The sequence below is a fragment of the Chlorocebus sabaeus genome, chromosome 24 (genome assembly GCF_047675955.1).
Source record: "Chlorocebus sabaeus isolate Y175 chromosome 24, mChlSab1.0.hap1, whole genome shotgun sequence".
Classification (NCBI taxonomy): Eukaryota; Metazoa; Chordata; class Mammalia; order Primates; family Cercopithecidae; genus Chlorocebus; species Chlorocebus sabaeus.
The window spans coordinates 64,734,371-65,311,086 of record NC_132927.1 but is presented as its reverse complement, the minus strand read 5'-3'; the positions used below and the strand labels follow the sequence as shown (position 1 = coordinate 65,311,086).

Below are 576,716 nucleotides of genomic sequence, written 5' to 3'. Positions count from 1 at the left end.
CTTGTCTTCAACCAGAGCTGGGGGAAGGAGGAGAGGTATGGGAAAGGACTGCTCACACTTGTGTGAATAACTCTGCTCTCTCTTGGTCTGCCTAGTGATGGTCCAGATGGCTTTTATCGACAGGCACCTTTCCAGGCTCTTCCAAGAGCCTGCTGGGCCTGTCTTCTGCAGCTCCCTTAGCTCTGGCTAGTACATCTCTGTTCAGAGGGGTGCCTCAGCTTATAGACGGGTAGCAGGCAGCTCCGTCTGTTGTGCCCTTCTCTTCAGAAGACAGTGCAGTTTTGGAGACCAACTTATCTGCTCTCCCCCAGATGCAGCCTTTGATGGTCTTGACTCTGCACTCTATCATTATGGGGACTCTCTGGCATGGCCACCTCTGGAGAGGGGAAGTTCTGTCTCCTTCAAGCTCTGACCATTTCTGTGGGGTGGCAAACCCAGCCTTGTCCTGGAACCCCATTAGAGCATTTAATCAACCTTTGCTCCTGTTCAGGACTCCCTGGGTGGGGCTAATTTCCCACCCTCTACCCAGGTCCATGTAAGATTTCTCAGGCATGAGTGAGGCTCCAGTTCTCTGAGGCTCCAACATTTCAAAGCCCTGGGTTTGGGATCAGAAGGTGGCACACAGATCTCTCTCCCTGAGGCAACAAAGAAATCTCCTCCCCTCTTTCTTCACTCTAGTTTAAACCCTTGGTCTGCTGAGAGGGCCAGGAACTGAGTATCATAGTAGATTATCAGTGATGAGATCATTTTCTTTGCCAGTCAGCCTGGGAAAGTATCATTCTCATGGTTCCTTTGGAATCTCGATGCCTATCATATATACTTGTCAGGTGAAACTGATGCTGGAAAAGTATTGTTCTAATATCTGGTTACATATATGAAACCTCTAGTATTGCCTAACATAGATGTTCAGAATATGACCCTTTTCTCCCTCTCTGTCTTTGTCTTTGAATCTAAACCTTCCCATCTTTTTTGAACAGTTTCAATAGTTTCTCCCCCCGCAAGTCCTTGCAGACCAATCATCCAAGAGTGACTCTCCCTCTAGCGGCACTTGCAGATTCATTTGTTGCTGGGACCTGCCTGGGATTCAGAGAACAACTGCTACAGTCAGACCCACTAAGGCCGGTAAAAGAGACATGACTTCAGTGGGTTCACATGGCTAGCTGATGTGAAAGCCCAAGACAGAACCAGGTCTCCTCACTCCCAAATGAGCCTTCAAACTGACAGCAGGCTGGTAAAGCAAACACTGAGAAAGAGGGTCACACGAATTCACCTCCTGATATTTATGGAAGCATCTTTCCTACATCTCCATTTCCAACTGGAGCTGCAATTTGCCCTTACGATGGTTCGCTCATTTACTTTGCTGTAACAAAACACATTCATCTCCATATCCTTAAAGATGCAGAGGACGCTTGACAGGGACTGGTCCTTACAATTTATTCCAGAAGGTTATGCTCTGTGATCCTCTGAGGTCCCCTCAGCATCTGGTTAGAGGGGTTGCTCCCCAAATCCTGATGGCCTTGCTTACCATCAAGGCCTTGATTACCTTGTATGGCCTTGAAAGAGACTTCTGAGCTTTGGGTTCCAGGCTCCCAGCTGGAAGTGGGATGGATGCAAATGATGTGGCAAGGAGGTTCCCCTCATCCAAGGAGAATAAAGTTGCTGCACAGCATCTTACAGCTCAGAGATGAGGACAGTCCCCAAAGTGAAGTCTTTGTAAATCTAAAGAGTGGAGAAAGTTTCCATCAAGGACCACATTATTGGGGAAATCTCTGGCTACAGATGAAGTTTCTAAATCTGAGCAAAGTCAGAATTGTCTATATGCCAGGATAGACTGGTGACTGGTCAGTAAATATCATTCTTATCTCCCTTCTGCTGAGAGCGAAGTACACTTCCCTCCCTGCCACATTGGCATTAGACTTGGCCGAGTGACTTGCCTTGACCAGTGGAATGTTAGCAGATGCGATGTGAGCAGAGGTTAAATGTGCTCGTGTTTTTGTGTATCTGCTCTCTGTCATGAGAAACACGCCCTGGTTAACCACTTATTCAAAGACAATGAGGAATTCATGTCACCCCCTTTCTCACTGTTTGCTTTGCCAGTTTGCTCTTAGTTTGAAGGTTCATTTGGGCATGAGGAGACCTGGTTTCATCTGGGGTTTTCATATCAGCTAGCTGATCTCACCAAAGCCACTCTCTTCTTGGGATCTTAGTGGTTTGAGTAAATAGTAGCAGACTTGAAACCAGTCTGGATCCAAGCTCAGACAATCTGAGGCCAGCCCAGCAGAGCCACAGCTGACCTGCAGAAATGTAAAGCAAGAAAATAAACTTATAGTAAGCCACTGCATTTTGGGGTGGTTTGTTACATAGCATATTTGTAGAAATACCTGACTGATACTCATGCTGAGCTAGAACTCAAAGGCCTCTGAAGGGGATAGAATGGGTTCCCATGACTTGTTGCATGTTGAAGGATTTTCAAGTGAAAAAACAAGAAACTTTTATCTTGGTAATGGGTCATCCTAGTTATTGTAGGAAGAATGAAGCATTATCCAGTGAGCAGCACAAGCCACAGTGCTGAAAAATATGGGCATGTCTAGAACCCATTGTCTTCCGGAATATTGGACAGCTGCATAGAGATCTAGGTATCAAGCACTAGATATTTGTCTTGTCCAGTTCCTCAAACATTTACTAAGCACCTGCTGCATGCATGTATGACACAGTGTGGTGGTGGAAGAAGGGTTTTTGATGTTGTTGTTTGTATTTTTGTTTTTGAGACAGAGGCTCACTCTGTGGCCCAGGTAGGAGTGCAGTGGAGTGATCTTGGCTCACTGCAACCTCCACCTTCTAGGTTCAAACAATTCTTGTGCCTCAGCCTCCTAAGTAGCTGGGACCACAGGTGCGGACCACCATGCCCAGCGAATTTTTGTATTCTTAGTAGAGATGGGGTTTCACTATTTTCGCCAGGCTCATCTCGAACTCCTGCCCTCAAGGGATCCACCTGCCTCAGCATCCTAAAGTACTGAGATTACAGGTGTGAGTCGCTGCACCCGGCCAAGTAAGAGTTTTTTTTTTTTTTTTTAAAGGTTTTTGTCTTTTCACTATTTCTCCAAGAAGCCACTTTTTTTTTTTTTTTTTTTTTTTGAGACGGAGTCTGGCTCTGTTGCCCAGGCTGGAGTGCAGTGGCCGGATCTCAGCTCACTGCAAGCCCCGCCTCCCAGGTTCACGCCATTCTCCTGCCTCAGTACCTTTGTTCTTACTGTTCTCTCTGCCTGGAATGATTTTAATCAACATAATCACAGTGTGACCTTCTTACGGTTCAGTTCTCAGCTCGAATATCGCCTTCTTAGAGAAGTTTTCTCTGATCACTCTACCCAAAGTCCCCACCCCTTGCCCAATTCATTCACTAGCACATCATCCCGGTTTATCTTCCCAGGACTTACCACCACCTGATATGTTATACACTTATTTATTTGCTTGCTTGTAGTCTTTCTGCTCCACTAAAACCTAAGCTCCACAAATACAGGATATCATCTGCCTTGTTGGTATGGTTGGCTGTGTCCCCACCCAAATCTCATCTTGAATTATAGCTCCCATAATCCCCACACATCCTGGGAGGGACCTGGTGGGAGGTAATTGAATCATGGGGGCGGGTCTTTCCCACACTGTTCTCCTGATAGTGAATAAGTCTCTTGAGATCTGATGGTTCCCCTGCACATAAAGGGCGGTTCCCCTGCACATGCTCTCTTGCTGCCACCTTGTAAGACATGACTTTGCTCCTCCTTCACCTTCCACCATGATTGTGAGGCCTCCCCAGCCATGTGGAACTGAGACCATTAAACTTCTTTTTCTTTATAAATTACCCAGTCTCATGTATTTCTTCATAGTAGTATGAAAATGGATGAATATACTTATTTACTGTGGTATTCCCAGCTCCTAAAACAGTGCCTGATACACTATAGGCATTCAGTAAATAGTCACTTAATAAGTGACCAAGGTATTTACAATGAAGCAAGGAGAGAGGGAAGAAAAGGTAAAGAGAAAGAAAAGGTGTGTATCCAGGAGCCAAATTATGATAATAAAACCGTGCAATGGAATCTATTGGAAAGAGCTTGGATTCTAGAATTATGCTTGCTCTACCACTAACTGCCCTATAACCTTGGGCAAGTTATTTGTATTAGTTAAGACGTAAGTTCAGCTGCTATAACAAAGAGGGCCACAATAGTAACAGCTTAAACAATATAGTTGTTTCCTTCTCTCACTTTAAAGTCCAAGGAGGCAGTCTGTGGCTGGTTTAGTGGCTCCACATTCAGCAGAGACCCAGGCTCCTTCTAACTTGCTGCTCTTCCATCCTTAAATGCATTTTCCATCTTGTGACCAAACAAGTACTCTGGTTCCTCATGTCTACATTCCAGTCAGCAGAGAAGGGAAAAAGGGCCAGGCCCACCCCTTAAGCACTGGGCTCAGAAATTGCACCCAGCACTCCCATCCACCTCCCATTGGTTAGAACTTAGTCACATGGCCACACCTGACTACAAAGGAGTCTGGGAAATGAGTCTTTTGCTAGGTAGTCATGTTCCCAGCTAAAAGCTTCTATCATCATAGAGGAAGAAAATGCATCAAGAGCTGTCTCTGACATAACGTTAAACAGCCCCTCCCACTGCCTCTCACCCAGCCCAGTTTCCTCATTTGTAAAACATGTGCCTCACTACGTTACAAACAAATGAGATAAGTTATTGGGAAATAGGTCATAAGCTACAAAGTTCTATCCAGATATAAGCTACTAATTGCAAATGCTATAGAGGATTTCAGAGATGGGATTTTGAACTTACAGGGCAAGGAGGGATTAATTCTAGCCAGAATGATAGAGAAGGGTTTTATGGAGCAGATGCTTTTAAAGTTAGACATTGTAGTATTAATTTGCATTTGTTAAGGGAGAGAATAAAGGTGTGTGGGAATGGAAAGGTAAAAGAAAAAGTGAAATCAAAGATAATAAGGTGGGAATTTATGTGCATGTGTAAGACACTGAGTGGAGTCTGGTTAGAGAGAGTACAAGGGCAAGAAAAAGAGATTAGACCAGAGATGGGAGGGCCTGATGCCATGAGCAAGGGTTGAGGGGAAGTTTAGATGGGGAGTGTGAAGCCAGCATAGCCTCTGAGCTGGGGTGGGATGTGACCTTCACCACGGCAGTGCCTGTGGCCTTGGAGATTAGCAGGCCATTTAGGAGGCCTCTGTGGGAGTCCCAGTGAGAGGAGCAGGGGCCTGCACTAGAACTGTGAGGATAGAAAGGTAGGGATGGATCTGGGTACTATTTCACAGGCAGAATCATGGACTTCACAGAAGACTGAATGGAGGGAAGAGTAGGTACCGACTAGGGTTTTTGCACAGTGTCATTGGTCAGGAGGGAGATCCCAGAAAGGGGCACAAATTTAGAGAAAAGAATGTAAATTCAGAAAGGTCTCCAATGTTAGTTTGAGTACCTCCTAGTTTTGAAACAATGAAAAAATTGGGGTCTAATTATGATATTGATGACAAAGAGTCAAAGAATTCACCAAGTGATAAAGATGTGTAATCAAAAGTACTGTTGCATCTTAAGGTATGATCTGACGTCTAACAGCCCAGACAGGGCAATTAAAATTCAGTCTTAGGGAATAAGCTCTTTTCCTTTCTGGGGGCCAAGCTTTTGTAAATCACTTTCCATACCCAAGCAAGGCTGGGTGTGCTCCTTTTTGGTACATGGGGAACAATGGCACAAGCCCTGCAGAGTTGAGAGTGCATTTAAGGAGAGGCTGGAGGAACACTCAGACATTTCTCTTTTTTCCTCCCAAACATCCTCCTTTGGTCTGAAGACATTCAGACCTTGGCCCTCAGTCCAGCCATAAGAAAATGTATCCAAATTTTGCACAGTGACACTAATAGATTAAAAATACCATATTGATCTGAATTATAGCTCGAACATTAAGACAGGGCAGTAAAGTTGTGAGATTTTTTTTCCTTTCAAAATTTCCCATCACTGTCATAAAACTGATTATGAAAGAAGTGTAAATTTTGTTTCACCATCCAATATGGTTTGGCTCTGCATCCCCACCCAAATCTCATCTTGAAATGTACTCCCATAATTCCTACAGGTTGTGGGAGGGACCTGGTGGGAGAAAATTTGAATCATGGGGGCGGTTTCTGTCATACTGTTCTCAAGGTAAAGTCTCATGAATAAATCTCACGAGATCTGATGATTTTACCAGGGGTTTCCGCTTTTGCATCCTCCTCTCATCTCTTGCTGCCACCATGTGAGAAGTGCCTTTCACCTCCTGCCATGATTCTGAAGCCTCCCCAGCCATGTGGAACTGTAAGTCCAATTAAACCTCTTTTTCTTCCCAGTCTTAGTTATGTCTTTATCAGCAGCATGAAAATGGACGAATACGCCATCTTCTTGGGAGTTGTCATTGACAGCGGAAAGTCCTGCATGGACAGGGGGACTGAAAATTTCTCCTCATTTCTGCATGACCATTGGTTCTAATATTTCACCCTGCAAAACCGTCACTTAGTTCTGGGTAATTGATCTCATCTCATAGTAGATTTGACCTTGAGTTATCTTAAGCTGTCAGGTACAATTTACTAATCACTCTTGCCATTATTATTATTATTATTATTAGTAGTAGTAGTAGTAGTAGTAGTAGTAGTAGTACTAGTAGCATTTTTCTCTATACATTTAGAGATCCATGTGGTCCAGTCTAAGAACAGTGTTACATTCAGAGACCAATCAACAAAAACAATAAAAATGTAACTAAAATGTTTTATTTGTATCTTTTAGAGACAGCAAAGTTTGAGTCTAATTATAATCTATTACAATACTTAGTAAATTTCTCTCTCCATGCCCCCAGTACTCCCAGATGAGTTTTCTATCTCTCTTTCCCCACCATCTCTTTCCATCCCTTAGTATGGAATTAGTATGGTCTCTCTTCTAACATGAAATAATCCTTTTTATTTACAAAGAGAGTGAGCAAATACAGGGTTTAATCAGCAGATAGAATAGAATAAATCTGGGGACAATCACACTTTAATAATTTTTCTGACCACTTAATTGTATATTACAATTCATTATTTGTCTTGCTATTTAAACTGAATCACCATAGCCTGCATTTATGTAGTTCTTTGTCAATTCCAAGTGTTTTACAGCCATAACTCCTTTAATGCTCACCACAAGAAAAGTATTTTGATTAGCACCCATTTTGCAGATGAGGAAACTGGGACCAAGAGAAATGAAATGAAATGAAATTTTCCAGTCACAGAGCTGGAAAAGAGAACCTGGGTTCCAAGCCAGGTTCTATGGCTCCAAGGGAAGGAATGCACCATTACCCCCGCACTGAAGCTGGCTTCAGATTTGTCCTGCTTTTTAGGGGACCTGGGAATTCTGTCAATGGGTTTGTTGCAAATTTCTGGTGAGGCTGCAGAGCTGGGACTAGGATAAGGCAAGGGAGGTGCCTAGAGCACTCTCTATTTCTCTCTCTCTCTCTGTGTCTCTCTCTCTCGATACTTACCTTTGCAGCCCATCCACTATGTTGTGAGTAAGCCAAGTCCACTTGGAGAAGCCATATGTAGGCATTCCAGCCAATTGCCACAGCTAAGGTTTCTATCAACAGTCAGCCTCGACTTCCAGTCATGTAAGTAAACAATGATGATTCCAGGCACCAGCTTTGGCATTTTCCAGCCAAGGCCCCAAACGTCATGAATTAGGGACATGCTGTTCCATTGTGCCCCCTTCAAATTCCTGATGCCCCCAAATGATGACAATAAATATAATAGTTGTTTTAAACTATTAAGTTTTAGGGTAATTTGTTTCACAGAAACAGATAACTGATAACCCATCATGCTTTTACACATGCTGCTTTTTAGTTTTTGTTTTCCAGAGTGAAGAGTCCTTGCTTGTGAAATCTGTCTTCATACGGGTCATCCCCCTTTGGAATCACTGTGTCACACGTCTTGACTTGCAGGGCAAGACTAGTTCAAGCACAGCCCTGAGGACCATTACCAGGGCACACAAGGCTTATGGGAGCACCCCCGTGTTTGTGGGTAAGGGTGGGGGACTTGGGAAGGAGAAAGAAAAGAAATGAAGGAGTAGGAGGGGAAAGAAGCTAGAAAAAGGCGGGGGCAGGAAGTGGAGGAGAGTGGCATATGGCTGAGGAGGCTGGTGGTTCTCACCAGGCAGCCTTGGATTGCCCAATCATATTGCTTACTCACTTCTAGGGAGGCCCTGGATGACCTTCTCCCTGCAGGAACTGCTGAGTCATGCACACAACCAGACAGGGCGTAGGAAGATGTTTGCCTCTCAACCTCAAGACTGAAGACACCAGCTGGGCATTGTCGAGTCTAAGATAGGTTGAACTGCTGCTTCCTGCCTGGCTCTGTGCTAGACTCTGGGAATATGAGATGCCCTAAGCTCCTGCCCTCAAGGAGTCAGAGACCATTTGGGAAATTGAGTTAAAAACATTTCTGTTACTTGCTGTTTTTTCAAAGGGAGACCTCAGTTAAAATGTAGGCAGAAGTTCTGAAATACTAAGTGTGCGTGTATTGGGGTATTGGTGGTGGGGGGCGGTGATGGGTGGAGGAACCTTCATCAATTTAATTAAAATACTGCTTTTTATTTTGAAAGCACTTAGCTGATGTTAATTAATCATCTGGGACTGATCTGATGGTTGACTCCAGGGACTTTGGTAACTACAATGAAAATAAATATTTCTAAACTGGGCATGTTTCAGGTCTGATGGTTGGACTTTAGTTAGGACCCTTTCAGGTGAAAGGGACTGAAACCAATTCAAAGTGGCCTGAGTGAAAAGGACACTTTTTACTCAGGTGTGGAGGAGTCCACGTTTGGGTTCAGACACAGAGACTTCAGGCTCAGACATACTCCGTAAGACTCGGTTTCTCTCCAGGTTTAGATCTGCTTTCCACCATGTTGGCTTCACCTTCATGCGTCCCACAGTGATCCCAGTTGCTCCAAGCTCCCTCATCAGAGTGACAAGAAGGCTGCACAACTCCAGCCTGCATTCTCTCCGAATCACCATTTTCTAGATGAGCATGCCTAGCAGAAGTCCCTGATTAGATCATGTGCCTAACACGGAAAGCTTCCTTCTGGCTAAGGGATAGGATTAACCATGGAGCTGGATCAGTGGAGATAGGGTGGTCCAACCAAACCACATGGACCAAGAGTTGGGGTGGGGTGGGGGTTGGATTTCCACACAAAAATGGAGGCTTTCATTAAAAAAGAAAAAAGGAATAAATGCTGGGGGGTAAAATTTACAAGGTCCCATAATGGGCCACAGACAATGAGGCAATGGGACATTTCAAGGGCAGTGAAAGGCAGGTCAGCACCTGGAGGAAGTCACACCAACATGGTTCTGGAGTCAAGTTCAAATCTGCCCACTACCACTATGGCAAAGAGGCTTCCTGACCACCAAAAGGAAGGTGCTTCCCCTTCCATTATAGAGCATTTGCGACAGTCATGAAGGTGTACCACTCATATCACCTTTCAAGAAATAACTGCCATTCAGCTAAGGAGTGCAATTAGCTTTAGAACTGAAGCCCTCTTCTAGGGCACCCCCCCCCCCAGCCAATGACCGAGCATGGCAGGGTAGTGGAGTCGGCCATCTCTGCCCAGTGCAGGACTCCTCCAGTGGACAGTCTTTACTCTGGATCTCCCTTTGAGTATGCCGAAGCTGTCAATTCTTTCTTGCAATCTGAGGCTTGATCCCTGAATCACTGTGTGGAAGGACTCTCACTGACCAGGAGCTTCCACCTGGGACTGATAGGTAAGCAAAAGAGGAACTTTTTCTTTTTTGGTGGTGTTTTTCTGCATGACAGTCATTTTTCCTTATAATTCTTACTCTTGTAAATACAGATATAAAAAATGAAAATATTATATTCGTCAGAAGTGGCCACAAAAAAAGAGCTTGGCTGCTTTCAAGTGACTAGCCTTAACAAAACCACTGAAAAACCCTGGAAACCTAGCCATGTTCAGTGCTTTAAGTAACATTTTTATAGGCATGTATCACATATGTGGAAAGGTGCACACAACATAAATGCACAAGATCAAGATATTGTTACAAACCAAAGCACTCTGTACTCACCACCCCAGGTCAAGAAAGAGAACATTTTCCTCACCCTAGAAATCCTCTCCTCCCAATGCCACACCTACTCTCTCAAAATTCTCTGCGGGCTTCAGATTCTAAGGTTAATAGAGGAAGGAGGTATGCCCAATTCCTTTTGTCAATGGACTGATAAATTGGAAAAAGTAGCAAGAAACTTCCTTTTAATAGTTTTGCTTGTTTGCTTTAAGCTTAAAGAGAAATTTTTATCTTTAAGATGTTTTTAAATCCCAGAATATTTTTTAGGTACTGGATAGAGAGAGGGGGGAAAAGGCAGAAGTTAAATTTTGTTTTATCCTCACTCTGGAGTCTGATCTTGATAAGCAAAGAATGTAATTAAAATGGATTACAGACTATTAAACACAAACAAGAACAAAATGATGGCAGTGTGTGCAAGCCAGTAATTAAAGCTTTAGAGAAGGAAAAAGTCACCATTGCTTATAATGTTTATTTGTCAAGGTTAGTAACAAACATTGACATGAAAGCTTTTTTCTTCTATTTTTTTCTTAGCATCAGGCTGTCAGCAATTAGTGGGGCATATTCCAGAATCAATATGGCCTCAGGTCTGAAACAGTAAGATCCATACATTTCAAAATTAGTTGGCATGATAGCAAACTGGCTCCAGAGAGCAGACCTGCTTGCAACATCATTCAATTAGAGCTTATTAGAAGACAAAGAGAAACAAGTCAGGAACAGCATCTCTTAAAATTGCTTTTAACCCAAAGATATTCTTAAGATAACCATGAGGGAGAGACTTCTTAATGGCAAAGGATTTTATGTTTATCTTTATCATTGAAAAACTTTAATCCATGAAGTAGAATGTTCCTTAAAATATGTGATTAAAAGCGTGGGCCCTGCAGTCAGACTGCCTGGATTCAAGTCATAACTCTACCACTTTCTAACTGGGTGACTTTGGGCACATTGTTCAGCCTTTCTGCCTCTCAGTTTCTTTATCTGCAAAATGAGAATAACAATCCTATTTACATTATAGGGTACTATAAGGAGTAAATGAGATAACATATGCGAAGGACCTGGCATGCAGTAAGAACTCACAATGTGTTAGCTGTTACATTAGTCAGGATAGGCTAAGTATGGTGGAGTGACGTGTGGACCCCTAACTCCCAGTGGCTTTACTCAATGAACTGAATTTCTCACTCAAACTATGTCCCTACTATGGGTCAATAGGGTGAGGGGTAGAAGAGAGCTGTGCTTCACATGGCCTCAAGGAACTGTCACTTCATAGCTATACCAAGAGACCTACCTATACAGCAGAAGGGGAAGAGAGCCCAGAGAAACCTACCCAAGCTTCTCATTGCCACCACCCAGAAGTGACAAACCTGGCTTCCAACATGTCTCACCATGCAGAACTAGTCTACTGAGCATTAAGTAAACTGGGTAATGTAAGAGGCAGGTAGAATGTTTAGTGAGCACCTTATCCCCACTGCATGTATCATCATCATCATCATCATCATCATCAATGTTATAGGCTGTGTGAGGGTTTTTACTGCATGAAATTCAGAAAATACATTTTCACCTGTGATATGACTGAGTCCCAGGAAAACTATCTTTCAACAGTTATTTATTGAACAACTATGGGTGAAGCAATACTGTTCTAAGTGTGGGACACAGAGGTGACTTGACCAGATAAGGATCTTTCTCCCAGAAACCTCACAGTACAAAACAATATAACCGAACTGTTACATTGTTCCATCCTTGCTCAGAATAGAACAGATATGTTAGCCAGATAAAATCCGGTAACATTTGGTTCTAGCAACGGAGGGTTAGAAGTTAGTGGGAGTGGTGTTTGCCCTGAGACCTGAATGACAAGAAGGTGCCAGCCAGAGGGAGATCTGCAGGAAAAATTATCTGGGCAGAGCGCAACCAAGTGGGTTTCAAGGGTGGGAAAAAAGGGCAGTGTGGCTGGAGTGTAGAGAATGAGGAGAGGTGACAGAAGGAGGCTGTAGCTGGCCTCCTAGGCCATGTGAAGACGTTTGGAGTTTAGCTAAGGGGAGGTGGGAAGCTACTGGAGGATTTTAAGTAGGGGAGAGAGACACTCTGACTTGTTTCCAAAGGTCTCTGTAGCTAGTCTACAAGGGAAGGATGGGAAAAGGTAAGAATGAAAGCAAGTGGATCAATGAGGTGGCCGATGAAGTCATTTAGGTGAGGGGGGTGGTGATTTGGATCAGGTTAGGGGCAACAGAGAGAGGTGGTCAGATTCACGGGACATATGGGAGGCAGGGCAGGTGACAATAGAATTAGCTGTATGACCCCTGAGCCCTGTGCCAGCTACCCAGTGTCTGGATCAGCCAATCTAAAGATCCAGTGAAATTTCCCATCCTTGGGAGAGCCATGGAAGAAGTGATGCCCCTAAACCCTTCTACTTCCCAGAGACTTCCCATAGGTCCCCGGACAAAACCTGTGAGTAGGTCTTTGCAAATCTCACTCCACAGTGAAAAATGAGTCAGATCAATGCTTGCTGAATGAATAAAGGTGCCAAGGGCAAATCTCTCACTCTCTCGGGCTTGCAGCCCCCACGCCTCTCCAACTTATGTACTTGACTGCACTGTCAGATCTAGCATTCGGACCTTCAAATGGAATAGAATCTTCTTTAGAATCACACGCCTCTTGAAGGTTTCCATCCTGTCCAACGAAGCACTGATTTTATCAGAGGTGGGGCTCAGTCTCCCAGGCAGGCTCCCACCTGGAGGCTAGAATTCTTGGCTCTGGTCTGCACTGTCACCTGCTACGGGGTTCGGATGATCTACCTGACTTCCCTGGGACAGCTCATGCCTCAGATATTTTTAAGTGTTGGGCACAGGGCCTATGGAAACACATAAAACAGAAGTTCCTGGCCTCAAGCAGTTTACAGGGAGTTAGTGTAGATAGATGACTCTTGGCATTACTCTAGTGTAATCCTTACGATGTGTCCAGTGTTGGGAAACCTCCCTTACCCAACTTCATAAGCGGTAGTTAGTGGAGCCTGGAGTGCCTGCTGTTTACATACCTGGAAGCTGGCTCTCATATACAATTTGCCCACTGAAGCAGTAAAATACCCATAGACCCACATGTCTGTGAGTTTGTATCCAGGAAGGGTTATAAATAACTCTCCGTCCGGGGCTGTAATAAGGATTAATGAGGTTTAATAAGGTCTTGCCAAGCCAGGGTCAGGCAATGGGGAATTTTTATGATTCACAGGATAAATCACGTTCATCAGGAGTGATCTCTTTGGGCCACCAGGGCAAAGGGCAGCAACATGATTCTGCCATGAGCCGAGAAAGCCAACATGACGGTGGCTGAAGCCCAGAGCCATGAGATGTACAGGGGGAGTGTGCTGACACCAGGGGCTGCTGGTCAGACCAAGGCCAAGCCAGGAAGGTGGGATCAGGCCAAGAGGCAAGAGAAAAATTAGCTGCACTTTAGATGCATCTAGAGGTTTGCTGCAGATCGGTAAGGGGTGTACTGAGCTGGGGATCAGGCACAAGGTGGGGCCTGAAGTGCCTGAGAATGAGAAACTTGTACCATCTGTAAAATGGACACAATAGGATCATCATCATAGGGTTCTCATGAGGATAAAAGCAGTGTTGCCTGCCTTTGGCTACAAGCAACAGAATTCAAACTTATTCACTCAACTAGCATTGACCTGCCTTATTTTTCACTGTGTGGTGAAATCTGTAAAGATCTACTCACAACTTTCGTCCAGAGACCTATGGGCAGTCTCTGAGAGGGAGGAGGGTTTAGGGGCATCCTTTGTTTCCACAGACCACTCAAGGACGGAAAGTTTCAATGCATCCTTAGATCAACTGAGCCAGACTGGAGTTGAGGATGAGGGTTGGGGTGAGGGCCCTTGTGACAGTGACTCCATCATCACCCATTTTGCTTCCAAAATGACCACCCCACAATCTGATCCCTTTTCAAGACAAGTGATTGCACCAAGCAGGAGCATCTGTGCCCCAGCATGGAGAAGTTCCTGCCTCTGCTCCTGCCTGGAGAGAATCTCTGGAAACTACCGGAGTCAGAGCAACAGCAGGAGTTTCTGGAGAGTGAATTTTTTTTTTTTTTTTTTTTTTTTTTTAAGACAGAGAGTCTCGCTCTATTGCCTAGTTTGGAGTGCAGTGGCGTGATCTCTGCTCACTACAACCTCTGCTTCCTGCGTTTAAGTGATTCTCCTGCCTCAGTCTCCCAAATAGCTTGGATTGCAGGTGCCCGCCACCACTCCTGGCTAATTTTTTTGTATTTTTAGTAGACATGGAGTTTCACCATGTTGGCCAGGTTGGTCTTCAACTCCTGACCTCAGGTGATCCACCCTCTTCGGCCTCCCAAAGTGCTGGGATTATAGGCATGAGCCACTGCACCTGGCCTCTGGAGAGTAAATCCTGGTAGGAAACCCCTCTACCTGAGTTGCAAGTCAAATAGTTGAGAAAAGGATATAATAGGGAAAAATATTCCAGTTTTAGAATTTTAATTGTATTAATTACACATTAATCAATTGCCTAAATTGGGAATTAAGGAGGCTGCATTCAATCTTTAAGTAGTTTTCCATTCAAGCATTGTTTCCCCCAGATATTTACATTTGACTGTCATTAGATGGGCATTTGCTCTCCAATTTGCCACGCTCCCCATTACTTTCAAGTGCCTTCCACCTGGTCTACCTCAGTCATTTAAATCCCATACCTGTACTCTGAAATCCCTTGGTATGTGAGTCCTACTTTATCAGTGGTGGATTGGCATCAGCTCATGCTGACTTGTGAGAGCTGATTGTTACAATTCCAGAATTTTCCCAGACAGTTTGCATCCTATGGTAGCTTGAAATGAGCCACGAAGGGAATATTTACACAACAGAAATTGGTAAATGCCACAAATAGAAAACTTTTATTCCTCTGGGGCAAGGCACACTGCCACCTTAAATATCACTTGAAAACTGGGCTAAGGGTACAAGAAGACAGGAGAAAAATAAGAGAGATGCAAAGGTAGATCTATTTCTTGCTTTTGAGGAGATTAGGATCTTTTAAAATATTGAATGTAAACAATTTCAAACTACTTCTGTTTAAACGCCATCCCATAATGCTCTGTACTGCACACTGGAACTCAACTGTGGTAGCAGCACGTTGGCATCACATGGAAGCTTTTAAAAAACACCAGCGTATGGAACCAGCCTCCTAGAGTTTCTGCTTTAATTAGGCTGGTCTGTAGCCTGGGCACTGGAAAGAACACTTGAAACTTTCCAGGTGATTCTTTTTTTCTTTGTTTTTTTTTTTTTGAGACAGAGTCTTCCTCTGTCATCCAGGCTACAGTGCAGTGGCGCCATCTCAGCTCATTGCAAGCTCCACCTCCTGGGTTCAAACGATTCTCCTGCCTCAGCCTCCTGAGTAGCTGGGATTACAGGTGTGCGCCACCACTCCTGGCTAATTTTTGTATTTTTAGTAGGGATGGGCTTTCACCATGTTGGTCAGGCTGGTCTCGAACTCCTGACCTCATGATCTGCCCTCCTTGACCTCCCAAAGAGCCGGGATTACAGGTGTGAGCCACTGTACCCAGCCTCTAGGTGATTCTTTAGTGTAGCGAGAAGCACGTTTGGCCCAGGATTGGGAATACAGTTCCTGACATCTTCACAGCACCTGTTCACAAAGAGCTCTCACAGATCTTAGGAACACAGCCAGGGTAGTGTATGGTGGAAACAACACAAGTTTGGAGCCAGATGATCTTCTGAGTTTACAGTTCCCACATCTGTAAAATGGGGGACAACTGGACCATCATCATAGGGTTCTTATGAGGATTAAAAGTATGTGGGATGCTACTAGCAATAGAACACCCAATTAAAAAGGGTTTATTATATAATACAGCTACAACTTTAGGGGTTGGTTCACTAGTTCAACAATATTACCAAAGGTTCAACTTCTTTCCATATTTCTGTCTTACTATCCCCAGAGTCTTTTGACTTTGGCCTTAGGTTTGCTTCTTCACGTTCTCAAGATGGCTCAGTTCTCAAGATGGTCACAGTTCCAGGCTTTGTATATCTGGTGAAAGAAGGAAGTACTTCCTCCCTTTTGTCTCAGTTTATTGGAGTAGAAAACCCTGCCCAGAAGCCCCCAACAGTCTTCTCCTTGGGTTCCACTGGCCAAGATGGGAGTCACATATTCTGGATGCAAGGGAGCCTGAGGAAGCAGGCTTCTAGTATTTTCAGTCTTTACAGTGGCAGGTGACTCTGCAACCAGAATGGAAGGGGTGGGTAGGGGCTGTTGGGGAGGTATATTAAAGGACTCTGCCCAGTGCTTGCCACACACAGAGCTCAGTGCATATGAGTTGCTTCTGCTCTTCATCCTCTCATCCCGCCATTACAAACCCACGGCATCATCCTTTACCTCCAGTTGCTATTAAAATTACGTTGTTCCCAGAACTGGCTCCTTTCCGAAGACCACAGACACAGCATGGCTGCTCATCTAATAAACACCAACAGGTGTATGACCTCTTTAGACCTACAGAAACGATTACACTGGACTATAAATATCCTTAGGTGTTTGGCTTCCTCTCTCCCCTTGAGTGAAGCTAAGAACTAGGGGATAATGCCAGGTAGCTTCACCTGCGTAAAAGATATCCAGACCTCACTGGCCTTCCAGCATTCCAGCTATAGGACATCTTTGTAACACAGATTCCCAGGGCAGGCTTGCCATCTGGAGAATGCCTACCTGCCAAGGTGATGATTGTGCTCATTATTGAAACCCCACAGAGCAGTAATGAACCATCCTCCAGGGAGGTCACATTCCCCAATTAACAACATATAGGTCAAATCCCATTAGGGACAACTCCAGGGCACCTCTCAGAATCTTTCGTTGTGAGGAAATCCGTTCCTTTGGAACATAGCTTGAAACAAGCCAGCCTAGGGCTGAGAATTACAATGCTATGCCACATGCCCTTTTAAACCATACTTTTAAAAGTTATAAAATAGTAGAATCATATCACAGAAAACTTGGGAAATAGAGAAAAGACAAAGCCACCAATAATTCCACGAATGAACACAACCACGGTTGTCATTCTGTTATCATTTCTTCTTAACATTTTCCTTTGACTCAAGTGTTTCACATAGTCATAATCATAGCATACAGTCTATTATTATTTTACTTTTTCAATTTAAATTTAAGAAATATTTACTGTGTACGTCCGAGAATACCAGGCTCAGTGTTAGCTGGTAGGGGTTCAATGGAGAACAAGACAGGCAATGATAAACAGGTAATGAGGACAATGCAATGTGATGAAATGGAAGTGTATGGCAGGAGTTATGGAAACGCATTAGGGGAAGCCCAGACCTGGACTTTTGGCGGGCGGTGCTCAAGGAAGGCTTCCTGGAGGAGGTGCTTTGTAACCTTTGACCCAAAGATGCATGCCTCCTGTGACCTTAGTAAAGAGAAATTGGAGGAGTATTCTCTGCAGAAGGAAGAGTGTTTTTCATGGCATGTAGACATGGCAATATCTGGTGAAAGAAGGAAATACTTTCTCCCATTTGTCTTAGTTTATTGGGGTAGAAAACCCTGCCCAGAAGCCCCCAACAGTCCTCTCCTTGGGTTCCATTGGCCAAGATGGGAGTCACATATTCCAGCTGCAAGGGAGCCTAAGGAAGCAGGCTTCTGGCAAGTTCACAGCACTTGGAGGATATGTCAAGAGTGCAATAGCACAGTGGGAGCTTGGACTCTGTTATGAACTGAGCCGTGTCCCTCTCAAATTCATATGTTGAAGTCCTAACCTCCAATGTGACTATTTGGAGATAGGGCCTTTCAGAAGATAATTCAGGTTAAATGAGGTCATATTCTGAGGTCCTCATCTGATAAGATTGGAGGCGAGGAAAAAAGGAAGAGACACCAGAGGTTTCTCTCTCTCCACATGTGTGCACAGAGGAAAGGTCATGTAGAGGATACGGCCAGAAGGCAACTGTCTACAAGCCAGGAAGAGAGGCCTCACCAGAAGCCAACCCTGCTGACACCTTGATCTTGAACTTCCGGTCTCCAGAATTATGAGAAAATAAATGTCTGTTTTTCAAGATACCCAGTCCCCCAACTCCTGGTGGCATCTTGTTACGGCAGTCCCCCAACTCCTGGTACCAAAATCTGTACCAGAGACACAGAACTGAGAGGATATATAATATAGATGAAAGATAGATAGATGATTGATTGACAGATAGGTAGATAGATAGATAGATGATAGATAGATTTGTTATAAGGGATTGGCTTATGCAATTATGGATGCCGGTAAATCCAAAATCTGCAGAACTAATATCTCCATTCAAAGGCTGTCAGGCAGGAGGATTATCTCTTACTTTGGGAAAGGTCAGACTTTTGTTCTAATCAGGCCTTTGACCGACTACATGAAGTTCATTCATGTTATGGAGGGGAACCTGCTTTACTTAGTTCACCATTTTAAATATTAACCTCATCCAAAAAATACACCTTCACAGAAACACCCAGAATACTGTTTGATCAACTCTCTGGGTGCCCCATAGCCCAGTCAAGTTGACACACAAAATTAACCATCACAGACTCTGTGCTGAGGAAAGGCAAGAGGGGAGACTAGGGAGTTTGTCAGGGGCCACATATCATCATGAGCTGCCTGATTCACAAAAATGAGTTTGCACTTAATCCTGATATCAAAGGGGAGGCATCGAATGACTTTAATCAGGAAATGCCATGTTCAGTGTGTGCATTTTAAGGCCAAGCATTGAGGCTACAAGTGTGGGAAACACGTTCAGGCCTGCCCTGTACAGTTGGGCAGGTTGGGTATTTGCACAACTCCAGTGTAGGCACCATTCTCATCCTGGTCTATGGGAATGGCATCTCCTGGAGTTGCACAGTGCATAATATGAAGCACTGTATACAATGGCCCTGAACATATTAGAAGCAGCAAGACTGGAGGCAAGGAAACCAGTTAGGGAGCCCTGTCAGTACTGTGGGTTCTAAGAGTTTTCAAATATCGTACATAGTCATCATTTGGTGGCTTCCTCCTCAGGGATAAGCCATGATTTACTTAACCATTTTCCTCATGTAATTTGCAGATATAATTTTGTCATAGTGATATTAGATGTAAACAAATTTGTTCTGTATTCAAATGCCTTCCATTGGACCACAGAAATTATTATCTCAGTGAGACCTGTTTGAGAGTAAAGGGGCTGGCTGGGCATGGTGGCTCATGCCTGTAATCCCAGTACTTTGGGAGGCTGAGGCAGGTGTATCACCTGAGGTCAGGAGTTTAAGACCAGCCTGGCCAATATGGTGAAACCCTGTCTCTACGAAAAATATACAATTAGCCAGGAGTGGTGGCACATGCCTGCAGCCCCAGCTACTCAGGAGGCTGAGACAGGAGAATCACTTGAACCCGAGAGGCAGAGGAGGCTGCAGTAAGCTGAGATAGCACCACTGCACTCCAGCGTGAGACAGAGTGAGCCGCTGTCTCAAAAAAAAAAAAAAAAAAAAAAAAAAAAAAAAAAAAAAAAAAGGCCGGGCGCAGTGGCTCATGCCTGTAATCCCAGCACTTTGGGAGGCCAAGGCGGGCTGATCACCTGAGGTCGGGAGTTCGAGACCAGCCTGACCAACATGGAGAAACCCCGTCTCTACTAAAAATACAAAATTAGCTGGGCCTGGTGGCACATGCCTATAATCCCAGCTACTAGGGAGGCTGAGGCAGGAGAATTGCTTGAACCTGGGAGGCGGAGGTTGCGGTGAGCTGAGATTGTGCCATTGCACTCCAGCCTGGGCAACAAGAGTGAAACTCTGCCTCAAAAAAAAAAAAAAGAAAAAAAGAAAAAAGAAAAATAAAAGAGAGAGAGAGAGAGAATAAAGGGGCTGTAAGTGATGAACTGGGAGGACAGGCATGATCCACAGCTGTCCTAGGCACACAAGAATGAATGGCCACCTTCCCTATCCCCTTCTCTCTCTGGATATCAAGCCTTCTTTCCAGAGAGTTTCATTGTAGGAGATTCAGGAGTCAACTGCCCACAATGTACTTACCTAGTGTCAAAAAGCTCTTCAGCTTCTTTCTGTAGATTGAAACCCTATGATTTTTATGCTTCAGCAAAGTACATTGCACTGTCTACGTTTATTTCTATTACCTTTGCATCTTCCGTAGCAAGAGATAGCTGAGAACATTACATTCTCCTCCCACTTAAGTTGCTATGATTTCACAAGGGTTTTTATTTTATTTTTGTTTTTGTTTTTATCTTGGGGTGAATATAGTCTCTCCTGAAACTTTGAAGTAAGACTTCCAGACATAAGAGAGCAGATGGGAAAGAATAAATAGTTTTCTCCATTTTTGGAGGAAAATAGAAGGGGGGAGGAAGATGCCATATTATCAAAACTATGTAACTGCCATATTTAATTTTTTTAAACTGAGAATTACTCAGTGGTCCTCCTTCTAGTATTAGGATATTTGTTCTCTGTCTACTCCTTTACTTCTTACTCCAATAGAGTTATTCAGAAAGGATTCAGGAGGCTTCAGTTTTATGGCCATTCTTGTATCAATGCAAGGTACCAGGTTTTTTTGTTGTTGCTGTTTTTGTTTTTTGTTTTTTTTTTTTTAACTTGGATGAGCCACTAAAAGGAGCTACACCTTGAAGTAAAGGGAAGCTACCCTTAAAAGAATGTGGTAGAGACTGCTGCAGCTCACTGACACTCATGCCCTATGCTTCTTCCAGACAGCTGAACTATATTTTCCATTCTCTTTGGAGTTAAGTGGGGCCATGTAACTGAATTCTGGCCAATGGTATGTAAGCCAAAACGATGACCGCCACTTTCAGGTGTGACCCATATAAACCTTCCACAAGCAATCTTTGTTCCCTTTCCCCATCACCTGCTGGATAGAGAAGACTGTGAGATGCTAGAGGTGGATGGAGCTACAAGATGGAAGGGACCTGGGTCCCTTATGACTGTATGAAATAAAGGATCCCATACCCAATGCACATTAGAGATAGAGATTTCTCATGTTAGTGAGAAATCAACAACTCTTTTTTTGAGACAGAGTCTTGCTCTGTTGCCCAGTCTGGAGTGCAGTGGCGCAATCTCAGTTCACTGCAAGCTTCAAGCAACTTCCCAGGTTCAAGCAACTTTCATGCCTCAATCTCTGGAGTAGCTAGGACCACTTGCCCAGCTAATTTTTGTGTTTTTAGTAGAGACGGGGTTTTGCCATGATGGCCAGGCTGGTCTTGAACTCCTGGCCTCAAGAGATCTGCCCGCCTGGGCCTCCCAAAGTACTGCGATTACAGGCATGAGTCACCACACCTGGCCCAGAAATAATAAACTTCTTATATTGAGTAACTGAGATACAAGCAGTTGTTTGTTATAGAAAGGCCTGCCTAGAATGGACAAATACACAAGTACCTCCACCCTGATAACTCAGTCAGAGAGATCGGAGGGAGAGCAATAGCAGAAAGATTCTAGTGGATGAACCCATTTTGCTACCTATCAGGAAAGGGAGTGATTTAGTAGGGAAAATCCCAACCACAATTGCCTGCAGCCACTTCCTTAACTACTTCCTTAAAGGAGTGGCTTGGTTTTCTTCTGGAATAGAAGGGCTTTCATTCAGCAAAATTCTTGGTGAGCCATCTGGCTCTGAAAGGACAGTCCTCAGCACATAACCCCAAAGCCATAGCATCAGGAGAACAAAAATTTCTCTTCATAATAAAAAAGAAATTGGGGAATTTGAGAGAGAGCTCTCAGGAAGAGTGGGTTGGGGAAGAGATGTGCAGTGAGTGAGACAAGAGACCTGCCAAGAAAGGAGAGGGACTCCTGGGAGTGGGACCCAGAGACCATTTAGGACAGGGTTCTAATATTCCATTTTTAAGATATCTGCTACGTCTGCTACAGTGTAAACCCCTCTGCTGCTCCCTAAATGATTAGCAAATTAGCTGCTCGTTTGACCTCAAGTTTGTGTGTCCTTGAGAAGGCGTAGAAGTAGGCTCCAGCCAAGTGAGCCCAAAGTAAGATGCAAGTGTTGAAGAAAAGTAGTTGAAACAGGGACCCAATTTGGGGGTGGACATGAGACAAACCCTTTCCCACAAATATGAAAGAAGGTGATATGATTTGGCTGTGTCTCTACCCAAATCTCATCTTGAATTGTAGCTCACATAATTCCCATGTGTTGTGGGAGGAACCCAGTGGGAGATAATTGAATCGTGGGGGTGGTTTCCCCCACACTGTTCTCATGGTAGTAAGTCTCATGAGATCTGATGTTTTTATAAGGGGGTTCCCCTTTGCTTGGCTCTCATTCTTTCTTTGTCTGCCACCATGTAAGATGTGCCGTTTGCCTTCTGCCATGATTGTGAGGCCTCCTCTTTTCCTTTATCAATTACCCAGTCTCCAGTATGTCTTTATCAGCAGCATGAAAATGGACTAATACAGAAGGACCCTCAGGAGGGTTGGAGGTTCTGACCTTGAGGCTCTATGAAGGAGGTAAAGGAGGTCAGATACCGAAAGATCAAGGAACTTCCCGTTTAGTTAGTAGACCTCTTCTTCCCACAAAACTACCTAAGTGACTAAGTAGAAGTGTTTACCAGCACAGCAGATGGGGTTATATGAAGGGAGATGGCAAATGGAATGGACTCCCGGAAGCAGGGGTCGCTGTTAGCCAGCAGTCAGGAAGCTCCACAAAGTTGGGAGTCAAGTGTGTGTCCCTGCATGAAAGATTGTGCCTGGGCCAATGCTGGGTTGTCCTTGAGAACGATGACTGGCTCCTACGGTGGGAGAGAGGAGCGACTGCTGCTTTGCTTATGTCTGCTGTCCCGTGAGGAGGAGGCAGAGGGGACCATCTTGGCTAAAATTAAATCAGGCTTTTCAACTCCTGACCCACCATGCAGTCCGGATGTGAACTGGGCCAAGGTGCTAATGTGGTTAGGATGCCAAGCTGGTGCCCAGCCACCCGCCACCTCACCCTGACTCATCGGCTGCAGTGCCCTCCAGATGACCCCTCGACATTCTCCCCGGATGTCTGCAGCCTTCTGTCTTGGCACTCTGCCAGCCCAGGAGGAAAATTCCTATGACCATCAGTTGAAGGAGATCACAACTCATGGAGGAAAGGAACCACTGAATTCAGTTTTTTCCTGGCCCTGTTTGGGATATCCTAGGTGCCCATGATTTTCTGGATGAGCTGTCAGTTCATGAATGTCCACAGAGCCCCCAGCACAGACCGCAGACCTTGGTGTGTGCTTCGCAAATTATATCTTCTCTTTTTCTCCCTCTTCCCGCTGTTGCTATTACCATCCCTGTTGCTATTATTATTGATACATCCAACTCTTCCTAGGACCACGCCTGCCTCTTACCGCCGTGGAGAATTGGATATCTTGATTATTTCTATCGCCCTCCTGCCAGATGTCAGTAGAGCTTAACCCTGAAGAAAGCCAGATGCCCTCCAGATGGCCATGATGCCCTTGAGATGCCTAATGCAATAACAAGTCCTGAACAGTCTGGGAAACAGAGCTCTCTGAAGGAGACAGTCTATGCTGTTCGTAATTAGAGATAGCTGCGGGTTCTGCTTCAACACAGAGCAGCCCTTCTTGTTAAGAATCCATTTTGTTTGTCAGAATCTCATCACTGTTTCTCCACCACTTCTCCCTCTAGACTTGGACAAGCCAGTGGCCCCCTATATGCTTGGCTATAGGATGACACCCCAAATCATGCCCTCTAGTCTTTCTCCTGAACTCTGACTCATTTGTCCAATTTTTCCAGCTGCTGACTTGACATCTTTGACATCCTGTGGGCACCTCTCATTCAACCTGTCCAAAACTGAACCTATTATCTCCCCCTTCTTGGGCTGTCTCTTCCTCTACCTCTTCTCTCCGCTGGCCAATGGCACCATCACTTGCCCAATTACTCAGACTGAACTTAAGGTAGTCGTGGACCTCCCCCCTCACTCCCCCATAACAACTCAAGAATAAATTCCTCTTCTCTGGTTTCACGAATATCTGCCAAATCGACCCCCTCCTTTCCACTCTTGCTCAGGCCCATATCACCTCCCATTTGAACAATTACAGCAGCTTCTGCCTGGTCTCCCTGCGTTTAGATTTGCTCCTCTCAACCCACATTTCATATTGCTGCCAAAATTGTCCTTCCAAAGTGAAAACGTGTACCAGATCACTCCCCACCTTAAATCCCTCCCGTGATATCTAGGGCCAATAAAATAAATGCAAAGCTCCCACCACGGCATGACTCATCAGTCTCCACTTCAGCCTCGACATTCTGGAAACTGAGCTCCCTTTACTTGCCTTTGCCTAGAAGACTCCTCCTGTACCCACTGGGCTCACTCTTACTCCTCGTTTAGACTCTGCATCGTTTCCTCCAGGAACCCTTCTGTTCAGCACCAGTCTGCCTAAGTTCCCCTCCTACTTTATAAGTGCTCCCCAAATTCTCTGTGCATGCCTCTATCAAGCACATCCCAGAATATACTAAAAAATGGATTATATTGGTCTCTAGTGGATATGTGTCTTTTTCATCCACTTTGCCTCTGAACCCCCTTCCTATGCTTGGGGTGCTCCTGCTTCTCATAAGCAATGCCTACCTCACAGTATAGAAATGGGAAAATGTCAAATACCTGCTCTCTCAGTCCTCCTTTCAGCTAAACTGAGAGCTCTGATAGTCTCCTCCAATCAGAGACCATTGCCCAGGCTAGCCCCAGAAATTTGTGGCATACAGAGACAGAGACCCTGGGGATCCTATTCTAGTGAGGGCAGCTGCAGTAGTGGCCACTGTTCCTGTGGCCCCTACTGGGGTCCCATGTCGGTGGTACCAGTGGTAAAAGCTATGATTACACCCAGTGGTGGCTTCACAGAATCATCTCCGGGGCATATTTCAAGCATTGGTCCTGGCTGTTAAGGTTGGTTGTCCAGCCCTCCCAGATTCTGTGCCCTATTTTGCAAACTGCCCAATGACCTTTTTGTAGTTGTCACGTCATTTTATTGGAGTGCAATTTATAGACCATAAAATTTACCCATTGTAAGTGTACATTTCAATAAGTTTTAGTAAATGTATGCAGTTGTGCAACCATCACCCCAATCCAGTTTTAGAACTCTTCCATCACCTCAGAAAAGTTCACTCTTGTCTATTTGCTACTGATCACCATTCACACCTCTAGTCCCATGCAACAAGAATCTGCTTCCTGACTCTCTGCCTTTTCTAGAAATATCATACAAATTGAATCAAACATTATGTAGTCCTTTTTGTCTGCCTTTTCCCACAATGTTTCATAATTTCTTTAAAAGTTGATTTGGTGGATGTATCCATACTTTGTTCCTTTTCTATTACCACATAATATTTCACTACATGGATATACCACATTTTGCTTATTCATTTACCAATCAAGGTCCTTTAAATAAATCCCTTTTCCATTCAGTGTAGCCAGAGCTGGGTTCTGTAGCCACCAAGATCCCTGAATATATTCCTCTCCATTGAGATGGAACAGCAGAAGTATCTTCATGGTTTTTGGATTTATGATCCCTGACACCATTCCTGGCACACAGTGGATATTCAGTAATTCTTGCAGTGGTGTATAGACTGCCAGTAATATCTCAAGGATGAGCTGGGCCTAGATATTACCGGCAGTCTATGCACCTAGCAATTTCATCTTTTTAGGATTTTCATCCTTTTGTTTCCAAGGAGGCAACAATCAGGGCAGATAATTATTCATCTCTTGCATGCATAAATGCTGCCCTGCTCAGAGAAATGCCTGTTACCATTACCTCCACTCTCCCACTCTTGCTGCTTCTACTGAGCTGAACCTTTTCTCTCTGCATGACCTAGACTCATTGGAAGCCAACAGGTAATCTATTGCCTTAGCTATACAGTTACCCCCTTCCCCCTTTTAATTGGGATAGGAAGGTTGAGATATCCTTCATTTCAGGGCTTGGCTAATGTATACCATGCAATATTTATGCTTTGCACGTACCTGAACTTCCCAAGCTGTGCCCTGTTTATGCATTCATGAGGAAGTGTTCAAGAGAATGTCATTTTATCAAATGGAGTCGAACCATAGCTCCACTTTTTGAGGGATTACAGGCTGTTTTTTCTTTATTTGTAAATGTGCCAGCCTAAAAAAAATGCTATGTTTTGTCAGAGACAGCTGATTAAACACCTTTGAGTATCTGTCAGTGTAAACTGTAAGATCATTAATTTATGCTGTAAAAAGAATAGCTGGGGAAGTGTGACTCAGACCAGTGTGGTTCCTTTCCTCATTTGAAACAAATAACATTTACATCTTTGGAAAGAATGTTGTGAAAAATCACCCCGATGGATCTATGTTTTCTAGAGTGACATCAACGATGTCACTTTGGTCTCATCTATTTAAAGCATCAAAGTGGATATTTTAGGCTTTAACAGCAGGTGTCCTGAAATTTAAAAATTTCTAAATTTTGGGGGGTTTGAGAAGCTTTTGATCTTTTTCTTGTCTGTCTCCCTTTCTTTCCCTCCTTCTCTCCCTTATTTCCTCATCACCCACCATAGTCTCATCATTATCACATAGTTTTGAAATAATTTCTGCATCTTGTTAATATCTTTGCCTGGATTTTGAGATCAAGAGGTTGCATCTCCTGGCGGAGTTTGGTGTGTCTGTTTTAAACGTTGGATTTTAAAGAAGTGCTAGCTAGTGACTTTTCAAACAAAAAAATCAGGAGGAGAAAATTATCCTTCTAAGGGTATAGGAGTTGCAGTTACTAAGTTGAACCATGTGTTTAGAAAGTGGAATGTGTTTATACCACGTAAATTACAAAAAAAAAACCTTGTAAATCCTTATCTTTCAGTACAGAATACTAGTCTTCATACAGCACTTGTAGTGGCAGCCTTTAAATCTACTCCTATTTCCCAAAACACTTTCCTAGGATTCCACAATATAGTCTGTCCTCCATAAATAAAAATAGAGACCAGTTAATTTACACTATAACAATGATACTACAAACAACTGCTATGCAGCACTTAGCATTTCACAAGGTTCGTCACCTTGATTATTTCATTTGATCTTCAAAATAAACCTGGCCCCGTGACTATGATCTTGTTTAGAGATCCAAGGTCCAAATGGTAAAGCCTGGAGAATGTGGGTATCGATCCCACTACCTCTCGCATGCTAAGCGAGTGCTCTACCACTTGAGCTAATTCCCCAGATGATATTGACAGTCATCCTGTGTAGAAAACAGGAGACTGTTTTGCAGAGGAGAAAACAGTCTCAGACAGTTCTGGAAGGACTAGTACAAGATTGCTTAGAATCTATAGATAATATGTTCATTATACAGTAATCTTGTACCTTGTGTTCGGAGCTAAGGACACAAAGGCAAACTAAATGCAAGCTCTGCCTTCAAGTTCAAAGACTAGCAATTGTGGAGCCAGGAATTTAATGCAGGTCTTATGTTGTAAATCCTTGTCTTTACTGTCTCAGAGCTAAGGCTGGGGCAAGCCTTGGGCAAAATCATCAGGTATGGGAAATTTGCTCCCACTAAGCACCCTCTTCACTTAAGTTCTTTAACATTCTCTCTCCTCAAGTACCTAACACCCTCATGCTTCTCAAAGATCTCTCTCAAATTTCCTTTCCAAATTCCCAAATATTATCCCTTCCTCCTCTTCTCACCAAAACTTGGCCTGTGTGAATCTCAGTTCTGCCATGTCTGGTTCACAGTTATCGAACTCTGGAATTGTTTTCCAACTTTTTGACCATGACCTACAGTAACAGAATCACTTATAGCCCACTGGGCTAAGAGAAAACTTATAGAAAGTGCCCCTTCCCCAGGGAAGTCATAGTCCCACACCAGGTTGCACAACTTGGCCATCAGAGCCCACCCTCACCCCCTTAGCCAAATAATCTTTTACAAGGCACAGTCTGCAGAGCGATACAGGGCAGCTAGAGGGGTAAAAAATGTATTTTGCATTGCCATATGGGCAGGTGGTTGTGTAAGAAACACCGTGGTTACTGTCCATGGTCCTGAACAATCACAGCACGTAAGGACAATGGATCTTCTCCCCACTAATTCTTGTTGAATACCCTTACCTCTCACAGGTTTTCTTTGTTTTATTTTTCTCTTGATGAAAAGACTGCCCTTTATACAAACAATGTCACAATGCAAATTGCACCCATGACTCGTACGTCACAATTTACGAAGGAGAGCGAAGGAGAATGGATTCAGGCAGCCTGGGTTTGAATCCCAGCCCCACCACTTGCTAGTGGGATTTTAGGGGAGCTATTTTGCCTCTCTGGACTTAAGTTTCTTTATCTTTAAAGTAAGGATGAGAGTAATTAATAGCTCATCGGATTGCTCCGAGAGTTAAATGAGATGATGCATGCAAAGTGCTTTGAGAGTGTGTTGTTTGTAGGAAAAAAAATACTTTCCAGAAGTAGTAAAACTAACAGTTCTGAATGTAATAATAAATGTAACTTTAAAACTCATGTCATGTTTTCAATTGAAAATTTCCTTATCATCAGGAAGTCAAGAAAATACGTGCTCCTTCTCCACATGTGGTAGTCAGGGTAAATCAAAAACGGAAACCATACTCATTATTTTAAAAGAGAATGTAACATATAAATTCATTAAACAGGGGTTGAAGAGAGGATAAAGCTAAAAGAAAACATTGAAGTAACTCAGAGACAGTAATGGCAGGAAGCAGCTACCAACCCCTAAGGCTGGGTCAACAAAGGGAAGAGGTTGATGTCTTCAGAATCTTGAAGGCTCAACGGACACCCCTCTGCCACATTTTGCTGTTGATATCTAATAGGGAATTAATGAGTAGCAATAGCTTGGTAACAATCAGTCTACTTGACCAAGAAAGAAGGGCCTTGTATGAGGCTCAAAATGCTATCTCCTCTATATTATGCAATATGTCTGACAGTATAGCACCTCAATTAACATAAGAAAACTGTTTAAAAAATTATTCAAAAGCTAGAACATGGCAAAGAATATTGCATGTCCTTTAATATCATATTGGAGCATTGTTTAAGAGATACTTCCAAGGATTTTCTAATTTTCTAGAAAAATATCTTCATTCAATTAACTATGTACTATTTGTTATTAATTAGGGTGTAGACAATGCAAACTTCTATTTTAGCCAGAGAAACATTTGTAAGATACAAATAATTTTGTTCAATGGAGATGCACATTATTTATATCCACTTGGAAACATAGCACCAACAATTACAGTTTTGTTGCCCTCTATGACATTCACCAGTTTTAAATCTCACTTAACGGGTTTATGGCAGCACTCCTTTCCTGACAGACTAAATGTGTTTCTAAATATTTTTGGATAGATATCTTTGAACAAGCTTCACCACCCTGCAGGTTTCTTCCTTTGTGAGTTAAATAAGTCTTTTACAGGTGTTCACTGCATAATTGTATGAGAATTATGATTTTAAAAATTACATTCTGACCAGAACTGGAATCAGAGAGCGCATTTTATTTGGCCAAAATCACACAATTGGAAAGTAGTGGAGCCAGATTTCCACTCAAGTCTGGCTGACTCCAAAGTCTACATCATGATCTCTTGGTGCCTTCACTCCAAAAAGATCTGTTTTACAGAGAAATTGAACGAAGAGTTGCTGCCAATTTCCTGCTAAAGTTTGATAAAGTTGGGAATCAGGTGGAGTGATAAGCCAGTTTAAAATACTTGGGTTGGATTTATAGACTGAGACAGATCAGAAAAGGTCAAGGGCTTATGTAAAGCAGCGGAGATCATGAAAATGGTAATGAGAGTCGGAGAAGGATGCAGTCATGTTGACAAAGATGAATTTTAAGACAAACACCAGGTTCCAGCTATTTGAGACCTGAACTGATAACCAGTGGCAGCGCTAAGCCCAGGCAAATGCCCCTCCTTCGCTCCCCTGATTTCTTTGGCCTCTCCCAGGAGCTCCCAGGCTGGATTACAAGGGCAGGAAATTCTAGGCAGCTCAACCAGGCTCTCTTTGATAAATTCTTAAGGCATTTCATCAAAGTCAAGTGGAAAGGTGCTATTTGGAATTAAAAAGAAACAGCCACTGCTATGCAGGGGTCTAAAGCAAACTCACTGACTGGTTTTATTTGAAATTTTTAGTACCCATAATTTATCCTCCAGTCAACTTTACAAATATATGAAGACCTTCCAGGTATAAGGCACAGTGGGAAACATTAAAAAAAAAAAAAAAAAAAAAAAAAAAGAAAGAAAAGAAAGAAAAGACTCTTGGAAGGAATCTTGGAGGCTACAGTGATCAATCTGCCTACTTGCTTGTTGGTCAACATTTTTACCGAGCTCTTTCTGTGTGCTGGGCCCTGCTCCAGCCCTGGAAACAGCAGAGTATAAGAGCAAAAGGCCCTTGCCCTCATGGGCTCATAACCTAGCGGGAGAGGCACAATAAAATGATAAACATATAATATAATTTCAGGAATGTTTAGTACCACGAAGAAAATAGAACAGAATCAGAAGAGGGAGTTATGGTGGCCATGGGAAGCGATTCTAGAGCAGTCAGAAAAGCCTTCCCTGAGGAACTGAATGTAGTGATTTGAAAATGTAAGGGAAAGGTGCACCTGGCAGAAGCAATAGTGACTTCACAGGCCCTGAAGAGGGAGTGAATCTGGGGTTTGAAGAACAGCAAGGAACCCGTGTGGCTAGAGTGAGGGAGAAAGCAAGAAAAGACAAGTTGTTCAGGCAGCCAGAGTCCTGATCATGCCAGGCCTTGTTGGCCCAAGCTGGAGTTTGAATTTTATTCCAGCCATTTCATCCTGGTCCATCTGTTCTGCTCACTTAGCAAATTAGGACCTTGTGTCTTCCTTACTTGTTAAGCAAACACCACCTGGTGACTGTGCGCTGTTCTGACCTGGCTATTCTAGAAGGTCTACGAAGATGAGAAAGGAAGGGGACTTGCCCTTGTGGGCCTCACCATCCAGGCATCTCCTCCAGGGTGCTCCAAGAAACCAAGGGACACTAGTCACTGGGCCCCAGAGTGCCCGAGCCTTCATTCTCTTCTGCTAATGGTGCCACCATGCACTTGTTACTCAGTTAGAAACCTCATTTAAGATCAGTCACTGAGTGGTACTGATTGTACATGTTTGTTTGTTTGTTTTTGAGACAGAGTCTTGCTCTGTCACCCAGGCTGGAGTACAGTGGTGTGATCTCCGTTCACTGCAACTTCCGCCTCCTGGGTTTGATTCTCCTGCCTCAGGCTCCCAAGTAGCTTGGATTACAGGTGCACGCCACCACGCCCAGCTATTTTGTATTTTTAGTAGAGATGGGGTTTCACCATGTTGGCCAGGCTGGTCTTGAACTGACCTCAAGTGATCTGCCCGCCTCAGCCCCTCAAAGTACTGGGATTACAAACATGAACCTCCACTCCCTGCTAATATTACATCTTAAATAGGCCCCTAGTGTATCCTGGCCTCCTTCATTACCAATGCCTTAAACGGTGTTACCATTTCAGACCTAGACCTTGGCAGTGGCTTCCAGGGCTCACCCCACCTACAATCCAGCTTCCACTCTGAGGCTTGATTAATCTTTCTAACACACAAGTCCAATCACATCTCCCATACATGGAATATTTAGTGACCTCACCCAGGATTCTTGAAAGCCCAGGTTCATGAAAGCCCAGATTCCTGTAGGACCTTCACCTCTTGGCCTCAGGCCTTGAGTTGATAGCCGACCTCTCCCCAGACTCTTGTTTTGCAGCCACACTGGACTCTTGCCATTTCCTAACGTACTGTGCTCTTGCCATTTCCTAACGTACTGTGCTCTTGCCCAGGCCGTTCCCTCTTCCTGGAATGCCCACCTGGTGGATGGCTGGTTGAACTCCTGCTCATCCTTCATGACCCAATGCCAAATGACCTCTCCTCCTTGAAGTCTCCTGATTTCTCTCTAGGCAGAGTTAGTCACTTTCTAAAATCTCATCCATAGTGCATTATTATATTATATTATATTATAGTCTCCATTTATTTACTTCTTGCTCCTCTTGTACATAGCACGTCTTTGTTTTTTGTGGATTTTTTGTTTTGCTTTGATTTTTGAGACAGAGTTTCACTCTGTCGCCCAGGCTGGAGTATAGAGGCATGATCTGGACTCACTGCAACCTCTGCCTCCTGGGTTCAAGCAATTCTCCTGCCTCAGCTTCCCAAGTAGCTGGGATTATAAACATGCGCCACCACGCCCAGCTAATTTTTATATTTTTAGTAGAGATGGAGTTTCGTTATGTTGGCCAGGCTGGTCTCGAACTCCTGACCACAAGTGATTCCCCCTGCCTCGGCCTTCCAAAGTGCTGGGATTATAGGTGTGAGCCACCGCATCCAGCCTATAGCAAGTGTTTGAATAGGAAAATATCTTATTTATATTTGTATCAGCAGGTACACAGTGGGTGTTATTAATTTAATGAATAAATTTGGTGTTTCCCAAACTGTTTTCAGACTGTTAATAGGGGTATTAATAAAGTTTTCCATGTATGTAAGTTTAGCAAACAAGGGCTTAAACTTAGTTAAATTGGTAATACTTTTTTCATATTTATTTATTTATTTCTAATTTTTTTTTATTATACATTAAGTTCTAGGGTACATGTGTACAACATGCAGGTTTGTTACATATGTATACATGTGCCATGTTGGTGTGCTGCACACATTAACTGGTCATTTACATTAGGTATTTCGCCTAATGCTATCCCTTTCCCCTCCCCCCACCCCACAACAGGCCCCATTGTGTGATGTTCCCCACCCTACGTCCAAGTGTTCTCATTGTTCAGTTCCCACCTATAAGTGAGAACATGCGGTGTTTGGTTTTCTGTCCTTGTGATAGTTGGCTCAGAATAATGGTTTCCAGCTTCATCCATGTCCCTACAAAGGATATTAACTCATCCTTTTTTATGGCTGCATAGTATTCCATGGTGTATATGTGCCATATTTTCTTAATCCAGTCTATCAGTGATGGACATTTGGATTGGTTCCAAGTCTTTGCTATTGTAAATAGTGCTGCAATAAACATATGTGTGCATGTGTCTTTATAGCAGCATGATTTATAATCCTTTGGGTATATACCCAGTAATGGGATTGCTGGGCCAAATGGCATTTCTAGTTCTACATCCTTGAGGAATCGCCACACGGTCTTCCACAATGGTTGAACTAGTTTACCGTCCCACCAACAGTGTAAAAGCGTTCCTATTTCTCCACTTCCTCTCCAGCACCTGTTGTTTCCTGACTTTTTAATGATCACCATTCTAACTGGTGTGAGATGGTATCTCATTGTGGTTTTGATTTGCATTTCTCTGATGGCCAGTGATCAGGTGACTGTTGGCTGCATACATATCTTCTTTTGAGAAGTGTCTGTTCATATCCTTCATCCACTTTTTGATGGGGTTGTTTGATTTTTTTCTTGTAAATTTGTTTAAGTTCTTTGTAGATTCTGGATATTAATCCTTTGTCAGATGGGTAGATTGCAAAAATTTTCTCCCACTCTGTAGGTTGCCTGTTCACTCTGATGGTAGTTTCTTTTGTTGTGCAGAAGCTCTTTAGTTTAATTAGATCCCATTTGTCTATTTTGGCTTTTGTTGCCGTTGCTTTTGGTGTTTTAGTCATGAAGTCCTTGCCCATGCCTATGTCCTGCATGCTATTGTGTAGTACAAGCCCATTTATATTTTTAAAAATTAGATATCCATTTATGTGTAGAAAGTGTTTTGAAAGGGCAGATAGGAAACTGTTAACAGTATCATCTCTAGGAAGTGAGGTTTAGGGACTAATAAGAAAGGGAAAGATAATTTTCACTTTTTCTCTTCTATCATTCTATACTATTTGATTATTTAAAAAGTCAGTACATTCAATACTTTTAAATAATTAATTTTAAAAGTAGTGAAATACATGGTAGCCTTTTTTCAAAAAAAAAAAAAAATAACACTAGCAACTCTATGCTAAAAATGTGGAAAATAGTGATCCCATGTATCTATGTGGAAGGTGGAAGCTCTATCCTGCTTTTACCATCACAGAATCCTTTTGGAAAACTCGACTTTCCCCAGCCTTCAGGGGAGAAAGACCTTCCAGGTGAAGAGACCTCCAAAGAAGGCTATCTTGGCCCATTTCTCAAACGAAGAGCTCTGAGTTGATGTGGAGCAGGGCCATGGAGAAAACTACTTGTGGGATTGAGGTTTGGGGTCAGAGGAGCATCTGTCAAGCTGGTAAGGAAGAGTTTCCATTCACAGAGACAACGAATATGTGTCAGGTACTATGCTAGAGTCCGGCTGAGCAGAGCCTGGTTGTCCCTCAGAGGCAGCCTCTGCTGACTCCTGGCCAGGTCCCCCAAGGAGAAAAAGTAGACTTCTTTTCTCTGTTCTGTTTAGTGTCCCAATTATTCCCTTCACTGCCGGAGAACTGTTCCTCCCCTATTCCACATATTCTGGTGGGGCAGCCAATCTTAGCATCCCTCCACCTGTGGTCACAGCCTGGACCAACGACTCAATGCCATCCAGTCATGCTAGCTCACATCCTATTCCCTGTGATTGCTTCAAGGGCCACCTATGGGACCCAGGAGATCTAAATGGAGTCTTTCTGAGGGTTTGATGGATAGAAGCTAGGAGAGAAAGGTTGCTCTTCCATTTGGATCTTAAACTGAAAGTCTTTCCTTGTAATTTTGATCTCAAACTGTAAGCCATTTTCCCTGTTTTGTGAAGAGATCCTATCCAAGGCGGGAGAGGATGAGGCCAATGTACAAATAGAAGGAGAGACAGTAGAGTCAGTATACAGAAAAAGTCACAGTGATAGAGACTTGGAGCATCACTTGAATTCCTGGATACAGCCACACCTGAAGCCAATTTTATCTTAGGAATTCACTTTTGTAAGCCAACAACTTCTACCCTTGCAGCCTAAAAAGTTGCAATGGGAAATAGCTTTGCTCTGGGAAATGGGAGACCTGGGATCTTCTCTTAACTGCCTGGATCCTTAGTTCTTCTCTACAGGCCTCACTTCCCATATCTGGAAAACATGATGATAGACCATCTGCCACCTCAGCTCTGTGATTCTACACACTAAACAAGAGCCATTGCTTGACTGCTGGGTCCATGCTCTTTCCCTGACCAGATGCTGCTGCTCCTCCAATAGGTTTGTTTATCTCCAGGGACTAGTGTCTTCCTTCCCCCTGACTCTGCAGCCTCAAAATCCTGGGCTCAAGTGATCCTCCTGCCTCGGCCTCCTGAGTAGCTGGGACCACAGGTACATGTCACCATGCTCAGCTAATTTTTAATTTTTTGTATTTTGTAGAGATGAGAGTCTCACTATGTTGCCCAGGCTGGTCTCAAACTCCTGGGCTCAAGCAATCCTCCTGCCTCTGCCTCCCAAAGTGCTGGGATTACAGGTGTGAACCACTGTGCCCAGCCTCCCTCCAGCTTTAAAGGGATGTTTTGCACACAGGGAAGCAAGGGAGTGGCTGCACTTGGGAAGGAGCCTAAGTGGCTGGAAGACTCCCTGCTCAGGAGCTCACTTTGTTGGAACACTGTTCTCTATATTAGGGAAACTACATTTGGCTCAAGGCCTCTTGCAGGTGCCTGGAATCTGGAGGGCTAAGAAAAGCTTAGGGTTGGATTGAATCGGTGATGGAGGTGGGGTACAGGGAGGATGGGAGTTGCCAGAAGTTTCCTCACTGATAGCCCCAGTGGATGGGCACAGCCCAGTGTTAAGAATAGAGAAAGGAACTATTCCCTCATTTGCCTGTTCAGCTCAGGTCTGTGCTGGATGCTTTAATTCTACCTCCTTCTTATTAGTCAACACTAGAGGTATTGTATCCATAGTACATACAAGAAGAAACCAAGGTTTGGGAAGGTAAAGGAACTTGTCCAAAGTCACATAGTTTGTAAGTGACAAGGACATGAGTCAACTAGGCTGGCATGACCCCCAAAGCCTCCTGATGGTGTGACCTCAGCCACAGGAGCAGAACTGCAGTCTTTCAAAAGCCCAGGATAGAGGGGGAGGAGAGACAGACATGACTTCAATGTGGAAGGAATTGGGTGCCTATGGGACCAAACCTCGGAGACACAGAGGGAAAGTCCAGTGGCCAGAGTTGGGGCTTGGACTCAGCTAGTTCACCGATGAGGCTGGCCACAGTGAGCCTCCAAGCTCCCTTGATGGGGCCCAGGTTAGCCTCTGGGCACTCAATGGTGAGCACACCTCAAGGGTCCCCACTTTTCTGAAGCTCACAGTTTAGGGGATCAAAGGATATCCCACAAATAATCACCCAAGAAAATAATTACAGTGAGGGTCATGACTGCATGTAAGAGGAACACCTTATCTATGGGTGGGAGGACAGGGGCCGGGGAAAGGGAGCCTTTCTCAAATGTATTGCTTCCCTATGGCTGCTACAACAAAGTACTACAAACGCAGCAGCTTAAAACAACACAAACTTATTCTCTTTCAGTTCTGGAGGTCAGAAGTCCAAAGTAGGTCTCATTGAGCTAAAATCAAGGTCTTGGCAGGGCTGCATGTCTTCTGGAGGCTGTAAAGGAAAATCTGTTCCTTGCCTTTTCCAGCTATTAGAGGCCACCTGCATTAGCTCATGGCCTTCTTGCACCTTCAAAGCCGGCAACCCACTGCTCTGACCTCTGCTTTCATTGCCCCATCTTCTCCAACTCTAACATTCCTGCCTTCACCTTACAGGAACCCTTGTGATTGGGCTCACCCAGGTCATCCAGGAACATCTTCCCATCTCAAGATGCTTACCTTAATCAGATCTGCAAAGTCCCTTTTGTCATTGCCAGGTAACATATTCACGAGTTTGGGGGATTAAGACATGTACATCTTTGGGGGCCTACCATACCAAGGAAGTGACCCCTAAAGCATAAACAGAAAGAGAAGAGTGAGTTCATTGAGCACAGCAAGCGAAGGAGGGTGGGAGAACATTCCAGAAGGGGAAACAGCAGGAACAAGGGTCCTGAGGCAGGAGGGAGGGTGGTGAGCTGGAGGACTTTGAAGAAGGCTGGTGTGTCCAGAGTGCAGAAAGCAGGGAGTGGGGAGTGGAGAGAGGGGGACATAAACGAGTGGGCTGGGATGGAGAGCAGGGCTTCCATGGCCTTGGTCTTTCTCAAAGAAGAGTTGGAGTGCAATCAGATGTGTCTTTGGACACACAGAGCTAGAAGTGGACACAGGGGGCCCTTTAGATGTGCGAGAGGCTGGAAGCCACTTGGGCTATGGCTTAACAACTCCTGGCCCTTTTGCATACCACACATGAATTTTCATGTGCACCTTGCCCAGAAGCTTTGATGTTCATTTTTAAGTGGAAAATTCCAAACATATACAAAAGTAGAGATAAAGGTTTACTGAAGGCCTTTGGATCCATCTTCTGGCTACAACAGCTGGTTAATTCATGGCGTGTCTCGGAGCATCTATTTTCCCCCACGCCAGCACTATTTTGAAGCAAATCTCAGATATCCTATTATTTTATCCAAATTCATTTCAGCTTGTATCTGTATATGCATAAGGACTCCTTAAGAATAAATAAATGTCTGAGAGTTAATAAGTCACTGTAGAGGCTCAGTACATAACTGTGGAAGGAGTGAAGGAATAATTATGTATTTTGACAGACTTACAGCAAGAATATTTCTTTCCCATTTTGTTCCAGATTTCAAAGCACTTTCCATGTCAAAATCTGCATCCCTTCCATGCAGAGGGCTTCTCTTCTTGTGTCTGCCATGCTTGCTTTGGCCCCACCTGGAGCCTTCTTCCGCCAAACTCTCAGCATGCCTGCTGTGGGTTACAGGGACCTGGGGGGAATGCATCCAATTTTCCAGAGGGGGCGATAAGGCCCCTGCTCCTGCTCAGCTCACAGACTGGCAGAAACTCTGAGAAGTGTTCCATCTAGTCAGTCTCTGGGCACTAGGGTACAAGACCTTTTAAAAAGGACAAAAGATGTTCTTGCAACTGCAGCCCACATGCTGACACAGTTCATGTCAAGGACACCTGCATTTAGACTTTCTCCTTTCCAAATTCCTCTGCATTGCTGGGTAAGAGGGTAGGGGGTGGAGAGGCCTCTAATTACACCTTTCTTACAGTCTTTTGCTTCTGTGACTATTTTGAGGAGGAACAGAATGATGTTGACATCCCTCCTCTCAAATGAAGACACTCCTCAATGGTCTTTTCTGTTCCTCTCTCCAGAAAAGCCTTCTTTGTCTAGTGATGTTCTGTTTTCCTTATATATTGCTATGCAACCAAACCCCTAAATGTAGTGGTTTAAATAACAATCATTTTATTAGTTCATAAGCTATGGGCAGAGTGGACAGGGCTCAGTGGGGGCATTTCTGCTCCATCTGCCATTCAACTAGTACCTGGTTTGTCCTGGAGGGCCCAAGTAGTCTTCATCCACATATCTGGGGCTTGGTGGCCCAGGTGGACCTTACTCTCTTTCCATGTAGTCTCAGGGCCTCTCACTTGGTCTCTCCAGCAAAATAGTCAGATGTCCCACATCATAACTCAGGACTCCAAAATCACGTGATCCCAGAGACAAACTGGGAGCTGCCATCCCTGCAGACCTGGAAACTAGCACAGTATCACAATTCTACTATTATTATATTATTCTACTGGTCAAGGCAGTCAAGAATCTGACCCAGAATCAAAGCATAAGAACACAGACCCATCTCCCAAGGGGAGGAATGTCAAAGAATGAGTGGCCACAGGTGAGGAGAGGAGAATGCGGATCCTTTGTGATCCCAAGAAAATGCAATGACCCGACTTGTAGGAGCAGCCCCAGGAAAGCTTTGAATGGAAGCACAATTTTCAGCATTCTGAGACCAAACTGCAGTCTTGTTACAGGGAAGTCCCTTAAGTGCTTATTGACCTTTCTCATCCACTGCCTTGGAAGGTAAGAGCAAAAATTGCTAAAGGCAGAGACAGAGTTAAAATAATAAATTGTGGGTGCTTCTGAAGCTAAAAACAATGCCCTTGCTGGCTTCTAAAGAAAAACTCTAGGGTTGGGTAATGGCTCACACCTCTAACCCCAGCACTTTGGGGGGCTGAGGTGGGAGGATCGCTTAAGCCCAGGAGTTTGAGGCTGCAGTGAGCTATGATGCTGCCACTGCACTCCAGCCTGGATGACAGAGCAAGACTCTGCCTCTACAAAACATGAATAAATAAAATCAAAAGCAAATCTCATGAATCAAGTTGATTCGAATCAAGAGCCTAGGCAAACTCTGTTTCAACCTAACTCCGTTGAAAGTGCTTCCATAGAATTGACCAGGGTATCACTTCTCTCTCTTTGACCTGAGCTCTGCCTCTAAAGCCCCAGCAATGGAGGGGAAGGGCTTTGTAAGCAGGCAGGCCTGGGCTGGAACCCTGACCTTCTAGCATGGACTTCTATGATATGAGCTTGGGCAAGTCATTTAACATTTCATGATAACTTACATGTGAAATGTAAATGTGAAATGGGAATTAAAAATATCCCCAATAAGTTTCATGAGAATTAAAAACTGAGCATAAAGCGTTTAATTCAGTGTCGAACAGGTGCAGAAGTATTAATTTAGGTCTCTTATTTCTCTCCTCTTTCTTTCACTTACTGATATGGTTTGGCTGTGTCCCCACCCAAATCTCATCTGGAGTTGTAGCTCCCATAGTCCCCATGTGTCATGGGGGGGACCTGGTGGGAGGTAACTGAATCAGGGGACAAGTCTTTCTTGTGCTGTTCTCATGACAGTGAATACATCTCACGAGATCTGATGATTTTATAAAGGGCATTTCCCCTGTACATGCTTTCTTGCCTGCCAGCATGTAAGACATGACTTTGCTTCTCCTTCACCTTCCTCCATGATTGCGAGGCCTCCCCAGACATGTGGAATTGTGAGTCCATTAAATCTCCTTTTTTTAAAAAAATAATAATAAATTCCCCAGTCTCAGGTATTTCTTTATTAGCAGCATGAGAACAGACTAATACACTTACTCTTTTTCGTTTATTGTTGTTGTTGTTGTTGTTGTTGTTGTTGTTGTTCTTCTTCTTCTTCTTCTTCTTCTTCTTCTTCTTCTTCTTCTTCTTCTTCTTCTTCTTCTTCTTCTTTCTTTTTTCAGAGTTTCACTCTTGTTGATCAGGCTGGAGTGCAACGGTGCAATCTCGGCTCACTGCAACCTCTGCTTCCCGGGTTCAAGCTATTCTCCTGCCTCAGCCTCCCAAGTAGCTGGGATTACAGGCACGCACGCACCACCACACCCAGGTAATTTTGTGTATTTGTAGTAGAGACAGGGTTTCACTACATTGGCCAGGCTTGTCTTGAACTCCAGACCTCAGGTGATCCACCCACCTTGGCCTCCCAAAGTGCTGGGATTACAGGTGTGAGCCACCACACCTGGCCTATTGTTCTCTTTTTCTCTTCCCTGTGCCTTCTCTTTTTTTCTCTTCCTCATGCTTCTCTCCTCTTCTTGACCTCTCACTCTTTTTCATTTATAATACATAAACTATTACTTTAATGGCAAGAACCACAATTAGTTTTGCACCAACCTAATACTCCCCTATGTAAACTCTGCGCCAGGAAAAGTGGCATTTGCTTTTCCCTAAATCTCCTTTAGGCTCTTGAGTCTCCCCACATTTCTTCAATGTCCTGTTTTCCTACAGCATCCTTCACCTTTCCAGGTCTAAAATCTCAAGGTCCTTCCTAGTTTCCATGCTATTTCCTCTTTAACATCTCCTGCTCATCTCAATTGGAAATCACATCTCTTCCTGTGAACACCCATAGTTCTGGTCCTTTTGCTAACTGGTGGCAGAAAAAGAGCTTCACAGCCCAGGGGTCAGGAGACATGGATTATATTCCTGGCTCTGCCATTAAATAGCTATGTGACTTCAGGCAAGTCACTTACCCTCTGTGGTTTTATATTTTCCATCTATAAATTAAGATCAAGAAACTAGATAATTCTCTAATTAGGGTTCTTTCTGCTTCAAGTAACAAAAATGCTTCTCGAATTATCTTAAATGAAAAATAGAATTTGGCCAGGTGCTGTGCTGCATGCCTGTAATCCCGGTGCATTTTGGGAGGCTGAGACAGCTGGATCGCTTGACCCCAGAAATTCAAGATAAGCCTGGGCAACATGGTGAGAACCCGTCTCTACAGAAAATACAAAAATAAGCCAGGCATGATGACATGCACCTGTTGTCCTGGCTACTTGGGAAGCTGAGGTGGGAGGATTGCTTGAGCCAGGAGGCAGAGGTTGCAGTGAGTCGAGACAGCACAGCATCACTGCACTCCAGCCTGGGTGACAGTAAGACCCTGCCGAGAGAGAGAGAGAGACAGAGAGAGAGAGAGAGAGAGAGAGAGAGAGAGAGAGAATTATTGCATTATGTAATTGAAAAGTTCAAGGTTAGAGTCAAGGTCATTTGGATCCAGAAGCACAAATTACCAATAGTAATTACACCTCTTGCTCTTTTTCTTCTATGTTAACTTTAGAAGAAAGTTTTGCCAATCACTGTCAATGATGCCTATCCATAACCCCACATCTTCATTCTACCAGCTTGGCAATAGAAATAACTAGCTTCTTTCCCAATAATGACAGCAAAACCCCCTATGATGACTCTCATTAGGCCTTGATGGGACACAAGCTCATCCCTGAAGCAGTCACAGTGACCAGAAGAGTAAATATTCTGATTTGTGTGGACTTCATACATACCCATCTCTGGAGTTAGGGTATGGCCAGCCCCACCAAAACACATTGGCTGAGAGTGAAGAGATAGTTTTGTAAAGAAAGTTCTGGGTATTGCTATCAGAGGAAGAGGCAATGGAAGCTGAGAACATGAAAATTGATGTCTGCTACAGTCCACCCCTTGAGTGCTCTTCTCTCATGCACATTTCCTCTCGTAAACCCACCTTCAAAAGTACCCAGTCAAACATCATGCAACTGATCCATGTGCAGCACTAAACTCAGTAACCTCAGTCTCCAAAGGGACACAACGCAAAGTCTTGTCTAGTTACTGTATCCACTGCAAATCCAGGCTTCCTTCATGATGTGTATTCTTCTCCATCAGATGGAGTATGGCTCTTCATGATCTGCAGTCATTGAGTAAATGATATTTAACTATCTACCAGTTTACCCAATATATATAAGTGGAGATAAAAACAGGATAGTTGCTCTGAAAACATTCGTCTGAAAAAGAGAAACAACATGGTATAGTCCATGGCATATATCATATCCTTTCGGAGAGGGATAGCAAATCTCCCTGGCTTTGTCTATAGGATGAGTTCCTGGACTAGTCAATCCAGTTTTATTAGGTTTTGTTCTCCTTGATGCCCTCCGTAGACAGGAGAGATGGTCTTTGGGATGAATTGTACTTGTGGGAATTTCGTTCTTCTGCAGCTGATTTTCTGTTAGTGTAAATTCATGTATATCAGTTAGAAATGTACTCAGCCACAAGTAACAGAATAATATCTGGCTAGCAGTGGTTTAAATAAGCATGTATCTTATTCCCACATAATAATATATCTAGAGGTAAGCAGTCACCAGCATTAAATTGGTGACTCAATGACATCAAGGGCCAATGAACTGTGATTCGATTGGCCTTTTCCAATAGATGAAATGCTGCAGCTGCAGTCATTGTATCTGCATTTGAGGAGGAAGAATATGGAAGAGCCTGCTGTAGCACCTCTGTTTCTCTCTCTTTTTTTTTCTGTATTTTTTCAGAGACAGGGTCTTGCTCCATCGCCCAGGCTGGAGTGCAGTGGCATGATCATAGCTCACTGCAGCCTCAAAAGTCCTGGGCTCAAGCGATCCTCCTGCCTCATCCTCCTGAGTAGCTGGGACTACAGCTGCACACCACCATGCCCAGCTAATTAAAAACTTTTTATAGAGACAGGTTCTCACTATGTTGCCCAGGCTGGTTTTGAACTCCTGGGCTCAGGCAATCCTCTCTCTTTGGCCTCTGAAAGCACTGGGATTACAGGCATGAGCCACCATGCCAGCCTATCTGTCCCTCTTATCATGAAATACAAAGGCCCTCCCAGGAGGGCTCAGGGACTTCCACTTAGATCTCATTGTTACAAGCCCGCTGCTAGCTGGAAGAGAAGTTGATGAAGCTAGCATTTTGCCCATCGTTCCCTAAAGCAGAATGGAGATTTTATTAGCAAGGAAACCCTGAAAATTGCCTTAAGTAGTAAGAGTGAATGTGAGGGATGGCATGGTTTTCCAAAGGAAAGTTAGGAGTTAATTATCTACCTGAGGGGAAGGAGAAGGGTTGCCAGGTAGGGAAGAACAACAGATCCCAAATGCGCTACTTCTGACTCAAAAAATGTCTGTCTCTAAGAGCGAAAATTTGCCTTTGAGCTTAAATAAAGTAATAATAATAATGTCTCAGAAGAGTTTTGGAAAGTGAAGTCAATGACAATTTATTTTTTAAAACAACACCTTCCTGAAATAACAGACCATGACAACTTACGATTTTATCTGCAACTTCAGAAAGGATGGAAAAGGAGACATGATGCATGCTGACATGTGCCTTGTCTTCTCTAGCATAAGGTAATAGTTCTCATGAGGACACCAAGGAAGGAGGGCCGCCATCCACCAGCCCCTTCTGTCTTCCCAGCATTGAAGGTGCTAGAGTTATCTTTCTAATTTACATAAGCACTGAAGCTTCATGGCCCAGAGCCTCTGCCGTCCCCACTCCCACGCCTATCCTGTAGTTAATATCACTGGGCCCAAGGCTAAGAAGGCTTAGAAGAGATTTTTAGATGAGTCATTGGAAGCAAAGTTTCATTATTTCCAGGCTGGATTAGTTGGCTCACCCAACCAACGTAAGCCTAAAGGCCCACTTAGAGCCCACAGCCGGGGCTGCTGAGTGGTGATCCTGGGGTGTCTCTGGCAAGGGGAAGCCAGCAGAGTGGGCAGCAGCACAAAGTGGGTTGCAATTCTAGGACAGAGAGCATTCCAGGGAGTGCAGAGAAAATGCTGCTGTTCCAGGTGTGTCCCGAGGGAATGAATCTAATAGAAGAGACATCTTCATTGGAAACCAAGTTAATTTTTGGAGCCACAGCTAAAATAGTCATTCCCTCTTCTTCTTTCTCATCATCCCCACCACCACCTAACCTGAAATAGTAAGAGAAGTCATTAGAAGCAGGTCTGCTATGCAAAACAGAATGAACCTATTTAACAATAACGACCCCATCCATTCAGTAAAAGAGCACATGGCTGTGTCTTTGACTGTTGGTTCAACCAAAAAAAAAAAAAAAAAATTGCATCAACAGAAGAATGTCACTCAGGCAATTTCTAGATGCCAGGGCCCTTTAATTGTATCACCTCACAGAGCAGGAATAGGAATCCTTTTTGGGTTTATCCTCAGGATTTTAATGTTTTCTATTTTTAACCTTTAGAAGAGAAGATGAGACCCTGCAAACTAAAAGAAGCCATTATCCCTGCTGAAGTAATTTCAGCTCTGGGAGAGAGAGTCCAATTTAGCTCTTTAGGGTTTTGTTGTTGTTGTTGTTGTTAATTCTTCGCAAATTAGAGCAGGTGGTGAAAAGAAGAGTTGAGAAGCTGGAGAAATGGATATGTGGGTGCAGGAAATAGGGCCAGATATGCCAATGGGGTGCCTTCAAATCATACATCATGACATCCCCCTACTCCCAGCTGCTCCAGCCTGGACAGCAGAATACACTTCTGGCCACTCCTCTCTTTAATTCACCCTCTAGGATTCTGTCTGCATTCTTTTTCTACACTTAGGTGTCATCACTTCATTCCTGTGCTTAAAAACCACAGTGAATGCCACGCTGTCTTCAGAAATAAACGCAAACACTAAGGCAATGAGACACGAGGCCTTCCAGCCTGTCTCCTGGCTCCAGCCTCTTTTTCCAAGTCATCTCTGTGCTTAGCAGCCAGCAGCCAACAGCCATTGCCTGGCGCAGCACCTGCTACACATTCGGTTATATTTGTCCTGCAAATGTTAACTAGCTGTACCAGTCATTATCTCCTGTATATGACATGCACTACGCTTCTCCGGAGTTTGTATATTCAAGCCATCCCCTTTGCCAGGAACAGTCTTTCCCATTCCATTTGCTTGGGGAATAGGTCCTTATTCCTAATTCTTCTATTTAAATTTTACCTCTTTTCCGTAGCCTCCCCTAACATTCCTTCTATCCACCCACATACTCCAGGCAGAATTATTTTGGGTTACCATTCCATTTTATGCATTCCTCTGCTGTAGCAGCTCCTGGATTGTGTATACACTGATATGCTATAAAGAGATAATTGGGTTCCTAAGAAAATTTATCTTATCAGAATGGAATTTCAAACCAATTGATTCAGTGAGAGATAAAAGGGGTTGAGGTTAGGGCATTCGAGGCTCACAATAACAAAGTTAGTTTTCCTACAGGAATTTCAATAATAAAGGTGCTTTGTAGCTATCAGAGTATTTAATTGCAAGCTAAAAAGATCAAATTACTTTATCAAGAAAGACAAACAACTCATTGCCTCACAGGCCACACACCCCCCGGGCCTTTCCAACCTCAATCATCTTTGGGCTTGACCTTGCAAACTTTGCTGGCATCACAATTCATAATGCAAGTAAACTAAAGGACACAGCATGAACAAGCGTACAAAGAAAGCATCGCTCATGCCACTGTGGGACCTGGTGCTTTGTTCCCAGTAACTGTCATCCTGCTCATCACGGTCTAATCCCTAGTGACAAGCCTGTAGTGACCAATGGCAATCAGAGTAATGTAAATTATGTTTGCTTATTTATTGACCTTATGATCAATATCCAGTTTAATTAAGAAAATCCTTTCTGGCGGGGCACAGTGGCTCACACCTATAATCCCAGCACTTGAAAGGCTGAGGCAGGAGGATTGCTTAAGGCCAGGAGTTCAAGATCAGCCTGGGCAACATACAGAAACTCTGTCACTACACACAAAAAATAAACAATTAAAGCTTTAATTACATCCAGTATGCTGTTGGTTCTCAAACTTGGGTCTTCAACCCAGAGCTGGTCCTCCACACTCTAGACTTCCACATTCACCTTTCTTGACCTTTCTACCTGAAGCTCAAGATTCATCTATTCAAAATTGAACTCTTGATTCTATACTACTCCTCCCTAGTAGCCTTCTCTCTCAGCAAATACTTGTTATCCACAAGGCTGTAGAGGCCAGAAGCCTGGGAGTCTTTCTCCATTCATCTCTCTCCCTCATCTTCCATTTCCAAATCTCAAAACTGTTTCTTGAGTCCATCTCCATACACATCACCCTAGTCCAAGCCATGATCATCTTTCAGGTGAACCATGGCACGAGTCCCTCAACTCATCAGAGGTGGAGTGAGCTTTCTTGGATCCACTTGAATCTCCAAGTGGGACAGGGAAGGAGATAGGGGAAACTGGGAAGTCGTTCATCATACATTCATCGCCGACCCAAGGAAGTCACAGACTCTAATGCATTCCTAGACCAAATGAAATTATCACTTGGATTTCCCCCCTGCTTTTTGTGATTTGTGATGTGACCATTTCTTGTTAGCACACATATGGTTAGAGTTGAGAATACTTCATGAAATGTTAGTATTGGAAAACACTTTGAGATCTCTATGATGGGTCTATAATAAATGCCTGTGTCACAGAATTGTTGGGAGAAGGAGATGAGATAATTCACATAAAGAGTTTAGCATACTTCTCAATAAATATCCGTATTTTATTATAAAGGGTTAATTGTCTATTCCACTCACTCAGTTTATGACAATAAAATCTTGTTATCAGTATATAGAAGTTTGGAATGAGGGATGACAGCGTATCCAACTCATGCTACACACTAAGCAAGCTCTAGTCAAAGTCAAGAGTAAAGCTAATTAACTGGATAATGCAGGACCTTTATTATCAATTCAGCAATCTTGGAGTGACAAAGTTGAATAAGACAAAATCTCTGCTTGGTGTCCTCCCATCTAGAAGAAATGCAATACATTAATAAACTGAGGTCTTTCTCCTACAGACAGAGCTTTCTTTCTTTCCCTTTCTTTCTCTTTCTTTCTCTTTCTCTTTCTTTCTTTCGTCCTTTCTTCCTTTCTTCCTTCTTTCCTTCTTCCTTTCAGAGACAGACATTGTTCTTGCTCTTTCACCCAGCTAGAGTACAGTGGCACAGTCATAGCTCACTGCAGTCTCAAACTCCTTGGCTCCAACGATCCGCTCACCTCAGCTTCTCGAGCAGCTAAGATGACAGGAGAGCACTACCATGCTTAGCCAATTATTTGTCCCATGGACAAAGAAGTGGGAAATAATGACATAAAGTGACCACTCCAAAATAAAACTTCTTATTTTGAGAAAATGCCCTCCGATCTTTAATTGGTTTGTGGTTCTACACATCAAACAGAAAGCCAATTCATTTATTTGCCATTCACGAATTTTGCGATTAGTTTATCTTGCAGGATTTAACTGCTTAATATTAGACATTCAGGGGTGCTTTGTTTTTATGGCTCAGACAGTGCTAATTTGAATATTCTTAAACTAAAATGGCCACAGCTCTTTCCCATGGTAGAAAACCAAGGCTTTAACCATACATTTGTCCAGTGTAGTATTGGACCAGAGATGTTTTCTAGAAGAAATCTTAGCCATATCCAGGGGCACTCACCTAAAGCGAGGTATGGAGGGGTAAAATGGTTCCATTTTTACAAAAAGACATCAACCCTCCTCAAGAGTCGGCTGAACATTACAGCATATGACTCCTCACTTAATCCATACCATAATACATGTTCTCCTGTAGCCATCCACATGTATCCTTGAATTCCCTGCCACATGATTCTTATCAAAAGTCTATCTGTAGGCTGGGTGTGATGGCTCATGCCTGTAATCCCAGCACTTCGGGATGCCAAGGCAGGTGGGTCACCTGAGGTCAGGAGTTGGTCACCAGCCTGACCAACATGGTGAAACCCCATCTCTACTAAAAAATACAGAATTAGCCAGGTGTGATGGCACATGCCTGTAATTCCAGCTACTTGGGAGGCCAAGGCAGGAGAATCACTTGAACCCAGGAGACAGAGGTTGCAGTGAGCCAAGATAGTAACATTGCACTCCAGCCTGGGCAACATGAGCAAAGCTCGTCTCAAAAAAAAAAAAAAAAAAAAGGTCTATTTGTGGAAATAATAGTTAAGATATTATGCATCTAGTCTTTTGGATTGCAGATAAAGTATCTCAAATCCATTTTGTAATGGGGCATTATATATGTAACTAATTAATCAGGGTGATTTCAGACAAGCCATTTTACCTCTTTTCACCTTAGTTTCTGCACTGGTACCATGAAGTAATTGGTCTGGGTGACTTCAAAGTGTTTTCCAATATTAACATTTCATGAAGTATTCTCAACTCTAACCATATGTGTGCTAACAAGAAATGGTCACATCACAAATCACAAAAAGCAGGGGAGAAATCCAAGTGATAATTTCATTTGGTCTAGGAATGCATTAGAGTCTGTGACTTCCTTGGGTGGGTGATGAATGTATGATGAACGACTTCCCAGTTTCCCCTAACTCCTTCCCTGTCCCACTCGAAGATTCAAGTGGATCCGAGGAAGCTCACTCCACCTCTGATGAGTTGAGGGACTCGTGCCATGGTTCACCTGAAAGATGATCATGGCTTGGACTAGGGTGATGTGTATGGAGATGGACTCAAGAAACAGTTTTGAGATTTGGAAATGGAAGATGAGGGAGAGAGATGAATGGAGAAAGACTCCCAGGCTCTGGCCTCTGTAACCTTGTGGATAACAGAAGTATTTACCGAGAGAGAAGGCTACTAGGGAGGTGTAGATTGGGGGTGGGTATAGAATCAAGAGTTCAATTTTGAATAGATGAACCTTGAGCTTCAGGTGGAAAGGTCAAGAAAGTTGGATGTAGAAGTCTGGAGTGTAGAGGACAGCTCAGGGTTGAAGACCCAAGTTTGAGAACCATCAGCATACAGGATGTGATTAAAGCTTTAGGACTGGATAAAATCACCAAGGGTCAGAGCACAGAGAGAGACAAGAATGGGCTTTTTCCCCATTTCCTAGACCTGTTAGATCTTTATCCTAGTCTCCTTCCCCTGCCAGTCTTCCCCATAGTTACCCTTAATCGATCAAGTAATTATTGAATAAACTGAATATATTTTCTTAATGAATCATTTTAATCAGAGATCTTACTTACATTTCTCTATGTTTCAGAGTTCTCTTATTCAACAGTGGGAATTTAATGAGAATTAGGTCAAATACTTTCTCAAATCCAGAGCCTTCTCCAAAGAGCCATTCTTATCTGGCCCACACAATCACAGGTTGGCATTATTCATGTGCATTCGTTCCCACTCCCCAGCCCCTGGTGGCTTCTAAAAGCTCTTTGAGGGGAAGGAGCATAACTGGTCAATCCTTGAATCCATCACAGCACTTACCACAGTACCAAGTCAGCACAGATTTGCTGACTAACCTAATGGCCATTCTTAAGTCAGGGTCTTTGGGGTATTGAAGCGTGAATATGAAATGTATGAGCCAAAGATTTGACCTGGCCTTGGACCCAAAGGGAGATTCACTGGCTTATGACATAAAAACTCAGGAAAAGCAGGGGTGGGGTTGGCCTTGTGGAACAGCTAGAGCCTTCTCCAGTACCAATAGGGTCTCCTCCCCATCCTGTTTCCACTTCTTGCTGAGTGTTAGCCTTGTGTGCTATTACTCCTGGGCTTACATCTGCATTACACTTAACACTCTCACAAATCATCCTGTTTATTTACTTGTTTGTTACCTGCTTTCCTTCTTCCCACCCCCTGCATCATGTAAACTCCCTAGAAAGAGGGAGTTGCATCTGTCTTGTTCACTGCCACTTCCCCAGATAGAAAAGTACCTCTGCCTAGGTGGATACTTTGTAAATATTTTAGGAATGAATGAATGACTGGCTTCCTCAGGCAATAGGCAAAGGCACTGTCCCAATTTGATCATCTCTAAGTCCAGTCACTGTGTCCAGGGGTTTGAGGTACTATGATGGGTTCATCTTGAGTCACTCATGCCCCTGTGTCCAGTGATCGGGAGGAGGCACAGCACCAGAAGTAGAACAGAAAAAAACCTAGAGGTGAAAAGGAGAGAGCAACAAGTAGTGTAACAAGTAGTGTCTTAGGCTCTGCTGAGTGAAAGGCACTCTTGTTTCTGAGCTCTCTTTGGAAATATGTGGGCATTGTGCCTTTCAGACTTCTCATTGCTGAATTATAATGACTTGGACATACTTTGAAGACAGATTCTCTGAGCAATATAGTTCAACCTTGAGTATATAACACTATTCTTCAAACCAAAATTCAAAATGCATAATTTGATAAATGTAAGGACAAGATGCCACATCCAAATCAGAGCCTTTCCAAATATTTCATGACAGATGTTGTTTGTTCCTGTGGGCATCCATTCCAAGTTAGCTGGAAAGCCATTCACCATTTGAGCCTTGACTCCATTAATGGCATTTATGCGGGTAAAGGCTGGCACTAGCTCACTCACATCATTCCCAGACTTGCTTGCCTTTCATATCCAGCATTGAGTCCAATTTCCCTTAACCACTTGGAAAAGTGGCAAATTATAGGGAACAAATGTCCCTTCCAGCAGCAGGAGAGACACCTGCCTAGTGAATCAGCAGTTATGCAGATGGTGAGATAGAGAAGCCAAGCAGGAAGGATCTGAAGTCTGTTGTCCTGATCAACAATCAGTGCCAAAGCCATCTTTCCCCTCTCTAGTCCTGCTGGGATGAACCACGTGACTTTCCACACAAATGTAGGTCATTTAAAATGCTGTCGGCAAGCTGCTGTTTCTTAATGCCAAGACACTGGAAAACCTATAGTGACTAGAAATTATTTCCAAGCCGGTGCTTCTCACTTAAAACAGAGAATCCAGATTTTGAAAGCTACATTCTTGTATTCTACACTCAAAGCCATGATTATCATTCAGTGTTGCCCAAATATCCACCAAGTCTGTATGGGTGTGTGTTGGAGAAGGGAGGAAATAGGAGGAACGGAAAGACAGCATGGGGTCTTGTTTTTAAAGGCAGGAGTTATCATTTTACAATTTAGTTTTGAAGGTATTTAAAAACATTATACTTCTAGGAAGAATGAAAATATAGTCTTTTATGCCAAGATCTGGAAACATTTGGCCTTTAGTTTGGCTGAGAAAGAAAAATATCTGTTTCACTGATTGAATTTACCATTTTGCAAAAGTATTTCTGTTTAATTCATGAAATTTAATCATCATCCATGCTGGGATTTATTGCTTCTCATTAATGCTCCCTTTGAAGAGGAGTGGAAAGACCTAGGGTTGGGAGGAAAGAAGGATTCTTTCCAAAGTACTATAAGACTTAATTTGGACTTCATTAAATCTCATTAGCTCAGAATTTATGACACTTCGGACAGAGAGTGATCTGGTCTTCATCTTGGTTTAATCTATGAAACAGTGATTTTTCTTTGCAGGTGAATGATATAAATAAGGTCTTATGGGAAGAGTCTATATACATGGTAGAATAAATATTCATTAGATACTTTCTTTTTCATATATGTGCTATGCTGATTTCAAAATGGTTAATATTTTCATTAAAGAAAATGGATGGAGATTACCTCTTGACAATATTTTTCTACTTTGCTTACTGTCACTTATTTATTTGCACTCTATGCACTTACAAAAAGAGGACTTAAGCCAGCCTACAAAAAGGGGCATATTTACACAGGTAAAATTAAAATCAAACAGAAATGTTTAAACAGATTTTCACTAAATTCGGAGGATATTTTGGGGATGGTGATACGGTTTGGATTTGTGTCCCCGCCCAACTCTCATGTTGAATTGTAATCCCCAGTGTTGGAGGTGGGGCCTTGTGGGAGATGATTGAATAATGAGAGTGATTTCCACCTTGGTGCTGTTCTCATTATAGTGAATGATTTCTCATGAGATTTGGTTGTTTATAAAAGTGTATAGAACCTCCCCCTTCTCTATCTTGCTCCTACTTTGGCCATGTGAGACATGACTGCCTCCTCTTTGCCATCTACCATAATTGTAAGTTTCCTGAGGCCTCCCTAGAAGTTGAGCAGAGGCCAGCATCAGGCTTCCTGTACAGCCTGTGGAACTGTGAGCCAATTAAACCTCTTTTCTTTAAAAATTACTCACTCTCTCAGGTATTTCTTTATAGCAATGTGAGAATGGGCTAATACAGATGGTCTATCTTAAAATATGCAGTGAATGTGAAGTTCATTTTGAAGAGTCCTGGGAAGTGCTGCAAAAAGATAGTATAGCAATTTTATGAGAAAGCCCAAAACAATAATGACTTCAACAAAGTGAAAGTTTATTTCTGCCTCCACCTAAGAGAAGCTTCAAGTTAGGCAGTCCAGAACTAACAGGGTGACTCTCCAGACACTAGGGACCTGGGGAAGCATTATTTGGCTCCATCATCCTCATGCTGGCTTCCATCTTTTGTGACACCTCCTAGTCCAAGATGACTGCTGGTATGCCAGTGTGCTACCCAGTCAATAGGTAGGATGAAAAGAGGAAGACAAACGAGTACTCCTCCAATGAATGGGTCATCACACTTTAAGCAACCTCCCTAGAAATCCCACACAAAACTGACACAGCTCATTGGCCAGAATTTATTAATGTGACCACACCTTGCTCCAAGGGAGCTTTTGTTAATAAAGGAAAAGAAGAGAATGGATGCAGTGTAGACCCAACCAGCCCCTGCCATAAATAGATAGCCATACTCCCGAGCAACTGAAATTGTGGTAGAATCAGAGGGAAGAAATAGAAAATTAGGAGTAAAGAAAGTACAAGAATTTATGCAGTCTCTATGATTAAATAACAGATTTAACATTGAACTTCTTGATAACCAAGACAAAAGGGAAATAATTATTTTTACTAAAGAAACAAATATATCAATTCCTCAGTAGAGGCAATGTTTTTCCCAGAATTAAATTCTATAATGTTTCTCTCACTGGGACCACATATAAAAATAATAGCCACATGTGCTGAATTTTTAAAATTACTTTCATTATTAAATATTCTATCCCATTGTTCTCTATACAAATACTCACCCATGCATGTCCAATTTCTGTTTTAGAAAACGTGGTCACCATAAGTATTGGAAACAGTGAAAGACATAATTGAATGTTCTTGATAAGCTCTGCAGGGAGTGTAAAAAGTGATTCTGTGGAGATCAGTAGGAGGGATGAACTAGAAATATCATAGTGGTGCCGTCCATGGCACCAACAAAGGTTTTATCGTCCAGGGAGATTTTGATTCTAGGCATGATTAAGTTCTGGACTGGCTCAGCTTAATGGAAGTGCACAGAGATGGAAACAAGCACCAGCAACAAGATAGCTGTTAGGAAGACCACGGGTGTCTTCGCTGGCACCATCTGTGCATTCACTACCTGTAGGAAGACACATGGGAAGCCAAATCTTCTGATGGTCCACACTTAGGACTTGTGATGAGAAATCTCTATCGGGGCATCAAAACCCTACAATTAGTTCATTTTCTTCTCAAGGCAGATCTACATGCAAATCCCAAGTTTGCTTTGAAAACAAGGAAAGTTAAGTAATATGCAAACTATGTAAGGGCATTGAGCTAAGACCCATTAACCACATAGATGTGATAGTTTTGCCTAGAGATTGGAAATCACAGAAATCTTTTGGCTAAGATTCTTCTTCCCTAGACAGTGTCTGAATGGGCTTGGCCAACATTTGCCCCTTTGCTCTCCTCTTTCTAGGTTCCTGTGGCTGCCCCAAACCCTTTGGGTTGCAACTCTCTTTAATGAGGTCACTACAGTCATCCAGGATAGCTCATGTCCTACTGACCTGAGAAGGTTTTGTCTCTTTCATGTGATCTTTCACTTTTTCATTCTTCTTCATCAAGTATGTCTCTGTCAGGTTGACACCAAGAGGGCAATACAAGGTCGTGTGAAGTCGCCAAATACAGGTCTTCAAGTGACCTTCTAGAAACACCAAGAACACAGCATAAGAATCCAGTGGCTGCCATATATTGAGGGCCGGCTGTGAAAGCCACTGCTCTGGGAAGTTTTATGTATACTTTATCATGAAATCCATACAATAACTCTAGTGGAAACTATTATTATTTCCATCTTACAGCTAAGAAAACTGAAACTTGCAAAGTGCATTTGCTTCCTAGGGTTGCCATAACCAATCAATACAAACTTGGTGGCTTAAAACAACTAAAATACATTCTCTCACAGTTTTTGAGGCCAGAAGTCTAAAATCAGGGTGTTGGCAGGGCCACACTCCCTCCAAAGACTCTACAGGACCATCTATTCCTTGCCTCTCCAGCATCTGGTGTAGCGACATCCTTCCAATCTCTCCTCCATCTTCACGTCACCTTCTCCTCTGTGTGTCTTCTCTCTTTCTTTTCTATTATAAGGACACTTGTCATTGTGAAACCAGCCCAATTTCCCCATATAACTTGTGTTTTTTCTTTTTTTGGATAAACATTGAAATTGACCATCCCAGTCTTAAAGCTTGAGAAACAACATTTGTCTTATCTGAGTTCCTTTCTGAGGAAACTGACCATCAGGCCTCCCAGATAGTATCAAGGAACTGAAACTTTCCAGATCACCACATCCAGACTGTGAGATGCCACACAACCCCTCATTTGACCACCTCCTGTCTGTGGTCAATTCATCTTCCTTGCCCGCCCCCAATTTCTGTTTTATATAAACCCCCTAACTTTAGTCAGTTGTAAGGATGGATCTGAGATTTGTGTCCTGTCTTCCAGCTGACATCATTCACATAAAGCCTTTCTTCCCTGGCAAAACATATTGTCTCAGTGATTGGCTTCCTGTATGTCAAGTTTGGCAACAACTGAATGTAGGGTCCATCCAGATGATCCAGGATAATCTCATGTCAAGATTTTTAAATTAAGTACATGTTTTAAGGCCTATGTTCCAAATAAGGTCATATTCACAAGTTCTGGGATTAGGATATGGACATATCTTTTTGGAGGCCACCATTCAGTCCACTGCAGGGAGGTTAGGTCTTGATCTAGAACACTTAAAGAGTAATTTTTGGCTACACAGAATGGATGTGGATGGGAATATGAAAGACCACACCTACTTTTTCAAGAATAAGCCTAGAGCCTATGAACCTTAAAAATAGGACATATTCAGCCTCATACAAACCCAACTGCCAAGGTTCTCTGCCTATACACTTTTAGCCTTCTCCCACTGACAAGTATAGGAGAGGACAAAAAAAGTGAGTTGCTTGTTAATCACAATCCTCTGGTGCCCAGGTAGACTCTCTACTGGGGACGCTTCCTCTTTGGAGGGACTGGGTAGGACCAACATTGAGAATCACATTACTGATGAGTTAAAGAAAGATAAATACAAAGCAGCTCTCTGGATAATAGGGTTGAGCATAGAATCTGTTTCAGTTTCACTGGCTCCCCATTAGTCTGACCTCTTCAATAATAGATGGAACTATGAGAGCTCCTGCCACAGTTGAGTGGGTCACTGGCAGTTTTGTCCAACAGGTGTGGCAGCTTCTGCAGAGCATCGGCTCTATGTGTGCCTCCTAACACATCTACCACATGCCACGTTCTGTGCTGTGTCCTGGGGATAAAATACCATTCAGCCATGCTCCCTGCTGCCAAAGTGCTTAAGAGGAGAAGACAAACCAGTAAACAAATAAATGTGCAAGGCAAGATATAAGCATTGCAGTAACACAAACTTCAACACAGAAGAGGGAATGATTCATTTCTAGCAGAGGCAGAACTCAGGGATGTTGTTGTTGTGTTGTTTTGTTTTGTTTTGTTTTGTTTTTGAGTGAAGGTCTCACTTGTCACCCAGGCTGGAGTGTGGTGGCATGATCACAGCTCACTGCAGCCTCGACCTCCCAAGCTCAAGCAATCCTCCTGCCTCAGCCTCCTAAGTAGCTGTGACTGCAGGCACATGCTACCGTACCCGGCTAGTTTTTGTGCTTTTTGCAGAGATGGGTTTTTGCCACGCTACCCAGGCTGGTCTTAAACTTCTGGGCTCAAGCCATTCCCCTACCTCAACCTCCCAAAGTGCTGGGATTCCAGGCATGAGCCACCACACCCACCCTCAGGAATGTTTTTCAAGGAGGTACTGGGTTCTTTTTTTAACCCGAGATTGTACAGTCAGTAGTCAAAGCAGCTGGAATGAGGAGCCTGGCTCCAAACACATTCCCAATATTCTTTTAATCCCATGAAGACATTCGTGCAAGGGCACAACTAATGACATAGAAGTATGCACCCCAGATGGTCTGACCTGCTCCAAATGAGAACTTAGAATACCCGCAGGGGTGGAAGCAATATTTGTCTGTGTCCCCTTTGTGAAATGCCACCTGTCTCACCTGGCTGCTGAAGATGGAAGATGCAATAGCAAAATAAGATTTCTCTTTCAGAAGTTGTCCTAGACCATTGGCTTGCTGACTCCATGGTTGGGGCAAGCAGAAAACCAGATGGTCATACTCTGTTTTTTTTCTTGAAAAAGTACTTTCATTGCATATTTTCTCCAAAAATTTAATCTTTTAACATTTAATAGTTTAAACCGATTTCTCTTCATTAATCTAATTAGTAAGATAAGTTCACATACTCTTTAGGGTAAAGGCAGCATCCTTTCATCTCTGTAGCCCCCACCAGATCTAGCCCAGATTCCTGCATGCAGTACGTAGGCACGATAATTTTACTGTATCAAGTGGAGCTCTACTCAGCATCCCTATATGACATGAAAACCCGTAAGAATTCAAGTCGTGTTTGTTTTATCATAAGTTCAAAGCAATAAAGCCTGTGGATAATATAATCTGGTGAGTAATTATTGTCTGAATGAAAGATTGGTTTACGTATTATTCTAAATTTATTTTAGGCCACTGAAAATAATGAGCTCCAAGTGATAATATGGTAACACAACTACCTCCCATGAAGAGGCTAAATGTCTTACAGGAGTGGACCACATTTGGAGCTTGCTGGGAGCTAAGAGTTGTGCGCCAGGATTATTTTGTTTCATTTATTTATTTTTCTTTATTTTTTTGAGATGGAGTCTCGCTTTGTCACAGACTGGAGTGCAGTGGCATGATCTTGGCTCACTGCAACCATAACTTTCTTTCTCCTGATACTTTCCTTCATTACCCTTCTCCTCATTCAATCAGTCAGTCTATCCCAGGAGGGCTCCGACAACACCCCAGGAGCCTCCTCCTGGCTTTGGTTCCTAAAAGCCTGAAGCCCTAGATAGGAGACCACATTTTGGAAGAAGGGAGACTTTCCCTAACGATCAAGCAAGAATTCCCTGGACTGTGGGGTGGGAAAATGGAGGTGAGGTGATGAGGTTATAGGCACTGGGAGGTTCTGACACAGGGGACCCAGCAGTCTGCTTTCTGGTATATCCAGCAAGAGCTCAGAGAGGAGAGGGCTGGCTTGTGAAACTAAGCAGGCATGTTACTGTGACCCCGTAGTCGTGGAGAGAGCACCCAGACCCAAAGGACCTCTGTGGATGGGACACAGACAGCTTAGTGACAAACTGAACAGACCGTCCCTGCAGCATCTCTTAGTAAGTCTCCACAGGCTGTCTTTCCAACAAAGTTGGACCAGCAGTTGAAGTCAATACTTCAACTGCTTGTACTAAAAATATTTGTGCTTTTTTGTCTGTGGAGGAGTTGCTGAACACATACAGTCGAATTTTCTGAAGTTACATATGATGCAACTCTTCCTTGCTATCCAGAGTTGAGAAGGGGATGGAAAAACACTCATGCCTAGTGCTGATGGGTGCTGCGTGCAGGACCATTTGGCAAATGTTATCACAACCTTTAAAAGCATGCAGACCACTGGTCTCTGTACCTCGACTGCTACACATATATTCATTCCAAGAAATATTCAATTTTGTTCCAAATATTACAAAATCAAGAACTTAGTAACAAGAACGTTCAGTGGGGCATTGTTCACAATAGAAAAATACTATAGAAAACTACCAAACTCTCCAATCACAGGGCTGAATGAATCCTGGGAAGGTGAAAGCTCTCGCAACCTACCTAACTGAACTGACCTCCTTTTCCTCTGTAAAACCTGATGACTGAGGCCACAGCCCTGCCGGTGGGCCTGTGTGGATGAGGGTACTCAATACTCCAGCTCCCGCCAGCTGAGGTGTGAGTTTAGTAAGAGTCTGTTGGCTTTGCCCCCCAAAGTAGTTTATGGCAGCTGTATGCATTAATTTTATCTCATAATATAACTAAATATTATGCAAACTGATGAAGTGTGCATGCAGAGAGAAAATGTGTTTCTATGAAAACTATGCTAAATGCCTAGGAAAGACTTCATAAATGGAAAGTTGCCAAAGAATTGCTGCAGAATGAGATGTGGGTGAAACAACTATAAATGAGTGGGAAAAATTTTGAGGATTTCACACCAGAATTGATTGGCTGTATCTTTAAGTTCTCACTCCACATTAAAGACACAAAAACTGGAGATGTAGATGGTGCCATCATGGGTGTGGTTTAGGTGAGACAAAGAGCTAGCACTCCAGCTAGCAAGTCTTGTGCTCTGTGCAAAAGACTGGTGAGTGAATATGCATTTTTTATGCTTTCATTGGAACTAAAATGCTTAAGGTACATATGTGAAATTGTCCAGGATTCCAAAATCTTATCAGTTTTTTCTATTAATTAAGCAGCTGCTGAGGCATTGAACAAAAGGAAGACTACTGCATATTCATAGAAAGAAATGTTCTTCATTCAGAACGAAAAGCTAGAAGAGTATATTTTGACAGACCTTCACAATATATTGTCAAATGAAAAAACTCAGGTTAAAAATAGGCACAGTGGAATCTCATTCATGTAAAAACTGTGTGTGTCAAAAATAAATCCTTTTTTTTTTTAGACAGAGTCTCATTCTGTTGCCCAGGCTGGAGTGCAGTGTCAGGATCTCCTCTCACTGTAACCTCCGCCGGCCGAGTTCAAGCGATCCTCCTGCCTCAGCCTCCCAAGTAGCTGAGATTACAGGTGCCCCCCGCCACCATGCCTGGCTAATTTTTGTATTTTTAGTAGGCTGGTCTGGAACTCCTGACCTCGAATGATCCACCTGCCTCAGCCTCCCAAAGTGCTGGGATTACAGGCATGAGCCACTGCGCCTGGCCCAAAATAAACACACTTTTAAAAACGTCTGAGTGGTGGGAATATGAGTGATTTTTGTTTCCTTTTTCATGCTTTTGATATCTTCTTATACATCTACAATAAATACTTTGTAGAAAAAATAAAATTACAAGAAAGTAGATTTTTGGTTAGAAAAAATATATACATTTGTACCTAGAGAGCCCAGAGACGAGGACAGAATGCCAGTGGCTGGGGCTAGGCTTTCCCATGAGAAGCCTGGGAAGACCAAGCCTGACCCAGTGGCATGCTCCCCACCCCCGGGCATCTGCAGGGTGTTCAGTAAGGGGGTGCCAATGGGCATCTTTCCCACCACCTGGGCTCGCAGATCTCAGGCTGACTCTCCCAGCTGGCAGTGATCACTCTTGGTGTCTCATGCAGTGACAGTCAGGTGGTGACAGGGCTGAGGTCATTCAAGGGCTTCTTCACTGGCTGTCTGGCACCTGGGCTGGAACCTGGAACAGCTGGGGCTCCCTCGGGCATCTCCTCCTTCTCCTCTCCCTCTCTTTCCTCCTCCTCTTCTTCTTCCTTTTCTCTTCCTCCTCCCTATCCTTCTCCTCCTTACCTCCTCCTTGTTCTTCTTTCCTCTTTTTCCCCTTTCTCCTCCACTTCGTCCTTTTCCTCTTCATCTGCTCTCTCCTCCTTCTTCTCTCTCTTCCCTCTCCAACATCCTCTTTGTCTTCTTCTTCCCTCCCTCCCTCCTTCTATATAGGGCAGCTAGACCTGTATTTGTGTGTGTGTGTGTGTGTATATACACACTATATATTAAAAATATATATAATATTTTAAAATATTATATAAAATATATATTTAAATTATATAAAATATATAATATATATTTTATATATAATAAATATTTTTAATATTTTTATAAATTTATAAATATTTTTATATATTTTATATATATACATATACACTATATATTTTTAAATATATATAGTGTGTATGTGTATATATATGTATATATATGTATTTAAAACCCTGCATTTTTATTTAAGCCTTAGACCGCTCCAGCTTCTGTCTGAGGTGCCTTCTCCAAATGCACAATTCCACTGGGGAAGGATCACTGACTGGGTGGTGTGAACAGTAGAAATGTATTGTCTTACAGTTCTGGAAGTTAGATCCAAGTGTCAACAGGGTTGGTTCTTCCTGGAGGCTCTGAGGGAGACTGTTCCAGGCCTCTCCTCCACCCTCTGATCATTCGCTGGAAATCTCTGCTGTTTCTGGGCTTGAGGTAGCAGAACTCCAGTCTTCACACTATGTCGTCCCTGTGTCTCGGTGTCTGTGTCCAAATTTCCTCTTTTTTCTCAGGACACCTGTCATACTGGAATAAGGGCCCACCCTACTCCAGTCTGGCCTTATCTTAACTTTACACATATAGCAACCCTATTTCCAAATAAGCTCGCATTCTGAGGCGCTGGGGGTTAGGACTTCAACATACGAACTTTTGGGGGACATGGTGGAACCCATAACAGCCAGGGACTCCTCTCCTGCCAAGCACATCATAAGGACCTACTGGATTCGACCCACTTTGCCTGTGGCACTGTGCCTCTGTGCCTGTCTAGAGGGCCAGTCTGCGTGTTTGATTTCATTCAGAAAGTTTTCCTCAATGCCTCCCACACATGCTGAGAACATGGAGCAGAACAGAGCAGGAGGCTTCCCCGAAGCCATTCTCATGAGTGCCACGTTCCTTTTCATCAAAAGATTTGGTCCTAGCAGACACCCGAGGGAGGTGAGCTTTTTCCAAAGCTCAGAGAGTTTTCAGGCTGAAACTTCCCACCCTGCATGGTAAGCTTACCTTCAAGCCCCCATTCAGGAAGGTCACTTGCGGTGTCTGACTGGCTCTGTTGGTTTGAGTTCTGTCTCCCTCTGAGAAGCCCTCCCCAGCATCCTCCGATCTCCCAGGGCCCCTCTGCAGGTGGTCTGCTTGTGTCTCCTCCCATATCTTCTCATCCCTTGGACTGGTCATGGCTTGTTTTCTTGTCTGCTCCCCACTGGACTGTAGATTAATGACGACAGGGACCTGGTCTCAGTCACTGCTGCGTCCTCTGTGCCCAGCCCAGAGCCTTACCCCCAACTGGGACAGAAGTCCACAAACTACATCCCCTGGGCCAAATTTCACCCCCCAACCACCTGTTTTTGTCTAGCCTGTGAACTTTTGTCTAGCCTGTGAACTAAGAATGGTTTTTACATTTTTTAACGGCTGGGAGGGAAATCCCCCAAAAGAATGATATTTTGTGACATGTGAAAGTGATATGAAATTCAAAGTTCAGTGTCCATAAAGTTTTACTGGAAAATAGCAATGCTGATTCATTTATATATTGTCTATGGCTTCTTTAGCCCTACAATAGCAGAATTGAGTAGATGCAACGGAGGCCATCTGTCTCCCCAAACAGAAAATATTTATAACCTGTTTCCTTACAGAAAAAGTATGTGCCAACTACTCTACTAGACACTGGGGAGAAGGATGTTGACTGATGATGAAACAATTGGATAAATGGTCCCCAGAGCCCACGCAGCTCAAGCTGCCTTGTGCTATTAGCTATTTTTATAGGTGAGATCCTGAAGGCAGGGATTGGGTCTTCTTTCTCTTTTTTGGCTCCACCATGGGGTCAGAAGGTCTTGGAAAATGTTGATACTGATTTACTGCTTTGGACACCAGGAAGCGGTGGTGCACGGAAGGGCATGGAGACATGGGTGCTCCTTCATCGCTGGTTGGTGAAGTCCTTCACCCTTGGTCTGGAGGTCAGCCTGTGGTTGCTGTGGTGCATTGTCTCAGCTGGGAGACCATCCCTGCATGCTCTGTGAGAGGAGACGTGAGGGCTGCAGACCTGCTAGAAGCCAGGGAGAACACCACCGGGTCTGCTGTCGGACAAAGTATTTGACTTTCAAGTGAAAAACAAACCTAGGGCACAAAGGAGAAAGTACAGATATCAGGGACTGACAGGGCTGTCCCTGTTTTTTCTAATTCTGTGACTTTAACACAAGCTGCTGCACCTTTGTTTTCTCATCTGTAAACTGGGGACAGTAATGGCTGTCCTAGGATCTCAGAAAGGTGATGGATGTATTAAAAGATGTAGAGAGATGTCTTTTCGTATCTCAGCAATTGGAATCAATACTCAGCCATTCAATAAATACTGAATGCCTACTATGCACCAGGCACTGTTTCAGGCTTGTGGGATATATCAGTGCTATAGATGGAATGTTTGTGCCCAAGATTCATATGTTGAAACCTAATCCCCAACATGATAGTATTTGGAGATGAGGCTTTTGGGAGGTGATATGTCATGAGGTTGGAGCCCTCAAATGGGATTATTGCCCGTATAAAAGAAGCTCCGAGACCCTCTCTCTTTCTATCAAGTGAAGACACATGAAAAGATGGTTATCTATGGACCAGGAAACAGACCCTCACTAGACACTGAATCTTGCCATTGCCTTCATGTTGGATTTCCCAGCCTCCAGAACCAAGAGCAATAAATGTCTGCTGCTTAAGCAACCCAGCCTATGGTATTCTGTTATAGCAGCCTGCATAGACTAAGACAACCAGTGAACAAAACAAAGAAAGCACCTCCTCTCAAGGGGCTTCTATTTTGGCAGTGGAGACAAAAAATAAACCACAAACATAATGATGTGAATTATATAGTGTGTTAGCAGGTGATCAATGTTATGAAAAAAAGATAAAAAAGTAGGGCAGGGCATAGGTGCTTGGGAATGCCACAGTCAGAGCAGTTTGCAATATTAAATAGAGTGATCGGGGCAGACTCATGGAAAGGGGAGCTCTGAGCAAATGCTTGGAAAATCAAGAATATGTCTCTTGAATGAAGAGTTGTTTGACCCTGGGCAAGTCACATACATCCACTGAGCCTCAGTTTCCTCATCTGTAGTTAACAAAAGCTGCTTCTCAGGATTGTTGTGAGTTTTTCAGGAAATCAGATTTGTAATAGCGTAGAGTTTTACATCTAGTGGATGTTCAGTACATGTGTATTATGAGGGGAACAATAGTGGTTTTTCTTTTTGGTAAAGAATTGCTCATTAAATGAATTTGCAAGATAAATTAGGGGACCCACCCCTGATACCTCCTGGGTTAGCTTCTGAAGCTCAGTCAATGTGTACCACAGAAATCACCCCAGTAGCACCAAGAACCTGCATGAAATGTCAGATACTGGGGACCTCAGAGACTTTTCCAGACATTACCCCCAAATCAAAAGACTACTTTGATTCCAGGTGTGCATGTGTTGCTACTGTTGTTGTTGGGCTGAGAAAGTGGATTGGGAGTATTGCTAGCTCAAATATATGTGCTTCCTATAAGAGCTTTTGAGTCACACTCACCCACTCCCTGCAGGCAGAGCCGGCTACATAATTTGTGGGGGGAAAATGTGGAGCTCCATTTCTCCAAGCAAAAGGAAAGTTTCATTGAAAGTACTAAATAGGGCTGGGCGCGGTGGCTCAGGCCTGTAATCCCGCACTTTGGGAGGCCGAGACGGGCGGATCACGAGGTCAGGAGATTGAGACCATCCTGGCTAACACGGTGAAACCCCGCCTCTACTAAAAAATACAAAAAACTAGCTGGGCGAGGTGGCGGGAGCCTGTAGTCCCAGCTACTCGGGAGGCTGAGGCAGGAGAATGGTGTAAACCCGGGAGGCAGAGCTTGGAGTGAGCTGAAATCCAGCCACTGGACTCCAGCCTGGACGACAGAGCAAGACTCTGTCTCAAAAAACAAAACAAAACAAAACAAAAAAAATCTAAATAGGCCAGGCATGGCGGCTCACACCTGTAATCCCAGCACTTTGGGAATGTGAGGTGGGCAGATCGCTTGAGCTCAGGAATTTGTGACCAGCCTGGCCAAAATGGTGAAACCCCATCTCTACCCAAAATACAAAAATTAGCCAGGCATGGTGGCATGTACCTGTGGTCCCAGCTACTCGGGAGACTGAGGCAGGAAGATTGCTTGAGCCTGGGAGGCAGAGGCTGCAGTGAGCCAAGATTGCACTACTGCGCTCCAACTTGGGTGACAGAGTAAGACTCCGTCTCAAAAAAAAAAAAAAAAGAAATAGTGCTAAATATAAAGCTTCTTTATTCCATGGTTTTCTCTCTCAAATTTTCACGGTGACTTTTATTTGCTATTTAATGTTCTTGTAAGTAAATACGAATTAAAGCTGGAGAATATTAGCATTAATTTTGCTATTCATCTTTATGCTGTGCAATGGAAGCTAATAAATGCAAATATAAGAGCATTTAATTTTTATGTGAAATCGCCAAAGTTACACAACTTATATTTTGTTGCTCATTCATACATGTGTATTTTCTTGTTACCAAACAGTGAAAACAATGCAGAAAACTAGCTCAACTGTTTTATTGCACTCCTGGATACACACACATTCCACCAATGATCTCCACCTTCAGCTTACTGATAGTAAGGGAAAGCTAAAAAGAAAAACTGGTTTATTTCTCTTTCCTTTCCTTCTATGTCATTGCAGGGAAGTTCAAACTTTCCCTTTGAAGGCCCAAGTCTAAATCTGTTGAAATGAATTGACAATATACAGATTAACAGGAAAAAAGGCTTATAATTAATTTATTTATTTATATTATACTAGGGTATTGTTCTAGGGTACATGTGCACAACGTGCAGGTTTGTTGCATACGGTATACATGTGCCATGTTGGTTTGCTGCACCCACCAACTCATCATTTACATTAGGTATTTCTCCTAATGCTATCCTTCCCCTAGCCTCCCACCCACCGACAGTCCCTGGTGTATGTTGTTCTCTGTGTGATGTCCATGTGTTCTCATTGTTCAATTCCCACGTATGAGTGAGAACCTGTGGTGTTTGGTTTCCTGTCCTTGTGATAGTTTGCTTAGAATGATGGTTTCCAGCTTCATCCATGTCCCTGAAAAGGACATTAACTCATACATTTTTATGGCTGCATAGTATTCCATGGTGTATATGTGCCACATTTTCTTAATCCAGTCTATCATTGATGGACATTTGGGTTGGTTCCAAGTCTTTGCTATTGTGACTAGTACCACAAGAAACATACATGTGCATGTGTCTTTATAGTAGCATGATTTATAATCCTTTGGGTATATATATACCCAATATATATACCCAGTAATGGGATCTCTGGGTCAAATGGTATTTCTAGTTCTAGATCCTTGAGGAATCACCACACTGTTTTCCACAATGGTTGAACTAATTTACACTCCCAGCAACAGTGTAAAAGTGTTCCTGTTTCTCCACATCCTCTCCAGCAGCTGTTGTTTCCTGATTTTTTTTAATGATCACCATTCTAACTGGTATGAGATGGTATTTCATTGTGGTTTTGATTTGCGTTTCTCTGATGACCAGTGATGATGAGCATTTTTTCACGTGTCTGTTGGCTGCATAAATGTCTTCTTTTGAGAAGTGTCTGTTTATATCCTTTGCCCACTTTTTGATGGGGTTGCTTGTTTTTTCATTGTAAATTTGTTTAAGTTCTTTGTAGATTCTGGATATTAGCCCTTTATTAGATGGGTAGATTGCAAAGATTTTCTCCCATTCTGGAGGTTGCCTGTTTACTCTGATGATCGTTTCTTTAGCTGTGCAGAAGCTCTTTAGTTTAATCAGATTCCATCTGTCTATTTAGGCATTTGTTGCCATTGCTTTTGGTGTTTTAGTCATGAAGTCTTTGCCCATGCCTATGTCCTGAATGGTATTGCTTATGTTTTCTTCTAGGGTTTTTATAGTGTTAGGTCTTACATTTAAGTCTTTAATCTATCCTGAGTTAATTTTTGTATATGGTGTAAGGACGGGATCCAGCTTCAGCTTTCTACATATGGCTAGCCAGTTTTCCCAGAACCATTTATTAAATAGGGAATCCTTTCCCCATTGCTTGTTTCTGTCAGGTTTGTCAAAGATCAGATGGCTGTAGATGTGTGGTGGTATTTCTGAGGCCTCTGTTCTGTTCCATTGGTCTATATCTCTGTTTTGGTACCAGTACCATGCTGTTCTGGTTACTGTAGTCTTGTAGTATAGTTTGAAGTCAGGTATAGTTTGAAGTCTTGTAGTATAGTTTGAAGCAGTGTGATGCCTCCAGCTTTGCTCTTTTTGCTTAGGATTGTTTTGGCTATGCGGGCTCTTTTTTGGTTCCATATGAACTTTAGAGTAGTTTTTCCAATTCTGTTAAGAAAGTCATTGGTAGCTTGATGGGGATAGAATTGAATCTATAAATTACCTTGAGCAGTATGGCCATTTTCACGATACTGATTCTTCCTCTCCATGAGGATGGGATGTTCTTCCATTTGTTTGTGACCTCTTTTATTTCATTGAGCAGTGGTTTGTAGTTGTCCTTGAAGAGGTCCTTCACATCCTTTGTAAGTTGGATTCCTAGGTATTTTATTCTCTTTGTAGTAATTGTAAGTGGGAGTTCACTCATGATTTGGCTCTCTGTTTGTCTATTATTTGTGTACAGGAATGTTTGTGATTTTTGCACATTGATTTTGTATCCTGAGACTTTGCTGAAATTGTTTATCAGCTTAAGGAGATTTTGGGCTGAGACGACGGGGTTTCTAAATATACAATCATGTCATCTGCAAACAGAGACAATTTGACTTCCTCTTTTCCTAATTGAATACCCTTTATTTATTTATTTTGCCTGATTGCCCTAGCCAGAACTTCCAACACTATGTTGAATAGGAGTGGTGAGAGAGGGCATCCTTGTCTTGTGCCGGTTTTCAAAGTGAATGCTTCCAGTTTGTGCCCATTCAGTATGATATTGGCTGTGGGTTTGTCATAAATAGCTGTTATTATTTTGAGATACGTTCCATCAGCACCTACTTTATTGAGAGTTTTTTAGCATGAAGCGCTGTTAAATTTTGTCAAAGAACATTTCTGCATCTGTTGAGATAATCATGTGGTTTTTGTCATTGATTCTCTTTATGTCATGGATTACGTTTATTGATTTGCATGTGTTGAAACAGCCTTGCATCCCAGGGATGAAGCCAACTTGATCGTGGTGGATAAGTTTTTTGATGTGCTGCTGGATTTGGTTTTCCAGTATTTTATTGAGGATCGTCACATTGATATTCATCAGGGATATTGGCCTAAAATTATCTTTTCTTGTTGTAACTCCACCACGCTTTGGTATCAGGATGATGCTAGCCTCATAAAATGAGTTAGGGAGGATTCTGTCTTTTTCTATTGATTGAAATAGTTTCAGAGGGAAACTAAAGCTCCTCTTTGTACCTCTGGTAGGAATCGGCTGTCAATCTGCCTGGTCCTGGACTTTTTTTTGGTTGGTAGGCTATTAATTATTGCCTCAATTTCAGAACCTGTTATTGGCCTATTCAGAGATTGACCTGAATAGATGAATAGTCTTGGGAGGGTGTATGTGTCCAGGAATTTATCCATTTCTTCTAGATTTTCTAGTTTATTTGCATAGAGGTGTTTATAGTATTCTCTGATGGTAGTTTGTATTTCTGTGGGATCGGTGGTGATATCCCCTTTATCATTTTTAATTGCGTCGATTTGATTCTTCTCTCTTTTTTTTCTTTATTAGTCTTGCTAGCAGTTTATCTATTTTGTTGATCTTTTCAAAAAACCAGCTCCTGGATTCATTGATTTTTTGAAGGGTTTTTGTGTCTCTATCTATCTCCTTCAGTTCTGCTCTGATCTTAGTTATTTCTTGCCTTCTGCTAGCTTTTGAATGTGTTTGCTTCTCTTGCTGCTCTAGTTCTTTTAATTGTGATGGTAGGGTGTCGATTTTAGATCTTTCCTGCTTTCTCTTGTGGGCATTTAGTGCTATTCATTTCCCTCTACACACCACTTTAAATGTGTCCCAGAGATCCTGGTATGTTGTGTCTTTGTTTTCACTGGTTTCCAGGACTTAAGCATGCCTGGCATCAAAGGCTCCCTGACTGATAAAACCTTTGTTGGTGCCTTGGGTGGCACCACTACGATATTTCTAGTTCACTCCTGAGGATGAAGAGGAAATGCATGCCAACCTCACGTATCATAGAGACAAAAGCATAGGCTGCTCTTCAGCGGGTCTCCAAGTTTCCTTTTTCCTCTCTTCTGATTTCTTCCCAAGGGCTATTTTTCCTGTTAGATTTAAATCTAATTTGACTTATCTGTAAATGGTTAGGGTGCCCCAGAAGTTCATGAAATGTGATTATTTTCAGAGCCTTGCATCCCCAGAACGGCCCTACCTGTAATTAGCATCCCATATTTATGAACCCCTTGTTCTCTGCCAATTAACCAGGGATACAAGTAGATCCAGTTAGCATTGGTCTGTCTCTATAAGCAGCACCATGGCCAGGTGATCATCAGTGATGGCCCAGGTGATCAGCTGATAAATACCCTGGTTCACATTCTTACATTGAGATTTCAAAGGAAAAGAGATTATTCGAAAGTTTAGAGATCTTAGGTAAAGAAGCATATTCACTCAAATACTCATGGGTCTTTTCTGTCTAAGCAGGTTATTCTCTTTCATCTTAAGACTTTGAAAGACAAGTCAAGGCTGGGTGCAGTGGCTCACGCTTGTAATCCTAGCACTTTGGGAGGCCAAGGAAGGTGGCTTGCCTGAGCTCAGGAGTTTGAGACCAGCCTGAGCAGCATGGTGAAACCCCATCTCTACTAAAAATACAAACAATTAGCCAGGCGTGGTGGCGTGCATCTATAGCCTGTAGTCCCAGCTACTCGGGAGGCTGAGGCATGAGAATCACTTGAACCCAACAGGTGAAGGTCACAGTGAACCAAGATGGCACCACTGCACTCCAGCCTGGGGGACAGAGCGAGACTCTGTCTCAAAAAGAAAAAAAGAAAGAAAGAAAGAGGAGTCAAGAAAGTGAGAGAAGGAAGGGAACAACCTCCTACCAATCATAGCAGATAAAGCAACCCTGGTGATCATGGAGTGTTATATGTCACAGGCAGATTGCTTTCACATTCACAGGATTCATTAATTCATTTAGTAAATATTTATTGAGAATGCACTATATACTAGGCACTGAAAATACTGTCATGTGTTAGTCTGAGTCTTTTGAGAAGTAGACATCAAATCAGAATTAGCACTGCAGGAGATCTGTTAGAAGGATACCAATGAGGAAAATGGGTAGGGATCCAGAGAGAGGCTGGGAGAGCCATCAGCCTGCAATGCTGATCTGATCCCTGGTGAAGGAGAGAGGAAAGTGTGACTGTTAATTTCACGTGTCAAGTCGGCTGGGCCACAATGTTAACATATTTGGTCAAACGCTATTTTAAATGTGTCTATGAAGGAATGTTTTTAGATGAGGTTAACGTTTAAATCAGTAGATGGAGTAAAGCAGATTACTCTCCAAAATGTAGGTGAGCCTCATCTAATCAGTGGAAGGTCTTAATAGAACAAAGACTGACCTCTCCAAGCAAGAAGGAATTCTGCCAACAGATGACCTTTGGACTCAGACTCACAGGAATAGAGAGAGTGAGAGAGACAGAAAGTTACATATATCCTGTATATATGTATATTAGAAGGACGTCAATGAGGAAAATGAGTGTGATCCAGAGAGAGGCTGGGAGAACCATCAGCCTGCAATGCTGCTCTGATCCCTGGTGAAGGGGAGAGGATAGTTCTGTTTTTCCAGAGAACCCTGACTAATACAGGAAGAAAGTTTGGATGGGAGCATCTTAGACTGGAATGCAGTTCTAAGAGAGCTTGGCAAGGTCACTAGGGAGTCATCGAGCCAAAGTCACCTATCAGAGAAGTTCCGTCTCTCCTAGGAACTGCCCGCCTTAGCATGCATGCCATACTCAGTCACTGGCTAAGCGCAACCCCAGCAATCATGGCCTTGGTACAAACGCAGTGAGGGATTTCAGAGCACCACAGTTGAGCCTTTGGTCAATTCTGCACCTCACAGTCAGAAATTTGAGAGACACATTGTCTTGGCTGCCACAAATCAGGAACAAAACAGACAAAAATTCCTGCTTCTCTAGATATTACATTCTAGTGAAAAGGTCATAACTAATAATTAGTTAAAAAAAAAAGAATATGTATGTTAAGTAGGAATAAGTGCAAAGGTAAAAAGAAAGAGGGAGAAGAAATGTTAGGGGTGGATTATTTGAGAATGGCTTAATAAATGGCTCCATAAGAACAAGAGTAGTGAACTTCTAACTGCAGAATGTCTTGCACGTGGTGGATATTAGCTTCATGAGCAGAACATTTAAATTTAACATGTACAACTAATAAGGGATCTGTTCATTCAGAAGGCTTCCTTTGAGCTCCTATCTGTGCCAGGCATTGTGATACTTCCTAGGGATATGAAGACGAGAAAAGTGTATTTCTGGCCCTCAAGCTAAGAGTTCAATAGGATGGATGGATGGATAGATAGATAGATAGATAGATAGATAGATAGATAGATAGACAGACAGACAGATATGAGAATAATGACATCTAGGTCAACTCTACAAAGTCAGTTGAGATTTGACCTCCAGTTCTTCCTCCAAGGGATACTGGTTCATGTCTCACTTATACCTCTTCTTTATGACCACCAATGTCATCACTTTAGTCTGGTTTGGTCCTCTTAGAACTTGCCTGCTGGGAGAGTCATTCTTTTGGAAGGTATCATAGATTTCAGCCATCTTTTATGAGTTAATGGACACAACTTTTCTTACTGAAAGTACTCAATACCATTATTATCATCATTAGTAGTATTTTGTTACAAATTTCCATTAGCTGCCTTGGTTTCCATGCTTTTTCCTTCATGTCAGGATTGGGCTGCTTTTGACCATTTACTCTTACCCTCCACAGTATTCTTAGCACTCATCACATAAGAGTACCACATTTTCTAGTGCCTCATCTAGTGGCAACAACTATGTATGCCCCTAGATTTCCCAGAATAATTCCAATTTCAGATATTTTCCCCACTGCCAGATTGTCAGACCCCACATGCCAGCTTGTTTAATTAGAAAATATGCTTACCCCAACATGGTGAAATCCCATCTCTAGTAAAAACACAAAAAGCAGCTGGGTGTGGTGGCACATGCCTGTAACCCCAGCTACTGGGGAGGCTGAGGCAGAAGAATCGCTTGAACCCAGGAGGCAGAGGTTGCAGCAATCTGAGATCATACCACTGCACTCCAGCCTGGACAATAGAGACTCTGTCTCAAAAAAAAAAAAAAAAAAAAAAAAAGAAGAAGAAGAAGAAAATAAAAGAGAAGAAAATAAAAGGAAAGAAAATATGGTTACCATAGTTTTAGTTCTTTCTGGTTCTGCACAGTGTGAAGGGAGATTTGAACCCCTCGAAAGTCCCATCACTTGTTGTTATTTACTTATTCATTTGGTTTTAACCTGCCTTGTGTTTGCAATCGATTTTAGATGGCCTTACAGGTAAATGCAATATATAGTCAGTCAGAAACCACGTCGGGTATTTTTAACAGAGGATATTTAAGACAGGAAATGTTTATATAGGTATTGGAAGGCTGGAAGAACAACCAGAAGTTACTGAGGTAATACCTACACATTAGTTACTGAAGGAAACACTCAGCTCTGTCTGTCACCATTTACTCACCACTCTGATGAGGTTCTTCTCTGGAGTGTTGATTCTATAAAAAAACCTTCAAGGAATTGACCCTGAGTCACACACAGACTATAATTCCCATGGAATTTCTCATGGAATTAGGAAATGTCAGTGAGAAAGGTATCAATGCAAAGGTCTAAATGCAAATGAAATTTGGGTTTTCACAAACTTCACATACTTCCAAAGCAATTTGAGAAGCATGATGAAGAAGGCAGCATTGTGGAGTTTCAGGTTATAAAAGGAGTCCCCTCGAGGAAGCCCTTGAGGAATAATACAGAAAATGGGCTTTAAGCAGGGGCCAGGTGCAACCAGCCTGATTCTTAGGCTCAAAAGTTTTTAATATGACTCAGGTGCTTTTGGTTTCTAGAAGCTTCTCCTAGCAATATTGTGGCATTATTTTCTGGCACATCCTAGAGAAAGGCTTTTAGTCTATGAAAACTGTTTTCGTAAATATAACCCATCTCTGCAGAGGCAGACCACTTGGAAGGTAATTGGTTTAAACATGTTCTCCAGAGACGTGGTGAGGTTATTCAAAAATAGGATGGAGAAGATAGAGGCCCCATGCTTCTAAAAATATGTGTAGGCAAGTGTTGAGCAAAATGATATTATAGCTCCCAAATTTGCAGCTTCTTCTTTCGTAATGCCCCAGGAGGAAGATGCGACTTTCTGCAGCAGTCACTGTCACTCCCTTGTTGGCCTTGACTTGAAACAATTTTCTTCTGGGATAGCACACCATCTGATTTAGCAGAAACAATTGCCAACATTTTACCTCTAGGAAAATATTTTTATTTAGAGATTGGCAGCCATATAATTTAGTTCAAACCCATAGAGGTTTGTTTCAATGACATTAAACTCAGAAAGTAAATGCGATTCAATGCTGCAATGGCCAGATATTTAGCAAATGGTCGACTTGGATGCAGAATCAGACCAAGGGGGGAAATTGCCAAATTCTATCCAGTGATTCAGAACTCCTATGGGTGGCCAGAGTCAATCTCGATTCCATCCTCTGACTTTTATCAGCCACCTCACATGCTAATAGATATAATTGGCAGCCCCAGTCTTGGCTCCACACTGATGGGCTGGCTTTTAGAATTAAGGATTAGTCAGAGGACAAAAGGAGAATCTCCTCCCACAGCATGATAAGACAAGGGCCTTTCTTGCCCTTCAATTCTTTTTTTTTTTTTTTTTTAATTTATTTATTATTATTAAACTTCAAGTTGTAGGGTACATGTGCACAACGTGCAGGTTTGCTACATATGTATACTTGTGCCATGTTGGTGTGCTGCACCCATCAACTCGTCATTTACATCAGGTATAACTCCCAATGCAATCCCTCCCCCCTCCCCCCTCCCCATGATAGGCCCCGGTGTGTGATGTTCCCCTTCCCGAGTCCAAGTGATCTCATTGTTCAGTTCCCACCTACGAGTGAGAACATGCAGTGTTTGGTTTTCTGTTCTTGTGATAGTTTGCTAAGAATGATGGTTTCCAGCTGCATCCATGTCCCTACAAAGGACACAAACTCATCCTTTTTTATGGCTGCATAGTATTCCATGGTGTATATGTGCCACATTTTCTTCATCCAATCTGTCACTGATGGACATTTGGGTTGATTCCAAGTCTTTGCTATTGTGAATAGTGCTACAATAAACATACGTGTGCATGTGTCTTTATAGCAGCATAATTTATAATCCTTTGGGTATATACCCAGTAATGGGATGGCTGGGTCATATGGTACATCTAGTTCTAGATCCTTGAGGAATCGCCATACTGTTTTCCATAATGGTTGAACTAGTTTACACTCCCACCAACAGTGTAAAAGTGTTCCTATTTCTCCACATCCTCTCCAGCACCTGTTGTTTCCTGACTTTTGAATGATCGCCATTCTAACTGGTGTGAGATGGTATCTCATTGTGGTTTTGATTTGCATTTCTCTGATGGCCAGTGATGATGAGCATTTTTTCATGTGTCTGTTGGCTGTATGAATGTCTTCTTTTGAGAAATGTCTGTTCATATCCTTTGCCCACTTTTGGATGGGGTTGTTTGTTTTTTTCTTGTAAATTTGTTTGAGTTCTTTGTAGGTTCTGGATATTAGCCCTTTGTCAGATGAGTAGATTGCAAAAATTTTCTCCCATTCTGTAGGTTGCCTGCTCACTCTGATGGTAGTTTCTTTTGCTGTGCAGAAGCTCTTTAGTTTGATGAGATCCCATTTGTCAATTTTGGCTTTTGCTGTCGTTGCTTTTGGTGTTTTAGACATGAAGTCTTTGCCCATGCCTATGTCCTGAATGGTACTACCTAGGTTTTCCTCTAGGATTTTTATGGTATTAGGTCTAACATTTAAGTCTCTAATCCATCTTGAATTAATTTTCGTATAAGGAGTAAGGAAAGGATCCAGTTTCAGCTTTCTACTTATGGCTAGCCAGTTTTCCCAGCACCATTTATTAAATAGGGAATCCTTTCCCCATTTCTTGTTTCTCTCAGGTTTGTCAAAGATCAGATGGCTGTAGATGTGTGGTATTATTTCTGAGGACTCTGTTCTGTTCCATTGGTCTATATCTCTGTTTTGGTACCAGTACCATGCTGTTTTGGTTACTGTAGCCTTGTAGTATAGTTTGAAGTCAGGTAGCGTGATGCCTCCAGCTTTGTTCTTTTGACTTAGGATTGTCTTGGAGATGCGGGCTCTTTTTTGGTTCCATATGAACTTTAAAGCAGTTTTTTCCAATTCTGTGAAGAAGCTCATTGGTAGCTTGATGGGGATGGCATTGAATCTATAAATTACCTTGGGCAGTATGGCCATTTTCACGATATTGATTCTTCCTATCCATGAGCATGGTATGTTCTTCCATTTGTTTGTGTCCTCTTTGATTTCACTGAGCAGTGGTTTGTAGTTCTCCTTGAAGAGGTCCTTTACATCCCTTGTAAGTTGGATTCCTAGGTATTTTATTCTCTTTGAAGCAATTGTGAATGGAAGTTCATTCCTGATTTGGCTCTCTGTTTGACTGTCACTGGTGTATAAGAATGCTTGTGATTTTTGCACATTAATTTTGTATCCTGAGACTTTGCTGAAGTTGCTGATCAGCTTAAGGAGATTTTGGGCTGAGACAATGGGGTTTTCTAAATATACAATCATGTCGTCTGCAAACAGGGACAATTTGACTTCTACTTTTCCTAACTGAATCCCCTTGATTTCTTTCTCTTGCCTGATTGCCCTAGCCAGAACTTCCAACACTATGTTGAATAGGAGTGGTGAGAGAGGGCATCCCTGTCTTGTGCCAGTTTTCAAAGGGAATTTTTCCAGTTTTTGCCCATTCAGTATGATATTGGCTGTGGGTTTGTCATAAATAGCTCTTATGATTTTGAGGTACGTTCCATCAATACCGAATTTATTGAGCGTTTTTAGCATGAAGGGCTGTTGAATTTTGTCAAAAGCCTTTTCTGCATCTATTGAGATAATGATGTGGTTCTTGTCTTTGGTTCTGTTTATATGCTGGATTATGTTTATTGATTTGCGAATGTTGAACCAGCCTTGCATCCCAGGGATGAAGCCCACTTGATCATGGTGGATAAGCTTTTTGATGTGCTGCTGAATCCGGTTTGCCAGTATTTTATTGAGGATTTTTGCATCGATGTTCATCAGGGATATTGGTCTAAAATTCTCTTTTTTTGTTGTGTCTCTGCCAGGCTTTGGTATCAGGATGATGTTGGCCTCATAAAATGAGTTAGGGAGGATTCCCTCTTTTTCTATTGATTGGAATAGTTTCAGAAGGAATGGTACCAGCTCCTCCTTGTACCTCTGGTAGAATTCAGCTGTGAATCCATCTGGTCCTGGACTTTTTTTGGTTGGTAGGCTATTAATTATTGCCTCAATTTCAGAGCCTACTATTGGTCTATTCAGGGATTCAACTTCTTCCTGGTTTAGTCTTGGAAGAGTGTAAGTGTCCAGGAAATTATCCATTTCTTCTAGATTTTCCAGTTTATTTGCATAGAGGTGTTTATAGTATTCTCTGATGGTAGTTTGTATTTCTGTGGGGTCGGTGGTGATATCCCCTTTATCATTTTTAATTGCGTCGATTTGATTCTTCTGTCTTTTCTTCTTTATTAGTCTTGCTAGTGGTCTGTCAATTTTGTTGATCTTTTCAAAAAACCAACTCCTGGATTCATTGATTTTTTGGAGGGTTTTTTGTGTCTCTATCTCCTTCAGTTCTGCTCTGATCTTAGTTATTTCTTGCCTTCTGCTAGCTTTTGAATGTGTTTGCTCTTGCTTCTCTAGTTCTTTTAATTGCGATGTTAGAGTGTCAATTTTAGATCTTTCCTGCTTTCTCTTGTGGGCATTTAGTGCTATAAATTTCCCTCTACACACTGCTTTAAATGTGTCCCAGAGATTCTGGTATGTTGTATCTTTGTTCTCATTGGTTTCAAAGAACATCTTTATTTCTGCCTTCATTTCGTTATGTACCCAGTAGTCATTCAGGAGCAGGTTGTTCAGTTTCCATGTAGTTGAGCGGTTTTGATTGAGTTTCTTAGTCCTGAGTTCTAATTTGATTGCACTGTGGTCTGAGAGACAGTTTGTTATAATTTCTGTTCTTGTACATTTGCTGAGGAGTGCTTTACTTCCGATTACGTGGTCAATTTTGGAGTAAGTACGATGTGGTGCTGAGAAGAATGTATATTCTGTTGATTTGGGGTGGAGAGTTCTATAGATGTCTATTAGGTCTGCTTGCTGCAGAGATGAGTTCAATTCCTGGATATCCTTGTTAACTTTCTGTCTCATTGATCTGTCTAATGTTGACAGTGGAGTGTTGAAGTCTCCCATTATTATTGTATGGGAGTCTAAGTCTCTTTGTAAGTCTCTAAGGACTTGCTTTATGAATCTGGGTGCTCCTGTATTGGGTGCATATATATTTAGGATAGTTAGCTCTTCCTGTTGAATTGATCCCTTTACCATTATGTAATGGCCTTCTTTGTCTCTTTTGATCTTTGATGGTTTAAAGTCTGTTTTATCAGAGACTAGTATTGCAACCCCCGCTTTTTTGTGTTCTCCATTTGCTTGGTAAATCTTCCTCCATCCCTTTATTTTGAGCCTATGTATGTCTCTGCGTGTGAGATGGGTCTCCTGAATACAGCAGACTGATGGGTCTTGAGTCTTTATCCAGTTTGCCAGTCTGTGTCTTTTAATTGGTGCATTTAGTCCATTTACATTTAAGGTTAAGATTGTTATGTGTGAACTTGATCCTGCCATGATGATATTAACTGGTTATTTTGCTCGTTAGTTGATGCAGTTTCTTCCTAGCCTTGATGGTCTTTACATTTTGGCATGTTTTTGCAATGGCTGGTACCGGTTGTTCCTTTCCATGTTTAGTGCTTCCTTCAGGATCTCTTGTAAGGCAGGCCTAGTGGTGACAAAATCTCTAAGCATTTGCTTATCTGTAAAGGATTTTATTTCTCCTTCACTTATGAAACTTAGTTTGGCTGGATATAAAATTCTGAGTTTAAAATTCTTTTCTTTAAGAATGTTGAATATTGGCCCCCACTCTCTTCTGGCTTGAAGAGTTTCTGCCGAGAGATCTGCTGTTAGTCTGATGGGTTTCCCTTTGTGGGTAACCCGACCTTTCTCTCTGGCTGCCCTTAAGATTTTTTCCTTCATTTCAACTTTGGTGAATCTGGCAATTATGTGTCTTGGAGTTGCTCTTCTCGAGGAGTATCTTTGTGGCGTTCTCTGTATTTCCTGGATTTGAATGTTGGCCTGCCCTACTAGGTTGGGGAAGTTCTCCTGGATGATATCCTGAAGAGTGTTTTCCAACTTGGTTCCATTTTCCCCGTCACTTTCAAGCACCCCAGTCAGACGTAGATTTGGTCTTTTTACATAATCCCATACTTCTTGCAGGCTTTGTTCATTTCTTTTTCTTCTTTTTTCTTTTGGTTTCTCTTCTCACTTCATTTCATTCATTTGATCCTCCATCGCTGACATTCTTTCTTCCAGTTGATCGAGACGGTTACTGAAGCTTGTGCATTTGTCACGTATTTCTCGTGCCATGGTTTTCGTCTCTTTCATTTCGTTTGTGAGCTTCTCTGCATTAATTACTCTAGCCATCAATTCTTCCACTTTTTTTTCAAGATTTTTAGTTTCTTTGCGCTGGGTACGTAATTCCTCCTTTAACTCTGAGAAATTTGATGGACTGAAGCCTTCTTCTCTCATCTCGTCGAAGTCATTCTCCGTCCAGCTTTGATCCGTTGCTGGCGATGAGCTGCGCTCCTTTGCCGGGGGAGATGCGCTCTTATTTTTTGAATTTCCAGCTTTTCTGCCCTGCTTTTTCCCCATCTTTGTGGTTTTATCTGCCTCTGGTCTTTGATGATGGTGATGTACTGATGGGGTTTTGGTGTAGGTGTCCTTCCTGTTTGATAGCTTTCCTTCTAACAGTCAGGATCCTCAGCTGTAGGTTGTAGCTGTAGGAGATTGCTTGAGGTCCACTCCAGACCCTGTTTGCCTGGGTATCAGCAGCAGAGGCTGCAGAAGATAGAATATTTCTGAACAGCGAGTGTACCTGTCTGATTCTTGCTTTGGAATCTTCCTCTCAGGGGTGTACTCCACCCTGTGAGGTGTGGTGTGTCAGACTGCCCCTAGTGGGGGATGTCTCCCAGTTAGGCTACTCAGGGGTCAGGGACCCACTTGAGCAGGGAGTCTGTCCCTTCTCAGATCTCAACCTCCGTGTTGGGAGATCCACTGCTCTCTTCAAAGCTGTCAGACAGAGTCGTTTGCGTCTGCAGAGCTGCTGCGTTTGTTATTATTTACTGTGCCCTGTCCCCAGAGGTGGAGTCTACAGAGACAGGCAGGTTTCCTTGAGCTGCTGTGAGCTCCACCCAGTTCGAGCTTCCCAGCAGCTTTGTTTACCTACTTAAGCCTCAGCAATGGCGGGCGCCCCTCCCCCAGCCTCGCTGCTGCCTTGCCGGTAGATCACAGACTGCTGTGCTAGCAATGAGGGAGGCTCCGTGGGTGTGGGACACTCCCGGCCAGGTGTGGGATATGATCTCCTGGTGTGCCTGTCTGCTTAAAGCGCAGTATTGGGGTGGGAGTTACCCAATTTTCCAGGTGTTGTGTGTCTCAGTTCCCCTGGCTAGGAAAAGGGATTCCCTTCCCCCTTGCGCTTTCCAGGTGAGGCAATGCCTCGCCCTGCTTCAGCTCTCGCTGGTCGGGCTGCAGCAGCTGACCAGCACCGATCGTCTGGCACTCCCCAGTGAGATGAACCCAGTACCTCAGTTGAAAATGCAGAAATCGCCGGTCTTCTGTGTCGCTCGCGCTGGGAGTTGGAGACTGGAGCTGTTCCTATTCGGCCATCTTGCTCCGCCCCCCCTCTTGCCCTTCAATTCTTGATCACTTAACCCATTCTAGAGAGCAATGAGGAACAGTGACAAGAAGATTTATTACCATGGGGTAGGGGGTGCACTGATGGTTTTTTAAAATGATGGTATTTAGTCAATACCTATTGTGTGCTGTCTACTGTGCTAGCTTTTCTGGATATTCAGTAAATAAAGGAAAACATGGTCCCTCTTCTCATAGGGCTTATGACATAGTGAGGGAGACAAGCATTCATCAAAGAAACACAACTGCATGTAAAATTGCAACTGTAATAGGCCACTCCTTTGGAAGCAGAAAATGGTGCTGGGTAAGCAAAAAGTAAGACAATGAACTCATGATGGGAGGCCAGGGTAGGCTTCCCCAAGGAAGAGACATTGGTCTGAGACCTGAAGGGAGAGGAAAAGCATATTAGGCAAAGGGCAGAGGGAGAATGTTCTGGCAGGAGTGGCAGAGGACAGCACACACCAAGGACAAAAAGATATATGGATATGGTCCTTGCAGTAGTAAAGGTGGATGCTAAGTTGCTATGACAAAAGACCCTCAAAACACATTGACCCAATTGATAGCAATGTATCTCTCTCTGTAATCACTATCTAGGATTAATAGGGAACTCTGCTTCATCAGTTCATTCAGAGACCCAGGTTCTTTCCATCTTGTTGCTTGACCATCTCCCTAGAACCCCAGGGTGTTTTCCTCTTCCACACAGTCAAAGCTGGTTCACCACCAAAATTACATCAGCATTTCAGCCGAGGAGAGGAGCTAGCAAGCTCCATTGGAAAGAACATAATCATAGAACCAGATCCAGTTGTAAGAGAGGCTGGGAAATGTGGCCTCCAGCCAGATGGCCATGTGCTCTGCCAAATCTTATTTGGATATGGGAACAAGCTGTAAACTAAAGGGAAGGTGGAAAGAATGAGCATTAGGGCCAGGTGTGGTGGCTCACGCCTGTAGTCCCAGAACTTTGGGAGACCAAGTGAGTGGATCACTTGAAGTCAGGAGTTTGAGACCAGCCTGGCAAACATGGTGAAACCCTGTCTCCACTAAAAATACAAAAATTAGATGGGCGTGGTGGCACATTCCAACTACTCAGGGGGCTGAGGCAGGAGAATTGCTTGAACCCGGGAGGTGGAGGTTGCAGTGAGCAGAGATCGTGCCACTGCACTCCAGCCTGGGCAACAAGAGCAAGACTCCATCTCAAAAAAGAATGAACCTTAGGATATAACAGTCTCTGTCCCAAAGCAAAAAGCGTTCTTAGCATGTAATTATATTGTCACTGAACTAACAAATAAAAAGAATAAATATTCCCTCTTGCTTGGATTCAGTTAAAATGACTGCAACATAAAGATCAATTAGTAATTTCATAAGCTTTCTAGAAGCATCCTTGGTGCAACTTGCTATCTTTGAAGATCATGAATGAAACACTGGGGAAGAAGCAACTCCAAAATTTTACTACCTATGGGGTGCTTACTATGTCAAGCACTGTATTATGGGTGCTCTGCATACATTTATCTCCTTTAAATCTTACAACAATCCATTTTACAGATGATGGAACTGAGGCAGAGACAAATTAAGATTACATTAGGTCACATAATTGGCATATAGGGAATTTGGAATCACATCTGAATTCTAAATTCCATCTTTTTAGCAGGCACACTATATGAATGTCTCCCTAGAAATTGTGACTCCAATACAAGGAATTTAAGACATTAATGCATATATTACTGGGTAGATTCTCAAATAATTGGCATAAGGGAATTTGAAATCACATCCGAATTCCAAATTTTATCGTTTTAGCAGGTACACTATACAAATGTCTACCTAGAAACTGTGATTGACAGAAGGAATTTAAGACATTAAAGGATATATTACTGGGTAATATATCCTATTTAACGTCCTTAGAAATATTCTGGTTCAGGGCCAGATGCAATGGCTCATGCCTGTAATCCCAGCACTTTGGGAGGCCAAGGCGGGCAGATCACCTGAGGTCAGGAGTCCAAGATCAGCCAGGCCAACATGGAGAAACCCCATCTCCACTAAAAATACAAGAATTAGCCAGGCATGTTGGTGGGTGCCTGTAATCACAGCTACATGGGAGGCTGAGGCAGGAGAATCGCTTGAACCCCGGAGATGGAAGTTACAGTGAGCCAACAGCTCACCACTGCACTCCAGCCTGGGTAACAGAGCGAGAACCTGTCTCGAAAAAAAAAAAAAAAAAAAAAGGAAAAGAAAAAAGAAATATTCCGGTTTAAATACCTGTCCCTTAGTTTCTTTCATTTTTTTCCTTCATTCATAATTAAACTTTCCCATTTATCAGCTAAGTGACTGGTTTACAAGTTATCCTTATAATACACCTGGGTTACACCACATATTGGACATTGAATATCAATTTTTCAAAGAATGAAACTCTCACTACAGATTACTTCTAAAGTTACACTGTAAAGAATTTGACCTTTCTTCAGTTATTCAGAAGCTCTCAACTTGACTCATTCAATAAACATTCACAGATCATCAGATCTGTGATGCTTGGCGCAAAGATGAATAAGGCCCAGACCTTGCCGCCAAGATGCTCCCAGGCAAACACATAGCCAAGGGTGGCATGGGGTGCGTAGTACGGAGGGTGGCGTGGGGTGCGTAGTACGGAGGGTGGCGTGGGGTGTGTAGTACTGAGGGTGGTGTGGGAGGAGATTCATTCATTTAAAAAGTGTTAGGTGTGCACCTACTATGGGGCACACAGGAGACTCTGTTCAAGGGATATTGCCTTCATGGTGATTGCATTTTTGTACAGGAGAAGAAAAAAATAAAATTCTAAAGCAAGGTAAAAAGGATTAGAGTGACAAGAACTGTTATTTTCATAAAGACAGCCTCTCTGACATTTGGCCCATAACCTGAGTCAAGGGGCTGAGGGAGTGTGAGCCCTGTGGATCCAGGTCAAGAGTGACCCCGGTGGAAGGAAGAAGTGCAAAGGCCTTGAAGTAGGCTTGGAACAGTGCTGAAGCCAGAGTGGCTAGAGGGGAGAGAGGGAGGGAGAGAGAAAGAGGAAGAGAAAGCCAGAGTGGCTGGAGAGGAAAAGGCACAGTAAGGAATGAGAGTAGAGAGACAGTGAAAGGCTGATTGCAAAGGGTCTTCTGGCCCACTATACGGACCTGGGATTTCATTTTGCATGCAAAGGGATATGACGGGAAGGGGGGATTGATCAGGGGAGTGACATGATCCAACTGAGGTTCTCCCTAGCACGTGGAGGCACGTGGAGGCACATGGAGGCAGGAAGACAAGTTAGTACAAGACTGGAAAAGTCAGCAGGGATATGGTCATAGAAGGCCTTATGAAGAACAATTGATGCCAGGGTATGGCTTGCTCAAATTATAGAAGGATCACTTTAGCAGCAGTGGAGAGTGACCCTGATGTGGAGACTGGGTCTGGGGAGACTACTGGCAAAGAAGCCAGGTTGCCAGTACCCTTAGGGTACTCTGAAGTCTTCTTCGGGATCAATAGTTGTATCAACAGTTCATTTTAGATAGGCAGGAGTGCTGATCAGTTGGGAGTTCTGGTTAGCAGAAAGCCCAGTGACAGAGGTCCTTGTCCACAGAAACCTTACAACAAGGTGAGGTTTCTTCTCGGCGCCTTCTTCTGCGTTTACCTACAGGAAAAATGAACAACTGCCTTCTAAAGCGATGTGTTCCCCCTTTTTCTTCGAACGAAACGGCACCAGGGCAGAGGAAAGCAGAACTGGGAGGGTTTGGCTGCTATATTGGGTTTAGTTCCATTTCCCAGTTTGTAGCTACTCCTGTGTTGGGAACATGAGCTAGTTTATGGTCACAGAAACGAAGCCCAGCTGTGAGAGGGGCTAATAGGAGCAGGAAAAACTTGTCATTTTCATAGAATTTCATTTGAATCTCATCCTGGCATGTCAAACAACTAAGGAACATTGATAGATTAAATTTTCTGGGGAGCCAACTGGAACTTTCTTACTTGCAATTCTGTGTCCAGCTGAAACTGCTCACTGAAAAAATCATAGAGGGCTGGGAATGTGTAACCATTTTCAAACTTTCAAACAGTGTACTTCCATCGCAGAGAAGGCTCCTGTAGGGTTGATGCTCAGGAATGCAATATTATCATGCAAAGGAATGTAGTACAAATTCTTTTACGCTTTTCTTGGAGCTAAAGGAATAGGTTTTAATCATTGGACAAGTGAGCCAGAATATTGCTTGTCATACTTGAAAGCTATAGGGATAGACAATAAAGGCAATCTCTTTCATTTGAGAAGCAGCAAGCGGTGAGGTGGTCAGAAGAAACCAACAGGGAGTTTAGAGTTGGACAGATCTGGGCTCAAATCCTGGCACCACCACTTACTGGCGGAATAACATTTGAAAAGTTATTAAACTCTTGAAGCATATTTTTCTTTCTGTAAAATGGGGATAAAATTCTGACTTTTCAGAACAGTGGTGAATATTAAACTAAAAAGTGCACATAACATGTTGGGCACATGGTAGGTGCTCAATAAAGGAAAGAGAGTCAAATAACATGTTACCATCTACATAATGCTTCCATTATGTAATTGTATATGCTCAATAATAATAAGGCATGTTGGAAACAGAAAATACAAATCTCCATGTGAATATTTCGGGACCAGGCCTGCAACATGGCCTTCCAAGGGCTGTTTATCACAAGACCACCCCCAACCCGCCTGTGTGTGGCCAGACACCAGCCCAGGACGCATTCCCAGCCATCTCCAGATCTCCACAGGCCTCTAAAGGAAATAATGGACATCCGAGAGCTGTCACTGGTATTTCAAGAAAAGACTAACAAAGAGTTTTTCCTCTCTAAGCCTGCATAGATTATCAAAAACATCAAGTGCTGTTGCTTTTGCCTGGAATTGAGACAGTCCAGGATGTTATCTCCCATTGAGGAGAATTTCAGATTCTTTGCTATACACCACTTTGATGATTAGAATGGACAAAATGAATTATGTACTTTATTCAGATGAAATCTTTCTTACGGAACCCAGAAGTCAGCTGGGGCCTCCCTGCTCTTCTGAGATGGAGGAGACCTGGCTCAAGTCTCCCAATGTCATGGCTTGAGAAAGTCCAAAGCCTTCACTGAAGCATGTACAGATCTCAGGGGTTTGGTTGCTGCGGGGACCTTTCCCTCTCTCTCCCACGGACATGTATGAAGCCTCATGTTTCACCACTTCAGTCCAAGGCTTTGTCACCATTGACACACATGCACATTCCACTTACACTGTGCATTTTCAGGGTCACAAAAATGGGGGTCACAGGCAAGGACACCTCCTCCCACTGACTTCACACTAAGACCTCCTTTCTCTGTTGTCTCTCTCTTCCCTCTTTTCCTTTCTCCTTTCTTGCCTGTCTCAGCAAGGCAGTCTGGTTGTCATCTTTCTAGCCAGAGCACCATGCTCCCTTTCCCCCAAAAATATGGCTCTCTTCCTCTGATGCATTGCAATGGATAAAATTTTCTTGCCACCTCATTAAACTTAATATAAATTTCTCTGAGGAAAATCAAGAGCTCTTTACTGACAGACGCAGAGTTACTATGAATCCAGGGCAGTGGTTCTGAGTGTGGTCCCTAGACCAGGAGCAAGAGAATCACCTGGAATTGCTAGAAATGCAAATCCCTAGCCCTGTCCCCGCCAACAACTTACAGAAGCAGACACTCTGAGGGTGGGATCCAGCAATCTATGTGTTAAGAAACCTTCCAGGTAACTGCGATGTGGAGTAAAGTTTGAGAAGCACTGACCAAGAAGGAGGACCTCAGCTGGAACTAGATGAGCCTGTCAAACCCCAATGCCCATAGAAACTAGGCAATAATACAATGGGCATTGGACAGGAAAGAATGTTATGGGGACTTGAGGGGATGGGGGTTGATTTTTGCCACGTGGAAAGGAAGGTCCAGGAAGGTCAGGTTTTCTACATTTTCAAGAAAAAGCAGCAATATGAATTTTTGTGTGCATTCTCCAGATGTTTAAACGTCAGCAACCAATTAGTCTGGTCCTCCTGGGTTATTTCAAGGACTTAGAGAAGCTGCCGACACCATTGCCCTCTTTCAGTTGAGAATTACAGTGTTCCAAGCCATGCTTCTAGGTCTGCTGCTCCCGGTTCAATTTTTTTGAGATGGAGTCTTGCTCTGTTGCCCAGGCTGGAGTGCAGTGGCACCATCTCGGCTCATTGCAAGCTCTGCCTTCCAAGTTCAAGCAATTCTCCTGCCTCAGCCTCCTGAGTAGCTGAGACTACAGGCGTGAGCCACCACGCCTGGCTAATTTCTTTTTTTCTTTTTTGGTATTTTTAGTAGAGACAGGGTTTCACCGTGTTAGCCAGGATGGTCTCAATCTCCTGACCGCGTGATCTGCCTGCCTCGGCCTCCCAAAGTGCTAGGATTACAGGTGTGAGCCACTGTGCCTGGCCTCCCGGTTCAATTTCTAAAGCACAGTTTGGAACAGTGGAGAAAAATGAAATGGAGACTCTTGTTTAAAATGGATTTTATGCCAGACATTAAAATGGGTTTTTAAATTAATACAGGGTTGTGGAGTGGGAAGCCTATAAAATAGCAGTTGGACTTAATGTGATATATTGTTTCTGAGCAGCCTTTTTATTTCCCTCTGTATTTTCTCAGAAAGTCACCAGGGAATCCGTTTTGTTTCCCGCATTACATTTAAAGCCGGGCCTATAGAATATATGCAGGGCTCTCCCGTTGCCAAGGCAACCATTATCCTCTCCTAATTCCTTTTCTTTCCTAAAAATAAAGTGCCCTTTCTCAAAGTATCTATTTTGGCTTTTTATTTAAATCTGTCTTTCTGCAGCAGCCCCGTCTCCCTTTGACCCGAATGTGACTTTGGTTTGGCTTGAGAAGAGATGTCGATAACACACATTCTGGACCTGACTGCCAGCCATCTCTGAGTGTTCCATTAGAACACTAATGAGAGGCATAGACACGGGGGGCTGGGAAACAACCCCAGCAATTTCATAGAAGGGGGTCATGGTCCCATTCCTACGGCACAGATGCCACTTGGAACAATGTTTCCCCAGCTCATTATTTCATCGGCTGCTTCCAAAGAACTGTATTTCCATGGCAGAAATGACCATTTCAAGAGATGAAGAGATGGGCGGAGGGCCCAATGTGCAGTTGCTCTGATGAGGGATGAAGCCTTAGACCGCCCCGCTCCTTTGATCCGTAACTAGACAATGCCCCTTCCCTGGTTCCTTGGCATTGTTGGAAACTTTCCTTTACCTGTAGAGAAGTCTTGATGGTCCACTTCTGAGGCATTAAAAAAGCTGGAGGGAAAGGAAATGTTGAACACTGGCCTAAATTCTGCAGCCTTTGAACATCAAAGACCAGGCCTTGATCAATACATCCACTAAAAGTGATTGCTTGGGACTTCTGAACCAAAAGGAACACGCTCTATAGAACATAGCCTTTTGGAAACCATTTGCCATGCTGAGATCCTACAAAGATGGATCTTGTTGTGAGATAAGATGAGAAAATCAATCTGCCCAAGATTAACTAAGGCAAATAGGTATGATCCTAGCGCTCTGTGAGTCTTTGTCCAAACTAGGCTGCCCTGATGCATCCAACACAGATGAGCAGAAGACATTCATAGAGTCACAGAGACACGCCTGGCTCTCAGCGGAGTGTGTGCTTGGAGTTCTCTCTGGATTTGCCCGAGCCATCCACACTCCTCCCTCTCCATCCTTACTGTGGTCAGCCTGCTCCTTGACAATCTAAGCTTCTCCATTACATCTGCGATAATGAAAAAGACGTGCTCTTCCCTACCAAGTCAAGCCAATGCAGAAGTGGGAAACATGACTTTGGCTCATACCAGCTTGTGTTTGGGGCACAGTGTGTCCAACGGGAGTCTTAAACTTTGCCCACTACACATACTATGGGGATAGGTGAAGTCATTATTTTCTTTCTCTCCCTCTTGAGATTTCAAGTCCTCTCCACAATTCTTTCTTACTATAATGTTGTTCACTTGGATGGTGGCCCTTTGGCACAACTAATCTGGAGCCCAAGCTCTGTGGTGTTTTTGGAAAGAATGTCACTTGCTGTGACCTCGACTGTGTGCTGCGGCTGGGGGTCACGCTGGACTTGATGGGTCAGCCAGTTGGGACAGAAAACAGATAATTAAGAATTGGTCCTCGGTACCAGGCTGCAGCCAAGAAGCCCAGGGCAGCTCTTGGAGTCCAGAGCCTCATCTTCAGTTGGACAAGTTGCTCACAGAAAAGGGTGAGCTGGGGGGCAGGAGCACTGCCCAGTTCTGCCACAAGGAGGAGGAAGTCCAAGGATGAGATTGCGCTGCTGGAGGATGGGAAACCGAAGGCACCTGCTCTGATCATTTCCCTGTGGGCCTCATGGTCTGAGCCCTAAAGGCTCAATCACATACCAATTAGACTGGTCTTAGCTTTCACAACACTTTCTTTGAGGTTTTTTTCACCATAGGCTTAGTAATTTCTACATTGTTATCTAATCTTAAAAGTACTTGTTGACCAAAAGAATAGAAAGTAAAATCTTGAAGAGACATTTGCACACCTATGTTCATAGCAGCATTATTCACAGTAGCCAAAAGGTAAAGGAACCCAAGTGACCACTGACAGATGAATGAATAAACAAAATGTGGTATATCCATACAGTGGAATATTATTCAGCCTTAAAAAGAAAGACAACTCTGGTACATACTACAGTATGAATGAATCTGGGGGATACAATACTAAGTGAAATCAACCAGTCACAAAAAGACAAACACTGTACTTTATAATTCCACTTCTATGAGGTACCTAGAATAGTTGAAATCATAAAGACAGAAAGTAGAAGGATGATCGCCAGGGACTTAGGGAAGGGGAGAATGGGTGAATTCTTGTTTAATGCCTATGGAGTTTCAGTTCTGCAAGATGAAAAGAATTCTGAAGGTTGGTTGTACAACTGTGCAAATGTACTCAACACTACTGAACTCTACACTTAAAAAATGGTTAAGGGCCAGGTGTGGTGGTTCACGCCTGTAATCCCAGCACTTTGGGAGGCTGAGGTGGGTGGATCACAAGGTCAGGAGTTTAAGACCAAGTTGGCCAACATGGTGAAACCCTGTCTCTACTAAAAATACAAAAGTTAGCCGGGCATGGTGGTGGACACTTTTATCCCAGCTACTCAGGAGGCTGAGGCAGGAGAATCTCTTGAAACCGGGAGGTGGAGTTTGCAGTGAGCCGAGATCACACCATTGCACTCCAGCCTGGGTGACAGAGCAAGCTCTGTCAAAAAAAAAAAAAAAAAAGTTAAGACGGTAAATTTTATGTTATGTATATTTTACCAATATTGAAAACAAACAAAATAAGCACCTGCTGAATGATTCCCCTTTGTTTCTCCTGCTATTCTACTGAGATTCATTGAAGACATGGGTTCTCATCCCAGGACTGTCATTCACAAATTGTGTGACCCTGGGCAATTCACAAAAGCTTTCTGCATGTAACTGTCTTCATGGATAATTGGGAATAATAATAGTGACTCTGGAGGATAGGGTAGGAAAGGATTTATGAATTAAAATGAACAATATATAAGGGCTATTGGAGATTACAAATCCATTATATCCCTAATGACACCTACACTGAGGTTTTGCATCTATCAAGGACTCAATGAATGGATGGATGCAGAAATGTGCCTTAGCCAGCAAGTGACTGATGTAACAGTAAAGTCAGTGAAATTGGCCTTCAGGCCCACCACCAAGTTGGGTATCTTCCTGCCCTCCTGAGTCCTCCATGCTTGCATTCTCCCCTTCCCAGAAAGCTGGATGATATGGTTTGGCCGTATCCCCACCCAAATTTCATCTTGAATTGTAGTTCCCATAATCCCCACATGTCATGAGAGGGACCCATTGAAAGGTTGTTGAATCATGGTGGCAAGTCTTTCCTGTGCTGTTCTCATGATAGTGAATAATTCTCACAAGATCTGATGGTTTATAAAGGGCGGTTTCCCTGCACACAAGCTCTCTTGTCTGCCACCATGTAAGACCTTCCTTCGCTCTTCCTTTGTCTTCCACTATGGTTGTGAGGCTTCCCCAGTCATTTGGAACTGTTACTGTGAGTCTTTTAAGCCTCTTTTTCTTTATAAATTACCCAGTCTTAGGTATGTCTTTTTTAGCAGCATGAGAACAGACTAATACACTGGGTGAAGTCTTACAGTCAGATGTTGGTTCACAGACATCTTGCAGAGGTATCTACACTTTTATAAGAAACGTTGGGAAAGCAGGGCACTTAACCCAAAAGAATAAACTTCAATGGTGGAAGCCCAGGCATTAGCAATAGTGCATTACAGCAGCTGAGTTGGGGGCAGGGAGAGATGGGGAGTGGAATGTCTTCTTGGCAATCTCTCCATCACAGCATGCAGTGAGAAAAGCCAAGGTCCTCAGCTTGGGAGTCATGCTGCCATTTTGGTGAGAAGCAGCATAACTTACCGTTAAGAGAAAGGACTCAGGAAGCTGACAGTCTGAATTTGAACTCTGGCCCTGCCACTGAACAGCTGTGTGGCCTTTCATGTGTATTTAACCTTTCTGTGCTCCAGTCTCCTCAATTTGAAAATGAGGATGATAATAGCACCCACATTGTAGGTTTGTTTTAAGGATTAAAGCAATCCTTCATACAGCGAGTACTTAGAGTGCTTGGCACATAGAACGTGCTATATAAATATTTGTCAAATAAAATCTAGAAAAGTGTTCAACACCCATATCTATTCCCTGGTTTCTACATTTGATCTTTTCCTCCCAATTGCTACTATCATCCTGCGTGGAAAATGTATTCCCCACCCATGCCCTGGCCACAAACAGATAAGTCTTTGAGACCAGATTCCTGGCTGCAAATAAAACTGGCTTTCAGACCTCATTTTCTAGTTAGTTGCCTAATTTAGAGACCTTGTCAATTTGCATTACATAGAAATAATACAATAAGACTTCAAAGCCACTTAGAACCATGCCCTACAGCCCATCTCTGAAACTTCTAAAGTGGGTTGGAGCAATTTTAAATTATTTGACAGCATGAAACGTCTCCCTTGCAATTTTCCTGTGATGACAGGGCTAGGACAGTATTGGGGCTAATCACGTAGAAACAAAATGGCCAAAAATGTGCTATGTTCTACCCATAAATGGAAGTTGAGTGAAATTAAACCTTTTCATCATAATGGTTTAGATTATTCTATTGCAGTTGCTGCTCTTGTTTATTTCTTTCTTTTCTCCTACTTCTTTTGTTTGTAATCTAATACATTCCTGTTCAAGTTTAGATGAAATAGTTAGAATGCACAAATGAAACCTGTACCAGATTTTTTTAAAAAAGAACATTATGAGTGCCCTAGAAACCCTATAGCCATGATGCTTTCTAGTCACTACTCTCCCACCTCCAAGCATACGTAACCTTACTTTTAAGGACATTGAACAGTCTTGACTGTTTCTGTACTTCACATGAATAGAATCTTACAGAACGTATGGTTTTGTGTCTGTTTTCACTCAACATCATATTTATGAGATTCATCCATTTTATCACATGTAGTTGTAGTTTGTTCACTCTCATTGCTGTGCTGTATGCCTGCATTAGTCTGTTCTCATGTTTCTAATAAAGATATACCCAAGACTGGGTAATTTATAAATGAAAGAGGTTTAATGGACTCACAGTTCCACATGGCTGGGGAGGCCTCACAGTCATGGCAGAAGGTAAATGAGGAGTAAAGTCACATCTTACATGGTGGCAGGCAAGAGGGCTCGTGTAGGAGAACTCCCATTTATAAAATCATCATATCTCGTGAGACTTAATCTCACGAGAACAGTATGGGGGAAATGGCCCCCATGATTCCATTATCTCCACCTGGCCCTGCCCTTGACACGTGGGAATTATTACAATTCAAGGTGAGATTTAGGTGGGGACACAGAGCCAAAACTCTGTCAATGCCATTGTGTGATTAGACCACAACTGATTTATCCATCACATTGGATGGACATTTGTGTAGTTTCTAGTTTCAGTCAATTTTGAATAGTGCTGCTAGGAACCTTCTTGTATATCTTTTGGTGAATGTGTGAAATCTATTTTGTTTTGTACAAACTTTTCTAACAAGCCTCCCTCCCCTTATCCAAGTCAGGCAGGGTAATCCAAGAGTGGGTGATTGGAAGGAAAAAGAATTCCAGCTGCCCAACTTCTGGCTCCTATCTTCCTTCTTCCTCAAGCACCTTCCTCCACCCTCTTACCTCAGGACCTGGGATTCATCTATCCCAACTTGGGGCTGCCTTTCCTGCTGCCTCCTGATGTGCTTTCCTGTGACTTCCTCCTGGAGCTCCAGCTCCTATGCCTCAAGACTGCCACATCCTCTTTCACCCACCTGCAAGTCAGAGTTCTTGCGACCTCAGGCAAGCATTCTGAATGCCAACTCCTAGCCTCAACTAACAGCTCTGGCCTGTCACGTCTTTGTTAGATGCTGTGATTCAACCGCTCTGCCAGACTTTTTTCCATCCCTGAAAACTGTGTCTCCTGGGCTCTCATCACCCCAGCAAACTTGACTTAACTATTTGTACTAGTTATGAGTGTGGAATTTGAGATCAGGAAACCTAGATTTGAACTTCAGGTTCTAGTTGTGTGGTGCTGACAAGTGCTTTAGTCTCTCTAAGCCTTAACTTCCTTGTCTGTAGTAACAGTAATAATATACCCTGAACTCATAATATGATTGCAGAGTTGCAAGAGATAATACACTTATTGTTATTGGGGGTGTTATTACATATGCCCCGCATTATATATGCTGCTTTTTGCCTTCTAAAGATAAATCACTTTGATTTTTTTTTTAATTCAAAGTCAACAGTTTTTACCATGAAATAACTTTGAGGAATTCTGTCTAGAAAGAAGCACAATTAGCGTAATTCCTTTGACCTTCTTTAAATATACTGAAAAGAAGGTGGGAAATATTCACAATATACTATTAAGGGTTTTTTCTTTTTTTAAAAAAAGAGGTAAGACACTCACTTATATATACATATATGTAGTTTTTGTTTTAGAAAAATCAAACATATCGAGAAAGAGATGGCAAAGAAAGATTAAAAGGTTAATAGTATTTTCCTCTGGTTGGTGGGATTCTGGCTGCTTTCTATGGTAGTCCTATTTTCCTATAGCTTCTGATATATACACATACACACATATATCCTTTTATACACATATACATACAATTTAGGCTTTTAAAATAAGTCTAGAGTTTAAAGTCCTAGCTAGAGTAATCAGACAAGAGAAGAAATAAATGGCATCTAAATTGGAAAGGAAGAAGTCAAATTATCCTTGTTAACAGGTGATATGATCTTACACTTGGAAAAAACTAAAGACTCCATGAAAAAAATAAAAAAACCTATTAGAGTTGATAAACAAATTCAGCAAAGTTGCTGAATACAAAATTAACATACAAATCAGTAGCATTTCCATATGTGAACAATCAACAGTCTGAAAAAGAAATCCCATTTATGATAGTCACAAATAAAATTAAATATCTAGGAATTAACCAAAGAAGTAAAGAATCTCTATAATAAAAACTATAAAACAATGATGAAAGAAATTGAAGGCACCCAAAAATGAAAAGATGTTCCATGTTAGTGGTCTGGAAGAATCCCTATTGTTAAAATGTCCATACTGCCCAAAGCAATCTACAAATTTAATGAAATCCCAATCAAAATATCAATGACATTTTTCACAGAAATAGAAAAAATAATCATACAATGTATATGGAACACAAAAAAACCCAGAATAGCCAAAGCTATCCTAAACAAAAAGAACAAAACTGGAAGAATCACATTACTGACTTTAAATTATATTACAGAGCTATAGTAACCAAAACAGCCTGACACTGGCATAAAAACAGATACAAAAACCATTGGGACATAATAGAGAACCCAGAAACAAATCCACACACATATAGTGAACTCATTTTCAACAAAGTTGTCAAGAACATGCCCTGGGGAAAAGACAATCTCTTCATAAATGGTGCTAGGAAAACTGGACATTCATATGCAGAAGAATGAAACCAGACCCCTATCTCTCACCATATACAAAAATCAAATAAAAATGAAATAAAGACTTAAATCTAAGACCTCAAACTATGAAACTACTACAAGTAAACATTGGGGAAACTCTCCAGGACATTGGTGTGGGCAAAAATTTCATGCACAGGTAACCAAAGCAAAAATGGACAAATGGGATAACATCAGTTTTGAGTTTCTGCACAGCAAGGGTAACAATCAACAAAGTGAACAGACAGCCCACACAAATGGAGGAAAATATTTGCAAATTACCCATCTGACAAGGGATTAATAACTAGAATCTAGCCGGGCACAGTGGCTCACATCTGTAATCCCAGCACTTTGGGAGGCTGTGGGGGGGTGGGTTGCCTGAGGTCATGAGTTCGAGATCAGCCTGTCCAACATGGTGAAACCCTGTCTCTACTGAAAATACAAAAATTAACCAGGCGTGGTGTCACGTGCCTGTAGTCCCAGCTACTCAGGAGGATGAGGCAGGAGAATCACTTGAACCCAGGAGGCAGAGTTGCAGTGAGCCAAGATTGTGCCACCGCACTTCAGCTTGGGCGGCAGAGTGAGACTTCATCTCAAAAGAACAAAACAAACAAACAAACAAAAACAGAATCTATTAGGAGCTCAAACAACTCTTTAGGAAAAAGTCTAATAATTTGATCAAAAAATGGACAAAAGATTTGAATAGACATTTCTCCAAAAAAGACATACAAATGGCAAACAGGCATATGAAAACGTACTCAACATCATTGATCAGCAGAGAAATGCAAATCAAAACTACAGTGAAATACTATCTCACCCCAGTAAAAAGCCTGTATCCAAAAGACAGGCAATAACAAATGCTGGTGTGGATGTGGAGAAAAGGGAACCCTTGTACGCTGTTGGTGGAAATGTAAATTAGTAAAACCACTATGGAGAACAATTTGGAGGTTCTTCAAAAAACTAAAAATAGAGCTGCCATATGATCCATCAATCCCATCGTTGGGTATATGCCCAAAAGAAAGAACATCAGTATATTGAATAGATATTTGTATTCCCATGTTTATTGCAGCATTGTTCACAATAGCCAAGATTTGGAAGCAACCTAAGTGTCCATCAACACATGAATTGATAAAGAAAATGTTGTACATATACACAATGAAGTACTATTCAGTCACAAAAAAAGAATGAGATCCAGTCATTTGAAAGAACATGGGTGGAAGTGGAGGTCATTATGTTAAGTGAAATAAGCCAGGCACAGAAAGATAAACATTGCATATTCTCATTTATTTGTGGGATCTACAAATCAAAACAATTGAACTCATGGAGATAGTAGAGATGGTTACCAGAGACTGGGGAGGATAGTAGGGGAGTAGGGGGAGGTGGGAATTGTTAATGGGTACAAAAAAATAGAAAGAATGAATAAGACCTACTATTTGATAGCACAACAGGGTGACTATAGTCAATAATAATAATTTAATTGTACATTTTAAAATAACTAAGAGAGTATAATTGGATTGTAACACAAAAGATAAATGCTTGAGGGGATGGGTGCCCCATTCTCCATGATGTGATTATTACACATTGCACACCTGTATCAAAACATCTCATGTACCCCTTAAATATATATACCTACTATGTAGCCCCAAAAACTAAAAATAAAAAAATTAAATAAACCCAGTTTGGACAATGGAAAGGAAATTAGATTAATGCACTGGTAACCTGAAGGTGAAGTCAGGAAAGGGTTTAGTATTAGCTTCCTGGTTTTCACTTGTTTCTTTCTATACAAAACTGACTTGGGTTTTGTCATGCAATGGAGTCAAGGAGGAGTATGTTTGGCACCCAGGTCCCTCTTGGTACATGCACCATTTTGACAATAAGTGCACGAGTGCAGGAACCCCAACCTCGGAAGGGCACGGTGACCAGCGCACAGACCCCTTAGGGATATAGGTCTGGGTCACTCCACCAGGTTAACCATCAAGATCTGCAGAGGTGCTGGCTTAGGATGAGAAGAATTTAGGATGGATGATAGAGGAGAGAGATTGTATATATCAATTGTGATTTTAAGACCAGTTGCAGCATCAGGGGCTCAAACTTGCCTTACTGATATATTACTTCTAGGCTCCCACCAAGAGGCAAGAGGAGTTGCTTCCAGAATGTATAATGAAGACATGATTCAAGTGCACCAAGGTGAACTGTGGTGGCCACTGTGAAACTCCATCGAGATCCTCTTTCAGGAAGGGCTTGTTTCCCCAGCGGCCTGGAGTGCTTTGGTGACTACTTTCAGCTGTAAGTCCTTTAAGGCAGAGAAGAGACATAATTTAGAAAGATTTATCTGCCAGCTGTTAAAGGGATTGAACTAGATCTATACACATCCACATGGGTAGATACCCCAAACAAATCTTGAGCGTAAAAAATCAAGATGTAGAGAATGCAATTATTTGTGTAGACTTGGAACACCCATTGAACAAACCTATATATTGCTTATGGTTACACATATGTATATCAAAATATACAAAATAAACACCATACGTATGTATTCTCTAGAGGGACAGAACTAGCAGGATATATGAATATATAAAAGGGAGTTTATTAAGGAGAATTGACTTGCACAATCACAAGATGAAGTCCCACAATAGGCCGTCTGCAAGTTAAGGCACAAGGAAGCCAGTAGTATCTCAGTCCAAGTCTCAAAACCTCAAAATCAGGGAAGCTAATGGTGCAGCCTTCAGTCTGTGGCCAAAGTCCTGAAAGCTCCTCACCAACCCCTGGTGTAAGTCCAAGAGTCCAAAAGCCAAAGAACTTGGAGTCTGCCGTCCAAGGGCAGGAAGCACCCAGCACAGGAGAAAGATGAAGGCAAGAAAGACTCAGCAAGTCTGCTTCTACCACCTTCTTCTGCCTACTTTTTCTAGCCACCGTGGCAACTGATTGGATGGTGCCCACCAATATTGTGGGTGGGTCCTCCTAAGGGTGGGTCTTCCTCTCCCAGTTCACTGACTCAAATGCTCGTCTTTTCTGGCAACACCCAGAAACACCCAGATACACCAGAAACAATACTTTGCATCGTTCAATCCAATCAAGTTGACATTTAATATTAACCATCACAAGAAATATTTGTGTACATTTTGTAAGCCTTCACATACATAAATATTTTGACTTAGTCAGCCTTTGCTGTGTAACAAATAGCTCCAGGATCTTAATGGGTTACAATAACAAACATTTGCTTTTATTCACGTTACAGGAGGGCCGTAGTTTCTCAATGTCCCTCTTCAACTCTGGCAGGCTCTGTTGGACCTGGTGGGTTTAACTGGGCTCAGCATCGTGTGGCTTCTCACTCTGCCACCCTAGTTGGAGGAGCAGCTCCTATCTGGAATCTGCTGTAACCATGGCAGAGGACAAGAATTCAAGAAGGGCAATATTAAACCATGAGAGTATATTTAAAGCCAGATCAGATCTGGCATGCTTCATTTTCCTTTGGCCAAAGGAAGTCGCATGACCAAGCCCAAAGTCTTTGGGGAAGTGTGTTCTGCCTTCAGGGAAGCATAAGAGGGTAAGGAGGCAATAAATTATTGGGAACAAATAACATGATCTACCATACACCACAGACTCATGGTGGTGACTGCCAGGGGAGGAGCAGGAAGGGGAATAGAAAGGGGAGTCAGTGAATGAAAAGGATGTTATCTAGAACTGTAATATAATTTTATAAAAGACTTGATACAATATGACAATTCTGACAATGGAAATATAGATATTTGTCTAATTATCTATCTAAAGCTTGGTATTTAGCTTTCTGTTGTTACAGAAATGATAAATTGATGAGGGGGGAGATTAAAAATGGAGTTGGAAGGGAGTAGTTAAGAGGCAATTGCAGAATTCCAGGTAAAATGATAAAGACCTGAATTATTACCCTAGCAGGAGAAACGATGTAATGGAGTTATTGAAAAGCTAGAATTGACCAGATTTTCAATTTTCATGTGTTTATTTAACATTTGTACATCCTCTTCTCTGAAATGACTCTTCATGTATTTTGCCCACTATCGACTTGGATTGTTTATTTTTTTAACTATTAGAGTTTGATAACTCTTCATATATTTTAGATACTAGTCCTTTGCTGTGTGTGTTGTTTGAAAATATTTTCTCCACTCAGTAGGTTTATTTCATCATCTTAACTGTGTGTTTCAGTGAGCTAAAGTTTTTTGAATATTGATTAAAATTTTCACATAAATTTTTTTTGTTTCAACCATTTTACATGGACCATTCCATGGCATTAATTATGTTTACAATGTCGTTAAACCATAACCACAATGTGCAATTTCTTTCATCGTTCCAAACACAAAGTCTGCATCTATTAAGCAATAACCCCCATTTCCACCACCACCCCAGTACCTGTTCCCTTCCATCTATTTTCTGTCTCAATCCATTTTCCTATTCTAAATATTTTGTAGAAGTAGAATCATAAATATTTGTTCTGTTAATTTCTATCATAATTCACTTGCAATGTTTTTAAGGTTTGTCAATGTTGCAATTTGTATCAAACTTTCATTCATTTTTGTGGTGGAATAAAGTCTTATTGTTTGTATACCCTTAAAAAACAAGTTGACCGGATTTGATGATCAATTCAATGTGAAGGGTGAGAGAGAGGAATGAGTCAAGAACGCAAGCATGCCTTCAAAGATGAACCAAGAGTAATTGCAATGGCAGGGACGCCGGGTCAGGTGCCGGGGTGGAGGAGTAACTGTTCTCCCTGCCAGAGAACAGAGGTCACAGGGTGAGTGGGCCAGGAGGAAGTGAGACCTGTTATTTCAAGGCTTGGTTGATAACTGTGAATCTATTATTTTACTTTTCCCTCTTTCTTCATTTACCTATTTGTTCCTTTGCTTGTTCTTTCTCATCGCTGGTTTGCAAACCAGGAGTACATACACCTAACTTGAACTGATATTATTATTTTTGGTATCAAGCCCTTTCACTTGAAAGTTTTAATTCTACAAGGGTAGGGCCAATGGAATAGTGTAGGCTGGCTAGGAACAAGTTGCTCTGGGGAGGAAAGTGTCCCCGGTGAAAACTCAGTGACTGAACAGCACATACTCATTGCAGACTTCTTAACGCTGCTTGAGGGATTCATTTGCCACCATCATTAAATACATGTATTAATTTATTCAATATGAATCTGGAGCTTGCTATAAGCAGATATCTCCATGGAAGGCTGCTGAAGAGCAAACCAGGTCTTAGAATTTGAAGTCTCAGTCCTTGTGGCCTTTTTTTTTGGTGTGGGGTTCATATTGGAAGCCACTGTTCATTTCTCTGTCATTGTATCTCATCTTTAGTCATTATAGAGGGAACCACGTCCTCACCTGGGACTTCTCAAAGGGAATTTTTCATTAAACCAGTCAAATTTAATCTCCATATTGTTAAAAATCTCCTCAACCCTTTTACATGATGCAATAACAAACAAATGAGAAGCAGTTAGAACTTGTTGTATGCATATTAGTAGATCCCGAACAACAAAAGGACCAGTTTTTCTGGCAAAAAGCAGGCCTGCCATTATATCGAGGCCATGCCTTCATTCCTACTCACTCATTTATACTTGAGGAAGAGACGGGAAGCTAATTCTCTACCTGCCCCACAAAACTATTCCATTTCACAACCCATCTGCACTATCACTTACATCAATAGCTCGTGTTTCTGGCAGTAAAGTGCTGTGATCTTATTCCATTTTAAAACAGCCCTGGAAGAAATGGTGCTGAAATTGCTCAGATCTAGCCTGCTATCTCCCACCCCAGCATACACAGAAAGAACAGAACAGAAGAAACGCTGGACTTGCAGACCCTGTCTCTCCTTTCCACTTTGCAGTTTTAAGAAAATCGCATAATCAGAAGTTCAATTACCTTATCTATAAAATGGGAAGAAAAGGCTGGGTGCAGTGGTTCACACCTGTAATCCCAGCATTTTGGGAGGCCAAGGTGAGCAGATCACTTGAGGTCAGGAGTTCGAGATCAGCCTGGTCAAAATGGCGAAACCCCATCTCTACTAAAAATACAAAAAAAGAAAAAATTAGCTGTGCGTGGTGGCTAGTGCCTGTAATCCTAGCTAATCAGAAGGCTGAGGCAGGAGAATCTCTTGAACCCAGGAGGCAGAGGTTGCAGTGAGCCCAGATCGCACCATTGCACTCCAGCCTGGGCAACAAAAGCAAAACTTCTGTTTCAAAATAAATAAATAAATAAAAATAAAATAAATAAAACGGGAAGAATAATATCCTCAATGTAGATTTTTTTAATGAGGATCACATGAAATAAAGTAGGTGAAAGTGCCAGTGTTTGTTAGAGCAGAGCGTTTCAGACTTGGACATGTGTATGACCATGTGGGAATGGGATACTGGTTCTGGCTTTGTAGGTCAGCGGTGGAGCCTGAAATTCTGAGTTTCTGACAAGCTCCTGGATGATGCCAATGCTGCTGGGCCATAGACCATAACTGGAGTAGCAAAGTGTTTACTGTGCTGTCCAGTGTGGTAGATGCTGGCCACAGGTGTTCATTTAAGTTTAAATTAATTAAAATTAAATGAAATTTAAAATCAGTTTGTTAATTGCAGTAGCCCAATGTTTATATGTTCACAGCCACCCGTGACTAGCGGTTACCACTACATTGGACAACACAGATGCAGAACATTTTCTCCGCTAAAGAAAGTTCCACTGGACTGTGCTGTGTGAAGCACCGCGGAAATGTTTAAAAAGCTATTCAATAACATTCAAACAGTGTTTATTGACCGTCTTTGTATTTGTCAGGGTTCTCTAGAGGGACAGAACTAATAGGATAGATGTATATATGAAGGGGAGTTTATTAGGAGAATAGACTCACACCATCACAAGTGAAGTCTCACAATAGACGGTCTGCAAGCTGAGAAGCCAGAAAGCCAGTCCGAGTCCCAAACCTCAAAAGTAGAGAAACGGACAGTGCAGCCTTCAGTCTGTGGCCAGAGACCCGAGAGCCCCTGGCAAACCACTGGTGTAAGTCTAAGAGTCCAAAGCTGAAGAACCTGGAGTCTGATGTTCAAGGGCAGAAAACATCCAGCACTGGAGAAAGATGGAGGCCAGAAGACTAACCGAGTCTAGCCTTCCCCTGTTCCCTGCCTGCTTTTATTCTGGCCGTGCGGGCAGCTGATTAAATTATGCCCACCAGGATTGAGGGTCAGTCTGCCTTTCCCAGTTCACTGACTCAAATGTTAATCTCCTTTGGCAACACCCTCACAGACACACCCAGGAACAATACTTTGTATTCTTCAATCAAGTTGACACTCAATATTAGCCATCACAATCTTCCATGTATATTTCTAGACACTAATGAGATAGCAGTGAGCAAAACAAAGTCCTTGCCCTCAAGGAGCTTACCTTCTGATTTGAATAAATAAGAGATTGTTACTAAATGGACTTGGATACGGCAGTTCTCTCATAAGTAGACTCGGCTTTATCCTACAACAGCCTCACAGCAGAATTCAACACTTCGTCACAGCCCCTGAAGCACAGCCACTCAAATAACCATAAGTGAAGAATTAGTCTGAAGATTTTTACTGAAGATTTCTTAAAGGAGGCTACAGAGAAGTCTACATTGCATAGCCCAGAGTACTGTTTAATATTGTTTTTCTTTTTCCTTTTAAAATTACAAAATCAATACATGTCAAATAGGATTTTTATCTGCTTTCCACTCTCAACCCCCCAAAATGCCCTGTCTGATACTTCTTCCTAAGTCTCTCTCTTTTGGGTCACTGCAGAGATCTTCCCAATATTCTTATTTTGCAGAGCAATTCATCTCTGCCCAGTTCCTCAAGCCTTGCATGCCTGTTACTTCTATACCTTTTACTTCTTTGAGTTCTACCATAGCTTTCATTTGAGATGAAGTCCACCTGCCCTCACAGTGTTGACAATGAAACATTGGTGGTAATCACCAGCTCACAAAAGCCAGTGGTGCTTTTATCTTCCCAACTTTGTGTTCAGTGACCTCATACTGGAAAGCTTGAAATGTATCCCAGTGGTAGTATTTACACCATAGAAATTGGCATATGCTACAAACTAGGTCTTTTTTTCCCCCAGAGAACCAACTATTAAACATGCACCAGCACACCATTGGGTGTAGAGAACGTGTAGAGATGACATGGTGCCCAGTGTCATTTAGAGCCTATTGAGAGGCCTCTGTTTCATTCTGCAGCCCCAGAGGCTTCTTCCTCTCTGTTTTCTACTGTGGGGTCTGAAAGCTGTCTCACTCCTCTGAGAGGAACCCTCCTTGCAAGACAGAGGAGAAGCAGCCACTCTGGCAATTCAAAGAACATCATCCCATGGCTTAAAAGAGAGTGGTCCTCTGGGCCGGGAGAGACATCAGGGAGAAAATAAGAATGAACTACATCCCTCCACTCTACTCATTGATAGGAGACCTACAGACAGCACCTGATACTCACCTGCCTTCAGGTGTGCTTTCTTTGGTTTATGATGAAACCAGCCAAATTCATTTTTCTCTATAACGATTAAATTGAAAATCAGTGACATACAGAGGTGATAAGGGAAAACTGGGTTTAACTTTCGTATCTCACAACTGCCCTTAGTGGACTGCAACCACCGTGGTAACACTCTGTAAGTATGGAACAAAAACTAGTTTCCAGTCACCTCTGCTCAGAGTGGGGGTGGGGGAGATGGAGGAGTTAAATGTAATGATGTGAAAATCATTTGGGGGACTTGCAAGAAGCTCTGGCTAAGGCAGCTCCCCTGGGAAAGCTTCTCTTCAGATCCTATTTTCTGTTTGCTGTGGCTTGAGCCAGCTTTACACTATAGCTGTGGACACTGCCTCGTAAGAGACTCCTGCCTCCCTCCTGTCATTTTTGCACTTCTCTTTTCTGTTTCTTCTCAAGTCTGACTTGACATTCAGTGAAGCCTCTTTTGCTTTGGATGAAAATCCTGGAAGTGGTGAGGGAGGTGGGGTAGGAGGGGATCCCACTATGATTTGGCCTTGGTTTCAACAGGGCCCCAGGCTCACCCCACTCATGGCAACACTGGATGTTAGGTTCTGCCCTAACCCTTCCACCCCTGCACCCTAAGGCTTTAGTGGAGAGACCACAATGAGAGAGGCTGCTGCCACCAGCGGAGAAGATAGAAAAAGAAGGAAAAGAAGCATTTGTGTGAGGGAAGCCTCCGTGGATGGTACACCTGTCCCCTTGGCCCTTGACTCATTCTTCTGTTCCTTAATGCCATCTGGATCAGCTGTGGGCTCTCTCGCCTAATTATAGTCCATAAGGGCCAATTTTGTAATGACTTGGCACCTAAATTGAGCCTGCACCTTTTTCACACTGAAGTTTGGGTTTTAATAGCTTGACTAAGTAAGACAGCCAACTCATGTAAATCACCTTGCTTGTAAGGAGGTATTTAGGGCTCTATGAGAAAAAATAATGCCTTTACAAGGTGGACAGCTTAAAGGTAGATCCAAATGCAGCATCTCGACTAGAAATTTCAAGCCAGATAGACTGGGTTTAAAAATATGGGGCATGGGTCCCAGCTGCAGCCCATGTTTAATGGTATCTCCTCCCTTCTCCTTAATCTCAGCTGATGGCCTTGTTTATTTCACTGGAACAATAGGAGCAATTAGAAGAATGTCACCTGCCCCCACGGAGACGTCTTTCTAGGTAGCAGTGCCTATGGCTTTATACTCTTGTCTTTCGTCCTGTTTCTATTGGCAGAGTTGTCTACACTTCTATTTAAAGCCAACCCTAACACTGGAAGGCTTCCCCTCTTGCCTTCTGCAATGACCCTCTCTTGCTTGCATCGCCAAGTTTCTTCCTTGCAAGACAGTTCTCCCAGTGGCCTTGAACCAATCCAATTCTTCCTCCTCCTTTTTTGCACGAAGTTCTCAAGAATAAGAGTAGAATGTGCTGGAATGCAATATCCTGAGAAAAAACACAGGCTTTATTCCTCTCTCCCTAGAAGCAAGATGTCCTTCAAAGCTTTGCCTCAGGGTGTCTTCTTTCTCCCAGGGCATGAAACCCAGGGCAGGCTGCCTTTCGAGGGTCCTCAGCTGTGATACAAAAGGCAGTCAAGACACCGTTCACCTTGGGCAGCTTTCTTAAGCCTTGAGGGATGAGCTCACATGGATCCAAGACTTCTGTCCCTTACTGTTATCTACAAAAAATAAACCTGCTTTACATAACTTGTGTGTGCTGTCTCACTGGACTCAGACAAATTGATAACCAGTATAAGGTGGACTTAACAGTAGCCCAGGATGCCTCAGGCATAAGTATATGGACTCCTGGTTTCTGGTGCTTGGCATAATGACATTCTCTGCAATTCTACACACAGTGGGAGTCTCTCTACAGACATGATTAGTGAGCCTGCTCCATGCCCGTCTCTGCTCGATCATTTCCATCAGCATATAAACATGCTGTACACTGCCTACCTAGAAACAAAACAAAATCAAAACACAGAAATGAAAACCTCGCTTGACCTAACGTCTACAATCCAGGTACTGCCAATCTCTCCCTCCCTTTTACAGAAAAATACCTTGAAAGGGTTGGTTATCTACTCTTACGGGCTCAACTTCTCTCTTTTTAGTCTTTCTTGATCCTCTCACATAAGATTTTCATGCCTAACACTCCAGTGAAAGAGCTCTAAATCCAATGGTCAAATTTAAGTTCTCCTCTGACTCTATCAACAGGTTCATGTGACCCTGTTGAGCATCTTCCTTCTTGAAACACACTTCACTGGACCTCCAGCCCTCCACTCCCTCTCTTGGTTTCCTTCTTACTCACTGGCCACTCATCAGCCTCTTTTACTTACTCCCCAGCCTCTTTTGCTGCATCCTCCTGATTTTCCCCATCTCCAAAGTTTGGAGGATACAGTCATTGGACATCTTATCTTCTCTATCCACATTTCTTTCCTAGGTAATTTCATCCAGTCTAATGGCTTTAAATACCATCTTGTCATTGACAATTCCCAAATGTGCCAGCCTGGACATGTCTTCCGAATCCCAGCTCTTGAATCCAGCTATCTCCTGTACAGCTCCATTGGGATAGGAATTTCGAGCTGAGTTTTAATTTTTCTTTTCTTTTCTTTTCTTTTCTTTTTTTTTTTTTGAGACAGGGGAGTCTCACTCTGTTGCACTAGCTGGAGTGCAGTGGCACAATCACTGCAGCATTGACCTCCCAAACTCAAGCAATCCTCCCACCCCAGCCTCCTAAGTAGCTGGGACTACAGGTGTGCACCACCACATCCAGCTAATTTTATTATTTTTGTAGAGCTGGAACCTCACTATGTTGCCTAGGCTGATCTTGAACTCCTGTCCTCAGGTAATCCTCTTGCCCTGGCTTCCCAAAGTGCTGGAATTACAGGCACGAGCCACTGAACTGAGTGAATTTTAACTTTTGATTTCTCCCTCCGTCAACTGTCTCAGTTGCTCAGGCCAAAAAGCCATGGAGGCATTGTAACTCCTTTCTTTCTCACACATTCGACATCCAATCCATCAGCAAATCCCTGGCAGCTCCACTTCTAAAACATACCCAGAATCTGCTCACCCCTTCCTGACTCCACCGCCACCACCCAACCCAAGCCACCATCGTCTCTCACCTGTATCACTGTGGTCCACTCTGTGTTTCTACCCTTGACGTCCCAACGGCCAGAATGATGCTTTAAAAATCAGGTCAGGTATGTCATTCCTCTTCTCAAAACCCTCACATCCTTTTCTACCTCTCTCAGATAGAATCTAAAACCCTTACCACCAACCGCAAAACTCTACATGACCTGGCTCCTGAGGCCTCTGGCCTCACCTCACTGCACACTTTCCCTGCTGCCTAACTCAGTTCCGGCTGCCAAAACAAAATGCCACATACTGGGTGAGGTGAGGGGGCTTAATCCATAAACATTTATTTAATCACAGTTCTAGAGGCTGGAAGTCCAAGATCAAAACGTCAGCAGGTTTGGTTTCTTCCGAGGTCTCTCTCCTTGGCTTGTAGATGACCGCCTTCTTGCTGTGCCTTTCCTCTGTGCACGCACGTGTCTGTGTACAAATTTCCTCTTCTTTTAAGGGCATCAATAACATCTAATTAGGGCCCACCCTAAAGATCTTATTTTAATGTAATTACCTCTTTAAAGACCTTGTCTCCAATATGATTATGTTCTGAGATGCTGGGGATTAGGACATCAACATAGAAATTTTAGGGGTACACAATTCCACTCATAACATCGCTCTCACTCTGCTCCAGGCACATGGTCTCCCTGTTGTTCCCCCATTATGAAATGGACATAATGATAGTACTTTCCTCATAGAATCAGTATAAGGATTAAATTAGGTCACATATACAAAGCATTTAGAGCAGTGTCTGGCACATAACAGATGCTCAAAATGTGTTAGCTGTTGGGGTTGTGGTTGTTATGGTTGTTGTGGTTGTCTAATACTCTGTTTGACCAGTGGGATATTGTGCCCCTGAAAATTAGCTGGTGGAACATCACTGCAATGATTAAATGGGGACAGAGATGGTGCAGATGGCCACATCCAATAGATAGAAAGCAGAGTTCAAATGTCCCTTTATCAGGGAGGTCTTCCCTAACCCCCACTAAAATATCAAACACACACACACACACACACACACACACACACACACAGACACACGTTACTCTCTATCTTCCCTATTCTGATACGACATTTATTACCCCATGATAGGTTATAAATTATTAGCTTCCTTATGATCTGCCTTCACTGTCAATCTTCTGCCTGACAATAAGCTCCAGTAAGGGTCAGAACTTTGCCTGCTTTATTTTTAGAGTCTAGAATGGGAGCTGGCAATACTAGGACTCAATAAACATTTGTTGACCAAATGAATGAGTGGTGAATGAACAGGTTGTGCTCTTCCAGGTCCAGGCTCCCAAGGTCCTACCCCTAGAAAAAGGCAAGTGATGTACTTAAGAAACAAAACAGACCAAAAGAGCACTTTTTCATGTTCTTTTTTTTCCCACTTTTATTTTAGATTCAGAGGGTATGTGTGCAGGTCTGTTACCTGTGTATGCTGCATGATGCTGAGATTTGGGGTACAAGTGACCCCATCACCCAGGTACTGAGCATAGTTCCCAATGGTTAGTTTTTCAACTCTTGCCCTGCTGCCTTCCACCATCCTCCAGTAGTCTCCAGTGTCTATTGTTGCCATCTTTATGTCCGTGATTACCCAATGTTTAGCTCTCACTTGTAAGTGAGAATATGCAGTATGTTTTTTTTTTTTGTTCCTGCATCAGTTCACTTACAATAATGGCCTCCAGCTGCATCCATGTTGCAAATAACATGACTTCGTTCTTTTTTATGGTTGCATAGTATTCCCTGTTGTATATGTACCACATTCTCTTTATCCAGTTTACCACTGATGGACACGTAGGTTGATTCCATGTCTTTGTTATTGTGAATAGTGCTGTGATGAAACTGCCAGTACACATGTCTTTTTGTTAGAATGATTTGTTTTCTTTTGGATATATACCCAGTCATGGGATTGCTGGGCCAAGTGGTAGTTCTATTTTAAGTAAAAGAGCACTTTTTCAAACGAATGCTCTGTAACATGTTGGGAGCAAGGTCACGTATAGCAGTAAGTTTGGGGCAATGAGAAAAGACTTCTCCAGAATAGATCAGTGGGGTGCAGCATGGGTACAACGCCCCTTCAGCAACATCCACAGAGTGTGATGATGGAACCAACAACAGTGGCTGCACCAGATGGCAGCTTGGCCCGGTGATAGCACACAGACTCAGCACTGGGCGGAGGCGGTACCTCGTGGGGACAGGCTGTGGCTCAGGCAGCCTTGGTGGTTGATGCTGTCATCTTCAACTGGCATACCATGGAGGAACCGAGGGGATGGTGGCAGCAGTGCCCTGGATGGCAGGCACGACCACGTCATGATAGCATCTGGAGCTTTCTAGTGGGCGCCAGACCCTTTAGCAGCAGGGCTGGTGGGAAAGCCATGGGAGAGCATGCTCTTGGCACTCATGGCAGGCACCAGCCCCAAAACTCCTCAGGTAGCAGACACCATCCAACGGGGCTCCAGAAATGAAGACTCCAACAGCTGACACATGGAACCCAAGAGTGGTGTTTTTACCGGCACTTGGGGACACTCCAGAGGACCCTCAGAAATCGTAGGAAGCTATCTTAGAGAGAACAGAAGCCCCCACAACTGTGGAAGGGGAAAGTGACTGGAGAAATATTGTTTGTTTCTGTTAATAGGACTCCAGTGTGGACTGAGAAAACTTGGATTAAATACTGTGGTCCTTAACCACGGTCCCACCTTGGCATGCTCTCTCCAGCAAAGCAGGGGAGGAAGCCTGAAAACCCCATTAGTTTCTGCCACAACAAGCACTCACTATGGTTTCTGAGAAGCACTCACTCAGAAGGTGGGAAGAAAGTGGAAGTCAGTTTTCTTCCACCTCTGCCGGTACAATGCAGGGACCTGGGCCCCTGCAGGGATGTTTGAAGCTTTCTGCATTTTCTGGGCTCTGGATAACATCATCCCTCCCTGCTTTTTGTTCTCTTCAGCCCTTCCAATAATCTTGTGGCCTAATTCCTATATTAAATTCCCCTCTGCCTAAATACCTACAGCAATTTGTGTCTTCCAACTGATAACCCTAACTAATGCAAATAGGTGTTAGGTTGGTGAAAAGTCATGACTTTTGCACCAACCTAAAATATTTTCCATTTTTATTTTGGTTTATGATGTCTAAAAAGCTTTTGAATTATCTAAATTCTGGAACATCACTTTCCTGAGTCTCAGTTTCTTCATCTACAAAATAGGAACAGGCCTGGCATGCTGGCTCACACCTGTAATCCCAACACTCTGGGAGGCTGAGGCAGGAGGATTACTTGAGGCCAGGAGCCTGGGCAACATAGAGAGATTTCTCTCTATGAAATGTTTTTTAAGAAAATTAGCTGGGCATGGTAGCATACTCCTGTAGCCCAGCTCCTCGGGAGCCTGAGATAGGAAGATCACTTGAGCGCAGAGAGTCAAGGCTGCAGTGAGCTGTGATTGTGCCACTGTTCTCCAGCCTGGGCAACAGAGCGAGACCCCATCTCAAAAAAAAACAAAAAAAAAAACAAAAAAAGAAACAATAAGACCTCACTTGTAGGGTTATTGACAGAATTCAATAGGATTAATACCAGCTCAGAATTTAGCCCACAGTTGGTGCTTTTAGCCCTGGGACCCAACTGAGAGAACTAGATCATACCTAGTAGTATGATTACATTAAAAATTAAAAACAAGACTATGAAAATGGCCCAGGAGAAATAAAACTGAACTGTTTACAATACAGGAATATCAACTCGGGCAAATAGTTCAAAACCTCCCCTTCAGTTGCCAGGAATTCAACGTAGAAACACTCAAGTGGCATCCTATATGCCTCGGGGATCTGAGGGTGAATGGAAAACAGCTCATATTGGAAGGGGATGTAATAACATCAAGCAGTGTGCCAGTATAAGGGTGAGAAAGTAGCCTTATTTTAAATGCCCATGTGCCATCCCACTAGGGTACTTTACAGTCAAAATGTCTTGACAAGTTTCTAGTTGCCAAATACCCGCCTTCCATTTTAAAGCATGCTATTTCAATAGTGTTGCTCTCCGAGAGGCTGAAAGCAAACTGAATTTTTCTAAATCTACTATCATGCCCCTACTGACTTAAATTATAACTTGCAGAGGTTTTGTTTCTAATTCCTGATTCTTTTCAACTCCAACACTTAGCTGAAATATCCCTGCTTGCTCTACCCAGCTTGTGCCAGTCAGAATTCTTAGTTGAGAAAAATAGAAGGCATTTTAGCAGTGTAACCAGAAAAGGAATTTATTAAAGGACGTGAGATCACTTACTGAACTTCCTGAACTTCCTGGAGGGCTAGAGTCAGGTTGAGAGTCCATGCAACATGCAAGCCATGCTGCAGGGCAGCTCCAGGAAAGACATTTCTCATCAGTGGATATAGAACTGCAGCTCACACCAGAAGCTGACCGCAGGTTCTGGTTGCCAGACCTCTCCTTCTTCTGTTCTTGAAGGCTGGATGCCTCACTAACCCCTGCTATCTAAAAATTGGATTCTGGGATCCAGCTGTTTCCTATTATTGTTTTCTTCCAAATTAAAGTTTCCCATGGGCGAGTCTGATTGGAGAAATCAAGATCACATGTCTGTTCCCTAGCTGCAAGAAAGACTGGAAAGGAAGCCAGCTTCTGTCTTGGGAAGCAGGGTAGGGGACTTACATCTTGGGAAATTCATAAACTCCAACAATTATCATCTTTACACAATCCCTCTGTCAGTGTAAGCAAAGATCTTCAAGGTGGAATTAATTAATTAGAGACGAAGAAGTACCTGCCATTAAACCAGAAGTGTGTTCTGTTCTTTATGGAAGTTTACATGGGCAGAAAAAGCCTGTTTATACACAGCTTCAAGGAGCTTATAATTTAATTGAAAAAATAGGCAACCAGATGATACCTATGCAGTATGGTTTGAATGTCTCCTCTCCAAAATTCATGTTGAAATGCTCCGCTGTAATGGTATTGTTACTGGCGGAGTCATCCAGATTATTGGCATTTTGAACAGAGTTGCACAAAAGGCACAAACAAAGCAATGAAAGACTGAAGCAATGAAAGCAAAGATTTATTGAAATGAAAGTACACTCCACAGAATGGGAGTGAGCTTGAGCTAAAAAGCCCAAGAGCTCTGGGTAAAGAATTTTCTGGGGTTCAAATACCGTCTAGAGGTTTCTCATTGGTTACTTGGTTATATCCTATGTAAATAAAGACTTGGCTCTCGACCAGTCTGATTGGTTGTGGGAGGGGAGGGGACCAGTTAGAGGTACTTTCCATTTTCTTCTGCCCCACAGTTAAAAGGGTGGGAGTTGCAAAGGGAGCAGCCTCTGATCCTTTTGTTAATTGCACGTGGAGAGGTGGGGTTTTCCTTTTGATTCAGGCCTGGGAAATCAGTGTGAATTGGCTTTAGGCTCCCTGCCTCCAGACCCTATTCTCCTGCTTCTGTATTAAGAAGTTGGACCTTTGGGGAAGGAAGGAAGTCACTAATGGATTCGTGCCTTATAAAAGGTCTAGCGGTAACTAGCCTAGGGCCTTTTAGCTCTTCTGCTCTTCCACCAAGTGAGGACACAGCAGTTGTCCCTTTCCAGAGGATGCAACAACAAGGCACCCTCTTGGAAGAAGACAGCAGCCCTCACCAGACACCGAACCTACTGGTGCCTTAGTCTTGGACTTCCTGGCCTTCAAAATTGTGTGAGAGAGAAAAAAAAGTCTTTTCTTCATAAATCAACCAGTCTCAGTTATTTTGTTACAGCAGTAGGAATGGGCTAAGCCACTGGGGCTGTAATTCACAGTGGCATAGACTTTGGACATGTAGGAGGTTGATATCTGTAGACCTTTGGGGTCCCCAAAGGTGTAAATATGGATAACGTGTTCATTGAAAATCACATGATTCTTGAATGTATCCTTATTGCCTTTTCAACTTTCACTTATGTTTTCTCTTTAATATGGTGCTATTTTATAACAAAGAAACAGAGTTTCATTTTTGAAGAATACATTAAACAAATGACCAGAGATCCACAAAGACCAGTTGAGATGAGAATAATGAGTGGTCAGCTGGGCTTAGTAGTAATTTCCTCAGGATCAAATAATTGTGCTTAAAAGATTAATGAGAAGAGGTCAGGGAAGGTTCAATGGAGGAAGTAAAAAGTCAAAACTACTTTCTATGGACTAGAACAGTGGTCTCCAATTCCTGGGACGCACACTGGTTTTATCAATGTCCAACATGCATTTACTGAACACCTACCTGTACTGTGAGGCAATGGGGATATAGCAGGGAACCAGACAATGCCCCTGCATTTCTGGGGCTTCTACCTAGTTGAGGAGAAAACACACACTAAATATTTATTTGGTTCCACGTGATAGGGGAAACACGGGCCATGATGAGATTTGGACAGCAAGATTTAACCTTACCAGTAGGTTCTGCTCAGGCTTTTACGAGAGTGATATTAAAGCGGGCCTCTGACTATTCATAATAGTAAAGACATGGAATCAACCTAAATGTCCACCAACAGCAGACTGGCTAAAGAAAATGTGGTACATATACACCATGGAATACTATGCAGCCATGAAAATGGATGATCCTTTGCAGCAACATGGATAGGGCTGGAGGCCATTATCCTAAGCAAACAACACAGGAACAGAAAACCAAATACCACATGTTCCCATTTATAAGTGGGAGTACAAATGGACACAAAGAAGGGAACAACACAGTGGGGCCTACTTGAGGGCAGAGGGTGGGAGGAGGATGAAGGTGGAAAAATTACCTCTCGGGTACTGTGCTGGATGACACATCCAGCATGATATCAGATATTGCCTAGATGATGAGATAATCTGTACACCAAACCCCAGTGACATGAAATTTACTTATATAACAAACCTGCACCTGTACCCCTGAACCTGCAATAAAAGTTAAAAAAAAAAAAAAAGGCATCAGAGCAGCAAGGAGGAATTGGTGGGAAGGAGAAGCAGAAAGATTCCAGTAAGTGGAAGCAACACGTGCTAGGGTCCAAGCTGCTTTACCTCTGTGGACTTTTAGATCTGAATGCTTAAAGTAGGGGCAATAGTACCTACCTTGCAGGATGACGTGAAGATCAATGACTTAAGCACCTGAAGTGAACATTTATCACTGTTGCCACCCATCATCCAAACAGCTCTTCTATCTGGGGGGCATCCTAGGTCAGGTGGAAGCCACAGCCCACCTACCATTACGGAGGCCAGAGAAAGTAAAAAGATCATCTCCCAGCTCCCTGACAGGTACTGCCTGGGTCTGTGATCCAGGCTGGGCCAATCAGATGCTCCTGCCCAACCCTTGAATCTGGAGGTAAAGAAGCAAAGATGAAGGATTAGAAAGATTATTTGTGATGGCTTCAGAGATGACGCAAGTCCAACCACACAGCCAAGAAAGTTCTTGGAGCAGAAACCAAGCGTAGCGGGAACCACAATGATGTTGGGTGATGCTGGAGGCAGCATCCTGGGCAGATCCTCCCCATGGTGTGGCCTTGATGATCCCTTTCCTCCCCTGCAATTCACCTGTCCTTTGAGTCTGGTTATCCAGACATTTTATCATTTCTGTGGTCTATCTCACATTCTTTTGATATACTCATTTTTCATTCAGGTTAGCCAGACTGGATTTCTATTGTTTGCAACCAGAAACCATGATCTCAGCACCTAAAAAACTAAAGAGGTTAAAAAATGAAACCTAAAACAAAATATTTAAGATACTTACTTGTTGCTGGAAGAATCTGATGTAGTAGTGGAAATAAAGAGGTAAGCTTTCTTCCAAGTATATAGCAATTGCAACTACACTTTAAATGGCTCTCAGGCAAAAAAAAAAAAAAAAAAAAAAAAAAAAAAAAAAAGAAACCTATGTTCAGGATGAATGTTAATAAAAAGCAGGTAGAATATTAGTAAAATGCCAGCCCCTCCCCACCCCTTTCTTGTTCCAATATTCCTGTAGTTTAAACCAGAGCACAATAGCCAGGTCATTGGATAGAATGGATGTCAATATATGGCCAAGAAATAGCTGAGCTTTAATTCAAAAGTCATAGGTTGCTCTGAGACATACAAGCTGGACTGCCATGTAGCAGTTAGGAGAGACAAATGGCTACAGAACTTAGAAGTAAAATTTTTTAAGTGCTTAATTGGTGCAGCATGTGATGGGACATATACTCCAGGATTTAATAAAGCATAGATTATCTGGATCAAATTGAGGCCATCTGCAAAATCGAGTTACTAGATAGCCATTTTTTAAATGATTCATGTTACCAGGAAGAGCTATTGCACAAACCATTGTCTGCATTATCCCTGAAGGGTGCTCTTCTTGTCATGAAGCAGAGCTCCTGGAAAACATGTCACATGTTATAAAACCTGGGTTTGTGACAACTGACTCTAGCAGTAGGGAAAAGAAGAAACTTCACCAACATAAACAAAAAACAGGCAGAGGAGAGTTATCACCCTTAACCTTGGCATCCGGCCACTTCTTACTACTTCCAGATCCCTCTCTCATCTGATTTGCTGCAATGGTTTTCTGACTTGTTTCTGGTTAAGAAAAATAAAAACAGAGGCCACTTTTTATGTACCCCAAGGCCAACCACCCACAGCCGCATAGCCAAAACAAATCATTCTGATTACCCTGAAACCCTTCCTCTAGTCATAAACACAAAACCTCACCTTTATATCCTTGTCAGCATGATTCATTGAAATTAAACCAATCAACTATAGACAAATCTGCGTAAAGAGCTTTGTTTGTCCTAAAAAGAATGATAATGTACAACGGCCAATCACAGGAAAGATCAAAATACCTCTTTTCTTATGCTTTACAAACTGTGCTCTCTGCCATAAGGCCAGCTTCTTACCATCTGGTTCCAAGTCTCCTGCGTTGCAATCTGTAATTTTTCTTATTTTATGACAGTACGCTTTTAAAAGTTTTGGTTTGATCTGGTCTTATCTTTGACATCTCCTTATTTCCACTCTTCTCCCTTATGGTCTATTCTCATCACAGCAGCCAGAGTGATCTTTTTTTTTTTTTTTTTTTTTTTTTTTTTTTTTTTTGAGATGGAGTCTCACTTTGTCACCCAAGCTGGAAGGCAGTGGCATGATCTTGGCTCACAGCAACCTCCGCCCCTTGGATTCAAGCGATTCTCCTGCTGCAGCTTCCCGAGTAGCTGGGCTTACAGGCGCATGCCACCGCGCCTGGCTAATTTTTGTATTTTTAGTAGACACAGGATTTCACCATGTTGATCAGGCTGGTCTCGAACTCCTGACCTCGTGATTCGCCCACCTCAGCCTCCCAAAGTGCTGGGTTTACAGGTGTAAGCCACCGCGCCTGGCCTAGAGTGGTCCTTTTAAAACCTGAGTCAGATTATGTTCCTAATCAAAACTCTCCAGTGCTTCCCCATCTCAACTCAGAAAATAATCAAAGTCCTAACGGTGGCTTACAAGACTCTAATGATCTGTCAATACCCACCCCCACCCACACACACAGTCTCACACACCCACACACACTCACACACTCTCATACACTCATACACATACTCTCTCACACACACACACTCTCACACACTCATACACACACTATCAAACACCTCCCCCCACACGCATCTCTAACATCATCTTGTACCACTCTCCCCTTCACTCAACTCCAGCCATTCTGTTCTGCTTGCTACTCCTAGAAGAAACCCAAGCTCCAAAGCATGCTCTTGTCTTAGGGCATTTGCTTCAGCTGTTCCCTCTGCCTGGAACTGTCGTCCCCAAGATACCCACTTAGCTGACTCCCTCCACCTTCTGTAAGTCTGTGCTAGAATGTCTTCTCATGAGACCTGCCTTAGACTCTGTATTTAAAATTGCAACTCAAGCTCCCTCTGCATGCTCCTGAGCTGTTTTTCCCTATCACGTACCCTAGTATGTGTCTTAGCATGTACCCTAGCATGCCTTCTCTGCTAGTGCACTCTCTGCTTTACTTATTATCACATTTGTGGATGGTTATCTGTCTCCCTCCTAGAATATAAATCCTATAATCACAAGGATTTTTGTGTATTTTGTCCATTGCTGTATCTCCCTAACCTATAAGAGTATTTAGCGTTTAGTAGATGCTCAATAAATAAGTGAATGTCTCAGGGGAGAAATAAAGCGGACCAGAAAATAGAGAAAGTCTTTCTGAGTTTCTAAAACTCTAGGCCTCTGAGCAACAGAAAGGATAGGGTGTAGACAAAATGCTTGGGAGAAACATGAGAGAGGATTTTCCTTCTACCTACATACTAAAAAAAGATTTGAGGGGGTTGAAGGAAAGTGACAAAAGCAGAGTTTGGTGAGTCCTGGTGAGTGACATTTATGCTTCATGGACAGAACCCCAGGGAAACCTCAAGACCCGTGAGTGGGGATGCCTCATTGATGCCTCTATTCAGAGAGGACCAGAAACAGCATCTCAGGGAGTGCACACCCCAAGAGGGAGCAGAGCAGCAGAGAGAGGCACAGGACCAAATATGGCTGCCTGTACAGAAAGGAGAGCAGTCTCAGTGGGCATCCGTGTACCCAAGCTGTCTCTCCAAAAAGCTTGTCAGTGTGTAACCCATCTCCCCTGCCAAACCTTCACACAGCTCTGAGAAAGTAGAGTGAGTCGAGTGTGGTGGCTCACACCTGGAATCTCAGCACTTTGGGAGGCTGAGGTGGAGGATCACTTGAGCCTAGGAGTTTGAGACCAATCTGGGCAATATAGTGAGACCCCGTCTCTACAAAAAAATTCAAAAATTAGCCAGGCATGGTGGCACTTTCCTGAAGTCCCAGCTACTCAGGAAGCTGAAGGAAGAGGATTTCTTGAGCCTGGGAGGTGGAGGTTGCAGTGAGCTGAAATTATGCCACTGCACTCCAGCCTAGGTGACAAAGCGAGATCCCGTCTCAAAAAAAAAAAAAAAAAAAAAAAAAGGCAGAGTGATCTCTAAAGACTGACTTAACTCCCCATTATCCCACTGGAATAAAGGGAGAAATCAAAAGTTATGTAAAAATGAAATTATATATTCTGCACACCAGAGTTAAAATTTACCTCATTTTATGTTAAAAAACAATCACTAATATTTTAAGGGATGGAATACATTTGAAAGAAATGTTGGTCATGTGCCGGGCAGAGTACAACTTTGTTCGCAGGAGCCTAGGATGAGCATTTCGTATCCTCTGTTGACCTTGACTGTGCTTCTGTAGGAAAACTAGAGACACGTGAGGCTGCTGCACACAGCTGAGTAATTACCATGGCAACAGAAGGCCCGTCACCTGAGCTTTATTCCAAACTGAGTTATCAAGAGCAAATTGCAGACAGTCTCAGAAAATAGAAGATGGAAAATTCACATTCTCTCTCTTTCCCCTTCTTTCTCATGATATTGGAGTTCTAAAAGTATACCATCCCTCTTCCTAAAATTATTCCGAATGCCTTTTTTTTTTTCTTTCTCGGATTTGCTGTCTGATTCATAGATCCTTGTGCTTGATGAGGTGAGGGACTGGGATAAAATTAGCTCACAGCAGTTCCCTTAGCGGGGTCACCCCACATAGCTCACATTGGCAAGGCTGGCAGAATGACAGAGTGTCCCCAATGAGGCCACTTTGGGACAAGCACATCTCTGGTCTGTTGAAGGAGATCCATGACCTCATCACTCTTGTCTGGAAGGGATCATACTGAGATAGAAAAGTTGTCATGTCAGGCTGCTTCTGGACCTGAGGTTGTGTTAATGAATAAATTATGACTTTCTGACCAGATCTTTATAGTTTTTTTTTTCTCTCTAATCTACCATTTAAAGTAGAAGATGGTACACATAAAATGATTTGGAATGTGGTTCAGGTGTTGGGTTCTTTAGTTGCCATGGTGATTACTCAGCTATGAGTCAATGTTCCTTCTTTAAACAGTTCCAACATCTTAATAAGCGTAAAAATCAACTACAGCCAGGTGCAGTGGCTCATGCCTGTAATCCCAGCACTTTGGGAGGCCAAGGTGGGAGGATCACTTGGAGCTAGGAGTTTAAGACCAGCCTGAGCAATAAAGGGAGATCCCGTCTCTATAAAAAAAATAATAAAAAAAATTAACAGAGCATGGTGGTACATGCCTGCAGTCCCAGCTACTTGGGAGGTTGAGGTGTGAGGATCGCTTGAGCCCAGGAGTGTGAAGTTACAGTGAGTATGACGATTGCACCACTGTACTCCAACCTGGGTGACCCTGTCTCTTAAAAAAAAAAAAAAAAAATCAACTACAAAGTGTGTCTAAAATATTTATTCCTGGGACCCTTCTTCAGGATCTGATTCAGTAGGGCTGGGTATGGGCCTCAGGAATTTGTGTTTTTAACAAATACCCTGACTTAGTCTGTTTTACATTTCTACAAAGGAATACCAGAGGCTGAGTAATTCATAAAGAAAAGAAGGCCAGGCACAGTGGCTCACACCTGTAATGCCAGCATTTTGGGAGGCTGAGGCAGGTGGATCACTTGAGGTCAGGAGTTTGAGACCAGCCTGGCCAACATAGTAAAACCCTGTTTCTACTAAATTAGCTGGGCATGGTGGCATGCACCTGTAATCCCAGCTACTCGGGAGGCTGAGGCATAAGAATTGCTTGAACCAGGGAGGCAGAGGTTGCAGTGAGCTGAGATCATGCAGAGTGAGACTCCATCTCAAAAAAGAAAAGAGGTTTATTTGGCTTATGGCTCTGCAGATTGTAAAAAGCATGGTGCCTGCGTCTGCTTTTGGTGAGGGCTTCAGGAAGCTTCCACTCATGGTGAAACGGGAAGGGTAGCTGATGTGTGCAGATCACATGATGAGAGAGAAACAAGATGGAGCCGGGAAGGAGATGCCAAGCTCTTTTTAACAATCAGATCTTGAATGAATTCATAGAACAACTCATTACTGTAGAGGGTGACACCAAGTTGATCATGAGGGATCCACCCCCATGACCCAAACACATCCCACCAGGTCCCACCTCTCACACTGGGGCTCAAATTACAACATGAGATTTGGAGGGGATAAATATCCAAACGATATCACACTCTCACCCTAGGAAGATTCTCATTCAGGTGATCTTCACGCTACACTGCGGGAAATACAGCACACCCAACGGCTTTCCTGAGTAAAGTTAGTGAAATATCACTAGTTTGTAACTAATAATGTCACAGATTTGGCAAAATGTCAATGAGTAACAGCTGACTTTGGGGTGGGAGGACCTTACTGCGGCGGAGTCTTCTACCTGAGCTATGTGCCCTTGGGCTAGTTACATGACCTCAGTTTTCTCATCTGTGTTTATTTTATGCAGAGGATATCTAAAATGTGTGGAAATGAATAACTGATACAAAATTACTAACCCCTGAATATCAAACAGACACACAGGTAGGCAAAAAAAAGTTAATTCCAGACTGTTTCACATTAAAATAGACATTACTTTTTTTGTTTTTGTTTTTTTTTTGAGACAGAGTCTAACTTTGCCACCCAGGCTGGAGTGCAGTGGCATGATCTCAGCTCACTGCAACCTCTGCCTCCCAGGCTCAAGCGATTCTCCTGCCTCAGCCTCCCTAGTAGCTGGGACTACAGGTGCATGCCACCATACATATTTTGTATTTTTAGTAAAGATGGGGTTTTACTGTGTTGACCAGGCTGGTCCCAAACTCCTGACCTCGAGCAATCCACCTGCCTCGGCCTCCAAAAGTGCTGGGATTACAGGTGTGAGCCACCATGCCCAGCCCTAAATATGTATTACTTTCTTAGAATACTTGGAGTAATTATTTTAGGGAGCACACTCCCATTCTCCTTTGAAAGAAAAACCCCATCTCCTACCTTGATTTTGAGATTTTATTTGGATTTTATATCTCCTAGTCTCCAGAGCTGTGGTCATAAAAAGCAATGTAAGTTTTATAAAAAGTTTTCTCACTTTGTCTTAAGGGTATATGCATACACATGTTCATGTAGAAGACTTAAAATATTACACATATGCTTTACTGGACTGCAAAGAAGTGAATGGAATTGAATTAACTGTTGGTATTGAATCAAATCTGCTTCTAATTTTTCCTTGAAAAAGAGCAATCTTATGGGTCAGTTATACCTTATAGACAAAATAATGGTTTTTAAAAGACAAAAATACTGAATCATGGAATTTTAGGTTGATCTAGGAGGTCCTCCATTGCTATCACTTACATTCATAGATTTTGACCATAACACCTATGCAAAATTCTCAGAACTGTCCAAATCGTTTTGTTGTGTTGGAGTTTTATCATGTTTATTACGACTTGAAATAGGTTCACTGGAATTCAAATATCTTTGACATTCAGGTTTGTTTTGTTTGTTGGTTTCTTTGTTTTTTAGTATTTGCGTTTGACTTCTATAAGTGCTTCAAACTAGATTTGGTTTTTTGTTTTGTTTTGTTTTGGTTTGGTTTAGGGGATTTTGGTTTTGGATTTGTGTCCTCACAAAATCTCATGTGAAATTGTAATCCCCAGTGTTGGGGCAGGTGCCTGGTGGGAGGTGACTGGATCACGGGGCAGATCCCTCACGAATGGTTTAGCACCACCCCCTGGGTGCTGTTCTCATGATAGTGAGTGAGTGAGTGATCATGAGATCTGGTTGTTTTTAAAGTGTGTGGCACCACTCAGCTCTCTCTCTTGCTTCTGCTCCAGCCATGTAAGATGTGACTGCTTCCCCTTCTGCCGTGATTGTAAGTTTCCTGAGGCCTCCCCAGGAGCCAAGCAGATGCCAGCATCATGCTTCCTGTACAGCCTGTGGAACCGTGAGCCAATTAAACCTCTTTTTTAATTAAACCTCTTTTTTATAAGGAAATACTCTCAGGTATATCCTTATAGCCACGCTAGAAAAAACAAATACAGAAAATGGATTAGGTGGAGGGAGTTGTTTGAAATTATAGCAAAACAAACTGATAAGATGACTTTAACCAAAAGGCATTTTTTTTTTTTTTTTTTTTTTTTTTTGGAGACGGAATCTCGCTCTGCCGCCCAGGCTGGAGTGCAGTGGCCGGATCTCAGCTCACTGCAAGCTCTGCCTCCCAGGTTTACGCCATTCTCCTGCCTCAGCCTCCGGAGTAGCTGGGACTACAGGCGCCCACCACCTCGCCCGGCTAGTTTTTTGTATTTTTTAGTAGAGACGGGGTTTCACCTTGTTAGCCAGGATGGTCTCGATCTCCTGACCTCGTGATCCGCCCGTCTCGGCCTCCCAAAGTGCTGGGATTACAGGCTTGAGTCACCGCGCCCGGCCCAAAAGGCATTTTTAAATGAACACAAGTGATTATTGCAATCTACATTGAAACCAGTATTTCTATATTCACCTTTCTGTATGGTTATTCTTTTTACTAGAATGACCACCCCAAGGTCCTAAAAGAGGCACGTTTATCAAATAAATATTTAACTATATATTCACTCTTCGACTCACTAATAGAAAGAGTGAACTAATAATACATGTTAGAAATGTCAGCTTTTACAGGTGACGTAATTTTCTTGTTCAACCTTCCTTAACTAGAAAATCCAATTCCGTTTTGTTCTATTCTAAGAATTCGATTACTTGAAGTTTAACTTTGTTTTTTGTTTTTTGAGACAGGGTCTCCCCCTGTCACCCAGGCTGAATGCAGTGGCATGACCATGGCTCACTGCAGCCTCAACCTCCCAGGATCAGGTGATCTTTGCACCCCAGCCATCTGAGTGGGAAGCGACTAAAGGCATGTGCCACCATGCCTGGCTAATCTTTGTATTTTGGGGGGTAGAGACAGAGTTTTGCCATGTTACCCAGGCTGGTCTCCAACTCCTGACCTCAGGTAATCCACCTGCCTCAGCCTCCCGAAGTGCTGAGATTACAGGAGTGAACTACTGTGCCCAGCTTGAAGTTTAACTTTCTTTTTTTTTTTTTTTTTTTTTTGAGATGGAGTCTCACTCTGTCACCCAGGCTGGAGTGCAGTGGCATAATCTCAGCTCGCTGCAACATCCTCTTCCTGGGTTCGAGCGAGTCTCATGCCTCAGCCTCCCAAGCAGCTGTGATTACAGGTGCCGCCACCATGCCTGGCTACGTTTTGTATTTTTAGTAGAGACGGAGTTTTACCATGTTGGCCAGGCCAGTCTTGAACTCCTGACCTCAAGTGATCCGTCTGCCTCAGCCCCTCAAAGTGCTGGGATTACAGGACTGATGCCCTGTGCGGCCTGAAGTTTAACTTCTTATGTGTTTAGAAGTGAACTCTTAGAATTCTTATTTTGGTTGTTTAAACCACCTAGGGATTAGGACAAATGTCATTGCCTTGAAATTCTTTTAAATGCTCCTTTTACTTTACATGGATCCTTCCTCTTTTCACTGTCCTACTTGCTCCCTGATTCATTATCACGCTTCAGAACAATCCCAAAAGGCCCTTCCAAAGGTACAAGGGGCCCAGGCCAGGCTGTAGCGATTCCATCCCAGGATGTGCCCAGTGGTGAGGGCACAGAAGTGGCAAAATGGCCTTGTATCAGACATGGCTTAGAAAACCTGGTTCCCCTGGCCACCAGTGGTCTTGAGCCAGGCTTTTTGGCATTCTGGGCATTTTCCTCAGCTGAAAAATGAAGGGGAAAGATGAAATGTTCTGTGCAAGCTCTTCTGGTCCCAAAACATCATGACTTTCCAATCAGCTGGTGCTTCGCTCCTGTGGTCACCCCAAAAACACGGCCAAATGAGTAGATTCTACCGGGTACCTATGAAGAGAAGGAAACCCCCTGGCCTTCATGAGCTTCCCTGGCCTTCTGTGTAAGAAGACATTTTTGAGATGAAAGAAACATCCGTGTTACCTGGCAACTCGTTCAGAAGCACAACTATTGAGATTAATGTGTAAAACTATCTTAGTGGAAGATGTTTCAACTTTTGTCCTTTTATCAGTTGTTTTTTACATAAACCCAATAAGTAACACCTATTCCTGAATATCTGACAAAGCATACTGTTTCTTTTCTCTTGATCTTTCCACAACACCTAATGTGACCCTGGCTAAGGAATCATCTTAGATTAGTAGATTTAAATACCATCTTTCCTAGGCTTCATCCTGATCTTGTCTGAGTCTGAGCTTCACACAAACCCTGACATGTTCCATCTCACTCCAGGCATGATGCCTCGTTATTTCATATCAACTTCCCATGCTTTAGTTAACTCAGAGCTCGAAGCTTTGCTACGTTATCCTCACATGAGCTTACTCACATTTTTTGAGTAAATAACCATAAACTATTATGCCTATATATGATATATGAGTTATAATGAAGGAGAGATACACAGTCTAATACAGTGCCCACCACACAGTGGGTAGGCCTTCAGTAGGTGTTTGTTGAATGAATAAATGTCACTTAAATGTTCTTCCCAAGACAATCCCTTCTGCTCTGCCTGGTAACATCCCTTTGCTTGCCAGCCATCCCTGCTCCAGAACTTTGAGCCTGTATGTTCAACACAGACCAAGGCAATAGGCCCCAATTCTACAATAATTCTGTCATATGTATAATAGCCCTTATTATTAACACAGTTTAAAAACAATCCACAAAAGCCTCCCAGCAGGTTTTTGTCACTCCCATGTGGACTTCGGTATAAACATGGTCCCTGGCTGGCAGCGTATTCTTCCTTTGAGTCAGAGCTGTTTACTAAGAACATAAAAAAGAGGGTGAGGAGGAGGTTCATTTTTCCGGGCTCTGCAGGGTGTACAGCCAGTACCTTTCCAATTTTCACAAACGAACTTCTGTCTCTTTTATTGAAATACTTTTTTCATCAAGGCTCACTATGCCCAGAGCAGCATTCTATGCTACAATATCTACTAAGATCTTTTGCTCCCAAAGTTTCCTTAAAATCCCCTTTCAGGGATTACTGACCTCATTAAAAGTGATGGTGAGTGATGGACTTCATTCAGACAATGAGACCACCACACCCCTGCACACATCACCCCCTATGGTGGAATGAATAGTGTCCCCCAAATATCCATGTTTACCTGGAACCTCTGAATATAACTGTATGTGGAAATAGCGTCTTTGCAGATACAATTACTTAAATTAAGACGAGGCCATACTGAGGTAGGGTGGGCCCTAAATCCAATGATTTGGGGTTCTTATGGTGGCATGCACCTGTAGTCCCAGCTACGTGGGAGGCTGAGGTGGGAGGATTGCTTGAGCCCAGGAGTTCGAGGCTGCAGGGAGCTGTGATCACACCACTGCGCTCCAGCCTGGGTGACAGAATGAGACCCTGTCTCTAAAAACATAAACAAAAAAAAAGTAGGAGAAGAAGAGAGGACACATACAGACACAGAGGGGAGGGAGCCATCTGATGACAGAGGCAGAGACTGGAGTGATACAGCTATAGGATAAGGAACACTAAGAATTGCCAGTAACCTGGGAAGAGGTGAAAAAAGATTCCCCTCTAGAGCCTTCAGAGGGAGCACAGCCCTGCTGATACCTTGATTTCAGACTGTGGGATCCCCCGAGTAAAACTGTGTTAAGGTAAGAAAGTATTTCTCTGGATTTTGAACCATGACACTATAGAATGGGAGGTCATCAAAGGCTTGGGCCATTATGAGGGGAGAGAAGAGAGGATTAAGCACAAAAGCCCTGAGCTAAAGGTTTTACATGTGCACACACAAAATTTTATTTGCTACCCAAATCAAAATGCTGTGAGATAGTGTATCAATAAGGATGCTTTCGGAATCTGACAAATTTCATTGACAAAAAGGCAGTAAAGACACAAATATATTGAATAATAAAATAGATGAAATAGATAAAGCAACTTGTATGTTACAGAAAGAGAAAACATTTGGTATCTCTCATATGGAAAACCTGCCTTTTTATTTGTCCATAGATCACATACCAAATGTAGGATAAATCTCCCTGAGAATTCATAATAAGATGTGATATGGTTTGCTTCTGTGTCCCCACTCCAATTTCACCTCTAATTGTAATAATCTGCACGTGTTGTGGGAGGGACCCGGTGGGAGGTAATTGAATCATGGTGGTGGGTTTTTCCCATGTTGATCTCATGATAATGAATAAGTCTCACGAGATCTGATGGTTTTATGAAGGTGAGCTTCCCTGCACATGCCCTCTTGCTGCCACCATGTAAGACGTGATTTTGCTCCTCCTTTGTCTTCCACCATGATTGTGAGGCCTTCCCAGCCTTGTGGATCTGTGAGTCAATTGAACTTGTTTCCTTTATAAATTACCCAGTCTTGGGTATGTCTTTATTAGCAGCCTGAGAATAGACTGATACAAGATGTGACTAGTCTCAAGAAGGACAGTGAACAAAGACATTGGTAATCATATAGGTAAATCTAAACCATCATTAGCAGTAACAGTGACAAGTGACTGCTTTGTGGGATACAGAAACAAGGTGAAATTAAAGCCCTGGGCATGTAACAGTCAGCACCTACAATTGGAGGGTTTTGAATTATGCAGGAAGAAGATGGAAATATTAAATGTAGATTCAAATTGAGTATACCTCTTAAATATTAAGAAAAACTACTAAGAAGACACAGAGAGACTGTCAAATTTCCAAATCAGTAGAGAGATGCTAAAAGCAACGTTCTTCAACTCTTCTCCAGGCCACCCTGACTCACCTCTGTCTTTCAGTTCTAGTGGACGCCACCATGCAGCAGAATCAGGTTAGTGCTGAGCAACAGTGAGACCTTGTCTTTAATGAGAGAGAGAGAGAGAGAGAGAGAGAGAGAGAGAGGACACATACAGACACAGGAGAAAAGGCCACCTGTGTGTCTGTGACAGACGCAGAGACTGGAGCGATGCAGCTGCAAGCTGAGGAATACCGAGGATTACCAGCAACCTGGGAAGAGGCAAGGAATGATTTGAATTTGCTACTCCTGGACAATGAATTTGCTACTCCTGGTTCCATTAGCTGTGGCTGGAGGGAGAGCAGCAGGGACATGATGAAACAGTGTCTGTAGATAAGAAACAGATATTTCCAAGACAGTGCATGGGCTCTGGTAGCACCACAAAAGTATGTCTATTCTATGTGGCAGATTGAGGCCCTCTGATTATATTACTATATTAAAAGCAAATCAAAGATTTTTATTTCCCTAGTGTCATCTACATAGCAACTTTCAGAATCTTCAGATTAACTTGCAAACAACAACAAAAAAAGAATATGATCTCCCGCTCCATACATACACCTACATGTGCTCGTGCGCGCACACGGATACACAAAGAAAGCACCCCACAGAACCCCAAAGGTATAATCTGTGTGGCACCACGTGGGCAGAAATGGATGCATGAGCAAAGCCAGAGCAGAAAGCGTCTCCAAACACTTACGCATCCTCCCACTGTCTTCCAAGAACATTGTGTTGAGTTTACAGCTTTGAAAATGTAATTAACACTTTTTCTCAAGGGCGAGTAGGTCCTGAGAGTTTTAACAGGACATAGTAGAAGCAGATTCAAACCTCAGTAAGCAATGGTTTTCTCAAAGGGTAAATCAAGCACTATAGCCATTATTTTCTGGTCTCCTAGGAACATGGAGACCAATATGAACCAGATCCACCTTTCTTACAATTCCCCTGTCATTGTTGTCGTATCCCCCGCATCAGATCAGTACAGCTCTAAAGGCAGCCCTGTGGTGAAAGCCTGGAAAAGCAATTTGAATTAATAGGATCGAAAACATTAGGGCTTTCTGCTACGATAACATCACCAAATGCTCCACTGACTTTGGAATTTGCAGGAGCAGTATCCCTGTCAAGGCAGTTGGTGTCATGAAGTGAGTTGAGTGATGCCGCAAGGTTTGTCTTGCCTCAAAATATCTCACATATAATTCTGCCACATTGCCTGAAACCCCACGTGAAAATACAAGTCTTTTACTTAGGAGGGAGAATTAGGTGGTGATTTGGCATAATTACGAGGAGAGACAGAATTGACACATGTTGGTGAGAGGAGACGAGGCTCTGGAACAGGAGATGCTGCTGCGCAGGGTTGGGGAGCACCCTGAGCCCAGTGCAGGGGAAAGGAGGCTGGGGAAGTCACGGGGGCAGGCAAGGAGAGGAGGGCGCAAAACAAAGCAAGCTTCACCCAATTAATTCTTCCACCTAGAGCTGAGAAGAGACTAAGTGTGGGGACTACTGGGGAAACTGCCGGCTAAAATACACACCTTTGTTCTGGAACAGCTGCTTTATGTGAAGATACCATGACCATATTATTTTTATTTTTAAACAAATTCAGATGTGCTTTGCAGTCAATTTACATGGCTATTTTAAAGGGAGGAAAAACAGAAGGCTATTACTTCAAATTTCATGCTAATAGTGGACCTCTTAGACAGTGTTCCAGACATCTCAGATTTTCTCAGCTCTGTCCCTTCGCCTGCATCTGCTGGTGAATGTCACTGTACACCGGGAAGAGCTGCTTGCATGAGCTTCAAGGATATAAAAGCAAGGAGCCTTGTTCTGAGGAATCAGTATCAAAAAGAGTACAGTACTAACAACACGTGTTATTTTCAATCAAAGTCCTTGAGAAATTTTTTTCCAGTTGAAACCCTATTAGGGACTATAAAATCAAAATAAGCCTGCTGTAAGCTCAGACAGATCAGAATACAGAGAATATTAATGCGGCACATTTCTATCTGTGCCAGTCAGGATCTTCTCCTGCTTCAAGTGATGGACACGCTGAATGTGTCTGAGGTGTTCAGTGCTTTTGGAGGTGACTGTGTTTCCAATTAAAGTTCTCCCTTTACTGGCAAGTTTAATTAATTCAGCTTTGCCTTTCCGTTGGTCTCTATATTCTTAACAGGCTGTGTATGGCTGGGAAAGTGAATGTACTGGTATGGTTGGGAACAGAAGATCTGTATTTAAGTCCCCAGTCTGTCTCTTACCAGTTGTGTGACTGTGAGTGGATCATTTTATCTCTCTGATGTTTGTTTTTCTCATCAGTAAGATGGGGATTCAGATTGCTGGGCTGCTAGTCCCACAGGCTGCTGAAAGGATCAGTGAAAGCACATTGTGGCTCTCAGAACTTGTGGCACTACCAGGACCCATTCTGATGGGAGACATTGGATCATTTGTGAACCATGTATTCCCTGTGATATCTCAATGTTTATCAGACGTGTGGGGAGCTGCCGCCTCATCTTCTGCTTTTAGCATGGTTGATCTTTTCTGAACAGGTTGAAAGAAGACAGCACGCCAAGATGCTGAGATTCCCACTATGCCTTTACTATCTGTGTATCTTTAGTCAAGTTACCTACCCTTTCTGAGGTTATCACCAGAAAAATTAGGTTCACGATAGATAACTTGTAGAGTTGTGATTACTTGCAATAGGCGTCTAATACATAATAATTTATATTATGATGTTTTCTCTCTCTTCATCTGTTCACAAGTGTTTTATGGAAGCCCCAAAAGGTGGCCTGGATCATTTGGTTTAAAACCCTCTGTCTTAAGGATCCTGGAGCACCTCCCGTTGGCGCTGTATTGGATATCTCCCACTGGAGTATTAATAGGCAGATAATAGATATAAGGCTATTTAGGTTATCTATTTCTTCTTGAGGAAGCTTCATTCATTTGCATCTTTTGAGGAATTTAGTGGGGAGGGTGCTCTTAGACGCCATCTAGCAAAGTGGTTCTCAAACCGTAAGGTATGTCAGCATCACCACAGCTCTAGACACTAATTCAAATGTTGTAACAAATATTACAATGGATAAAATTGTAACCTGAGGTAACTGTTACTTTCCCCACAATTGCCGTTTGCTAAAATATAAAACTGCCATATAACTAGTAGTCCTGCATTTGTAAAAAGACAGCAATCTTGTTAAGAAAACTATTAGTTGCGAACTAATTAATGAAGCACCATCTGTGAGATTCAGTGTTCTTTGCATGAGCTGTGACTAGTCATCTAGGCAAATGTTTATGCTTTTGAGCACAGATGGAAAAGAGAAAAGGGAGTAACCAAGCAAAGTGTGGCGTGAATTATCCTACTAGATGCATATGCTACGTGGTTTAGAAAATTTTATTTATTATCTAGTATAAACATATTCATTTTCATACTCTTCCTAGGAAACCTGATTTAAATCTATATCTAACTTTATATTCGCCAGCTGACCCCAAATATTGTCTCCAGATCAGTGTTTACAAAATACCTGCTTCCTTTTCAACCTTCAGTTAAAACTTAAACTCCTTAGCTTGGGATTCAAAACCTTCTACACTCCAATCCTTCCCCCTCTCACCGAACTTAGCTCTCATGACCAACCTACTCTCACTGCTATTGCTCAACTACCTTACAGCCAAGTTCATATTCTAGTGGCTCCCAAATCTGTTCACCCATTAGCTTTGCCTGGAATGCCACTCCATGGCCTGCTCCTCCTCTCTGGTTGTCAAAATCCTACTTATTCTTTAGGGTTAGGCACTTTATCCAGTGATTTCTCCCATATGCTCCCAATGCTTATTCATTTAAAAAACATTTATGGCTGGTCATGGTGGCTCATGCTTATAATCCCAGCACTTTGGAAGGCCAAGGTGGGAGGATCACTTGAAGCCAGGAGTTCAAGACCAGCCCCGGCAACATAGTGAGACCCTGTCTCTATGAAAGATTTAAAAACATGTTTTCTTTAAATTAGCTGGGCGTGATGGCATGCACAGGTAGTCCTAGCTACTCAGGAGGCTGAGATTGGGGGAATCACTTGAGTCCAGGAGTTTGAGGCTGCAGTGAGCTATGATTGTGCCACTGAACTCCAGCCTGGGTGACAGACCCTGTCTCAAAAAATTTTTAGTAACAGTTAACAATAATTTATTATATATTTCAAAATAGCTAGAAGATTTGATATGCTCCCAACACAAGGAAATGATAAATGTTTGAGGCAATGAATATCCTAATAACCCAGATTTGATCATTATGAATTGCATGCTTGTATGAAAATATTATGTGTGCCCCATAAATAGGTACAACTATTGTATATGCATAAAAATAAAAAACATTGACAGAGCTCTTAACATTTTATTGCAGTTACACAGTCTGGAAAAAATAACATGGCATTTTAGTTAACTGGAATATTTCTATTTTATAAATTAGTTCTATTGAGGTATAATCAACATAGAGTAAAACTTTCACTAAGGTGCAGAGTTCTATGAGTTATCTTTTTAAAAAACAGTTTTATTGAGTTGTAATGGATATACATGCATATATTTAAAGTGTAAAATGTGATACGATTGACATATGTATACATTGGTGAAGCCATTACCCTGTCCCCAGGCAACCACTGATCTGCTTTCTGACAATATAGTTTGCATTTTCTAAAATTTTCTATAAATTGAATAATACTTTATGCATTTCTCTTTGCTTTGCTTCTTTTACTCACCATAATTATTTGGAGATTCATCCACATTGTTATGATTTCCAAGTTCCATTTGTTCCACATGCTAACCAACCGGTGATATGGGCCATCTTTTTAATTGTAGACATCCTAATTTAATCTTAATTTACATTTTTAAAGAACTAATGGTGTTAGATATCTTTTCATGTGCTAATTTGTCATTTATATAGCTTCTTTGAAATGTTCATTTAAATTATTTGCCTACTTTGTAATTGTTTTCATATTGTTTTGAGAGTTGTTTATATATTCTGGATGCAAATCTTTTATCAGATATAATATTTGCAAATATTTTCTCACAGCTTGTGGCTTTTCTTTCCATTCTCTTAACAATGTCCACAGAAGCACAAAGTTTAATTTTCATGAAGTCAAATTTATCCATTTTTCTATTTTTAATTGTGTTTTTGGTGTAGCTAGGAGATCTTTGTATAACCCAAACTAACAAAGATTTTCTCTTATGTTTTCTTCTAAAAGTTTTATACTTATAGGTAAGTATAAAATTTAACTCATCCATTGTGAGTTAAATATTGTATATGGTGCAGGCTACCAGCCAAAGTTCATTTTTTGCATGTGATATCTAATTGTTTCATCATATTGAAAAAATTACCCTTTGTCCTTGCACTTTTGTCAAAAATCAGTTTTCCACCCATGTGAGGCTCTATTTCTGACTCTCTAGATCTGTTCCATCAATCTATTTGTCTATATTGAGAAGAAACCCACAATGTACTGATTATGGTAGCTTTACATAAGCCTTGAAATTAGATAATGTTAATCCCAAATTTATTCTTCTTTTTTAACAGTGTTTGGATTAGTACTGCATCTTTGCATTTCTATCTTAATTTTAGACCTAGCCTGTGAATTCCTACCAAAAACAAGCTAGGATTTGGATTGGGACTGTGTTGAATATGTAGATTAATCTGGGAGAAAATAACATCTTAACATTATGGAGTCTTCCAACCCATTAACATAATATAGCTCGTCATTTATTTAGGACTTCAAAAATTTCTTTCAGTAATATTTTGTAGAAGTCTTGTATATATTTTGTCAAATTTATCCCTGTGTATATCATATTCTTCATATTGCTGTAAATGGTATTGATTTTGTAATTTCAATTTCCAACTGTTCATTGTGAACATATGGAAATACAATTGACTTTTGCATATTGATACTCTATCCTGCAACCTTGCTAAACTCACTTTTTAGTCCTGGTATTTTTTGTAGACTACATGGAAATTTTTCTACATAATCATGTCATCTATGAATAAAGGCCATTTTATATCTTTCTTTCCAGCCTAAATGTCTTTTATTTATTTATTGCTTTGTTTCACTGGTTAGAATATCCGGTACAATATTAATTAATGTAGAGAAAGCCAGCAACCTTGCATTTTTCTTAATCATAGGGGAAAGTGTGTTCTTTTCCAGTATCTCACCTTTGAGTATGACATTAGCTAGCTACAGGCTTTTTGTAGGTGCCTTTACCAAACTGAGGAAGTTCTCTTCTATTCCTAGTTTGCTGAGTGTTTTCTTTTCCATCAAAAATGGGTGTGAAATTTTGTCAAATGCTTTTTCTCAGTCTATTGAGATGATATGATTTTTTCTTTCTAGTTAATATAGTGATTTATGTTAATTGACTACTGTATATTAAAATATTTTTACATTCCTAGAATAAACTGTACTTGCTCAGGATGTATCACTGTTTTTTATACATTCTTAAATTTGATTTGCTGACCTTTTGTTAATAATTTTTAAAATGTGTGTTCTTAAGGGATATTGGTGTGTCTATAGTTGTATTTTTTTGTATTATCTGTGTCTGGATTTTGGTACCAGGATAATGCTGGCTTCATAGAATGAGTTGAAAAGTACTTGTCCTTTTTCAATTTTTATGGAAGAGTTTGTGTAGAATTTGTATTATTTATTTATTGAATGTTTAGTAGAATCAACCAGTAAAATTATCTGCGCCTAGGAAGGTTTTTGACTACAAATTCAATTTCTTTAATAGATATAGGACTACTTGGATTATTCATTTCTTCTTGAAGAAGCTTTGACAGTTTGTGTCTTTCAAGGAATTTGTTTTATCTAAATTGTTGAATGTATTGACATAAAGTTGTTTATAAATGTCTTTATTAGCCTTTTAATATTTGTAAAATTCTAGAGTAACATTTCTGTCATGCCTGATATTGGACATTTGTGTGTTCTTTTTTCCTTATCATTCTAACTAGAGGCTTATCAACTTTATTGCTCTCTTCAAAGAACCAGCTTGTGATTTCACTAAGGTTCTCTATTTCTTTTCTATTTCATAGGTTTCCACTGTAGTATTTGTTATTTCTTTTATTATGCTATTTTGAGATTAACTTAGTTTTCTTTTTCTACGTTTCTATGGCCGACTTATTGATTTGTGTATTTCTCCTTGCATTTCTATCCATTGTTGCTCCAGGTATTTTGAAGTTCTGCTATTAGGTACAGAAACATTTAGGATTTTTATGTCCTTTTGAGGAACTGACTCCCTTAATCATTGTTAAATGGCCTTTGCTTATTTCTAGTAATATTCTTTACTTTGAATTCTACTTGGCCTTATATTAATATAGCATTCAGCTTTCCTTTTGTTTTAGTATGATATATCTTTTCCTGTACTTTTACTTTAATCCAAATGACAGATAATAACAAATGCTCATGAGAATATACAGAAATTGAAACTCTCATACACTAATAGTGGGAATGAAAAATGATGCAGCCACTTTGGAACTCTGGCAGTTCCTCAAAAGGTTAAGTATATGATACCATATGACCCAGTAAGTCTACTTCTAGATATATGTCCAAGAGAAAAACACATCCACAGAAAAACCTGTACATAAATGTTTACAGGAACAATACTAACAATATCCATAAAGTAGAAACAATCCAAATATCCATATACATGGATATACGTGGTATGTCCATATGATGTAATGTTATTTGGCAATAAAAAGGAAATAAATACTGATACATGCTACAACATGAATGAAATATGAAAACCTTATGCATGAAATATGAAAACATTATGCTAAGGGAGAAAAGTCAGTCCCAAAAGACCTCATATTATATCATACAATTTATATGAAATATCCAGAATTGGTAGATGATATGGTTTGGCTCTGTGTCCCCACCCAAATCTCACCTTGAATTGTAATAACATCCACATGCTAAGGGCAGGACCAGGTGGAGATAATTGAATCATGGGGGCAAGTTTCCCCCATGCTGTTCTCGTGATAGTGAGTTCCCACAAGAGTTGATGGTTTTATAAGGGGCTTCCCCCTTCACTCAGCACTTATTCTCTCTCCTGATGCCCTTTGATGAAGTACCTCCTACCACGATTGGAAGTTTCCTGAGGCCTCCTCAGCCATGTGAAACTGTGAGTCAATTAAACCTCTTTTCTTTATAAATTACCCAGTTGCAGTAGTTCTTCATGGCAATGTGAGAACGAACTAATATACTAAATTGGTACCACAGAGAGTGGGGTGCTCCTATAAAGATACCCAAAAATGTGGAAGGGACTTTGCAACTGGGTAACAGGCAGAGGTTGGAACAGTTTGGAAGGCTCAGAAGAAGATAGAAAAACGTGGGAAAGTTTGGAACTTCCTAGAGACTTGTTGAATGACTTTGACCAAAATGCTGATAATGATATGGACAATGAAGTCCAGGCTAAAGTGGTCTCAGATGGAAATGAAGAACTTGTTGGGAACTGGAGCAACGGTCACTCTTGCTATGCTTTAGCAAAGAGTCTGGCAGCATTTTACCCCTGCCCTAGAGATCTGTGGAAATTTGAACTTGAGAGAGATGATTTAGGGTATCTGGTGGAAGAAATTTCTAAGCAGCAAAGCGTTCAAGAGGAGGTAGAGCATAGAAGTTTGGAAAATTTGCAGCCTGACAATGTGATAGAAAACAAAACCCATATTCTGAGGAGAAATTCAAACCTGCTACAGGAATTTGTATAAGTAACAAGGAACCAAATATTAATCACCAAGACAATGGGGAAAATGTCTCCAGGGCATGTCAGAGACCTTCGAGGCAGCTCCTCCCATCACAGACCTGGAGGCCTAGGAGGGAAAAATGGTTTCATGGACTGGGTCCATGGCCCCTCTGCTGTGTGCAGCTCCAGACTTGGTGCCATGTGTCTCAGCTGCTCCAGCCATGGCTAAAAGAGGCCAAGGTACAGCTTAGGCCATTGCTTCAGAGGGTTCAAGCCCCAATCTTTGGCAGCTTCCACATGGTGTTGGTCTTGCAGATGTGCAGAAGACAAAAATTGAGGTTTCTCCACCTAGATTTCAGAGGATGCATGGAAGAGTGTGGCAGACTTGTAACAGTTACTACTTGAGACCCCCACTATGACAGTTACTACTGTTACTACTTGAGACCATCATTACAACAGTTATTACTGTTCCTACTTGAGACTGTCATTACAAGGCTGAACAAAGGGGGATGAACACAGAAATGAAAACTTAAAAGAAACTGTTTTAAAGGAAGGCGCCAAGGGAAGAAGAAGAGAGCTCCCTGCTTCTAGTGAGCAAAGGCAGCCGCCCTGAGCTTCTACAGCCCTTCATATTTATTGGGTAGAAAGAGCAGGGAGGAGGAGGTAATGATTGGTCAGCTGCTTGATTGATCACAGGTTCACATTATTGTTAACAGGCTTCAGATGTGCCTAATCACAAGCAACACTGTGCTTGGGGCATGATTGCCCTCAGGATTCCTTCTGGGTGGCAGATGGAGTTTGTCAGTTTGCTAACAACCTGCTTTCATGAGAACAGTTTGCTGTTTACTCATATAGCCTCCAGTGGTATACTGAGTTGATCACGACCCTCACTCTATGAGGAGCCCTCAGAGAGAACCTCTGCTAGGGTAGTGTGGAAGGGAAATGTGGGGTTGTAGCCCACACAAAGAGTCCCCACTGGGGCATTGCTTAGAGGAGCTGTGAGAAGAGGGCCACCATGCTCCAGACCCCAGAATGGTAGATCCACCAGTTTGCATCATGTGCCTGGAAAAGCCACAGACACTCAATGCCAGCCCATGAAAGTGGCTGGGAGTGGGGCTGTATCCTGCAAAGCCACAGGGGTGGAGCTGCCCAAGGCCTTGGGAGCCCATCTCTTGCATCAGCATGACCTGAATGTGAAACATGGAGTCAAAAAAGATTATTTAGGATCTTTAAGGTTTAATTCCTGCCTCATTGGATTTTGGATTTACATGGGGACCTGTAGCCCCTTTGTTTTGACCAATTTCTCTCACTTGCAATGGGTATATTTACCCAATGCTTGTACTTCCATTGTATCTAGGAAGTAACTAACTTGGTTTTGATCTCCATAGGTGGAAGAGACTTGCTTTGTCTCAGATAAGACTTTGGACTTGGATTTTTAGGTTCCTGCTGGAATAAGGTAAGACTTTGGGGGACTCTTGGAAGATCGTGATTATGTTTTGAAATGTGAGGAGATGAGATTTGGGAGGGGCCAGGGCAGAATGATATGATTTGGCTGTGTCTCTACTCAAATCTCACCTCAAACTGCAATAATCCGTATGTGTTAAGGGCAGGACCAGGTGGAAATGATTGAATCCTGGGGGCAGTTTCCCTCATGCTGTTCTCGTGATAGTGAGTTCTCATGAGATCTGATGGTTTCATAAGGGGCTTTCCCCTTTGCTTGGCACTTATTCACTCTCCTGACACCCTGTGAAGAGGTGCCTTCCATTATAATTGTAAGTTTCCTGAGGCCTCCCCAGCCATGCTGAAGTCAATTAAACCACTTTTCTTTATAAATTGCCAAGTCTTGGGTATTTCTTCATAGCAGTGTGAGAATGGACTAATACAGTATATTTACAGAGAAGCAAAGTAGATTAGTGGTTGCCCAGGGATACAGTCAGGGATAGGAATGGGGTTGTGGGGCTATGGGAAGTGACTATTAGTGGGTATGAGATTCCTTTTGGGGATGATGAGAAAAAATTTTTTTCTGAGACGGGATCTTGCTCTGTAATCCATGCTGGAGTGCAGTGGTGTGAACATTGCATTGTAGCCTTGACCTCCTGAGCTCAAGTGATCCTTTCACTTCACACTCCTGAGTAGCTGGGACCACACATATGCACCACTGTGCCAGGCTAATTTTTTACTCTTTTGTATTAGCCTGTTCTCACACTACTAACAAAGACATACCTGAGACTGAATAATCTATAAAGTTAAGAAGTTTAACTGACTCAGTTTCATGTGGCTGGGGAGGCCGCACAATCATAGTGGAAGATGAAAGAGGAGCAAAGTCATGTCTTAAATGGAGGCAGGCAAGAGAGAGCATGTGCAGGGGAACTCCTCTTTATAAAACGATCAGATCTCATGAGACTTATTCACTACCACGAGAACAGCATGGGAAAGAACCACCCCCATGATTTGATTACCTCCCCCAGGTCCCTCCCACAACACAGAGGAATTATGGGAGCTACAATTTGAGATTTGGGTAGGGACACAGCCAAACCATATCAGATGGATCTCACTATGTTGCCCAGACTGGTCTCAAACTCCTGGGCTCAAGCAATTCTCCTGCCTTAGCCTCCCAAAGTGTTAGGATTACAGGCATGAGACACTGTACCCAACCTGAAAGTGTCTTAAAATTGATTGTAGTGATGATTGCTCAACTGTGAATATATTAAAAACCATTGGGTACACTGTTTTCAAAAAGAGGAATCATATAGTATATGAATAATATCTCAAAAAAAGTTATGTTAAAAAAGTGACCTCTGGATTGGGAGATACTGGTGACCTCAGTGAAAGTGGTTTCTAGAGTGGTGGAAGTAGACTCCAGATTAAAGAGTGTTGAGGAATGAATGAAAGATGAAGAAGTAGGTAACAAAAGTCATCTAGCCTTTCAAGACCTGTGACAAAGGAGATAGGGTGGTACTAGAAAAGGGGGCAGGTTTTATTAAGGATAGACTGGATAAAGAAAATGTGGTACGTATAAACCATGGAATACTCTGCAGCCATAAAATGGAAAGAGGTCATGTCCTTTGCAGGGACATGGATGGAGTTGGAAGCCATTATCCTCAGTAAGCTAATGCAGGGACAGAAAACCAAACTCCACATGTTCTCACTTTTAAGTGGGAGCTGAACAATGAGAATGCATGGACACATGGTGGGTGGGGAACAACACACACTGGGGCCTATTGTAGGGATGGTAGAGGTAGGGAGAGCATCAGGAAGAATAGCTAATGGATGCTGGGCTTAATATCTAGGTGATGGGTTGACCTGTGCAGCAAACCACCGTGGCATACGTTTACCTATGTAACAAACCTATATATCCTGCCCATACACCCTGGAACTTAAAAGTGGAAGAGAAAAAAAAAAAAACACAAGAGAAATGGACGGAATTTAATAAAATTTGCCACACTACTCTCAAGATTGTAACGATATATCTGCCCATCAGCGAATCTGACTGCACCTTTACCTCCTATATAATAAACATTTCAAATCTTTGTTCTCTGAAGAGGTTAAAAATGTATCTTTTTCTTGAATTAATTTCATTTTCGGCTATCAAAGATTTTTTTGGTTACATATGTTTATCAACCATTTTAATTTCTTTTGTGAGTTTCCTTTTCAGGTTATTTGCTTATTTTTCTTCATGTTAATAAACAGTTACATTGTCTATTTTTAAAAAGGGAGGCGGGCTTAAAGGAAATGTGATTTTTTAAAAAGAGATAATCCACTAGAGAGAAATAAATTGAAGCTATTAGATCAGAAGAAGGGTGGGGTTTGGGGGCAGTGACAGTTGCAAGGTGCTGGAGTCCATAAAAACTTGAGTGTCAAATATTGGAAGAGGGTCTCTCTTTCTGATTTAAAAAGAAAACAAAATTCTTCTAAAATCTGTCTAGGTCTAGCCTCTTCTCTAAGATGACATGGTTGCTTTCACCAAGAGTTCCCATTGTTTTCATTTAACAATCCATTTTTCCTTATTGGTCAGAATTAGATTCAGACAAAGAAAAGGATCACATTGTGAGAAATATAATTCCCAAGGATTATAACAACATGTCTACTCTTTCATTTCAAGGATTGGCTTTGACATCAAATAAGTGAAATGATAGTCTCTCTCAAAAATGTTGTTTTTATTTAGCTAAAAATAGGACGAATGCCATCTATATGGAGAGAGATGAAACTGCAGTTATTTTCAAATTGCTAAATAAATTTTTTCCCCTCAAATCTGAGCCTAGATGACCATTTTGGAACTCTGCAAGGAACATAAACATGAAACATTCCAAATTTCTCTATTTCCTAGAATACAAAATTATTTGGTGATGGCTTTTTTTCCTACACTTGATTTCTGGGTTATTTTCCAAGGTTTAGTCCTGCCAGTCTTCCTAAAATATTTGTTTTCTGAATGCTTAAACTCAATCCCAGCTGAAAGGCCCTGACAGAAATCCCTCATTGTAGTAAAGAGTTGGTAGTGGAAACTACTTTAAAATGCAGAGATGCTGGGTGCAGTGGCTCACACCTGTAATCCTAGCACTTTGGGAGGCCATAGCGGTGGATCACTTGAGGCCAGGAGTTCGAGACCAGCCTGAGCAACATGGTGAAACCCCATCTCTACTAAAAATACAAAAATTAGTTGAGTGTGGTGGCACATGCCTGTAATCCTAGCTACTTGGGAGGCTGAGGCACGAAAATTGCTTAAACCCAGGAGGCAGAGGTTGCAGTAAGCCAAGATCACACCACTGCACTTCAGCCTGGGCGACAGAGCAATTCTCTGTCTTAATAATAAAGTAGTGACATATTATCTTTATTAATTTTCTTATCTGTAGGCCATAAATTGTATTCTGATGGATAAACTGAGCCTGGGAAAAAGCACTCAGAAATGCAATGGAAGAGTTATCACTACAGGGACTAGCTCAGCATGACACATTTGTAAAGAAGGAAGAACTTCTAACCTCAGTAATGTTTCAGCACAGGAAGCCTTCTTGCCAGATCTCACTTTCATCAGTTAGAAGTAAGCTCGATGATGTGAATTTTGGTTGAACAATTTGTATTTATGGATTGAACGCCTCTTTAGCCACAATGGAAAACTGGAAAACAATTATTAGCGTTCTGTCTGTTCTTTCTACAGAAACGCTGGCACAGAAGCCAGAAGTTACGCAGTCCATAAGAAATGTTACAAAGACATCCTGAACGTTGCTCTGACACAGTCATCCATGGTGCTATGTCATCATTCTGCCCTGAGCCACGGTGAGTCATTCTTTGCCTTGGTGCTCACACTGAATTCACAGAAATTCAAGACAAAATTCCTCCATATCACCTTAGGAAAATTGAATCATTTATTTTTTACTGTGTTAATATTCCCTTATTATTCAATTTTCCTGACACATACAATGTTCATTTTAAATGGTAGTAGATTTATTTACAGCAGAAACACAGAGAGGTGATTTGGCATAGTGATTAAGAGCACATACTCAAGGGGCTACGTTGCCTAAACCTGAATCTCTGGCACTTACTACTAGTTCAATAAGCTTTTTTCTATGCCTCAGTATTCTCATAAGTAAAATGGGAATAATAATAGCCTGCAAAGGACTACGGTGGGAATGAAATGAATTCATTCCCATAAAATGCTTAGAACAGTGGGCATATTCAACATCCTCAGTAAATGTTTTGCCATTCTTATTAGCTCTCATTTTAAATTAAGAAAATGATTCACATTATACCATTTGAATCTGAATATTGACTACAATATTAGGAAATGTGATAGTAGCTGAGGAAATTCTCAAGGGCTAAATAAGCACTAACACATCACAGAGAACCAAGAAAGGTTCAAGTCTAAGGTGCAGGAACAAGACCTTGGGCTGCAGCCATGGATGTACCCTCAACTAGCTGTGTGACGTGGGGCCTTGCTTTCTTGTCTGTAATGAATTCTAGCCTTGAGCAAGCTATCATTCCTTGAATTCAATTTTTTTGTTCTGTCAGCTGAGTACACAATTTATACAAATCTGAACAGAATATAAGTATCTAGTAAATAGTTTTCATCAAGTTAAAAAAAATGGAAAATAACATGGAGATCCCAAAGTCCCAAGTATGAGTTTGAGTGGTCCTGTCCCATTAACACATTTCGTTGTGTGAACACTTTAATGAGAGTTCCGCTAAATAAGGCCGAGAAAAGTTCAAGAGCCTTTCTAAGACTGCTATACCATGCATAGTACTGGAATATCGCTGACTTCCGTGCTGTGGCTGAACGGAAGTGGGACTCCTGGCCTATGACTCTATTTCTAATCTGGATATTCTTATATTAATAATATGACATCCCATAAATCACTTTTTAGGAAAAAACAGAATTAGTGGTACATCATTTGAAATAAAATTAAAATAATGACAATTTCTTTTTTTTTTTTTTTGAGACGGAGTCTCGCTCTGTCGCCCAGGCTGGAGTGCAGTGGCGCAATCTCGGCTCACGCAAGCTCCGCCTCCCGGGTTCACGCCATTCTCCTACCTCAGCCTCCCGAATAGCTGGGACTACAGGCGCCCGCCACTGCGCCCGGCTAATTTTTTTCTATTTTTTAGTAGAGACGGGGTTTCACCATGGTCTCGATCTCCTGACCTTGTGATCCGTCCGCCTCGGCCTCCCAAAGTGCTGGGATTACAGGCGTGAGCCACCGCGCCCGGCCAAAATAATGACAATTTCTAAGATTACTGGACTTCTGTAAAACCTGTTTCACCTGAGATGACTAAAATAAAAACTCATAAAAAATAATGAAATGATGGTGTTATACACACTGATTTATTTTAAAACTTAATAGGAAATCACAAAGTATTTAATAAAAATAGTTTTAAATACATTTTTAAAGTCTAAAGGAAAGTCTTATTTATAATCCTCCCACCTCCACCTCCCAAGTAGCTGGGACTATAGGCACACACTACTACACCTAGCTTAAAGGTGCAGTTTTAATGGCAGATTTCAGACTCCTTAAGCTACATGATGGCTAATAGTCAGCTTAAGGACTTAAAAAATGTACATTTTTAAAACATTGAGGGAATTCACCAAAATGTTTTGTAAACATTATAAACAAACATCTACTATATAATGTGGGAGAAAGTTTCATGATCTATTTAGAAAGGTTTAAATCCTGTATTTTATATTATTTTATGAAGTTACTATTACTATGAAATTTGCATTATACATTCTGTGTCACCCTTATATATCACCTTCACTAATATCAAGGACAAGCTTGTAAAATATATGTATTACACTATATACATACATACACAGACATAGTACTTCTTTCCCCTTGCATAATGCCTCTTCATAAGAACATATGTGGTCTCAGGAACAATCAGAGCATAGCAAAATGCTGCCTTAATTGTTTAATTAAATGTTGTGTGTCCACGTGGTCTGGAAATGCTGCTTCAGACTTCTGTGCAGCAACATAGCTTCTCTGCAGATCTCCAATCTGCAAAAAATACAAGAATAAGACCATAGAATGAGATCAGAAAAAATGAGTAAGGAAGCAAAAAAGAAAATAAGACATAGTATCTGCATGCTGTAGAAATTCAAAGGGTTCTTCTTTTTTTTTTTAACAAGCCCACAACCGACATCACAACTCTAAGGATTCTTAAAGGCAAATTGCTTAATTGTGCTACTTTGATTTTAGAATTCTAGATTATAATTCAATCTTGAAAAGTATGTGAGAAAGATAAAATAACCAATTATATAAATAATTTACAGCTGTCTGGTAATGAATTTAGAAACCTATGTTTTCTTTTCCTGTCATTGATAATAGTATTATAAATGTAAAATGACATTTGCATGCTGCAACAGCCAGCTCTAGATAGCTCAGAAAACTTAGAGAAAACTATCTGTAAAGTACCACAAACAAAAACATATTTTTGATTAGAGTTGTTACCTTTTAGACAGAAAATTTAAGCAAAAACTCCTGTATTTAAGGCATAATAACATGTTTTCAGAGGTTTTAAGTGGTGCTGGCACAATAATGTTGGGAAAATATCTGGTTTTAAAAGTTTATAAAGCATGTCTCTGCTTTTCAATGAACTTGTTATTAATTCCCAAAGAAAAACACACATACTGTCTGAATGTATCCTTTTCATTGATACATAATAACTTATATTTATGAGGTACATGCAATATTTTGATACAAGCATACAAGGTATAATGATCAAATCAGGGTAACTGGGGTATTCGTCACCTCAAACATTTATAATTTCTTTGTGTTGGGAATATTCCAAATCTTCTAGCTATTTTGGAATATACAATAAATTATTAATTATAGTCTGAGTATATCTTGATTCATGGATACGTTCTAAAAAGGAAGGGCTTTTTGGTGTATATACTCAAAAAATCTAGATAAATTCTAGTAGATTTCTGGTAACAATATATATGTATAAAAACAGAAATTAAGTTTCCTTTTCCAAATCATAACACTTCTTTTTAATATACTGTTTTCTGTTATGGAAGTGTAACCTTTTGCTTAAAGAAGATACCTAATTTGAGTTATGTATTATTAAAATGTGGTGCTATTCCTGAAGGTAAGCCAGTCCTCTTAGGGGTTTAACTAACTAAGCAGTAGCACAGTGCAGTGGGAAACACATGGACATCATTGGGATCTGGGTGTGAATCTGAAATCTACCACTGCCACGGGACGCAGAAGTCTTTCATCCTCTTTAAGCCTTGGGTTCCATTAGAAATTAAGCTGCTTGAGGCACAGGTTTTTGTCTTTTACTCATCATTACATCCTCTGTGCCAAAAACAGGGCCTGGTATATAGCAAAGGCTCAATAAACAGAACATCAGTCACGAAAAACATGAGTGAGGAAGGCGGGGTAGTTGGGAGAATTAGAGAAAGTATGTAAAGCACCCCGAACAGTGGCTGGTACTTACAGATGCTCAATAATTACAACTCATGAATGACAGCTTATTTTATTTTCAATACAGAAATGACAGTGTAGATAACTTCATATTTATGCTATGAAAAATAACATCTTTATAAATATCTTACGGTCTATCAAGACCCTAATTTACATCACAAATATTTTTAGCCATTTCCTTATTCTCAAAACAGACTCACCTTCCAAGTACAAGCTAGTTATTAGATGTCTTTTGCTTGTTTTCTTATTGTTAAAAATGGCATGTGGTTCCCTTTAGCTTTTGGATACTAACTGACTTGCAATACAGTATTCAGTTTCATTTCCCCCATATTCTTCATAGCTAAGATAGCTTTCACATTAGAATATCACTAATTTTACAGCAATTGTACCAGAAACTTGGTGGCAATATGATCTACTAATAATACACAGGATTTTGTTGCTGTAAAAGCCAATAGCTAAATATTTCCCAAACCAGGAGTTATTAAATGAGAATTTCTTCAATGACTAAATGCCATATTTCAAAACATAAAATAATTATATAATCTATAATGGAGTTTAGTCAATATTCAGCAATAAAAGTTTTAAAAACTGTCCCTTGAAGTACAGATGTATAAATAAATATAGTAATTAAGTGTTTTTAAAAGTCATTTCTTTCAGGAAGATGAGGTTAGAATTTGCTTATTTATCTGTACATTTTTTAAAACCAAGAAAACAAAAGAGATCAGAAGAAAAATTAATAAAGAAAGAATACCTTATCAGAGATTGTTGCAAAATTAAAATGCGGTTCATACATATGAGGTGCTAGAGATGATGCAGTTTGTAATAGTGCCCTTGCCTGTGTATAAAAATAAAGAAAAGAAAAACCAAAGGCGTATGAACATATATTAGCACTATGTTTGTGATTTTTTTTTTTTTTTGGTAAAAGAATTCTTTACCTATGACAGGACTTAATAACATGAGCCTGTGATAAATACAGACAACATTCCTCATGAAATACAATTAACCACTGATACCTTGCCAAAATTATGTTAAAAATAAATGCTTCACAAGACACAGAAAATAAGAGAACTGAAAATTCAGAGTACATTTAAAGTTATTTGGGAATCAATGTTCTCATAAAGTTTATATTTCAATATGACATACAATTTGAAATGCAATCTTCTCAATACTACAACTTCCTTCTTAATCTAGTTTTTACTGCTGTTGATTGACTAAGCAGGCTCTAATGACCTAACAACCAAAAAAACATTGTAAATTTCAAAGCCCAAAATTCTGTGCTGGATGACAGTGAGCAACTATTTAATATAGTGCTGATCAGTTTTGTCAGTAAGACAGCAATTGAATATGACAAGCTTTCTGTTCTCTAAGACACTCAAAATATAACATTCACATTTTTTTGTGATCATAGGATCATATAATGCAGAGACCACTGATTAGCATGAGAGGCTTATACATTCATTAAGACCACAAATTCAACATTACAAGCTGCTAACAACCCCTCAACTTGTAGCTACATCTAAAACTTCTATCCATGACCCTGAAGACAAATTTGTATATCTTCTTAAATGGAAAACAAAGTGATATCAGTTCATATAGAATGACAGATATAATTTTTAATCAAATAAAGTTCATATTATGAAATCTTTCACCAAAACATTTCAAATCAATTGTATGCTAGAGAAACCACAATAAGCAGGAGGAAAAGAAAATCACCAACATGGCAACAGAGAAAAATCACAAAAATTGCTTGTTTCATCATATGAATATAGGCAAAGTTCCTGACAAACAAGTATCCATTTTAGAACCGCCTGTAAACTACAAATCCTTATTTTGGGAGATAATCCATCTTCCTTATTTTGGGAGAATTTATGCAATAAAGGTAACATCTAATGACCTTTCTTTCCTTGTTGTTGTTAAAAGTTTATCATTGTGCTTAGAAGACCAGGCTAATGTACTGGCGATGCTGTTCACCATGTCTGTGACCTTGGGCAAAGTTACCGTCCTCAAGCCTCCATTTCTTTATCTCCAAAGTGGGGAATGGAATAATATTTGCCCTTGATTGCCACTAATATTGTATGAACATATTTAGTATTTTAAACTTTTTGTTTTACATATATCATTATAATAATACAATTTATTAAGCATCTACCATGTGCTCCATACTATGCTTCTACTATGCCAAGTACATGATCTACTACAATCTCTTCAAGTCACTACTGTTACACTCTATTTTATGTATCGTCCATTCATTCCACAAATATTGACTGAGCACCTACCATGTGGCAGGTACTGTTTCTGACGCTGGGAATATAACAGTTACATGACAGATATGGTCACTCTTTTCATGCAACTGACATTCTACATCCTACACACAAATATGAAAATATCTGATAAAGTGGTAAATACTGTGAAGAAAAAAAGTAAGAGATGTGATAGCACCCAAGGGCTCTTTTAGACTGATGGGGAAGATGACCTTTCTAAGGAGGTGGCATTTAATCTAAGACCTGAATGACAAGAAAGAAATTTGTCATTGTAAGATCTTAAGGAAGAACACTCCAAAGGCCCTAAAGGAAGACAGAGCACTGTCTGTCTGCAGAGCAGCAAGGTAGCAACGTGTCTGCAAGTCAGTGGGAAAGAAGTAGTGGCAAAAGATACGGTCTGAGAGGGAGCCAGAGGCCGGGTCACCTGAGGCCTCAGGCCATAGACATGGTTTCAAGTCCAGATTTTATTCCAAGTTCAAGGAGAAGGCACTAGAGGATTTTAAGCAAAGTAGTATTAAACAGTCTTCATTTAAAAAAAACCTCTCAGGCTGTTCTGAGAAGAGTGTATCATAGAGTGCACTTACTTGCTGATGTAGGTGGAAACAAAAACTCCAGCTAGGAGGCTCTCATAGTAGTCCACGCAAGACATAATAGCAGTCTGAAGAAGGGTTGTGGGAATGGAGAAAGGTGGCCAGGCTCAGAATGTGATGGGACTCTGAGGTCAGAATGACAGGGCTACCACACATGACAGCTTTTCTCTGAAGAAAGCAGACTGCCCAGCGAGCTGCTGCCAGTTCACTGACCTGTTCAACGTGGCCCTTCCGCATCTCCAGCACAGCCAGGTTGTTGTAGGCCTCGGCGTGGTGGTTGTTGTTGACCAGAGCCAGCCTGAAGCACTGATGGGCCAAATTGGTATCTCCTATTCCCTACAAAAGAAAGTCCATGTTCACACCCATGGGTCCATTTACTTCCTCCTCCCTTCTTTCCTCATAGATATCTCTTCTGCTACCAGACAAAAAGCATCAAGGGCCATACAATTATAGAAGTCAACGTGAATTCTATATAAGTGGATTTAACCCGAGAATATAAAATAAGCCACAATGACTCCTAGAAACTTCTAAATTTCCCCATAAGACTACAACCAACCTGGATTTAGTATAATTCCTGAAAATTTCTTCAAACTAATTTTTTTGTTTGTTTTGAGACAGGGTCTCACACTTTGTCACCCAAGCTGGAGTGCAGTGCTACGATCATAGCTCACTGCAGCCTTGACCTTCTAGGCCCAAGTGATCTTCCTGCCTCAGCCCGCAGAGTAGCTGGGATTACAGATGTGCACTACCACACCCAGCTAATTTTTTAATGTTTTGTAGAGACAGAGTCCCACTTTGTTGCCCAGGGTGGTCTCGAACTCCTGGGCTCAAGCAATCCTCCTGCTTCAGCCTCCCAAAATGCTGGAAATACAGGCATGAGCCACTGTGTCTGGCTCAAACCAACTTTCTATAACAGAAATTATATCAGAAAGACAACATACCACAGCTACATGTCCCAAGTTGTACCAGACATCAGCTGCCTCTTCTTCATTTTCAGCCAAAGAAAGGGCACGTTCAAATGAGGTCAGAGTCATATCATACTGCTGGGCATAGAAGCAACACAGCCCCAGATTGTTAAAAAGCTGGCCGTTATAAATGCCCATCTGCAGCAGTCGCCTTTTCAAAAAAGAACACACAAATTTTGGTGTCAGACCAACTTTGTAAGTTTTAAGACATATATATATATATATATATATATATATATATATATATATATTTACATAGTTAAAAATGAATTCATCTTGTGATTTTTGATACTCCTTAAGATTATAAATACAACGTGTTATAGTAAATGAAAAAATGTTTAAAGCAAATACAAATAGCTCTCTTTTATAATGGTACTAGTCACGGGGAATGTGTCTAGAGACAAAGAAAAACAACTGATCTAAGTTTTCTCCCCAAATGCTTTGTTAGAGAACCAAAATAAGAAACAGTCACAAAAAGTAAAGCCCACACACTTCAGCTTTATAAAGCTTTGCTGCCCATAGGGTAAATTCCTAAAACTCAATCTGAGGACTGTGTTTAGCATTAACCTCTACATTTTCAGCTGAGTTGGAACCCGTTTTTGGCTCTCTGTACTTTGTGCTTCAGCTGTGTCTACTGAACTCCAACAAGCTTCCACTGAGGAAGACAAAACCATCAGTGGATCCTCACATTATCCACTTAGCTTTCACACTGCAGCTCAAGAGCCCCATTTGCTTCTATGCATCATTAATCCCGTGGGACAAAGGACAAGAGAGTTCATATAAGCAAATGAAAATCCAGCCCAGCTGCTGTGAGAAACCTATGACCCACTTTGGGGGCTGGGGAGTAGAGTCAGCTGCAGGTGCACAGAATAGCGTTCTTATTATTACATTTTATGCCTCCAACACATATTTGGAAAGAACCCTTGTCAGCTGTCAGTCATCTCTTTGTATATTACCCAAGGGCTAAAGAAGAAATAAAAATTTAAAAATTAATTTCAGAAGTCACATGTAGAATGAAATAAATACTTAAAGAAGAATCAGTGAATATAATTTATTTAGACTGAAAAAATATTTGGACAAGAATTGAAAATGCTGCCCAAAACAGGTGATTCTGTTTCAGGTCCTCATCAAGGTTCAGAACATGGGGCCAAATGCTCTTTGCAAATCTTTTCACCTTTCAATTTTAGTGTCTTTATCTTCACTGGTATTAACGAAGGCAGTGATGATTATAAGTTTTAAGTAACTATTAAACTGTTACTGGTTGATGACAAAATGGCTAATGCATACAATGACAATGGGATTTAAAACTCAGTCAGTTGTCCAGTGTGTTTCTGCAAGATGCCAGACATCTGCATGTTTCCAAATTATTGGATGTCACTTTAATGCTCATAATACATCTTGGTGTTGAAATTTTAGTTTCATAAAGACATAGCCTATATCTTATTTTCTCTATACTTTCATTTCATCTTTGTTACTATTTTATCAATATTTCATAGGAAAGTAGTTCTACGAATTGGATGTGAAGTGTACCTGTAAAACCGGAGAGCTATTTCTGGCTGATCAGAATAGAAGTGGTTGCTTCCAATGCATGCGATGGCTTCCACATGAGTATTGTCTTGTTTCAAAACTTCTTTGTAGTATTCGGCTGCTGATGACATATTGTTCATTTCCTATTCTCCGTCAAGAAAGAAGAGCAATATTTTATTAATACTGGACAAGAAATTATTTTTTTCTGACTAAGTCCATTCATTAAATAAGTATTTATTGAGAGGCTACCATGTGCCAGACTCCATTCTAGGCCCTGGGGATACACTATGAACAAAAAGAGAAAGTCGCTGTCCTAAAGGAGGTGACATCTGGTATGAAAGGCAAACAAATATGTAATAGAAGGTTAAGTGCTGTGAAGAAAAACAGAGCAGGATAAGGAGAGAGAGCGAGCAGGGAGGGTGTGCTTCAGAAGGGGTGATGGAAGGGGCCACTTCGGAGAAGGTGCTATTTGAAGAGACCTGACTGAAGTGAAGGATCAAGTCCTGAGCGTATCTGGGGGAAGCTCACCCTGGGCAGAGGGAACAGCAAATGTATGAGCCTGAGAGGGGAATGTACTTGTCACATATGAAGAACCACACGAAGGTAAATGAGCCTGGAAAAAGGGAAAGTGGCACAAAAGGCAATGAGAGGCAGCCAGGGACTTTGTCAGCCATGGTGAGAACTTCAGATTTTTTTTTCTAGTTGAGAGAAATCCATCAGGAGAGGAATAACAATCATATTTGCATTTTGAAAGAATAACTTGGCTGCTGCACACTAGACATACCAAAATAGGAGAGCGTGGTAGCAGGAAGATCAAAAGTCCAGGAAAGAAAAGACGGCAACCAACACCAAGCTTAGAAATACATACAAAATGAAAAACTAAATAAACCTTCTACAGTTATTATATATTCTTTCTAAAATACTGATAATCATAAATATATGCATCTAATATTATCAATGAATGTTATATTTCTCAAATCTACCTTCAAGGCCCAGTTCAGGCTCCACATCCTTCACAAAGATTTCCCTAATGCCTTCACTTCACATAGCTGTCTTCTACCTCTCAACTTCCATGGCATTTATTATGTGAACTTGTTCTCATTAGAGAAGGACTCAAACTTTTTGTTAACTTTTAATCATATCAAATAAGAGACTCTACTGATTGTAAGAAGCACCACACAGTGCTTTTTTAAACAGAATTTTTATTTGATCCTCACTGATATATTTAGACATATTCATACACAGATTGTATCACAGATCACTCTTTTGCATACTTTATATAAAGTACATATACATAAGCAAAATAAATTAAATATAGTATTCCTCTTTCACAGGAAGTATCAAATTCTTCTGAATCCCTTTTTGATTTGGTCATCAATGGCCAGGTGTTTCCACACAGTATTGTTCTATGCAATGATGACACAGCATTTCTTTATGCTTGACAAACAGCAATTGTATACATTTACGGGATACAATGTGACGTCTTGAAACATGCATACATTGTGGAATGAGAAAATCAGTCTAATTAACATATATATAGCCTCACATACTTATTTCTTTGTGGTAAGAACATTTAAAATCCACTTTTAATACTTCTTAAAAGTGCTCCACTATTGTCTCCAAGATTTTCTGCCAAGCTATGGACAGTCATTCTGCTATGCTGATACCTGTGTTTTCTTGATCTTACCAGCAGGTGTCAACAAAAGCTTTCAGGCAACAATCAGTAATAATTACCAGGTTCACCATGCTCCCAAGAGTAATTACCCAAGTTTCCATATAAGCAGACTATGACAACTACATGGCAACTGCCACTTGGTCACAAAAATAGAAAGATGCTACCCATTTTAAGATGTACTTCAAGTTCAGAGATGTTAAAATGTGAAAAACAATGTTTTTAGAGTCCATGAAATACGGTAAATTCCTTTAGAGCAAGATTGTATCGCGTGCCATTTCTTAGCACAAAATTTAGTGCTCTGGAAAGTGAAAAATTAATAAACAAGAATTAAACAACTCTAAAAAATGTTCTTAGCTTCCCATGTTTCCATTAGAACAGAGGTTCTCAAACATGTTGGTCTAAGATTCATTTTAAACTGTTAAAAATTGCTGAGAAGAAGAAGTTTTGTTTACGTAAGTTATATAGATTAATACTAGAAATTGCAACTGAGATATCTTTAAACATTTACTTATTAATTCATTCTAAATAACATACATTAAACCTACTACATGTTCACATACATAACATTTTTATGAAAAATAATAAGCTCTTCTGAGTGGAGAAAGTCTGTGGGTTGTACAACCATGTTTGTGACAGAGTAGATTAGTCTGTTTAACCCAGAGAGAGAAGGTCATTAAGTCCTTTTGAGCATAGATCTAAAGCCAAAAGCTCCACTTGTGCTTTTATCTATAATCAAGCTAACGGTTTGGCCTCCATTTGTCTAAATCTTGTCTCTCTCTCTCTCGGTTGGTTCTCAATATGGAGGAACAGGGATGTAACTTATCAGTCCCATAAAACCCTAATAAAACATTCACCAGTTGACCCAAATCTATGCTTTATAGATATTTCTTCATGTGCTTTATATTTGAAATTCTTTTTCAAAGCCAACAGCATCCCACAGTGCTAGGCTTCAGTGCTACAGCTTCCAAAGGTGGCAATGCCCAATGCAAAGAAGGCTCAAGCCTCAACAAGCCAGTTGGTTCAAGACTTTGGGTTCTATAAAATTACTTTTGAATACCTGTATACTTAATTAATGGACACAGAAATTGATTTATGTAATCTCGAGGAATTTTAGACTGAAACACCTATTGTACGGACAACCTCATATGTAGTTTTTCAATTAAGTTTTATAAACTTATAAAATATGTGCTTATGCTAAATAAATGTAAACCTTACAAAAGGGTACAAAATTAAAAGTAAATGCCCTGTCCCCAAATTCCAGTAGGCAGAGGCTCTGTTAATAGTATTTTTAGTATTGTTCAGGAAATTTTGTTCATACTTAAGCATATACATGGGTGTGCATATTTTAACCATAAACAGAATCATTCTATACATTTCAATATACAGTTTATTTTTTCACTCAGTGTCTTGACTCTTTCCATATCAAAACCAAAAGCTTTACTTCGTATTTTTAAATAATACTTCTGCATAGTGTTCCATCAATAGAGATCATAATTTATTAAACCAGTCCCTTTTTGATTAAGCATATGTTTCCTTTTTTAAACCAAAAAACATACTATAAAAACATCTTTGTACAGGTCTTTGTGCACTTGTATGAAAATAGCCTTAAGGAAAATTCCTAGAAGTAATACTGCCAGGTCAAAGAGCATGCACATTTTAAAATATCATCAATAACTGCAAAAAGCTTCCAAATGTTCATACATGGAGCTTGTTTCTCTATACCCTTGGCAACCCTAGATAACAGAACTAAGATCTTTGCTAATCTGATTGAGTGAAAAATGGCTTATCACAGTCATTTTAGCTTTTTATATCTTTAATTATGAGAGGTTAGGCATTTAACACATCAGATATTCTTTATATTTCTCTTTCTGTGAGCTGCCAATTCCTATCTTTTGTCTGTTCTTCTACCCTATCCTATCTTTTGTCCTTCCACTATTGTGTGTGTGGGAGTCTTGCGTGGAACACTGCCCTCCGGGACACAGGAGAGCTGGAGGCTGAGGTGTGGCTCAAGAATCCCTGGGCATTGGCTGTGTTCTATTCCAGACGAAAAGAGCCTGTGTTGATGTTGACCATAGTTCAAAAACACAGGAAGGCTCACTGTTTATAAACATTCTCTTCAGAGGAAAAGTTTAGATGGCTTAATTAAGTTCTTCCAAATAGGTGTCACCAAGCCCTAAGTACTAAACGGGGGCGGTTTAGTCAATGCAGCTGGAACTTGGTGGTTGTCTCATCTCTGTGGTGATCTTACTTTCATGGAGAGGGTGAATGGCCACTGTGTAGGCTGAAAGGAAACAAGACCCTAAGGAAAAGCCACACCATGACATGGAAATACCTCGTTTCCATGTTTACATTCTTGACTAAATAGATGAGAATTTGTGTGTGTGTGTGTTTAAATCTCCCAATTTCAGCAATTTTTAAGCAATGTGTAGTTTGAGGAAATCAAAAGCAGTCTTTTGTCTGTCCCAGGTATGCCAATTATTTTCCCTGTTTGATATTTTTACCTTTTGTTTTGTTGTATGTGGATTTGGTTTCTATTTTTTGTTTTTGCCATATAGAAAACTTAACTTTTACATTCTCAAATTTATCAATCTTTGCCATTATGGCTTTCTAACTTTGTGTCATGATTAGAAAAATCTTCCTCATTCCAATTTATACAAATAATTCATCTGTGTTTACTTCTGGAACTTTCAGGGTTTCATTTTTTGAAGTTTTAAATCTTTAAAATTTTAAATCTAGCAGTAATGAATAGTATAAACCATTACTCAACTAGCTCTATTTTTAAACTATTTATTAAATAACCAAGTAATGCAATCGGCTTAATAGGCCATCTTTATCACATCTTAAATTTTCATATATATGAACACACACTGATTCTATATTGTTTCTTTATTTTTTTGTTTTTTTGAGACGGAGTCTCACTCTGTCGCCCAGGCTGGAGTGCAGTGGCACAATCTCGGCTCACTGCCAGCTTCACCTCCTGGGTTCACATCATTCTCCTGCCTCAGCCTCCCGTGTAGCTGGGACTACAGGCGCCCGCCACCACGCCCAGCTAATTTTTTGTATTTTTAGTAGAGACGGGGTTTCACCATGTTAGCCAGGATGGTCTCGATCTCCTGACCTCGTGATCTGCCCGCTTCGGCCTCCCAAAGTGCTGGGATTACAGGTGTGAGCCACCACAGCCGGTCTATTTTGTTTCTTTATTCCTTTATCAGATTTGTTTAAATTTTACTAGTTCTAGAATAGATTTTATTAATGTAGACTTAAAATAACATTTTCAAGTATATAAATGCCACTTCAAGAATATAATAAATTTGGTATCAAGTGATTTTTACAGTGGTTATTTTTTATCCAATTCACAAACTGTAGATACAAAATCTATAATTAGATTTTTAAATTATTATTATTATTATTATTATTTTTGAGATGGAGTTTCCCTCTTGTTGCCCAGAATGGAGTGCAATGGCGCGATCTTGGCTCACTGCAACCTCCACTTCCTGGGTTCAAGCAATTCTCCTGCCTCAGTCTCCCAAGTAGCTGGGATTACAGGCATGTACCACCAAGCCAGGCTAATTTTGTAATTTTAGCAGAGACAAGGTTTCTCCATTTTGGTCAGGTTGGTCTTGAACTCCCGACCTCAGGTGATCCACCCACCTCAGCCTCCCAAAGTGCTGGGATTAAAATAAAATTAAATAATTGCAAAAAATGAATGCTGCAGTAGTTTTCAAATCTTGTTTTACATCAGAATCAATCACCTAGTGAGCTTGCTAAAAATCCAGATGCCTGAGTCCCAGCTTCCAGGACTTCTGATTCAGAGGAAGAGGATGGGTCATGATTCCCATCCACTCCCAAGGTAATTTCATACACAGTAAGGTTTGAAGACCCCTAGAATAACATTTCCAGGGTAAGGTTATGCAATTGCCTTATGCCTTATAATTGCAAATGCCTTTCAACAAAGAACGGCTAAAATTAAGATCTGTCTTTCAAATGAATAAACAAAATACCTCAAGAAAAACTGAAACAACCAACAAAGAAATCTGGCAAGGATAAATCATTTTAAACAAACAATGAAAAATAAGCAGTTCGACATATTCATCCTAAAATAGACAATATTTAAAAGATATCTGCAACAATGAAAGATACATAAAAAGAAGAGAACATAGAGGAATGGAATCCCTCCAGCCAGGGACAAGCATGATGTATACAACAAAAACCCTACAGGCATACACAGTGCAGGCTGCAATGCTAAAACCAATTTACTGATTAACTGAACATCTATTGTCACATAAAGAGAAAAAGAATACACTGGAAATCTGACTTTGGTGTGCTAAACTTTGACATAAGGGAAATTAACTATGCAAATTCAAGGCAAAAGACTGAAATACTGCCACCAACTATTTCAAGTCTGTGCTTAGTCTTTGATCACTCTATTTGTGCATGATTTTCCCTACAACTGAGAGGCTTTCCTCTCCACTCCTTTCTTCCTTCAAGTGTTCAGTCAACTTAGAGCAGGGAAAGGTTGAGAAAAGGAATCCACTCCAGAGCTACTCCATATCACAGCCACAGCAACAGTGACTGTAACAGAGGCTTGGAAGGAATTCTTCTGACCAGCAACCATGCAATAAAGATGGGATAGTTCTCTAGCTCTTTCTGCTAGCACTTCCTGCCTAAGAAGAGAAGGGCAAAAGGGCAGAAATGAGCAGAAAGCAAGGGCCTAAAGGTCAGACCTCCAGTTGCACTGGCACAGTCACCACCAGAACAAGCATGAATTCCACTGGTTTAGCTTGTTGGTCAAAGTTTTATTCATACTCAATTTAGAGTCCAGAGTATTTTTATTGATTTATCAAAGTCTTCTATTTATACATTTATAAAAATTACATTTCAAAAGGAAATCATAGTTTTTCTTGACAACGTTAAAATACTTTTATTTAAAAAGTAATGCATGTTTATTATGGAAAATCTGGAAAATACAGAAAGTATAAAAAAATCATTCATACACTATCACCTAGGTATAGCAGCTATTAATATATTCCATTCTTTTCTAAGAAAATGATTTCAAAATATCATACCTAGCATTTTCAAGGAATTTCAAGGAAACAGAGATGTGTCTGTTCGAAGATATATTAGAAGTCCTAAGCAATGAGACACATTTTAAAAATGGTAAAATAATTGAAGGGAAGAGATGAAACTACCTGTATTTGCAAATGATGATTGTTTTATGTACTTAGAATATCCAAGAGGACCTACGAACAAGATCTTAAAATTTAAAGAGTTGCTAGTATCAAAAAAATGTTTAAAAAGTAATACATCCCTATCCACCAGAAATAATCAAATAGAAAATACAAGAGAAAAAAAAATAAGGATTCCATTCATAGTTATACCTAGAAATACACCTGCATAGAAAAAAGTTAACATAGCAGGCCTGAGACCACTATTCTTAGAAAGGCCTGTATCTGGGAATTTGACTGGTTCTCTACATTGATATGAAACTTTCCCCAAATCATACGCGTAGCTTGCTACACCTAACCTGTTTGCATAAACAGTGCGGTTTGTGCTGAATGCCTGTTTACTTCTGGGAGTGTTTGCTGTGTGATAAACAGTGTGTGATTATATGACCAGCATCCAATAGTAACCATGGATACAGAGTCTCTAATGAGCTTCCCTGGTAGACATCATTTCTCATGAGTTGTCACAACTCGCTGCTGGAAGAATTAAGTGTGTCCTGTGTGACTCCACCGGGAGGGAGCTCTTGGAAGCTTGTACCTGGTTTCCTCTGAACTTTACCCCAAGAGCTGTTTCCTTTTACTGATTTTACTTTGTATCCTTTTGCTGAAATAAATCTGAGTCCTGTCAGTCCCAGTAAATCAATGAATCTCAGCATGGTCTGGGGGACCGCCAACACACCATCTTTCTGGAGATAATTACAAAATATTCACTGAAGAACAAAAAAAGACCTAAGTAAATGGAGAGTTATATCATGATTGAGAATGGGAAGAAAGGCAGCCCCTCACCCACTCCCCATCATTCACACACTCAATGTAATTCCAATCAACACACCTCCAGGGATTTGTATGGTTCTTGATAGGCCAATCCTACAATTCCTATGGAAGAGCAAAGGGCCAGGAAAACCAACTGTAAACAAGAAGAATAAGGTGGTAGGATTTGCCCAACCTGATATCATGAATTATTGTAAAACTATAGTAATTACACAGCAGCGAAGAAATCTCAATGGTACTTTTCACGGAATTTGATGACATGACTAAAATTTATAAGCATGAAGCCAGGAGTTCGAGACCAGCCTGATCAACAAAGTAAGACCTCATTTCTGCAAAAAGTAAAAAAAAAAAAAAAAAAAAAATTAGCTGGACATGGGGGCACAAGCCTGTAGTCCCAGCTACCCAGGAGGCTGACATAGGAGGATCACTGGAGCCTAGGAATTTGGAGGCTGCAGTCAGTTATGATTACGCCACTGTGATCTAGCCTGGGCAACAGAGTGAGAACCCATCTCTAAATATATATATATACATACATATATATATAGAGACAGAGAGAGAGAGAGAGAAAGAGAAAGAAAAAGAGAAAGAGAAAGAGAAAGAGAGAGAGTATGTAATGTAATGTCAGTATCAATTTTTGTCCATTTGTGGTAGATACATTTTGGGGCTTTCTATTCTGTTCCATTGGACTGTTTATCTATTCTTATACCAATATTATAGCAATGCAAGAATCACCTAATACACCATCTAAGAAGGGATTAATTACCAGAATATAGAACTCAAATAACTCAACAAGAAAACAAGCAATCCAATTTAAATATGGACAAAAGACTTGAATAGACATTTCTCAAAAGAAGACATACAAATGGCCAAAGGGTATAAGAAAACATGCTCAACATCACTAATCATCAGGGAAATGTAAATCAAAACCACAGTGAAATATCATCTCACCTCAGTTAGAAGGGCTATCATCAAAATGACAAAAAATAACTAATGCTGGCAAGGATGTGAAGGCAGGGGAATGAATGCTCGTACACCGTTGATGGGAATGCAAAGTAGTATAGTTGTTATGGAAAACAGTATGGAGTTTCCACAAAAAAACTCAAAATAGACCTACCATATGATCCAGCAATCCCACTGATGAATATATATCCAAAAGAAAGGAAGTCTGTATATCAAAGAGATATCCCATGTTTATTGCAGCACTATTCACAATAGCCAAGATGTGGAATCAACCTGAGTGTCCATCAGTAGATGAATGGATAAAGAAAATGTGGTATATAGACACAATAAAGTAATACTGAGCCATAAAAAAGGATAAAATCCTGTCATTTGCAGGAACATGAATGGAACTGGAAGTCATTATGTTAAGTGAAATAAGCCAGGCACAAAAAGAAAAGTGCCACATGTTCTCGCTCGTGCAGTAGCTGAAAAAGTGAATCTCGTGGAGGGAAAAAGTAAAATTATGGTTACCAGAGGCTAGGAAGGGTGTGGGGAGACTGGAGGATGAAGAGAAGTTGGTTAAGGGGTACAAAAATATTTAGACAGAAAGAGTAAGTTCTACTATTTGATAGTACAGTAGGGAAATTATGGTTAACAATAATTTACTGTATATTTCAAAATAGCTAGAAAAGAAGAATTGTAATGTTCCCAACACAAAGAAAAGATAAATGCTTGAGGTGACAGATAACTCAGTTACCCTGATTTGATCATTACACATTGTATACAGGAATTAAAATATACATGTACCACAAAAATATGTACAACCATGGTGTATCAATAAAAAAAAAAAATTACATGAATTACCTCATAGATTCTTGCAATTCCACAGAGCAGAGTTACTTCTCCTGGAAACTTATCTAAGCCTTGTTTGAAAAGATTTAAAGCAGTCACAGGTTGATCCAATGAGACATAAACCTAAAAACAAGATACATTTCAATAAAAGTATAGATTCTTAAAATAATATTTGTTATGACATTTATCATTATTGATTAGTAACAAATTATCTCCTAGATACTACAGTAAAGAATTTGCAGTCGGGCATGGTGGCTCATACCTGTAATCCCAGCATTTTAGGAGGCTGAGGTGGTTGGATTGCTTGAGAATAGAAGAAGTTTAAGACCAACCTGAGCAACACGGTGAAACCCCATCTCTACAAAAAATACAAATATTAGCTGGGCATGTTGGTGTGTTCCTGTAGTCCCAGCTATTTGGGAGGCTGAGATGGGAGGATCACTAGAGCCTGGGAGGTCAAGGCTGCAGTGAGCCGTGACTGCACCACTGCACTCCAGCCTGGGTAACAGAGTGAAATCCTGTCTTTAAAATAAGAAGGAGAAGGAGGAGGAGGAGGAGGAGGAGGAGGAGGAGGAGGAGGAGGAGGAGGAGGAGGAGGAGAAGGAGAAGAAGAGAATTTTCAAAAATGTGCAGGATTAATTTTCAATAATGATGTTATAGTTTTATCTCCACATGTTATATATAAAGCATTCATTCATTTATTCTCTAACAAATGCTTACTGTGAGCTTACTATGCCAGAGACTAGCAATAGTAACTAAACAAGAAAGAATCGAGGGAAAACCTTTTTAGGATAGAACAGACATGAGTATGCTATAGGCTGGCATTAAGAAACCAATTAGGAGACTGAGGTTAAATATGCTGAATAAAGAGGAGACGACCCATGGAACAAGGCCTGAGAGAGACAGGCAGTGGACAGGCCCCTCCAAAACAAGAGAGGACACAGGTTCATGAGGTCAGGGAGTTAAGCAAGTTAGCACATAATGGCTTCCACTTCATTAGCAATTAGAACATTAGAAGGAATAAACCATATACTTAATAGGAATGTCTAAAACAGTATTACTATTTTACGTATGACAACATAAGATTATGACACTTTTTTCATGATTTTCGGATCCACTTTCTAAACAGTAAGAGTGTGTTTTGAGAAAAAACCCAAAGGGATACAACAGAAAACTAAAGTATTTATCATTAAAGTTTGAGATTAGAGAGAGAGGTATGGATAATAACTTTTCAGTTTTTACTTATACGCTTTTGAACTGTACACGTTCTATACTTTAAAAATATAACAAATAATATATAATTAGTATTTACATAATCTAAAAGGTTTAATTTTTAAATTAACAATTAAGAACTTTAAAAAACAATGTTCTTAAAATCTGCTTGATCTCTTTCCTTTGTGTATATATATAACATATGTAAATATATATTATATAAAAATATTTATATTATATTACTATATAATAGTATACATTATAATAAACATTATATATAGTTATTATATATTTATATTATATTATATATTTATTATATTATATATTACATATTTATACTATATGATTATATGTGTATATTATTTTTATATATTTATAATTATATAATTTTATATATTTTTATATAAATTAAATATATTGTATTAATATATAAAAATATATACACACATATATATACACATTTCTTTTTTAAAGAGATGGGTCTCACTATGTTGCCCAGGCTGGTCTCAAACTCCAGGACTCAAGCAATGCTCCAGCCTCAGCCTCACAAAGTGCAGGGATTATAGGCACAAGTCACCATGCCAGAGCTCTTTCATTTTTTAACTTTTAATTTCAGGGTACATGTGCAGGTTTGTTATATAGGTAAACTCATATCATGGGGAGTTTGTTGTACAGATTATTTCATCACCCAGGAATTAAGCCTAATACTCATTAGTCATTTTTTCTGCTCCTCTCCCTCCTTACACCCTCTCAGAGGCCCCAGTATCTGCTGCTCCCCTCTATGTGTCCATGTGTTCTCATCAGTTAGCTCCCACTTATAAGTGAGAACATGCGGTATTTAGTTTTCTGTTTCTGCGTTAGCTTGCTGACGATAATGGCCTCCAGCTCCATCCATGTTCCTTCAAAGGACATGCTCTCATTCTTTTTTATGGCTGCATAGTATTCCAGTGTATATGTACCACATTTTCGTTATCCAGTCTGTCATTGATGGGCATTTAAGTTAATTCTATGTCTTTGTTATTGTGAATAGTGCTGCAATGAACATACGCGTGCATGTGTCATTGTGACAAAACTAAAATCTGCTTGACCTCTATTACATAATAACCAACCATTCATACATTAAAGAAAAACTGTATATTTTACCTCTATATAGTTGTGTAGGGAATAATAGATTTAAACAAATCAATTTATGGAAAAACAGGTGAAGTCATGTATTTAACAAGAGTTAAATAAAAAGCATATTTTTTCAACGACATAGTAAGTGATTATCAATTAAGATGATAGTCAAATAGTATGACTTCAGCCTTAATTTCTAGTTCTTTCCAAAAAGTTTACTATGATGCCTAGAAACTTCTTCAAGACTTTAAGTGTAGGCTGGGCATGATGGCTTACACCTGTAATCCCAGCATTTTGGGAGGCTGAGACTAGAGGATCGCTTGAGGCCAGGAGTTGGAGACCAGCCTGTGCAACACAGCAAGATTCCATCTCTACCAAAAAAAAAAAAAAAATTATCCAGGCACAGTGACCTGTGGTCCCAGCTACTCAGGAGGCTGAGATGGGAGGATCGTCTGAACGTGGGAAGTCAAGGCTGCAGTGAGTTGTGATAATGCCACTGCACTCCAGGATGGGTGACAGAGTGAGACTCTAACTCAGAAAAAAAAAAAATTGTTTAAGTTGAATATATCATATATAGAAGATAAAGTTAGATACCAGATAGTTTCAAACATTTTTGAAAGTCATTAAAACATACTAAGACTAGCACAGTAAATTTATATAACTTTCATTTTGCTTCTTTTTCATATGTTAATTTTTATTCCCATATTTAGGAACTAGTAGCACTTCCTTTTATATCTCATCTTCTTTTGAATCTCCTTTACCACATTTTTTAATTTAAGAAACTCTAACAGATAAAGCAAAATCATGTCATCACCACCACTTGTGTTTTTCTTTCAAAATAGCCTCGGTGAGGGTCAAGAGGTAACTTCACCCCACTGTTGAAAATTCTGGCCAGGCATGGTGGCTCCCACCTGTAATCCCAGCACTTTAAGAGGCCGAGGCAGGCAGATCACTTGAGGCCGGCAGCTCAAGACCAGCCTGGCCAGCATGGTGAAACCCCACCTCTACTAAAAACACAAAAATTAGCTGGGCATGGTGACGTGCACCTGTAATTCCAGCTACTTGGGAGGCTGAGGCAGGAGAATCACTGGAATCCAGGAGGCACAGGTTATAGTGAGCTGAGATCATGCCACTGTACTCCAGCCTGGGCAACAGAGCAAGACTCCATCTCAAAAAAAAAAAAAAAAAAAAAAAAAAGCAAGAAAATTCTAGGTGGCCCCATCATTTCTGCTGTAGGGCTGCAGATGGCACTGCAGCAGTGAATAGGTCTGGAGTCAGAAAGACCTGGATCCGAATGCTAACTCCTAACCACCAAGTGACCCTGAAAAACTTACCCCTCTTTAAATTTAATTTTCCTTAAGAGTACAAAGGAAATGATAAAACTCACCTTTGCAGGGTTATTGTGAGGGTTAAATTAAACTGCATATATAATGAACATGATAAAATGTTTTACACTGAGTAGGTGATCAATAAAGGAGAAGTATTATTTTTATTATTATGCCTCAGCCGAGTAACTAGGAACTACATAAACACAGTCCCTGTTCTCTACTACGTGCTCAAGTGGGATACAAATGTTCTGTAGAAAATAAGGCCTCACTGGGGCCTGTTATCTACGCGAGTAGTGAGCCTATGGTATTTTCTCCTGTCTTAATGGGCAATCTTTCAAATGGGTCTTCTTATTTTTCATGACAATTAATTTCTTATGAGACAGTTACCCTCCATATGTTCTCATTTTTTCCCTTGCTCTAAAGAAAAACAAGTTAAATCTAAACATAGTAACTTGCCAAATATTCCTGAAGAAGCTGTTTACTCTCCTCATGCAATGGCCAGAATTTAAACATTTATTCTGAGAAGGCAGATTTCACTCAAATTAAGATCTACTTACTTTTGCCAAGTACAGAAATGTATCTACCATTTCCTGCTGCTTCAGGGCTGATTTAAACTGTTTTTCTGCTTCACGATACATTCCCAACCTACAAATAGCAATTTTAAGAATTAGACATTCAACTTAAAAATAAACACTACATCATACCCTGAGGATGAATAGAGACAAATTATAAGAGGAAGCACATACCAAGGAAGGTAATGTTGCACATACACATAAATTAACATGTTTATTTATACAGTTTAGCAATAAGTTGCCTATCTCCCATATTCACTGGCTTCTAACCCCCAAATGGTATGTAAGGAGTCTGTCTGAAGCCTAGTCACAGCAGGACTAAGATAATAGCTGCTAGTAAGCCAGGTCACATCAGTTCACCACCCAAAGAGCTTATGATCAGCTGGACATATGGCAAGTGACCTGAATAAATGCTTAGAGTCTCCATATTACTGGAAGAGCTGAAGGATGACATTTATTTGAAAACATCTTCTGCTCTGAGACAAAAGCACATTTTTTAAAGCTATCTTTAAAAGTTATTTTGACCGAATAATAATTAACACTGGGGTAATATAGTTATACCATTTTATTATTCTAGAAATCTTGTTTTCCCTTATTAGATATCTGATACTGATTGTCCTAGTCTATCCATCTGAGATTTGCTCTCTGCCTAAATATGATTGTCCTGATGTAAGTAGTGCCTACCTCTTATACCCAGGAAAGAATTTGTTGCCACTGATTCAATCATTAAAACACACAACTTTCAACAGGTCTATTCATTCATGTCCTGAATAGACCCGTTAGGCTTACTCATAATCACTCATTTTTAGCTATCTGAGAGCTACTCAGCTACGATAATGTTTCATTTTGTGAAATAAAATCAAAATGATAGACAGTATGCTCCATTGTGCTATTTTCATTTAAAGGCTTGAAAGAAGAGCTTTGATCATTTTTCATAACCTAAACCTTAAGCATTGGTGTGGCTGATGCCCAAATAGCTACTGGAGGCCTTGGGATGAAAGTGGTTAAAGGCTAAAGGTCAAAGAACTCTAAAGTTCTGAAAAACAACATATTTATGTACATAACATCAACTGAACATGAAAATCTTTTTATTTCTTTTGAGATAGAGTCTCTGTCGCCCAGGCTGGAGGGCAATGGTGGGATCACAGCACACCACAGCCTTGCCCTCTGGGGCTCAAGCAATCCTCTGCCTCAGCCTCCCAAGTAGCTGGGATTACTGACATGTACCACTAGGCCTGGCTAACTTCTGTATTTTGTTTTCGTAAAGACAGGGTCTCACCTTGTTGCCAAGGCTGCCTGCAAACTCCTGGGCTCAAGCTATCTTCCCACCTTGGCCTCCCAAAGTGCTGGGATTACAGGTATGAGCCACCATGCCTGGCCGTGCATGCAAGTCTTAAACACGTGACTGAAACACAGTCACTAAATTCCATTAATTTAAAATATCCATGAGAGTCTGTGTATTTTTATCTAACTTGTTTCTTTCCAAAAATCATTTAAAAGGGATTACAATAAAAAGATACATATAAAACAAGAATATGAAAACAGAAATAGATTATTTTAAAAACAATGGAGATAGAAAGATAAATTTAAAAACTAAAAATATAATCAGAGATATTGAGCTACATGAAAGTCAAAGAACCATGTTTTTTATTACTACAGCCTTAAGAGATAACTTCATCTAATACTATCAAAAAGCAATCTACCACATGAATTCTTGTGGAAAGAAAATGGAGCATGCCATGTTTAAAGAAAGTCAAGGCAAAAAAATCAGTCAAGTTCATAAACACCAGCCAATATCAAAGAGTCAGAGTCCAGTTGCCAACTTTTTCTCTCCAACTTAAATTTAACAAAATTGTAAAGTGTCAACTGTATGCTTATTTCATGATGGTAAGGAGATGAAAAATGAAGAAGGTAACAGCCATGTCCTTAAAGCAATGATAATCAAAGAATGAAACAAAACATGTTCACAAATAAATTTAATCATATTATGGTCAATCAGGAAAAAAAGTGCTTTGAGAGCACAGAGGAGGTTCAGGGAGATAGTAAACAGGCAAGATTTCAACAGCTAGATGTGCAGGGAAGAGGGACATTTCCAAAATAAAATTAAACCATGAACATAAGTACATAGGCAGTAAAGTACACAGCAGGTTAGGGAATGCTGAATTTGGTTTCATTGAAAAGGATATAATAATGGGAGTATGGCTGGATGCAGTGGCTCATGCCTATAATCCCAGCACCTTAGGATGCCAAGGCGGGAGGATGGTGTGAGGCCCGGGGTTCAAGACCACCTTGGGCAACATAGCAAGAACCTGTCTCTATAAAAAAAAGAAAGTTTTAAAAAATTAGCTGGGCATGGTGGCATGTGCCTGTAATCCCAGCTACTTGGGAGACTGAGGCAGGAGGATGGCTTAAGCCTAGGAGATTGAGGCTGCAGTGAGCCATAATCATACAACTACACTCCAGCCTGGGTGAAAGAGCAAGACCCTATCTCTAAAAAATAAACTAAAATAAAATATTACACCAAATTACCTTCAGCCTATGTGTATAAGGTTTACATGAAACATACGTGAATTTCATCTTTAAACCTGGTCCCATCCCCAAGATATCTCATTATATATATGCAAATATTCTAAAATCTGAAAAAACACAAAATCTGAAACACTTCTGTTCCCAAGCATTTCAGATAAGAAATACTTAACCTGTAATTATTTACTGGCCTCTCTTCCATTCTATTGTAAACCATTTGAAAGAAGGGACAATCTAATCTTTGTACTCTCAGTTCCTGGCAGAGTAGCTGCCCATTAAATATGTTACTGAGTGAATGAATGTGTAAATGAAAGAATACTGAATATGTCATAAAGATGGGCAGGTATTAAAGAACAGAAAAGAAGGATACTTTAATATGACAAGGTACACTCATTTAAATGCCATCATCTATGGATGGCAAAAGCAATCAGAGTTTTGCTTTCCTTTAATTATCAAGCATTTCTGAAGGTTTTGCTTGGCAGCCCAAGATTTCAAGATTGTCTCCAGGAATTACATTCATAAGAGTTTAATGATATAATGGTCTAAAATTACCTTTTAGCAGAAAACACTTTTTCCATCTAGCAGCAGGAAAAAACACTTTAGAGTTCTATGTGAAATATCTAAATGGAAAGTAGTCTTAATTTCAATGGCAGAACAATAAACATGCTTTTTATCCCATTTATAGTCTTCTTTTTTCTCACAGTACTTGAATGAAAACTGAAGCTTATAAATATTGAAGTGTGTTCATAGTAACTGAAGTCTACCCTATTTTAATAATACGATATTTATATTTATAAAATAGAATTGTTCATTTGTTTCTATTTTTCCAAATGTTCTATACGCATTTCAATATCAGCAACAAGTTTCAGATCTTATTTACTAGTTGCTCTATAAATATTCATAAAATTCATTATGATTCTTCTGATCTTTCAGTTAATTTGCTTTAAAATACATTTAAACATTAAGAGAATATAAGAATATTCAGGTCCTAGAGAAACAATATGGAATTGTGGAAACAGCAAGATAATTGGCATCAGAAAGTGAGCTCAAGTTCCTGTTCTGCCACTTACTGTTTACGTGAATTTGGACAAATCACTCTATCTTCGTGAGGCTCAATTTTTCTCATCTGGAGAAAGGACTAACAATAGCCACTACCTACAAGGTGCAGTGAGACTTAAGTGAAATGGTACAATGTAGGAACAAAGTATCTCTTAACTGTGAAGTGTTTTACAGATGTGAGGCATGGGTCTAAATAAAAGATCTGATTACCAAGAGAACAGAAGTAGAAATCAGCAGACTTGGTTCTAGTCCCTGGTCTGTTACTCACTAGCTCCTGATGCAAATTACAACCACTCTCTTGGCCTCAGCTTCCTCATGTGAAAAGGGGAATTGGGCCTGATGGTCTCAAAGCTTCCCTCTCCCAGCTCAAAAGTTTTATTATTCTAAAGGTATCAATTCTTATTGCTACCCTGTGATTGTTAAGTAAACGCTTTATCAAGTAAGCCAAAGACCCAGTTCTCGTTTCTTCATGGGAAAATCTACCCTCCAAAAAAGTATCAGATTTGAGACCCTAAAATACATGGCCACTTCTAGGCCCTTCAAAAATAATGAAATTTACCTGTAGTAACATTTTCCAATCTGTACCTTCCACCACCAGTCCTTGTACTGAGAATGCTCTGTGGAGAGGGCAGCCAGATCCAAAGCCTTTGAAAACAATTCATTAGATTAGTATTTTCTTTTCTAACAATAAGCAGTCAGGAAAACAAATAATGAAATAGACCATATAATTAGCACCAGTCAAAACGTGCATTAGAAATCAGACAGAAACTCAAGTTGCTCATGTTTCCAGATGGCCCCACCAATTTTCGCTAATCAGTTCCAGACCAGAGGGCTAATAGCAGATGAGATAAAAACACTCATCAAAGGGAAGCAGATGTACAATATATTTGAATATAATTTTAATATACAAGACACAAAACTGATATTAAAAAATGCCTAAGTTTTTACCCACTCCCTCTGACTTATCTACTGTATAATGATTCAAAATGCCTCCAAACTCCGTGGCAGTCAAGTCTTTGGTGTGTAAGCCAGATCCAGGGGCAGTGTCCACTTTCAAGACAGATGTAGAAAAAGAAAGAAAGATTAAGAAAGCAGGTAGAGAAAAGATTTGGAAAATGGGATCATGAAGAAGAGTGAGAGGAACTTAAGTATTTGGACGACTGCTGTCTTCAACAACTATCATTCCACTTTTCTGACATCACCTTACATCCCAGTAAATTCTAAGCAGCAGACTCCCCTTTGCTGAAAACTGAAAAAGATCTTCTCTTCAATTGCTTTCCTATTTTACATTTGTTTACCCCATATCTTTAATACTCTCAAGTTTGTTCCCTCTATTGTTTATTCAAGATTAGACAAGAGGTGACTAAGTAAGAATTAGAATTTTATATAGAGGAAGTAGAAACCATTTTTGACAAAGGGAAAGCAAATCAGTCTTTGCAGAAATTTGAAGCTCAGATAAAGATGTGATTAATAGAAGCTGGGGCTACTAGTTAAGAGAGAATTCTGACTTTTTATAATACTATTTTTCTCTCAAGGCTGAAAATTTTTTATTCTTTACCTAGTGTTAATATAATCATGATATCCAAGAGCTCAGTTAAAGTAACTCTTAGATTTTCAGTTCTATTATCTCAAAACACATCCAGATTACTGTCCACTTCTTAATATCAACTCTTTTCTGAAATGAATGCAGAAGAGTTCCTTAAATCTCTTACTGTATAATTAATTATTTTTCCTTGTGTTCCCCATCTTCTCTTTCTCCAGGGGAGATCTCTAAATATGCAAACTACTTATAAAGAAATGGTGGCACCATGCTGAGCCTCTAATGGACTTGAAAAATCAGCATCTCTACTTGAAAGCTATGAAAATTAAAAACAAGCCACACACTACTTTCATATGCTTATTATTCTCCCCCACCACCCTGCCCCCAGCCAGGAATAAAAATGAAACCAAAAAAATGAGGAGAAAAGTATAACTTCAATTAGCATTATTTTCAGATATACTAGAAAAATGTATTTTCAGCCAGCTCAAAGGCATACATGGTAAATATCTAAACATTTTAACTTGATCTTTATAAAGACCTTTTCCAGCAAATAGATCATAGTCATTCTCATGCTTAGTATAAACAGACCTTCTATTTTTTAGAAAAAGATGTCATGCAAAAATTTTTTATGTATTCTAAATTCCCAAGGTTAGATTTAGTGCTTCTTACAGGCTGCTGGTTTTGCCTGCATAGTTGGTCCTAAAACAAGTCATCCTGTGGAGAACCCATATGTTTGTACTAATCCAGTTAAGGATATTAATATAAATTATTGATACAGAAAAAAAATGGCAAAAAGAAATTATAATGACGAAGACTCAGGCTGCTAAGGACAGAACTCTGACCTTTTTTTCTCTTGCCCCAAATCCTTTCCAAGGAGGCTTGGGGAGTCACACCCTATAAACCATAAAATCTCATTAAACAATTTTTTTAAACTAACCTGGTATAATGTGGCCTACTTTCCAATCTGACTGTAGTACAGCATCACATGAGAGATGGCAGACACCCCCTAATCTTAAACATCCCTATATACTGACTTCAAGTCTTTAGACAAAGATTACCTAATTGCCACCTAAAGAATCCCTAAAACCCACCAATGACATGTAAGCCATGGCTTCAAGATGTACAGAATTTTCAGGCCCAATCAATGTATACCTTCCATGTATTGATTTATGATTCTACCTGCAATTCCCATACTTTCCTGAAATGTATAAAGCCAAACTGTAACCCAATTGCCTTGGGCACATTTTCTCAGGACCTCTTGAGACTATGTATCCCCAGACCGAGGTCACTCATACTGACTCAGAATAAACCTCTAAATATTTTGGCAGAATTTGGTTTTTCTGTCCTCACTGCACTAAAGAAAAACATTTGTGACAATTTCTTTCCTTTCTTTTTTTGATACGGTCTTGCTATGTTGCTCAAGCTGGATGGAGTGCAGTGGCACAATCTCAACACCTCCAGCTCCCAGGCTCAAGCAATTTTCATGCCTCAGCCTCTTGAATAGCTGGGATTACAGGTATGTGCCACCATGCCCAGCTAATTTTTTATGTTTTTAGTAGAGACATGGTTTCACCCCATGTCGGCCAGGCTAGTCTTGAACTCTTGGCCTCAAGTTGATCCACCTGCGTCAGCCTCCCAAAGTGCTGGGCTTACAGGTGTGAGCCACCATTCCTGGCCCATTTGGGACAATTTTAAGTGGCTGACAAGCTCCCTGAGGACAGATACTCCTCTTTTACATCTCTGCTGTTGTTCTGGAATATTGCTGTGCACAGAAGAGGTATTCAAGAACTATCTGTTGACTGACTTAATTATAATCTTTGTTTCTGACTTCTGTTGACAATACCTTAAGAACCAAACAAAACTGTCATAGTAATAAGATTCATAATTAAAAGCTATTAACCTTAAAATTTTTAAGTGGTGACAGAAGATCTATATTTCTATAACCATTCCCAAATTTTTAAAATAAATAACTATGACTTAAATTTAATGATCTTTAGATGATTTCGTAAAACCAATATCTAGATATTAATAAAAGCTCAGAATGTCATTTTTTAAAGTAATAAGTTTACAAACGTCCAAAAGTAGAAGGAATTTTGGCAGATCTAAGTTTTAAAAAAGTCATCCTTTCACTATGTTATAGTTGTAACAATTTCAAAATGATGAAATTAAAGAGCATGTGGAAACAAAGATTGCAGAATAACCGACTCACATGCCATTTTAGTTTTGTCAATACCAACAATATTGTCCAAAAAGGGAAAGGTGGGGAAAGGGAGTTATTAAATACTCAAAGGCAAAAACAGTTTTCCAGAGATAACTTTTCCTTAAAATGTAAATACCACTTCATGGCGTTCTCTACCTCTACAGTATTCTTCCTATTTGTCTGTAGATAAACATGGAATCACCAGCCCACCAAAACTTGAGTTTTGTTGATACTGCCGACGCCCACAACATAAGAAAAGCACTAAAAGCTCAAAGACAGAAAAATCGTTTTCCATGGAGAATCAGTTTTATACTTTCTTAATATTTAAACACCATTTCAAGGTATTTCTTATATTGGTCTATAGTAGTCTCTGTATTTGTGTGAAATACTTTCTTTAAAGAGAAATTTGGAGGCCACCCAAGGAATCTAAATATAAAAACACCTCTGATTTCTTAACATGTTAAAAAAACAGAATTCCTTTTTTCTTTTTCCAGCTAAAGTTACAAAATATATGTAAGATATAAAAATACATGCTTTATACTCATTATCTAAATCCTTCCATTCAGAAGATAACATTTCTGGTAAAAGCAAGAATGACATTTTAATGGAACAACCTGATCCACAACAGCACTATAATGTGGCAAGACCATACCAGAGTGAGAAATGGAACAAGACATCTGTCCGACTCAGCACCCCTAGCACCCATCAAAGTACCAATATACACAACCCAATCATTATTGTTTAAAGAATAATCAATGCATATATCAATATATGAATTAGTAAATAAAATGGAAAACAAGGAACAATTTGTGTTTTTCACTAAATAATAACAAATTGCTCCATTTTATGTTCTACAAAAATGTATGTATATGGGGGGTAAGCAGATGAAAATCACAAGGAGAGTACAAATCGGCAGCATTTTAACATATTATTGCCCCTAATTTATAATTCATTTTATAAATGTAAAGTTACTATAACATTACTGTTGAAAAATTTTAAAACAAAGGTAAAATTAGACTTAATCTCCATTAGTACCATGAGGTACAACATAGGCGTTCAACAAATATTTGTAGAATGAATGCATCTTAACCTCAAAATACTACCATTTTAATGTTTAAGTAATACCTTCTAGTATCTGTCATAAATACAAAATATTTTTAGAGTTATACTTCTGTTTAACATACTAAATGGCATACTTTTGGCTTAACATTATAAAATAAACACTTTTCATGTTTCTGCCTAGTGTTTATAATTATGGTTTTTAATGGCTACATAAGATTCCATTATGCTATTTATTATAATTTACCAAACTCATTCCCTATTATTAAACATTTAGGTTGTTTTCCCAGCAGTTTTGCCACTATACCTAAAGATGCAATGAACACCATTGCAAATACAGCACTTTACTTTTTCCTGCAATCTCCTGAGAATTGAAATTACTGAAACAAATTGAGGAAATATCTTTATGGCTATCTAATGTACTCTCCCCCAGGATTTTTTTTCTAATTTCATAAATATAAAACTCAAAGGCCAAAGCCTCTTTATTTTATATTTTTGTTGTTATTAAGAAAGTACACCTCTAATGTGCTTATTTACCAGCATTTTTTCTAATGTAAGTTGTCTGGTTTTGGGTCATTTCTATTTTCATAAAAATCTTTCAAAAATTAAGATCAAGCTTTTTTTTTTTTTTTTTTTTTTTTTGAGATGGAGTTTTGCTCTTGTCGCCCAGGCTAAAGTGCAATGGCGTGATCTGGGCTCATTGCAAACTCCGCCTCCCGGGTTCAAGCGATTCTCCTGCCTCAGCCTCCTGAGTAGCTGGGATTACAGGCGCCCGCCACCACTTCCAGCTAATTTTTGTATTTTTAGTAGAGTTTCACCACGCTGGCCAGGCTTGTCTCAAACTCCTGACCTCAGGTGATCCACCCACCTCAGCCTCCCACAGTGTTGGGATTACAGGTGTGAACCACTGCACCCAGCCAAGATCAGCTTTTTTTATACATGATAAATACCAATATTTCAAAATCATGCTTCATGTATGTAATTCCCCCTTCTATTGCCCTTTTACTTCTGATTTTGTTTCTGTCCACTGGATAGGGATTACACATACGCATCAGTGAGTCTTTTTTTTTGTGATTGTTTCACAAATCCAACCAAATTTATGAAATACCCTATTGTTTGCTAGTTTAAATTTTTTAAATTCTTCATTGATTAAATATCTAAAATAAAGTCCCCAGACAAATTTTCTCGAGTGCCATTTAATGAATTATAAAGATGGATTTCAAAAAGAGTCAACAATTTTGTTCAATATTGCTTGATTTTGGTGTTTTAAGAGAGTCACTGTTACCAAGAATAAAAATATATAATTTATAAATGGGGACTCCAGTTCTCAATAGTTTTTACTATCACCTCCGTGTTAATGAGATATATTTGAGTCATGTTTGTTGTCTCTTTTCTCTTCATTTGCTGATTTCTTTCATTGAGACAGGTAACACACCTCCTCTTATTTTGTTTGCTATAGGGAGCTCTGGTTTTTGAGTTCTGCTAGTATTCCCCAGGTCTATTTTACTACACGGGAACACCTGGCATTACACCCTTCTATTAATCACTGGTTTTTAAACTACTATATTCTACAGCAGTATTTTCCAATTCTGCCTGAAAATTAGCATTGCCTGCAGAGCTTTTATTAACAACAGATTCGCCAGATGTACCCTTGAGGATTCTGACTCAGGAAGTCTAGCACAGATCCAGAAGTCCTTATTTAATAATTCCCCAGGTAATTTAGAAACAGAGCCTAATATAGGAACTACCCAAGAGCCCTAATATTTGAGAGGCAGAAGATCATGGGGTGGGAGGAGCAAGGAGGAGGGCTGATGGATATGTTCTAAGTTTGCTAGCCGTGCTATAATTCAAGTAGCTCGACTTTTGTGTGTTTTACATACTAGGGTCTAGATAAGATTTCACTTGAAGAAAAGGATTTTGCTGCTTAAAATAAAAAGTTTAAATGTTACTACTCTATCTGTTTAAAATCAAATTTTGTTAAGTCCATATGCATGAAGAACTAGGATACTAACATAATATAAAATTAAAGTCTGCTAATCCTTAGAATCTTTAGAACATAAGTGTAGTAGTGCAGGGGATAAATCTTACATTTTTTTCAATGTGATTTTTATTCCTCAAAAAGAATGGGTAAATTCCAAGATGTAGAACTACATCCTCAAGATGAATCTATTAATGAAAAACATTGTTACCATGAACTACAAATGGCTTATGATCTGTCTAGCTTCTGAACTCACCACCAACAACTCTTCCTCCTCACAGGCCTCACTCAGCCACACTGGCCTTCTTGCTGTTCCTTAAGCAACCCAAGCATGCTTCTATTCAGGGCCTTCACATTAAAGCTCTTTGAAAATGCCCTTCCTACACATAATGATGTGGTTCCTCTCCCCCTTCATTCAGGTGTCTGTTGAAATGTTTTCTTTTCTTTCTTTTTATTTTTGACACAGAGTCTCACTCTGTCACCCAAGCTGCAGTGCAGTGGCATGATCATGGCTCACTGCAGCCTTGACCTCCCTGGGTTCAGGTGATCCTCCCAGAGTAGCCGGGACTACAGCTCTACCCCTCTAGAATAGCTGGGACTACAAGCACGTGCCACCACGCCTGGCTAACTTTTGTATTTTTTGTAGGACAGGGTTTCACCACGTTGCCTAGGCTGGTCTCGAACTCCTGGGCTCAAGTGATACACCTGCCTCGGCCTCCCAAAGTGCTGGAATTCAGCCACTGAGCCACATGCTTTCTGTTCAGAAGACTTCAATAACCACTCCCCACTCCATCCAAAATAGCATCCTCCCCGATGTCATTATTTATTCCCTTACCTGTTTTCCTGCTTCTTTGTTGTTACAGTACTCATTAGCCCATGAGACTTCATACATTTTAAAGTTTATTTGTTTCTATTCCTTGCCCAACCAGAATATTATCTCTAAAAGAGCAGAGACTTTGTCTGCTTGTTTCACTGTGTGATCTCAGGGCTGGAACTGTGGTTCAAACATATATTGGATGAAAGAATAGATGCCCCTGATATGCATTAATCTTCCAAATATAAGAGTATCACTTTATGATACTTTAGTCATTCGAGATTTACTAATTTATGAAATGGAATAGCATTCTAATGCTTTTTAATTACAGTTTGACCACATAATTTTATATATCATCATGCTGAAAGCCTCTCACCAGCTTTTTATGAAGTTAAGATGGCTGACTTTCGTTTCCAGAAATGTGCATGGTTTCTCAGTTGTCCCAACCTTCATATTTTTTTTTTCCCTATATAACCACATCTATGAACACCGCATTCTGTATATGTGGCCCACAAATCAGTCCCCTAGATTTCAATGTCACATCTCCCAACACATGCAATGGTATCTCCACTTAGATAGTCTTTTGTCATTTCAAACTCAAAACGCCTTCAAGTCACTTAGTCAGCTTCTTCACAAACTGACTTCCTTCCCTAATTATCCCATTTCTGCTAATAAAACTGTCACTCTTCTCACAGCATCTTTAGGAGGCAGATTTGACCTGTCAGTCTTTCCTTTGTTCCCCGTATCAAATCTATCATCAAGTTCTGTCACCTCCTTCTTTAAAATGTCCCTGTGGAACTCCTATTTTCTAGGATAAGGCCTATTTATTGATCATTCCATATCTTATTCTTATTTTTGCCCTTTCTTTACATTTCTTTTTCCTCCTTTCCATACATCCTACTTATTTTATGGATCTTTACTAATATCATCCCTTCTGAATTTTTCCTTTTCCTACTTGGTAACAACTTCACAGTTTGACAGTTACCTCTTTAATTATTTCATTTATGTCCATTTCATTTCTTCAGCTAGATTACATGGCTTGTAGAGGCAGGAAAAAGTATCATATTTTTTATTAGGTCTCCTAGTGTATAGCTAGTGGTTGACACATAAAAAACACAATTAAGGGGATGGCTATGGTGGCTCATACCTGAAATCCCAGCACTTTGGGAGGCTGAGGCAGGAGGATCACTTAAGGCCAGGAATTCAAGACCAGCCTGGGCAACATAGGGAGAGCATGTCTCTATAGATAATTTTTTTTTTTTTTTTTTTTTTTAGCTAGGCATGGTGTCACATGCCTGTGGTCAAAGTTACTTGGGAGGCTGAGATGGGAGGATCGCCTGAGCCTGGGAAGTCAAGGCTGCAGTGAGCCATGATAATGCCACTGCATTCCAGCCTGGGTGACAGAGTAAGACTCTGTCTCAAAATAAAAAGAAGAAGAAAAAAAGAAAACACAATTAAGGAAAACATTTTTATTTTCCTAAATGCTTAATATATGGATATAAAGCCTTTTTCCTGGAACTAATAGGAAAATGAGAAAACATGCAATCAGACACTGTAGAATGAACTACATTTGACCAAAGTTGTTCTGCTTGTGTTCATTTGCATATAAGCATGCAAAAATCAAAACAATTTGAGAAGTCATACGCATGTAACTTTAAAATTCTCTGTTAAGAGGCCATGAAGATGATTCCCTCTACTTTTGTATGTTTGAAATCTTTGATCACAAAATGTTAAAGACAGGGGAAAAGGACACACCACAAAAATAACAGAAATACGTGCATTAGTAAACCTAGAATATACTACATGGATTAAGGAAATAAATGGATCAACAATACCATTAGCATAAAAACTATAACTTTAACACAAGCACGTTATGCAGTATTCTCAATTATCTGTATCTTCCCATTTATTGGAGATCTACATACTCTATGAACCAGGCATAGTTCTTATCGCTTGTGTATTTATACACATTTTCCCACTGAAACGGAGGGTGGATTTTAAAGTATTAATAATTCTCCAATCTTTAATAATTTCATCTGTTTATAAGGTCAGAAATAGAATATTTCAGAATCTAGACTTATAAAGTCAGAAAAATTTCAAAAGAAAATAGCATGAATTCAAAACTTACAGTCTTAACATCATTTTCATGATGAAAGATATACTCAAACAAAGCCTGTGAAGAAAAAAGTGTCAAAAATACATTAGATGTTTTTTAAATTTTATGTTAACAAAAGCACTCTAAAGCCTTGGATTTATAGATAAAAGGGCCTATCCATCTTTTGTTACAATCACTCATTTTAAAATATTACTATTTACAACTGATTCTGGTTTTAACAGACTACAAACTAGAATGCTCAAAGAATTAAACATTTTTTTCATATTATATATTTTATTAGAAAGACAAATGAAAAGTTTAAGACCAACTTAAAGACCAACTTCAGCATTGTCATAAAACAGATGGAGACAATTCTTTACACTCTCTACATATATTATACAGTGATTATGATATTAATAAGGACAATTTAGACATAAAAAAACTGGAAGTTTCTACTGAAACAAAGTAGAGTACAAGGGTAAAGTGAGGTGTTTTTTGCTTAATTTTTAAAGCTATTTCTCCTTAGATGGTATTTATAGTAACTCTATGATTCAGAATATTCAGGTTTCTTTAGCAGGATACTACTCGGCCAAGCTGGACATTGGGAACACCTGGTGGTGGGGCGCAGATCAGACCACTTAAATTAAATCAAAGTTGGGGGGATGGCAAAGCCCTGATCTTGTATTTTTTAAAGCCCTCAGATAACTCGCATGGACAGCCAGGGCTAAGAACACTTATTTCCAATATTTCACTCAACTCCTCTAAACAAATAAGCATTTACTCTTATTGGCATTACCTTTTTCCATAATACTATCATGTTACACTTGCAAAGAGGCTAACATCCCTAGAAGATATCAAGGTTACTAACAAAGAAGACTTGGAGGCAACCAATTTTTTTAAAAAATGAAGACAAGGTGTTTCTTTAAAAAAAAAAAAAAAACCTATAACAATCCCTCCATTTTTTCTGTTATAAAGAAAGAAAAGTTAAGAATGCAGTTGGTGCTACCACTGCCATGAAAAGGATGTTATAGCATCAAAGACAGTGTCATAGGGTCACCCTAGACACCCCAAGCAATATGCCTATATTAAAAATGAGTCCTGGTGGGTCAAGGCAAGCTGGGGGCCAAGGACAGGAAAACCTGGCATTATTTCTACAACATACTAAAAAAGCACAAAATCTAGTTCAGGCTAAATCTAGTAACAGACCAGGTCTGTCCTGGATGCATCTTAATTTAATTGAGAAAAATGCTTCCATTGACAGACTCTCTGGTCAAAATATAGCAATGGTATCAACTAGGCAGACAGTCCCTTCAAGTAAGTGGCCTTAAAGGGTCGGGAACCAGATATTCCATGTGAGTTGCTTTCAATACTCCACTCTCATAAAAGAAAGGGAAGTAAGGATAGCTTTACAATTTTACTAAGTGAAGTCAACTGGATTGCTGCCAAACAAGAATTTAAGAAAAAAAATCAGCAGCATTATTACAGGCTAATTCTCTGTCTACCAAATGGCATCTCTTTTTCAGACTTAAACTTAAGTCTGTGCAGCTAGTGTCCATTTTAATTTTCTCTAGTGTTTGGTATTTAGTAAACACATATGTTAAACACCATTAGAACTGAGATTAGGAATGAGCTCAGCACTTATGCTCAGAGATTTCAGCTAAAAACCTGAGCTAGGCTTAAACCAGTTTCCGGAAGATAAGTGCTCCTGTCTCTGAATTATTGCAAGCTCACCCTCAAGGTTTATATACTGAAACGGTCATGGACACCTTCCTTTATTTTTCTCTTTCTCTTTTTCTTCCTCTCCTTCTCTTTCCCTTTCTCCCTCTCCCTCTGCCTCTCATTTTCTCTTTAATTTGAAGGAACACTTAATCTTTGAGTAGTAATAATTACGAATGTAGTTGGCATGCCGCTATGTGGTTTGAGTAATCCTTATTGAGATGCCTGATAAATTACTAATTAAGAGTACATAATTTTTATCATTTTTTGACAGTCCTAAAAAGCTACAAGGATAGAAAATTATTTCTCTGAGAATAGTCCAAGCTAAAAAAGAAAAAAATACGTACATATACAGATGACTTCTTAAGCTTCATTCTACAAAGATGATGCTGCATAACTGCTTTCTTTGTTATAAATTACTACTCTTTATCAAGGGAAAAGAATTTCCTATAATAACGGTATATGTACTTTATTTCTGACTGACTTTTCTTAACTCAATTAACTCAAAGACTAAGAGTAATTTTACATATTAAACATTTCCACTTCAATAAAGACACGGCCTTTCCTTCACAAGTTTTTATTCATTTTCTAATTTGTCATTATCATCATATATGTAATATTACTTTATAACTCAAAATCATTTTAAGTACATACCTTTGCCAACTTAGGTTTCTGGGAATATTTTGTTAAATTCAGTCTAGATAAATTTATAAATGGTCCATCAGGACTTGTAAGCATGGAAGCCTACAGAGGAAAAACAATAGAACAAGAGATCTGAAACTTTCTCTTGAAACATAAACAAGTTTAATATGCATAAAAATATAAAAGCAACATAAAATAAAAACAACCACCTTCAAAAATCTTCCATATAATTCTCCACTATAACAACAGGGGAAAATGATGTACCAATGTATAAAGCTACTTTGGTAATACCAAAGTCATACAAGGCTATGGGAAAGCTGATATAATTTACCGTTCCCAGCCTGACAAATCTTCCGGAGGAGCTGGTGATAGGGCGGGCTGTGTAGGCGGTTCTGGGGGTTCTGATGGCCTGTTCCATAGTGCCTGGCCTTCCACTCTGTGTGTTGGGCCTGAGGAAACCTGTAATGGGTCTTCCAGCTTGTGTGATTGGCCTGTGAAGATTATAAATTGTTATAATACAAAAAAGATCATTTGAAGAAAGACTCTCTCTCATACAGTCTGATCAATATTTAGTGGCAGAGGATACGAAGCAGAAGTACATACCTAACGGCCTGACTAGGCCCTCCTGTCTGATTAGTTCCAGGGAGTTTCAAAGACGTTCCAGGGCCTAGGAGACAGGATGGCTAATTCAATTTATGTATTAACTATTAATCTGTAAAAACTGTAAGCTAATACAGTTTTCAGAACTGTGCTGGCCTGGTGAAAAAGACATTAATAGCAAGAAATATATTTTAGGGAAATGTGTTTTAGACTAATATTTAATGAGTACCTATCATGTTACTTATGTCATCACATTTAATCTTCACACTAAGTCTGTAAAGCAGGTAGTATTAACCCATTTAACAAAAGTTCACAGAATTAAATAAACAGGTCAGCCTATTAGTAGGGCTGGGATTTAAACTCAAGACTAACAGGCTTCAAAGTTCAAAATAATGGTTCTATCCTCATAGTTCAATTATTTCTCATATAAACTTCTCCCAATAAAACATAATTTATTCACAATATCTAGAATTTAGATATTTTAACTCTAAAAGAACAAAATAATGGTAAAGAAAGACATTTTAACATAAAAATATGTATTTTTTTCTCAATTTCTATTTGAAGGTTTAAAACAGCTATTACCTTCCAAAAGATATAAATGACTGAGAACTATAAGTACCAGCAAGACCACCGAATGTCCTGGTTATCATTCAATACCATTTTTTTAAGGCTAGTCAAGTGAAGCAGTGGGAGTGGAGAAGGAACAAAGAAATCTATAATGGGTTGTGATCAAGTAGTTGTAAACACCACTGCACTTGGACCAGCCTTTATCCAATACCATTTGTACCACCACATCTGCAAGCTGGGGACTGTGCCTCTGGGACAATCCCAACAGACACTCACAGCCCTGCATATCACCTCATTACCTCACATTATGACTTAGAGCAAATCATGCTCAATTATAACAATAAAGTGATGTTTTCAAATGATCTTTTTTTAAAGTCCTCTTAGAACACCTCTGTTGTTTGGATACTTCCCAGATAAACAATATTCTGATATATTAGACAAGTAGTTCAAATAGAATGTATTTTTATAAATTTTTTCCATATGATCAGCAGTTGAACATAGATATAAATTACTTCTAAAATGTATAATATAGCTTGTATTAGAAAATTGTTATACATCAATCTCATACCTTAAGTTTAAGATAACTGAATTGTGGGGAAAAAGCCTTTGTACTATAAGTCAGAACAGAAACCATTTACTCGAAGTAATTTTTTTTCATCATTTTTGTTTCATGTATATAATGTTTATATATATAAAGTGTAGAAATATATAGGTATATACATATATTCCTCTTATACATAGTAGTCTTCCTCTTAATGGTATTTCATTAACTTAACTGAAAACCCAATACTTACGTGGAACTTGAGCAATAGCATTTTCATCCAGCATCATTTCTGCAATTCCCTCCTGAGCTACATCAATTTCATCTATGTACACCATTTCTGTTAGTGCTCTTGCTTTTAAGATCCAAGCTGCCTAAAAACCATGCATAAATAAAACATATATTAAAATAGCATTAGAAATACTACACGGCTTATAGAATAGCCATCCTTCATTGTTGTTGTTTCATTTTGTATTAAACATGTTTACCTCTTGACACGTTATTCTAATTTAAAGGGCCATGTCAAAAACTAATACAAGAAGGCATCATTATTAATGAAGAAACAACCAATGTATCAATTATATAGTAAATAAATGTGGGGTAATTACCTGGTAGTCTTCTAACACCCCTTTTTAGAAATAAAAAGAGATCTTTAAAGAAAATTTTACTAAAATAATAATTGGAAAACAAATGAATAAAGCTACAACCACATTGTTCTTTCTGCCTTCCTCCTTCAAGGTCAAGTCCTTTATTATAAAGCCTTCCCTGATGTTCCAGTTCTAAACCTATTATACACTCTTGTATTTCTCACAGAGAGTTCTCTTTATGCCTCTATTATTGCCCACTTCACTATATTTGAAAAACACTCTATTTATTTGGGTATATGTTAGCTCTTCCGTCCCCAAAATGCAAGCTTTTATACCTTGTTCACTTTGGAATTTTCCATAATATCTGTGTTTTTTGTAGACAGTAGTTATTCAAGAAATGTTAGTTGAACTGAACTAAGATCAATTTACCCAATTTCAATAATGAAACAACACTGGTTGCTTTGTGATCTAGTCAGTAGAAAACCTGCTAGATAATGAAAAAAAGGGAAAAGGTAATTAAGAAATATAACTGGAAAATATTTTATCAGCCTTGCTTTACTTTGAAAAATTCAATGTAAACATGTACACAATTAAATTTCTTATTAAATATATGAAATTATTTTATCTGAAATTTCTACCTTTCCTTTACTACAGAATAGAGGCAGAAAACAATAAAGCTTGGTGTCCTGTGGAGGATTTGAAAAGAAGGCAACTCTTGAAGTTGCAGCACAGAAGTGACTCTAGAGCCTAAAGGAAGTAGCAGCAAAGGAAATTTGGGGAGGGATTAGGCTCAGTATACTAGGAATATATGGCTGTGAAGCAGGCTCAGTGAAGGCCAAGGGACTGGAAAGGAACAGGTGAGAGCTACAGGAGGTCCAGAAAGTCCCCACGTAAAGAACTCAAGATGCATTCAGTAAGTATATTCATTGAGCACCCCCTAATGAAACACCATCAGGCTAGGTTCTGAGAAGGAAACATGAGAAGATTAAAACATGGATCGTAATTTCCCTGAATACATCACCTATTGGATGAAATGACAGGTGACAAGTGTGTGATTTTATAGAAGTTGGAAAGCAGAGATCCTTTTGTGAGGTCAAGTAATTGGAATGCACGCTATGAATATTTCTTTTAAAAGAAAAAAAAAAAGAATAACGTCATGCGTTCATTTTAATAAGGATAAAGATGGCTGCCTCTACAACATATTTAGGTTCCCAAAGTGAAATTACATTTGGTTAGATGATTAGCTTTTGGCTTGCACTTTTCTGCTTGAGGTTTACCAGATTATTTAAAAATTTAGAAGAAAGTGTTTCAAATGTTATGTATGAATTTAACACAATTGGATGAGTAGAATATGGACTCAAAAAACTAACTTATTTGTAAAAAAAATTTTTTTTAATTCCTACCGGAACTCCAATTGGAACTGTGAGAGCCACCAAAGTATAGAAAAAAAATCTCAGGTTTTCACTCATCAAAGATCAGGAACAATACCATATGTATACAACTGCTCCCAGGGCTTGCGGAAGTCCTCAATGGCTTGGGCTAACGTTCTAATTTAACTTCAAAGATGGAAATAGGCAATACTGATTTATATTAAATCTCTACAGGTCATACTGCCCTGCAAGTATCTGACAGCTTTGATTTTTCAAAAGAGCATTCTTTGCTCAGCACTCTCTGGTGGACAAGAAGGACTGCAGCATTTTCTGCTGGAACAGCAAAGCACCACATGAGCTCTGCTTGTTACTGCCATATTACTAGGGAGCACCTACTGCATGCTACATCCTGGGTATACAAAGAGGAGTAAATCAGAGTCCTAGTTCTAACTGGAAAGAATTTCCATGTAATGGGAAAAATGTACTAACAAAAATGAAAAACAAAAAGAAGTGTGTGATAGAACAGAGGAAATGTGTCCAGCTACCTGGGAGTGGAAGGAAGGGTAGAAGTGAAGAGCGGGGACCAGTGGACAGGCGAAGTGGACAATAGGCAGGCTAGCTAGAGAGCCTATGGCATGTCTGGAGACCCTAGGAAAACTGAAGAATCAGGGAAGAGGTCAGAGAAAAAGTCAGGAGCCAGGTGATGGATCCTGTATGCCACAGTGAGGTATGTAAATTTTTATCCTGATAATGAGAAGTTAATGAGGCTTCAGAACTATGATTTAGAGTCCTACCTAAATCAAGCTTGTTTATTTATTCATTTGCTTTTTGAGACAGAGTTTTGCTCTTGTTGCCCAAGCTGGAGTATAATGGCACGATCTCAGCTCGCTGTAACCTCTGCTTCCTGGGTTCAAGTGATTCTCCTGCCTCAGCCTCCCAAGTAGCTGGGATTACAGGCACCTGCCACCACGCCCAGCTAATTTTCTGTATTTTTAGTAGAGATGGGGTTTCACCATGTTGGTTAGGCTTGTCTTGAACTCCTGACCTCAGGTGATCCACCCTCTTTGGCCTCCCAAAGTGCTTAGATTACAGGTGTGCGCCATCACACCCGGCCTTAAGTCAAGTTTTAAACATCAAGTTTTATCATTATAGTAGCATTTAGCATTTATATAGTTGGTTATTAATATATTTTACTTTTAACTATTTTCAAGTTCATATTGTTATTTCATATTGTTATTCCATAGTCCAATCCATCATGATTCTTGACATCCATCCCCCAACTGACCTCTTAAATATTAAAGAGTTACAGATTTTTTATATTAGGCTAAGCAAAATATAGAAAAGAAAATCCACTCTTCCTTCCCTGCAATATGAATAAATACTTCCGAAATCAAAGTCAAATAGGAATGTTTTTTTGAGACAGGCTCTCACCCGGTCTCCCAGGCTGGAATGCAGTGGTGTAGCCTCAACCTCCACAGTTCAGGTAATCCTTCCACTTCCCACCTCAGGTCTCAGGTTCCAGAGTAGCTAGAACTACAGATGTGTACTACCAAACCCAGCTTTGTTTGTTTGTTTGTTTGTTTGCAGAGATGGGATCTCACTTTGTTGCCCTGGCTGGTCTTGAACTCCTGGCCTCAAGTGATCCTCCTGCCTTGGCCTCCTAAAGTGCTGAGTTTACAGGTGTGAGCCACTGCGCCAAGGCTAGGAATATCTTTTTAAAAATTTTATTACATAAGAATCCACTCTTTCAAAGAGATAAATAAATATTAATTTAATTTCTAAAATATAATTCTTAAGAAACAATGGTATGAATTTTTGATATTTACAGCTCTAGAATAAAATCTACTCACATTGTTATTCAATTTTAAATTTTATCAGTGTTTGAGAAAATTAATCTTCCTGAGTTCTCTTCTGTTCTAACAAAAAATGACCTTGAAAATCACATATCACTGCTTGATTAAACATCAGACTGTTTTCAAAGAACTGCTCCTGGCAATGTGAACAATTCTTGAGATTTTAATGAAAACAGCAGATGGAGCTTTGGCTTTAAAAAAAATAATTTTTTTTTTTACTTTGGAAACAAGCCAAGTATGTTTTACAGTCCTAAAATCCTCTGCCTGCTTAAAAAAAAGTCAAAAAAACTTTAAAACTAATCAGTGATGAAAATAAAATGAATAACAAAGCACACACAGTAACTCCAAACTACCCCTTGAAACTAAACAAAAATATAAAGTTGCCTTATCAGATATGTTTACTTATTAATAAATGGGAGAGTCACACAGTTTAAAAAAATAGTTTATGCAAATTTATTTAAATATTTATGTATTAGAAGCACCATAATATCAATAAAAATAAGAATTGATGCTTTAGGAACTCTGTTTTTTAAGGGAAAAGCACAGATTCCCCAAACTAAATGAATAATCGTTATCAATTTTTCCCTTTATATCTGTGAAACACAATCCCATCTCATTCACCAACTGAGTTAGTCTACAGGACATTACTCCTGAGGCAGATACTTGCCAGCAAACATCAGGAAAATATTGACTCACTCATTCCATCCACTGTGACATTAGTTCAGTTTTAGTTATAAAAATAAACATATGAAGGGCTTAAAACTCTGCTGACTGAGCAAAGCATGTTTAAATTATTCTGTTACTCTTAATACAGAATGCAAGGCCAGTAGTTTAAAGCATGTAAGAAACAATTTTAGGTTATTATTAGAATAAGGCTATGAAAGGAACAGTCTGTCTGACCTGATTTAAACATCATAAGACTCAGTAACTATTGACACTCTGCCTACTCTATGAAAATGAAAACTTAGGCACAAGATACTGAATTGTTATTGTATATAGCCTCATTCCTTTTGAAGTTGTAACAATGTGCAAAAATAAGAAATTCCAAAAGTGTAAATAGTAAGGCCAAAAGAATCTAGTCAGCCTTGTTCCCTTTTGTATCATCATACAGTGGATAATTAAGTCTATACAAACAGAACTGGAAAATAATGCCAAATACAGATTTTTCATGAAGTCCCTGTGCTAGTTTAAAGCTCTTAAATGCCATTTATAGTTTTAAAACCATTCCTGCAATGCAAATTTTTGATGTTTTAAATTTTAATCAAAATCTTCCAAATTTCCTGAGAAAAAAATCCATAGTATTTATAACTTTGATCCTTCTTGAATGACCTGTACCAATATTATGCAAAAAAATAGTTTTGCCCCATCTATCAGTTTGAAAATCAAGATTATGAACATTCAAAAGACAAACGTCAGCCTTTTAAAGAACACAGTGCCACATTTTAACCTATTTACAATGTGTGTTTAATACTACACAAACCTCCATAAGAGTACTTTGTAAACTGCTTTCTATTCTAAAAAGTTTGCTGATTACTCATATGAACCCCTAATAAGGTTCAAGTCTTTTATTTACCTAAAGAAACCCTGTTAACATTCCATCTCGCTTGGCAGGGCAAACACATGGCAACATTTAAGCTCTCTGATTTATAACTCTGCACAACTTCTCTCCTTAGTCCCAGACTCACTGGCAACTCTCTTGGACTAAAAGTATCACTGGCCAGGTGTCCCCTCCTCTCTCCTAGGGCTTCCTCCCAATTCATTCCCTTATGTCTGATCCAGTTAGCAAGCCTCTAGCTGCCTCCCATCCTTACCCAAACTGATTTGGTCAATGTGACTGTCTGGGCAGTGTCCTTTCCTTCCTCCCTCACCGTGGCAGGCTCCTCCCTCTTAGAGCCACCAGGTCAGTTAAAACCAAGACCTTCCCAAGCAGAGTCCACCCTTGACTCAAGACATGCCATCCCATCCATCATAGTCTTTCAGACATTTGTCATCCCACTGACTCTCCTACTCCCTTTCTAAGCCCTTGGTTCCCCTCACCTCCTTCTTTATTTTTCTTATCCTTCTAATCCATCTTGGTCATTTCCATTTAAGCTCCAAATCCCAATGAATAGAGCGCATTATTAGTTCTACAAGGCTATCAATATACACAAAAGTATTGAAAATATAATCATTTATTTACATAAGAAGGCACAGATATCTGATAGATATGGCTAATTTTATAAACCCACAGGAAGATATGCAGCAGATTTTCTAATCTATAGCAACAACTAAGCAATAGCAATTAAAGAATTCTCTAAACTAAAGGTTGCAGCTAAACCTTTCTTTACCTGATGCACTGGCAATTCAGGATCTGGTTCCTGGAAAGCATTAAGAAGGCAGTAAACAGTTTTAAGAAATACAGTTTCTAAAATAAAAAGTCTTAATGACCAGTCAAGTATTTGTAGGTGAACTCTAACTCATTCAATAAAAATCCAAAATTTAACTTTAGTCTTCCTACAGAAGTGTTCTCAAGAGTTGTGTAAAATGAATACACATTGAAGAATGCTAAATTTTCAATGATCGGAAAATTCTAATTAATCTAACCTCAGTCAAAGTGCAAAGAGAAGATACTTTAACTACTTATTTAATGAACACACAATATATCAGAAATTAAGAATAATTTCATAACTATACCAAGGAAATATCTCCTTTTATTCAAAAGTAAGTTCATGGTGGTTAAAACATTCAGACTTTAATCACTTAAAGAGAAGAAGGAAAATCCACACAATACAAACCCTTGTATTCCTCATAAATACAATGGGATTCATGACTAAAAATAAGTTAATTCTGACAATAATATCCTCCAAGAAATGTTTATAAATAAACTACACAATATGCGTTAGTGTCACATGCTGACAAATTCAGCATCTGGGTTTTTCTGTACAAATTAAATAGAAATCCATTGGTTTAAAAAAATCAGACTTATAACAAATGTATTTATAAAACATCTACACTTACATGTCTGTCTAGTCAGCAGCATCTGTTGAGTACTTAATCTGTTTTGCTGGGGAAAGTACTAAGACACAGAAAAAGGAAAGAAGATCCTTGCTTTCTACAGCTCTAAATCCAAAAAGAACACCTCAAACATTTTTAAAGAATATATTACTCTTACAAGCAATGTGCAAACCATATGGTCACCATGCAAGGACAGGCAATTTATTTAACATGACAAAATGGTAGGAACATGAGAGGAAAAGGTTAAGTTAGGCTAGAATATGAGGGCCCCAAAGGATGAGAGTTACAGAAGATGTAGCAATCAACTGAACCGAACACAAAACAGCAACTAGAGAACACATAGTAATTGGAGGTTTTCAACTCCAGTGCGCCTACCAAGAATGTGGAAAAAGTATAGATTTCCTAAACACAATCCAAACTTAAGGAAACACACCAATCCAGGGAATGACACGCCAAATGAAAGAAGTAAGGAGTTCTTTCTTTCTTCTGTTTACTTGTATACATATCTCTATAGCCCATTATCTCATTTGAGTCTCATAACAACCATCTGAGGAAAGCAGGCAAGTATTATTATCTACTTTATAGATAAGGAAACAAATTCAGAGACATTAAGTAATTTAAGGTCATACAAACGGTTGAGGGAATCAAGTGCTCCTTCTTGCCAGTGCCTCTTGGAGATTTAAAAAAAAAAAAAAAGAGAGTTGGACGTAATAAGGCAGGAATGAAAGGTAAAGTTTAGGAGAGATACAAGATAAATCCAATACATTATAGAAAACTGGGGGAGAAAGTTTACTGGAGGTGATTGTAGACAATGCTTGAAAAGGAAAAAACAGCTAAAGGAGACAGAAGTCACTGAAACTGGATGCTGTGATTTGCCAAGGGCAGGTAGATTCCTCCAGTGACACAAAATGAAACCACCAGTTCAGCCTCAGAGGATTTCTGCTCACTGAGGAAGGTCTTCACGGTCTCTCTGTCTTGTTCTTCTGGCCTTCAGGGATACATTTAGGACTGATCATGTGGATGAAGAGTGCAGGGAAATTATGGGAAATCATCAACATGATGGTCAGAGGAGAAAATGAGAGGCCTCATGAGTAGGGAGGTGCAGAGACAGGTGAGGAATTGCGTTGATGGAAAATGGAGACCAGGCCTACGTGGGTACGAGGCCAAGAACACATTAATTTCACAACATTCTAGTCAGGGAGGCATCTAAAATACAGTACAATGTGTCAAACACTGTACTCACATTATTGTCAAACACAGGTGACTTAGATGAACAAAAGAAAAGCAGAAGACATGGAAGATGAGAGAGTCAGAGAAGGGGGAGATTATTCTGGAAATTATTGAGTGCCAATGATTTGTGAACTATATTCAACATCCTTTCACCATCCATTTCACTGGACATCTTCCTCACAAATGCTTTCCAGATTCCCAGCAATCCTTTAAGAAAAATATAGATGACAGAATCCTGCATGCAAATATCTGTAAGTGTACAGACAATAGCAGCTAACATTTTTTTATCACTTACCACATGTTCATGAGCCTTATAACAACCCTCTGAGATATAGGTATACTATCATCACCATTTACAAATGACAACACTCTGAGAGCAAGGTCGTGCAGGACCTGTGAGCCCCAAAATTGGGGCTTAGCCCAGGAGGGTACTTGACTTTGCCAAGGAAATAATTGTAGGGTGAATCAGTGGTATTAGACAGCACTTTTATTGACTGGTACTGCTCCTTGCAGAGTAGGGCTAACTCATAGGCAGTGTGGCCAGAATCAGCAACTATGGGCTTTTGGCAACTGTGTTTATACTCATGAAAACCCACTTTTGGCGGGGTGCAGTGGCTCAAGCCTGTAATCCCAGCACTTTGGGAGACCGAGATGGGTGGATCACGAGGTCAGGAGATCGAGACCATCCTGGCTAACACGGTGAAACCCTGTCTTTACTAAAAAATACAAAAAACTAGCCGGGCGAGGTGGTGGGCGCCTGTAGTCCCAGCTACTCGGGAGGCTGAGGCAGGAGAATGGCGTAAACCCAGGAGGTGGAGCTTGCAGTGAGCTGAGATCGCACCACTGCACTCCAGCCTGGGTGACAGAGTGAGACTCCGTCTCAAGAAACAAAAAACAAAAAACAAAACCCCACTTTTAATTACATGCAAATTAAGGGGTGGGCCAATGCAAATTAGGGAACAGGTTATTTAGAACTTTCTAGGAAAGGGGCAGTAACTTACAGGTTGTTGCCATGGAAAGGGGTGGTAACTTCTGGGTCATTGCCATGGCACTTTTAAACTGTCGTGGCAGCTGGTGGGAGGGTGTTCTGCTGATGAGCAGTGAGGGCAGCGAGCGGTCACTTTCCTTGCCATCTGCTGGTTTCTTCACTTTATCCTGTCTAGACCAGATCCTGTTTTGGTCAGCAGTGTTGTGACCACAAAACAAGTCCTGTTGGTCTCTTACTTCAAAGGTATAGAGGCAGTATTTGAACCTAGACACTCTGGGTCCAGAGCAGGACTCTGCTGAGTATGTGGGATGACAGCAAGGACGGAACACAGACTACCGTAGGATGTGGAGAGACCAAGGACAGGCATGGATCTCTGGAGATCCATCAGGAGCAGGACTATGAAGGAAAAGAGTCGGAATGTTTTAATTTGGAGATAGGGGAAAACTCTTTTTAAAAAATCACTGAGCCTTTCCTCTTTGGGTCTCTCTCAGTCATAGTCTTGTGATTTAAATTAATCCACCCATGCAGCTTCACTTATTCTAGCAAGTGATTTATATGGGTATCAACGCAGTTGAGCAGAAAGCTCCAGGCTTTGCTGTAGAGTCAGAAGACGTGGGCTAGGCTTGATCCTCAGGGAGCCACTTAGCTGCATGACCTTGACAAAGTCATATAATCTACATTACCTTCTCAAATTAAAGCAATAGCACCCACCTCACAGGAGAATCTTAAGGACTAATAATAAAACCTTGCATTTTTAAGAAAACTTCACAACTTTTAGAGTTCTTTCACATATATTATCATACTTTTTCAAGTATAAGCTTAACAGAAGCACCAAACCATCTATTACTCCCCCTTTCAGAACACAGAACTGATGGAAGATCAAATTAAAACTTCCTCTGACTCTCCCTCAAAGTAGGTAACAAAACATGGAAAGTAGAGTGCCACTTCCTAGAATGAGAAAATACCCATTAGCATCAACTTCAAGTCACATCTGTTTGCTTCCTTCCTTCCACCCTAGGGTTCAGCATTTTCTTAGCTTGTTTCTGTTACTTTAGGGAATTAAATCTCCAGATAATTCTGAATGCAACTTTCTAATTACCACCAGTACTTATGCTGGCTAATGAGTCTCCTCAGCTCCACGCTTAAATTGCTGAGTCATTATTAAAAATTTAATAATAAAAGAAGGGCAAAAAAGTTTAAGAGAATAGAGGAATTGACGGATTTCAGAAGGTTAGAGAGATCTAGTGACCACGCAGCCAAGTGGGAGTGTAATCTGTGTAAGTCAGCAGGAATACAAATTCATAAATGACCTGCCCCACAGTGTATAGAATCAAAGGATTAAGTCTGGCTAAGTCTCCATGGCCCCAAAGAGGAAACCAATTAGATAATCACACGACATGTTCTTTGGCTTGGATCACCAGATCACCGTCTCAACCAACTACTCACATAGAGCTCATTGGGGAGCCCTGGTTTCATATCTTTCATCTAAGCCAGTCATTTTCAGCCATTTCTCCTCCTTCAAACCATTTACAATAATAACCCCTCCTCTCTGTAACATCTCTCATTATACGCAGAGATTGGGGCAAAGCGAGAATGTAAGTTAGAAAAAAGTCTTTCTCCCATTCTGATACACAGCTCATGGGTCCCACCCTCAGAATCACCGATTTCAATAATCTGAAAATCTACCAGACACCTACCCCATTAATGAAAGCAAATTGTCTTTTAAAAATCCCACGGCCTGAAAAACCTTCACGTTTTATTAACTGTTTAATTATAATGGAGCTGAAAACCAGGACTGGTTTTATTTAAAGCCATGAATCTGACATATGGAACACAAAGAACAGTAAACAGATTAAGCAACTAATCAGGATGACGATCAACATGAGCCGCAGAAGCAAACGTTCCCTCTAGGTCACAGTGCTGTACAGAGAGGACTGTTTTGCATTTCCTTTTTATATCTTACAACTTTTAACCACTTTTTCAGTCACGATTTAAAGAACACTTTGAAAAAGATAAAGCTTCTCTATGAATTGGTTATTCCTACTATATTTAATCAAAAAAGGGAAATTATAATAAATTAATAAGTTATCTTTCTTTCTTTATTCTTAACAGATCTGAACTTTAATACCCTTCATGCTTATAGATCCTGGCTGGCCTCTGTCCCTCACTATTCTGCGTCTAGAAAAAGCAGTTGAGAACCCATGTTCTTCAAGAACCCTTCCCCATTACCAAACACCGTATTATTATATTTAATCTACCCTTCAGTTCTTTTGTAGCCAAATTAAAATGTGTTACTCTGAAGAAACAAGCTATTGCATAGTACATCATACCTCTCTGGCTAGCCCGACTATCAAAAATAAAATCCAGAAATCCTAATAGAAAATACGAGGCAATAATTAAAGACTTTTGATGATTCTACACCAAAACAGTATCCCTTAAAGGCGAAATAAATGCATACGAAATAGTCTTAGAGGTGGGCTTCATCTCAATATGCTAATGTATCAGGACCAAAATGTTATCTTTTTGAAGCTCCTTGGACCAGCTTATAAAAAGATTAACAAATAAGAAATCATTTTTTAAGAGGTTTTACTCATCTGGGAGAAAAATAAGCAAAACCAAAAGTGAAAAATGACATTATTAAAAACAAAATCTATCTTTTGTAATGGGGAGGGGAAAACGTAAGAGCAAAAACAAATCCATTTGGCACTCAGAAGAAATACTTTAATTTCTGGGCTCCTCTATGTGTCCAGGAGTTTCAAAGTCACTCCATACTATAATCAGTTTGGTGGCACAGAACAGTAATTCAAACAGTTACAGAGGAAAATTACTCTCAAATGTGGAAACCTCAGTAAATGCCCAGGAGGCTAAAGGGGCATGAAGGTGAACCAGTTAACTGCAGAGCAGAGGACCATCTACTCCTGCTCTGGTCACATTTCTGTTAGCTTTTCATAGATGGTGAATCTCTCCATCATTTAACTTCCTCCACTGAAACAACGAAAGCACTGTAAGAAATAGCAATGATGATCATTACTATTACAAACACTCTCCTGGAGGAACCCAGGAAGAATTTTAAAAGCTGATTTTTAGAAACTGACCCTCAAAACAAGAATTAAGAATGCCCATAATGAAATTATATTTATTGAAAAAGTAAGTGTCCATTTAAGAACCTATGGTGCTGAAAATTAAGGATGGGGCAGGGGAAGACAAAGATGATCAGGCAACTAGGATGATCTTCATAGGGCACATATGAACAACTCCATCAAAGCCCATATACGAACATGATCGATGCACTCATTCAGCAAATACATAATAAGAGCCCCCATGTGCCTGACTGCGTCAGGTGCTTGGGATACCATACAGACTTGCCATCTTGGAGTCATTTTCTAAGGAAAGAGAATTTTCAAGCTTGTAATGAAAGGAACTTCCTTAAGCTTCCTTCCTAAAGCTTTTCATTAATCGTGTCAACACTCTAACATAAATATTAATTTTTTTAATTAAGAAAAAGGCAGGATTTCTTCAAGCTTGGGAAAAATCATTCTGGGAAATATTTCCAACATGAAATAACAACTGGGTGCAAAATACAGAAACTGGTGCTACGAAAAACATAGAGTAATAACAGTACAGTGTTTAAAGTTAGGTCAAAGAACGACTAACATGAGTAAGCCCAGTAAACTTTTCAATAGCCCTACCTAGTATCAAAATCCAACTTTGGTAAGATAACATCAAGTTAAACGTCTATTCCTGGTAAAATGCTACTCATTATTCTGGCAATATATACCGTTCAACCATAATAAACTACCTCAACAAAACAAATAAACAAATAAAACACATAAAAATGATTACAAAGGGGGCCGGGCGCGGTGGCTCAAGCCTGTAATCCCAGCACTTTGGGAGGCCGAGACGGGTGGATCACAAGGTCAGGAGATCGAGACCATCCTGGCTAGCATGGTGAAACCCCGTCTCTACTAAAAAAAAAAAAATACAAAAAACTAGCCGGGCGTCGTGGCGGGCGCCTGTAGTCCCAGCTACTCGGGAGGCTGAGGCAGGAGAATGGCGTGAACCCGGGAGGCGGAGCTTGCAGTGAGCTGAGATCCGGCCACAGCACTCCAACCTGGGCGACAGAGCGAGACTCCGTCTCAAAAAAAAAAAAAAAAAAGATTAGAAAGGAAAATAATATCAAGTTTCCTCCAGATCTGGTACTGATTCTCTTAGACCTACTCTGATATTTATTGGAGCTGAACATATCAACCCTTGCTCATAAAAATAAAACAATAACTTTTTTTTGAAATTTCTATTCAGGTCTGGTCACATATCGAATAAGAGATACACAATCTGTAGTAAGCACTCAAGGAAAGGTCATTGAGATGAATACATATAAAGTCCTGATATCTCAATTCATTGGTGCAATACTGAATGTCACTATGAACTCAAGATTAGAGGGTCTTAAACTATTAATAAAAATACTGCTGCTTCGCCTACATTTCCCAATGTACCAACATCTTCCCACGATAACAGTGAAGATATTTGACCCTTTCCCTGGGCCAAAAAAAAAAAAAGGAATCCGGTGGTCAAATAAGTTTCAGAACTATTTAATTATTTGCATTAATCAAAAATAGGCAAAACTAGTTTCCTTTTCTTCAAAACTACTCAGAGCCTTTACGGTACATCCTGAATCTCCAAGAAGGAACACACATTTCCCAAATGTATTTAATGAGGAAACTTTTTCTCACTGAACAGCTCTTGGGACTACTGTTTTGTGGAACACAGAATGAAAACTACCCGAACTCAATGGAAAAATGAAAACAGCACATAAAGTTCCTGCAAACCGTTATGCCTAGAACAATGTCTGGCACATCAAAGTTTCTTTTTTGAGACGTGTCTTGCTCTGTCGCCCAGGCTGCAGTGCAGTGGCGCGATCTCGGCTGACTGCAAGCTCCGCCTCTTGGGTTCACTCCATTCTCCTACCTCAGCCTGTAGCTAGGACTACAGGCGCCCGCCACCAGGCCTGGCTAGGATTACAGGCGTGAGCCACCGCGCCCAGCCACATCAAAGGTTCTTAAGTTTCCATTGTACCAACGTAAAGGGATCAATATTTTGTCACGATTACCAAACATATTTGATTGTGTATTTTTTAAAGCAATATCTATGAGATTACTATGCCAAAAAACACACTTGGGGGACGGGCGCGGTGGCTCACACCTGTAATCCCAACCCTTTGGGAGGCCTAGGCGGACGGATCACGAGGTCAGGAGTTCGAGACCACCCTGGCTAACACGGTGAAACCCCATCTCTACTAAAAATACAAAAACTTAGCCGGGAGTGGTGGCACGCACCTGTAGTCCCAGCTACTTGGGAGTCTGAGGCAGGAGAATCGCTTGAACCCAGGAGGCGGAGGTTACAGATATCCGAGATCACGCCGCTGCACTCCAGCCTGGGTGACAGAGCGAGACTCCATCTCAGAAAAAAAAAAAAAAAAAAAAAACACTTGGAAAAATGCTTGTCTACAGAAACATAGTCCTATTAACTGATGCGAACTAACAACAGAACCTAGCTTTGCATTACCACTAACGTAGGCTGTTCTAAGAGAGATGTACTATCTGAAGGACAAAATATTCATCTCAGCAGGTTATCATCCATCATCCATTTGCTGGGAGCTAAGGCAGAGCCTAGTAACAGCATTCACACTCAGGCCTCCGCTTTTGTAACTCCCTTCAATTTTCCATTTTTTTCTAACATCTCCAAGGCAACACCACTAGAGGAAAAGCTAGGGAACTAGAACTATGTAAGTATATTCCGCATTTACTAAAAGCACTGACAAACTGCCACAGTGCTACTTCTGTTCTCCCATTTTCTCCTTTTTTGCCTATTCCAGGAGCTACCTGCCCACCAGAATTGTACCACTCACGTACATTGTATACCACCTTTTCCAGTCGCTCTACACATTAGTTTATTTAAGTTCTCTTTTTATCAATGCCATCATTCCTTCTTGTAAGGAGCCTTTCTTTCCCATTTCTTCCTCCTACAATTATAGCTTCCCTTGTCCAGGTAATTTTTTAAATAATGAATGTATCTTTCTCCCTCCTAGATTCTCATTCCTCTAACTTGCATATTTGCCTCAAGCTAAACTGATGGCCTCCTTCACTCTTGGACAACAGTCTAAAGCTGAAGTGGGAGGATCACATGTTCGATCCAAAAGGAAAAATGCAGCTATGTTAACAGGAGGTGGAGAGTCACAGATCTTCGTTTATGCATATTGTTTAGAAATTAATAACGCACACGCTGAGAGTTTAAAGCCCATCAATATGAAGTATAAATGAATTATCAAAGTTCCTCGTCAAAGTAAAATTCAGGGCTCTCACTCCGGGACACGTAGTGGAGGGGAGGCTGAAGATTGTGAGGAGGGGACGGTCATGGCACAGAACTTGCTATCCCTGTGGGGGTGGTGGACAGCGGACGCGCTAGCCACAGCTCCACAAGGTCTCGCTCCGGGCGCCTCCGAGGGCCGAACGGTCAGCCCCGCCTCGGGCCTTCCTCCCCGGCCTCCCCACCCGGGGCCGGAATATGCCCCAGACCCCGCAGCCTCAGCGTCAGGATGCACAGGCTGACGGGAGCTGGCCGGTACCTGGTCATAAGGGGACTTCTCCAGCATCTGCGTGCACAGATCGGCGCAGAGCTGGAACTTCCTGCGCCTAAAATAGCTCCAGGCCAGGAGCAGCGGCTCCATCTCCGAGCCCATGACTGCCGGTGCGGCCAGCGAAGGCCCAGCGCTCTAGGAGAGCGGTGGGCGGGGAGCGAGGAGCTGGCGGCGTCAGGCTCTGCCCGGCAACCCGCGACGGCTGGGGCCTTGCCCGAGAGGTGTCTGCAGCGCGCCTGAGAACAGGAAAAAGAAAAACCACCGCAAGCAGAACTCGGCTACAGGGCTTGACTAAACTTGGTTGCAAAAAATTGTGTACTTTTAAAGGCTACAGGTTTCATTAATTTTGAGAAGAAACCACCGCGGCTAAACAAAAAGGTAGTGACTTAGACACCTGCCCCTGGGGGGGGGGGTCCTCCGCCCTCCCAGGAGGCGCAGTTGCCTAGCAACCGAATGCTCTGCCGGCCCCGCAGGTCTAGAAAAGTCCCGAGTTGATCTCTGTCCGGTGTCTGTCCTACTTCCATTCGCTCGTTTCTGTCCCTCTCGCTTTACCTTCTGATTCTAGAAACACAAACAAGTAAACAGCTTCCACCGTACCATCCCACCCATCAAGACCTAAAGCCCTAAATCCTGAAATTCTCCACTCTATTTCTCGAGGTCCTTCCCACCGAATCTCAACGTCTGAACTGCAAAGGGCTTTCTTTTACTCATTTTACAGATGAGAAACTGAGATAGACTCAGAGAAGAGAAATTATTAAAATTGCATTGAGTTAGGGAGCTGGAACTACAATCTGATTGACTACAAGTTGCTAATACATTTGTTAATTTGACTCACATGGTGATTCCGGATTGTAAATTGGTGACAGTTTTACCAAACTAGATAATGTGTGCAAAAAATAATAATTTTTAAAAAGAGCTTTGTGAAACACCGTCTCCTGGCACTTGCTGTTTGGCAAGTGTTTACTTGTGCAGAGTGATTTCTTCAAAAACAATTCTGACTTTTCTCTAGAAATTTGCACAGATGACAAATATGCTTAATGGCAACGGTTTTGAAAAGAGAGATGTGACCAGCTAAATCCAGGTAGTCTTTTCTCAAACTACTGGGGTCTGAGAAAACGTTAGACATTATATTTAATCCACATATTTATATTTTTCATAGATATTAAAATGAACCTTATGCTTCTAAACTAAGAAATTTATTGTTACCTTTTCTTCTCTACTAAGCAGTCTTTCTCGAATTGTTGTATTTTGGAAGCCAGTAATTATCAGGATTGTGATTGTTATAGTTAAGTGTATTGTCATTGGTCTATTTGTGTTGCCCTGGGACTGCCGGTAGAAATGTAATTTCCCTAAAAGTCCTAATGAAGCAGCCCATGGTTTCTAAGTGTCAAATTTTTAAGAACGCACATGCCAACAATTGACAATTGGGCTCAGTATTTCACAGGGTCTTTTTGTTTTCTGGTACACTGTAAGCAGATTACTATATAAGTGATTTTCAACCCTACTAGAGAAAGTGAAGCACAGAGAAACAAGCCCTTTTAAAGGGTCGGTTTCACAAAGGATGCTAGATCTCAGTTCATAGATCTTTATCTTTTACTCTTTAGCATATAATCAGATGTTCTACATAAACTTTTTTAAAGAATAGCTTTCTATTTACAGAAAAGTCACAAAAATAGTAGACAGTTCCCATATACCCAGTTTCTCTATTGCGTGAGATATTGACATTTGTTTTTGTGTAAGATGATACATTTGTTACAACTAAGGAACAACAATCAATGTTACATTACTATTAACTAAACTCCACAGTTTACTTGGATTTCAGTACTTTTCCCCTAATATTATTTCTCTATTCCAGGATCTCACTTAGGGTACCACATAACATTTAGTTATCATGTCTCCTTTACCTCCTCTGATCTGTGGCAGTTTTTTAGACATTCCTTGTTTATGATGACCTTGGCAGTTTTGAAGAGTGCTGGTCAAGTATTTTGTAGAATATCTGAGAAGTTCTTTAAAATAGAGATGTCCCAATTCCAGCCCTAGAAATACTGACTTAAATTGTTTGTTTGAGGTAGGCCCGGGGCATCAGTTTTGTTTTTTTACATGTCCCAGGTGATTCTGATGGGTAGCCAGGATTAATCACCCATTACGTTGAGTTCTAGTCATGTATCTATTGAGATTACTGCCAACTTCCTACAGAGAAACAATATTTTCGTAAGCGGGGAAATAAACATGCCAATAAACATTTAAAAAAATGTGGAACAGATGAGGCATTAAAATATTTTACTAGCATATAATGTATGTTAACTTCTTTCAGAAGGCTAATTGTTTTCTCTCACAAAAGTCAAATGAATGAGGAAAATTGTAGGATATTTACCAAATTACAGGATGTTCAACATGTTCAAATGTAGCATAAAATCTGTCTTTTAAAAGGATATAAAATATGTTATTTTTAATATGTAAATATGTTTATGGTTCATTGATTTTATGAATTTATAGACAGACTTACATCTTTTAATAATATCTAACTGATAAAGCAGAAGCCGTTTTTTAAAGATATGCTAGTAATAGGAAGAATGGACAATGTAACAATTGCTGGTGAAGGGAGTAGATAAGAGTTACTAGGACCATTTTCCTACTAGAGAAAGTGAAGCAGAGAAGCCCTTTAAGAGGATCAGTTTCACAATCAATGCTAGATCTCAGTTCACAGATCCTTATCTTTTATTCTGTAGCAACTAGATATTTCTTTAGGTTAATCAGTTTTAAATCAAATACCTAAGGTAATTTAACTTTAAATGCCAAAAGTTAAATTTTCTTAAATGTTAAATTGGAATTATTCCACACATCTAACATAACCCAAAAGAAAAACAAAAGTTATAAAATGAGATATTCTCTTGGTCAACAAGTATTTGCCCGGGCTCTGTGCTTGGTGGTAAAAATGCAGAGATGAACAAGACAGATCTCCTGGCCCGAGAGTACTTATACACAAAGAGTAATTAGCATGAACAGCACTGGACTTAAGGTCAGACTTAGCAGCTGTGTTTTCTTAGGCAAATTAGGAATCAGTTTAGGATGGTGATTAAGAAGTGGGCTCTTAGGCCAGGCATGGTGGCTCAGACCTATAATCTCAGTACTTTGGGAGGTCAAAGGCAAGGAGGATCACTTGAACCTTGAGCCCAGGAAGTCAAGGCTGCAGTGAACCATGATCATGCCATTGCACTCCAGCCTGGCAGCAGAGCAAGACCCTGTCACTAAAAAAAAGGGCTCTGGAGCCAGATGTTTTATATTTGAAACCTGACTTTTTTTCATGCCCTTGGAAAAGTGGCGGGGACTTTGTGGAAGGGACTTACTGGCCCTGTGCCTCAGATTTTTATCCATAATGTAACATACATTTGCTGTATTATTTAAGAATTTTCAATTCTGCCCTAAAGAATAGGAGAAACAAATGGGATAGATGAAACTTACCTGTAAGTATATGTTACATCAACTCATATGTTAAGTACAGATAATAAGTACATCATTAACACATGAAACATGTTAAACATAGAATAAATAGACATTTACTTCTTAAACATATGTTAAAAGGACAAAACAAACAAGAGTGTTACTTGTAGATAGAGATGGAAAGCAAAATAAACCTTAAATATTCATAAAGCATGAATCAGTCTGGTCTACCTCAAATTGACCACCCATTGGTATCATTCATTCTAACCCATTTGTTTTGTGCTTAAAATGTATATTGCTGCTCATAAGGTCATCGCTGAGCTATAGGTGTAGCCACACATACCTGCCTCTGTCTTTTTATTATTTTTATTGTTTGGGGATAGGATCTTGCTCTGTCACCCAGGCTGGAGTGCAGTGGCACGATCATGGCTCATTGCCTGATCACTGCAGCCTCAACCTCTGGGGCTCAGGTGATCCCCCCACCTCATCCTCCTGGGTAGCTGGGACTACAGGCATGCACCATTATGCCCGGCTAATTTTTTTTTAATTTTTTTATAGAGACGTGATCTCACCATGTTGCCCAGGCTGTTCTTGAACTCCTGGGCTCAAGCACTCTGCCTGCTTCAATTTTCCTAAGTGTTTGAATTATAGTTGTGAGCCCCAGCACCCAGCAACCTCAGTCTTTTTGATAGAGCAAGCGTAGATTGGCATCCTGAACCTTCCATCTCTGAACATTCTTACCTACACTCTGGTTCTTGTAACCATGCCATCTTTGGAGAAGGCAGAAGAGGCAGAACATATGAACACTGAGTGACCCACAGTAGTGTGGTCCTTTCACCTGCCTGATCTAAATGTGTTCACCTACCCAATCTCTTTCCCCTTGCTTCCTGCTTTTTTCTAAAACAATTCAGTCTCCATAGTGACTGTCAAAAATTGCCAATGCTGACTATCTAGCAAGTTGTCATGGCAGGGTATTGGAAAAAGTTTTCAATTAGCAATAATGTAGGATAAACCTCACTGGCTACCATATTTCCACTGTACAAAGCTAAGACTGTGTGTTTTAAATTGATTTAACAAACTAACTTATTTGACCATCTTAATCTGGCCTATGAGCCAGACTATAATGATAGGCCATCTTAATCTGGCCTGTGAGCCAGTATTGGAAAAAGTTTTCAATTAGCAATAATGTAGGATAAACCTCATTGGCTACCATATTTCCACTGTACAAAGCTAAGACTGTGTGTTTTAAATTGGTTTAACAAACTAACTTATTTGACCATCTTAATCTGGCCTATGAGCCAGATTATAATGACAGTGATAATGATAGTGAATATTTTATGGGATGATTGTGGAGAGCACATCAATTTAATTCAACTAAGTCACAATTACACTGTCTTTCAAAGAACATAGAAACACATTGGGTGGGAATCAGTACTGTGTGCAACCAGGTAGCTCCTCTATTTTCAGTCAGACTGAAACAGGAATTAAAAGAAATTAAAGAATGTGTAAGCAAAAACTCAATTGTATGTAAGAAAACCCAATTCCCCCTGAAGAAGAGAAAGAACAGGAGTCCTTTAAAATTAACTGCCTATTTTTCTGTGGCTAGTGACCTTGTCTCTCCCTTTCCCAGGCATTGTGAAGACTGTTTCTCTAGCTGTGCAGCTGCAAGGTCACTAGACAGATAATCTCAAGTCATAAAACATGTTGTTCCTTGAAAAGTAAGAAATAATGTAATGCATGTCTCAACTGAATAACTGTCTTTGTTTCTTGCTTCTGTAATATGCTTTCCCCTGCACAGATCTCCCCCGTCCCACAAAATGCTTAAAAGGTAGCTTGACTCTTTGTTCGAGGCTCAGTCCTTTGGATGTTAATCTGACGGGGTTGGTGCACCTAAATAATTAAATAATTCCTCCTCAACCCCTCGGTCTCTCTGATTCCTTAATTATCCCACAGTGAGACAATGTTTATTACATGCTAGAGATAGAATAGTTTGAGGAATTATCAAAGAGATGGGAGTTGTTCTCATTTTCCAGGTTCCTTGAGGAAGTTCTTAGAGGAAGTTTCTTGAGGAATTCCTTAAGGAAGTGCTTGATCTATATCTATTGATACTGATATTTATGCCAAAAATTATTTTAAATACTATGAGATGCCAGAGAAATAGGCTGAAGTATGCATATAAACAAATAAGTTTAATAAAAGATGATGGGAGCCATGATGGAAACCTGTGAGAGAACGCAGCTATGGACGTAGGCCAGAACTGAGTGATTCTGCCTGTGTGTGGGGTTCATAAACAGCTCTGCAGTCAGCCGCTGAGGAAAAGCTTCCCAACAGCATGCAATCCTGTGGACAGAAAAGGAGGGGTGGAAAAAAAAAACAAGACTCAAAAATTCGCTGAAGCCAGATCATCAAGAATATGGAACACCATGCAGGGAAGTTGGGTTTTAGCACATATTCAGTGAAAAGCTACCAGAGAAGTTTTACCAGTGAAATGAAACAACTTGATCGACTAAAAGTGAAGGCAAGGAGACTGGTTAGGATACTATTGCAATAGTCAAGATGTGAGTTGCTGGGAGTAATGGGGATGGACAGAAGAGGCCAAAACATGTTCACGAAATAGAATCAACAGGACTTGGACACCGATTGAATATGGGGAGGGCATTTGGCTAAGGAAAGAAAAGAAGCCAGGATAACTCCCAGCTCTCTGGGTTGTGCATGTATGGATAGGGGAGCCAGTCACCAAGATGAGAGTGAAGGAGATAGAACAGGTTGGAAAAAAAAAGAGATTAAATTCATTTTGGGATATAGTGATTTTAAGTGTCTCTGGGACAGCCAGATGGAGATATTCTGTTAGTAACTAGAGTTAGAAGCCAGTCAGAAACAATGGAGCGAGGTCAGGGATGGAGATTAAATTTGAGACTCATATTATTATACATCTGCTCATGGAAAGCAATAAAGAGGATGAAATCATCCCATGGAGAATTTGTAGAATGAGAAGAAAGCCAAAGACAGAAACCCTGCAGATACCCAACATTAAGGGCAGGTAATGAGAAGAGGAAAAAATAAAACATACCAAGAAAGAGTGGCCAGAGATGTAAGAGGAAAACCAGGTGGGTGTGGCATCATGAAGCCAAAGTACAGACAGAATTTCAAAAAGAAGAGGCAGTTCAACTATGTCCAATTCTGAGAATTCATGGAAACCAAAAGCTTAAAAAAAATTCACTGATTTGGCCATTAGGTATCTATTTGCAATATTTGTCAGAGTCGTTTCAGGGAGTCAAGAGTGAAAAGGAACAGAAACCTGAGTGCAATAGGCTGAGACAGAAACAGACCTAAAGAAAGAGATACGCGAATGCAGCTTATTCTTTTGAGGGACAATTACTCATGCAAATGATTTTAAAATACTTGCAAAGCCACATGCATATGCTTGAATTCATAGAAATTTTCTACATTTTGGACATTTTACCATGTAATAGATGCTCTCTGTAAAGCTTTTAAGACTATCAAGTTCTATAACAGGCAGTTACATAAACCACTGATTCTGGGGTAGAGATTATTCCCTAAGCGAATGTGGTCTGAGGTAACTCATTTACCATATTTTTGCTCAGGAAGAAGTGATACTTTTATACTCTTGGGCTCTGTATGAAAAAGTGAATTCATTATTACAAGAAAGTCATCAGAATCAAAATGGTGTCATTTGTGTTAAAAACAAACAAAATCCTGACAAATAGAACCGAGGAAGGCTATGAAGAGAGGGTTCTCATGCATGAGTGCTTCGTAACCAACACTATCACAAAAGACTACAAAAAGCACAACATTGCACAAAGATCATCACAACCTTACACACAAAATACTTCTGTGAGGACATCTGCCAGCCAACCTTGACTGATGCCACCCTTGTTACAGATCCTTGTTATGGATCCTTTGAAGGAGAATCACTTCAAAACAATTCTGTAATCCTCTTTATTTTTCCTTTAAAAACCTTTATCTTCCTTTACCTCCCTATACATGCATATAGTTTACTATGGCACACATATTCCCATTGCAATGTCCTATTCCTGAACAAATACCATTTTCGTTTAGAGAACATCTAAAAGAGGTTGGCAATTAACACTCACTTGTCATTTAAAAAGCCATAGAATGGCCAGGTGCATGCCTGTAGTCCCAGCTATTTGGAAGGCGGAAGTGGGAGGATTGCTTGAGCCCAGGAATCAGTCTCAGCAACACAGTAAGACTCTGTCTCCAAAAGAAAAATAAATAAATAAATAATAAATTAAATTTAAAAATTAAAAAAATTTTAAGGCCATAGAATGAAAAATTCTCAGAAATATGTAGCCAAATGTTTTTTGCTATTACTTACATAAAGTAGTAATAAATAATATAAAAATATTTACCATTAATTTATTTATTTTCATTTTTATTTATTTATTTTGAGACGGAGTCTTGCTTTGTTGCCCAGGTTGGAGTGCAATGGCGTGATCTCAGCTCATGGCAACATCTGCTTCCCAGGTTCAAGCTATTCTCCTGTCTCAGCCTCCCGGAGCTGGGATTACAGGCGCCCGCCACCATGCCTGGTTAATTTTTGTATTTTTAGTAGAGATGAGGTTTCACCATGTTGGTCAGGCTGGTTTCGAACTCCTGACCTCAGGTGATCCACCCGCCTCAGCCTCCCAAAGTGCTGGGATTACAGGAAGAAGCCACTGTGTCCGGCCCATTTATTTAGCTCTCAGTCTGGGTAGGTTAGACACAATACTAGGTTCCACACATGCTCTTAAATCTTCCTGTTAACTCTGCAATCTAGGTATTGTTACTATCCCCATTTTACAGATGAAAGGACAGCAACTTAGGTTTAGTTACTTGCAAAAATTCCTCCAGCTAGTGAGTAGCACAACCAAAATTTGAACTCATGTTTAGTCAAAATCCTGCACCCTCAACCAACTGTACACGTCTAACTACACTTGACTTCTCCCTACTCCTTCTGGACTTCATATAGTGTCTTTCCACATGCTGTCTAACATCTGCAGTGTCCTTATCTCTTCCCCACATGCCATTTTTTTCTTATTGGTGTAGATAGATTCAGGCCAAATTCCCACTCTACTGTGAATCTTACGGATGCTCCAAGGGCCTGTGTGCAAGATATCATTAATACTCTTATTATAAAACTAGGGAGCGGTGGCTCACATATTTGGGCGTAATCCCAGCACTTTGGGAGGCCGAGGCAGGTGGATCACTTGAGCTCAGGAGTTCAAGACCAGCCTGGCCAATATGGCAAAACTCCATCTCTACAAAAAGTATAAAAATTAGCTGGGTGTGGTGGCACACGCCTGTAGTCCTAGCTACTCAGGAGGCTGAGGTGGGAGCATCTCTTGAACCCTGGAGGCAGAGGTTGCAGTGAGCCAAGATCGCGCCGCTGCACTCCAGCCCAGGCAACAGAGCAAGACTCCATCTCAAAAAAAAAAAAATTAATAAATAAAAATAAAAAATAAAACTTATTGTGCTACATTGTAATATCTGATTCCCTTAGTAGACTTTAATGTATTCATCCAGCACATGGCACATGACAATAATCATTTTATAGACATTTGTTGAATGAATAGTTGAATGAAGCTCAATACATACTATACTTCTATACTAAGTGCAAAATTGAGAGTTATATTTTAAATGAATAATGTAATGTTTGAATGTGTACTTTGTCATCTATATAAATGCTTAGGGAACCAATTTTAACCATTTAAAAACATGGTGCTGTATAACATTTTTAAATTAAAATGCCAAAGTCTTTGAAGATTAGTCTTTGTAAGTGTAGTTAACATAAACATTTTTGAAAATTCTTTTTTTTTTTTTTTAAACAGGGTCTCACTCTGTTGCCCAGGCTCGAGTGCAATGGCACAGTCTCTGCTCACGGCAATCTCTGCCTCCTGGGCTCCAGTGATCCTCCCACCTCACCCTCCCAAATAGCTGGGACTACAGGCACTGGGCCATCATGCCTGGCTAATTTTTGTAGAGATGAAGTTTTGCCATTTTGCCCAAGCTGGTCTTGAACTCCTCACTCAGGTGATCTACCCACTGTGGCCTCCTAAAGTGCTGGGATTACAAGCATGAACCACCGCGCCCAGCCAGATAGTTTTCTTTCTGGAAAAGTTTGTTATATAGGAAATCTCTTGTTTTTAAAAATATTTATTTTGTATTCTGTAATTTATTGGACACTTTGATTCAGTAATTTAGAATACTACCTTCATCCTCTACTAATTCTAGTATATACTGAATCCTATTTCTGCCTTGTCTCTTCAGTGCCATTGATATGAAGGTTAATATTTATGACTGTACAACACAGTTTTAATTTCTGTAGCTTTGTTTTCAAATCTTCACATTTTTTTTAAGTCTTATCCGTATGTGAGCCTTTATTCATAGAAAAACTATTTTATGCCATAAAGTAGTCACAATCCAATATTACTGGCATTTCAAATACTTGGACAAAAAATTTTCTTTATCTGGTGAGAAATACATACTTAATCATATTCTGCTACTACTGTAGTAATCTCCAAATCAAAAAAGTGCTATAAAACTAGCAACCTCCCTGAAAATAAATAAAATGCTTCTCAATTTGTGTTCATAATTTGCATTACATTAATCTCAAATTACTGACCAATTGCCAAGATCTGTTTTCTGCTAGAGCTCTCCAGTGACGTCGTTACCTGTTATTTTGACAAAGGTCTTAAGAAAGTGAAAATGAAATTATTAAACATCTCCTTTGATTCTAATTTTCTTGTTTCACAGAAAACTTCACAGTCAGAATTGCACAGGCAATTTCACATTCACTAAGGAGATCTATCCAGGTGTTTTTGGGAATATTTATCAATTCCCTCTGATTCATATCATATAAGACAGGCTAAAGAGTTTTAAACTAAGCATATAAAGAGAGCTGATTACACTGAATTGCTTTTTCTATCAAGCTTCTTGTACTCTGAAAATCAGGTTCTGAAGTCTGAAAATAAATTAATTTTCAACAACTGAAGTAGGCTGAGAACTCTGTTGGTATAAATTCTATTTATGTGACAGCCACCTCTGGCGCCACTTTATCCTGATGTGATTGAACATGATATGAAAGAGTGCCTTATTCTTATTCAGTGGCAAAGAGCCATGGCTGATTCTTTTAAATACTTTTTAAAAAGAAAAGTAGACCTAGACTTTTTTTTTAGCTGAAACAATGACATTTTAATCAAAATAAAATCTACCTCCCCTATAGCATTTATATGTAAAACAGTTAAAGACCTTTAACTTTTATTTTTATTTTTTAGACAGGGTCTTACTCTGTCACCTAGGCTGGAGTACAGTGGTGAGATTATGGCTCACTGTGGCCTCTACCTCCCAGGCTCAGTTAATCCCCCTGCCTTGAGTAGCTGGGGATGCAGGCATACACCACCACGCCCAGCTAATTTTTCTATTTTTTTTTTTTTTTTAATAGATAGGGTCTTACTCTGGTGCCCAGGCTGGTCTTGAATTCCTGGGCTCAAGCAGTTCTCCCACCTCGGCCTCCTAATGTGCTGGGATTATAGGTGTGAGCCACCACGCCCAGCCAATCTTTAACTTTTATTGGGAATCCTGATGTAAGTATTTTAAAATATAAAACTTCTTATGAAAAGATGCAATATAGAGGCCGGGTGTGGTGGCTCACATCTGTAATCCTAGCACTTTGGGAGGCTGAGTCAGGTGGATCACTTGAGGTTGGAGTCTGAAACCAGCCTGGCCAATATGGTGAAACCCTGTATCTACTAAAAATACAAAAATTATCCAGGTTTGGTGGTGCATGCCTGTAATCCCAGTTATTTGGGAGCCTAAGGCAGGAGAATCGCTTGAACCTGGGAGGCAGAGTTTGCAATGAGCCAAGATTGCACCACTGCACTCCAGCCTAGGCAACAGAGTGAGACACTGTCTCAAAAAAAGAAAAGAAAAGATAAGAAAAAAAATGCAATATACATTATATTCTTACCTCCCTGCCTTCTACTCTGATCTGCCACAAAGACACTTATATACATATGTAAGAGGAGGACAATGAGTCAGAAAATTTCTTTGATTTGGCTACAGTACTGCTTTTTTTTTTTAGAAAAATTAAGTTCCAAAATGCTTTACCACCACCATCCAAACTCCCTACCAAGCTATCTAAAGGGCCTACATTTGTAGCTACTGGCTACTTCACCAACCATATCTTACCTCCTCAGCCTTGCTCATTCCACTTAAGTGACACTGGCCTTCTTGCTGGTCCTTGACTGCGATTAGCAGGTGTTCACATTTGCTATTCGCTGACAGCTACACTCTTCCCCCAGGTATGCACCTGCCTCACTCTGCCACCTCACAAAGGTCCCCACTGAAGTGTGTCACTTCATTAAAGAGGTCCTCCCTCCAAACCATCTCCATCTCGTTTTTCTTCCACATTTTTTCATCAAAGCACCTACTACCCCAGACAAAGATTGTCTCCTTGACCAAACTGTAATCAGGCTCCTTTGAGTCCTTTTCTAGATTTGGCCTCAAACTTGGGCTTCTGTGTACAATTCTTGCAGAGCCCGGTTTTACTGAGAATTATGCTATGTCAGTCAAGAGGAATCCTTCACCCTCAATAGCTGATCACGCTTGATATCTGATCAAATTCCTCATCTCCCACTGTCCCCCAGGGGATGGCTGATCACCCTAGCCTGTTAAGTCAGTTCAGCAAGAATTCCTCCTCCCTTGATGTCTCCTCTTAGTGATTCCTGTCCATCGACCACTCACCTCCCAACCCCCTGCAACCTGTTTCCTTGGCTATAAATCTCCACTTGCTCTTGTTGTATTTGGAGTTGAGCCCAGTTCTATACTGTGTCTTTTGCCCGATTGTAATAGCTCCTGAATGAAAATCAGTTTTGCTCCTTTAACTACTGTCAGGCTGTGGTTCTCTTTAATATCACCAGACATATTTTAGAAGTATGATTTTATAGTTGGCCCTCCATAACTGTGAGTTCCACATCTGTGGCTTCAAGCAACCATGGATTGAAAATATTTAAGGGCATTCACAGTGGCTCATACCTGTAATCCTAGCACTTTGGGAGGCTGAGGCAGGTGAATTGCTTGAGCCCAGGAGTTTGAGACCAACCTAGACAACATAGAGAAACCCCATCTTCTACAAAAAATAGAAAAATTAGCTAGGCATGGTGGTGTGCACCTGTAGTCCCAAGCTAGAAGAGATACAGAGCAAGATGTTGTCCAGAAAGAAAGAGAGAGGGAAGGAGGGAGGGAGGGAGGGAGGGAGGGAGGAAGGAAGGAAGGAAGGAAGGAAGGAAGGAAGGAAGGAAGGAAGGAAGGAAGGAAGGAAGGAAGGAAGGAGAAAAAGAAAGAAAACGAAAAAAGAAAGAAAAAAAGAAAGAGAAGAGAAAAGAAAGAAAAAGAAGAGAAAAGAAAAGAAAGATGCAGTGACTCACGCGTGTAATTCCAGCACTTTGGGAGGCCAAGGTGGGAGGATCACAAGGTCAGGAGATCAAGACCATCCTAGCCAACATGGTGAAACCCCGTCTCTACTAAAAATACAAAAAATTAGTCAGGTGCAATGTCAGGCGCCTGTAATCCCAGCTCTGCCTCAGGAGGCTGAGGCAGGAGAATCACTTGAATCTGGGTGGCAGAGGTTGCAGTGAGGCCGAGATCCTGCCATTGCTCTCCAGCCTGGGTGACAGGGTGAGACTCCATCTCAAAAAAAAAAAAGAAAACAAAAGAGAAAGGAAGGAAGAGAGATGGAGGGAGCAAGGGAGGGAGGGAAGAAGGAAGGAAGGAAGGAAGGAAGGAAGGAAGGAAGGAAGGAAGGAAGGAAATATTGGGGGGAAAAGGATGGTTACATCTGTACTGAACATGTACAGACTTTTTCCTCATCATTATTCTTTAAATAACAGAGTATAAAAACTATTTACCTAAAATTTACATTGTATTTGTTATAAGTAATCTAGAGGTGATTTAAATTATACGGGAGGATGTGTGTAGGTTATGTGCAAATAGTATGCCATTTTATATAAGGAGCTTGAGCATCCATGGATTTGGGTATCTTTGGGGGTCCTGGAACCAATTATCCATGGAAATCAAGGGACAATTGTATATATTACTGTCGATTTCTGCCCTCAACTTCCTTTTCCCCACAACATAAGCATCAAGAGTAGCGTCTTTGCTGCATCTTTAGTGCCTACAATAGTACTTGGCACATAATGTGTGCACAAAAGACATTTGTTGAATAAATGGCTTTCTTTCCAATAACATTATAGTCAATACAAGTTACTAATCACTTTCAGTTTAAAGATCCAAATACTATTAGCATTTTGATAAATGTTAACACTTGATAGTAATAGATTATTTAATTGAACACAATATCTATGCTTTCTCATAAAACCCTAGAAAAAACTTTCATCTCAAGAACACACACTACATACATATACATATACACAATATACACACACATAGACAAATATTTACCAATACAAATATAGAAACAAGGAGCATTATGTCTACAACTTATAAATGAATTTGTGTGTGTGTGTGTGTGTGTGCATATGGAAGGGGTGGGAAGGAGAGGGAGAGGAAGAATGGTAAAGGAAATGCAATAAATGTTAATTTCAAGGAATCAAGAAATATGGATTAAAATTAAAGTATACAGAGATTCTCTTTATCATTTATTTCAGCCTGAAATTGTTTCTAAGTTAAAAAGTTAGAAGAGAACAAAAAACTTTTTGTCACAATAAACTAACCACTGTGTCTATAGTACGATCCAGCCCAAAACAATCTTTTAGCTTGTGCTAAAGAGCATACAGTTGTCTTTTTACATTTGAAAAATTATTTCACAGGCTTCTCATAATCTAGAGGACAGATCGAGAACTACTGCCCTAACTCACTTGTTATTGTCAGCCAAATTAGAGTGACCAAAACTTTTACAGAACCTTCAGAGGAATGATGCCTCTGTGGAGTTGACTATTTGCTTGCATATTGCTCTTGATGCTATTGCTAATCAAAGATGTTTAACCAACTGTTTTTGAATTACAACACCATTAATACATGTCATTTGCTTTTTATATATTGACTGTGGATATGTGACCTTTCTGAAATTACTCTTTAAGGATCTTTCAGATCTTGGTTCCTCTGAATGTAATCTTTTTCTCCAAAATTTTAATCTTTGGTTTTCAGTTGTTCGACCATGATATGTCCAGGATTGCTTGTGTGTATGTTTTATATATATCCTTCTTGAGATTTTCTAACCTTCTTGGATCTGTGGTTGTTACCTTTAATTAATTTTAGAAAATTATCAGCTATTATATCCTCAAATAAGTTTCTATGCCTGTTCACTCTCTTTTTCCCTTGTAGGACTCCAATTACATGTATGTTAGATTATTTGATGTTGCAGCTCTTGAGTGCTGTTTTCTTTTTTCCACTTTATCTCTTGATTTGGACAATTTCCAATGCTCTAATTTAAAAATCGCTAATTCTTTCCACAGCAGTGTCAGTCAGTAGATTGATGAATCTGTTGAAGGAATTCTTTATCTCTGATATTATATCTTATATTTTTAGAGTTCCCATTTGATTCTTTTTTATAGTTTCTATCTCTGCTGAAACTTCCCATTGCTCATGCATATTGTCCACCTTTTCCCCAAGATTCTTTAACATACTAGTCATAGTAATTTTAAAGTCTTTGTAATAGTCAGGACTCTTCAGAGTCTCCGAACCAATAGCATGTATGTAGGTGTATATTAAGAGATTTATTATGAGGGATTGACCCATGTGATTGTGGAGGCTGAGAAGTCCCATGATCTGCCATCTGCAAGCTGGAGGCCCAGGAAAGCAGTGCAGCTCCAGCCCAGACCTAAAGGCCCGAGATCCAGGGGGAGCTGATGATATAAGTCCCAGTCTGAGTCCAAAGCCCCCAAACCAGTAGCATCCATGTCCAAGTGCAGAAGAAAATAGGTGTTTCAGCTCAAGTAGAAAGCAAATTTTCCCTTCCTTTGCCTTTTTGTTCTATTCAGTCCCTTAACAGATTGGATGCTGCCCTTCTTTATTGGTGAAAGTGATAGAGACAGGAGACAGCCAAGGGTCCCTGGTGAAATCCCGCCTTCAAGCCTAAAGCAGCCTGAAGGCTGAAAAACCCAGACTGCTGGTCCCAGATGAAGCCCGTCCTTTCCTGATTGATTCTCTCTGAATAATGCCCATCTGCACAATGGGAGGGCAGGGTGGAGCCTCAGGAATTTTGTGCCATTTGCAGACGGGAGGAGCCTGGTCTCTTCAGTTCCTGGGTAATGACCTGGGATTCAATCTGTGAGGCAGGAGATCTGCCAGCAGGACTTTCTCTTGCTTTGCTGAGTGTTCCTCTTTCCTTTTTTCTTTTCACCCAATAAACCCTGCCCTGCTCAACCTACAGTGTGTCTGTGGGCCTAAATTTTCCTGTTATGTGACAAGAATCTGGTTGTTTTCTACAACAAAAGCAATATTCTTTATTTAGTGTACCAATTCAAATGCTTATCTCTTCTGGAAACACCCTTACAGACAGAAGTTGTTGGAATAATCAAATAGGGACTGTGATGATTAATTTCATATGTCAACTTGACTGGACTATGGGATGCACAGATAACTGTAGAGCAAAAATAGTGTTTTACACTAGTGTTTTACAAAATAATGTTTTACACTAGTGTTTACCAAAACAAAAAATAGTGTTTTACAGTTATCTGGGCATCTCTTAGCCCAGCCAAGTTGACATATAAAATTAATCATCACAGTCCCTATTTGATTATTCCAACAACTAGTCATCTCTGAACCTGGTTCTATTGATTGCTTTATCTCTTCACAATATCCCCCCCACCCCTGCCTTGCTTTCTGTGTGTCTTATAATTTTTTAGCATATACCAGAACACTGTAGGTAGAAGAGTAGCAGAGGATGAGAAGCGTAGCGCTGTTTATACCTGGAAATGGGTATGCCTCTTCCCTTTCAAGCTGTTATTATGTGAGCTGCAGTTAATCTGGTCAGGAGTTGAACTAGCTTTGGGCTTTATCGTTGCTATTGTTACCTTCAGTTCACCACAAGCTTCATATTCCTCCAAAAGTGAGCTGTTGTTACTTTGCGCATGTATCATGTCTGGGGTGCTGCAGGATTATTCCCAGTGCTTCTGCTCTACCCTCCACTTTCATTAGTCTGTGCAGGGGCTGTGCCACAGTAGGGAGGGAGAGGTTTTCTCTATGTTCCCCCTTCCCCAAGAGCAGACTCTTGGTTCTTGTTACTCATGCTAAGATTTTGGTGGGGGCAGGAGGGTGTTCTTGGTTCTTTTGGTCCAGCCTCTCAGGCTTAGGCAGAACTGGGAACCTGGGCCTGGGGACAGGGCTTTCTTGGTGTTCTTGCCATCTCCCCATGATAGTCAAATGCTACCTTGTAACTCTGTTTGATCTTGTTTGGGAGAGTTTTTCTGCTTCCATCCTAGCAATAAACAGACCTCTGCTTTGTATTGGTGCAGATTCCTGAGTCCCAGAGGATATTTTCCCCTCTCTAGGCACCAACTGGTTTTGATTCTACCCCTTCCCTACAAGCAGGGGATATTTGCCTGGGGCAGGCTTTATGAGAAGAGTCCAGGAAAGTAGGTGGAGATTAGCGTCTGTCCCCCAGTGACAGCTGATTGCCAATCAGGCATGTATGCTTGTTCCACTAAGCGGGGCTCTCTCCATTTTCCTGCTCTGACCCCAATCTTTCTGATGAAAGCCCTCGAGGAGCTTACAGCTGGTGGGCAACACTGACATTAAAGAATTATGCAAGCAAATATAAAGCTACAACTTTGATCAATATTCAGCAAGAGGAACCCGTTGTAATGAGATTGTGAGAGGGGAATGTGACCTCTTCAGGAAGGTCAGGGAAGACTTTGCTGTCCAGTGATAATTGACTCAGGTATGTAGGCTGGTACAAGTCAACTAGTTGAAGTGTCCTGAATAAGGGGAGCATTTCCAGCAGCTGAGGATCAGCATGTAAAAAGTCCCGGTCGGGCTGGGCACTGTGGCTCACGCCTGTAATCGCAACACTTTGTGAAGCCAAGGCAGGAGGATCGCTTGAGCCCAGGAGTTTCAGGCTGCAGTAAGTTACTATAGTGCCACTGTCTGGGTGACAGAGCAAGACCCTGTCGCGGGGGGGGGTGGGGGTGGGGGTGGAAAAGTCTCTATGGCAGGGTAATATGGCAAGTACTAGGAACTGAAAGAAAGTAAGAAGTTCTAGGATAAGAAGGCCCAGTGAGTACAAAGAGGGTATAAAATGAGGATAAAGAGACAGGGGCAAGACCGTCATGGACATTTTGGTCTTGTTAAGAATTTTTGTCTTTATCTTAAATAGTGGGAAGGCATTGGAGAATTTCAAATTGAGGTTGATGGGGAAAGGGATGTAATTGCAATTAGATTTGAAAAAAATAATATTTAAGCAACATATAATTCAGATCTCCCAGTATTTGTATTTTATATATGAATGCCTTTGAATGATATAAGTTTTGTCATATTTTTAAAGAAAAAATTTTTGAAGATAAACTAGGGTATACTAGAATGGATTACAAATAAGGGAGTCACATTTGAACTGCTCGGTGACATTCCAATATTTTATATTGGCAAGTGACTGCCCCATACTTGTAATACTGTAAGTTATAATTTAGAAGAAATTTTAAATGAATTTATCTGGTCCCATTGAATTGCACTGTATTATATTGCAGATTAAGTTATGAGCAAGCCTATATTCAGAAACATTTATTACAAGTATATTTACTTTTAAATGGTGGCAAAATATGTAAATCAAGTATTATTGAATGCTTATAGGGGTACACAGAATAAAATAAAAACAAATATTGCAAAATGTAAAGACATCGTTTAGAGATAATGTTTCAATTGTTGACTAATAAAACAACAGTTTTATTTCCCAGTAAAGTCTGTGACTTTAAAATATATGTGACATTTCACTACTATCACTGTCTTTTTTTTTTTTTTTTGAGACAGTGTCTCACTCTGTCACCAGGCTGGAGTTACAGTGGTACAATATTGGCTCACTGCAACCTCTGCCTCTTAGGTTCAAGCAATTCTCCTGTCTCAGCCTCCTGAGTATCTGGGACTACAGGCATGCGCCACCATGCCCAGCTAATTTTTGTATTTTTGGTAGAGATGGGGTTTCACCATGTTGGCCAGGATGGTCTAGATCTCTTGACCGCGTGACCTGCCCGCCTCAGCCTCCCAAAGTGCTGAGATTATAAGTGTGTGCCACCACGCCCAGCCTACTATCCTTGTCTTTTATGCATCCTGACTTTATCTTCTTTTATCACCAATGATCACATCTCCTCTTTCTAGAAAGGTACTATCTAGAATTAAATTGTATTTGCCTCTCCAGGAAATATCCTCCTACATCAAAATTAGCTTTTTATCTCTCCATACATATTTTGTAATTAAGTTTCTTTCTTTTTTCACAACTTATGCTAAATCTACTTTTATTTGCTATCTTTCCTACATCCTTTTTTTTAAGTAGTAAGTTTTAATGATGAGTAGAATTCAGAAATGTATCTTTTAATAAGAGCATGTTTACTCTATAATTCTTTTGTAATTTTTAAAATATGGTGTTTACTTGAATTAAAATATGTATATGTAGTTATATATATTTCATTTGTTTATATATTTTTTCACTTGTTTTTAAAGATACTTATGTCTTTATCTCATTTTCATCTTTGGAACATAAATTTCTCAAAACACAGACTATGCATTCATTTTTTTAATTACTCCCCCATAATGCCAAGCTTAATGATTCACACGTGGGCACTCAATTTATGTTTTAAAATGACTATGGTGGCGATTCTTTACCTTTTACTTTCTGTGACATGCTTTCAAGTAATAGAATTGTTGGCAATGTACTTGAAGGAATTAGAAACATGAAGGAACTTGAAACAAGTCAGCAGTAATTACAGAATAATCACCATTATAATACATAATAATGTCTTTTAGTATCTTTACAAGCATCTACAGTTACTACATTCTCAAATATTGCATAACTGTTTGAGTAGAATCATTTGTGTCCCTGAAGGTGTTATGTTAATTTATTGAGCAAAGATTTCTCATGTTTTCCTTTATTAGACTGATGTCAAGATAGATTTCTTACTGGTAGTTTAGCTTTACTATGGCTATCTACTATGTTGCATTACCTGCCTAAGTCAATATTCTCAGTTGCTGCAAACATAAGTTTTACATATTCATCATAACTTAGTAGGATTTCCAGTCAGGAAATAAACACTTGGTTGCAGTGTGTTGGATCTGTGTTAGGACAGTGTTCTGTAGGTCTCTCACCTTTCTCATATCTTGCAAGCACAGGCACTTGCTGCCTTGGTTCCAGACTGTCTTTCAAGGATATTTGTGTAGTGAACAGTGATGGAAGATAAAGATAGTGTGATCCTCCTCTCAAACAGGGACAGATTTGTTTATTGTCCCTATAATAATGATGACATCTCCTTCAGGGCAAAGGTCAGACAGGTTTACTGCCCATTATAAAACACTTAGGTTCCCTAAGCTTAGTTGGAATTCCTGTCCTGTAATGCAACTCACTGTGTGTGTAGGTATCACCTGGCCCTCTGCGTATTGCCCTGTAAGAATTGGGGTTCAGGGATCCAGTGGTCAAGAAACCACAGAAGAAGCTGAACAATGAAACCTGGAAGTGTGGGTATTAATTCCAACTCCTAGAGAGATGAACTTTAACCAATGGGAAAGAGGGAACAAGAGGAAGCTGGATGAATAAATTCTCATCCTCCTTCCCATGGATTACTCCATGGCATGATTTGTCCTTGCAACACATTGAGGGACATCCTGTGTGCCAAGTGGATGTGCCTGCCTGGTGACCTGCTCTGTCTCTTCTGGCTTCGGATAAGATGGTAGCCAGGGAGTAACGTCACTTTATGTCACTTCGCATCGCTTCACAGTTTTCCTCCCCTCACTTCCTTTTCCTTAACCTAACTGCCCTGGGCTTGCCCTTCCCAATTAAAACATCAGTGCCTTAATCATTGCCTTAGGCTCTGTTTTCTTGAGACTCCAGACTAAGGTAGTGGCTAAGTAAAGAAGGAGAACTATAGATTCTGAAAGAGTAAGTGGCAAACACATGCTCTTGAGAACACACATCCTAGAAGCAGAAACAATTTCCTAAAATCCTGTAAGTGCTGCTATAAAGGTATGTATGATTGTATAAAATGTATTAGGGACTGGCTGGGTGCAGTGGCTCATGCCTGTAATCCCAGCACTTTGGGAGGCCGAGGTGGGTGGATCACCTGAGGTCAGGGGTTCAAGATCAGCCTGGCCAACATGGTGAAACCCCTTCTCTACTTAAAAATACAAAAAATTAGCTGGCCCTGGTGGTGGATGCCTGTAATCCCAGCTATTCGGGAGATGAGAGAGGAGAATCACTTGAATCCAGTAGGTGAAGGTTGCAGTGAGCCAAGATAGCCCTACTGCACTCCAGCCTGGGTAACAGACCGAGACATCATCTCAAAAAAATAAAATGTACTAGGGACTTAAATGAACACTGATTAATTCTGGAGGTTGTGTATGGGGATGTCACAGCAAACTATAGAATAGAGGTGTGTATTTGATTTCTAGGGCTACTGTAATTAAGTACCACAAACTGAGTGGCTCTAACAATAGAAATTTCAACAATAGAAAGTGTTGGCAGTGTTAGTTCCTTCCGAGGGCTGTGGGGCAGAATCAATTTTATTCCCTTCTCCTAGCATCTGGTGGTTGTGCCAGTTCTTGGCAGTCCTTGACTTGCAAATCTCTGCCTTCATCTTTACATAGAGTTTGCCTTGTGTGGGTGTCTGTATCCCAATTACCCCTTTGTCACATTGAATTGGGGCCCACCTTACTCCAGTATGAATTTCATCTTTATTTAAGGAATTATAATCTGCCATGAAATATTTTCCAAATCAAGTCACATTCTAAGGCAGCAATCCCCAACCTTTTTGGCAACAGGGACTGGTTTTGTGGAAGACAATTTTTTCATGGACGGGGTGGATCAGGATAAATCAAGTGCATTACATTTGTTGTGCACTTTCTTTTATTATTACACTGTAATATTTAATGAAATAATTATACAACTCACCATAATGTAGAATCAGTGGGAGCCGTGATCTTGTTTTCCTGCAAGTAGATAGTCCCATCTGGGGTTGATGGGAGACAGTGATAGGTCATCAGGCTTTAGATTCTCTTAAGGACCGTGCAACCTAGATCCCTCTTATGTGTGCAATCTATTCACAATAGGGGTTGTGCTCCTATGAGAATCTAATGCCCCTGCTGATCTGAGAGGAGACAGAGCTCAGGTGGTAATGAAAGCAATGGGGAGTGGCTATAAATACAGATGATGCTTCGCTCGCTTGCCTGCTGCTCACCTCCTACCATGCAGCCTAGTTCCTAACAGACCACAGATGGGTACCAGTCCGTGGCCCGGGGATTGAGGACCCCTGTTCTAAGGTATTGGGTGTTAGGATTTCAACCTATGAATTTGGGAGGAACACAATCCAACTCATAATAAGGCGGTCCATTTGGGCTGGACCTGAAAGATTCTGTAGGAGTTTAACAGGCTGACAGTGGATGGTTGAGGGTATGGCACAACACGGAGGCTGCAAATGTATACACAGTTCTTGAAAGGCCTGGTTAATTTTAGGAATTACCAGCAATCTAGGATGTCTAGGCAGCAGGGCTAGTTCAGAGCAGGGAGGAACTGGCTGGAGGTGAGTCTGTTAAAAGAGATGGGAGGCAGTGTGTGTCACATGAGGAGTTGGTACTTTATACAGCAATTAGATGCTACCCAATGTTTGTTTAAAATTACTTTTGTTACTTTTCCCTAACAATAAAAGCAATGGGTGTGTGTAACTGAGATGTCACTTTTGACTTCACTACTGCTTGGAGAGTTTAACGTGGCTTGAACTCCAAGTTTACCAGTTAGAATCCAGGACTTCCCTGCCTGCTCCCCACCGACTTTATTATTCTCTTCTTGTGGCATTGCTTCTGCTACATCAACTCACATGAGAAGCCCATTTCTCCAGTTTCCATTTTAAGAAAGAACCCACCTAACATTTCATGAGTTTAGAAATGTTATGTAAGATTTGAAAGGTTTTGGAGAGAGCTACATGGCAGGACTTGCAATTTTGCCATCTCACTTTCATTCCTCCTTCATCTTCCTGGAGCAACAAATTCTTCCTCATTCTGCCTGCAGAACAGTTTTGTCCACATTTGGTTCCTTTAGGATCTAATTTTCTGTGCCAAGCACTCATTCAGGTATTTTGTTTTTTCTATACGAACATAATTCTTTTCCCATGCGGAATGCTGAAAACAAAATTATCTCATCTTATTTTGTGTGTGTGTGTGTGTATTTTGAGATTGTGTGTGTGTGTGTGTGTCTTCTGTCTGTCTATGTGTATTTTGAGATAGTCTCACTCTGTCACCCAGGCTGGAGTGCAGTGGCACAATTGGCTCACTGCAGCCTTGAACTCCTACGTTCAAAGGATCATTCTTGCCTCAACCTCTCTACTAGCTGGGATGATAGGCCTGTGCCACTACACCCAGCTGCTTTTTAAATGTTTTTGTAGAGACAGGGTCTCACTACGTTGCCCAGGCTGGTCTTGAACTCTTGGGATCAAGTGACCCATCTGCCACAGCCTCCTAAAGCATTGGGATTACAGGCGTGAGCCACTGTACCCAGCTACAAACACACACACACACACACACACACGAACACATACATACTTTTTTTTGAGACAGAGTTTCGCTTTGTTACGCAGGCTGGAGTGCAGTGGTGCAGTCTCGGCTCACCGCAACCTCTGCCTCCCGGGTTCAAGCAATTCTCCTGCCTCAGCCTCCCGAGTAGCTGGAATTACAGTCATGTGCCACCACTCCTGGCTAATTTTGTGTTTTTCGTAGAGACAGGGTTTCTCCATGTTGTTCAGGCTGGTCTTGAACTCCTAACCTTAGTTGATCCACCTGCTTTGGCCTCTCAAAGTACCTGGATTACAGGCATGAGCCACCATGCACACCCAACACGTATATTTAAAAAGAACTTAGAAAACATAGCAAGAATAGTCTAAAAATCACCCATCATGATTAAAGACTTAAACATAGGACCTAAAACCATAAAAAACCTAGAAGAAAACCTAGGCAATACCATTCAGGACATAGGCATGGGCAAAGACTTTGTGACTAAAACACCGAAAGCAATGACAACAAAAGCCAAAACAGACAAATGGGTCTAATTAAACTAAAGAGCTTCTGCACAGCAAAATAAACCATCATCAGAGTGAACAGGCAACCTACAGAATGGGAGAAAATTTTTGCAATCTATCCATCTGACAGAGGGCTAATATTAATCCAGAATCTACAAAGAACTGAAAAAAAATTACAAGAAAAAAACAAACAATCCCATCAAAAAGTAGGCTAAGGATATGAAAAGATACTTCTCAAAAGAAGACATTTATGCAGTCCGTAAACATACGAAAAAAAGCTCATCATCACTGGTCATTAGAGAAATGCAAATCAAAACCACAATGAGATACCATCTCACTCCAGTTAGAATGGTGATCATTAAAAAGTCAGGACCCAACAGATGCGGAGAGGATGTGGAGAAACGGGAACGCTTTTACACTGTTGGTTGGAGTGTAAATTAGTTCAACCGTTGTGGCGATTCCTCAAGGATCTAGAACTAGAAATACCATTTGACCCAACAATCCCATCACTGGGTGGGTATACAACCAAAGGATTATAAATCATTCTACTATAAAGACACATGCACACATATGTTTATTGTCGCACTGTTCACAATAGCAAAGACTTGGAACCAACCCAAATGTCCATCAATAATGATAGACTGGATAAAGAAAATGTGGTGCATAAGCACCATGGAATACTATGCAGCCACGAAAAAGGATGAGTTCATGTCCTTTGCAGGGATATGGATGAAGCTGGAAACCATCATTCTCAGCAAACTAACATAAGAACAGAAAACCAAACACTGCATGTTCTCACTCATAAGCGGGAGTTGAACAATGAGAACACATGGACACAGGGAGGGGAACATCACACACCAGGGCCTGTCGAGGGGTGGGGAGCTAGAGGAGGGATAGCATTAGGAGAAATACCTAATGTAGATGATGGGTTGATGGGTGCAGCAAACCACCATGACACATGTATACCTATGTAACAAACCTGCACGTTGTGCACATGTACCCCAAAACTTAAAGTAGAATAAAAAAATTACCCATCATATTACAAAACTGTCCACATTTTGGTATCTTTTGTTCTAGTCCTCATTATATTATATAACCAGGCTCATTCTATATATATGTTTTTGTATCCTGCTATAAAACATTTACATTCTATTATGGGAAATTTGTAATGTTGCCAAAATTGATCTGTGAAACCCCCTAATTATTGAGGGTTTATAGTTGGGCATTTAGGCTTCCATATTTTTTATTGTCCTAAGTTATGCTGCGATAATTTTTTTTTAAAGACAGAGTCTCACTCTGTTACTCAGGCTGCAGTGCAGTGACATGATCATGGTTCACTGCAGCCTTGAACTCCTGGGCACAAGTGATCCTCCTCCCTCAGGCTCCTGAGTAGCCAGGACTGCAAGTGTATGCCACAATGCCTGGTTAATTGTTTTTTTTTTTTCTTTTTGTAGCAATGAGGTCTCACTATGTTCCTGAACTGGAGCAATTCTCCCCCTTTGGCCTCCCACAGTACAGGGATTAATAGCGTGAGCTACTGTTCCCAGACTTTTGATAAATATTTGAACATGAATTTCAACATGAATCCTGATTTACATTTTTTTCTTATTTCCTTGTGACAGGTATCTAGATGAGAAATTTGTGGGTCAAAGGATAAGAATATTTCAAGGCGCAAGATACCAATTCCTAAATTGCTTATAGCAAATGTTGTTAAAAGAGGGGAATTGGCATGATCAGATAAATGATTTTTTTACAGCTAACTCAGGTGGCAGAAGCTAGGGAAAAGATAATTACAGCTTGGACTAAACTGTGGCAGTGGGGATTAGGAACGTGTGGATGTAGAGATGGGGATGAGGTTTAGTAATATTTCTAAAACAGAGCCGGACTTGGTGACTAAATATTGGAGGTGAGAAACAGTAAGGAACCAAAGGCAACTACCTATCTTTCCAACCTGCCTAACTGGGGTAATACTGATATTAAAACAGTAAGTGAAGATGGCAAGGTGTGCAGATGTGTAGGACAAGATAATTTGATTAGAGATTTCTTTGATTTGAATTATATACAGTACCAGTTTTTAAAGGCTTTAGGTGGAATCTAATAGGTATTTGAAAATGTAGTTAATAGTAGGGAACATCTGCTGGTTTTACCTGCCTGGCATGTGGTGCTAGCCTCAGGACTTTTTTTTTTTTTTTTTCTGAGGAGGATCTTTGGGTGGCAATCTGGTTAGAAGTATTGTCTTACAGTTGCATTTATTTACCAAACATCTGTTTTGTGATTTAGATTGCGGGTGTATTTGGTTTGGTAAATGAAGACTGGGGAATGCTAAAGCACCCAAGTCAGCCCTGTGCAGCCCTGCTGGCCCCCATTCTTTCTTATTCCGGTAATACCATTTTGATTTTCTTTGGGAGGATCAATCCATCCCTACTCCCCGTTCCTGTGGTTTTGGCGCACCTGGTGCTACTCTATGGCTCCAAAGGCGATATATAAGTCAGCCAATCAGAGTTAACCAGGCTAAAGTCTAACAGTTTCCAGGGGAACTGCTGAGAAAAGCTCTTTCCACAGTGATTGCTAAGCGGGTGGGATATAGAACTGGAGTGGCTGGCAGTTATTTTGCTTGTCTGGCAATGAAGTCTACTCAAAGTAGAACTGAGTTAATTCTGATGACCTGTTTTTTTTGTTGTTGTTGTTGTTGTTGTTTTGTTTGTTCGTTTTGTTTTTTTGAGATGGAGTCTTGCTCTGTCGCCCAGGCTGGAGTGCAATGGCGCATTCTCAGCTCACTGCAACCCCCGCCTCCCGGGTTCAAGCAATTCTCCTGCCTCAGCCTCCTGAGTAGCTGGGACTACAGGCATGTGCCACCACGCCCGGCTAATTTTTTTGCATTTTTAGTAGAGGCGGGGTTTTACCATGTTGGTTAGGCTGGTTTCGAACTCCTGAACTCAAATGATCCACCCGCCTCAGCCTCCCAAGGTGTTGGGATTATAAGTGTGAGCCACTGCACCCAGCCTGATGACCCGTTTCTGATGACATCACTTGAGCCTTAGGATTCAAGTGAATTGATGCCAGTTCTAGAACTTTTCAGTCTTAGGAGGCATTAAAATTCCCTTTTTATCTTAAGCCATTTGAGTGGGTTTCTGTCATATACAACCAAAGAAGTCCTGACTAATACAGTATTGGATATCAAATAAGGTTCAAGCCTGGACATGGTGGCTAACGCTGGCTCACGTCTGTAATCCTAGCACTTTGGGAGGTTGAGGCAGTAGGACTACTCAAGCCCAGGAGTTTGAGGCTAGACTGAGCAACATAGTGAGACCTCATCTCTACTAAATAATAAAAAATTAGCTGAGTGTGGTGACACATGCTTGCAGCCTCAGGTACTTGGGAGACTGAGGTAGGAGGATCAATTGAGCCCAGGAGGTCGAGGCTGCAGTGAGCTGTGATCACACCACTGTACTCCAGCCTGGGTGACACAGCAAGGCTGTCTCAAAAAAAAAAAAAAAAAAAAAAAAAAAAAGAAGGAAAGAAAGAAAGAAAAGGTTCAGGTTTTCAAGTATTCAAGATACAACTAAGAGGAATCCTATTGTGACTGCACAACACTCTCTTTTCTAATTAATGGTTGATAAATATGTAGGGAACAGCTATTGTGGTACCAGGCACTGTGGTAGGCTCTGCATGTATAATAGGCTGATCAAAGGTAAGACTATAGATATATAGATATAGATATAGATTTTTTTTTGAGATGGAGTTTCACTCTTTGTTGCCCAGGCTGGAGTGCAGTGGTGCGATCTCAGCTCACTACAACCTCCACCTCTCGGGTTCAAGCGATTCTCCTGTCTCAGCCTCCCAAGTAGCTGGGATTACAGGTGCCCGCCACCATGTCTGGCAAATTTTTATATTTTTACTAGAGACAGGGTTTCGCCATGTTGGCCAGGTTGATCTCGAACTCCTGAACTCCCGCCTCGGCCTCCCAAAGTTCTGGGATTAGAGGTGTGAGCCACCATGCTAGCTAGAAGTAATTGCATGACTTTTTTTTTGAGATGGTGGCCTGCACCACCACACCTGAGTACTTTTTTTGGATTTTTAGTAGAGACGGGGTTTCACCATGTTGTCCAGGCTGGGGAATTTTGGTTTTTATGTTTTCTACACTTTGCCTTAGATTTCTTTATAAACCTAAGGGTACCGAATCAGTAGCCAGCACATGATTTATTTCCCTGAATTTTAGAAAGATTTCAAATATCTCGAATTCCATACTAGGAACTCAAGTTTCAGGAACTAGATTACCAAAGGGGGTGATATGGTTTGGCTGTATCCCACCCAGATCTCACCTTGAATTGTAATAATCCCCACATGTCGAGGGTGGGGCCAGGTGGAGATAATTGAATCATGGGGTGGCTTCCCCATACTGTTCTAGTGGTAGGAATAAGTCTAATGAGATCTGATGGTTTTATAAATGGAGCTCCCCTGAACAAATTCTTCTTGTCTGCTGCCATGTGTGACTTTGCTCCTCTTTGCCTTCCACCATGATTGTGAGGCCTCCTTAGCAATGCGGAACTGTGAGTCAATTAAACCTCTTTTCTTTATAAATAACCCAGTCTCGGGTATGTCTTTATTAGCAGCATGAGAACGGACCAATAGAATACAGGGGGTATTGGAGCCTTCGTTTGGAATACTTAACAAATGTCCATTCGTTGATGTGTATAATTTTTTGTTTCTTTCTCTCACATCCTTATGTGCATTACTTTCACAGGATACAGATGATGAAATATCACCTAGCAATAAAAGCTTCATTCAGCTTTCTGATGTGACACTGGTAATACTGGATTATATAAAGTTATGAGGGTAAGAACTGATCAGGCTTGCTTTTTTCTTCCTCTAGTATTCATGAATGGTTCATTTTCTAGCCACCTTTATGCCTCAGCTGTCTCTTTTGGTCTTGAGTCGTCAGTTGAGGATGGTTTAATTAAGAACGTTTTTGCTTCACACTCTACCCTTGGGTCATTAAAATCATAATGGAAAATATGACAATGGGAAAATAAATTATTTAAATCTCTTATTAATCTGAGTACTTAAGTTTGTATCATAGGATCCATAAGATATTGTGCTGAAAAATCTGAAACATAGAAAAAAGTCCACCTCCTTGTCTCATTAAATTTACATGTAACCAGTAATTAATATATCACAAATGTATAGCAACAAAATATTTAATCTTTTCTAAGTTCACTGCTTGAATTTAAGTAATCAACAATTTTCCTTTTTCTCACCGGGGGATTTCAAGGAACTCACTAGTGAATTAGAACATATTCTTACTAAAAAACAAAAAACGCTCTCCAGGTGACAAAGAGAAACGATGTGCTTTTGCCCAGGGTACCCTACATGGGCCTCAGAGCCACTTCTCAGGCCTGATTTCTTTCTTTCCAGCAGCTGCCAGAAAGCTATCCTGCATTCCGCTTTTTCAAATTCTGCCCAGAATGGAAACTCTTTCAGAGTTTACTTTTCATGACATTTATGTAAATTCCTTTCAGATGGCCTTTATTTCTTGCATGTAAACTGCATGTAGATTAGAAGTCATAATCAAAGCCAAAACGGTAATCCTGTCTCAAGTTAGTAATTGGCATCTTTGAGGAAGTAGACATGGGATAACATCTATTCCAATATATCTGTACCACACAGGAGTCCACCCCTTTTGGAGTCATATTTCTTGAAACGATGGTAGTTTATTTTAGCTTTTGTCAGATATCTGTCTTGGTATTTCCTATGGAAATCAAACAGTAATTTTTAGCCAATAAGGGTTCATATTGGTATATCGTGAATTAGTAATTTTTTGTCGTAAATCTTGTGGCTATCCTGAACTTAACACTTTTTAAATTGTGGATTTCAAATTATTTTTACAGGTATTGATAAATCTTGTTCATATTCCTGTTAGAAGAGGACACTTGGGAAACTGAGTAGGAGGGGAAATGACATAGTCAGGAATTGATTGCTCCCAATACTTTTGTTACAGGAGTTTTCTACAGGATCACAATTGAAGTTATTTAATTAAGAGTAACTGTTGGTGATGTCCCAAACAGTCATTTTTTAAAAAATCCAAGTACAATTTTTTTTTTTTGCAATTCGGAAATCAGATCTCACGTGTCAATTTACGATCTAAAGTCTACTTTCAGCTTTGCGGTCACTTAAGGAGACATACACTTAGAACCAGGCGCAGTGGCTCAGGCCTGAAATCCCAGTGCTTTGGGAAGCCTGAGGCAGGAGAACTGCTGAAGGTCAGGAGTTGGAGACCCGACTGGGCAACACAGCAAGACCCCGCCTCTACAAAATAAACTTAAAAACAAAACAAAATGTTTGCCGGGCATAGTAGTAGGCAACTTTACTCTTTACTACTCGGGAGACCGAGGCGGGAGGATCGCTGGAGTCCAGGAGTTGGAGGCTGCAGTGAGCCGAGATTGCGCCACTCCACTCCAGCCTGGGCCACAGAGTGAGGCTCTGTCTCTAAAAATAATAATTTAAAAGCACATTTAGGAAGCTCGGCGTAATTCCAATGTCTGGGTCCGAGAGCACTATGAGGCAGCAAGACACACAAGGTATCAAGCGTAAAAAAGAGAATTTAGCATCCCGGTGGGGATTTTCCCAGGCATAAACGTGGCCTACGCTGGGTGCAGGGACCGTAAGGAACAGGCAGGCGCTTCCCGGTTGAGGACACAAAGCAGCGGGAGCCTGGGGTCGCCGAGGGTCAGCCTGGGCTTGAGCGGCTCAAAGAGGGAGGGCTTCGCGTCCCGCGCGCGTGTAGAGACGCGGTCCCAGAGACTCCGCAGCTGGACGGTGGGCCGGCGAGCTCCAGCCTCTTCTCGGCTCCGGGAGGGGCGGAGTGAGCGGGAGGGGGCGGGGCCACGCCAGGCCGCGCGCCCGCCGCTCGGCTCGGCCGGGCTCGGCTCCGTTCGGTTCGGGGGTGCGCGGCGCGGGTCCGCCAGGCTGTGGCTACGAGGCCGCGGCGGGGCGCGAGCGCCGCAGGTGACCGGGGCGGGGAGCTGCGTGCGCGGGCGGCGGCTGAGGAGCTGGAGGCGGGCCCTCGCTCTCGGCCCAGGCGCTACGGGCTGAGGAGACCAGGCTAGCCGAGGCGGGCGAAGGGCTCGGGGCATCCACCTGACAGCCGGCGGCGCTCGCGGCCCTCAGCATGTTCCGCGAGGCGAGGGTTTTCCTCCCGCCTGTGGGCTGAGGCGGCAGCGGCGGCCCCCGAAGCGAGATGCACCTGCCGGGCGCGGCTTAGAGGACGCGGCAGGCGGGAAGTCCCGGCCGCCAGCGGGAGGGCTTTCGTTGCCGGGCCGCCACCGCCTCCCGCTGCCGCCGCGGGCCCGAGCGGGAGCGGCGGGTGGGCGCCCCGACATGGCGGCCCGGAGCGCCCCGAGCTGCCACCTGCGGCTCGAGTGGGTGTACGGCTACCGGGGCCACCAGTGCCGCAACAACCTCTACTACACTGCGGCCAAGGAGATCGTATACTTCGTGGCGGGGGTCGGCGTGGTGTATAGCCCGCGGGAGCACCGGCAGAAGTTCTACCGGGGCCACAGCGACGACATCATCAGGTACCGGGGAGCGGGGGCCGCCGCCGTCACCCTGCGAGACGCTCCTGGAGTTTGCACCTGCGGGTCCCTCTGGACGCCGTGACCGCTCCTGCACGGAGCATCACCCCGAGGGGAATCCGCAGCTGTCTCTCTGGTCCCGAGTCCGCCAGTTAACACGCTGCAAACGCCTTTCCCCTCTTCCTCTTCTAGGGACTCTCTCTCGGGTCCGTGCAGAAAGATCAGGTCCGCGGATCCACCGGGCACCCGGTTTGACGGCTTTGTGCCCTTTCACACTCCATCAAAATTACGCAAACTGCGAAAAGATTATTTTTGTAGCACTTTATTCCTTTAGATCCTGTGAGAAATTTCTTATTAAATGCCTTCTTAAAGCACCCGGGGTGGGGGAAATCCTTTACCTAATAAAAGGACTGATGGAAGCACAGCAAGCCGTGGGCTGGTCCCGGGGAGCGCGCCCAGGGTGGCGTCCTGGAGGGCTCTCACCTCCTGGCCGTAATTATTAGTTCAGGTTTCACCGCCTGCTATTATCAGCAGAAACCCCTGGCAATCTCCAGGCAATTCATTGGATGTTAAAATATACACACCTGAAGGCAATTTAAGGTAGGTCTTATCTGAAGAGGCTGCTAAAAATAACTTCGCTGATTTCCAATTCTCTTCATCTTCATTAAAATACTCCTAAATAAGCTACTTTTGTATTTTTTAAAAAATTAAATCGCGATTGGGGTGCTATTTTTAGTCTTCCTTGGACAGTATCTCAAAGTTGGTCCTAGTACTTGTTTACATTTCTTAAGTGAGCGGTGTATTTGAAATGTAATTTTCAATCAGTATCTTAGAACTTTTGTGGTAAAGAGCTTCAGAAATCATTCTAGGCCACTGATTATTATCGCTTCAAGCACGGCATTTTTTGTCCTTTACAGAGGAAAACATTAAAAGCAATTGAGAATGTGTTTGTGTGGTGCTCTTGGGGTTTTATCAAAGATTCTATGATTTGGGTTTGGTTACAAAATTTTATTCCCTCATGTATGTTGCACAGGATTTAAATTGGGCATTTCAAATCCAGTAGCTTGGTTCGAAGTCTTGTAGGTAAGAAGCCCTGGTACTTAAATTCTACAAATAAAGTTGTTCTTCTGTTTTGCGTCTCTGTACATCCATAATGTGTAAGAGGGAAAAGGAGGCCTAGGACAAACAAAGGTAGGGCAAGATGGAGTAAAGATAAGAAGAGCCAAAATTGGGATTGCACTATAAGGAATGAGGTGGTGCTATGTATTCAGTTTTTTGTTTTGTTTTGTTTTGTTGGACACCAGAGCACTTTTTCAGATTGTACTTAATGTATTACTTTGAAAAGGTAACTGATAAGTCATTTCATTTTTCTCAAGCTGGGACTCTGTATGGTGGTGATTAGGGTTACAGACCTATTATAATAGCCTAAATTGCTGATGGAAAAACAAAACTAACCTAAACCCATAGTAATTATTTGTCTTCTTGTTATTTATCCCAAGAGTAGAGTTTACCCCAGTGTCTTGTCTTTTTCCCTAATCCTTTCAAGTCTCTCTTCTTTCCTGTATGTTAGGTCTCCCAAAGTACCAGGCATAGTAGCTTTACCTAATTGCAGCAGCCTTCACTGAAGCCCTGCTCCAGATAATTTAGTCTGTTAGGTTGAATTCAGCTGGTGGAGTAAATGTGAAGGATTTTGAGGTCTTCTCGAGGTACACTTGTATTGTTTTTACTCCTTGGGGGTTTTGAGAGCAGTATAGCACTAAGGTCTTCTGAAAGTAGACATGATTTATTTGGTGAAGTAAATTACATCTTGTTCTTCTGGCAGTAATTAGAAGCTGTATTATATGTCACACAGCTTAAATTTCATAATTATGTTTCAGTAAACTCTAAGGAAGGTAATGCTTTGACTTTCTTTTGGTACAGTTGCACAACTCATACAAAACAACAAACATACTCGAATTTCTCATAGTTGAATACATGCTTATGATTTTATCCAAATGATACATCTCTAATGTATAACAATGAAAATAAGTTTCCTGAAAAGTTTCAATGAGGTAGTAGAATCTGAATCATACAGCATCTTGAAATTGAAATTGGTGGCACAAATTTAATACAATACTAAGAGTATAATTTAGGAATCAGTGAAAGGGCTCTGGACATTTTATTTCAAATAGTAATGACAGATCATGTTTGTGAAATATATTGAGCAACTATTAAAACCTCTGAATATTTTTTCAGTTCAGTGTTTGACTTGTGAGTATAGAAACAACTCTGGTAATTTTTAAATTATGTCACAGCAGAAGATGTAATGTAATTTGTAATTCACAAATGTGATGCATGGTGAAAAACAATGTTGCTGTAACCTTAGCCTTAGTAATAAAAAGTGCTGTTTTCATCATCTGTTTTGTTTCCACCTTTGTCTGAAACTTATGTAAAACTTATTGTACAAATATTACTTAGTCTGAGGATAGAACTCTTCCAGAATGAGCAGATCATTGTCCTCAGGTTTTGAAAATGTGATTGCAATGTTGGTGGTAAAGACTGAATCATGACTAGTCTATCATTTGCTTACTCGTTCTCTGACCATTTTATTATCACCGAGGATTGCCAGTGGTGGTGCCACATGACATCTCATCATTTTCTCAGTGTTGCTTGTAGTTCTCCATCTTCTTTTTGCCATCTACCTGGGTATACTTCTCTAGTCATTTATCTTTTAGTTATATTTATCTCAGTAACTGATTTATATAGCAATTAGTTTCAGTGTCAGAAATAATACAGGGCTTTTTGGGTCACTTTTCTGTTCTTTTTCTCAAAATTCTCTAGTTATTTTATAAATATAAAATCTATAAAATCTATATCTATAAAAACCTCTAGTCTAGATTTAAGACTAAGTTATAAAATAGACCACTACCAGTTTTAGCATAAGATGCACATCTAGATCTTGGTCTATATTTTGAAACTTTTGCCAAGTTGTTAAAAGAATGTGATAGCTTTTTTTTTTTTTTTTTTTTTTTTTTTTTTTTAACTGAGACAGGCTCTTGCTCTGCATCACACGGGCTATAGTGCAATGGTGCAATCGGTGCTTACTGTAGCTTTGAACTCTTGGGCTCAAGTGATCATCCCACCTCAGCCTCCCAAGTGCCTGAGACCACAGATGTAGGCCATGTTATTGGGCTATTTTTTTTTTTTTTCGTTAACGATGTGGTCTCTGTATGTTGCCCAGGCTGGTCCTGGACTCCTTGGCTCAAGTGATCCTCCTACTTCTGCCTCCCAAAGTGTTGGGATTACAGGTGTGAGCCACCGTGTGCAACCAGAGTGCAATATCTTTTCAAATTTATTATTCTAGGTACTTCCCATCAGCAAATTTTTGCAAGATTGTTCTTAAGGATATTATTGACAGTTTTCAAATCATCTATACCAGTGAAGACCATTAGTGGAATATAATTAACTTGGGGCATTTTGTTATTTGATTCTGCTTTCCTTATGGGAGTAATCAGGGCCTATGTATGTATTATGTAGTTATAGAATTTAGAATGCTTTTTTTTTTTTTTTAAACATAGTCAAAGTGTCTCACGAGTTGGTGAGCTCAAATGACAATGCATCTGAAATATTTTGAAAGGTATACCATACTATATGGTTGCAGGTTAAAATAATGACTATTCATTGCTTCTATGTATGGCTTTTTTAAAAGACAAAATGAAGGGTGTAGAAGCTATTGTCTTTATTTGTGGTAAATGTTCTTCAGAAAAAATACTGACCAAGCCTTATTGTAATCTAGCAAAAGTGGTTTTTGACTGCTCAGTATTTATGGTATAGAAACTTAATTTATTCAATACAAGTCAAAATTGTAATTGGAAAAGCGATTCCGAATGACATTTCCATGGTAGATAGATTTTTTTGTGTGTTTATATGGGTTCACAGTAGCAACTTTTTAAGTTCTGGTAGGAATTACTGGAAACCTACTTATGGTCTACTTAATGCTTCTAGGTACATGTTCACGATTTCCCAAACCTGGCTTATCTTCAAAATAGTTTGAAGAACTTTTCACCAGTTTCTAGCTTTTTGCTCAAATGCACGAAGTCAGAATTTTTTAGGGTTGGAGCCCAGGAATCTATTTTTTAAAAAGTGCCTCAGATTATTCTGTTTGGGAAACACATTGCCCCAACCATCCCTAGAATTCTTAAGCAGTTTGAGAAATGGGCACAAACCCCCTCCTCAAACCTGATTCCAGAATTTTCTTAAGCACTGTGCAATATGTAGAAGTAGTGCTTCAAAAAGTATTAGAAAACATATTTAATAAAATGTACCTGTGCTTAAGTAACTAGAATTAGATGGACGTAGCATTTATTTATAGACCATGTAACAATTATATTTGGTAAGATTTCATTTTATGTGTTGCAATATCAAAATATTTATGGTTTTTAAAATATTGCATAATTTAAGGGATAAAATTAAGAGATATTTTCCAGGAAAAGTAGGAATTAACTAGAATAATAGTTGAAGTTGTAATAGATGTGTATTAAGTGTATATTCTTTAGGGATAAGCCAGATTATTAGATTTACATTTAATAACTATTTTCTTGTATTTTATAATGTCTTGTGTGCAAATATGCAGACAATTAATAAAACATGTTTTGGATATACATTAAGGAAAACGTGGAATAATGAATTATTAGAAGCTATTAAGAACTTTTATTTCAAAGTTCTCTCATCCAAGAAATATTTGTTGAGCTTCTGTTTTGTGCAAGAATCGCTGACTTAAGGTACTCAGAGTTTAGACACAATCAAATACCCAATGAGAATATGTATATTAGGAATAGCACTAATGTCCCTGTGATATGGTATGTACACGGGGTTATAAAAAGTTCACAATGATGTTTCTTATAGAATATAATACCTAAGCTAAGACTTTAAGGACAATAGGGAGAAAGGGTCATCAGAAGAAATGAAAGAAGGTATAGCATTCTGGGAAGAGGTAACATTGTGTTCAGTGGTTTTGTGTTATGAGAGAATATTTGAAAAATTTGCGTATACTCTCTTCAGTTTGTTTTCTCCCATTTACTCTTGGCTTTGTTCTGTTTCACCATAGCAGTTCTTGTTAAAGTTACCAGTGACCACTGGCATTGCCAAATCCAGTGGTTATCAGTTCTCATCTTATTTGATTTTTCATCATGATTTGACATAGTTGGTTCATTAGTCCGTTTTCATGCTGCTGATAAAGAGATACCCAAGACTGGGAAGAAAAAGAGGTTTAATTGGACTGACAGTTCCACATGACTGGGGAGGCTTCAGAATCATGGTGGGAAGTAAAAGACAGTTCTTACGTGGCAGCAGCAAGAGAAAATGAGGAAGATGTAAAAGCGGAAACCTCTGATAAAACCATCACATCTCGTGAGACTTATTCCCTACCATGAGAACAGTATGGGGGAAACTGCCCCCCGTGATTCAAATTATCTCCCACTGGGTCCTTCCCACAACACATGGGAATTATGGAAGTACAATTCAAGATGAGATTTGGGTGGCGACACAGAGCCAAACCATATCAGTTGGCTGCTCACACCTTCTTAAGACCCTTTCTTAAGTGGCATTTGGCACATATCTATTTCTTGGTTTACTTGTTCTTTTAGCATATATTTACTGAACACCTGTTATTTGCCAAAAACTGTTCTTATCACTAGAGATATGGCAGTGAACCAAACAGATAAAATTGACCACCCTTATGGAGCTTTTATATACTGGGTGGGGAGATACAGAATAAAGAAGGTAAATTTTATATATGTTTGTAAAATTTTATATATGCATGTATGTATGTATAGTTTGTAAGGGCTAAGGAAAACAAGGTGAGAAAATGTGATAGAAACTATTGGGGGCCGCCATGGTGGCTCACACCTGTAATCCCAGCACTTTGGGAGGCCGAGGCGGGTGGATCATGAGGTCAGGAGATCGAGACCATCCTGGCTAACACAGTGAAACCCTGTCTCTACTAAAAATACAAAAAAATTAGCCGGGCGTGGTGGCAGGCGCCAGTAGTCGCAGCTACTCGGGAGGCTGAGGCAGGAGAATGGCATGAACCTGGGAGGTGGAGCTTGCAGTGAGCCAAGATCATGCCACAGCATTCCAGTCTGGGAGACACAGTGAGACTCCGTCTCAAAAAAACAAAACAAAACAAAACAAAAAACAAGAAACTATTGGGAAGAGTTTAGATAGATATTTAGATAGGGTGGCTGGGAAGACCTCACTGTAAAGGTGACACTTAAGTAGAAAGTAGGAGGTAAGGTAATGTGCTATGTGGATATCTGAGGAAAGGGCATGTTAGGCAAAGGGACTGTCATATGCAAATGCCCTGAAGCAGAATGCCAGTATTTTTGAGGAACAGTAAGAATGTTCCTCTGCTGGAGCAGAGTGAACTTGAAGGAAAGTAGTAAGAAATGAGGTCTGATGAGCTAATGGTGGTGGGGGCAGATTTTGTAGAAGTTTATAGGCTGATGAGAGGATTTTCACTTTCCCATCTGAGAATGGAAGTTATTGGAACTATGTAATCAAAATAGTGACATAATTTGACTTATGGTTTAACAAAGTCACTCTGGCTCCTATATTGACAACAGACTGAAGAGGGAGGGACAGGATGGAAGCAGGGAGACCACTTAGGAGACTGAGAATCCAGTCAGGAAGTATTGGTGGCGTGGACTGGGGTGGTAACAGTGAAAGTAGTGAGAAAGGGTCAAATTTTGTATATGTTTTGAAGATAGAGGTAGCATGATTTATTAATGGATCACATATAAATCATGAGAGAAAAGAAAGGTCAATGATGATCACAGAATTTTTGGTCAGAACAGTTGAAAGAATGGAGTTACTGGCTACTGAATTGGGAAACAGTGTTGGAAGAGCAAGTTTTATATTTTGGACAGAAGGAAAGATCAACAGCTCTGTTTTATTTTACTAAATGTTTTTGTTTTTAATTTTTGTGGGTACATAGTGTGTCTATTTATGGGGTACATGAGATGTTTTGATACAGGCAAGCAGTGTGGAATAATCCTATAGAGAATAGGGTATCCTTCCCCTCAAGGCTTTATCTTTTGTATTATAGAGAATCCAGCTGCAACTTTTTATTCTAAAATGTACAATTAAATTATTGACTATAGTCACCCTGTTGTGCTATCAAATGCTGTTATTCATTCTAACTCTTTTTTGGTACCCATTAACTATCCCTACTTCCCCCTGAGTCCTCCACTACCCTCTCCAGCTTCTGGTAACCGTCCTTCTGCTCTCTATGTTAATTAGTTCATTTGTTTTGATTTTTAGATCCCATAAATAGGTGGGAACATGCAATGTTTCTCTTTCTTTGCCTGGCTTATTTCACTTAACAATCTCCAGCCCCATCCATGATTTTGCAAATGATAGAATCTCATTTTTTTATGGCTGACCAGACTCTGTTGTGTATATATACCACATTTTCTTTATCCATTCATCTGTTGATAGACTATTACGTTGCTTCCAAATCTTAGCTATTGTGAACAGTGCTGCAGCAAACATTGGAGTGCAGATATCTCCTTGATATCCTAATTTCCTTTGTTTTGGGTATATGCCCTGCAGTGGGATTGCTGGATCATGTGGTAGCACTATTTTTAGTTTTTTGAGGAACCTCCAAACTGTTCTCCATAGTGGTTATATGAAATTACATTCTGTACATCCTTGCCAGCATTTGTTATTGCCTGTCTTTTGGATATAAGTCATTTTAACTGGGGTGAGATGATAGCTCATTGTAGTTTTGATTTGGAATTTTTATTATGGCTTCGATCTTGTTATTTGTTTTATTTGTTATTGGTCTGTTCGGGTTTTGGATTTCTTCCTGCTTCAATCTTGGTAGGTTGTATGTGTCTAGGAATTTGTTCATTTCTTCTAGATTTTCAAATTTAGTGACATAGAGTTGGTCATAGTAGCCACTAATGATCCTTTGAATTTCTGCAGTATCAGTTGTAGTGTCTTCTTTTTCATTTCCAATTTTATTTGTATCTTCTTTTTTTTCTTAATTGGGCTAAAGGTTTGTCAATTTTGTTTAACTTTTTTTAAAAAAACAGCTTTTTGTTTCATTGAAATTTTGTATTAGTTTTTTAAAATTTCAATTTCATTTATTTCTGCCCTGATCTTATTTCTTTCTACTAATTTTGGGTTTGGTTTGCTCTTGCTTTTCTAGTTTGTTAAGATACATCATTAGATTGTTTATTTGAAGTTTTTCCTCTTTTTTGATGTAGGCACTTATAACTTTAAACTTCCCTTTGAGTACTGCTTTTGCAGTATCCCATAGGTTTTGATATGTTGTGTTTTCACTTGCATTTGTTTCAAGAAATTTTTCAGTTTCCTTTTTAATTTCTTCATAGACCCACTGGTCATTCAGGAGCATATTGTTTAATATCCACATACGTATTTATATAGTTTCAAAAATTCCTCTTGTTATTAATTTCTAGTTTTATTCAATTGTGGTCAGAGAAGATGCTTGATATTATTTCAATTTTTTTCAACATTTTAAGACTTGTCTTATGACCCAACATACAGTCTATCCTTGAGAATAATCCATGTGCTGAGGAAAAGAATGTGCATTCTGTAGCCATTGGATGAAATATTCTGCAAATATCTATTAGATCCATTTGGGCTATAGTGCATAGTAAGTCAGATGTTTCTTTGTTGATTTTCAGTCTGGAAGATGTGTCCAGTGCTGAAAATGGATTGTTGAAATCTCCAGCTATTTTACTTAGGCCTGTCTCTTTCTCTAGCTTTGATAATACTTGCTTTGTATATCTGAGTACTCTAATGTTGGGCACATATATATTTAAAATTATTATATCTTCTTGCTGAATTGACCCCTTTATCATTATATGGTGACTTTGTCTCTTCTTATAGTTTTTTGTCTTGAAATCTATTTTTTCTGGTATACTTAAGTATAGCTACTCTTGCTCTTTTTGGTTTCTATTGGCATGGAATATCTTTTTCCATCCTTTTATTTTCAGTCCATCTGTGTATTTATAGGTGAAATGTATTTCCTGGATCAATGGAAGATCCATTGATCTGTTCCATTGAACTTTTCCAATGGATCTTCCATTGATCTGTTCATCCATTCAGCCACTCTATCTCTTTTGATTGGAGATTTTAGTCCTTTACATTTACACTGTCCTCCAGACTGTGGCTGTCTTCTCACAGCTCTACTACGCAGTGTCCTAGTAGAGCTGTGTCGGGGGTCCAACCCCACATTTCCTTTATGCACTTCCCTAGCAGAGGTTCTCCATGAGGGCTCCGTCCCTGCAACATACGTCTGCCTGGACATCCAGGTGTCTTTCTATTTTTCTTTCTTTCTCTTTCTTTCTTTTCTTTCTTTATTTCTTTCTTTCTTTTTTTCCACAGAGTCTCATTCTGTCATGCCCAGGCTGGAGTGCAGTGGTGCAATCTTGGCACACTGCAACCTCCAGCTCTTGGGTTCAAGGGATTCTTCTGTCTCAGCCTCCTGAGTAGCTGGGACTACAGGTGTGTGGCACCACACCTAATTCTGTATTTGTAGTAGAGACAGGGTTTCATCATGTTGGCCAGGCTGGTCTTGAACTCCTGACCTCATGTGATCCATCCACCTTGGCCTCCCAAAGTGCTGGGATTACAGGTGTGAGCCACTGTGCCTCATCCAGGCATTTTCATACATTCTCTGAAATCTAGGCAGAGGTTCCCAAACCTCAGTTCTTATCTTCTGCACACTTGCAGGACCAACATCATGTGGAAGCTGCCAAAGCTTGGGGCTTGCACCCTCCAAAGTCATGTCCTGAGCTGTATCTTGGCCTCTTTTAGTCACAGCTGGAGTGGTGAGAACATAGGGCACTAAGTCTCTAGGCTGTACATAGCAGAGGTGTCTTGGACCTGGCCCCAGAAACCAGTTTTTCCTCCGAGGCGCCGAGCCTGTGATGGGAGGGGCTGCCGCAAAGGTCTTTGACGTGCCCTGGAGACATTTTCTTCTTTGTCTTGGCGAGCAGCCTGTGACTCCTCATTCTTATGCAGATTTCTGCAGCAGGCTTGAATTTCTCCCCAGAAAATGGGTTTTTCTTTTCTACTGCATCATCAGGCTGAAAATTTTCCAGACTTTTATGCTCTGCTTCCTCTTGAATGCTTTGTTGCTTAAAAATTTATCCCACCAGATACCCTAAATCATCTCTCTTAAATTCAGTGTTCCACAGATCTCTAGGGCGGGGCAAAATGCTGCCAGTCTCTTTGCATAGTAAGATTGATCTTTACTCCAGTTCCCAACAAGTTCCTCTTCTCCATCTGAGACCACCTCAGGGTGGACCTTATTGTCCATATCACTATCAGCATTTTAGTCAAAGCCATTCAACAAGTCTCTAGGAACTTCCAGACTTTCCCACATCTTCCTGTCTTTTGAGCCTTCCAAGTCTTTAGGAAGTTCCAAACTTTCCCACATTTTCCTGTCTTCTTCTGAGCCCTCCAAACTGTTCTAGCCTCTGCCAGTTACCCAGTTACAAAGTTGCTTCCACATTTTTGGGTATCTTTACCAATCTAACAAACTAAAACAACTGAATTAGTTTGTTCTCACACTGCTAATAAAAACATAAGCAAGACTGGGTAATTTATATAGGAAAGAGGTTTAATTGACTCACAGTTCTGCAGGGCTGGAGAAGCCTCAGGAAACTTACAGTCATGGCAGAAGGGGAAGGAAACATGTCCTTCTTCACATGGTAGCAGCAAGGACAAGTGCAGAGTGAAGACAGGGAAAAGCCCCTTATAAAATCATCACATCTCATGGGAACTCACTATCATGAGAATGGCATGAGAGTACTCCTCACCATGATTCAGTTACCTCGACCAGGTCCCTCCCATGACTGGAGATTATAAGAACTACAATTCAAGATGAGATTTGGGTGGGGACACAGCCAAACCATATCAATAAGAAATGCAGAAAGGGGATAAGGATATACAAAATAAGTGACGATTTTTTGTAATTGTAATTAGTGGTAGTGAGAGGTGAAGCCAGCTGGGCTTCTGGGTCGGCTGGGGACTTGGAGATCTTTTCTGTCTAGTAAAGGATTGTGAACACACCAATCCTTTACTAGATTGGTCTGGCTAAAGGTTTGTAAATGCACCAATCAGCATCGTAAAAATGGACCAATCAGCACTCTGTCAAGTGTACCAAGCCGTGCTCTGTAACATGGACCAATCAGCAGGACGTGGGCGGGGCCAAATAAGGGAATAAAAGCTGGCCACCCAAGCCAGCAGCGGTAACCCCCTCGGTCCACTTCCACGCTGTGGGAGGTTTGTTCTTTCGCTCTTCGCAATAAATCTTGTTGCTGTTCACTCTTTGGGTCTGCACTGCCTTTATGTGCTGTAACACTCACTGTGAAGGTCTGCAGCTTCACTCCTGAAGCCAGTGAGACCACGAACCCGCTGGGAGGAACGAACAACTCCAGATGCGCTGGCTTTAAGAGCTGTAACACTCACTGCAAAGGTCTGCGGCTTCACCCCTGAAGTCAGTGAGAACACGAACCCACCAGAAGGAAGAAACTCCGAACGCACCATCTTTAAGAACTTTAACACTCACTGCAAGGGTCCACGGCTTCATTCTTGAAGTCAGTGAGACCAAGAACCCACCAGAAGGATCCAATTCTGGACACGATAGTATCATTGGCATTGTTATTCTGTGTCTGTGGCGTGTGCAAGGTGGGATAAAACAAATCAGTAATTTTGGGACATTCTAATTTATTAATCTATTATATTTGAGAACCAAAATTCTCAGGATGGAAGAAAAAAAATCAGATGTTACTGTCAAGAACTGTGAACGTACTGCAGTTTTACCCTACTGGAAAGTTACTAGGAACCTACCACAATTTCTTGGATGCTGACGGAACGTATCAGCTTCTGGGTCAGAAACAAAAGGATTTATCACTTCATATATGCACAGCAAACAGCATGAGCACTGTGTTTGTGTCAGTAATCTTTGCCCACCTAAACCCACAGGCTGATATACAGGAGCCTAAATTGTGAGTTTGCATCACAGCTAAGTAACCTGGGGTTTATGGAAACTGAATCTTTTATAATAGGCTGCAAACAAACCTGCTTGTGATAGTTTTCTGTGTTATCTTGACTAGGTTATATAGTACCAGATGATTTAATCAAACATTAAGTGAGCTGTGAAGGTATTTTATAGATATGATTAACATCTTATCAGTTGGCTTTCAGGAAAGGAGATTATTCTTTATAAGGGGCCCCACTCAGCCAGGCACAGTGGCTCACGCCTGTAATCCCAGCACTTTGGGAGGTTGAGGCAGGAGAATCGCCTGAACCTGGAAGGTGGAGGAATGCAGTGAGCCGAGATCATGCCTCTGCATTCCAGCCTGGGTGACAGAGACTCTATCTCAAAAGAAAAAAAAAGAAAAGATTGCAACATCAACTACCGCCCTGCCCTGTGGATTTTAGACCCGTCAGTCCCCACAATCATGAGCCAATTCCTTGAGATAAATCCCTTTGTATATATTCTGTTAGTTCTGTTTCTCTGCAGAACCCTGAGCGATACAGTGTCGTTTGTGCTGGAGAGAGAGACGTTTTTTATACTGAACAGTAAACAAATCTACCCTTTGTCCAGAGGGAGATATTATCTTTATTTTTCAAGTCTGTTTGCTGTACAAATATCCTTCAAAAAATAGTCTAGAACAAAGTTAATACCTTTGCATTCAAAATTTTCAGAAACATGGGCTAGGTGCGGTGACTTATGCCTGTAATCCCAGCACTTTGGGAGGTTGAGGCAGGTGGATCACTAGAGGTCAGGAGTTCAAGACCAGGCTGACCAACATGGTGAAACCCCATCTCTACTAAAAATGCAAAAATTAGCTGGTGTGGTGGTATGCTTTTGTAATCACAGTTACTTGGGATACTGAGGCAGGAGAATCTCTTGAACCTGGGAGGTGGAGGTTGCAGAGTGAGCCAAGATTGCACCATTGCACTCCATCCTGGGCAACAGAGCAAAACTCCATCTCAAAAAAAAGAATTTTTTTTTTTCAGAAACATGAGAGATCCATGGAGAATTATTTCCTCACAGTAACATAGAAGTAAAAATTTTGTAGTTCTGAATTTGAATTGGAAATGTCCATATGAACTCACAATGTATCATATATGAATATGTTTTTTTACCTAGTTCTATCCACTGAAAGTTTACAAAAAATGTGACAAAGCCAGTATAGATATCAAGTCCCAGACTCTGGTCTTAAAATTCATTCCTCAAGATAAAAACTAAGGATTCATGGAGAAGTAGCTGATTCCTGGTTTGCGCCTAGAATATCTTGACATCAGAGACTGCAGGACATATAAAAGGCTAGTAGGGTGACACACAAAGTTCCAAGGAGCCAATACGAAGTGACTTCTACATGGGACAATTTGAGTTTTTTAATTAGGGTAAGAATTGCAGTCAATTCAAGTTCAAGGTAATTGGTCACCTTCTAAAGATGACAGAGAACCAACTCATTTTCTTGGGAATGATGTAAATAAAAGGAAAGACGTGCCATTATCCCTTGTTAGCCTTTATTATATAAACTGATGATACTATTGGACATTAAGTAGTTAGCCATATGCCACATAACTTATCAGTGGCAGAAGGCAGGATCTGGTTCAGTTCCTTTCTGTTGAGTAAATCTATATTTCTGTACTATATTTAAACTTCTGATATGATACTCATAGTTTTACTTTATGGTTTCAGGAGAAAAGATCTTAGGAGAATGCTTTAATCAGTCAAGATAGACTAAATTTTGGTATGGTAACAAATATCCCCAAAACCTGGATTGCTTAATAATGAAGGTATATTTCTCATACCCGTTATTAATTAGTTTCCCTAAGGGTTCTGTTCTTTGTGGTTAGTCTTGAACACAGACTAATGGAGCAGTGATTACCTTGAGCATTGACGGTTGCTTGTGCCAGAAGAAAAGAGAGCTCTAAACATTCTCACATATCCAATCTACAATCTAAATACTTTAGCATGGAAGTAACATTCATCACATAGGCTCCTAACTCATTTGAAAGAAACCCCAAAAACTGATAACATTGTTTCAGCCAACCACAAAGAAGCCCAAAAATGAGATCATGTTATATGCTTAAAATGGAGGAAACCTAAATATCTTTGATAAACTGCATTATTGATCCCTGAAATATTTAACTTACCACTTTTTTTATTGTTGTTTTTTTTTTTTTTTTTTTTTTTTTTTTGTTTTTGAGATGGAGTCTTGCTCTGTCGCCAGGCTAGAGTGCAGTGGCACGTTCTCGGCTTACTGCAACCTCTGCTTCCCTGGTTCAAGTGATTCCCCTGCCTCAGCCTCCTGAGTAGCTGGGACTACAGGCACGCGCCACATCGCCTGGCTAATTTTTTGTATTTTAGTAGGGACAGGGTTTCACCATGTTTGCTAGTATAGCCTGGATATCCTGACCTCGTGATCTGCCCACCTCGGCCTTCCAAAGTGCTGGGATTATGGGCGTGAGCTACCTTACCGGGCCACTTACCACTTCTTATTCTTCCACAGTTCTATGTCCAGAAACAGAAAATAACAGAATTGTCAATATAATATATACCTAACAGGGCAAACAACAATGGCTTCTGAGAAAAGTTGTACACTCAAATTGAAGTTTTCAACTCTTGTATACCTGAAGAGAGCCCGAAACATGCAGGAATCCATACAATATTAAACAAATCTTTATTGTTATTGATAAGTAAGAACTTACTCTTGCTCTTTTGTTACTTGTTTTCTTGTTGTTTCATTGTCTTTTATTCCTTCTTTCCTCAGGTCTTATTTTAGACAAGGTGATGTTCTCTGGTGATATGATTTAGTTTTCTGCTTTTTATTTTTTGTGTATCCATTTTATGTCTTGGTTTGAGGTTACCAGGAGACTTGCAAATGCTATCTTATAATCCATTATTTTAAGCTAATAACAACTTAACACTGTTCATATAAACAAACAAAGAGAAAACTAAAACTCTGTGCCCTAACTTGGTCCCCTCATTTTTAAAAATTTGTTTTATTTTTTGAGACAGGATCTCACTCTTTTGCCCAGGAAGGAATACAGTGGCATAGTCTTGGCTCACTGCAGCCTTGACTTCCCAGGCTCAGGTGACCCTCCCATCTCAGCCTCCTGAGTAGCTGGGACTACAGGTGTGTGCCACCATGTCCAGCTAATTTTTGTATTTTTTGTAGAGACGAATTTTGCCATGTTTCCCAGGCTGGTCTTGAACTCCTGGGCTCAAGCAATCTGCCTTCCTCAGCTCCCAAAGTGCTGGGATTACAGGCATGGGCCACTGTGCCTGGCCTATCCTCCTGCTTTTTAACTTTTTGTTATTTCTATTTATATCTTATTGTACTACCTATGTCTTAAAAAGTTGTTGTAGTTATTATTTTTATTGGTTCATTTAGTCTTTCTAGTTAGTATAAGAGTAGTTTATACACTACAGTTGCAGTGTTATAATATTCTGTGTTTTTCTGTGTACTTACTATTACCAGTGAGTTTTGTACCTTCAAAACTCACTTGTGATTACTTATTGCTCATTAATGTCCTTTTCTTTCTGATTGAAGTACTTCTTTTAGTATTTCTTGTAGGACAGGTCTGGTGTTGAAATCCCTCTGCTTTTGTTTGTCTGGGGAAGTCTTTGTTTCTCCTTCGTGTTGAGGGATAATTTCACCGGATATACTATTCTAGGGTAAACTTTTTTTACTTCAGAACTTTAAATATATTATGCCACTCTCTCTGGGCCTGTAAGGTTTCCACTGTAAAGTCTGCTGCGAGATGTACTGGAGCTCTGTTGTGTGTTGTTTCTTTTCTCTTGCTTCTTTTAGGACCCTTTCTTTATCCTTGATCTTTGGGAGTTTGACTATTAAATGCCTTGAAGTAGTCTTCTTTGGGTTAAATCTGCTTGGCATTCTATATCCTTCTTGTACTTGGATACTGATATCTTTCTCTAGGTTTGGGGATATCTTTTTCTGTTGTTATCACTTTGAATAAACTTTCTACTCTGTGTCTTTCTCTAGCTCCTCTTTAAAGCTGGTAACTCTTTTATTTGCCCATTTGAGACTATTTTCTAGATCCTGTAGGGGTGCTTCATTGTTTTGGTTGTTGTTTCTGTTCGTTAATTTTTGAGACAGGGTCTTGCTGTGTCACCCAGGCTGGAGTGCAGTACTGTAATCTCAGCTCACTGCAACCTCTGCCTCCCAGACTCAAGTGAGCCTCTCACCTCAGCCTTCTGAGTAGCTGGGACTACAGTCATGTGCCACTATGCCCAGTTAATTTTTTTTTTTTTGTATAGACAGGGTTTTGCCATGTTGCACATGTTGGTCTTGAACTGCTGGGCTCGAGCAATTCACCTGCCTTGACCTCCCAAAGTGCTGGGATTACAGGTGTGAGCCACCATGCCCAACCCATTTCATTGTTTTTTATTTTTTCTTTTGTCTTCTCTAACTAAAATAACCTGTCTTCAAGCTCGCTAATTCTTCTGCTTGATCAATTCTGCCATTAAAAGACTTGAATGCATTCTTCAGTATGCCAATTGTATTTTTTCAGCTCCAGGATTTCTGTTTGGTTCTTGTAAATTATTTCAGTCTCTTTGTTAAATGTATCTGACAGAATTCTGATTTTCTTCTCTGTGTTATCTTCAATTTCTTTGAGTTTCTTCAACACAGCTATATTTTGAAGTCTCTTTCTGAAAGGTCACATCTCTCTGTTTCTCCAGGATTGATCCCTGGTAGCTTATTTAGTTCTTTGGTGAGGTCGTGTTTTCTTGAATGGTGTTGATGCTTAGTAGATGTTCTTTGGTGTCTGGGCATTGAAGAGTTAGGTATTTATTGTTGTCTTCACTGAGCTTGTTTGTATCTGTCCTTCTTGGGAAAGCCTTTCCAAGATATCCGAAAGAACTTGGGTGTTGTGATCTAAGTTGTATCTGCTTTAGGGGGCACCCCAAGCCCAGTAATGCTGTAGTTCTTGCAGACTCATAGAGGTGCCACCTTGATGGTCTTGGACAAGATCCAAGAGAATTTTCTGGATTACCAGGCAGGCACACTCTTACTCATTTCTCTTACTTTCTCCCAGACAAATGGAGTCTCTCTCTCTTTCTTACTTTCTCCCGAACAAATGGACTCTCTCTCTCTCTCTCTCTCTCTCTCTCTCTCTCTCTCTCTCTATATATATATATATATATATATATATATATTCTGAGCCACTTAAAGCTGAGAGTGGAATGACATAATCACCCTCGTGGCCACCATCACTATGATGGTGCTGGATCAGACCTGAAGACAGCACAGCACTGTGTCTTGCCTAAGGCTTGCTGTAATCAGTCCCTGGTTACTGCCTATGTTTGCTCAAGGCCCTGGGGTTCTACAATCAGGTAGTATAGCCAGCCAGGCCAGTGTGCTTCCTTTCAGCGCTGTGAGTTCCCCCAGGCTTGGGTGGGTCCACAGGTACCATCCATGAGTCAGGGACTAGAGTCAAAAACCTTAGAAGTCTACCTGGTGTTCTATTGTACTGTGGATGAGCCGGCATTCAAACCACAAGACACAGTCCTTCCCACTCTTCTCTCTAAAGACAGAGGAGCCTTACCCTACAGCCACTGCCTGCCACCACAGGCCATGGAGAGTACTACCAGACTACTGCCAGTGTTCCCTTAAGGCTCAAGGACTCATAAGTCAGCTTGTGGTGAATGTTGCCTAGTCCGGGACTCACTTTTCAGGGCAGTGGGCTCCCTTCTGCCCCAGGGCAGGTCCAGAAATGCCATCCAAGAGTCAGGTTCTGGAATGGGGGACCCCAAGAGCCCACTTGGTGATCTGCCTACCCCATGGCCATGCTGGTGCCTAAGGTACAAGACTAAGTCGTCTTTACTTTTCTCTCTGCTTTTCTCAAGCAAAAGGAGTTTCGCCCCATGGCCACCACAGCTGGTAATGTACTGTATCCTACCTGAAGCCAGCAAGCCTCAGAGGCTCACTCAAGGCCCTTGATATAGTACCCGGGTATTGCTACTGGTTATTCAGGGCCCAAGGGCTCTTCAGTTAGCAGATGGTGAATGCTGCCAGGAGTGGGTCCTTCCCTTCAAGGCAGCAGGTTCACTTCTGTCCCAGGGAATAAAAATGTCGTCTGGTAGCTAGGGCCTGAAACAGGGGCCTCGTGACTTTGACCGAGCAACTCTGTTTTAGAAGTGTTCTGTTTGAGATTATCTAATAAACAATCAAGTGGGGTTTTAAATTAGGCAGTTGAACATACATGTCTATAATTCAGGGAAACTATCTGAGCTGGTATAGATTTTAATGTTATCAGCATATAGACAGTATTTAAAGCCATGAACCTAGATGAGACCATTGAAGGAGTGAGTTTAGATAAAGGATCTAAAAAATGGATTCCTGTGGCACTCCAGCATTTTAATGTAGGGGAAATGAACAACTGACAAAAATGTGGCCAGACAAACATGAGGAAAACCAAGAGTGTAGGATCATGGAAGTCAAGTGAAGAGAGTATTTTAGGGAGAAAGGAGTAATCAGCTGTGTCAAATAAGATGAGGACTGCTTTACCTTAGTGAAGTTTTGCCATAATTATATTGTAATCATAAGACTCCCCAAAAGACTGTGTATGCCCAGGAAAGGCAGAGCTGGAAGAAGATGAGAAAATGAGTCATGTCATTCTTGGTACACAAAACTAGCCTCTTTCAAGATTTGTTCCAATGTATAACTATTATGTATTCATAACATTTCTTAAAAACAGATTTGTTCCAGCAGTTTCTACTTTACTTGGTTATTAAAAAATGACACATAGCTGGCAGCCCTAGATTCTTGCTTCTGCAAAGTATGGTCTTCAGACTAGCAACATTAGCATCATCTGGAAAGTTATTAAAAAACACAAATTCTCTGGGCTCACTCCAGATCTACCAAATTAGAAACTGTAGGTGTGGAGCCCTAGAGTAATCAGTTGTGTGTTTTTTTGTTTGTTTTTGTTTTCAGTTTTTTGTTTTTTTGAGACAGAGTCTTGCTCTCATCGCCTAGGCTGGAGTGCAGTGGCCCGATCTCGGCTCTCTGCAACCTTCGCCTCCTGGGTTCAAGCGATTATCTTGCCTCAGCCTCTCAAGTAGCTGGGACTACAGGCACCCCCCACCACGCCCAGCTAACTTTTGTACTTTTAGTAGAGATGGGGTTTTACCACGTTGGCCAGGCTGGTCTTGAACTCCTGACCTCTGGTGATTTGCCCACCTTGGCCTCCCAAAATGCTAGAATTACAGGCATGAGCCACCATGCCCGGCCCCAGTAGTAAGTTTTTATCACCTCCAGGTGATGTTAATATAGTCTAAAGTTTGAGAACACTGCTCCAGATTCCTGATTCTCAACCCTGGCTGCTTAATAGAAAGTTAAAAGAAAACAAACAAAATAAAACCACCAATGGCCAAGCCTTACCCAAAGAAATTGTGATTTAATTCGTTTAGATTGGGGTCCAGGTATTGTTTGTTGTTTGCTTCCGTTTTTAATTTTTAAGCCTCCCAAATGATTGTAATATGCAGGCAGGGTTGAAAACCAGTGCTCTGGATTTAATAGTAATCCACGTTCAGCTGCTGGGCTAGGAGTCAACCTGAAAAAAACCTCAGGACCTAGCCAAATCCATTCATTTACTATTATGCATTATATAACAATGTGGGTAAGTACTGGGACCCCCTTAAATACTTTGTGCTTCTTGCCTAAGACCCTCCCACGCTGGATATTCCTTGTTTGGAGATTTATTACCAAGCAAAGTTTTCGTTTTCTATTGGTGGATCTGCTCAGTATCATCATGAGCTGAAAACACCGAAAGATATCCTGCATCATCAGTCCAGAAAAATGCTCACTCGCAGGGGACCTGGAAGGTCATAATTATGTGCATTCTGGATGATATCAAGTGAGGTATACTGGGACCCAGTGCCTCAGGTGATGATTTCAGCAGACTCGTGGAGTAGCTGCAGTGGGTTTGGCTGAATTTAAAGGCAGATTGGATTGTTAAAAGATCAAGTGAAACATAGTGCCTGCCTTGTAACACTGGAATGCAGATACCTCTGAAGGAGTAAGCATGAGGGGAAACATGAAATACTTAGAGTAATGGACAGAGTATGTTGGGATGACTAGGGGTAGTTAGGGAAAGCTTCTCTGAGCAAGTTACATTTGCCCCAAAGCATGAATAATATGACTGCGGCAAAGATTTAGGAGGTCCAGACAGAGACTTTGATAGCATAATGAACTTGGCCATTTTAAGGGACAGAAAGGCCAGTGTGGCTGCAGTATAGTAAACAAGAGGAAAAATAGTAGGAGCAAAGGTTTGAGAAGTCAGTGTGTGCATATCTTTTTTTTTTTTTTTTTGAGATGGAGTCTCTCCCTGTCACCCAGGCTGGAGTGCAGTGGCACGATCTCGGCTCACTGCCACCTCCGCCTCCCAGGTTCAAGTGATTCTCTTGCCTCAGCCTCCCCAGTAGCTGGGATTACAGGCATGCACCACCACACCCGGCTAATTTTTTTTGTCTTTAGTAGAGACAGGTTTCACCACATTGGCTATTCTGGTCTTGAACTCCTGACCTTGTGATCTGCCGGCCTCGGCCTCCCAAAGTGCTGTTACAGGCGTGAGCCACTACGTCTGGCCGAGGGCATATCTTACAAAGGTTTGAAAGTGCCATCTTAGATAGTTCAGGTTCATTCTAATTCAGTGGGAAGCTATTGGGTTTTACTGAGGTAAATGATGAGATCAGATTTATGTAATTTTAAAAAGATCTCTATGGCTATGTTGAGAAAGTTCTAAAGGGAAGCAATAGAGGAATAATGGTAGGTAGCCAGGCGGCTACTGAAGTAGTTGTGATGTAAGATGAATGCTGGTTCAGATTAAGATTGTAGCAGAAATGACGGTGATGATAGAGCCAGTAGGACAGGCTAATAGAATGCATGAGATGAGTGAGGAAAAGATAAGTAGTGAGGATGAAATTTAGCTTCTCGGTCCGAGCAATTGAATGGATAGTGATACCATTTATTAAGGCAAGGAGGAAATCAGATTCTCTTTAGGATGTATAGGAATGTATCCATTGTGCTGACCTAGAGATACAGGGTTGGGAGTTATCACCGTCTGTATGCGTTTAAAGTTGTGGGATTGGATGAAATCACCTGGGAAAGGAAGGGAAGATAGCCAAGACAAATCCCTCATACACTTTAACATTCAGAGGTGGGGTGCAGGAGATAATGCCTACCAGTGGAGACAGAAAAGGAAGGGCTGATAAACTGTGAAGTCGGGGAAGCCTGGAGAGGAAAATCTTTCAAAAACATGAGTGGTCAGTTATGTCAAATACTACTGAAAAGTGGAGGGGAATAAGGACATACAGTTTATCATTAGATTTGGCAATGTCATACATGACCTGGAAAAATTTCAGTGAAGGAGAAGAGATGAAAGCCGACTTGCAGTATGTTGACACGATAAAGGGAGTGAAAAAGATGAGACACCCCTTTTGAGAAGTTTTGCTTTGCATGAGGAGCACAGAAATGGAATGATGGGTAATTGGTCAAGGGAATTGTTTTTTAATGGGTATATTTGAATGGTAATAGGAATGACTCAGTAGTGAGGAAGCAATAATTCCAGAAAGCATAGTTCTAGGAGTAAAGTACTTGAAACTAAGGAGAATGGGACCTAGAACACAAGCAGAGAGTTCAAGGAGTATAGACATAAAAGGAAGTCAGAGTCTGCCAGTACAGTTAGATTAGTGAATTTCATGGGAATGAAGTATCTCTTTTAATTCTATCTATATTAATCATTAAGTACAAGACAGGCTTATCTGCTGCAAGGCAGAAGTTGATAGTGGGCAACTGTGCTCATGTGGAAGTTTGGAGGTTGAGAGAGGGATGCATATTTATCAGCTAAGTGTTTAATAAAGTTGTCTACTAGTGTACAGTGCTCATTTGAGATGTGTGAGATAAATGTAAAGGAACATTGATATATTTGCATGTAAGGAGGGAGATTTATGAAGAAGATAATAGCTCACTTTGTTTGTTTAACATGTTATTTCCTTATAGTTATGATAAATTTAGAGATTAAATACTTAAAGCAACTTAATATGTAGTTGTGGGATTTGATGACAGTGCTTATACCTAATTAATTTCCATTACTCAGCAATATTAATAGGAAGAAGAACTTTTACAAATCTGTTCTTTCCATATATTTCAGATGATAGTGTCACAATATGGATGGGTAATAATCTTGTTAAATGTTTTAGAATGGGAATATACCTTCAGATGATTACATCTGTCATTTGTCTCCCAAATTAATCCATAAATGTTGAGTTTCACTATACGTTCAGCAATATACTAGGCATTATGTGGATAAAACTTAACTATAAGATATTAAGTTGACCTGAAGGATACCTGAACAACACTCATGCTTTCATTCTCATTAAGAAAACTGGACCAATCAGAAGAGAATCTTCAGATTCCAACTGTCCAAAAGTAATACATTCAGCTCCTATCCAATATTAATCCTACTGCTTGTGTACTAGATCCCGCTCTCTTTTCCCTGTTTCAGAAACGTTCTCACCTTAACCTACATCAGCATTTTTTCTCTGTACTGAACGATCTTTTGTCAACAAATGATGTGAAAAACAACTGAATATCTCTTATGAGGAAAAAATGAACCCCAGCATATACCTCACCATATATAAAATTTAAAATGTGAGAGGTAAAACTATAAAATTTCTAGAAAAAGCATAGGAAATAGAACACAAAAAGCATGAATTATAAAAAGTAAAATTAGAAATTGAACTTCATTAAAATAACATCAGACCTCTGGATAACTGAAGACAATGGCAGGTAGGTAGGTAGTAACCTCCCAAAATCTCTTCCTCAGACTTTCTGTGCAAACCATAGCCCCAGCATTACTTAAACAGAGAATAGCAAAACTGCAAAATGACTGTAAGTAAAAAGAGAAAAAGAATCAAATTTCAGCCGCTGTTACACGAACGCTCTTTCCTCTTCTCTGCTGCTGAGCTTTGTCGCAAACAATGAACCTAAATGACTGAAAAACAGCGTCTTCACAGTATCTTAACTGTAAGGATAAAGACAAAAAAAAAAAGAAGCTGCACATAATGCTATAATCTAGTTAGTAAAATTGTTCTCCACAGGGCTACCAATTCTGAACTGTCTTTGTGTCTACTAAAGTAAATAGACCTTAGATTATGAGAGCCTACTTTCTCACTCTTGGAGTAAGAAGTTATAAATAAAGAGAGAAGTCTTAAATGAACCCTGTGGTTTTGGATTAGAATCTGAAGTGTTGATACAAATTCATGATTTTTAAATACTTACAGAATTTGTCTATGTATACAGACTATAGAATGTATGCATGGGTTAGTATACATAAATATATTTACTAGTTCTGTCTGCTGAGACAGCCCAAAAGCACTAATCTTCCAATAACAATGATCACTTCTAGCATCCAGATCTTGTTCTATAAACACCAGTGTTCAATAAAAGGAACTAGGGCTTCCTAGAGAAGTAGTTGATTATAGAGCTAGGGCAGAAAAAATATTGGAATATTTTGTGGTACAAGAAAGTAAGTGCTCAAAAAGAGATTATGGCTTATTAAAAGAATATGGAAGCTGACCTCAAGATCTTCTGAAGGCCAAAGATGGAACAATTTGAGTTACAAAATAAATAATGGTAGTATTGAATTTTAACTCATAGAATAAAACAGAGCTCATCAAACAACAGACTATAGGCTAATCTGGCCTGCTACCTATTTTTTGTAAATAAGGTTTTATTGGAATGCAGATATGACTATTTGTTACCTCAGTATTTTGCAACTGCTTTTTTATTACTGCCCCCTAAGGAGCCCTTTTAGATATTGTCTTTCCCTAAACACCTGTATTAGTCCATTCTCATACTGCTATAAAGAAATACCTGAGACTGGGACATTTATAAAGAAAAGAGGTTTAACTGGCTCACAGTTCTGTAGACTGTATAGGAAGCATAGCAGTTTCTGCTTCTGGGGAGGTCTCAGAAAGCTTCCAGTAATGGCAGAAGGCAAAGGGGAGGCAAGGCACTTCACATGGCTAGAGTAGAAGGAAGCGGGGTGGGGAGATCTCATGAGAACTCAGTATCATGAGAACAGCACTGAGAGGATGGTGTAAACCATTCATGAGAAACTACCCCATGATCCAGTCACCTCCTATCAGGCTCCACCTCCAGCGTTGGGGATTACATTTCAACATGAGATTTGGTTGGGGACACAGATTCAGCTATATCAATGCCCTCACCCACTACAAAATTTTAATAGCACAGATATGCTGTATATCAGTTCCTGTATTGAATGTATTTCTGTGCTTTATGCAATCAGACCTCTATGCATTTAAGAACTAATTTTTGCCCCTTCAGAGATGATATTGCTCCCAATGGGAATGCATGGTTTACGTATTATCTATGGCTGATTTAGTGTTATAATAGCTCAGTTGAGTACTTGTAACAGAAACTGGCCCACAGAGCATAAAATGTTTACTGTCTAGCCCTTTCCAGAAAAAGTTTGCTAACTTTTGAAGTAAAATATTCATAAGTTCAAGCTGATATAAATAGATGGTTTAAATAAATAAATAGGAGAGAAAAGAAAACTTCCTTGTAGTAGAATTCTAATTAATAAATGTTGGAGAAAAGAGGGAAAAAAAAGAATCACATTATGGACCAGGCGTGATGTCTCACAGCTGTAATCCCAGCACTTTGGGAAGCCCAGGCGGGTGGGTCACCTGAGATCAGGAGTTCGAGACTAGCCTGACCAACATGGTGAAACCCCGTCTCTACTAAAAATGCAAAAAATTAGCCAGACCTGGAGGTGGGCACATGTAATGTCAGCTACTTGGGAGGCCGAGGCAGGAGAATCACTTGAACCCAGTCAGTGGAGGTTGCAGTGAGCTGAGATCACGCCATTGCACTCCAGCCTGGGTGACAGAGTGAAACTCTGTCTCAAAAAAAAAAAAAAAAAAAGGACAATCACATTACGGAAATATTGTAGTAGTAAACGTTACTGACAGAATCTGCCAATAGATGCTAAAATTAGTGGATGAAAGTTTGAGGAGAGAAATAGCATTTGCATAGTCTCACACTGTCTCCCCTAGCATACTTAGTGACTACAAAGAAAAACTTTGTAGTGTCTTTACGGTGGCATGTACTATTTAACCAAGAGATCGAGGTAAACATCATCAGTAATAATACATGTTGACACCCTAAACCTTCTGATATGATATGCAAAGAAGAACGAATGTAATTTTTGTGGTATTTTTGCCCAAAATGCATAATCCCACTTTAATCATGAGAAACCATGACAAATCCAAATTTGGAGATATTCTCTAAAATAACTGGTTAGTACTCTTCAAAAGTTTCCAGGTTATGAAAGGAAAGGAAAGTCTAAGAAAGTATTATAGAGACTGGAAGTCGCTAAGGAGGAATAGCAGTTAAAATGCAGCATGGGACCCTGGATAGGATCTTGGAACAGAAAAGAGACATTAGTGGAAAAAATGGTGAATTTTGAATAAGGTTTTTAGTTTAGCTAATGATATTATACTCATGTTAATTTCCTTCTTCTTCCCGATTACTATAATATGGTTATGTAAAATGTTTGTATTATAATGAAGTGTAATGAAGGATATAAGAAAACTGTACTATTCTGTAACATTTTATAAGTCTCAAATTAGTCCAAAATAAAACACTTCTTAAATAAATTAAAATATTTTGCTCTTTTAAATATACCATTAAGAAAATTAAAAAGGCAGGCCACAAGCAGACACACATATGCAAAAAAAAATACACTTGAGAAAAGAATTGTACCAAGAATATATTAAGAACTCTTACAATGTAACAATATTATGACAAATAACCAATTTAAAAATAGGAAAAATGCTTTTTGTCCAGAGGCAGGCCCAGTTGTGGGAAGTACATGATAGTATGCAGAGGTTAACATCCTAGACTCTTAGCTCCAGTATAATGAAAAGGGACCCCTGGGAGCTGGAGATTATGGGGGAAATTGTAGGGGTATGGAGCTCAAGAAGGGCATCTTCATAAGGCTATAGTTGACTCACTTCTGTGTTGCACATGCAGGAACGGCCTGCATATCAGAGGCTTTGAGAACTGACCGACAATCATCCAGGTTTCAGATTTGCCCCTGCAGTTTGTGTACATGTGGTAGCACTGCAAAGACTTTAAAACTGAACTAACACTGGAACCCCAGAAGGAGGGCTGGGATATGTGCCTTGAACCTAATTGGATTCCTTGCCTGCTGAAATAAACAAAAATATCAGCATTCTCTGGAAGATTTTAAGAGGATCCAGAATTTATAACATAATATTCAAAATGCTCAGGATATAACTCAAAATTAGCATATAAAAATTACTAAAATCTCAACAGTTTATACAAGAAAAGGCAACAGTTGTCAGCCCCAGGATGACCTAGGTGTTGAATTTATGACAGAATGTAAAGCATTTGTTATAACTGCATGCCATGAAGTAACTATTCTTAAAACAAATAGAATGTTGGAAGTTCTCAGCAAAGAAATAGAAGTTGTAGAAAAATGGAATACTTAGAACTGAAAATATAAAAATATAAATAATTCTCCAGTGGACTCAATTTCTGAGTCTGCATGGTAGCCAGACTGGCCCCAAAGATATCCATACTCTAAATCCTGGAACCTGTGAATTTTTTATGTTAAACATAGCACACATGACTTTGCAGATATAGTTAAGGTAGGGATGGACCTTAAGATATTGAGAGTATCTTGAATTATCTAGATGGTCCCAGTCTAATTATGTGAACCCTTAAAAGCAAATAATTTTCTTTAGCTGGAATGAGAAGACATGCAGCAGAAGTCAGAAAGATTCAAAGCTTGAGAAGAACTCAATGTGCCATTGCTGATTGGAAGATGGAGGTGGTAACATGATGAGGCATGCAGTTGGCCTTGAGGAGGTGAGCAGTTCCTTCTTGACAGCCAGCAGGGGAGTGAAAGCCTCAGTCCCTTTACCACAAGGAATTGAATTCAGCTAATGTTCTGAATGAAGTTGGAAGCTGACTCATCCCCAGAGACTCTAGAAAGTAATTTAATTGTGTTAACACCTTGACTTTTGGCCTTGTAAGACTGTATGCACAGGACTCAGCTGAGTCACACTGTAACCAGATTTCTGCCCTGCAGAACTGGGAGGTAATAAGCTTGTATTGCTTTAAGATGCTAAATTTATGGTAATTTGTCACATTAGCATAGAAAGCTAATATAGTACCCTTGTTACAAACTAGTATGTTACAGTTTTTTTGGATGCCGGCAAAGACATGAAATTCCTAGGTTAGAGACAGAGGACTTTATTATTCATGGCATAGCAAACAGCATGAGCTAGTCACGACAGAATGCACATCCTTTTCAAGTTCTAAAACATTTACCAAAATAGGCTATATATTATAAAACAAACCTTAACAAATTTAAAAGAATTGAAATCATATAGAGTATGTTCTCTGACCATAATGGAATCAAAATAAAAATCAATAACATAGAACAGAAGGGAAAGTAGAAAATATTTTGACCTGGAAGAAAATGAAAATACAACATATCAAAATTTGTGAAATTCAGCCAAAGCAGTGTTTCAAGGGAAATTTGTAGCATTAAATGCATATATTTGAAAAGAAGAATAATCTCAGGTCAATAATGTAAGAGTCTGACTTAAGAAAATAGAAATGGAAGAGCAAACTCAAAAGCAAACAGAGTAGGAAATAATGAAGACAAATTAGTGCAAACAGCAAAACAATAGAGAAAAATCAAACCTAAAGCTGGCTCTTTGAAAAGGATCAAATTGATAAATTTCTAGCTAGGCTGACCAAGAATAAAAAGACAAGACAAAAATTACCAGTATCATCAGGATATCACTACTGACCTATAGATGTTAAAAGGAGAATAAGGGATTACTATAAACAACTTAATTTGACAACTGAGATGAAATGAACTATTCCCTTGAAAGATATGAGCTGTCAAACTCACAAGAAGAAATGATTCCAATTCCACACAATTGCTTATAGAAAATAGAAGGGGAGGGACTACTTCTCAGCTGTGTTTATGAGGCTGGCATTGCTCTAATACAAAATCCAGACAAACATTTGAAGAAAAGGAAACTACAGACAACTGTCCCTCATTAATATAGATGTAAAAATCTCAACAAAATAAGGTAATAAGCAAGTAAAATCCATCAGTAGGATAAATATATCATGACCAGGTAGGGTTCATTCCAGGAATACAAGGCTGGTTCAACATTTGAAAATTAATCAGTGTAATTCACTATATAAATCACTAACGAAGAAAAACCAGATACTATCTCAGTAGATACAGGAAAAGTATTTGACAGCATTTAATACATATTCGTATTTTTTAAAATGCTTAGCAAACTAGGACTAGAAGGCCACTTCTTTAACCCAACTGTAAAAGCATCTGTAAAAAACCTACAGCTAAGTTTGTGCCTAATAGTGAGAGACTGAATGTTTTCCTTGTAAAATCAGGAAAAAGACCAGAGTGTCTATTCTTGTCCCTTCTAAGTAAACATCCTGCTATTGAGGATTTTTGCATCGATATTCATCAGGGATATTGGCCTGAAGTTTTCTTTTTTTGTTTTGTCTCTGCCATGTTTTGGTATAAGGATGATGCTGGCCTCATAAAATGAGTTAGGGAGGATTCCCTCTTTTTCTATTGTTTGGAAGAGTTTTAGAAGGAATGGTACCAGCTCTTCTTTGTATCTTTGGTAGAATTCGGCTGTGAATCCATCTGGTCCTGGGCTTTTTTTGTTCGTTTGTTTGGTAGGCTATTAATTACTGCTCAATTTCACAACTTGTTATTGGTCTGTTCAGGGTTTCGACTTCTTCCTGGTTTAGTCTTGGGAGGGTGCCTGTGTCCAGGAATTTATCCAGTTCTTCTAGATTTCCTAGTTTATCTGTGTAGAGATGTTTATAGTATTCTTTGACGGTAGTTTGTGTTTCTGTGGGATCAGTGGTGATATCCTCTGTATCATTTTTTATTGTGTCTATTTGATTCTTCTCTGTTTTCTTCTATATTAGTCTGGCTAGCAGTCTATCTATTTTGTTATCTTTTCAAAAAAAGCTCCTGGATTCATTGATTTTTTTTGAAAGGGTTTTAGTCTCTCTCTCTCTCCTTCAGTTCTGGTCTGATCTTAGTTATTTCTTGTCTTCTACTAGCTTTTGAATTTGTTTGCTCTTGTTTCTCTGGTTCTTTTAATTGTGATGTTAGGGTGTCGATTTTAGATCTTTCCCAGTTTCACCTGTGGGCATTTAGTGCTATTAATTTCTCTCCAAACACTGTTTTAGCTGTGTCCCGGAGAGTCTGGTATGTTGTGTATTTGTTCTCATTGGTTTCAAAGAACTTATTTATTTTTGCCTTAATTTCATTATTTACCCAGTAGTCACTCAGGAGCAGGTTGTTCAGTTTCCGTGTAGTTGTGTAGGTTTGAGTGAGTTTCTTAATCCTGAGTTCTAACTTGATTGTACTGTGGTCTGAGAGACTGTTTGTTATGATTTCCATTCTTTTACATTTGCCGAGGAGTGTTTTACTTACAATTATGTAGTCGATTTTTAGAATAAGTGCTATGTGGTGCTGAGAAGAATGTATATTCTGTTGATTTAGGGTGGAGAGTTCTGTCGATATCTGTTAGGTCAGCTTGGTCCAGAGCTGAGTTCAAGTCCTGAATATCCTTGTTAATTTTCCGTCTCATTGATCTAATATTGACAGTGGGGTATTAAAGTCTCCCACGATTATTGTCTGGGAGTCTAAGTCTCTCTGTAACTTTCTTTCTTTTCTTTTTTTTTCTCCCCCGACACAGTGTTTTGCTCTTGTTGCCTAGCCTGGGGTGCAATGGCATGATCTCAGCTCACTGCAACCTTTGTCTCCCAGGTTCAAGCGATTCTCCTGCTTCAGCCTCCCGAGTAGCTGGGATTATAGACATGTGCCACCATACCCAACTAATTTTATATTTTTAGTAGAGATGAGGTTTCTCCATGTTGTTCAGGCTGGTCTCGAATTCCCGACCTCGGGTGACCTACCCGCCTCGGCCTCCCAAAGTGCTGGGATTACAGGTGTGAGCCACTACACACTACCTGTCTCTTTGTAAGTTTCTTAGAACTTGCTTTATGAATCTGGGTGCTCGTATATTGGGTGCATATACATTTAGAAACTATCATCAGAGCAAACATATGAAAAAAAGTTCATCACTGGTCATTAGAGAAATGCAAATCAAAACCACGGTGAGATACCATCTCACGCCGGTTAGAATGGCGATCATTAAAAAGTCAGGAAACACTGGATGCTGGAGGAGGATGTGGAGATATAGGGACACTTTTACACTGATAGGAGTGTAAATTCGTTCAACCATTGTGGAAGCCAGTGTGGTGATTCCTCAAGGATCTAAGACTAGAAATACCATTTGACCCAACGATCCCATTACTGGATATATACCCAAAGGATTATAAATCAGTCTACTGTAAAGACACATGCACACGTATGTTTATTACAGCACTGTTCACAATAGCAAAGACTTAGAACCAACCCAAATGCCCATCGGTGATAGACTGATTAAAGAAAATGTGTCACATATAAACCATGGAATACTATGCATCCATGAAAAAGGATGAGTTCATGTCCTCTGCAGGGTCGTGGATGAAGCTGGAAACCATCCTTCTCAGCAAACTAACATAGGAACAGAAAACCAAACACTGCATGTTCTCACTCATAAGTGGCAGTTGAAAAATGAGAACATATAGGCACAGGGAGAAGAATATCATACACCAGGGCCTGTTGGGAGGTGGGAGGTAAGGGGAGGGATAGCATTAGGAGAAATACCTAATGTAGATGACAGGTTGATGAGTGCAGCAAACCACCAAGGCATATGTATACCTATGCAACAAACCTGCATTTTCTGTACATGTATCTCAGAAATTAAAATATAATAATAATAATAAAACAACATCCTGCTAGAAGTTCAAGCCAGTGCAATCAGACAAGAAGTGAAAAGAAAAGGCTTATAGAAAGAAAAGGAAGAAGTAAATTGTCTCTATTCTTAGACAACGTGATTGCCTACATAGAAAATTCCAAATAATTTATTTTTAAAAAACTCACACAAAAAATACTACTCCTAAAACTCAGTGAATTTATCAGGTTCGCAAACCAGGTCAACATACATAAATCAGTTATGTTTCTACTGACTAGCAATGAGCAATTGGAAACTGAAATTTTACAGCAATACTGTCTACAAAAGCTCAAAAATATCTGTATAAATTTTACAAAATCTATGCAAGGTCTATGTTATATACTAAAAACTATAAAATGAGACAGAAAACAAAGAATACCTGAAAAATGGAGGGAGGGCATACTATGTTTATGGATTGGAAGACTCAATATAGTTAAGATGTCACTTCTCTTCAAAGTTCTTTACAGATTTAATGCAGTTCTAATCATAATCCCAACAAGATATATAGGATATACAGCTGATTCTAAACCTTATAGAAAAGATGAAGTAATTAGAATAGCCAAAGCAATATGGAAAAAGAACAAAGGTAGAAGATCCACAGTATTCAATTTTAAGGCTTATTATAAAGCTATACTCATGAAGGCAGTGTGGTATTGGTGAAAGTATAGATACATAGGTTAATGGTGTAAAATATAGGGTACAATTTGTGGAAAAGTAATATGGATATGGTCAATTGAGTTTTGACAAAAGTGCCTGGGGAATTCAAAGGAGAAGAGATAGTCTTTTCAATACATGGTGCTGAAAAGTTAGGAATCTTACATAAAGACAGCAAAAAAAAAAAAAAAAAAAAAAAAAAATCCAAAAAACAAACAAAAAGCTTGTAACGTACATTGCATTTTATACAAAAATAGATTGTAGCTTTAAATGTAAGACAAACTATAAAAGTTTTAGAAAATATGAGAGGAAATCTTTATTACCTTTGGTTAAGCAAAAGCATGGTCCATAAAACAAAAATCAATGAACTAGACTTCATAAAAATTAAAAAATGTGTGCTCTGTGAGAGAAACAGAGAATGCAAAGAAAAGCTACAGTCTGGGAGAAAATATTTGCAAGTCCCATGTTGGACAAAGGGACTTGTATTGAGAATATATGAAGTACTTTGAAAACTCAAAAATTTAAAGACAACCTAATGAAAATGGCTAGAAGACTTGAACAGATCATTATAAGACCAATTAGTCCATGTGAATGGTCATCAGAAATTCAAATTAAAAACACTGGCAGCACCAAATATTAGTGGGAATGTAGAGCAACTGAAACTTTCTTACATTGCTGGTGGGAGTGTAACATGGTACAACTACTGTGGAAAACTGACAGTTTCTTATAAATCTAAACATACACCCACCGTATCCTTTTTCTCTAACTTTGAGTACCTCTGTTCTATTGTATGTAGATTTTGTAGTTAAACTGTGAGGACCTGCATAGTTTTCCTCCCCAGACTTTTTTTTTTTTTTTTTTTAAAGAGATGATGACTTGCCCTGTCACTCAGACTGGAATACAGTGGCATGATCACAGCTCACTGCAGCCTTAACTTCTGGGCTCAGGTGATCTTCATGCCTCAGCCTTCTGAGTAACTGGGACTACAGGCATGTACCATCACACCTGGCTAGTTGGTTTATTTTTTTGTAGAGGTGGGGTCTGGCTGTGTTGCTCAGGCTGGTCTCGAACTCCTAGCCTCAAGCGATCCTCCTGCGTCAGCTTCCCAAAGCACTGGGTTTACAGGCACAAGCCACCACACTCAGCCTTCCCCCCCGAGTTTTCAAGCTTGGGGAAATTTCCCTCACATTACTTATAGTAAATATATGCCCTTTTTGAAGGTGAGAAAACAAATTGAAGATAAAGAATTTGCTGAGAAGCCTGTGAAGAGCAGAGACAGAATTTTGAACCCATGTCTGTCTAACCTCAAAGGTTTTCTTTGCATAAATCCTTATACTTAAAATATGTATGCAGACGGTAATGTCAGTATTTTTTCACTTTTTAAAAACTGAGATGATTCACAAAATATAAAATTTATACTTTAAGTGCACAATTAAGTGATTTTTAGTATAGTCACAAAGTTCTGCAGCTATCACTTCTATCTAATTTCTGAATATTTATCGCCCCTAAAAAATTCCCAAGCTCATTAGCAGTCCTTATCCATTCCCCTCTCCTTCCAGCACCTGGCAATCACTAATCTACTTTCTTTAAGGATTTGCATGTTCTGGACATTTCATAGTGGATTAATATGAGATGTGGCCCTTAATATATCTGTTTTCCTTCACTAAGCATAATGTTTTCAAGGTTCATCCATGTTGTAGCATGTATCAGTGCTTTATTCCTGTTGTCATTTTTATTGTATGGATACCACATTTTACTTATTCATGATTCAGTCAAACATTTGGATTGTTTCTACTTTTTGGCCATTTGTGAATAATGCTGCTGTGAACATTTGTGTACAAGTTTTGTGTGGACATATGTTTTCATTCCTTTTGGGAATACAGCTAGGAGTAGAATTGCTGGATCATATGGTAACTTTGTTTGACCTTTTGAATAGCTACCAAGCGGTTTTCCAAATAGGCTGCATCATTTTACAATCCCATAATCAATGTTTAAGGGTTACACTTTTTCCACATCCTTGCCAATACTTCATATTTTCTGTCTTTTAAAATGTAGAAGTGGGCCAGGCGCAGTGGCTCATACCTGTAATTCCAGCATTTTGGGAGGCCGAGGCAGGTGGATCATCTGAGGTCAGGAGTTCGAGACCGTCCTGGTCTACATTGTGAAACCTCATCTTTATTAAAAATACAGAAAAGTTAGCTGGGTGTGGTGGTGCATGCCTGTAATCCCAGCTACTTGAGAGACTGAGGCAGGAGACTTGCTTGAACCTGGGAGGCAGAAGTTGCAGTAAGCCAAAATTGTGTCATTGCACTTCAGCCTGGGCAATGAGAGCGAAACTCTGTCTCAAAATGTATATACATATACACACATATATATGTGTATATATATGTATATTTATAGAAGTGGACTGGGAGCAGTGGCTCATACCTGTAATGCCAACATTTTGAGAGCCTGAGGTGGGAGAATCTCTGAAGTCCAATAGTTTGAGACCAGTCTGGGCAACATAGGGAGACCCCATCTCTACAAAACAAACAAACAAACAAACAAACAAAAAACATTATCCAGGTGTGGTTGCACCCACCTGTAGTCTCAGCCACTTGAGAGGCCCAAAGCAGGAGGATGAGTCTTGAGTCTGGGAGGTGGAGGCTGCAGTGAGTGGTGATCGTGTCACTGTACTCCAGCCTGGGTGACAAAGTGAGACCCTGTCTCAAATAAATAAATAGAAAGAAAGGAGAGAAAGAGAAAGAAAGGAAGAAAGCAAGAAAAGGAAGGAAGGAAAGAAGGAAAGAGAAAGAACAAAGAAATGGTATATTATTGTCATTTTGATTTGCTTTTCCCTACTGACTATTGATGTTAAGCGTCTTTTTATATGCCTTTTGTGTATCTTCCTTGGGGGAATGTCTGTTAAAATCCTTTATCTATTTGAAAAATTTGATTATTTGTAGCTTTATTGTTGATTTGTAGGAATTCTTTATATATTCTTAATACAAGTCCCTTATCAGATATATGCTCTGCAAATATTTTCTCCCATTCTCTGGGCTGTGTTACTGTGTTCTTGATGGTTGTCCTTTGAAGCATAAAAGTTTTTAATTTTGATTCAGTCCATTTTATCTGCTTTTTGTTTTGTCACTAATGCTTTGTGTTATATCCGAGAAACCACTGCTTCATTCACGATCAGTAAGATTTATGCCTATATTTTCTTCCAAGAGTTTTAACAATTATTTTAGCCTCTGATCCATTTTGAGTTGACATTTGTATATGGTTTGAGGTATGGGTCCAAATTTATTTTTTTGTGTATGGATATATATTCAGGTGTCCCAGTACTCTTTGTTGAAATGACCATTTTCTCCCCCATTGAGTTGTCTTGGCACCTCCCTTGTTGAAATCAATTGACCACAAATGTATGGGTTTACTTCTGGACTCTCAAGTCTGTTTCATTGATCTCCATATCCTCATGCCAGTACCACACTGTCTTGATTACTGTAGTTTTGTAGTAAGTTTGTAAGTTTCAAAATTGGAAAGTGATTCTTCCAACTTTGTTCTTGTTTTCAGGATAGTTTTGGTTATTCTGAGTCTTTCTGAATTTTAGAATCAGCTTGTCAGTTTCTTCAAGAAAGACAACTAGTATTTTGACAAGGATTGTGTTGACTCTGTAGATAAATTTGAGAAGTATTGCCATCTTACAAATATTACATTCCTCTAAGCCCAGAAATGAGATGTCTTTCCATTTATTTAGATCTTTTAAAATGTCCTTCAGTGGGTTTTTATAGTTTTCAGTGTACAAATCTTCTACTTTGTTTAATTTATTCCTAAATGTTTTATTCCTCTTGATGCTACTGTAAGTGGGATTATTTAATTTTTTTTATTGTTCTTTGCTAGTGTATAGAAATACAATAGATTTTTTATGTTGATCATATATCCTGCAACCTTGCTGAATTCATATTAGCTCTTCATTTTTTGGTTGTTTCTTTGTGGATTCCTTAGGATTTTCTGTATATATGATCATGTCATTTGCCAGTAGAGATCTTTACTTTTACTTTTTGTTCCTTTTCCTGGCCTATTTTTCTTGGCTAGAATATCTAATACCAAGTTAAATGAGTGGCAAGAACTGATATCGTTTTTTCCCTTTACTTAGTGGGATAGCTTTCAAGATTTCATCATTAAATATGTTACTAGCTTTGGGTTTATGTAGATGTCCTTTGTCAGTTTGAGGAAGTTTCCTTCAGTTTCTAGTTATGTGTTTTTATGAAGGGATTGGGTTTTGTCAAATAATTTTTCTGTGTCTATTGAGATAAACATATATGGGAGTTTTTTTGACCTTTATTCTGTTAATATGCCATATTTGTTGATTTCATATGTTGAACCAACCTGGTATTCCCACTTATCTTCTCTCCCATTGATTACCCCTTTAGTATTCCCTGACTTGTTGAATACCACCCCAAACCATTCAAATACCCAAGCCAGAAACCCAAGAGTCATCTTAGCCCCCTCTCTTCCCCTTGTCCCCTGCATCCAGTCTGTTAACTTTGTCGTCTTTATTTACTTTAGAGACAGAATCTGGCCCACAAGCCCAGGCTGGAATGCAGTGGTGCAGTCATAGCTCATTGCAGCCTTGAACTTCTGGGTTCAAGCGATCTTCTCACCTCACCCTCCCAAGTAGCTGGGAATAGAGGTGTGTGCTGCTGTGTCTGGCTCATTAAAAAAAAATTTTTTTGTAGAGACAGTGGCTTACTGTGTTTCCCAGGGTGATCTTGAACTCCTGGCCTCAAGTGATCCTCCAGCCTGGGCCTCTCAAAGCACTGGTATTATAGGCATGAGCCATTACACCCAGCCTTGATTCTGTTTTAATATCCTCCTAATTTTCCCCTTTTAGTTGATTCTCCACCCTGATGCCATGAGTGATTTTCTTTTTCATCTCAAGGGCAAATGTGATATTCTAAATTGGCATATAGAAAAAAATCATCAAATAGAATTTATATTTTCCCCGCCTTCTGCTGATGTATATAAGCTATTACCAACTGCTAGGTCTTTGTCTTGTTTCTAGAGATTCATAGATTATTTTCTGCGAATTATGGGTGACTTTTCTGTTTCTTAAATGGAGTTTATAATTTAAGAATTAGTGTTGGGCCGGGCGCGGTGGCTCAAGCCTGTAATCCCAGCACTTTGGGAGGCCGAGACGGGCGGATCACGAGGTCAGGAGATCGAGACCATCCTGGCTAACACGGTGAAACCCCGACTCTACTAAAAAATACAAAAAACTAGCCGGGCGAGGTGGCGGGCGCCTGTAGTCCCAGCTACTCGGGAGGCTGAGGCAGGAGAACGGCGTAAACCCGGGAGGCGGAGCTTGCAGTGTGCTGAGATCCGGCCACTGCACTCCAGCCTGGGCGGCAGAGCGAGACTCCGTCTCAAAAAAAAACAAAAAAGAATTAGTGTTATAGTAGCAGGGCTACTAAATGCTGTATTTAGACATTAAGATTTGGTCTAACTTTATCCGATGAAAGGAATAGTAAAATGGGAAAGAAGGCTTGAAAACAGGTCAATACTAAATGAGGAAAAAGCTACCAATTTGTTGCTGTGATCCAGTCACTGTCTTGTGAGAGTTCTTTTCTTGAGAAGTTTACACATAGCATATTGCAGGGATCATGAAGGGTATAATTAGCTTATCATTAACTGTTTATCACATATTCTATGAAGTAGTAACTGTTAGCATGGATTTTTATAGAAGCTATTTATTTTAAATCCAAATTACTGGCTGGGCGTGGTGGCTCACACCTATAATCCCAGCACTTTAGGAGGCTGAGGCAGGCAGATCACTTGAGGTCAGGAGTTCAAGACTAGCCTGGCCAATGTGGCGAAACCCCATCTCTACCAAAAATACAAAAATTAGCTGGGCATGGTGGCGGGTGCCTGTAATCCCAGCTACTCAGGAGGCTGAGATGAGAATTGCTTGAACTTGGCGGGATGGAGGTTGCAGTGAGCTGAGATCACACCACTGCACTCCAACCTAGCTGACAGAACAAGACACTGTCTCACCAAAAATAATAATAATAAAAAAATCCAAATTGTCTAAAATGGATAAAGTCTAATGTTCACACTGGTATATATGTTTTACATCTACCAAATACTATAAAATCTGTATAAGCAATTTTTAATAATACTACTTATTTCTTTATTTCCTTATTTTACAGCCTTGCATTGCACCCTGAACGAGTGTTGGTAGCAACAGGACAAGTTGGGAAAGAGCCTTATATTTGTATTTGGGATTCATACACTGTGCAGACCATATCAGTTTTAAAGGATGTTCATACACATGGTATAGCTTGCTTGGCGTTTGACTTAGATGGACAGGTATGTGACAGGTTTTCATTTTTTTTCTAAATTGTATGTTCAAGTGTGTTATAGAAAATGATTATACATCTATAAATATTAATTTGGACACTTGATGAAAAGTATTTGTTAAAAGGTGGAGGTGGGTAGGTGGGGTGGGTGGGTTGATATATAACAATGTGGTTTTTATTTCATCATGTCAAGAACTTTCTCAACTGAATTAATTACTACCTTGAAAGCCAAAGTAATTTTGAGTCAGTGGAATATTACCTGGTTATTATAGAGATTTTTCTATATAACTCTTTTCCAGTTAGGGTATTTTGATAGGACAGATGGATGATATCTTAGGAAAATTAAGTTTCTTAGAAAGCTATGTATATTTTAATTTTATTTATTTATTTTTAGAGACGGGGTCACACTCTGCTGCCCAGGCTGGAGTGCAGTGACATGATCATAGCTCACTACAGCCTCATACTCTTGGGCTCAAGCAATCCTCTTGCCTCACCCTCCTGAGCAGCTACGACTACAGGCACATACCATCATGCCTGGCTAATTTTTTTTTTAGTAGAGATAGGATCTCATTGTGCTGCCCAGGCTGGTCTCAAACTTCTGGCCTCAAGCTATCCTCCAGTGTTGTTGACCTCCCAAAGTGCTGGAATTACATGCTTGAGGCACTGCACCCAGCCTATATTTCGATTTTCAGTTACCTTAAAGGTTGTCTATTAAAATTATGTTTTTATTGAATATAATGGAACAATTCCTATGAGTTATTTTTTATACAAAATCAAAGTTCACAACAAAGGATATAATTATCACTCAACTGACTAATCAGTTTCTAAATTATCATCTACTTCTAGTCAATGATTTAAAAAAGTTAAACAAGCCAAGGGCTTTTTTTGTGGTGCTTTTATGGAAATCGTTATACCTAAAAATAGTTTCAAAGTTATCAGTAAAAAGTTGGATCTTGCAGGTTGTTCATTTATAATCTTTAAAAGTTTTATGTTATAATTAGACTTTAAAATCATTTTAAATTTTAGAACAATTTTAGTTACCTGCTTTTTAATTCATTAATTTTATAGATCTCAATTTTATAGAAACAAATTACAGTGTGTTCTATCCCCTTGAACATGATAACCAGTAGATGTTTTTCTATATTACTCTGAGGAATAGCTTCTTTGAGTAGCATAGGTTAATATGATTTTCTGGTAATGAGATGAGAGAGTTCCCTTGACCCCTTCATAGGACTTGTAATGGGTGTGGCTCATTTACTTGGCTGCCCAGCTCAAACCCCTTGCAGGAGTGGGGCATGCAGGTGAGAGGTTGCAGGAGAGCCGGGGCGAGTGCCTTTGGGTGCTGGCTTGCCTGTGGCAGCATCTAGGGGTTACCCACAACCTCTGGAGCCCCAGAGAGTGTGTGTTACAAACAATACTCTTTAACACTGGTAGCTTAAGTGTTAAACAGCTCAGTGAAGAGTCAGTGTGACAGCCTTTTTGGGTTCCTGCACCCAGTGCATCCTGAATTCTTGTCCAGCGTCCAGGAAGAACCAAGTCACAAGAACAGATTAAAGGGTGGTGTATATGGAGGATTTTATTGAGCAATGGAAGTGGCTCTCAGTGGGATGGGGAGCTGGAAAGGGGATGGAGTGGGAAGATAATCTTCTCCTGACCATCCCCGGCCAAACTCCTCTTGATGTGCAGACACTTCACTTCTCTCCTTCTCTGCAGTGCTGTTTTGCTCCTCTGCCAGTGGAGTTTGGGGTTTTTATGGGTACAGGGTTGGGGTTATGGTGGGCCAGAGTGATTTTGGCAAAGGCAACATTCGGGCAAGAAAACAGGAATGCACGTTCTTATTTAGGGCCAGAGGTCCAGGCTTGAGGGTGGAACCCTTGCCAGGGACCCCACCCTCTTCTACCCAGTATTTCCCTGCCTCCTGTTCATATTAGTAAGATATGACTTTCTGGTAATGGATCTATAAAGACTTAATTGTAATCTCTTATTTGGAAAAAAAAAATGTGCTTCTAGGTTTATATCACCATATAGCAGTATTTGGCAATTGCACAAATTTAATTCATGTCCCATTTTTGCTATAATTTTTCAAGTCTTAATATACTATTGGAATTTCATTTTCTTTTTTAGAGGAAATAATAATACTTATCTATTTCATAGGAGCATAAAATGTTATAAAACAAACCTACAAAGTTATTTTTTAAAATCACTTAAGGTGTTATGAAATTCAAGCCATTTTAATTATAAGTGTCTATAACATTAAATATAGATATTTTCTTCTTAGCTTTAAATTTACCCTTTCTAAATGTAATATATTGCATTGCTGAGGAATTTCTTTTATATATCCAAGGAGAAATCATGCCCATAGCTTTTACTAGTTGAAAGTGTTTAATTTCACTTATTTTGAGCAACTTATAAGAAAAGTCTTGGGTACGTGTATTTCATTATCACAGATCTTCATGAGAACATATTACTTAAAATTTTAAGTTCATGAAAACATAATAGCTAAAGGTGTTGAGCGTATACTAAGTGCCAGGCATTATGCTAAGCCTGCATTATCTCATTTAATCCTTCCAACAACCCTATGGAATAGATGCTATTATTATCTCTTTCTTATTTAAAAATTTGGTGTGCTAGAATTTTTTACGGATACTTCCAATTCACTTAATGGACACAAATAAGATTTTGTCTGGGAATAGGATCAGGGAGGAATTTGGGAAGATGGATAGAGTCTTCTTTATCTGGTTTTCTTTCTCCCTGACTATTACTTCTTATCTTTAAAGGAGTCTTTCCTTGTCTGCTTCTTAAATATCAGTGTTCTTCAGGAGTCTGTAGCCTTTTCTTTTCACTTTACTTACATTCTCTGGGTGAGTATATAGGCCCATGACTTTAACTTCCATATCAGCTAACAGTGGCTCTAGCTTCTCAACTCTAAATATCACTCGTGAATGTTCTGTAGATATTCCATTTTATACATTTAAAACTGAATTCTCTCTTTATTCGAACTCTATCAAAAAAAACAAAAAACAAAAAAACAAAAACCTCTTCCTCTTGGCTTCTGCCCTACCTCTCCAGCCTTGTCCCTTGCCGCTTTCCAGTTGGCACTCCTTCCCTCCCCTGGATTGAATTCCTGGCACTCTCTTGAAAGCACCATGATCTCTTTAATCTTGAGGTCCTTTGTTCTGAAATGTACTTTCTATTACTTTTCTACAGACTGTCTCTGACTCTCTTTTCCAAGATATGGATTAAGCATTACTTTTGCTTGAAAACTTTCTTTATTCTCTTTCTCATCTACCAAGTTGGGGTTAAAAGAAAAGAAATGATAAAGTAAAAAATGTTAGAAAGCTTGAAGAGGAGGTAATATTTGCTTTGTCATTTGTACCTCGTCCTGTCTGTTGTTGTGTGACCTATGCATAGGGATATTGGTTTGAGCCATGATATGTTTATCAAGGCTACAGAGAAAGTGCTCTCAAGTCTAATTTGTTATTGCCTGTACAGAACTAGATGTATTGAGACTGTATTTGGATACATGGAATTTTAAAGTTTTTGGCCAATTGTGGTTTGCTGTGTGTATTTGATGAGCTATGCCAGACAGAGGAAGCATCAGTAGAAAGAAGAGCAGTGCCCCTCTGGCTATTCCTCACTTGATATACTTGTCTTGTGAAATTTTAACCTCTACACAGTATTCTGATAGCAAGAGGTAGATATCTTTGTTCTAGCTAGATTTTTTGCTGATGCCCTTTGGTTCCCAAATAGTAAATACTCTCAGGAGGTACAAATCATCTCCCCTTGTTCTCTGGGCTTTCTGCTAGCTTGATTTGATGGAGAGTCATAACAAACTGTATTCTGTGTCTTTTTTTTTTTTTTTTTTGAGACGGAGTCTTGCTCTGTAGCCCGGGCTGGAGTGCAGTGGCCGGATCTCAGCTCACTGCAAGCTCCGCCTCCCGGGTTTACGCCATTCTCCTGCCTCAGCCTCCGGAGTAGCTGGGACTACAGGCGCCCGCCACCTCGCCCGGCTAGTTTTTTGTATTTTTAGTAGAGACGGGGTTTCACCGTGTTAGCCAGGATGGTCTGGATCTCCTGACCTCGTGATCCACCCGTCTCGGCCTCCCTAAGTGCTGGGATTACAGGCTTGAGCCACCGCGCCCGGCCGTGTCTTTTTATATAAATTATTCATTCTACCAATTTTGAAGTTTAAATAGTAGAAACTTTCTTTTCAGAAACTGTAACTGGATATTAGATGACCTTCCTCATTTGGACAGTTAGAGGGTGTAGGTTCTTAAAGCTAATTAAGGTTATGGTAAATTAATAGTAATAATAATAATATTACACAAACATTTATATAACATTAGCCATATACCAGGCACTGTAACTCCTTTAAGTAGTATATATGTTAATTTTCATAGTAACCCCTGTGAGGTATTTTTATTTGTCCCCATTTAACTATGGTTATAGTAAACTAATAGCAATAATAATAATGATATGAAGCAAACATTTACATAACATTAACCATATATGAGGCCCTCTAATTCCTTTAAATAGTATATATGTTAATTCTCATAGTGACCCCTGTGAAGTACTTTTATATCCCCATTTAATAGGTGAGGAAAGTAAGGTACAGGGAGGCTAAATAATTGTCCAAAGTCACCCCTGCTAGTAAGAGATGATGTTCAAACCTAGACAATCTGCTACCAGAATCTGTGCTCCAAACCACCGTTTGATAAACTTTCTATAATAAGTGAAATAGTAAATATTTTAAGCTTTGTGGGCCATTTGGTCTTTGCTATAACTACTCAGCTCTGCCCTGTAGTGTGAAAGCAGTTATAGACAATGAATGAAAGAATGAGTGTGGCTATATTCCAGTAAAACTTTATTTACAAAAACATAGGTACAGACAAGATTTGGCTTGAGAGATGTACTTTGCTGACCCCTGCTCTAAACCAGTACTTTTCACACAATGTGTTGTGGGTTTTTCCTCACATTTTTCTTGTTATTTCTTCTTTGACCTTTCAGTTACTTAGAAGTATGTTGTTAATTTCCAAATATTTGGGAGATTTTCTGGATAACATTCTGTTACTCTAATTCTGTTTTTGTCAGAGAACATACTCTGTATTTTAATTTTTAAAAATTTATTGACACTTTGTAATCCCAATTTTTGTGATCTTCATGATGTTTCATGTATATTTGGAAAGAATATGAAAAAGTATATTCTGCTGTTTCCTTTCTTCTGTTTATGGTGCTATTGTCATTTATTTTATTAATACTTCTACATATTTTGAAAACCACGTAATAACTGTTATTTTGCCTTAGATAGTTGTTAAAAATTTTGTAATGAGAAAAATCTTATGTATTTACTACTTGGACACTCTCATATGTGTAAATCGTTTCTATTTGGTATCATTTTACTTCTGCGGGAGAAAACTTTCATTATCATATCCTGTAGTGCAGGTTTACTGATGATTCATTTTCTCAGCTTTTGTTTGCTTGGAAAAGACTTTGTTTTGATTCCGTTTTCAAAGGATATTTTTGCTTAGTATACAATTCTATGCTGATTTTTTTTTCTGCCTCAGCACTTTAAACTGTTTGTCCATTGTCTTCTAACTTGTATCACTTTGGATGAGCAGTCCAGGATAATTTTTAAATCTGCGTTCATCCATACAGCAGTTGTCCTTTTTTGTCTGGCTGCTGTTTAGAATTTGCCCTTTAGTGATGGCTTCAGCAATTTGTTTGCCATGTGTCTTGTGTGTTTTTTCTGTGTGAATGATTATCCTGCTTGGGATTTGTTGAACATCTTATATTTGTGGATTTATGGTTTCATGAGATTTAGGAAACTTTCTATTATTATTTCTTCAGTTTTTGTTTTTCTTTTCCTCTGTCGTTTCTTTCCTTCTGGAGCCATAATTGCCTGTATGTTAGACCACTTGATATTTTCCTGCAGGTCATTGAAGCTCTGTCAATTCTTTCTTTGTTTTTCTTTCTGTACTTTATTTTGGATGGGTTCTATTGCTGTGTCTTCAAGTTTATTTATCTTTTCATCATTGTCTAAGCTGCTGTTAATCCTTTGGAGTAAATTTTCATTTTAGATAATGTAACAGTTTTCTATGTTGTTCTTTTATATCTTTTCTTTTTTTATTCTTGGTATGTTTAAGATAATTCTTGAGTGTCTTGAAAATGTTAATTTTAACAGCAAATGTCTCCTAACCTTAATTATCTCTGGGTTTCCTGAGCCTATTTCTATTGATTTTCTCCAGGTTATGAGTCACATTTTTCTGTTTCTTCACATATCAGTAATTTTATTATATCCTTTTAAAGTATATGGACACCGTTCTGGCAAATAGTCAAGTTCCTCATGAATCAGTTTCATCTTTGTGAAAAGCTTGCTTTCAAACTTTTATGAGGCAGCACTAGAATAGCTTTTGCTCTAGAATTACTGGTATAACTTCACTATTAAGGTATGACACTCCCCTCCTGACCTCAGGATTCCTGATGACTGCCCAGCGAGTTCAAAGAGATATCTTCATTCTGGTTATTGAGAATTTGAGTGATTCTGGACCGTTTGTGATCTCTGAGAATTTTTTGCTTTTAGCTCTCTAGTAATTGTTCTTTTTCTAGAATTTCTTTTTTGCATGACCTCATAGAGTTCATCCTATGCATGCAGAGATTAATATTCTCAAATCTTACTATAGATAGTTTTACTGGAGCTGTTTTCCTGCTCTGCAAATTCTAGCCATCTTGTCCTCTCTGAACTCCAGACTCTGTCCAAATTAGTGAGTCTACTGGGCTCTATTTGGATTCCACCTTTCTGTGCCATAGTCTGGAAATTGCCTCCTAGATGGAAGCTGGGGTGATTATAGGACTTAACTTATTTGTTTTTCCTTCTTTCAGGGTTCATAGTGCTTTACTTCCTGTTGCAAATGTCTCAAAACATTTGTTTCATGTATTCTGTACAGTTTCTAGCTGTTTATGGCAGGGGCGGGTGAGGGAGGGTAAGTTCAGACTTTGATACGCCTTCATGGCTAGAAGTCCATCTTTTATGTTTTTAAACCTCTCTCATACTTTCCATCTCACTATCCACTTCTCTTTTGAACTTTGTCTTTTCATCTCCTGCTAATCTTGTATTTAACTCTTCCATTGAATTTTTAACTTACTTTATTTTTTGTTTCCGGAAGTTCCGTGTGCTTCTTCAAGTCTCCTTGGATACTTTTTATAGTCTCATATTCTTTGCTCATATACAGATATTTTGAATCCTTAATTTTATTTACTCACATTAAGCTTATTTTATGTTATTTATCTAATAATTCCATATCTGATGTTTTTTGCAAGGTCGACTTTGCTGTTTGTTGTGACTTGCCCATTCTCACTCATGGATTCTTATTTTGTTGTGTCTGTGTGTGTGGGTGGGGTGGTTTGTTTATTTTTTTAGCTGCTGCTGCTTCTTATTTTTTGAGACAGAGTCTCGCTCTGTCTCCCAGGCTAGAGTGCAGTAGAGCGACCTCAGTTCACTGCAACCTCCACCTCCTGGGTTGAAGTGATTCCTCTGCCTCAGCCTCCTGAGTAGATGGAATTATAGGCGTGTGTCACCACGCCTGGCTAATTTTTGTAATTTTAGTAGAGACGGAGTTTCAGCATGTTGCCCAGGCTGGTCTCAATCTCCTGGCCTCAAGCAGTCCACCTGCCTCGGCCTTCCAAAGTGCTGGGATTACAGTGTGAGCCACTGTACCTGGCCTTTTTATTTTTTATAGCTTATTTTTATTGAATTGCTACCTGTAGGAATTCTTTGAGGGATGGATCGAAGTTACGGTACTTCATTTAGGATTTATATTTGCTTGGGCCATGTTGTTGAAGTTGCTTGAAGACACAACCAACCCTGAAGACTAGTTTGAATTAAATTTCCTAGTTGAAGGATTCATGTTTAATGTGAATTTAGGCCAGCAACCATGTGAAGGCTGCTTGTAGTTACAAATGTTCAGGGAGGTGTTTTTCCCTCTTCATGAGTTGCCTCCCCTTCTTTAGGAAGGGGTTATTTGTTGTTTCTGAGAGGTTTACTGGGTTAATCAGAGGCGATCTGCAATTCAAATCCCCACCTTAGGTAGGCCGTTGACTTTGTCTCCTATTCTTCCTCAGGCCACAGCACAGAAATCAGGGGTACGAGTATTCACCCGATGCCTTTAGAGTCCAGTAGGTGTAGGTGTTTTCTCACCCTCCGGGTTTCCCACTGGAAATCACTTTGGTTTTGTTCTTAGATTTCTTAATTCTTCGACAGCTCTGCAGTCCATTTAAAAAGATGATTTTACATTTTATCTAGTATTTTTAGTTTTTGGTAGGAGGTATATTTAGGATATTTTGTCAATCCTACTGTTAGAAATGGAAGTCTCTGTTCTGTTTCATAATGTGAAGATCTATACATATGTGGAAACACTAACAGGGTGAAATACATTCAGCCTTTATGAGGTAAATATAGATGTGTATGTTTTGTGCTTATAAAAACCCACGAGTATAATTTATTTGCTATTTATAATTTGGTTTCTCTTTGATTTGTTTGCCTTTTTATTCTTTCCTGGACTTTGTGGACATAATTCAGCGCTTGGTTTCAGTTGGACTGGATTCAAAGAATGCAGTTTGTGTTTGGGACTGGAAAAGGGGAAAAATGTTGTCTATGGCTCCTGGTCATACAGATAGAGTAAGTATTCTCTTTTGAGATTTCTAATGAGTACTGGAAGGGAGAGACCAGAGGAGACTTCAGGGGATTTTATTCTTCTGGATTTTGTTATTGCCAGATTGGTCGTATGTAATTAAAATTTTGTAATTGGTAAATAATTGTACAGATGGAAAAACTCTTAAAGTCTTAGAGTACATATGTATTGTAGGACTTGGAAACATCATTTGATATGTATAGCATTGGCATAACACTTTTTTTCTTTTTTTTATTATACTTTAAGTTCTGGGGTACTTGTGCAGAATGTGCAGGTTTGTTACATAGGTATACACGTGCAATGGAGGTTTGCTGTACTCATCAACCCATCATCTACATTAGGCATGAGACTTTTAACCCAGTGTTTGCTTCAGTAAAAACAATGTATTTCTTTCCATTTTTTAAAACAGTTTTATTGAAATATAGTTGATATACATAGGGATGCGTATATTTAATGTGTGAAGTTTGATGGGTTTGACATGTGGAGACACCCGTTATTCAAATCTCAATTTAAAAATTGAATGGTTTGAGCCTAGGGTCTGTTTAGTTTGGTTTACCACTAATTTGTTACATAGGTGTTATAGTTAAGGTGAAAAATGATGTTGCTTGTATGGATTTAAAATTGCATATTACTATTACATTTTTTAGAGACCTAACAATTTTAACTGACAACTTGTTAGAATATATATTCCTCATTCCAAGTTGTATATAAACAATACATCATAGCCAGCTTTTAATGAAATGTTATACTATTTTTATGGATGTAGATCAAAAAAGTTATAAACTCCTAAAAGTATCTAATTTGTGTGTATGTATGTGTAGTAAAATCCTAACCTGAACCAGCACAGAGGTATGGCCAATGATTCTGTTTGGTGGGAATTTCTAACTGTAAAAGTTGGGTAGAAAATTTTGTGTATATTCGCATTTTGGAGAATACATTTGATTTTTAGTAGCTGCTCAGAGAGGCCAGTTACACACACACACACACACACACACACACAATTTAAACCATTATTAAAATGTTGGATATATTTTATTAGACAGCTGGCATGTTCTCACCTGTTTAGATCAAAGCATTTTGCACATGACTATTGGGAATTTAATAAATAGACCCATTATTATAAAATATGACATTGTCAGTGGAATTTTTGAAAGTATTATTGTGGTTGAATATTTCAAAGTTGCATTGATATGTTTTTCATATAATCTGTATTATGGTGAGTTGTTAAATGTTAAATATGTATTATTTCTTCATTATCACTAAAGAGCATCACTTTTGTAAATTTTTAGAGTATACCAAAATGTAAAGTGTACATTTTAGTATACCAAAAATGTAAACCTTTTAGAGGTAGGTTGATAAGGTGTCAAAGAAACATGAAGACTACCAGAAAGCAGAATAAATGAATTATTTTTTAAATGTTAGTTTTTCTTTCATCATTTGTTTAATTATGTTTCTAATTCGTATTTTATTTCACCTGGGTTTTTGCTTGTTTGCTTTTGTAACAAAATGTTTTGCATGTGTTTAGAATTTATGAAGTTTTAGAAAATAATGAAGCCTGGAGACTCCCCAAAATTTAAGTATAAGTTAACTTTGACCTTGAAACACTGAAAAAAATTACTGTAAAATCAATCTTTGGATTCTTTATGTAAATAGTTCTGAGTGATAGAAAGCTATAAAGATGTTTCTTACTTCTAGGCTGTATGAGTGTCATATTCCATTCTGAATCTCTTCTCTGTAGAAATTATGCAAGCACCTCCCTTCATGCCCTAATTCTGTTGAACCATTCTTATTATTTATGGACCAATCTTTTTAAAAAATTAAACATAAATGGAGGTGTTCAGTTTTACTCCAGTAGTGTTTGAAGTTCATAGAAACTACTAAATACTTTTTATTTCTTATCAGTTTCAAATTTGCTTTATTTCTCATAAGATTTTAAAGTGTGGGATTCTGATGATTATTTATTGAGTAATTTTATTTTATGATTAGGAGTTTGGGCCATTTGGTCTTTTGGACAGGATTTTTAAATGATTCTGGAAATAAGTATTTTAATCATGAATCTGATTTGTTTACAGATATTTGATATTTCTTGGGATTTGTACCAGCCAAATAAACTTGTCAGCTGTGGTGTAAAACATATCAAGGTACTAGAAGGGTCTTGTTTTATAATAGTCACGTTTAGTTCTCTGCTGCTAAGTATATATCTCACTGTTAACAATTTAGACTACTTTCAGAATTTAGATAATACTTTTAAAATGGCAATGTTTTTATTGTTCTTATGTTCAATCAAACAAATATGTATATTTTTGCTTTGAATTATTGTAAGCGATATAGGTATGAATAGGAAATTAATAAGCCACATTCCATAAAGAAATTTGTTATCCAGTGAGGCAGGATTTACTGTGTCCATCCTGTTTCTTCATGTTTCACTTACAAAGTAAAATGTTGAGAATAGGAAACAAATGAAGAGTTTTTCATTTACATAGATAGAATGGTGTGGGAGAAGCAACATGAGTAGACCTGGCTTTGCCATTTATTAGCTGTTTAACCTAGTATGAGTTATTTAACCTCTTCGAGCTTTTTTTTTTCCTTCACATTTTAAAACTGTGACTACTGTTACCATCCTCAAAGAATTGATGATTAAATAAGGCGGCAGTATATATTCAAGTGCTTGTCATAGTGCCTAACACATGGTCTGCATTCTGAAAGTGTTGCTTTTCCTTTTTCTATGTTCGCTCCCTGATTTGACCTCAGCCTTTAAATTTTTTTTTTATTTGACAAATAATAGTACACATTCATGGGTACATAGTGATGTTTTGATACATAAAAATGTATGGTGATCAGATTAGGGTAATTAGCTATCATCCCAAACATTTGCTATTTCTTTGTTTTAGGACCATTCAATATCCTCCTTCTAGCTATTTGAAACTGTCTATTCGTATTACCTATAGTCATTCTACAGTGGTATAGAGTAGTAGAACTTATTCCTCCTATCTAGTTATAATTTTGTATCCTTTAACAAATCTCTCCTTGTCCCTCTCTTAGCCTTGATAGCCACTATTTACTTTGCTTATGAAAGCTCTGCGTTTTGTTTTATAATTACAGCTCAGATTTTGAAGCCTGTAAAGTCAGTGGTGATATTCTTTATTATGTTTATACTTACCTTTAAATCATTGGAACAAATTGGAAATAACTTGCTTTACTTCCACTGTCTGATGTAACAGTTCCTGATAACAGTTAATTCCTAGTGAATTAAGGTTCTGTGTTCACATTCTTTATTTCAATATGCTTAACTCCATCCACGTTTTCTCCGGTGCATCTTTCACTGCTGCTGCAATTCTGGATTTGTTATTCTGGTATTTATTTGATTGATGGATAGTAGTAAATATTTATTTTTGACAAATATTTAATACCAAAAAGGCTGTATGCTGGGCTTTAAGGCACATGATACAAGCACTGTGAAAGTAGAGATTTTTGTCTTGTTCATCTTTGATGGACAGTATGTTTGATATGGTACTTGATATATATTAAGTGCTTAATAAGTGATTGGCAAATTAATTATGAATAAAGAGATCTTTACTATTTTATATTATAAGTAAAACTAAAGGCTCCATTTTCAGGTTTTTATAAAAAGCTCATCTCAAACTAAATAAACTATATTTTTATACTGAGTTACATTTCTTTTCCTTTGCTAGAAGAAATGAATAGTAACATAGTTCTCTTTGCAGGCAATACGTGTGAGGAAATTAATTCCCAGAGATGATCTAGAACTTCACTGTCCAACCATACATAGCTATTTAAACATAAATTAGTTAAATGAAATTTAAAATTCATTTCCTCAGTCACCCTGGCAGTACATTTCATATGCTTATGTATCTAGTGGTTACTGTATTGGAAAGCGTGTGTGTGTGTGTGTGTGTGTGTGTGTGTGTGTGTGTAAGTAATATTTTCATCATCACTGAAAGTTCTATTAGACAATATTGATTTGGAGTCTAGAACAATGGTTCTTAACCCTTGCTGAGCATCAAAATCATTTGGATACCTGGGCTTCATGCTTCAGAGATTCTGTCCCAGTTCGTCTCAAGTGGGAGTCCAGGCATCCCATTTTATAATTTCCCTAGGTGATTCTAATGTGAAGCTAACACTGGGAATCACTGATCTAGAAGAAAATAGTGGATTCAAATTAGGACATGCTGAAAGAAAGAGAACAAGCCACTTATATACACAGAAATTGTGGAGATTTTAAGTTTAAAAAGTATAAAGTTTCATTAATTAAAGTACTTATTAGATCTTTGAATAGATAATCATAATTTTTAGTTATTTGAGGCTTCAAATTTTAAAATAATGTATGATAATAAATTATGTTATTTTAAATGTTAATTACTTATTACAAAGTTGAATTTATTCTTTGGGCCTAATTTCTTCATGCAGAACTATTTAATGTATATATCTCTGTCCTGTCCCATTTTTTTTGTTTATTTTTTAGAGATGGGATCCTACCATATGGCCCATGCTGGAGTGCAGTAGCTATTCACAGGCATGATTTATAGCTCACTGTAGCCTCAAACTCCTGGCCTCAAATAATCCTCTCACCTCAGCCTCCCAAGTTGCTGAGACTACAGGCATTTGCCACTGCGCCCACTTCCCCCCAACTCGTTTTTCTTTAAATTTCTCTCCTTGAACTATAAAATTTACCTAAATCCACCTAATAGAGCAAAACCCCTGGTAATGAAGATTCATGTTTAACTTCTTATTTTCTCCCAAGAATGAACAAATCATTCCCCATGGACATCTATCTTATTTTTTTAAGCTTTACAAGCAAAGCAATTGCTCAGCTTTGAAAATATCAAATATTACAGCTACAATAAGCTGTAGCATACTCCTTTTTTCCTATCTTTAATGTTTCTATCAGAGAGAGAACATTAGATTTGGTCCTTTTTCTTCTTAGTCTATTCATTGCTAACCCGTTCCCAACTTTTTAACCTAAATTTTTTTTTTTGTTCTGTTTTTTCTTGAGACAGTCTCGCTCTGCACCCAGGCTGGAGTGCAGTTGTGCACTCTCGGCTCACTGTAACCACTCTGCCTCCTGAGTTCAAGTGATTCTCGTGCTTCAGCCTCCCGAGTAGCTGGGATTACAGGCATGCGCCACCATACCTGGCTAATTTTTGTATTTTTAGTAGAGATGGGACTTAGTCATGTTGGCCAGGCTGGTCTTGAACTCCTGACCTCAGGTGATCTGCCTCCGTTGCCTCCCAAAGTGTTGGGATTACAGGCATGAGCCACTGAGCCTGGCTTAATCTAAGTTTTATATAGATTTCTTTTCAGAAACCTAAGGAAAGCATAGCATATTTTTAAAATAATCTGATTAAAACCCCTTATTTTTACAGATAAGAATTGAAACCAGTGACTATAGGTATGCTGTAACATAGCTTTTGACAACACTAGGATGAGAATCTGAACGTTGAATGCTATTTTATCATAAGGCAATTTCTTAGTTAATTTGTAGCTCACTGCTGTAATATAGCATCAAGGTATGGGAATGTTTTACTTTATTTTGTAAGAATTCTCTGGTAATTTGATTATACTGTATACCTTTTAGTTCTGGAGTTTATGTGGAAATGCTCTGACCCCAAAACGAGGTGTCTTTGGTAAGACGGGTGACCTTCAGACAATACTGTGCCTAGCCTGTGCAAGAGATGAATTAACATATTCTGGTGCACTCAATGGGGATATATATGTCTGGAAAGGAATCAATCTTATACGAACAATACAAGGAGCCCATGCTGTAAGTATATTTAAGTATTTTAAATACTTTAATGTGTATTGCTTAACCTTGTCTCAGAATGACATATTACTTAACCTTGTCTTAGAATGACAGACTGCATAATATAGTATATTGTTTCTAGTCAGTTTGGTTGCTTGAAAAATGCTTTTCTAACTGAATTATATATTTGTTTTCAAGATTTCAATGAAGAAATCAGTTAGACTCATTGACATTTATTACATTAGTATAGTTAGTATCTTGTTAAAGCTATTGCTTTAGTATGGTGTCTTTCTGAAGAGTAGTGTTGAAAAAAAGCTTGTTAACTTCAATCTAAAAGTATTCTAGATTAACCACACCAGAATAAAGCTAGTGCTCTTGAGGCTAATTTACCAGAGGCAATTAAATTTTTGTGTAAATAACTTACTAAACTGAAAAAGAAATCTGCTCTTTAAACTGTTTAGTGTTTTTTGGTTTGAGCTTTTTAGCAGTTGGGTCCCCCTTACAAAGTAAAGGGAGCTGGATAGCACAAAGCCGCCACGTTGTTAACAGCAAGATCTTCATGTAGAAAAGTCCTCAGTGCATTACATTTCTATTAATTGAGTTTTCCTACCCTTTGCTTTTTTACTTTTTAAATTTTTTGTTGTTGTTGAATTGTTTTTATTTCCTTTATTCATTTGAATATTAGGGTTATTAATCTTTTGACAGTCATACGTGTTGCAAATATTTCTCCAATCTGTTTGTCTTTGCTTATTATATCTTTTCTCATATGAACAAATTTAAAACTCGTGGGTGATCTGCCATACATAGAAAAGTCTCTCACAGCCCAAAGTTACCTAAATGTTATTCTGACTTTTTCTAATATTTTTATTTTTTATATTTAGTTATAAATGGTTATATTTTATGTTCATCTATAATTCATTTTTACATGTGGTATAGGGTTTAAATTTATTTTCTTTTATGTTATATCCATATAATTAAATACCACCTTGGTTATATATAGTCATGCCTTGATATTTTGCGGGAATTGGCTCCAGGACCACAGATACCAAAATCTGCACATACTCAAGTCTTGCCCTGGGAAACCTGCATATGTAAAGCCCTCCCTATTTATGGGTTTTGCATCCCACAAAGATTGCATTTTGTTCTGGGTTTCATTGCTGATGTGGAACTGTGGATTCAGAGCTGACTGTATTTATTGAAAAAAATCCATATAAGTGAGCCAGTGAAGTTCAAATCCACAAGGGGCAACTGCATTAAATTCCTGTAGACTTACTTCTAGATTTTCTTTTGTGTTTTCTGATGTATTTGTTTATTCTTATATCCTACCAAAATATTGTTGGATTGGTTTAAAAGGGTTTCTGCCTTCATATAGTAGATGTTCTTAAAAAACATTTTTTGTTAAATTATTTTATTTCCTCTTCTAGGCAGGAATTTTTAGCATGAATGCTTGTGAAGAAGGCTTTGCTACTGGTGGCAGAGATGGTTGTATTCGTCTTTGGGATTTAACTTTTAAACCAATTACTGTGATTGATCTCAGGGAAACAGACCAGGGATACAAAGGTAATAACAAAACAAATGTCTTATTACTAGGCAAACTCTAAACTTCCCAAAGATTATCTCTTTCTTTCAGTAAGTATCAATGTAAGTTTTGTAAATATAAATAAGACTCATATTTGCCTCTTTACCCTGTATGCATTTGATTGAAATTCTTCTATTAAGGAGAAATTTTGCCTGTAAAGAGTTTAGGTTCACTGTTAGGAGAAAGATTCTTTCATAAATCTAATGTCTATTATAATGGGACCTATAGAGAGATGTGAGAGGTACTCACTTAGTATCTTTGGATTTTGAAAGTATTTTACTATTAGAATGCTAACTATAACTATTTAACAAATAAACTATTCTAAATAAACAGTTGGGGGTAAATGTTGAGGGTTGGGGAACTTTTGTTCAGGATGATTTAAATGTGGATAGATGTATTTTTCCTTCATCCAAATTTGTCAGCAATTGGGGGGCTTTTTTTCTCTTGGGGATTAAAAAAAATTGATGTAATAAAACAAGACCTTTTACTATAAAAACTACCCACAGGTTTGTGTTTAAACCATATTCCAGTCACCTACAAGTTGTGTGACCTTGGGCTGGTAATTTACCCTCACTGTAAATGAGAATAAGAATAAATATATTATTTAGGATATAGGACCAAATGAATTGATATTTCTAAAATGTTTATAAGGATAACACATAATAAGCATGTCAATGTTAACTGTTATTCTATTTTCATTAGTTTTGCTAAACATTATTGTGCTTTAAAGCTTACAAAATAATTTGAGACTTTTTCTTATCTGATCCTCATAAGGACATTGTGAGGTACACGGTGTCTTTATATTGGCCATGTAACACACATGAGAAAAATGAAAAACACAGTAGCTTTCCTAAGATTACAACAGACATTGAGGAGTATGCAGAAAAAGTAAAATTCTCTCTTTTTAATGATTTTATGAGTGTATTGAAGAAATGAAATATAGACAAGTAAAAAGTCAGATTATTAAAAGAAAAAATACAATTCTATAAAGGTAATTTACTAATTGAGTACTTATTGAACAATGCAGACTGAAGTGTTGTAAGACTGGCTGAGCAAGTAGACATGGCTAGAGTTGTCTACAAGGGAGAAGGAAGAAGAGTACATGTCTGAAGGCTGGGTAGGAACTAGGTACATAAAAAGACAAATATTTCATGTAGAAAACAACATGGACAGTTGAAGAAAATGTGAATATAGATCAAGGACTTACATATTTTCTTCTGTCTCACATCTAAGATATAAAAGGTACAAAATTAACTTCAATTTAGGAATATTGGAATTATTGACACAGGATATTTTGGGTGCCACCTTGCCAGCTGGAGACCTTCATGACTGGCAACGCCCCTGTCCAGGGCTGCACTGGGCTCCAGGCTCGCCAGGAGGTACCCTGCCCCCTTGGCCTGGCAGGCTGCGCTTGGCTTCCACTCTGGCTGGATCCCACACTTGCTGCAGGATATGTGCTCAGCCTGTGGCTGGGCCGGGTGTGCTGTGACCTGCTTCTGCCTTGGGCATTGGCGTCTGGATGAAGGGAATGTGGTGGCACCTAAAAAACTTGGGGACTCCAGCGACCCTGAAGCCCCAAAGCGGGTGTTACAGCAAGTTAATAGCTCTTTCGATCGTGCCCAATAAACGGGGCGTGTGGTGCCCAGTGGCTCCCTCTCCTGTTGCTTGGTGAGTAGGAGGGGAATGCTACAGCTCTACAGCTCTGTCTGTACTCACTGTTGGGTGAGTTCCAAGTTCTTGTCCCACATCCAAGAAGAAAGAGGTTGTACTGACAGCTGGCAAGTGAACAAGGCAAAGAGTTTTACTGAGTGACAAAACAGCTCTCAGTGGAGAGGGTACCCGAGATGGGCTGAAGTCAGGTAGTCTCCCCCACCTGCAACCCCCCACCCAAAGGTGGGCAGTTCTCAAATATGGCTGAGTCTGGAGCTTTTATGGGCTCAGAATGAGCAATTGCATGCTGATGGGTTTGTGAGTATGCAAAAAAGGCTTTAAAAAGGCACCACTCAAAGATGGGCACAACACTATAAAAAACCAATTAGGGAAGGGTAAGTATGTGTAAAGTAGGTGAAAGGTGGGGATCAATCAGAGGAAAGTGCGCCAAATGGAAAGAGACATTCTCAGTTGGTCTGTGGATTTATCCAAGACCTGTAGCTTGGCTTTCAGGCTTTAAACTGTCTTAGGTTTGAAGGTTGGATTTCACCGGGACTTGCCCCTATCTGCATAGGGATTTGTCTGCCTCCTGCTGCTATCATTATTACAGCATTATATATTAAATACAATTTACTTTTTACTAGGTTTGTCTGTAAGGAGTGTGTGTTGGCGAGGTGACCACATTCTAGTTGGAACACAGGACAGTGAAATTTTTGAAATTGTGGTGCAAGAAAGAAATAAACCTTTTCTAATTATGCAAGGGCATTGTGAAGGTGAACTTTGGGCACTTGCTGTCCATCCTACTAAACCTTTGGCTGTGACTGGAAGTGATGATCGTTCAGTCAGGTAAGCAAATTATAAAGTAATTCCATAGGCTGGGATGTATCCTTAGATAAACATAAAGAAAACATGGCCGGTCACAGTGGCTCATGCCTGTAATCCCAGCACTTTGGGAGGTCAAGGCAGGTAGATCACAAGGTCAAGAGATTGAGACCATCCTGGCCAACATGGTGAGACCCCATTTCTACTAAAAATACAAAAGTTAGCTGGGCATGGTGGCGGGTGCCTGTAATCCCAGCTACTTGGGAGGCTGAGGCAGGAGAATCGCTTGAACTCAGGAGGTGGAGGTTGCAGTGCACCGAGATCGTGCCGCTGCATTCCAGCCTGGCAACAGAGTGAGACTCTGTCTCAAAAAAAAAAAAAGAAAGCTTAAAATACTCCAATTAAAACTTTATTAGCTCATGGTATAACAAATGAACATAAGTAGTAAGTACTGAAAATTAATAGAATTATTAGTAATATTTTTTCTCTTATAAATATATGATATGGAGTTTGTTCCATATCAGAATGTACAGAACTACTTCCTTCTTTTTAACAGGAATATAATATTTCACTGCATGGATATACTGTAATTTATTCAACTAATCCATTACTGATGGAAGATTAGTTTCCTTCAGTTTTGTGTATTTTATAAATACAGGGCTTGCAATGAATATCATTATACATTTCTCATTTTGTACATGTGTGAATATCTCTGATAAATGTTTAGCAGTAATCAAAGGATGTGCGTATTTTAAATTTTGATAGATAAGGCCTTACATAGAGGCAGCAACAATTTATACACCTATCGTGAATATATTGCCAGTGCCTGTTTTCTCATACCCTTAACAGAACTAATTATAATACCAAAAGGTGAAAAATGATACCTTGTTATATTTTGAAAATGTGTATTTCTCTTATATTGAGGGTTGTTGAGTATGTTTTTATATGTTTAGAGGACATTTTTTTCCTTGACCTGTTCAAATCCTTTGCCTATTTTCTATTAGTTCATAGATCTTTTTCTCTACTTGATTTTAAATAAGATCTAATGATATCTGTCTATATATTAAAGAAATTAGAAACCATGTCTGGGATAGTGGTTCTCAAAGTGTGGTTCCTTGACGAGCAATATCAGCATTACCTAAGAACTTGTAAGAAATGCATATTCTCAGGCCTTTTACAGGACCTAATACCAGAAATTGAGCAATTTGTGATTTCAGAAGCCTTCCAAATGTCTACAATATACTCAAAAGTTTGAGAACCACTGATCAATTTTAGGAGTTGAAATTTGTTTCCCCCAATTTGTCTTTTTTTTCTTCCTGATTTCATCTGTAAATATTTCAGTTTGTATCTTGAAAAGAGATATCTCAAACATCACCACAATACTCTTATCACATAGTGTTCTGTATCTAGCTGGTATAGAAATTCCCGATTGTCTCATAACATATTTTTATGATTTCTTAAAATCAGGATCCAAATGAGCTTCATGTATTGCATTTGTTGGTATGTCTTTTCAGTCTCTTATTCTACAGCTTTCTTCCTTCCCTTTTTGTTCTTCTTACAGTTTATTCAGGGTTTCCCACATTCTGGATTTGCACATCCATAGTGTATTTTAACATAGTCTGTGTTCCTTGTATCCTGTAAATTGGTAGTTAGATTTAGAGGTTTGATGAGATACAGTTATGAATTTTCACCAAGGATATTTCCTAGGTGGTGATGTACTCCTGCTTGATGGTATGTAATGTGTAGTCTCCGTTTTTCCTGGTAGACACCATTGATGATGATTGTCTAGGTCAGTGTTTCCCAACCTTTTTTCATTGTCACTTTCTTACTTCTTTTTATTGATCACACCCTCACTTTGAAATTTTAAGACCACAGACAACTGTGTATCTCTTTTTATATTGTGGCCCCTTAAGAGAACACAAGCCATTGTGTAATATTTAAGATATTTTACCCCTAAGAATTCATTTTTACCCCCTTTCATGGAATATTACCCCTGTTGAGAATACATGGCCTAAGTCTATCATTTTAATAAGTGTTTCAAATGGTGGCATTCTAATACTTATATTTACCACTCATTATTCATTTGTTAGCTGTAGTATTTCTATAAAGAGAATTTCTTCTCATCAATTATTTATTTATCCTGGGTATAATAAAAGCAGAAAAGTGCTTAATTCTTTCTGTATATTTACCAATTTAAAAAAGTTAGGTGGTTCCCTAGAATCCTTTCTATAAACTTTCCACATTTCTTGCCATTTTTTTCTGTAGGGTTGTTGGTCTTTTTCTCCTTTTACTTTTAGCAGCTCTTTATATATTATGGATGTTAACTCTTTGCCTATAATGTAAATTGCAAGTAATTTCAATAGTTTGTTACTTGCTTTTTCTTTTTTTTACTTCATGTAGGTTGTTTTAGGTAAGCAAAAATTCTTGTTGTGTTGTTATTTTTTATATAGCTTAATTTATCAGTATTTTCTTTAATGACTTCTAGGATTCTATCGTACAGAAATCTTCCCAAAATTTATTTTTAAAAAATTTTCAATATATTCTTCCAGTACATTAGTGGTTATGTTTTTATGTTTAACTCCTAATCTATGTAAAGCTTCCTTTAGTGTAAGGAGTAAGATGACCTAATTGTTTCCAGATAATTATTGATGTTTTTATGGTATGCTAATCAGTCATGCCATTTACTGTCATTGTGCCAGTCTATTTTTGGGGTTTGGGAGATGGCATAGGTCATGTGTCTGTAAACTTACTGTGGGGACTACACCTTACTCTGTGCTTTGCTAAGAACTATTCATAATCCTTTCATTGTAGAACTGCTATTACCGAGTGCTACCTAGCTGCTGCCAATAGGACAACTGTTTCTTTAAAAAGAAATTGTTCAGACTACTGTTTCTGTTATTGGTGGCCAATTTATTTGGAATAAAACAACTTCCAATGAAAACAACTAAAGATGTTAGTTAAAATGTCAATCACCTTAAAACTTTCCAAGAACTGACAAGATAATGAGAAGCTATCCAGCCAATTTGTGAAAGAAAATGGGCATCTAGGGGGTCATTGGGCCAAAGCTGCTTTTTGCCCTGAAGGCATTTTTCCTTTGGGTAAACTTAACCTTTGTTTATGGCTTTCTCTTGGAGCACAAGGGACAGACAAGACCGAGCATTTGCCAAAGGAGGATAGTCCAACATATGCTGCTAAAGCTATAAATTAAGCTCCAAAAAATATCTGCTGCGGATTTGTGTGGGAATGGAGACCTCACTTCTTGTTTTAAGTTTTGATAGCACAGGAGTATATAAAGCAGCTTGATATTGTTATTCAAATAGCATTAATTGTCCAAATGACTTTACCACAATAAAGTTTCACATTACATTATGCTGCTTTTGCCTTATAATTTTAGGTTGAATTCATTAGGTAACAGTATTGAGTCTTCAGTAGAAGCTAAGTTCCAAATCCATTCAGTGTTTAATAATATCGCTAGAACCTGGGAGGCAGAGGTTGCAATGAGCAGAGATTGCGCCACTGCACTCCAGCCTGGGAAACAGAGCCAGACTTCGTCTCGAAAGAGAGAGAGAGAGAGAGAGAGAGAGAGAGAGAGAGAGAGAGGCAATTCTTCATAATTCAGAAAAATTTCAATCTTGGTTCTGAGATCAGAAAATCAATAAAACTTTACCACTACTAAGCCATTTAACTGCTGTGTTAGCACAAGTCAGGATTTTCTACTTCTGTATCTGGCAAAAATTCACAGAACTGACAGTGGTTGGTTAAATCCACAGGAGCAAATGAAGTTCACTATTAACGCTATTTGTTAAAAAAACAAGAGACAGTCTTATTTTTTTCTTTGCTAAGTATGTGCTAAAGAATAATACAATGAATACGCACAGGCTTTAAACCCCTTACATTTTCATAATCTGTAAATTTCTTTAAGCCATTTTTTTCTGTACATATTTTTTCCCACCATCAGTTAGTTATAATTCATCTTAGCAGATTCCAATTTAGGTTGTATTGAATTAGTGTTTTCTCAATGATTTTGAAAATATTCTTGTCTGTAGTTGTTTCGTGCAGACTATTCATGAAAGCAAATTCTTGTCACTTCACACTTGGCATTGACTCCTCAAATAAACAATTGAGTAGTATCTGTAACATCTGTTAACCCATCAAGAATCAAGGAAAACCACTCAAAATTATTTGTCTTGTTTTTAAATTAATTATTGGTAGTGTTCCCAATATTCTCAACTTTTGGAGTAACTGTTCTCATGGAAAGGCTATAACAGTCTTAAGTCTGTTTTCTCTGGACAGATTTCTGAAGTTGCTGCAATTCAAAATGATTTACCATTTTCATTACCAATAAGTAGTTTTCCTTGCTTGGCTAACAGATCAACCATTCAGAAACTTACTTCTCTTGCAACCTCATTGTATTTTTAAATTTGTAAATAAATTCTGTCATGAGATATTCTGTTTTAAATTTTCTAATTTTTCTGAGCTTCCCTGTGAGTTGGAAAAATTGTAATGAGTGCTTAGTCTGATAATTTATATTTGTATCCTTTTAGCACAGCTACAGTGTCATTGCATAATAAACCTAATGCTTTGCCATCTAATTCAATAACAGTATAGCCCATGCTCAATTGTGCCTTAAAAATGTAACATTCTAAGTCCCATATGAATATACATTGGTAAACAAAAATAATAACAAAATGTTACTATATGGTAGCACAGATAGCCCTCAAAATTTTGTCAAGTTGTAACTGTGTCACTGAAAATTGTAATGTACTAAGGCGCAGTCCGAAGTGATGAGAGTGTATCATCTCTTTCCCAGTATCTCAACTCTGCCTCTGTAGTGTGATATAAAGACAGTATGTAAGCCACAGATAATACGTTAAAAAAACAAAAACAAACAAACAAACAAAAAACAGGACCGAGTGTGGTGGCTCATGCCTGTAATCCCAGCACTTTGGGAGACTGAGGCATGTGGATCACATGAGGCCAGGAGTTCAAGACCAGCTTGGCCAACATGGCAAAACCCTGTCTCTACTAAAAATAAGCCAGGCATGGTGGCACACGCTTGTAATCCCAGCTACTCAGGAGGGTGAGGCACGAGAATCGCTTGAACCTGGGAGGCAGAGGTTGCAGTGAACTAAGATTGCACCAGCACTCCAGCCTGGGCAACAAAATGAGACTCCGTCTCAAAAAAAAAAAGAAAAAAAACCCAAATAAGTATGCACCTATACTTCCATGAAACTTTATTTACAGACACAGAAAGTAGAATTTCAAATAATTTTCTTGTGTTTCAAAATTTTATTAAAACATTTTTTTCAACCATTTAAAAATGTAAAAATTATTCTTAGCTTTCAGACTGTACAAAAATAGGCAGCAGGCCTGGTTTGGCCCACAGGACATGGTTTGCTGTCCCTTGTGGTAAGAGCGTAGAATGTCACCAGCAAATATCATATTTAATGTTAAAGTATTGAAGATTTTCCTTTGAAATCAGGAAAAAGACAGTTATGCTCATTTTCACCATTCTGTTCAGCTATAGACTAGAAATCTTGGTCAATATAGTAAGGCCAAATGTGTATATGTATAGCATGTATATGTATGTGTATATATATGTATGCATACACATACACACACACAGAGATTGGAAAGGAAAAAACAACTGCCATTCTCAGTTGGTTATATATATGTATATGATGTGTTTATACATATAGAAAAATTCAAAGGAAAATAAGATGAATTACTGGAATTGAAAAGAGAGTTTAGCAAATTTTCTGGATATGAAAACAATATACAAAAATAGTTTTTCCTATAAACTAGTAACAATTTTAAAAATATCAAAGCATTTAGAAAATGTACTTAGTTTTGGTGATCTTTTTATAATGTCTTGGGGTAGATGCCTATTCATTAAATTGTAGCCTTTGTTTATTTATAATGTAGTTATTCTTTGCTATTTTTGGGGAGATTAGTTCCAGGACCCCCTGCAGATATCATAATCCGTGGATTTTCAAGTCCATTATATAAAATGATATATAATTTGAACATCCTCCAAAATACAGTTACTCCTTGAACAACACAGGTTTGAACTGCATGGGTCCACTTACAAGTGGATTTTCTTCCACCTCTGCCACCCCGAGATCGTAAGACAAGCCTCTCCTCTTCCTCCTCCTCAGCCTACACAATGTGAAGATGATGAGGATGTAGACTTTTATGATGATCCACTTCTACTTAATGAATAACAATTATATTTTCTCTTCCTTATGATTTTCCTAATTATGTTTTCTCTAGCTTAATTTATTGTAAGTATGCAGTATTAGTACATATAATGCACATAAGTGTATGTTAGACAACTGTTTGTGTTATTGAGAAGACTTCCAGTCAACAGTAGGTTATTAGTAGTTAAGTGTTTGGAGAGTCAAATGTTAGACATGGCTTTTTGATGGCATGGGGATTGGTGCCTCTAACTGTTGCATTATTCAAGGGTCAACTGTACTTTAAATCTCTAGATTACTTGTAATACCTAATACAGTGTAAGTGCTGTGTAAATTGTTGTTATACCATATTGTTTAGGGAATAATGACAAGAAAAAAAAGTCTGTACATGTTCAGTACAAATGCAGCCATCATGGGCCTAACTACATTTTCCATCCATGGTTGGTTGAATTTGTAGTTGCAGAACCCATGGATATAGAAGGCCAACTGTATATGCATTTAAAGCTCCCAAAAGTTCCTCCTAAGTACTGTTTCAGCTATATTTCACAAGTTTTGATTTTAAGCAGTTTTATAACTTACTTCAAAATAGTAACGAATCATTAAGAATTCATCTTTGTCTTTGTATTTTAGATTATATGGAAGTATAATTCTTAATTTTCAAACAATGGGTATCTTCTAGCTATCTTTTTTGTTGTCGATTTCTAGCATTGTGGATTCTGAATTTGGATAGTTTTAAACACTAGACTGTATGTACATAAGGATATATACATGTGTGTCTACACACACACTCTTTCTCCCTTTGGTCAGGATAGAAGCAACCTACCTAAAAGTGAAAGAATCAATGTTACTGCATTGTTTAAAAATGCATTGTATTGGCTGGGTGTGGTGGCTCACACCTGTAATCCCAGCACTTTGGGAGGCCAAGGTGGGTGGATCACCTATGGTTGGGAGTTCGAGACTAGCCTGACCAACTAGAGACCAAACCCGTCTCTACTACAAATACAAAATTAGCCAGGCGTGGTGAGATGCATGCCTGTAATCCCAGCTACTTGGGAGGCTGAGGTAGGAGAATTGCTTGAACCCGGGAGGCAGAGGTTGTAGTGAGCCAAGATCACACCATTGTACTCCAGCCTGGACAACAGGAACAAAACTCTGTCTCAAAAAAAAAAAAAAAAAAAAAAAAAAAATTGCAGTGTATCACACTACAGATGCAGAGTTGAGATGTTGGGAAAGAGATGGTACACTCACATCATTTTGCACTGCTCCTCAGCTCATTACAAATTTCAGTGACACAGTTACAACTTGGCAGAATTTTGAGCGCTATGTGCATTACCACATGGTGACATTATTATTTATCACCAGTGCATACTCATCATGTTGAAATAAGAGGAAAAAGATAAAATTGGACTTTGAATGTTACATTTTTAAGGCACAATGGAATATGGACTTTACTGGTTTTCAATTAGATGGCAAAACATTGTGTTTCTTATGCAGTGACACCATAGCTGTGCTAAAAGGATACCAAAACAACAACAACAACAAAATGTAGCCAGGTTGGGTGGCACATTCCTGTAGTCCCAGCTTCTCGTGAGGCTGAGGCTAGAGGATTGCTTGAGCCCACAGGGTCAAGGTTATAGTAAGCTATGATCACGCCACTGCACTCCAGCCTGAGTGACAGAGTGACGTGATGTCGCCAAAAATATTAAAAGCAAAAGATTCTATCAACTTCTGTCATTTAAGCATGAACAGTTCCCATTTTCATAGTTAAGAATTTCTTGCCACAAAACAGATAGTTAAGATATCTAGATTTATCTTAATTAAGATGAGATTATTATTTTAACCAAAATATTTTTATTAAAGTATGCATTAGCTAACTATTCTTTTTTATTTTTAAAATTAAATTTTACAGGATATGGAGCCTAGTAGATCATGCATTAATAGCAAGGTGTAATATGGAAGAACCAATTCGTTGTGCAGCTGTCAATGCAGATGGAATCCATCTTGCCCTTGGAATGAAGGATGGCTCATTCACTGTACTTAGAGTAAGGTATGGTATTAGGGTAGAAATAGAAACACATAGTAATTTGCTCTTCATTGATACAGAATATATAATGCTTTTTGTTTTTATCCATTTATCCTTTTCTCTTCCCCTTCTTATTAATATATCTATTTCAGATATTAATTTCATGAAGTATAAAAATATATTTATAAAAATAGCTTTGTCTGAAAAATAAACTCAGAAACCTTGGTTTGGGGGGTTAAGAATGCTTAATAGATTAATGGCTAAAATTTTGAGCTATAAAATTTGGGTCCCAACTACTTTTTTCTGTTAGTATAGATTTTTAGTAATGATCCCTTGCCATTTAACAAGCTGAGGCTGTTAAAATGGGTTAATTTTGTTGTTGTTGTTATTGTTGTTATTATTATTTACAGCTTTATGCTTTAAAAAATGCTTCCATCTCTTCTTTTGTTTGAGCAATTAGAAAAATTTAAAGAATTGGTAAAGCAGTTATCTATAATTCTATAGATAGATAAATTCAATTGAATTCTATGCAGCCAGTAAGAAATTTGCTGTAGATCCACACATGTTCACAGGATAAGTACTTATGAAGTCTTTCTTCTCTACCTCAGTGAATGGTAAGATCCTTCGCTCAGTTGCTCAGTTCAAAAACTATTAACACAATTCTCTCTTTTGCCTCCCCTGTGTAGTTAATTCAAGAGTTCTGGAGAGTCTCCTTCCGAAATAGCTCTCAAATTAATCTCCTTCCTTCTGTTCTCACCGTTGTACTCTTGTGTAGGCTTCTGTCATCTACTAACTGGATTGGTGGAACAGCCTCGTAGCTGATCTTCTTACCTCCTGTTTTGCTTCCCTCAAGACCTTTCTTCACTCCACAGTGATGGTGATTCCTTTTAAAACATGTTTGTGTGCTTTCCTCTTATTTCTAAAGTATGATAAAGGCTTTGTACTGTCCTTAGGATGAAGCTCATAATCCTTCACATGGTATGTAGTGCCCATCTTTCCAACCTATTTCTCAGTACCCCAGTTTCTTTCATCTATAGGAAACTCCTTTCCTATATTACCGTGCCATACAGTATGTCTTCAAAACTTACTCATTCTAACTGAAACTTTGTACTCTTTAACCAACATCTCCCCATTAGGACAGATACATTATGTTTTCTTGTACTTCTGAGCTTCTGCACATGCTGATTCCCCTTTCTGAGACCAGTTTTTATAATGAGATGTGCTGAGACTTTTCTCTTAAATTAACATTGTTTATTGTGGTAAAATATATAAACTTCACATTTCAAACATTTTTAAATGTAAAATCCAGTGCCATTAAGTACATTCACATTGTTGTGCAACCATCACCACCCTCTAGCTTCAGAACTTTTTCATCTTCCCAAATGGAAACTCTGTACCCAGTAAAAAATAATTCCCATTGTTCTATGTCCTAAGCCCCTGACAACCATCATTCTACTTTCTGGGTCTCTATGAAAGATGTAATTTGACTACTCTAGGTACCTCATATTAAAAAAAATATGAATATAACATTTGAATATAAATTAAAGCTTTTTCCCCAGAGCTCTATAAATATGTCATATTACTTTATTTTGTCATGCTGAAACAGCTTCTTAAACAGAGATGAAAGACTATGAAACCTCCCTGTTGGGCTATCCATACTATTATAATTTGGGCACTGATTTGATCATTGATTCTAGAATCTCTGTAACTATCATCATCTAAGATTAAACGTCTGTTCTTTTTCTCATTGGTTGTTTAATTTCTTTGGAGGCTGCTGTTTAGTTTTGCAGGTTAGAAATATTAGAAACACCTGGTCATTACTTATGAATAATAATTAATATTCATGATCAGCTTCATTTTTTCTTGTCTATAAGAACTGAAAGTATTGGAAGTGCTGGAATTGGAGTGCTCACTTATAGAGGTTTTACAGGAATTTAAGATGCATGTAAAACACTTAAGAATTCCTATCATATAGCTGGTATGCATTCAAAAGTAGTGATTTTTTTTAGTTATACATTTACTTGCTCTTTCAGTTATTGAATGCAGTAGACTGGCTGAAAAGGTATTTATTCCTAATAAGGCTGTATTTTAGCACCTGAATCCAACTTGCTAATAGTATTGAAAGGGTTATTCTGATTATTAAATGCCTTTAAAGGTGAACCACAAAATTCTAACTCACAAAATGGTCTTCTTAATCCATCTGAATTTACCTGGTTACTATTTCTTCTTGATTTGCTTTGTATTCTCCATATGGTAAAGCAGGATTCATTACTAAACATAACTCTTTTTTTTTTTTTTTTTTTTTTTGAGATAGAGTCTTGCTGTGTCACAAGGCTGGAGTACAGTGCTGCAATCTCGGCTCACTGCAACCTCTGCCTCCCAGGTTCAAGAGATTCTCCTGCCTCAGCCTACCGAGTAGCTGGGACTATAGGTGTGCGCCACCACGCCCAGCTATTTTTTTTTTTTTTAGTAGAGATGGGGTTTCACCATGTTATCCAGGATGGTCTTGATCTTCTGACCCTGTGATCCGCCCGCCTCAGCCTCCCAGAGTGGTGGGATTACAGGCGTGAGCTACTGTGCCCGGCTCATAACGTATTAAAGTACCTGCACCAGGAGTGGGGTTTATGTTAGAGTTGGAAGAAAACAGAATGAATTAGAATCTCACATCATGATTCTTAAATTAGTATATAAGATGGTGTGCCAGGGTAAAGCCACAATATCTTCTTAAAACTTTTCTTCATGATAAAAACTGTTAACAATTTTTAAAGTATTTTGTAACCAGTCTGCCTTTTTCAAAATTTATTTTTGTGTATCCCCAGCTTCATTAAGGCATAATTAACAAAAACTGTATATATTTACGAAATACAACATGAGATTTCGGTTATACTTTGTGAAATGATTACAGCAAGCTAGTTAATATATCCATTGTCTCACATACTTAACCACTTAAAGGGTGCGAACATTTAAGATGTGTCTTAGCAATTTTCAAGTATATTCTACATTATTATTAACTCTGATCACCGTGCCATACAGTATATCTTCAGAACTTATTCACTCGTTCTAACTGAAACTTTGTACTTTTTAACCAACATCTCCCCATTTCCCACCCATACTCCTAATCCCTGTTAACCACCAATCTACTCTCTGCTATGTTTGACTTTTTTAGATTCCAGATATAAGCGAGATCATGCAGTATCTGTCTTTCTCTGCCTGGTTTATTTCACTAAGCATAATGTACACCAGGTTCACCCATGTTGTAGCAAATGACAGGATTTTCTTCCTTTTCTAAAATTATTTTTTAAAATTTTTGTAGAGCCTGGACCTCACTATGTTGCCCAGGCTTGTCTCAAACTCCTGGCCTCAAGCAATCCTCCCGCCTCAGCTTCTGAAAGTGCTGGGATTATAGGCATGAGCCACTGTGCCCAGCTGATTTTCTTCCTTTTTAAGAATGAATAGTATATCTATTTCTTTATTCATTCATACATTGATGGACACTTAGGTTGGCTTGAGGGAAGGGGTGACATGAGTAATGCAAAACTGTCTTTCCCCCCTTCTTCAAATATGTCTTTCCTTATTGCTGTGTTACACACAGATTCTGTAATCAATCTCTCACCATGTTTTCTTAGCTCTTATGAACATATTTTTTATTTTAATTTTTATTTTAAGTTACAAGGTACATGTGTAGGATGTGCCCATTTGTTACGTAGGTAAACATATGCCATGGTGGTTTGCTGCATCACCTAGGTGTTAACCCATTTAATACTGGAGGTTGCAAATTTTTTTTTTTTAATGAAAAATCAGACCTTGGCAATGACCTTGAGCTGTAAGATATAAATAATTCCCACAAGCTTGGCATTCCAGTAATGGAGCACCAGGCATAAATGGTTTGAGCTCAGTATGCATTAGCTGTTTTTCCTAATGCTCCCCCTCCCCCACCCCACCCCACCCCCTGAAAGGCCTCAGTGTGTATTGTTCCTCTCCCTGTGTCCATATGTTCTCATTGCTCAGCTCTCACTTATAAGTGAGAATATGCGGTGTTTGCTTTTCTGTTCCTGCATTAGTTTGCTGAGGATAATGGTTTCTTGCTCTATCCTTGTCCCTGCAAAGGACGTGATCTCTTTCCTTTTAATGGCTGCATAGTATTCCAAGGTATACATGTACCACATTTTCTTTATCCGGTCTATCATTGATGGGCATTTGGGTTGATTCCATGTCTTTGTTATTGTGAATAGTGCTGCAATGAACATACACATGCATGCATCTTTGTAATAGAATGATTTATATTTCTTTGTGTATATACCCAGTAATGGGATTGCTGGGACAAATGGTACTTCTGGTACTAGATCTTTGAGGAATTGCCACGCCATCTTCCACAATGGTTGAACTAATTCACATTCCTGCCAACAGTGTAAAAGCATTCCTATTTCTCTTCAATCTCACCAGCATCTGTTGTTTCTTGACTTTTTAATAATTATCATTCTGACTGACATGAGATGGTATCTCAATGTGGTTTTGATTTGCATTTTTCTAATGATCAGTCATGTTGAGCATTTTTACATATGTTTCGTGGCCACATAAATGTCTTCTTTTGAGAAGTGTCGGCTCATATCCTTTCCCCACTTTTTAATGGGGTTGTTTGTTTTTTTCTTGTAAATTTGCTTAAGTTCCTTGTTGACTCTGGATATTAGAGTTTTGTCAGATGGATGGATTGCCAAAATTTTTTCCCACTCTGTAGGTTGCTTCTTTGCCCTGATGAAAGTTTCTTTTATTGCGCAGAAGCTCTTTAGTTTAATTAGATCCCATTTGTCAATTTTTGCTTTTGTTGCAGTTGCTTTTAACGATTTCATCGTGAAATCTTTGCCCATGCCTACGAACTGGGTGGTATTGCCTAAATTTTCTTCTATGGTTTTTATAATTTTGTGTTTTACATTTAAGTCTTTAATCCTTCTTGAGTTAATTTTTGTATAAGGTATAAGGAAGGGGTCCAGTTTCAGTTTTCTGCATATGGCTAACCAGTTCTCCCAGCACCATTTATTGAATAGGAAATCCTTTCCCCATTGCTTGTTTTTGTCAGGTTTGTTGAAGATCAGATGGTTGTAGATGTGTGGTCTTATTTCTGAATTCTCTATTCTGTTCCATTGGTCTATGCATCTGTTTTTATACCAGTATCATGCTGTTTTGGTTACTGTAACCTTATAATACAGTTTGAGGTCCAGTAGCATGATGCTTCCTGCCTTGTTCTTTTTGCTTAGGATTGACTTGGCTGTACGGGCTCTATTTTGGTTCCATATGATTTCTTAAGTAGTTTTTTTCTAATTCTTTGAAGAATATCAGTAGTAGTTTAATGGGAATAGCATTGAATCTATAAATTACTTTGGGCAGTATGGCAATTTTCATGATACTCATTCTTCCTATCCAGGAGCATGGAATATTTTCATTTGTGTTCTTTTTTATTTCCTTGTGCAGTGGTTTGTAGTTCTCCTAAAGATGCCTTTTACTTCCCTTATTAGCTGTATTCCTAGGTATTTTATTCTCTTTGTAGTAATTGCGAATGGGAGTTCATTCATAATTTGGCTCTCTGCTTGCCTGTTGTTGGTGTATAGGAATGCTTGTGACTTTTACACATGATTTTATATCCTGAGACTTTGCTGGAATTGCTTATCAGCTTTAGAAGCTTTTGGGCTGAGACGATGGAGTTTTCTAGATACAGGATCATGTCATCTGCAAACAAAGACAATTTGAATTCCTCTCTTACTATTTGAATACACTTTATTTCTTTTTCTTGTCTCATTTCCCTGGCCAGAACTTCAATACTGTGTTGAATAGGAGTGGTGAAGAGAGGACATCCTTGTCTTGTGCCAGTTTTCAAGGGGAATGTTTCCAGCTTTTGCATATTCAGTATGATATTGGCTATGGGTTTGTCATAAACAGCTTATTATTTTGGGGGATGTTCCTTCAATACCTAGTTTATTGAGAGGTTTTAACATGAAGGGATGCTGAATTTTATCAAAGGTGTTTTCTGCATCTATTAAGATAATCATATGGTCTTTGTTTTCAGATCTGTTTATGTGATGAATTACGTTTATTGATTTGCGTTTGTTGAACCAGCCTTGCATCTCGGGGATGAAGCCTACTTGATTGTGGTGGATAAGCTTTTTGATGTGCTGCTGGATTCAGTTTGCCAGTATTTTATTGAGGATTTTTGTACTGATATTCATCAGGGATACTGGCCTGAAGTTTTTTGTTGGATCTCTGGCAGGTTTAGGTATCAAGATGTTGCTGGCCTCGTAAAATGAGTTAGGGAGGAGTCCCTCCTTGTCAATTGTTGGGCTATGTCAGAAGAAAGGGTATCTGCTCCTCTTTGTATTTCTGGTGGAATTCAGCTATAAATTCATCTGGTCCTAAGCTTTTCTTGGTTGGTAGGCTATTTATTAGTGCCTCAATTTTAGAACTTGTTAATGGTCTATTCAGGGATTCAGCTTCTTCCTGATTCAGTCTTTGGAGGGTGTATGTGTCTAGGAGTTTATCCATTTCTTTTTACATTTCCTGGTTTATATGCATAGAGGTGTTTATAGTATTCTCTGATGCTTGTTTGTATTTCTGTGGGGTCAATGGTGATATCCCCTTTATCATTTGTTATTATGTCTATTTGATTCTTCTCTCTTTTCTCCTTCATTAGTCTAGCTAGCAGTCTATTTATTTTATTAATTTTTTCAAAAAACCAGCTCCTGGATTAATTAATTTTTTGAAGGGATTTTCATGTGTCTGTCTCCTTTGTGAAGGTATTTTTATGCATGGATGATTCAAATTGGTATTTCTGCAAGGGAAGTAGCATTGGAATGTCCTTTTCTACCATTTTGCTGTCCTCACTTTCCACCATTTTCTGTTAAAAAATGCTCATATCATAGAGTCAAATGAAAACTTACAAATATTTTAAAATAGAAAATTATATATACACATATGAAACTTTGACTTATAGTAAGCTACATTGTGTTATCAACAGCAAACTCCTCAGAAGCACCCATTCCTTCTCATGAATAGTTAGGGAGACTTCATAATAGTGGAAGAGCTTGATTAGCAAGGCTAATAAATTATGCTGAAGATGGAGTAAGGTTTCCTACAGGGTATGGGATAGACTATTAATAGTTGTAAATATATAAAATTGTCATTTTATTTATTGATTGATTGAGACAAAGTCTTGCTCTGTTGCCCAGGCTGGAGTGCAGTAACACAATCACAGCTCACTGCAGCCTTCAACTCCTGGGCTCAAGCAATCCTCCCATCTCAGCCTTCCAAGTAGCTGTGACTACTTGGAAGTAGCCACCATGCCTAGCTAATGTTTTAATTTTCTGTAGAGATGTGGTCTTGTCATTTTGCCTACTTGATCTCAAACTCCTGGGCTCAAGCAATCCTCCTACCTTGGCCTCTGAAAGTGCTGGGATTACAGGCGTGAGCCACCATGCCCAGTCAAATTGTCATTTTAAATTCTACCAATGGCTAGCCACTTGTCTGTCTCTGACAGTGTTACTACCACATTTTATCAACTTTAAAAGGGATTGTGATAGTTTTTGCTGAAGAAATCACACATTCATTTAAATTTTTTTTCAAATTATTTATAGTTTTTCTGCTCTACTTCTTGGGAGTAGTGAGTTCCAAAAGTTGTCTCCTGGCTTTAAAAAGGTAACTCTTTGTGTACATCCATTATTTTTTCACATCAAATGGTTGGTTGCACCCCCACCAAAGAGCCCTATTATAACATGCTCAGTGTGTCCCATATTAAGTTTCATGCCTCAAACCAAAGTCTCTCTCTCTCTTACATCACATTTCTACTTTCTTCCCTTTCACAGGAGTATTTCTCATAAAACTGTCTAACTTCAATCTCTCTTTTCCTCTAATTAACTTATCAGCCTCTATCCTCTTTCCTATATGGCTTTTGCTTTCAGCTTTATGTTGAAAAATTGTACCCTATGTCCCTAAAACTAGGAGACATTTTTCACTTCTCATTTAGCTTGAATTCCCAGCAGTATTTGATTCTCTTAACCACTTGCTGCTTCTCAAAATGCCTTCTCCCTTGGCTTTTAGGTGTTTGTTCTCTTTATGTTTTCAGCTTACTTCTCTAGCCCCATTTTCTTCATAGGCTAATTAACTTTTGCCCAGCAAGTAAATATTAGAGTTCCTCAAGGCTCAGACCTAGAGTTTCTCTTCTTTTTGCTCTATATTTTCTCCTTAGGTAGTCTCATTCTGCTAGTCTCATTCTGCCTCTGCCATCAGTTACCATGCATAGCCTGATGACCCCAGATGCACAGCTCCAGCTGTTATCTCAAAACTCGAGCTGTGCATGTCCAGTTACTTATTTAACATCACTTGGATATCTCAAAGGCACCTCCAACTCAGCATTTCCAGAACTGAACTCATGATATCCCTCCCAAACTGATCATCTGTCCATGGACCCTATCCTAGTGAATGGCACCATTATCCATGTACCTAAGCAAAAACCTGGGCGTTTTCCTTGATACCTCTTTCTCCTGAACCCAACATCTGTAATCCATCACCGCTGCATCCTGTTGATTTTGCTTTCCTAATTAATTTTCTAGGAACATTTTAATTAAGGTTGTGAATAAGATTAGAATTGTATCTTTAACCTATAGTACGTATTATATCCTATAATAATATGGAATATTATACTACATTGTATTTTAAAGAAGCTCATTTTTTTCTGAAGTCTGAGAAACCATCATCTGCAGTAACCTTCTAATTGGTCTTGATCCTATTAGTATGCTCCTTTAATTTTTTTTTTTGATATGGAGTCGCGCCCTGTCGCCCAGGCTGGAGTACAGTGACGTGATCTCGGCTCACTGCAACCTCTGCCTCCCAGGTTCAAGTGATTCTCCTGCCTCAGCCTCCCAAGTAGCTGGGATTACAGGTGCATGGCACCACGCCAGGCTAATTTTTTGTGCTTTTAGTAGAGATAGGGTTTCACCATCTTGGCCAGGATGGTCTCCATCTGACCTCGTGATCTGCCCACCTCGTTCTCCCAAAGTGCTAGAATTACAGGCATGAGCCACCACACCCAGCCTAATTTGTTTTTTACCTTGGAACCAAATCAGCGATCTGACTGGTACATCTTATCCTAGCTTAACCTCACAAATTAAGGCCAAAAATCTTAACAAGACATATGAGGCCCCCTTCATGATTTTCCCTCAGCCTCCCTCAGCAGACTAAGTTCACACCAGAGTCCCCTTGCTTGTGTCCATTCAACTACAGTGGCTGTCACAAGCTGAACTTGAATACTTTCTCTTGCCATCAGCTCTTTCACATACTATTGTCTCTGCTGAAACATGGGTCCTTTACCTCCAGTTCCTGTCTTCTGCTGAGCTAAATCTCATTCATTCATCGGAATAAAATGTAGACGTCATAGCTATCTACTCCACTTCCTTTGATATGTCTCCCCAGAATCACTTAGCTAGAAATGATTCTTCTGTTGTATGCTCTGATCAACTCTGTACCTTTACTTTGTGATGTATTATGAACTGTTCATGTATGAGTATTCCCAGGCTTTTGCCTCCCTCTGCTTCTTAAAAGAAACCATAGTGATCATATATTAGTCTCCCAGAAAACTTAATTCCAGAATGTTTTTTAAAAATTAACAAATTTTCATCTAATAGTTGTCATCTTTCCTTTAAATTTGTCAGAGAAACTCTTCGTGTGAGAGAGTAGTCATATAATTCATAATATTGACATGGCAATATTATTCATACTAAAAAACCAATCAGTCAACCAGAATCTCTCTCTGTTATCTTCTACCGTGTGTGTGTGTGTGTGTGCGCGTGCACGCATGCGTGTGTTGGTGAGCAGGGGGCATGTTAACAGAAAACCTTGGACATAAACCATTCTTCTCATTAATTGGGAGTAATTAAGTCTCTAGAACAAAAATGCTATAAAAAATACTAAAATACTTCTGAAGAATTTTCCAGAAGCATTTTAATGAAGGTCATGAAGATGATTATAATTATAAAATTTTAAATAAAGGAGGCATAAAAAGTCAAAGCTGCCAAATAGTGTCTTAGACTTTTCTTAAAAATCTTATTCCATATAGGGAGGAAGGAATTGATGGATGGATGGATGGATATGGAGCAAAGAGCAATAAGGTATATGGTTTTAATGTTAACTTGAAGGAGTCCCTGGGAAATGCATAGGCAGCTGTATGAGTCTATGCATAGGAAGAGGACCCTGCAAGTTGCAGAGGCAAAAGTGATGTTAACCAGGGAAACTTTAAAAAAAAAAAGTACAGAAGGTTCGAAGAATGCAATCTTGGATTTATCTTGGGGCTCATTTTTCTATTTCTGTTTCTAACACTACTTTGATTAGGGTAATCACTAAGTACTATAATTAACAGGCCCACAGCTGTATAGTGACTCAAATACAACTGAAGATTAATTCTTGCACATGTAACAGTCAGAAGTTGATGAAGGCAAAATTTATCTGGAGAAAAGTCTCTGACACTGATTGGAAATAAGAATTTTTACTTCCTCCTATCTTTTTTCCCTGCCTCTGCTTCTCCTCCTCCTGCCCACAAACTCCACAACTTTGGAAACTCAGTGATGTTTTACTACATATTTTTCTATTTTTTGGCTGTTACTAATATCCGTATTATTTTGGATACTCCATAAGAAGTCATCATTGAAAAAAAGTTCCACTTCACTGCTCAACATGGTCCCTAAGGGAGGAATGTGTGTTCTATTTAAAAAGGTCAAAAAAATTAACCAGGTACGGTGGTGTGCACCTGTAATCCCAGCTATTCGGGAGGCTGAGGCATGAGGTGAGAATCGCTTGAACCTGGGAGGTGGAGATTGCAGTGAGCCAAGATCGTGCCACTGGACTCCAGCCTGAGCAACAGACCCAGACTCTGTCTCAATAAAACAAAATAAAATAAAATAAGATAAAATAAAGTAAAACTGAAGTAATATAGATGAATTCATCCTTTATTATTTCTTGAATGTAATTTTGCACATTTAGCTCCTTACAAAAAAAATTGTTTGAAAATTATAGTGTTTAAACATTTTTCATAAACTCCATATTCATAAAGAACTTCTTTTACCATAAAAATTTGTTACTTTATTTCCTTTATTCTTTGTTAACTCCAGAAATTTAGTATGGATCTCTAAAGTACTTAAAGTAATTTAGAAACTGAAATTCAGCATTTTCCTGAACATTTGGCATATATTGTTTCCATGTATTTCTGTTCAGCAATGTATTGTTCCTGAATTAATACTACTTGTGTTATTTACGTTTATTTTTATAAACACTTGATACGGCTTCATAGTCATTTTAGACTTGTTTGAAACGGAATTAATTCTGTTGTGACTTCTGTTCATGTAGTCTCATTTTTTCTTTTTAACAGAGATATGACGGAAGTTGTACATATTAAAGATAGGAAGGAGGCAATTCATGAATTAAAATATTCACCAGATGGAACTTACCTTGCTGTTGGATGCAATGACAGCTCAGTTGATATTTATGGAGTTGCTCAGCGTTATAAAAAAGTTGGCGAGTGTTTGGGATCCCTTAGTTTCATCACTCATCTGGACTGGTCTTCAGACAGTAGATATTTGCAGACAAATGATGGAAATGGGAAAAGACTTTTTTATAGAATGCCAGGTAACAATTTCTAGCAAATTATAGATTTGTAGTGCCTATACAATATTTTAGAGTTTTACCAGACGCAGATTTTAAGTTACATTTGACATAGGAAATCAAAGAAGATCTGAGCTGATATTTCAGGCATTGTAGACTTTTCTGTAAGGCTGCCTTATTATATTGAAATTCTTTTGGGTTTTTTCCAACTTTATTGAGATATAATTGACATTAAAAATTGTATATATTGAAAATGTACAATGTAAAGTTTTGATATATACGTTGTGAAACAATTTCCTCAATCAAGCTAAATGATGTATCGGTCACTTCACATAGTTACCATTTGTGTGTGTGTGTGTGGTGAGAACATTTAAGTTCCACTCTCTTAGCAAATTTCAGATACATCATACAGTAACAGCATTATTAACCATAGTCAACAAACTGTGTATTAGATCTTTTGAATTTATTCATCCTGTATAACTGAAACTTACATCTCCTTATATTCACCCCCACCTGGCCCCCACCGACCTCTACCTCTCCCAGTCCTTGGCAACCACTACTCTAAATCCTTTGGTTCTTAATTAAAACTCCTTTGGCTGGAGGATCTAAAACAGATTCTCTTTTTATTGAATTCCATACCATGATCATAGTGTATGGTAAAGTACCACTGTATCTTAGAGAGTCAAAATGCCTTTTTTGTGGGTGGAACTAATTAAGTGAATATAATTACTGGAAATGTGTGACCAATAAATTATTTGTTTTTTGTGTTTATCTCAAATAAACTTTGCAGGCTGGGCCTGGTGGCTCACGCCTGTAATCCCAGCACTTTGGGAGGCCACAGTGTACCGATAGCTTGAGCCCAGGAGTTTGAGACCAGCCTGGGCAACATGGCGAAACACCACCTTTACTAAAAATACAAAAACTAGCCGGGTATGGTGGTATGCACCTGTGGTCCCAGCTATTTGGGAGGTTAGGACGGGAGGGTCATTTGAGCTTGGGAGGATGAGGCTGCAGTGAGCCGTTATGTTACCATTGCACTCCAGCTAGGCAACAGATCAAGAGGCTGGCTCAAAAAAATAAATAAACTTTGCAAATATTAATAACTAACAAACTAACTTTGAAAAACAGAATTTCAACCAAAAGTTTTAAAAGAGAGGAATAGGCTATATGCACTGACTCATGCTTGTAATCCTAGCACTCTGGGAGGCCGAGGTGGGAGGATCTCTTGAGCCCAGGAGTTTGAGAACAGTCAGGGAACATGGTGAGACCACATCTCTATTAAAAAGAAAAAAAAAAGAGCAGGGTGTGTGGCATGCACCTGCAGTGGGAGGATCATTTCAGCTGGGAGTTGAAGGCTGCAGGGAGCCAAGATCATGCCAGTGAACTCCAGCCTGGGTGAAAGAGCAAGACCATGGCTCTAACTAAACAAATAAGTAAATAAATTAGCAAGTGAGTGAGTGCGTGAATGAATGGGATAAAAGCAGAATCATCGAAATATTACCTCTTAGTAATTTTTTTTTTTTTTTTGAGACAGAGTTTTGCTCTGTTGCCCAGGTTGGAGTGTAATGGCATGTTCTCAGCTCACTACAGCGTCTGCCTCCAGGGTTCAAGTGATTCTCCTGCCTCAGCCACCTGAGTAGCTGATATTACAGGTGCCCGCCACCATGCCCAGCTAGTTTTTGTATTTTTAGTAGAGATGAGGTTTCACTATATTGGCCAGGCTGGTCTTGAACTCCTGACCTTCAGTGATCTGCCTGTCTTGGTCTCCCAAAGTGTTGGGATTACAGGTGTGAGCCACTGCACCCGGCCACTGCATAGTACTTTATTTGTTGTGATGCTTAGGGAATTAGTCACTATCTTCCAAGAACCTATTACATAAAATAAGCTGCATAATTCAATGAATGCATCTCCCCAAAAGTTTTTCATTAACAGTCTACCTAATGTAAATATGTTATCCTACACTCATCCTTTCTTCGTGGTCTTTTCCAGTTCTCTCTTTTTTTTCTCAACTATGTATCTTAGGCTTCTTTTTTAATACCTGATTTGCCACTTTCTCATAGCTTTTACCTTTTTTTTTTTTATAACTTACCCTGTTATGACTAATCTGTATCATTTTTAAAATAGGATTCAGTTTTCTTCTCCACATAAGGGAACCTGCTAAGCTAAACATTCAAGGCAATGTGTGTCTCTGAATCAGTATAATTTTTGCAGTAGCTTTTTATAAATTTCTTGCATTTAGTTTTCTTTTCTCTTAACCCAAACTTACCTACCTATTTATGTATTTTCCTCTAAGTGGGGTGAGACGAGTCATTAAATTTTGGAATTTACTATGTTCTCAGTACAGTTTAGGCTTGAGAAAATCAAATGAAATAACTTCTTAAATTAAGACTCTGATTTATTTTTAGGGGGAAAAGAAGTGACAAGTACAGAAGAAATAAAAGGTGTTCATTGGGCTTCATGGACATGTGTTTCAGGCCTTGAAGTAAATGGAATTTGGCCCAAGTATTCAGATATCAACGATATAAATTCAGTAGATGGAAATTATATTGGCCAAGTTTTAGTTACAGCTGATGACTATGGAATTATAAAATTATTCCGATATCCATGTTTAAGAAAAGGTACCTTTTCTTTCAAAATATTATTAAGTAACCTCTCTCTCACAGAAGACTTTTATGTTCTTGCAGAAAATTAGTCTTGAGATAAATTAAAGGATTTCATATTTTTTAAATTTACACAGATTGGTAAAGGGTTTCATTTTGCTAATTCAAAAATTATTGTCATATGCTACATTTATTTTGGTCATGAAGTTTTATTAGAAAATTTTTTTGAATTCATATGTTACGAATGCATATGTTCTTTATGAATGCATATATTCTTTATGAATTCATATGTTGTTACGAATATCTCTTTCTTTTCAAAGAAACATTTTTCTTTTCACTTCCTGAATTCCTTCATAGAGTCAGACTATACAATGATGGTTGCATATGTGTGTGTGTATATATGTGTATATATATGTATGTATATATATATATATATTTTTTTTTTTTGAGACACGGTCTCGCTCTGTCTGTTACCCAGGCTGGAGTGCAGTGGCGATCTTTGCTCACTTCAGCCTCCACCTCCTGTGTTCCATCAACCCTCCTGCCTCAGCCTCCCAGGTAACTGGGATGACAGGCATGCGCCACCATGCCCAGCTAATTTTTGTATTTTAAGTAGAGACAGGGTTTCACCATGTTGGCCAGGCTGTGTCTTGAAGTCCTCACCTCAGGCGATCTCCCTGCGTCAGGCTCCCAAGATACTAGGATTACAGGCGTGAGCAGGGTCTGATGTGGTTTAGCTTTGTGTCCCCAGCCAAATCTCATTTTGAATTGTAATTTCTGGGTGTTAAGGGAGGAACCTGGTGGGAAGTGATTGGATTATGGGGACAATTTCCCCTATGCTGCTGTTGTGATAGTGAATGAATTCTCATGAGATCTGATGTTTTTATAAATGGTAGTTTTTCCTGTGATCTCACGCACTTCTCCTTCATGCCACCCTGTGAAGAAGTTGCCTTGCTTCCGCTTTGCCTTCTACCATGACTGTTGTAAGTTTCCTGAGGCCTCCCCAGCCATGCCGAACTGCAAGTCAATTAAATCTCTTTCCTTTATAAATTACTCAGTCTTGGGCAGTTCTTTATAGCAGTTTGAAAATGGACTAATATAGGGTCATATCATTTGGTTATTTTCTAGATGTTTTATCACCTCTTTTTCTTGGATCTCTTCTAAAATGATACAAATCATTCTGTTCATAGACCTGGGATAATTAAATAAAATGCTTTATTAGGTATCATTTATTTATTCCATGCCTATTTCATAAAGTATTTGAGTCAGCTCATAACAAGTCCATAAGCACTAAAGTAACTATACAAATAGAGAATCAGTATCAGGGGAAATATAAATAGAAGTACCATATTCAAACTAGATAAAGAAAATGACAGTAGTCAAACATCAAATTTAATTCTGAGCTTCGTGGAAACCAAAAATAAAGCAGGGCACAAATAGTTTTCATTCTACCTTTTTTAAAAAAGCATACTTACTTCTCTAGCAAATCAAAGTTTCTTTGGAAAATTTTTGAGGAACTTTCCTGTGGTATGGGACTTTATATTAGATGTAGTGAATGTGTATTCCTAGAGCATCAACACCTGTAGCAGATGCAGTAATGATTTTTCACCTGGCTTGTTGATACAAGCCGTTGGGCAAACATTAAAAATGTGGCTTAGTAAAGGTGATTTTTGGAAACAGCTAAAGTAGTTCGATTCAAATACATAATCTCCTGCTGTCAAACTTAAGGGCTTAATTTTTCCAGAAGCCCAGGCTGGTGTTTCTGTTGTGCCTCTGAGGTAAAGTGATGAGTTTAAGATCTTGCCAGCTTGCCATGTTGTTGATTCCTGCCTGTGAGATGTCAGCTTCCTAGGTGCATGTGAAGATATTTCACTAAGTATGTTAACAAAGGTGTGTTAGTCTGTTTTCACACTGCTATAAATAACTTCCTGAGACTGGGTAATTTATTTTTTTAAAAATGAGGTTTAATTGACTCACAGTTCCTCATGGCTTGGGAGGCCTCAGGAAACTTACAGTCATGGCAGAAGGTGAAGGGGAAGCAAGGCACGTCTTACATGGCAGTAGGAGAGAGAGTAGGAACAATGGGGGAACTGCTGAACACTTTTAAACCATCAGATCTCATGAGAACTCACTCACTGTCACGAGAACAGCATGGGGGAACTGCTGCTGTGATTCAGTCACCTCCCACCAGGTTCCTCCTTCAACACATGGGAATTACAATTCGAGATGAGATTTGGGTGGGACACAGAGCCAAACCATATCAAAAGGCTGGTTAAATCTCTAACAGTTAAAGTACCCTCTTTCTGAGTCCCACCACATAGCCAGGACATGAGAGTCACCAGGCACAACAAATTTTAAGATGGTACTTGCTTGGTTATAAAGTGTGAGATTCAGTAAGGGTCATGATGATCTTACTCTTAGACATTGCTCCTACTTAATTGTTTCACGTACTGCCCTCTATGCAAAAACAAAAATACTTTAATCTTCTGAGTTTTCTTAGTCAAGTGAATAGGATTTATTGATTGTTTTTATCATTTGCAAGAGAGAAGTTGGTATTATTGCACAGTAATTTTATTTCATTTATAAAATGTGTAGTAGTTATTTGGACTGCTGTGCGAATATTTTACCAAAGCCTAAGAAAATTAGTCTTGTTTTGAGAGATTGTTCACTCCTTCAAGGACATAAGTATAAATTGCTCCTCTTTTTTGTTTCCCTTTTGTTAGATTTTTTGTTGGTAATTTATTTTCTAGTAAGGATAATTTTTATTTCTAGGCACTTGTGAATCAGCTTGAGATTGTAGCTAGGTAAGTGGGAAAGACAGAATACGACTACTGCATTTTTAATGGATTAATATAAGTATTTTAAGATTTTATGTTTTGCAGACCACTTGGGCCAAAAAAGATTATGTATGTATTGAATTCACATAATTACATACCTTGAAGTTAGCAGTATTACTAGAAATACTCTCTTTCTTTTAGAGTAATTATTAAGTTGCATTGCTAGTCCAAGTTAAGGTTAGAAAAATGTAACTGATGTATTAATGTATTTTACATATCCACTCAGGTCATATTCATTAGGTGACTTCTTAGAAGTGCAGCATTTACAAAATGTGGATTTTAAATAATAGAATTAGTTTATGTTATAGAATCATTGTAATTGAAACAAAAAATATATGAAGTTAGCGCAAAGAGAGAATGATCGTATGAACCACATATACCCTACATTTTCTGCACTCTAATTTCAGCCCAAAGCATTCCACCCCCTTCATATTTTTTTCTTCATTATCATCCTCTTTTTCTCTAGTTTCACCTGCTCCTGACCATAATCTCAAGAATCCAGGACTCTTTCTAGGCAGCAGCATAGGGGCTGTGGTGGATGGTGAGCAGGTCAGGGAGAATGGAAAGGTGAGAGCAGGGTTACATTAGCCCATCACCTCCATCACTGTTAATAATGACCAAGACCCTCTCTGTACTTCTTGTTGGCAAATGAAAATTTATATTTGGAGAAAATATCATTTAGATTCCAGGAAATTCATAGGAAAAACCAAATATCTTACAATAACAACAACAACAAATTTATAACAGGGACTTATTCAGTGCTGTTTTCCATTTGTTGCATGTAGCTTTAATGCCTTTTTTCCACTGCTGCAAAATATTGTGTTGTAAGTTTATTCTGCAATTTATGCATTTATTCGCCTGTCATTGGACATTTGGGTCATTTCCCATCTTTTGATATTAAATGCAGGTTTCTTAAAGTAGTGAAATAACTAGGAGTGAAATTTCTGGGTCATGGAGAATGTGAATGTTATAAGAAAATACCAAATTATTTTCCAAAGTGGTTATACAATTTTACAAAGCCTGTTGATTCAGCACTTGATATTGCTATACTTTCTAACTTTTGCAAATCCAGTTAGTGTAAATGATGTCACATTGAGGTCTTAATTTCCATTTGTCTGACTACAAATGAAGTTAACCATCTTTTAAAATATGTTTTAGTCTTCTGTGTTTTCTTCTCTGTAAAACATGGGTTCATATCTCTTTCCTGTGTTTCTATTGGGTTATTTATTTTATTGATATGTAAGAATTACTTTATATACTCTTATAATACAAATGCTTTGTAATTTTTATAGTTTGCAATTATCTTTTCCCAGTTTGTGACTTGCCTTTTTGTTTTCTTGATGTGTTTTCTTGGCCAGTTCTTAATTTCAGTGTAGTTAAGTCTATTTCTCTTTCTTTTCTTATAGGTAGTATAGTTTTGTGTATTAAGAAATTGTTGCTTTTACTAGGGTCAGAAAGATATTTTCATATATTTATATATTCCCATATCTGGAAGTTTAATATCATTAAAACATAGTTAAATGGAAAAAGTCTTTTGTCATATTGCTACAATATATTGAAAATATTTAGTTCATATTACCCTTGTGTGAAAATACACATTAAAACACATTAGGAAATAAATGGAGTCATTGAAACACAAATATTTTAGTATATTTCTTTATCCTTACCAAGAATTTTCATCTTCTTTTAAATTAGGAAGCTTCTATGATCATTATAGCTTGTCTTGAAAAGTTTTTTCTCTGAGATATTCGTCCTAATTGATGATATACTGTTTAGGCCTTAACTATTCTTATTATTGAATCATTTTTATCATAGTTTTCATAATCAAAAGGCACCTTGTGAGCATATAATCCAATTTACGTTTTAAAATGAGGAAATGGAGTCCAAAAGAGGTTTGGTGGAATGCTCACACTTCTGTGCTATTAAATGGTCAAACTGATGCTCAAGCACTAGTCTTTGGATTTCAATTCTGATATTATTTAAGCTACATCAAACTTTTGCCCTCTTCTGTGCATTATAGGAGTTGGAATCATGTTCATGCCCTCAGTTTCCTTCACTACTCTTTCCTTCATTACAATCTAGCATTCCAACTCAAATGTCCAAGCAGAGCAAAAGGAAATGTAATCTTTCCTTTTCCGTTCTTTTTCTCTTTCTTTGAATATCTAATGAGTGTTTGCTATATACCAGGCACAAGGGATATACATTAAACAAGACACCACCATTCTCTTCAAAGACCTTATAGTTTTAATGGAGGAGTGAACAAGTAAATAGTCTATTACATTTCAGTGTTATATAAGTATAATCACAAAGAGTAATCACAGAGAATTCTGGAAGCATGTAACTTGGTCTTGGTGAGTCAAGGTCACTTCATGAAAGATATGATATCTAGGTTCACTTTTAAGATACCCATTTATCAGAACAAATTATTAAAAATTAAACTGGTTATTTAAAACTATTAATACAGTCCCATTGACTAAAAATAACTGGTTTCCCTTAGACTTATTTTACAACTTTCTTGTTTAGTTGCCTTGGTTTATCCAAGAGGGTCTTAAAGTTGGGAAGGGACTTACAGGATTATTTGTACCTCTCTCTATCATTCAGTGTAGTCAGAGTAGATACTTTAACTCTTTAATTTGCCCTGACATAACAAATTAGTAGATCTTAGAACTTGGAATTTTATTTGTTCGAATTTCTGGCTTTAACTTTTAAAACTCTCTAATGTCTAAGAGTGCTTGAGGGTTGCATCAAAGGTAGTAGTAGTAGTCAAAGCTCTCTCGATAGGCAAGTAATGCATTCCTATATAAGAGCCCTTACCTTATAGGATTTGCTGGGTTGAAATATGGGAAGTTAAATTAATGACTTATATTAAACTACATAAAAAATCTATTTCTAAAATAACAGTATTACTATTAAGCAGCAGTAAATTATAACTTTAGATGAGTTTTGATTCTATTTTATGTGTTAATTATGATAATTATCTTAATGACCAAGATGAAAGTTTTTCTCCAGAATTTTGTTGATGGGGCTTTGGCATCCTGATGTACAAGTCTTCTGTAACTTAATATAAAATGTTCAAAACAATATCAAAATGAAGCTAAGCATCATTGTATCCTGTGTACTTTAACAAGAATATGTATATAATGCCACATACCAGGAGGAGGAGATAGAGAATATATTCTAAAAATATATTCCTGTAAGATATAGTGGCTCATGCCTGTAATCCCAACACTTTGGGAGGCTAAGGTGGGAGGATTGCTTGAGCCCAGGAACTGGAGACCAGCCTGGGCAACATAGCAAAACCCTGTCTCTGCCATAAATAAATAAATAAATAAATAAATAAATAAATAAAATATATCCCTGTTGCCACAGAGATTTTTAAGAAAATGAACCACAAAGTTAAATGATTCCTTTATTATTGGAGAAATTGGGTGTATACCACCTTAGCCAAATGATACAGCTTAACATCTCTAATGATAGAACTGACCGTATCCCCTGAAATGACATATCCAAAAGGATGTAACATTGCCCATACCCAAACACATCACCTGAATCTAATCATGAGGAGGCGTTAGATACAACCCAAATTGAAAGATATTTTTTAAAATATCTGGATTTTAAAAATGATTTTAAAGGACATTGTTGGAACAACTGGGCATATTTGACTTTGATTAATATGATGTATTACATTGATTGGCTTTTTAATGTTGAACCAAACTTGCATTCCTGGCATAAATCTCATCTGATTATGTTGTTTAATCCTTGTTATATGTTGCTGAATTCAGTTTGCTACTATTTTGTTGATGACTTAAGTCTTAAAAGGATCCTCTGGCTGCTTCCATTGAGAATAATGGGGGTAAGGTCGAGTTGATTAGTTCTTTGAATTTCACTTAAGCCCAAAGGCCTCAGGCCAAAACATTCAAATGTTTCAGTATAAAAACAGTTGATTCCCAGGTTTTTCTCAAAGTGGTAAGATAATGCCTCACAGCCTTTGTGGTTCCTTGTGAATCAGCAGAGGAGATATTTGCATTCCTTGATACAGATTCATTCATTTGTTCAATTTTTGAGTCAGCTTATTTCCCATTTGTTCATAATTCAGTTAATAGAAGGATGATACAGTGGTTCATGTATAAAAATTGTTTGAAATGATATTTTGTTTAGCATTTGTTTATCAATTTAAAGATATATTTTTATTATAGGAGCCAAGTTTAGAAAATATATTGGCCATTCAGCTCACGTAACTAATGTCAGATGGTCACATGATTATCAGTGGGTTATTTCTATTGGTGGAGCAGATCACTCTGTCTTTCAGTGGAAATTTATTCCTGAAAGAAAACTGAAAGATGCTCTTCACATAGCACCCCAAGGTGAGTAGTATACATTACCTAAGCAATTTCCCTGTCAAATAATTCTTCAGTAACCCCCAAATAACAATTTTATGTTAAAGTATAATTTAGCCTCATAAGCTAACAGTATAGTTTGTTATTAGTAGAAATTTCAAGTTAAAATATTAGTTCTATATGTTTAAAGTTAGATGTCATAGAGTGTGGAATACAAAGTAATTTTGATTGCATTTTAATCTATCAAATAATGAGTGAAGAAACAGTTATATTAATAGCAAAACAAACATTGAATATATCCTCTGGGAGATGGGTGTCTAGATTTTGTAAATGCTTTTATTGACCAAAATTATCTAATGTCAATTCATCTGTTGAATATAGTATTTTTAGCTATTTTTCATGTTAATTATAGGTTATATTCACTTATATTTGCACAGACATTTAAATTTGATGTAGCGGTCATTGGGGAGCCAGTGAAGGGATTTAAAGGAGCTATTGAGTTTGCAGTGAGTGGAGAGGAAGATAATCTGTAGTACAGTTTACTGACATCTGTGTCACTTGAATAGGTAATTTCATTTGATTGTTTTATGGCTTGTCTCCATGTCAACTGACGTAGCTCTTAATCATTAATTTTCCAGTGCTGTTTTGATAATGAATCTTCTTTAAACAAGTAACATTTCATTTTTAAAAATTACAGAAAGTCTGGCTGACTCTCATAGTGATGAATCAGATTCAGATCTGTCTGATGTTCCAGAGCTGGATTCTGAAATTGAACAAGAGACACAGCTCACCTACCGTCGACAGGTAATTTTCTATATCACACAGTTTTTCTCTGAAAAGTCCAATTTCTTCTTTATCTTGCTTCCCGTTAGTCATCTGTTGTTATCTTTTGTGTCTTTAATTTCCCAAGCGATGTATGATTATGTTAGTTTTCCCACTGTCAGTGTTAAATTTTTTTTATATTAAATGGTTGGTATGTTAAGTATGCTTGCCTTCTATTTGCCTATAGGATTTTGTCATAGTATACTCACATTTATTCCCTTAACAGTATTCTTTTGTGAAGTATAAAAATTTCCTGGAACACTAAATATCTGTTTGTCAGTGTGATATATAGAAAATGTGAATTTGTTTGTTCTTTCCGAGGGAGTAAATTTCATGAATTACCTTTTCATTTAAGACTATTATTAAAGGTTGTTTCCAGACAATGTCTGAAAGTTATATTGAGAGTATATGAAAACCTTTATTAATATATATTCTAAGAATATTTCTACTTATGTACATTTTTTAAAGGTTTACAAAGAAGATCTACCTCAGCTTAAAGAACAATGCAAAGAGAAACAAAAAAGTGCTACTTCTAAAAGAAGGGAGCGGGCTCCAGGAAATAGTATTCGATTACACTTTGTTCACGGGTATAAAACAACTATCTTTCATTTATATGTTTGAATTTTGGTTCACACTTACTAGCTTAACATCTCTAATGATAGAACTGTCTGTATCCCCTGAAATGACGTATCTGAAAGTATACAACATTGCCCATGGGGAAAACACATCATCTGAATCTAATCATAAGGAGACATTAGACAAAGCCAGATTGAAAGATATTTTTTTAAATATCTGGATTTTTAAAATGATTATAGAGGATACTGTTGGGACAACTGGGCATGTAACTTTAAACAAGTTACTTTAAACAAGTCACTTAACCTCTCAGCTTCTTTTTTTGTGTCTGTGAAATGGAGATAATAGTACTGTGTTAGTCCATTTCACATTGCTATAAAGGAATACCTGAAACTGGATAATTTATAAAGAAAAGAGGTTTATTTGGCAGGCTGCAGGCTGTACAAGCAGGGCAGCAGCCTCTGCTCAGTTTCTGGTGAAGCCTCAAGAAGCTTTTACTCATGGTAGAAGGCAAAGGGGGAGCAGGTGTGTTACGTAGTAAGAGAGAGAGCAAGAAAAAAGGAATCGAAAGGGAAGGGGGTTGCTGGACTCTTTAAGTAATCAGATCTTGTTTGAACAAATCAGGAGATAACTCATTTATCACCAAAGGGATGGCATAAAGCCATTCATGAGGGATCTGCCCCCATGACCCAAACACTTCCCACCAGGACACTTCCCAGTATCGCACACTGGGGATCACATTTCAACATGAGATTTGGACAGGACAAATATCTGAATCATATCAAGTACCTACCTTACAAGGTTCTGATGAGGAGTGAATAAGGCAATGCTAGTGGTGATTTACAACATTATGTGGTACATAATAAGCACTATGTAAGTGTTTATTAAATAAAAAAAATCTTATGAAAGTTTCATATTTATGGAAATGGACCTCTTTAAACAATTAAGTAAAATGTAAGAGGTAATCATCTCCCCTTAATATGTCTAATTTGGAGTGATATTGTAACTTCTTCTTGCATGAGCATTTTTGCCTAAATATTTCAGTTTCACCAAAATACAGGTTCTGAATTCTCTTAGAACATCCGTCAAGACAGGTCTCACATTTCAGCTTGGCAGAAATAGATTTTCCAATCTGACTCTTTTCTACCTTTCACCCAGCATTCATTTTCTTACCTGACTGATAATACTTATCAAGAATTTTAAAAAGGATTTATTAAGTAAAAGTATTTTTTCTCCAGTGTTAAAATGGTCAGTAGTTTTTATGCTGTTATATTTTATGAATTGGGTTTCTTTGAAGTGCAAAGCAAGGTTGCTATAAATGGACTTATTTTGACCATTTAAGATTTGGCTACTTTGTCGTGGATGAATATAATATTTTTAAATTGTTGTTTAAACTTATTTTTGGAATATATGTTATATTAAGGTGTATAAAAGGGTACAGTTTGAAAATCTTTCTCCCACCTCTGCCCTCCCAGCCATCATTTCCCCTCTCTGCAGATAGTCACTATTACTTAGTTTCAGAAATACTTATATAACAATTACAAATATATATTCTTTTCTATGCCTTTTACTTATAAAAAGCAATTGTTTTATTTTATAGTATACAATTTTAATATTATACTTACGTAAATAGTAGTATACTATACATACTATTCTCTACCTTGTTTTTTTCACTCAATATTATACCTTAGATTTAGCTATTTGCAGTCCGAGCAGTTCATAAAAGTTTATTGGATCAGGGATGGTGGTATTTTTTAATTGTTCAGGCTGGGCATGGTGGCTTACACCTGTAATCCCAGCACTTTGGGAGGCCAAGGTGGGTGGAGCTGAGGAGTTCGAGACCAGCCTGGGCAACATGGCAAAACCCCATTTCTACAAAAAATACAAAAATTAGCCAGGCACAGTGGCACGCAGCAGTAGTCCCAGCTACTTGGAGGGCTGAGGTTTGAGCCTGGGTGGTCAAGGTTGCAGGGAACTGTGATCACACCATTGCACTTCAGCCTGAGTGACAGAGCAAGACCCCATCTCTTTTAAAAAAAATTGTTTAGTATCCTGTAAAACTGGAAATTGAATGATTCACTCAAAGGGTACCTACTTCTCCCCCGTATAGTCTGTATTGATCAGATAAAAGACCAAAATTAATTACATATGATTTGTTTTCTATATTAGTTACAGAGGTTATGACTGTCGAAGTAATCTGTTTTATACTCAAATTGGTGAAATTGTGTACCATGTGGCAGCAGTGGGTGTCATTTATAATCGACAGCAGAACACACAGCGTTTTTATCTGGGTCATGATGATGATATTCTCTGCCTAACTATTCATCCTTTGAAAGACTACGTGGCAACAGGCCAGGTAGGTTTGAAAGACTGACAATGAACCAGATAAGCTACACCTTTGTTTGAGTTTAAATAAATTAATCATATATCTCTTTTGTATTCTAGGAAATGAAGAGTAAAGAATTCTTTAGAATGGGTTTTATTTTCAGATTATAAATAAAATTTACCCCAAACTTTTTTCCTACAGTTTTACTTAAAGTTTTTATTGTTTAATTCGAATTATTTTAATTTAAATTTGGAACTCATAGCTCTGGCTTCTTTTTTCTGTCATGATATTAATTTTTTAAATTAGTAAAATTAAAGAAAACATAAAGACTAGAAATCTGGTGTCTTTAGGTTGAGTTACCTAAAACAGTAAATAATTTAACAAATGTCCTGTGACAAACCTAAGGACTATGTCTCTTTATTTTACAATCAGGATAGTAATCTATTCAGGTTTACCAAAGTAGAAAGCACAAATATTGAAATAAAAAACCCTGAGAAAAATCTTAACTGATACCTCTCTATATGGAGTTCTTAGAGAAGGAAGGGAAGAAATGAAGTTTATAGATTCTTACTATATGTAAGTATTTTACTAGTTTATTGATGTATTCTCACCTCAACCTTGTGAGAGTAAAATTATTTCCTTCAGTCTACAAATGATGAGGTTTAGGTTTGGAGAAATTAAATAATTTGCTTAAGATCAATCAGCTAATAGGTAGTAAAGCCTAAAGCCTTCAGTTTGTCTGGCTTTAAACACTGTGTAAATATACCTTTTAGCTAGGATATGTGGAAAAGGGGTCAATTTGCATCCTCCTATATAGCTTTCCTGAAAGGAGAGAACACTCCTCCCTTTTTTCTTTCTGGCATTCTTCTTCCTTTATTTGTGCCTCTCTTTACTTGCTCTTTCTCTCCTTCCTTTCCCTTTCCTTATTCCTTTCTTTCATTCACTCAGAAACATTAATCAAGCACATTCTGTGTAGCAAGAAATGTGCTAGAAATATAAAGATAAATAAGACAACTTCTTGCCATGGTGGAAACTCATATTCTGAGTTGTGATACAGTGTCCTAAGTATAGATCAGAGAAGCTTGTCTCATCTATATTTATGACAATACCTTAGCACTATTGATGTTTTGGGGCAGGTAATTATTTGTTGTGGGAGGCTGACCTATGCATTGTAGGATATTTAGCAGCATCCCTGGTCTCAACCCGTTAAGTGTCAGTAACACCCACTTCTCTGAGTTGTGGCAACCCAAAATATCTCCCTGCCCAGATGTCCCTTGGGAGGCAAAATCACCCTGTTTTTAAATGTAGAAATATGTACAACGTCTTGTAGCAATGTAATGAAGAACTAATGATTAATTGTGTCCAGTATAATCGAAGAAACCCTCGTAGAGATGATGACATTTGAGCTGAGTTGTTTACTTGGCAGAGGGGAAGTTGGGAAAAAGCATTCTAAGTGTATTATAGCATGTGTAAAAGGTAAAAGTAGAGCAAAAAAAAAAAAAAAAAAAAAAAAATCCCAGATTATTTAAAGACCTATACATAACCCACAGTGTTCAAATCTTAGAATACATTATGGACATTAGTGGAGGAACTAACCAGGAGGGTAGGTGGAGGTTAAAACTACCTGGTTCTCCCACATATTAACACAAACTGGGTCTTGGATGCACAGTTGTATTTAATGTTTTACGATCTAGCCTTTCCAGTGCAGGCACGTTCTGAGAAACCTTTGTCCTCATTTGGGGCATTTTCTTGTCAGGTTTTTGTGTTTGTTTTTGTGGGTATTTGCTTCATTCCACTTCTGAGTTTTCAGGTAGACAGATGTGATTCAAAACTCTGTTCTAAGGTGTTTATTGTAGTGGAGTAATGGGTTTGCAGTAATAAGTCATACTTTTCCACCGAAGGGGAGGGTTTGGGAATCAAGACTAGATAAAGTTAAATTGTTGGAAGAATTCCTTGATTGGAAATTTTACCTTTGTGTTTTGATGCTCTGTTTCCTGAAAATAACTCAGGGATGCTCCAGGTTTGTCCATCTACTGCTTTGATTCCTTGGATCTCACCCATTCTTTCACTTTAAGAAAAAGAAAAAAAAATTGTTGCAGAGGTCTCTGTATTTTGCGGCTTCCCTTTTGTAAGAAGCACTTTTCCCAAATAAAACAATTTTTAAAAAAGCAATTTAGATGAAAAATCTAGAGAGTTTTTGCCTTTTGGAGAATTAAATACAAAGAATAACCCCTTGTCAGGAACTGTAATCTTAAGTGGAAATGAAAGAATGTGAAAGAAACTTACCTGGAAAGTCGAGTAATGTGACTAATTGTACTGTCATTTAGAAATTTTGTTTAATTCAGCAAATACTTGTTTAGTGCTTCCTATTCAAAAGCATTAAATGTTGTGGGAGAAACACAAAGATAACTCGGACTGGTTGCCACTATCGGGAGCTCAGAATGTAGTACAAGAATTGGACAAATTACTCTGTGTGTATTTGTGTATGTGTGTATGTGTGTATATGTGTGTGTGTATATATATAATTCACTAAAAATACACTGATTTAGATGTCCTGTGGGCAACTCAGGTTCAGTATGTCTAAAACAGAGATAAACAGGATTAGTCTTCCCTTCCAAACCTGTTCATCCTTTTATGTTTCCTTCTTAGAACATAGTACTGTATTAACTTGGTTGCCTAAGCCTGGAAGTTAATCTTGTTCTTCACCCCTAAAGCTAGTCAGTCCTCAAGTTGCACCCATTCTTTCACCTGAATATGTATTTATTCTTTATCTTCAATATTCTTTTTATCTTTAATTTTTCCATACCTCTACTGATAATCAGTGCTTCACAATTTCTGAAACATTACTATAGCCATTGGTCTCCTGCTTAAGTTTTTTCCTCTATCCATTTTCCCCGTTCACTAGTAATCTTTCTAAAAGTCTTAAAATTCTTCCATGTTTATTAGTATTAATAGCTTGTAGGCTGTCTAAACAGCTGTCTAAATAGCCACAAGCTCTAAATGGTAAGGGATGAAAAGGGGAGGTTGGAGAGTCAGACTTGGTTAAATGCAATTCAAGGCATAACATCAATGCAGAATTGGAAGTTGACTCCCAATGCAATTAAAGGCTTTTAACCAAATCTGACTCTCCAACTCCCCTTTTTATCTCTTACCATTTGCCTCTTTGTAAACTATTTTCTTGCCTTAGAATTTGTCCAACACGTATAATGCTATTTCACATCTTTTACTTAGTTCCTTCATCTGAGAAAACTCTTCCTCTTCACTTGTATTCAACCTTCCAACTTTAATTTCTGCTCCTTTTAAGACTTAGGCTAAGCCTATCTGAGAACTCTCCCAACCTCTCCATTCTCCCCTTCATCCCTGAGTGAGGTGCGCTAAGTGTACTTTAATAATACTCAATATTATACTAAATACTGTCTATACCTCATGGAATATGATATTGAAATCCAAGCTTTTCCACTTATTAGCTACTGGCAAATTACCTAACCCCTCTTTGCCTTCGTTTCTTCATCCTTTAAAATAAGGATATTATCTGTTCCTATCTCTTAGAGTTGTTGTGATTGGTACATGAGTCAGTCTTTGTAAGGTGCTTATGGAACAGTTTCTGGCACATAAATCACTTCTCAGTGAATGTTAGTCATCATCATAATTTCCAGGTGAGATGTCCACTAGACAATTGAAAATGTAAGTCTTGAATTCAGAGGACAAGTAACTGTTCGAGAGAAGGACTTGGGGAGGTATTTATTGTTTAACCACTGAAACTATAGAAATGAGATACCTCAGGGCAAAAATGAAGAATGAGAAGACTGGAGAATTAAAGACCACCTTGGGAGAGGTTTGTATTTAAGTAACAGGTGAGGAAATTGAGAAGGAAACTCACTAGTGGGAGTCAAGGAAGCTGGGCGCTGTGGCTCACGGCCTCTAATCCTAGCAATTTCGAAAATCGAGGCGGCAGATCCCTTGAGCCCAGGAGTTCAAGGCCAGCCTGGGCACATAGTGAAACCCCATCTTTACAAAAAATACAAAAAGTAGCCGGGCATGGTGGCACATGCCTGTAGTCCCTGTTACTTGGGAGGTTGAGACAGGAGGATCACTTGAGCCTGGGAGGCAGAGATTACAGTGAGCCAACATCATGCCATTTCACCCCAGCAGGGCAACAGGAGTGAAACGTTGTCTCAAAAAAAAATAAATAAATATAAAATAAGGGTGGGGTTTGGGATCAAGGAAACCAGAGAACCAGAAGAGAGTAGTACAGTAAAACCATCAAAAGCATCAAATTCTGTAGAAGTTTTTATATAAAAAGAAAACTTAAAAGTTACTTTTACTACTATGTACCCATAAAACATGTTAAAAGTTTTCTAAAAAGTTACTGGTAATGTTTGGCTGAATAACTTAGTGAAATATTGACTGATTGCAGTGTTATTTGTTGTATCTTTTTATAAAATCAATCTCGGCCGGGTGCCGGTAGTTCACACCTGTAATCCCAGCACTTTGGGAGGCCGAGGTGGGCAGATCACCTGAGGTTGGGAGTTTGAGACCAGCCTGACCAACATAGAGAAACCCTGTCTCTACTAAAAATACAAAAAATTAGCCGGGTGTGGTGGCGCATGCCTGTAATCCCAGCTACTCGGGAGGCTGAGGTAAGAGAATTGCCGGAACACAGGAGGTGGAGGTTTCGGTGAGCCGAGATCGCGCCATTGCACTCCATCCTGGGCAACAAGAGTGAAACTCCATCTCAAAAAAATAAAAATAAATAAATGAATAAAATCAATCTCTAAATTAACTATAATTGATAGCTCTATTAATTATTTCAGGAGTTGTCTCTATATACAAAGATATCTCTTTATACTTATGGTTAAAGAAAGTGACTACTTGAGTCTAGAGGAATAATTAAGAATTGATAGTTTACCTGTGCATTAGTGAACATCATAAACCAAGTTAAAAAATAAGTGACAGAGTGCTGCAGTAAAATTACCTTTTCAGGTCTGCTGACATGCTTGGTACTTTAACCCCCTCTGAATATTTGTTTACCCCATTATTTTAGTCTAGAATTCTTTATATTCAAGTTCTGTACTTTCTGAAGGCCCACCTCCAGTACCTTCTCTTCCAGGGACTCTTTCTCCACAGCCTTTTCATGTTCATTAAGCATCTATTAAGAGGTGTTTGTCTTTAATTGATAATGTCCTGTTTTCCCAGGAGTTTGCAAAAGTTACCTGAATGTCTTATCGCTCATTGTATCTAGCATAGAAACAATAGATGTTCAGTAAGCATTTGTTATCTTTATTGATGAAATAGATGATGAAAGTCACATAGTTCTAGTTACATCATTCCTAGAAACACTGAACTTAGCCTCATTAGCTTTTGAATAAGTGTAAGAAAAAAATATCAGTAACATGTATAGTCTGCTTTAAATTTTTATTTAATAAATTTCTGTGGTAAATAAGTCAAGCTGTAAAAATCTCTCGTTTTATTTCCTTTTAATAGATATGGAAATTAATTGTATATAATAACGTCTATAATTCTTTCTATTTTAGGTTGGTAGAGATCCCTCAATTCATATATGGGATACAGAGACCATTAAACCATTGTCCATATTAAAGGGCCACCACCAATGTGGTATTAGTGCTGTTGATTTCTCAGGTAAGGCTGTTTGCTATCTCAGTAAGAATGAACAAAATGCAGAGGCAACACATACCGTTTTAATCTAACTCAGTGTTACCTAAGCTTGTCCTTTAGCTGTGACATTCACAGTTTTTATCAAATGTGTATACTGTTGTCCTTATCAAACACTATGAAAGTGTGGATTTGCTAGCTAGTTTATAATTATAACTTAATGAGTATAGTTTTAATACCTATTAAAATTTGCATGTTTCTAGTAACATAATGTTTATCTACATAACAACCTAAATTCATCTCAGTTACCACAAGTATTTTGTATCTCCCACATTGGGCAAGCACTGATCTCACTGTTTTATAGCTAGAGTAAACTTTGAAAATGTTTAGGGTAAAAGGCTAGCAAAGAAAGAGTTGAGAACTGAAATACTTATTTTAGACATATTTATACAGTGACAATTTTAAGCTGTCTTGTAAAAATAATTTCAGATCATATTAGCACTTTTCTGTTTATTTAAAAGTTTGACAACTGCAGATAGGTCTACAGTGAAAGGTAGGGTGTGAATTGGGAAGAGGGAGGAAATACTATTAATAGAGAATTCTATATTAAGAAACAGTGAATTAATGCTTTTGCTGCTCTGACTGAAGTGATAAATTATCCATAGTAGAGTTCGGAGGGAAATCTATAGACATATTCAAAGATTTGCTAACAGAAACTAGAAAACGAATTGCGAACTAAGTGAGTCACCAAGAAAAATACCACTGGAGCAATGAGGAACTAATTGAGCCTTGCAAAGTGTGGTAAAGTGGGAAATATTTTCTTGTGGTCTGAGCCTTTACAGCCTATAAACATGCACACCCATAGGATATTCACTGATCATTTGTCTCAATGATTTGTCTAATATGTTCATTATGTATTGCTTGATACGATTGACCTTTACTAAAAGGAGTCATATTAGTGGTAGTATGTTGTTGTAATTTACATGTTTTTCATTTGATTAACTTTTCATACTTACTCTAAGTTCTTATATTACAGTAGATTTCTTATGGTGAATTTAATTAAAATAAATATTTTCTTCATCCCTTTGTTAGTTTTCCCTTTCCTTCTATTTTTTAAATCTCTTTTTTCCATTTTTCTTATCTCCCTCCTCCCATCCCAACCTGATGGATAGATAAGGAAAAGGAGGTCAGGTGCAATGAGAGCAGATACATTTAGAGGATTTGAGAAACTTTTATTCTCCCTCCCTTATAAATTCTGGTTCTTTTTATAGCTGTATGCATGCCTAGCATTTAACATTATTTTATCAAATTTTAAATACAGGATGTGGGTTTAGAATATATACTGAATGTTTCCTCTCTTCTGAATGTTAATAGTCAGTTTATCTCTCTCATTAATTTTCCACAGCGGATGGGAAACGTTTGGCGTCAGTTGGCATAGATGATAGCCATACCATTGTGCTGTGGGACTGGAAGAAAGGAGAGAAACTGTCAATAGCAAGGTAGGAAAAAAACTTGATATCACATTTGCAAAATACCAGAATTACTTTGGACTTCAAAAATTTTAAATTAAAACAATTTTGAAATCAAACAAATATGTAACTTTTTATTGCTTCCATGTTTGTTACCATTGAATAAATAATATAATCATAGTAAATGATTTCAGAATTTCTTTGTAGATTTATCCTTTGTGAACCCACTTTTAATATGGCATTGGATATAACTATCTGAAATCTCCATGTACAGGTAGAGTGTGTTCTACTGTATGATAGAGCTGTTGGAGAACATGATCAAATGCTCACATTATATATTAAAGTGAAAAAAGATACATATGCATATATGTCACAAAGAAGTTATAGGTTTTTATTTTCTTACATTTTTGTTCATTTTCTAAGTTTTCTATAGTGAGCATGTATTTTTTACAGTAATATTAACAATGCTTTAAAGGAGGAACTAGTCAACAGTGTCAGAGATTTTCAACCTCCTATTTATTAAAGCAATGTTAAAGCACTTTAAATATATAGATAAATGCTTTTTATGGAATATATAGATAATGCCCAAATTAACAATAGTTTAAGAGGAACTTTGTAGTTGGAAAGGCTATCTTAAGCTATAACAAAGTATTGTTTTAAAATTGCCTTTAACCCATTCATGCCACAAATAGGAATCGATTCCCTATGCACAGTACTGTAGTAGGTATTGTAGATACTGTCTGAAAGAAGTTCAGTTTTGACCATTTCTGTCTTTTGAGATTCTCTTGAGCAGAATTACCGTATTAAAATGATGACAAAAGAACAAATACACAAATACACAGTCCACATCTGAGAGATAAGTGGGAGAAAAATATTCAGTAAATAGAGTAACCAAGATAGGGTATGGATTAGGCAAGAGATTAGTACAGGAATGATGAATCCTCAGAGCTAAAACATTTTGATGTTTATTTCAGAGGAAGTAAAGATAAGATTTTTGTTGTAAAGATGAACCCGTATGTGCCTGATAAACTAATTACAGCTGGAATTAAACACATGAAATTTTGGCGTAAAGCAGGTAAGAAAGTGCTTCTTTTTTACTCTGTAGAATTTTAAGAAATTATTGCTTTTGAAAGTAATTTAGCTAAGTGCAGTGTGTACCCTAGACTGCATCCTGGAATAGAACAGGAACATTAGGAGAAAAACTGTTGAAATCTGAATGAAGTCTTGAGTTCATTTAATAATAATGTATCAAATATGTTGGTTTCTTAGTTTCAAAAAATGGTCTATGGTAATATAAGATGTTAACATTGGCTGGGTACAGTGACTCATGCCTGTAATCCCAGCACTTTGGGAGGCCAAGGTGGGAGGATCACTTGAGCTTAGATGTTAAAGAGCAGCCTGGGCAACATAGTGAGACCCTGTCTCTACAAAAAAATAAAAAATTAGCTGGGCGTGGTGGTGTGTACCTGTGGGCCCAGCTTCTTGGGAGGATAAGGTGGGAGGATCACTTGAGCCTAGGAGGTTAAGGCAGCAGGGAGCTATGATTTCCCACTGCACTCCAGCCTAGGCAACAGAGCAAGACCTTGTCTAAAAAAAAAAAAGATGTTTACATTAGTAGAAACCAAAGTGTATGAGAGAATACTCTGTAATTCCTTTGAATCTTTTCTGGAATCTAAAATTATCTAAAATAAGTTTATTTTTTTAAAGTAATTTACTGTTGTATTGATACATTTTAAACAAATAGAAGATTTATTGCCATTTATTGGCTGCATTTATGTAGTTGATATGGTTTGGCTGTGTCCCCACCCAAATCTCACCTTGAATTGTAATAATCCCCATGTATCAAGGGCAGGGCCAGGTAGAGATAATTTAATCATGGGGGTGGTTCCCCATACTGTTCTTGTGGTAGTGAGCAAGTCTCATGAGATCTGATGGTTTTATAAATGGGAGTTCCCCGTGCATAAGCAATTTTGCCTGCCACCATGTAAGACGTGACTTTGCTCCTTATTCACCTTCAGCCATGATTGTGAGGCTTCCCCAGCCATGTGGAACTGTGAATCAATTAAACCTCGTTCCTTATAAATTACCCAGTCTTGGGTATGTCTTTATGAACAGTGTGAGAACAGACTAATACAGTAATATTCATACTTGCAAAAAAATTCAATATATGAGATTAATCAAATTATGTCCAGACTTTTTCTTCTGTTAAAGACATGTTCTATAGTCTAAACTGAAAAAGAAAATTTTTTAAAAAATTACTCATATGCTATAAAATGATGTAAAAGTGGAATGCTATATTACTTTAGTCATTTGTAACTATAAAATAAAAAATATGTCTGTTTTCTAAATAGTATACTTATAAATTCCAGCAATGTGACATCAAAATCTCAATAAATTGAAACTGTTCAGAGAAAATATGTGAATATAGGAAGAAGTAAAACATTATTAGAAAAGAATAAACTTAGTTAAGACATTTCCCAAGTTCAAGTAACTTTCAAGTTGTAAATTACATGGGACATGGATTAATTTTCAGTCTTGGATTTAACACTTTATCAAAAACTCATCAGATGACAGCATATGCATTTACAAAGTAAAAAGAAGTATTTTTACATTTGTAATTTCGTTTCCACATGCTTAAACAAACTTTTCATTTGGGCACCTTAGTCACTGGTAATTGCAAATTCGCAGCAAATAATACAGTTGCACCTCACAGCATCAGAAAGTGTCACGGATTGGTTCCAGGATTCCCCAAGGATACCCAAATCCATGCTGCTCAAGTCCCTTGTATAAAATGGTATAGTATTTGCATATAATTTATGCACATCCTCCTGTATATTTTCAGCCATTTCTAGATTACTGATAATATCTAATATAATGTAAATGCTATGTAAATAGTTTGTTATACTGTTGTTTAGGGAATAATGACAAGGAAAAAAATGTCTGTACGAATTCAGTATAGATGCAACCATCCTTTTTTTCTTTTTGAAACAGAGTCTTGCTCTGTCGCCCAGGCTGGAGTGCAGTGGTGCGATCTCGGCTCACTGAAACCTCTGCCTCATGGGTTCAAGTGATTCTCCTGCCTCAGCCTCCTGAGTGACTGGGATTACAGGTGCCCGCCACACCACCCAGCTGATTTTTGTATTTTTTAGTAGAGATGGTGTTTCACCATGTTGGCCAGGCTGGTCTCAAACTCCTGACCCCAGGTGATCAACCTACGTTGGCCTCCCAAAGTGCTGGGATTACAGGCATGAGGCACCATGCCCGTCCTATCCTTTTTAAAAGGAATATTTTCAATCCACATTTGATTAAATCTACAGATGCAAAACCTGAGAATATGGAAGGCCGATTGTACTTAGTATTTCTGTCCTCGAAAAGAACTATGAATTTGTTTGAAATAAGATTTCAAGAAGGTAAATAGTCTTGCAATGAAAATACTTCCAAAGGAATAACTTTCTCTCTTAAGTTTGGTTAGACGTATAGAGGCCTAAAAGTGAAGCATAAAAGGATGAATGTTAAGGCTTTGGTGAACATTTCAACCTTCCTTACTTTTGGGGTTCTGATCCACAGAGTTCATTAACCAATTGGGAAGTAAGTATCTACTTACTTAACCTGACTAAGTATTGTTAACCCTCTAAATACATAGTTTTAGGTAAACTAGGTTGAAGTAGATGACTCAGACTTGAGGTTAACATGGGGCTTCTTGCCTCCCATTCCAGATCTAGGCTTTGAGAATTTCAGGTTTTGAATTCTTAGTCTCTCCCCTAAGGAATTTGAACTCTATTCGTGGTAGGGACAGAGGGATGGGGAGCCACTGAAAGTCTTTGATGCAATAATAACATGACCTGATTACATGACTTCGTGTAACAGGAACGTGTTATCCTGTGTGTATCATCGAGAAAACCCAGCTGTCAATGCTCTAAACCAAAGGTGGCAAACTTTTTCTGTAAATGGCCAGATAGTAAATATTTTAGGCTTTCTAGGCCAAAGGACAAAATCAAGAGTATTATGTAGGTCATTATAGAACAGGAGAGAAAACTGTCCTGCCCTGCTTACCCTGTTTGTACCCAGTTGCCATTAGACATTCTGTCTGCCAGAGAATGGGCCTGGCAGGTTGTGGTGGGGAGTGAAACTATAGTGAGCTTCACTCTGCTCCAGTGACACATAGATCCTAGTGTGTCCTTCTGTTCTTGGAGAGCCCAACCTTCTGAATTTGGGCAGCTGACCAGAAGTGGGGCAACTACTAGACTGAGATTCCACTGCCAGATAACAAGCAGTTGCCATTAGCAGAGTCTCAACTTGTAGGTGGGGACCAGCCCAGAGTCGGGGCAGATGCTACTTATACCCACAAACCAGGGAGGCAGACCCTGGGTGCAGAGAAGTAAACAGACTTGGTCTCTGCAGCTCAGAGTGCTAACCTACCTGCTCTGGTGGACGTTGTACAAAAACAGGTAGTGGCAGGATGTGGCATTCAGTCCGTAGTTTGCCCACCCTGCTCTAGAAGATACTTTGCCCTCTAGTAAAGGCCAGTTCTCCCACTTGTGCACTTGATACTTTCTGTCATCTACTCAAGGACGTCACTCTAACTCTTCTACCCTTTCTCTACTGTATCATCAATTTTCCTCTCTACTGACTTTCCCCTTAGCATACAAGTGTGATGTGATTTCTCCATCTTAAATAAGTGACACAAAACCCTCTTTCAACTCTGTTTTCCAGTTGCTGATCAATTTGTCACCTGTTTTCCAGTTGCTGATCAATTTGTCATCTTACTTCTATGCTAAACCACCTCTAAACAGTTGTTCCTACTTTCAATTTGCAATTTATGTTCTCTTTCTTTCTCTTTAGAAAAGTCTAATCTAGTTTTTTTCACCTCACCACTCCACCCAGCTGCTCTTACAGGGTCACTAATAACTCTGCCTTCTATGTTGAGAAAAGACAGTCTTCTGAATACATTTGGAATCTGACCTCTTTTCGTCATCTTCTATGATATCACTTTGGTCTGCCACCTTTACCATTTGCCCAGATGATTGAAATAGCCTTCTAACTCCTTTCATCCTTGACCTCACTTGTATCTATTCTCAATCCAGAATGAACCTCTTAATAAATCAGTTGCCAGATCTTGTCATTTCACTACTCAAATGTTTTGCATCTCATGTAAAGCAAAAGTAGGCCATGTTTACAATGGCCTGCAATACTGCCTTTGACCTCTCCAACCCCATTTCCCATTACTGTCTTCCCTTCTTTGCTACTCCATACTGGTCTCCCTGGATGTTACTTAGCGATTTCAGTCTTGTTGTACTGGGACCTTTGCCCTTGCTGCTCCCTCTACCTGGAACACTCTTCTAGCATGTTTTGCTCTTGCTACCTCCTTCAACTTTTCATTTAGATACATCTTGATGAGGCTTACCTTAACCACCCTACTTAAAATGGACTCCTCCCACTTCCTGTCTCCTTTTTATGCTTACATTTTCAGCAAAGTACCCATCATCTTCTAACACACTGTATAGTTTACTAGTTACATTTATTGACTGTCTCTCACCATGAAGCTCCAAGGAATTTTGTTGTCTTGCCTCTTCTGTTCATAAGTCTATCCCTGGTACATTGAATAGTGCCTAGCATGTATATTTCTTTTTTTCTTTCTTTCTCTCTCTCTTTTTTTTTTTTTTTTGAGACAGGGTTTTGCTCTGTCACCCAGGCTGGAGCGTAGTGGCACAATCGTGGCTCACTGCAACCTCTGCCTCTCAGGCTCAAGCTATCCTCCGGCCTCAGCCTCTCAAGTGGCTGGGACAACAGGCGCCCACCACCATGCCCAGCTAATGTATTTCTTGAATGAATGAAGGAGGGAAGGAATTTGCGAGTTCAATTGGGAAAAATGGGCAAAAGATATCAATAGGTATTGATGACCAATAAAAATATGAAAATATGATCAAGCATAATATTCACAGAAATGCAAATTTAAACCACAATAAAATTCAGTTGGTGTTTCATATTCCCAAGTGTGACAACACAAACTGTTCCCAAAGGTGGGAAACAAGGAATTCTTTTCACTGTTAGTAGGAATGTGCATTGGTATATAAACTTTGGAGAACGGTTTGGCAACAGCTGATCCCTCTCTGATCTATATGCTATGCCTTTTGCACATTACCCTATTACTACTCCCAGGCATTCCTAGAGAAATTCTTGCACTCGTGTAGAAGAGACCTTTACAAGAATGTTTAAAGCAGCATTGCTTTTAATAGCAAAAACTTGGAAGTAACTTAAATGCCCATTAATAGGAAAATGGATAAACCATGGTGTGTTTATATAATGGAATGCTATATGGTTATGAAAGTGAGTTTTCTAACATGTAAACAATTCTGTAACAAATCATTGGTGAATAAAGCAAGTTGCAAAAGAGTACATACAGGATGATATTTATAGAAAAATTTAAAACATGAAAAAATATGATATTGCTTAAAAATTAACGAATATGTTATATATAAAGGAATGCATGAGAAGAATCAGTATCACATTCACAATAGCAGAGGGTGAAGAAGGGAGATGAGATTGGCATGACATTTCAGTTACTCTGGGATCTTTTTATAGGTCAGTGGATGTACAGGCATTCATTGTATTGGAGTTTTTTAATGCCTTTTTGTATTCTTAAATATGTCATAATAAAAACTTTTAAAAACATCATCAAAAGTGCTAAGGACTGATTAAAACAGACTTAGTCCAGGTCTTTGTTTATCTAAAAAGTTACGGTCTTAATGCAGCTATGCAAGGTGTTACCCACATCACTGATTGAGACACCTGTATTTTTCAGTTCTCCTTACTGTTGCATGCCTTTCTATTCAAACAACAACAACAGTAGAAAAGGAATTTTGCTTCTTTATAATTGCATACATTTTGAAAGTGGTACTTTCATAATATTTTTTGTGAACTAGGGGGAGGATTGATTGGAAGAAAAGGCTACATAGGCACACTGGGGAAAAATGACACAATGATGTGTGCAGTGTATGGATGGACTGAAGAGATGGCTTTTTCTGGAACATCCACAGGAGATGTGTGTATCTGGAGGGACATCTTTCTTGTAAAAACAGTGAAAGCACATGATGGGCCAGTGTTCAGTATGCATGCTTTGGAAAAAGTAAGTAACCTAAAGAGATTTCAAGTTAAACATAATTTGTCATGGAGTGTAAAGCGTTTTCAGAAGTAAAGGAACACTGCCTTTCTACTTGGCTGGACTATCCAGCAGTAGTCTGTGGGCTAGGCTCATCTTGACGTTTCTTTGTTTCTCTTTTCAAACTCCTGAACACAGAATGAAATAGGTCTGCAGTGTTTTGTTTTGAGACAGGTCACTCTGTCACCCAAGTTGGAGTGCAGTAGTGTGATCATAGCTCACTGCAGCCTCTAACTCATGGCCTCAAGAAATCCTCCTGCCTCAGCTTCTTGAGTAGCTGTGACTACAGGCAAGTGCCACCTGCACCCATTTAATTTTAAAAAATGTTTTGGTAGAGATTATGTTGCCCATTGTAGTCTCCAACTCTTGGGCTTAAGCTCTTCTCCCACCTCAGCCTTCAAAGTGCTGGATTACAGGCATGAGCCACTGTGCCAGCCAGGTCTGCTGTTTTTTTTCTTTTTTCTCTTTTTAAAGTTTAACTTCATGTTCTTAAGCTCATGCTATGTGTCAAAAACCAGCTGTTTATATATAATCACCATATCCTATCAGGTAGTTACTATTATTGTTTTCTCTTTTTAAGGATGAGGTTATTATGTAGACTCCAGGAGGATATATGTAACTTTCTGAGAGTAGTAATCTGAGGTATAGTTACAGATTTTAGAAACTATGTTTCTAAAGCCCCATCCTAAAAGTAAAATGTTTAGTGTCACTGTAAATATTATTGCAGATTCCATGTAGACAGTTTAAAAAACAATGGATTCTTATGCTTATTCCTATTCTTTACAAGCTGTAACTTTTGGCTATATTCTTTTTTCTAGAAGTGTTCAATATAAGGAAAAAGGCTACTATTTAAAAAAATATTTAGATTTTTATTAACTTGGACCTTTTTTTTTCATAGGGGTTTGTAACTGGAGGAAAAGATGGTATAGTAGCTCTTTGGGATGACTCTTTTGAAAGATGTCTCAAGACCTATGCTATAAAAAGAGCTGCATTGGCCCCGGGATCTAAAGGTGATTTGAGACTTATGGGAGATTTTTATAGGAAAAAAGATTAACTGCTTATTAATATGCTTGATCACTGAGGTGGAACACATGGCATATATTTTTCCTTCTTGTTGGGCATCAGCATTAAGTGGAAGAAATCACTTAATGATACCAGAATCATTGCTGTCTTTTCAAAAATCTATTTTCTGTGATGCAAATGGTAAAATATTTGTGAAGTACAAGATTATGAATCCTAATTTTTAACATTAATTTTCCAAAGAAAATTTCCATGTGAACATCACATTTATCACCAGTCAGGAACTTGTGTGCAACTTTGACATTTTGTTTCACCTTGGCATTTTGTTGACCCTGCCTCTCTAGCCTCACAGGCCCTTTTTCCGTTTGCCATTTGTTTATTTATTTATTTATTAATTTAAGAGACAGGGTCCTGCTGTGCTGCCCAGGTTGGAGTGCAGTGGTGCAGTCATAGCTCACTGAAACCTTGAACCCCTAGACTCAAGCGGTCCTCCTGCCTCAGCCTCCTGAGTAGCTGGGACTAAAGGCGCCTGCCACCATACTCAGCAAATTTTCAAATTTTTGTACAGCCAGGGTCTCTCTATGTTGCCCAGGCTGGTCTCAAACTCAAGTGACCCTCTAAACTTGGCCTCCTGAAGCACTGAAATTACAGGCATGAGCCACTGTGCTTGGCTTTTTTTTTTTTTTTTAAGAGGAGGAAGGGTGCAAGGGCAGTATTAGGCCCAACTCCCTGTCTGCTGACCATCCTCCGGGCTGTGGGCCCAGAAGGTGCATTTTCTTTTGAGCACATTTCTTCCTTTAAGGCATGGCATCACACTCTCCCTGACCTCTGGGCCTTTCTACATGTTTTTACTTTTTCCTAAAACATGTCCTTCCTCTTCCCTCCTACCCCCTCCAGTTACTTGACAACATACTTATTTTTCAAATGTCAAACCTGATTTTTTTTCTAGGATGATTTCCCCCACCTGCACTCACCTCCTCTTGAAAAAGTTCAATTCCACTGCTATGTGCTCCTATTTCAATATGCCCCTAACACAGGGTCTGTTTTCCTCATTGTATGCTCTGTAAGGGCAGGAGTTGGGTCTATCATCTTTACTAATGTGTTGCTGAAGCCTCCCTAGGACAAGTAGACATAAATATAGCCGGCCCTCTGTATCTGGGGCTTCCATATCCTCAGATTCAACCAACTGCAAATAAAAAATATGCGAGAGAAAAATAAAAAGTAACAATAGAACAATAAAAATAATATAAATTAAAAATACAGTATAACAGCTATTTACATAGCATTTACATTGTACTAGATATAAGCAATCTAAAGGTGATTTAAAGCATATGGGGGCCAGGCGTGGTAGCTTGCGTCTGTAATCCGAGCACTTTGAGAGTCCCAGGTGGGTGGATCTCCTGAGGCCAGGAGTTCAAGACCAGTCTGGGCAAAATGGCAAAACCCCATCCTGGAAAAAAAAAAAAAAAAAAGGAATGCTGTATGTGGATTATATGCAAATACTGCACCATTTTATATGAGGGACTGGAGCATCCATAGATTTTGGTGTCTGTGGTGGTCCTGGAATCAATCCCTGAAGGATACTGAGGGCTGACTATGTATCTTGAGTTGAATTAAAATTACTAATAAGAATATTGTAAATACTCTAAGAGGGGCAGAAGATGGATAAGGAAGGGCTAATATAAGAAGAGGTAAACAAATAGTTGTCACAATGGTAGGAGGAAATCTGAGAATAGAATCATAGAATTATAATACATAGGTGGTACTTATTTTGAGATTACTCAATTGAATGATTGGGGATAATGTAGTACATTTATTAGAAAAAATACAGGAGAAAACCTTGTAATATGATTTTCACTGTCAAGTAGCTTAATTGGCAATATATACACCCTTGTATTATAGTAACTGTATGTCTAGAAGAACATCTTCATTTAACATTTCAGGTCTTCTCTTGGAAGATAATCCATCTATACGTGCCATATCCTTAGGACATGGTCATATTTTAGTTGGCACAAAGAATGGCGAAATACTAGAAGTGGATAAAAGTGGCCCAATAACACTTCTGGTTCAGGTAATTTTAAATGCTAATTTGCTTTTTTTTTCTTTACATACAATTGATTATTTCAATATATAAGAGCCAAAAGTTGACAGTGATGAAAAATAATGTTAAATTAGGGAAATATTTGTTAATGTATACAGAAAAAAAATCAAATTTGGTTATAGCTAAATGATTGGGTATCAGTAAATATACATATTCTTATATGGAATAATTGCCAATATTTTAAGTAATTTCTTATCACAAAATAAGGGACCAATGAAAAGAAAAACCAGTTGTAATTAATTTAACCCAGTCTGTTTTTAATTTTATTTATGTAAGGTATATTTGTTGAGCCCAAGGCAATTATTTTTCTCTGAAACTATTAGGTCATTCTTAAGTTTCTAAGAAAAAATAAAAATGAATGTGTGAATGTATGCTAAAAGTTTATTGTTGAAAATTAAATATCAGTGAAAAGATGTAAATAATAAAACAATCCAGAAATATAAAAATTATGTGATAGAGATGTAAAATTAAAAAGCAAGATTAGGTGCTGGTTATATGATCCTTAACATTTCCATCAGGAATGCTGGATTTGATTTGTAGATTTATATTTCTTCTATGTATTATATTTTTCTGGAAAATAGGGAAATAAATTAATACCATAAAACAGTAAATGAAATAGGATACATCTTGTTGAAAAATGGTCCTTATGCAACTCTACATAGCAACACCAAACTTTGGCTTGCCTTTTTACCCTGAAAAACAATTTTCTTTCTTAATACAGACTTATTTCTTCTGCAACCCCCACTTCACTGTTACAACACCAATGAGCACACCTAGATGAGAACACTGGGCAGGCTTCAATGTTAATTTAACATTTTGATGGGTCAAGGAAAATTTGTAAACAGATGACGAAATGTTATATGTTAAATTAATTGGTGTCTTACTGTTTAATTTCACTTACATAATATGCCTTTGAAGTAAAAAGATGGTGAGGTCATGGTGTTTAACATGTTTGTGATGTCTTGGAAAATATTAACACAAGTATGCTTTTGCAGATGAATCCAAATATGAAATTATTAAAAACACAGTTTCTTAACTGTGAAAAAAGATTTAGAAGTCACAAATAATGTCTGTTACGAGAAAAACTTTAGACAAAATAAATTTAACAGAGTTAATCTGCACATTAAAAGAGGGCTGGCTTGGTGGCTCATGCCTGTAATCTCAGCATTTTGGGAGGCTGAGGCAGGCAGATCACTTGAGCCCAGGAGTTTGGGAAGATGAGGTGGGCAGATTGCTTGAGCCCAGCATGAGCAACATAGTGAGACCCTGTCTCAGGAAAAAAAAAAAAAAATCATGAATTAGGCAGCACTCAGCACTGGAAAAGGCTCAGAGAGATCCGCTGTAGCAGCATGGGCAGTGAGATTTTATAGGCTGAGTCCGGAAGTAAAACAAAAAAAATGTATTTGATTGGTTGGAATGGAAAGACTTCACTTAGAGATTGGTTGGCAGATTCTGATTGGCATAGTCTCTAGTTTCATTTCACTGTTTACATTGGGCTTTCGTTTGCTTACATAGGAACCTAAAGCGCCGAACCCTTGGCCTCCCAGTTAAAATTTTTTAAAATGTCCTGTTGTTTTTAGTATTTATTGTAGAGTTCAAGATTTCAATTGTCTTATTATCTTCTTGAGATTGGAAACAAGATAAGGATACCAGATCACACCATTATTGTCCAGCATTTTGTGTGAGGTCTTAGCCAATCCAGTAAAACAAAACACTAATTAAAGTGTATGTGTTGGAAAGGAATGAACAACAGTATTGGTATTTTTGGGTGTTATAACCCTATACCTGGAATATCAAGGGAATAAACTGAAAAAATATTAGAACTAATTAAAGAGTTCTGTAAAGTGATTAGATGCAAAATCCACTTATAAAAATCAATAGTGTTTCTATATACTAGCAATAACTAGTTAGAAGATATGATATTAAAAATGCTACTTGCTGGCTGGGCACCGTGGCTCACACCTGTAATCCCAGCACTTTGGGAGGCTCAGGCAGGTGGATCACAGGTTCGAGACCAACCTGGCCAATGTGGTGAAACTCCGTCTCTACTAAAAATACAAAAATTAGCCAGACATGGTGGCAGGCGCCTGTAATCACAGCTACTCAGGAGGCTGAGGCAGGAGAATTGGTTGAACCTGGGAGGTGGAGGTTCTAGTGAGCCAAGATCGTGCCACTGCACTCCAGCCTGGGCAACAGAGCAAGATTCCCTCTCAATAAATAAATAAATAAATAAATAAATAAATAAATAAATAAAATGTTACTTGCACCAGGTGCAGTTGCTCATGCCAATAATCCCAGCTACTCAGGAGGCTGAGGTGGGAGAATCACTTGAAGCCGAGTGTTCAAGATCAGCCTGGGCAACATAGTAAGACCCCCCCCACACACACACCTCTAAATAAAATAAAATTAGCTGGGTTTTCTTGCACACATGTGTAGTCCCAGCTACTCAGGAGGCTAATGTAGGAGGATCACTTGAGCCCAGGAGTTCAAGGGTGCAGTGAGCTATGATTGCACCACTGCATGGCAGCCTGAGTGACAGAGGGAGACCTCATTTCTTTAAAAGAATGGTGCTCACACACACAAAAAATACAGTAACGGGGAATAAATATAGCTAAAAATATACTCGACCTGTGTTAACAAAACTGTAAGATTTTACTAAAGAATAAAAGAAATAAGTTATATAAATTTAATCACAATCAAAATTTTAATTAGATTTTTTACAAATTCTGGAAAGACATTAAAAACCATATAGAAGAAAAAATATTCAAGAATAGTTAAGAAAGCTTTCAGAAACTCTCCATGCTAGAAATAAAAATATTATAAAATGATAGTAATTACAAGTATAGGAATATGTATACCCTACAGAAGTGTTTACATATATTTAACAACAACAACAACAAACTGTACAGTGTTTGCAGCAGCATTATTCCATGGATCACTTTGGGGAGTAGTGCCATCATAACATTAAGTCTTTCAGTCCATGAACATGGGATAAGCTCCCTATTTAATTAGATCTTCTTTTAACTTTTTCTGAGTGTATTGTAGTTTTCAGTGTATAGATCTTGCACTCATTTTGTTAAATTTATTTTTAACTTTCATTATTTTTAATGCTGTTATAAATACAATTGTTTTCTTAATTTTGATTGTTTATTATTCATTTCTCGTATATCAAAATGCAGTAGATTTTCTCATTAACCTTATAACCTGTAAACTTGCTGACCTCATTTATTAGTTCTGATAGTTTTATAGTGGATTATTTAGGATTTTCTGTATACAAGATTATGTCATCTGTAAATACACATAGTTTTACTTCTTCTTGTCCAATCTGGATGCCTGCTATTTCTTTTTCTTGTCCCATTGTCCTTACTAGAACCTCTAGTATATACTGTTAAATGTAAGTGGTGAGAACAGAACATCCTTGTCTTGTTCCTGGTCTTAGAGTGAAAGCATCTAGTCCTCCACCATTGAGTATAATGTTAACTTGGGTTTTTCATAGATGCTCCTTACTGAGGTTAAGTTGAGGAGTTACTACCCTTTTATTCCAAGTTTGTGGAGCATTTTCATCATAGATGGGAAGGGATTTGTCAGTTTTTCTGTGTCTATTAAGCTGATCATGTGGTTTTCATTTTTAATTCTGTTGATACAGTGTATTACATTCATTGATTTTTTATGTAATGTCAATCTTGCATTCCTAGGATAAATCCCACTTGGTTGTGGTATCTGATTTTTTATATGTATTGGATTTGGTTTGCCAGTATTTTGTTGAGGATTTTAGCATCAGTATTTATAAGGGATATTGGTCTTTAGTTTTCTTGTGATATCTTTGATATCACAAGAAATCAAGCTTTAATATCAGGGTAATAATGACTTTATAATGTAATTCAGGAAGGGTTCCCTCATCTTTGTCTCTTTCCCAGACCACACCCAACTGTTAAACTCCTTTAATTGCTAGCTTATTACTCTGTTGTTTTCAGTTTTCAACATTTTCCTCAGGTATAAATTGTGCCACAGGCTAAACCAATCAAATTCAGGTTCCTTTAAAGGGATACTTCCCAAGGTTCTTGTTTGGGGTTTGTTTCTGACTCCAAGCAGGCTCTTCCCAGCTGGTTCTCTTGGACAAACTAGCTGGCCTGTGGTTTAGCCTATATTTCCAGTGAGCCTACCAGCCTCCTCCCAATTACTTTTTATTAGATTTTTTTTACAAATTCTGGAAACAAAAACCATATAGAAGAAAAAATATTCAAGAATAGTTAAGAAATTTTCAAAACAATTTTCACCATTTTTGAGAGCATACTTACTCATGAGCTTTTTCACACTCTTCTGTAAATGAAGTCAGTTCCTTTGAGAAGAGATTAGGAGCTATCTGGTTTTCTGGATTGCCTCTCCCTCCAGGCAAAATCTCTGAACTAGGGCTCTAGAGTTGAGAGTGAGGTCAATGGAATCCTTATCTTTGAGTATCTCAGGCTTTAGGCCCTGAGTACTTGGTAAGGGGAGAGGGGACAGTGGACAGTAGTCTCAGCTGTTCCTGAGTTACCACCAGGACCCCATTATTCTCAGAGGCACTATATCCAAAGTAGAGCCTCCATCTGGAGGAGGGGCTGGGCAGAAGCTAGCTCCCATCTGTCAGCTGAGCTCAATAAGAATTTAGCCTCAGCAACAGGAGACTGAGGGCAGGATGAGAAATGCTGACATCCTGCCCTGCCTGGGAAGATAGCACTCTGACCGGGAGCTGCAGGGAGAGAGAGCCTGTTCTTGGTTGCATCAGTCTCGGAGTTTCCGTCTAGATGAGGAGAGAGGAAGGGAGTGGATCTCAGTTTAAATACCATAGACTCTCACTGTTCTTAACAAATTTTAGCAGATTTTCTTAAATAAATGTTCCTTCCTTTGTTGCATCTCCTTGGAACTATTTTCAGAGACTTTAAATGATTGTGTTTTATTTTAATTGATTTTTACTAGTTTCACTGGTGAGCAGGTCTGTGGAGCTCCTCACTCTCTCATGCAGGAAAGTGCCTCCTGTGTGGCAATTACTAACATTCCAGAGCAGCCGATTCCTATTCTCTCCACCCAGAGAATGTTTTAGGATTACAAGCTAACTTTAATTATCACTTGATTATATTGTAATTGTGGAGCTAAAGTTGTTACAGAGATATTTTATTGTGTTTCCCAAAGATAAACAGAAAAGTTTTATTAGACTTACTATTCAGTATCCTATCTATTATCATATGTTATTGAATGTTATCTTTAGCTTTATTCTAAATAAAACTGTGTATAAATACACACACACACACACACGCATACACTAAATTGATCCTATATTTTCTTTATAGGGACACATGGAAGGAGAGGTGTGGGGTTTAGCTACACACCCTTATCTGCCCATCTGTGCTACTGTAAGTGATGATAAAACCTTAAGAATATGGGATCTCTCTCCTAGTCATTGTATGTTGGCTGTCCGGAAGCTGAAAAAGGGTAAGAGGCTCTCAGACTTGAACATAGATTAAGCTGTCACGTTTTCTAACCTTTACAAATATAAGAAAGCAAAACTAGGCACATTTTAAAAAGACTTTAAATATGTTGAAATATTTATTCAACATCTACTTGCTCATGGTGCCACGTAGAGAAATGTAATTGTACTCAGTCTTTGCTTTATGGGACCTCCTATCATCATGCCTAAACTGAGCAAATTTCCAATAACTTGTTGAATAAAGAATATAGGAAGTAAACAGAAGCTAAGTTTTTCTCTCCTTTGTGACTATGGATTATACATAATTTAGAACTGGAAACTTTTCTAAGGCATAGTGGGGACTAAAAATAAAATCAAAAAAGAACTGGAAACTAAGAGGGTAGACAGTTGTGGGTAGACAGTTGAGGGAAGGATATTGTAAATAGAACTTAGTCCATTTGTAGGAGGCAGATGAAGCTGTCAGGGTAGAGAGACAGGCAAGGCTCAATTATAGGAGCAAGGCCGTTACTATTAACCTAGGGTAGTTGAAGATATATGGGAAGCTTTGAGTTTCTAAGCAAAGTGGCAGGGAATATTATAGGATGAGGACACTATAGGAAGAGTGCTAGTTGCAAAAGTTGGGAATAGTTACTGTAAAAAATATGATAGCAAGGCTGGGCATGGTGGCTCACGTCTGTAATCCCAGCACACGTTGGGAGGCCGAGGCAGGAGGATCACTTGAGCTCAGGAGTTCAAGACCAGCCTGGGCAACATGGCGAAACTCTGTCTCTACACAAAGTACAAAAATTAGCCAGGCATGATGGCACATGCCCATAGCCCCAGGTCCTTGGGAGGTGGAGGTGGGAGGGTCTCTTGAACTTGGGAGGCAGAGGTTGCAGTGAGCAGAGATCATGTTCCTGCGCTCCAGCCTGGGGGACAGAATGAGACCCTGTCTCAAAGAAAAAACAAATATATATGTGTGTATATATATAAAAATAGCATCAACAGATGAAGGAAAGGATTATCTAACCACAGTAAAGGCCAGTTTGAAGATAGGTAGCATGAATTGTAATTCTTCTATTGACTTAAAAGTCATGGTCTATTCTCTTTTAGAGTTACCGTTAAGTATTTAATATATAAACAACTAATAATCTAAAGTTTATCACAGTCTCTAGAACACTTGAACTCTGGTCACTGTCCTCCCCTTTTTTAGTTATTGATGTCCAGCTTTGAATTTTTTTTACCCTCAATAACCCCCTTCAATTGTCATTATTATTGTTTTATTCAGTCATTGTTTATTCAGGATTTTTTGTGCTTAAACATTTCTTTGTTTACCTTTTCTTCTTGGATATCATACTTTTTGCTTTTATCATTTTCTTTTTCCTACTTTAGAGTTTCTTTAATGAAAGATTTGTTAGAAATTTACTTAGCTCCTTTTGTCTGAATCAGTGGTTTATCAAGGGCAGAATGGTGGAAGTGGTCTATCCCGGCAGCAAAAGTATTTTATCACTGACATCACTTTTGCTAAAAAGCAGATTAATTTTTATTCAGTTTTATTATTATTATTTTAAAGTTCTCTATAGGCAGCATATTGACACTTAGAATAAACTGTTACAACCACCCTGACCTTAGTATACCACTAGTCTGAACATATTTTGATTTTTTACTCTCATTCTTAAATGCTAATACAACTGCTTCTGGAGTTCTTGGTTGAAATATATGAGTCTTCTTGTTTCCACTTCTCTCTTTTACTTTATTCTGCAGTTCTGTGGTTTAATAACATCATGCATGTCTCTGAATTCATGTATGCTGCTTAGGAATTTGTTGTGCTTTCCGAATCTGTGGATGTATGTCTTATATTAATACTGAAAAATTGTCTGCTAGTGTTAGTGGCTCCTTCTAGGACAAGATCTTTATGTTAGGTTGTATAGAAAATTCATGATTCTATATTTTTGTTTTTAAATATTCTTTGTAAGGGCCAGACACGGTGGCTCATGCCTGTAATCTCAGCACTTTGAGAGGCCAAGGTGGGCAGATTGCTCGAGCTCAGGAGTGGAAAAATCCTGTCTCTAAAAAAAAATACAAAAGTTAGCTGGGCGTGGTGGCGTGCATCTGTAGTCCCAGCTACGTGGGGGGCTGAAGCAGGAGGACTGCTTGAGCCCAGCAAGCCAAGGCTGCAGTGAGCCATGAACACGCCACTGCACTCCAGCCTAGGTGACAAAGTGAGACCGTGTGTCAAAAACTTATATATATTCTTCTATATTCACCTTTATTTTAATTTCTATCATTGATTCAAGAGGAAAACAGGTGGATTTTAACTTAAAAGGGATATGTGTGGTTTTATACTGGTTAATTATAACAAGATCACTAAAGTCATGCTGGATTAAATATTATAAAACATAGTATCTCTTTGAATCATTCAATAAGCAAATACTCTTTTCCTCAACAAATGAATGTACATCTATTATGATCCTGAGACTTAACATTTTATAAAAAATAATTCACTATAGTTAAAGTAGCTTGTCATAGGAAAATTTCTAGCAAACAGCTCAATTTTATGGCAATCAGTTAAAGAAGTATAAAAATGCAACATGGGGCCGGGCGCGGTGGCTCAAGCCTGTAATCCCAGCACTTTGGGAGGCCGAGACGGGCGGATCACGAGGTCAGGAGATCGAGACCATTCTGGCTAACACGGTGAAACCCCATCTCTACTAAAAAATACAAAAAACTAGCCGAGCGAGGTGGCGGGCGCCTATAGTCCCAGCTACTCGGGAGGCTGAGGCAGGAGAATGGCGTGAACCCGGGAGGCGGATCTTGCAGTGAGCTGAGATCCGGCCACTGCACTCCAGCCTGGGCGACAGAGCGAGACTCCGTCTCAAAAAAAAAGAAAAAAAAAAAAAAATGCAACATGGCTTAGTGATTATGATTTTTTTTTTTTTTTTTTTTTTTTTTTGAGACAGTGTTTTACTCTGTCACCCAGGCTGGAGTACAGTGGCACAATCTCTGCAACTTCCACCTGCCAAGCTGAGTGATCCTCCCATCTCAGCCTCCTGAATAGCTGGAACTGCAGGCATGCACCACCACACCTAGCTAATTTTTGTATTTTGTGTAGACATGAGATTTTACCATGTTGCCCAGGCTGGTCTCTAACTCCTGGCTCAAGCCTGCCTTGGCCTCCCAAGGTGCTGGGATGACAGTTGTGAACCACTGTGCCCGACCTAATGTTTATATTCTTAAAGTTCATGAAGTAAATGCTTTCTAAATTTTTGCCAGCCTTTTGCACTTTTCTATATAATGACATATTGGAAAGTTTCTTTTTTTTTGAGATGGAGTTTCACTCTTGTTGCCCAGGCTGGAGTGCAATGGCGTAATCTTGGCTCACTGCCACCTCCACCTCCTAGGTTCAAGCTATTCTCCTGGCTCAGCCTCCCAAGTAGCTGGGATTACAGGCAGCTGCCACCATGCCCAGCTAATTTTTTGTATTTTTAGTAAAGACACGGTTTTGCCATGTTGGCCAGACTGGTCTCGAACTCCTGACTTCAGGTGATCCACCTGCCTCAGCCTTCCAAAGTGTTGGGATTACAGGTGTGAGCCACTGCTTCTGGCCATACATATTGGAAAGTTTCTGTTAAAAACTTATATCCTCCAGATTTAAGTTTTAATTATAATCAAATCTGAGTTTTTTTTTTTTTTTTTCGAGACAGAGTCTCGCTCTGTCGTCCAGGCTGGAGTGCAATGTTGCGATCTCAACTCACTGCAACCTCCACCTCCTGGGTTCAAGTGGTTCTGCCTCAGCCTCCCGAGTAGCTGGGATTATAGGAACCCACCACCATGCCTGGCTAATTTTTGTATCTTTAGTAGAGAAGGGGTTTCACTGTCTTGGCCAGGCTGGTCTCGATCACCTGACCTCATGATCTGCCCACCGTGGCATCCTAAAGTGCTGGGATTACAGGCGTCAGCCATGGCACCTGGCCAATTCCAAGTTTATAATGGACTTTCTGTTTTTTAATTCTACACTATTAGTCCTCGTCTTGCTCATCTCATGTTTTCTGTCTGTCTCTGTGTAGCATCTGTGTAATTTTTTAGATCTTTATTCTAGTTTTTAATTCTTTTTATAGCAGTTCATTCCCATCTGTTTTTAACCTACCCATTAGTTAATTTTGATAATTGTCACTTTTATAACTTCTATTTGTTTTCAAGTTTGCCTGAGATATTTTAATGTCATACTTCTTGTTTATATTTTAGATTTACTCTTTTCTATCTTTAATCTTAACTACCCATTTCAGATAAAGAATATAAAATCTAATTATCTCCAAGGATCTCATTATGCCGTGTTTTTCTTACCATTCTTATGGCTGTTTTCTTGTTTGTTTGTTTTTTTTTTTTTTTTTTTTTTGAGACGGAGTCTCGCTCTGTCCCCCAGGCTGGAGTGCAGTGGCGCAATCTCGGCTCACTGCAAGCTCCGCCTTCCGGGTTCACGCCGTTCTCCTGCCTCAGCCTTCCGAGTAGCTGGGACTACAGGCGCCCGCCACTGCGCCCGGCTAATTTTTTTCTATTTTTTAGTAGAGACGGGGTTTCACCATGGTCTCGATCTCCTGACCTTGTGATCCGCCCGCCTCGGCCTCCCAAAGTGCTGGGATTACAGGCGTGAGCCACCGCGCCCGGCGTTTGTTTGTTTTTTTTTTCTGCTGACTCCCTCCTAGTGGTCCATCTTCTTGTGCATTTTAAATTTGTATTGTGAGTTCATGTTTGATTGGGCTTTACCTGTGGGAATCCCATGTCTGCATCAAGGGTGTGTGCTTCTGTAGAGATTATGTGTTTCTTTCTTCAGGTGTCTTGTGTGCTACCATCGAGAACCACTGAAAGTTTATTTAACTGGGATTACATAAATCATGTAATTAGTATACATTTGAATCTAAGGTTTGTGAAAGCCACCCTGTGTTTTTGAATTCTCAAGTATGATTTTTCCTCCTCTATGGAGAACCCAGGCCAGGATAGATAAGCTTCTTTCATAAAGTCTTTATTGCCAGACACATTTTTAAAAAAAGGTTTCTCTGTTTTTCTCCTGAGATATGGTTGTAATACTAGAAGAAAATGACAATATGCTGTTTGGAGAGTTTTTGCCAAAAAAAAAATTGCATGTAATTAAATATCTGTCTTTTATTTCTTACGATATTCATGAGTCAAAAAAATTTAAAGTAAAATTAGTGAAACTAAATATATAATTTAATGTTTAGTATATTGAAATATAAAAAGACAAAATCATAACAATGTAAGTATAGCTGTGCAGTATTTTAATTATCGATAAATTATTACCAATAATTTTTTACTAGCTAATTTTTGTATCTTGTATAGACATGAGATTTTACCCTGTTGCCCAGGCTGGACTCTAACTTCTGGCTCGAGGTGAAAAATGAAGAAAGTTTCAGCATAAAACACTGAAGTAAAATAATTGATGTTTCTTTTAAAGCAACCTTGAAGAGCAAAGTTTATTAATGGTATTATTGAGTTGAAAAGTAATTAATTTTGAGCAAATTTTTCCAATGACCTAAAAGGCCCTTACTATATGCTACACTATACTATACACTACTCTATACACTAGTCAGAGTAATGGTGAAAAAATAAGTATAATCCAGTTCTAAATTTCCTGGGACTCTTTTATCATCAGATAATACTATCTCTTGTTTGATGGCTTCGACGACTTTTTTTTGAAAAAGTTTTTTTTGTAGGGACTATAGCACCTTTATTTTTTTATTTTTTATTTTTATTCTTTGAGATGGAGTCTTGCTCTATCACCCAGGCTGGAGTGCAGTGGCGTGATTTTGGTTCAATGCATCCTCCACCTCCCGAGTTCAAGCAATTCTCCTGCCTCAGCCTCCCGAGTAACAGGGACTACAGGTGTGCACCACCACGGCCAGCTTATTTTTGTATGTTTAGTAGAGACGGGATTTCACCATGTTGGCCAGGCTGGTCTTGAACTCCTGACCTCAAGTGATTCACCCACCTCAGCCTCTCAAAGTGCTGAGATTACAAACATGAGCCACCATGCCTGGCTATAGCCCCTTTTTTGATAGCAAGCTATAATATTTATTTTAAAGAAAACATTTCTAGGTTATATTGTCTTTAGATTTATGATTTGTAGAAGGAAATTATAATTCTTTACTATTGTATTTGTTGTGAGTTGAGTTGTGTCCCCCTGAAAAATATGTTGAAGTTCTAACTCTGCAGTACTTGTGAATGTGTCCTTATTTAGAAATAGAGTCTTAGCAGATATAATCAGCTTAAGGCAAAGGCATACCAGATTTGGTTGGGCTCTAAATCCAATGACTGATGTCCTTATAAGAAGGCCATGTGAAGATATAGGGACACAGACACACTGGGAGAATGCAGCATGATGATGGAAGCAGAGGATTGGAGTGATGTACCTATAAACCAAGGAGCACCAAGGATTGCTACAACCACCAGAAGCTAGAGAGAACAAGGAAGGATTGTTCCCAAGACCTTTCACAATAGAGCATAGCTCTGCCAACATCTTAATTTCAGATTTCTAGTCTCCAGAACTGTGAGAGAATGAATTCTTGTTGTTTTAGGACACACAATTTGTGGTAATTTGTTACAGCCTCTAGGAAACCAATACTGTGTTCATATTCCAGTGTTCAAAAAGTCTTCAAACTAGAGTAAGAATTATTCTCACAGTATCCATTTTGCTTAGTTGACCATTATTATCTCTGTGAAACTTGAGTGAAGAAGATTTTTCAAAAAACTATATAACCCATGTTTACTCTGGATGCTAATGATTCAGAGATAACATTTTTTTTTAAATTTGGAAATAATGGTATTAGATTATCACTATGAGTATTTTGGAACCTAAAATTAACATAAAAATTTGAAAGCTAGTACTGTAATGAGTACAATTAATGTACGTCCCTTCATGAATTCCAGTTTTGTCTAGGAGGTTCAGGTGCAAGACTAGTCTCCTATACTGTTAGGGCAGATGTGGCTTTAAAAAATTTTTTTTATTTTACGTTATTTTAAGTTCTGGGATACATGTGCAGGATGTGCAGGTTTGTCACATAGGAAAACATGTGCCATGATGGCTTGTTGCACCTGTCAACCCATCACCTAGATACTAAGCTCCATGTGCATTAGCTGTTTATCCCAATGCTCTCCTGCCCCCCTGCCCCCCAACAGGCCCTAGTGTGTGTTCCTCTCCCTGTATCCTTATGTTCTTATTGTTCAGCTCCCACTTATAAAGGAGAACATGCAGTATTTGGTTTTCTGTTCCTGTGTTAGTTTGCTGAGGATAATAGCTTCCAGCTCCATCCATGTCCCCACAAAGGACATGATCTTGTTACTTTTTATGGCTGCATAGTATTCCATGGTGAATATATACCACATTTTCTTTTTCCAGTCTATCATTGGTGGGCACTTGAGTTGATTCCATGCCTTTGTTATTGTGAGTAGTGCTGCAGTGAACATATGTGTGCAAGTATCTTTGTAATAGAATGATTTCTATTCCTTTGTGTATATACTCAGTGATGACATTGCTGGGTCAAATGGTGTTTCTGGTTCTAGGTCTTTGAGGAATCACCACACTGTCTTCCACAGTGTTTGAGCTAATTTACATTCCCACCAACAGAGTAAAAGTGTTCCTATTTCTCCACAGCCTTAGCAGCATCTGTTGTTTCTTGACTATTTAATCATCGCCATTCTGACTGGTGTGAGATGGTATCTCAATGTGGTTTTGATTTGCATTTCTCTAATGATCAGTGAGGTTGAGCTTTTTTTAATATGTTTCTCGGCTGCATAAATGTCTTCTTTTGAGAACTGTCTGCTCATGTCCTTTGCCCACCTTTTAATGGGGTTATTTCTTGTGAATTTGTTTTAAGTTCCTTGTAGATTCTAGATATTAGACCTTTGTCAGATGGACAGATTGCAAAAAATTTTCTCCCATTCTGTAGGTTGCCTCATCATTCTGATGATAGTTTCTTTTGCTGTGATGAAGCTCTTTATTTTAATTAAATCCCATTTGTCAATTTTTGCTTTTGTTGCAATTGCTTTTGACATTTTCATCATTAAATCTTTGCCTGTACCTGTGTCCTGAATGGTATTGCCTAGATTTTCTTCTAGGGTTTTTATAGTTTTGGGTTTTACATTTAAGTCTTTAATCCATCTTGAGTTAATTTTTGTATAAGGTGTAAGGAAGGGGTCCAGTTTCAATTTTATGCATGTGGCTAGCCAGTTTTCCCAGCACCATTTATTAAATAGGAAATCTGGCCGGTGTGGTGACTCATGCCTGTAATCCTAGCACTTTGGGAGGCCAAGGTGGGCAGATCGCGTGAGCTCAGGAGTCTGAGACCAGTCTGACCAACATGGTGAGACCCTGTATCTACTAAAAATACAAAAATTAGCCAGGTGTGGTGGTGTGTGTCTGTAGTCCTAGCTACTTGGGAGGCTTAGGCAAGAGAATTGCTTGAACCCAGGAGGTGAAGGTTGCAGTGAGCCGAGATCATGCCACTGCACTCCATCCTGAGAGACAGAGCAAGACTCTGTCTCAGAAAAAATACAAACAAACAAATAAATAAATAGAAAATCCTTTCCCCATTACTTGTTTTTGTCAGGTTTGTCAAAGATCAAACGGTCATAGATATGTGGTCTTATTTCTGACCATTGAATCTATAAATTACCTTGAGCGGTGATACAGTTTGGCTCTGTCCCCACCCAAATCTCATCTTGAATTCCCACATGTTGTGGGAGGGACCTGGTGGGAGGTAATTGAATCATGGGGGCAGGTCTTCCCGTGCTGTTCTCATGAGAGTGAGTCCAACGACATCTGATGGTTTCATGTGTCTGGCATTTCACCTGCTTGCACTCACTCTAGCCTGCCACCCTGTGAAGAAGATGCCTGCTTTCCTTTGCCTTCTGCCATGATTGTAAGCTTCCTGGGACCTCCTCAGCAGTGTGGAACTGTGAGTCAATTAAATCTCTTTCCTTTACAAATTTCCCCGTCTCAGGTGTTTCTTCATAGCAGTGTGAGAACGGACTAATACAGTAAATTGGTACCAGTAGAGTGGGATGCTGCTGAAAAGATACCTAAAAATGTGGAAGCAACTTTGGAACTGGGTAACAAGCAGAGGTTGGAACAGTTTGGAGGGCTCAGAAGCAGACAGGAAAATGTGAGAAAGTTTGGAACTTCCTAGAGACTTGTAGAATGGCTTTGACCAAAATGCTGATAATGATACACGCAATGAAATCCAGGCTAAGGTGGTCTCAGATGGAGATGAGGAACTTGTTGGGAACTGGAGCAAAGGTGACTCTTGTTATGTTTTAGCAAAGAGAAGACTGGTGGCATTTTCCCTCTCCCCTAGAGATTTGTGGAACTTTGAACTTGAGGGAGATGATTTAGGGTATCTGGAGGAAGAAATTTCTAAGCAACAAAGTATTCAAGAGGTGACTTTGGTGATGTTTAAAGTATTCAGTTTTCAAAGGAAACCAGAGCATAAAAGTTCAGGAAATTTGCAACCTGACTGTGATAGAAAAGAATATCTCATTTTCTGAGGAGAAATTCAAGCCAGCTGCAGAAGTTTGCATAAATAATGAAGAGCTGAATGTTAATTCCCAAAACAATGGGGAAAGTGTCTTCAGAGCATGTCAGAAGTCTTCACGGCAGCCCTTCCCATCAGATGCCTGGAAGCCTAGGAGGAAAAGATGGTTTCACGGGCCAGGCCCAGGTCCTGCCTACTTGGTGCAGCCTAGGGACTTGGTACCCTGCATTCCAGCTGCTCCATCTATGGCTGAAAGGGGCCAAAGAACAGCTTGGACTGTTGCTTCAGATCAGAAGCCCCAAGCCTTGGCAGCTTCCATGTGGTATTGAACCTGCAGGTGCACAGAAGTCAAGAATTGAGGTTTGGGAACCTCCACCTAGATTTCAGAGGATGTATGGAAGTGCCTGGATGCCCAAGCAGAAGTTTGCTGCAGGGGCGGGGACCTCATGGAGAACCTCTGCTAGGGCAGTGCAAAAGGGAAATGTGGGGTCGGAGCCCCCATACAGAGTCCCTACTGGGACACTGCCTAGTGGAGGTGTGAGAAGAGGGCAACCATCCTTCAGATCCCAGAATGGTAGAACACCAGACAGCTTGCATCATGTGCCTGGAAAAGCCTCAGGCACTCAATGCCAGCCCGTGAAAGCAGTCAGGAAGGGGGCTATACTCTGCAAAGCCACGGGGGTGGAGCTGCCCAAGACCATGGAAACCCACCTCTTGCATCAGCATGAACTGGATGTGAGACATGGAGTCAAAGGAGATCACTGGAGCTTTAAGATCTGACTGCCCTGCTGGATTTTGGACTTCAATGGGGCCTGTAACCCCTTGGTTTTGGCCAGTCTCCCCGATGTGGAACAGCTGTATTACCCAAAGCCTGTATTCCCATTGTATCTAGGAAGTAACTAACTGCTTTTGATTTTACAAGCTCGTAGGTGGAAGGGACTTGCCTTGTCCCAGATGAGATGTTAGACTGTGGACTTTTGAGTTAATGGTGAAATGAGTTAAGACTTTGGTGGACTGTTGGGAAGGCATGATTGGGTTTGAAATGTGAGGACATGAGATTTGGGAGGTGCCAGGGTCAGAATGATATGGTTTGGCTGTGTCCCCACCCAAATCTCATCTTGAATTCATATGTGTTGTGGGAGGGACTTCGTGGAAGGTAATTGAATCATGGGGGCAGGTCTTTCCTGTGCTGTTCTTGTGATAGTGAGTCTCACAACATCTAATGGTTTTATCTGTCTGGGATTTCACCTGCTTGTACTCACTCCATTCTGCTGCCCTGTGAAGAAGGTGCCTGCTTCTCCTTTGCCTTCTGCTATGATTGTAAGTTTCATGGGGCCTCCTCAGTAATGCAGAACTGTGAGTCAATTAAATCTCTTTCCTTTATAAATTACCAAGTCTCTGGGGGTTTTGTTGTTGTTGTTGTTGTTGAGATGCAGTCTCACCTTTTTAGCCCAGGCTGGAGTGCAGTGGCACAATCTGAGCTCACTGCAACCTCTGCCTCCCGGGTTCAAGTGATTCTCCTGCCTCAGCCTCCTGAGTAGCTGAGATTACAGACATGCACTACCATGCCTGGCTAATTTTTGTACTTTTAGTAGAGACAGGGTTTCACTATGTTGGCCAGGCTGGTCTTCAACTCCTGACCTCAAGTGATCTGCCCGCCTCAGCCTTGCAAAGTGCTGGGATTATAGGTGTCAGCCACCACACCCAGCCAGGTATTTCTTCATAGCAGTGTGAGAACAGACTAATACAGGCAGTATGGCCATTTCACAATATTGATTCTTCCTATGTATGAACGTGGAATTATTTCATTTGTTTCTGTCCTCTTTTATTTCCTTGAGCAGTGGTTTGTAGTTTTTGAAGAGGTCCTTCACTTCCCTTGTTAGCTATATTCCTAGATATTTTATTCTCTTCATAGCAATTGTGAATGTGAATTTATTCATGATTTGGCTCTCTGTTTGTCTATTGTTGGTATATAGGAATGCTGGTAGTTTTTGCACATTGATTTTGTATCCTTTGACTTTGCTGAAGTTGCCTATCAGCTTAAGATACTTTTGGGCCGAGATAATGGGATTTTCTAGATATATGATCATGTCATCTGCAAACAGAGACAGTTTTACTTTCTCTCTTCCTATTGGAATACACTTTCTTTCTTTCTTTTGTCTGATGGCCCTGGCCAGAAATTCCAATGCTGAATAGGAATGGTGAGAGAGAGCATCCTTGTCTTGTGCTAGTTTTCAAGGGGAATGCTTCCAGCTTTTGCCCATTCAGTATGATACTCATTGTGGGGTTTATCATTATTATTTTGAGGTATGTTCCATCAATACCTAGTTTATTGAGAGTTTTTAACATGATAGGATGTTGAATTTTATCGAAGGTCTTTTCTGCATCTACTGAGATAATCATATGGTCTTTGTCTTTAGATCTGTTTATGTGATAAATTATGTTTATTGATTTGTGTGTGTTGAACAAGCCTAGCATCCTGGGGATGAAGACAGCTTGATTGTGGTGGATAATCTTTTTGATGTGCTGCTGGATTCAGTTTGCCAGTATTTGATTGAGGACTTTTGCATCAATGTTCTTCAGGCATATTGGCCTGGAGTTTTCTTTTTTTGTTGCATCTCTGCCAGGTTTTGGTATCAAGATGATGCTGGCCTCAAAAAAATGAGTTAGGGAGGAGTCCCTTTTTTTCAGTTGTTTGGAATAGTTTCAGAAGAAATGGTACCAGCTCCTCTTTGTACCTCTGGTAGAATTCAGGTGTAAATCTGTCTGGTCCTGGGCTGTCTTTGGTTGGTAGACTATTTATTACTGCCTCAATTTCAGAACTTGTTATTGGTCTATTCAGGGATTCAACTTCTTCCTGGTTCAGTCTTTGGAGGGTGTATGTGTCCAGGAATTTATCCATTTCTTCTAGATTTTCTAGTTTATTTGCATAGAGATGTTTATAGTATTCTGATAGTTGTTTGTATTTCTGTGGGATCAATGGTGATGTCCCCTTTATCATTTTTTATTGTGTCTATTTGATTCTTCTTTATTAGTCTAGCTAATGGTCTCTTTTATTTATTTTTTCAAAAACCAGCCCCTGGATTCATTAATATTTTTTGAAGGGCTTTTCGTGTCTCTATTTCCTTCAGTTCTGCTCTGATCTTGGTTATTTCTTGTTTTCTGCTAGCTTTGGGGTTAGTTTGCTCTTGGTTCTCTAGTTCTTATAGTTGTGATATTAGGGTGTCAATTTGAGATCTTTCTAGCTTTTTGATGTGGGCATTTACGGCTATAAATTTCCCTCTTAACACTGCTTTAGCTGTGTCCCAGAGATTCTGGTATCTTGCCTCCATGTTCTTATTGGTTTCAAAGAACTTCTTGATTTCTGCCTTAATTTCATTATTTACCCAGGAGTCATTTAGGAGCAGGTTGTTCAACTTCTGTATAGTTGTGTGGTTTGAAGTGATTTTCTTAATCTTGAGTTCTAATTTGATAGTGCTGTGGTCTGAGAGACTATTATGATTTCAGTTCTTTTGTACTTGCTGAGGAGTGTTTTACTTTCAATTATGTGATTGATTTTAGGGTACGTGCTATGTGGTGCCAAGAAGAAAGTATATATATTCTATTGTTTTTGGTTGGAGAGTTCTGTAGATATCTATCAGGTCCACTTGATCCAGAGCTGAGTTCAAGTCCTGAATATCTTTGTTAATTTTCTGTCTTGATGATCTAATGTTGACAGTGGGATGTTAAAGTCTCACACTGTTATGTGGGAGTCTAAGTTGTCTCTTTGTAGGTCTCTAAGAACTTGTTTTATGAATCTGGGTGCTCCCGTACTGGGTGCATGTATATTTAGGATAGTTAGCTTTACTTGTTGAACTGATCTCATTTCCATTATATAATGCCCATCTTTGTCTTTTTTGATCTTTGTTGGTTTAAAATCTGTTTTGTTAGAAACTAGGATTGCACTCCCTGCTTTTTCCTGCTTTCCATTTGCTTGGTAAATTTTCCTCCATCCCTTTATTTTGAGTCTGTATGTGTCTTTACGCATGAGGTAAGTCTCTTGAATAGAGCACACCAATGGGTCGTGACTCTTTATCCAGCATGCCATTCCCTGTCTTTTAATTGGGGGCATTTAGCTGATTTACATTTAAGGTTAATATTGTTATGTGTGAATTTGATCCTGTCATCGCGATGCTAGCTGGTTATTTTGCACACTTAGTGTAGTTGCTTCATAGTGTCATTGATTTTTGTATTTCAGTGTGTTTTTGCAGTGGCTGGTAACACTTTTTCCTTTCCATATTTAGTGCTTCCTTCAGGAGTTCTTGCAAGGCACGCCTGGTGGTGACCAATTCCCTCAACATTTGCTTGTCTGAAAAGGATTTTATTTCTCCTTCACTTATGAGGTTTGGTTTAGCTGGATATGAAATTCCAAGTTGGAAATTCTTTAAGAATGTTGAATATTGGCCCCTAGTCTCTCCTGGCTTGTAGGGCTTCTGCTGAGAGGTCCGCTGTTAGTCTGATGGGCTCCCTTTTGTAGGTGACCTGACTTTTATCTCTGGCTGCCCTTAACATTTTTTTCCTTCATTTTGACCTTGGAGAATCTGATGATTATATACCTTGGGGTTGATCTTCTTATGGAGTATCTTACTGGGGTTCTCTGGATTTCCTGAATTTGAGTTTTGGCCTGTCTTGTTAGGTTGGAGAATTTCTCCTGGATGATATCCTGAAGTATATTTTACAACTTTGTTCTATTCGGGTGCCCCAATCAGTCATAGGTTCAGTCTTTCTACATAATCCCATAGTTCTCAGAGGTTTTGCTCATTCTTTTTCCTTCTTTTTTTTCCCCTCTAATCTTGTATGTGTGTCTTATTTCAGCAAGATAGTCTTCAAGCTCTGAAATTCTTTCCTCTGCTTGGTCTGTTCAGTTATTGATACTTGTGGTTGCATTGTAACATTCTTGGTTGTGTTTTTCAGCTCCATCAGGTCATTTATGTTCCTCTCTAAACTGGTTATTCTCGTTAACAGCTCCTGTAATGTTTTATCATGTTTCTTAGCTTCTTTGCATTGGGTTAGAACATGTTCCTTTAGCTCAGCAAAATTCGTTATTACCCACCTTCTGCAACCTACTTCTGTCAGTTCATCCTTCTCAGCTTTTGCCCAGTTCTGTGCCCTTGCTGGAGAGGTGTTGTGTTAATTTGGAGGAGAAGAGGCACTCTGGCTTTTTGAGTGTTCAGCATTTTGTTCTTTGATTCTGTCTCATCTTTGTTAGTTTATCTAGCTTCAATCTTTGAGGCTGCTGACCTTTGGATGGGGTTTTTGTAGGGGCTTTTTTGTCAATGCTCTTGTTGTTGCTGTTTGTTTTTCTTTTTCTTTTTTTTTCTGAGACAGAGTCTTGCTCTGTCACTCAGGCTGGAGTGCAGTGGCATGATCTTGGCACACTGCAACCTCCACCTCCTGGGTTCAAGCAATTCTCTGCCTCAGCCTCCCAAGTAGCTGGGATTATAGGTACCTGCCACCACACCCAGCTAATTATTTTGTAGTTTTTAGTAGAGACAGGGTTTCACCATCTTGGCCAGGCTGGTCTTGAACTCCTGACCTCAAGATCCACCTGCCTCGGCCTCCCAAAAGTGCTGGAATTACAGGCATGAGCCACTATGCCTGGCTTGTTTTTCTTTTAACAGTCAGGCCCCTCTTGCTCTTCCAGTTGAGGTTTGCTGGAGGTCCACTCCAGAGCTTCTTTGCCTGGGTCGCTCCCACACCTAGAGGTGTCATTAGTGGAGGCTGCAAAACAGTAAAGGTGGCTGCCTGCTCCTTTCCCTGGGATCTTTGACCCAGAGGGTCACTGAACTACCAGTGGGAACGCCCCTGTATAAGGTGTCTAGCAACCCCTGTTGGGGTGGTCTCACCCAGTCAGGAGGCACAAGATCCAGGACCCACTTAATGAAAGCACTCTGACTACCCCTTGGCAGAGGGGGTGCATTGCACTGGGGGGAATCCCACTCATCCTGACTGCCCAGATTCCTCACAGTTGGCAGAGGGAAAGACTAAGTCTGCTGATCCATGGAGACCATGGTGCTCAGGAGCTCAGTCCCTGGGAGACTAGAGTTCTGTCTGCAAACTTCTGGCTGGAGTTGCTGAAATTCCTGCAGGGAGACCCCACCCAGTGAGGGAGTATGGTCAGGGTCCAACCTAAAGAGGCAATCTGGCCACCATCTGCCACAGCCCAGATCTGTGCTGCACTGTGGTGAATTCCTCCTGGGTCTAAACTGACCATTTTCCCAGGCACCTGCAGAGGAGAAATGGCAGACTGGAGCTGCAGTGATGTCTGCTGCCCTCCCCCAGGGAGCTCAGTCTTCTGAGGCAGCAGGCAGCCAAAGTCATGATGGCCGCCCCTTGCCCCAGGAACTTGGTAGTCTTAGACAGTCTCTAGCTAAGTGGCCACTGCGAATCTGTGCAGCTCTGTGCTTGGGACTCAAGGAACTGGGGACGTGGGCTCACGAGGGGGATCTCCTGATTCACGGGTTGCACAGATCCGTGGAAAAAGTGTGGTCTCCCGAGCGGGATAGCACAATCACTCACTGCCTCTCTTGGCTGGGAGTGGGAGCTCCTCTTGTCCCGTGCAGCTTCCAGGTGGGCCGTCATGGCTCCCACGTGGGCTGTAGCTCCACCCTGCTTTTCCTCACTCTCCATGGGTCATGCTGACCACCTTGTCAGTCTCAGTGAGAGGACCTGGATACCTCAGTTGCCGGTGTAGGATTCTCTTGCCATTTTCAGTCTTCTCGGTGGGAGCCTCTGATCACAACTGTTTCTAATTGGCCTTCTTGGCCCCTCCCCTTCCAAATGTGGCTTTTTTGCTCTGGTTTTCTGCTCCCCTTTTATTGTTGGTAACTAGAATATTTTTCTTATTTTTCAACAATCTCAACTATGAATTTAAAAGGATACTTACTATGTTAATCTTTGCTTAAACTCAACTGCCACCAGAACATTCAGTGAGCTTGTGGCAAAAAAGCTTGCCAGAGGGTGCAGCCCTCAGTGGAACAGTGAGAGCAGTCACTTGGTGAAGGAGAAGCTTGCCAGAAGCAGCAGGCCAGAGCTGAATGGTCAGAACCACTGCTTGGTGAAGAGCTTAAACTAGGGCAAAAGTCATTGAACTGTGAGGACTACTGCCAGAGAATCTTACTGAAATCTGCAAACTGCTGCTCAATCATTAGAGCCATTACAGTGATGGTGGAGAAACTTGCTGGAAGAGGCAGTTGGGGCTGCCACTGTGGTGAATGCTGTCAGGCTTCCTTCATGCCAGTGCCCTGGCTCTGTTGGTAAAACAGCACAGTGGAAGAAGGGCTTTGTTTTGGCCTTGTAGTGTCTTTCCAGCTCCCTCTACTGGCAAGCTAGTAAAAAAGTCTGTGAGGCCCAAAGTGGTGGATTTGGAAGTGAGATGCAATAAATTAATAACCAGCACAGTCTTCCCCTCTGGGTAGTCAGCATCCACAAGAACCTTTATACATACATTTGAACTTCAGTACAATCACAGAACTAACCTTATGTTTCTACCCAAAGAGATGCAGCTACCCTTGGTACAAGCGAAGTAGTTCTTACCCCTAAAGATAGAAGACATACAGTTCCAACAGTCATTGTATACATTGCTGACTATATCAGTTATTCTCAAATTTAGTCATGGTCTTATATTCTTTTAACACAAAAGTTAAAGTTAACCTCCAACAAACTCGTGTAAAATATTAAGGAGAAAGAGGAGAGAAAAGTAAAATAGTTAATATACACAAATAAAGATATATATATAAAACACTTACGTAAAGTTAGTATAGTCTTTATTTCTACAACTGATCATAAAGCTGTAGTTAACATCTATGACTTTTTTCTTGCGCTAACCATTCCATATTGTTCTTGTCCTTAGCCACAACTCCAGGTGGTTGTGATGATGTAACCGGTGGAGTAACCCAAACCTTCGTTACTGAAGCATCTGAAGAAATGCCCTTTTTCCCCTGGTTGCTGTCATTTTCCATTAAGCTTTACCATTGGTCATGGAGGGACTAAGAGGTGTTGCAGCAAATCCTCTTGGTTCCAGACATAGCCCTCTTTACTTTCATTATGTAGCAGCAACTCAATTCCACTTTGTAATCAGGATCAGTCACACCAGCCAGAAGAGTAATAACTTCATTCTTTTCCTGTTAGTTTAGTGACATAAGGAGCCCACCATGGCTAGGTGGCAGTCTCACCTTCCAATACAATGGAACTATTGTTCAGTCCCCTGGTAGAAGCATTCCCCCTGCTCTTGGGAGCTAATGCTCTGAATCAATAGGGTTCAGAGTTACCAGGATGCAAAACAAAATTGTGCAAATTGATTATTAGATATAATAGTGAGAAGGGCCACTCTCAGTTTCACCTTTTGATTTCCAGACCCCTGAATTCTGGCTGTGAGGTAGACAGCACTGTATAATGGTTTATGATTCAGAGCTTATACTGCATCCTGTAAAACAGATACCTAGTCTTTTGAGGTATTGTTTTCCAAATGGTGCCATATATAAGTCTTCAGTTAGCCATTCTATCAGCAGCTTTCTTTGGGAAATGGGGGTATGTGATAAAACCAGTTAATTCCATGGGCACAAGCCCAATGCTACACATTGTTTGCTATGAAGTGAATTTCTTTGTCAGAAGTGTGAGTTCTATGATGATAGTTAAGGCATCCTGTGTGTCCATGGATGATGATGCTAGTAGAAACATTATGAGCAGGGAAAGTAATCCAGAATTCATATCTATTCTACTGAGTGTAAACCTTTGTCTCCTCCATAATGGAAGAGGTTCAGTGTAACTAGCATCCCATCAGTTAGCTGGCTTGTCTTCCTGGGGGAATGGTGCCATATCAGAGATTCCATTGGTCTTTTCTGTTAATAGATTAGACACTCGGCAGTAGTGACAGCAAGATCAGTCTTGCCATGAAGTCCACATTTTTGAGCCCAATCATAGACTCTGCCCTTGCCACCACTGAGAGCCCACTGGGCAAGTGCTAGGTAGCTAGGAAAAGAGGCTGACTGATATCCTCAGAGGGTATCATTTTGTTCATCTGATTATTGAGAGCCTCGTCTGTATTGGATACTTTGATGAGTATTTTCTAGGACACAAAATCTTCATAGCCTGTCCCCTGAGAATTTCATCCACACATCTATTTTCTAGCCTCCAATATTTTATTCCTGTTTTTTCAAAGTCCCTATCATTCAGTTAGCCATTACTAATGAACCAGTGTAAATCTGTACATGCGATCATCTCTCACTTCAAAGTGGAAAACCAAATAGACTGCTTGAAGTGCTGCCCATGGGGAGATTTTACCTACAATGCTGTTTTTTGGGGGGTCACTCCTGAGTGGGGCTGTAATACTTTCAAGTAGGTACCAACATAGCAATAGAAACTTAAGTCTGACTCACAATTTTTTCTTCCTCAGTGAACTGATAATAAGGAACACCCATGAGGCCACAGATATAGACCGAGAGAGGAAAGAGGCATTGCAGCAAGAATTTTTTAAAGAAATTTGAGGCACCTGTTCATGTAAATTACTTGTAACTTCCAGATCTTTCAAGTTTGGTCTTTTCCATTTGATACATTGCTGCTGTGCACACGCAATCTCTGGCTTGGTTAGTCATGTAACTTTCAGTTCATGATAGGAAGCTCAGGACACATAGTTACCTGATACCCTGTAGTTAGGCATTTCCTCTCTAATAAGGGCTGGTAGCAAGCAAGAAGCTGATTCTCAAAAGGAAAATAATTATCTATAAAGAGGACATAGATTTGCTCTTAAGTCCTACAGTTCTGCAGTATGATTCTCCTTTGGTAGCTTCCAGAGGATCCATAGAGCATTGCTATTTACCATATACACTTTGAGTATTATTGGATTCATTAGCCATCAGCAGAAATCTCCACAGGCTAAAACATTGTGATTATCAGTACATTCCTGCTGTCCTTTTCTGTAAAAGCATCTACCTTTACAATCCAGAAGTGGGTTAGTTAAGTGCTGCTACTTGGCCTCTGCTTCTCCATGATTATCTCTGTTAAATCAGGGAGGCTGTGTCAATGGCAATGTCTCCTGTGGCAAGGGTATCCAATCTTTTGGCTTCCCTGGGCCTCATTGGAAGAAGAATGGTCTTGGGCCACACATAAAATACACTAACACTAATGATAGCTGGTGAGTTTTTAAAAATCGCAAAAAAAATCTCATGATGTTTTAAGAAAGCTTATGGATTTGTGTTGAGTCATATTCAAAGCCATCCTGGTCTGCATGCCACCCATGGGCCGCAGGTTGGACAAACTTGCTGTCGTTTTCCATTAAGCTTTACCATTGGTCATGGAGGGACTAAGAGGTGTTGCAGCAAATCCTCTTGGTTCCAGACATAGCCCTCTTTGCTTTCATTATGTAGCAGCAACTCAATTCCACTTTGTAATCAGGATCAGTCACACCAGCCAGAAGAGTAATAACTTCATTTAACTCCATTTGGAAAACAATACCTCAAAAGACTAGGTATCTGTTTTACAGGATGCAGTATAAGCTCTGAATCATAAACCATTATACAGTGCTGTCTACCTCACAGCCAGAATTCAGGGGTCTGGAAATCAAAAGGTGAAACTGAGAGTGGCCCTTCTCACTATTATATCTAATAATCAATTTGCACAATTTTGTTTTGCATCCTGGTAACTCTGAACCCTATTGATTCAGAGCATTAGCTCCCAAGAGCAGGGGGAATGCTTCTACTAGGGGACTGAACAATAGTTCCATTGTATTGGAAGGTGAGACTGCCACCTAGCCATGGTGGGCTCCTTATGTCATTAAACCAACAGGAAAATGACTACAGTCATTGCTGACTTATGTGTGAGAACAGTTATAGAGCTTTTTGAGATGTAGATGCTGCCCTTAATATGTTTGTCAATGCATTAGTGAAGAGACTATAATATGTTTTTCAATGCATTAGTGAAGGGACTATTTTCTAGACTTTCTTGGGGGATGTAGTTGGGGGATGGATGTGCAGGTTGCATATGAAAAATCTATTCAAACATTCTTACCTCCCTGAGCTTTTAGATTCATTCTTCTCCATGAGGTGTCAGCCCATGGGTCAAAGCCAGCCCACCTCCTGATTTTGTAAATAAAGTTTTATTGGATCACAGCCATGCTCATTCATTTATGTATCATCTAGGGCTGCCTTCACACTATCATAGCAGAGCTTAGTATTTGTGACAGAGACCATATGGCACACAAAGTTAAAAATATTTACTATTTTGTTCTTTAAGAAAATGTTTGCTGATCTCTGTCCTAGAGTATGCTGCAGTTTGACCCACGTTATGAGTAGTGACAGCAAAGGAGGGGTTATAGTAATTCTTCAGAAAGATGAGCATTTCCCTGCAGGGCAACTGCCCCAGAAGGTCAGACTTCTCAGACACAGGGAAAGCAAGCTATTTGCACTCGAAAGTGAGACTCAGAATAACACAGAAATTTGAGTTTCTCAGCTTTATTTAAGTCCAACCAGATATCCCCATTCCAGGTTTCAGAGTGCCCAATTAATGCCTTAACTTTCACATAAAGAACTTGGCGAGGCTGTCAGTTCAATTGACATTGTAAATTTGCAACTCACACAATTAAATTTGTGTTTAATGTTTAGTAATATCAGTCCTGTGGATTTAAGATGCCAGAGATTGTTTTAGACTTGCCATGGAAGCATTCTCTATTGAGACCACAACTCATGCGGATAGTTTAAGCACCCGAGTTTTACTTCTTTCTGTAAATGTTCCACACCGTCAGTAAAATCTATTGCACACCACAGTCCTTATCATCATCACTATGGTAATGCTAAGGGCAGCAGCCTCATGGGCTCCCAAGGTGCTTAGCTCAGTAGACACTCATCTCAGTAGACACTTTATCATAATCAACAGGATATAACTTGATTAATTGTGATACCAATGTATACCTTGGGTTGTTAACATTCCATTTCCCATTGGTAAGGGCCCAGCACTGTGCTCAAGCCCAAAGGCATAACTGAGCCCATCCATCTTTGATGGTCTCTCTCCGGAGACCACTTCAGTACCAATTCTCTATCTGTCAAGAGACAGAAATTACCCCCAGTAATTTGAACATAAAATTTAATACGACATGTTAACTAATTAAAGGTGGTTAACTACTAAAAGGCATAAAAGAGGATTCTAAGGGGTGTCACCCATGGGCTGACACCCGATGGAGAGGAATGAGTCTAAAAGCTTAGGGAGGAAAGAATGTTTGAATATATTTTTCATATGCAACTCAGAAGTAGCAGCTCCAAGCAGCTGCAACCCATAGGACTAATGAGGAATTAACCTCATGGAGGGGAAGGATGGACCCTCCATTGACCCTCTAGCTCCAGCACATGGTAAGAGGGAAGAAGTCTTTTCCTTGTGATTTGCCCTTGCAGTGTCCCTCCAGTGTATCTACTGGAAAATTCAAGTCAACTAGCAAGAGAAAACATGCTACAGCATCCAGTTTCAGGATCACATAGCAGGAAAAAGAAGGCTGGATTTGGAACTGAGAGGCAACCAATTAATAACAAACTCTTAACCAGTTTATGGTTGTAACTACTATCTGTGTGCAACTGTGTCCCATATTATATCTCGTCTGTTCTTCTCCCTTGAGCTCCTGAAAAGGATTCATATATTAAATTGTCTCCTTCATGTCTTCGCTTGAACTTTTCATAGGCATCTTTAACTTAATTTGCACAGAACTAAGCACTGGTTCCTCCTCTAGTTTATCCCATCTCAGTAAATGGCATCACCACTCAAGCAAAACCATGCCCTTGATGCCTTTCACCCCACAGCCAGTTGGTCAAAGTTCTACCAGCTCTGTCTTTGAAATATATCCAAATCTTATCACCTCCACTGCTGCCACCCTGCTCCAGGTCACCATCATCTCATGACTCTCAAATCTGAGAAATCATGTGTTAGATTTCTTCATTTCCAATGTATGCTTGATAATTAAATGACTACTTGTTCTCAATTTAATCTATAACTTTTCATTCGATATATACCCCATCCTTTCCTCATCAGATTTCATACAAGATACCAAAATCCTTAGGGCTTTTGAATATGTTTGCTGCAACCCTTGCTGTTAGGGTAAGTCTTTTTTGTGTTTATCAGTGCAGCACTAAACCTTATTTTTACTAATTAATGTTAACGTCATTAATGACATTAATGAATGATATTAATTTTATCATTAATAATAAAATTATTGTTTCATCTATGGTTCTGAAACTTATATAGATAGATATATCTTCCTACCATTAATAATGGCCTATTATCAGATTTTTAAAAATAGTTTCATAGGCCAGGCGCTGTGGCTCACGCTTGTAATCCCAGCACTTTGGGAGTCGGAGGCAGGTGGTTCACCTGAGGTCAGGAGTTTGGGACCAGCCTGACCAACATGGTGAAACCCCATTTCTACTAAAAATACAAAAGTAGCCAGGCCTGGTGGCACACACCTGTAATCCTAGCTACTTGGGAGGCTGAGGCAAGAGAATCACTTGAATCCAGGAGGCGGAGGTTGCAGTGAGCTGAGATCACGCCATTGCACTCCAGCCTAGGCAACAAGAGGGAAATTCCATCTCAAAAAAAAAAATCATTTTTATAAAGATGACTTATTTCTTAGATTTCTATTTTTTTGGAAAGGAGCTACAAAGGTAAAACCTACTCTGCAAAAAACTTCCACGTATATCACTGGCTTTTTATGTTAATTAAAAGTTTTCATCAGCTTAATTTCTTTTAAGGTAAATATCAGTACTTGCTTTTGTTGTATTCAGAAATGAGTTTCATTCCTGCTTAGAATTCCATACCATTGACTTCTATAGAAAACTTTCATCTGTATTTCTTGACTCCTTTTTAATATTGATTTGAGGCCATAATAAAGAGGCAACCTTTTTGAAATAATAGATTCTTTAAGCAAATACTTTTTTTTTTTTTTTTTTTTGAGGCAAGGTCTCACTCTGTAACCCAGGCTGGAGTGCAGTGGTGCAATCATAGCTCACTGCACCCTCAACCTCCTGGGCTCAAACAGTCCTCCCGCCTCAGCCTCCTGAGTAAATGGGACTACATGTGTGTGTCACTATGCCTATTTATTTATTTACTTACATACCTGTCTTCCCTTCCCTCTTCTCTCTTCCCCCTTGCCCCTTGTCCTTTGCCCCTTGCCCCTTCCCCTACTCTGTCTACTGGTAGAGATGGGGTCTTGCTATGTTGCCCAGGCTGGTCTTAACCTCCTGGCCTCAGGCAATCCTCCTGCCTCAGCTCCCCAGAGTGCTTGGATTATAGGCATGAGCCACCACACCTGGCCCGTACTTTAAAAAAAGGTGGGTGGGGGGGGGAATTGCCTAATATACTCTTTCTCTTTCAGGTGGGAGGTGTTGCTGTTTTTCTCCTGATGGTAAAGCTTTAGCCGTAGGTCTCAACGATGGAAGCTTCTTAATGGCAAATGCAGATACTCTAGAGGATCTTGTGTCTTTTCATCACAGAAAAGATATGATTTCAGATATTCGATTTTCACCTGGTAAGATCCATTGAAATTGTATTTGCGTATTAACTTGGGTCTGGCAGTGTATAAATGTATCATGTATAATTTTTATGAACTGTTATATTATCTGAGAACTTAACTTTTTTACTAGAGGAGTCAGTGTAGCAAGAGGTAAAAGCCCTGTTGTTAGATTGGTGCAAATATCTGTCTTAGTGCCAATTCTGTTACTAAATTTTCTGTGTGACTTGAGCCAGGATGCTTCTCTGAGCTTTTGTTTCCTCATCTGTGACATAAAAGGGGCTGGATAACTGTTTTCATTATATTCTTAATGCTTTTGAAATTGCACTCATTTTACTCCATTAACTTCCATGTATTCATTATCTACTACAAACCTACTGTAATGCAGCAATTACTAATGTTAAGGCAAAATTTACTTATGTTGGTTTAGTTCCATTTTTTTCTAAATTTAGAGGGAATTTTTTTTAATACAAAGTATCAAAACTACATCATACATAGTTTTTGACATTTGCTTCCCACTGAACTAATTTGTTACACTAAAAAATTATTTTGTTAAGTTGAATATACTTGAAAAATGTTATCATTTGTCATTTGACACATCTGTCTTCTTATTATGAAACAACTAAGATTCCTCTATAAAGAAAAGGAAAATTAACTCTAGTTGCAGAGTGTAAAAAAGTATTTCCAAAGATAGAAAATGTCAAGCAAATATGTTTCTGTTATAGGTTCTGGGAAATATCTTGCTGTAGCATCCCATGACAGCTTTATAGATATATACAATGTAATGAGTAGTAAACGAGTAGGAATATGCAAAGGAGCTACCAGTTACATAACCCATATTGATTGGGATATTAGAGGTAAGACTTTAAATAACTTAATATTTGATAAAAGTTTCATTTGATTTAGTATAGCTATATTAGAGAAACAGAAAAGTGATTCAACAGATGAGTTTAAAAGAATTGGGGAAAGCAACCATTATTCTCAAAATTATTTTTTACTATTTTACTTCTGAAGACGAACACTATAGAGTTGAGACTTTTTCTTTTTTCTTTTCTTTTTTTGAGACAAGTATTACTCTGTCACCCAGGCTGGAGTGCTGTGGTACAATCACAGTTTACTACACCCTCGACCTCCTGGGCTTAAGTGATCCTCCCAATTCAGCCTCCTGAGTAGCTGAGACTACAGGCATGCACCACCATGCCTGGCTAATTTTTAAATTTTTTGTAGAGACAGGGTCTCACTATATTGCCCAGGCTGGTCCTGAACTCCTGGACTCAAGCAATCCTCCCACCTTGGCATCCCAAAGTTCTGGGATTATTGGCATGAGCCACTGCACCCAGCCTACACTTTTCAATACTTCACCTAATATCATTCAAATAATAGTAGAGTAAATGATTAGTTGTTTAATTTGTAAAGCAATTTAAATATTATGCAAAAAATTTGTTATGATGTATTGATCTCTGCTATATAAATTTGATATAAATAGACTATAGAAATGTTGGCCAGGTATGGTGGCTCACGCCTGTAATCCCAGTACTTTGGAAGGCCAAGGCTGGAGGACTGGGGTTTGAGACCAGCCTGGGCAAGAGAGTGAGACCCCATTCCTAAAAAAAATGTAATACATTTTTAAAAAGAAATGTTAATTAAGATTTTAAAGTCATTTTTCTCATTGTCTGATATGAAATATATTCTTTAAAAAGAGTAATAATCATATAACATAAAGAACTTAATGAGTATCTTTGTATTTTAGCAGAATGCATGGCATATTACTGAGTTTAATATGTTTGGTAAATGTTAAGTATTTTAAATGCTCTCTTTTTAAGGATGTTATTGTTTCATGTATTCAGCTGTATAAATTGAGCATCATAAAGTTTTTCTAAATATAGTTAAATGATACTTACACTTTAAAAAATATTTTAACATTTGTTTCTAGGAATTTTTTACATATGCATAACCAAAGAAATCATTTTTATGTATATATATACACAAAAATCAAACCACTTATGAATTTAGTTACTTAATAATGTGGAATTATAAAAATAAAATGCTCTTACTATATGTTGACTGCAGCAGAAAATAGGTTTTATATTTAAGCTGATTTTTTTCCCATAAAACTTAAACATCATACTGATGGTATATGTATTTATATGTATTTTATATGTGTAAATATTTTTAAAAATTTTTTTTAAGGAAAGCTTTTACAGGTCAACACTGGTGCTAAGGAACAGTTATTCTTTGAAGCTCCCAGAGGGAAAAAACAAACCATCCCCAGCGTGGAGGTAGGACAACAGTGGTGCTTGTAGTGTTGTTTATGTGAATAAGAGTGGCTAATAAACTGATACCTACTTTCTATCGTTTAGTTACACATGAAATCTGTTCTCAAATTATTAAAATAATGGATATTCTTGAGTTTATTGAGTCAGAATACATGGGTAAAGGAAGAAACACTATATTAATAAAAGGAGTCAGCGGGCATGGTGGCTCATGCCTGTAATCCCAGCACTTTGGAAGTCGAGGCAGGCAGATTGCTTGTGCTCAGGAGTTCAAGACCAGACTGGGCAACATGTTGAAATCCCATCTCTACAAAAACATACAAAAAATTAGTTGGGCGTGGTGGCATGTGCCTATAGTCCCAATTACTTGAGAGGCTGAGGTGGGAGGATTGCTTGAGCCTAGGAGGTGGAGGCTGCAGTGAGCCATGTTCATGCCACTACACTCCAGCATGGGTGACAAAGTGAGACCCTGTATTTAAAAAAAAAAAAAAAAAAAACAGGAATAAAGCACTTGTATGGCTAGCTAGGCTCCATTACTTTCCTCAAAAGACAAGAAGCGTGAAATAGCAAATAGAAGACGTGTCATCTAAGATTGGAGTACTGCATATCTGTCACATCCTTAGGAATCCGTATGCCTAAGATGTTTGTTGGCAGATTACTGTTTTTGTTCTCTTTTTTTTTTTAAAAAAAAGAAAAAGACAAAACAAGAAAAATTCTGTTGCATTTTGTGCCTGACAATATTAGCCTTGTTTTTTTTTTTTTTTTTTTTTTTAACTTGACCTAGGAAGAGAAGCTTAACAAATTTAACATGAAAGTGGCTTAATGAAGGGAGGGACCATAAGTAAAAGTTCTAAGTTTCTTCTAAGGGTTAGTTGGAAAACATACTTATAATGCATTATTAGAAATTTAAACATGAACTGTAAGAATCTTACTTGATTATCCTGAAGTCAGAAACAGTTTTATTATTAACACTGTATGCTTAGCATCTAGAACACACAGTGGATATATGATTATATTCTGAATAATGCTATGTTATAATTTTCTGCAGCAACTATTAGGCTCTGGGGAGCTGTAAAACCAAGACAACTAATAATTTAACTATTTTTTCATTAAAACTTTCATTTTACTTGTGACACACATAATTACAAAGAAAAATGTTTACATTTTGGTTGTTAATATTTTAGGTTTGGATAATCCAAACTTACAGCATTGTTTTTCCTTCTTAGGTAGAAAAAATTGCTTGGGCATCATGGACAAGTGTACTTGGTTTATGCTGTGAAGGAATTTGGCCAGTAATTGGAGAAGTTACAGATGTAACTGCTTCTTGCCTCACAAGTGACAAAATGGTTCTAGCTACTGGGGATGATTTGGGATTTGTGAAGTTATTTAGATATCCTACTAAAGTATGTGTTTTTCTTTAACTTTCCTAATGATCATAAATTATGAAATGGTTAAGGTAATGTCCTGACATAGCACTTCATTGTTATTAATTGTACATATGTAATACGTAATGTTGTAATATCAAAGGTTCAGAATTATGTTTCATATCTATAGCTTTTAAGTATTATAATTTATGATCCCATGCCTTAAGTTATATATCATATCCTATAGTGTTTTTCAGTATTGACTAATATGAATATCCCTTTTACAAGAAACATCTTGGCTGGGGACAGGGGCTCATGCCTATAATCCCAGCATAATACTTTGGGAGCCTGAGGTGGGAGGATCACTTGAGGCCAGGCATTTCAGGCCAGCCTGGGCAGCATAGCAAGACGTCCTCTCTACAAAACAGAGAAAAAGATTAGCCAGGCATTGTGGTAATGCCGGTAGTCCTAGCTACTCGGGAGGCTAAGGTGGGAAAATTGCTTGAGCCCAGGAGTTGGAGGCTACAGTGAGCTGTGGTCATGTTGTTGCACACCAGCCTGGGTGACAAAGCAAAATCCTATGTCAAAAGAGAGAGAGACACATTCCTTTTATCCCCAATATTAACTTCAATAATTTTTCTATTTTTAATTAAATATATACTATTAACAGTAAATATAAAATCTTTATAGTTACAACTTCAAACTTTAAGTTATTTTAACCAATTAAATAGAAAATACTTAATGCTTGTAAAATTAAACACTATTGATTTAATGTAATGAATGACTTTTTTGTTGAAACCAAATAATACAGATTCTTTTTTTTTCTGCTTTCGTAGCAGAATTTATGTGCATTTTAAATCATCAGCATCATTTGTTAATGATTTGATTTTCTGCTTAAAATTGGTATTTACTTGCTGCTTATGTATATTAAGATTTTTGTTGTTGTTGTTGTTTTTGAGATGGAGTCTCACTTTGTTGCCAGACTGGAGTGCAGTGGTGCGATCTCAGCTCACTGCAACCTCCGCCTCCCAGATTCAAGCTATTCTCCTGCCTCAGCCCCCTGAGTAGCTGGGATTACAGGCTTGCACCACCATGCCCAGCTGATTTTTTTGCATTTTTAGTAGAGATGGGGTTTCACCATGTTGGTCAGGCTGGTCTCAAGCTCCTGACCTTGTGATTCCCCCACTTCGACCTCCCAAAGTGCTGGGATTACAGGCGTGAGCCACTGGGCCCAGCCAACAGGTTCTTTGACATTCTACGTACCTATGCTACTGTGTGCTGTGCAAGTGCTTAATTCTTTTATCACTTCCCTCTGTTCAAACTACTGTAAAATATTAGGCTTTTGCTTAACACAGAAATAAAATTTATATATCAAGTCCAGATACAATGCATTCCTTTCTCTTTTTTTTTTTTTTTAAGACAACGTCTCTCTCTCTGTCACCCAGGCTGGAATGCAATGGCGCAATCATGGCTCACTGCAACCTCGACCTCCCAGACCCAATTTATCCTCCCACCTCAGCCTCTTGAGTAACTGGGACCACAGGCACATGCCACCATGCCTGGCTAATTAAATTTTTTTTTTTTTTTTTTTTTTTTTTTTGTAGAGATGGGGTTTCCAGATGTTGCCTATGCTGGTCTCAAACTCCAGAACTTAAGTGATCCTCCTGCCTCGGCATCCTAAAGTGGTGGGATTACAGGCGCAAGTCACTGTATCTGGCAGCATTTATTTCTTAATTCACAAATTAAGTTATATATTATACTCTGGCACCACCATGAACATAAAGATAAAGTTGAAATAGGGCACTGAAATCATATTGTGGTATTCAGTTCCTGGTGATCTTAAGTGTGGTCGTATTGAACTTATATTTTAACCTGCTATTATTACTTAGTAATACTTTGAAAACATCATTACGTATAATTAAATATTCTTCTACATCTTTTTTTCTGGTGCTCATATTAATATTTTTAGATCAGCATTGAAATGAAAACACAGGTTTAAAAATTCTCATTGAAAACTCCCAAGAAAATATTCCACAGATTCCTCTTTTAGATACATATAAATGGTAGGGTCTTAGTTGTTAGCAATGTGTTCCACTAAAATATTTGCCAGAAACTTCACTTCCAGCATTCCAGATGGTGTAGATCCCTAAGGAATAGGTTCTGGGATATTGATCTACAGATTATTTTTTCACCTTAGTGTAGCAAGAATCACGCAGTCTTAGAGAAACTACCTTCTTGCCATGCTTTGATGACAGATCCCTCACAACTTTTATTAAGAGTCATTATTCCTGCCAGGCGCAGTGGCTCACGCCTATAATCCCAGCACTTTGGGAGGCTGAGGCAGGTGGATCACCTGAGGTCAGGAGTTCGAGACCAGCCTAGTCAACATGGTGAAACCCCGTCTCTATTAAAAACAGAAAAAATTAGCTGGGCATGGTGGCGGATACCTGTAATCCCAGCTACTTGGGAGGCTGAGGCAGGAGAATCACTTGAACCAGGAGGCGGAGTTTACGGTGGGCCGAGATCACGCCAGTATCCGGTATCAAAAAAAAAAAAAAAAAAAAAAAAGAGTCATCATTCCTAGGGAATTCACAAATTTTGCTATCACTGTGTTTTGTATAAGACGTCTCTCATTTTAACACCTTTGAAAAGATTTTAATGGAAAACCTGCTTTATGATGCTTTGATTTGAAATGTATGTAACTTGGTAATGCTAGATTTTAAAGTTGCCAGTATTTATAACTTAAACTTTTATTGTTATTTAAAAGGAAAATACATTTCTATGTGTATTGCTTACAAACAAAAGCACTGATGAATTAAGATGAAAGATATTTACATGGGTATATACATAGATGTGTACCAGAGCAATTGATAGTTACTTTTTGTTAACATACTCATGCTGTACATAGGCATGTGTATCCTTTCTCAATTATTGCATCTATTTCCAACAGTAATACATCTGCTTAACCATTGTCTTTAATATATATACATTATTCCATATACATTGTAATTAACTATTACTTTGAACATTTAAGGTATTTAATTTTTTTCACTACTATAAGTAAATACCGTGGTATTTTTTTACACACATAGCATTTTTCTTAGCATAGATCCCTAAAAGGGAGATGGGTGAGTCAAATACAAGAACATTTTTATGCTTTTAATGCAGAATACCAAGTTGGTTTTTTAAATAATTTTGCCTGGGGTACTAGCATTTTGTGAAACTACTGGTTTTATATCTTGCCCTTAACAGGTTTGGGAATTTGGTATCTTTTATTCTGCTGAGTTTCAGTATTTTCTTCAATTTTTTTTAACACATTGCACTTGAAATGATTACTTTCTAATTATTTATTAATAAAATAAATTCAAAATCATAATGGAAATATTTAATGAAATTTCTCAGAAAGATTTTTTGAATTTTCTTCCTCTTTAGGGGAAATTTGGAAAGTTTAAGAGGTATGTGGCCCATAGTACACATGTCACAAATGTTCGCTGGACTTACGATGACAGCATGTTGGTTACCCTAGGAGGTACAGATATGTCTTTAATGGTGTGGACAAATGAGATGGAAGGCTATCGAGAAAAAAGGCCTTGTGATAGTGAAGAATCCGACATTGATTCTGAAGAAGATGGGGGTATGTCATTTTATAATACTTGAACAAAAATATCGGGAAAATTTAGCACAACTTATTTAAGCTGTAGAAGTTATAACAAGTAATAATAATATTTGAATAATTGCAGTGTTACTGTTTTTAGTCTGTTTAACATCAAAATCCATTTTTTGACTCAAGAACAACAGGTTGCCATGAATTTATGACTTAGATGTTATTTATCTACAAATGAATAATATCTAAATTTTAAATAAGTACTGTTAAGGTAAATGTTATATTATTAAACCTCATATTTTAAAATAATTTTGATTTTCTTCTAATATACCAGTAATATCAGCTCATTATAGAAAATGTATTTTGCCATAAAAATTAAACACAGTCTCCATAATTTGACCACACAGAGGTAACACCTCTTTTAACATTTGGGGTATATCCTAAGATGTATGTAGCTAATATTTTTTTAAGAAAAGTATGGTTGTATTGAACTTATTTTTTAACCTGCTATTATTACTTAATAATACTTTGAAAACATCATTACATATAATTAAATATTCTTCTACATCATTTTTTCTGGTTGCATATTCATAATTTGCTTATAACAACTTAATTTATTTCATATTGTTGAACATCTTTGTATCCAGTTTATAAGATCATAATTGATCTTGGTTATTGCTTGAAGAATAACTCATGTATTTTGACTGTAGGCTATGACAGTGATGTTACAAGGGAGAATGAAATCAGTTACACCATCAGAGCCTTATCAACAAATATTCGCCCAATGTTTGGAATCAAGCCTCATTTACAACAAAAAGAACCCTCAACTGATGAAAGGTAATAATTTAGTTTAATATTAGATGAAGAAAAAGATATTGTCATTAAAAATGGAATTTATCGACCGGGCGCAGTGGCTCACGCCTGTAATCCCAGCACTTTGGGAGGCCGAGGCAGGCGGATCACAAGGTCAGGAGATTGAGACTGTCCTGGCTAACTCAGTGAAACCCCATCTCTACAAAAATACAAAAAAAATTTAGCAAATTAGCTGGGCGTGGTGGTGGGCGCCTATAGTCCCAGCTACTCGGGAGGCTGAGGCAGGAGAATGGCATGAACCCAGGAGGTGGAGCTTGCAGTGAGCTGAGATCATGCCACTGCAGTCCAGCCTGGGTGACAGAGCGAGACTCCGTCTGAAAAAAAAAAAAAACGGATTTTATTGTTTAAGTGGCTTATTTGCACAAACTAAGTAACAGTGTTATTCTTGCTTTAGACAATTCACAACACCTCTTAGGAAGTATGTCTTAGAAGGCATTTAAAGTATATCTTTAAATACCTTTTGGTATCAGCCTGGGTGATGTAGTGAGACCTTGTCTCTATGGAAATATAAAAATATTCCAGGTGTAACGGTATGTGTTTATAGTCCCAGCTACTTCAAAGGCTGAGGCAGGAGCATTGCTTGAGCCCAGGAAGTTGAGATTGCAGTGAGTTATGATTGGCGCCACTGTGCTCCTACCTGGGTGTCAGAATGAGGCCCTGTCTCAAAAAAAAATCCGCAAAAAAAACACAAAAACAAAACCCTATTGGTGGTAATACTATGTATTAACACTAGTGGTTTAGGGAATTATACATATATATAAGGTTGATACGATTCATCTTATTTGCTAACTTTTATAAATGTATGTGATGAGGTTGGAGGAGATAATAAAAACTGAATGCAATACCAAGTACTTTTTAAGAAGTATGTGAGCGGTATTGTGATTCAGTTTTGAAAAGGCCTGCCTATCCATGTGCCTTTATTCAAGCATAGACAATCCTAATTTCAAAAATTTTCTAAAAAGTCAGGTTGTCTTTAATGGGAGTTATTAGTCTTAGTCTAGAGTCAGCAAATAAAAAAATAAAGACATATGCAAGGCCATTTTATGAGGAGAGATCACTTTTTTTTAATTATTATTATACTTTAAGTTCTGGGATACATGTGCTGAACGTGCAGGTTTGTTACATAGGTATACATGTGCCATGGTGGTTTGCTGCACCCATCAACCCATCATCTATATTAGGTATTTCTTCTAATGCTATCCCTCCCCTAGCTCCCCCCTCCCTGACAGGCCCCTGTGTGTGATGTTCCCCTCCCTGTGTCCATGTGTTCTCATTGTTCACCTCCCACTTATGAGTGAGAACATGTGGTGTTTGGTTTTCTGTTCCTGTGTTAGTTTGCTGAGAATGGTGGTTTCCAGCTTCATCCATGTCCCTGCAAAGGACATGAACTCATCCTTTTTTATGGCTGCATGGTATTCCACGGTGTTTATGTGCCACATTTTCTTTATCCAGTCTATTATTGATGGGCATTTGCATTGGTTCCAAGTCTTGGCTATTGTGAACAGTGCTGTAATAAACATATGTGTGCATGTGTCTTTATAGTGGAATGATTTGTAATCCTTTGGGTATATACCCAGTAATGGGATTCCTGGGTCAAATAGTATTTCTAGTTCTGGATCCTTGAGGAATCACCACACTATTTTCCACAATGGTTGAACCAATTTATACTCCCACCAACAGTGTAAAAGTATTGCTGTTTCTCCACATCCTCTCCAGCATCTGTTGTTTCATGACTTTTTAATGATCACCGTTCTAACTAGTGTGAGATGGTATCTCATTGTGGTTTTTCTTTGCATTTCTCTAATGACCAGTGATGATGAGCTTTTTTTCATGTTTGTTGGCCACATAAATGTCTTCTTTTGAGAAGTGTCTGTTAATATCCTTCGCCCACTTTTTGATGGGATTGTTTGTTTCTTTCTTGTAAATTTGTTTAAGTTCTTTGTAGATTCTGCATATTAGCCCTTTGTCAGATGGATAGATTGCAAAAATTTTCTCCCATTCTGTAGGTTGCCTATTCACTCTGATGATGGTTTATTTTGCTGTGCAGAAGCTCTTTAGTTTAATGAGACCCATTTGTCTATTTTGGCTTTTGTTGTCATTGCTTTCAGTGTTTTAGTCATGAAGTCTTTGCCCATGTCTATGTCCTGAATGGTATTGCCTAGGTTTTCTTCTAGGGTTTTTATGGTTTTAGGTCTTACGTTTAAGTCTTTAATTCACCTTGAGTTAATTTTTGTATAAGGTGTAAGGAAAAGGGGTCCAGTTTCACTTTTCTACATATGGCTAACCAGTTTTCCCAACACCATTTACTAAAGAGGAAATCCTTTCCCATTGCTTGTTTTTGCCAGGTTTGTCAAAGATCAGATGGTTGTAGATGTGTGGCATTATTTCCAAGGCCTCTGTTCTGTTCCATTGGTCTATATATCTGTTTTGGTACCAGTACCATGCTGTTTTGGTTACTGTAGTATAGTTTGAAGTCAGGTGGCGTGATGCCTCCAGCTTTGTTCTTTTTACTTAGGATTGTCTTGGCCTATATGGGCTCTTTTTTTGGTTCCATGTGAAATTTACAGTAGTTTGTTCTAATTCTGTGAAGAAAGTCTTTGGTAGCTTTTTGGGGGTAGCACTGAATCTACTTTAAACCAACAAAGATCAAAAAAGACAAAGAAGGGCATTACATAATGGTAAAGGGATCAATGCAACAAGAAGACCTAACTTTCCTAAATATATATGCACCCAATACAGGAACACCCAGATTCATAAACCAAGTTCTTAGAGACCTACAAAGAGACTTAGACTCCCACAAAATAATAATGGGAGACTTTAACACCCCACTGTCAATATTAGATCAATGAGACGGAAAATTAACAAGGATTATCAGGAGTTGAACTCAGCTCTGGACAAGCGGACCTAATAGACATCTACAGAACTCTCCACCCCAAATCAATAGAATATACATTCTTCTCAGCACCACATCACACTTATTCTAAAATTGACCACATAATTGGAAGTAAAACACTCCTCAGCAAATGCAAAACAATGGAAATAATAACAAACAGTCTCTCAAACCACAGTGCAATCAAATTGGAACTTAGGATTAAGAAACTCACTCTAAACCACACAACTACATGGAAACTGAACAACCTGCTCCAGAATGGCTACTGGGTAAATAATGAAATTAAGGCAGAAATAAATAAGTTCTTTGAAACCAATGAGAACAAAGACACAGCATACCAGAATCTCTGGGACACAGCTAAAGCAGTCTTTAGAGGGAAATTTATAGCCCTAAATGCCCACAGGAGAAAGTGGGAAAGATCTAAAATCAACACCCTAACATCACAGTTAAAAGAACTAGAGAAGCAAGAGCAAACAAATTCAAAAGCTAGCAGAAGACAAGAAATAACTAAGACCAGAGCACAATTGAAGGGGAGAGAGAGACACAAAAAAACCTTCAAAACAATCAGTGAATCCAGGAGCTGGGTGTTTTTTGAAAAGATTAACAAAATAGATAAATCACTAGCCAGACTAATAAATAAGAAAAGAGAGAAGAATCAAAAAGACACAATAAAAAATGATAAAGAGGATATCACCACTGATCCCACAGAAATACAAACTACCATCAGAGAATACTATAAATACCTGTACGCAGATAAACCAGAAAATCTAGAAGTGGATAAATTCCTGGACACATACACCCTCCCAAAACTAAACCAGAAGAAGTGGAATCCCTGAATAGACCAATAACAAGGTCTGGAATTGAGGCAGTAATTAATAGCCTGCCAATCAAAAAAAGCCCAGACAGATTCACATCTGAATTCTGCCAGAGGTACAAAGAGGAGCTGATACCATTCCTTTTGAAACTATTCCAAACAGTAGAAAAAGAAAGACTCCTTCCTAACTCATTTTATGAGGCCCGCATCATCTTGATACCAAAACCTGGCAGAGACACAACAAAAAAAGAAAATTTCAGGCCAATATCCCTGATAAACATCGATGCGAAAGTCCTCAATAAAATACTGGCAAACCAAATCCAGCAGCACATCAAAAAGCTTATCTACCACAATCAAGTCGGCTTCATCCCTGGGATGCAAAGCTCATTCAACATACCAAAATCAATAAATGTAATCCATCACATAAACAGAACCAATGACAAAAACCACATGATTATCTCAACAGATGAAGAAAAGGCCTTCGATAAAATTCAGCACCCCTTCATGCTAAAAACTCTCAATAAACTAAGTATTGATGGAACATATCTCAAAATAATAAGAGCTATTTATGACAAACCCACAGCAAATATACTGAATGGACAAAAACTGGAAGCATTCCCTTTGAAAACAGGCACAAGACAAGGATGCCCTCTCTCACTACTCCGATTCAACATAGTGTTGGAAGTTCTGGCCAGGGCAATTAGGCAAGAGAAAGAAAGAAATGGTATTCAAATAGGAAAAGAGGAAGTCAAATTGTCTCTGTTTGCAGAGGACATGATGGTATATTTAGAAACCTCCTTTGTCTCGGCCCAAAATCTCCTTAAGCTGATAAGCAACTTCAGCAAAGTCTCAGGATACAAAAATCAATGTGCAAAAATCACAAGCATTCCTATACACCAATAATAGACAAACAGCCAAATCATGAGTGAACTCCCATTCACGTTTGCTACATAGAAAATAAAATACCTAGGAATACAACTTACAAGGGATGTGAAGGACCTCTTCAAAGAGAGCTACAAACCACTGCTCAAGGAAATAAGAGAGGACACAAACAAATGGAAAAACATTCCATGCTCATGGATAGGAAGAATCTATTGTGAAAATGGCCATACTGCCCAAAGTAATTTAGAGATCACTTTTTAATGAAGTCTCTGAGCTAGATGACAGATTAAGAAATAAATTGTGAACCTGATCTTTTCAAAATCAAAGGTGGTAAACAATAAAAAGGGATATGGAGCAGTGAATGGCATGGACTTCCGAAGCAAAGAGGTTTAAAGAACAAAAAAGGAAAAGGTAACCAGAAACAGTAAGAAGGAATAGAGGGAGTGGGAGGTGGGAACAGCCTTGGGAGGTGAGAACAAGGCTGTGGTGAGGAAAACTTTATTATGAGAAATTAGTAGAAAAATTTGAGGGAGGAATTAAAAATAAAAGGGAAATCATTCACAGTTGAACAGGATTTGTAGAAAATTCAAGCGAATTTGTGGCCATTTCGGATAGAGCTGAAGAGTTTTGAAATTCAGAGAGAGAGAAATGACATTACAGGAAAGCTTTGTCAGAGGGATTTGAGTTTGCACCTATGGGTTTTATATTCGGGGAAAGGGATGAAGTTAAGGTGAAAAACACATTGGAAATGGGGAAGGGGAGAACTGAGAGATTTTGTGAATGGACTGACCCGTGTTACCAGGGAAGCTCTAGATGGAATGTTGAGGACACAGTGCCTCCTCAGCTCCTCTTCCAGGTGTTGTTTGCTGATGGTAGACCTCATGTAGCTCAGATCACAGCAACGGGAGGGCACCTAAGGAAGGGGGATGGAGAGTGATCATCTCGTTTTTCATTATGTATAAAGAGGCAAAGTATTAAATTAGGGGCATTTTTAAGAAAGCACAGTATACCATAATCTAAGTACTTGTACAGAATTCCATATTCCATGTTTCAAGTAACTTGCTAGAATGCAGCATCGTATAGTGCAAAGGACTTGAATTCTGGAGTCAGACAAATGGGTAAAATACTCATTTTTATCATTACCAGTTGTGTGAGTTTGAAAAATTATTCATTCTTTCTGAACCTCAGTTTCCTAAGTGGCAAAATGAACATTATAATCCCTAACTTATGGTATATTTCAAGTTTTAAATGAAATAATGTAAATCAAGAATTTAGATAGTGGGTCTTCACCAATGACACCTTATCCCTTGGAATAAAATAAAAGTTAACTGAGGAGATACCTGGTAAATACTTAAATATTATTTCTGAAATTAAATATTCACAAAGCAATAAGTACTACATATGTATTTATTAGAGAAATACAGATAAATATGAAAATGGAATATTATTTAAATATTCTAATTAGAATATTTGAAGTAGAGTGCTTAATATGACTTAAGGAAAATTATGTCTCCTAAGTAGTGAAAAGTGAAAAGTGTTCTGTGGGGAGAAGGAGGTCTAGACATTCCCATAAATTTCTTTCATTTGTTATATTGATTTAAAAAAAAAATATTTATCAGATAAATTTGGTATGTCAGAAAATGTGACCTAATTTTAATCTGTAGACTGCTTCATTCACGGTAAAACAGTTAAATGTAAATTTCCACCCATTGCTGAAGTGAGGCATGTTCTAATAGATGGAAATATTTTACTACTCATGAAGAATGATTAACACTGTCATAACTGTAATCTTTGATGTTAGTTTGTTTATTCTGTAGCTGTTTCCTAATTTTTCAAATTGCTTTGCATTTTGTTCTCAATTTACTTTACAATTTCAACCCTGCTAAATATTTTGAAAATGACAAGGTGTGGGGAGGGAGACAGGGGATCTGTTGGGCCCTGTGGCAGGGTCCAAGCACTGCTCTTTGCCTTAAAAAAAAAAAAGAAAAAATGACAAGGCAGAAGTCATTGATGTGACTTCATTTTCACAAAATGAAAAAAAAAATCAAAGGAGATTAAAAATGAAGAGATTCATATCTCTTTTTACCAACTTAGAATATTTGTGAGGAGATAATATGGTTCATAGTTTATTTAAATAATTGCTTTTTTAAGTAACATATATTACTGTCATAAATATGAAATAAAACACTTTATATGCAAAACAAGCCAAGTGCTGTGCCTCATGCCTGCAATCTCAGTGCTTTAGGAGGCTGAAATGGGAGGACTGCTTGAGACCAGGCATTTAGCACCAGCCTGGGTAACACAGCAAGACCCCATTTCTACAAAAAATAGAAAAATTAGCCAAGAATGGTAGTGCATGCCTGTACCAGGAGGTTCCTACTCAGGAGGCTGAGCAGGAGGATTGCTTCAGCTCAGGAGTTGGAGGCTGCAGTGAGCTATGATTGCACCCTTGCACTCCACCTATGGCAGCAGAGTGGGATCCTGTCTCTGGGAAAATAAATAAATGAAAAAAAAATTAAAAGCAATTAAATACTTAACAAATATCCACTTAAAAGGAAAAATGGCTTCTGATGACAATAACCATTCTATTTGGTTGATACTTTTTTTTTTTTTTTTTTAAGACGGAGTCTCGATCTGTTGCCCAGGCTGGAGTGCAGTGGCCGGATCTCAGCTCACTGCAAGCTCCGCCTCTCGGGTTTACGCCATTCTCCTGCCTCAGCCTCCCAAGTAGCTGGGACTACAGACGCCTGCCACCTCGCCTGGCTAGTTTTTTGTATTTTTTAGTAGAGACGGGGTTTCACCGTGCTGGCCAGGATGGTCTCGATCTCCTGACCTCGTGATCCGCCCGTCTCGGCCTCCCAAAGTGCTGGGATTACAGGCTTGAGCCACCGCGCCCGGCCCTTTGGTTGATACTTTTGTGGATTTTTTTCCTAAGTGATAATTTAATATTTTTTAATAAACGTTTTTGTTTTTGTTTTTTGTTTTGTTTTGTGCTTTTGAGACATAGCCTTGCTGTGTCGCCCAGGCTGGAGTGCAGTGGCACGATCTTGGCTCACTACAACCTCCACCTCCTGGGTTCAAACGATTCTTCTGCCTTAGCCTCCTGAGTAAGTGGGATTACCGGCACGCACCACACACCCAGCTAATTTTTGTTATTTTTAGTAGAGACGGTGTTTCACCATGTTGGCTAGGCTGGTCTTGAACTCCTGACCTCAAGTGATTCACCCACCTCAGTCTTCCAAAGTGCTGGCATTACAGGCATGAGCCACCTTGCCTGGCTAATAAATGTTTTTATAACAAATACTATGTATTTAAAGTAGTTATTTTTGTCAAATTTCCAATATTTGTGTATAAAAATATTTAAATCAATGTTTAAATCAATGTGACATAAGTTAGACATTTTTGTATTTCCTTAAAATTCTGTTGACATGTTGCCTTTCTTCTGTTTGCTAAAATGCTCTATTCTATTCATCATCAAATTTTATATGTTTTCCTACTTTTTTCCCCCTTGCTCCTTTTGAAGGCAGGGAGTAGTAAGGTAAGTGTTTTATAAAAGAAAGTATTTTATTCAAAAATTTACTCTTTATTTTATTCTTTATAGTATTTTAAGGTATTTATTTTTCCCTATAAAACATTTAACTACATTTGTCAACAAAGCATTATGAAATGAAGTAGGACAAATTCTATGAAAGAGTTGCATTTTTAGATAGTATATATGGTTGTTATTATAAGGGTCTTCATTATGATAAATTGTTTTACGTATGACTGTACAAACTACTACAATGCAAATAAATAGTTTTGGTTTTCCTTAAGTTTCAGAGGCTCGTAAAAACAGACCTAACCACACATATATTTAAGTGAAAGACTATTCAGTTTTAAACCTGTTAACATGATTTAATGCATGTTTAATCTATTCATTCATTTTAAAAGATGAAAAGAGGGTAACTATGATATTTGTATGTTTAATAAAATTATATGTAGGAAAAGACTCTTTGGGGGTACTTTTATATCTACCCTTGGTGATATGAAAATGTCCTGAAAGAGTTTCTGAAACAAGACAGTGTGGAAATGGCTAGTCTGTTTTATAAGTTAAAAAAGGTATTATGGCTGGGCATGATGGCTCAGGCCTGTAATCTCAGCACTTTGGAAGGCCGAAGTGGGAGGATTGCTAGAGCCTGGGAGTTCAAGACCAGCCTGGACAACATAATGAGACCCTGTTTCCACAAAAAATAAAAGTAAAAATGCATTAGCTGGGTGTGGTGGCAGCCCTGTGGTCCCAGCTACTCAAGAGGCTGAGGTGAGAGGGTCTCTTGAGCCTTGGAGTTTGAGGCTGCAGTGAGCCGTGATTGCACCACCGCACTCCAGCTTGGGCAACACATCAAGACCCTGTTTTGGGGGCTGGGGGTTGGGGGTAAGGTATCACTGGGAAAATGCTGGGAGATAAGGATGAAAACTGTAAACTTGAGACCAGATTGTGCAGAAAGTCAACTAATAGGCACCTGTTAATATTAGATCTACAGCAGGAATCTGTCATCTGTTTTAAGCAGAGTGGTGTGTACAAAGATACGAGTTCAGAGTATGAGGCAACCTCTAAAATGGGCCGTAAAATCTTATACTATTTTAACAGAAATAAAGCACCCGGATCTAGCCTCACATGTAGAATAGCTTGCTTAGTACTGATCTCTGCATTTTAAAGGAGACTTGGATAGTTTATAATGGGCTAGAAGAAAGCATAGGAGGAAGGAAGGTTGGGAGGCCACTTCATATAAAGAAAAGTTAGTTGACCAGGTGCAGTGGTTTATACCTGTAATCCCAGCACTTTGGGTTGTTAAGTTTGGAGGATCAGTTGAGGCCAGGAGTTAAAGATCAGCCTGGCCAACCTGATGAGACACCATCTCTACAAAAAAACTTAAAAAAATTAGCTGGGTATGGTGGTGTGCACCTGTGGTCCCAGCTACGTGGGATGCTGTGGCAGGAGGATCTCTTGAGCATGAGAGGTCAAAGCTTAACAAAGCCATGGTCACACCACTGCACTCTAGCCTGGGTGACAGAGCAAGACCCTGTCTCAAAAAAGTCATTATTATTATTCTAGGAATTTTGTTTCAAAACAAGAAAACTAAATGGAGATATCATTGTTACCTTGGATATGAATAACTTTTTATGTAGAAGCAACCTCCCTGTCACAAGCAGTATTTATACAGAGTTTAGATGACCAGTTGTCATCAACGCTATACAATGGTTGTTCTAGACATGTAAAGAAGGTTCCTGGTCTCAGTGGGAGAATGGATGAAATGACTTGTGTGATTCCTTCCAATTTTGTTTTGATCGTTATGCTATTAAGAGAGAAAAAAAAAACTTTTTAAAGATTACTTCTTTTACTAGCAAAATTCTAAATTCAGTGTAGTCCCGAGTGACTAATTCTGCCTGCTTGGATTCACTGACTGGGGAACCCTCTTAGGTCAGAACAGGTGGAACTTAGGCTCTTTAGACAATTTCCTTTGAAGTATCTCCAGTGCTACCAGCTTTTTAAATTAACATTTTAGTGCCAGTGCCCATTCTTAAAAATAAGCTTAAATGTTTTGTTTAAAATTCAAATTACATTGCAGAAAAATAAGAATGGCAAGCTTTAAAGTTCACAACATAAAATATATTGAATTCTCATTTATTTGTTTTTTCTTTTTTCACCTTTCTTGTGATTTCCTGTTATTAGTGGAGTGCTTTTTTTTTTGAGACAGAGTCTTACTCTGTTGCCTAGGCTGAGTGCAGTGATGTGATCACAGCTCACTGCAGCCTTTACCTTCCAGGTCAAGTGATTCTCCCGCATCAGCCTCCCATGTAGCTGGGACTATAGGTGCATGCCACTAGGCCGGCTAATTGTGTTTTTTTATAGAGAATGGGATCTCACAGTGTTGCCCAGGCTGATCTCAAACTCCTGGGCTCAAGCAATCCTCTTGCTTCGGCCTCTCAAAGTGCTAGGATTACAGGTGTGAGCCACTGTGCCCAGTCTTACGCCTTTTCTTTTCTCTCTTTTTCTTTTGTTCTGTTTTTTTGTTTTTGTTTTTGTTTTTTTTTTTTTTTTTTTAGGCGGAGTTGCACTCTGTTGCCCAGGCTGCAGTGCAGTGGCGCAGTCTTAGCTCGCTGCAACCTCTGTTTCCTGGGTTCAAGCAATTTTCCTGCCTCAGCCTCCTGAGTAGATGGGATTACAGGCGCCTGCCACCGTGCCTGGCTAATGTTTTTTGTATTTTTAGTAGAAATGGGATTTCACCATGTTGGCCAGGCTGGTCTCGAACTCCTGACCTCATGATCCTCCTGCCTCGGCCTCCCAAAGTGCTGGGATTATAAACTGAAAACAACAGGCTTTTAATATTATGCAATACAGTTGTCTGGATTAAACTTGTTAAAATATTTTATTACAGGAGGTATTTCACTAGTGTTTTCAATTCAAATTTATGTTGTAATCTTTTTCCCTCTTTATCTGCTGCTGAAAAGAGGTTCCAGGTAATCCTCTCTTTGCTGTGTTTACAAAGCCTAACTTTGTATTTTTGTCATCTCTCATATTAGCATTAATGGATACTATGTTACTTGGTGTTCTTTACCTCTCCACAATTTTGCACATTTTTTTCCTTTGGAATTGGTACCACTGCAATGAATAGCATCTTAATTATTGGACTTACTCTGTATAAGTAACTGTTCTACTAAAACTTATCCATTCAACTTGTATAATTTTATAAGTTGTATAATTTTATTTTAAGCAATGATATACTTTATATAAATGGTCTTTATAAAAATTAAAATATGCTTAAATGATCTTTATAAAAATTAAAATATGGTTAATTGTTACATAGGATATAGATAAAAATTACCTGTTTATTGTTTGGGTTACATTTAAAGCTGTCAGACAGTAACATAGAATAATGTTCACCAACAAAATTGATTTGGGGAAAAAAGCAAGGCTTCTATCATTCTTTGAAATGGTCCTATCAGAAATATTTTTAAATGTTAAATATGATAAATTCAGTTTTATTTTTACTTGTGGACATCCAAAAATGTATATGAAGGTTTGAAACCAAAATTTCTATAGTAGCTTGAAAAAATTGTTTATTCTTGAAAAGGATGTTTACTTTTTATAACACCAGTCGTGCTTATATATTTTATATGCTGCCTCATATTGCTATCAACATCCCATTCATTTCTTATTGGATGTTTAAGATATAACACATTTACTTTTATTGATGTATAACTTGACAACCGTTTTGAAAAATGCAAGTATATTTTATGCCTTTAATTTTATGAGACTTGTTCATAAATGTTGGAGTCTTTTACATGGGAAAGTTCTTGTATCATTTCCTGATTTAGGTGTTACAAATTGAATATTAACTTAAAGTTTGGAAAGGGATTGGTGCAAGATTTATTTAAATTCAGTGTTCTGGTTATTCAGTATTTGAATAATGGTTGAGATAAAAAATAATAAACTAAATTGCATTTTTTTAAAAATTAGAGGTTCTAGAGAAGAGCTTCTGCATTTAAATAATTCGGACTGTGAACTCAATACACCTGTTGGGACAGGGCACATTATAAATAGATCCTGAACAGAGAAGAGGGGCTAGATTTGAGAGCTACTGTGTAGGTAAAGTTGATAAATTTTAGTAAATGGTGAGAATAAGGGAAGAGAAAGAGTTGGAAGCAATAATAATAGTAATTTCCTTTTATAGTGTGTTGTATGGTTTACAGTGCTTTGTGACTATAAAATGTCTTCCTTGAGTAACCATCTGATGTCAATGCCATTAACCAGTACTAGGGACTACTTTAGCAAGTAGAGAAGGTGAAGGGCATGGAGAAACAGATGAGTACAAATTTGAACTCACATGTGACTTATGTTGCTAACAGTGTGGAACGTTCATAAAAATATTACAAAAATTCACTTTCAAGAAGGATGTATTGAATACCTGCCATGTGAAGATACTCTGTTAGATACTTTAGAGCAGTAATCCAGGCTTTGTTGTTAATGCACCCATCAAGAAATATTTGAGTATGTTAACATTTTCACATTGTTTATAAGCACTCTACTTTTGTGCTATTATGTTATTTACATTATGATACGTACACCAAAGAAATTAAAAGTAAGGCTGTGCACAGTGGCTCACACCTGTAATCCCAGCACTTTGGGAGGCCGAGGCAGGCGGATCACTTGAGGCCAGGAATTCAAGACCAGCGTGGCCAACATGGTGACACCCCATCTCTACTAAAAATACAAAAATTAGCTGGGTTGTGGTGGTGCACGCCTGTTGTTTCAGTTACTGGGGAGGCTGAGGCACAAAAATTGCTTGAACCTGGGAGGCGGAGGTTGCAGTGAGGTGAGAATGTGCCACTGCACTCCAGCCTGAGTGACAAAGTGAAACTTGGTCTGAAAAAAAAAAAGAAAGAAGAGAAGAGGCTGGGTGTGGTGGCTCACTCCTGATCCTGTAATCCCAGAACTTTGGGAGGCCGAGGTGGGCCGATCACCTGAGGTCAGGGGGTCAAGACCAGCCTGGCCAACATGGTGAAACCCCATCTCTACTAAAAAAAATACACAAATTAGCTGGGTGTGGTGACATACACCTGTAATCCCAGCTACTCGGGAGGCTGAGGCAGGAGAATCACTTGAATCCAGGAAGTAGAGATTGCAATGAGCCAAGATTGCGCCACTACACTCCAGCATGGGCGATAGAGTGCGACTCCATCGCAAAAAATATATATAAAATGAATAGAAGTTGTAATATTTTCTTTCTACCTTCCTGCTTTAGAAGCTCTCAAGATGAAGAGGGGGGTCTAGAGGACCACAGAATGGGTCATCTTTGGGAAGGTGTGACAAGACACCTCTCTGGGAGGGACGGTATGAGAGGCTCAGTGAAGGCACTGAGTGCTGCATGCCTTTCCACCTTCCCACTTCTCTGTTGCAGGCCTCCGGTGAGCAGGGCCCCACCACAGCCAGAGAAACTCCAGACAAACAATGTAGGCAAGAAAAAGAGACCTATAGAGGTAAGGAAAATTCACTCTCCAGTGTTACTGAAATGTATCCAGAGTTCCTTTTTATAAAACACCCAAGTCTTATCATTAGTTTTCGTGAAAGTAAGTGTATTAAGTGCTCTTTTTTTGTTTGACTTAATTCTTATGTAAGTCTGAGTTTTGGATTGATATTCTCTGCTTATCTTAATTTTTTAAATTAGTCTTCCTTTTGCTTTGCTGTGAATAATACCGTAATTGAACTGTATCTCAGAGAACTCCTAAACCTCAATATATGTGAATGATCTTTTGCTTATAGAAGCACAGACACCTTGACAGTACCTAAAACTTAGTGGCTTGAATTTGTAAATTAAAGAGTTAAATACTTATACCAAATAGGAATTTTGACCCTGTGCGATATATTCACTGTACAGGGTTCATGAAGGCTATTTCTCCTTCTGTCTCTGCTTCCAACCAAAGTAATCTTCCATAATAATTGAGGAAGAAGGAAGGCTCTCCACACATTTCATAATCCCAGTATCAGCAGCAAACAACCAAACTCTGCTAAATCAAACATAAAGTGTAAAGCTGTGTGATGGTGATTGCTGTAGCTCCCTCCCCAACCCAGTCCTACAAAGTCAATGAAATGTACATTTTCAGTTGCAGAATTATCTGCCAGACCTTTAGCATGAATTGTCCGAGACAGTATACTTAGTTTTTGTCCACCGATGATGAAGGTACTGTTTGGATTCTTCAAAGTATGTGACTTGTACATAATTTATCCTGACTCGTGTATGTAGGTCAGATATTTTGATTAACAATGAACATAAAATTGTCTTCTTTTGGACACAAAAAGTACAGTCCCTCTATGTCTGTGGGGGATAGCTCTCCCTTGGGGATGCCAAAATCCACAGGTGCTCAAGTGCCTTATATAAAAAGGCATAGTAATTTGCATATAACCTCTGCACATCCTCCTGCATACTTTAAACCATCTGTAGATTACTTATAATACCTAATACAATGTAAATGCTGTATAAATATTTGTTATACTATATTGTGTTTTAAATGTTATTTTTTATTGTTTTTTTCCCCAATATTTTCTGTCCGGAATTGGTTGAATTCTTGAATATGTAAGGCCAACTGTACCTCAGTGTTTAACATGTGAAATCTTAAGAACTAAAGTTCTTGGGACCAGACTACCTTGTGATTCCATTTTCCTTTTTCATAACTTTATATAGAAAAGTATAGAATGTATGTTTAAGCTGCCCAAAACAGGTTATGTAAAGAAGTATGACTAGCTTAATTTTGTATATGAAATTTGTAAAACATCAAAAATGCATACTCCATTTTAACTGCAGACACTAGTATTATGTATACAACAAAACAATGGTGAACATTTGGACATGAGGAAGAATATAATGGTTTTATTATTATCATTATAGGACCTTGTGTTGGAGCTCGTTTTTGGTTATCGAGGCAGAGACTGTAGGAATAATGTTCACTATTTAAATGATGGTGATGATATAATTTATCACACTGCATCCATTGGAATTCTGCACAATGTTGCTACAGGTAGGAAATCCTGATTCTCCATCCCTCTATCACATTTTTTAACTTAGAAATTTTGATCTAGCTGCTTAAAATCTTTGTTAAAGCTATAAATAGTAATTTAAATGTAGGAGAAACCCTCCAGAATAAAAATATTTTGTATTTTGGAACTTTCTAGTAATATTTCAAGTAAACAAATTTCAGTTTTAATAGAGTATAATACAGCAGAAAAGGAATTCATAATGCAGAGTGCTCATAAGTCTATTAGAAGTAAAGGTTTTACTGTATGTTAAAACCATGTTTTATACTGAAACCATTGGTAACTTTAATTCTGTTTCCCCATAACCTCATGATGAGAATAAATGGTTTGGATAGTTGTTTCTGATAGTGATTGAATGTAGCATGTTGGGTGAGTGATTGCTGGGGCTGGGAGTGTTCTTACTGAGGCCTTGGAAAGCCAAGGAAGAAAGACTTAAGAAAGCTGTTTATCTGTGGCTCTATGATGATACCTTGCTTGACCCAAGAAGGTGAGAAAATAATTTCTTGATGTTCATTTAACTGATTGAATTATTCAGTTGGATTATTCAAGAGCAAATAACATTCTCTTAGCATCATAGTGACATTAAGTATTTAATTTTGAATTGTTTTATTACAATTTAATGGCAAACTTCATAAAAGTCTGAAAGTTAGAAGTAAAAATAAAGGTTATCTAGTTCATTCTTGTTTCCTCTGATAGCTTCATTCTGAATGGGTAAAGAGTAGATCGATGATGTAAATTATAATCCACCACCCCTTGTTGGTATTAACCATTAATATGATCTTTCTATTTTGGTTTCATAAAGAAAAGGATTCACCAGGATCACACAGAAATCAGTGGCAATTTTCTATTTAATAATTTGGGCCATTTAAAACATACTGGTTAGAGAGAAAAATCCTTCTTAATCAAGGTATCACGTATCTGTCGTTCAGAGAGAATGAGGAAGAGTAAGATAAGACAAACAAGAAAGGACTATATATGTAAACTCTCATGTTTATACTTATAATTTTATTTTTACTTTTCTGATTTGTAATTAATCACCTTTCTAGTGGTGGGGTGTCTAGAGAGAGGGCAGATGGAGACTAGGCCACCTGCTTTAGTTTTTACTATATTTGGTTTTTCACCAGTTTGAGGATATGTTGTTCATAGTCTAGGAAGTGGATTTGCCATAAATGATTCATTATTTTGAGGTGTGTTCCTTCAATTCCTAGTTTGTTGAAGGTTTTTAACATGAAAGAGATGCTGGATTTTATGGAAAGCATTTTCCATATCTGTTGAGATAATCATATGGTTTTTGTTTTTAATTCTGTTTATATGGTAAATCACATTTGTTAATTTGCATATGTTGAACCAACCTTGCATGCTGAATGATGAAGCCTGCTTGATCATGGTGAATTAATTTTTTGATGTCCTGCTGGATTTTGTTTGCTAGTATTTTGTTGAGACTTTTCGCATCTATGTTCATCATAGGGATGATGGTCTGTAGTTTTCTACAAACATATTGGCCTATAGTTTTCTTTTTTCATTGTGTCTTTGGCAGGTTTTGGTATGAGGGTGATACTGGCTTCACAGAATGAGTTAGAGAGGAGTGCCTACTCCTCTATTTTTTGGAATAGTTTCAGTAGAATTGGCACCAGCTTTTCTTTGTACGCCTGGGAGAATTCAGCTCTGAATCCATCTGGTCCAGGGCTTTTTTTTTTTGAGATGGAGTCTTGCTGTGTCACCCAGGCTGGAGTGCAGTGGCACAATCTCGGCTCACTGCAAGCTCCACCTCCCAGTTTCACACCATTCTCCTGCCTCAGCCTCCCGAGTAGCTGGGACTGCAGGTGCCCGCCACTACACCTGGCTAATTTTTTGTGTTTGTAGTTTTTAGTAGAGATGGGGTTTCACCGTGTTAGCCAGGTTGGTCTCGATCTCCTGACCTCGTGATCCACCCACCTCGGCCTCCCAAAGTGCTGGGATTACAGGTGTAAGCCACCATACCCGGCCTGGTCCAGGGCTTTTTGATAGGTTGATAGGTTTTTTATTACTGATTCAATTTTGGAACTCACTATTGGTCTGTGTAGGTTTTCAATTTCTTCCTAATTCAATCTTGGGAGGTTTTGTGTTTTTAGGAATTTATCCATCTTTCCTAGATTTTTCTAATTCTTTTTGTTTTAGAAGCCCACAACTAATATCATAGCCTCTAGATCTAGATTGTGTATTTATAGGTGTTCATAATCATCTCTGAGGGCCTTTTGTATTTTTGTGGGATTGATTGTAATGTGATCTTTGTCATTTTTGATTGTGTTTATTGGGATCTTCTTTGTTTTGTTAATCTAACTAATGGTCTATTGATCTTGTTTATATTTTCAAAAAAACGATTTTTTTATTTTGTTGATTCTTTGTATGGATGTTTGGGTCTCAGTATTGTTCATTTCTGCTCTGATTTTGTTATTTATTTTCTTCTGCTAGCTTTGGGGTTACTTTGTTCTTCTATTTCTGTTTCCTCCAGGTGTGGTGTTAGATTGTTAATTTGAGATCTTTCTAACGTTTTGAGATAGACATTTAGCACTGTAAGCTTTCCTCTTAACACTTAACATGCTTTTGCTGCATACCAAAGATTTTGGCATGTTGTGTCTCTGTTTTAATTTACGTTGAAGATTTTTAAAAATTTTTTTACCTTAATTTCATTGTTTACCCAAAAGTCATTCAGGAGCAAGTTGTTTAATTTTTATGTAATTGTGGTTTTGGGAGATCTTCTTGGTATTGATTTCTATTTTCCACTGTGGTTAGGAGAGTATGGCAGATATTTCAGTTTTCTTAAATGTGTTGAGACTTGCTTTATGGCTGAACATGTGGTCAATCTTGGAGTATGTTTTATGTGCAGATGAGAAGAATGTGTATTCTATGGTTGATGGGCAGAGTGTTCTGTCTTTTATGTCCAGTTGGTCAGGTATTTAATTCAAGTCCAGAATTTCTTTGTTAGTTTTCTACCTTGATGATCTAACACTATCAGTGGGTTGTTGAAGTGCCCCACTTTGATTTTTGTTTTGCTTTTTTGTGGGCCGAGTATTATTCATGGTTCTCTATCCTCTGGATCCAACCTACTGCTCTGAACTCATTTTCTACCTCTTCATTTTATTTGCACACGTCTATCTTTATTCCCTTCTGCGCGGACTACTGTCATAGTCTTACAAGGTCTCTTCACTGTCACTACTACCAGATGAATCACATTATACTCATTTGATCAAAAAACTTCAGTTCCTGCTGGGCACGGTGTCTCATACCCGTAATCCCAGCATTTTGGGAGGCTGAGATGGGCGGATCACTTGAGGCCAGGAGTTTGAGACCAGCCTGGCCAACACAGTGAAACCCCATATCTACTAAAAATACAAAAAAATATATAGCTGGGCACGATGGCAGACACCTATAATCCCAGCTACATGAGAGGCTGAGGCATGAGAATTGCTTGAACTGGAGAAGTGGAGGTTGCAGAGAGCCAAGATCACGCCATTGCACTCCACCCTGGGCAACAGAGTGAGACTGTCTCAAAAAAGAAAAAAAAAAAAAAAGAGATTTCAGTTCCTCCCCCACTGACTTCAGAACAAATATAAAATATGACTCAATATGGCCTAAATTATTCAATGGAAAATTACTACTGGTTTCTGTGTGACTCTGGCAAATCCTTTTCTCTAAGAAACCAAAACGGAAGATTCATGATCCGACACTCAAAATCCTCCCTAACTCTAGTCCCAAACTGCCTTTCCAACCATGTTACTCATCTTTCTTCTTCATGACCCTACACTTCAGCCAAATGAGCCTGTTATATGGATACATAACACTTTCCTGCCTTTAGGCCTCTGCTTAAAGTGTTCCTCTGCCTACAAGGCCCTTCCCCGCTGACTTTTACATTTGTAAAATCTGGCTGGGTCAGTCCAGGATTGCCATATTCCCATGATGAGATTAATCTTTTCTGCTCTGAATTCCCATAGCATTTTGATCCCAACTCTCTTGTGGTACTTGGAATCTTCAGCCTTGTACTATATTGTTTATCCCTTTTACGGCCGTATCCCATTAAATGATTTTCTGAATCATTTTTCTATCCTTATGATGCTGTATATATAGTAAGTGCTCAAAATATGTTTTGAATAAGCAAATAAGTTAAAGAGTAGTTTATTGTTCTGGGTAAGGGCTTTTGGCTGTTATATCTTAAAATATTCAAACTTAATTCTCAAATTCTTTTTTGTAGGTTCTCAGAGTTTTTATCAGGAACATAATGATGATATTCTGTGCCTCACAGTAAACCAGCACCCCAAATTTATCAACATAGTGGCAACTGGCCAAGTAGGTATGTTTCTATATTTTAAAAGAAACAATTTAAAGCATTTGCTTTGTTCAAATAAATTCAATGAAAAATCAAAATATAATTTTATTTATTGATTGATTATTTATTGATTGTTCAAAATCTATGTATACATAAAGCACTACCCAATTATACCATATTATTAGCTTCCAGGTACCTTTCTCTCACTCACTCTGGTTATCTGAGTTGGTCTTGACAATCCAGAATTTAAAGTAAACTATTGTATGGTAGTTGAAATAGTTGGATTTAGTCCTTTAGCAGGAATTTCTGGTCAGCAAAAAGGTTTAATTCAATAGTATATAAAGCAGAAAAGAGGAGTTTGAAGAGGAAGTAGTAAACAAGGGAAGCTAAGAAATAACTAGACTGGACGGGGTAGAACCCTGCTTCAGCAGGGGTTTAGGCTAGAAAGAAGAGAGGACCCAAGTCTGTTTTTTGTTGGGAAATCCCTTCTGTCTTTTTCTTTTCTTTGTCATTGACCTAATTCACCAACTGTTTTGAGCTGTTTTGAAATATACCTGTGTTCTTTTACCTCTGTGAAAAACTTAAAGGCCATAACTCCACAGTCAAACTGATGAGAGGATGGCAGGTCTATTTAGGACATATCTGCCAACCTGTGATTACTAAATATGAATATGGCAGAAATCTCATACACTTCAATAAGTTTGTAAAATTTATTGAAACCAGTGTGTTTGTTGGAATTTATTGGACCTTGATGGCTAAACTAGCTTTCCAGGTCCCTTTTCTTCTTGACTAAGATAACTTATACTTTTAATATCTTCATTTTTCATGCAAGTTCTAAGTTGATAGTCAGGAATTTGTTGTCTGGGTTGCCTGGTTCTGAAGCTATGCCACATAGACCTTTGTTTTTCCTTTCTGTACAGTTTTCTACTTTTAAAAGTAAATGGAACATTACCCATTATACAGAAAATATTCTAATCTTTGCATATAAATACATAGGTCTAGCTTCTGTTTGTGCTAAGTTTTTGGAAAGTGAATTCTTATTTTCACTGTGCACAAGGAACAAGGCCCATCTCCTTGAGGAACGAAGAGACTGTGTTACCTAAGTATCTAGCTCAATGCCTCTTGGTACATAGTTACTGTTTAGTTAATGTTTATTGAATAAATTCAGTTACTCAACAAATTTACTGAACACCTGCCATGTGCCAGGTATTGTTTTAGGTGCTGGGGACATGGGCAACTTACAAAAAGGCAAAATCCCTGTATTAATGGAATTCATATTCTGCAAATAGAATTCTAGAAAGTATGGTTCTTTCATTTTCCACCTTGACTTCTCCTTTTCTTTCCTTTGCTCTCCCTCTGTTAGGCAACTTATTTATCACTTTAGTGCCATGGTTTTCTCTCTCAGTTAAGAAATGTCATGGTCACAAATTAATCTTTTAGGAATTTGGCCCTTTTTCCTCCTTTATTTTGAAAGACAACACTATAGGAAATATGAAATGACTAATTATATCCCTCCTGTTTCTTTCCAAGTCAAACTCTGGGGAGTACAGAAGTAAATTTTAGATTATATATGTAGCTCCATTCCTTACACCATTTGTACCCTTCCAGAAAATAGATAGCAAAAATTACTGGTGACTAATTAAGATAGACTCAAGGGAAGACTAAAGAATGAGGAAGGATTTTATTTTTCTCTTCACACATTAAGAGAATTGTTTTGTTACTTTGCTGTCAGGCTTGTTTAGTACCCACAAAGCACAAAACAGCATTTACAATGTTTATTGTTCCTTCTGTTAAAAATCATATAGATCATAGAGGAATTGAAATGTTTGATTTTGTACTATTTTAGCCAGTTACATTCAAACTTTTTTCTTGGCTAGAATCTTGGAATTTTAGGGCCAAGTATATCATTTTATCCTTTCTGTTACAGTGTGCTTGAACCCTGCAGCCACTTAATACCTAATGAAGTAAACGTTTCCCTGGGAAGCTTAGTTATAAAATGGTTCTTCATTATAGAACAGAAATCTGTCTGTGATTGCTACTCTTTGGCCCTCATTCTTGGGGTATCTAGAACATCTAATCACATTCATATGACATTATCTTCCAGTTTTGGAGACAGCTAGCATATTTTCCCTGAGTCTTATCTAGTTCTTCTCTTTTATTTGTTTGTTTGTGACAGAGTCTCATTCTTTTGCCCAGGCTGGAGTGCAGTGGCACGATCTCGGCTCACTGCAGCCTCCACCTCCTGGGTTCACGCATTCTCCTGCCTCAGCCTCCTGAGTAGCTGGGACTACAGGTGCCCTCCACCACGCCCGGCTAATTTTTGTATTTTTAGTAGAGACGGGGTTTCACTATGTTGGCCAGGATGATCTTGATCTCTTGACCTTGTTATCCACCTGCCTTGGCTTCCCAAAGTGCTGGCATTACAGACATGAGCCACTGTGCCCAGCCTAGTTCTTCTCTTTTAGAATGTCTCCTTTGGGCACCCTGCAACTACATTCCATGGAACAAGGTGTACATGAGAGCAAGGGGATTGCTTTCCATGGGGGAGCCTACTTCTCCCCTGGACCATGCTTTGGGTATATGAAATCCCAGAATTCTCTACCAGATGGTCCTGAACCTACTAATGGCCCTGCATGAGCCTTTTCTCTGCGTCTGTCCTCCCAGTGGCAGACTGTGTAACCAATGTGTGTACTCTTGAGGGGTGGCCAAGCTGTTCATTGTGTAGGGGTGGATGGAGTTTTAATGTAGTAGCTGGGATAACCACATATCTTAAGAAATTTGAGCTGCCATGACAGATATCACAGAGTTTGTAGCTTAAACAACAGAAATATTATTTTTCACAGCTCTGGAGGTTGGAAGTCCAAAATCAGGGTGCCAGCATGGTCAGGTTGTGGTGAGGGCCTTCTCTGTGGTTTGCAGATGGCTGTCTCTTCTTATAAGAACACTAATCTCACTGGGAGGGCTCCATCCTTATAACCTTCCCACCTCCTAATACCATCACACTGAGGATTAGGGTTTCAGTATATGAATTTTGGGGGAAGACAGACATCCGGTTCATAGCACCACACATGAGCTTCCATGGCTGTTTGTGGTGTGGGATGGAAGAAAATGGGTCTGGTTGTCTCATGCTGCCCAAACTCACAGTAGTTCTAAATTGGTATCTGCCTTCCAGGTCATTATAGGAGTGTACTCATCAAGGTAAGAGGCTAGAATATATTTTATTTGATAAGTTTTATCTTGATGGATAGCTGTAAAATATTTAGGCCAATGACATTTAAGCCTTCATTTGTACTTCTGTCCCAGACCCTGTTAACCTGGTCTCTCCAAACCAAACACTCCCAGTCTTTCAACCAGGCTTCAGATGGCAAAGTTCCAAGCCCTCTCACCATTTGGTTTTTAATAGAACATATTAACTAAAAATGGTATTTCCTGTGTGGTCTGCTCAGCAGAGTTAAGTACTTTATTGTTTTTCCTCATGTTCCAGGTCAAAGCACTATGGACCTATGTTATCAGTATGTTTTTTAAATCATTATTTCATGTGGATATAAAGCTTTACCAAAGCAAAAAACAATCACCCGTCTTCAGTGGATTCCTATATTTTTACTTTCTTTCTTGCTCTAAAGACTGCTACTTTGAAAAGTTTGGTTGTTAGGTATTTCTGCCACAAATATAATGAGCATGGGCTTTCACATTTTCTTTCTTGGCAAACTTGTACTCATATGGAAAATCTTTAGTTGAGAGAAAAAACTTTTTTGCTTTCTTGAGTTATACAGTAACTTTTGCCATCATATCTCTCAGCTTAGAGGGTTTAGATCTAATTCTTCCCTGGAGACAGAGATGCATTTAAAGATGCATTAAAAGATACATATGGAAAATCTTTAGTTGAAAGAAAGAACTTTTTTCCTTTCTTGAGTTATACAGTAACCTTTGCTGTAATTAAAACTCCAGAGAGTCTATTATTAGCAGTACCAAAATATAAACCAAAATGAGGGTAATATCATCTTAAATCATATCAGTATCATTTTAAAAGTTGTTATAATTAAAAGTTTATGTAACTCATTAAATGCAAAGAAAACAAAATTTTTATCCAAAGGAAGATTGAAAGTTCATATATAGAATATAAATAAGTTTGTATAATTGAAATGAGTGCCTTCTCTCACAGTTTACTCAATCGAATGTAATAAAACCAATTTTGTATCTAATAGTTTATAATTAATATGATATTTGGGTTTTTACAGATTTTACAGATTTATGTTATTTATAGATAATTATTTTCCATTATAGGTGATTCAGCAGACATGTCAGGTAAGGAAAACTAAACATTTTCTGCTATATTTATATTGTTTGGTGATGATAGTGCATATTAAACTTAAGTTCAAGTATATTAGTCCGTTCTTACATTGCTATAAAGAACTACCTGAAACTGGGTAATTTACAAGGAAAATATGTTTAATTGGCTCACAGCTCCACAGGCTGTACAGGAAACATGGCTGGGGAGGCCTCAGGAAATTTACAATCATGGTAGAAGGCAAAGGGGAAGCAGGTATGTCCTACATGGCTGAAGCAGGAGGAAGAGAAAGGGGAAGTGCTACACATTTAAACAAGCAGATCTCATGAGAACTCACAATCACAGAACAGCAAGGGGGAAATCCACCCCCATGATCCAATCATCTCCCACCAGTCCCCTCCTCCAACACTGGGGGTTACTATTCAACGTGCGATTTGGGCAAGGACATAAATCCAAACCATATCATCAAGTATCTTGTTACTCTATAAAGAACTTGCAGATTATTTTTTTCATTAAGAATATATTATTTTAATGTCATGATTCTGAACTCAGCCTGTGGTAATAGTAATGGTTTTTTTGGACAAGCATGGTAGCTCACACCTGTAATCCCAGCACTTTGGGAGGCCAAGATTTGAGGATCCCTTGAGCACAGGAATTCAAGACCAGCCTGGGCAACATAGACCCTGTCTCTACAAAAAATTTTTAAGAAATTAAAAAAATAATAATAATGGTTAAAAAGAGCTAATATATTTTAATCTATTTTATGTGCTCAGCACTGTTTTAAGCACTTTAAATAAAAGTTTTATTTGACATGACCATGCTTATCAAGTTACATATGTTCTGTGGCAGCTTTTGTGCTACAATGGCAGAGGTGTGTAGTAGCTACAGAGGCTATAGATGACACTCATCTGTTTGCACTGCTTTTTGGTACCCTGCAGGTTCCAGTAACACAATTATAATTCACAGATTTTGAGCACTATCTGTTATCTCTTGTTATTTTATTTTGGTTTTTAACCAGTAAATCTCCATCATGTCAAAACAAGGGTAAAAACAAAAATGGTTTTTGAATATCACACTTTTAAGGCACAGTGAAGCATGGATTGTATTGTAATCAAATGAGATGACAGGCTGAGTATGGTGGCTTACACCTGTAATCCCAGCACTTTGGGAGGCTGAGAGAGGACGACCGCTTGAGCCCAGCAGTTCAAGTCCAGCCTGGGCTGTTGCCGAGACAGCAAGATGCTGTCTCTACAAAAAACAAACAAACAAACAAAGAAAAATTTAAAAACCTTGATGATTTGAGTTGAGATGGCAATAAATGTGATAAAAACAATAAATGAGATGATGGGAATAAAACCAAGTATTTGTTTTCTCAGAGGTGAGAAACATATATAAGCATTCAGCTATGCCAGGAGTGGATAGCTGAGGCGTGATCTGGGGGCTGCAGGCTTAGACCAGTTTCAGGGGTCCTAAGACTTCCCACACATTCAGCAGTTCACTAGGAGAAATCACAGGACTCAGAGGTACTTAAGGCTTTAGTTTATTACAGTGAACAGAAAAGGGAAAAAACACATGAGGTAGAATCTGGAGCATCTAGTTACAGGGTTTCGATGTCTCTCCACCACCCTTGTGCCAGGGTGCCACAGAACCTGCTTCTTCCTCCAGCAGTCAAATCCAGCAACACACATGAGGTGTTTCTGCCTAGGCAAGCCTACTGAAGTCTCAGAGTCCAGAGTTTTTATTAGGGGCTGGTCACATAGGGATAAAGACCAGCCTCAACTACCAAAATACCAGATGCCCTGAAGAAAGCAAGTGTTCAGCGCCCCAGGTGGACAAAAGAGCTTTGTCAACATGGAGAACCCTTCAAACGTTCTTACACACTGGCCAAGAGCTAGCCCAGCAAGCAGGCCCTTCTGATGACGGTAACCTTGGGCCTGCTTATATTAAATCTTTCCTGCGTAAGCCCTAAAGCTGGATCAAGAAACTGGAAGGTCAGTGTGACTGGAGGAAGGCCTCTGAGATGAATGTAAGGAGGTAGAGTGGTAATCTCATGCAGGATGTTGTAGCTCAGGGAGAAGAGTTTGGATTCATGCTAAGTGCAGAGTCTGTCACTGGAGAATTTTAAACAAGGGAGTGATGTGACCTAATTTATACTTTGAGAAAACCACTCTCACTACACTATTGAGAACGTAGAGGGGGAAGAGAGAAAACCGGAAAATTAGGGGTCCGTTATAGTAGTCCAAGTGCAAAACAGTTAAGCGGGGTGGCAGGAATGAATGTGGAGAGAACGAGACAAATATAGAGTGTATTCTGGAGTAAAGCCAGTAATCCTTTCTGATTAATTGGATATGGGGGTATGACAAAGTGAAGAATCAAGGCCAGTTGTTAACTTTTTGCTTGAACAGTGAGCTAAATGGGATGGGGAATACTTTGAGAGAAATCAGTTTGGCAGGAAGAAATTATCCATAGATATAAGGAGTGAAATTTATTCGACATTCTTTCTTGTACAAATATGGGAAGACTGGTAGATGTGGGGATGAGAAAATAAGGAAGTATGGTCTAATGACTTCCATTTTCTCTGTATCGTCAACTGAGAGTGAGGAGGTGGGGAATGGGTATTGGGTTGGAACAAGGATAAAGTTTTTAAATTGTCACTTTGGAATATGGGAGAATAAATACATTAGAAGAGATATGAGCTGGGCACAGTAGCTCACACCTGTAATCATAGCACTTTGGGTTTTTCTGTTTTGTTTTGTTTTGTTTTGTTTTGTTTTGTTTTGAGATGGAGTTTCACTCTTATTGCCCAGGCTGGAATGCAGTGGCGCAATCTTGGCTCACTGCAACTTCCATTTCCTGGGTTCAAGCATTTCTCCTGCCTCAGCCTCCCGAGTACCTGGGATTACAGGCGACTGCCACGATGCCCAGCTAATTTTTTGTATTTTTAGTAGAGATGGGGTTTCACCATGTTGGCTAGGCTGGTCTCAAACTCCTGACCTCAAGTTATCTACCCGCCTCAGCCTCCCAAAGTGCTGGGATTACAGGCATGAGCCACCACGCCCAGCAGTCCTAGCACTTTGGGAGGCTGAAGTGGGCGGATTGCTTGAACTCAGGAGTTCAAGACCAGCCTGGGCAACATGGGAAACCCCATCTCTACAAAAATATACAAAACTTAGACGGGTGTGGTGGCATGTGATTGTAGATTTAGCTACTCGGGAGGCTGAGGTAGGTAGATCAATTGAGCCCAGGAATTCGAGGCTGCAGTGTGTCATGATCGCATCATGGCACTCCAGCCTGGGTGACAGTGAGACCTTGTCTCAAAAAGAAAAAAGAAAAGTTACCATTGAACACATTCGATGTGTTTTCAGCGGACACTATGGGAATATCTTTTGTCTCTGACAAAGTAATTTCAGCCCTCCTAAGACTGCACCTTAGAATTAGATATTTTTGATCCTTAAGGCAATTAAGTAGAGAAAACTCACTCTCTGGTCTTGGTTAGTATTTGTAGTGACAGGCAGTTGCCCATCAAATAACTTCAGTGGGTGTCTGCATTTTACAGCAGAGGATAAGGAATTTCCTTAGCACACAAGAATGAAGAGGGAGGGTAGCCTCCAGAGTGTGCTGCTTCAGGAGCTTCACAATGTCATCTAGAACCCAGGGACTTTCCATCTCTTCTGCTCTGCTATCCACAGTGTTGGCTTCACCCACAAGGCTGGTTGCATTTGTGGTCGTGAAAATGACTGTAGTAGCAATTGGAGTTACGTGCTTCCTTGCTGTTATCCAGTGGGAAAGAAGGAAGAAAATCCTTTTCAGAACTATGACCTAAAAATCCTTGCTTTTAGCCTGACAGTCATTTTAGCCTGACTGTGTGAGGACACAAAGCAAACCTGGAACTGAGAAGATACTAGGGGAATACCATGTGCTGATTGGTTTAAATCTGGGTTATTAAACTAATCACTGATGTCTGGGTTGGGAGTGGAGGCAGTATTGTCACAGTGGGCTCAGACTTTATTAGTTGAGCATGCAGTTTGTTTCCCCTGAATCAGTTGCACTCTAGGAGAGAGTAGATTCCTGAATAAAATTGGAGCCTTGGTAGGAAGAAAGGATGTAATGGATGCTGAGTATGCAGTAAGGAGTTACTCACTACAGAGACTAAAGGGCAAAATACAATTGGCATACCTAATGGCCCATGTTAAAATTTTCTTTTAAAATACAGTTTTTATTAGGCCAGGCATGGTGGCTCATGCCTGTAATCCTAGCACTTTGAGAGGCCGAGGCAGGCAGATCACCTGAGGTCGGGAGTTCGAGACCAGCCTGACCAACATGGAGATACCCCGTCTCTTCTAAAAATACAAAATTAGCCAGGTGTGGTGGGGGAGTGCCTGTGATCCCAGCTACTCAGGAGGCTGAGGCAGGAGAATCGCTTGAACTGGGAGACAGAGGTTGCAGTGAGCCAAGATCATGCCATTGCACTCCAGCCTGGGCAACAAGAGTGAAACTCCATCTCCAAAAAAAACAAAAAACAGTTTTTATTATACTGCATCAAAGGCAAACTCGGGGATAAAAAATAGCCTTTAAAACTTTGATTCTTGTAAGACCCAAATAACAATTTATAGAGACACTTACGACATCTCTATACAGGAAACTAAGAGTCAAAAACGTTAGTGAAAAGTTACTGGGATTGATTTTCTGGAGGGAGCTAGATATGGGGAAAAGAGCAAGAATGGAACCTGGATCTTGAGAACAGCACAACTGTGCTGCCTCTCCCAGCTCGGAGTTGTATTAGGGCAAGTCAGTTATCCTCTCTGAGACTGAGTTCAGGAAAAAACGTACCTACCTAGAAGGTAAGCGTTAGAAAATACGAGATGTCCCCAATGACATGCCTGCCATGATAGGTACTTAATACCTCATGGCCTACTGGAACAGGAGGAGTAAGAATTGTATATGTGTTACCCAAGCATCAGGAATGACCATTTCCAAATGATAGGAGAAAATACAATATACTTAATGAACATAGTTTCATCTTTCTTTAGTATCTTCGAGAGGTCCTGAAAATTTGCAGTAATTTTAGCTTTAAATACTGTTACTGATGTAAGTTTAGAGCAGTCTAAGTGTGTGGCAATTCCATTACCTTACATACTTATAGGTTTTAAAACATAAATTCTGGTTTCACCTTCTTGCCATCTCCTTTAATTTTTTATAAAAATGAGAAGTTCAGTAATAGAATTTAAGATTACTTGCTGTTTAAATTTAGATAAATAAAACTTTTAAACTTGTGGCATATTAAATTTGGAGGCAAAAATTAGTGATATGTCTTGAAAATCTACTGTCTACCTCATCACAATTTGGCAAATATAACGTGAATTGCCTAGAGGTACATTTTGTAAACATATAACAATATTTATATAATATTTATCACTGGCAAAATTTATAGAGTGATCTGGTATATAGTTACATTTTAAATTTAAGCCACCTAACATTCTTTATGGAGGTTAAATTTACCTGTGCCTTGGGGTACTTTGACTTTTAATGAATGAAGAATATTTTAATTTTAGTTCAATACTTGCATTATTGTCATACATTTTACAAACATAACCTATTTTATTATATGATAAACTTTTATGTATATTTCCATGTAGTTTTGATATTTTACAGTTGCATAAATCTTTGAACAGTTTCTACTTAATGATACTCGTAAGTCTCTGGTTTAATATATTTTAACTGCTTTGAAGAACTGTGAGATTTAATTTATCATTGTGTACTACAAATAGCAGATGGCATAAAATATAATCTAAATTTATCAGAATATTTTCTTTAGAGAGTGACATTTATTTCTGCATTGAATGATTTAAGGCAGCTTGTCTTATCTAATGTTTCTCTATTTTTAAAACATAACATTTATAATTTGAAGCAAATACACTTTAGTATTTTTATTGCTTCATTAAAAGTACTTATGTTCTGAGATTGAATTAACTGCTGAATTGACCTATCCCTATTCATTTTTATAGGGTGCAGTTCATAAAAAAGAAAATATAAAACTATAATTTTTTAACTTTAGAAAATATGGAGAACTGGGATAATTTTTTTAAGCAGCAGAAACAAGCTACACAAGATTAATAATAATAACCACATTTTTTAAAGATGAGCAGTTTTATCTTTCTCATGAAATCCTATTTTTTAAGTACATGTCTTATAAAGTGATATGAACTTAGCTTTTTACCAGATGTCTATCTGTTTATGGTTGAAAATTTCTTTTGAGATCTATTCAGGTGGTTTCCTATCTACTGCCTTTGTCAATTTGTGTCTGCTTTTCATTTCTCTTTCAGGTAACATCAGTACTGAATGTATACTTGGTGTTTAATATTTATTGTGTAATATTTGTATAGTTCTCCATGTAATTGTATAAAGATTAAAAGTATACATAAAACATGCATTTGTTTTGAATTGTTTAAAGTTGAGATTGCCTGATTTGCTTGTCTAAATGCTGTTTTTCCAAAAATGTAACTTGGAATATAGCCAGAAGAAGTGTTCTATATTTTTTCCTTTTCTTTCCTCCCCACCCCCAAAACTCCTTTTCCTTTTTTAAGTTCAGTCTTAGTTTTGAGCGTTCTTTGTTTAGTACAGTTTTTATTTGGTATATATTTGTCCATGTTTCAGAGATGAATATGCATCAGCTTTAGAAACAAACATTTAAATAGGTAGATTACAACTTTTGATATTATCTTTATTTAGCTGCAGCTCCTTCTATTCACATCTGGGACGCAATGAACAAGCAGACTTTATCTATCCTAAGATGCTACCATTCAAAGGGAGTATGTTCAGTCAGCTTCAGTGCTACGGGCAAACTATTGCTTTCTGTGGGACTAGACCCAGAACATACTATTACCATTTGGAGATGGCAGGAAGGTAGGATTCTTTTGTGTGTTTGATTTTTTTTTTTTTTTTTTTTTTTTTTTTTTTTTTTAGTATTTAAAATCTTTAATTTTGTTGGTGTGCTACACCCATCAACCCATCATTTACATAAGGTATAACAAGAATACAAGGGTAGTAGGAATTCTGTATTTAATATTTGCCTTAAAGTTGGTGGTTGAAATAATTACTCAGTGTAGGCCTACACAATATACGGTACACAGTTAGTGGTACTGCAGGTATATTTCACTTTAAAAGCCCAGTGGAACTGTAACCTCACAAAACCAGATAAATTAATGAAACCATTATTAGTAATACAAATGATTCCCTGCTATTTTCTTCAGCAAGAAACTATGTTTATTATTAATTATTTGATTAGTTTTAGAGATTCTTATCAGTGAAAATTATGTATATTTCTAATGATAATGGCAGATCAGCAGGATAATATTACCTACCACACTTTAGACAAAATGTTTAAGTTGTATAAAGAAAAGTTAATGGAATGAAGATACGTGAAAAGGACTCGATACACAAATAATTGTAAATCATGTATTGCTAGGTAGTAGAGCAGGGGCTGTTGGCCTCTCTTCTAAGCCTTTGTTATTTGAACCATGTATTTTACATATTTGTTCGATGCTGTTGATTAGCTTGGTTCTTGTAATAACCTAGATAATTTTGTTGTATCTTGTCAGGTGCCAAAATTGCCAGCAGAGCTGGTCACAATCAACGTATTTTTGTGGCAGAATTCCGACCAGATTCAGATACCCAGTTTGTCTCAGTGGGAGTAAAACATGTGAAGTTCTGGACCCTGGCAGGAAGGGCTCTTCTTAGCAAAAAAGGGCTACTGAGCACACTGGAAGACGCCCGGATGCAGACCATGCTCGCTATTGCATTTGGTGCAGTATGTCTCTTAAAATGCACGTAGTGTAACTTTGACTACTTTACGTTTTCTTGCCTTAGATCTTCAGCCACATTAATGTTGTTGATATGATACTGTGATCTGCTAATCATTACATGCCCTGGTCAAGCATGTATTTCATCTTTCAAAAATCTAGTTCTTTCAGAAATTAGGGAGTAAAAAAGAATGTTAATGAGAGGGAAAAAAGGATTTTTTTTTTTTTTTGACACAATATCTCACTCTGTCGCCTGGGCTGTGGTGCAGTGGTGCGATTATAGCTCACTGTAGCCTCCATCTCCCAGATTCAAGTAATCCGCCTCCTTAGTAGCTGGGACTACAGGGCAGGAACCACCATGCTTGGCTAATTTTTTTTTCATTTTTAGTAGAGACAGGGTTTCACTATGTTGCTTAGGCTGGTCTCAAGCTCCTAAGCTCAAGTGATCCTCCCACCTTGACCTCCCAAAGTGCTGGGTTTACAGGTGTGAGCCACCATGATAAGGATTATGATGAACATTTGATTCCTTAGACTACTGTTATACTCAGAAGCCTTCCTTAATCTTGTAATTGTCACCTTAAATATCCTAAAATTTCTGTCTTCCTAGTAGTTCTTCATAGTCCTAAAAATTTGTCAGAGTAAAATAAAGGTAAATCAAGAAACATGATTTTCAAATGACTGAAGGTGGTACTAGCGTTTAGGATTTCCTTTGCTTTTTATCTTTTAACACACTGTTTATCATACAGCTTGAAGTGCTCTGGGCCAGTGTCTCTACTTCGAGGGAAGAACGAGGTAGTGAGACAGCAGGAAATAGCACAGTTCCTGGCCCTGATAGAAGTGTGTTCAGGAGCCCTGCTCTCCCCTCACTTTATTCCATCTCATCTGGACCTGTGGCTTCCAATCCACGTCTCTTTCCTTTAATATCCTGCATTGGCTTGGCTGTATTTGGTGAATCTAAAAACTAAGTGGATTTTGTAATTAAAATGTTTATGTGGGTATGCAATACTTACAGGAAAAGTTATAATTATAGAATATTTAAATACACTTAAACGTTTTTGAGAAAAAGACCATTGAAATGTTTGTGCTATGTCACATTTCAGTTGAACATTTTGGGTATTCTTAATATAAGACCAGGCCAGGCACCGTGGCTCAGGCTGGGCACAGTGGCTCACGGCTGTGATCTTAGCATTTAGGGAGGCCGAGGCAGGCAGATCACCTGAGGTCAGGAGTTCAAGACCGGCCTGGCCCACAGGGTGAAACCCCGTCTCTACTAAAAATAAAAAATCAGCCAGGCGTGGTGGCAGGTGCCTGTAATCCCAGTTACTCGGGATGCTGAGACAAGAGAATCGCTTGAACCTGGGAGGCAGAGGTTGTGGTGAGCTGAGATCACGCCATTGTACTCCAGCCTGGGCAACGAAGAGCGAAACTCTGTCTCAAAAAAATAAAAAATAAACTCTAGAATTACAGTATGTTAGAATTGGAAGGGAAGAATTGTCCAGGGTTATTCTAGCTAATAAGCAACAGACTTGGAAAGGAAAAGATCCTGACAAAGCTAAGCCTCCAGTTCAGGTTTCCTGACTCTTGAATTCAGCGCTGCTGCTGCCACTACACGATGCATGCTCTTTTGTATCAAGGGTGAGACAGCATTGCACATACATAGAAAATTATCTATTTGAACTCTATTTGAACTTTTGATGAGTTTGTCTCCCCCTCCCCCACTCCTTTTCAGAATAACTTGACGTTTACAGGTACCATCAGTGGTGATGTCTGTGTGTGGAAAGATCACATATTGTGTAGAATCGTGGCGAGAGCTCACAACGGGCCTGTGTTTGCCATGTACACCACCCTGCGAGATGGACTTATCGTGACTGGGGGAAAGGAAAGGCCGTGAGTCCTCTTTCTTTTCACAGAATATTTATGCATTTGTGACCTACCTGAGGTTTGCAGTTAATTATTCTAGTTGTTTCTAGGCTACACAGTGTCCTCTCTGACCTTCCTCCTCATATGCTTCTCCTTTATTACCTTTTATGTGCCTTCTGTTGAGTCTCATTTCTGATATTAATTCACTTCCCATTTTTTTCATGTTGGGGTGATACTTTTTCTGAGGTGTGGATAGGTAGTTGTCCTACAAGTTGAGTTACTTTTCTTAATGTCTGTATGCCTGTGTACATATTTGCTGAGTAGGAGGCCCATGGGGGAATCTGAAGCCAGGGTTGTATTTCGCCTGCTCTTTTTTTTGTTCAGAATGGATTCTAAGGAGTAGAATGCACATTGTTGCTTTAGAAAAGGATGAGGGAACTAGCGAGAACTGCCTTGTTTCCTTTTGCTTGAGGCAAACCTAAATTGTATACAAGACCTCAAAATTTGAGAAGAGGTCTTTTCTGAGTGATTTTCAAATCTCCCAACAGTAAGCAGATACTTATGATTTGATTTGTCACCAACATAGTCACATGCATGTTGAAACATGACATGTAGCCCAGGCACAGTGGCTCACACCTGTAATCTTAGCACTTTGGGAGGCTGAGGCAGGCGGATCGCTTGAGCCCAAGTGTTTGAGACCAGTCTGGGCAACAGGGTGAAACCCCATCTCTATAAAAAACACAACAATTAGCTGGGTGTGGTGGTGCACGCCTGTAGTCCCAGCTACTCAGGAGGCTGAAGTGGGAGGATCACTTGAGCCTGGGGAGGTTGAGACTTTAGTGAGCTGTGATGGTGCCACTGCACTCCAGCCTGGGTGACAGAGTGAGATCCCGTTTGAAAAACAAAAAATAAATGTGACATATAGGTGACTAAGAAGTACATGTCAATACAGGATTGAAAGAACCCACATATGTTAAACACAAGTGCAGAATTTGTGCCCTTCACATAAAGGAAGAATGCACATAGGCATGCTTTAAAACAAGCAGTTCATCTAGCAGAAAATGAAGGAATACATTTTTCAGTCCTTCCAGGAGAAAATCCATAAATGGGCTCTATTTCGTCCTCCAACACTTGTATTTTCCACGTCATTTACTCCTGCACACCCCGCTCACTAGAAGCCTGCTAAACTGTTCCAGTGAGATATTCTAATACCTTGTAGGGAATAAATATGCTTCTGTTTTGGCCTTCAAAAATAAAGTCTGGGCCGGGTGCAGTGGCTCACGCCTGTAATCCCAACAGTTTGGGAGGCCGAGGCGGGCGGATCACGAGGTCGAGTTTGGGACCAGCCTGGCCAATATGGTGAAACCCTGTCTCTACTAAAAATGCAAAAATTAGCCAGGAGTGGTGGTGCATGCCTGTAATCCCAGCTACTCGGGAGGCTGAGGGAGAAGAATCACTTGAACCTGGGAGGCACAGGTTGCAGTGAGCCGAGATCACACCACTGCACTCTAGGCTGGGTGACAGAGCAAGACTCTGTCTCAAAAAAAAATAATAACTCTGTAGCACAGCATTTGTAATTCTATTATTTTTGCCTTGCATTTCCATTAATAAAACTGTTTTTTAATTTTTTAAAATTGTTTCCTTTTAATAAAATTATTTTTTACATCTTCCTAATCAAGAAGTATTATAAGGCCAGGCACAGTGGCTCACGCCTGGAATCCCAGCACTTTGGGAGGCCGAGGCGGGTGGATCACCTGAGGTCAAGGAGTTCAAGACCAGCCTGGCCAACATGGTGAAACCCCAGCTCTACTAAAAATACAGAAATTAGCTGAGTGGGGTGGTGCACACCTATAATCCCAGCTACTTGGGAGGCTGAGATAGGAGAATCGCTTGAACCCAGGAGGCGGAGGTTGCAATGAGCTGAGATCGTGCCACTGCACTCCAGCCTAGGAGACAGAGCGAGACTCCATCTTAAAAAAAAAAAGGAAAGAAAAAGTATTATGAGAGAGGATAATGTATGGTAGAGGCTAAATACAATTATGCTCATGTCAGAAAAAAAAGTATTTCTCAAAATTCACTGAAACTGAATGTTTATTTTGACTGAGATATAGTAGATCCTCAAATTGCCATAGAAAGTTTAGAAGAATATTAGAAGTAAATTATAAATATCAGGGCCTTTTTTTTTTTTAAGGATTCTGCTTATAACTTAGTATTTGTTTATAATAAAAATTATAGTAGCCAATAATAAACACTTACTCTGGCTTGGTTATTTACTTAGGTCAAAAGAAGGAGGAGCGGTTAAACTGTGGGATCAGGAACTGAGGCGGTGCCGTGCCTTCAGGCTTGAGACAGGACAAGCCACAGATTGTGTTCGTTCTGTGTGCAGAGGCAAAGTAAGATGTTCCGTGAGCTGATACAGTGCAGCAGAAAATAGAAAGTGGTTATTACTGTGATTCTCTCACCCTTTGCAGCTTAATGAACAATACTTAATAATGCATAAAGATGGATTTGCTTGCCAGCATTACTCTGTCTTTGCTGCTTTCTTTGCCAAAGTTAGGACCAGTGTGGTGCATAAGCTAGGAAGCTATTCTGTCTAAATACTGTATGTAAACCTCCAATATTTTCTAGAATCCGCCAATTCAACAACTCTAGCAAACAGAATTGAAAACCCTTGCCAGTTGATTCATTTATATTAGGACAGCTGTCTCCATTTTCTTAAAAAACATACATTCCCTAGATAAAATATGTAATAAACAAACAATGGAATACTATTCAGCCATAAAAAATAATGAAATTCTGTCATTCTTGGTGGCAACATGGATGGGACTGGAGGACATGACGTGAAGTGAAACAAGCCAGGCACAGAAAAATACATGTTCTCACTCCTATGCAGAAACTAAAAACGTTGATCCCACAGAGGTGGAGAGTAGAATAGTGGTTACTGGAGGCGGAGAAGGGGGAGGAGGAGGGGGATAGGGAAGGACTGGTTAAAGGATACAGTTTTACACAGCCAGATAGGAGCAGTACCTTTTAGTATTCTGTAGTACTGTAGGATGACTGTAGTTAAGAATCACGTATTTATGTATTTTCAGATACTTACAAGAGAGGATTTTGAAAGTGTCCATCACAAAGAAATGATAAATAATTTGTCTGAGGTGATGGTTATGCGCATTACCGTACGCCCCATAAATATGTACAATTCTGTGTCCATTTCAAAATAAAACTTCAAAACTACAATTCCTATGGAAATTTTTGAGCGTGTTTGTACTTACTGTGTATTTATAAATCATATGGATATTATCTTCAGTCTGCTTATTAAATAGTAATTAAGCTTTCACTTTTTAACTAAAAAATAAATTCTAGTACTTTTTTCCTATATCCAACTGCACTTACCCTGTTTGGAGATCCTAAGATTATCAAATAAAAACTTTTGATTATTGAAGAATCCAGGTGTACTGCCACAGAAAAGTTCTTTTCTGTAGCATGGACTCTAATAGGTAATCCAGCCCAGTGTGCTTACAGATAGATGTGTGCCTGTAGTCATAGAAAAATTTGCATGAGCTAATGACTGCCTTGCTACTAGATTAGCTCAAAGCAAAAAGTTCTTGGAAAGCAGGTCAATAGAGTCATTTTTGTATTATGAAGAAGAGCAGCTGTTGTATTACATTCAAGTATTGGTCCTACTTGTGTTTCAGGGCAAGATCCTTGTTGGGACAAGGAATGCTGAAATAATCGAAGTTGGAGAGAAAAATGCAGCTTGTAATATTTTAGTTAACGGTCATGTGGATGGGCCAATCTGGGGACTAGCGACCCATCCTTCCAGGGATTTTTTCCTTTCTGCTGCAGAAGATGGGACGGTGAGACTTTGGGATATTGCTGATAAAGTAAGTACGGATAATTTTTTAAAAGAGGTTACAATTTCTGAAAAGAAAAGTTGGAAGTTCTAAATTGCTAGTGCTTAAAGAACTATCTCAGAATTAAGTTTAGAATTTTTGAGGGAAACGGGTTTAATTTAGAAGTACTTAATGTTGTTTCCTATGACTCTCTTTTTTTTTTTTTTTAAATGCAGAAGATGTTAAACAAAGTGAATTTGGGGCATGCTGCTCGTACTGTGTGTTATAGCCCTGAAGGGGACATGGTGGCTATTGGAATGAAAAATGGAGAATTTATCATTTTACTAGTGAGTTCTCTAAAAATATGGGGAAAGAAGAGAGACAGGAGATGTGCAATCCATGATATCAGGTTAGTGAACACATGGAATAGAGTTGCTAGTATGTACTTGATTCAACTTCCATTTGAAGAGTTTTCCTTAGCCATGCCTTCAAAAAGAGGTCCCCAGGGCCTGTAGCATTTCCCACATTATAAATTGTATGCTAAAATATGGCTGTCTGTATACTTACTTAATTTTTCTTGCTAAATTATAAACCCACTGGGCACCAACCACGGTGCCTTATAATAGCAAGTACTAGTAGGTAATGTTTGATGAATTCATGTTAACACTCAGCCATGTCCATTAAGTTCATTCTGCCAAGAGGTATCTCCCACTGTAACACAAGAGAGCCATCTGCCCTTCAAAAGTTGTCACCCTGGAAAACTAAAGTTGTGATTCCAAACATATCTTCTCTTAATAACCTCAGTTTGGGAATATGTAGTTCATTAATTTAATCAATACCTATTGATTAAATGTTCCAGAATCCAGATTAATTTAAATGTTTCTTAAACCTTTGATTTTCAGTGCTTAAGCATTTTTCAACAGTGGCTACCATTTACTGAGTCCTTCTATGTGATCAGTAGATAAGATTATTGAATCTAGGTCTGTCAAAAGCTTGTACACTTTTCATCAGTAAAATCCTTTTGCAAATGAAACCTTCCTCAGAACTTCAATATATAAAACAGTAACAGTGGCTTCCCTTAGCTTTTACATGTCCCTGTGGTAGCTCAATAAGACTCATGGGCCATTTCAAGAGACTGAATTATCTCATATGACTGCAGGGATTGCTAGGCAAATAGCACATCACTTTGTCTTTTAAATAAGTTCTTCAGGTCGGGCGTGGTGGCTCATACCTGTAATCCCAGCACTTTGGGAGGCCGAGGCAGGCAGATTGCCTGAGGTCAGGAGCTTGAGACCTCCAGCCTGGCCGACATGGTGAAACCCTGTCTCAACTAAAAATACAAAAATTAGCCAGGTGTGGTGGCAGATGCCTATAATCCCAGCTACTGGGGCGCTGAGACAGGAGAATCGCTTGAACCTGGGAGGCAGAGATTGCGCCATCACACTCCAGCCTGGGGGAGAAGAGTGAGACTCTATCTCAAAAAAAAAAAAAAGAAAAAAAAAAAGAAAAAAAATTCTTCCAAGCTTCAAGTTGTGTCACTTCACCTTAATAACTGGAGGTTAGTTAAGCTGAGCTGTGTTCTTTGCTTGATATTAAGACAACGTTTTTTTCCAGATGGAAGAAAACTATCTTAATGAATTGTTAGTTTATTATATAATGCCAATGGCTTTTAAAAGCTGATGTTTTGGCTGGGTGTGGTGGCTCACACCTGTAATCCCAGTACTTTGGGAGGCCAAGGGGGAAGGGTTGCTTGAGGCCAAGAGTTTGGGACCAGCTGGGCAACACAGACCCCGCCTCTATTTTAAAAATTTAAATTTTTCTTTTTTTTTTTTTGAGGCAGAGTTTCGCTCTTGTTGCCCATGCTGGAGTGCAATGGCGCAATCTCGGCTCACCGCAACCTCTGCCTCTCCGGTCAAGTGATTCTCCTGCCTCAGCCTCCCGAGTAGCTGGGATTACAGGCATGCACCACCACACCTGGCTAATTTTGTATTTTTAGTAGAGACAGGGTTTCTCCATGTTTGTCAGGCTGGTCTCAAACGCCCAACCTCAGGTTATCTGCCTGCCTCCGCCTCCCAAAGTTCTGGGATTACAGGCGTGAGCCACCAGGCCCGGCCTAAAAAAGGTTTTTTAAACCATGAGATGTTTTTAAAGGAATTGGGAGATGACAATTGCAGAAATATTTTAAATTGAAGTAAAATATAAAGCTTCCTTATTTCATGTAACCCAGACAATCTCAGTATACATAATCAGTTATACCTGTCAGGTAAATCTATTTGAGGCCATATCACATATTACTTTTAAGAACTAGAAAGGAAAAGTCACTGATCTTAAATATTTATAATACTTCATGTGGTCTAATACTTTTTACATGTTTTGTTTTGATTCAGATTTAGTCCGGATTCCCGGTATCTGGCAGTGGGTTCTAGTGAGAACTCAGTGGATTTTTATGACCTAACATTGGGCCCCACTCTTAACAGAATCAGCTACTGCAAAGACATTCCAAGCTTTGTCATTCAAATGGACTTCTCTGCAGATAGCAGATATCTCCAGGTACAGTACCAATACTGTATACCCAGGTGGCAAGTTCTGCTTTTACATTTCGTTAGTGAATGCATTTGAAGCTCCTCAGCTCTGGAGCTCCAGCTTTGTATCAACTCCTACCTTTGTATCTTCCGACCTACAGCTCCCCTTTCCTTCCCCACTTATCAGTGCTTTTCTCCTCTAAGTTTATGTAGTGATCTTTTGCATAGTTAATAATGTTGACATGTAAATCAAGTATCAATATGCTAGTATTCTGTAAACCCCCTGTGGATTTTCTCTCTCACCTAATGGAATTCTTGTCCCATTTGAATCTGGTGAAAGGTCTCTAGTGGCTGCTATAAACGGCATGTCTATGAAGTGCCTTCAGGAAAACATCTTATGGATCATGCCGCTATTGACAGAATTACTTGGGCTACATGGACTAGGTAAATACTTATATATTCACAAGGCAAGAACTGACTTTGAAGGCCAGTTAGAAAAATTGGAAAATCCTATTTCTGTGCTGTTAGAGCAATTCCACTAAGGAATAGTTTCAAGTTTTTGTTTCAAGTTTTTGTTAGCGTTTCAAGTTTTTGTTACCATATTTTGAAATGGTATGTTCATGTTGGGACCCCTTTTTATTGAATGTATTTCCATGTTTTATCAGTTTCCATGATTTATCAATTTTTTTTTTTAAGGAAATCAAAGTTTTAACTTTAAAGATACCCTGATATTTTTCTTAACATTAAATTTAATGACTGGCAAAAAGGTATTGGGTGCTATTAAGCAACTGTTATTAGTTCTCTATCTAAAGGAATGCTATCTTGAATCTATTAGAAGTCAAAGCTTCCAAATTTGTTCAAATTTTCTGGCTGTATGACAGGTAACCATGACTATCCATTTTTTTGGTCAATGAAAAAGGCCATCAAATTCCTGTATCAGCCAGGCATATAGTGGCTCATGCCTGTAATCTCTGATGCAGCAGGCCGAGGTGGGAGGATCACTTGAGCCTAGGAGTTTGAGACCAGCCTGGGCAACATAGTGGGACCCCATCTCTGAAATTTTTTTAAAAATTCCTATGTCATAAGTCACTTTTATTTTTGTAGAGATAGGGATCTCACAATATTGCCCAGGCTGGTCTCAAACTCTTGGCTTCAAGCAGTCTTCCTGCCTCAGCTTCCCAAAATGTTGGGATTACAGGTATGTGCTGCCGGACCCAGCCAAGTAGCACTTTTAATTTGAAAAACAGTGCTATCAGTTTTTGGCCAGGTGCAGTGGCTTATGCCTGTAATCCCAGCACTTTGGGAGGCTGAGGGGGCTGATCACCTGAGGTCAGGAGTTCGAGACTAGCCTGACCAACATGGAGAAACCCTGTCTCCACTAAAATTACAAAATAAGCCAGGCATGGTGGCGCATGCCTGTAATCCCAGCTACTCGGGAGGCTGAGGCAGGAGAATAGCTTGAACCCAGGAGGCAGAGGTTGCAGTGAGCCGAGATCGTGCCATTGCACTCCAGCCTGGGTAACAAGAGCGAAATTCCGTCTCAAAAAAAAGAAAAAAGAAAAAAATAAAAGTAGTTCTATCAGTTTTCATAAAGTGCTACTTTAATCTTAAAAGGATTAATCTAGAAACCCTTCAAATTATAAAATTACATTTTTAAAAGGCAGGAGTTGATATCCTGATGAAATTCAGGTCTCCAAACAACTTGCCTTACCATAATTTACTTCCTGTATGTTAATTGCCAAGAAACTTTTTGAATATAGTCAACCTGCCCGCACTTGCTATGAGTTTTCTTTTGTTCCTTCCCTATAGTATTCTAGGAGATGAGGTTTTGGGAATCTGGTCCAGACATGCTGAGAAAGCTGATGTCAACTGTGCCTGTGTATCTCATTCAGGAATCAGTCTTGTAACAGGAGATGACTTTGGCATGGTTAAGTTATTTGACTTCCCATGTCCAGAAAAATTTGTAAGTTTGTGTTTTGTTTACTATTATCAGTTTACTCCTAATTTTGATGTCGTATCATCAGCACTTTTTCCCGTATATTTAAAATGTTTTGTCCTAGTTTCTAAATTTTTCCCCAAACTTTCTAAATCTGTTTACTCTGAAATAAAAGCTATTAGAAACAAATCCTCTCCCTCGAGTAATATCGTCTTTGGAACTATCCTACAAAAGTGGTAATTAGCTTTTCACGAAACCTATCATCAGTTATTGAATTTCAAATGCTTTTCCTTAGAGAAAAATTGTCAAGAGTACCTGGAGACTTCTGACTGCCCACACAGCCGGGTTTTGCAGATCCATTACTCACGCTGAAAATGCATTCTAATCACTGGCTGCAGTGGTAACTCCCTACTCTCTCCACAGCTCTTGTGATAGAGATTACAGTTCCTAATAAGATCCTTTGATGTGAGTGTGCACCAAATGCCCTAAGCTCTGTCTGTCATTGTTTTTTAGGCAAAACACAAAAGGTTCTTGGGTCATTCACCCCACGTGACAAATATTCGATTTACCAGTGGTGATCGACATGTTGTTAGTGCTGGAGGTGATGACTGCAGGTTAGTAACTTTCTCAGCCCATGAAGAAGAGCAGACTATGTTACTAGTTAAGAGACAATACAACAACTCCTACAGCTTTGGTTTATGAAACCAGCTAGTCAACATTTGCAGAAGGTAGTATAACCAGATGGCTCTTCAGAATCTCATCCTTAAATGCAAATACAGAATAAAAGGAGTTAATGAGGAAAAATATTACACGTGTAACTTGAAAGCTCAAATGTAAAATATTAAACTGTTATGAAAATCTAAAAACGTAATTAACTCCCTGCAATTTTCTTCTCTGATTGCAGCTTGCTTGTCTGGAAATGTGTACATACGCCTCACTGAGAGATGCTGAGATGACTACACAAATTAACCCTGAGACCAGAATTACAGAGAAGAAAAACCAAAACCCAACCCTGCATGGTCAAGTGGTGCTAACCTAAGACTGTAACAGGGAGAAATGCCCAGAATCATCAAAATAGTGAAAGACTGATCTGTTCAAAATATTTGCTATATGCACCGGGTATAATCCATAATCCATACACTGCCAGATAATGCCATTTCAAGGAAGGATCGAACACTTGATGGTGAAGGCCAAGTCCCCCGGTACTGGGAAGTGTGCGATTTCGGCAGACCTGCTGGGAAAATTTAGGGTGGAGCACTCTTTACAGAAAAACTCAGAAACCCAATTTGGATAATTTTCATCATCTTTTTAGCAAAATGGTTTCTTAGTGTTTATATTTTATTTTCAAGGTTCATTGTTTAATGAAATATTTTATTCTTGCATTTCCATAAGGAAAGGGAAAGTAATGATCACCCTAAAGGATCACAGTTTTTAAAAGGCAAACATTTTCCCTAAGGAAACAGACACAAGCTTTCCTGGAGAATATGATGTTTTTTAGGCATTAATAAAGTCCTTTTTTATAAAGGACACTTTTCTCCTAGTAGTTTTGAATTCAGGAACAGATCCAAAGTTAGCAGTATATGGCTGCTACATTTCCATTTTCATTTTCAAGCCATCAGTTTATGTTCAGATGCCATCTCTGTAATCGAACATTTAAAACGTAACTGTAGCCTCACTAATGGAAAAGTAGTACGATGAACAATCATTCCCAATGGTGTACAGTTTCAGGGTTTTAGGGAGCAACAGTATTTAACTGGAAGAGAGTATTGCATATTTAACGTAGTCTAATATACACACATTTGTTTAACATGTAAACAGTGTTAAATTCACATATACAACATTATACAATTAATCACTCTTGGAATAAAATTTTTATAGTTTTTCTATTGGGAAAATTTGTTTAGCTAGATGTGTGCCACTCCATAGGCTTATTTCCAAAATGAATGAACCCAACTCCATTTGTAAAAACTTGTCAGTTAGAATTCCTTTTTTAGAGGATTAGGGCTGAATTCTTAGATCCTTATTTCTTTTCACTTTAAATGCTGCCAAAGATCAGTACTCAAGAGTTCAGGAATTTGCTGTCTAGCCTATCTGTAGTTTCCTGAAGATGGAAAATTATGTAGACTGCTATTTAAAAATATATTTTTCTAAGTGTGAGGTTTAAGATGCTGTATTGACCCTATGAGTTTTTAATGTGTTAATTATCTTTATAGCATAATAGATCGCTTTAGGTTCCTGGAATCCCATTTGGTCTGACAGGATATATGAAGATTATTAATACCTATTTTCTGTGTCTACTACTTGGTTAATATTAAAAATAGAAATGACTAAATTACATCACAGAAAGCATAACCAGTGATTGAACCTGGTAGTTTTAAAGCTCTAAACAGCTGTGGCTGAAGGACTGATAATGGGGCTAAGAAGCTTGAAACATAAGTTGGTACTTGTTCATCAATGGATTCTCCTAAATTAAGCCAAAATTTGAAATACATGACCATTAAGTTTCTACTCATGTATTTACAGTCAGTCAATAAATTAAAGGGGGGAAAAAAAATCCCTGAACAACCTGCCCATAAAAAGAAAAATACTCCTCTACATTTGAGCCTGTTGCAGTTTTAAATTTTCCCTCTGGGTCAAGTTTGCCAGCTTTTGGCTACAGAGGAATTATATTTCCATTACAGTGCAGGTAGAAACTCGAACCTTAAGCATGTAAACTACATAGAATAAAACTGTTTCCACTGCATTTCTGTCCTTCAAAGTGGCCAACCTGATTAAGTCAGCCTTAATCACTGCTGCTGTCAGTTTCACGACTAAAGGTCACATTGACTAAGTAGTCATCCCCTAACCACCTCGCTGTATCAGCCAGCAACGAGGCGAAGGTGAAGAAACATGTTAGGCCATATAGAATCTGCCCTATGTTTACCTTTTTTAACCCAGCAAATTATTTTTGTGTGCAGTATCTAAGCTCCTGATTGTGTAACCTGGGACTTCTGGCACCTTTTGTTCCGTTTTATGTATAAAATGCATGCCAAAGCACACCGTGCACTCTGGTACCCCTCGCTTCCAGTCGCCAACCGTGCTCATTTCCGTCTTTTTGTGGTGATCATTTTAGACCAAGTCATCCAACAAATGTTTTATGGTCAACCTTAGCTTGTTTGTAAGCCATAGCAACTGAAAGATTACACTCTTAAATGTGTGTCTGGGCAGTGTCTATTAAGTAGCAAAAAACAATGAGATTTTAGTATTTTATTTCCTTGTAAAATGGCTGAACTAAATTAAGCCCTTGTTTCCCATTTGTTCTTTATAGTGAAACTGAGAATGAAACTATTTACCATTTATAAATGATAGCTAAAAGTATTTCCAGAAATTTAAACAATTTAAAATAAATTTCTTTTGCAGAGATGCAAAGCATCTCAATGCTGGAATGAATAAATGCCTTAAATTCAATGGATTAAACTTTTAGAATGAAGAGGAACTGTCATTTCACCCAAGCCGAAGACAACGGCCTTATGCGCTTGTGTGCTCTGTCCTTGCTGCTTCTCGTGTTTCAAGCCTTTCCTGTGGGATCAGTGCAGCAAAGTGCAACTTACCAAATGGTTTAATGACTGGTTAATTCTTTCTTCTCCCAATGGAAAAGCAATGGCAACACAACAGTAGACTGCTGGCTTGACAATCTTAAACGAGCCTTTGCGCACGTAGGTTTATCATTTGGGTATATGACTAAGCAAGTCAATGAACTTTTTTTTTTTACCAGTTAATTTGGTCCTGAGAATGTTGCAGTCTTTATTACCCCTTTTGCATTAATCCACTTTTCTAATCACCTTTTAAGCTTTAATTTTTAACACTATACACCAAGTCTTTGAAATCAGTGATCTGTTATTTAACTCTAAAGCATTTGACACTTCTTGCCTTAACAGTTTTAAAAACCACACACACAAAAAGCTCTGTAAGTAACACAGTAGGCCAAAAGTTTCATCCTATCTTGCAGTTTACCTATCTGATCTCTGTAATCATAGTTCTGTCATTTAAAATATACTATTTAAATCTAATTTTTACATTTCAAAAATTATCTTCAGTAGTAACTAAGTATATTTTCTGTGGAGCTATTTCTGAGAATGTTATTTTTCAGAATGTGAGAATATATATGTACATTTATAATCTTGTGACTTTAAAGTCTGTTTTCGGATACCGTATGTAAATACTTGTAAAAAAATTTGTATAATTTTGTGATAATGTAGTTTCCCAAAATATTTATTTAGAAGGCATTACGTTATCAGTAAATGAGAGCACTGTATAGAACTGTTCCTATTTTCTGCACCTGCCATTCCAGCTGTCTCCACCGTCCATACCCACCTCATTCATCCTGTCACAGAAGGCAAGAAAACTGGGAACTTTACCAAAGTAGCACTCAGCCTGAGAGGCCTGTATAATCCGTTTCAAACTAAATTCATTTAAAAATTAAAAAGCAGAATTGAATATTTTAAGCAGCCTCAGTACCTTTGGCCAATGCTGTTTTCATGGTGGATTATGAACATTATATAATCTTTGGGAAAAGTGAAAGCAGTTCAATTTTTAGAATAATGACAACTGCCTCACTGCATCTCTCCACTCACAGCAACCGTGTAGCCCCCTAAGCTGAGTACCATTACTAACCATGATGTCAATTTCCTATGCCGATCCTCACAACGGCGGTGCACACACATGCCCCAAATATTTTAACAGAATTTAGCTCTTCCTTAAGCTGTCTTTTCATAGTAAAAACAAAACAAAAACACCCAATGTTAAAACCACTTAATAAACTTACAAACTTGAAAAATTAGACACTTCAGATAGGCAATAAAACTTCATATTATGAAAGCAATATATTCCAAGTTTCAAAGATTTGACAAGTTCTGTAGAGTGTCTTTCATCAGTACATGGAAACTTCCAAACTGCATGATCTTCTGCCAGGCAGGACTGGGTGCTATTCGCTGAGTGAACAGAACCAAAAACTGTTTTAATTATCTGCTTTGTATCCATATATACCATATATCTCAGTTTAAAAAGCTGACTAGTTTCAGGCAATAAATATTTGGTCATAGGATTACAATACAAAGGGCAGATTTTTTACAAGAATTCAATTATGTCAAGTAGATAAAAGATAATACCATACGTAATTAGATTTTTAGGCCACACTAAAATATTCTAAAACTTCCTTTCAGTATTTCCCAGTTGCTGAAACTTCCTTTCAGTATTTCCCAGTTGCTAATGTCAAAGAAAATGGATGTGAAATTCAAGTACAGTACATGTATATATACTCTTGCTGGCCATTATATATGCTTGCGTAGTATGTAATGAGAAGTTAAAATCTGGCTGGCTCATGCCTGTAATCCTGGTACTTTGGGAGGCCACGGTGGAAGGATATCGCTTCAGCTCAGGAGTTCAAGACCCATTCTCTACTTAAAATTTAAAAAATTAGCCAGGTGTTGTGGCACATGCTTGTAGTCTCAGCTACAAGTGGGAGGCTGAGGTGGGAGGATCGATTGAACCCAGGGGTTTGAGGCTACAGTGAGCTATGACAGTGTGACTATACTCCAGCCTGGGCAACAGAGCAAGATAATCTAGGTTAAAAAAGTAACCACTGGATAACATAAAATTTAGCCCATGTAGTAAATTATTTTGCCAAAGGACCCTTGTATAAATTAAACAGCAAAGAAAAAAATTCAAAGTAACAGTCTGGTTTCCAATTTTGTGTGCTTATAAATTAAGAAACTGCAAATTAGAAAAAAGAATTTGAAATGACATTAGAAAAACTAATTTGAATGTTTACCTGGTTTGAGGTCGAATCCATTTCAAGGCATGTCGTGGTGGAACATTAATGGTGGGATGGTAGAATGTGCAGTCCGGTCTTGTACACTGAGTGTTAAACCTACAGTGCTGAATAGAAATAACAGAGCTTCAACAACATCCACAAGGCTAATATAAGTAAACACATTATTTTATTATTTGAGACAGGACCTTACGCTGTCACCCAGGCTGGAGTGCAGTGGCATGACCTTTTGCCTCAGCCTCCCAAGTAGCTGTGTACTACTATGCCTGGTTATTTATTTTTTTTAAGAGATGGGGTCTCACTATGTTGCCTAGGCTGGTTTCAAACTCCCGGGGTCAAATGATCCTTCCACTTCTGCCTCTACCTCCCAAAGTACTAGGATAACAGGCCTGATCCACCCCACCTGGTCAACATACAACTTAAGAGACAATAACCAGCCCACCCTAACCATTAACAGAGAAAGAGATTCCATCTATAAGGACCATTTTAATACTAGTGAAGCCTTGAAAAATGTACTTACCCTGAGACAAAAAATTCTAGTCAAAGAATCACAGCAAGTAAAATTTCAAACGTAGTTTAGCATACCATAAAAACTTCTAATTATCCCTTACACTCTTCACTGAGTACCCTCAGCTATGCCCAGTTACAGATGGGGCAAGTGAAGGCCTTTCATATGGTCCTCAGGCTACCAGGGCAAGAAGGAGATAATTCATTCTGACCAAGTAAACATCTGGAGATTCATCAACCATCATCAATCTTTAGCACGCAGATAAAACCATCAGTACAAGTTTGGATGGTTTTAAGCAGTACCTACTGGATTTCATCATCTCAGTTCTGCCAAACCACTCCCCCACCCCCGCCAAAACCCACCCATATATTTAAATGCAGGGAATAATGAAAAATGTGACTAGCAAAGATATGCTTCTCCCCACTGAGTGCTTATGATACTAACAATAAATAGTTTCAGACCACTTAGCCTAAGGGGCCAGATGGAAGTTCAATGACAATAAAGGAACAACTTAATAGATTTTACTGGCAAAAATTGCAATTGCTTTTGTACCAACGTAGTAACTCTGACAAAAAAGAAGGTAATGACGAAACTGAGACATTATCACTAAATTGATTTTTGGGAAAATAAAAGTTCTTACTTTTGGATGATAGAAGGGACATTCCATCTTCTTACAAGCAGGGAAGTAACGGCAGAGCTGACTGCTGGAAGGTGGTGCTGGCGGTGCAACTGCTAACAAAATAAAAACCAGGACTGGTCTCCAATCTGTTTGGAAAGTCCATTTTTAATGCAGTCTACTGATGTTTTTTTTTGAGAGTGAAAACCATTTTTTAATTAGAATGGTAAGGTTTGTATATTCACTAGTCAAAATACTTCAGAATACTACAGATAGGCATACTTGCTCTTTAAAGACTAGTTGGATTAACTGATGCTGCCAAAATTATTTCTAAAACCATCTTTTTGTTAGTTCAATTCCATTTACAGTCACAAAATGCCATTTTATATTTTTTACCCAAATGTAGTAGCACAGTAAGTCACTCACCTGGTTTTGGGGACAGTACTGGAATTCTTCTACTCACATGAGTGAAAGGACAATCTGGTTTAGTACACTTTGCATCATATTTACAATTTGGGTGAACAAACAAACATTTTTCAGCAAATTTACAATTGGGGAAGGCTCTACAAAACAAAAGCATATTTCATATTTAATCTTCTCAATGCATTATTTTTTGTATAAGGGCTCTTTACACTCCCTGTCACTACTTGTTTTGAGAAATGCAAAAACAACAGCAACAAAAAGAATATTTTAAAATAAGACCATATGTCAGAATAGGACACAATCATTTATTCCAAAGCCTGGGATAACACAAACAGGCTTTTAACTCAAGCCAAGCCACCAGGAAAGACAGGCTTTTGTGATAAAAATCACACCACTTAATAAGGTATATATTTTATGCAGTGAATTCATTAATACAATAAACATTCTATGCAAGGCTTTGTGCTATAAAAAGACTCATCCCATAGTCTACTTATATGTACAGCCATATTATTCCCACATCATTTCCTTAAAAGAGTTAAAAATGAAGATTTCATCCATAGGACCCACCCCTTGCGCAGGAAAAAAAAAAAAAAAGGCCTCTAAAAGTCATCTCAAAAAGCTCATTACATTGAGCCAGCCGGCTTGTAAGGAAAAATTTAACCCAAGTCCAAAATATTTTCATTACCCATAACTAACTTTTCCCTAAACTCCTCAAAATCTGTGTATAGTGTGTGTGGCCAAAATGCATAAACTGGGGCAGTTACCATTTACCCGTCTCCTTAAACATACAGAATTCTTAAGGAACCCCAGGTATTTCAGTATCTCATAGGTCTGAGGCACAAACAAAGCACCCCCCACCCCTGCCTTTCAACAAACACCCATAAACAAGAAATACGCTGCTCCGGAGAGGGCCATGGTAATTATCACTCAATTTAGTTATAAAACTAAAGACTTGTCCACAGAAAAGAAAGACAAAATAAGGTGCAAGACATAGACACTAAACTGAAAGCCAAAATCAGCTGGCTATGACTTGTAGGGTGAGATGGGGGATGGTACTCATTTGCAGGGTGAGATGGGGGGGGGATGGTACTCACTTGCAGGGTGAGATGGGGGGGGATGGTACTCACTTGCAGGGTGAGATGGGGTGATGGTAGGCACACTCATCCCCGTTTTTACAAGCAGGCCAGTACTTGCAGCGCTCCAAAAGTTTTTCTGGTTTCTGTGCCACACTCAGTTCACTCATCTCAGCTACAAAGGGAAAGGAAATACAAGTATTTCATTCGTTACGATCAATGCAGTACACAGCACCTTTAACATATTTCCCTCAAACCCCAGTCTTAGAATTTTCTGTTAAATGTACAGTCATATAAAATAAGTGAGCCCAAATTATGTGATTAACACTGGCCACAGAAACCTATAAAAGATTGCCAGGGAGCAGACAACAGTTCTCACTGTGAAAAGAAAAGAGGACAGTGACTCTGCAACTAAAGCCAAAGTTTTCACCAAAAATTCTAATTCTCAATACTAATTCACAGCTGAATTAAACATAGAGGAGGACGTCAAGTGGGGAACCAAGAAAATTAAATAAAAGCTGAAAACACATAAGGTGATAAGGAGATGTGAATTCTCACATGCCAGCAAGATGATGAGTGGCCCAAATACAAAAGGATTCTCACTTGCTGAGCTAAAGTCCAGGTGCTCAACTCAGCAATGTCTATTTTTACTTTTTTTTTTTTTTTTAAAGACAGGGTCCTGCTCTGTCACCCAGGATGGAGTGCAGTGGTGTGCCAGTGGTGTAATCTCGGCTCACTGCAACCTCTGCCTCCCAGGCTCAAGTGATCCTCCCACCTCAGCCCCTACCAAGCAGCACGTGCCACCAGGCCTGGCTAATTTTTATGTATTTTTTGTAGAGATGGGGTTTCTCTATGTTGCCCAAGCTGGTCTTGAACCCCGGGACTCCAGCGATCCACCCGCCTCGGCCTCCCAAAGTGCTGGGATTATAGGCATGAGCCACCGCACCCAGCCAGCAATGTCTAAAAAGGGGAAGACATTTTTGCCTGCAATGGGGTCACAAATGCCATCACTTACAGGGACTGGGCAGTTCCCCTAACATAGCAAGATTGACTGGGCTGAAGACGATAAATGCAGTAAGGGACAGATGGGGAGGAGCAACCTAGAAAGCAAGTACACACCCATCCACTCCACTCCCTGTGCCACGTCCAATCACAGCTTCCATTACTATAACAGGGCAAAGTGGGACCCCTGTTGCCAGATTTGTATCCTGTTTCAGTAAGCCAAAAATCTGCCCTCGTTGAAATTGTAATGCTGGCAATTTATTCAAATAACACTGAATAAGTAAAATTACAGCTACAGGCAATAATCAGCTGCTAATTTCTGGCCTGAGACACCACAAACCCCCCACAAAATAGCATCATGGGTATTATGTATTATGGTTCACACTCATGTTCATGAAAGCAAGTATCACTTCAACTATATTCCTCTAGTTCTCTTGCCAGAGGTCAGTTAAAATCTGACTCTGCCACTTAGTTGCTCAGCTAGACACTCTGTGCAAATGTTAGCTAACTTCTCTGAATTCTGTTTCATCTATACAAAGAGAAAATAATGTCTTCCTTAGAGTCTGATGATTAAACGGAAAAAATGCAAAACAGACAACCAGTCATAATAGCAGCAGCAGCTAGTTCTATGAGTACTTACTGTTCCAGTGACCCATGTTCTGTCTTCACTACGGGAGAACAAGGCACACAAATGCAGTCATGCAGCACAGACAGGAGCAGCATCAAAGAGCAATTATGACTATGCCTGATATAAACAATTTTCTATGCTACTTTAAAAATAGTAAAAGTCCTATTTAAGCTTTAAATAGGATGTGGTGGCTCATGCCTGTAACCCCAGCACTTTGGAAGGCCAAGGCGGGCAGATCACTTGAGCTCAGGCGTTTCAGACCAGCCTGGGCAACATGGTGAAACCCTGTCTCTATTAAAAATACAAAAACTTAGCCAAGCACAGTGGTGTGCACCTGTAGTAACCAACTACTCAGGAAGCTGAGGTGGGAGAATCACTTGAGCCTGGGAGGTGGAGGCTGCAGTGAGCCGCGACTGTACCAGTGCACTCCAGCCTGGGCAATGGGAGTGAGACCCTGTCTCAAAACAAAACAAAACAGTAAAAGTCATTTTAGTTCTAAGATACCAGAATAATCTTCGTTCCAAAGAAAATCTGAGATGACTGGAAGTTTTTACATGTTTTTTGTGTCATCCCTGCAGAGTAAATGTGTCTTGCCCTTTTCCTATAATAAACTACACACAGCAGACTATAATATATACACAAGAACCCAGTCCAAATAAAAGATTAAGGGAATACCCAAGAGAAGCCTAGCTGGAAAGTAAAGTAGCTAGATACTCAGGAACACTATAATACTTTACAAAGAAACGTGATTATTACAATAATACCTTACAAAGAAACTTTATCTTTCTGATAGAAACATTTAAATCATATGAAGGTCATGTCCCTAGTCTTCACTGGCTGACAATGACTTTGTAAACTATTAAAACATTTTCTGTTCAAATTTTAAGAGGCAAATTCACCTTTTATTGAAACCTATAGGCTGGCCGCGGTGGCTCACGCCTGTAATCCCAGAACTTTGGGAGGCCGAGGTTGGTGGATCACTTGAGGTCAGGAGTTGGAGATTAGCCTGACTAACACGGTAAAACCCCATCTCTACTTAAACTACAAAATTAGCCAGGCGTGATGGTGCATGCCTGTAATCCCAGCTACTTGGGCGACTGAGGCAGGAGAATGGCTTCGACCTGGAAGGCAGAGGTTGCAGTGAGCTGAGATCGCTCCAATGCACTCCAGCCTGGAGGACAGAGAGAGACTCCATCTCAAAAAAACAAAACAAAACAAACAAACAAAAAAAACAAGCAAGCAAGCAAGCTATAAAATCTGTGCTGCCATATGACAGTGAGTGAAAAGGCAACAGGTTAAAACAGATGTTGCTGTTGGCTGTATCCTTGAAACAACCCAACATAAAACCAACCAGAAGCAACTGCAGTTTCACACTCCCTGCTCACAGGGGAAGTGGGCAGAGGCCAGAGGCTGCTGATAACTGCTCTGCAACAGTCTCTCCAGCCACACCCCTGTGCGAATCTTACAAAGCTTCATCCTTGAGCGGCAATGGAACACTGAGTCCCCAGTCAAAGCAATGGGAAAGGAGGCTCACCACTCAGCACGGCTGTCAGCACAATGGCCACAGCACCGGCAAGAATTTTTACTAATATATTATTTATGGTGTCACTGCTGCTACATGTATACCCCGTAAAGCCTCATATGGACATCAACATTTAAATGAAACCAGATCCTAACAACCAAACAATTAAGCTACCAAATTGAAAATCAAGAGTAGTGAAAACACTGGAGTCTTCTCTTTAGACAAAACATACAGAGTCAAGAAATCTGTATTGCCTACTGCAGCTTTTACTATTTTTAAGTTTTTCTTCCTGTTGATAGGGTCAGATTTTCAACTCCCTCCACTAATCAAAACCACAACACTACGTCATTGATTCACAGTAGGAAACGCAACCAGTTAAAATAAAGCTCAGTGCTATCGCTCCACTACCATATGACTTCCCTCTATTCTATTTTTAATGATCAAAAAGGTATTCAATACATTTTCATATCTCTTCCAAGAGGATTGCTCAGGGAAATGTTTCAAAATCCATTATTGTTTTTCCTTTGAATCTGTACAGTTTTACAATTCCGTAATTATCCCTCCTGCCAACGAAGAGGTGCTTCTAAAAATTTTAGAAGATATGAGGAACATAATTACCATTCTCTATCACGAATGGAAATGATCAGTGGCGCTGCAGCTGCCACTGATACCCAGTGAAAGAAACAGTGATAAGAAACCGTCACCTGCCGAAAACCATGGCACTATCTGAAGAGAGTTCATCTGAGTTCTGCTAAATATTACTCTTCACCATTAATTTAAACAGTTCCAAGAAGTATCTTGACAGATTAGGGGAGAAACTCCTTTCAAAGAAATTTCACTGAGGTAGAAATAGAATCAAATCTAAAATTTTCTCTCAAGTTAATTACAAGAGACTATTGCCGATAAAAGGGCAAAGTGGCAGTACAGTTTCTGAAGAAAATACAAAGGTAAAGAAGGCACCAAGAATGGTGGTTCATCCTTTAGCCAGCATAAGGAAGAGGTCTCTTAGGTTCCATGGCTGAACCCCGTTTTCACACTGGAGTGACAGCCCACCTATGAAACAGACATAGGAAAAAGAGTATGAAGTGTACTTGGTGGTTTTGTCTGAAAGAAGAAAAAAGGCCATTACCGAATATAAATAAAAGCAAGGCCTTTAACCAATATTCATTCAAGGCAGAGAAACAAGTCAAAGATTCCCTTCACAATGACAGCACCCTGAAAATCTGAGCTCTCAACACACCGTTGGAAAAGCTACCATTTGGGTCCTCAAGCTGCCTGCTCAGCAAGTGCAACTGCTGTGGGTGGAGGAGACCTCTGAGTCCCTTGTTTGAGGCTGCAGTTTGGTTTACGGGTTTCATTCCTTCAAAGCACATGTCCTCCTCTTGATCTGACATGTATCCTGGGGGGCTGGGGACACCATCCAGCGTCACTATAAACTTGGGACTTGCAGGTTTATCTGGTTGTACAAGATCTCTGCCAGACAGATAAAAAATACCATAGAATTAGGGAAACAAACACAAAACGCTGAGCCCCCTAAAGTGCTCTTCAGCAGAACTATCACTCCCTTGGCTTTGCATTTCGTTCAATAAAAAAGACTAGGCAGGGCTTCCAGGTGCAGCACTGGTGGGTTCCCTGCTAACACACGATGGCCATGAACAGACACAGCGGCATCATCACCAGTGACCCTCCAGCCTGTACTAACTTCACTAAGGACAATCTCCCCTCAAGCCTGACCCCATCACCCATTTGATCTTCACAGGGTCAATATGGAAATAAACCAAAAAATTAGCATCAATGCTCAGAACACAGGGCCAGCAGCATTTATGCTAATTTATTATCTGTATGTTGGTTCTTTTACAGAAACAGTCAGTTTTCTCAGGGAAAAAAATCACCCAAACCTGATCTGCCAACTCTCTTTAGAGTTGACCTGCTTATGGTCAGCTGGCTTTTAAACTTGCATTTCCTGAATTTGCATAAAGAAAAGAATCTTAATAGAGTTAAATCATACACTGGAGTTGTAATTTGTAGGTTAATGGATTTCTGAACAAGAAAGATGAACTGGAATTCTTGAACACTGAATTTGGCTAGCTACTGAATCAATGAAAGCACTCTATGCTAAGGGCTGGGGCGGGGAGGAGGGAAGCTGCAAACGAATGGTTAACCTTTACTATCTAATCACACAAGTTAACTACACAAGAAAAAGAAACCATCTACCGTGTCTGCATAAGGTGTCCTGAAAGTACCCGAAGGGAATCTGCAGTCTTCATCCCCGACTCTTGGTTTGGTGCCACTACTATTTCATCAGACAGCTTTGGCTTCTTCAGAATAAATGATCTTGTGTCTGCATGGACCATGGATTCCATGTCATAGTAATCTGAGCCAAAAAAATTGGCCACAAATGTTTACTTCTGAATATACCTTACATTCCCAACATCAAACATGTGAGAAGAATGTCAATCTTTTATATATTCAAATTATTTCAAAGGAAAATCACAACTGGTTCCACTCAGGAAAATAGGGCTATAATTCCATTCCGAACATGTTTTCAGAGAACTCCAGGAGTCCTTTCCGCCTAGGGCACAGCGCCAGTGATTCTGATTAACACTCCCTACCCACAGCAGAGAGAGGTTCTCAGGTGAGGCATCTCATGAGATATTAACAATATACCCTTAAAGTACAAAAGTCTTTTCTAAAAACCTAGAGAATTTGAGTCCTAATGCTCCCTATAATTAGAATACACAGACTGCTGAACCACTTTTCGAAAATCTGGTTTGTTCACTTCGCACAGTACCACTTAGAATCATGTCCTGATAAAAAGAATTCAAGTGGTACAATTTCCAATTGGTGACAGACCGAGGACTACTGTAAAAGGGAACTGAAAGGTGAACGGGCACTTAAACATATGTATCAAGAAAAACACTGGCCTTTAATGCAAATAACCATAAGCTCACATCATCTACTATTTTATACAATATGTCAAGACCTACAACCCAGAATGGATATGGCTGAACTATCAATACGCCATCAACGGACTACAGTTAATACACTTCTTTCAAAGCTAGAGACCAAAATTCACAAGACATTCATTTATGTTCATTCATTGAGTATTTACTGAACAACTAAGAGAACTGAGCTAGGTACACAAAGAAAAGAAGAAAAACAGACACATATACAATTTCAGAAGAGCATGACCCAAAAGGGATGTGAACAAGGGGCTGAGAATACAGAGCAGCCCACTCCAGCCAAGAACCAAGGAAAAGCTTAGCAAGGAGGAACATCTGAAGTCAGCAGTAAAGGAACGAGCAGGAATAAACGAGGAGAGAGACTCGGAGAAACAAACACAGCACTTCAGGCAGAGGAAAACGCACGCAGAAGGAAAGGGGCTTTCACAAGGTCGAAGGCATCTGAGAAAGGTTAGAATGTGGAATGGCTGGAAGGGTGTGTGTGGTGGGCTCGGCAGTGCATAGCAAGGAAAGCTGACACATATAATAAAGGTTCTTCTACGTCTCAGTGACTCTGGACTCTGGTCTAGAAGTAGCAAGAAATCAAGAGGCTTGGTGTGGTGGTTCATGTCTGTAATCCCAGCATTCTGGGAGGCCAAGGCATGAGGATTCCATAAGCCCAGGAGTTTGAGACCGGCCCAGACAACACAGTGAGACCTCCCATCAACCAGAAAAATAAATAAATAAATAAAATTAGCCAAGCGTGGCAGCACATGCCCGTAGTCCCAGCTACTTGGGAGGCTGAGGTGGGAGAAGCACTTGGGCCCAGGTCAAGGCTGCGATGAGCAGGATTGTGCCACTGCACTCCAGCATGAGTGACAGACGGAGACCCCATCTCAAACTAAAAAAAATTTTTTTTTAAAAGAGAAAAGAAATCAAGAGAGGTTCCTAAGGAAGGAAGTGACCTGATCAAATTGGTTTTTAGAAGAAGTGTTAAGAAAGAGCCAGAGTCCTTGACCTGTTGTTGCCCGGGAGAGAGGGTGAGGCTCTGAATGAAAAGATTCTCCGCTGTCTGTCCTGGAATCACACACCTGACAGGAAGAGAAGACAAGCTCCGTCCTGGGAAGGGGCACGCCTGCCTTCCCCAGCAAGGGTAGTATAAATGGTAAAGCGAAACAGGTGGAAGAGAAAGCTGGGATGAGAAACTTAGGAAAAGAAAAAGAGCAAAGTTAAAAGGGCCAAAGATACATTTCAATGCTAGATTTATTTAAAGTCTTTCTGGGACTCTCCCATGTTTAAGAGGAAGCAGAAAATTCAGATTTGACCCTGAATGTGGTCCAGGGGCTGCTTCACTCCTTCCCAACACCCTGCACTTTCGGAGACCAAGGAGTTCTACTGGTTCATAGTCTGGGTGAACACAGAAGAGATGAAAATAATGCTGAAGGCGGGAGAGAGCAAAGCTAACCTTTTAAGGAGGAATGGAGGAGAGGAGTTGATACATAAGAATGAAAGGGAATGAAAAGAGTAAGTGAAGTCCTGGCAGCCAAAAGGTCAAAGCTTGGAGAAAGTACAGGAACCCAAGTGTAGCATGCTCCAGGCTTGAGGAAAGCGTGCACCAGTCCTTCCCGCACACCTCTCTGCAAGCTGCACGTCAGCAGCCTGGGTCACGTGGAGACCAGACAGACGGGGAGTAAGTAAGACCTCTGAGTAGAGACCACAGGCTGACCCCATGTATTTACTTTTTGTTCCCTCCTGAAAGCCCACAAAAATGTCAATAAAGGGTTTTGTTTTTGTTTTTAAAGCATAAACTCACAAAGAAAATAACCGTAAAAAGAAATTTTCAAAGTGGAAAACAGATGATTAAGAACTCAGGGGATCTGTAAAAGCTGAATTCTAAGGCAATAATGAAACAATCCAATTCAGACCACAAGATTCTCCAAAGGCTCAGGAACTGGCAGTAAAAGGGACCTTGGGAAGAAATGGGAGAAATGACAGGCAAAAAAGAGGTGTGTTAGATGTGTCCCTCTAAGAAGCAGTTAGTTCTTCTTCAACTCTAATTCCATGTATCTGTTTTCTTTGTTTGAGACAGTCTTGCTCTGTCGCCCAGGCTGGAGTGCAGTGGTGTGAACTCAGCTCACTGCAACCTCCGCCTCCTGGGGTCAAGCGAGGCTCCTGCCTCAGCCTCCTGAGTAGCTGGGATAACAGATGTACACCCCCACGCCTGGCTAATTTTTGTATTTTTTAGTAGAGATCAGGTTTCGCCATGTTGGCCAGGCTGGTCTGGAACTCCTGACCTGAAGTGATCCGCTCGCCCTGGCTTCCCAAAGTGCTGGGATTACGGGCATGAGCCACCACACCTGGCCACTGTTTTCTTGGTTTTGATCCTTGCCACACCAATCCCGACCTCTACACTGAAGACACCTGGGACGACTGGCGATGTGCTTTCCTGTAGATAATCTTCGGAGAGGCCCACGGATGAAGCATCAGGGTCTCTGCCAGAAAGAAGCTATGACAAAATCCCCTGAATGTACACTGTTAAAAATTGTTAAAGGCAATTAGATTTCCTGATAAACCTTTACCCATTGCAAGCATTCTCCCTTGGAGAAAGTAGAGCTTTAGACTCTTCAGAGGGTAAGAACAGAGTCCCTGGACCTAGAGATACCAGCCATGATGAAAGAAGTACTGGACTGACAATGATGTGGGGAGAATTAAACATTACATAATAATTAATGGTGAAGTGCCTCTCCCAGCCTTCTTTCCCCACTTAAGCTCGCAGAACTCTACCAGGTTATTACTTGAAAAACCTTGTTTTGGAGAAGCTGACCAGGCTGAGAGGAAAGTCTTATAGGCAGTGACATCAGGGTGCCCATGAACTAGACAGACAGGACAAACCACTTTCCACCACACGGTCCAGTTTCAAATACAAAGTCGAAGCAACCCATGCCCCAACTCATGAACCCAGAATACCAGTGAGCTTCTGAGTGCTCCACTCGAAATGTAAGACCACCGAGGATCCCCAGACATCAGATGGAAACCTCCAGCATAAAAGACAGCCAAAACAGACCACTTAGAGAAAACAAGGCCAAGCAGGGAGGTGAAAAACGTCAAAACCACCTTTCAGATTCGCAGAGAAATAATAAAAAGTATTGCATACACAAAACAAAACCGGTGTGTTTTTTAAAAAAATTAATAGAATATGCAGAAACAAAGGGTTCTTAGAATAAAACATGTGATAGGAGCTAAGCACTGCAGCCATTCATAATCCTCACAGAACTATTTGCTGTTTCAAACCACGTGCACCATGTGTACAATGAGAAGCTGAAGGAAGCAGAAGAGAAAACATGCACAAGAGCTATGAAGTGGATCCCACACACAGACCTTGGCTGCCAACCTTTTCAAACACTCCTGTGGAGGAAGCAGGATGCACTCCTGGGAGATGAGAGCTAAATCATGGGTAGAGAATGTCTGAACACCTCTACAGAGAGAAGACAGGAGGCAGAGAATGAAGCTGGAGGAGTGGGTGACATGCCAGTGCTCACCAACCTGGTGGGATGTGGCCTCTGGTGGAGGCTGGCCTTAGGGAGGAAAAGCACACTTTCTGAGCTGGAAAGCTGGGGGAGGGTCAGGGAACAGAGTGACTGACTGTGGAGTCCTGACTGAGGGGAAAGAAATTCCAGGAAGGCGCTAACTGAGAGGGTCAAGGGACCAGAGCTTCCCACAGAAGACAGACTTAGGGGAAACAGGACTGAGATGATTCCAGGTCTCTCATGGTTGCCTGTGTTTATCCTGCAGTCATTTTTAAGACACTGAACATGCATCTGGCAGGGGCTGGGCACTGAGGACAGAGATAATAAAAATGAAGGCGTCAGTTCCAGTCCTGAAGTAGCCCTTGGCATGTGTGTCTGTGGGGAGAGGAAAGGGGACAGGCAAACTAGAGTGGCTCTAAGAACACTAGAACAGTAAGTTCCAGGTGTGGCCCTGCTGATAAGACTCCAAAATGAAGTACAAGAGGATAAGGCTAAACATGTGAAAAACAGGATACAAAAGCCACTCATGGCAATGACAAAAGCTGGGTAGAGTGGGAGGGTAAGTCAGAAACGCAGGTCATTCCTGACAGCAGGAGAGTGACAGCCAACAGTGCTATGGACACACGTGGAATGGTGTGAAAGGAAAAAAGTTTTCCAATGAGGCAAAAAATTCTAACACCATATAACATGAAAAAAATGCAGATCTTATCTCCTGGCCCTAAAATATTTTCACAGATCTAAACATAACATCTTAGGGCAGGATCTAAGAGATATGAGATATGTTAAATGGGGTGTAAGAAATGGAAATGGCAACTGAAACGGCTAGATTACAGTACAACTCGAAACATTACCAACCTTGACTCATCTGCAGAGTTTCTGCCATTACTGGGTCGATTTGCAGTCGGGATAACAATTGCCTCTGTTGAGTTCCTAGAATATAAATTTTAAAACTTCACTAAGCTTACAACACAGACAATACCAGCATGTGGTTCCCAAAAATCAATCCTTCTGGGTTCTTAAAGTCTTAAAAGTAACTTAAAGCTTCAGCAATTCAATTTAACAGTATTTATAGACCAAACGCATATCCTATAAGACAAAAAAGGCTGTACTCAGGGTTAAACCAAAATGCCAATGTAAGACACTCCTGGTTCTCCCTCTGTGAGGACATCAGTGTTCCTGAATCTGAATTCTGTGGGGAAAATAAAGGTGGCAAAAGGGCGGAAAACCCAGGCAAAGGCACCTGGCGGCGCGGCAGCTCGCATCACAGCCAACTGCACAATCAGCATGGCAAGCCCCTCCCTCCATCACCTGAGCTCTTACCATCACGACTCACTCACCCATGACCTTTGCAGATAATCATCGAAATAGCAAAACAAAACACTCCAGAATTATCTACACATAGGAGTTCCCAAAAGACAAACTATGGGCTTCGATGCATGCAAAGAAAACAAGACACTCAGCTCTACAATCCACACCCTACATCAGCAAAGCATGATAATAATTCTTTGGCTCTCCCACAAGAAAAGATGTTCAACTACTTATTTCTTCTAAAATAGGCTCATAACATTAATTCCTATTAGGTTCACAATTCCTAATAATAATATGCTCAGCAGTCTGACTGCACAAAATAGGGACAAATAACTGATTTTTTCTATCTTCAATCTGATGTGAAGCTCCTTGAGGATGGGACAATGTCACACTTTTCTGTAGCCCCCACAGTGCTTAGCAGACAGCAGGCACTCACTTGCTCATGTATAAGGAACCGCACTACAGTGTACAAAGGGATGCAACTGATAGGGTTGCAAATACTGAAATCTTAGTAAGATGCCCACATGCTAATTTGGGGTACATCCATTACAGGTGGCTTCACAAGGACAGGCTTCGCTTACTCAGTGCCAAGATGTAAGTGGGCAATCTCCCACCAGGCACCACATTTCATTAAAAGGTGTTTTTAAGTTTTAAAACCTATACTCAATTTGAAATTTTATCAGTTGGTTTCCTTTAAAACATAAGTTACATGACATTTTATTGGTGCATCCCAAAAAAGTGAATTCCTTCCAGAATTATTACCGCAAAACCACACACATCCTGAGGAACTGGAACCAAGATGACACTTAGGTCAAGTGGTATTTCTGTGGGAAGCTCGGAAAACTGAGGTGAAAAGTTACAGGAAGAATGCTCTTTCCATCCAAACACTCAACAGGTCTCCTTCACATCAACAGTACATGATGAAAGAATGAGACATTTTAAAATAATTTCACACAGATACAAAAAAGACCACACTTCCACATTTCAAGTTTTGCTTCATTGCTCTAGGTTCATCTATCTTTTCAAAACATCGTTTTAGAGAGCTCCATTAAAGAGGATGGAATTCTGATCAATTCTAGATTTCTAAGCTAAATCACGCAGAATCCAAATTTGTCATTAAAGGTCTACGAAAAATTCAAGTTCTCTGTAACTTGCTCCCTCCACATCACAGCTACAGTCAACATACGTGCAAAGATAAACATCAAAGGATGGGTACCTAGAACATACTGTATATTAAGAGTTTACCTTTCTCAACGTTTCTAAGGAAGCCGATTATTTTTACATCAGTAGTTCTTGACTGCGATTCAGTATCTTCTTCTTGATCTTCAAACTGTCTGTTGCATTCAGATGTTGTTGAATATTCATTCATTTTAACCTCCAAAGATGAAATTTTTGCTTCATTCTGGGACACTCTAACATTTAGATCAAAAAGATTTGCTTCCACTGTCAAAATAGCTGCTTTCATTCCTTTAATTTCATTGATATCAGTTGATATTTTCCTTAAAAGGTGGGAAATATTGTCTAGCTCATTCAGTGAACAAGAAGAGCTTGTTATGGAACCTAAGTCCACTGGTTCCGGTGGAAGAAAAATTGGTAGAGGTGGTGATGGAAACTTTGAAGACATTTTCATAAAGGAGACAGAAGCCTCAAGGACATTTTCACAAAATTCTCTCTCTCCCTTAAAATCTGGTAATTTTTTCTTCACAGCTCATTAAGTTATTTCATCGAAAGTAAAAGTAGTGATCAAGGCTGTTACCTTAAGAAGTATTAAGAGCAAGTAACATCTTAAAACCTATAATTCAAAAAATGGGGTTGTACATTTCTAGAGCCAGAACTCAAAAGGAAATGTGAAAAACCTAAATGTACAAGACCAATTGCTCTTCGCTACAACTAAGAAGCCCTAACATGTAGGGCCCTGCATCCTCTAAGTCCTACCATCTATGTAGCTCCTCTTCCAATAAACCCTATTATTACGTACAAAATAATACTGGTTTCTGATTGGCTGAAAACAGACATGTGTCACACAAAGAATTTTCTATTATTTACTTCACATGAGACCACTGAAGTGCTACACTCTAAGTTAAGCAATACAACATTAAGTGCTTTACATCTAAATATGATATGAATTAAATGTACTTTTCCCTTTTCATCTAAACCATAACATCTTTAAGCTTCAGATTTCTGAGTTGTTTTATTTTATTTTAAGTTGTATTTCCCCTTGAAATTAGTATATAACATTATTGAGATTGACAAATCCTTTGGAGGGAGAGGGCGGAGAAAGTACCTGGACCCATGATCCAAACAAACTTCTTTCAAGATACATGTGGTAATAACGGAATTCAACTTCACTAACATAGTATCATGTAAACTCAAGGATGGGGAAATAAGAACTCAGCCTTGGCTTAAAACTAGACCATTATTAGATAGGTGTTTCTTAAATATTCTCTCCCATTTTGTTGTCTTTTTTTTTTGATAGCATCTTTTGAAACACAAAAATACTAAATTTTGATGAAGTCCAATTTATCTTTTTTTCCTTTGGTTGCTTGTGCTTTTGGTGTCATACTTAAGAAACCATTCCGGAATCCAAGACATAACTATTTTTTTCCCTAAGAGTTTTGAAGTTTAAGTTTTTGATCCATTTTGAGTTAATTTTTGTTTATGACATAAGGTAAGGTTCCAACTTCATTCTTTTCATGTGGATATTCAGTTGTCCCAGCATCACCTGTGGAAAAACCTATTCTTTTGCCAATAAACAGTCTTAGCACTGCTGCCAAAAATTGATGCGTTGTGAAAGTATGCAGTTGCTTCTGGACTCTCAATTCTGGTCCATGGGTCTGTATGGTTATCCTTATGCCAGTATCACACAGTCTTGATTACTTTAGCTTTGTAATAAGTTTTGAAATCAAGCAACATAACCTTGACAATGTTACTCTTTTACAATAGTTTTGGCTGTTCTTGGTCCCTTTTGATTTCCATATGAATTTTAGGATCAGCCTGCCGATTTCTACAAAAAAAGCAGTTTGGGATTTAAACAGGGATTGAGTTGAACCCATAGATCAACTTGGGGACCACTGCCATCTTAAGAAGAGTAAAGACTTCTAGGCTGGGTGCAGTGGCTCACGCCTGTAATCCCAGCATTTTGGGAGGCCAAAGTGGGCAGATCAAGAAGTCAGGAGTTCGAGACCAGCCCAATCAACGTGGTGAAACCCCGTCTATATTAAAAATACAAAAATTAGCCGGGTGTGGTGGTGCACGCCTGTTATCTCAGCTACTCAGGAAGCTGAGACAGGAGAATCACTTGAACCCGGGAGGCAGAGGCTGCATGAGCAGAGATCGCGCCACTGCACTCTAGCCTAGGAGACAGAGGGAGACTCCATTTCAAAAAAAAAAAAAAAAGAATAGTAAAGACTTCCAATCCATTAACACAGAAAATCTTTGAACGTCCTTAATTTGAGAAAGGACGTTTTTACTTTGGTTTACTCCCCCAAGCAAACAAATAAGATATGCAACATACAAGGATGCAAGTTGGTAGATGCTGCTCACTACAGCCTCTTAAAAGAAGAATCCTGGCCTGGTGCGGTGGCTCACACCCGTCATTCCAGCACTTTGGGAGGCCAAGGCAGGTGGATCACTTGAGGTCAGGAGTTCGAGACCAGCCTGGCCAACGTGCTGAAACCCTGTCTCTACCAAAAATACAAAAATTAGCCAGGTGTGGTGGCACGCGCCTGTAATTCCAGCTACTTGGGAGGCTGAGGCAGGAGAATCACTTGAACCTGTGAGGCGGAGGTTGCAGTGAGTGAGATTGCACTACTGCACCGCAGCCTGGGTGGCAGAGTAAGACTCTGTCTCAAAAAAAAAAAAAAAAAAAAAAGAAAAAGAAAAGAAAAGGAATCCTTATAAAGAATTGTAGACTTTGGTTTCCCAAATAGATGTCACAGTAACAGTATACAGAAAATGCTCTGTGCTGGAATTTGTAAAATAAAAATCTTTATTCATTTCTCCACTGTATGAATCAGTTCTTCAAAATTCCAGACAGAAAATAATGTTCAAAATTCACAAGGCTTTGGATTCAGACTTTTTTTTAACAGAACCAGTTGGCATATGACATCCATAGTAACTGTTAACAGCAAGACACTCTCAGCCAAGCACCACCTGTAAACCAGCTGGTTCACTAGAGGACAAACAACCTCAAGGAAAAAAGTAGGAAAGAGGTCTAACAGAACAGGTCACAGAGAAACAAGAGCCCATCTGACGGCACCCGTATGGCCTACTATGTCCAGCCCAACTTTAGAATAGAAAACAAGCAAGGACCCTTCCTAAGACTCCAGTGTAAATACTCATCAGCAGAGAAAGTTTATGTATTTTAACATTTACTCCTACCAATAACTCTGAATTAATGCTACCGTTATCCTTCATTTATAGATTAGGAAACTGGGATACAGAAAGGTTAAAGTCAACTAGTAAACTGCAGGGTCTGCACCTTCAGCAGTCTGGCTCCTGGGTCCACAATCAAGGACTCTACCATGTGATACATTAAGTGGAACAAAAGCACATTACAGAGAACTGTGTGTGGTATAATTCCTACTTTATATGTACATCTGTACGTGTGCATAAGTAAACATATAATTCCACTTTATATGCAAAGGATGCACATGTTCACAGACATAAGAAATGCCCAGAAGATGACACCAATACACATCAAACTTCTAAGTACAGTGCCTCCCTCCGAGGAAAGCAGGAGGATTTTCCATTTTCTCTGAATATAAAATCTCCCCTTGACTCAGAATCTTTCACAGTGCTTCCAGTCCAACACAACGTACCAAGCATATACAATTATAATCTCTCCTTCTGAAGAGTCCATAAAAGTGAATCAAAGAACTTAGTATCTACATCTCTACCCTATGACCTTTGGGTTTCTATTCTTTTATTTTTATTTTATTTTATTTTATTCCGATATGGAGTCTTGCCCTGTCGCTCAGGCTACAGTGGAGTGATGTAATCTCGGCTCACTGCAACCTCCGCTTCCTGGGTTCAAGCAATTCTCCTGCCTCAGCCTCCCAAGTAGCTGGGATTACAGGCACCCACTACCACACCCGGCTAAGTTTTATATTTTTAGTAGAGACAGAATTTCACCATGTTGGCCAGGCTGCTCTTGAACTCCTGGCCTGGCAATCCGCCTGCCTCAGCCTCTCAACTTGCTGGGATTACAGGCGTGAGCCACCATGCCTGGCAGATTTCTATTCTTATGTTTTCTAATATTCATACCAATACAGCATGTGTACATAAGTAAAATACATACATTGGTATACGTACTTAAAAATGACTACTGTACAAAAATTTCAGGTCAAAAATATGATGGAGAACACTGATTTAGAGATGGGGGTTACAAGGTGATCACAGCAGATGAGATATCAACAATCTCCGGGTAATAGAAAATATAGGGACACATACTGGCTGTAAGGCACAGCAGGCAAAACCACAAATGAGCCCCTGTGAAAACTGCAGGTTAGATGCAAGGTAGGAGTGATATTCACTCAGACAACAAACACTGACTGAGCTCCTACTACCATATGCCAGACACTGCTCTGGGCACTCAGTAACAGCCATACAGAACAAACACATAAATCCCTGCTCAAAAAGCACGGATTCTGTTGAGATGGGGAAGGAGATAGTTCTCAAGACCCCCAAATAAATATATGTTAAGAGAAAACACTTCATGTTAAAACATAAAGACCTAAGTCCGGATAAAAATACCTAAACCATGAAAACATAAAATATATATTTGATGGTGACAAACGTTACGGGGAAAAATAAAGCTTTAGAAAGGAGGGAGAATGGGGTCGGGGCCAGAGGAGGCCTCGAAGATGACACATGGATGAGATATGAGAACATCTGAAGTAAACATTCTCAGGACAGGGCAAAAACATCTGAGATGAGCAGCTCTTCAAATGTCCTGAAGGACAAGCAGGCCAGTAGGCAGGAGCAGCAGCAAGGACAGGGAGCCAGAGTAGAGGAAGGGAGGTGGGTGATGAGAAGGCAAAAGACTTTGACTTACAGTGTGACAGGGAGCCCCTGGGGGGTTCTACGCTGTAGAGTAGTAGCATGATCTAATTTACAGTTTAAAGGATCACTGCTGCTGCTATGTGGGACGGACTGAAGGAAGGGAAGTTTGAAAGCAGACACACCTTGTAAGAACACACTATTCCAATAATCAAGTAACCAAGGCAAATCACAGACGGTGACTTTTTTTTTTTTGCTTTTTTTTTTTTCTTTTTGAGACGCAGTGTCACTGTGTCACCAAGGCTGGAATGCAGTGGCGTGATCTCGGCTCACTGTAACCTCTGCCTCCCGGGTTCAAGCGATTCTCGTACCTCAGCCTCCTGAGTAGCTGGGCCTACAGGCACGTGCCATCATGCCCAGCTAATATTTGTATTTTTAGTAGAGACGGGGTTTCACTATGCTGGCCAGGCTGGTCTCAAACTCCTAACCTCATATGATCCACCCGCCTCGGCCTCCCAAAGTGCTGGGATTATAGGCATGAGCCAACACACCCGGCCAGACAGTGACTTTGACGGGTGGTAGAGGCAGAAGTGATAAACAGTGGTGAATTCCATAAATCTGGACGTAGAGGCTGACAGGTGCAACAAGAGAAGGAGGGAGACAGAGGTAGAGAGGAAAGAGGAAGGAAAGAAGGAGAGGAAAAAAAAGAATGGCAACAGGACTGTCTCAGAAATTGGAAAGATGAAGGCAGCATTAAACTGAAATGAGGAAGACTGCAGGAAGAACAAGACAGTGAGGAAAATTCATAGTTGAGTTTTGGACAAGTCTGAAATGATTATACATCCAAGAAGAAATATAAAGTGGTTGGACAGAAATGAGGAATTCAGGGCAAGGTCCAGGCTGGAGCTATAAAAATGTCAAAGTCACAGTGCAGAGATGAATGTGGATGAAACAAAGGGCCATCCAACTGTGAGAGACTGCAGCAATGAGTAAAAACCAAGGAGGATGTAAGGCAGAGAAGAAGGCTTGTGAATGGTATTGCCAGAGACAGACATTTAAAAGACAAAATTTTAATATTTTTAATAGACAACTAGTGGGAGTGTAAGCATACCAACCTGCTCCCCCCCAAAAATTCCTCCACAACTGCAAGGCCAATTGCAGCTCCTTGTCTGCTTCACTTAAAGCTAAACCTGCCTGCAGAAAAGCTCAGCGCACAGCACAATTCTAGGTAAGGCTCTGCACTACCTTTCCTCAAACTAGGAACCACTATCTGCAGACATTTCTGAAAAACTCCCATATATGAAAGAGCAAGAAAAAAAGCATAAAATCTGACTCTGACTCCATTAATTAGGAGACAAGAGTGAATTCCTTGAAAAGAAAAAAAAAATCCCTCTAATTAGGATCTTCAGACAGTTGAGATGATACTGTTTCCACAAAATAAGATACCATGAAAAACTGAACAAGAAAAAGTTTGTGGAAATTAAAAAATATGCTTGCTTACATTTTAAAAATGTTCAGTAAGGATACTAAAGTCAAGGAAGTATTCAAGAGTAGACCAACAAGATCAAGTCAAAAATGAAGAGAGAAAAGTTATACAACTGATCAACTGATAGATCAAAGAAGGGGCTTATCATCCAACTAACAGAATTTCCACAAGAGAACAATGAAAACAAGGACAGTAAATTTTAAAACAAATAACGCAAGAGAATTTCCCACACTGAAGAGAATTAATTTTCAAATTAAAAGGGTACCTAATGTACCTAACTAGCATCTAGACATACCACAGTGAAATTTCAGACACCAGGAACATAGAAAAAAAAAATTCCCAGAGAAAAAAATCCCAGGTATTACACAATGGAGTAAGATGGGCAACCAAGTTCTCAGCATAAACACTGAAGCCTCAAGTAATGTAATTATGCCTCCAAAGTTTTGAAAAAAATGACTTGAACTTAGAATTCTGTACCTAGTCAAAGTATCAAACAAGTATAAGGATAGCTTCAGATTTCCAAGCACTCAGAAAATCTACCTTCCATACTTTCTTAAGGAGTTTCCTTGTGACATGATTACGAAATGTAGAAATGTACTGAGAAGACAAAATGGAATTCAGGAATTGCAGAGCTGACTCAGGGGAGGAGGGCATGGGATGATGGCCTTGAGCAGGCCTAGAGCAGGCCTAGAGCAAGCAGTCAGGTGAGAAAAGGAGGAGAGAGGTTCCAGGAGGAAGGTATCTAAGAACAAGTGGGAAAGCCAAAGATTTCAAAGCACAGAGTGATAGACTTTTAGGTACAGTACAGGTAGGCAATGCAAGAAGGGAAAAAAGAACCTAAGTGAAACAAAAAAATTGTATGAGAGGGCAAAAATTAAAAAAAGTAACTCTAGAGCATCCCTACACAAAACTGTACAAGAAACAGAATGTAAATTTGGCCTTGTAATATTTATATAGTCTTTAAAACTTTATTTTTAGAGACAGGGTCTTGGTCTGTCACCCAGGCTGGCACAATCACAGCGCACTGTAACCTCGAACTCCTGGGCTCAAGCAATCCTCCAGAGTAGCCACGACTACAGGTGCACATCGTCACATCCAGCTAATTAAAAAAATATATACATATAGATGAGGGTCTCGCTAAGTTGCCCACGCTGGACTCAAATTCCTAGACTCAAGCAAACCTCCCACCTCAGCCTCCTAAAGTGCTGAGATTACAGATGTGAGCCACCAACCATGCCCAAATAGTCTTAATAGTGTAAATGCTTACTGTTTCTCAACTCTTAAGAGTCGATCTACTAAGTCTTAACTAAAGTAGGGAACAAAACGTAAATTTGATCAGCTTTGACAATATAAAAGTGCAGGTGACAATTCAGAAGGTGGAGGCAGGACAGAATGTAGGTGGTGGCAAGAAAGAAAATATAAGACTTGAAAGAGGGGCCTGGCACGGTGGTCTGTAATCCCAGCACTTTGGGAGGCCGAGATGGGCAGACTGCCTGAGCTCAGGAGTTCGAGACCAGCCTGGGCAAGATGGTGAGATCCCATCTCTACTAAAAATTTTATTTAAAAAATCCAGGCCTGGTAGGGTGTGCCTGTAGTCCCAAGCTACTCAGGAGGCTGAGGCAGGAGAATCACTTAAACCCGGGAGGCAGAGGTTGCAGTGAGCCAGGATTGCCCCACTGCATTCCAGCCTGGGCGACAAAGTGAGACTACCTCCATAAAAAAGGGAATTGAAGGATAACATAAATGTCTGTATCTTTCAGAAGTCAAAATATACTAAATATACTGAAATATAACCATACAAGAAATATTTAGGTGTACTACTTAAAATTACCAAAGTAACCAATAAATGATTTTAAAACTAATTTTGCTGTATGCGCTTGGAAGCAAGGGAAAAGTATAACCGGGCTAGACCCTGACATATAGCAAGATATCAACAGATACTATCTATAGTTGGTCAATGAGGAAATAGTATAAAGCATATTATTACAACATGGAGAAAGAAACAGAAGCATTTAAAAGTGGGGGGTTCTGCAGAGTGGGAATAGTATAGAGAAGAATGAAGCAAGGAATGTTGCTTTTTATTTTTAATCTTTTTATACTATTTGATTATTTTCTCATCTATCAGGAGATATTACATTGATATGCTTTCTTTTCCCAGATTTTCTATGAGAATGTATTTCATAATGTAAAGTATTTTATTTCAAATATATTGGACTTTTCCATACATTATACCAAACAGGAAAAATAAAAGGAAATCCACGCCTAGACACATCGTAGTGAAACTGCAGAACATCAAAGACAAAGAGAAGATCTTGAAAGCAGCCAGAGAGAAAGGACAGATCACCTACAAAGGAACGACAGACAATTAGAATGACGGAAGTCCACTCAACAATGGAAAGCAGAAGACAATGGGATAATAATACATATAAGGTGTGGAGAGCAAATAACTGTTAACCTAGATTTGGGTATCCAGCAAAACTACTGCACAAGAACACAAAGAAATAAAACACTCACAGGTGAATAGACTCTTGGAAAATATATTGCTAACAGACATGTTCCAGTGAAACTTCCAAAAAAATACTCCAAAAATACTTCAAAATATTGGAAAATAATGATACCTAAATAACACTCAGAGATGTTAAGAATAAGTAAAATTATAAACAGGAGGTAAACCTGAAAAAACACTGCCTGGAAAAAATTACAAGAATGCTGTTCAACTTGTGCATTTTAAAAAAGATCAAATTGAAACACTGAAAACAATCAAATTAGGAGGGTAAAGACTGAAGCTCTTCAAAGGTATTCAAAAGTCCTTTTACTGTTTTGAGAATGGGGTCAGGATATTAACTTTTAGAATACTAAATTTGCATGGTAAAATTTCACTGGTAATCACTAAAAGAAGAGAAATGAGACCAAGCGTGGTGGCTCACATCTGTAATCCCAACACTTTGGGAGGCTGAAGTGGGCAGATCACGAGGTCAGGGGATCAAAAGGTCAGGAGATCAAGACCAACCTGGCCAACATGGTGAAACCTCATCTCTATTAAAAATACAAAAATTAGCTGGGCATGGTGGTGGGTGCTTGTAATCCCAGCTACTTGGGCGGCTGAGGCAGGAGAATCACTTGAACCAGGGAGTCGGAGATTGCAGTGAGCCGAGATCGTGCCATTGCACTCCAGCCTGGCAACAGCGCGAGACTGTGTCTCAAAAAAAAAAAAAAAGAAGAACAACAGAAATGGAAAGTTTAAATAGTAAACTAGTTTAAAGTTGTAAAACCAGTGTTAGGGTTGTCAACAATAACAGTAATTAATGAACCTTAAAAAAGATGAGAAAAAATAGAAAAGCAGGCAAATACAAATCAGAAATGATGACAGAAAATAATCCAACTGTACCAGTAATTATAATAAATGTGACTGGTCTAAACTCTCCAATAAAATGCAAACTCAGATTAGACTAGAAAACAAAATCTAGCTTCATGATATTTAAGATATAATATATAGTTGACCCTTAAACAACATGAGGGCTAAGGGAACCAAACCCCCCAACAGCTGAAAATCTATATACAACTTTTCTGACTTCCCAAACATTTAACTACTACTGTTGTCAACGTAGCTGCAATTACAGCTTCAGAAATTTTTTTCTTTTTCTTCTTTTTTTTTTTTTTTTTTTTTTTTACCATGGTCCTTATGTTAAAACGGTGAATAACTGCAGTCGCAGTTGTAATATGTATCTTTGGTACATACTGAGAATTAAACTTTTTCTTGTAACATCATGACTTTTCTCTACTTCTTGGGAGCACGTCCAGCATCACTAGTAGCACTTCACTATGGGTCCCCTGGTGTTATTGAAGGTTTACAGTATTACACTAAACATGATGAAAAATATGCAAGAACCGCAAGATCACCTTTTACTTCAATTCACAATTTACTGGAGAGCTGAACTGCTCATGCTGAGACGATTAGCATCACACAGCATTTCAAGTGGACACTCAAAACACCTTAGCTCACCATAAAGCAACAGGAGGTAATGACAAAATTATTACAGTAGTACAGTATGCACTACAGTGAATCTTATGTAGCTATTACTGCATCTTTATGTTTGCTTACACTTCTCTCAACTACAAGTGGTATCAGTAAACTCTGTGTTTGTGTGCATATATTTTGATAAATTAAACTTTTCATAATATATTTGTGTAGGTTTTATGATAGTAAATGTTAAAAGAGTCTAGTAGCTACATGTATTTTATGTGTTCATGACATACCTAAATTTTTCTTAATTTTGTCAATATTTCTAGGCTATACAGTTTATCTGCAAGTTTTTTCAAACTGCTACATATCTCAAAAAATATTTCCAATATATTTATTTTCAAAAATCCATGTATAAGTGTATGAGTGGCCCCCACAGAGTTCAAACTTGTGCAGTTCAAGGATCAACTGTATATTCCTAAAGCATGAGAGAGAAGACTGAAAACAAAGGCAGGGAAACCAGATATATAAAGCAAATACAATTAAATGGCTATGTTAATAATCAGGTAAAACTGACTTTAAGATAAAAATATCTTTTGCCGCAGAGGGTCATAAATCAAGATAAGGGATTCAATTTGTAGAGAAGATAAAACAAATTTAAATATGTAAGCACCTACTATTAGTATAGAATAGCCTAAAAATAAAGCAAAAAACATGTAAGTACAAGAGAAATTAAGATAAATCTGTCATCATATTGGTCAATTTCAACAACCTTTCTCAAGTGGAAAGTCAAGCAGCACAAAAACTCAGCAAGGTCAAGATTTGAATAATGTTAATAGTAGAGCTTTATCTACTGAATAAATGTAAAATTCCCAATCCAACAATTAGTCCACTTTCTTCCAAAATGCATATGGAAGATGCATAAACTTGATCATGCACTAAGCAAGTGTTAACAAGTTTCAAAAACTATGCATTGTAAAAATTACATTATCTAGCCACAATGTAAATAAGTCAGGTATATATAATAAAAAGGATTAAAAGACAAAAACACACACCACTTCCAAATACTGCATAGAAAACACACTTTCAAATAATGCATGGGCCAATGATGAAAATTACAATGGAAATTAAAGACACTCTGATAATGAAAACATGATGAATTAAAACCTGTCATACGTCGTAAACATGGCACATCAAGAAAAATTTATAGCTTAAGTGCCTACATTTGAGAAGAAGACAGGCTGAGGTAAATAATTTTTAAAATATGGAAGGATAAATTAAAAGAGAAGTCGGGCCAGGTGCAGTGGCTCACCCTTGTAAACCAAGCACTTTGGGAGGCTGAGGCAAGAGGACTGCTTGAGCTCAGGGGTTCAAGACTAGCCTGGGCAACAGAGTGAGACTCCATCTTTACAAAAAAAACTTAAACATTAGCTGGGCATGGTGGCGTGTGCGTATGGTCCCTGAGGCGGGAGGATCATTTGAGCCCAGGTGTTTGAGGTTGTAGTGAGCTACAACTGTGCCACTGTAGTCTAGCCTAGGCGACAATGAGACCTCGCCTCTTAAAAAAAAAAAAAAAAAAAAAAAAAAGCAGAGGTCAATGCAATAGAAAACAAACACCAAAAAAAAATAAAAATAAAAATAAAAATAAATAATAATAAAGCCACAATAATTGCTGTTAAGTCTTTGGGCAAAATATACTTCAAGTGACAGACTGATGGAAAGACAAAAAGGAAAAAGTACACATATTATGAGGTGGGTGCGCTAGTAAAAATAAAGACACCAGAGAAAAGAGAGAATGTTATCTGCTCAAACAAAAGAAGAAAAAAAAAGCTATCAATAACTTATGCCAATACATGTGCAAGTTTATATTTTAAAAACCTGCCCCAGATTTTACTATACAACAGTGAGTTACCACGTTAACAGATAACAGTTGCTTGCAGTATCACTTCACACTTGTGAATATATCTAGTAATACCAAAGTCCTCATCAGCAAAGGTACCTGACACCATTTCAATTATCCCTTTTGAAAACACAATATAGAAAACCACACAAACATACAGCTTAATGAATTTTCATAAGGCAAAACACCCTTCTGACTACCATCCAAGCCAAAAGAGAGAACGTCACCTGCCAGCCCAGAAGCCTCTGTGTGCTCCATCTTTATCAATCCTCTTCAAAAGCAACCCCTATGTGCCTTTTATATTAACGCCTGGAGATTCTTTACAGTTTCACACATACTGGCTATCCCTAGCCACTAGTTTAATCCTGCTCCTTTTATTTTCCTTTTAATCTCAAATTCCCGGGCTATACGACCCATAGTGTCCCAGACTATTTTTCCAGCTGCACACTCATGGTGAAGCTCAACCAACATACTCCTCTGGCTCTGTAACTTCTTGCAAACTGACTGCTGGACTGGAAGCTTGATGACTTAGGTTTACATTTTTGGCAAGACTAAAGTTCTGTTCTTTTGTATCAAGAGGCACAAAACAACTGGTTTTCACTCTTAAAAGCAAAACTCTAATTCTACCATCTTGTTCTCTTATTAGCTGAAATCATTTTAAAAGAAAATGTTTCTCTCATCTACTATATCAGAGGTTGGCAAATCTTTTAGGCTGTTTTAGGCTATGTAAGCTATATGGTCTGTTGCAACTATTCAACTAAGGTTGTAGTATGAAAGTAGCCATGGACAATACATACATGAATAGACACGGTTTGGTTCCAACAGATGCCAACTCCTGTCCTATGGGGTTACCCAGTGGTATCATTCTTACAGAAAAGACAGCATAAATGTTCAATTATTTTATTTACCCAGTTTTCAAGACAATGAATGAGTATCTACTATCTTCCAGAAGCTGACCAGTTAGGGCTTACTTTTTAAAAATGTCATTATGAAATTGTGGACTTAAATGGGCTTTAATCCACTGCCATTTTTACACCTACTGAATCTCAAATAATTCCCTTTTTGGCCAAGGGAAATCTCTCTAAGTTGGCTCCTGCATCCTTTGGACATGATCTACCATTCACTGACAGCTTCTTTGTTATCTGGGATGTTGAGCCCTTCCAGGATCATGTTAACATTTCCTGCTCCAGACCTGGAAAAAGACATTTCTCAAGAAGCCTATTGATTGATTGATTGATTGACTGAGATGGAATCTCACTCTGTTGACCAGGCTGGAGTACAGTGGAACAATCTCCGCTCACTGCAACCTCCACCTCCCAGGTCCAAGCGATTCTCCTGCCTCAGCCTCCTGAGTAGCTGGGATTACAGGCGCATACCACAACACCCAGCTAATTTTTTGTATTTTTAGTAGAGATGGGGTTTCACCATGCTGGCCAGGCTGGTTTTGAACTCCTGACCTCAGGTGATGCACCCACCTTGGCTTCCCAAAATGCTAGTATTACAAGCGTGAGCCACCGCACCCGGCCCAAGAAGCCTAATTTTTTAAATAGGAAGTATTCCAAGACCACAATCTGGGAACTACAGATGATGCTAACGGTTGACGAATGTTTCTACGCCCTTCCAGTAGACAGAACTAGAAAAAAATACATTTATATATAAAATACAATGTGCGTTCCAAAAAATTTCCAATGTAAATTCAGGACAACAGGCTTTTACTTGTCTGAAGCTCATCCTCCATTAGATTCCCTAAGAAAAGTTCATGGGAATAGCAGTCTCTGAATTTCTGCATATAGATAACAGTTGGTGCCGGATCACTTCTAAAGGTCACTTTTGCTGGACATTAAATTCTTGGCTCACATTTTCTTTTCTGGAGTATCTTAAATATGCTAGTCCATTTTCTTCCAGCACAAAAGTGATGCTGCTGAAAAGTCTGATGATAATCTACTTTCTTTTTCTTCTAAGTTATGTGCCCCTTTTGCCTAAATGTTCAAATGATTTTTTTTCTTTTTAAAATTTCATTAATTATATAATACATCTTAGTGTTATGGTTCTGGGTAAATATTCTCAGGTATACTGTGCAATTTTTCAGACAACAGTTTCAAATATGTTTTCACTTCAAGAAAGTCTTCTTGAAAGACAGTTAACGCTTATTCTGTTCCTCTGAATATTGCTTCTTTGGAGATTCCTATTATAAATATACTGTATTTCTATTGCCTGTATTCAATATTTGCCACTTTCTCATGAGCCCTTTCTTTTCGACTTGTAAAATGTTGTCTTTTATCTTCAATTTCTCTGAAGATGTTTTATTTATTTTTAAATTACTATTTTCTGTAGCCATAAGGTCTTGCTATGTTGCCCTGGCTGATCTTGAACTGGCCTCAAGTGATCCCCCTGCCTTGGCCTCCCAAATTGCTGGGATTACACGCATGATGTTTTATCTTATTAAGACACACCAATTCTTGAGTTCTTTCTAATTTAGTCTTCATTTATTTTGAGACAGGGTCTCACTCTGTCACCCAAACTAGATGACAATGGCATGATCATGGCTCACTGCAACCTCAGCCTCCTGTGCTCCAGCAATCCTCTCACCTCCGCCTCCCTGGAGGGCAATGGTATGATCATGGCTCACTGCAACCTCAGCCTCCTGGGCTTCAGCAATCCTCCCACCTCAGCCTCCCAAGGAGAGAGGACTACCGGTGTATACCTCGCCCAGCTAATGTTTTTATTTTTTGTAGAGACATGGTTTTGCTATGCTGCCCAGGCTAGTCTCAAGTGATCCTCCTGCCTCAGCCTGCCAAAGTGTTGGGATTACAGGCATGAGCCACTGCACCCAGCCTCAAAGTTTTTCTGTTTTATGTTTCTCTTGGTTTTGTCTTGTGTTATTTAAATAATGTCTTCTAGCTCACTTTGAAATTATATTTCTTTTTGGTATACTTTTCAACATGCTTTCACTGAAACAGTGCTATTTTGTCTTTTATTCCCTTTTATCTTTTAATTTGGCACAGGACATTGATACTTTTCTATTGTTCATTTTAGGGGAAAGTTTGCTTTGGATAGCTATTCTAACTTCAGAATCCACAACCTCCTTCTGCTGATTTTGTGATGTTAAAAAATATGGCACCTTGCTTTGAGATTTCCTATTGTTTTCCTCTATTTTTATCTGACATCCTTTCCTTTTCTCTACTGTTTCCCTGCTCCATTTGACTCCACTCCAAGACTCTCATGTAGAGTCCTGTCTTTGAAGAAAACATTGGTGCAACACATTACAGACTCCATAGGGAGTAGACCACTACAGCCCTTTCAGGTCAGCCTCATCTGTCACTGCACTGTGCAAAATCCCTCCTCAGTTTCAGCTACTCTTCTCAATTTGGCCCATTCACATTTTCCAATTGGTACCTGCCGTTTGGGTGCCAAACAGGTCTTGTCCTCAGGCCTATCACTTATCAGAACAGCACATAACACTGTCATAGCAAACTATACAATACAGTAAAAATTTTTTAAAGAGACACAATGAGGAGACAAATACAGAACTGACAATGTTGAAATCATAAGGTTTCATGAAACCTGGAACAATTTAAAGGACAGTTTTGGAGAAATGAAAAAATACATTCAAAGGTTCTTGAGAAGGATGTGAGAAGTAACATAATAAGCATATAGGTTTTTTTGGTGGGGTTTTAAAATTCAAATCTTTGTAGAAAAAGAAACAGAAGAAACAAGAATCCTTGATGACAGAAGAAACAAAAGGTTTGAAGAGTCGTGGAGAAGGGCTGTGCAGGCCCAGGGATCCAGGTAACAGAGACACCAAAAGTTCAAACTAACAGCGTTAGTTCTGGGCAGTGAGGAGGCGGCGGGAGACACTTTCACAAAGGAGTTAGAAGATGAGAGACACACTTTCAAAGTCAAAAGATTGTATAGGAATTGGGGGAGAAAGCTGAGAAAAAAGCAAAAAAAAAAAAAAAAAAAAAAAGAGCTGGAAGCAAATTGAAGTATGTTAAGCATGAGGGTTGCTGGGACACATATGGGAGGTCAGAGACAGGATGCTTAAGAGAGGGGGGGAGATTTAAAGATAACTAACATTTCAAGTTCAGGTAAACGGGCAGGATCAACAAAAAGAGGAAAAGAAAGAATGCAGAAATAAATATATCTTTAAGAAGGAGCTATCTAAAGACTTGCAAAATTCTGATAACAACTAAGGCTTAATGACTGGGTTCATGAGAGCTCACTATACTAGCCTTTCCATTTTTGAGAATATTAAAATTTTCCACAATAAAAAGACTTACAAAAATTTCTAGAAAAGGCTGGGTGCAGTGGCACACACTTGTACACACTTCCAGCTACTAAGGATGCTGAGGCAGGAGAACTGCTTGAGCCCAGGAGTTTGAAGCCTGCCTGGGCAACACAGCAAGACCCTACCTCTTTAAAAAAAAAAAAAAGTTTCTGGAAAGTGTTGGTATGAACCTTCCTCATGGTATCCTTCTCATTCTATTTCTGGGCTTAATCATCACTTTTTTCAAAGTGTACCATTTCATAAAAATTCACTGGAAAATATTCAATGCCTCATGAAAAAACTGTAGTAAAGAGTGAAATATCATTTAAGTTATTACCTTGATTTTTTTCTACAGAATCTCCTTTTGTTTCCTCTTCTTTAATGGGGGGACTTATTCTGGGGGTCCTACTTTGTCCCTGGACCACTTCTGCTAGCAATTCTTCTTGAGAAGTTCGAGTTCTGGGAGCAACTGGAAGGGTCTGTTTCTGTGGGACTTTCACATAAAAGCAAAAAAGATAGAAATACAAATGCAGTAATACATCAAAACTCAACAGTGACTATGTCATACTAAATACAAATGCCTCCTCTGGTTTAGAACATACGAGGAGTTTGGGCTGGGCACAGTGGCTCATGCCTGTAATCTCAGCACTTTGGGAGGCAAGGCGGGTGGATCACTTGAGGTCAGGAGTTTGAGACCAGCCTGGCCAACATGGTAAAACCTCATTTCTACTAAAAATACAAACATTAGCTGGGCGTGGTGGCACACACCTGTAATCCCAACTACTCAGGAGGCTGAGGGAGAAGAATTGCTTAAACCCAGAAGGCAGAGGTTGCAGTGAGCCAAGACTGTGCCACTGTGCACTCCAGCCTGGGCAACAGAGTCAGACTCTGTCTCCAAAAAAAAGAAAAGAACATATATATGAGGAGTTCAATCCATAGATACCATTCATTTTTTCTTACAACATTACTGAGATAGATACCTGACCTATTTATCCAAACATATGTAAACAATGTCCATACAACCACAAGCCATGAATACAATACAGTACATATGTATTAATTTTCAACAAAACGCGGTTTATTTAAGCTTAGCTTCATGATCTTATATCAGTTTCAAATTGTAATTTAGATAACCTAGGTAAAGAAAGAAATGTTCAAAGCCATGGACATTCTCTAAACTTCTCATCATTCTAGACAATTAATATTGCTGATAGATCAGGAAATGAAATGTAGATATACCATTAGGTCAAGAGTGGGCATTTGCCTGATAATCCTTATTTTATATGCAAAAACCTGTCGAATTTAGTGTTCAAGGTTAAATTAGGGATGAGGAGAACCAAGAGGACAGGCAAGTATCAGGACCAAAAACTGATGGTGCCAGGCGCGGTGGCTCACACCTGTAATCCCAGCATTTTGGGAGGCCAAGTCAGGTGATCACCTGAGGTCAGGGGTACGAGACCAGCCTGGCCAACATGGAGGAACCCCATCTCTACTAAAAATACAAAAAAATTAGCCTGGCAAGTTGGTGGGCGCCTGTAGTCCCAGCTACTTGAGAGGCTGAGGCAGGAGGATCACTTGGACCCAGAAGGCAGAGGTTGCAGTGAGCCAAGATCACACCACTGCACTCCAGCCTGGGCAATGGAGCAAGACTCCGCCTCAAAGAAAACAAACAAAAAAACTGATGGCTACAGTTTACCTCACTTTAGGAACGGGGTCACAAAAGAGAGAAGCAAGAGAGAGTGGACAAGCAGGGCAATGCTGTAAGTACATCCATCAAATCCACAGCAAAACTTACATCTTTTTAGAGTAGCTCATCACCATCAGCTTGTTAACACAAGTTTACACATTGGCTACAACAGGTCGGCCACAGAGTACAGAATTTAATGACAACACAAAATGACACCCATCAGTTGTCTGCATTTCAGAATCAGCTTTCCGTAAGACCAGCTTACTGCTGATTCATCTCTTGTTTTGAAAACATGTAATACTTCTATATTCTCTCATAAAATGATTTAGTACTTCCACCACAATTGGAGCAGGAACATCACAAATGAGTCAGTTCTCTGCCTTATATTCTATTAACGAGTTCCACCAAAAGGGAAGAAACCAACCTCGTTTATAAACTACTGTTTAACAAACTATAACTTCAGCCGCCTATTATTATCCAATTGTACTCCCATTTATACATCATAAATTTATATCTAATGTTGAATCTAATGCTACTAACATGAAAGTCCCACTTCATCAAAATTCTCTTCAAAATGTTTACGTACTATATATTTCACAAACATTGAAAAGAGTATAAAAGGCATTATATGGTGCTTGAAAAACTATAGTCCATTAACAGTTTGCAAAGTTTCTCAAACCTGTCAATCTCCTTTTAAAGCCATTCTTCTATAGGGGAACCTCATCTTGGTCTTGACATCTGACAGGCACCTTTATTTTACCACAATTTAAGGAGCAATCGTTTTCAGCTTACTCAAGAATTACAGAAATGTCTTACCAAGTGTAAACATAATACATTTAAATTACCTGTAGAGTAGTTAGTTGTTTTTGTTACGGATTCTTGAGCTTCAGAGATAGCCTTCAAAATCAGATTCTTGTTAGCTTGTTTAGAAGGTGGAAGAGAAGGTCTAAAAGAGTTAAGAAAGGTATTTTTATTAAACTTTAAATTTCAGTTCTCCACAGGTCATGCATCTATTATGCCTTTACCACAACCTTCTCTAGGTTTCAGACTAGCTGCAGTTTTTAGAAAACGTCAACTACACTGGAACCTTACTATTATTTTTTTCGAGACAGAGTTTTACTCTCTCACCCAGGCTGGAGTGTAGTATCACTGCAGCCTTAAACTTCTAGGCTCAAGCAATCCTTCCACATCAGCCTATCCAGTCTAGGACTACAGGTGCCTGCCAAAATGACCAGGGAATTTATTTTAGTTTTGTACAGACAAAGACTCACTGCATTGCCCAGGCTGGTCTCAAACTCCTGGTCTCAAGCAATCCTCCTGCCTCAGCCTCCCAAAGTGCTAGGTACAGGCATGAGCCACCATGTCTAGGCCCCTTTTAGTTTTTTTAAATAATAAATGTGAATCTTAATTGATGTTGTTCCCCCTCACTCCGCCATCATATTAGTCAATATTCTCTGCATTCCTCTCCAATGTTAAGCAATTTCTCTCATTAACGTGTTTCTCAAAACCCAATGAAAAAGTCTTACATGGTATTACATTAAATATGTATGCCAGGTGCGGTGGTTCACGCCTGTAATCCCAACACTTTGGGAGGCCGAGGAGGGCAGATCACCTGAGGTCAGGAGTTCGACACCTGCCTGGTCCAACGTGGTGAAACACCATCTCTACTAAAAATACAAAAATTAGCTGGTCGTGGTGGTGCGCACCCATGATTCCAGCCATTCAGGAGGCTGAATCAGGAGAATTACTTGAACCTGAGAGGCAGAGGTTGCAGTAAGCTGAGATCGTGCCACTGCACTCCAGCCTGGTTGACAGAGCGAGGCTCCGTCTCAAAAAACAAACAAAAATTATTTTTGTGATTATTCTCTTCAAGAAATCAGAAGACTCTACCAAGGCAGTTAAAGCTGAATTTACAGCCACGTTCAAGGTACCTCCTTTCAGGCTTTGCTGGCACAGACACACTGCTGGAGATGCTTCCTGTTCGAGACCCATAATCATCATCTTCTTCCTCCTCTTCTCCATCATGATTGAACTTTTTCACTTTAACAACTGAACTTACCACAGGCAACTTTCTCTTCCGAAAGTTTTCATCCTGCAATCAGATAAGATTTATGCTTACTTAATTTCAGAAAACAAAAGTTCTACAAAATGTTTCCATTTTAAGAAAAAAATAGTACACGGTAATATGAGAAATTCAGAGTATTTTTTGGTTTTGCATAAAAATATAAATATGAGGACAGGCGTGGTGGCTCACATTTGTAATCCTAGTACTTTGGAAGGCCATCATGGGCGGATCACAAAGTCAGGATTTCGAGACCAGCCTGGCCAATATGGTGAAACCCCGTCTCTACTAAAAATACAAAAATTAGCTGAGCGTGGTAGCATACGCCTGTAATCCCAGCTACTCAGGAGGCTGAGGCAGAAGAATCACTAGAACCTGGGAGTGCAGGATGCAGTGAGCCAAGATCACGCCACTGCACTCCAGCCTGGCCGACAGAGTGAGACACCATATCAAAATAAACAAATAAATAAATAATATAAATATTATCCTTACCAGTCAACCTTTAGCTAAAACAAAAATTAGAACTTTATTTTATTAACAGCTGCATACAGTGCTACTGAGGAAACTAATAAAACGGAGTTAATTAGTTGCTTACTAGCAATTACCATGAACAATCTAAAATTGATCTGAAACCCCCCCCCCCAAATTAATTTAAGATTAAAGCTATCTCAAATGCTGAAAATCCCAAAAAGGTATACAGATGTGACATAAAAGAACTCTAGGAGCAAGCCATGGAGAGGAAAATCTGGTATACCAAGAGATACAGCAGATAAAACAATTTAAAAATAAACTTGGGGCTGGGCGCCGTGGCTCACGTCTGTAATCCCAACACTTTGGGAGGCCCAGGCAGGTGGATCACAAGGTCAGGATTTCAAGACCAGCCTGGCCAACATGGTGAAACCCACCTCTATTAAAAATATAAAAAATTAGCCAGGCATGGTGGCGAGTAATCCCAGCTATTTGGGAGGCTGAGGTAGGAGAATCGCTTGAGCCCAGGAGGCGGAGGTTGCAGTGAGCTGAGATGGCGCCATCGCACTCCAGCCTGGGCCACAAGAGCGAAACTCCTTCTCAAAAAGTAAAATAAAATAAACTTGGTATATGTGTTTAGCTACTTCATATATTATTTAGTATCAAGAACTGCTGAATTTTAGCCTAATAAGCCAGAATTTAAAAGTACATACAAACCTCCATACTCATTTTCTCCGAGTTGTTTCTAAAGAATGGACTATACGTTTCTTCTAAGCTGTTAAGCACTTCTGGTTCACACAAACGTCCTGTTTCATATACCCAACTATTCTGCATATCAAGCTGCTTGGCAGCATGAATACTATTTTGCTGCTGTTGAAATTGCAACCTGTTTAAATGAACACCACTATCTGCATTTCTACTTGCAGGTGGTCGATAAATTTCAATAGAAGGGCGAGAAGAACCATATGTAAGTGTCACTGTAGGTTTTTTCTGAGATAAGGGATTCTCCTGCACAAAGTTGAGGTCTTCGTCAATGAGATCATCTGGTTCTGGCTTAATATCAATCACATCTTCAGAGGGTGCTGGCTCCCTCAAAGGCTTCACTGTTGACATTAGTCGGGTTGCAGCTCCATCATCATAAGTCTGCCTATTTAAAAGAACAACAAAACGTATTACAAGTAAATTAGGGCAATTATCTCCAAATCTTTAAAGAATGCTTACTTGAAAAATTTCAAGGCAAAAACTGAGGATACTCCCTTTAGGTATTCCATTCGAAACTACTTTGAAATTGCACTTTCTTTAAACTTTGATTTACTAAATTTGTGATGAAAGATAATCATACTTAGATCTTATCCATTATTTTATTCAAAAAACTGCTCATGACCACTTCACTGTTCCTAAAAATTGCTGAGAACAGCAAACTGAAAGATATAAAAACTAATAAAAATGTCACATACACAAAGCCATCTGCCCACAGCAGGTCTACACCGGACTCTTACCTGACATTAGTGGTTTTTGACTCCTGTGAACTCGTAGAAACTCTGGAATCTCTTTTTTCAGGTCTCGTGCTAGGAATGGCAAGTGGTGGCACTGCAGCTTCATGCCTCCTCTCATCTCCCCGACTGAAATTGCTCTTGTTTGAAGGCACGTTACTATCAAAGATGTTGGTATCAGACGACTTTAGACTAGAGGGTTCTGAAAAGAAAAATACAGTCCTTTTAATCTATTTTTATTTTTATTTACTTATTTTGAGATGGACTCTCGCTCTGTCGCCAGGCTGGAGTGCAGTGGTGCGTTCTCAGCTCATTGCCACCTCCAAATCCCTGGTTCAAGCGATTCTCCTGCCTCAGCCTCCTGGGGAGCTGGGATTACAAGCACGCACCATGACGCCCAGCTAATTTTTATATTTTTAGTAGAGACGGAGTTTCACCATGTTGGTTGGCCAGGATGGTCTCGATCTCCTGAGCTCATGATCCGCCCACCTTGGTCTCCCAAAATGCTGGGATTACAGGTGTGAGCCACCCTGCCCAGCCATCTATTTTTATTACTTTAGGTCTTTTCCTTCCTCATCACCAATTCAAAAGCAATATGTGTTTATTGCAGAAAAATTTAAAAACATAAATAAAAATCACCAATTATCTCAAAGGTGATTTTTGGGGGGAAGAGCATATATACACATTTTTGAAAACATGTATCTTATGTGTGTATACTCTCATGTTATTCTTCCATAACATTATTTTCAATAGTTGAATATTATTTCACACATGGTAATAAAAAAATTTCATTTATTATTATTGAACTTTTAAATTGTTTTCAATTATAAAATACTGAAATATCCTTGAGGCTAAATCTCTGCACACATATGTAATTATTTCCTTCGGATAAAGTGCACTGCTCCCTCTCCTACACTTAAATATCTTTGAATTATATTAAATTTACTGGTCTTAAGTTCATAAAAATATGTGCTTTCTAAAAAAGTTCAAATGAACCACTGTTTTGAAAGTCATGGGTTTTTCCCAAAGCACTATAAATGACTTTAGAAAGAAACAAATCATATGCCATTGCAAGCAGAAATTTAAAAAAAAAACAATGTTATGAATCTTACCAGTCGTTACAGAGCGAAGTTTATCTAATACACCATGAAGCCTGAGAAAAAAACAAAAAACAATAAAGCCTCCATTAAGATTTCAATTCAACCGTCACTCTAAATTTATGACATTAGATTCAGAGATTTTTTTAAAAATTTTTAAAATATTTTTATTATTTTTAAATAGAGATGGGGTTTCACCATGTTGTCCAGGCTGGTCTTGAAGTACTGGACTTGAGAGAACCACCTGCCTCGGCCTCCCAGAGTGCTGAGATTACAGGCATGAGCCACCGCACCCAGCCGAGATAAATACTGATAAGCTATATTTAGTGAATAAATTGTATTAAAATTAACTTTCAAATTTCACATTTTTAAAAAAAGGATTTGTATAAATCCTACAGAAATCAATAAAAAATATTTTTTTTCTTCACTGTTTTCAACATCTAGCCTATGCAAAAATATGGGAAAGAAAATCATCTGACCAGAGTCTTAGTCTACAAAATATGTCACCCTGTTTTCTAAGTACTAAAGATTTACTGTAGCTTACAGTAAAACAAGTATCATAAACATGTAATATTGCTTATTATTACAACCATTTAAGCAGCTTATATTAACTGCTTAAATTAGATGGCTTCTTGGACAACTTAATTCTGAGAGATTAAAAAAAGTTATCTCAAAATATGCTGTATCATTTCACTCTTAATACTTTCAAAACTGATGCTGTAAGGCTGTAATCTTGCTTGTAACATAACCTGTTTTGGTAGTTATAAATGAGGTAATTTGCCTCACATCCCTTCCCAGTACCTCCCCAAAAATGCCAGAAATCTCATATTTCAATGAGAACCCTAGTCACACGCTACTGTCCCCATGGACACAATTACTTCAAGGCTCCAAATAATCACAATAGTCTGTTTGGGGCTAGTGTTAACACTAACTTAAGAAAGCAAAGTGCCAAAATGGGGACATCACCCTTTGCATCAGCACATATTAAAGAACTGAATTTATGGCCAGATGAGAATGTTGAATCAATCTGGTTTTAAATTCACTTAGTAGTCTGTTTTAAAAATCTGTCTAAAGTATTTCATCAAGTTTTTGGAGAAAAGGATCTACTCAGTCAATCTTCCATCTTAGATTGGCTGGACTTTAGAAATAAAAATAGTACTCACAATAATGGTAATTTCCCCAGTCAAAAGCCCCACCATCTTTTTTTGCGGGGGGCTGGGAGGGAATAACCTCTGGGGACAAATTGTAACAAATGGGTTGGGTCACCCACAGTGAGGCAGCAGTGTGTGTATCATAACAACTGATGACCACTATACAACGTTCTTCAAATTTGTGCAATGTATAAACCCAGAGAATTCTGTGCAGAATTTCAAGAAGACTGATAAGCATACAGTTGCCTACTGGGGCAAAAACACCTTGAAGACAACCTTTGGTATAAAGGCAAGAACTTAACCAGGCTCATCTCCCCACTTAGTGCCTCCTCTTGCCATTCAAATTTAGCAGGCCACTTGCTTACTTAACTTTTGCTACATCATCACCTTTTATGGTAACTGGTAGTTCCTAGTCTGAGGGGCCTAACAAAGTATTTCTTGTGTCTATTCTCAGCTACATCATTATCCTCCAGCCCTCATCTTCACTTTACCTCAAACCTGGTACTAGGACCTAGCATCTTAAGTTGAATCTTACTCTTCTTGTCAGTATTCTCAACTAAAGGCATACAACAGTAATTTATGTATAAAAGCAAAGTTGCCTATTTTAAAATTCCAAACTTAAAAAAACTTATAATCTCAAAATATGCTATAACATTACGCTATAATTATTACTCAAAATGAAGGTGTGAGTTTAATAAAAAGCTAAAAAAGTTAGAACCAGAAAAGTGAGAAACAGAAAACCTTGCCCTATAAAAGGTAACTCATTGTAAAAGGCAATATAAGAAGCCAATCCAGTTCAAAAAAACATCTGTAACTGGTTTTAGTGCGGGAAAAGGAACTATAAGATACAGAAGCTGGCCAGGTGCGGTGGCTCACACCTATAACCCCAAGACTTCTGAAGGCCAAGGCGGGAGGACTGCTTGAGCCCAGGAGTTCAAGATCATCCAGGTCAACATACTAAGACCCTGCCTCAACAAAAAATTTACAAACTAGCCAGGCGTGGGGAGTGCAGGAGGGAGGGTACTGCAATGGGATGATCATTTGAGATCAGGAGATCGAGGCTGCAGGGAGCTGTGATTGTACTACTGTGCTCTAGCCTGGGTGACAGAGCAATACCCTGTCTCAAAAAAAAAAGATATAGACCTTTACAAAAGAAACATAGTAAGTACAGCCAACATATACTAAGAATCCCTTAGGGAAATGAGCTAGGGACACCTATAAGTACTTTACACATATTAGCCCATTTGATCCTCAAAATAATTTTATAAAGCAAGTGACTGTACTATTCCCATTTTATAGCTAGAAAAACCAAGGCAAGACACAGGGCCAGGATTCAACTTTGGCTGTCTGGCTTCAGAGGCTGATAAGGTTTGGCTCTGTGTCCCCACCCAATTCTTATATTGAATTATAATCCCCACCTGTCAAGGGAGGGAGGTGACTGGATCATGGGGGTGGTTTCCCCCATGATGTTCTCATGACAGTGAGTTCTCATGAGACAGTGAGTTCCCAAGTTCTCAAGAGACAGTGAGTTTTCACGAGATCTGATGATTTTATGTAAGTCTCTGGAAGTTCCTCCTTCACTCTTCTCTTTCCTGCCGACTTGTGAAGAAGGTGCTTGCTTCCCCTTCCGCCATGACTGTAAGTTTCCTGGGGCCTCCCCAGCCATGTGGAACTTCGAGTCAATTAAATCTCTTTCAGAAATTACCCAGTCTCGGGTATTTCTTCACAGCAGAGTGAAAACGGACTAATACAGAGGCTGTGCCCTCATCACTCACAAACTGCCTCTCCAAAGTGAACTTAACTCAACTGTCAAGAACCTCTCTTCGGACAGAATATCAACTCAGGCTTGTGCCAAACTTTGGTCTGAGGCTCAAAAATTCAGAAACATACCATACGGTGAATCGAATTGTGTTGTTCCCTAGAAACAGGGACAGATCCTCTGTCATTTGGTCCTGACTTTTCTTGTTGGCCACCATCACCATAATGTAATCAGGAAGTTCTTCATCTATTTAAAAGGAAAGGTATATCAAAACTTTGTTTCCTCAAAACTTTCTTCTTAAAGTAGATGTGCTTGAAAATATAGATGTAGCTCTAAGCTTTAGAGTCTCAGAGCTCTAGTGGAATTACATTGGACAAGACGGCTTAGCTTTAATTTTTTTCTCTTCATTCCACAAGTATTTCAATTACTAGAAGGATGGAAATTAAGAATAACTGATACTTACAAAACTAGACATTCTGAATTAAAGGGTCAAACTTGAGCGTGCATTCACTTCCTTGAATCTTTTTAATAATGTTTACTAATTTCAAAGAAGCTTCCAGGAAATATATGAACATTTCCCAAGAAAAAGAATTGAATTTTGTTTAGTTTTAATTTACATTGTTTCAAGACAACATTCATTTCTCAAGTGAACATATTTGCCCTTGCTAAAGGTAGGTTTCAATTACTCAGGGTAACAAACTTGTAGCAGTATCAAATAAACAAATAGACCCAAAAGCTCCACATCATTTAAAAAACTCAATTTTGACATTAAATAATGTCAACTCAATGCACTGTTTTACCCTCACGGTGGTAATGCTACAATGATTATAAGGGTGAGGTCTAGGATTTAAAAAAAAAAAAAAAAAAAGGCCGGGCACAGTGGCTCACGCCAGTAATCCCAGCACTTTGGGAGGCCAAGGCAAATGGATCACGAGGGCAGGAGGTTGAGACCATCATGGGTAACACAGTGAAACCCTGTTTCTACTAAAAATATAAAAAATTAGCCAGGTGTGGTGGCGGGGGCCTGTAGTCCCAGCTACTCGGGAGGCTGAGGCAGGAGAATGGCGTGAAGCCGGGAGGCAGAGCTTGCAGTGAGCTGAGACAGCACCACTGCACTCCAGCCTGGGCAACAGAGCAAGGCTCTGTCTTGGGGAAAAAAAAAAAAGAAACCAAAAAACACCCTTCCCTTGGTAATCCTACAAGGATTATGAGACTGAGGTCTAGGATTTAAAACAACAACAACAACAACAAAATAAAACAAAAAACCTCAATAAGAAGATAAGGAAGCAAAAGCTGTTATCAGGAACTCTAATCTCTGCCCCCAAAAACTCCATTAGATTTTTTTTTTTTTTCTTTTGAGACAGTCTCGCTCTGTCTCCCAGGCTAGAGTGCAGTGGCACCATCTTGGCTCACTGCAACCTCTGCCTCATGGGTTCAAGCGATTCTCCTGCCTCAGCCTCCGAGTAGCTGGGATTACAGGCATGTGCCACCACGCCCACCTAATGTTTGTATTTTTAGTAGAGACGGGGTTTCAGCATGTTGGCTAGGCTGGTCTCGAACTCCTGAACTCAAGTGATCCACCCACCTCGGCCTCCCAAAGTGCTGAGATCACAGGCACGAACCACCATGCGGTGCCAAATTTCTTTAATACCTTAAATACTTGTAGTATTTCTATGCAGGCAGAAAGGTTCATTTCAGAAGTACTTTTTTTGTTTCAAAGAAAAATATAAAAAATGCAGTTCAAGTGTTGAGAGAATAAAATAATAAATAAATCTTGGTTCAGCTTCATTTTCTCTAAGCTTCAATTCTCTCCTGTTAGTCTTACAACAATCCTGACAACAAATTATTTATGAAAGTGCCCAGCAAATGGTGGTAAGTACTCCATAAATTACCAGTTCTCAAACTGGTCTTGGGGCCCTTCTCTGGTTTATGCAGGTTCTATCTATTATTTACTGTGTTCAAAATTAGAACTGATCATTTTTAATTAAAAAGTATTTATTCATTAAATAATACATCCATCACATGTTAATCACAAACCCAATAATATTAACATAAGTAACATTATTTTTATTAAATTTTCCAAAAAAAATATAGGTGAGGCACAGTGGCTCATGCCAGTAATTCCAGCACTCTGGGAGGCCGAGGCAGGTGGACCACCTGAGGTCAGGAGTTGGAGATCAGCCTGGCCAACATGGTGAAACACTGTCTCTACTAAAAACACAAAAATTAGCTGGGGGTGGTGGTGGGTGCCTGTAATCCCAGCTACTCAGGAGGCTGAGGCAGGAGAATCGCTTGAACCTGGGAGGTGGAGGTTGCAGTGAACCAAGATTGCACCACTGCACTCCAGCCCGAACCACAGAGTGAGACCCTGTCTCAAAAAAAAAAAAAAAAAAAGAAAAGAAAAGAAAAAGTTACTGCAAAGACTGGCCTTGTTTCGCATTTTTATATATCTTGTTCTATGTCCTTACGACTGAAGAATGTGAAAAAATCTGGTCTCACACATATGCAGTTGAAAAAGGAGTATTCTGATAGTTTTTTCACATAAGGTGGATATTTTTCTGTGACACTACACCAAAACTAAACAAGTGGTAGCTTATTAAACATTAAAGCAATGTGGAATGTCAAATACATCAACGACCTTTTTGAACTGTTGCACAGAAATCCAGTGACCCACCCTACAGTTGAAATAAATCTTTAATCCATGCACAGTTTTGTAACATTATGCATTCGTTATTTAGAAAATATTGGTTCAATTAGCTACAAAAACCACTGGCACATTGATATATTTCATTATGTAATATAAAATAATTATTTTTTAATATCACCATTGAGTTGGCCAGGCGCGCACGCCTGTAATCCCAGAACTTTGGGAGGCTGAGGCGGGCGAATCACAAGGTTGGGAGTTTGAGACGAGCCTGGCCAACATGGTGAAATCCTGTCTCTACTAAAAATACAAAAAATTAGCTGGGCATAGTGGTGGGTGCCTGTAATCCCAGTTACTTGGGAGGCTGAGGCAAAAGAATCGCTTGAACCTGGGAGGCAGAGGTTGCAGTGGCCAAGATCACGCCACGGCACTCCAGCCTGGGTAACGAGTGAAATTTCGTCTCAAAAAATAATAAGAATAAAATTTTTTTAAATCACCATTTACTTAATCAGAAATGTTTTAAGTACTGGGAAGCTGTCAAGTTCATGGAGGCAGTCTCAGATTTTCCAAAATTCTAATTTTCATTTGAAAGCTCACATGTGATTGGCAACAAAGACTACAGGTTCTTTGCTCACTTTCAAGTAAATACCTGCCAAATATCCTAGGGTACGTAACCAGTTTGTCAGTACTTTGAAGTTAAAAATGATGTTCCCTGAAAGAGGTGGCTAGCTTAATTCTCAACTCAAATGATTTTCCTTAACCATATTTCAGTATACAATAAAAATGTTTTATGAGCATTTCTATTTCCTCACACTGAATACTAAGAAGATAAAAAACATTTTGTAAACCCTGGACTTCACATCTTCATCAATGACATTTTAAGTGTAATTAGCTTAAAAAAAAAAAAAAAAAACTATAAGGGGGGAGTGATTTGAATATGATTTCATTATGGTGTTACTATGTTGACCAGTTGATAAAATGGTTGATAACACTTTATCAACCATTAGTTTTACACAATCCAAATATCAATGCAGAGAAAAATAGCACATACCATCTCAGTATTAATATGAAAACAGTTTTGACTTCAGAGACCCTTGGAGTCTCTCACACTTTGAGAATCACCGTCTGAAGTGGTAGCTATTATTGTTATAGGAGGCACCAGCTTTGGGGGCAAACCATAAAACCTTGCTCAAGTAGGCAAAGCCTCAGTTTCCTTGTTTACACAGTCTAGGATACTGCCACTTACCTTCCAGTATTCTCATAGGGATTATCCTGAGTTAATACACATACAACAGTTAAGCACAGTACCTGACCCAGAGTAAACACTCAAATTATAAAAGAATAAGGAGAAGGAAAACGTTGCCTTACTGTTTCAAAGAGAGAAAGAGGAAAAACATAAAGAGATCGGAAAATAAAATTCACTGAACCATTACAGAAGCAAATGCCAGAAAGCATAAAAACGCATATCCAAAATCAGAGTTCTAAAAACAAATGTCAAGAGGAAAGTAACAAGAACAGTAAACTTTAAACAGGCATGGTGGTTCACACCAGTAATCCCCGCACTCCCAGCACCTAGGGAGGCTGAGGTCAGATAATTGCTTGAGATCAGGAGTTAAGGCCTGGGCAACGTAGTGAGACCCGTCCCTAGAATTTAAAATATGAGAGAATAGGAAAAACATAAAATAAAATTCGCTCAAACATTATGTAAAATGTGACAGAGCCTTAATGGAGGAAACTAAATTTCAAAACACCATAACAGAAGGAGGTTTGGGAGGAAAAAAACAAGGTTGCAAAAAGATGATAAATAAGTAACCAGGGAGTATAAGATTTGAAGACGGTAGAAGGGAGTCTCTCCCAATGTCCAAAGTACGGTGAGAAATATGCATTCACTAAAATTCAATTAGCTGCAAACTCTAAATTCTATGAAACTAACAACTCAAAATACACTTACCAACATAGGCTCCTAATTCTTGCAATTTCCCCTTAATGGCACTCTGAGAGAAAAAGAGCAAACGAGCATGTGAGAAAGGCGGCTCTAGGAAAACAAGACCGGATTCTGCAGCGCTGAGGCCACTTCACTGGTGCGCGCACCTCCAGGTCCCCCGGGTGGGGGCGGGGAGGAGCCTCGCCTGCACCACCACCCCCACCCCGCACCCCACTCCCGCTCCGGCCCCGCGGCGCCCACCTCCCGCAGCGGATCCAAAGCGGCGCCCTGCGCCGCAGTGGTGGCTCCCGCCAGGCCTGAGCCTGTCCTTCCGTTTCCCGGCGGCTACTTCAGCCGCAGCCCTGCTCTGAGGCCGCAAACGTCCCCAGGCCCAAGGCGGCCTGGACAAGGAGGAGCTGCAGCCCGCCAGGAGCGTCCAGCGGCGGCCAGGCCGCGGCGTCCACCCGGGCCCAAGGTCCCCGTTACTCCTGACAACCGCCCGCTTGCCGAGACCTGGCTTCCCACCCCCGCCCGGCACGGGCCTCACCCGGATCTTGCGGCTGATCTCGGTGCCGATCTCCATGGCTCCGCGGCGTGCGGGAACTCAGCACTGCGCGGCGCTTGGCTTACCCGGAGGCTGCCGCGGACTCCTACCCCGCAGCCGAGCCACCACCGCCTCCTCCTCCGTTCCGCCCCCGGCCGCGCACACCGCGTATCCCCGCCCCCGCCGGCACGGCGCGCCGGAGTGAGCGCGCATGCGCCCGTGTCCGCGCCTGCGCACACCTTCTACCCGCGAAACCTATGTTCAGGCAAAGAGGGCGGTGGCATGCGCGTGTGGGTGGCCTTGCTGCTCCGCCTCCCGGGCACCTCGGGGACCCTTCCTTAGTCTCTCTGCTGGCCCTCCGCTTATTCATTTTATTCTCTCTTGGATGGTAAGAATGAATTAAATGTGTAGCAGAAAGATCTTGGGCTGTGATATGAGACGCGAGTTCAAATCCAGCCTTCACTTACTGTTAGTATGGTATCGGTCCAGGTATTTAAACTTTTCTTACGTGTAAAATGGAGTCTGCCTCTTAGAGGTTGCACTGCAATTACCCTTGAAGGGAAAATGGACTATCCGGAGCAACAGAGCCAATCCGTCAAGTCTCTGACTCTGCCCTACCTTGGCCCTTCTGGGTTTGGTTCTGCCTTCCTTCTCCCAGGCCCACCCGTGGCCTCTCCCCGAGACGAATCCCCATCCTCCTGCTTCTCTGAACACCCTTCGTGGGACAACACTTTTGTTCTGAGGATTTAAGTTGTCAACTCTGTGCTGATAATGACCGAATTTTCCATCAGCCTTGAATTCTCACACAAACTCCACTCCCAAATTCTAAGTGACTACTCTTATTTTCTCCAAACTCAGCACTTAGACAGAAGTCGCCTTCATCTCCCCTTCCTCCACTCAATACTATTCTTGATTCCGCTATTTGAATCAATAACTGAATTCTCCCTATCCCTGATCACAAAACCTGGAAAACAGAAGAGGCACAGAGAGGTCTCCTTTCTCCTTCATATCCACTAATTCCTAAGCGTGGTCTCTGTTGTCCATTGCTGCATAACAGATGACCACAAGTTTAGCAGCTTAAAACACAAACGTTTATCATCTCATGGTTTCTGTGGGTCAACCTCACTGGGTCCTCTGCTCGGGTTCTCACAAGACTACAGTCAAGGTGTCAGGCAGGCTGTGTTCTCATCTGGAGGCTTGACTGAGGAAGAACCTATGTTCAGGCTCATTCAGGTTGTTAGCAAGAATTCATTTCTGGCTGAGTGGGGTGGCTCATGCCTGTAATCCCAGCAGTTTGGGAGGCCGAGGCTGGCGGATCACTTGAGATCAGGAGTTCGTGACCAGCCTGGGCAACATGGCAAAAACGTATCTCTTCAAAAGTACAAAAAATTAGCTGGGCATGGTGGCATGCATTTCTAGTCCCAGCTACTTGGGAAGCTGAGAGGGGAGGATTGCTTGAGCCTGGGAGGCAGAGGTTACTGTGAGCCAAGATCATGCCACTGTACTCCAGCCTTGGTGACAGTGAAACCCTGTCTCAAAAAAAAAAAAAAAAAAAAAAAAAAATCATTTCCTTGTGGCTTTATGAGTAAGGACCCAGATTTTTTTCTGGTTATCATCTGGAAGCCACCCTCAAGTCCTAGAGGCTGCCCACAGTTCTTTGCCAAAGGGTTCACTAACATGTCTGTTCACTGAAGCCAGTAAAGGCCAGGCATAGTGGCTCACGCCTGTGATTTGAACTCAGTGAAGCAGAGGTGGGAGGATCACTTGAGACCAGAAATTTGAGACCAGCCAAGGGCTTTCATTTAATTAAGTTAGGCCCACCCGGGACCTGACCCCAAAATCAACTAATTCAGGACCTCAATTATATCTGCCAAACCTCTTATTTTTGCCAAATTTATTACCTAAGCAATCCACAGTAGGGGTCAGGAGTGGGTTGTACAGACAGCAGGAGCAGGAGTTGTGGGGCTACCTAGGGTCTGTCATATGGTCCTTTAGTAATCTCATATAATCCTTATGAATTCCTATGTCATCTATATGGATGCTATTAGTATAATAATATATTCTGTGCAATATTATTTCATGTGTATGTGTGTCTTCCCTAACAAAATTATAAACTCTGTAGGGCTTTATATTTCTCCAACCTTTCAGGATGCTGGACACAGAGTAAGCACTTATTACATATTTATAGGGTAAAAGAAATTAAAGACCTAATTTACAAAAGCATTCCTCAAGGATAAATCCAGTGATCATACACTCATTCAACATTGATGACAGGCAGCAGAGCAGAATGACAGAGAACGAGGGCACTGCAGCCAGACCGTCTGGGTCTGAATCCTGGCTCTGCCACTCCCTCTGAGACCTTAGGCAGATTGCTTCTCATCTCTGTGCCTCAGTTTCCTTATCTGTGATATAGGTATGATACTAGTTTCACCTGCAAAGGGTTACTGTAAGGATGAAATAAGTTAATATTTGTGAAGCATATTGAACTGTGCCTGGCTCATAGCAGTACTATGCTTGCTGATTAAAAATTAAGTACCTACACTGGGATACAGTGCCAGGAGCCAGATCGTAAAGAGGAGCAAGACCAATTCCCTGCTTTCGTGACACTCACAATCCAAAAGACAGATGAATTACTTTTATTCCTTTACCACCCATTACAGAACTAAGAACAAAAACACTTTTTACCATTACTGGGTACCCAATTCTCGGTCAATATTTACATAATATTGAAAATAACATTTAATAAAAAGTAATGTTTTAATTAAAACATATTCAGAGTAGGGACACTTATTAAAATGTATTCAAGAGAGTGTTAACTTTTAGGACAAGGAGCTAACTTTTAGGACAGCTATGGAAAAGAGACTGAAAGACTGCTTGAGACCTCCCACCTTTAGATCTAAGATGTTGCAATGTCTAGATCACAGGAGGGGCAAACCCACTAAACCAATGGTTTATTTGGTGGTCCAGGGCAGTTCCAGGCACTTCCCTGTAAACTGCAGCTTCACAAACCACATCACATCTCGAAGAAGATGTTCATGATGATGCCCTAAGAGAAGCCATTAGAGGGAGTAGGAGTGCTAGGCTTGAAAAAGACAAAACTGGACAGTTTTTTTTCCCCCCAGCTTGGAAATGTTCTCTGATTCAGGGGAAACAACACGTTTTCCTATGAAGACCAGATTTCAACAAACCCAGAGTGCCAGCTAAGAGGGCTCTGGGCTGTCTTCCAAAAAGAGAAGATGATTGAAAAGAGGATTGGCTTTGAAGTCAGAAGGGCTGAGTACCAACCCCATCTCCATGGAGCCATGAGTCATCTAACATTGCCCCCCAACCACATCTGCAATCTCTTCTCAGGTTGTATTTCAGCTGGATGTTGCACATTCTTTGCATGTGCACGCATGTGTGTAAGTGTGTAGAAGCAGTAAGGGGTGGGGGAAGGTGGGGTGGGGGTGTCCTCCTGCCTGAAAAGCTTTGCTTGTCTTTCTTTTTTTTTTCTTGAGATGGAGTCTTCCTCTGTCGCCAGGCTGGAGTGCAGTGGCGTGATCTCAGCTCACTGCAACTTCCACCCCCTGGGTTCAAAGGATTCTCCTGCCTCAGCCTCCTGAGTAGCTGGGATTACAGGTGCGTGCCACCACACCCAGCTAATTTTTGTATTTTTAGTAGGGACAGGGTTTCACCATGTTGGCCAGGATGGTCTCGCTCTCTTGATCTTATGATCTGACTGCCTCGACCTCCCAAAGTGCTGGCTGTGAGCCACCGTGCCCAGCCCAAAGCTTTGCTTTTCTTTGAGTAGTCAGTCAACCTTTTTTTTTTTTGTCCTTCCAGACTCAAGCAGAAGCTGATCACAGTGGTTAACCAGACATTACCAGTCCATTCACATTATAAAGTATAACCATGTATAAATTTCCTCACCTACTACAATTACATATTCACCTGTTGTTCACATGGTGAGCCTTTGAGGACAGGGGTATACATCTATTTACCTTTCTCCTTGCAGCACCTGGCTTCTAAATATATGTGGGCTGAATGGACAAGTGTTTTCCAATAGTGATTATCACATGGCATAGACAGGCTTGGATCAAAGGCCCTAAGTGTTGGGAATCACAGTCACAGCAGTCACTTGCTACTCAGTAGACATGCTTCTCCATTTGAACAAACACACTGCCAAGATCATCATTTATCTGATGTCCAGGGGAATCTATCCATAAAATGATTACTCTTTTGCAGCTGGAAAGGTGTTGCATGTGACACAGTGTTGAGTGTGGTAGACAGAACTTAAGGGGCAGATTCAGAGACCAAAGACTTCACATTTCTAGTTCTAGCCCTCACTGTCCCCTTCCTCAGGGATCATTATCTTTTTTTTTTTTTTTTTTTTTTTGAGACAGAGTCTCACTCTATCGCCCAGGCTGGAGTGCAGTGGCACCATCTCAGCTCACTGCAACCTCCGCCTCCTGGGTTCAAGCGATTCTCCTGCCTCAGCCTCCTGAGTCGCTGGGACTATAGGCATGTGCCACCCACCCGGCTAATTTTTGTTTGTTTGTTGTTGGTTTTTTTTTGAGACAGAGTCTCATTCTGTCACCCAGGCTGGAGTGCAGTGGCGCGATCTTGGCTCACTGCAAGCTCTGCCTCCCAGGTTCACGCCATTCTCTTGCCTCAGCCTCCCAAGTAGCTGGGACTACAGGCGCCCATCACCACGCCCAGCTAATTTTTTATACTTTTAGTAGAGATGGGGTTTCACTGTGTTAGCCAGGATGGTCTCGATCTCCTGACCTTGTGATCCACCCGCCTCGGCCTCCCGAAGTGCTGGGATTACAGGCGTGAGCCACCGCACCTGGCATAATTTTTGTATTTTTTTTTAGTAGAGACGGGGTTTCACCATATTGGCCTGGCTGGTCCCGAACTCTTGACCTCATGATCCACCCGCTTCGGCCTCCCAAAGTGCTAGGATTACAGGCGTAAGCTACTGCACCCAGCCAGGGATCATTATCTTTGTGTGGCAGGGCATTCATTCAATTTGGATTTTTGCAGATGATGATAATTTATACAGTGGGTATTCACCGTGCTATCAAAACAGATTAACTTTTGAACTTCTAAGAAAACACTAGTCAGTGCACCCACCAAACCACAATTTCCTTTCCTTTTTTTTTTTTGAGACAGAGTCTTGCTCTGTCACCCAGGCTGGAGTGCAGTGGCGTGATCTCGGCTCGCCACAACCTGTGCCTCCTGGGCTCAAGCGATTCTCATGCCTCAGCCTCCCCAGTAGCTGGGACTACAGGCGTGCTCTACCACGTCCAGCTAATTTTTGTATTTTTAGTAGAGACAGGGTTTCACCATGTTGGCCAGGCTGGTCTCGAAATCCTGACCTCAGGTGATCTGCCCTCCCAGGCTTCCCAAAGTTCTGGCATTACAGACGTAAGCCATCGCACCCAGCCTCCTTTCATCTTTTTGTCTTTCATCATTTTATGTGCTGGGCTTTCTTTTTACATTTTAATTTATTTATTTTAGTAAGAAATAGCTTCCAGTGTAAGAGTATGTATAAGTATGCCACCTTCTGGATAACAAGAGGGGGTAAAGATAGTTATATGTAGTTGTTTGTAACTCTGCAGAACATCTCTATAAGGATACAGAGGAATGAGGGAACACTGGTTACCTCCCAGGAGAAAAGCTAGGTGTCTAGCAGGCAGGGTGAGAAGCGGACTTTTTACTTATACCCTTTTGTATCTTTGGGGGTGGCACCATATAAATTATCTCACTTCCTTAGATATGAAACACAAGCTAATAATAATTTTACAACTAATACTTTGAAGGCATTATTCAAGTGCCTTCCCATGAATGTTACTGCCAAATTAACACAGCTGAGGGAAAATAGGGCTTAGGTACTTGGTCAGTACATGACATCTGTAGACTGTGAGGGAGGAAGTTCAACTCAGTTGTCTAACATCTCTTGGGTTTTATGGTCATTTTCTATTTTTAAAATTCTTTTATTTTCTTCCTGATTCAATTAACAAGTTTTTATTTAGTGCCTACTCTTTGCCCAGTACTGTCCTGGGAATCCTAGGAGATATAAAAGAAGCCTTCATGAAACAACTTTTACAGTTCTTGCCAAGTGTGGAGATCACTGTGGAATGGTGTGGCTAGAAAGTCATCCTGGAAGCAGAGTCTTACTTGCAGAGACGCAGAAGGCTTAGACAAATGGAAGGAGGGCAGAAGGGGCTGCTGGCCAGGGGCAAAGCTTGACAGGGGCAGAAAGCGATATGGGTGGTCAGAGAGGCCCGTTTGGACACTCCCGATAGGTCAGGCAGAAGAACTTAACCTTGGGAGTCCATTAGGAGTGATAAGAGAAGGAAGCCTGGTATTAGCAAGGAAATCAGAGAGAACCGAGAAACCAGATGCCAGGAGACCACCCTTGTTGCAATAATCCAAATGTAAAATGATGAGGGTTTGGATTTAGAATGTTCCAGGGGAAACAGAAAGGAAACAATTCATGAGACATTTCAGAGGAGGAAACACCAGGTCTTGATGATGGAGATGAGAATGGGAGAAATCACACGATTCCAATTTTTCTACCTTGGGAAGCCAGCAAAGGGACTTCTTTTCAGATCTCATTTCTTTCCTCGCACACAAATTGACCCCCTCGTAGAGTTCAGTTGAAATATCAATTACAAACATAATTGATCTATTTTTTTCCCTTAGAAACACAGGTAATCTTATTTGCCTTTAGCTAAATGACCCAAGATGCACCTTGCTTGGCTTTGCTCTTGGACAGCACTCATACCTCTATGACAGTGCTCCCCACTTTGGCCTTGTACTGCGTCTGTGGTGTGTAGGTGCGTTTATTACCCACTAAACCAAAAGTCTGTGTTGTGCAGGGACCATGTCTCATGCATAGTTAAGTATTAAAAAGTTTTTGTTAATTGTTTAAGAAAATTATATTTACATGAAACAATACTTTAAAAAGCTTTCCAGAAACAACAGCATTAAAACAAAATCATTGAAATTAAAATTTTCATAAATTAAAAGGTTCTCTGCTCCACATGCCAAGAAAAGATCTTATACTATTGTAATAGTGTTAGAGTCACAGTTTTATTCCTCAGCTTAAGTGCTGCAATACAGTAATAAGAATGCAGTACCAGAATACTGTGTCACAAACAAACGAAACACTTCATATATGCTTTACACAAGTTATTGGATATTGCTTAGTATTTATTTCCCCCACCCCTGCGGTGCAAAGATATTAATATCCTTGTTTTATAGGAGAGGAAACAGGTAAAGAGAAATTAAGAAATTTGCACAAAGTCATCCAGCTAGTAAATGTTGGAGCTGGGATTTGAACCCAGACAACTTGGTCAAGTCTCCATCCTTAACAGTTCTGCTCTGTATTGCATAAGCAGACAGCTCCCTTTTGGGGACTGACAGGTTATTTGAGGCATATGAACCATTTCTGGTGGGGGGGCTTTTCCACCCCGTACTGGAAGTGTCTAGTGATATGGGGCATAACCTTAGGAGCAAGCAGGAAAAGAAGAACTGTATTCCAATACTATTAAGAAATATACCAGAGTAAACGAATAACCATCAATAACAGCATTTTACAGCCTACCTAGTAACACAAGAATAAAACTCTTTATCTGGAATCTAAATAATACCCCCTCCTCTCATTTTATTAAAAGCCTTGCTTTATTTGGAAACTCTTAAAATAAGTGATCATACGATTAAAAAAAGCAGCGGCGCGCCCCCTCCCCGGCGGCCGGGCGCAGCTGTCCGCGCCTCCCCCGCGCGGCTGCCCGCATTCCAACTCTCTGAGGTCACGGACCGCCGCCGCCTCCCCAGATCCGCCCGCCCGGCCCAGGGGGAGGGACGCCCGGGCCTGGCCGCCCCGCTGCTCCGGCCGCGCGTCCCGCGTCGGTCCGACATTCTGTCCGTCCTGCTGCCACCCCACGCCCCCTCAAGGCTTCTTTGTGGGGCGCTCCTCGCCGGCCAGTCCCACCTCCAGGCCTCGCCCCTCGCCGTCTCCACCGCCGGACTCTGCTCAGGGGAATGGTCTGCGGGCCGGGTTTTTGGAGACAGGAAGTGAGGCGTGCGAGCCCCATGAGCGCGCCGCGGCGCGGGCTGGCGTGCGGGTGCGGCTGCGGCGACCGCGCGGCGGGGCCCCGGGAGGCGGGTCGCTGAGCGGGGCGCGCGGCCCCGAGGATGCGGGAGCGGGAGCAGGTGAGGGCGCGGGCCCCGGCCGGCGGGAGGGGCGGGCCCCGGCACGAGCGGTGGGGTGTGTCCGCTCGCCGGGACCCCAGAGCGCGCCCGCGGCCCCGGAGTCCCGGAGAATGGGGCGCGGCGGCCAGACCCGTAGCGGTAGCGTAACAAAGAGAAAAGTCTTGCTTTTCCAGGTTCGCTCTCGTGTACTTGAGTAATTTCTAAAAGGGGTCTTGAACTTCTATTCTGAACGCCCTGGCCGATTGTTGCGGGTTAATTCTGGATCAGGGTTTTAAATGTGTTAGGCATATTTGTGCCTCTCAGAATATGTAAACGTGAAATTCGCCAGATAACTTTGCGAGAAGGGGCGCAGGGAAGGGCTGTTTGGTAACGCCTGGGTTTGTTTTTGGAGTAGAATGTTTACTCTGGAAAAAAGAATTATTGGATCTGCAAATTCCGACTTGTGATTTCTGCAAATCCTGATTAGATTGGCCGCTCTTGGCATGCTCGTCCTGTTTTTTGCTGAGAAAGCCTTATAATAATAGCGTATGCTCACAACACATTCAAAACATTCGTGTGCTCCAAGTGACAACTGCTGTATGCCTAATAGTTGCTGACAGTTTATTTATTTTTTTAAGTTTGGGATACGACAGTAATTTTACTCTCAGTATAGTCCGTTTTGTTTCTAGGGCATTTTATTCTGGAGCATCTACGCGCAGATGTTTTCTCCGTGAGAAACATGGGTTTAATGCTAAAGCTATAGATACTACTCTAAAAATGTCACATACTTTCTCCTTTTAGTGCTTATTTTATTTTAAAGCAACGCTGGCAAAATTACACGTGGTGAGGACCTTAATAGGAAGTGGAATCGCTATAAGATCGAGAAGTAAAGTGTATTTGAGAAACTTTTGGAAAGGGATGTAGAGAGGGAAAATTAAAATGAATTCACAAATAGTTCAGACTGCCTTTTGTAAACTTGTACTGAAGCAGAATCTAGTATGTATTCGTTTACTTACCACAAAACGGAAAGATTTTGTAGAGAAACAAAATCATCGTTTTCCTTTAATAGCTATTTATAAATTATATTTACTTTAGTAAATTATAATTCCAGACCCAATCACTTTCATATTATTGCATATTATTTTATACCTGAAACAGCCCTCCCCAAAGAACTCTTAAATTTGTACTCATCTTGGTTTTATTATCTTCAGACATTGATAATTGTATTACATCATTTGGCAACAAATACTGCATATTACTGAAAATTAAGATGTGTAAATCATTGATAAATTTGTAAATTATTAAGCAAAATCATTATTTTAACATAGTGGGTTTTATATAAATAAGCAAAAAGCAAGCCATTCTTATGGATAGATCTTGGGGGGATGCACCATATACACACAGACTGCAACTTTTTCAATTTCATCTACTAAAAATAATTTGACTTTTCCTTTATCCCTGATGCAGTAATACATTTCAAGTCTCAGGGACTATTGAACGTTTTACTGAGTTTGCTTAATCAGAGCTTAAGTTAATAATTAAGTTATACAGTGTAGTATCTATTGCTTTCAAGGCATAGTTCTACGTAGTGAAAAGACTACCATATTTTAATGGCACCTAATACAAATATTTATCTTTCCTCTACACATATGCAATATCTTGTCTGTTCGTCTACACTACTTAATCCGCCCGGTTTCCAGTTACCATAATTTTTATATAAAATTGAAACCCACCATCTGATCTCATGAAAGGGTGTTTAGTATGCATATTTATAATCCTTAAATATTTACACTCTTGGTTTATCAATTTTCTGGTTAAAAGCTTATTATTTAAAGTTGTCATTTGCTAATTTTTTTCCATCTTGCTTTACTTATTTATTTAGTTTATACCCCGAAACATCAAAGGGCATTGAAAACTACTGGAAGTGGAAACCGTATCTTTTTAATATTTATTTTCTGTTTCCCTCCATAGTATGGTGCTTTTACCTACAGAAGGCACGCAGCAAATGCTGTTAATTAACACAGTGCTTTAGGTAGTTCCAGCTTTGTTTTTTTCTTCTGGCCTGCCCCAACCCTTGTTTTTAATATTTTGATTTTCCTGGCTATGGGGAATAACCAGAGCTCAAAACAAACAAAAAACTAGCCAGATAAAACCGTGGTTGGGTCCTTATTAGAGATACAGCTCTGTATGTAATTATAGCATGGTTGTAATCTCCTTAAAGACAGCGACGGCTTAGGGATTCGTCTTAGATTTCTCACGATGCTCATTACGCTGTCTTGTACCCAGAGATGCAACACAAATTTGTGGAATGGAATTTCAAAATGTTAAGTTTGGCAAAGCCGAGGGTAGTAGCCGAACCCTTTTCTCCAGCTCTGCCATTCCCTAACGCTGTGTGCCCCATCACCTCTGGGCCTGAGACGCAGTCAGGAGAGCAGGACCCAGCAAAGGACTGGGAGTGTGGAATTTGGGATCGATTCCCAGCTTAGCCCGTCCTAGCGTGCACCTGCGAAAGCCGCTTCTCTTCCTGAAGCCTTGGTTCTGCCTGCTAGATGAGAGGGTCGGGAGCAGATCCTGCCTCTCCGCGCGGTCCGGGGCCGGAGCTCATAGTAGCCAGCTATAGCTGGGTCTCGCTAAGCGATTCATCCCCAACAGGCAACCTCTGCGCAGAAGAAGGTGGGGAACCGTCTCAGGACCCTGGAAATATCCGGGATTTTGTAGACTCGTCTAGGGGGAAAAAACTAATCCAGCTGATACAAAAATTCCCAGCTGGTGCTCGCTCCCATTTGCCTCAGCCCAGAAGTTACCATCAACAGGTCTGGTTAAAAACTCGGTTAGAGTCCGGCGTGGTGGCGCGCACCTGTGGTCCCAGCTACCCGGGAGGCTGAGGCGGGAGGATCGCTTGAGCCCAGGTGTTCGAGGCTGCGGTGAGCTACGATTGCGCCACTGCAGTCCAGCCTGGGTGGCATAGCAAGACTTCGCTCTATAAAACACGTTGTAAGGAGCGTATTTCGAGGTCCTGTGGCTCCAAAGCGGGTATGACAACCTCTCCACCGCCAGTAGGGCTCGCGCTGGTCCCTTTAAATGTTTCCTTCGGGAGCAGAGGGACCGGTCCGTTTAGAGCGCGTCCGTCCAGAAACGCGGCTGCAGAAAGAGGGTTCCGGAGCCTCCTAGTCTACTGGTTGTCCTGGCAACGCCGCTTGCTCTTCCCAAGGGGAGGACGCGGAAGAAGCCTGGGCCTCAGTGCTCCAAGGCCCCGTGGGCTTCTTGCGTTTGTTGCCCCCCAAGCCGCTCATTAACTCAGGATGGCGTGGAAGGCCTCGCCCGCCTCCCCTTCTGGGCCGCGGCTCCGCTTAGGTGAAGGCCTGTTTGGGCGTCCCCACCCTGGAGAGGGGCCGGGGTCTGGATTTTCAGAACTGCCGCTCTTCCAGTGGTAAATGAATGAATAACGAGCATTTGTAGGGTATTTTATGATGTTTATCAGTAAATCAATTTGATGACGTGAATACTTCCACAGGCGCTTGTTAGGCACCTCACCGCGTCTGAACCACACACCTGCCATTCTTAGTGGGGATTATTCCTCCCATTTGCCTTCAGGGTTAATTTTCTAAAGGGATTGGGACTGGAACCTAGCTCTTTTGGGGGTATTTTGCACTTTTCTCACTTAAGGACTAAAGAACTCTGACATTTGGAGTACTACAACCTGAGTTACCTATGAAGAAACACCACCTTATCCAAAATAGGAAGAGGACCACGAATACTAACATTTGGGATTATAGTAGTGCTGGCCATTATCTCATTTAATCCTGACGATGGCCTAGCTTGCTATCCCTATTTGTAGGATACAGTGAAGGGTGGAGTCTGACCCTGAGCCCAACACAACTCTGAGATAAAATTCCACCCTGCCTCCCGGGTCCTGTTAGTGCCTCCTTTTTCCAGCGGGTGGGGACGGCTTATTATTTGGACACAGCTTGACTGGCTTTTATTTATATTAAGCAAAGCCCAGCGTTACCTTTGCTTAAGTAACGGCGTCCCTCTTTCCCCAGCGCTGGCGTCGATGCTCACTTCCTCGGGCCATTGGAGACTCCGTTGCTTTTTAATGGCGGCAGCGGCTGCTGGGTGAGCAGCTGGAGGCCGGACAGTGTTCGTCCCATTCGGAGAGGATTGATTTCTCCTGGCGTCACCACCGCTGGGTTGGTGGGGGTAGCTTTTCCCTCTTTGCTCCTCCACTCTTGAAGAAAGAAGAAGATGCCACTGCCATTTGGGTTGAAACTGAAACGCACTCGGCGCTACACGGTGTCTAGCAAGAGCTGCCTGGTTGCCCGGATCCAGCTGCTTAATAACGAGTTTGTGGAGTTCACCCTGTCCGTGGAGAGCACTGGCCAGGAAAGCCTCGAGGCCGTGGCCCAGAGGCTGGAGCTGCGGGAGGTAAGCCACCGAAAGACTGCAGGCCGGGCGTGGGTGGCTCACGCCTGTAATCCCAGCACTGAGAGACCGAGGCGGGTGGATCACCTGAGGTCAGGAGTTCGAGACCAGCCTGGCCAACATGGTGAAACCTCGTCTCTACTAAAAATACAAGGCCCGGCGCGGTGGCTCACGCCTGTAATCCCAGCACTTTGGGAGGCCGAGGCTGGCGAATCACAGTCAGGAGTTCGAGACCAGCCTGGCTAATATGGTGAAACCCCATCTCTACTAAAAATACAAAAATTAGCGGATGTGGTGGTGGGCACCTGTAGTCCCAGCTACTTGGGAGGCTGAGGCAGGAGAATCACTTGAACCTGGGAGGCAGAGGCTACAGTGAGCCAAGATTGTGCCACTGCACTCCAGCCTGGGCTACAGAGCAAGACACCAGCTCAAAAAAAAAAAAAAAGTAGCTGGGCCTGGTGGTGGGCCCCTGTAATCCCAGCTACTGGGGAGGCTGAGGCAGGAGAATTGCTTGTACCCAGGAAGTGGAGGTTGCAGTGAGCTGAGAACACACCACTGCACTCCAACCTGGGCAATATGAACGAAACTCTGTCTCAAACAAACAAACAAAAAAGACACTGCAGGCTTCTCTGTTTGGCATGCTGGCTGTGTGTTCTAGCCCACTGGCCACTCACTGTGTGTCCCTGGCTGGGATGTCTGAGTTGAGCCTGTAGGTTCTCTCCTCATGAAGCAGGAATAGATTAGAGCAAGATGTCTTCCCTTGGGGTGCCGTATAATAACTAATGGTTCTTATTTTGAATATGTTTGTATTCCCCCCTAAACGTAATCCAGAATCAAATGTGAATACACTCTGGGTTGTTCAAATCTCTATTTTCTAATATACCCCCTATGATATACTAGGTCATCCCTATCTCTAGTATAGTTTACTGACTTCATTCTTTCTTTTTTGTTCATTTTTAGTTTTTTAGAGGCAAGGTCTAGCTATGTTGCCCAGGTTGGTTTCAAATTCCTAGGCTCAAGTGATCCTCCCGCAATAGGCATGTGCCACCATGTCCGGCTCCTGACTTCATTCTTTCAACATTCATTGAGTAAACAGAAAATTCATTGACTATATTCTTATAGGTCAGATCAAGGTTCTAGAGACATATTGCCTGAACTCAGTTTGAGTTCTAGTTTCCTTACCATCTGCTTCTATTACCTTGGGCAAGTTATGTGATATCTCTGAGCCCCGGTTCCCCATCTGAAGCATGGGGATGACTGTGACACCTAATTCTCAGAGTAGTATAAGGCCATAGGCTCTACTAACTGTTAGAGTACTGATTGGGAGGTTTGCCCAGGAAACCCCTAATCTAGTTGGTAGGAAGTTATGGAGTACTTATGTATCCGAATAATGTCTTAAATTTAAAATGTTATGCAAGGCCTGTGAAGAAAGGTCTCTAATTAAACCTAGGACCCTCCCTACCTTTGGCTGCCTGATTCTGGGGTAAGGGAAAGTTAGAGAAACTGGTTATTCCACCTAAAAAGTCAGGAATAGATGAACTTTCTCCTGGTGACCATCCAGTCACTTATATGAGAACTCAGTACTGAAGACGCATAAGTGCCAAGCACGTACATACTTGGAAGCTCACCCTGGTGTTGTTGCCAATAAGAAAACAGGCATGATGCATGCTGTGATAAGGGAAGTAGAGGTTGTGCCATAGGCCAGAGGGAGGTGCAGCAAAGGGAAGGCTGCTCGGGGAAGTTGATTCTGAGCTGTGACCTGAGGATGGGGCAAGGGAGTCCTATCAGGGGCTGGAAGAGTTCCAACAAAGAGAACTGCACAGGGCCAAAGACACAGAGGGAGCTGGTCTGCCTGAAGCCTGAAGTGCGTGGAGGAAAGGCTGACTGTAAGGGCAGCAAATGAGGATTTTTTGTTACCAAAGGATTTGGATTTATCCTGAGCATAGTGGGGGAGTTTAATGAAGGGTGTAAACAGGTGTGGTACATTTGTTTCTGTGAAGAGTGAGCCCTTTGGAGAATGATTCGAAGGGCGTGGTTCAGGTACAGATGGTAGCCACCTGGAGTTGGATAGGGTTGGAGAGAGGTGGTTGAAATCTGGAGATATTCAGGACCTACCGAGTAATAGGCAGGGGTTAGCATGGGTCCAGGTTGATATTCAGGTTTTCAGTAGATGGTGGGGCTATAACAGAGAGGAAATGTGAAAGGAAGTGCAGATCTATTAGGGGCAAGGAGGAGCGTGTGGTGAGCTCGGTTTTGGAAATACTGAGTTTGAGGTGTTTGAGGTGTCAGTTGGAGGTGTTGAATAGACAGATGGATCTGTTGATCTGGAGTTCAGGCACGAGATCCAGGTTGGAGGGAAGAGATTGGGAAGTATCAGTCTAAGTGAGTTCATTAAAGCCAGAAGATGGTATGAGGCTCTCCAGGGGAGAAAAAGAGGACATTGCCGACCCCTTATGGTACATTAGAGGAGGGGAGAGTGTTGGAAGGAAACTGAGATGAAACTGCCCAAGAAGAAGAAAGAAAACCAGAACAGCAGGCCTCAGTAACCAGTCCCTGTTTACTTGCATTTATTCTTTCATAGGGATGGGGTCTCACTCCATCACCCAGGCTGGAGTACATCGGCACCATCATAGCTCAATACGTCCTCAAACTCCTAGGCTCAAGTGATCCTTTTGACTTAGTCTGCCAAGAGCTGGGACTATAGGTACACAACCACACCCAGCTAATTTTTTTTTTTTAACTTGTATTTTTGAGATGGAGTCTTGCTGTGTTGCCCAGGCTGGTCTGGGAGTTCTTTCCTCTAGTTATCTTCCTGCTTCAACCTCCTGAGTAGGTGGGATTATAGGCATGTGCCTCCTTGCTTGGCTTAGTGGCTTATTCTATTTATTTATTTATTTTGCTTGCTTTGACTTTTTTTTTTTCCTACTATGGTTTCTTCTTCCTGTAATTTTCTTCCTCATGCACCAGGTCTGTCTATAACGCCTAGAGTCAGCTTCTTGAAGAACTATGGTTTGTTTATTTATTTATTTATTTTGAGATGGAGTCTCACTCTTGCCCAGGCTGGAGTGCAGTGGCACAATCTCGACTCACTGTAAGCGCCACCTCCCGGGTTCACGCCATTCTTCTGCCTCAGCCTCCTGAGTAGCTGGGACTACAGGTGCCTGCCACCACGCCCGGCTAATTTTTTTGTATTTTTAGTAGAGATGGGGTTTCACCGTGTTAGCCAGGATGGTCTCGATCTCCTGACCTCGTGATCCACCCGTTTCAGCCTCCCAGAGTGCTGGGATTACAGGCATGAGCCACCACGCATGGCCCCAGTTTATTTTTATACCAGGTGTGGAATGTGTTCAGTAAATACAGGGAGAGCTGAACCCACAGGCATTGCCTTCCTTCTGTTAATAAGTCCAGAGAAATTGCCATCCATTATTAGAAGTTATCAGTCTCAGGGAACTGGTAACTTTATATAGCTGTGGGTATATTTTGAGCCTGATTTTTACCAGAAGAGGAAACAGGCATGGTCCCTAGAAAATGTTTTGCCCTTGGAGAGTCTGTTCCACAGTTTCTGACATTTAGTAACAGTCAATGGTAGAAAATTTGTATAGCAAACTTTTCCTTTGAAAGCTCCAGAAGCTCTGCTCTGTAGCATATAAACAGATGGCTCAGGCGTCAGGCCTAATCTTACCAAATGACTGTTCAGAAATAATCTGAGTGGGGTCACACCTGTTTCTAGTTTGTACATATAGTCTCTGATTCATACCAAGAAATATCACTATGTTGGTTTCTTGCACTATTCTCTCACCAAGCAAATCTGGAGTTATATCTTATAGATTTGGGTGAAAAACTTTGTTACTGTCCAAATATAAATGGAGGGAAAAGTCTTTCCTCTTGCTTAATTGAATACCATTTCACTTCTATAACGACAATTTTTTTTTTTTTTGAGATGGAGTTTCACTCTTACTGCCCAGGCTAGAGTGCAATGGTGTGATCTCAGTTCACTGCAACCTCTGCCTCCCAGGTCCAAGCGGTTCTTCTGCCTCAGCCTCCCCAGTAGCTGGGATTACAGGTGCCTACCACCACGCCTGGCTAATTTTTTTTTTTTTTTTTTTTTTAAGTAGAGACAGGGTTTTATCATGTTGGCCAGGCTGGTCTCGAACTCCTGACTTCACATGATCTGTTCACCTTGGCCTCCCAAAGTGCTGGGATTACAGGAGTGAGCCACCGTGCACGGCCCTATAATGACAGTTACAAGGGCAGCACAATAATATTATTATAACACTATACCCAGGGGTTTCAGCTATATCAGTAGTGTTTCTTACACTGGGTGTATGGGTATTTTTTTTTGTTTGTATTTTTAATCTTCATATTTTTACAAGTGTCTAAGATATATTAAATTAAAAGCAACATGGTTAATATACATATATCCAATATAGTTAACTTAGGTTGCTAACTTTCTTCTCAATTCACCATATTTGAACTACAGAAAGTAACTTTTAAAAGTGGGAAAATGAATGATCCCCTTAGGAAAATGTTGCTGTTCATTATAGCAATAGTTTCTCAAAGCTGTTGGAATTCCCTGCCTATCATTCTTCTGAGTTTCAAAACATTTTTTCAGGAGAGGCTTTGAGTCCTTATGGAGTTTAAGGGGAGCTAGAAAATTCTCTCAAATTTTAAAAGTATATGCTGAAAAGTATATGCTGAAGGAGGTGGCTTGAAGGAGGTGGTGAGACAAGAGGGTGCCACCTGGGCATGGCCACTGCCTGGGGCATCACCTTGATGGAATCAGCACAGTCCAGAGTACAAGAGGCAGGCTCAAAAATCTCATGTCATGGGAAGATCTGATTTAATCTAGCTCACTGAGAATGATGTGCAAAACCAGGACCCAAGTTTAGTAATTTATAAGCAATAAGGAACTGCCAAGGGTCCCAGTTATGTGTACCCTCTGCCCAGGCTAAGATTTTCCTATAGTTAGGGCACATGGGAGCCAGAACAAACCAGAAGTTTCATGGTGAACATGGAATCAGTAGAGGTGTTGCCTTGAAAAAGTAGATATTTTCATAAGTAGGCCAGGCGTGGTGGCTCATGCCTGTAATCCCAGCACTTTGGGAGGCCGAGGTGGGCAGATCACCTGAGGTCAGGAGTTCAAGACTAGCCTGTCCTGGCCAACATCGTGAAACCCCATCTCTACTAAAAGTACAAAAAAATTACCTGGGTGTGGTGGTGTATGCCTGTAGTCCCAGCTACTTGGAAGGCTGAGACAGGAGAATCACTTGAACCCAAGAGGCAGACGTTGCAACGAGCTGAGATTGCGCCACTGCACTCCAGCCTGGGTGACAGAGTGAGATTCTGTCTAAAAAAAAAAAAAAAAAAAGAAAGAAAAGAAAAAGTACATATTTTTATAAGCAGAGAATTGCTGCCTCCAGGACCAGACAAATTATAAGTCAGGACACCCTTTCCTCTGCGCGGTGCTTCAGTGGTGCTTTAGTCCCTGTCTGCCTCTTGAGATGGATGCTCAGCAAAGTGGTCAAGACAGTCTGCAGTAGTCAGAAACACCTAGGTTGCATCCAAGTGCTGTAATTTAAGTAATTATTAAATCACTTAATTTCCCAAGGTCATTGATTTTTCATCTGTAAGTTGGGGATAATAATAGTACCTACTTGATAGTGGCTATAAGGATTCAGTGTTAAATGTAAAACATTTAGCAAAGGACCTGGTATTTGGGAAACTCTTAATAAGTGTTCATCTTTATTCTCTTCATAGGAATTCTTTTCTTTTCTATTTTTCTTTTATTTTTTTGGTGAGCTGGAGTCTTGCTCTGTCGCCCAGGCTGGAGTGCAAATGGCGCGATCTCAGCTCACTGCAACTTTCACCTCCTGGGGTCAAGCAATTCTCTCACCTCAGCCTCCCAAGTAGCTGGGATTACAGGCGCCTGCCACCACTCCTGGCTAATTTTTATATTTTTAGTAGAGATGGGATTTCACTATGTTGGCCAAGCTGGTCTTGAACTCCAGACCTCAGGTGATCCACCCGCCTCGGCCTCCCAAAGTGCTGGGATTGCAGGCATGAGCCACCACACCCAGCCTAAAAAGGTTTTTAATCCTCAGGATATGGGGAAGTTCTGAAACCATGGAAGTCTCTTCAAGATTATTATTTTTTTGATGTTTTTGCTATGGTATATTGTGTTAGTTTTACAACTTAGAGGACAGTTTTCTTTCACCTGTTTCTGAGGGGTGTGTGTGTGTGTTGGGGCCTCTTTATTGTTGTTCCCATATATGGCCTTCATACATAACTGTTGCTTTGAAGTTGAGTTAAAGACTGAGCCACTGCTAAAAATTACCTGCAAGGTATTTTGTTGAAGATGAAAGTCTAGCAAAATGTATATGGTAGCCTCTCATTTCTTAATTATAGGCTTTGGTTTATCATAGATCTTTACGAAATGTTTTTTAAATTGTGTGTTCAGTGCATTACACACAATGTCAAGTTTTTGTTCCATAGAATATAAGCTCCATCAAAGTAGGAATCTTGTTGACTGGAGCATTGCCAGGGTCTTGGATAGTGCCTTTCACCTTACAGTATGTTGTTGCTGAATGAATGTTTACTTAGTTTAAAAATTAAGAGTTTTGAATTTAGATTGATAAATATGGACAGCAGTACAATTAAGTCTGCCTTTGTTTGCTCTGATTTTATTTCCTGGAGAGAGTTAAACATTTCCAAGGTTTTGTATTCAAATAGAAAAGCACCATTTTCTTTAGACTCGTCTTTTTTACTTTGGGGCTTCTTCTGAAACACTTAGAAAGTGATCTAGTTGTAGTGACTCTCTGAGGTAAGATTGCTGTGTCAAGGGAGTGTCAGCTTCCTCACTGGACTTTGAACAGATACTTCTCATAGCACCTTATGGCAGATGGGGATATTTTTTGGCTAGGGGATTTGTTAGAGAGGAATCAAGCATATAACGCAAACCATAACCCTCAAGCACAACTTTAGAAAGTGTTCTTGGCCATCAAAGTGTTTTATTTTAAATTAGTATCTGAGGTATTCCAAATATCCACTGACCTTATCTTGACTGTTATCTGAGTAGACATCAAGAATTCCATGCTTATTTCCTTGTGTACTAGCTGTTTTCATTTGGACTCTAAAAATAGCTGAAATATGTGTAAAGTCAAAGTCTAGTACCCAGAAACTTTTTTACCTTTTAGGCTGAGTAGTTATTCATTTAGGTGTGTATGTTATAAAACAAATAAGACTGGGGTAGAGACAAGAATCTGTGAATATTTTCAGTTAGAGCTATTGGACCATCTGAAGCAAATATGTTAGGTTGGCCTCTCACCTAGATAGAGAAAGCTTTCCCAAGTCTAACACCAATTATAAATGATCAGGGATTTTTCTTGATGTTTAGGTTTTCTGTTACTTTTCTTCTTTGGTCTAGGTAATTAAGAATTAGCCATATAAATAAGTATGGAAATTACACATACAAACATGGAGGATATGCGTTTTAAAGTCTATTCTATAATCAGAAGTTATTGCAGATTTTGGAAACCTGTTTATTTGAAGAATGGAGTATTATTCAACCTAGGCTTAATTCCTAATAAACTTAAAGGCTAATAGCCTAAGATGTTTTCCTTCCAGTATTGGATTTTTCCCTTGAGATACCAGATGTCTTTATTTTCTTACCAACAGTCTGTCACAGTGGTATAGTCTCAGGACCATGTGGAATTAAGCATGAATTTACTCATTTGAGATTTGTAAGGTGAGTTACAAAATGATGGACATGAGGGAACTGATGGTGTTTTGGGGGACTCTAAGTGCTGTCACTGTCATTGGTGTATAGATTCAGATTCCATTCCTTCTAATATCTCTAGAAGCTTTGATTTTCCTTTTGGGTAAGTGAGCATTATTGTGTTGGAGGCTTAATTTGCGTCATTTAATCTTCACAATGAGTTAGGCGTTGCGTTATCTTTTTCATTTTCAAGTTAGGAAACTGAAGTTATGAAAAGTTTGAGTGATTACATAGCTGATAAGCAAAAGACCCAGGATTTGAGATTTTATGTCAGACTTGTGCTCAAACTTTGACCTTTAAATTGATGGCGGTCATAGCCCCCTTTGAGATCTGATGTAAACACAGAATTTTGTATACAATTTCAGGTGGTTCATAGCCACTCTCCCCCGAGTCCATCCGTGGGCCTAGGCTGTGGGCGTGGAGGCTTCCTGGTTAAGGCAGTCTCTCCCTTTCTCTCCACTTGTCACAGAGCAGGATCTTTCTTCCCTGGTCTTCTACTTCCCAGGATGAAGATGCTGGAAGGATGGAATATTTGTGAACAATTCAAGACCTTCATAATTAAAAAATAATCATTTGCCTCTGAATATAGTTCTTCCCCTCGCTGACCCTTCTACTACAAATGCCCTTTTTTCTTTGGCCTTCATCTTTAGGTCTCAGGAAGGGCCATTCATTCCTCAGTGGGACAACTTACTATTAAGGAAAAAGCCCCTTTCAGGGGGACAGAGGGGAGGTCGTGAGTGGGAATTCCCCCACTGTACTGCTGATGGTAGATCCATGTCTGTCTGTCTTTCTAGGCAGCAGGTATGTGACGAATCTTCAGGAATTGAATGGATGATTCATTCTTCCTTTATACATTAATCAAGTTCCCAGGCCAATTGTTGAGCCCTCTATGTCATTCTTCTTGTCAGATACACACCTTATGTGAACATGGCGTTTTCTTTTCTATTAACAAGGATTCATCATTCTCTTAACAATATGCCAATTTAGCAAATATTTTCCTATTCAGTTCTCTGAGCAATTTGTTCATAAACAAATGTCACTTAGATTTCCTTTATCTTTTAATGAATTGACAGAACATCCAGAGGCAATTTAAATTTTTCCTAAGATGCTAATATTACTAGAAGAAACTATGTATGTCACAAATCCTTCATGAGAATTGGCAGCATGTAGTAGAAATAACTTCCTATCAAGGGTTTGTACCACTTTCTATAGTAGATTACCCAAATGTGATCGTTAAAAGGTGTGTAGTGTTGAGATTTATAAATGGGGCAGAGTAGTTTTGTTATTTTAAATAAGTTTTTACTGAGAAGGCTAACAAAATATACGGGTAATCTCATGCTGAGTGGCAAGCTCATGTGAATCTAAAAACAACTTGTTGGCTGGGTAAAGTGACTCATGCCTGTAATCACAGCGCTTTGACAGGCCGAGGCAGTAAGATTGCTTGAGTCCAGGAGTTCAACACCAGCCTGGGGAACATAGTGAGACCCTATCTATACAAAGAATTAAAAAATTAGCTGGACATGGTAGCATATGCCTGTAGTTTCAGCTACTCCAGAGGCTGAGGTGGGAGGATCACTTGAGCCCAGGAAGGCAAGGCTGCGGTGAGCCATGATCATGCCACTGGACTCTAACCTGGGTGGCAGAGTAAGACCCTGTCTCCAGAAAAAAATGAAAATAAAAACAACTTGTTATGTTGCAGTTACTTAAATGGCTCAGACTTCGTTAGTCAAATGAATCTCGATGTCAAGTGAATTTTCAGTGCATTGAACTTTATACCGTTCAATTCAACTACAATTGGCAAAGTGGGGTTTTGGAAGCAAAGAGGTAAAGTTTTGGTGCTCAGTGGACTTGGGTTCAAATCCCTACAGACTACCTGTGTGAAGTAAGGAAACCAACTTCCCTGGGATTTGTTTCTTTTGTATGTGACATGGCTGCATGTAATAGTAAGAATGATAGCTATATATTGGGTACTGACCATGTGCCATGCCCTGTGCTAGTTGCTTTACGTATGTTTAACCCTGTGTATAATCAACTTTGTTTCCTTCCACCATCTCATTGATGGAGTAGACCAAAGACCAATAGCATCTATAGGACACTCATTACCTGGCAGCTCTTTTTTAGTATTCTTTAGCCATTTCTACTTTCTGTTTCATCATGTAAATTTGTTAGTTGGAATAATATACTGAGGGATAATAATGGGTTGGAGGAAAATCACTGGAGTGGTATTATTGTTAAGTCAGGTAACTGAGTGTAGAGCTACACCGCTGAGAATTAAGATATTCACCATAACATCCTTTCTCTTCCTGCAAGTTTGGTATGAAATATCTAGAAAATAACCTTCTCATTCCCTTGTATTTTGCACTTACAAATAATATGTAGACACATGCATACTTGACTCACCTGTGTTTTTATGATTGACGCTTATTTTGAAGTCAAATTTATGTTTAGTGACTTAAGGAAAGAATACTTAAACTATACAGTATGATAACAGAAAAATGAAACATATTTAATAGTGAATATGTCTAAAATTGTATTAATATTTGTAAAATGTCTGCTACCCTTCAGTAGAATGCAGATTTCTCTGTATGATGCTATACAACTAATGCCTGGTTAGGGCAGCTAGTTGGTGACAGCCCCCTGCTAGAATTCAGGTATTCCAGCTCTTGGTTTAGCACTTTTCTCTCAATATACTACTTTTCCATGGAGCCATTGCCATTTTCCTAAAAGAAAAGCAATCCAAATGTTGGTATTGTCTATTTACTTTAAAAGGAAATAAAGGGAAAGAAGACCAGGCGTGGTGGCTCATGCCTGTAATCCCAGCACTTTGAGAGGCCGAGGTGGGTGGATCACCTGAGGTCGGGAATTCAAGACTAGCCTGACCAACATGGAGAAACCCTGTCTCTACTAAAAATACAAAATTGCTGGGCGTGGTGGTGCATGCCTGTAATCCCAGCTACTCAGGAGGCGGAGGCAGGAGAATCGCTTGAACCTGGGAGGCAGAGGTTGTGGTGAGTCAAGATCGTGCCATTGCACTCCAGCCTGGGCAACAAGAGTGAAACTCCATCTCAAAATATATATATATATATATATATGAAAACCAGGCATGGTGGCAGTTGCTTGTAATCCCAGCTAGCTACTCGGGAAGCTGAGGCAGGAGAATTGCTTGAAACCAGGAGGCAGAGGTTGCAGTGAGTTGAGATTGCGCCATTGCACTCCAGCCTGGGCAACAGAGTGATACTGCGTCTCATGAAAAACAAAAAAAAAGAAAGAAAGAAAAAGGTAAAGAAAAGGAAAAGTTCCCAAAGACAGAATCCTATTAGTGAAGGAAGTATTTAAGTATAGGATCTCTTCTACTAAATAAATGTAATATGAAATTTGATACTGTTTAAAGGGACTAGAAAACCATGATAAGAAGATCTCATATCACTTGAGCACTTGTTTGCATGTGCTTTAAATGTTTTTGCTTATTTTGATCTTCACAAAAATCCTCTATATGAGGCACTCTTATGCCCATCTCCATTTTACTGATGGGAAAACTGAGACACAAAGGTATTAAGTAACTTGCTCATGGTTACATGGCAGAAACCACAGCTAGAGTAGTTCTGGCTCCTTGAACAGTCTCTTTCTTCCTAGATTATAATCTTTGACAAGTGACAGGTGGCTTGCTCTGGAGCTCATGTCCCTAATGACAGCCTGGCACAGAGTGGCCTCCTAAATATGACAGTAGCTGTTGTAAGTACTCTGGAGATATTTGTTATTTAATTTTTTTATTTTTGCAATTATCTTGCTTGAGATAGGTTTTTGCACTCACGCCAGGCAAAGAAAGGTAAGCATGAGAAGGAACATGAGTGTCATTAGGCCAGCAAGACACTGTTGGGGAATCCCCGAGGTGTTTAGGGCAGAGCTGTTTGATGAGAAGCCTTTGGTGAGCTTATTCCCTGGCAGAGTTGGAAGTATCAGACTGATGAAATACATCCCAGGAGAGTTCTCTGCTATGATATTTTCCAAAGCAACATCTGCTTGCGCTGTTGGATGAATTTGGTGGGCTTCTAGAGTCAGATTCTTCATCCAAGCAAGAAGGAAGGTAGAGGCAGTGAGTCCATTGAAGTCCTGGCTGCCTTTCCTGATGAGCCCAGGCTGTGATTGAAGAATAAGAAGTTCTGATTTATCTTTGGTTATGTGGGTCATAAACTAAACAACCTTTTATATGGTAGCACATAGAGCACATTGAAACTTTGTGCAGTAACATCTCAATTATCCCTGTCATTCTTGTTGGTAATATGTATATACAGTCATGTGCTGCATATGACATTTTGGTCAATGACAGACTGCTTATAAGATGGTGGTCCCATAAGATTTTAATACTGTGGTTTTACTATACCTTTCCTATGTTTACATAAGTGTAGATACACAAATACCATTGTGTTTCAGTTGCCTACAATATTCACTACAGTAATGTGGTATACAGGTTTGTAGCCTAGCAGCAATAGGCTATATCACATGTCCTAAATGTGTAGGAGGCTACACCATCTAGGTTTGTGTAAGTACACTCCATGGTGTTCACACAATGAAATAGCCCAATGATGCATTCCCACATCGTTAAGGGACATGTGACTGTACTAAAATTTCCACTTTAATCCTAGTTTACTCTTTTAAAAAAAGTTGATATTGTCTTAATCTTATAATTCAAGATCTTTCTCCATAGCACTTATCAGTATATGGCATACTATATATTTTGCTTATTTGTCTGTCTTTCCCTACTGGAATTAAGTTATGTGAGGTCAGGAATTTTGTTATCTTGTTCAATGCTGTATTCCTAGTTCCCAGAACAGTGATTGACATGTAGTAGGTATTCAATCCATATTCATTGAATGAATAGATCAGTCTTTCTAAACATTCTTCCAGTTAAAAATAGAGTATATTTATTTGTGTTTTGGAGGCATCATATTCATAGCATCTGATTGTCCAGGATAGTAAATAGAAAAGAGATAAGCAGTTCATCCATGTGGACAGGATCTCAATTTGTGCCTCCTACTGTCTTTCAGTCCCTGAAATTGGCTTATCATTTGACTCTTCCTGAAAGTTAAATGCTACAGCAACAACAAAAATCTAGCCACACAAGGAGTTCAGTTACTTGGACTTCAGTATAATTTCAGAATAATTTAGAAGGCCAAGATGTACTCTTGATTATTTTCTTGAGTCTTCATTTAGTTGTAATAGAGTATAATGATATTACATATTACCACTTTGGCTGTGAAATATATATTATTTGATCAAGTATAGAAGAAAACTGATTAAAATTAAACAGAAAAGGAAAAAATGCTGCCTGCTTTGAGGCAACATGACTGCCATTATCTGTCACAAGGAAGAAGTACGATACTTCATTATTTATGGCAGACTCTGTAAAGGTAAGCTCCAGGCTTGAATTAGGTTAATACTTGTTAACTACCGTGGTTAGATGATCTCTTCCTGGGATAGACTGTATCTAGTGCTATCTTCTCTCATCTCTTTCCTGATGAAAAGTCTTCTGACTTTTGCCTAGTCTAAGAAAGGCATCAGGATAAAATTATATTTGCAATTTTAGATGGGATTAACTTTTATCAACCCAATGCATCAGTGGCTTTAAAAACCCTTCAGCTAATTTGTGTGTCCCTCTGCTCTACTTTAAAAATAGTACAACCAAAAAGACTCTTAAAATAATTAGACGAGAAATGACTTAGGGATTAGGAAAGGGTTTACATTGTGACAGGATTTGGACCTGCTTATAATAGCTGATGTCTCCTTAGAGGACTGTGATTTGGGGTGCTGCACATATTTTTCCGCAGCTCAAATTTGTAAAGTCTGCTTTGCTTTGAACAAAAAACTTGATTATCAGATCACTTTGTTCTTAGTCAACATCAGTTCATGTAAAGTAAGTCAACCATATTGTGCTGAAAAGAAGCCAGGTTTGTTTTAACTTTTGTTTTTACTATAGTTTACAAAGCAGGCACAGTTTTCTGTACAATTTTAGAGGAGTAGCTATGAAAAAAATTTAAACAACTATGAAGAAATCGTTGAATAACTTTTTGAAAACTATCCTGATATATTTGTTCATAACAAAATGGGAAAGGAAGGGAGAATGTAAACACACCTGACAATGAAAGTTTCACAAAAATCTCTACAGTGATAAATGAGAATTGATCTAGGGGATGCTAGAAGATTCAGTGATTTAACAACTTCTGCTGGAATGAGTCCACAGGTCAAGTCAACTTGCTTTGACCACTAGTGAGAGTGGATGCAGCTATGGAGAAAGAGAAGCCACGTGGAGGTAAAGTTTCTTATCAGGAAAAGCACTGGGAAGTTATATAACGAAGCATGGCAGGAGACATGAATTGAATGCCAGTAACTAAAGGCTAGTCTGCTGGAAAACTTCTGTTACAGTTAAACGAACTCCATTAACAGGACATACATGGTCCAGAAGATTTGGACTCAAGGAAGAGAGGATGCGTGCTTCTGGGAAGATATCCTAGACCAAGGCACTAGTTGAAATTTCAGGCACATGGGGCCTGTCTATACCAAATTTTTTGCATTTCTTTTAATAAAGGTCCTGGTATATTCAGACTTTAAAGGAAGAAATTAGTTTGACTATTATTTAAATAGTGATATTTTCAAGGAAGAAGCATGCTTGATTCAAGTTTTGTTCTATTTTCTATCATACTTGAAGAGAGTCTATCTGCCAAATATATGTACCACAACAAAGATAAGAGTGCTTTTCAGCGTTATCAATACAATTAGAACTTACAAAGTTCTTCACCACAATTTTGAGGAAGGGAGGGTACATGTTATTTTCCCTATTAAGAAACAGACTCAGTGAGGAAGTGAGATACTCCAGAGCTGGCAAGTGGTAAAGCCAGGACTCAAAGGCCAAGCCTTTTGCCTACAAATCTAGTGCTCTTTGTACCACACCATGCTAGTGGCAGCTATTGGAATCTCAGGCATAGTCGCCCAGAGGAATTACAGCCATATGTCACTTAAGGACAGGGAAATGTTCTAAGAAATTCGTTAGGCAGTTTCATTGTTGTGCGAACATCACAGGGAATACTTAAACCTATGTGGTATAGCCTGCTACACACCTGCTATATGCTGTAGTCTAGTCCTGGTAGGCCATAAACCTGTCCAACATGTTACTGTACTGAATACTGTAGGTAATTATAACAACGGTATTTGTGTACTTAAACATATCTAAGCATAGAAAAGGTGCAGTAAAAATGTGATGTAAAAGATTAAAAAGATACACCTGTATAGGGTACTTACCATGAATGGAGCTTACAGAACTAAAAGTTGCTCTGGGTGAGTCAGTGAGTGAATATGAAGGCCTAGGAAGTTGCACTATAGTAGTAAGACACTATTGTAGCCTCTAGAAACACTGTACAGCTAGGCTACATTAAATGTTTCACAATTTTTTCTTTAATAATTTTTTTTTTAAGGCGGAGTCTCACTCTGTTGCCCACGCTGGAGTGCAGTGACACAATCATGGCTCTCTGCAGCTTCAACTTCCGGGCTCAAGCATTCTCCCAAGTAGCCTCAGCCTCCCAAGTAGCTGGAATTACAGGCGTGCACCACCACGCCTGGCTAATTTTTGTATTTTTAGTAGGGACGGGGTTTCAGCATGTTGGCCAAGCTTGTCTTGAACTCCTGACCTCAGGTGATCCTCCCACCTCAGCGTCCTAAAGTGCTGAGATTACAGGCATGAGCCACCGCACCTGGCCTTTGATAATAAATTAACCTTAGCTTACTATAATGTTTTTGCTTTACAAACTTTAAAATTTTTTAAACTTTTGACTTTTGTAATAACATAGTTTAAAACACAGACACATTTTACAGCTATACAAAAATATTTGTATCCTTACCCTATAAACTTTTTTCTATTTTAAAGTGTTTTTTTGTTTTTTACTTTTTAAACTTTTTTTTCTTTTGAGACACAGTCTTACTTTGTCGCCCAGACTGGGGTACAGTTACATGATCTTGGCTTACTGCAACTTCCGCCTCCTGGGTTCAAGCCATTTTTGTGCCTCAGCCTCCCAAGTAGCTGGGATTACAGGTGTGCGCCACCAAGCCCCCCCCCCCTTTTTTTTCTTTAATTTTTAGCAGAGGTGGGCTTTTGCCATGTTGGCTGGGCTGATCTTGAACTCCTCGCCACAAGTGATCCACTCACCTTGGCCTCCCAAAATGCTGGGATTACAGGCGTGAGCCACCATACTCGGCCACTTTTTAAACTTCTGTGTTAAAAACTAAGACACACATATTAGCCTAGCCCTAAACAGGGTCAGGATCATCAATATCTCTTTCTTTCACCTCCACATCTTGTCCTCTTGGACAGTTTTCAGGGGTGGTAACATGCATGGCTCTGTCATTGCCTATGATAACAATGCTGCCTTCTGGAAACCTCCTGAGGCTGATTTCCAGTTCACTGTTTTGTTTTTTTTTTTTTTTTTGAAACAGGGTCTCATTCTGTCACCCAGACTGGAGTGCAGTGGCTCAATCACGTCTCACTGCAGCCTCAAACTCCTGGGCTCAAGCAGTCCTCCTGCCTCAGCCTCCTAGTTGGGTCTACACCACTACACCTGGCTGATTTTTGTATTTTTTGTTGTGATGGGGTCTCACTATGTTGCCCAGGCTGTTCTTGAACTCCTTGGCTCAAGTGATCCTCCAGCCTCGGTCTCCCAGAGTGCTGAGATTACAGGTGGGAGCTACCGCACCTGGCCTACAATTAACTTTTTTTATAAATAGGAGTACACTCTAAATAAAAAGTATAATAAATGCATAAATCAGTAATGTCATTTATTATCATCCAGTGTGTTATGTGCTGTACATAGTTGTATGTGCTATGCTTTTGTACAATTGGTAGCACAATAGGTTTGTTTATACCAGCATCACTACAAACATGTGAGTAATGCATTGCACTGCAACTTAACAACTACAACATCACTGTGTGATAGGAATTTTTCAGCTCTGTTACAGTCTTAGGGGACTACCATCGCATTTGTGGTCTGTCATTGACTAAAACATTGTTATGTAGCACATGACTGTAATTAGCTTCTATGCTACTAGTTGAACCTTTCAAAAAACAAATAATAGCAGGTACCAAAACAGCAGAAATGGAAACAACTTTCATGGTTGGCTTTGGAAAATATGCTTGCACTTGTAAGTGAAGTAATGAAACCACAATTAAATTGGCTAGAGTACTGTAAAGCTATATATAAAATAGTTATTTTCCAATTATCTTTGGGAAACGAAGCGCTTCATAACTTACTTTGCCTGATAAACAAGGCTGACTCCTTTGTCCAAACTATTTGGAGTGCTAAGTTTTGGAAACAATTTATAAACATCTATCTGTCTTCAATAAAGGATACTAACTCTGCTTTTAGGAACAGTGATTGTTGTTGAATACGTGACTAATTAATGTTTGGAGTTATTTGTTTCTTTAGTAAATAACTCCAGACTCCTGTACATTTGTAATTCTTTGTAAATTCTATTTAAGGGGTTTTTGTTTGTATGTACGTGTTCTCCTTTGCTAAAAAGAATATCGCCCATCACTTCCCTCTACTGCCAACTTGCTATTATTTAATAAACCCTTTTCCTTTAATTTGTCATCTTTTAATCTGCTTTGGATTGGGTAACCAAATCACTAAACTCATTAAAAGTATGTATAAAATAAGAAAAAAAAATCCATAAAAGAAATAGGAGAAATTTCTGCTTTGTCAAGGGCATATGGTTTATAACATTGACTTTAACATGTATTTTTGATTGCTCAAACGCATTTTTCCCTATTCTGTGTTCTTCAATTATGTTCACATGAGGTTGCCAGCTAACTGTCAAACTGCACAAAATCTTGACCTAAGTATAGATGTTAGAAAATAGAAATTGTAATGAACTCATAGTTAGGCTCGTCTATTTCTGGCTCATTTTTTTTCTTAGACTTAATGAACTGAATTTGTTGTGTTTAAACATTTTAAAATAAAGCTGAAAAAATCTGTACTTGTTATGTCCTTTCCTGGTTTTGGTATTAGGGTAATGCTGGCTTCATAGAATGATTTAGGGAGGATTCCCTCTTTCTCTGTGTTTTGGAATAGTTTCAGTAGGATTGGTACCAATTCTTCTTTGAATTGTGATAGAATTCAGCTGTGACTCCATCTGGTCCTGGACTTGTTTTTCGTTGGCAATTTTGTTACCATTTCAGCCTCAATACTTGTTATTGGTCTGTCCAGAATTTCTATTTCTTCCTGGTTTAATCTAGGAGAGTTGTCTATTTCCAGGATTTTATCCATCTCCCTTAGGTTTTCTAGTTTATGCGCACAAAGGTGTTCATAGTAGGTTTGAATGGTCTTTTGCATTTCTGTGGTATTGGTTGTAGTATCTCCCAGTTCATTTCTCATTGAGTTTATTTAGATATTCTCTTTTCTTGGTTAATCTCGCTAATGGTCAATCAATTTTGTTTATCTTTTCAAAGAACCAGCTTTTTGTTTTGTTTCAATTTCGTTTGGTTCTCCTCTGATCTTTGTTATTTCTTTTCTTCCGCTGGTTTTGGGTTTGGTTGGTTCTTGTTCCTCTAGTTCCTTGAGTTGTGAGCATAGATTATTTGTGTGCTCTTTCAGACTTTTTGAGATAGGCATTTAATGCTATGATTTAATATGTATTCAACATATATTTAATGCTCTTAGAACCGCTTTTGCTGTATCACAGAGGTTTTTTGTTTGTTTGAGATGGAGTCTCACTCTGTTGCCCAGGCTGGAGTACAGTGGTGCAATCTTGGCTCACCACAACCCCTGCCTCCCGGGTTCAAGCAATTCTCCTGCCTCAGCCTCCTGCTGGGACTACAGGCACACACTGCCATGCCTGGCTAATTTTTGTAATTTTAGTTGAGATGGGGTTTCACTGTGTTGGCCAGGCTGGTCTTGAACTCCTGATCTCGTGATCTGCTCATCTCAACCTCCCAAAGTGTTGGGATTACAGGCGTGAGCCACTGTGCCCGGCTGTATCCCAGAGGTTTTATAGGTGGTGTCACTATTATCGTTCAGTTCAAAGAATTTTTTAATTTCCATCTTTATTTTGTTGTTGATCCAAAATTATTCAGGAGCATATTATTTAATTTCCATTTATTTGTATAGTTTTGAGGGTTACTTTTGGAGTTAATTTCCAGTTTTATTCCGTTGTGGTCTGAGAGAGTACTTGATGTAATTTTGAATTTTTAAAATTTCTCGAGCCTTGTTTTGTGGCCTATCATATGGTCTGTCTTGGAGAATGTTCCATGTTTTGATGAAAATAATGTATATTCTGCAGTTGTTGGGTAGAATGTTCTGTAAATATCTGTTAAGTTTATTTGTTCTAGGGTATAGTTTAAGTCCATTGTTTCTTTGTTGACTTTCTGTCTTGATGACCTGTCTAGTGCTGTCAGTGGAGTATTGAAGTCCCCCACTATTATTATGTTGCCATCTGTCTCATTTTTTTGGTCTAGTAGTAATTGTTTTGTAAATTTGGGAGCTCCAGTGTTAGGTGCATATATATCTAGGATAGTGATATTTTCCTGTTGGACTAGACCATTTATCATTCTGTAAGGTCCCTCTTTGTTTTTTTTAACTGTCGTTGCTTTAAAGCCTGATTTGCCTGATATAAGAATAGCTACTCCTGCTTGCTTTTGGTTTCCATTAACATGGAATATCTTTTTCCATTCCTTTACCTAAGTTTATGTGTGTTCTTATGTGTTAGATGAGTCTCTTGAACACAGCAGATAGTTGGTTGGTGGATTTTTATCCATTCTGCCATTCTTTATCTTTTAAGGGGAGCATTTAGGACCATTTACATCCAAGGTTAGTACTGAGATGTGACGTACTGCCCTATTCATTGTGCTAGTTATTGCCTGAATAATTTGGTTTTTTTCCCATTGTGATGAAAATAATGTATATTCTGCAGTTGTTGGGTAGAATGTTCTGTAAATATCTGTTAAGTTTATTTGTTCTAGGGTATAGTTTAAGTCCATTGTTTCTTTGTTGACTTTCTGTCTTGATGACCTGTCTAGTGCTGTCAGTGGAGTATTGAAGTTCTGGCTTGTAGAGTTTCTGCTGAGAAATCTGCTGTTAATCTAATAGGTTTTCCTTTATAGGTTACTTGGTGCTTTTGCCTCACAGCTCTTAAGATTCTTCTTTTTCTTTCTTTTTTTTTTCCTTGAGATGGTGTCTCACTCTTTTGCCCAGACTGAAGTGCATGGCGTGACTTCCACTCACTGCAACCTCCGCCTCCTGGGTTCAAGCAATTCTCTGGCCTCAGCCTTCCGAGTAGCTGGGATTACAGGTTCCTGCCACCATGCCCGGCTGATTTTTATATTTTTAGTAGAGTTGGGGCTTGACCATGTTGGCCAGGCTGGTCTCAAACTCCTTACCTCAAGTGATCTGCCTGCCTTGGCCTCCTAAAGTGCTGGGATTACAAGTTTGAGCCACCGCACCTGACCTTTAAGATTCTTTCGTCTGTCTTGACTTTAGATAATCTGATGACTGTGTGCCTAGGTGATGATCTTTTTGTGATGTATTTCCTGGGTGTTCTTTGAGCTTCTTGTATTTGGATGTCTAAATGTCTAGCAAGACCAGGGAAGCTTTTCTTGATTATTCCCTCAAATAAGTTTCCCCAACTTTTAGATTTCTCTTCTTCCTCAGGAATACCAATTATTGTTATGTTTGGTCATTTAACATAATCTAAAATTTCTTGGAGGCTTTTTTCCAAAAAAGGCTAGAGACCAGTATCCCTGATGAACATAGATGCAAAAATTCTCAACAAAATACTAGCTATCTGAATCTAACACCATATCAAAGAAAATAACACACCATGATCAATTGGGTTTCATACCAGGGATGTAGGGTTGGTTTAATATCCGCAAGTCAGTAAATGTGATAGACCACATAAACAGGATTTAAAACAATATGATCATCTCAATAGATGCAGAAAAAGCATTTGACAAAATCCAGCATTCCTTTATGATTAAAACCCTCAGTAAAATTGGCATACCTGAAGGGAAGGACATACCTGAAGGTAGTAAAAGCCATCTATGACAAACCCACAGCTAACATACTGAATGGGGAAAAGTTGAAAGCATTCCACCTGAAAACTGGAACAAGACATGGATGTCAACTTTCACTACTTGTATTCAGCATAGTACTGAAAGTCCTATCCAGAGCAATCAGACAAGAGAAAGAAAGAAAGGGCATCCTAATTGGTAAAGAGGAAGTCAGACTGTCACTATTCACTGATGACAGGAACGTATACCTAGAAAACCCCAAAGACTCATCCAAAAAGGTCCTAGATTGATAAATGAATTCAGTAAATGTTTTGGTTTGTTTTCATGCTGCTGATAGTCATAGCCAAGACTGGGCAATTTACAAAAGAAAGGTTTAATGGACTTACAGTTCCACATGGTTGGAAAGGCCTCACAATCATGGCGGAAGATGAAAGGCATGTCTCACATGGTGGCAGACAAGAGAAGAGAGTTTGTGTAGGGAAACTCCTATTTTTAAAACCATCAGATCTCATGAGACTTATTCACTATTACCAGAAAGAGTTGCCCCCATGATTCAGTTACCTCCCACCAGGTCCCTCCCACAACGTGGGAATTCAAGATGAGATTTAGGTGAGGACACAGCCAAACCATATCAGTAAAGTTTTAGGATACAAAATTAATGTACACAAATCAGTAGCACTGCTATACACCAACAGTGAGGAAGCTGAGAATGAAATCAAGAACTCAACTTCTTTTATAACAGCTGGAAAAAGAAATGAAATACTCAGGAATATACCTAGCCAAGGAGGTGAAAGATCTCTACAAGAAAAACTGCAAAACACTGCTGAAAGAAATCATAGATGACACAAACAAATAGAAACACATCCCATGCTCATGGATGGATAGAATCAATATTGTGAAAATGACCATATTGCCAAAAGCAATATATAAATTCAATGCAATTCCCATCAAAATACCATCATCTTTCTTCACAGAACTAGAAAAAACAATCCTAAAATTTGTACGGAACCAAAAAAGAGCCCCCATAGCCAAAGCAAGACTAAGTAGAAAGAACAAATATGGAGGCATCACATTATCTGACTTCCAGCTGGACTGCAAGCCTATAGTTACCAAAACAGCATGGTACTGGTAGAAAAACATAGGTCAATGGAACAGAATAGAGAACCCATAAAGCCAAATACTCACAGCCAACTGATCTTTAGCAAAGGAAACAAAAACATACAGTGGGGAAAGGACACCCTATTCAGCAAATGGTGCTGGGATAATTGACAAGCCATATATAGAAGAATGAAACTGGATCCTCATCTCTCACCTTATATAAAAATCAACTCAAGCAGGTTCAAAGACTTACATCTAAGACCTGAAACTATTAAAATTCTAAATGATAACATCAGAAAAATCCTTCTAGACATTGGCCTAGGCAAAGAGTTCATGACCAATAACCCAAAAACAAATGCAACAAAAACAAAGATAAATAGATGAGATTTAGTTAAACTAAAAGGCTTCTGCACAGCAAAAGAAGTAATCAGTAAATAGCCCACAGAGTGGGAGAAAGTATTTGCAAACTGTGCATCTGACAAAGGACTAATATCCAGAATCCACAAGGAACTCAGAAAAAGCAGTGAAAAAAACCAAATAATCATATCAAAACATGGGCTAAAGACATGAATAGACAATTCTCAAAAGAAGATATGCAAATGGCCAACAAACTTACGGAAAACTGCTCAGCATCACTAATTATGAGGAAAATGCAAATAAAATCACAGTGCTATACCACCTTACTCCTGTAATAATGGCCATAATTTAAAAAAAATCAAATAATAATAGTTGTTGGTATAAATGTGGTGAGAAGGGAACACTTTTACACTGCTGGTGGTAATGTAAACTAGTACAACCACTATGGAAAATAATGTGGCGCTTCCTTAAAGAACTAAAAGTAGAAACTGCCATTTGATCCAGCAGTCCCACTACTGGGTGTCCACTAGGAGGAAAATAAGTCACTGTATGAAAAAGACATTTGCACACCCATGCTTATAGTAGCACAATTCGCAATTGCAGAAATATGGAACCAGCCTAAATGTCCATCAGCCAATTAGTGGATAAGGAAAATGTGACACACAAACACACACACACACACACACACACACACACACCATGGAAGACTACTCAGGAACAAAATAATGGCATTTGCAGCAACCTAGATGGAGTTGGAGACCATTATACTAAGTGAATAACTCAGGAATGGAAAATCAAACATCATATGTTCTCATTTATAAGTGGGAGCTAAGTTGTGGGGTTGCAAAGGCATGAGAATGATATTATGGACTTTGGGGTTTCCAGGGGAAGGGTGGGAATAAAAGGGGTGAGTGATAAAACACTACAGATTGGGTACAGTGTATACTACTCAGGTGATGGGTGCACCAAAATCTTAGAAATCACCACTAAAGAATTTATTCATGTAACCAAACACCACCTGTTTCTCAAAAATTATTGTAATAAAAATAAAATTATTTACTTGATTTTTATTATGAATATTTCTGATCTTTAAAAACATTTTTTTACTGAGACAAAATTCACATAATGTACAACTAACCTTTTTTTTTTTTTTTTTTTTTTTTTTTTTTTTTTTTTTTGAGATAGTCTCACTCTGTTGCCCAGGCTGAATTGCAGTGGTGTGATCTTGGCTCACTGCAACCTCTGCCTCCCGGGTTCAAGCAATTCCCCTGCCTTAACCTCCCAAGTAGCTGGGATTACAGGTGCATGCCACCACACCCAGCAATTTTTTTTTGTATATTTAGTAGAAATGGGGTTTCACCATGTTGGGCAGGCTGGTCTTGAATTCCTGACCTCATGATCTGCCTCAGCCTCCCAAAGTGCTGGGATTACAGACATGAGCCACTGTGCCTGGCCACAACTAACCATTTTAAAGTAAACAGCTCATTGGCATTTAGTACATTTATAATACTATCTAGTTGTAAAAAATTTTCATCACCCCTAAAGGAAATTCTGCATCCCATAGGCAATCATTCTCTATTCTTCCCTGCCCCTGGCAACCACCAATTTACTTTCTGTCTGTCTCTGTGAATTTGTATATTCTAGTCTTGAACTCCTGGCCTCAAGCAATTCTCCCGCCTTGGCCTCCAAGCACCTTGGGATTACAGGTGTGAGCCACCACACCTGTGGGATTTATTTGGATATTTCATATAAACAGAATTATACAATATTTGTCTTCTGGCTGCTTTTGCTTAGCATGATATTTTTTAATGTCATCCACATTGTAGCATGAACCAGTTCATCATTGTGTTTTATGGCTGAATAGTCATTATATTTATACACCACAAGCTTGTTTATCCATTCATCTATTGATGGACATTTGGCTTGTTTCCACCTTTTGGTTATTGCAGATAGTCCTGCTGTGCATATGCATATACATGTGTTTGCTTGAGCACCTGTTTTTCAGTTCTTTTGGGTATGTACCTAGGAAGGGAATTGCTGGATCATCTGGTGATTCTATATTTAGTGTTTTGAGGATCCACCAAACTTTTCCACAGCAGCTGAACCATTTTCTGTTCCTACTGGCAATGTATAAGGGTTCCAATTTCTCCTCATCAATGTTTACTTCCTTTTTTTTAAATTATAGCCATCCTAGTTGGTATGAAGTGGTATCTCATTATGGTTCTGAGTTGCATTTCCCTAATGACCAATAATGTTGAGCATCTTTTGATGTGCTTGTTGGCCATTCATATCTTTTTTCAAAAAGGGTCTAAGTTATTTGCCCATTTTAAAGTTGGGTTGTTTCTTTTTGTACGTCAGAGTTATTTTATACATTTCAAATAGTAGACCTTTATCAGATAGATAATTTGCAAATATTTTCTCCTTTGTTCTGTAGATTTTTTTTTACTTTCTTCATTTTTTATTATTATTTTTTTGAGACAGGGTCTTGCTCTGTTGCCCAGGTTGAAGTGCAGTGGCACAATCATGGCTCACTGCAGCCTTGATCTGTTGGGCTTAAAGTGATCCTTCCACCTCAGCCACTTGAATAGCTGGGACTACAGGTGTGTGCCACCATACTCAGCTAATTTTAGTTTTTGTAGAGGCAAGATCTCACTGTGTTGTCCAGGATTGTCTCAAACTTCTGAGCTCAAGCAGTCCTTCTGCCTCAGCCTCCCAAAATGTTAGGTTTATAGCTATGAGTGACCATGCCTAGCCTGATATGGTTTTTTGCATGAAAGTTTAAAATTTTGTGCATGTGTGTATGTGTGTGTGTTTAAGAGGGTGTTGCTCTGTCACCCAGGCTGGAATGCAGTGGTATAATTATAGCTCACTGAAGCCTTGGTCTCCTGGGCCCAAGTGATCCTCCCACTTTAGCCTCTCGAGTAGCTGGGACTACAGGTGTGTGCCACCATACCCAGCTAACTTTAAAATTTTTTGTAGAGACAGGGTCTTGCTTTGTTGCCCAGGCTGGTCTCGAACTCTTGACCTCAAGTTTCTCCCACTTTAGCCTCCCAAAATGCTAGGATTACAGGCATGAGCCACTGTGCCTAGCAAGTTTTGTAATTTTGAAATAAGTTGATCCATTTTTTTTCTTTGTTGCTCATGTTTTTGGTGTTATATTCAAACATTTATTCCCAAATTCAAGATCACAGAGATTTACCCTAATGTTTTCTTCTAAACTATTTTACGGGTCACTTCTTATATTTACTTAATTTATATATATGGTGTGGAGTAGGGATCCAACTTCATTCTTTCGTATGTGGATCTTCAGTTGTCCCAGCACTATTTGTTAAAGAGAGTATTCTTTTTCCCACCAGCTGGTCTTGGCACCCTTATTTAAAATCAGTTGACTGTAGATGCGTAGGTTCATTTCTGGACTCTCTGTTCTATTTTTCTATATGTCTCTCCTTATGCCAGTACCACACTGTTTTGATTACTATTGCCTTGTAATAAGTTTCGAAACAAGGAAGTGTGAGTCCTCCAATTTTGTTACTCTTTTTCAGTATTGTTTTGGCTATATGGAGCCCCTTGCAGGCCCATGTGAATTTGAGGTTTGGCTTTTCATCTCTAGGATAAAGCATATTGGGATTGTGATAGGTATTGCATTTGAATTTGAAGATTGCTTTGGGTAGTACTGTACCTTAACAATATTAAGTATTTCAATATATGAACATGGGATATCTTTCTATTTATTTAGATTTTCCTTAATTTCTTTTAGCACTGTTTAGTTGTGTTCAGTATATGCCTTTTCACCTTCTTGATCATATTCCTACATATTTTGTTCTTTCAGATATTACTATAAATGAGATTGTTTTCTTTTTTTGACATGTACATTGCTGGTATATAGCAGCTGATTTTTGCATGTTGATTTTGTACCCTGCAAACTTCACTGAATTTATTATCTCGAGTAGGGGTGTGTGTGTGTCTGTCAGGGTTAGGGGGTGGATTTGAAGGATTTTCTATGTATAGGATTATGTCATCTATGCATAGAGATAGTTTTACTAGTTCTTTCCAGTTTAAATGTCTTTTATTTTTCTTGCGTAATTGCTCTGTTTAGAACCTTCAGTACAACATCAAATGGCAGTGGTGAACGTTGGCATCCTTGTCTTGTTACTGATCTTAGGGGGAAAGCTTTCAGTCTTTCACCATGGAGTATGGTATTAGCTGTGGGTTTTTCCTAAATGCTCATTGATGTGTTGAGAAGCTCTTCTCTATTCTATTCCTATTTTTCTAGGTGTTCTATTTTATCATTAAGGGTGTTGGATTTTGTCAAATGCTTTTTCTGAATCAATTGAGATGGTCATGTGTGTTTTATTTCTTTTGTCTTAGTAATGTGGTGTAATTATTTTGGGGGGTATGTTTTACCACCCTTGCAGTCCTGGGATGAATCCCACTTAGTCGTGGTGTATAATCCTTTTAGTGTGCTGTTAGACTCAGTTTTTTAATATTTGCTTAGAATTTTTGCATCTATATTTATAAGGGATGTCGGGCTATAGTTTTCTTGTGGTTATCTTTTGTCTGGCTTTGGTATTGGGGTAATGCTGGCCTGTCGATTGAGTTAGAAAGTATTCTCTCCTTTTCCTTGATTTTCGTGCTCATCCCCCGTCTTGTTTGTTTTTTGAATGGATTTTAAATTATTTTGGGAAGTTAATTATTCAGATTCTTAAGGTTGTTATTCAAGACGAACCAAAAAAAAAAAAAGGTCTTATCCAGGAAAAATCCTTGCCTGATGAGAATTTAATCACAATATTTCGTTGTTCAAGTTCCACCTACCTATTTTAGAAACAGATGATATTATAGTCATAAAATCTCATGGAATCAGATGTGTTATAACTTGATTATACGTGTGTAGACATTCCAAGAGAGCTTTCAATCCCAGGATTATAATGTTACGATAATTTAGTTACCCATATGTATATAAACATTTCTAGCAGCAATTTTAGAAATATAATACCTCCTTGGAGGTATTTAACAAGATATAAATTTGATTTTTGGCTAGCTTTCACTACTTCTTAAGATAGAACTTGAACATTGGGGCAGATCCCAAAGCAAATACTTTAACTACAATAGTTATGCACAAGAAAGTCCTGTAAATAATCTATCCGTGACAAGCTACAAAGTCAATATTCAAATGTCCCAAATCTTAGACTCCTTTATTTAAAAGAACTAACCAACAAAGAATTTACTAAGCCCACCTTTTTTTTTTTTTTTTTTTTTTTTTTTTTGAGACAGTCTTGCTCTGTTGCCCAGGCTGGAGTGCAGTGGTGCAGTGGCACGATCTTGGCTCACTTCCACCTCCTGGGTTCAAGCGATTCTCTTGTCTCAGTCTCCTGAGTAGCTGGGATTACAGACACCCTCCACCATACTTGGCTTATTTTTTGTATTTTTAGTAGAGGTGGAGTTTCACCATGTTGGCCAGGCCAGTCTCGAACTCCTGACCTCAAGTGATCCGCTGGCCTCAGCCTCCCAAAGTGCTGGGATTATAGGCGCAATTCACCATGCCCGGCCTAAGCCCACCATTCTTTTCAGCTGTTTGTACCTTTAGATAAAGTTATTGCTACTCTCTTCTGTGGTCTATAATTTGTGAAAAACTAATTATGATGCAATTTCAACAAATGTATTTGTTCAGTTCTATTTGATTTTCTAATTCATGTTGCATGAGTAATAGATGCACTGATGAAGTTAGCACATTTTAACAGTTTTCCTTTCAGAATGTGCTTTTTAACAGAATGCTAGCAGATTGTTTGGCTGTTATTTTAATTATATTACAGTCCATTCACAAACGGTACAACCACAAATTATACAATAAACCTAAAATTTTTTAATTCTGTTTTTGTATTTGGAACAGTCTAGTCCAACTGTATTTAAAGGGAAAGTTAATTTATTCAAAGCGTATTTTTAAGACCTTTTCATTTTGGTTAAAAATGGTGACATACAGCTGGGTGCGGTGGCTCATGCCTATAATCCCAGCACTTTGGGAGGCTGAGGCGGGCAGATCACGAAATCAGGAGTTCAAGACCAGCCTGGCCAACATGGTGAAACTCCGTCTCTACTAAAAAATACAAAAATAAAAATTAAAAAATTAAAAAAAATTAACTGGGCGTGGTGGCAGATGCCTGTAATCCTAGCTACTCAGGAGGCTGAGGCAGGAGAATCGCTTGAAACCGGAAGGCAGAGGTTGCAGTGAGCTGAGATCGCACCATTGCACTCTAGCCTGGGCAACAAGAGTGAAACTCCATATCAAAAAAAAAAAAAAAAGACATACCAAACCGTTTTAGATCCTAAAGGATTCCTAATATGGCATTATAGACCAAATGTGGTACATTCAGTCCAAAACTTATGTTCTAAGATGGAGCAGAAAACAAACATAGTAACAAAAATGTTTTTTGCTGTAACCAAATACATGTAGGTAATTTTAAAAGTCTTTTGAGGGGAGGAGTCAATAATTGATTTTGTTGGTAGTGGAGAGAATGGGTGAACTAAATAATATTTAAAAATATATGTGGTTTTCAGGCTGGCACGGTGGCATACTCCTATAATCCCAGCACTTTGAGAAGCTGAGACGGTAGGATCACTTGAAGCCGGGAGTTTAAGACCAGCGTGGGCAACATAGTGAGACCCTGTCTTGACCAAAAAAAAAAAAAAATTAGCCTGGTGTGGTGGCATGCATCTGTTGTCTAACTACTTAGGAGTTTGGGGCAGAAGGATCACTTGAGCCTGAGAGTTCGAAGTTGCAGTGAACTGTGATCATGCCAGTACACTCCCGCCTAAGTGATAGAGTGAGACTCTCTCTCAAAAAATAAAATATAATGGTTTTCTAGTAGGAAAATGTACTTACATAGTTTTCCCTTATCCAGTCTCATGATAGCATTGTGAGGGAGGTATTACTTTATTTGACACTTGAGAAAACCAAATTGGACTGATTGACTTTACCATTTCACTCCTAGTAAGTAACTGCTGGAAATCAAACTCAGAACTTTGGAATTAAGCATCAAGCTCTTTCTATTAAACCAGATTTTTGTTTTCTATGTTTCAGTTTAAAAGAAGAAAAGAACAGTACTTGTTTTCTATAAATGTGTGATACATATTCTGTGCTGACAGATAATAAGCAATTCATTTTAAAATGTCATAAGTTCAGAATATAACAATGGGACTTGGCCTTTCAGATATATTACAGTGTGCTTAGATTTTCAAAAATTTTATTTCCATGCAGCTTGTCAAGGATTTATTATTATTATTATTATTATTATTATTATTATTTTTTTTTTTTTTTTTTAAGGCAGGGTCTCACTTTGTTACCCCGGCTGGAGTGCAGTGGTGCAATCTTAGCTTACTGCAGCCTCTGTCTACCTCCTGGGTTCAAGTGATCAACCTGCCAAGTAGATGAGACTACAGGCGCACACTACCACTTCCAGCTAATTTTTTGTATTTTTTGCAGAGGCAGTGTTTTGCCATGTTGCCCAGATTGGTCTCAAACTCCTGGGCTCAAGAAATCCTCCCACTTCAACCTCCTAAAGTGCTGGCATTCCAGGTGTGAGCCACCACGCCCAGCCAAAGATAAGGTTTTATATAACTTTCTCTTGCATAACTTTGGAGGAGCAGTGTAGTGTAGTGCAAAGTTATCCAACTTTAAAGGACACAAGAATTACCTAGGAGATTAAAACTTTTTAGGGCCCAGGAAACCCTCTAGGTACTTCTGGTAGAGGTAGTCCAGGGACAATACTTGGGGGAAACACACTGGCTTTGAGGTTTTACACAGATAAAAAATACCTACTTCATAAATTAGTGATGGTGATTTAATCTATGGTATCTCTACAGTTCTTGGTATAGAACCAGGTACATAGGAAATGTTCAAAATATTCCATTCTTGTGTGATGACTTGGGTGGCAACTAAGAAGCAAGAGAATATTCCTTCTTTTCATTCAACAAAATTTGTTGAATTCCAGCAGTATTCTAGGGACTTGTGGATATAGGGGAAAAGGAGCACATTCCTCATTCTTGTTGAATTTATTTGATCAACTCATTTTGAAGGTATAGTTCTTACCTTGTAAAAAAATAATAAAATGACTATTGAGGGCATGTTTGCATAATCTTTTCCCTTGCAAATTAAAGTTTTATTTTTTACTTGAATGAGGATTGCAGTTCAAAGAAATGGCCTATTATTTCTCAGTTTTCTTGTTGCTTTAAATCTATACTGTCCAATAGAGTAGCCACTAGATACTTGCAACTATTTAAGTCAATTAAACTTGTATAACATTAAAAATACAGCTTCTTGGTGGCACTACCACATTTCAATTGCTCAGTAGCCACATGTGGCTAGTGGCTGCTTTATTGGACAGTGAGATGTAGATCATTTCCATCATCATACTAAGTTCTGTTGGGACAGTGTTATTCTGGAGTTTACAACTACAAAGTGGTGATTTTCCAATTGTCTTTATCTGTAGATTGATTTTGAGGCAAGTATTAGCAGTGGCTTGAGGCTGTCACATAAGTGTATTAATACCCTTTCAGGTTGACCAGGCCCAGGGCTAGTATTGATTTACCTTAACAGTTTTCATTACACAGCCAGTGAGAGATAAATGCTAAGACATCTGGGCATTTTCTTTAAATTTCTGAGTAATACACTAAGGTTATTTTACTGCATTAGTCATAGCTTTTCTCATGCAGTGTGTGTGTGTGTGTGTGTGTGTGTGTGTGTGTGTGTGTAGAGAGAGTTAATTCACCTCCACAGCATTATAATTGTTTTAAATGTATATCTAATGAAATTTTGAGGACAAAGGGGTAAAGAAGAGTTGCAATTGCATCTGAATACTAGAACTGAATACTGGAATTCATGGTACTTACATAAAATAACTTCTTTTATAGAAACCAAAACTAAGAGTAGTGAAAAGTTGGTTTAACACTGTTTACTCAGCATTCCACTGGGTAGAACCCCAGTTATGATTATTTAAAAATATTAGTTATGAGGCTGAGTGCAGTGGCTGGCTCATGCCTATATTCCTAGCACTTTGGGAGGCTGAGGTGGGCGGATCAGCTGATGTCAGGAGTTTGAGACCAGCCTGACCAACATGATAAACCCTGTCTCTACTAAAAATACAAAAAATTAGCTGGGTGTGGTGGTGCGCTATAATCTTGGCAGCTATGGAGGCTGAGGCAGGAGAATGACTTGAACGTGGGAGGCGGAGGTTGCAGTGAGCTGAGATTGCGCCACTGCACTGTAGCCTGGGCAACAGAGTGAGACTATCTCAAATATATGTATATACATATATATATGTATATGTGTGTATATATGATAAATGTACATATATACATATATGATAAACACATGTATGTATATACGTATAAATATGACAAATACATGTATATATACGTATATATACATATATATGACAAATTTAGTGTTTTAGTAATTGAAAAACCAAGGATAAATTCTTCTGTATTTTTGTTGTTTTTAAAACCTGCATATAAAATTGAGTAGCACCCACTACATTCCAGTGTCTAGGTCGTGAATGCATTTTTTGGGGGCAGAGTTCAGTAAATGATATGCAAGTGCAATTGGGTTTTTGCCTCTGTTTCCTGAATATGAGTAGCTAGTTACAGATAGGTCTTACCTCCTTTTTTTCCTTCAGTTTTTGCTGTTGTTCCTCTCTGAGAAGAAAGGCAATAAGAGACTGCTGTCATTTGGTCATGGGTCAGGGATTAGTGCGGCTGAAGTCATTGAAATCCTTTTGTATGTTATTGCCTCCTTCAGTGACCTTCTGTCTTTCCAGGTCACTTACTTCAGCCTTTGGTACTACAACAAGCAAAATCAGCGCCGGTGGGTAGATTTGGAAAAACCTTTGAAGAAGCAGCTGGATAAATATGCATTGGAACCAACCGTCTATTTTGGAGTGGTGTTTTATGTGCCTTCAGTTTCTCAGCTGCAGCAGGAGATTACCAGGTGAGAAATTACATGCCATTTGTTTTTAGGAAATAGTCTAGTGAGATGTAAAAAGCGAAACTAAGGTTGAAGTCAGAAGATAAGTTTGAAACTTTGCCTCTCGCCCCACATTTTTAGCTATGGTATTACAAAGAGGTTCTCATATGTGGCATGTCAGAGTGTTTTACTACGTGTTGGGTAACTTATGGGTTCAGTAGGCACAAAGGAATAATTAAAGGGAAAAATGATGGATTTACCCTAGCTGTGCACTCTTCCTGTAGTGATGTTACCTTTAATGTTTTTGTTGTTTCTGATCCTTTGTAATTAGGAAAGGAGAGAAGATATTTTAGAAAATTAGTCATAAAATCTGTGTTCATTCCTCAATGAAATGTGCTGAAAGGCTCCTAGAATTCTCTTCCTCTAGCTATATTCTGTAGACAGGTTGGGGAGGGAGTACAGAGTTGAGGGAGGGAAGTGTTTAAGATCAGGAAATTTTGACTGATAAGTGCACTTAATAGGGACAAAAGCAGAAAGGGAAGATGATAATTAAGGAGCAGAATAGAGGAACTAAGTGTTCTTGTTCTTTTTCCCCCTGAAGACAACGAAAAAAGGAATAAAATTTGAGTTCTTGAGCGTGGTTTTCAAAGTTCTCTGAATCCCATCACTGCCTTATCTTTTTAACCCTATTTAATGTTACTTTTGAGCCAAGCTGAGCTACTTCAAGGGCCCGAAACATACCGCATGCCCTTTCGTCTTTGTGTCCTAGATCTTTCTCTCACATGGAATCCTGTTTGCCTCCTGAGTTGTGGTTCAGAAGGTACCTCCTCCATGAAGCATCTATGACCCCAGGACAGAATGAGTTTTGGCTTACGACCTAGAATTTGATTCTACTTGTGTTAAGATGGTAATTGTCATACCCTATTATTAGGATTTTGCAGGTATCTTTTTCCTAGGTTTTAAGCCTTTGTTTTCTTTAGCTTTACTTAATGATATCTTACACAGTACCTTGCGGACAGTGAGAACCTGGTACTGTCTCGTGTTTGTGGAGTGCTGTTTGAGTCTGCCAGTTAATGATTAGGAGAGAATGGGAAGTCAAAGCAGTAAGGATCCAGTGGTAGGGATAAACACAAACTGACTGTAAAAGTCTGAGATAGAAATAATGAAGAGAAAATGGAAACCAGAAGGAAAAAGCCTGAACTGATCACTTTAACTCATTTAAACATTTACTGAAGATACGCTCTTAAGAACTGTGTTGAATAGAGTGGGAGGTGAATATGCTTTAATCCCACCCTGGAGGAGCCGCTCACAGTCTGGTGGAATTGGCAGTTCATATAAATAGTTACAGTATCCTATGATAATAAATGCTTTAATTAAAGCTGTGGATTCCTAGGGGTGGGGCAAGGGGAACTTGAACAGGAAAGGTAGAGAGACTGGCATTTAAATTGACTTTAGAAATGTTCTAGAGGGAATAGTTTTTGCAAAGCAGGGGAAGTAATCAAAATGATTACATGTCTTCAGGAAGTTTCAGGTATTACTTAGAAAGGAGATTTAAAAAATAGGCATAGCAATAAAGTCATGGTACAATGAGGAAGAGATTTTCAAATTTAATGGAATCATTAAATTTATATTTTACAAAGATCACCCATCATAGAAGCAGAGATGGCAAGACTATAGGCAGGAGACCAGTTTAGGAATACCTGTGCCATAATCTAGGCGTAGGTTTACAATATAGAACTGAACAGAAAGGCATTAGCTGTATTGAGAGAGAATGGGCCTATTAGAGTCAATCAGTAGGATTGCTCATCGATTAGGTATAGGAGCGCCTGATAGAGAAGTTGTATCAGTAAGGATTAAGTATAGCTATATATAACAAAAACCCTAAATATCATTGACTTCTGTGAGAGAAGTTCAGAAGTCAGCCTTGCAGAGCTTGTCTGACAGCTCCACAGAGTCTTCACGGACGCTTGCTCTTTCTTTTAGTGCTCCAGTATCCTCAGTGTGTCCTTCCCATGCACTAGGTTTACCTTTTGGTCCAAGATATCCAGAGTTCTGTCTGTCACATCCATAGTCAGAAAGCAGATGAGTGGTTTCCTAGGAATGAGGTAGGAATTGGAGAGACAGATTATGAGGGGTGCAAGGAAACTTTTGCAGGTGGTATGTTCCTCATCTTGTAGTGATGGTTTCATGGATGTATGCATGTGTCCAAATTGTCAACTTGAAATTTGAACAGCTTCTTTGTATGCCAATTATACCTCAAAAACGGTGTTTTAAAAAAACCCACTCAAAGATATTGTAAGAAAACAAAGCGGGAGGGCCGGGTGTGGTGGCTTGCACCTGTAATGCCAGCACTTTGGGAGGCTGAGGGGGGGCAGATCACCTGAGGTCGGGAGTTCGAGATCAGCCTGCTCAACATGGAGAAACCCTGTCTCTACTAAAAATACAAAATTAGCCAGGTGTGGTGGCACACGCCTGTAATCCCAGCTACTCGGGAGGCTGAGGCAGGAGAATTGCTTGAACTCAGGAGGCTGAGGTTGCAGTGAGCCGAGCTGGCACTGCTGCATTCCAGCCTGGGCAACAAGAGTGAAACTCTGTCTCGAAAAAGAAAAAAGAAAACAAAGGGGGAGAATAACAATCTGATTAATACACCTTTAGAAAGTGCAGACTTAACAGAAAAATACGACCACAAAGCAGCAGAAAACTGGCACCTAATACTACAAAATGAACTTTAAAAATTAAGAAAATAACAGATGATATGAAAGAACCATTTAAATCTGAATTAGAAAAGCTTGGGAATAATTTGGCTATGTAACGGGTGAATATGAAAATAGCTGCAAAAACAATTAGAAATTTTGAAATGATAGAAACTATAAAAGTATAGAAGATTAAAAAATAGATGTAATAGGATTCCCCAAAGGAAAAAGCCAAAACATTCTTCTAACAGTATGATCTAAGTCAAAACATTGGCAAAGAACAAATTCCAAAAACTATATAACAAATTCTATATTCTAGCTATAACACATTTTAAAAACTTCCTTGAAAGGAAAATGACTTGAAGCTCTGTATTGAAAAGACGTACTGTGTACCTGGCATGGTCAGTCCAGAGCAATCAGTGCCAACACATTCTGCAGAGTCACCAGAAATTGGGCATCTAGACTAAAGTTGTTATAAAATTAAGAAAATAAGATTGGTGTCAGACTTCTGGAAAAACACTTCATGCCAACGGACAAAAAAGTAACATTTAACATCCTCAAGGAAAGGAAATAGGAGGCAATGATTATATATCTAGCAAAAACGACCTGTGAATATATCTTAATGTGAGCTGCCATAACAAAATATTATAGACTGAGTAGCTGATGTATTTTCTCAGTTTGGAGATCTGAGCATAGTTGAGGTCTCATGAGGGCTCCCTTCCTGGCTTGCAGAACTTCCGGCTGGGTCCTCACATGGCAGAGCGAACAAACACTCTGGTGCCTGGAGTTCTTACTTGCAAAAGAGGAAATTTTGTTTCAATCATCAATAATTGTGCCTCATTTGAACCTCACTGGCTACGATACTGCCACTGCACAAAGCTTGGAAATTTTGACCATCATAATTTTGACCAACTAGGCTGGGCACGGTGACTCACGCCTGTAATCCTAGTACTTTGGGAGGCCGAGGTGGGTGGATCACTTGAGGTCAGGAGTTTGAGACCAGCCTAGCCAACATGGTGAAACACCGTCTCTACTAAAAATACAAAAATTAGCCGAGCATGGTGGTGCATGCCTGTAATCCCAGCTACTCAGGAGGCTGAAGCAGGAGAATCGCTTGAACCTGGGAGGCAGAGGTTGCAGTGAGCTGAGTTTGTGCCACTATACTCCAGCCTGGACGACAGTGAGACCCCATCTCAAACAAAATAAAACAAACAAACAAAAAAGAATACAACTGCATGAATTGAAACACATCGAATATATCTTTTAAAATTCACAAATTCATAATACTTAAAAAAAATAACCTCATTGGTCATCTTTGAAACTTACTAGAATACAATACATTATTCTGAATGGCAGTAAGTTTATCCTATCTTTATAGATTGTATAAAGAGGTAACAATCATCAGTATTGGCTAAAACCTTTGGGTAAAAGGAACAGGCTGGCATCATCTGAACTCAGTGGGCAATGTCAGCATCACTGTAAGTGGGACAACCAAATACCATTTCTTCTGATGTGATGCATCAGGAAGTACCAGGCACCACCAGGTTAAATGACTAAAATGAACTTGTATGGAAGCAAGCCTCTAGTCTGCACTGTTCAGTAAGGTAGTTGTTAGCTATATGTGGCTATTTATAGTTAATTAAAATTAATACAATTAAAATTTTTCTTGCACTAGCTACAGTTCAGGTACTGAATAGCCACATGTGGCTAATGGCTACTATATTGGGCAGCGCATATACAGATAATTTCTATCACTGTAGAATGTTCTTTTAGACAGTGCTGCTCTAAATCTAATGATCAGTTTTCAGGAAAAATATGAGAGCATGTAAACTAGCCAAATGACCCCATGAGACTACAATCACAAAAGTCCAGAAGGTAGGAAATTCTACATGACAAATGGCTCCATTTCTGTTAATAACATGAAAATAAAAGGGAATAAAAACTTCCTTTTTTATAGCAACAGAGATTTAGAACTATCCATTAAATGTAATCCGTAGACCTTGTTTGGATTCTAATTTAAGAAAATTGTAAAAATGCATTTTTGAGGCGATCATGAAAATTGCATATGAATCAGGTATTGAGTACTCAGTATAAAGATGTTCATTTTGTTGGGTGTAATAAAAATGTAGTTACGTTTTTAAAAAATAAAGCTTACCTTTTAGGGATATGTACTGAAGTACAGGTGGCATGACGTCTGGGATTTGCTGTAAAACACTGGTGGTGGAGGGGCACAGGAGAGGATGGATAGAGAAAACGTGGTAGGCATAAGGTTGATGGGTGAGGCACCATGATAAGGAGATGGGGTCACTATAATTAATGTCTATACATATATTTCAGAATTTCCAAAATAAAACTTAAAAAATAAAAATGCCGATGCCTACACATTGTCTTCTATTACTAGTCTAAGAAAAACAGATGAAGAGAAAAAGCTGCCTCTTCATACATTATTTGGAATTTCTGTTGTGCAAAATGGGGTCACCTAATTTATTATATAATTCTTGTCATATATTGTATGAAATATTTTATATTGGAAAGTTGATCAGTAACTTGATAAAGATTTAGATAAAATATTTGATCAGCATATTTTTACTTTCGGGCAAGTTTATGGAATGCTTGCTTTTGAATTAAAATGTGCAATTTCTTTTATTCCTTGGCTGACAGTTTTGAATTCAGGTCTGCGTGTTACATTTTATTACTGCTTTGTTTTTTCCCTATTATTTCATTCTTGTTGCTCGGTTGCCAGGCTGGAGTGCAGTGGCGTGATCTTGGCTCACTGCAACGTCCGACTCCCAGGTTCAAGCGATTCTCCTGCCTCAGCCTCTGAAATAGCTGGGATTGCAGGTGCTCACCACCATGCCCAACTAATTTTTGTATTTTTAGTAGAGATGGGGTTTCACCATGTTGGCTACGATGATCTCAATCTCCTGACCTCATGATCCACCTGCCTCGGCCTCCCAAAGTGCTGGGATTACAGGCATGAGCCACCGCACCCGGCCTGCAAAAATATTGAAATAACATATTTATAAGCCATCTTCAGCCCCACCAATATATAGAAATTTTAGCAAGAAGTGATAATGCCATTGAGGTGAAATTTCTTGGCCATCTGCTCCTACAGTAAATACTTCTTTAAGAAAAACATATTATGGCTGGGTGTAGTGGCTCATGCCTGTAATCCAGGCACTTTGGATGGCCGAGGTGGGAGGATCGCTTGAGCTCAGGAGTTTGAGACTAGCCCGGGCGACATAGAGAGACCCTGTTTCTATAAAAAATTAAAAACAATTTAGCCAGGTGTGGTGGTGTACACCTGTGGTCCCAGCTACTCAGGAGGCTGAGGCTTGAGGATCACTTGAGTCCAGGAGGTTGAGGCTGTAGTGAGCCATGATTATGCCACTGCACTCCAGCCTGGACTATAGAGCAAGAGGCTGTCTCAAAAAAAAAACAAACTATCTGTCTGTGTATCCATCCATCCATCCATCCGTCCATTCATCCATCCCTAGTTGCTTCCATTAAAGGATTTGAGGGATAATACAATAACATATAGTAACAACCACTTAGGTTTTTTACTGTATATTAAACACTGTCCCAAGTACTTTATTAATTTAATTCTCATAACAAATCCTATGACATAGGTGGTATTATCTCTTTTGTAGATGAGGAAACCAAGACACAGAAGGGTTGAACACCTTGCCCAAGGTCACACTGCTAGTATGTACTGGAATTGGGACTCAAGCAGGCTGGCTCCTGAGTCCTTGCTCTCAACCATTGTGTTTTGTGGACTGTCGTGTAAAATACTAAATGAATAAAAATACTAGAAACATCTATAACTGTAGATTTGTCGTGGTTAAGAACAAGACCTTTGGGTCATTCAGACCTGGGGATTCAAACTCCATCTCAGTCTAGCTCTATGCATTTGAGCATGTTGCTTAATCTCTGAGCTCCAGCTCTTCATCACTTAAAGGTAGCTATTATTAAATAGTGGAGAAAGCAATTAAGAGGGATAATAATGATTGTGACTATGCCTGGATTTTAGCTGTGAGCTTAATGGCAGCCAAAGCAAAAGAAGAAATCTGAGTTCCATCATTCATTATGTAACACAAAGAAGCATACCTCTTTGCAAGCATGACACATTTTCCTGGTATATTATTTAAACAGAAACTTTCAGGTGTGATTTTATGTAAGACATTGAACCAGAAATGAATAAGTTAAAGCAAATATGAAAGAATCAATTCTCATAACAGTGCAATGTAAGGCTGTGGAAGGCTACATTAATTGGGTTCAAGTATATTGCTTTTCATGTTTTTTGTTTATTGTTTTGAGACGGAGTCTCTCTGTGATGCCCAGGCTGGAGTGCAATGGCACCATCTCAGCTCACTGCAACCTCCGCTTCCTGGATTCAAGTGATTCTCCTGCCTCAGCCTCCCAAGTAGCTGGGACTACAGGTGTGTGCCACCACACCTGGCTAATTTTTGTATTTTTACTAGAGATGGGGTTTCACCATGCTGGCCAGCCTGGTCTCCAACTCCTGACCTCAAGTGATCCACCCGCCTTGGCCTCCCAAAGTGCTGGGATTATAGGTGTGAGCCACCTCACCTGGCCCTTTCTAGTGTTTTTGATTTAAGGAAAAGGCCGAGAATATTTAGAATGGAATCTGTGAACAGCATGTTCAATAGACAGACTTCCCTGAACACAGTCTTCCTCAGATAAGCTTTTGAAAAGAGCTGCTTTATAGAAAATCTCAAGTTTTTCTGTCTGATGGATCCCACAACTGCCAGCATCCCATTAGCTAATGGAGGGAAATCCATGCATGCGTTTGGCTGTTAGCAGGTGGAAGGGGAAAAGGTGGATCCAAATTCTTATTTGAATGGATGGTGTTTTGGTCAGGTTCTTCGGTAATAAAGAACAGAGGTTTACATGTCTGTGGCTGAAATAAGATGATAAAGACTCATATGAAATGATTAAAGGGTGGGCTCTCAGAGGAATTCAAACATGAACTGTAACTGGGTTGCACTTCACAGGCACCAAATATGGAGGACATTTTGGATTCCAGATGGCTCCATAGACTGCTCTGGCAGAGTGTCTGTGATCTCCATTTAGCACTGTATCCCCAGCATCTAGAATAATGCTTAACATATAGTAGACCCCAGTAATTACCTGTTGAGCAAATAAATAAAAGGAAGTAGTAAATCTTCACCCTAGAGTTTTATCAAAATGGAGAAGTGAGTGGCTTCAAGTACGTGATTGATACAGCTGCTGTTTGCTGGCTATGCGCTTAGTCGTTTACATATATTATTATTGGAATATGTTCAGTCCTGTGAAGGGGTGATGATACCCTCATTTTACTGGTGATAGAATTTGAATTCACAGATTATGACTTGCCCAAGTTCATGCAGAATACTAATTTGGAGAGTTCAAGTCTGCTTGACTCTAAACCTTGTTCTGGTAACTGATGCCGTATATATTGAAAGTACAAACAGGGTGGTAAACAGAAGTAAACCCGCATTACCAGATATTAAGAAAGCATCTTAACAGCTGTTTTGAGGGATTTTATCAGAAATATTTTAATATCAGCCTGGTCTGAAATTTCAGAATCCATTTTTCTCTGGCTTTACTTTCCAGTGCTAGGGAACTTCCACCAAACAAGGTAAGCAAAGTCTTATATTACCAAGTTACTAGTCAGTTTTTAAAGTAAAGATTGGCCACTGGCTTTTCATTTCTCCAACTAAAAAGAAATTGTAGGGACTGTTTTACAGGGCATGGAGCAGATGACTAATTGTCTTATAGGATCGTTTTAGTTTTGAAATAACTATAATCTAGGATAAGTAACTCATTAGATTGATTAAAGTGTATGTGTAAGTGTCATATGGTTGAGGACTTTGTCATCCTTGTTTGAAACCATCTAGGGGCTCTGCATGGTGGTTCATGTCTGTAGTCCCAGCATTTTGAATCCAAGCACTAGGATTACTTGAGCCCAGGAGTTTGAGACTAGCCTGGACAACATGGTGAAACTCCATCTCTACAAAAAATAGAAAAATTTGCCAGGCATAATGGTGTGCACCTGTAGTCCCAGCTACTCAGGAAGCTGAGGTGTGAGGATCACCTAAGCTTAGGGAGGTCGAGGCTACAGTGAGCAGTGATCATGCCACTGCACTTGAGCCTGGGCAACAGAGGGAGACCCTATCTGGAAAAAAAAAAAGTAGGATTAAGGTTTTGTTTTGCTGGTTTATGCTTCTCTACCAAATTATGGTTAAATGCATTGTGTCTCAATGAGATAATATTGACATTGACCTTATAAAACTGACATTTTTTTTAATAGGTATCAGTATTATCTGCAACTGAAGAAAGATATCTTGGAAGGAAGTATTCCTTGTACCTTAGAACAAGCAATTCAGCTAGCAGGCTTAGCTGTTCAAGGTAAATAAGATCAATTCATAATGAAATAGTTCTATCAGATTAAAATGTGTTGCAACAAAATAGCAAGGGATTTTTAAGTTAACTGACTGTCTATATACATCTTTAGTAGTATTTATATATTAGCGAAATATTCTGTTATCTAAGGGGCTTCCTTTTGGGAAAAAATGAACTTGGAATACCTCAATGAAATATGAGACTTCTGGAAGTTAATCATGTTATATGTCAACAGAGCAAACAGTACAATAAATAGAAGTATACACACACATATATTCAATCACATGCCAAATGACGTTTCGGTCAACAAAAGACCTCATATAGGACAGTCGTCCCATAAAATTATAACACTATATTTTTAGTGTACCTTTTCTGTGTTTAGATACACAAATATCATTGTGTTACAATTGCCTGCAGTATTCAGTACAGTAACATGCGGTATAGGCTTCTATGAGCAATAGTCTATACAGTATAGCCTAGGTGTGTAGTAGGCTACACCACCTAGGTTTGTGTAAGTATACTCTGATGTTTGCACATCTCCTAATGATGCCTTTCTCAACGTATTCCCATCATTAAGTGACATATGACTATATACATACACATTTATTAATACTATGCTATGTATTCATCTAGTTCAAAGACTTTATCTGCTAATAGGTCATATTTTAAGAAGAAAGATATGCCAGTCAGTGAGTTTGATGAGGTTATATTCACTTATAGTTTAAGTACACTTCATTTGTGTGGTTTCTTCTTATTTACTTATTTCAATAGGTTTTTGGGGAACAGGTGGTGTTTGGTTACATGAATAAGTTCTTATTTATTTAGTTACTTTTTTTTTTGAGATGGAGTCTCGCTCTATGGACCAGGCTGGAGTGCAGTGGCACGATCTCGGCTCACTGCAACCTCCGCCTCCTGGGTTCAAGCAATTCTCCTGCCGCAGCTTCCTGAGTACATGGGATTGCAGACACCTGCCACCCCACACACCCAACTAATTTTTGTATTTTTAGTAGAGATAGGGTTTCAACATGTTGGCCAGGCTGGTCTCAAACTCCTGACCTCAGGTGATCCACCTGCCTCAGCCTTCCAAAGTGCTGGGATTACAGGTGTGAGCCACTGTGCCTGGCCATGGTTACATGAATTAATTCTTTAGTGGTGATTTCTGAAATTTGGGTGTACCCATCACCTGAACAGTGTACCCTGTACCCCATGTATAGTCTTTTATCCCTCACCGCACTCCCACTTGTTTGGTTTCTTAAATGGTTGTCCTGGATTATGCAATAATATCATCAATCATAATAGATAAAGATGGCTGGGTGTGGTGTCTCATGCCTCTAATCCCAGCACTTTGGGAGGCCAACGTGGGAAGATTGCTTGAGTCCAGGAGTTCGAGACCAGCCTGGGCAACATAGCAAGACCTTATCTTTAAAATGTACATATATAAATAAAGATTCTGCATTTCACCAGCATTTTTGAATTGTTTATTTTTTTTATTTTTACATGTCTAATATACATGTATTTACATGTATGTGTGTATTTTCTTTTTTCTGGAGACAGTCTTACTCTGTTGCTCAGGCTTGAGTGCAGTGATGTGATCGTGGCGCACTGCAGCCAGAACCTACTGGGCTCAAGTGAACCTCCCACCTGAGCCTCCCAAGTAGCTGTGACTACAGGTGTGCGCTACCATACATGGCTAATTTTTAAACTTTTCTGTAGAGATAGGGTCTTGCTATCTCTTGGGCTCAAGCTATCCTTCCTCCTTGGCTTACTGAAGTGCTGGGATTATAGGTATGAGCCACTGTGCCTGGCCGGGAAGGTTTCTTTTTTTTTTTTTTTTTGAGACGGAGTCTCGCTCTGTGGCTCAGGCTGGAGTGCTGTGGCCGGATCTCAGCTCACTGCAAGCTCCGCCTCCCGGGTTCCCGCCATTCTCCTGCCTCAGCCTCCCGAGTAGCTGGGACTACAGGCGCCCGCCACCTCGCCCGGCTAGTTTTTTGTATTTTTTAGTAGAGACGGGGGTTTCACCGTGTTAGCCAGGATGGTCTCGATCTTCTGACCTTGTGATCCGCCCGTCTCGGCCTCCCAAAGTGCTGGGATTACAGGCTTGAGCCACCGCGCCCGGCCCGGCCGGGAAGGTTTCTGACAGTGCATTATTTCAAACAATTACTGGCATTTCGCCTTGGGAGTGAAATTTAATCAGAATAATTATTAATAAAACTCCTTCAGCTATTAGCAGGCATGGAGACATGCATCATTTTTAAACAAATGCCTGATGCACATAGAGCCACATTCCTTTTCAAGGTACTTTGGATTTTCTTAAGTATCCTTTTTGGCTTTAAGAATTACTTTTTCATAAACATTTTGCTGAATTGTCAATTTTTTTAAAAAAATAAAAATTTCAAAACAAATATATCTTGCTGTAATATATTCAAGTGGTCTAAGTCCATTTCATCACTACTGTTGACAATTTGGTTTCTCCTTGACATTTTTCTGTACATAAGCAAGCATATATGATTACAGGGTAGGTTTTGTTTGCATTTTAACTATAAAAATGAGATCATATTACATATAGCTTGCAACTTGTTTTTTTATTTAATTCATAGGCATTTTGCCAAGCCAAGACTCATGTCTACCTAATTAACATTTTTAAAAAGATACTTTTAAAATATACTTTTTATAGTTATAAAAAATTTGACTTCTGAAATATTAGCATACCATCTATATATACTGCATGTTGAATTTTGTTGTGCATATTTTGCAATGAAATTTAAATATAATTAACGTGAGTTTTTGTCATTCTATATAGCTGATTTTGGTGACTTTGATCAGTATGAATCCCAGGACTTTCTTCAGAAATTTGCCTTGTTTCCTGTGGTAAGACTTCTTTTGACACTGGGCTTTTTAACACAAACAGTTCATTCCTATACCCTTAATAATCCCTGAAATGAAATCCGTATGATAGACTTACTGTCAGGAATAGGATTATAAAAAAAAATTCCCTCTTATAAACATCTCAAGTGTGACTGCTTTCTCCGTTGTAGTCATCTTGGTCCTTGTGAACCCACAGAAACTGAAGGGTCTGTAGTGACTGCACTGTGCCTGGAGATATTTGTTTTCTATTTGAATGTGAGTTTAAAAAGAAGGATTCATTTTCAGCTTCTCAGGAAGGCGCAGGTTTTGCTTTTAACTGAAGGTTTGAAACCTTACAAAATTATATTGAGGAATGAATGTCACTTCTCATCAGCAATTTAAAAAGTAGATGACAAAGACACTGCCTTCTACTTTTATAAAGTCATTACTGATGGAAGGGACATAGAAACTGCATTGCAACTACTAAGGAAGGTGTGGCATGCTCTTCTGAGTGTCTATACAGCCAGCCAGAGAACACACAAGATGTTTTTATCTTGCTGGGCTCAGGACTGGCTGACTACTGTCACCAACTTGAAATAACTCAGCTGAAACTTTCCCAGGGGTGAATTGAGAAGGTGGGGCAAGTTTTTTTTTGTTTGTTTTTTGTTTTTTGGCTCCTGTGAAGAAGCCACTTAATTCCTTAGAAAGGTGATTACCTATGTAAGCAAAGCTCCCATATATTAACAGTAGTCATAATTTTGCCAGATAGTGACGAGAGTCATTAACAGTCAATGGCCATGATTCCTTCTAAGAAATTTGGGTGAATTTTCACATACTTACCACTGTGTGTTTTCTTCAGGGATGGTTACAAGATGAAAAAGTATTGGAAGAAGCAACCCAAAAAGTGGCCTTACTACATCAGAAATACAGGTAACTCTAAGAAATAAGACATGGAAATAGCATGGAACCAATGTCTGCTTGAATTTGAAATATTCAATTAAATATTTAATTTACATGATTAATATGTATTTGCCCAACTAAATTTGGAACATTACTGCCGCTGCTATTACAAGTAGCCAACATTTACATAGTACTCACTATGTACCATGTGCTGTTCTAAGTAAGCACTTACCCATATTATTCATTTGTTGTCCTTTTTTACCAGTGAGGACACTGAGGAAGTTGAAAGCAGCCAGTCATTGAAGGGTGCCCATTTTTTATTGTGTATAGTAAAGGTTTATTTGATAACCTCATCCTGTATAGGTTAATGTAAAATTAGGATGATTTGTTTTCTTTTATGATACAGCTTAGCAAGTCCAGGGTTACTTCCCTCTGTATACCTATGGAAGCTGTGTCTGTCATCTGGGGAACTACGCTAAGAACTATGGTGCTTAGTACTCTGAACTATGCTTCTGCATACCTTTGTATACTTGTACATATTGACATTCTTTCATGGTGAATCTCTGTGTTGCCTGTAAGAAAAAATACTCTTCTAGAGAATTCTAGGTTTCATTCTAAACCAACTACCACACAGTTCCACATACAGATGTTCCTTGACTTAGGATGGCGTTAAGTCCTGATAAACCCATAGTAAGTTGAAAATACTGTAAGTCAAGATGTATTTAATAGACCAATCCTGCTGAACATCATAGCTTAGCCTAGCCTACCCTACCTGTTCTCAGAACACTTACATCAGCATACGGTTGGGCAAAATCATCTAACACAAAGCCTGTAATATATTTTATAATGTTGAATATCTCATATAATTTGTTGAATACAGTACTGAAAGTGAAAAACAGAATAGTTGTACGGGTCCTCGAAGTACAGTTCCTACTGAATTTGTATCACCTTTGTACCATTGTAAAGTTGAAAAGTCATTCAGTTGAACCATCATAAGTTGAGGACTATCTGTACTCTATCATTAAATTCTTATAACTACTCATTAAGATAAACATTATTATCTCCATCTTACAGATGGGGAAACCAAACTCAAAAAGATTTAGTTATCTCTGGCCGGGAGCGGTGGCTCATGCCTATAATCCCAGCACTTTGGGAGGCTGAGGCGGGGAGATCACGAAGTCAGGAGATCGAGACCATCCTGGCAAACATGATGAAACCCTGTCTCCACTAAAATACAAAAAATTAGCCAGATGTTGTGGCATACACCGGTAGTCTCAGCTACTCAGAAGGCTGAGGCAGGGGATTTGCTTGAACCCGGGAGGCAGAGATTGCAGTGAGCTGAGATCGTGCCACTGCACTCCAGCCTGGTGACAGAGCAAAAAAAAAAAAAAAAAAAAAAAAAAAAAGATTTAGTTACCTCTACATGTGGTAAAGGTGGGAATTGAAATCAGGTCAGTTTCGTTAGAACCTATTGCTTATCACCTTCCAAATAAAATAACCTTTTGCCTCTAGTCTCTCTCCACTCAAATCCACACAGTGGCTCACAAAAGATTAATCTCCCTAGCATATCACTTTCCTCTTACCCCTCTCCTTCTCCTTCCACGTGCTTGTGGGTATTTTCACGCTTCCTGCTAGCCTGAGTTCATTACTCTGGGATTAAAGGCCTCCCATAAATTGGTTAAATCCTGCCTTCCCAGCTTTACCTTCTGCTGTCCACATGAACCATTTCTTTTCTAGCTTAATTGATCCCTCAGGCACACATTGCCCTGCCTTTGTCACTTCCATTTATTCATTTGTGCATTTCCTTAAAAGATAGCTTAGTGTTCTTTGTATTAGGCAGAGTAAGAGTGCTGGATGCTATGGCACAAAGATAAATAGAATAATTTCTTGTCTTCTAAGCGTGCATTCCCAGCCCTGCAATATGAGGGCTGGCAGGACAACCCACTATAGTAATGATAACACATATAAGAAGATAATGAGTGCAGTAGAGGGGTATGGGTGGAATGTATTGGGACTGCACAGAATTGGGGCATTGGGGAATCCCAGAAGGTGACCCAGAGGAAATGATACATAGACAGAGTTTTGAAGGATATTAGGGATTGGCCAGATCCACAAGTGAGTCACAGGCATACCAAGAAGAGGGGTTCTCATGTGCAAAAGCCCAGAGGGGCTAGGGAACATACTCTATCTGAAGAGATGCAGAGTTTGGGATGGCTGCAGTGTGGGTGCCTTGAGCACAGAGGGGAGCATCGGAAGATGAGGCTGGAGATGCAAGTCTGCATGCACTTGGGCACTCCTCCTGTACCCACACTGCCTTCCTACCCATCCTAGTAGTGCTGCACTCCACTCACCTGAGCAAAAAGGGGTTTTCATGTCTCCTTCTCATACCCTTATTCCCTGCATTCGACATTTAGCACATAATTCTCAGTAATGCCTGATATTTTGTTGTTTTTGTTTTTGTTTTTTTGTGTTTTTTTTTTGTTGCCCAGACTGGCGTGCAGTGGAGCAATCATAGCTCACTGCATCCTTGAACTCCTGGGTTCAAGCAGTCTTCCCACCTCAACCTTCCAAGCAGCTGGGACTATAGATGTGCACCACCATGCCGGGCTAATTTAAACTTTTTTTTTTTTTTTTGTATTGACAAGGTCTCACTATGTTTCCCAGGCTGGTCTCAAACTGCTGGCCTCAGGTGGTCCTTTCTCCTTGGCTTCCCAAGTTGCTGGGGTTACAGGCATGAGTCACCGTGCCCAGCCCTGATATTTGGGATAATAAGCAATTACTTGGTGATTTAAGAAAAGTTCAAGATTTCACCTGAAGATTTTTTTAGGAAGTTTTTTTATCCCCTACCTTCCCAGTCATCTGCCTTAAGCATAGAGAGCAGGATCTCATGTGATACCCTCAGCATTCAGTACGGTGCTTTACACATACTGGTTTTCAGTAAATATCAACAGATTGATATAACCAATTATAGATGCTTAGAAACTTGAAATGTTTGTAATGTCCTATGCTAAATTGATACATAGGTTTTAAGAAAAGCTTTATTTTAAACCATTTTAAGCTTGCTTTGTGAACAATCTTGCTTCTTTTGGGTTGCAGAGGGCTCGCAGCTCCTGATGCTGAAATGCTGTACATGCAGGAGGTAGAGAGAATGGATGGCTATGGAGAAGAGAGCTACCCTGCTAAGGTAAGTGTGGCTCGGTGGCTGGGGTTCTTTAAAGTTAGGCTCACAGATTTGAGAAAATCGTGGGGAAATCCAAAGATGTCCTTATGTGCAAAGGCTGAGGACATGCAAAACTCTGGAAACTTAAAAGCCGAGGTCCTGGTGACCAAAATTTTGTGGTAAAACGCATTCCCATTTTGCGGTTCATACTCTGAAATGGTCTTGAAATAGAGTTCCTAAGGAGGGCCAAACTTTTTCAATTTTTATACATATCTGTAAGATCATAGATCTCATTCAGACTTTCGTCTTCCTGCATAGTTCCTCTGTAGGTCTTCTGAACTTTCTGCATCTGGGAAGCCAGTCCAGGGAACTCTGTAGCAGCAGTTCCTCGGCATCTGCTTCCTGGGTGTTTCTTCTTTTGCTTTCTCCTTTTAGGATAGCCAAGGAAGTGACATATCCATTGGAGCGTGTCTTGAAGGTATCTTTGTGAAACACAAGAATGGAAGGCATCCTGTGGTATTTAGGTATTTTTCTTACCTCTTTTTGTATGTTTTCTGTGACTCCTGTTGGTGATATATTTTTTTAGTACTTACAGCAGTTAAATTGTTCACAAGTCTATACCAAGGTCTCATTAAAAAATGGAAATAATTCCCTTCCTAGAAAAAAAAATACCATTGGAATGCAACAGTCCTTTTCAGTAAGCCACTTTCTTCAAAACGAAATTTCCAGAATATAATGCCTATAATGATGGCCTACTATAAAATGCTTAAAAATGTGTGACCCTTTTTGTGCCATATGGAGGCCATTCTTTGTTTTGATATGAATTTTTAATTTGAGCTGTGGTTTCCAGGGCAATTTATTGGTTAATTTATTTACTGTGAGACAAGGTCTCACTCTGTTGCCCAGGCTAGAGTACAGTGGTATAGTCACCACTCACTGCAGCCTTGACCTCCCAGGCTGAAGTGATCCTCCCATCCCAGCTTCCTGAGTAGCTAGGACTACAGGCTAATGCCACCATGCCTGGCTAATTTTTGTATTTTTTGTAGAGACAGTTTCGCCATGTTGCCCAGGCTAGTCTCAAATTCTTGGGCTCAGGCTATCTGCCTGCCTCCCAGAGTGCTGGGATTCCAGGGGTGAGTCCACTGTGCCTGGCCTGTAGGGCTTTTTCTTATGAAAAATATAGATCTTTGTTTTGACTCTAGTTTTGTACCAAAATTCCTAAAATACCAGTATCTACCATACCATTTGAAATACCAAATTTCAATAATTTTTTATAATGTTGGGTTTTTTGCTGATATAAAAAAAGATACTATTCATGTGTGGAAATCTTGGAATGTGAAGAAAGATGGAAAGGATATATAGCAATGTACTAATAGTAACTGACTCCGAACAATGAAACTACAGGTGATTTTAATTTCCTTTATAGTATTCTGTGTTCTAATTTGTATCTTAAAGATAGTAAGTTGTTCCATATTGTATAATCCCTGCCTTTAATTCCTTAAAATCTGTAATCTGGAAAATCCAAAGTTCATTTCATAGAAATACTTGCAGTTTTACTCTGAGATTCTATTTACCCAGTTGGGTAAATTGGGTACAGAGTAGTGAAAATTAAAAGTTTATATTGTTTTTAAATTTATATTTATTATTTATTTTATTTTATAGAGATGAGGTCTTGCTGTGTTGCCCAGGCTGGTTTCTAACTCCTGGTCTCAAGCGATTCTCCCTCTTTGGCCTCCAAAGGTGATGGGATTACAGGCGTGAGCCATGGTGTCCAACCAAAAGCTTATATTGTTTTTATAAGGCAGGAAAACATTCTATCACTTTTGTTTTTTGGTTCCTTCATGTCTACCATTTGTTGAGTGCTTATCATGAGTCAGATAAACTATGCTGAGCATTTTATGTGAATTTTTTTATTGTAATCTTCATAACACTCTCAGCAGTAGGTATCACCACCTCTTTGCACATGTGATAATTGAGGCTTAGAAAAGTTGTGATTTGTCCGTGGTCCCTCAGTTATTAACTGGCATAACTAGGACTATAACTTGGGTCCTCCACTTTATGTGTGGGCTCTTAATTACTGTATTAAACAGCTTTTATTCTCTCCACCCCCTACTCACTGCCAGCATCGCAACACACACATTACTCAAGCTTTCTAAACCACTGCTACCATTTCTTCTTGAGAACTAGTTTTGCCTTTGAAGAGCTTTTTCTCTAAACTGACGTCTCCTCTCTCACTTCCTTTGCTTTACTGCCTCTTGAGCCATGAATTCTCCATGGTGATTACGACCTCAGAGAGTACCCATCACTTGGGGAGCAGAACCCCACTTCTAGAATGCATTGCCCTGGCCTGGGTGGCTCCCCTTTGGCAGTTGCCCTCTTGTCCCCAAGCCACTTATATTAACCCTTCCCAACATGCTGAGTTGCGGGTCAGGGAGAGGAGAGGAAAATAGATCCGTGGCTTCACCTGAAGGGCAGGGCTCTGATGGTGCCCAAAGTGTCACATGGAAACTTGAGGCATCTGCCTGGCTTCCTTTATCACTGGATGGGAATTTTCACAGTTGCCTTAATGTGATGCTAATAATCTTTAGATTTAACAAACAGTGAATCACTACTAAGTTGATTTTATTTTAATACATTTAAAATAAATCTAATGGAGAAGGATAAAATTTTTTCTTCCATAATTTTTTCTTTTTATGACATTCTGTGATTATGTAATAAAATCAAATATTAACATATAAAAGCTAATGTGATAAAATTAGAAAGTATGAGATTTTGAATCGTAGTGATCACTTCCAGAATAGTTCACTCTTTGAGTTCCTGGCATTTCAAATTTATCTTCACCCTGAAGCTTTTCAGAGCACACCTGCCCAACTTTTGTGCCTTATTTTAATACCTGCAGCACTTAAAGGTTCTTGTTGGCTTCTGTGTTCTTTCTCCCACCTTTCCCCTCCACCTGTGCTCTTTTGAGGGAAGCACTGTACTTCACTAATCTTAGTGTTCCTAGGACCGACTGCAGTTTCTGGCATTGTTATAATAGGTGTCTTTTATTTTGTTGAATGAGTAAATGAGGCATTGGCAATCAGCTAAGACAGGGGATCTTCCATCAAGCACATCTGACACATGAGAATGATACATTTTACATCTTTTAAATTCTCTTTTCCCTCATTTAGTATACATGAGTTTACTTTTTACAACTAGCTGCTGTCACTTCAATTAGAACATTCATGCTAGCTGATTAAAACCACTGGTTTTTTTTTTTTTTTTTTTTTTTTTTGAGACGGAGTCTCGCTCTGTTGCCCAGGCTGGCATGCAATGGCGCGATCTTGGCTCACTGCAACCTCTGCCTCCTGGGTTCAGACGATTCTTCTGCCTCAGCCTCCTGAGTAGCTGGGATTACAGGTGCTTGCCACCTTGCCTGGCCTAGTTTTTGTAATTTTTTTTTTTTTAAGACGGAGTTTCGTTTCTGTTGCCTAGGCTGGAGTGCAATGGTGCTGTCTCAACTCACTGCAACCTCCGCCTCCTGGGTTCAAGCAATTCTTCTGCCTCAGCCTCCCAAGTAGCCGGGATTGCAGGTGCCCACCACCACACCCAGCTAACTTTTTTATATTCTTAGTAGAGACAGGGTTTCACCATGTTGGCCAGGCTGGTCTCGTGTTTTTTGTTTTTTGTTTTTCTCAAAAATGTCACCAAATACTAACTTATACGTCAGGCTTAGGGAATACTTGTATATTCTATCTCCTTGTTTCGCCCACAGGCACTCACATTGCCATTCTCTATTTGCTGTTCTTTAGGTGGCATGACATTGCCAACATGTCCCACAACAAGTCCTTTTTTGCATTAGAACTGGCAAATAAAGAGGAGACCATCCAATTTCAAACTGTGAGTAAACATTAGGGGTCTGCATGGAATGTTTTTCCTAAAAGTTAACAAGTTCTACTTCTGCATGCTTGTATGTATTTGGAGGCAGGGCAGCATTAAAATTATAATATTTTGTAATTGTAGAAAACATGCAGTTTTATCATATAGCATTTTACAAAATGGCAGTTGGCAAAAAATGGCTGCTCAGTAAATGCTGAATAAATGAGTCTTTGGATAACTACTGTCTGATCATGATAACCTTTAAATTAAACCTCAGGGGTTAAGTGGGGGAGAAAGTAAGCACTGATATCTTAAATTTCATGGATAAATGAATAGCTCTGAAGAAATGTTATTTAATAGTTATTTGCTTTTGCTCTCTTGACAAAGGCAATATTGAGTTACTGAGTCATATTTTTGTTTAAAAATGTCTGAGTATATTTGGCAAGAATAAAAGTTGACATTTTTATAGTTTTTAGATTCCCATGTCATTTTGAAGCTGTCTAATATGAGAATCACACTGTTAGAACAGATTGTTTTGTCTTCATAAGTTAAATCCCACTTGTGATATTCATACCATGGGCGCAGTGTTGGAAAATGAAAGGCTTATAGTGTCCTGAAAGTGACTTTGTCATATGATGTCACCCATTATGTATTTAGACAAACTGTGCATTAAACGTATCAAGTTGTGTGTGTGCTTTCATACTGCTTTATGCCTATTTTGTTTGCTAGGAAGACATGGAAACTGCAAAATACATTTGGAGACTCTGTGTTGCGCGACACAAGTTTTACAGACTAAACCAGTGTAACCTGTAAGTATGTCCTGCTCGTGGAAATTATCAAAAATAATGAATTTAGAAATTGTAATCTTGGGTATACTGTATCATCAAGAAAGACATTTTATCAATTGATATCTTTTTTTGATCCTGTAGCTATTTTCCTCATTTTAGCTTTGGACCAACTTCTAATAACTACATTGTATGCCTCTAAGATTTATTTCAACTAGTTACGAGAACTGTTCTAATTCTTGAAAGGTAAAAAGGGAATAATATCCTTTATTTGTTTAAATCAATCCTCTGATCAGCATTTTGAATCATTAAAGATTATTCAGCTTTTCCAGCCACCTGAAGAATTTGTGCCCCTCCTTCCTGGTGTGCATTTTTCTTAGCCTACATGGGTTTTTCACTGTCTGCCGGATCAATAAAGCACACGGTGATATTGCACATGTAAAATATTGTCCTTCATCTCTATTCCCCTCCAGCCTCTGCACCGTATCTGTGCTTTCCTTAATAGCAGGTTTCCTCAAGAGAGCTGTGTATGCTTGTTTATTTCCTTCGTTCCATCCTGTTTCCCCTAAGCTTCCACATTACTGACACTGCTTGTTGTGGTCAGGTGACTTTCGTCCAGTGATCATTTTACGAGTTCTTTCACTTGACCCCTCTGCAGTACTGATCCTCCGACAGCTCATTCCATCCTTCCTGAATCCTGCTCTTCTTTGGCTGCCAGGACACCACCCGCTGCTAGGCTTCCTCTTTCTAGACTGTTCTTCTCAGTCATGTTCGCTGGTTTGGTCCTGAGGCCTTTTCTCCAAATCCGCTCCTCTAGGGGGCTTCTCCTGGCCTGTCCTCCCACTGAGCTCCCGGTTCAAGCGATTCTCCTGCCTCAGCCTCCCGAGTAGCTGGGATTACAGGCATGTGCCACCACACACCGCTAATTTTGTATTTTCAGTAGAGACAGGGTTTCTCCATGTTGGCCAGGCTGGTCTTGAACTCCCGACCTCAGGTGATCTGCCTGCCTCGGCCTCCCAAAGTGCTGGGATTACAGATGTGAGCCGCCGTGCCCGGCCCTCCCTGAGCTCTTGACTCCTGCATCCTACCGCAAGCGTTTAGTTTGCTTAGTCCTCAATACCACTCTGAAAGTTGTGGTGAATATATACTACTGCCTGTGTATTCTGAAGGTACAGCTGGCAGAACTTGCTGATGAATTGGATGTGGTATGAAACCTGACCATTTTTACCACTCGTGCTAGCAGCTTGGTGCTAGCTGCCACTGCTTCTCATCAGAATATTATGGTAGCCTTCTGACTTTCCTGTTTCTGTGCCTTCGCTGCCTATAGCTTATTTTCCATATGTCAACCAGAATGATCTCAGTTTAACCTGAATCAGATCCTGTCACTGTTTTTTGTTTTTGTTTTTGTTTTTGGAGATAGAGTCTTGCTCTGTTGCCCAGGCTGGAGTGCAATGGCATGATCTTGGCTGACTGCAACCTCCGCCTCCCGGGTTCAAGTGATTCTCCTGCCTCAGCCTCCTGAGTAGCTGGGACTACAGGTGCACGCCACCACACCCAGCTAATTTTTTGTATTTTTAGTAGAGATGGGGTTTCACCATGTTGGCCAGGATGGTCTCAATCTCCTGACCTCGTGATCTACCCACCTTGGCCTCCCAAAGTGCCGGGATTACAGGCATGAACCACAGCACCCAGCCCAGATCCTGTCACTCTTCTTAACCGTCCTTTGGCATTCCACTTCTTTTTTTAAGTAATTTTTTTAGTTTGTGTTTGAGACAGCTCTGTCACCCAGGCTGAGCACAGTGACATGATCATGGCTCACAGCAGCCTCTCAACCTTCCTGGGCTCAGGTGATCCTCCCACCTCAGCCTCCTGAGTAGATGGTTGTGTACCACCATACCTGGTTAATTTTTCGGTATTTTTTATAGAGGCGGGATCTCCTTATGTTGTCCAGACTGGTCTCAAACTTCTGGACTTGAGGGATCCTCCTGCCCCGGCCTCCCAAAGTGCTAGACAGGTGAGCCACCATGCCTGGCCCCATTTTACTTCTAATAAAAGTACGAAACCATACACAGTGTGGTGCTTGCCTGGTTCCAACCTTGTGTTTTTTATCCTCCTCCTTGCTTGCTCTGTTCCAGCCACAGTGGTATCCTGGCTAGGCTACAGATGTGCCTCACCCTATGGGACACTGTCCTTGCTGTTTTCCCAGGTCTCCACCTGCCTTGCTCCCTCATTGCAGCCTGCTATTTGCTGTCTGATCAGATATGACCCTCTTCAGAGGCTGTCCCTGATTGTCCTATGGTACTCCCCTTCCACTACGATCTGTCTCTTTGCCCTCTAACTTTGTTTTGTTCTTTATAGCACTTAGCACCATGTGAATTTCTATATTTGTTTGTTTGCTTGTTTGCCTATATCCCCTGCCAGCAGGTAAGCTCTACAGCAGTGCATGAGGACAGACATTCTTCCCTGCCTTCAGTGCTATACTCCCCGTGCCAAGCAAGGGCCTGGCTCACTATTGGCCCTAATTAATTTGTTCAGCTAATCTGTAGATACAAGTGTTAAGAGCTCTGATTCGAGATGTCTTGGTGCTGGTGCTGTAAGATCCCTTAGGAAAACGGTACCTCACCCAGAACTGCCAAGATAGGAAAGGCTACCCAGCCAAGTGACATCTAAGCTGAGACCTGAAATGTTTCGTTCAATTCCCACAACCTTTCTTTAAGCTGTCCTCTTGTTCTTGCACCATTTCTGGAGGCGCCTCCTGGAGCTGCCTCCCACTTGGCCCCCCCATGCCCTATCTCACCTGTATGCAGTCAGTCTTCTGGATAGATAAGCAAAATATGTAGCACTGCTGTTGAAGTTACATGTCAGGAACAAATCTGAGTATGTGCCTCTCACCCGCCCCGTCCTGGGTACAGAATTAAGGGTAGACTCCTCAGGTGCTTCTCTGGACTTAGCTGCCCAAGCCCAGTGGCCTTGGAGTCTGACCCCAGGAAGAAGTCTTTCCTTATCATGTGAATGCTCCCAGCCCAGGCCTTTGGTAAAATGTCCTTCCTTCCCTTCTCTCACAGACTCTTAGTCATTCTTCAAGACTGAGTTTAAAATACAGCCCCTGTAGACACCACCAAGCATACAGTTTGTTTAGTCCTCAATACCACTCTGAAAGTTCTGTTTTTTTCTATGTCTTTTGTAACAATGATCTGAATAATTCGTAACAATAATTTAGTAAATGCTTGCTCTATGTCAAGCATTATACTGAGAGCTTTTATTTTCTTTAATCCTTACAGTAACCCTGTTGGGCACAATTATTACTATCCCATTATTGATGAAGGTATGGAGACTTAGAGAAGTGAAATGTCTTGCCCTGCCACACAACTAGTAAGTGGAGCAGCAAGACTCCAGCCTGCGCTCTTAGCCGCTGTGCTAGCCTCTTAGAGTAGTTCCTGCCTGCTCTTTTCATGTGGATTTGATCTGTCTCTTGTTTGATGGAGCTCTATGAGGGCAGGGTCTCCTCTTCCTCATCTTCGTGTCCCCTATCTGGCAAGGTGCCCTGTGTGTAAGGGCTTAGTGAACGATGGGAGCTGGAATGTGGCAGTGATGGGAGTCACAGGGGAGAAGAGCCCTTTTGCTCCTTTGTCTCTTCCTTTTATTACAGATTGTAAATGAGGCATGGGGTGGAGGGAAAGTCTAACAAGGGCATTTTGCCCCTTAGCACCAAGAAGGAAGGAGAAAGGCTATGGAAGTGCCTTCTGTCTTGCAGGGTGTGAGAGAAACTCTGGGCAGGAGCAACAGTGTAAAGATAACATGCAGAGATGCCCGCCCGGACAGGGAGCTGCCCAGTGGTTTGCACGTATGGCCCAGTCCCTGTCTCTTCTCTGCCTTCCCCTGCACCATGTTTGCATCCGAGTCCCCACCGCTGTTCTGGTGATGGGATTTTCGTAAGCACTGACAGGGAGGAGGAACCTGCTTTCTTTGTAAATATGGGAACCGGTTTCCGCTAGCTGCCTGGGTGTATTTGCATATGAAAGTGTTCCCCCTGGTGGTGATGTTTAGCAGTGCTCCTTGCCTTTGGGGTTCCCGGGGGCTGGCCTGGTTATCCAGCCATATGTGGCATGATTTCTATGCAGAAGTAAGTTCTAAGATTCAAGCAGTAGATAATGCAGTCTGTTGGACCACAGCATTTTCATTTTAAAGACTTTAATAAAGTTAAGAGTGTTCATAATATTGAGCCATTATTACCTCAGTTCATTTCTTCTCTGGAAAATAGTGGAGAATCTACATTGTGAATAAACCATAAAACATAATCCCTTTCCATGAGGCATCCATATTGGCTGGTGATTTTTTTTTTTTTTTGCAAATTAACAACTTGTAATAAGTAAAAGAGGGAAGTGGGAAAAGCAACAAATGATTGATTATGGTGAATGATTCAGTCTTAGAAATTCAGCTCTAGTTTTTGGAATATTGCTATTTATTGGCAAGTGTGAATAAAACTACATTAATGTCACCAGTTGCATATATTATACCTAAATAAGGAACACCTGATTCTTTTCAAAATGGAATAATTATGTTTAAAGGGCTGTTTTCCAAAGTTTGTTTTCAATCTCTATATATCCGATAGATTGTGGCAGTCGATTTCCATGAGCTATTCCTGTGTAATTACTTATGATTCATTCTGTAGGGAACTAATATATTTCATTGTGAGCATTTGTTTCCCATGTAAAGTAAATGAAGCTTTTAATATTAGCTTTTAAAATTTTGCTTGATAATAAAAGGAAAAGAACTTTAATTATTATGACCATGTTTTAAAGGCTTTCAATATAGACTGTTTAGTCATGTTCCAATATTATGATTCTGAAGTATTGGTAGACTTGTTGTCATGGGCCACATAGGTAAACTAAAGCGTGATAGGCATTTAACAAAACTGCAGCTGGCCTGGAACTGGACAGTGGCTTCTGGACATCTGGTTTGGGCTGGGGTGACTGGTGGCCCAGGAGATAGACTCGACTTGCACAGAAAGGGGAACTATAATCCCAGGGTGTCCCCTTCACCCGCAGTCCTGATCTATAGTTTATTGGTGTTTGGGATGGCTTTATGTGACTCATCTAACCTTGACCCAGATAACTATATTTTAGTATTTACACAATGGCACGATCCAACAGCCTTCCCTCTCCACCCCCTAACAAAGTACCTTAGATAACAGAATGATCGTTATCCAAACCTTAAAAATGTTAGATGGATAACAATCTGTCTTTTAAAAATTATAAAGTGAGGATAATGAGACTTTTATACTTAATATTCCTTTAGGGTCGAATTGGGAATTAAATGAGATAATAATGTCAACCCGTTAGGTCAGAAATCTGCTTCAAACCCACTGTCTCTCACTCCAAGCCCCAGAACTGGTCATGCTGTAATCACCCTCCCTGATTTATATAAGGAAAAGGCTGGGAGAGTGGGGGAGTCTTGAGAGGCCCCTTGGTGTAGGGGGCTCCCCTGTACTTTTCTGTGAATGAAAGTGAGGATGGTATCCTTGAACCTGTAGAGCCAAGCGATAGAGGGTTCAAGAGACTTTCTCTAGAAGGGAAACTTGTATTTCAGACTGCAGCAGGCCGCTCGCTGAGCGCAGTGAGATGGCTGGTGAGTGCTCCCTGCAGCTCAGGGGTGTCGGTGAACATAGCAGCCAGTGTCCACCTTGGTTCCGGAGACTTTTGTAATCAGGAGACTGACTGGAGTAGGCCCTGCCTGGAAAGGGAAAGGATTTACCCTGTCTTCTTCTAGGCCTGCTGCAGGGCTTGAAGAGACTATAGGAAGTCTGGAAGAAGATGGAACAGCCCCTATCCCATTCCAGTCCCCTGAGTCCCAGAAGTGTGGAGAGGAGCCAGTAGTTCCCATGGATCCATGTGAAGGAGCAGGGCAGGAAGAGGTGGGAGGGGAGTGGAGGAGCAGCCACAAGGCCAAACAGTGGGACCTCTGGGTATGGGGACACGGACCCCTGGTGGAGGTGAGGAGAGGCAGCGGCTTTTTCTGAGTGGGTTCTTATATGGATAGAGGTCAGTGTCACCCTAGAAAACCACACATGTTGGCCGGGCGCTGTGATTCATGCCTGTGTTCCCAGCACTTGGGGAGGCTGAGGCAGGTGGATTATCTGAGGCCAGGAGTTTAAGACTAGCGTGGCCAACATGGTGAAACCCCATCTCTACTAAAAATGCAAAACTTAGCCAGACATGGTGGCGGGCGCCTATAATCCCAGCTGCTCGGAAGGCTGAGGCAGGAGAATCACTTGAGCCTGAGAGGTGGAGGTTGCAGTGAGCCAGGATCACACCACTGCACTCCAGCCTGGGCGACAGAGCAAGACCCTGTCTCCAAAAACAAGAAAACCACACATGTCATGGGGCTGGAGTGATGCCAGGGCCTCTCCCTCCATCAGTATTCCTTCCCAGTTACCTGAGATGGTCTCTGCTGGCTTTGTTCGTCTCCCTGCCCACAATGCCAGGGAGCTGCACCTAAGGTGGGATTTGGTAGGGGGTGAACAGTAGGAACAGGCATCTCAGAGCCAAGTCAGTGACACGTAAGCAGCTTGGATGTAGCCCTGGTCTACCCAAGTGTAGGCTGGGAGGAGAGCATTTATTCTTCCTTACCCTTACTATAGTGAGCTCAAAAGGTAAGTCATTGAGACAAACATTTGCTAGGTATTTCCACCATCTAACACTTTTTTTTTTTAAGAGATGAGGTCTTACTCTGTCTTCCAGGTTGGCGTGCAGTGGTGTGATCATAGCTCACTGTAACCTCAGACTCCTGGGCTCAAGGGATCCAGTGGCCTCAGCCCTCAGCTTCTGGAGTAGCCAGGATTATAAGCGTGTGCCACCATGCCTGGCTAATTTTTTTTTTTAGTTTTTTAGAGATGGGGTCTTGCTATGTTGCCCAGGCTGGTCATAAACCCCTGGCCTCAAGCGATCCTTACATCTCAGCCTCCTAAGTACCTAGGATTACAGGAAGGAGTCTATTCCTTGAACTATCTATTAGTTTATGAGCTATCAATGGCATTTTTTTTGTTTGTCAAAATCTTAACTCCCTTTCATCATATAAGAAAGGAAACTTAAAAAGCAAAATTCAGACGAGGCTTAGAAATATAAGCTCAGCTGTAAATGCTTAGTAATAAGCATCACTTTAGTCCTCACTTGTTAGTCATTCACTTGCTCAGCAAAGGCACCAGGGATACCATGTCTTGCCTCCATGGAGCTTACAGATTAGTTGGGGCCGGGGAGCAGGTTGAACACATGATTGCTAGACACATACACTCAGGAATCCGACAGACCTACTGGTTCAAATGCCGATTCTACTACTTGTTTGCCATGTGACCAGGAGCAACTTACTGAACCTACGTATCACTTTCCTTATCTGTAAAATCAGGATAATAACTGGACCTCCCTTGTGGGGTTGGTGTACACATTCCACGAGATAATCACATACAGTCCTTAGCACAGTTTCAATACATAATATTGATTTTACTTGGGCTGGCAGCCTTTTTTCTTTTCTTTTTTTTAAAGACACAAGGTCCTAGTGTCTCAGTTTCCCAGGTGGAATATGGTGGGAATTCACAGATGTGATCATAGCGCACTACAGCCATGAACTCCTGGATTCAAGGGATCCTCCTGCCTCAGCCTCCCAAGTCGCTGGGACTACACAGGCATACGCCACCATGCCTGGCTCAGCCTTTTTAATTTTTATTTTGTCTTCTTTGGCGCACAGATTCTAGTGATTTCTTCTGTTATTTCTTCTCAGTTATTAGTTATTTACTACATCAACATAGTAACTGCCCCAAAAGTTTGGAAACCACAACCAATAGTTACATGGTTTTCTCTTGTATGCTAAGTTGAGAATAGCTGGTCTTGGAGTAAACTGCATTTATTAGAACAACGCCAAGAAGAAAGAGAAGGTTAGACTATTAGAACTGATGGTGCGGCTGCCTGGGTCAAGCACTTTGGCAGGTACATGCTTTTGTAGTTTGTTTTGTTAGTAGAGCCGGCTACTACAGTGGGCAGTGTTCGCCTCCACACTGGGTGCTGCCAGCAAGAGTGCCAAGATAGCTATCAGTGTGGGAGGGCCGCCCATGTGCTGAAGCTCTGCATCCTTGGGTTTTGTGTTTTATTTTTGCCCCAGGCTGGGCAATTATAGACATGTTGTTGGAGTTTGTTGACAGAGAATTCTGTCGGCAACCCTTGTGAATTTATAGTACTTTAAAAGTTTAAGTTCAGTCCATCTGGACAGTGAGTCTCTGCTAGACTGAACACAATATTCAGAGGACCCAGTTTGCCTAAACCTAGTCCTGACAGTGAAGAATAACCAGAGACAAAGTAAATTTCAAGGCTGCAAAAATGCGGTGTCTTCAAATTCTGGGTACTATCTTTTTTTTTTTTTTTGAGACGGAGTCTCACTCTGTCTCCCAGGCTGGGGTGCAGTGGCGTGATTTCGGCTCACTGCAACCTCCACCCCCTTGGTTCAAGTGATTCTTCTGCCCCGGCCTTCTGATTAGCTGAGATTACAGACACCTGCCACCACATCCAGCTAATTTGTGGGTACTAATTTTAAGGAATATATTAATGTACAGTTAAGGAGTATTTGTTTTTTTTTTTTTTTTAAAAACCAGACACACCACGCAGACTTGTCTCACCAAAATAAATACTGGAAGAATGGAACATCTTTTGGAAAAGAGATTTATTTTTCATTAACAGCCTGAGTACTTTCCAATAACAAAGAATATGAAATTATTTATAAAAGCTAGTAAAAGCAGTTGTAATCACCTGACGTTAAAACTAGTATGTACTGGTTTTCTTTTTATCTCAGGAGTCTTATAAAAATAAGCTAATATTCAGGGTTTTTGAATATAAGATACTAGTTTTCAGAGTGTTAAGAGTAATGTTAATTTATGAGACGTGAGGCTTGATATTATGGTAAATTCGCTTAAATGGATTGAATATTCACTTTGTCATGATGGATTTTCTAGTAATTAGTCCTTAGAACACTGTAACCAAAGGTCACAGAATATTTTTGTAATCAGTAATTATGTGTTACATAAGTACATGAACCAGGAATAGGTGGTAAAAGGTCTAAGAAAAAGTGCTTTGACAAACTACATGACATCAACAAAGCCAAGAATTCAATGTGTGTAGGTTCCCAGATCTACACACATTGTTTGCAGTAAAACTGACCACACAGAAGAAAAAAAAAATCTTGCCTTTATTTAAAAACAATAGTTACAAATGGGCTTTTCTGTTTCTTGTTCCTTTTTTTACCTTATTGTTTATTTAAACATAGAACTTGCCATGCGAATAGTTTAAAATCTCACATTATCAGATAAGTATTCGTCAGCACTAATGTACTCCCTAATACATTTAGGTGCTTTTTTTTTTTTGACTGGAATCTCGCTCTTGTTGCCCAGGCTGGAGTGCAGTGACGCAATCTCAGCTCACCGCAACCTCTGCCTCCTGGGTTCAAGTGACTCCCCTGCCTCAGACTCCCGAGTAGCTGGGATTATAGGCACCCACCACCACTCCCAGCTAGTTTTTGTATTTTCAGTAGAGACAAGGTTTCACCATGTTGGCCAGGCTGGTCTCAAACTCCTGACTCCAGGTGATCCACCTGCCTTGTCCTCTGAAAGTTTGGGATTACAGGTGTGAGCCACTGTGCCTGGCCTTAGGTGTTTTTTAAAAAATATATTCAAAACAAATCAGAAATTTCTTGCAAAGAAAGGTAAATGGGTTTACCATCAGCTTGCTGAACCAAATCTTGTGCCTTGCTTTCCCTTGGTTCCTTAGAGGAAATGTAGATTTTACAAATATATATGTTTGAATTTTTTTTTATATTTGAGTTTTTTAAAAGATGGGGTCTTGCTATGTTGTCTGGGCTGGTCTTGAACTCCTGGGCCCAAGATGCTCCCAAGAGGCTGGGACTACAGGAGCGTGCTTACTGCACTTGGAAATGTAGTTTCTTGTCACTAAAATTCTAAATTCATTTCTTTATTATGTTTGTAGTCTGTGGTTAACAGACTTTTAATTAAAGGCAGTTCTTACTGCTTGAGGCTTCTGGGTTGACAGTGGATGGTTCCCCGGGAGGAAGGTTAGTGGAGAGATCCAGGGCTCCCCCAGCACACAGGAGAAACACATTTGCATTTGCACTGAATCCCACTTTTCCTGCAGCAAGTGTGTGGGTGATACAGCCTTGTCTCTTTCCCCACTGCTTATGGCTAATCCAAAGGTTTACTTGGATGGGCCTGGCAAAGATGCTCTGATCCCTTTGTGGGTCCAGGCGATGATACTGTGTGGGGAGCCTGAAACCACAGGACAGGTTGAGGGGTTGAGGTAGCAGGAAAGGACTGAGAGAGAAACAGGCGCATACCACCACACCCAGCTATTTTTTTTTTTTTGGTTAAAAAAAAAAACTCCCTTCTTTTCTCTGACTTTATGACTTAGACAGCCTGTCTTTTTTTTTTTTTTTTTTTGCCTTAGAAGATTTATTATTTTACGTTCTTATATCTTGTTTTGGTAAAATTTAAGAGACAGTGTGTATGTGCTCTTCTCAGAGACATCCTATTTTATAGGCAAACTCAGACTGTCACAGTGAACCCAATCAGGAGGAGGTCTTCTTCAAGGATGTCTCTGGTAAGAAACAAGGAAAATATGATTGCTTTTATATTTTAGTGATGTTTTTCCTTAATAAAATATGCTTTTAATACTGTTAATTTTGAGTTTGAACCATAAAAGTGTATTGATCTTTCATCATTTTTAACCAAAGAAATGGTGATTTTTTCCCATAGATCCAATCCAGTATTTATATTATTATATTATACATATTTGAATGTTAGATCTGACCTTAATATTAAGAACTTAGACTGTTGGCCAAGAGTAATCCTAAGTTGGTATATATTTAAAATATTAGATGACTTTAATAAGATTGATTATAATACATATAAGCTTCTTATGTTCAAATGTTTATACAAGGAAATCTGTATCTATTCCTTCTTCCTCTTAGCTTTTTAGATGCAGATTTTCTTGTGAAGCCAAATGTCCTTGGAATCAGTCATAGGGCTTGGCATTGCCATTTGCGGAAACATAGAAAATGCTAGATATGATAAGAACTACTGTGTCTTCATGTTTATTTTCCATATATAATAAATTTAATTCCTTCAGAAGTTTTTTTTTAACAGAAAGAATCCAGTGGATAATAACTTTACCTGTATTACATAAGCAATGTGTTTTAACCCTGTGTCCAACTCTCCATTTCTTAGCCTAAACCCCAGCCCTACGTGATGCCTCCCCCACCACAGCTGCACTATAATGGACATTATACAGAACCATATGCTTCTTCCCAAGGTAAAGTACATTGCTTCTGCCATGCCTTACATAGTTATTACTATGGATAAATCTGTGAATGCTTGGAGATTGTGAAGCCTGGACAGTTTTTGGCTGAAGTTGCACCCCAAATTGCATCATGATAATAGCTATCCTGGATTCATAAAAGAAGCCAATATATTCAGTTTATTTTTTATTTTTTATTTTTTTTGAGACAAAGTCTCAATCTGTCACCCAGACTAGAGTGCAGTGGCGTGTCTCAGCTTACTGTAACATCCACCTACCAGATTCAAGCGATTCTGGTGCCTCAGCTTCCCAAGTAGCTGGGACTACAGGTGCACCACCATGCCTGGCTAATTTTTGTAATTTTTAGTAGAGATGGGATTTCACCATGTTGGCCAGACTGGTCTCAAACTCCTGACCTCAGGTGATCCGCCCCCCCTCAGCCTCCCAGATTGCTGGGATTACAGGTGTGAGCCACCACATATATTCGGGTTCTTGAATATATGTAAAAAAAATGCAGTATCAAATTTTGCTGCTCCACTGATCTCAAATTTGGCCAATGGGAAACTATCAAGCTGGTTCCTATGTCCTTTTACCACCACTCTATTAGCCTTTAAGTGCTTCTTTGCTATCTGACAAAGAATTCCCAGGGTTACTTTTCTTCCCCTGCCAGAGGCTTTCCTATTGTAAAAGTTAAACATGTGACTACTGCAGTTTTCACTTGAGAAGTATAAGGAATTGTATTTGTAACAAACTCCCAAGCTGAAGTTTAAGCAGTGGGGCTATACCAAATGCTAAGGAGGTTTATGCAGATGAGTATTTCCACATCTTAAGAAGATTATCTTCAGCCTGGGCCACAAGGCTAGACCCAGTCTCTATCAAAACAAACAAACAAACAAACAAACAAAAACTGGGCCTGGTGGTATGCGCCTGTGGTCCTGGCTACTCAGGAGGCTGAGGTGGGAGAATTGCTTAAGCCCAAGGTGGGGGTGGAGGTTGCAGTGAGCCAAGACTGCGCCACTGCACTCCAGCCTGGATGATAGAGGGAGACTATCTCAAATAAAATAAAAAATAAAAACTTAGAATCTGATAGTTGAAGATAAGACAAGTGCACAAATAACTTTGTCTTTCTCTCCCTGAACCCCTTTTTGTGGAGAATGGGGTCTTGCTATATTGTTCATGCTGGTCTCAATCTCCTGGGCCCAGGCTGTCCTCCTGCCTCTGCCTTTCTAAGTGCTGGGATTATAGGCCTGAGCCACCACTCCTGGCACTAATAACTTGAATATGATAGTTTTTCTGAGACAGCATGTGCAATTACCATGCTTCTCAATGGAAGAGAGACTCATCACATTGGGGAGATTGAGAAGAACTTTCTGTATCTGAAAAGATGGGTGGATTTCGGCAGGTAGAAAGGCAGGGACTTGACTGGGGTTGCTGTTCCTAGTTTTGGGGATAGTGAACGCCATGCACAGAATGAAGCAGTGCGTGTTTGGAGAGTAGAGTGGTCCAGGTTCCCTCTCGGGTAAGGAACTGGTAGGGAGTGATGCATGAAGGAACCAGAAGGTGGGATGTGACTATTGTTTGTGTCGGCCCTGGTGTAAAGATGAGCGTTTTCATGCAGTGAGGTGGGTAGTAGGGAGCAGGGCTTTGGATGTAGAGCCCGAGAGTGCCCCCCTCGCCACGTTCTTCTATTTCCTCCCTCTCGCGCCCTGCCCTTGTCTGGTACTTGCAATCCTGGCCCCTCCCACTTCCGGGACCTGGCTGTCCTCTCTATTGTCTCATTTCACCATTCATTCTCTTTCCTCCGTCTATAAACATCCTAATATTGTTTGTTCTCCTCGCTTTAAGTGATGGTTTGAGCGATCTGCTTTCCTTTCTCACTGACTTCTTTTTTTTTTGAGACGGAGTCTCGCTCTGTCACCCAGGCTGGAGTGCAGTGGTGGGGTCTCGGCTCACTGCAAGCTCCTCCTCCCAGGTTCACGCCGTTTTTCCTGCCTCAGCCTCCCAAGTAGCTGGGACTACAGGCCCCCGCCACCACACCTGGCTAATTTTTTGTATTTTTAGTAGAGATGGGGTTTCACCATGTTAGCCAGGGTGATCTCGATCTCCTGACCTCGTGATCTGCCCACCTCAACCTCCCAAAGTGCTGGGATTACAGGCGTGAGCCACCGCGCCCGTCCTTTCTCACTGACTTCTAAGAGTACTCTCTGTGTGCTGCTTCGGCTTGCTGGTTACCGCCCACTCCTCTGCCTTTGCCACTCTGTTAAAGCGGCCCTCTCCAAGGCTCCCAGCACCCCCACATCCCCTCACCATCACGTTCAAGCCTTTGTACCTTCTGGAAACTCTCCTTCTGGCATGCTGGGTTTTTCCCTCTTCCTTCCCATCAGTATTGTTTGGTGTGCCCTGCAGGTCTGTCCTGTGGCTTCTTCCCTCCCTCTGTGAGCTTCCCAGGGGTCTCATCCACATTTTACTTTTCTTTTCTTTTCCTTTCTTTTCTTTTCGGAGATAGAGTTTCGCTCATATTGCCCAGGCTAGAGTGCAGTGGTGTGATTTTAGCTCACTGCAACCTCCACCTCCTGGGTTCAAGTGATTTTCCTGCCCCAGCCTCCCAAGTAGCTGGGATTACAGGCATGCCACCACGCGCAGCTAATTTTGTATTTTTAGTAGAGATGGGGTTTCTCTATGTTGGTCAGGCTGGTCTTGAACTCCCAACCTCAGGTGATCTGCCTGTCTCACCTCCCAAAGTGCTGGTGTTACAGGCATGAGCCACCACCCCCGGCTACAGTATCATTCTTTTGCCTAGTGTTCGAGACTTCACACAATATTCACTGAGCCTGCTCTTCCAACTTTACTTCCCAAGTTATTTTACTCCTCTGTAGCTATTTGACACTCCAGCCACCCCATCTTGCCCGGGGGTGCTCCCTGGCTTTGCCAGTGCTGCTCTGCACCCCCAGGTGCCCTTACCTCATGCACCCTTCTGTTCACATGCCATCCAGACCGAATAGGCAGGGCTATGCTGTGCTGAGAAAATACTCCATTCCAAACTCTCAGGGAAGTAATAGTAGGGTCACCTGTCCATTGCACACTGCACTAGCAGGAGGGCTCTGCCTCCTGTGAGTCTGCCGTAGGAGCTTGAGCTGGAGAGCCTCTTCTCTCTGGAATGTTGTTGGTCAGTGTTGCAGTTGGAAGAGAGCCTGGAAGCTGGCTTTTAACTCTCTGTACACTTTCCCTTGACCATTACTAGTCGCATTGCTGTGCCTGATATCAAGGGGTGAGGAGGCGTAATCCTGCCTGCTCTGAGAGGTTGAGAAACCTCACTTCTGATGGAAGCTGGACATGCCCACCTCACCCACTTGCCCCTCAAGTCCCCTTAACTGCCATATCTTCTGCGAGGTGGTTCTTGGTTCTCTCTTCCTTGTCCCCATCAACCCCACCCAGGCTGGAAATGACCATTCCTTCCTCTGGACTCCTGTAACCTTTTATTTCTTCTCCCTTCCTTGAATTATGGTGATTTCATGCATACCTTTCCCCTTTTCTTGCCTGTATTCCAACCGTCTTTTTCCCCTTCTATTCTCAGTATTGCCTTTTCCACATAACAGTCCCATAAATGGCTAGATGGTTTGTGGGGTGCAGAAGCAGGGAGATTAGGTGGATATAGAGCTAGTTCAGACAAGCCTGGGGTAGGGGCCCGAGCTGTGACAGCAGTGAGAAAAGTGGGATTGCAGAGATGGAGCCATGACCAAGCTTTGCATAGACAAGGAAAGCACAGTGACAAGGAAGTGCTATGTGTCAGCAGAAGAATGCCATGGAGGTTTGAATGCTATTTTCTCACAGCCTTATGTGCCACCAGAATAAAGTGTACCCACCGGATTGTGGCATATTAAGTATCACTTAAATCACTATGGAGCTTTTGAAGCACAAAAATAATGACTTCCAGAGGAAATTGTTATTTGAAGGAGTTGGCTGCTGGGTATTAGAAATCATCTGGGGTTAGAAATCATCCTCAGTAACAGAAGGCAGGTGAGCTACAAATTGACTAGAAGAAACATGGCCCCTGTCATCCCTGGGCAGGGACACATGCATAGCTATTGTAAGATTAGGTTAAACTGATTCTGTTAGCTGCAGGTCTGGATCTTCCTGAAATATGAGGGCCAGGGCAGGGGGCAGCTGCAGCTGTTTTAATGTGACTCCTCTTGGCTCTGGACACTTTATGGGCTGTGTGGCTGCTGGTGACACTGTTGGACCAGAGAAGCTCAGATCCTGCTATATCATTACCCTTTTACAGTCGAAGCTTGTGTATTCATTTGGGAAGAACAATCAAAAATTCCAGTTAAGGAAATGCTTACAGACAGTCGGTGCTTGAACTGGCTCAGCAGCAGCAAGGCCACATCCCTACCCAGGGAAGAAAGAGTCCCCAGCCCAGTGCCTTGAATGGTATCTCTGCCTCAACTTCCACAGAGTTCCAAAAAGTCTGCCAGTCTGCTGTGTGTGTGGTTTGTTTAAGACAGGGTCTTACTTTGTCACCCAATGAATGCCACCCCTTAAGTAGGCAGAGCCATCCCCATCCTATAGATGAGGAAGCCGAAGCTCCCAGGGTCACTCAGATAGTGTGGCTAAAGCTAGGTCATTTTAGCATGGATTTTTACAAGCTGTGTTCAAATGTCCTCAGAGGTAAGGGCCGATCTCAATATTTGGTTGGAGTAATTAGTCCAATTTAAAAAAATCTCATTTTGAACTTATTCTTTTTCTAGATAACCTCTTTGTGCCCAACCAGAACGGATACTACTGTCACTCTCAGACAAGCTTGGATAGAGCCCAGATTGACCTCAATGGTCGGATTCGTAACGGCAGTGTCTACAGCGCACACAGCACCAACTCCTTAAATAATCCTCAGCCCTACTTGCAGCCCTCGCCGATGTCGTCCAACCCAAGCATCACCGGGAGTGACGTCATGAGGCCTGACTACGTCCCATCCCATCGGCACAGCGCCCTGATACCCCCGTCCTACCGCCCCACCCCAGACTATGAGACTGTGATGAAGCAGCTCAACAGGGGCCTGGTGCATGCGGAACGGCAGAGCCACTCGCTGCGAAACCTCAACATCGGCAGCTCGTACGCCTACAGCAGGCCTGCGGCGCTGGTCTACAGCCAGCCCGAGATCCGCGAGCACGCGCAGCTCCCCTCGCCGCCGACCGCGCACTGCCCGTTCAGCCTGAGCTACAGCTTCCACAGCCCGTCTTCCTACCCCTACCCCGCCGAGCGGCGACCCGTGGTGGGCGCGGTCAGCGTGCCCGAGCTGACGAACGTGCAGCTGCAGGCGCAGGACTACCCGGCCCCCAACATCATGCGGACGCAGGTGTACCGGCCACCCCCACCCTACCCGCCCCCCAGGCCAGCCAACAGCACCCCCGACCTGTCCCGCCACTTGTACATCAGCAGCAGCAACCCCGACCTCATCACAAGGCGCGTGCACCACTCGGTGCAGACGTTCCAGGAGGACAGCTTGCCCGTGGCGCACTCGCTGCAGGAAGTCAGCGAGCCCCTCACCGCCGCGCGCCACGCGCAGCTGCACAAGCGGAACAGCATCGAGGTGGCCGGACTCAGCCACTGCCTGGAGGGCCTGCGGCTCAAGGAGCGGACGCTGTCCGCGTCGGCGGCGGAGGTGGTGCCGCGAGCCCTCTCGGCGGGCTCCCAGCCCAGCGTTTTCACAGAGAGAACGAAGCGGGAAGGGCAGGAGGAGGCGGAGGGTTTGAGATACGGCCATGAGAAGTCCCTGTCAGACGCCACCATGCTGATCCACAGCAGCGAGGAGGAAGAGGACGAGGACTTCGAGGAGGAGAGCGGGGCCCGGGCGCCCCCTGGACGTGCGCGCGAGCCCCGGCCTGGCCTGACCCAGGACCCACCTGGCTGCCCTCGCGCCCTGCTCGCCGGGCCCCTGCACATCCTCGAGCCCAAGGCCCACGTCCCGGACTCGGAGAAGAGGATGATGGACAGCAGTCCCGTCCGCACGACCGCAGAGGCCCAGCGGCCCTGGAGAGACGGGCTGCTGACGCCCTCCATGTCGGAGTCTGACCTCACCACATCTGGCCGCTACCGAGCCCGGAGGGACTCCCTGAAGAAGAGGCCGGTGTCGGACCTCCTCTCTGGGAAGAAGAACATCGTGGAAGGGCTCCCGCCCCTGGGGGTAAGCCACGCGGCGAGCAGTGCCCGGCCAGGGGACTGCGCCTTCGCCCTGGCGGTTCTTTCACTCATCACGTCCCGTGTTTTTCAGCTCCTCTTGTTCTTCTAACGTTCTTCATTCCCCCACGTCACTGTCTGTCTAATTTTGAACACATTTAAATTTACATATGGAAATCATGGGGATCCACTTGAATTTTAGTGGTTTTACTGGAGATTATTATAGATGAAGTGAAAAGGTAAATTCACAGGGCTTTGTCGAAAGGAATGGAAAAGATGAAAGGTTTTAGTAACGCAGTGTTAAGGGAAAGACAGTTAAGGTTTCATGACTTTAGCCAGGATTGCTTTAGCCACCCATTAAAAATACTGTGGGTGATGCGGCACCCCAGGAGTGCATTTGTTTAGTTTGTTGAAGAGATATCTGAGAAAAGCATCCAGGAAAGTGTTCCCAATCCTAATATTATTCTCCACGTTGGAGTGTATGTGGATATAGCTTACATATCTTGGCTGTGATTCTCCAGAGTGATCCTGGAGTTGGGAAGGTGGCACTTTGTCAAGGCAAATCCTGAGACGTCCAGGTTTCTTAAATTTAAAAGAAAGATGAATTCAACTGAGAATCTAAGGAAAGACCCTTGTAGAAGATGCAGTTCTTTAATATTCAGCCTAATAAATAAATATGAATTAAGCACTTTTTACCTACTTTGAAGCAAAATATAAAAAAGCATAATAGCATCATCTCTAGCTGCCATCCTTGGAGCATTTACCATGGGCCAAGCGTTTCCTCTACTTTTCTGGCCTATTTACAGTAAGCCTATTGTTATGCCTGTTTTACAGTTGAAGAAACAGACTTAGATATTAACTAACTTTTCAAGGTCACATGACTAGTGAGTGACTGAACTGGAATTTTAAACCCATACTTAGCAGCCCGTTCTGTTATCATCTACATTATCAATGTATGTTCTGCATTGAAGTATACTGTATATATTCTATTAAGTCATAATTACCTGTTGAAGCCTTGCTAGTCTGTCTTTCACTGAAACTTTTAAACTCCGTCCTCAACCTGGGACTAAGCATTTGTGGCCTTGTGATGAAGTGTGTCCACCCGAAGTTATTTTGTTGCAGTGCTCAGGCTTCCAGCTTTTCCTGGCCCACATCTCCACTCCTCATGCCCCGCACTTGAGCCAGGCTAACTTAATTAGGGCCTCCATCCTATCTCCCGTTGGCTTCCAGTGTCCTGGCAACTAGGGTTCTCCTCCCCTCATCGCTGCTAAATTGCAAACTCAGACAAGAGGGCTCATTTCAAGTGTGGTTCTGGCCTAGTGTATGAGATCCTTTAAGATGCTGCAAACATCTTGCTAAACAGGAAAAAACCCACACTATTATAGTGCTTATGAAAGAGATTAATGTAAAAAAACCTGCTTAACAAAAAAAGTACCATAGATTTAAATTTGCTTTTTTTTTTTCTTTTGAGAAGAGTCTTGCTCTGTTGCCCAGGCTGGAGTGCAGTGGTGTGATCTCGCCTCACTGCCTCCTCTGCCTCCCGGGCTCAAGCAATTCCCCTGCCTCAGCCTCACGAGTAGCTGGGACTATAGGCACCCGCCACCATACCCAGCTAATTTTTTATATTTTTAGTAGAGACGGGGTTTCACCATGTTAGCCAGGATGGTTTCCATCTCCTGACCTCGTGATCTGCCTGCCTCAGCCTCCCAAAGTGCTGGGATTACAGGTGTGAGCCACCACACCTGGCCTAAATTTGCTTTCTTTTAGTAAGTTTTGGGTTTGAATTTTAAGTTGATTTTTAAGTTTTTCACAAGTGTACAACATGACTCACGTACCTGAACAGTAAAGGTCAATGCCTTCAGCGGACACAGATTTAAGAGTGTAGGGAGCAGTGATTCAGGGATAAGATACTTTTCAAAGTAACTCTACCTGAATCCCGGAGCCGGCTGGACAGAGTCCTTTTATACTTCACACCCTTCCCATTGCATTAAGAACTGTCTGTTTTTATGGTGACTCAAGTACTTTCCCCAAATGCTATTTGAGTATAGCTAAGTACTCAGGCCTATTTTATCCCTGTATGTTTTGAATGGGGTCTGGTAGGTTCAGTTAAATCTGAGGACGTTGATCAATTTGGTTCTCTTAAAAGAACTTTTCTCTCCCATTGACTTTTAAGACCACAATAATAGTAAAATTATGTGATTGGATTATGGTTTTGGTCCTTTTTGCTTACAGGATTCTACTTAAAGAATGGGTATGGCAACTGTGGTCACAAGGAAAGAGCAGAGGTCCTACGAGTTAAGAACCCTGGGGCTGAGTCTAGAGCCTGCCATTTGTTATTTCTTGGTGACACGGTCAGGACCCTTCATGCGTCAGAACCTCAGCTTCCACATCAGATAACCTCAGATCACGAGGACGGTCATCCCTGCTCTGCCTGCTTCATGGCATTATGTCCCACATGCAGTTAGGCATGAAGAAATGCCTCCTGAATTATATGATTCAGCATAACTGATTTTAACCAAAGATTTGCTTTTATTTGTTTTGACACTGATTACCTTGTAAAAGAAGCAGCCATGTGGCCTCAGACAAGCTATTTAATCTCTCTGTGACTCAGTTTTTACGTTTGTAAATGAGAGGACCCCAGAGAATTGTTGGGGGAATAAAATGAGGTTCTGGCACATTGAAAGAGCTTAGTCAATATGAACATTACTGTGAGGTGGCATCGTACATTTAACTTAATGGTTTTCAAGAGTGGAAGAGGCCAATCCCCTGTTGTCTCCTCTGGCCTTTCATAGTAACATGGGGTTGCCATTATCTTAATCGTTACAACAGATTTCCTAATGTGAATTAAGGTTATGGACGTTTAGTATTAAAAACAGTGAAATAAACTGCAGACAAGTAGGAATGATTTTAGAATTCTCCACCCATCTCCACCTCCAGCGACCTGATTGTTATCTTAAAGGCAGACTGGTTTGGGTGCTCATACATCTACATAAAGATTTTCTTTTTGTTGTACCCTTTAGTGCAGTGGTTCTCACATAAGAAATCACTGTGCAGGGTATGCATTAAAATCCTATGCTTATATTCTAAGGGCTAATTAAGGCATATTCAAGGCTAGTTTTGACTACATACAACATTCTTCCAATACTGGCTTTGAACTGACCTCACAGCCAATCAACTTTATCCAGCGTGTCCCAGTGTGGGATATTTTGAGTCATTTTCAGGCAGAGAAGTGTGGGAGCTAGCTCGTATTGGCTGGCAAGAGCCGACTTAAATTTTCAGGAATCTTGTGGGTCAACTGATGGGACATTAACAGTTTGAAATTGGCTGTGATGGGAGTATTTACACCATGGATATGGGCAAACACCAATCAAAACTTCCTTCCAAGAGCCAGTGTTAAATATTACCAGCACATCACTGTTTTCTGCACGTTAGAACCATTACATTTCAGCCTAAGCAGGAACTTTTTAGTCTGTATGCCTGTGTCTGAGTGTATCTGTCTCTTTCTGTCTAGGTGAGGCTTACAGAGGAAAAGTGACTTGCCTGAAAGAAGTTAGTCAGTTAGAAGCCACATGTGAACCCAGGCCTCTGCTGCTTCTAGTCTAGACTGCATTATGTGGGGAGCTCATTATCAAATGTGAATTATAAAATTAAAAATTAATCCACTTAGCTTTTTGAGTTAGGTACCAATCATAGTCTCCAATTACAGCAGCAATCTTTTAGGATTTTTTCCCCTCTTACCAAGATGCCTTTTCCCTCTGTTCCTGCGCCATTATCATGGGGCTTCCTGGCCTGTTACAGGTTGAGAGAGCTGGAGTAACACTGATTTTGTTTACAGGGCAGAACCATTTTTTTCCAGTTGGGACTACTCATTATATTGATGTCTTCCAAGGAAGTGCAGTATATCCAACGAAACTTAGCATTTGTTTTTTGAGACGGAGTCTCACTCTGCCCCCAGGCTGGAGTGCAGTGGCATGATCTCAGCTCACTGTAATCTCTGCCTCCCGGGTTCAAGCCATTCTCCTGCCACAGCCTCCGTAGTAGCTGGGACTACAGGCATGCGCCACCCTGCTCAGCTAATTTTTGTATTTTTAGTATAGATGGGGTTTCACCATGTTGGCCAAGATGGTCTCAATCTCCTGACCTCATGATCCACTTGCCTCAGCCTCCCAAAATGCTAGGATTACAGGTGTGAGCCCCCGCGCCTGGTCAACTTAGCGTTCTTATGCTTATTATTCTCAGAGAGGAAAATCATGCTCTAATAATAACTTTAGGAAGCACCTGATTTCAGGAGATAGGATTTTGTTGATGCCTTCTGTTCTGTCCTGTCCTCCTGGTGTCATGATGGAGATTTTAGCTCTGTTTTATTTTCCTTGTTTAAAAATGTAGCCATTCTGAGAGGTAGCGTGATCTAACCCGCGTCATCCAAGTCCACGCTAGAACGCAGAGTAGCATATGAGGAGGGAGCTTCAACACACAAAGGGGGCTGCTGCAGAAAGCATTTAATTTTTTCAGAATGACTTAAAGAATTTATATATTTTAAAAATTATAAAAGCTGGCCAGGCATGGTGGCACATGCTTGTAATCTCGAGCACTTTGGGAGGCCACCACAGGAGGATTGCTTAAGTTTGGGAGTTCGAGACCAGCCTGGGCAACATAGTGAGACCCCATCTCTACAAAAAACACAGAGATTAGTTGGGCATGGTGGCATGTGCTGGTATTCCCAGGTACTCAGGAGGTTCAGGTGGGATTGTTTGAGACTAGAGGTTGAGGCTGCAGTGAGCTAGGATGGTGCCACTGCATTCCATCCAGCCTGGGTGACAGAGTGAAGATCCTGTCTCAAAAAAACAAAAACAAAAACACAAACGATGAAAGCTTAATATAGTCAAGTGATTGCATTTTTTTTTTTTTTTTTTTTTTTTGGGACTTCAGCTGATTTTTTATGTCTGTCTTGTTTTAAAAGGAATGCGGTCTGCCTGGAGCCTCACCTTTCATTACAGCAGAACTTTGTAACCAATCGTGTTTCAAAACCTTCTATCTGGAAGACTTATCAGGGCTTTGGCCTTGAAAGGAATGTCTTCCTACTAATGTTTGGTAAACAAGTGGTGTGTGAAGGAGTGTAATCTTTCTGGGTTTATTGTGAAAGGAGAACATTCCCTTTGTGTGTTCCTGGTCTTCAGTGCATTGACATTTCTTTTCACAGGGGTTGTATTTGTGTATGTTTCATATATACATATAAATTCTTTTACAGGGAATGAAAAAGACTCGAGTAGATGCAAAAAAAATTGGTCCTCTTAAACTGGCTGCCCTAAACGGACTCTCCCTATCTCGAGTGCCTCTGCCTGATGAAGGAAAGGAAGTGGCTACCAGAGCAACAAATGATGAAAGGGTACGTATGGGACACACGGGGCTTTGTGCCTTCTCTGGAACAACCGGTAAATACTACGCAAATGCCTTCATGAGATTTTGGTGAATTTTCTAACGCAATTTAATAATAAATGATTGTTAAGGAATTTTGTAATATGGGCCTCAAAATTGGGGCAAATGTATAGCTAATGTCTATAGATAATTTCAGGTTTGAATGCTGATTTTTTGTTTGTTTCTCAGTGTTCTTTTTTACCTTCTCTTGGCCTTTTGGGGTAGTCTTGATTTTGATGGCCTTCAAGTGAGAAGAAATCTACAAAAATACAGGAGCATACATAGGAAAGACAGCAGACATTGACTTTTATTATATTGAAAGTTTATCTCGAGAGTAGTTTCTCAATTTTTCAAAACTTCCTTTTGTGCCTGAGGTGTATTTTCTAAGAGTTTTTATTACATCAAAATCAGATAGGCATACATTTGCTTTACAACGGGATCCTGGAGGTAGTTTCCAATATTTCCTACTGCTTTAGTCTTTTATATGTCATATGATATAAAATGAAAACACGTGTTCATAGATGTTGGAACTCATTATCCGTCCCCTAGATTTACTGTTCCCCAGGAGAATTCCATCTATTAGGGGTCACAAAATTGACCACAGATCTAGAGAAAATGAATTCAACAAATTTCTTTAGGCCAATTTTCAACTTTAAACAAAACTTTGCATTATATTTCTCACCAAAATGATTGTCTTTTGTTCTTTTAACTCTTGTTGTTGTGGCTTGTTAAAATTTTAACTTTGTTTTCACCTAGAATTTTGTTTTTGTTTTTATTTGTTTTGATTTTTTTGAGATAGTGAACCTCACAGTTCACTGCAGCCTCAACCTCCTGGACTCGAGCAGTCCTCTTGCCTCATCCTCCCAAGTAGCTGGGACCACAGGCATGCACCGCCACACCTGGCTCATTTTTAAATTTTTTGCAGAGACGGGGTCTCACTGTGTTGCTCAGGCTGGTCCTGAACTCTTAGGCTCAAGTGATCCTCCCTCCTTGGCTTCCCAAAGTGCTGGGATTACAGGCATGAGCCACCGTGCCCAACCTAGAATTTTCAATATTAGACAGTGCTAGGTGTGAAGCAGAAAACAAGATTTCAAATATACAGTCAAAAGGTAGCCACGACATGTGGCTGTATTCATGTTATTCCACATATTCTGTTTTATAGTGTAAAATTCTGGAACAACGATTAGAACAAGGAATGGTATTCACAGAATATGAAAGAATTCTTAAGAAACGGCTAGTTGATGGGGAGTGCTCAACAGCACGACTCCCTGAAAATGCAGAAAGAAATCGATTCCAAGATGTTCTTCCTTATGACGATGCGAGAGTGGAGTTGGTCCCAACTAAAGAAAACAACACTGGTTACATCAATGCATCACATATTAAGGTGAGAGGAACGCCTCAAGTAATAAACAGCACATGCAGTTTCAATTAAATTACAAGAATGGTAAGAATTGTATTCATGTCTGTTTAGAATGCAGATATTTTAAAATTTATTTTCATTTTATTGTTTTAGATAAACACTCTAGTTTTGAACATTTGTGACAAACTGTACTACAAGCTGGGAAATGCACACACCAGTGCTAGGTAAAAAGTGTCTATCAGACAGAGCCAAAGTCATGTCTCTCCATGTGCGAAACCACTCTGCCCCCAGCACTGTTACCAGGATTCAGGGCACACTTATTTGCCTGGCTTTTTTTCTTTTGCCTTTTTTGAGATGGAGTCTTGCTCTGTCGCCCAGACTGGTAGAGTGCAGTGGTGTGATCATGGCTCCTACAGCCTTGACCTTCTGTTGCCTGGCTTTAGAACTTTGTCCTTCTAAATCTGAAGACCTCTTTTTAGCTCATAAATTCTTCTGGGAGCCACTGAATTGCTAGTTTTTCCTCATCACATACCGACATGCATTTTTATGTAACAGAAGTGTCTCGGCTTTTTGATGGCGTTCACAAAAGCTTTCAAAAGGTGCCATCTGTTCTCTTTGCATACTCTTTGTAATAATTTTTAAGTATCATTTTGTTCTTTGAAGAAGTGCTTTTTTCCTGGGACCAGTATAATGTCATTAAACTGGGGTAATGTTTATGGTGAGAGATAGGGGGTCTAGTTTTATTTTTCTGCTTATGGATATCCAGTTTTCCCACCCCATGTATTTAAGAGACTGTCCTTTCCCAGTGTATGTTCTTGGCACCTTATCTGGGGTAATATCACTGCCATGAAAATGGACAAAATGATGATTCACAACACATGATGGAATAAAGCCAGATGTTCCCTCTTCCTCATTGTACCCTTTGTTCATGCTGGCCACATTCAATTCTTTATTTTGGGAAGGAGAAATCTCATGGTGAGTGAAGGAGTAAGTGTGGACAGGTGGTGTTTTTTTTTCTTTAGTTTGCAAGTATTATTTGAGAAGGGAACAAGCTGACACCAAGGCTTTCTGGAGACTGGAAGTCTGCCTGTGAATGCCAGTACCCCTTGATGGCTTTTGGGAACCTATGCACATACTCTTTTATTTTTAAATATAAGATCAGCATACTTTACTTAAAAACTGAGCATTTCTTTGAAATAACTCATCCAGTCTCTTATGACTAGATGGATAAGAATGAATGATACTGTAGTTCTGTAGTGATATTTCAAAATCTTCAGCAGCCACTTGCAGAATAGAGGAAAGAATTTGATAGACCTGGGTCTGACTCCTAGATCTAAAATGAGGTGGGACCTCACTTTATAAGCTGTGTTGTGGGACCTCATCTCAGTTATATGGAAATAAATAAATGATGACACCTACCCTGCCGGCTTCTCACTAGCCCCCTCCTCCTCCCTAGTACTATTCACTGTTATAATCTGCTACTCATCCACAGTGGCAGCCACTGGGTGCTCAGTGAGACGACGTGGAGCAGTAACTAGGGGACTGGCCGCCCTGAGTGAGAGTGCAGGTGACACAAGGCTTGGCACTGGGTTTTACATTTAGTGAGCGTTTGGAGACAGTTATTATCATCACTCAACATTGGTGAAGCCAAGATTTAACCCAGGTCTCTTAACTACAAATCTAGTAATTACTGTTATATTAGACTGCTCTCAAGGAACTTAAATCTTAAGTGGAAACTTAATATTATTTTGGAGAGTGACCTTGACTCAGAAGTTCAGAGGTGAGACTATCTTAAGTAGGAAGTTTTTTTTTTTTTTTAAAGAAGAAGAACCATGGCTGTAATAATAGCTACTTATTGAGTTATATACCAGGTACCATAGATACTGACTCAGTCCTCACAACGACCCTATGAGGGTAGGCAGTATTTTTATTTTATAAATGAGAACTGAGATTCAGCAAGGTTAAGCAGGTTGCATAGATATTATGTATATTCACAGTACCTAAGTTTATAAAAATGTCAGTAATGCAAATTGTATTCACAAGGGAAAAGATGAAAAGTCTTTCCTTATTCTGCTGAATAATCCAGTTTACTACTTTTTTACTTTTTTAAACAACTTTTTTAGTACTACCATGAATATATGCATACATACCTATGTATATTATACACACATGTCAATTTTTTTAACCTTTTCTAATCCCAGGTCTCTGTCAGTGGAATTGAATGGGATTATATTGCCACACAGGGACCATTACAGAATACCTGTCAAGATTTTTGGCAGATGGTATGGGAACAGGGAATTGCAATTATAGCAATGGTGACAGCAGAAGAGGTAGGTATTCATTTCTCTTAAGTGATTTTCTCAGCCTCTGAAGAACAGTTAATGTTAATCATCTAGAATCCTGACCTGTGGCGAAAAAGGCAGGGTAGGGTTGTGGTTCTGTTTCAGATGTGTCATCTGTGTGAGAAGGGCATCCATTGCCGGATCTCAAGTCATTTAACCGTGCTCATCTTTAACAGGAGGGTGGAAGGGAGAAGAGCTTTAGGTATTGGCCACGACTTGGTTCCAGGCACAACACTGTCACCTATGGAAGGTTTAAGATCACGACCCGCTTCCGCACAGACTCTGGCTGCTATGCCACCACGGGCCTGAAGATGAAGCACCTCCTTACCGGGCAAGAGAGGACCGTCTGGCACCTCCAATACACAGACTGGCCTGAGCATGGCTGTCCAGAAGACCTTAAGGGATTTTTATGTGAGTGACTTTTAAGTTTGTTCCCAGGACAGCTGCCTCTGGAGCTGTTAAACAGAGAGGAACATTTATGTTTCTGAAATATTTCCTTTATGTTCTCTCATACAAGCTTCAGACTTGTTTTAACATAAAGAATACAAGTGTTTTGGGGAGGGGTAACAAGAGGTTTATAAATTATGATTTGGTAGTGAGTAGAATGCCACAACTGACTCAGTATCTCCCCTGTTTCATTTTGTAGACCAGAAAGTAGGCAGAGGTAGTGACTTGCTCAGGGTCACACTGTCCCTTGGTGGTTGGGTTTGGTTCACTGGTACCCAGTGCTCTTTATCTGCAGTCCTCTTAATCAGTGGAGAGAATGTGAAGCTTGAGTCGTCAATGTGATACGCCTTGATCCTTGAGTATTTTTCTGTTTCATTGATTTTCCACAGCGTATCTTGAAGAGATCCAGTCTGTTCGACGCCATACAAATAGCACAAGTGATCCCCAAAGCCCAAACCCTCCGTTGTTGGTCCACTGCAGTGCTGGGGTAGGAAGGACTGGCGTGGTTATTTTGTCAGAGATCATGATCGCCTGCCTGGAACACAATGAGGTGATGGCGCTTATGATCGCCTGGCCTTTTTGGGTGGAAATAAGGCTGGGGAAGAGAGGGATGTAGTGACCTAATCGCTCTTTTTGCGCACATTTCCTTGGACTCTGGCGGCCTCAAGATGTTACTAATGTTCCCTGCAAAAGGCTGTGTCTTCTTGGAGATTCTCAGGACCAATTAGCATAGTAAAGACTGAGAAGTCATACGATAAGTAAAGCTGTTTAATTTTGTTTTACTTGCCCAAGGTTTTTCAAATTTGAGCTCAGAACTCTTTTTTTCTGTTTACATTTCAAGGATGATTCATGCTGCCCAGAGCCCTTGAGGGAAATAGTTAGATATTGATAGCACACTATGTTTTTGTAGAATCTTGGTATTTAGTGAGATATGGTAATTATGTCCAACCATACAGAGTCAGTGAGCTATACCCAGGGAATGTTGAAGAAATAGTCTGCATGGACATTCTATTTATAGTTAAAACTAATCCGAAAATCAGAAGTAGGCAATCATGGCTTATTTCTAAAAGATGCTAAGGTGGAAAAGAGACTGTGTGCATCTCCTAACCAGGTTTCTGCCAGGACACTAGTGTCTTCCCATCCTTTCTCTCTCCCAAGGGGAACGCATTATCTTCATTACCATTTCTCTCAACCTAGGTACTGGACATCCCGAGAGTACTGGACATGCTGAGGCAACAGAGAATGATGCTGGTGCAGACTCTCTGCCAGTACACGTTTGTGTACAGAGTCCTCATCCAGTTCCTGAAAAGCTCCAGGCTCATCTAAGCTCCCAGATTTCTTACCGGGCCAGTCATGTGAAGCGTTTACAGCTTTAAAAAAAAGCTCTTGCCTAACTCATACTTTCCCCGCTTGACACTTGATCCACGCAGCGTGGCACTGGGACGTAAATGGTGCAGTCTGAATGGCGGCGCACTGAAGGAAATGTGCGAAGCACAGGCTGAAGACGGGTTTCTAACCTGGGAAAGGTGCTCAAGGAGGACTTGGTTTCAAGGGCCTTGCCCTGCCCTGGTCTGTCCGGTTTGCAGTACTTGCACACATTTTGGAGATTGTATTTTCTAGACAATGCTCTATTTTACTGAAGCTATGCTGGGCAATTCTGGCAATCATTAAAGCGCATAGATTTCTATCTTAAACTAATTTTTGATAATGGAGTTTTATTTTATGACAAATATTTAGGGATTTTCTAGTGAGAAACAACTTTGTGTAGGGATGATCCACAGATATGAGTGGCTCCTATATAACTTTGTATTTAAAAATCATGTTATTATCTTTTGTAATTTTTTGAAAACCTTGGTTACTTAATGGTTTAGTTACCAAACTGGAAACTATACTGAGAATCTGTGTTATTTTGAAACATCAAAAGGATTTTTCTATCCAGAACATTTTTTATCCTAAAAATTCTATATAGTTGTATCTTCTCTATTTTTCAAATGAGAGCTCATTTAGATACTGAAATGAGTCAGTTAATGTAAAGTTGGGATGAAGGCACATTATTTAAAATGTAAGAGAATAAACATTATTTTTTCAGTATTACTCGTAAATCTAAATGAATTTGATTTTATTGGTTGAAAATGAAGTGAAAAACAATTGCCTAGGGTGGTTTTAAGCACTTTTTTTGTTAAAAACATATCTGAGTTTTAACGTATGTGTTGTTTTGTAGATGGCACAGTAACAATGGGCGCTGAGAAGGGTTTTGGGAGAGATTAAGGACTAAGTATGTAAGATGACTAGGACAAGAGTAGGGGGAGTGTGATGGTAAATGCAGGATGCCTTTGTCTTTACAAAAATGCAGTATTATCTATACTCAGACTGAGGTGCTGGGATGGAGAGCAGGGGCTTGGAGTATGGGGGCTGACCCCACAGCACTGTCCCCAGGGAATTCAAGTCCTCTCATAGCCAGTGACTTACTCTGTTTCCTTGGGGGTTTTCCCACCTAAACCTGTATTGTTTCTTTTTCATAAATAAATTCAGCATTATAGTATCATTAAAAGAAGCCTTGAAGAGGCGTATTTTTCCTTTTGGTTGAAGGAAGGGAATGGTTAATAATAGTTTTCACCTCTTCTCCCACAAAGTACAGTCCAAATTTGTACACAGAGATTGCTATGGTATTCAAGAGGTACTTGCATTTTAGCTCCTTAATTCCCTGGTCAGTGTTAGCTGTTTAGTGCCCCCTCACCCATCACGTTTAGGCACATCCCAAAAGACAGAACTAGGCTGAGTTACAGGGGGAAGAGTGTCTCACTGGCCCAGATTAAGATGGCCTCATCATAATGACCGTTGAGTAGGTACGGATGAATGGAATATTTAGTGGAGGAACCCTTTACTTTTTCCTTCTTTTTGGGGTCTCTTCTTAAAATGAAAAGCTTCCAAAATATCAAATCTAGGGCTGTTTCCTAAATTACACTATTCTAGGCATCATTTTGATTCCCATGTCACTCCTTAACTCACTTCTTTGAGCACTACAAGTATGTTGTCAGCCACGAGACAGGACTTCCTAAATAGTGTGTGCACCAGCCTAACTCTGCCTTACTCAGAAACCAACCACCTGAGAGGAAACTCAGAAGGTATTAATGAAAACTAATTGAAAGTATGCACACTTCTCATGTAGGAACAAAATTAAAATTTTACATTTTTATTTTACAACGTAAATTACATTTTGTAGCAACAAAATGTAAATTTTGTAAATACAAAATTCTTTTTAAAGTCCTGTTTAAAGAACAATAGAACTAAGTGAAAATATTCAGAATGAGCTCCTTAGAAGAAAGGAGTCAGAATTTTTTACTGGGACTATTTCCCATCTCTAGAAAAAGTGCTTCTTCCCTTCCCCCTCCCTCTCCATGGTACGTTTTTGTGAAAATGCTTTTCTATCAGGTTTAAACAGTTTGACGTAGCTCATTGACAAGAACATATTGTAAAACAAATCTAATTAAAGAGTAATATATGGTCTATTTGTGTTCCTGTTGTAATAATTTGATAAGTAAACTTCTGAGGGCAAAATTACTGTTTAAATCTATCACTCTTAAAATGTTGCATGTTTGACATCGTTCCTAAGAGCCATGTAATTTTAAATGTTTAATTGCAGTTAGTGAATATGAAAGGATTTCTGAATAAAAATCTATCCACATTACTAAGCTTTGAAATAGTGTGATTTTCAAGAGCAAACTAGAACATTGAGGGTTCATAGGTTTACCGCCTCTGAAATTAGATATTAATGTCTGCCAAACTTACACAGTGCTTCATGTATCTTAGTGTCTTTAATACAAATTATCAAAATGTGCACTTCTACAAAACGTCGAGTTATAAACCAATGTTTTCCACTGATCAATTTTGGTATCTTTGGCATCAGTTTTCCTGATTAGTGGAGTCTTTTGATGAAATAGTTTAGCTGATAGTTTTGAGCACAGAAAGCTCCCATTTTATTTTGTATTTTTGAGATGGAGCCTTGCTCTGTTGTCCAGGCTACAGTGCAGTGGCACAATCTCGGCTCACTGCAACCTCTGCCTCCTGGGTTTGAGCCATTCTCCTGCCTCAGCCCCTGAGCATTACAGGCATGCACCACTATGCCCGGCTAATTTTTGTATTTTTAGTGGAGACAGGGTTTCACCATGTTGGCCAGGCTGGTCTCCAACACCTGACCTCAAGTGATCTGTCTGCCTCGGCCTCCCAAAGGGCTGGGATTATGGGCATGAGTCACTGTGTCCGGCCAGAAAGTACTCATTTTAGAATATCATTTGGAATGCTTATTGTAGTCATTTATTATTAATGTCTTCTGGAACATCTATGAAGCATTCAGAAAATGCTAGAATTTAGTCTTTCAAACCCTTTGGTCGAATTAGAAGCTGGGCCTGTGCTTCCTTAGAAAAGTCCAGAAAGCAACGTCTAGTCAGAAACACAGGAGGGAGGAGAGTGTGGTGGTGTGGGACTGAGTGATGACAGCATGACGTGGCCAGCTTTTCTGTGAAGCTTTCACCATCAGAAGACAGTAGTCATTTCAGATGGGTTGAGATGTTAATGTTCACAATATTAAGAAAATTTAAATATACAACTATGTACAGTAAAATAAACTGGAGATTAGCTGCAACTTGACAAGAGCAGGTTTATTGTTTGAGATTTGCATGAACAAATGGAAACAGGAAGTACTATTGTAAGACTTTTTTTTGGTTTTTTTTTTTTTTTGGAGACGGAGTTTTGCTCCGTGGCCCAGGCTGGAGTGCAATGGCACAATCTTGGCTCACTGCAACCTCTGCCTTCTGGGTTCAAGCGATTCTCCTGCCTTGGCCTCCCAAGTAGCTGGGATTACAGATGTGCACCATTACGCTCGGCTAATTTTTTATTTTTAGTAGAGATGGGGTTTCACCATGTTGGCCAGGCTCGTCTCAAACTCCTGATCTCAGGGGATCCACCCGACTCGGCCTCCCAAAGTGTTGGGATTACAGGCATGAGCCACTGTGCCTGGCTGTAAGTCAGACTTTTTAAAGGAACTCTTTTGGATAGAAATGTAGTTGAACTTGCTTATCAGCAAGATTTCATATGGAACAAGCTAAAACTATCCCTTTCCGGTTTAATTTTTTTTTTTTAAAGAATCTAAATTGCAGGGGGCTTTCTTTTGAGCTGAGGGATAGACATTTCAAAAGTAGAGGAATAGCTGCATTAGAAATTTGCCTGGGAAAACATTTCTCAATATGAGCTTTTCAAATTCCTGTAGATAAGAGCTCCATTTACCCTACTATCTAAAATTATTTATAGAAAAATGAGGACAGCCGATCGTGGTGGCTCACCCCTATAATCCCAGCACTTTGGGAGGCCGAGGCCAAGGCGAGTGGATCACGATGTCGGGAGTTAGAGACCAGCCTGGCCAACATGGTGAAACCCCATCTCTACTAAAATACAAAACTTAGCTGGGCATGGTGGCACGTGTCTGTAATCCCAGCTACTCAGGGAGGTGGAGGCAGGAGAATTGCTTGAACCTGGGAGGCAGAGGTTGCAGTTGAGCCGAGATCTTGCCTCTGCACTCCAGCCTGGGCAACAGAGTAAGACTCTGTCTCAAAAAATCAAAATAAACACAAATGAAAAATGAGGAAACGTTAGAAAATTCAGATCAAAGTTTGCATGTTTTGGGGATACTTGGGTAGAGAGGATTTTAGAAAACATTTGAAGTCCTCGGATTGTTAAAGTGGTGGCATAGTTTTCTGTGTATTTCAGGTAGTTCCCAAATAAAAAATATGCTCTAAAAGTTCACTTGTATGTTGACTTTTAGTAGTATTTACCCATGCAAGCAGTACTCTTGGTGTTAACTTTTAGTTTGTGCCCCCAAAGCTTACTCAAACCACAGGAGCCCTGAAAGGTAAGCAGTGGTACAGAACCAAACCATATCTATATGTGTTCTGTACTCCAAGAAATTATAGGGCAACTTTTCTCCCTACTGCACCCTGCTGGTGAGATCAGAGAATAAATTCTCACTCCTGTCGGGCAGTGGCTCAGACTCAGAAAGCAACTGAAGTTAAACTGGTCAGTGTTTTATGGGGAAACTCTACAAAAAGTAAAGGCCAACCAACACAAAACCAGGGCACTTAACAAAAATACAACCAAGGACTCTCACAGGGTCCACTTCGCTCTCCTGTTACCTCCACTTGAGCAGGTGCTGGTATCCATGGCTGAAAGACCTGAAGATGAATCACATCTCAGGACTTTTTGCAGACACTCCCCAGCATCAGCCCAGAGCCCAGTAGCTCTGCTGGGTGACTAGATCTAGAAGAGAAATAACAATCACTGCAGTTTGGCTCTCAGGACGCACCATCCTTAGGGAAAAGGGGAGAGCATCACATCAAAGGAGCAACCCGTGGTACAAAAGAATCTGAACAGCAGCCCTTGAGTCCTAGATCTTCCGTCACACACTCTACCCAAATGAGAAAGAACCAGAAAAACAATTCTGATAATATGACAAAACAAGGTTTTTTAACACCCCAAAAGATCACACTGGCTCACCAACAGTGGATCCAAACCAAGATAAAATCTCTGAATTGCCAGAAAAAAGAATTCAGAAGATCAACTATTAAGTCAATCAAGGAGGCACCAGAGAAAGAGATGAAGTCTAACTTAAAGAAACTTAAAAAATGATATAGGGCCGGGTGTGGTGGCTCACACCTGTAATCCCAACACTTTAGGAGGCCGAGGCAGGTGTATCACTCGAGGTCAGGAGATCAAGACCAGCCTGGCCAACATGGCAAAACCCTGGCTCTACTAAAAATACAAAAATTAGCTGGGCATGGTGGTGGGCACCTGTAGTCCCAGCTACTGGGGAGGCTGAGGCAGGAGAATTGCTTAAATCTGGGGAGGCGGAGGTTGCAGCGAGCCAAGATTGTGCCACTGCACTCCAGCCTGGGTGACAGAGCAAGACTCCTTCTCAAAGAAAAAAAAGAGATATAGGATAAGAATGGAAAAATCTCCAGTGAAACAGCATAAGTAAAAAACAATCATGGCTGGGCATGGTGGCTCATGCCTGCAATCCCAGCAGTTTGGGAGGCTGAGGCAGGTGGATCACCTGAGGTCAGGAGTTCAAAACCAGCCTGGCCAATGTGGTGAACCCTGTCTCTACTAAAAATACAAAAATTAGCCAGGTGTGGTGGCAGACACCTGTAATCCCAACTACTCGGTAGGCTGAGATAGGAGAATCACTTGAACCTGGGAGGCAGAGGTTGCAGGTAGCCAAGATTTTGCGATTGCACTCCAGCCCGGGTGACAAGAGTGAATCTCCATCTCAAAACAAAACAAAACAAGCACAACTTCTAGAAATGAAGAACACACTTAGAGAAATGCAAAATGCATTGGAATATCTCAGCAACAGAACTGAACAAGTGGAAGAAAGGAACTTCACAGCTCAAAGACAAGGCTTTCAAATTAACCCAATCTGACAAAGACAAAAAGGAATTTTAAAAAAATGATCAAAACCTCCAAGAAGTTTGGGATTATGTTAAATCACCAAACCTAGGAATAATTGGTGTTCCTGAGGAAGAAGAGAAACCTAAAAGTTTGGAAAACATATCTGAGGGAATAATTGAAGAAAACTTTCTCAGCTCTGTTAGAGATCTAGACATCCAAATACAAGAAATTCAAAGAACACCTGGGAAATTCATCACAAAAAGATCATTGCCTGGGCACATAGTCATCAGGTTATCTAAAGTCAAGAAAAAGGAAAGACTCTTAGGAGCTATGAGGCAAAAGCATCAGGTAACCTGTAAAAGAAAACCTATCAGATTAATAGCAGATTTCTCAGCAGAAACCCTACAAGCTAAAAGGGACTGGGGTTCTATATTTAAGTTCCTTAAACAAAGCAATTATCAGCCAAGAATTTTGTATCCAGCAAAATTAAGCTTCATAAATGAAGGAAAGATACAGTCTTCTTCAGACAAATGCTGAGAGAATTTGCCACTACCAAGCCAGCACTAAAAGAACTACTAAAGGCCGGGCACAGTGGCTCACACCTGTAATCCCAGCACTTTGGGAGGCTGAGGCAGGTGGATCACGAGGTCAGGAGATCGAGACCATCCTGGCTGACATGGTGAAACCTGGTCTCTACTAAAAATACAAAAAAAAATTAGCCGGGTGTGGTGGTGGACACCTGTAGTCCCAGCTACTCGGGAGGCTGAGGCAGGAGAATCATGTGAACCCAGGAGGCGGAGCTTGCAGTGAGCCGAGATCGTGCCACTGCACTCCAGCCTGGGTGACTGAGCAAGACTCCATCTCAGAAAAAAAAAAAAAAAAAAAAAGAACTGCTAAAAGGGGAGCTCTAAATCGTAAATCCTTGAAATCATCAAAATAGGATATCCTTAAAGCATAAATCTCACAGGACCTATAATTTTTCACTGTAACACAATGAAAAAAAAAACAAAACACTAAGGTATTCAGGCAACAAATAGTATGATGAATAGAATAGTACCTCACATCTCAATACTAACATTGAATGTAAATGGCCTAAATGCTCCACCTAGAAGATACGAAATGGTAGAATGGATACAACTTCATCAACCAAGTATATTCTATCTTCAAGAGATCCACCTGACACATAAAGACTCACATAAACTGAGGTAAAGGGGTGCAACAGCTAACTCCTGCTTGCTTTTGGTGTCCATTTGGATGGAATATCTTGAATGGAATAGCTAGAAAACCTAGAGGAGATGGATAAATTCCTGGAAATATCCAACCCTCCTAGATTAAGCCAGGAAGAAACAGAAACTCTGAACAGCCCAATAACAAGCAGCAAGATTGAAATGGTAATTAAAAAGTTACTAACAAAATACCATTGGGATATTTGTTACCCATGGAATATCTTTCCATGCAAATGGACAACAAAAGCAAGCAGGAGTAGCTATTCTTATATCACACAAACTTTAAATCAGCAGTTAAAAATGACAAAGAGGGGCATTATATGATGATAAAAGGACTAGTCCAGCAGGAAAATATCACAATCCTAAATGTATATATGTACCTCACACTGGAGCTCCCAAATTTATAAAACAATTACTACTAGACCTAAGAAATAAGATAAATGGCAACACAATAATAGTGGGGGACTTCATTACTCCACTGATAGCACTAGACAGGTCATCAAGATGGAAAGTCAACAAAGAAACAATGGACTTAAAATATACCCTAGAACAAACGGACTTAACAGATATTTACAGAACATTCTACCCCAAAACTGCAGAGTATACATTCTGTTAATCAGCACATGAAACATTCTCTAAGATAGACCATATATGATAGGCCACAAAACAAGTCTCAATACATTTTTAAAAATAAAAATCATATCAAGTACGCTCACAGACCACAGTAGAATAAAATTAAAAATCAACTCCAAAAGGAACCCTCAAAACCATGCCAATAGATAGAAATTCAGTAACCTGCTCCTGAATGATCATTGAGTCAACAATTAAATCAAGATGGAAATTTAAAAAATTATTTGAACTGAATGATAATAGTGACAAAAACTACCAAAACCTCTGGAATACAGCAAAGGCAGAACTAAGAGTAAAGTTCATAGCATTAAATGCCTACATCAAAAAGTCTGAAAGAGCACGGACAATCTAAGGTCACACCTCAAGGAGTTAGAGAAACAATCAAACCCAAACCCAGTAGAAGTAAAGAAATAACCAAGACCAGAGCAGAATTAAATGAAATTGAAACCCCCCCAAAAAACCACAATATAAAAGATAAATGAAACAAAAAGCTGGTTCTTTGAAAAGATAAATGAAATTGATAGACCATTAGTGAGATTAACCAAGAAAATGAGAGAGAAGATCCAAAGAAACTCAATTAGAAACAAGCAGGACATATTACAACCAATACCACAGAAACAAAAAAGATGATTCAAGGCTACTATGAACAGCTTTACATGCATAAACTAAAAAACCTAGAGGAGATGGATACATTCCTGGAAATATACAACCCTCCTAGATTAAACAGGAAGAAATAGAAACTCTGAATGGACCAATAACAAGCAGTAAGATTGAAATGGTAATTTAAAAATTACCAACAAAAATAGGCTGGGCGCAGTGGCTCACACCTGTAATCCCAGCACTTTGGAAGGTTGAGGCGGGTGGATTACGAGGTCAGGAGTTCAAGAGACCAGCCTGGTCAACATGGTGAAACGCTGTCTCTACTAAAAATACAAAAATTAGCCTTGCGCAGTGGTGGGCACCTATAATCCCAGCTACTTGGGAGGCTGAGGCAGGAGAGTCGCTTGAACCCAAGAAGTGGAGGTTGCAGCAGTGAGCCGAGATCGTGCCACTGCACTCCAGCCTAGGTGACAGAGCAAGACTGTCTCAAAAAAAAAAAAAAAAAAAAACCAACCAAAAAAAAAAAAAAGTCCAGGACCAGGTGAATTCACAGCTGAATTCTTTCATCAGACATTCAAAGAAGAACTGGTACAAATCCTATTGACACTATTCCGAAAGATAAAGAGGGAATCCTCCCTAAATCATTCGATGAGGCCAGTATCACCCTAATATCAAAACCAGGAAAGGACACATCAAAAAACAAAACTATGGACGAATATCCCTGATGAACAGAGATGTAAAAATCCTCAACAAAATCCTAGCTAACCAAATCCAACAGCATATCAAAAAGATAATCCATCAGATCAAGTGGGTTTCATACCAGGGCTGCGGGGATGGTTTAACATCTGAAAATCAATAAATGTGATATACCACATAAACAGAATTAAAAACAAACATCACATGATCATCTGAATAGACCAGAAAAAGCATTTGACAAAATCCAGCATCCTTTTATGATTAAAACCCTCAGCAAAATCAGCATAAAACAGACATACCTTCTATGCTGGAGTTTCAGACCAGCTTGGCCAACATGGTGAAACCCGTCTCTACTAAAACTAGAAACTACAAAATTAAAACTACAAAAATTAACTGGGCATGACAGCAGGCACCTGTAATCCCAGCTACTGGGAGGCTGTGAGGTAGTGCAGTGAGCCCAGATCGTGCCACTGCACTCCAGCCTTGCTGACAGAGTGAGACTCCGCCAAAAAAAAAAAAAAAAAAAAAAAAAAAAAAAAAGCACATATACCAAAGGAATGGAATAGAGAACCCAGAAATGAAGCCAAATACTTGCAGTCAACAAAGCTATTCAACAAATGGTGCTGGGACAATTGGCAAGTCACATGTAGAATGAAACTCAATCCTCATCTCTCACCTTATAGAAAAATCAACTCGAGATGGATCAGAGACTTAAATCTAAGACCTGAAACTATAAAAGTTCTAGAAGATAACATTGGAAAAACCCTTGTAGACACTGGCTTAGGCAAAGTGTTCATGACCAAGAACCCAAAAGCAAATGCAACAAAAACAGATAAACAGATGGGACTTAGGTAAACTAAAATGCTTCTGCACAGCAAAAGAAATCATCAGTAAACAGACAACCCACAGAGTGGGAGAAAATCTTTGCAATCTATACATCTGACAAAGGACTAATATCCAGAATCTACAAGGAACTCAAACAAATCAGCAAGGAAAAAAAAACAATCCTGTGTCTGGAATTGGTGAGTTCTTGGTCTCACTGACTTCAAGAATGAAGCCGTGGACCCTAGTGGTGTTACAGTTCTTAAAGATGGTGTGTCCAGAGTTTGTTCCTTCAGACATTCAGATGTGTCTGGAGCTTCTTCCTTCCGGTGGGTTCATGGTCTCGCTGTCAGGAGTGAAGCTGCAGACCTTCATGGTGAGTATTACAGCTCTTAAAGGCAGCGCATCCGGAGTTGTTTTTTCGTCCTGGTGGGTTCGTGGTCTCGCTGGCTTCAGGAGTGAAGCTGCAGACCTTCGCTGTGAGTGCTACAGCTCATAAAGGCAGCATGGACCCAAAGAGTGAGCAACACCAAGATTTATTGCAAAGACTGAAAGAACAAAGCTTCCACCACGGGGAAGGGCATCTGAGCCGGCTGCCACTGCTGGCCCAGGCAGCCTGCTTTTATTCCCTTATCTGGCCCCACCCACACCCTCCTGATTGGTCCATTTTACAGACAGCTGATTGGTCTATTTTACAGAGAGCTGACTGGTCCGTTTTGATAGAGTGCTGATTGGTGCGCTTACAATCCTTGAGCTAGACACAGAGTCACAGAGTGCTAGTTAGCTAGATACAGAGTATGCTAGATACAGAGTACCAATTGGTGTATTCACAAACCCTGAGCTAGATACAGAGTGCTGATTGGTGCACATAGGATCCTCCAGCTAAAAATAAAAGTTCTCCAAGTCCCCATCCAGTTCAGGAGCCCAGCTGGCTTCACCCAGTGGATCCTGCACCAGGGCTGCAGGCTGAGCTGCCTGCCAGTCCCGAGCCGCACCTGCGCTCCTCAGCCCTTGGGCTGTCCAAGCAAGGGATGGGGTGCCATGGAGCAGGAGGCGGCACCCGTCAGGGAGGCTCAGGCTGTGCAGGAGCCCACTGCAGGGGGAGGAGCTCAGACATGGCAGGCTGCAGGTCCCGAGTCCTGCCTGGTGGGGAGGAAGGCCCAGCGAGAATTTGAGTGTGGCGCCAGTGGCCGGCACTCCTGGGGGACCTGGCGCAACCTCCGCAGCTGCTGGCCAGGGTGCTAAGCCCCTCACTGCTCTGGGCCTAAGGCGCCAGCTGGCCGCTCCATGTGCCCGGCCAAACCCGCGCCCACGCAGAACCCCTGCCCCTGCCCGCCGGAACTCGCACTGGCCCGGGAGCGCTGTGCGCAGCCCAGGTTCCCACCCATGCCTCTCCCTCCACAACTCCCGGCAAGCAGAGGGAGGCGGCTCTGGCCTCAGCCGCCCAGAGAGGGGCTCCCACAGTGCCGTGGCAGGCTGAAGGGCTCCTCAAGTGCTGCCAGAGTGGATGCTGAGGCGGAGGAGCCCCCGAGAGTGAGGGCTGCTAGCACGTTGTCACCTCTCAATCCCATCAACAGTGGGCTAAGGACATGAATAGACAATTCTCAAAAGAAGATATACAAATGGCCAACAAACATATGAAAAAATGTTCAACATCACTTATTATCAAGGAAATGCAAATCGAAACCACAATGCGATACCACCTTACTCCTCTAAGAATGGCCATAATCAGAAAATTTAAAAAATAGTGGATATTGGTGTGGATGTGTTGAAAAGGGAACACTTTTACACTGTTAGTGGGAATGTAAACTAGTGCAACCACTATGGAAAACTATGTGGAGATTCCTTCAAGAACTAAAGGTAGGATCCGCACCAAGATGGCCGAATAGGAACAGCTCCAGCCTCCAGCTCCCAGTGTGAGCGACACAGAAGACTGGTGATTTCTGCATTTCCAACTGAGGTACCAGGTTCATCTCACTGGGGCGTGTTGGACAGTGGGTGCAGCCCAACAAGCGAGAGCCGAAGCAGGGCGAGGCATCACCTTACCCGGGAAGCACAAGGGGGAAGGGAATTCCCTTTCCTAGCCAAGGGAAACCGTGACACACAACACCTGGAAAATTGGGTCACTCCCACTATAATACTGTGCTTTACCAAGGACCTTAGCAAACAGCACACCAGGAGCTTATATCCTGCACCTGGCTCGGAGAGTCCCATGCCCATGGAGCCTCCATCATTGCTAGCACAGCAGTCTAAGATCTAACTGCAAGGCAGCAGCGAGGCTGGGGGAGGGGCACTGGCCATTGCTGAGGCTTAAGTAGGTAAACAAAGCAGCCGGGAAGCTCAAACTGGGTGGAGCTCACCACAGCTCAAGGAGGCCTGCCTGCCTCTGTAGACTCCACCTCTGGGAACAGGGCATAGCCAAACAAAAGGCAGCAGAAACCTCTCCAGATGTAAATATCCCTCTCTGATAGTTTTGAAGACAGTAGTGGTTTTCCCAGCACGGAGTCTGAGATCTGAGAACGGACAGACTGTTTGCTAAAGTGTGTCCCTGACCCCCGAGTAACCTAATTGGGAGACATCCCCCACTAGGGGCAGACTGACACCTCACACCTCACACAGCTGTACACCTCTGAGACGAAGCTTCCAGAGGAATGATCAGACAGAAACATTTACTGTTCAGCAATATTCACTCTTCTGCAGCCTCCGCTACTGATACCAAGGCAAACGGGGTCTGGAATGGACCTCTAGTAAACTCCAGCAGACCTGCAGCTGAGGGTCCTGACTATTAGAAGGAAAAATAACAAACAGAAAGGACATCCACACCAAAACCTCATCTGTACATCACCATCATCAAAGACCAAATGTAGATAAAACCACAAAGATGGGGAAAAAGCAGTACATAAAAGCTGGAAATTCTAAAAATCAGAGCACCTCTCCCCCTCCAAAGGAACGCAGCTCCTCGCCAGCAAGGGAACAAAGCTGGATGGAGAATGACTTTGACGAGTTGAGAGAAGATGACTTCAATCAAACTTCTCCAAGCTAAAGGAGGAATTACAAAACCAAAGCAAAGAAACTAAAAACCTTGAAAAAAGATTTGACGAATGGCTAACTAGAATAACCAATGCAGAGAAGTCCTTAAACAAATTGATAGAGATGAAGACCATGACACGAGAACTACATAACAAATGCACAAGCTTCAGTAACCAACTCGATCAACTGGAAGACAGGGTATCAGTGATTGAAGGTCAAATGAATGAAATGAAGCAAGAAGAGAAGTTTAGAGAAAAAAGAATAACAAGAAATGAACAAAGCCTCCAAGAAATATGGGACTATGTGAAAAAACCAAATCTACATCTGATTAGTGTACCTGAAAGTGACGGGGAGAATGGAACCAAGTTGGAAAACACTCTGTGGACATTATCCAGGAGAACTTCCCCAACCTAGCAAGGCAAGCCAACATTCAAATTCAGGAAATACAGAGAACGCCACAAAGATACTCCTCGAGAAGAGCAACTCCAAGACACATAATTGTCAGATTCACCAAAGTTGAAATGAAGGCAAAAATGTTAAGGGCAGCCAGAGAGAAAGGTTGGGTTACCCACAAAGGGAAGCCCATCAGACTAACAGCAGATCTCTTGGCAGAAACTCTACAAGCCAGAAGAGAGTGGGGGCCAATATTCAATATTCTTAAAGAACAGAATTTTCAACCCAGAATTTCATATCCAGCCAAACTAAGTTTCATAAGTAAAGTAGAAATAAAATCCTTTACAGATAAGCAAATGCTGAGAGACTATGTCACCACCAGGCCTGCCCTACAACAGCTCCTGAAGGAAGCACTAAACATGGAAAGGAACAACTGGTACCAGCCACTGCAAAAACATGTCAAAATCTAAAGACCATCGATGCTAGGAAGAAACCGCATCAACTAATGAGCAAAATAACCAGCTAACATCATGACAGGATCAAGTTCACACATAACAATATTAACCTTAAATGTAAGTAGGCTAAATGCTCCAATTAAAAGAAACAGGCTGGCAAATTGGAAAAGAGTCAAGACCCATCAGTTTGCTGTATCCAGGAGACCCATCTCACGTGCAGAGACACACATAGGCTCAAAATAAAGGGATAGAGGAAGATCTACTAAGCAAATGGAAAACAAAAAAAGGCAGGGGTTGCAATCCTAGTCTCTGATAAAACAGACTTTAAACCAACAAAGATCAGAAGAGACAAAGAAGGCCATTACATAATGGTAAGGGATCAATTCAACAAGAAGAGCTAACTATCCTAACTATATATGCACCCAATACAGGAGCACCTAGATTCATAAAGCAAGTCCTTAGAGACTTACAAAGAGACTTAGACTCCCATACAATAATAATGCAAGACTTTAATACCCCACCGTCAACATTAGACAGATCAACGAGACAGAAAGTCAACAAGAATATCTAGGAATTGAACTCAACTCTGCACCAAGTAGACCTAATAGACATCTACAGAACTCTCCACCCCAAATCAACAGAATATACATTCTTCTCAGCACCACATCACACTTATTCCAAAATTGACCACATAGTTGGAAGTAAAGCACTCCTCAGCAAATGTACAAGAACAGAAATTATAACAAACTGTCTCTCAGACCACAGTGCAATCAAACTAGAACTCAGGACTAAGAAACTCAATCAAAACTGCTCAACTACATGGAAACTGAACAACCTGCTCCTGAATGACTACTGGGTACATAATGAAATGAAGGCAAAAATAAAGATGTTCTTTGAAACCAATGAGAACAAAGATACAACATACCAGGATCTCTGGGACACATTTAAAGCAGTGTGTAGACGGAAATTTATAGCACTAAATGCCCACAAGCGAAAGCAGGAAAGATCTCAAATTGACACCCTAACATCACAATTAAAAGAACTAGAGAAGCAAGAGCAAAACACATTCAAAAGCTAGCAGAAGGCAAGAAATAACTAAGATCAGAGCAGAACTGAAGGAGATAGAGACACAAAAAACCCTTCAAAAAAATCAATGCATCCAGGAGCTGGTTTTTTGAAAAGATCAACAAAATTGATAGACTGCTAGCAAGACTAATAAAGAAGAAAAGAGAGAAGAATCAAATAGACATGATTAAAAAATGATAAAGGGGATATCACCACTGACCCCACAGAAATACAAACTACCATCAGAGAATACTATAAACACCTCTACGAAAATAAACTAGAAAACCTAGAAGAAATGCATACATTCCTGGACACATACACTCTCCCAAGACTAAACCAGGAAGAAGTTGAATCCCTGAATAGATCAATAACAGGCTCTGAAATTGAGGCAATAATTAATAGCCTACCAACCAAAAAAAGTCCAGACCAGACGGATTCACAGCCGAATTCTATCAGAGGTACAAGGAGGAGCTGGGATCATTCCTTCTGAAATTATTCCAAACAACAGAAAAAGAAGGAATCCTCCCTAACTCATTTTATGAGGCCAATTTCATCCTGATACCAAAGCCTGGCAAAGATACAACAAAAAAAGAGAATTTTAGACCAATATCCCCGATGAACATCGACGCCAAAATCCTCAATAAAATACTGGTAAACTGAATCCAGCAGCACATCAAAAAGCTTATCCACCATGATCAAGGGGGCTTCATCCCTGGGATGTAAGGCTTGTTCAACATATGCAAATCAATAAATGTAATCCAGCATATAAACAGAACCAAAGACAAAAACCACATGATTATCTCAATAGATGCAGAAAAGGCCTTTGACAAAATTCAACAGCCCTTCATGCTAAAAACGCTCAATAAATTCGGTATTGATGGAACATATCTCAAAACAATAAGAGTTATTTATGACAAACCCAGAGCCAATATCATACTGAATGGGCAAAAACTGGAAGCATTCCCCTTGAAAACTAGCACAAGACAGGGATGCCCTCTCTCACCACTCCTATTCAACAAAGTGTTGGAAGTTCTGGCCTGACAATCAGGCAAGAGAAAGAAATAAAGGGTATTCAATTAGGAAAAGAGGAAGTCAAATTGTCTCTGTTTGCAGATGACATAATTGTATGCTTAGAAAACCCCATCGTCTCTGCCCAAAATCTCCTTAAGATGATAAGTAACTTCAGCAAAGTCTCAGAATACAAAATCAATGTGCAAAAATCACTAGCATTCTTATATACCAATAACAGACAGCCAAATGATGACTGAACTCCCATTCACAATTGCTTCAAAGAGAATAAAATACCTAGAAATCCAACTTACAAGGGATGTGAAGGACCTGTTCAAGGAGAACTACAAACCACTGCTCAATGAAATAAAAGAGGACACAAACAAATGGAAGAACATTCCATGCTCATGGATAGGAAGAATCAATATCGTGATAATGGCCATACTGCCCAAGGTAATTTATAGATTCAATGCCATCCCCATTAAGCTACCAATGGCTTTCTTCACAGAACTGGAAAAAACTACTTTAAAGTTCATATGGAACCAAAAAAGAGCCCACATTGCCAAGACAATCCTAAGTCAAAAGAACAAAGCTGGAGGCATCCACGCTACCTGACTTCAAACCATACTACAAGGCTACAGTATCCAAAACAGCATGGTACTGGTACCAAAACAGAGATATAGACTGATGGAACAGAACAGAGCCCTCAGAAATAATACCACACATCTACAACCATCTGATCTTTGACAAACCTGACAAAAACAAGCAATGGGGAAAGGATTCCCTATTTAATAAATGGTGCTGGGAAAACTGGCTAGCCATAAGTAGAAAGCTGAAACTGGATCCCTTCCTTACACCTTATACAAAAATTAATTCAAGATAGATTAGAGACTTAAATGTTAGACCTAAAACCATAAAAACCCTAGAAGAAAACCTAGGCTATACCATTCAGGACATAGGCATGGGCAAGGACTTCATGTCTAAAACACCAAAAGCAACGGCAACAAAAGCCAAAATTGACAAATGGGATCTAATTAAACTAAAGAGCTTCTGTACAGTAAAAGAAACTACCATCAGAGCGAATAGGCAACCGACAAAATGGGAGAAAATTTTTGCAATCTACTCATCTGACAAAGGGCTAATATCCAGAACCTACAAAGAACTCAAACAAGTTTACAAGGAAAAAAAAGCTCCATCAAAAAGTCGACAAAGTATATGAGCAGACACTTCTCAAAAGAAGATATTTACGCAGCCAACAGACACATGAAAAAATGCTCATCATCGCTAGCCATCAGAGAAATGCAAATCAAAACCACAATGAGATACCATCTCATACCAGTTAGAATGGCAATCATTAAAAAATCAGGAAACAACAGGTGCTGGAGAGGATGTGGAGAAATAGGAACACTTTTACACTGTTGGTGGGACTGTAAACTAGTTCAACCATTGTGGAAGACAGTGTGGCGATTCCTCAAAGATCTAGAACTAGAAATACCATTTGACCCAGCCATCCCATTACTGGGTATATACCCAAAGGATTATAAATCATGCTGCTATAAAGACATTTGCACACATATGTTTATTGTGGCATTATTCACAATAACAAAGACTTGGAACCAACCCAAATGTCCATCAATGACAGACTGGATTAAGAAATTGTGGCACATATACACCATGGAATACTATGCAGCCATAAAAAAGGATGAGTTCATGTCCTTTGTAGGGACATGGATGCAGCTGGAAACCATCATTCTCAACAAATTATCTCAAGAACAGAAAACCAAACACCGCATGTTCTCACTCATAGGTGGGAAGTGAACAATGAGAACACTTGGACACAGGAAGGGGAACATCACACACCAGGGCCTATTGTTGGGAGGGGACTGGGGGGAGGGATAGCATTAGGAGATATACCTAGTGTAAATGATGAGTTAATGGGTACAGCACACCAACATGGCACATGTATACATATGTAACAAACCTGCACGTTGTGCACATGTACCCTAGAACTTAAGTATAATAAAAAATAAAAATAACAATAAAAAGTTTGAAATATTGCAAGCATTACCAAAATGTGATAAAGAGACACAAAGTGAGCATGTACTGTTGGAAAAATGGTGCTGACAGATTTGCTCCAAGGATGCAGGGTTGCCACAAACCTTCAATTTGTAAAACTGTAGTATCTGCAAAGTACAATAAAATAAAACATGATAAAACAAGGTTAAAAAAAAAAAAAGAAAAGAACTAAATGTAGATCTACCATTTGTCCAGCAATCCCACTCCTGGGTATCTACCCAGAGGAAAAGAAGTCATTATACAAAAAATGTAACTTGTACATGCATGTTTATAGCAGTACAATTCACAACTGCAAAAATATGGAACCAGCCCAAATGCCCATTGATCAATGAATGGATAAATAAAATGTGATGTGTGTATATATATATACACATACACACAATTGAATACTACTCAGCCATGAAAAGGAATGAAATAATGGCATTTGCAGCAACCTACATGGAATTGGAGACCATTATTGTAAGTGAAGTAACTCAGGAATGGAAAACCAAATATTGTATGTTCTCACTCATAAGTGGGAGCTAAGCTATGAGGATGCAAAGGCATAAGAGTAATACAATGGACTTTGGGGGCTGGGGGTAAAGGGTAGGAGGGGAGTGAAGGATAAAAGACTACACACTGGGTACAGTGTACACACTGCTTAGGTGCTGGGTGCACCAAAATCTCAGAAGTCACCTCTGAAGAACTTAATTCATGTAACCAAACATCACCTGTTCCCAAAATCCTACTGAAATAAAAAATAAATAGTAAGAAAAAAAAAAAAGTAGCAGCAGCCTGTATTTAATTCTCATGCAAGCTCATTTAATTCTTACACTCTATGATAAAGGTTCTATAATTACCCCCATCCAAGATACGAGAAAATACACACAAGCTCAGTAACCCAGCTCAAAGTCAGCTTAAAAGGAATCAAATCCAGCTTAAAAGGAATCAAACCCAGCTTAAAAGCAATCAAACCCAGGCAACCTGGCTCAGAAGGCACACTAGCATTCATGGTGCCTCTCAGCTTCAGTTGATGGGCTGTGTGAGAAGGAAGAGGGGAAGATATAAAGATGTTGCTTGATGTTAACAAGATGTCTTAGGGATTAAAAAAAAAAAAAAAAAAAAAAAAAGGATGCTGCTAGAAAGTTTAGGTGCTGTTTCCCAAACTTACCACTCACATCCTACCTTCATACTATAATACTTTTGCCACATTCAAGAATCATTTTTTTTTTTATTATTATACTTTAAGTTCTAGGGTACATGTGCACAACGTGCAGGTTTTTACATTATGTATACATGTGCCATGTTGGTGTGCTGTACCCATTAACTCGTCATTTACATTAGGTATATCTCCTAATGCTATCCCTCCCCCCAGTCCCCTCCCAACAATAGGCCCTGGTGTGTGATGTTC

General features: G+C 39.8%; 4 protein-coding genes, 2 non-coding genes and 2 pseudogenes across 38 annotated transcripts; 2 read left to right on the top strand and 6 right to left on the bottom strand.

The window, feature by feature from the left end:
- Positions 1-27,174: 27,174 nt before the first annotated feature.
- Positions 27,175-27,247, bottom strand: TRNAA-AGC (transfer RNA alanine (anticodon AGC)). Its single transcript has one exon. It is a non-coding gene; the product is annotated as a tRNA-Ala (tRNA).
- Positions 27,248-139,580: 112,333 nt separating this feature from the next.
- TTC8 (tetratricopeptide repeat domain 8) lies at positions 139,581-193,962 on the bottom strand. 2 transcript variants are annotated; one of them, XM_007987547.3, is made up of 15 exons: positions 193,715-193,908; positions 184,208-184,237; positions 178,324-178,444; positions 176,966-177,029; positions 176,694-176,853; positions 176,375-176,464; positions 174,038-174,082; positions 164,878-164,963; positions 160,719-160,806; positions 156,518-156,628; positions 147,050-147,189; positions 145,496-145,670; positions 144,768-144,890; positions 142,455-142,538; positions 139,581-140,272 (listed from the first exon to the last, which is right to left on the bottom strand). In XM_007987547.3, exons 1-15 carry the CDS (start codon positions 193,826-193,828, stop codon positions 140,156-140,158), a joined length of 1,548 nt encoding a protein of 515 aa, XP_007985738.1. In that variant the 5' UTR covers positions 193,829-193,908; the 3' UTR covers positions 139,581-140,155. The 2 variants fall into 2 exon arrangements, with proteins under 2 accessions (XP_007985738.1, XP_007985739.1); XM_007987548.3 differs by lacking the exon at positions 184,208-184,237 and having other exon boundaries at positions 193,715-193,962.
- Positions 193,963-198,078: 4,116 nt separating this feature from the next.
- On the bottom strand, positions 198,079-198,214 carry LOC119619213 (U4 spliceosomal RNA). Its single transcript, XR_005235633.1, has one exon. It is a non-coding gene; the product is annotated as a U4 spliceosomal RNA (small nuclear RNA).
- A 56-nt stretch (positions 198,215-198,270) lies between these two features.
- Positions 198,271-198,399, bottom strand: LOC140710156 (U4 spliceosomal RNA; annotated as a pseudogene).
- Positions 198,400-224,329: 25,930 nt separating this feature from the next.
- EML5 (EMAP like 5) lies at positions 224,330-412,781 on the top strand. Of its 17 annotated transcripts, XM_037984358.2 has the most exons (43): positions 224,330-224,981; positions 262,845-263,004; positions 271,570-271,668; positions 273,754-273,822; positions 277,278-277,463; positions 278,867-279,002; positions 281,316-281,517; positions 289,600-289,737; positions 301,115-301,371; positions 303,753-303,965; positions 310,981-311,148; positions 311,819-311,925; positions 312,412-312,530; positions 314,686-314,872; positions 320,377-320,482; positions 321,861-321,954; positions 322,899-322,999; positions 328,848-329,050; positions 329,982-330,093; positions 332,047-332,174; positions 337,532-337,673; positions 361,579-361,731; positions 362,439-362,570; positions 363,904-363,992; positions 365,213-365,389; positions 368,783-368,984; positions 369,665-369,791; positions 377,937-377,951; positions 383,353-383,431; positions 384,838-384,967; positions 389,212-389,310; positions 393,571-393,591; positions 400,304-400,477; positions 401,173-401,381; positions 403,103-403,260; positions 405,512-405,626; positions 406,929-407,117; positions 407,303-407,475; positions 409,454-409,616; positions 409,929-410,032; positions 411,398-411,551; positions 412,038-412,138; positions 412,429-412,781. In XM_037984358.2, the coding sequence occupies exons 1-43, from the start codon at positions 224,785-224,787 to the stop codon at positions 412,463-412,465; spliced, it is 5,925 nt and encodes a 1,974-aa protein (XP_037840286.1). In that variant the 5' UTR covers positions 224,330-224,784; the 3' UTR covers positions 412,466-412,781. The 17 variants fall into 17 exon arrangements, 8 of the variants coding, with proteins under 8 accessions (XP_037840286.1, XP_037840287.1, XP_072867340.1 ...); XR_012091028.1 differs by having other exon boundaries at positions 401,173-401,376; positions 403,122-403,260; positions 411,398-412,138; positions 412,429-412,444; XR_012091026.1 differs by having other exon boundaries at positions 407,306-407,475; positions 411,398-412,138; positions 412,429-412,444.
- A 3,573-nt stretch (positions 412,782-416,354) lies between these two features.
- ZC3H14 (zinc finger CCCH-type containing 14) lies at positions 416,355-463,492 on the bottom strand. Of its 15 annotated transcripts, none has more exons than XM_007987536.3 (17): positions 463,329-463,491; positions 462,809-462,851; positions 458,345-458,459; positions 455,319-455,359; positions 454,213-454,408; positions 453,431-453,860; positions 452,115-452,275; positions 451,029-451,129; positions 448,834-448,989; positions 430,430-430,504; positions 425,320-425,479; positions 424,346-424,578; positions 420,008-420,128; positions 418,884-419,020; positions 418,482-418,570; positions 417,334-417,440; positions 416,355-416,494 (listed from the first exon to the last, which is right to left on the bottom strand). In XM_007987536.3, the coding sequence occupies exons 1-17, from the start codon at positions 463,362-463,364 to the stop codon at positions 416,488-416,490; spliced, it is 2,208 nt and encodes a 735-aa protein (XP_007985727.1). In that variant the 5' UTR covers positions 463,365-463,491; the 3' UTR covers positions 416,355-416,487. The 15 variants fall into 15 exon arrangements, with proteins under 15 accessions (XP_007985727.1, XP_037840294.1, XP_007985728.1 ...); XM_037984366.2 differs by having other exon boundaries at positions 418,482-418,573; positions 424,361-424,578; XM_007987537.3 differs by having other exon boundaries at positions 424,361-424,578.
- A 7,929-nt stretch (positions 463,493-471,421) lies between these two features.
- PTPN21 (protein tyrosine phosphatase non-receptor type 21) lies at positions 471,422-559,573 on the top strand. Of its 2 annotated transcripts, none has more exons than XM_007987521.3 (19): positions 471,422-471,527; positions 475,550-475,931; positions 508,012-508,181; positions 517,164-517,261; positions 520,056-520,123; positions 520,959-521,029; positions 524,096-524,183; positions 524,595-524,683; positions 527,951-528,038; positions 528,747-528,826; positions 539,391-539,451; positions 540,078-540,162; positions 544,896-546,328; positions 551,570-551,707; positions 552,899-553,120; positions 555,298-555,426; positions 555,615-555,849; positions 556,275-556,435; positions 557,083-559,573. In XM_007987521.3, exons 2-19 carry the CDS (start codon positions 475,752-475,754, stop codon positions 557,209-557,211), a joined length of 3,525 nt encoding a protein of 1,174 aa, XP_007985712.2. In that variant the 5' UTR covers positions 471,422-471,527; positions 475,550-475,751; the 3' UTR covers positions 557,212-559,573. The 2 variants fall into 2 exon arrangements, with proteins under 2 accessions (XP_007985712.2, XP_007985713.2); XM_007987522.3 differs by lacking the exon at positions 471,422-471,527 and adding an exon at positions 474,714-474,936.
- LOC119619215 (U4 spliceosomal RNA) lies at positions 511,601-511,731 on the bottom strand (annotated as a pseudogene).
- Positions 559,574-576,716: the final 17,143 nt, after the last annotated feature.

Excerpts from the sequence above, each read along its gene's own strand:
- ZC3H14 (XM_007987535.3), bottom strand. The coding sequence starts at position 463,364 with ATGGAGATCGGCACCGAGATCAGCCGCAAGATCCGG. Across the intron at positions 453,861-454,212 it reads TCAAAAACCACTAATGTCAG|GCAGACTTATGATGATGGAG; the intron begins GTAAGAGTCCGG and ends TCTTTTAAATAG. Across the intron at positions 451,130-452,114 it reads CCAGCAAAGCCTGAAAGGAG|ACCTTCTCTTCCACCTTCTA; the intron begins GTACCTTGAACG and ends TAACTCTTTTAG.
- TTC8 (XM_007987547.3), bottom strand. The coding sequence starts at position 193,828 with ATGGGCTCGGAGATGGAGCCGCTGCTCCTGGCCTGGAGCTATTTTAGG. Across the intron at positions 160,807-164,877 it reads ATTGGAAAATGTTACTACAG|GTTGGGAATGTATCGTGAAG; the intron begins GTAAATTTCATT and ends TGCTATTTGTAG. Across the intron at positions 142,539-144,767 it reads GGAAGGGCCACGTTGAACAG|GCAAGGGCACTATTACAAAC; the intron begins GTCAGTGAACTG and ends TTTTATACACAG.
- PTPN21 (XM_007987521.3), top strand. The coding sequence starts at position 475,752 with ATGCCACTGCCATTTGGGTTGAAACTGAAACGCACTCGGCGCTACACG. Across the intron at positions 475,932-508,011 it reads AGAGGCTGGAGCTGCGGGAG|GTCACTTACTTCAGCCTTTG; the intron begins GTAAGCCACCGA and ends CTGTCTTTCCAG. Across the intron at positions 517,262-520,055 it reads AGCAGGCTTAGCTGTTCAAG|CTGATTTTGGTGACTTTGAT; the intron begins GTAAATAAGATC and ends CATTCTATATAG.
- EML5 (XM_037984358.2), top strand. The coding sequence starts at position 224,785 with ATGGCGGCCCGGAGCGCCCCGAGCTGCCACCTGCGGCTCGAGTGGGTG. Across the intron at positions 224,982-262,844 it reads CACAGCGACGACATCATCAG|CCTTGCATTGCACCCTGAAC; the intron begins GTACCGGGGAGC and ends CTTATTTTACAG. Across the intron at positions 311,149-311,818 it reads TCTTCACATAGCACCCCAAG|AAAGTCTGGCTGACTCTCAT; the intron begins GTGAGTAGTATA and ends TAAAAATTACAG.